Source organism: Rhineura floridana, chromosome 6 (assembly GCF_030035675.1).
Source record: "Rhineura floridana isolate rRhiFlo1 chromosome 6, rRhiFlo1.hap2, whole genome shotgun sequence".
Taxonomy (NCBI): Eukaryota; Metazoa; Chordata; class Lepidosauria; order Squamata; family Rhineuridae; genus Rhineura; species Rhineura floridana.
Window position 1 is genome coordinate 98,523,631 of NC_084485.1, and position 545,902 is coordinate 99,069,532.

The window sequence follows — 545,902 nt, forward strand, 5'->3', positions numbered from 1 at the left end:
TCTGTGGAAGTCTGAATGGGAGCCTGAAATGCAACTGGATTTTTCACAGTTTTCAGAAGGGGTGTTTTTGGCACCGTGATTATTCCAAAGTCTGGTGATGATGATATACAAGAGTGTGACTGTTACTGAGGAACTCTGAAGAGCCAGAGCAGATGTTTGGCCTATTTAAACAGCATGAATTCTAAATATTCACAATGCAGAGTGGAATATTCAATTGATTTGGCACAGAGACACAACATGTATTACCCTTACACTCCCCCACCCCCATCTACAGCAGCTTATGATCCAAATCTTGAGTACCATATAAAAGAACTCCATTAGATATACACTTGCACAGTCCTGTTTATAAAACATGGTGGCCAGAAGAAGTGGCCTTATAGCTATTGATGTTGCTGTGACTTGTATTTCTGGGCTTGGAAATGCAAGTATCTAGGGATCACCTCAAATAAAAGGTGAGAATTACAGCCCACAAATTCTTTCCTGGCTCAGATTTTAATCAGAACCAGAGAAAACATCCCATCTAATCATCTAGGTTTTCATCTACATTTGGATACGATCAGACACCATTTTGAATCAAGATGGTGGACCAAACCGTTCCATATTGCATGTTCCAGTTATATTTTGAAATCATTATGGTTATTTCAAGCTTTGCATAGAGGCAATACAGAGTTTAAACGCTCTTATTGTGCTATAATGTTAGCTTAATGGTAAAAAGTGATAGAATGTATGTATAAAAAGGCATACATGGCCTGATTCTGGGTTAGCATATGATCTGCAATGCTTTCGCTCTAATCCCAGATGTGTGAAAGCTGATTATTACTGACTAATGTGTGAAGATAGGCACACTTCCTTATTATTGCAACACATGGTCAGAGACAGAGAGAGAGATTGCCCTCAATTAGTTTTTAAAAATATTAAGGTCTTCTTCCTTTGCTGCTCTGATGTTGTACTTGCATGTACATCTGTCTTTTTCTATGACTAACTCCCTTTCCACTTGATTCACAATTTGGGCCCATTCTCCATTTGGAATCCCAACTATCTATCTGTCCATCTATCTATCCATTCATCCACCTTTTAAGCAGCCAACCATTATGTTATTAGAATTCCTTTGTAAAGCCAGCGCTTGTAAACATATTGAACAAAACTGTGAGACCTCAGGAACAGATGGGGAAGTTTATTTATTTATTTATTTATTTATTTATTTATTTATTTATTTATTTTATTCGATTTCTATACCGCCCATAGCAAGCTCTCTGGGCAGTGTACAACCAGCAAGAAATATACAGTAATATAACAATTTATAAAACAGCAATCCTTAATACAATAGTTAAATACCAGACGAAACATATAATTAAACATAAAAAATCAATACAAGTACCAAAATACAGGAGACAAAATATTACAATATTAACATTTTAAAATTTTAAAATGTTTAAAATGCTTGGGTAAAGAGGAAGGTTTTCACCTGGTGCCAAAAAGATAGTAAAGTAGGCGCCAGGCGTACCTCGTCAGGAAGGGTGTTCCATAGTTCGGGGGCCACTACCGAGAAGGCCCACTTTCTCATAGTCACCCTCCGGGCATCTTTCTGGGTAGGCACCCGGAGGAGGGCCTTAGATGTTGAGCGTAGTGTCCGGGTGGGTTCATAGCGGGAGAGAATTTCTGCCAGGTATTGTGGGCCCGTGCCGTGTAAGGCTTTATAGGTCAAAACCAGCACCTTGAATTGGGCCCGGAAACGTATAGGCAGCCAGTGCAAGCCGGCCAGAATTGGTGTCACATGTTCCAAGCGCTTAGCTCCAGTTATTAATCTTGCCGCTGCATTCTGCACAAGCTGCAGTTTCCGAACCGTCTTCAAGGGCAGCCCCACGTAGAGTGCACTGCAGTAGTCCAACCTTGAGGTTACCAGAGCATGGACAACTGAAGCAAGATGTTCCCTGTCCAGATACGGGCGTAGCTGGGCCACCAGCCTAAGTTGGTAAAAAGCACTCCGTGCCACCGAGGCCACCTGCGCCTCAAGTGACAAGGACGGGTCCAAAAGGACTCCCAAGCTACGCACCTGCTCCTTCAGGGAGAGTATAACCTCGTTCAGAACAGGTCGAACATCCAACTGGTCAGGGGATCCATTTACTAACAGCATCTCAGTCTTGTCTGGATTGAGTTTCAATTTGTTCGCTCTCATCCAGTCCATTATCGAGGCCAAGCACCGGTTTAGGACCTTGACAGCCTCACCTGAAGAAGATGAAAAGGAGAAGTAGAGCTGTGTATCATCAGCATACTGATGAGAGCGCACTGCAAAACTCCTGATGACCGTCCCCAGCGGCTTCATATAGATGTTAAAGAGCATGGGGGACAGAACTGATCCCTGCGGAACTCCATATTGGAGCGCCCAGGGTATCGAGTAGTGCTCCCCAAGCACTACTTTCTGGAGATGATCTGTCAGATAGGAGCGGAACCACTGCCAAGCAGTACCTCCAACTCCCAACTCCGCCAGCCTCTCCAGAAGGATACCATGGTCGATGGTATCAAAAGCCACTGAGAGTTCAAGAAGAATCAACAGAGTTACACTCCCTCTGTCTTTCTCTCGACACAGGTCATCATACAGGGCGACCAAGGCTGTCTCCGTACCAAAACCGGGTCTGAAACCCGATTGAAATGGATCTAGATAATCGGTCTCATCCAAGAGTGCTTGGAGCTGGGATGCAACTACCCTCTCCAGAACCTTGCCCAGGAATGGCACATTTGCTACCGGCCAATAGTTGTTCAAGTTATCTGGGTCTAGGGAAGATTTTTTCAGAAGCGGTCTCACCACCGCCGCCTTAAGGCAGTGCGGGACCACTCCCTCACCTAGAGAGGCATTAATCACTTCCCTGGCCCAGCCAGCAGTGCCCTCCCTGCTAGCTTTTATTAACCAAGAGGGGCAAGGATCTAACACAGTAGTGGTTGCACGCACCTGTCCAAGCACCTTGTCAACGTCCTCAAGCTGTACCGATTGAAACTCATCCAACAAAATAGGACCAGACTGTGCTCTGGGAACCTCAGTTGCTTCCACTGCTATAACTTTGGAGTCTAAGTTCTGACGAATGCAAGAGATTTTATTCTGGAAGTGCTTCGCAAAATCGTCACATTGCGCTTTAGACGATTCGATCACATCCTTAGGGCCAGAGTGCAAAAGCCCTCTGACAGTTTGAAACAGCTCCGCCGGACGTGAAATAGAAGCTTGAATAGAGGCGGTGATATGTTGTTTCTTTGCTGCGTGTACCGCCCCGAAATACACCTTATTATAAGCACTCACCAGCGCAAAGTTGCATTCGTCAGGAGTCCGTCTCCATCTGCACTCAAGCCGTCTCCTACATTGTTTCATCGCCCTCAGCTCTGAGGTATACCATGGAGCTGATTGAGCTCTACAACGGAGAGGGCGCACAGGTGTGATCACGTCAACTGCCCGGGTCATCTCTGCATTCCACAGATCGACCAGGGTGTCGACGTGAGCGCCAGTCTTATCAGCTGGAAAGCTCCCCAGGGCTTTTTGAAAACCATCTGGATCCAACAGCCTCCGGGGGCGGACCATCTTAATAGGTCCCCCACCCTTGCAGAGGGGGAAAGTCGTTGTAAGTCTAAACCTCAACAGACAGTGATCTGTCCATGACAAAGGTGTTGATGTAAGATTCCCTACACACAGATCACTATCATCATGTCCTGTAACAAAAATCAGGTCCAGAGTGTGACCTGCTACATGAGTTGGGCCGATGGTATGTTGGGACAGCCCCATGGTTGTCATGGAGACCATGAAGTCCTGAGCCGCCCCAGATAAGATGGCCTCAGCATGGATGTTGACATCACCCAGGACGAGTAGTCTAGGGGATCTCAACAAAACCTCTGAGACCACCTCCGTCAGCTTAGTCAGGGAGTCTGTTAGGCAGCGGGGTGGGCGGTACACTAACAGAATCCCCAATCTGTCCCTCTGGCCCAACTCGAGGTGCAAACACTCAAGGCCCGTAGTTACATGGACATGATGTCTGAAGAGGGGGATAGAACTCCTATAGACCACAGCAACCCCCCCTCCCCGGCCCTCAGATCTACCATGATGCTGCACTGAGTATCCAGGTGGGCACAGCTGAGAGAGACCAACCCCTCCCTGCTCTCCCACCCAGGTCTCAGTTATGCATGCCAGATCGGCTGCCTCATCCATAATTAGGTCATGGATGAGGGCGGTCTTATTATATACTGATCTGGCATTAAAAAGCAGCATCCGGAGATCAGAGAGCTGGCTGGTAGGACATCCCACATACCTGTGGATGTGTGGAGGACCGGAACGCGGGACAGCCGTTAATTGTCTGGGCCGCGTTCCCTTCACCTGGCCAGTCTTCCACGCAATGTGATATCTCCCTTTACCCGTCACTATGCCTATTGGGGCCCCCACACATTCTTCCTGATCATAATTCCTCTTTCCCAAGTGGGACAAACAGATGGAAAAACTTCACTTCTAAAAAGGGAGGGGGGAATTGATATGTAAAATTTAAGCTACTTTGAATAAATATTTCATTGGTAAGGATCTACAGAATCCTAAATCCATAAGAAAGCTATATACGCCATGTAGTCCATAATTTTTAAGAATCATCAAGTGAGAAGCCTATGAAATAGAGAAGTTTTATTCATTTCTCAGATTACCAAAGCATAAGTACACTGCATGTCACCAGTGCTCTCTGTGTAGCTTTTCTTGCAAACGACTGCCTTCCCCCAAAAAACTCTGTACAGTACACTTATAGTACACTGGCAGGACCGTGTTGTTTCCTCTGGTAACAGAATCTCTTTCCTGTAATCAGGACTGGAAGTTCAGTGGCCTCTGACAGCAGGAACCATTATGAATTATTCTTCATTTACACAAATACACACTCCCACACAGTAATATTAAGCCCTTGTGGTGTTTCAGAAAAAGGCATACAAGAATTTCCAGAGTTATGGACATAAATTAATTATTAAATTAAATGCAGGTTATCATCATCTATGGCTGTGCTGCTCTAAGTAGTTCCATAGTGGCCAACAGGCCATTAAGAATGCTCGAGCTGGACTTCCGGAAAGGGTGACTTCACTTGTGCCTGCTTTTGGGACGGGCTCCCGCCTCAAAAGAAGCTTATTCAGATATAAATCAGTCAGAACATTTTTTTTTTGACTGATGAAATTTCTCCCGGGCAGGGAGAAACGTAGAGATCAACCTCAAAAGCCTGTTTTTGTTGGGAGGACTGGATTTCATTAATTTATGAGATAAGGTCCAGCCAACAATGCCGGACGGACTTCCGAACAAGCTCTATCTGTTTAAGCGATACGTTTATCTTTTCTTTAAAGAGAGAACGGACTAACAGGCAAGCACCCTTCTTTCTATTATTTTTTTTACTTGGTTTAAATTGTTGCAGCCAAAGGAGATTTGTCAGATTGATCGGCTTTGGACAACTTCTGGGTGAGCTATAACTCTTCTCTGTTATTCACGAAATTAACAGCTTATCTCTGTTTCTGTCGCAAAAAGCTGTCCTGGAAGTGCATCCTAAAGATATAAACAGAAGAGGGATTTCTATTCCTGATTTCTATTCCGAGGAATATTATATTGTCTGGGACTATTCTCTTTTTGGTCTATTTTATTTTGACGAATCTGCTTCTTCACGACGCCACTAACTGTTTTGATGCTGGGAACTAAATTTGTTTTGCATTCTTGAACATAGAGAGATAAGGCAGGTTGCTCTGTTTATACTGTGATGTCATCAAGCCTGGAATATTAACCCAATTGTTGCTGAAATAAGAAGTGGTTCTTCTTTATTTTTGTTTTGTTTTGTTTTCGTGGTTTTAAAAATGGCAATCAAGAAAGTGGCTGAGAATCTGGAAGTAACTATGTTTCAGAAAATAATGGATGAGATTGAGATAACGAAACAAACCCTGCGACAGGGTAGTAAGGAGCTGAAAATTGAACTGAGCAAAATGATGCAGGAGCTTAAAGAAATAGGGGATCCTGTGAGAGAGGAGAATGAGATCAGAGATGAGAAAAGAAAAAATAAAGGGAAGATACAAGCCCTGGAGATTGGAACAAATGTGGAATTGGAAAAAGATCTGGAGTTTATGCATTTTAGAAATAAAATCTACTGTTTGGAATTTAACGTTATCTCTGAAGAAATTAATGAAGATATTAGAGATAAAGTTATCAATGGCTTGGATAATCTTCTGGACTGGAATGACGTGATGGAGCTTGATATAGAGAAAATCTATGGAATTAACTGCAGCCATGTGACAATGGAAAAACTCTTAAGAGATGAGCCAGTGCATTTTGTAAAAAAGAAGAACACAGATATGACTTTACAACAGTATTTCAGCAACTTATTCAGAATGGATGGCAAGAAAATATTTGGGATAGAGGAAATTCCCATCAGACTCTTATTATATGACTATGGCTACAACAGCAAGATTATTATGGAATACTGATAATGGAAGATTGGACACTGAAATTACTGGACTTAACAGGACTATTGAAGATGGAAGATGGAACTAATAGGGATAATGGAATAATGGCTATTTAAATTATTGGACCTAACAGATTCTGATGAGATGGATTAATCGAAATGTTTATTTGGACTATGGTTATGACAATAAGATTATTATAATTATTAACGAGATGGATTAATTGACATGTTTATTTGGAGAAAAATTGATAGATATATTTCTTAAAGAATTGAAACCTCTCTTTGACTTTTTGTGGAAAGAATAAAGTAATGTTTATGAGATTTGATGATTAATTAAGATAACTACTGGAGGAAAGTGATTTTATAATATGATTTAAGAGACAGGATTGTTATATATTGTAGATCTATAACTGATTTGATATGTGACAAATGGGAAGTCAACATTTTATTTTTTTTTGTTTAATCATTTTTGTTTTGTTTTGTTTTTTGTCTTTGAATGTTTTATGATTTTGTTTTCTATGTTTTATGAAAATTTGAATAAAAATTATTGTAAAAAAAAAAAGAATGCTCGAGCTGGGCCACTCTTCCCTTTCTCTGCCCACTCCTCTGCTGTACAACCTGGCGACCAGTGATGGTGGCTAATTTTGCTGAAGTATTCAGAAATGAGAGAGCTGCTTGGGGAAAGGCCGTAGCTTAATGATAGAGCATCTTCTTTGCATGTAGAAGGCCCCAGATTCAATACCCAGCATCTCCAGGTAGGAGACCCTGGTCTGAGATGCTGCCAGTCAGTGTGGAAAAAACTGAGCTGGATGGACCAATGGTCTGACTCATTATAAGGCAGCTTCCTGTTCCTATGCTTTAAGTTGGCAATTAACTTGCAGTTAGTGCAGAATGTTGCAGCGCAATTGCTAACATGAGTGAGACCCTGTCAGCACATAATACCTCTGCTATAAAATCTGTACTGGTTGCCCATTTGCTACCAGCCCAAGTTCAAGGTGTGTTTTCCATGTTACAGGTTCCACATAGTACTTGATCTGCTCTTGTAAGAAATTGATCCTTTAGTGTGGCAACACCTACGCTTTGGAACTCCCTGCCTATTTACATTAGGCAGGCACTTCATTGTACTCATTTTGGCACCTGCTAAAAACATTTTTGTTTAGGCAAGCCTACCCAGGCATGTAGAAGCTATTATATTTTTATCTGTTTTTAACTCACTGTTGGTTTTATTATTCTGAATGTTTTTAAATACCTGTCTTTAACTGTTTTTGCCAATAATTTTATTGTTTTTATTCCTTCTGTAAACTGCTTTGAGGTTTGTGTGTGTGTGTTTACAATAAAGCAGTATATAAATGTTGTAAATACAATACTTTTGGGTCTCTTTCCTCTTTTAGGCACAAAGGAATCTGCCTTCTACCGAGTCAGACTATTTGGTACCATCTAGCTCAGTACTGATGACATGGACTAGCACTGGCTGTTCAGGATTCCAGACAATAGTCTCTTCCAAAGATTGAATGTTGTACCTTTGCATGCAAAGCATGTGCCCTACCCCTGAGCTACAGCCATGTTTAAAAAAGTATCTTTTAAAATTGTGCTTTTCAATTTACTAATGAATGCACAGCATACTAGGGCAGATCCACACCATGCATTTAAAGCACATTCAACATACATTTGAAGCACATGAATCCCTGCACAGAATCATGGGAACTGTACTTTGTTAAGGGTGATGCGAACTATAATTGTGAGGATGAAATTACACTTCCCAGGATTCTTTGAGGGAAGTCATGCACTTTAAATGTGAGTTGAATGTGTTTTAAATGTATTATGTGGATCTGCATTACTACATAAGCATTGTCTGCATATAAATCATGTTAATTAAAATTTAAAATGGAAATAAGCTACAAAGTTTACTGGGTAACCATGGGCTACACACCATCTCTCAGCCTAATGTGCCCCTCAGGGTGAAAACAACAGAGGGGGACCATGACCACCCCAAGGAAGAAGGGCACACTTAAAATGTAGAGGAAATAATAATTTGTAAGTAATAATTTACAACCATAGTGTGAAATCAGATACATATCAAGACATAGTATGAAGATTTAGATAAGCATGAATGTCAAAGATGTTTATCATTTACACAACCTGTAAAGATATTTATAGTGCAATTCTATGCATGTTTACTCAGAAGCAACTCCCAATGTATTCAGTGGGTCTTACCTCAGACAGGGAAGCATGCACAGGATTCAGTGATAAGAAACTTTACTCATCCAATCCAAAATTCAGAATCATGCCACTTTAAGTTGTTTTGCAACTGTTTTATACTTGTTTTTATCATTATTGGATTTCAAATGGGTTTATTTCTTGTTGTGAGCTGCCTTGGTTTCCAACCCTACCTCACAGGGTTGTTGGAAATATTCCATATCTACACACACACACACACACACACACACACTGGAGATGTAAAAATACATACACCCCATATAATAATTTATTGTCAAAACCAGTTGGCCATTGCAGAACTTTGTGGTTTTTTTAATTATTAGTTTCCTGCCAAAGAAAAGCAGTGACATCAAAGTAAGCCCTGCCTAACTGCTTTAAAAAAGAAGAAGAAAGGATTGGAGGGGGAGAGAAAGATTTACAACACAATCCTTTGCTATGTTCACTCAAAAGTCTCATTGATTTTCAGCACAATCCTAACCACGTCTACTCAAAAGTAAGTCCTACTGAATTTAATGGAGTTAGCTCCCAGGTATGTGGAATTAGCATTGCAGCTTCACTCTCAGAAAAGCTTCATATTGGGAAGGTTTTCAAAACAGGTTATGAATAAGACAAACTGCCCTCTTCAACAGTCCAGTAAAATTTAAACTTGTTTGACTCCTTAGTTAGAAAAATATAACACTGCAGCATGTACACTTTTTAAAACTTCTGTTCAAAAATGATTTGAAAGATAAAATATATAATATGCCATTTTTGCAAGTAATTAAAAAACCTGCATGTACACTTTTATTATAATTATTACAATTGTTTACTGTGCATGCCCACCAAGATCCTGCTGTGATCTTCTGTTGTAGTGCAATCCTATGCATGTTTACTCAGAAGCAAGTCCCAATTCTGTACAGCGAAAGTACTCTTCCTGCTGCTGAAAGCTATATATGTACTGAATTCCTGATGTGAGACAAGCAGGAAAAGGAAACTATTCTCAGCACTTGAAATGGGGTTTAGGTATTGCCTGGGGTCAACAAATCTTGTCAATCACAACCCTTATTTCACATATTAGCTAAAAACTTGAAAGGGCAGGGAGTAGAGCAGCTGGTACTAACAGAAGTTGCGGGAGGGGTGGTTGACATTTTGGTTTATATCTTTTGAACCAGACCACCTAGAAACTTTTTTAAAAAATGAAAGCTAAGAGTCTGGAGATTAAGGTCACTCACCTGGAGACTCAGAGAGGACCCCCCAAAAACCAGGGTCTTTGGGCAAAAACCGGAGACCTGGGCAAATGGATGCTTTTCTCTATATTTTTACTGGCATAAGTATACTAACATGAAGTCAATTTGTGTATAGATAGATGTAAATATATATAGTTATAATGAAGTTATTACAGTGTATCTTGAGCATTGCTTGCAAGCACAGTGACTCTTAATGATATTTTAAATCTTAATATGAACAATTCCACTAGATAAATGTGTAGCAATTTTGAAAATGCATTGTTTTACAGATTCCTATAATTGTCTTCTTGCCCTGCCACTTCCTTGATATAATATTTCATTGACAATCAACTTATCCAAATATCATTGTTATGAAAACTCGAGGGAAAACTGAATTTCCTCCTACGAATTACTGCACATTTTGTGTTAACAAACTCTGGCAAAAAATCTTCATATTGAGTGTATTTCAAACAGAAAGCTTTATTAAAAGATCACAGGTGGAATATGGGGTATGTGCCTTTGTTTCATCTCATTTGCAAATGAAAAATTAATGAGAAGTAGAAACTTTGCAGATACTGAATCAGTAAAAATATCAGTGGGCGGAGAAACATGATACGGGGTAAATACACTCATGAGCACTGTATTAATAACACAGGTTACAGCTCCTTTAAGTAATCTAGCAGAGGTTCCAATGGTATTTCTTGTCCAGGACGGAAAGGTCGGAAAGCTTTATCAATTTTCAGTGGACTAAGGCACAGATCACAAATTTGATTGTAGTTATGGATCAAGCGCTTGGCTTTTTCTTTTTCCAACTTGCCTGTGTTTGTTTATTTTAAAGAGAGAGAGAGAGAAAAGATGATCTTCCCATTCAACAAAACCAGACTTGACTATTGAGCAAATGCAACCCTGCTTGTCAGTTCACACACAGTGCCAAAGTACAGCTTGGTGTTACACCCAGATTAGCCAATATGGTGCCCTGAAAATGTTGTTGGACTCCAGCTCCCATCAGCCCTAACCAGCATGGCTAATGGTCAGGAATGATGGGAGCTGCAGTCCAACAATGTCTGGAGGGCATCACATTGGCTACCTTTGTGCTACAAGAACAAGCTTTGTACTACTGACCTCAGCTTAATTTTTACTTCTGGGTTTGTGGCAAGTCATCGTTTGCTATTAGATCTGAACAAGCAAACAGTGGCTTGTGCCACAAGTTTGTACCTCCAAACTAGGATTTCAAACCATAACCAACTGCTGGGTTGGATGGAAAACACAAACCATAACTTGCTTGCTCAGATATAATAGCAAAGGGAAAGCAAGAAAGGAAAGTAGAGCAGAGGGATCATTCCTCTAATACAGCCTTTCCCAACCAGTTGCCTCCAGATGTTGTTGGACCACAACTCCCATTAGCCTCAGTCAGCATTGCCAATGGTCAGGAAAGATGGGAGTTGTGGTTCAACAACATATGGAGGCAACTGGTTGGGAAAGGCTGCTCTAATAACACACCATGATTTGCTTGATTTATTTCAAAAAATCATCTTCATGTTCAAAATGCAGTATTTTCACACAGCAGCTTACAACTCTGAAAACACATGACATATAAACAACATAGTCATAACAACAGCAGGAAAAATCTTGGTCATGATGGCCACACCAGTACAAGATCGAAATCAGAGGTCGCTGATTACTGGACCCTCTCAATAAAAGTAATGTTGAACAAAAATGTTTTTAGAGTCAGCCTAAACACTACCAAGGAAGGGGTGATCATATATGTCAACCATTTCAGACACTACGATCAGCAGGTGAGGCCTTGTTGGTGGTGTCACCATTGGGGGCCAGGCCCAGTACCAGTAAGCAGCTAGATGGCACACAGGCCTGAGGGCCCCTGCACCTCAGAAGGGCCCCTCCTAAATGTATAGGAATGTTGAACCCCTGCTCCATGATCCATGCCAGCATTGGGTCACAGAGCATGGTTTGCAGCCTGGGGTAAGGGGTTATTTCTTATGACCTGATGCTGGTGCAGATTGCAGAGGAAGCTCCATCCTCTCAGACAACGCACCCCTCCTGCAGCCTGTGTGGGCTTAAATAGGCTCTGCCGCCCCACTTCCCGCACCGCCACATCAGCATGCTAGCATGCTGCATGCACATGCCCGTCATCACTCAAGATGTCAGTTAACGGTTGATGCTCCCTCTGCTATCTTGGGTGACGGCACGCACTCAAATGCAGAACTCTAGCACACTGATGTGGAGGGTAGGATGGCCAGGCCTATTTAAGCCCGCGCTGGCTACAGAAGAGAGTGTTGGGGAGCATCGCAACCTGATGCCCGAGGGCCCACCCATGTCTGGTACCAGCCACTTGGCATTGACCCATGACAGGGTTTTCTCAGTGGTGGTTCCCCTTTTTGGAATTCCCTTCCTGATGAGGTGCATTTGTCTCCCTCATTGTAGGTTTTCAGGAGAAATTTAAAAATATTCCTCTTTACCCAGGCATTTGATAGCCGGAAGATAGTGGTCCTAATAACCCTGAAATCATTGACTGAGAGAATGTGATTGTTGTTAACTGCTTTTAGAATGTTTTTGACTGTTTTTACAATGTTTTAAATGATATTGATCTGTTTTCCATGCTGGGCTCCTTGGGAAGGAAGGGCAGGATATAAACTTAATGAAAGAACGAATGACTTCAGGGAAGGGACACTGGGAAAAAAAAGCTCTGTCCCTTGTTTCCACTAGCCTGACCTCCCTTTCTGGAACACAAACAGGGCCCCTGGTGGGCTCATATGGGTATAGATGGTTCTTTAAGTAACTTGATCCCAAACCATTATGAGCATTATGACTGCAATGATACAAGAAGTAACAACAAAGTCACTAATGGAAATTTCTTTTCTCAGATAGGATAAATAGATGCTCATAATTACAGACATAATAATAATAATAATAAAATAATAAAATTTTATTTTTAGGCCGCCTATCTGGCTGAATGAACAGCCACATTCACCAATGAATATGAGGTTGACATGAAATACAAGCCAAAAACAAAACAAAATCCATCTCCCCAAGAGAAAATGTTTGTTGTAGCAGCCCCTTATCCAACCGTGATCATTCTTACCTGTGTTTTTGACATCAGACAAATAAAGGGCTCTCTCCAGTTTTCCGAACCGGTCTATCCAGGCGTCTTGTTCCTCAGTGTCACTGGAGTCAGATGTGTCATCCTTCATTTGCTCCCAAGTCTTGGAGGCATGACCTTTGGGGAACTGTTTGTCCTTTGTTCAAATTACATCACATTTTCAAAAATTTAGCATTTGTCAACTTTCTATAAGATTAGAGGAGGGGATCGCAGTAGGCTCAGTGTAATGGCTCCTCCAGATCGCCACTAGATTATTTGGGTTAATTTATTGGTTAAAAATGGGTAAAATACTTTTGTTTTTGATCCTGTGACAGAATCATTTGTGTCATTCAGAAATTTGGGTTCAATGGACATCCTAGAACTTGGAGGAGAATCTGTGGCCCACCAGGTGATGTTGGACTCCAAACGCCTATCAGCCCCAAACAGCATGATCAATGTCATGGACGATGGGATTTGTAATCTAGCAGTAATTGGAGAGCCACAGATTTCCCATCCCTGTCCCAGACAGTACTGGGGAAATTGCTATCAACCTCATTTCCCACTTTAGAAAACCAAGAGAGACTATAATGGTCTTTTTGCATAGTTGTAGTCAGGATGGAAGAGGATGGATGTGATAAGTTCCTTTGGGAGGAAGGTCGGGATACAAATTTAATAAATAAATAAATAAATACTGTCCACGATATTTGGGTAGATAAGGTTCTTCTAAGTAGTATAATGCTTTCAAGTGTTTTACAATCTCATTTTACAAATCAGGCTTTCTTAACAATTTGTTGATTAATCAACTGGTAGGTTTGACAATACCTGAGAATCATCTTCACTTTTCTCCTTGTTTCCTCCTAAGATGAAAACAATTGTGAGGATTTTTTTAACTCAATTGTCCGTATCATTCCCATTTATGTGGAACCAGCTATTCTCAAATATGACATGAAAACTAGTGTTATCAACTATTAACTATTACGTGATTGGATAAACTCAGCTTTGATTCTTTTCAGTTTACTTAGCCTTGAGCTATCTTCCTAGCAAGATGCTGGGAAAAGGTATTAATTATCACCAGACTTCAGTGAACAAACTGTGCTCTCTAGCAGCAGGAGCACACCAAATAATTAGTTGCTCATTCATACATCACCTCCAAATACTTTGGACTACAACTCAGCCTCAGCCATCATGACCAATGAACAGATACGATGGGAGTTATAGTCCAAAACATCTGGAAGGCACTATGTTGACTACCCCTGTAATATGCCATTTCTACCTACAACATCGGATAACTGTACATGATCATCTGATCATCTGAACATTGTGGATGAACATCTGATCATCTGAGCAATGATTCACTGACTAGCAGCAATTAGCACAATCTCCATGGGTCTTTCAGGTGGCAATCACACACAGACAAAAACCTCCACTTCCAATCAAAGTTAGGAACATATGCAAAAAGAAGCTAGTTCCTATGTTCATGTCACTAGTTAGATGAAAAATGGATGTTGTGTGCATGATTCACAGCCCAGTACAGCAGCCAGGGCTCCATACACATAGTCTCAGTCAGAAAAGTGGGGATAAAACCTACCAGCTTTTTGGAAAGGGTGTAGATCAATGCTCTCCTCCATAGCTGCTTGGGCAGTACCAAGATGGGGTTCCATTGGCTATTCACCTATAGTGTGAGCCTGCACAGTGCTATGTGAACCACCCCACCTGAATCCAGCAACAGGCAGGACACAGTTTTTCCTTTCCTATTGACCATTCTTCTTCTCACTCAGCAGTTGCAGCCACTGATGGCTTTCTGCCCCACCTCACTGGCCACTACTGCTGTTCCTCCATTAACACTTTCATATTTGAAAACCATATCAATGTCTATTTTTGTCTTGCTTATACATCTTTGAACTGCTTCCAAAAATATGTAATTGCAGGAGGGTATGTATTGTGCTTAAGAGAAAGAAGAGGAAATGAAGTAGTAACACAGACCTGCCCTTAGGAAATGCATACATGCCTTCTAGCCGAAATGTGGAATAGCCTTGGCAGAGCTTGGAAAAGTTACTTTTTTGAACTACAACTCCCATCAGCCCAGTCCGGTGGCCATGCTGGCTGGGGCTGATGGGAGTTGTAGTTCAAAAAAGTAACTTTTCCAAACTCTGACTTGGGTAATAGGAGATATCATGAGGACTGAGCAAGGAGCTATATCTGAACTATATGACAGAATGTCCTTTAGTTGAACTTGAATTTAACCCGGTGTTCCACAAAGAGGCCAAGCCAAACTAGTAGGGAAGAGAGAACTCTTGTAGTTTTTCAAAAGAGGACAGAAGGATTGTGATTGTAGCAAACTAGACTGGGGGACAAGAAAACTGATCACTGTAATAGTAGCGGGAAACCTGTGGGCCACCAGATATCGTTGAGTTCCAACTCCCCTCAGTTCCAGCCAGTATGGCTAATGGTTAAGGATGATAGGAGTTGAGTCCAACAACATCTGGAAGGCCACAGATTTCCCAAATGTGCTCTAGAAGATGTCATGTATGGTACAGCCACAGTTCCTTCTGCATGTCATGATTGTTGTGTCTACTTGTGGAGGCTAGATCATGTTTTTCTCATTAAGCGGTCCACCTCATATACATCTTTCTCTTTCACTTAATAATGTTTCGTAGAAGTCAGTTCTGTAACCTTCAGTTTATATTTAAAGCCCTCCAGTGCTTGATCCTTCAGCTAAGTTGTGTAATTTCTCATCCACACTGATTGGACACTGTAGTAAGTTATGGATAGTAGACCAGATTGTGAGGCATAAAATTAAATCATGGGAAAGATGAATCAAGTTGCAGGAATGAATAGCATTTCTAGATGGAAAGACAGCTGGTTTTCCTGCAGCCAGATGGTTAAAGTTCAAGCCCAACTGTTGCATGCTGATCAGTCTCTATAGCAATGATTGCTATTGGCTTAACTTTGCATTTAGTCACCTCCTGAGTATTAAATATCCTAGAGAGCTTTGTAAAAATGATTAGATTAATTCACTGCTTAAGTCAATGTCTCACATCCATCATTCCTTTCATCATAAAAAAAATCACAATCAGGTTGTACTCTGTAAATCACATGCCCAACATCATAACTGTTTTAACAAGTATATTGTGATGCCTTGAGAAGCCAACAAAGACCAGAACAGTACTGCCTATTTCATAGATCTTCTGTACAAGCTTTATGATGACAGAGGAGGTATTATAAGAGTGAAGCATGGAGCACCTGGACAGGTCCACAGCAATATCTGATTGGAACAAAATTTTCTTTTTCTTTTTCTTTTTTCTTTTCTTGAATCATATTAGATTCAGATGTACAAGTTATTTGCACTACATAAGCTAATGGAAAACAGATATCCCTAACAGCCATGACAACTATGTGGATTCTCCATGTTCAGAAGCTGTTCTAATAACCAGATGGTGGGGACTGAGGATGGTTATCACCATCATACCCTGCTGATGACCTTTATTGAACATGTTGGGGGGGAAATGCTGGCCTGGATGGATCTCTGTCCTGACTCCGGTATATTTATGATTAATGTTTAAATGTTATTTATAGACCACCACACAACAAAATGTTTTCTGGGTAGCTCACAAGATAATGCATAAAAATAAGACAATTCTTATGTTTACAGTACGACTGCAATTCTCACATGATACCCTCTGTTTCTGAAGTATATATCAAGAGTAACTCATTCCAAAATAGTCTTTTCATTTATTAAATAGGTTAGTAGCATGAATGGGTTATACTATTAACAACTCATCTGAATCAACCTATGGTCAACGCAGACAAACATTTTCAGCACTTTGGGTGAGACTTCCCCAGTACATTCCAAGTGGATTGCACTCAGAACAGGATGAAATTTAAATAGCTTCTCCTTTTTAATTAATGTGAATTTCAGGGAGTGATACCCTAACTGAAACTCACAAAAGAAGGCCCAAGACCATTTCTCTAGCCATTACAACACATATTTCTCGCAGGAAGTGGCTTGTAGGAAATCCTCAAGAATTTGTTAATTCTGTCTGAGGCAAGTTGTGGACTGTGAGATAAAATTCTGAAGTAAGCTTTTCTGTTTTTAAGGATAAGCAAAACTGCCACAATTCATACATTCTCAGTTCTATGTTGAAGAAAGTAGTTTAGCAGAAGTATTACTAATTTCTGTTTATATATCAAATCTGAACTCACGTCAAGGAAAACCTGGCTATTAGGAAGATGAAGAGCGCAATCCTAACCCCTTAATCTTTACTGCGCGAGGGCATTAGGATGTAGCAGATCATCCACTGACCTCAGCCAGGCTCCATTATTGCAGAGGCCCTCACAGCTTCCATGGAAAGTATAGTGGTTGAGAACATGCCACCAGCTGTGTTCCCACTAGTGGTATCAAGCACAGAGCCCTGCAATGGAGCATTGTGAGGCCAAAGCAGAGTCACGCATGGCTCAACTGGATCTAAAGCTTCTCCATATCCCTGAAAGGGGCCTGATCAGGGTTCCTCAGCTATGCCAGACTGAGGTTGTCACAGTAGCAAAGGAAAAAATCTCGCCCCCACCTTTTGTTCCAGCTGGCACAAGAGGCAGTTTAGGGGTGCCATGATTCATCTGTCACTTTGCTCCACTCCTCCCTGGCCCCGGTTTGGATTGCTCTGCACGCTATTTTAATCAACAGGATAAAACATTTTCTACTAACACAGTTGATGGTAAAAGTTGGCTGTGTTTCACCAATGTAATTTTACATGCTCAGATGGGACTCTGCTCTTAAACATTAGGCATTGCAGAGTTCCACCTCCCATTGATGGCAAGACAAGTCCTGAGTGCACAGGTGACTCTGTATGACAGCCACAACATGGATGATCTTATCACTACAACATTTCCATAAATACTAGTAGTGACACTGATACAAATGGTATAACCTGTAGAAAGGAGAAAACTGGAAGAATTAACAGTGGTGGAAAACCAAATGGTTATGCCATTAATATTAGTGTATGCTTACACAGGGTGTCAGTCAATACTAGTCCTAAGAGTAGATCCACTGAAGTAAACAGACATGACTAACTTAGATTCATTAATTTCAATGGGTGTACTCTGAGTAGGACTTAGATGAATACAATGTATATACAGGAAATCACAGGTATTCTCATGTACTTTAGCAGTGAGTAGCTTTCATTTGCTCACCTATCACTATGTCTTTATTTATGATGCAAAACGATGATATTTCTGTGTAAAGTGAATACGCAGCCGTGGTATCACTGTTTTTGTATCCTCCCAAAAGTCCTTCTTAATGCACAGAAGACACCATACTCACCCTGAACTATGTTTACATGATCATATATGTCAGGCCCAGGATGTGACTCAGGAACCAGACCAACGGCTGTAGTTAATTCGTGTTTTATTAGGGTAATGTCCAAACAAAGACTGCGTTTTCTCATGAAGCAATACAGGGATACAGGTCCTGCGGCATTGGGAGAAAGTTGACAGAGCAAGGGACTTCTTCCCGCCTGTTCTTTAAGAAGGGGCCAAACGGGCGCGCAATCTTTCACTCCTCCTTAACTGCCCCTCAGGTACTGCCTGCCTTCCCCCCCTTCTCGCCTGTCTTTTCAGCTGTCTGCGTGTGCGCGGTGAGGGGGGAAGCATCACCCCCTCCTCTTCTGAAGTTTCCGATTCCAGGATGGGGGATAGGGGAGGAGCTGATGGTAAACTGCCTCCCCGCTTTTCGGCTGTGAGCAGCCCTCCCTCTTTCCCCTCTTGCTCTGAGCCTGAAAGAGGGGGAGGCGTGAGAATGTCCAGGGAGGGCTCAGGCTCCCCGTCGCTAAGCGACCTTATCACTGGCAGTTCCTCTGTTTCGTCTTCGCTCCAAAGGGGGGAAGTTCCTCCCCCTTCCCTCTGCCATCCATCCGAATACTCTTCTCCCAACTCTCCGGGATCCAGCTCCCCGGGATTGGGACCCCAGCTCTGCCTTCCGACACCATCCCCCCTCCCAGGCTGTGCCCCCCTCCCCTTGTCTGGCTTGGGACGGTGGGGAAAACGTTGATGGAAAAGTTTTACCAATTCTGGAGCATGCACATCAGCTGCATCTTCCCATGATCTGTCAGCCACCCCATAGCCTTTCCAGTGAATCAAGTACTGCAGCTTGTGGCGTCTGATCCTGGAATCTAAGATCTCCTCAACTTCAAACTCAAGCTGCTCATTTACCAGGAGTGGAGCTCCGGGAGGTTCCTCCGGCCGTAACTCACTGGGAGGGGCGGCTTTCGTTAAGAGGGATCGATGGAACACAGGATGTATTTTAAACGTGTCAGGCAGCTTCAGTCGGTACGCCACGGGATTGATTTGAGTTTCTATTTCGAAAGGACCCACCCTCTTGTCTTGTAATTTTCTACATTTGCCCGGCATCTGGAGGAAGCGGGTGGACAGCCATACCTGGTCTCCCGGTTGAAGGGGGGGGCCCTCCTTCCTGTGCAGGTCAGCAACTCGCTTGTACTCTGTTTTGGCTTCGTTTAACTGCTGTTTCAGTGTCTGTTGCGCCACTTGCAATTCCTTAAGGAAGTTCTCAGCTGCCGGTACCAGCATTCCTTCTGAGCTGCTTGGAAAGACTTTAGGATGGAATCCATAATTAGCAAAGAACGGGGTTTGTTGAGTGCTGGAGTGCAGAGAATTGTTGTAGGCGAACTGTGCAAAATGCAAATATGATACCCAGTCAGTCTGTTGATAGGACACATAACTTCGTAAATATCTTTCCAAAACGGCGTTCAAGCGTTCCGTCTGCCCATCTGTCTGGGGGTGATGGGCGGAGGAGAGTTTTAATTCCGTCTGCAACTGTTTCCACATTGCTCTCCAAAATTTGGCTGTGAACTGAGTTCCTCGGTCTGAGACTACGCTGTTTGGCAATCCATGCAGCCGGTAGACTTCTTTTATGAATAACTTGGCCGTTTCTTTAGCCTCTAAGGCCCCTGCACAAGGAAGAAAGTGTGCCATTTTGGTAAGTAGATCCACCACTACTAAGATGGCTGTAATTCCTTGGGACTTGGGTAGATCAGTTATAAAATCCATGGAGAGGTCCTTCCAGGGTTCGTGTGGGACAGGCAACGGTTGTAACAGTCCTGCTGGTGTCCCTGTTTGTGTTTTTGTCCGCAGACAGACAGAGCAGGACTTTACATAACTCTCAATATCCCGACGCATTTTAGGCCACCAGAAGTCCTTGGCCACGTTCTGAATGGTCTTGTAAATCCCCAAGTGTCCCGCTGTGATGGAATCATGACACTGGCGTAGGATTCTGAGCCTTAATTCCCCTTCTGGCACATATCTGGCGGTTTTGAACCATAACAGTCCATTTCTCCAGTGAAAGGTTACTTCTGAGTCTTGACCTTGTCCCGTCTCCTGCTGATATTTTAGCATGTCTGCATCTTCTTGTTGTGCCTTTTTGAGTTCCTCTTCCCATGAAGGCTGGCATACTCCCAACGTTAATTTCTCTGGAGGGATTACGTACTGAGGCTGGTCCTCGGATTCACTTTCTTTGTATTGTGGCTGTCTGGATAAGGCATCCGCTCTCTGGTTTTTGGCTTGGGCATGGTAAGTAATCTGGAAGTTAAACCTAGTGAAGAACTGGGACCATCTTATCTGTCTCTGGTTCAGCTTTCTGGCTGTTTGGAGGCTTTCAAGATTCTTGTGGTCGGAGCGCACTTCAATTCGATGAGAGGTCCCCTCTAGGTATTGTCTCCAGTTTTCAAAAGAGTCCTTGATGGCCAGCAGCTCCTTCTCCCAAACTGTGTAGTTCTTCTCTGCAGGCTTTAACTTCCGAGAGAAGTACGCATAGGGGTGCAGCTCCTTCCCTTCTTGGTCTAATTGTAGCAGGACCCCCCTGATGGCAAAATCTGAAGCATCTGCTTCCACCACGAAAGGGCGGTTCGGATCAGCAAAGCGCAGAATGGGCTCAGTAGCAAACCTTCTCTTCAGCTCCTTAAAGGCCTCGGTGGCGTTCTCTGTCCATTGAAACTTCTTCTTCCCCCTTAAACAGTCAGTCAGAGGAGCTGTTAATTTGGAAAACCCTGGAATGAACTTTCTGTAATAATTGGCAAACCCCAAAAACCGTTGTACATCCTTTTTGGTGACAGGTTGGCCCCAGTCCAATATGCAGCTTACTTTCCCTGGGTCCATCTCCACGCCTTCCGCTGAGATTCGATATCCAAGGAAGTCTAGAGACTTGAGGTCAAATCCACATTTCTCTAATTTAGCATACAGGTGATTTTCTCTCAGTCTCTTCAACACCGTCTTCACATGCTGGTCGTGGTCTTCCTGGTTCTTTGAGAACACCAGGATATCATCTAAGTAACAGATTACATACGTGTCCAACAAGTCTCTAAACACGTCGTTCATGAATTTTTGAAAAATTCCTGGACTTCCACAAAGCCCAAACGGCATGACCAGGTATTCATACTGTCCGTAAGCGGTCAAGAATCCTGTTTTCCATTCATCTCCCTCCTTCATTCTGATCAGATTGTACGCTCCTCTCAAATCCAACTTCGTGAAGATTTTTGCAGAGCGCAGTCGGTCCAGCAACTCTGAGATCAGGGGCAGCGGGTAGCTGTTGGGGATGGTGATCTGGTTCAATGCGCGATAGTCGTTACAGGGTCTGAGTTCCCCCCCTTCTTTTTCACAAACAATAGTGGCGCTCCAGCAGGGGATTGTGAGGGGTGTATGAATCCTCGCCTCAGGTTTTTATCCAGGAATTCCTTCAGGGCCTCCCTCTCATTCTCTGTGAGAGAGTAGATTCTCCCTGATGGGATGCTGGCTCCTGGCACTAGGTCAATCGCACAGTCGTAAGGGTGGTGGGGGGGTAAAGTCTCTGCCTCTTTTTCATCAAACACATCTTTGAATTCTTCATACTTTGGCAGCAGGGTCACTTGCTCAATCTCTTGCACTGCCCCCGCTAAGGTGTTCTTGATTCCTTCAGGTTGACAGTTCTCCTGGCAATACTGTGAGGTGAACCACACCACCGCCTCCTTCCAACTTATTTTGGGTTCATGCTTTGCTAGCCAGGGCATTCCCAGAATCACCTCAAAGTTCGAGAGATCTGACACGTATAGCGAAATGAACTCTTCGTGCCCAGGGATTTGAAGTTTCACTTCCTCCGTGGCTTGTGTCACCCCTCCTGACTTCAGGGGTCTCCCATCGATAGTCTCCACAGCTAGGGGAGCGTCCAGTTTCCACCGGGAAATTCCATGACGCTTGACTAAATTTGCATCAATAAAATTTGTGGAGGCTCCACTGTCAATTAAGGCAGTGGAATTAAACACCACTCCTCTGGAAGTTGTAATCCGAATAGGCAAGACCAACACCCCCTTTGAGGGAGGTTGGATCGTTGGGGGGCCTTTATACAACGCCTGCACGTGGACTGGGTGTTCTAGTTTCCCGACGGCTCGGCTTTCCCCCCTTTCAGTCCACAGTCTCTGGCCACATGGCCTGGCTTTGAACAATAAAAGCATAAACGTTCCCGGCGTCGTCTTTCCTTTTCTTCTTCCGACAGTCTTGGCCTAGCCCCTCCCTGTCCCTCAGTTGCATTACCTGCCATCCCTGCAGTGGGAAGGGTCTTGTTGCGGGATGCCAAGGCTGAGTATCTCGGGACCTCCTGCTTCCTTTCCAGGCGCCTTCCTTCCATCCGGTGATCTATCTGTAGGCATAGCCGGATGAGCCCTGGTAGGTCAGCAGGGGGGGAGGTCCTGGCCAACTCATCCAGGATTTCAGCATTTAATCCACTCCGGTACATAAACATCAGGGCGGCGTCATTGTAACCAGTTTCCTGGGACAGAATTTTAAAAGCGTTAGTGTACTCGGAAACAGTCCCTTTAGCTTGCTTCAGAGCGCCTAGTTGCCACGCTACTGTTTCAGCCCTTTGCGGGTCTTGAAACATCTCGGTCATCTCCTGTATAAATCCTCTGTACCTTCCTAAGACAGTATCCCTTCTCACGAGATACGGAGTCACCCATTTTGCAGCTTCTCCCTCCAGGAGGCTAATCACGAAAGCTACTTTAGCCCCATTGTCTGGAAATTCCGTGTGCCTGACATCCAGATATAACTCACATTGAGCCACGAAGGTTGCCAACTGATCACTTTGTCCCGCGTATTTTGGGGGCAATCCAATGGGAACCTTTACTACGGCAGCTGGAGGGGCTGTTCGCATCTGGTCTATCATGGCCTTCAAGGTTTGATTATCCGTCTTCAGCGCCTTGACTGCTGCTAGCAGGGCTTGAACATCCATCTGCAAATCAGCTACCTTAGTCCTCAAGAGTTCCACTTCTTCCGTCTCATAAGTGGGGTTTGTCCCCCCCGCTGCTCCCTTTGACATCTTGTCCCAGTCAAGTGAAGAGAGCGTTGAGGGTGATTTAGGTGGCTCTGTCAAGCTGTCAGGCCCAGGATGTGACTCAGGAACCAGACCAACGGCTGTAGTTAATTCGTGTTTTATTAGGGTAATGTCCAAACAAAGACTGCATTTTCTCATGAAGCAATACAGGGATACAGGTCCTGCGGCATTGGGAGAAAGTTGACAGAGCAAGGGACTTCTTCCCGCCTGTTCTTTAAGAAGGGGCCAAACGGGCGCGCAATCTTTCACTCCTCCTTAACTGCCCCTCAGGTACTGCCTGCCTTCCCCCCCTTCTCGCCTGTCTTTTCAGCTGTCTGCGTGTGCGTGGTGAGGGGGGAAGCATCACCCCCTCCTCTTCTGAAGTTTCCGATTCCAGGATGGGGGATAGGGGAGGGGCTGATGGTAAACTGCCTCCCCGCTTTTCGGCTGTGAGCAGCCCTCCCTCTTTCCCCTCTTGCTCTGAGCCTGAAAGAGGGGGAGGCGTGAGAATGTCCAGGGAGGGCTCAGGCTCCCCGTCGCTAAGTGACCTTATCACTGGCAGTTCCTCTGTTTCGTCTTCGCTCCAAAGGGGGGAAGTTCCTCCCCCTTCCCTCTGCCATCCATCCGAATACTCTTCTCCCAACTCTCCGGGATCCAGCTCCCCGGGATTGGGACCCCAGCTCTGCCTTCCGACAATATACAAGATGTACATTGCTTGAAACCAGGACCACCACTTACCTCCTATTCTAAAAAATGGCAACCATTTACCTTGCTATTCTATTCTACCAATGGGACACTTGTCAACTGAACAATTACTCTCTACAAATGGGGTATTTCAACAGTCTTATCCAGGAATGTGGATAAATTGTTATGATTAGATATGACCAAAATAATGGCAACGACATAACTTACTTCTACAAACAAGCAAAGCAGGATCAACCCCAGCCTGGACTTTCTTCAGAAACTCCACAAACATTTTCCATCTACATAGGGAAACATCTTAAAATTAATGCAACATTTGAAACAATGTTTCCTGTTCATTAGATTTGCCTCTACAGTCTTCCATATTAAAGATGCAAAATCAATACATTACAATATACAATATGCAAGCAAAATCAATACATTAATATAAATGTCCTGTTTTCTTACAACTTTGCTCTTTGGCTAGTTCTTGTGTTTTTGCCTTATGTGAATAATCTCTTCTGTCATTTCCCGCTGTCCACCTCCCCACCCTCCATTTCCCATTATTTATGTATTTATTTAAGGAATTTTTGAGAACATATTCCACAAAGTGGCTCACAAGTATACAAAATACAATATAAAAACTTTTTAATATCCATGCTATAATATTATTAATAATATAACAATATTAAAAACCAGCAGAGATAAACAATATCAGAGATAAACAATAAAACAATAACAATAAAACTCAGCCCCAATTCATAACCCAGTTTATATTAGCAAAGGCCATAGAGAAAAAGAAACAAGACTTCAAGACTTGCTGAAGGATGGAAGAGATAGCACTGCCTAACCTCAGAAGAGATCAGATTCCATAATTAATTTTTCTTAATTGTAGTATTCACTCTAATATTGCTCAGTGTTCTAATCTGTTCCCTGTGTTTCATTCTAGTGTGTTTGTTCTTTATCAGCTGGATGTTGGAAAACTGGTATTTTTCACTGACCTAAATTATTAAGAATTACCAACCTGTGACATCTTTCATTAAATTTCTGGCATTTATTCTGACACATGCACAGATGCCACTCTGAGATTGTCCCCTGATTTTTCCCAGAAGCTAAAGTATCTAATGCAGCCTTTCCCAACCAGTGTGCCTCCAGATGTTGTTGGACCACAACTACCATGAGCCTCAGCCAGCATTGCCAATGGCTGAGGCTGATGGTAGTTGTGGTCCAACAACATCTGGAGGCACACCGGTTGGGAAAGGCTGATCTAATGTTTAGTCAAACCCATGGCACAGATGGGTGTAGTTGTCTGAGGTCTCAGGGGATCTTAGACCCCTTACTTTTTTGGGATCAGGGGCCCAGCAGGGTCCCCATTTCTCCAGCATCCTGCAAGCCAATTAGCACAAAAGGATAGTGTGTTAGCCACTGAGAAAAATCTTCTGACATGTTTCCTTGTCCTTTCCTGCTGGTTAGAGCCAATTAGAGTGAAAGGAGGCAAATCAGCCACTGAGAAGAATCTCCTCAGCAGCTAACAGGCTACCCTTTCATGTTGATTGGCTCCTAGGGATGTCTGTTGTTGTGGGAGAAGTAAAGAATGGGAAGGACTGAGGAGTGTGGAGAATATGATGGAGAACAACCAAGTCAGAAGGTGCAGCTGTGAATGGATGTGGCATGATTATTATGAAGGGACTGCACGTCTGAATTTGCCACTATGCTACTGGTGGCACATTTAATCAGCACTGTCTGTGAGAAATGATTAGCAGGAGCTGTGCGGCCCAATTTTTTAGCAGAAGGTGGGTTGCCCAATTTCAAGCAACGGTCTTTCCTAACTATGCTGCCTGACATCTGACAGTAGAGATACTGTGAATCATACCTGGAATCTCTGAAATGCAACACAGGTTATCTGTTATTGAACTAGGTTCCTTATTAGTGAATCTGTGGAGAGTGGCGGGCAAACTACTTAACAAAGGAAGCAATTCTGCTACAGAAATTAATCCTTTCTTTAATGCAGTTAGAAGCCTCTTGTTTTCATGTAAGGAGAAAGCAGTAAAGAAATCTATGGACTTCTGTTTCTCAGTTTATTTTTCAGTGGCCTGTTCTCTTTCTTTGACAGGTTAGGGAGGGCATTACTTGGTGCAACAGAATTAATCTCACACGACTGCCATCACTCATGACGGCATATTGATTTTAAGCACATTTAATCACAAAGTGGCTCAGAGATAGATTCTTGCTAATTACTGAGGGGTTTCATTCACAGTAGGAGTAGAGATTAAAATGGGTGATGCATAACAAAATTAATGACTCTGGCACACCTCACAGATTTATTTTGTTTATATTAGAGGTTTGGTTTTTTAAAAATGAATCTTTAAGACATAAGTCTGAGTATCGCTAAGCTTTGCTAAATGTTTTTGTTATATTTGCTTTTAGGGGTGGCATTGGCATGCATTTAAAACTTATTCATCTATCATGTGTTTAATTTCACAAAGGAAGCCATAGACATTAATATAGAGCCATAGTAAGATCAATGCACTATAAAGAGCAGGATGCAAGAAGCCACAAAAACATTCCGCAGCAAGGATAAGAAATACAGACTAAGCACTTTGGTAGGTCACAGCCATAATATAGATTGATAACACAAATCATTCCCCTTTAATTTAGCATGATCTCAATTATAGACAGTGGATTGTATCCAAGGTTATTTCTACTCAGAGTAGATCCATTGAAATTCATGGACCCACGTTAGTCATAAATTTCAATGGGTCTACTCTGAGTAGAAGAAATATTGGCTACAACCCAGTAAAACCAAGGAGTACTGATATATAATATTGTACTAGGGATCCATAGCCACTCTGAATGGGTGCTGACCAAGTAATAGGGAGAGGACTAAAATCTAGCGCCTCACAGGATCAAACTCTGGCATTTCACCTTCAATCTCCTAAGAAAAGGGCAAAATTGTGGTGGTATCCTTTCTAAATATATATAGGAAGGCTGGGCATCACAATGCAGAAGGGAATGTGATAAACATTCTCCGAGATGCAGGTTAAGGGGTGGGTGCAATGAGTGGAACCTTCTATAAAAACAATATATGGGCTCCTGCTCGGAGGAAGGGCGGGATATACATCAAATAATAAAATAAATAAATAAATAAAACATATTCCATGTAGTTGTTGTAAGTAAGATAGGGTACGCATAATGTCAGCAAGCACCCGAAGCTGAAGCTACTGTAAGGCATTTTAAAAAGAGGAGAGTTAATGGTAATTTCTGCTTCTCGAGTGCCATGCTGACCTACACAGTTGATATGGGATCTGTGACGCTCCATATATTGCCGACACCAGTTGCTGTTGGCGCCACCCAGCACAGCCAGCTGTATTCCAGCAACATTTGGAGGGTCAAAGGTTCTCCACCAATGAATTAATGGCATGATTCTACTTATTTCATTTATAACAGAATGTATACACTGCTTTATCTTATCAACTGCAGATGCTCAAAGCAGCTAACAGAAGTAATAAACAATATATTTTTTAAAAGTAAAAATAATCTCTTGTTCAGAGACAGAAACTTATAGTACAGTCAGCTGCTTTCGGCTGTAGGGGACAACTCATCCCTTCAAAAAAGCACTCAGGTCTGGTCTCAGTCTTGCTACAACACCTTCATTTATTGCATGGGAACACAGAATGCTGCCTTATACCAAGTCAAACTATTTGCCCATCTATTTTAGCTCAATATTGTCTACACTGACTGGCAGCAGCTCTCCAGGATTTCAGACTGGAAACAATCCTAACCCTACATGGAGATGCAAGGGTTTGAACCTGGGACCTTCTGCATGCAAAGCAGTTACTCTCCCACTGAGCTACAGCCCTCCCTCAATGCATTTTGCTATTGCTTCTTTCTCCATCGCTGTGTGGCGCAGCTATACTAGACTGTCTGACAGCTTAGTGAAGACAAGACAGAACAACTTCTTGTCCCGCCACTTGCATGACATGATATGGAAAGACTTCTTAGCCTATAGGTGTCAGACTTGTTGTAAAGGCTGTTTGAAATAGCAAGGGAAGGGATGCAGGTTATCTGGAAAACTGGGGACATTTGGGCAGAACCAGCCAGCTGTTGCATTCAGTTGTTATGGGATTATGCTTTCTCTCCAGATGCACAAGTCTCAGATTGTACTACCCCATTCTGAGCTGGTCCACTGGATCAAGATGCAAGTACATTGTGCTGAAAGGAAGGAAGAATCTCATAACAACTTACCGTATTCTGCCTCTTCTACCAAACACACAGGTGCTAACCAAAGCTTCCAACATCCCAGCAGGCAGAGTTAGTCCATGCTTTTTGCAAATGATCTCTGTCTGTAGATAAGATATTGCTGAACATTACTAGCACATCACAAAACAATAAGAATCAATTATTGAGAAATAAGGTGTATTATGAGGTACAGAAGTTTGGCAGGCCCTGTTATAGTAAGGGGTCCACCCAGTCCATTTCATTGGGACCCTAGAAAGCAAAGTCTGTCCTGCGTTGGGAAGGTTTGGTTGCACCTGGGGTAGGCACCTAGGGCATCTTTATCCCCAGATGCTCCTCAGCCTGCCCTCTTGTGGCCCACGTGCTCCAGTTGGGCTTACATTATTCATTAAAAAAAAACAATAGCAGAAATGCTGAACATTTAAATGATGCTGTACAGTTAAAGAAGGGCAAACTATGAAATGTGTAGCAAAATATTATGTTGGAAAAATGGAGTTTGCATTTATCAAGCAACTGTCATGTGAACTGCATAGCCTCCGCTGGTCCCAATCCAAGCTGGCTCCTCTCAACTATGGGTACCTACAGAAATCAAGATACACTGAAGAAGCTCCAGTGAACTATTGGATCCAATTCATCCCCCCCAAACTGGGACCTTTTGCATATGCCCTGTTTAACTATGAATTGGTATGGTATCACCCTGCAAATATTAACTAAAAATACGTTGGTAGATTAGCAAAATCCCTGTTGGTATATTTTTAAGAGAGGTTTATGGTTTTCATTTATGTCCATGTACAAAAATGAAATAAAATAAACTAAATACAATAAAGGGGCTGCAGTTGGTGACATTTTTGAGGTAGATTGTAACAAAATCAGAATTATTTATATGTTTAAAACTATTTTGAAATTGTGTTCAGGTAAGATAGTGTTAATAGAATGTTAGTAGGGGCAGATAAGGTATGACTGACAGGTGGGAGGGGTGTGTGAGTGAGAATTTTAAGAGAAAACTTTTGGGGTTTGACAGACGTAGACAGATTAGAGATCAAGAAGAGAACATCTAGTTAGAGGAGTTGGGGTTTTGGGGGAGGATTTCATTGGGATTAGTGAGGTAGGATAGGTAGGTAGGATAGGGACAATAACAACTTATTCATTTATTATCACATTTAACATCAGGTAGGATAGGGACAATAACAACTTATTCATTTATTATCACATTTAACATCTTGTATATAATAAAGTTTATTTGTTTGATTCAAAATCTCACATGTCAGCTTGGTCAAGCATGCTACCAAACTAAGGTCCTATTTTGTACCTACACCTATACCAATTTTACAGACAGATTACACCAGTGGTCACCTTTTGGGGAAAAGGTGGTGGGGCTGAAGATTGTGGTTCAGAGGACATATCTGACCCAGGCTGAGGCAGACTTCCTGGGGATTCCCTGATCTAGGTATTTGGGAATCAGGAGGTGGTAATCCCAGAGACGCAGGAATGCCACATAGGTCCTAGACCACCTTTCACATTGGGACCAGTTTAAATCCTATAATTCACATGCTGGGACCAGCAATAGGAACATAGGGAGCTATCTAATACTGAGTCAGATCAATGGTCCATCTAACTCAGCATTATCTACACCAGGAATTGGGAACCTGTGGCCTCCCAGATGTCGGACTCCAGCTCTTTCAATCCCAGCCAACGTGGCCAAAAGGAATGATAGGAGTTATAGTCCAACAACATTTGGAGGGCCACTGGTTCATTATCCCTCTTCTACAGGCAATAACTCCCCAAGGTTTCAGGCAGCAGTGTTTCCCAGCCCTACCTGGCGTTACCAGGCAGGAATTGAACATGGGTCTGCATGCAAAACAGACACTCTAATATGGACCTATATTACCTTCTCCAATGTGAAGATGAATTAAAACTCTGAAGGGGCATAGAGTGGGGAAGGCAATGGGTCCCCCTCTCTTGCCCTCAGAATATTTCTCATAATCTCTTCAGGGCACTGGAAAGTCAGCCCAACCAAGAGACATACTAGTGAATTGATACGCGTCTGATGCTGTGCTTTAAAATGTAATTTTGCCTGTTATTTTCTTTCATATGTTCATCAACCATACACCAAGTATTGACATTAGGATATTTTCCCCTCATCCATCCTTCCCTGTGACACAATTTCAGTTTTACATCAAATATGAAGTTAAATTATTAGTGACATAACATAGAAAACCAGTATTCTGTTAAAGCCACTGTTGGGCAATGCACTCATTAGGACCGACACAAATGTCCCAAGCAAGCTTTCAAGTTCCCCAGAACTCTCCTTTAGGCTGGACATCTTGTTTTATGTAGATTATATAAATTTTATATTATCTACATTCCACTCTGATGGTACTTGGTATCACTCAGGTGCTCTGATGGCAAAAGGGAAAAGAAAAGGGTGTGCCAGGGGGGACAGAGGTCAGCCCTAGACACAAAAGATCCAAAAGCTCACTTATTTCCCTGGCAACCCCCCCCCAAACCAGATAGAAACCTACATTAGCCCTCAAAAAACTGGCATAGTGCATCCCCCCATAAATGAACGAGGAAAAACCCTACAGGTAATGGTGGCAGAGACTTTCTGCCCTGCTGGTATGAGTTTTATATTTTGTAGATCATCCACTTTTGATGCTCCCTCACCAGACGAAGCAGAATTGGTCTGCCCCTCAATTATTTCTGTGATCTATGTCAGGGCTTCCCAAACTGTGGTCCATGGACCACCAGTAGCTGACAAACTTCACTCAGATGGTCCACGGCGTGTCTGTGGATTTGTGATTGAAGATGGAAGATAGCATGTCCTTTGCTTTAAGTATTCACATTGAGTTTTAATTGCATTTTTATTGCTTCCTTTATTTCTTATATTGTATTTTATTCTATTGCAATTTGAATTCTATGGAATTCAAATTGTAATACAATCAAATAAAATATATAATAAATAAAAGAAGCAATACAAATATAACTAGAAATCATACAGCACCTAGCACAGCATATTACAATTGCTACAACAAGCAGAAAAACAATGAAGGGACTACCAAGATTCTCAGCGATTTTCAAGTGGTGCTTGGGGGAAAAATGTTTGGGAACCACTGGTCTATGTTATGTAATGGCAAGAAAATCTACAGGAATATCCATTTCGTAACTGAATATTCATTATATTCCTTTATAGCAGGAAAGCACTTCCTGAGTATACAACTAGAGTTGTAAGCCACAATATCTGTTTTTACCTCAGGGAGTGAAAGAAGATCTGAGCAAGTCTTGTCTTGCAGAAAATTCAGGCTCAGCTCTCCTTTATGTTCTTTCAGTATTTGCTTCAAGGCCTGGAATGCCTCTTCTGGGGTCCAAGAACTATGGAAAGACAATGCATATAATGAAGGGGCAATTTCAAATGGTAACTCATTTTGCTGTTGTTACAGACTTATAGTCCACTTTGGACAGAAACATTTTCAGCAAAGTTGTGCAAGGGCTTTGCAAAAGTCCTCCAACTGAGAGGCTAATGTGGCAAGTTACTCGGTAATATAGAGTATCTGATGATAAAACCATTGAAGCTTACCACAAAGTGTAAAGGATTAGAAGCAAAACAAAAGAGGTGAGAAATCTAGACTTCCAGATAGCTATAACAACATAGCTTACAGTTCACTCATGTAGTTACAGCAGGTTCCATGTGACAAGGAGAAGGGATAAATCTGGTCAAAGCTTCCTGGCAGTTTCAATCCTATAATTCAGGGGCAGGGAACATTTCCAATGGGCAACTTTTCAGGGGCCACCTGCGAGTGGTGCGTGGGGCCAGAGGCAAAAAGTGGGCAGAGCAAAGATATAATGCTTACCTTTGTACAGTAGGCTACATTCCCTCAGCCATGTACAAATAAGATGGTTCTGGACACCCAGACCCACTTTTCCCTTCAGGCAAGCAAGAGACATTATTATAGTTCAAGGACAGATCCAGTCAGCCAAAAGCACTTGAGAAGGGCACAGATCAGGGTCAGTGAAGAATGAGGCCTGAAGAGAAGGTGTGGCCTATGGAGAGTAAGTCAGGGTAGAGAACCTTTTTGGCCTGGTGGGCGAGATCCTTTATCTCCCTCCTCCCTTAGAGCAGGACATCTAACTGTCAGTCATCTAACATTATAATGACATTCAGTGATTGACACCTATCAAAGTCTCTTGCACAGCACTTCCCAAACGCCTGAGAACCAGCTGTAACATTGCAAGTCAAAGTTCATCTATGCATGATCAATGGAGCCTAAGTCTTCCCCCTACTTTACAAAAAGTATTAGCACATAAACCAAGATATTAATGCTAAGCATACTTATTAACTGCTCAGTTATTCTTTTTGCAAGGTCTCTAGCATTTTAGGTGTTGGTGGTTTTTTTTCAGATACTGTCTTATTTAATTATTTAATCTGTTGTAATTTCTGGGGGTAATTGTTTCCCGATATTCTATTGATATTTTCTTGTAATACTGTACATGAAATGGATACATTTTGTTTTCAATATCATAACATATTTTGAATTGTTATAGGTTAACTATATGGTTTTTGCTGTATTTTTTCATTCCTTTGAGTTGTAAACTGCCTTCAGTATAGTAATGCAGAAACACAATGAAATGAAACTTACTTGGACAAAAGTTCAGTTGAAATCAAGAGTATTTCCTTAAAATTCATTGTGTTTGGGAATGTGTTGCAAAAATCATGAAAAATTTGTTGTTGTTATTATGTGCCTTCAAATCGATTACAACTTATGGCAACCCTATGAATCAGCTACCTCCAATAGCATCTGTTATAAACCACCCTGTTTAGATCTTGTAAGTTCAGGTTTGTGGCTTCCTTTATGGAATCAATCCATCTCTTGTTTGGCCTTCCTCTTTTTCTACTCCCTTCTGTTTTTCCCAGCATTATTGTCTTTTCTAGTGAATCATGTCTTCTCATTATGTGTCCAGAGTATGATAACCTCAGTTTCATCATTTTACCTTCTAGTGATAGTTCTGGTTTAATTTGTTCTAACACCCCATTATTTGTCTTTTTTGCAGTCCATGGTATGCACAAAGCTCTCCTCCAACACTACATTTCAAATGAGCTGATTTTTCTCTTATCCACTTTTTCATTTCCCCCCCCATGAAAAACAGCATCAGTTTATTTTTGAAAACGTAATCAGGGAAATAATGACAAAACACTGCAACCATATGCTCTAATGATTTGACATAACAGTATTGCTCTAATTATTGGATTTGGGTGGATCTTTGATCTTCATTTATAAAAAACACTGCATATACATACACACATATACATACACATTTTGCTCAGATGCACTGTTTAAAGCTTTTACTGTTCTGAAAACATGCTGGACTTTCTTCAGTAATACCACTGGCCTTAGATGCTTCTGGATCTATGATACCTCCTAAATCCAGGTAGGCCTTTTGGTCTGGTAGTGACCCAGTGCAGGACAGACTCATCTTTGAGGTACCCTCAAGATGTTGTGGGACTAGAACTCCCATCATCACTTCCTGGTGCTGATGAGGCAGTCTTGCAATATCTGGAGGGAGCCAGGTTGGGGAAGGCTGACTAAACCACTACGACTGTTCTTTCAGTATCTGGTACCCCCTTTCAAATCAGTCCCTGGGCTACTTAGAGGCTCTGATAAAAATCACAGCTGAATCTTTACAGCTGCAGGCTATATATCATATACAGGTTTCTCTTGGCCTTAGGGTATTTTTGTAAAACTAAACATAATGTTTGTTTAACTAAAGGTACCAGTGTTAATTGATTCTGTGTTTCTTGAGATGAGCAGACTTGTTGACATTGTGCTTAGATTGCAAGATAATGGCTTTCTTTACTTGGGTTTGGATTCAGATTCATCCTGCTTGCTATCATCTAAGTGCTATTTGGAAACATCACACACACACACACACACACACACACACACATTTGGGAGGAAGTCCCACTACTAGTTCTTAGTAGACATGATTGAGCTGTATGTTTTCAGCCTTTGAGCAGACAATAAGCATACATACAGATTAGGAATGGGCAAGAATTTCGATTCAGTTTGTTTTTCAAACTGAATTTATCAAATTTGCACTTTTTGAAACACAGCCATCCTTTGAAATTTGCACTTATTTGAATTTTGTGATGTAATTTGTTTACAAAAATGCATATATTATAGGAAAGTGTGTATAAAAATGAATATATGAGTGCAAGTAACATGCAAAAATGCATTATATGATGAGAAATAGCTTGCAAAAATGGGCACATTATTCAAAACTCCCTGCAAAAATATGTTTATAAGGAGAAATCTTGCACTAAAATGCTGGAGAATTTTCATGAGGATTTTTTAAAAAGTCACAAATTGCTGCAGAAATGTGAACTGAATTTAAGACTGGGAAAACAAGAAGCAGAGAACCAAAATTGACGCATCTTTCATAGATGTGTCTGAAATCAGTTTGCCCTCTCCATTGCCTGCTTGCCCGCATGACACAAAGGACACACATACTTATCAGCAATGTAAATACTTACTATTTTATTACATTTTATTTACCACATTTATATGATCCCATCTTTCCTACAAGGAGTTATGGTTTCCCCCCCACCCCATTTTATCCTCACAACAACCCTGTGGATAGGTTAGGTTAACAGACAGTGAATAGCTCAAGGTCACCCAGTGACCATAAGAACTTGAGAACATAAGCAGAGACTGCTATATCAGGCCAGTGGCCCATCTAGTCCAGCATCCTGTTCTCACAGTGACCAACTGGATGCCCATGGGAAGCCCACAAGCAGGACCTGAGCACAAGAGCACTCTTCCCCCTGCAGTTTCTGGCAACTTGTATTCAGAAGGCACAGCATAGCCATGGTGGCAGTAGCCTTTGATGCCGCTATCCTTTATGAATTTGTCTAATCCTCTTTTAAAGCTGTCCGAGTTGCTGTGTAGAAAATTATCAATGTAATAGTAATTGTTAGCTTCTATAGTTAATGTAAATTGTTCTATTCAATAATAAAATGTTTAAAAAATTTAAAAACTGTTCCAGCAAAAGGTATATGACACAATAGAGTCCGGCCAGTTAGGTATCTGCAGGCCCAACTTCTGCTGCAAACAGGAAGTAATGGAACTGTATCCTAAAAAGATTGTGCATCTGTACAAAACACAAGAAATGCTGTTATTCATACAAAACAGGGCGAATACTGTTGTTAGTCGACAGCCAGGGTAGTATAATGGTTAGAGTGTTGGACTATGATCAAGGTGACCAAGGTTCAAATCCCCTTTCAGCCATGAAGCTCACTGTGTGACCTTGGACCACTAGCTCTCAGTCTAGCTTATCTCACAGGGCTGTTGAAAGGATAAAATGTGGAGAGGAGAATGGTGTAGACCACCTTCAGCTCTTTGAAGGAAAAGGTGATATTATTTATTTAATAATTAAATAAATTCAGCAGGCTCATTGCTGTGTTTCTGTAATACTTTTTCAACTTAAAAAAAGTTGATTGTGTATCACTTTAAAAATTTGATAGTGTGTGTGTGTGTGCTTTTTAAATAATCAGTGAATGAATGTCTGTATACACCAGGGGTGGGTAAATTGCAGCTCTCCAGATTTTTCTGGATCCCAACTCTCATCAGCCATAGCCAGTATGGCCGCTGGTCAGGAAAAATGAGAGTTGTAGTCCAACAACATCCCTACAACTTTATTTCAGCAGTGATTCTCCATTTACTGCTACCCTTGCACAGGGCCAGATTATCCATTAGGCTTAGTAGGCTGAAGCCTAGGGGCCTGGAGCTCTTGGGGGCCCGTGCAAGAGCTTCTGAACCACCCACCATCCCCCCGCTTCACTTACTTTTTTTTCCGCTGTTTTTTGCGGTTTGCCATCAATCAAGATGGCAGCCTAGGTTTCCCTAAGGGGCTGAAGCCTCTGCCACCATCTTGGTTGATGGCATGCATGTGTGCTACACGTGCGCATTGCTGCCATCACCCAAGATGGTGGCAGAGGCTTCAGCCCCTTAGGGAAACCTCGGCCGCCATCTTGATTGATGGCAAACCTGCGTGTGCAGTGCGCGCAGCTGCAAAAGAGCGGAAAGGTAGGTGAAGCTGGGGAGATGGGATGGGATGGGACGGTGGGCAACTCAGAAGCTCCTGTCCTGCGATCCCTCCTGTGACTGTTTCCGCGGATCTGCCTAAGAGGAGAAGGGCCCCCCAAACACCAATCAGCCTAGGGGCCCTCCTCAGCTTAATCCAGCCCTGCCCTTGCATAAACCCTAATCCAGCTCCTATGGCTTAATCACTCTACAAAGGGGATGGCATTACAGAGGGGAAAACCCATATACTCTGTTTTCCACAGTCATATTTGTGGCTAACTCCTTTAGTCCTGAACAAATCAGAAGAATGGTGTAACTGATTAGAACAGCTTGCAAGCACTGAAAGATAGATGCTAAGGGGAACTTTGTACTAATTCTTTGATTTTTAAAGGGTTACTTGCGTGAAAATGCACCTACCTATTCAGGTATTTAAAAGAATAATTTTAAAAATTATAGTGCAATCCTATACATGCCTAAGAACATAAGGAGAGCCCTGCTGGATCAGGCTAAGGGCCCAACTAGCCCAGCACTCTGTTCTCACAGTAGCCAGCCAAATGCCCATGGGAAGCCGGCAAGCAGAACCAGAGCACAACAGTGGTTTCCCTCCCTGCAATTCCCAGCAACTGATATTCAGAGGAATACCACCCCCAACACTTCAGGTAGAACATAGCCATCACGGCTAGTAGCCACTAATAGCTTTATTCTCCATGAATTTGTCTCATCCTCTTTTAAAGCCATCCAAATTAGTGACCATCACTACCTCCTGTGGAAGTGAATTCCATTGTTTCACTATAAGCTGTGTGAAGTACTTTCCTTTGTCTGTCCTGAATCTTCCAACATTCAGCTTCATTTGATGTATCCAAGTTCTAGTAGTATGAGAGACAAGGAAAATCTTCTCCCTATCCACTTTCTCCACACCATGCCTAATTTTATACAGCTCTATCATGTCATGTCTTATTCACCTTTTCTCTAAAGTAAAAAGCCCCAAATGTTGTAACCTTTCCTTCTAGGGGAGTTGCTCCATCCCCTTGATCATTTTGGTTGACCTTTTCTGAGCCTTTTCCAGCTCTTCCATATCCTTTCTGAGGTGAGGCAATCAGAACTGGATACAGTATTCCAAGTGTGGTTTCATCATACATTTGTATAACGGCATTATGATTTTGGCAGTTTTATTTTTTGTCCCTTTCCCAATGATAGTAGAACCTACTGAATTCAATGTGGTAAACACATATATGATTACAGCCTTAAATTCCTGAAGACATGAATGAGATGGGGAAAAGCACATTACTCATCATGGGCATTATCCAATAGGTTAAGGCACTGAAATTTTTGAGTCTAATGCAGCAGTACCAGTTATGATCCCAAGATCTAATTTCAGGTTAGTACCGCAGGAGTGGCTTCAGACTATAGCAGGAGACTCAAAAAATTATCTTTGTACACATCAGCTTTAGAAAACCACCTCCAAATCTGCAATCTTAATGCACTTTCTTGTGGGACTTACTTATGGTAAACAAGCACACGGTTGTGCTGTAACACTCTGAAAATCTATTATCTGTACATAGCCAGGGATGAAGAATCTGCAGCTCTCCAGATGTTGCTTGACATCCATTCCCATCAGCCCCACCTAGTATGGCCAATGGCCAAGAATGATAGTACATTTAATCCAGCAAGCACCTAGAAGGCCACAGGTTCCCCATCACTGATTTAGTGAAATGGTAGTCTTATAACAACAGTCAATATTACTGCAAATATTACAGTCAATGATGAGAGCAGATACCAGAAAAGTATGTGATTATCACATCATAAATGTGTCCCTCAGGTCTTTCCTATCCAGATGAGGTATGCTGGTTTATGATGGATTAATGTGTATACATAGGCTTTGACCAGCGTTCCAGCTGTACCTGTCATGTTTTAAGAGAAGCTCCAGAGCAGCTGCCATATATATAACATAAAGGCATAGATCTCCTTGCCGGTCTTCCTTGCCAAGATCAATTAAGAGAAGTCTGCATAATCTCCACTGATATATCCCAGCAAGCTGCAAAGTAGGTGTTCACAGAATAAGTTTCTTTAGAAGGGATTTTGGATGACTAGAAGAGAAAATCTGTGCTTTTGAGTTCTACATAAAATCATTGTCAACGTCATAAGTGAACCAATTTTTCATTTGGAATCCTTCAGAGTGGCTTATAATTACAGCACCTATTAGATCCTGCCCAGATGGAAACTAAGAGAGGAGGATTTGGGGTGGGGTGGGGGTGGAAGAGTTCAGATACATTGCTCATTTATTGACAATAAAGTGTATGTTGAAATTTAAAATAGGACCTTTTACTGTGATCCTTAATATTTTGACTCTTCTCTGGAAGGGCTCGTGCTTGCTGTATCTTATTTGCTGCCATTAGTGTTAAAAACTGGATCAATTTTTCATAATTTATCTACAAGAAAGACAAAGAAGATTAATTTTAACATGTAGCTTGAAAACAGGGTTGTTAAAGAAAACCTGTTGAGAAAAATAAAAATAAAATAAGTGTTACAATTAAGTCAAGACATTACAAATCTACCTGACTGTAATACCCACACAGAAACGGTAACTGAATGGGGCCTGAATTATCAGAATGGGCTCTCAACAAATAAGGATATCTATTTAAATTTTAAGAATCACTGCTTCTTCTCAATGAACTCTAGTAGGAACTGTAGTTCTCTGAGGGGATAATTCCTGGGCAAACAATAATCAGGATTCAGAGGTGGGACAGAGGGAGCCAGAACAGTTAAAATAGCATAGAATTGATTCAAGACTGTAGTGCAGATATGCCTTAAGTAAGTTTAACATCAGGCAGTTTGAGCTGGCTGATGCCACTGAAGATGAGGACTGAGAAAGACTGCACATAAGAATATAAGAACAGCTGTATTGGATCAGACCAAAGGTCTGTCTTATCCAGCATCCTGTTTCTGTCAGTTGCCAACCAGATACCTAAGAGAAACTCACAAGCAGTTCATGAGGTCAATAGGCCTCACCCAGTATTCCCTAGCAACTGGAGTTCCCATAATTAAAGGTGAATTAAATTCATTTGGAGGTAGAACTTTGACTTCAAGTTCATCTTCACATTCATTCCCCCACCCCACCCAACAGGAAGTCTGGACTCTTCGCTTTCATTTTTTTAAAAAAAGTAATTCAATTCGACATCTATAAAGTTAGAAAGCAAACCATGGAGGTAATGTTCTAAGGCTTATTAGGCAGATATAGTGGTGGTGCTGTTGCCAAGGTTGCTTTATCGCTTAATCACTGTTGCTAAGCAATCAGAAGTAAGCTGCTTGCAACATGAACAGCTTACAATGAGAGGTACACAAACAGAAACAATGGGAATAATACCTTGAGTCTTTCACAGCTGTGTGGCTGGCACAAATTAAACAGGGTAAGTCTTTTCCATTGAATGGGAATACAATTATAGGGAAAGCTTCACATGTTGACATTCTGTCTGTCAGACATCTTATGTGTGTGGCCTCTAATGTACTTTTGGACCCTATATGTCAGCACAGCAGCTTGTAATATTCTGAATGCTGAAAAAATGGCCAAGGATGAACTTTTTATGCACTAAAAAGTTATTTGTATGAATGTGACTTGAAATAGTTTGTTTTGTAAAAGGACAAACTTGAACTGGAACTTGGTACTTTCTGGACAAGATGAACTTGAACTAGTTCTACTTCTGTTTTTAATATGAACTTTCCAAGTACTGATGGCCATCTACTAGCCATTGCCAGCCTTATTCTCCATGAATTTTAAAGCTGGCTAAGTTGGTGGCAACCACCACATCTTGCAGTAGCAAATTCCATAGTTTAATTAGGCACAACATTGTAAGTATAAACAATGTTACTGCTGCTTTGTACATAATTAAAAGGGTAGATGTAATAGTTTATAATAAGAGGTAGAAATAGATTTTGATGAAAAAGTCCACATTTCTTTGAGAATTAGGATTTCCAAAAAGGCAGGCAAGTCTTAAGAAATCCCATCCATTGAGCTCAATATTATGTTTGTTCAAAATATTGTATTAACGTACCAGTTCGTGGTCATTTGCCTCTGAAAACCTCTTGAAAAGGAGTTTGACTGTTGGTAATTGCAGAGGGACTTCGTGCTTTAAAAGCAGGTGACTTAGTTGTGCCCGAGACAGAAGTCCAGAAACTCTGTGATCCAAAACCTTACATTCTTCCTGCAGTTTTTCTAATGTAGTCAGACTCAAAGGACACAGCTCAGTTTCTTTTCTGAGGACACCCAGAAGGGAATCATTCTCCTCACAGGTTGATTCTTGCACCACATCCTGAGGAAAGCAATATTTTAAAAACTGTATAAGGTATCTTGATACATGAATGCATTTCTGTTTTTATGAACTGATTTATTAATTGCTTAGGCAGGAATTAAGAACAAAACAGCAATACTCTGCTGATAGCATTTCCACATGCATTATGGAATGAGCAGGGGGAAATTACTCATATACAATAAGGCCACACCAGTTTCCTGAAGACTAGTAACTGCCACCCACTGTTTCTGTTCTCAAGCTCACTCATGCGAATCACTCATGCGAATACTCACTTCATTCACTGGAATTGTGGAAATTCCCCACCTCCCTTTTAAGTTCTCTTTAGCCACCATGATTGAAGGTACAAAAGGATGGTTAAGATGTGTGTAGGGTTACCATTATTTTGTCATTTCAAAAAGAGTACATTTGGCTTCGATAAGTGAAAAGTAAGAGTATGCTGTTGCACCATCTCAACAAGAGTATTGTACTCTTAAAAGAGTACAGTTGGTAACCCTAGATATGTGGAGTATGTAAACTAAGTTGTAGTCACTTCTGAGTGACATGTATCAGATTGCACTGTTAAGTGTCTGAATATGTCTAATCATCTGATCATAATATCATTTACTTGGAAGTAAGTCCAATTTATTTTAGTGGAACTTATTTCCAAATATGTCTGCTTAGAATCAAAGTCTTAAAGTACAGTAAACTTGGTATGGCCCAGAGCTTGGAAAAGTTACTTTTTTAAACTACAACTCCCATCAGCTCCAGCCAGCATGGTCACTGGATTGGGGTGATGGGAGTTGTAGTTCAAAAAAGTAACTTTTCCAAGGTCTGGTATGGCCTTGGTTTTAAGTATTCCACACACACTCCATATTGAAAATATCCAACAGTCACAAGCGAAACACCTGCAAGTGCAAATTGCCACAATTATATTTAAGTGCAGTTACCTGCAGCCTTTCAAGATGCCTTAAGATCTGCACTTCAATAGATGGTTTTTGGAGTGTATGAATGTAGGACAAAGACTTATCTCCAGAGGGAGCAGTGACACAATGCGTATTCAGTGGTTTTAAACCCTTGGATAAAAAACATGCATTTAGATTTCAAATTATCAAAGGAAAACAAGCATTTCTGTAAAGTAATTGTAACCACTTTGCATAGAAAAAAATGAAGTTCAGAAGATGTCACATTTGAATTAATTTTTTATGTAAGAAAACAGGAATTATGCTTGGACTGGGGAGATCTGGGTTTAAATCTCAGTTCAGCCATGAAATTTGGTTTTATCTAACACTTAGTACCAAAATACTAAATATGAAAGGAGAGGTAAATAAAAATAATTACAATTATTCTCCTGCCACATGTAGCAAATACCCCAGCACTTGTGGGATTAAGATAACACAAAATACTGTCAGGTTGCTGTTGCTGTTATTATCATTTATTACCCACACTTCACCCAAAGTTCCCAAGGCAGGTTACAACAATTTTAAAATATAGCATTGAAAATAATTAAAAATAACCTAAAATCACAATATAATCTGGTAGCACAGCTTTTGTATTGACTGATTGTTGTAGTTGATACCTGACTGTTTTTTGCATTTTATTGTTTTTAATTTGTGAGCCACCTAGAGAATATGATTAATTGGGCAGAATATACATGCCATGAATAAATAAATTTACATGATCAAAATCAGCCCATATCTTAAGCCTATGTATGACAACCACGTTAAGACGGTGGGGAAATACAGGAACTTAATCAGATCAGACTATGCAGTAAACTTGGTGTGGCCTTGGCTTTAAGTGTTCCTCCACCACCACCACTACCACCACCCCCAATATTGAAAATACAGTATCCAACAATCATAAGCCAAACATCTGAAAGTGCATATTGCCTCAGTTATATTTAAGTCCAGTTTCTTGTTGTTTTTCAGGTTGCCTTAAGGTCTGAGCTTTAATAGATGGGTTTTGGAGGATACGAAGAGGTCTGTTGTTTAGATCTACTGGATAATATACAGTCCTCCCCCTAAACGAGATTCTATATAATCATGGTGGCAATATTATAACTCAAGGATGGCTAACCCCAGGACCTTCAGATGTTGCTGGACTCCAACTCCCATCCTCTCCGACCATTGGCCATACTATATGGAGTTGATAAGAGTTGGAACCCAACAACACCTGGAGGGTCAAAGGTTCCCTGTCCATGTTATAAATATCTGATCTACTAGTTATAACTAATCTATTAGTTATAATCTAATATAGCCACTATATTATGACTGATATAAATTCCAGATGTGTATAAGAGCCCAAACACTGAAGAATGAGAAGCAATGTTTGGAAAACAGGAAAAGTAAGAGAAAGGTCCAAATAGCATCATAATGTAAAAAAGAAAAAGAACAGAAAGACTATGAACAGGAAGCATGAAGAGACAAAATGTTTTTATACACCGCTGTTCTGTTGGGAAGAGGAACAAGTTTTGAGTGAGCATTCTTTTTTGCTACTATAGTAGTACTACTATAGTAGTAATTGTTGTACACATAGAATAAAGTCTGTTGTGGAATAGGAAACCTATTATAAACAACCATGATGCTTGTAGCAACTCACTTTGCTGTCCACAGATCTGTTATCATTTGGCTCTCCTTGTTTAGATGCTTGTTCTTTTCCCCCACCTTTGTTCTGTTGTTCATCATTGAGACCATAACTGATTTGTTGACAAGGAAGCCTATTGAGGCCTGGAGGGTTTCCATGTGTCTGTCTTGTATTGTGTGGGGCTAATGTTCTGAGCATGGATTGTGTCTCACCGTTTACACCCTCCTTCACTTTGCTGTCAGGAAACAGGCATACAATACATTCACTGAAGTGCAGCAAATACATGTTCTGTATCTTCCTATATTACAGAGTAATACCAAAAATATTTGCTTCTTAGAGCAGCTGTTGGCCAGGCAGAAATGAAGCAGTATATGTGAGGTAGGTCCTAATCCAGTCTTTAACAGTTATAATTACTCTATGTCCAATTCTGAACCCAATAATCTAAAAAAAGAAGCTTAACACAATACTACTAAATTTTGCTGAGACGCTAATTTCAGTGAATTGGTATCAGCTTATGGATTTCACCTTTCATGGAGATGTGTGCAAAATGGGAGGAAAAGAGCCTTGTTCAAAGGAAGGAGAACATGGCTTACCCATAAGTAACCCAGAGCGCCACAAATAAGAGAGAGTTGCAGACTTGCTAAAATCAGTAGAAGTCAAGCCAACAAATAAGATAAAAAAGAAATCTAGAAATCCAGTCTTGGCTCATCCTGTCTCATTTATTCAGCCAGAAAAGGATCAAAATAGCATGGTGGAGAAAGAGAAAAGCCCTTTCCCTTTGTCACACAGCCTCCGATGAATGAAAATGAGCACAGTGAGTTTGTATCATTCCCAGCAGCAGCAGCAGCAGAATGTGCAAGGGAGGGGTGACAGAGCACCCACCATCAACCCATTTACCAGGACAGGGATGGGGAAAGGGGAGGCAGAAGGGAGGTCTAGAGACCTCCAGGCTGAGGGCAAAGTGCAGGTGTGCATATTCCGCACCCACCACCACCACCATGTGCCACTGCTGGAAATTAGAAAAGAGAGAGGGAAATAATGATGAGACACAGCTCTCTAGGAACATAGGAAGCTGCCTTATACTGGATCAGACCAATGGGTCCATTTAGCTCAGTATTGTCTACACAGATGGGCAGCGGCTCTCCAGGGTTTCAGTCAGGGACTCACTCCCAGCCCTACCTGGAGATGCCAGGGATTGAACCGGGCACCTTTTGCACACAAGGCAGGTGCTCTTCCATTGAGCTACAGTCCTTCCCTCTGCACAGTCAGCTGCTCATTGGGAAGGCCTGGCTCTCACTGCAGGCTCCTTGTGGATGAGGACTCACACTGCTCTTCACCTCCCGGTTACAGCACCTCTCCCAGTTGCAATACTTACTTCTGAGTAGACATGTGTAGGATTGCACTTTTAAAAATTACTTCCCCATGCTACATGGCAAAGCTCTTTTAAGGCCCAGAGGAATTCCAAAATTCCAGCTTATATTATGGGCTGGCTACCTGTCACACAAAGAGGGAGGGGAATTAAAAGCTCCAACAGGCATGAGGGACCTCTTGGATGTACCTTAAGTACCTCCTTGGATCCTGGCCATGATTAATGCCATTCTTCTTTATGCATGAAACCAGGCTATCCAATTAAGCCTTTTGATACTTTATCAGCTACAGAAGGAAGATCCGTGGTGGAGGAAAGCTATTTATATTAATAACTGTCACAGTGTTCACATTTGGCATTTTTCCATCAGAAAATCACTTGCCTGCAGCACTTTGTTTTTATATATCAATATCAGGGTTATGTAGGAATAACAATACCACAACAGTTTTCTCCTTAGTATAATTAACTTGCTGCAGTATGATATATAGTTTGACCCTGACGGCTAGTATACAAACAACATACCCTGTATGTTTCCTGTACAATTCCTGGACTGTACCACTTATGCCTGCAGGTATTGGGAGAAACTGCACATTTGAAAGGTCACCTAGAAACAACAATTGAAACAACTCAGCACAAAAACCCTCAGCATCTTAGGGAAATTGCTGGTTAGAGCCATTCCACCTGACCAGAGCCAGCACCAGAGGGCAGCTAGGTCAGGCCCTGGCTGAGGGCCCCTGAAGGGCCCCTCCTTAGGGTGGGGGGATAGCGCTCCCCTTCCACTATCTTCAACAGAGTCGACTCCCAATCCTACCACAGATTGCAGAAAGGGAGCTCCCTGCCCCCCCCAGATTGTGTGTGCTCGTGGCACCCGCCAACTCCATCTACCTTGCCTCTTTTTCGTGAATGCCCTGCGTGCTGTGCACATAGCTGCCATCAACCAAGATGGCGGCAGAGGCTTCCCTAAGGGGTTGATGCCTGCCATCAACCAAGATGGCAGTAGGGGCATGTGCGTGCAAGTAGCATAGTGCACATGAGTGCCATCAACCAAGAGGGCAGTAGGGGCCTCAGCCCCTTAGAGAAGCCTCTGCCGCCATTTTAGTTGATGGTATGCACGCAGGGCTTTCAGAAAGAGAGGGGAAATAGGTGTAGTGGGCACAGGCCCACCTGTAAGGGGGATGCTGTGGGCCGGGGGGGGCTTTTGGCTGGTGGAGTTCAAAGGGAGATTGGGACCTGGGGAAGGGGTCTGAATGTGAAAAAGATCTTGTGTAAGTCCCCCCCGTGGCTCTTCCCCTGCCACATGAGCACATAAATTCAAAATTTAAAACTTTGACTTTATGTGCTAATTTGTCTTTGGTTATTGGTCAAGAAATAGGTCAAGGAATGGTAGGTTTTTCTTTCCCTGCCACACTTCCAGAACACTCCATTTTCAGGCCTTCCCCCAGCTTCCCCTGGGTCTCCATCTGCTGGGCTGGCTGTCCCCAGTGGATCCACGGCAGCTCTGGGTGGCTCCTGGTGGAGCCATGTCTCCACCGCAGTGGAGGGCTGGTGCTGGCAGAGGCCAGTGGAGCCGGGAGCCTCCTGGCGTGGCCAAGGATCCACAGCATCCAATTCACCCCAGCCCTGAAGAAGGGTGAGTTGGATTGCTCCCTATGTCTCTGCACACAACAGTTCAAAGTGGATTTGATGTATCCCCTCTGTGTCTATTTTTTTGTGTTGACCACATGACATTGTCCTCATCCAAGTGGCCAGCCACATGCTTCCCCTAATTTAATTTGGATTTTCCTGATCTGCAGATTATGCAACAATGAAAAAACCGCTAATATAAAATTGCATGTTTCACAACTGAGGACGTACTGAAGCGCAATGTGTGGGAAGGGTTGTGGTTTTTTTTACTTGTGTGGTGATATTTTGCAGGGTGCCATCTGACATCACAGGCCCTACTTCCACTGGCGAGGTGCTCCTCAGTGGGCTGCTGGTGGGGCTGGGCAGATACACACAGTATTGTTTTTATTTAACCTGCTGCTGTGTGCAAGTTTGGCATATCAGAAAATGTGTATCTCAAAAATTAAAAAAATGGCTGCATGCACAGCTAACAAATACCTCCACCAATGCCCACAATGGATCCCAGGTTGCCAGAAATCAGAGATGATGGGCTATTGGTGGGACTGGGATAGCACATATATTTTTTTGAATTATTTTTTTACCCCAGTGTTTTTGTCAAGTCTTGTATATAAGAAAATTTATCTCAAAAATTAAAAAAAGACCAGACACATAGGTAAACAAATACCTGCACACATGCCCACAGTGGACCTCAGATTTCCAGAACTCAGGGAGGGTGGGGGAGTACTAATTGAGGAGAGGGGACAACACCGTGCAAATGCTATGCACTAGTGTGGATGGGAAACACTGAGCTAGAGTTCAATTGAAAGCATTCATGTGTAGACAAACATCCACAAGTGCACATGGAAAAATCATATCTGTGCAACTCAAGAGTGCATTAACATTCTGGTATGTACACAGCCTAGCTCTAAATTTTCCACACTACACTGAATACAGGAATAATATACTTTCCTTATTTGAGTGTATAGAAACAGAGGCTGCACGGCCCAACACAGAGAAAAATGTGTTTAAACCCATTGATTTTAAAGAGCCAAGTGTGCTTAAATTAACCCTGTATTCGATTAGAGCTCAAGATACTTTTAAGAGCTCTGCTGTTCCCTTAAACATCCTGATCCTGTGAGTACAATATAAGTAAAGCACAGGTTTCAGGATTTATTGCAGTTTAATTGCTATGGTTTAGTATCTCTGATTTTGCTCAAATTATTTTTTAAAATGAATGACAATCCCACTCATATATATCAAAAATATTATTTTACAGATAACAAGCTTACCCATCAGGTTTTTCCACAAGGCATCGGACATATTTGCTCCCAATGATTTTTATTACAGTTTCATAATTCGCATTGAACCCATAAGGGATGTTTCTGACGGAAGCCATCACCAGTACCAGCACACTTTGAATAGCAGGGCACTTCTCTGTAACTTCAAAAAGCAAGATTTTAGAGACTCCCTTCAAATGCTTTTTCTTGAAAAATGGTACTGAAAATCCATATTAAGAGTTTCAAGATATTTTAGGGCAAGGGTCTGTTCATATTGTGTTTGTAATTTCCATGTGGCTATCAATAGAGTATCAACAATTTAATAGAGTAACAAAAGCAAAACTAAACCAGATCCCAGCCCCCAAGGAATTTACAATTTAAAGTTTATGTTGGAGACAGGATGGAGAATCAGACAAAGAAGGGACTATTGGGAACAAATGTAGTTACCCACACTTTTTGTTGCCGTTGTTGTTGTAGATGAGGTCTTTTGTCGTCATACACACACATCTTTCTGTACGGGCTGTCTGCCATAATAGCTATCAACCCAAAGCCAATGCATATTTTATCCATCTTAACTGTAAATTTAGATAATAATTTCAGGTCCAGATGGGTGCCAGTTGGGAAATCAGTTTGAAAAACAGGAATCGGCCAACCTGATTTTGTTTTAGCCCAGTTCATGCTCAGTATCTACTGTATTATTAATATTTACTATATAATTGTAGTGCAATTATTGCTACAGATTTTTCAATGTGAAACGGTTGTTTAGTTTTCTGCATCCAACCCTGCTCTTTTAGAACACTAAATTACACATTTTCAACAGCCAGAACACATCCACTTATATCTTTCATCCCTTTTATTTTGGTATTAGTATTATACACTTCGCATGGAAAGTAAAGTCCCCCTCCAAATACTTGTTGTTGCTGTTAAACAGTTAACTGGTAGAAGACATTATGCCTCTTTCTTCCTTAGAACAGCACAGTTTGCATCTTGAACCATTCATGGCAAAATTGAGCAAGCTGCTCTTCTTAATGGGGGGGGGATCATCACAGACCCAAACTAACTTGTCCTAATGGCCAGAGAAGCTTCAAGTAGCTTTCACTCGTATACTCAAGACCACACTCAGGGGAAAAAAACCTAGCATTAGGCTCTTTAACATTTCTTTTCCTACATCATGGACATAGAGCACCCACCTCTGTTGTATTCTCTGTGTAACTTTGCCTTTTTCTAAAGGTAAAAAGCATCCAGCTGTAGTAGCAACCACTGCCACCGGAATGAGTGGTCTGCTTTTCACATCCACTCCGAGGAGAAATCTGCTGTTTCTAAGGACGCAGGGCTGTTGCTGGGCTGGGCTAGGCTGGGCAGAGCTTGTCACTCTACAGTCAGTGTAGGAGGAGGCATGTGTTAGCTTGCAGAAGAACAGGCTGGCAGATTGTTTATCTGATTTATGCAATTTCAAATTCTCGGGGGTCATGTGGATTTGCCTACCTGAGTGGTGGTAACTACAATGTTTTAGCAGGACTAGCAGACTGTGAGCATTTCGAAAAAACAAAGGAAGACAGTTTAGTTAGGCCAAGTGTGCACAGACAGGAATGAGCTTTCAAATAAATGAAAAACAGTTTGCTATCCAAGCTCCAGTAAATGTTCACTTTTAGCGTCTCAGTTCATTACCTAAAACCACAATTTTCAAAAGAGGAGCAAAGAGCAATAAGGAAGAAGATTGGCCTATTGAATACAATATGACTGCCTCTCTTAAATGGGGGGGGGGTTATTTAGTACTGTGGCACTATACCACAAGGGGTTAAATTTAGATATAGAATTTAGCAAGAGCAGAAGAGCTGCAAATCTCTTACTGAAAGATAGGTTTGTGGTAAGGGATTAGAACTAGAGATGGTGGAGACATTCAATTTAGTTTGCATTTAAAACCAAATTTAGTAAATTCACATTTTCCAAAACAACATGAGAACCAAAACACAGCTATCCTTCAAAATTCACACTTATCTGAATTTTGCAATGCAGTTCTCTCACCAAACAATGTTTACAAAAATGCATATATTAGGGGGAAACGTGCTTAAAAATGACTATATTTGTGAAAATGACATACAAAAATGCATTATATTACTAGAAATTGCTTGCAAAATGTGTACATTAGACAAAACTTCATACAAAAATGTGTTTATAAGGAGAAATTTACACTGAGATGCTGAAGAATTTTAATGAGGATTTAAAAAAAAGAAATTTGCAAATTGCTGCAGAGATGTGGAGAACTGAATTTAAGATTGGAAAAATGAGAAACTAAGAGAACCGAAATTGATAGATCCTTCCATCCCTAATTAGAACAGTGGCAAGGAATCATCTTCAGTCCAGGGGCCACTTTCCCTTGTGGGTGTCAGCTTCAGGGCTGGGGGCTGGGCAGTAACAAAGCAGCCGGCAGTTAGCTGGGCAATAAATCAGTCAAGGCCAGGCAGATAACAGAGGCCAGCTGGCAGAAGAAAGGCTTGACAAACGAACCAGTAGCAGTGTCCAAGAGCATCGTCCAGGTAGGGAAGCAGAGTTCAGAAAGCCAGGGGTCCAGTCTGAAGGTCTAGAGGCTAGTAACAGCGTTACACATGAGGGGTCACAACCAATGTTGTAATCAGCAGTCTGCTGCAGCCATGAACTGCCTTTTATAACAGACTCCCTAAGCCAGGTGCCCATGATTAGTTTCCCAGCTGCTCAGAGCTGCTTGTTCTTAAACAACCCGACCTCTTCCTTTGTTGCTGTGCTACTTGGTGGTGTCTCCTTTCTGCGGGGGGGAGGGGAGCCTCCTGTTCATGCCCAGAATCCGATTGAGGGGCTTCAGCCAGGTCCTGGACATTCTCCAGCTGGGGAAGAGCCAGCGTTGTGTCCTCAGGGATTCCACTAGTTCCTTCTCCTGGGTCTGCCAACTCTGCCTCTGCCTCTTCCTCCGAGTCCTCTGAAGGGGCCATGACAGTGGGCAACCTCTTGGGGGCCACATGCCAGTGGTGAGCAGGGCCGGAGGCGAGCATGTGCAATACCAGAGGCAAAAGCAAATGGAGGAATGAATGTGACTCTTACCTTTGTACGGGAGACTGCATTCCTGCCATGCAAAAAACCAGAAGTTTTTAACACACACATACACACCTCTCTATCCTTCATCCAAGCAAGCAGGAGGCATTATCAGTTTATATACACATGGGAGCTAGGCAAAAGCACTTGAAGAGAGTGTGGATGTGGGCTAGTGAGGGGAGTCTTGGTGAGATAGGGCAAGACCTAGGGAGAGCCCTGAGGGTCAGATAGAAAAGCCTGGAGGACCATAGGTTGGCCTGAGGTTCCCCACACCTTAATTAGAGATTAAGTGGAGAGCCTGGCCTGGGTAAGCAGTACACAGAATGGACTGGTTTGCACATCACACTAAGCTGAACCATAGCTGATAAATACACAAGTGGAGAGGCTCCCAGAGTAGAGATCACATCCACTTTGCTCTTTGCTGAACCCTATTTTGTTGTCTGATCGGGGACTTGTGGTTTAGTTTTTTCCAGACTGACCATGAGCTCTAACCAAAGTTTGTTCTATGGTTTATGTCTTGTGGTTTGTCCAGGAGAGCTAAACCATGAGCCCGGGTTTGGACAACCCCCCCACGATGGTTTAGCTCAACATGGTAGAGCAGCAAGACAATTGGGGAGTAGTCAGTCAAGCAACTGAGGTCTATTCTCTGGGAATCCTTCCACATTCATAATTTGGCTTTGTATGATGTGCAAATCAGGGCGATATAAAGCACAAGCATGAACTGTGAGAAAAAGGTGAAAAGGCTATGCTATAAACAGACACAATATGCCTCATTTTATTATTATCTTTGGATTTCTTCACCATAAGGTCCCAGAGTAGGTTACAACAATGTAAAAATACAATATATCAATTAAAATTTTAATGGTACCATATGTGGTGTGGCACCATTATGTCAGTGTGGTGTGATGGCCACAGTGTTGGGCTGGTCCAACAGGGTTCAAATCTCCACTCAACCATGAAGCTCACTAGGTGACCTTGGGCCAGTCTCTGTCTCTCAACCTAACCTTCCTTATAGGGTTGTTGCAAGGATAAAATAGAGAAGGGAGAACCATGTATACCGCTTTGAGTTCCTTGGACGAACGGGGGGATATATAAATGTAATAAATAAATAAAATAAAATGAATCATAAAATGAAATGTACCATATGATTGTATATCGGTATCAACAGCATGATTGTTTTTTTTGTAGGTGTGCTGGGCCAGGGTAAATGCAGATTTCCCACATATGTGCACAGACATGGCTCTTCCCACATTTTATCTTCAAAACAACCCTATGATGTGGATCAGACTGAGAGTGAATGGCCCAAGGTCATCCAGTGAGTTACACGGCTGAGCAGGGATTTGCCCTAGTCAACATTCTATCCACTACACTACTCTGACTCTCAGCACACTGGCACACAAACATGGCCTCCTGCAAGATTCCTGTGTTACTGAAGCACACTAATATGAATAGGTGCAGATAAATCTCATGTTTATCACATTAATTAAAAAACGTTAGAACTGTTTTTAAATAGTTCCTTGGAATGGCAATGCCGGATCATTTGTTTGCCATCTAGATCCATTTCATTGCATAGCTGAACTTGGGTCAATTTCACCACACAGAGACATGTTGGGGACTTTTGGACCATTGGACCAACTCAGTGGACTCAGAAAGGAGTGGCATCTTCAACCATTAGAGGAAAATGTCAATATCTTGCTTGGGCTTATTTTTCAAAAGCCTCAGGCACCAATTCCAGGATGCCTTTTATTAGAAGCGAAAGAAATAACAGGAGCCCCCTTGCTGTTTTGCTCCCCTGTAATTTGCATGGCTGTTAGCAACCAAACACCATCTTTAGGAAACTTGGCATTCCTGCCAGGCTGCATGTCAAAGAGAATCAAAATTTTCATATCATCATCGCAGCATGAATTTTCCTTCTCCCAAACTACTGTGCAATCTGTAATTTTTAACCTCACAAGTTTAAGATTGTACCTTAACATTTGTGGGAAACAGATGGCTCCAGCAAGCTGCCAACCTGTTGTTTAAAAAGCTTCTTCCAAGAATTGTTTTCTACCCATAGTCGCTTAGCATAATTAACCTTTCATGTGATTTAATAAACAGGAACAAACATTTGCCATATCATATTAATAAAAAGAGCCACTTAAGGATGCACAGAGTGATGGTGTTTTTTTAAATCCAGAGAATGCCACAATTCCTTTATATTTCTTTTCATGCCTTAAAAATTATTCAAAACACAGGTCACCTCATTAATGTTGCAAATGGTTCCAGCACTAATGGATATACACAGGAAAATGATTTTTGTTAACACAAAACATTACTTTGCTTAAAAATAAATTGGAGCTGTCTCAAGACAGTGGTAGACATTACGATCACTTAATTAACAGGGTTCTAACTTCCATGCTGCAAGCTTATTTCCACCATAAGTTGATACCATACAGAAGCAGAACCCAAAGCAATACTACAGATTCTTGATGTGAAAAGCATTTATTGTATATGGCAGCAGGAAGAAGTACCATTGACCCTGCTGCAGTGGAGTGCTAACATAACAGCAAGTAGCTTCTCACAGAGAAACTTACACAGAGCATCAGGAGGGGCGAAACTTACATTTTGTGCAAACTTGGCTACTGGCTAGCATTAACGAAAAGGAAGGAAAAGGAAAAGGAAGAAACATTGAATAGACCAGCATTCTTCAACCTTGGGTTGCTGGATGTTGTTGGACTACAATACTCATCATCCCCAGACAATTTAGTCAGTGGTGAGGGGTAATGGGAACTGTAATCTGACAACATCTGGGAACCCAAGTTTGAAGAACAGTGGAGTAGGCTACGGGTATATGATTAATGCAGTGTGTACAGCTGGTGTGACAGAAGTGTCATTTAACATGCTTTATTAGTGTAATACAATTTAGGCTTTCTGGAGTCCTTTTTAATGTAAATTATTGTTTGGCTTTTTCAAGGTATATATATTTTTTACATTGCACTCATTCTCTAAGAATCAATATATTATTACTTTTGTATGTTGTTATTAATGTGCATATTGTCTATTTTAATTCTATATACTTGTAATTCTGTAAAATTAAGATTAAAAAATAAAAATAGATTAAGGAGTAAAAAAATGGCATGTGCTCTGGTGACACTGCTGAGACTGTCAGGGGAGCAAGTTACATTTTACATCTTTCCCACCATTACATTTTTTATGCCTTATATATTTCCAAGTGATAGTAATAGAACCTTGTAGTACTTTGACCTTTTCAGGATTCAGAAACTTTACTGACTGATCATTTCTGTGTGAGGAAAAAACCTCTACATATATCAAGGTGATGGGCACTGTTGATAGATGTTAAGTGCAAGGTATTATTATTTTATGATTTCACTAATGAAAGGAAAGGTAAGGAGAACCATGAGAAGACTTCCATTCAGAGAATGGCAGCAAAGAAAATGGTAAGAGTGAATGAAATGTAGCAAAGGAGATTAACATGTAACAGTCTAAATCTGTTCAGTAGAGTTTTTGCTCTGGGCTATAACACCAAGATCATTCTGCCAAATTGAAACTGTGAAGGATATGAATGCTTGGTTTATGTGAGTGTCAGTCAAAAAATGAATTCCCCTCCTATGACACTTTCTAAATACTCCCTTTAATAATGCATGTTCCTTATGAGTGCCATCCATTAGAGTGATTATGAATTCTGGATATTAATGATTCATTTCTAATGCTGATAGGATTAGCAGTATGCATGCCTGGGGTATACAGGCTTTGTGGTATAGTTGCCACTGGGAGTAAATGATGAGCTTCCAAAAGTGCAACCAGATATTTGAAGCACTGATGCATTTTACAAGATGCACAAAACAGTGTACATCCAAGTTCTTAATAACTTAAATGTTTTTTTAAAACAAAACATTAGAAAAGAGAGAGATGGGGAATCTGTGACTGCCAGATGCTGCTGGATGACAATTTCTATCCGTCTTGACCACTAGCCATATTGGCTGGGGCTGATGGGAGATGGGCGTCTAACCACATCTGGAGGGCCACATGTTCCCCATCCTTGAATTAGATAAATTCATCATGGAGGGTGAGTCTGTCAACAGCTCTGTCAATGTCTAAATGGAATCTTCATATTCAGAGGAAATATTCTTCTGAATACCAGATACTGGACACAAGCAAAAGGGGTGTCATTTCTGTCATACTATATTTGTAAGTTTCCCAGAAGCATTTTGCTGCCCACAGTTGGAAACAATATGCAGAGCTGAATGAACAATTGGTCTTATCCAGCAGTTCGTATGTTCTTATGACAATAAAACAAAATGGAGACTATTTAACCTAGGGTCCACATAACAATATTGCAAAATAGCTGACAACAGATGTCATTTCACTGTTGATAAAGTAGCTTGTGTTCATTTTTAAGTATAATGTAGATTTATCAGATAATGCTTTAGGTCGGATAAATTATCTGATATATACCTTGGGGACCCAGAAATCAGGAAGCTTTTTCTAGAGGCAGATTCTGCTTTAGAGGATGCTGTAACTGATGGACAGTTTAACAAGAATTCAGCTTCAGAGATGATACTTCGTTAAATTTATACAGCCACGAGAGTGGCTATATACTATAGCCAGCATGGTTTTTTCACATTCCTCAATGTTAAATTGAAAATACCCCCCATGCCATTCTGTTGCTCCATAAGTTCATTTCAAAACAAAATCTTACAAAACTTATAGTCCTGAACTCAGAAACGCTTGCTTAACAAGGTACTCAAAACACTCTGAGGGAACTGAGAGTTCAAAGTGTAAAACAAGAGAAAAAAATCCAGACCATATGCTCAGAGGCACGTTATCAAATTCTTCCAAGCTACTCAGGAAGTGGATTGGACTGTGAAAGACCAACCCAAATTGTTTGCATTTTTACAAATTTGTAGGGCAGTACATTTTCAGTCATTTCCAGGCTAACTTTCATGAATATAGAACATATGAAATGAAGTAACTGAACCAATAGGTATGCTTGGCTTCAAAGGCCACCTTTGCAGTCTACAATAACATTTTATATTATATTATATTCTGTGGAGTCTTCTTCCTTGCATGAGTAGACAAATCATTTGATAGGGTTAATATAGGTGCACAATATTAAACAGGTTCAGACTACTTTGGGACTTTTAAACTGCAACTTGATAAAATGAAAAATTCTATACAATACGAAAAAGAGGATATGTTAATGATCTTCTGATGTGCTGCTCCAAGAAAAGAGAAAAACCATTTTAACTCATATAATGTTCCATATGAGTAGTTTACATTCTACATTTCATTACCAGAATAGGTAGTTAACAGCACATCTGCTGGTAAGTATAAAATTGACACTACATCTGTCTGTTGGTATGCGTATAACATGTTGGAATATTTGGAAGAAAAGGATAAAAGTAAGAATTTAACTAAATTAATTGTCTTCACATTCCATAGCTGTGAAATTGTATTTAAAATGTATGGTGCATTGGCCAGGCATATGTGTGAATTTATTATGAATTTTAAAATTTCCATTAGTTTATCATTGTACTTTGGCTGTCTATGGGAAGTCACTGTTCCTTACCTCATGATTAATTAAATCTGAGATCAAGTCACTTTGCCCATATCATATGTTGCAAAAAGCCATATAACTTTCAGCCATATACTTGATATCACAGAATCTACTACAACAGAGGACTGTCATAAATGGTTCATTCGGTCTAAGTGATTCTGATCTAATTTTGACAGGTGGGCAAGAGAGACTGAATCCTACTATGGACTTGGCTGCCCTTAGATACAAATCCAGGGCTCTCTGATCCATTATGGCCAACATTACCTACTGCTTTCTAATCAGCACAATGCCTGATGTTGTAGCAAGGGTGTGTGAGAGAGAACTGGAATATTTCAGGAGCTCCTATGTTGTCACAATGGGTTTCTGAATGCGAGGACCATGTTCGTGGCATGTCAGATCCCAGGAGTTGGGTGTGCATGCAGACCAGAGGAAGAACTAGCCTTCACCTGGTCTGCCTTTGGCCTATTTAAAGGCACCTGCCCCATTCACAGTGGCCAGTTCAGGCAAAGACTTTCTCTCCCACCTACCCTCCCTTGGTTTGGAGTTTGGTTTGCTGCAGTCTCTCTCTTGCTATGGACTTAGTTACTGGTTGGCAGGGCTAAGAAGGAATTTTGCCCCAGGATGAGTGAAGGTGTTTGCCTTCCTTATAGCAGGGGGTTCATCACCACTGTCACAACTTCACTGGCAGGAGTTGGCACTGGGCAGGATCCATTTTATGGGTAACAAGGGAGGACCCCGTTTCCATTTTAGGGGTCCCCTTATGGGATGTGGGATACAGCCAAATACCCAAAGCTCCACCTCAGGGGGCTAAATGGGAGGCTGCATCCCCAGTTGGCAAAGGCCTTCACAACAATGGTCCATGCCAAGGAGGCCTCACCTTTATCCCCCAAAGGAGAGATGCTAATCACCTAGGTTTTCCCTTCCTAATGCTCGGCCTGGGGAGGAGAGGGGCTCACATTACATAGCAATTTGGGCTCTGTGATGCCAGGATCTGGCACACATGCCATGCCAAACCCTTCTTGTCAATGTAATCAATAAAGAAGATGTGGTTTTGTTTACCCCATAACTGTTTCTTATATAATTATTTCCCCATCTTGGCCCTGGGGAAACATCACACCTGTGCCCGCAAAGGCACACTGCATCCCATTACGGTGTCTTAATGACCATCCAGTGTCAGAGGTAACTTCCAAATTTTGACTCCCAGAGCACATTGTCTTCAGTGCTTCACTTTCTAAACACAGGTTGGGTTATAGCCATTTGTTTAAATATGAAAAAAACCCCATAATGATTCATTTGGGGATACCACTGGGGTTGGGGCTAAATCTGAAATCTATCTCTTGTGACCCTAGTGCATCAGGCAGGTTCCCTCCCCCCCCCCCAAAAACATTTTGTGCTAGATTGAAGCTTAATATTTACTCTGTTCCATGGAACTCATTGGAAGTTCACCAAGAACCAAACCAGCCCTATTTTCATAGTCTCATTCCTTTTATCTCATAGCCTGCTCTGGGCTTCATTTCTTGTTCATGATAAAGGGTGGAGGAATTAATGAACTCAGTATATGCAAATATGTGTGTATATATTAGGCAGCCATCAAGTATCATTGGATGCTACTTCAAAATTGATTTGGAATTACATTTCAGAAGTCTTAAATTTCAGAATGTGTATGTCTGTATGTTAGGAAACCATCATTTAGAATCTGTTGTCATGATCAAATTGCACTCAAGTCCTGCTAGTGGGCTTTCCATAGGCATCTGGTTGGCCACTATGAGGATGCTGCACTATGATGAACTTTTGGCCTGATGCAGCTGCAAGGCTTTTCTTAGGTTCTTAGGATATTCTGAAGACCTCCAATTACAGTAAGTTCGTACATTTATTAAGAGGAAGCAATGCCACATGGTCAATTATCTATTATGCTACCATCTTCAAAGATGGCAACTGAACTCAGATCCTCACCTCAACTACTTGTGTTTGGAGTGGCTCTGTGCTTATTTTTAAAAATTACCAAATTGCCAAGTCTGGGGTTTCACCTTCAACAAGATACAGTCTGAGCTTTGAGCTCTCATCTGAGACCTGTGTGTTGCCCTTGAGTTTTATTCCTTGCAGTCTAATGATGCATGGAGAAATCCTGATAATTGGTTTAGGATTAAAATGCAGAGCCCCATCACTCTTATGATCAGCCAGAAGCCAAACTGCTTTTGTGTAATGACAACTTCTAATGAGAAAGAAAAATAAATTGTGTAAAGGGAGACCTTGCTTTTCCTGAAGTAATTTATCCAAGGCACTGTTTTTACTAAAAGAAAACAGCAGCAATGTTGCCACAATCTAGAAAAAGGCTCTGTGGCAAATTTGGGGAAAGACTCTTCAGAGGAAGGAGGAGCTCCTGTCCCTTTAATTGTGTGTGCCATGTATGTGCATATCTATAAAGACAGACATATATACATCAACATGCCACATTTTCATACAGTAACATGCATGCATAACCTTTAATGAACATAGAAAAGGAATGAAAATGTACTTGTAAACAACTATTGGAGGTCAACGGGTATAGCACATTTGGTCACCTTTAATTTTCCCAGTGTTTCACACACTCCTGTTGGTGCAAAGAACTTGGACACCCATGAACAACACTATTGCCATAATTCAAAGCTCTCTGGGCTTCCAGTGCATGCATGGGTGTTTATATGAAGAGGGATGGCCCCATTACTTCAGTGTGACAGGGAATGCTGCATAGATACATCTCTCACTGAATTCATGGAACACTCCCTAATCCTGGAAGGATGAAACACTTTTAGTTAACAGACATTTCATAAAAACAAGAAGCAAAAACAGCAGCTTTAGTTATTATTTTTTTACTGACAGTCCCATACATGTCTACTGAAAAGTGAGTCCCACTAAGTACAATGAGACTTACTCCCAGATAAGTGGCTGTAGGGCTGCAACCTGAGGCTCTAATATATTCTTTATTAATATATGTTTACTAGGGTTTCTAAAATGTTAGAGACAGTTACATTAATATGAAGAAGCAGTTCTGTTAAGGCAGAATAACAGCAGAACTGAATAATTTGCTGTAACTTCAAATCAAAGAGAGCTTACTGATCTTGAAGATTTTGCGCAATTAAATTATTAGTGTAGAAGGAACTCTCTCCTTTATTTAAATGTGCCCAATGTTTTCAAAAGGCAGGTCCCATGCATTTTTCATGTGATATGAAATGCATCGTGACTCTAAACTTTAGAGGAGGGTACAGGATTATATATGTTGGTCACGTCCCCATTCTGCCTATGCATTTCACATAATCTATAAGTATATGCACATAGGTATGTGTGGTTGGAGATCCTTGAATAGGTATGGCCCCGGAACACATCCACAGTGCCACGGGTGTAGGCTGCTTCACAGGTTATGATTAATGTAGAGAATGGAGGTGGGGCTAGCAGACATAAATGTGAAAGATCCCATTCACTCCTCTATACATGTTCCATGAACACATAAACCACCAAGCTAACAGTTATCCAGAACAATATTTTTGATAATACGTAAGCCTACAAGCAAATAGTCATTTAAAATATTAACTTCAGCATTTTCCATTCTGTGCTTATATAGTTTTTTTATTTTTACATTTCAATAGCATTATTTATTTATCTCAACTGTGCCTCATATTTATCTGTATCACTTAAATATCAATATCAATATAATTTTCATTTCTTTTTGTGAGACACTGCTTACTTTTATCAGCAAGACAAATACTAGCTCCAACTCTTGGCCAACTTTCTCTTGGACCTGCATAGCTGTGACACTGATATTAAAAATTAAAAAAAACCACCTTCCTAATACTGCTCACTGTGAAGACATTTGCTATCTTCAACAACATGTAACCTTTGAATATGTAGAATCTGGCAAGACATCAGCTCTGATGCACTTAATGCACAAAGGATCATATATTTCTCCTTCTTTGAGATGTGTTCAGAAGTTTTAAGAAGTAGCTTTATAATGGGTGGCTTGCATGACTTCATGGCTTGAATTTGTTGTAGCCTTGTTTCTCCTCTCCTGGTAATATCTTGTACAATTCCCTTGCCAACTAGTTAAACCACTTTTGTATTTTTTAGGGAAGTGTCAGTTAATGAAGGAACAGAACAAATATATCTTCCTTTCAGCCTTTGTCTGCATAGCCTTGCAACCCATTTCTTCTGTGTTTGTACAAAAGCACATTTCTGTTCAGTGGTCTTGCATAGTGCTTCCTTTCCTTCTTTGAAGTTATGAAAGGTCACTGGCCGGCCATTGCTCCACACCCATTTGTCTGTTTTACCTTCTTCTTTTAATCCTAAAATTGGAGACACTGCAGTTGTGAAATCCATTGCCTGAATAGCAATGTTAAAGGAATTGCATTAGGCCTTTTATGATAATAAATGCAATTATTCATAAGACAGACTCTTTGATTTCAAAAGCATTTTACTCAAGAGATGCACATGACCATCTTGCTGGTGGCAAATCCATGCTTCCAAATAATGGGCCAACTTAAGTGGGAAAAGGTGTTCTAGCTCAATAATAGAGCTAAATTCTTGCATGTATAAGGTCATAGGTTTAATACCTGACCCTTCCAGTTAAAAGGATGTCAGTTAACAGGGCTGGCAAAGAATTTCTGCCTGAAACATTGGAGCCATTGCTAGAGAGAAGACAGCTCTCTAGGCCATATGGAGTAGGGATGGCGTCCATTGGCCAGTGCCGATGTGAAAGCATTCCATTGACCTTACAAGCCGGTGTCAATTTGAGTTTGTTCTTTGTTCACTATCCACTGCTTTTACTGAACTGATTCCCCCCCTCAAAAATATTAATATCAATATTTTAAATGAAATATTGATAAATGAAGGAAATATTGATAAAATTATCATTAATGATATTATCATTAATATCAATATTTTAGAGGTAGATTTTATTTTTAAAAATCTGTTTTCAACAACAGTGACTGAAAATTGCTACATAAAGTATATTTGTTGTCCTGAGTAAATTCAAAGCATGTTACTGCAAACCACTTCAGCTTGCTGAGATCCTGGCAGTGCAATCATATATATATATGCTGGGAAGAATTTGATTAATTGTAAAATCTGAACACCTTCATTTGCTTGAAGATTCAGTGAAGAAATCAAAGAGCCCAGTAAATAATAAACATTTTGTGGCAGAACCTGATGATTACTAGCTTTAAATCATATATGTAGGACTACTCTGTTTACAGGATGAAAACAGAGTGTCACACATCTCTGCATTCTGTATTTCAGTGGTATTTAATCAAGTACAGCACAAGACATATGCTGTGGTATCCTGAATAATTTTTCACTTACCTATCCAAAATGGCTGCTTATTGGCAAATTTCCAGAGCCATGCCATCTCCCTTGGAGAATGCACACTGGTTAGATGGCCACTGGACCTGGATGTGAGACAACAAAATATGACAAAGACATACAGCCACCAATATTTTTTCTTTTTTAAATCAGAAAAAAATCTGAAAACACTCTTTCATATGGATACGGGTAATGTCATATATTCAAGCACTTTTTTCCTGCTTTTTATTTATTTATTTATTTATTTATTTAATTTGTATCCCGCCCTTCCTCCCAGCAGGAGCCCAGGGCAGCAAACAAAGCACTAAAACTATTTAAAACGTCATAAAAACAGATCTTAGAATACATTAAAACAAAACAGTGTTACAAACATTTTTTTAAAAACCACAACTTTAAAAAAGGGTTAAAGTAGTAGCTGGGGCAAATCAAAACCCCAGGTGGCTTGATGCATCCACTTGTCCCACCCTGGCTACAGCCCTGATGAGAGATCCAATTCATACATCATTGTTTCTTCTGGAGACAGACATTTTTACAGGTGGGCATCGAGGCCTAGTTTTGTTAATGATTGTTTGATTTTTATGCACCTTTCAGGGCAGAGAAGCCCTCTCATGCAACCCACATAAAAGAATTAAAAACATTTTTTAAAAATATATATAACACACACATTAAACTATTAAAACTCAAACTGCAACATAAAATTACTCAAATTCAGACTGCAATCCATAGAAAACAAAATAATTAGCAGTGACAGTTTAAAAATCCAGACCAACATCATTAACTGAAAGCAGGTTAGAACAAAAAGTTATAGAGAAAGCCACATGTACATTCTATAGGAAGAGATTCAACAAAGATGCAGCCATGCTGAAAAGGCCCTGTCTCTTGTGCACACCAGTCTGATTGATCTTAATGATGGACCTGTGAGTGACACCTTTACAACTGATATTAGGGCCAGGGAAAGTTCACATTAGTTCAGGCAGTCCTTCAAACAACCTTCTCCCAAACCATTTTAGGCTTCAAAGGTAGTCATATTTAAATTGGGCTCAGAAATGCTGCACTATTGTAACAGGTAGAGCATAGCTGGTGTATGCTCCAAAAACTTTGCCCCCACAAGCAACTGAGCAGCTATGTTTTATACCAACCAAATGACGCTTCCAAAACATCTCCAAAGGCAGCCCCATGTACAGCACATTACAGTAGTCTAATCTAGATGTAACCAGCAGGTCATGAATAACTGTGGCAACATCTGCCTTCTCTAGATAGGGACTCAACCACTGATAATGATATGTATCTAGAGCCATTATAAAGAAAATGGTAGATGAAACCCATAGGTACATAGGAAGCTTCCTTACACCAGGTTAGACTATTAATCAATATAACTATTTTTGACTCTGTTCTGTCTGCCAGCAGTTCTGCAGGGTCTTGGGACACAGACTGGTCTTTCCCATTTACATTACCTGGTACCTGCTACTTAAACAACTCCCCCCACCCCACTCCACAAAAGTACTTCAGTTTGGCTAGTACTTCAATACATTCCAAGAATGCCTACTGTCCTTCAGAGCATTCATTCAGTGTTTTGATGCTGTTCAAATTAAATAACCTTAGATACTTTATAAGCAAGATAGGCCTGGGTGAAATAGATGATGGATACTCCTTTTATGTGTGATTATTTATGTAACCAAAGAGCAGAATGAAGGCAATATGTTTTAAATGGCTGATTGTAGAATAGTGCTCATATATTCAGAGCATAACATTTCCAATCCCATCTTCACTTCTGTCATAGAAAAGGAAATATATTCATTTTGTGCCTTGGCCCGTTTGACCTTTGCAGAGTCAGGCACTTTTCTGTATGGTTTTTCAATAATGAATCTTATTAGCATGGCATAACATTCAAACAGGCCTCACTTCTGTAGGAATCATCAGAAGGATAACATATTCTGTAATTCAGAAGGTCACAAATTGTAAAATTTATGTCATAACAACAACAACAAATGCCATAAAAGCAATAATACACACTGTGTAAAATGTTGGCCCAGCTTTTTCTAGCCTGCATGTCGTTTTTATGTTAATTTGCAAATGCATTTTTTCCTCACTGAAATTCTGTTGTTGTTATGTGCCTTCAGGTCGATTTCGACTTATGGTGACCCTATGAATCAGCAACCTCCAATAGGATCTGTTATAAACCACCCTGTTCAGATCTTTTAAGTTCAGGTCTGTGGCTTCCTTTATGGAATCAATTCATCTCGTTGCGTCTTCCTCTTTTTCTGCTGCTTGAAGCACTTTAAGCACTTTCATAAGAAAAGCCCTAATGGGATGAGGACAAAGGCCCATCTAGTCCAGCATCCTTTTCTCACAGGGGCCAACCAGATGCCTTTGAGAAGCTCACAAGCAGGGTTTGAGTGCAATAGCACTCTCCCCTCCTGTGATTCCCAGCAACTGGGATTCAGAGGCATCCTGCCGCCAACAGCAGAGGTACTGTTGCTGATAGCTATTGATAGCCTTATCCCCCATCCTGGTCTTTCCCCAAAAAAAGGGGCAGGTAGGACTATGCAGGGTTGGACACTACCACTTGAAGTTACCCTGTGCACCTTCAGGCAGCACCTCCCTATTGCCTTTGCTGTTGCAGAACAGAGCAGGTGGCAGGGCATGTGTGCTGTTGTGTCCCTTTGTGGCCAAGGATCTCCAGGCACCTTGATCATGCAGCTGCCAAACAACTCCCAACTTTGGAAGCTGGAGACCATTTGCACCCATCTCTGCAGCTTTGAAGCTGGGAGGAAGGCTGGCTGCTCACCACAGGCTGGCTCAACACATTATGACAAGCACAGTGAGCAGAATTGCTTAACCTTTCCCTAGCCCCGCACTGATCCTTCTGAAATTTTGCAGCGGATTTACCTAGGGACCCCCTGTGTTATATGCCCTGTTCATACAACAAAACCACATGAAAGACTCCATGAAAAATGTATCTGGCATGGTTGAAGCTGCTTTGAACCATCTTGACTGTATGGGCAACCCTTCATAAAATGAAAAACAAACAAAAAGCCTTCCCTCACAGAGCATGAGAATTCCTGGTACACATAGCAGAATTACATTTTATATATTGTAGAACTTTTTAGCTACTACACTTTACCATCTCTACTCTAATGGAGAAAGTGTAATCTAAATTAAAACAACCAGTTTCCCCCCCTGTTTTAAATAAAGGTACTGGAATAAAAGACAGATATTTCAGCATTGTTTATATATTACGGCTGCAATCCTAACCATATTTACCTGGGAGTAAGCCCCACTGAATTTCAGTAGGACTTACTTCTGAGAAGTATGGTTAGGATTGCCCTGCTCCTGTGAATGTATTTCCTAGCAAAACCAACTTGCTTCTGGTGTTTACGTTTCAACTTAATGTAGACCACGTTGCTGTAATTTATCCACTAAACAATTATGATTAGTCCTTCCCTCCTCTTTAGATGTCTTAAAACACTTCACTTTTTTTAAAAAAGAAATGCACTTTTTCAAGAAATGGAATGAGGCACTGTGCAGTTGTAGTTGTTTTTCTTTGTTGTTTCTCTAAGACCCACATCTTCTCTCTTTCCTGTTTGAATCTAATAAAAATGGTTAAAGCTGCACGGATATTTTTCTTTATGAGAAACATTTGAACAAAAACAAACAAAAAATGTTCTCCTGTTCTTGTGAGGTACTGTAAACAGTACAACATTCTAACTACGGAAATATATAGTTTCAGGCCTTCATTTGCTTCCAGTTCTTTCCGGGCAACATATTTGCCAACATATTTTGTTTCAGTTTAGTGGAACTATTTTCATAACTATCCTCGAAGGCTTTCAATGCAAGGTCAAACCAGCTTCATTCTGGAGTGGGGGAGTTTTATTAACAAGTGCGACTAAACCATCCTCTTTTGCTGTCCACTTCTGTTTCCAATTTGTCAGCAAGCATGAAAACTACAGACCATAAATGCTCATGGGGTTTTTAACCAGTTACACTGAATATTAGGATGCCTATTATAAGGCAAAAAGCTCAGCATCTTCAAGAAAGTGGATTAAAACAAGGTCAGTTAAAAAGTGGTTTGCCTTTAGCAAAAAGGTGGGGAAAAATCTCATCACATATGGGAAAATGAAGTTACTTTGTTTTATGAAAGTGGTCTGCTGGGTAACCATCTGTGGTATGTTTCTTTGTACATATCTAGACAACATTTTCTTAAGATCCCTGTTCAGCTTTGCATAGAAATGGCACAGGCCTACTTAACTGTTTATATCCTACCCTATACCTATGTATCTGCTGAATAAGAGCAAGAATTCAGTCATCTAATGAAGTGGACCCTAGTCAATCAAAGCTTGTACCACAATAATGTTTAAAGCAGGGACAGCCAACATGGTGCCTCCAGATGTTCTTGGACTCCGACTTCCATCAGCCCCAGCCAGCATGGCCAATTGTCATGAATAATGGGAGCTGCAGTCCAACATCATCTGGAGAGCACCACGTTGGCTACTTTGGGGCTAAGATGTCACAAGGCTCTTGGCTGCAATAGAGACGCCCTTTGGAATCTGTTCAGTTTTACAGTGCACAATCAGGACCAAAAGGTACGACTTGTTCTGCCCCTCTGCTACCACAAGAAGTCCACAAAAGTCCTACATAGCAGCTAACAGTGTGTAAGGTCAGCATAATACAGTGTCTAGAATGTTGCATTCAGATGTGGTAAACTCAGGTTCAAATTCCCAGACAGTGGGAAGGTGGATTTAACCTTTCATCCTGCATCACAGTCCTAATCCAAATAGCTCACCTGGAACAGCTGGTTAGACATGAAGGCAGAAATATGTAGGTTTAAATGTGTAAGTCCATACGTTTTTCATCCATGGTTAAAAACAGCTTTGGGAGAAGTGATCTGGATCAGTCCTCCACACCTACGCAATAGCCCATTATTAACTTTTTATCAGCAGCTGAAAACACACGCCTTTACCCCAGCCCTTTGTGGCTGGATGAAGTTGTTGGTCTGTTCAGGCACACTGAATTTCTTTCTTTCGTATTCTGCTGTTATCATTGAGTTGGTTGGGTTTTAATATACAATGCTTTATTCTATTGTGTATCTCGAGGGACCGTACGCTGAAGAGTGGATTATAGATTTGATAGATACAGTATAAACAAATCCAAATCAGCAGCCACATGTGTTCTTGCAAAAGATATATTTTTGCATAAAAATTTTAAATTTAAAAATATTAACTCAAATTATGTTTTTCAAAGAAGTGTCACAGATTGGAAACAGTTCTAAAATCTGTGGACCCTGGGATGCGAGTGATTTTTAGCTGAATCAAGTCCAGGACATTGGTATATGCAAAATCAGAACTAAAGAAACCCATTCAAATAGGCAGAGAGTGTAAGAGACAATCAGTGAAGCAAGAGTGGTGGGCCAGTGTTTGTCTACTTCTTTTCAAGAACGCTGCTGGGAGGCAGGAGCCAAGAAGGGCAATGCTGGAAAAGGAGCTGAAGCTGTTAATAACAGTGCAGTATACTTTCTGTATTGAGGAATAAGTGCCAGAAGAAGATTTGAACATATCAAGGAATAGATTAATGCTGTTTTGTAAATCGGGCAACACATTCTGAACCCAGAGACACAGCCTGATCAGTTTAAGAACTCAGAAGCTGTGAGGAGATATGCAGCACTGACAGGGCCGGCTCCAGGAATGCCGGGGCCCTTGGGCATCAGCTTGCTCTGGGCCCCAGCGTGTGTGCGTGCGCACACACACACACACGCATGCACGCACGCAGCCCCCCACGCCCCCCACCTGCCTGGCTGCTGTCTTTTACCATTGCCCTTAACGAAGATGCCGGCCGTGGTTTCCCTAAGGGGATGACACCTCCGCCGCAATCTTTGTTGATGGCACACGTGCGTGCTATGCACGTGCATGTCTGCCATCAACTAAGATGGCGACAGGGGCTTCAGTACCTTAGGGAAACCGTGGCCGCCATCTTCATTAAGGGCAATGGTAAAAGACAGCAGACAGGTAGGTGGGGGGTGTGGGGGGGCTGCGGATCGTGGAAGGGGAACAGAGGGGTGGCTGAGGGGTCCCCTGTAGCTCCAGGGGCCATCAGGCCAGTGCTCCACCTGGCCGCCCTTTAGAACCAGCCCGGAGCACTGATACCCCACAAATATACTGCTGCTGCCATCACTTTACCAACCTTGCTATTTGCTTAGGGATGTTAGCTGCATGATACAGCAAGCATAGGAAAGGAGTGGGCAAAGGGGCTGTTGGCACAGGAGGACAGGAAGTACTGCAACATGTCTATATCATAAGTTTTAGGGCCTCTCCAGACTAGTGGGTGGTATTCAACTAAATAATTGTGCAAGCAACAAGGATCAGTGCAAGTACAATGGGACTTCTCCCTGCCTGCACCCATGCCTTCCCCAAATCTGCTCTTGAGGGTTGTGGAAATTCCCAGAACAGATTTACAGGGTGCATGCAGGGAGGGAGGGGAAGAACATTCTATTGTGCAAAGAGAAATCCTTGTATTGATGGAACCAGTCACTGAGCGCTAGGATAAATATAACCCAGAGGGGTGGGGTGGGGGTTGCGGGCGTATTCTGCAACATGTCATAGATGCCATAATAGTGCATTAGTGAAAGATTTATACTGGATGGTTCACACATCATTCCAATTTATTAGTTGTTCTGCGATGCTTCCCCAATGTTATTGCATTATTGCTCTTGCACTACAGCACAACAAAAGCAGAAACCCCCCCCAAAAAACCCCCAAAATATTTGTGGTGTGAAAAGTTATAGGATTTCAGCGGGAAGCCAGGGGGTATATATTGAATGAAAAAGAAGCCCTATGTCCATCCTAAAACATTTGCAGCCACAAATAGTATTGAATGCGGGATCACATGTAAGTACTCCAATACCACCATGAGCACAAATTATCATGAATGCACAATAAAAGGACATCTGGAATGGCCCTTACAGTGAGAGGTAGGGTCACTCTATGGGTCATGTCGAACCCAGATTTAAAGCAAACTATGCTACTTTTACAGGGAGATACACCAACACCAAGTTTTCGAATCAGATGTCTAGGTTTCCTGCAGGAAGGAACACAGAAAGCTGCCTTAAAGCGTGTCAGACTAGTTTCTCAAACAGCCCAATATTGTCTCCTCTAACTAGCAGCAGCTCTCCAGGGTCTCAGGAAGAGGTCTAGTTCATTACCTGCTACCTGATGATTTCAACTGGAGATGTTAGGGATTGAAGCCAAGGCTTCCTGCTTGCAAAGCATGTGCTCCACCAGTGACTTATGTTCAGTAGTGAAAAAGACTACTTCTTTTGATGGACATGTTGAGCAGTTGTTAGTGGGCCTGTTGTATTTGATTGATTCCTTTGGAAATCCCAATGTTCAGGCCCATGTTAATTATTTTTCCTGTACTAGAAATCAGCATACATACTCTAAAACCAAATTCCATATTGTTATTATTATTGTTATTATTATTGTTATTATTATTAACAACAACAATAACAACAACAACAACAATAATAATATGGAATTTGGTTTTAGAGTATGTATGCTGATTTCTAGTACAGGAAAAATAATTAATATGGGCCTGAACATTGGGATTCCCAAAGGAATCAATCAAATACAACAGGCCCACTAACAACCGCTCAACATGTCCATCATTGTTGTTATTGTTATTGTTGTTGTTGTTATTAATAATAATAACAATAACAATAATAATAATAATTTCCATTTATGGACCGCTTACTATCTAAAAGTTCTCAAAGGGTTTTCAATAAAATACACAAGGTACAATAAAAAAAAACATCTGCCCAGAGCAGGGATGCCTATCTGGCCCTTAAAAGGTTTTGTGCCCCCCCCAAGGCCCCCAATTCATCATTACCATTATCATTTTATTTATTTTTTTAGTATTTGCATGGGTCCCTCACTATGATGCCATGAGGCCAAAAGATTTTTTGTGCCCCCACAAGCTCATTTTTCCCCATTCTAAATGTTCTTTAAAAAGTATTATTTTTTAAAAAAAACAGTTACTGACTACTTGCATACTCTGATGCAGGAGGTTTTTCTGTCCCTCTCCAATTGGTCCATATCTGATTCTGTGATGCCAAAGGTTTTGAAATGCCTGAAAACCCCCTAATTCTGTCCTTCTAAAAACTAAGGGGAGATTCCAGCTTTTGCACTTTGGCCATGGTCACTTTGACATGCACCCCCAATAGATTGACCATGGGTCAATGCAGCCTTCAGTCCAAAAAAAGAATAGCCACCCCTGCCCTAGAACATACTGTTTGTGCTCATTTTCACTCATCGGGGGCAATTCTGTCCTAGTGGATGACCAAACCTCAACCTTATGAAAAAACCAGGACAATCCAGAAGTATTTCTATCCAAGATTCTCATACCATTTCCTGCAGGCCTTTTCAGCACTGTCCCAAGATGCATTTCTAATGGAACTCAAACCATAGCAGTGCTTGTCTCTGAGTGTCCAGTTGGAAGGGCACTTTCTCTGTGAAGGGACAAACAAACCAAAAAAAGCAATAAGATTACACACCTCTGATGAACCCCATGTCTGAGCTCTTTCACATAAAAAAAACCATTGTTCTTCTCAGGTGTATTATAAATGGCACCTATAGCTTCTCACATTATGCTTCCCATGTTATGCTTCTTAAGACATAGGCATGGAAGCAGTTTACAGACATGTGAATAGCTAACATACAAATTGGCTGGCATGTCTGTTTAACTGTAAAATAAAGACTCAACATTTAAATGTGCATATGCATAAGAAAAGAGACACAGCACATCTAAATGCTGAATCTTTTTTTTCTATTAATTTCCCTGAAGGTGGACCAGGAGAGTCTGAAATGCACTGGAAAAATAAATATTGCTTTTGTCCATCTCATTGTTTTTTGCTTACTTCCAGTTCCCATTTTTGTTGCATTGTGTCTGTATTGCACTCCTGATAGCCCGATAGCCAAACACTGGATTTAGTAGATGAACCATCCAATGGAACATGACACTTTACCATGCCTCACACATCTTAGCCACTTCTAGGCTTCAGACGTGACTAAGGAAAAATAATGCCAAAAGTAGTGATTAAAATACTATTTTTCACAGAGCCGAAAAAAACACACCCTTTTCATTCACAGCCATGAAAATGAACAGCATGTTCATGCACGTTTACAATCTAACTGGCTTTAAAGGGGCTTACTTCCAAGTAAAGGTGCAAAACAGGGCAGCTTAAGGACCAAACTAGATAAGACAAGGCAGACTCCAAATGTTTTTATTTTTTTAAAATGCAGATGTGGGGGCAGGAACTTTGATTGGGGCATCATCATCTCTTGATCATAATTCCCCCTCCCCCATGGCTTTTCCTATGGGCCCCTGTATTTTCTCCGGAAGGGAGAAAAGCAAGCAAGGGGTGATATTGCTTGGATAAATGGTTAACAGGAAAATGATAAGGCATTTCCTGCCTTACCACTGCCTTGATCGTATCAGCAGCCCTCATAGCTATATTTTAGTTAAAAACACTAAGCCTGAGATTGGTCACTGGTCTCCCGTGTATTTCTAGTTTGGTCTGTAGCTGCAGCATCCTTTGTGCACTAAATGGGAGCAGGCCCAATGAACTCAGCCAGACTTGCTTCCAAGTGAACATGTGTAGGATCAGGTTGCACAACAGATGTTATTATTTGGGCTTAGCGACTGCCGAAATCTCACAGAATAAGTAGCCTGACTGAGCAGGAATGCAGACGTAGTAATGTGTTATTTCTTAGCTATCAACTGCAGTTGCTCATAGGCATTTGGTGATAAAGATATGGGAACTTTTGACTCTTATTTGATTCAGTGCTTCTCTCTTCCTCATAAGATTTTGATTTAATAGAACCACTTATAAGTAGGAATGAGTGAACTGGAGGGTTAAGATTCTTTTAAAACCTTGAATAAGCTTTTTAAGTTGTGAAATGGTGTGGATGAAAGTTGGACTCAGTTCTGATAGCTGATTAAAATTTTATAGCCAGGATACAGGACTAGAAATCCTAATTAATATCCCACTTTTGCTATAATAATCAAGCCACATTTTGATTTGGTTGGTAGGGAGCCAGGTATGCAACTGTTCCATAACAACACTTGAGAAGACAAGTTTTCATTGTGTGAAAGAAGCCTGCCCAGAAGCTATTTTCCCAGCAAAGGGGGAAAATGTTGCTTGAAAACCTATAGCAGGGATAGCCAATGTGGTGCCCTCCAGAAGTTGCTGGACTACAGCTCTCATCACCCCCAACCACACTGGCCTATGATTAAAGATGATGGGAGTTGGAGTCCAATAGCATCTGGAGGGCTACCTCTGCTGACCTACAGCAGCCTTTCCCAACCAGTGTGCCTCCAGATGTTGTTGGACCACAATTCCCATCTTTCCTGACCATTGGCAATGCTGGCTGAGGCTGATGGGAGTTGTAGTCCAACAACATCTGGAGGCACACTGGTTTGGAAAGGCTGACCTAGAGACACCAGATCTGCAGATACCTCAGAAATCTCAAATCCATCCCTAGGATGACCTACAAAGATGAATAAAGATAGCTCTTTGTTGATTTGATTTTACACCAAGGACATGTCATATTATATTAATAGACATTTGTGATGTGTTCAACCATGGTTCTAACAGAAGAGGATCAGAGGGGGAAAAAACACCACAGTTCTGAAGCAGAACTTCAAAGTTACTAACAAACCTATACACTATCCAAATGAATGGTAATAAGGAATAGATTCAGTTTACAATAATACAAGCATCTGAAGCAGAAGTAAAGTTCCTAAATTCCTACTGCAAACTCTCAATTATTTCTATGAGTATTATCACACTTCAGGACAGGAGGAACAGGCATGAAATCAGGTCTGAAAGCATTCAATCGATACTGCACCATGGTTAACAGAATGCCTTGATTGCAGATGAAAAAGTGAGTTCTGATTAATTGAGAATCCATCCTTTGTCTCTAGTACAGGCAATAAAACTAGCTGGGAGACTCTGAGGCACTACCAATAGATTGCCCTGAAAACATTCTGCTATGGATTTATGGCCTGTACATAATTTTAAACGTAGTTGTGTGGAATATCATGATTTATAATATGCACTGCACTCTTGAGGATATATATCTTTCCTTCCCTTGTCACCTAGGATTCCTCTTCCCCCCACTACCCGGAAAGCTAATTGTACCTGCTTTGTACTTCTTTGTAGTGGGACAGGTTCATTTTTCACACCCGAATCTCTCTGAGGAAGGTCATGTCGGCTTTGTAAGTGAAAAGGTAAAACAGACCTGGGCTCTGTAGCAGCTGTCCTGATGGCAGATGGCAAAACAAATTGTCCTCCAGCTCCTGTTGGTGTAATTCCTTGGTACTGAAAATGATTGAGAAAAATAAAGAGCAAGTACAGTGGTTCTCCTCATTTTTCCCAAGGGGAATTTTGCATACAGAGGAGGGCCAGGATCTCTTCTAAATCATTTTAGAGTGCAGGACACAGAGTAATGGGTTCAAGTTACAGGAAGCCAGATTTCGACTGAACATCAGAAAAAATTTCCTAACCGTTAGAGCTATACGACAATGGAACCAATTACCTAGAGAGGTAGTGGGCTCTCCGACACTGGAGGCATTCAAGAGGCAGCTGGACAGCCATCTGTCGGGAATGCTTTGATTTGGATTCTTGCATTGAGCAGGGGGTTGGACTTGATGGCCTTATAGGCCCCTTCTAACTCTACTATTCTATGATTCTTCTCCCCCCTCTGCCATGCTTTCCTTGTGCAAAAAAAGCATTATTTATGAATCTTCTAAACTGCCCACTCTGATCTCATTGCTTTGGGATCTCTTGGATAAATGTGGTGCATCCACGTGGCCTAGAAATATTTTCTTGGGATGGCCTAAAATGACATTAAGAGCACTGGTAAATTTTTAATCATAAAATATAATTACTAATCATATATATTGAAGAAAACAGCTCCACTTTGGCAGGTACGTGCACTGAATGACATCTAGTACATTATTTTCATTCCTCTTTCATTGGTAGACTTTCCATTTCCCCCATTACAACTTTTCTAAGTAGTTAATTCCCCCAGAAAGGCAATGATATTCATAATTTTATGGTAGCTTGTTTTGCAACATCAGCAGGAAAACGGAGTGTTATTAACGGATATCTTTTCATTCTTTGCCCTCATGTAATAGAGAAGGCCATTTAATAACTGAAAGATCATTATCCTGGCCATTTTGCTTCTGAAAAAGAAAAATGTGGTGAAAATGTATTTGGCTCCATTGTTAGTTGGCATAAATTAGAAGAGGCCCACTGAAGTCAATGGGGCTATATCATTTCACATCTAACAAGAACCTAAAATCATGTTTCCCAGATTTTTACATTTATTAAGATAGACTAAGGCTGTAATCCTATACACATTTACAAGTCAGTAAGTCCCATTGAACTCAGTGAGGTTTACTTTTGAGTAGACAGGTAAAAGATTGCACTGTAAAGGACTCATGGGCAACAGCAATTAAAATTCAAGACTGCAGACACCTTGCTTTCAGATTACATAAATCATTGCACGCATTTAGATATCATGTGTATATACCATTGCTGGGGTGTGTTCAGCTTCTTGATCCTTGGAATCAGCAAGAACTTGGGAATCCATGTGTATATGATCAAGCAGGTCTTCTGTCTGCGGAACATCTCCTCTGGCTGAAGAGCCATGAGGAGGAGGAAGAGGAGGAGGGTGATTCCTAGTGTTTAGATGCTGTTCTTTGTTAAGGACATTTCCTCTTCTGCTTACTATATGTGAATGACCAGCAGATAAACTTTCTGATATGTAGTCAGTCCTTTCCAGCACTCCTTGAGTGTCACTAACTTGGAAGGTTGTAGAAGAATCACAGCCACCTAATTATTAATTAGGAAGAAGGAGATAAACATAGTTTTGAGGAACAAGTGGACAAATTTAATGTCGGCAGGTTTTTTAATTACAGGAGAGCTGAACCATGAGGAACATGGAGACCTTTGAAGGCTCTGCAAGCCATTCTGCTTCCAAACCCCTTTGGATAAGACATTTAAAGAATGGAAAAGCCGCAACAGCACCTCATGAGAGGCTTGCTACATGGTGGTCTTTCAATCTTTGCAATTCAAGGTCAAATCTAAAATAAACCTCAAATGAGATTAATTTTGCAATCTCAGCTTAATCTTCACAGAACTCATTTTTGAAAGGGCCCAAAGCCAGATGCTGCGGACAAAAGCCCAAAACAACAGTGTTGCTTTTTGTGCCAGGACAGTGTCTTGCTCTCAAATTCACTACTGCAATGTTAGCTCAGGTTATAATTTTCACTTTAAGGAAACATCTAGGGCAGAGTGAGACAATTGCTGAAGATTAGGACTGAAAGGGTCGTAAAGCAAACCTATACCATCAAAGGTTTATTTTTATTTTTTAAAAATCTAGCAACATGAAATAAATGCATAATATATAAAAGCTGGAAAACAATTGAAGAAACTGGGCTGGTGTGTGTGCAAGAAAGGAACAGGGAAAAGAATCTGTTGGCCACAAGGTGTCACTCTTGACCCAAATTTAGGTCAGTCCATGTCATTGTCTATGGCATCTGGAAATTTGGCATCAAAATTACCAGGCATTCTGGATCTCCTACAGTAAAATAGTGGGTAGTTCATCGCAGCATGAGAAGCTGTGCATTCAAACACCGAACATAGTGTCTGCTACTTGTTAGGCTGCATGACAAACTCTTAAGGCATTAAAATTCAGCTAAAGATAATGGTGACCATATAAAAAGGACAGACATTTAAAAGGAACATGTTGTTCCAGAACATAATTTGACCTCAGGCATCTTGAGAGTTTGAGCTCTGGGACTGTGTTGCTCTTTCTTCTTGACTCAATCTTAAGTGATCTCTATTAACAGAAATACCTGGATCAGCAGCCTTTAAGAAACTTCAGTTGAAAACTAACATATGGGAACACAAGGAGTAGGAGAGAGAAAAGGAAGGGAAGGGACTTTAAGTATGGCACTCAGGTGGTTTAAACCTGAAGGAGAATAACTGTTACTCATCAGAGCTTGGAAAAGTTGCTTTTTTGAACTACAACTCCCATCAGTCCAATCCAGTGGCCAAGCTGGCTGGGGCTGATGGGAATTGTAGTTAAAAAAAAGTAACTTTTCCAAGCTCTGCTCAGGCTGTAATTGAAGGTGTAGAGTGGCTCTAGCAGGAAGATCTGAAAAAACAGAATGGAAAAATGTCAAGGACTCTTTAGGTAAAAGTTAATTCAGCAGAAGAGCAGCTGCATAAAAAAGGAGGAACACTAAACTGAGCTGAAGATTCCAAAATTCTTTCACAGCTGCATAAAAGAGATGGGCTGAGATGGGAACATGCAAACTTTGGAAGAAAAGTAAATTTTTCATTACACAGTTTATTTATTTATTTTATCTATTCATTTGGGTTATATACCACTTTTGCTTTGGTTCTCTATACCACTTTTAGGCAATCTTCTCTGAAGATTAAGCTGAGATTGCAAAATTAATCTCATTTGAGGTTTATTTTAGAGAGGACCTTGCTACATGGTGGTCTTTGAATCTTTGCAATTCAAGGTCAAATCTAAAATAAGAACCAAAGCAAAACAAGTTTTAAAAAATACCACACAAATCAAAATCCACATTCTCTAAAGAATGATAGCTTGTTTTAAGAACTGAAGCAATTTAACAATAAGACCCTCTGAAAAACTTAGTGAATAAGGCAGGGTGAGGGCACAACAAAAGCCTCATCTTGAAGAGCCCCAAAAAGTCTGATAACTTAAAATTTTCCCTGTCTGAGGGTAGATTTTTCATGATCACTATCACCCTACCTATAACTACTTATGTGATCCTGAAAAAAACAACCTGCATCATCCTTGAAGAATTAAATATTAGAACTTTGTATTATGGGCTAGAGTTAGACTCCTCCCTTGGACTTTCCTTTGTTCTGCTTTTCAGTTTCAGTAGTGTTCTCTACCCAGCCATCAATAAAGAAGCATGTTTGTTGGCCTTCAGTAAAAAGTTTGTTTATTTTTCACTTATTATAATGAGTAGAACAGGATTAGGTGCTTATTCCTAAAAGGTGAAATACAGAGATAACTTAAAGTGATCTGAAAAAATGGTTACCATATGTTCCCTTTACTCTTTTAAAGTGCTCACTGTATTCACAATCATAGTAGCTATTCCCCCCCTTTTTCTTGAGTACTTAATGGCAAAGTATGAAAACAGCCTTAGACGAATAGAAATATTGTTGTATACACTACAGTTAGCTATCTGGCTGGCTGACCACTTAGGCTGTAACTCAAGCCTAATTTCTGATTTTTCCAATATGTGCAGCTCATTGTGATGTCTTTTCGGGTTTCTGGGCAGAAAAATCAACTCTACAACCAGTTAAAAAAATTCCAAACTCTTTCCTCAATTAGTTTCCAATTGCTTAGTTAGTCCTTTATACAGCAGCCACTTAAAAAGTTTTCCCTTAATTGTCCATCAGGAAGGACAATCTAAAGGTTTGGAACAAGACTTAGACACAGGAGCGCTCAAGGAGGAGTTAACAAATACACCCTAAATTTTTTGTTTGCTCTCTGTTCTTCCCAAAACTTGTAGCATGGACAAGTGTTTTGTTCATGTGGAATTCTAAACTGAGATAACTAATGCAGCATCAAAACCAGGCTCAGGAGTTCACTGTCATTACCAAAGAAGTTCAGTTCATGAAGAATCACAACACAGGGACAGACCACAGGTGAAAGAGGACTGCAACTATGGCAAACTCAACCTTTTGAGTCTGGTATTCCTGGGGATCTCTCAAAAAAGGGTGAGACAATTCAACAGATTAAACTTCATTCATGTAAGTTAACACGCTCCCTGGATGGACAAAGAGTGACAGGGAAGGTCACTTCCTTTCCCTTCCCCTGGCCTGTCCCTCACTTCTCCACTACCAGTTTTTGGGGGGAATTGGCTGGTGCTAAGCGCCTCTCCCCCTCAAATGCCTCCCCTAGGAACGTGGCTGGTTCACCTAACAAGGCTGGCTGGCTACAGGGCTGCTTCACATGTCTACTCAGAAGTAAGTCCCTGTGAGTTCAGTGCAGTTTACTCTCAGGTAAGTGGGTATAGGATTGCAGCCTAAGTGGGTTGTGTCTTATTTTTAAAAAGAGCAATATAGTGCCTTTATCACAATTATGACAGATCAGTTCCTGTTGCCAATTTTATTTTAAGAAGATTTAAAAACAAAGTTACTCCTGCTTACTTAGCACCTTTCAATTCTATTTTTCCTTCTCTGACATTTTTTCATAAAAAATAAAAGAAATGCTGAACAGATAAGCCATTTTAAATTAATAAGATCTGTTTGAAAATTTATTTTAAAATATTTCATAAGATTTACTTCCAGCTTTCAAAACTAATAAGCAAAAGTTCTCATTTCCATCTTTCCAATACAAACAATGGATGGGCAAGCTTTCTTTCAGCCAACATCATTCAGGAACTGGTGGACTATAGCTTTTACAATAGGACACACAGGATTCCTAAACATTCCCATATCAAAAATAATCCTATTAAAGTAAGATATTGTATACAGGAGTCAAATTCTAAAGACTGATATTTATGTTGTGGCCAGTAGCAGCACAATGGTATAATAAAAAGAAAAATCCCACACTCGTCCCTTTCAAAGGATTCTAAAAATTGTTATTATGATGACAATTATTCACTGTTCATCTTCTGATGCATAAGGTGTTTTAAGAAGAGGAACATAGGAATCTGCCTTATACCTTGACTATCTGACTGGCAGGGGCTCTTCAAGGTTTCAGGTAAAGATCTTTCACCGGATACCTGGTGCTTTTTAGCTGGAGATGCCAAAGATTAAACCTGTGGCCTTCTATTTCCTAGGAATGTGCTCTGTCACTGAGCTATGATCCTGGTCTCTCTCTGCTTCCACCTCTTGTCTATGGCTGTCTTCAGATGTTCAGCCTAAACATAGAAGGGCTTACCAAGGCATTACTAGTGGGGACATAAAGAGATTTCTGGCCTATCTACCGTTTCATTCACGCAAAAGAGCACAAAGTGTGTAAGGGGCCAGGGATGATCATATTCTCCCCGCCCAGCATTCTTACATGTGCTGTCCCCATCACTTCCACTCCCAATCTTTACTTACTGCAAAGATCTAAAGGGGGCTCAGAAGTGTGTTTAGCTGAACACACTTAAAAGCCTCCCCATGAATAGGGATCCTGTATTATCAGAGCTAGAGAGGAGCTGTTGTGCTTCATATGCATGGGGATACTAGGGACAGGGATAGGGCATGTAAGTTGCTCCCCTACACACTTTTTGCTCTTGTGTGTCAGACTGAATGCCTGAAGAAGGCTGTTGTGAGCTATAGTTAGCAGTTTGCCCTATATTGGTCAATATGCTGCCCTGGGCTCATTCGGGGGGAAGGGTGGGATGATGAGGATAATAATTTTAAAAAATTCTTCAGAGGGGCTGATAATATCTTGAGATTGTAACAATCACACTATGAGAAGAATTGTAACGCACATACAAACTCAGTTATCCTACCTTTCCATCTGGTTGTGAAGGCACAGTAACATTACCTCAATATGTGGTCAGATGCTTACAGACATTCAGCTCCCATAAGTGGATACTATCACACTATGTTTACAAGTGATCGCAATATGATAAAGTTGACTCTGTTCTGATAAAGATAGTTTTCTTTCAGCCCAATTCTAAACCTGCCTTTTCAGAATTGAGTCCCACTAGAACCTTAATGATTTCAACCTGACTTACTTTTTAGTATCACCAGAATCATGACTTTTGTCCATAAAATCTAGAATTCTAGTAGACATGAACTGTGAGGCATGCATGGTGAACAAATCACAAGGGGTGGAGAACCTCAGGCCCAGGGGCCACATGCGACCATTTAGGCCTATCTGGCCCTGAGAATTCTCACCAGGCCACACACCTCACTGGCTCTGCTTTGCACCCTGAGAACATTTGCTTGACTGGAGTGTGTCCTTAAACTCTGATAATGCCTCTTGCTTGTCTGGACTTAGGTTAGAGAGGGACATGTACTAGTCGACTTAATAAAAGGTAACATCTGTATTCAGTGCTCCACCCACTTTTGCATCTGGCCCCACCCACCATTGGCATGTAGTACTCAGAAGGTTGCTCAACAGGGAATGTGACGCTTGGGTTAAAAAAGATTCTCCACCCCACCTTATAATGATAATCCTCTTGCCTATCCGGAAAGATATTTATCAGCCAACTAAAATGAGAAGAGATTATCATCACATGGAAACAGCCCTTAGACATTTCTTTGACCAAAAAGGCAACATCTTGGTCAGTTCTTTCTGAAGGTATATTTAATTACTTGTCTTACCAGCCCTTGGATCTAGAATTTCAACAGTCAATTCCCTCTTGTGTCCCAGGACAGCATTTTTGGGCGTATTCAGTATTACTTTAAATACTTCATTGTTTTCTTCAAGGCCATCATCTTGAAGCAGGATATTCCAGATCTTGACAGAAACGCCTGTCAAAAGCACAACATCTAAATGTATGAGTCTTACATCACATTTGAAAATAGCTTTGATACGGTTTTGCCATAGGAACATAAGAACAGTCAGATTTTGCAACAGTACTTCCAAAGACTACTATCAGCTGCAGAAAACTTCAGAGAGGATGTAAACACTTGTACTGTACATGTGCAATTGCTACCATTGGAAATTGCAGGGGGGCAGCTTTAAAGTCTCAAAGAATGCAACAAACCTAGGAAGATTCCACCAAAGACCTACCTTGAGTGCTTTCCTTTGCAGGTCTTCAGTAACACTACAAGGCCTAGTTCTTTGTTACATATTAACCCCTTATGCACACAAGACACCTGTTTCTGGCCACATATCCACTGCATTTCACCATTAAAAGCCAAAAGTCACAGCTTACTCTCTAGTGAAGCAATTATGGATTATTATCTCAAGGATTATCTCAAAACCCATGTCCCATAGGACTACAGTGCTAGCCTAGCAGTAATGTATTTATTTTTCTTACATCTCCTAAAATTAAGTTGAAGGTTTCCCAGACATATGATTTTCATATACTTTGGTATTTTGGGAGAAAGAGGTGTTGGAACATGTAATTACAAATGGGGAAGCCCAAGGGGAACATTTCATTCAGTTCTTATTGACAGTAACGTGGCAGAAAAAAAGAGCAAGAAGGCTCCCTAATATCAAGGGTGCCCAGTTTTTTTTACATAATTTCTCCCCATTGTTGTTCCTTTCCCTAATCTTAGAAAAACATCTCTACAACTGGAACTCCAGGCTGTCTGAACAGGAGCCCATCACATTCTGTGAAACATCATTCAAACCCAGCAGATGATTTTGTGATTTACCCTTAAACACAAGTTCTAATATGCTATTGCCATGAAGGACTCTTATAGCCCAATTTTCAAAGCACAAGGCTGGCATCAGTCCCACTAAATAGAATCAGGCAAGTACTGTGGGAGCAATTTTAGGGTTGTAGGATCCAGATGAAGTTTTATTCCCATCCTGGGCTCCAGTTCAACAAAGTACTTAACCACATGCTATCAGGATTTTGTAGCACTAAGCATTGCAGAATATATATTTCTTTACTAATAGTAAATAGAGAGGAACACCCCCAAAACCTCCAACAACAATGAAATTATATTTGAAAGCAAACTCATTAGAAAGGGTTTTCAGCATTGTTACATGGCACTTTTAATGAGCAAAAACAAACATCTTAGAACCCTTGGGTGGGGTGGGGGAGAAGAACTGTTAGGAGGAAGCATCTCTCCTGCACATACATATTTGGCAGGGAAAAGGGTCATATTGCTAAATCAGGGACAGTCAGTATTATGCCCTCCAGATGTTACTAGACTAAAACTCCCATCAGCGCCAGTCAGCATGGCCAATAGTCAGGAATGATGGGAACTATAGTTCAACCAGTTCTGGATGGCATGATATTGGCTACCCTTGTGCTCAATTTTCATTTTCAGAGTGCAACAGTAGTGGCCATTGTGGTGAGGCAGAGCTGCAATGCCAAGCTTCCTATACCACACCACTATGGCTTACATGGATGGGGCTGGGGTATAGCACTGCAGTGGTGAAGCTGTGTGGACATACCAGCAGAAAGAAGCTCCACTGGTGCATCCGCAGACCTTGCCACCAACCTGCTTGCCCCTGCCCTCATCTCCATCTAGGCAAGCGATAGCAATGCTATCGTCAGCAGGCAGCTCCACAGCCCTGTTTCATGACACCCATTGCTGCTGAAGGGCAACCAAAAAGATGGAAGGTAGAGTAATGCTTTTCCTGCCCATTTTGGAGCAGAAACTTATTTTAAGATAGAAATACCTTACAACGGAAAAACAAATTTGCTTACCTATGAAGTTGTTCTCTTGAGAACTAAACTACATGTTACATGGAAATTCTACCAGTCTTTTCTGGCTTTTTAAGTCAGGCTGGGCTGAATATTCCTCCTCCATTTTTGAAGGACTTTTCAACCCCTCAAACATGGGGGGGGGCTCTTTGGCAATGGAGGACAAGTGAATTTTAAGGGTTTTGGGGGGGAGGTTACTTTGCAAGGTGGTCGAGATTCTTTCCTTACCTCCTTTCTTCCTTACAGACACACACAGACACGCACAGAGCCTTGCATCACTTCAAACAGTAGAACAGCTCCTCTAACTCAATTCATGGACAAAATACCCCTGGGAATGATGGTACATCATTACTTCATTGCCTCACAACTGTTGGCTTCTTCTGGCAAGGGAACCTGCTTTTTTGGTTAAGGAAACACACACACACACACACTTGGCAACCTTCTACAGGAAGATGATCTCATATTTTGAAATTGCCCCCTAAAATGAATGCAAACTTCAGGGAGAGTTTTTGCCCCACCCTCAACCCCCAAACCTACAAAGTTGTTGTTGTTGTTATATGCCTTCAAGTTGATTACAACTTATGGCAACCCTATGAATCTTTTGGATATATTCATAGGGTTTTCATGTAAGAGGTATTCAGAGGTGGTTTACTATTGCCTTCCTCTAAGCCTACGGCACCCAGTATTCCCAGGTGTTTCCCATCCAAGTACTAACCAGGCCTGACCCTGCATAGCTTCCAAGATCAGATGAGATTCGGCTTGCTCAGGGTAGTATGACTGTAGGCTTACAAAGTTTAGCTGGGCCTAATTCTGCAGCCTAGCACTAGCTTTGGTTTTAACACAGGCACCTGCAATTTTCCAGTTTGTGGCATGCTGATTTAGACTAGGTAAGGGGGAGGGAGACTAAACAGTTTCTTCATCCATGCCATTGTTCCGATCAAAATTGGAGCCCACTGTGGCTCCATTACAGAAAGGACAAAAACCCTGGGAGTTCTTATCACAGATTTCCTGTTTTGTGCTGTTTGGCAATGAATGCCTTGTGTGTAGTATGTTTGCAGGCCTGCTTGCATCTCTACTTTTTGGAGGAGCATGTTGCGACTACTATCAGCACAAGACTTCCCTTTCAGCCACTGCAACTACTTGATGTACATCAGGGGTGGGGAACCTCCAGCCTCCAGGCCAATCATGGCCCTTCAGTGTGTCCTATTTGGCTCCCAAGACCATTTCCCCCAAACCACACCCACCTACGCATCTGCTGACATCATTAGTGATGTCCATACGTGGGCGGGAGGACAGTTTAATCCTGCCTTGGCTATGCAATCCTGTTCCCAGCAAAGAAAAACATCACACAGTCAAAACAACAGGATTTAATCTCCACTCATCAGTGGAGTGGGGATTAATGCCCTGTGCACAAGCACCCTTCGAAGCAGCTCGCACACAAGAGCAACTTCAAATAGGTTTTTGCAAAGGCTTTAAAACAGCTCCCACACTCCTGTTTTCTCAAACAGGAGCATGGGGGCCCCTCTTAAAATCTTTTCCATGTCTCCCCCTCCCTCTTTAAGTTCCCGATCATGGACAAATAAAAGAGAAATGAAGGGAGACTTGGAAAATGCTTTTGCCATTCTTTCCCTCCTCCTTTAAGTCTCCAAACATAGAGACTTAAGGGAAGCGCAAGGAATTTTGACAGGTGGGCATGATCAACTGAAAACCTGAGATGTTTTTCACATGCATTACTGCCAACTAGGGATGGACAGATCTATCGATTTCATTTCTCTCAGTTTTTCATTTTTCTAGTCTTAGATTCAGTTTTCTACATTTCTACATCAATTTGCTATTTTTTTAAAAAAAACCTCATGAAAATTTGCCAGTATTTTAGTGTGAATTTCTTAATAAACATATTTTGTATGCATTTTTGTCTAATGTACATCTTTTTGCAAGCAATTTTCCCTAATATAATGCATGTTTGTATGCAATTTTCACTAACATATTTATTTTACACACATTTTCCCTAATATATGCATTTTTGTAAGCATTCTTTGGAAAGTTGCATCTCAAAATATGGAGAAGTGTGAATTTTGAAGGATGCTCTTGGGCAGCAGAGTGGGATTCTCATATTTTTTTGCAAAGTGTGGATTAAGTAGTTTCATCTTGAAATGTGAACTTAATTGAATATCTCCCTTATCCCTACTGCCAGCTCTGCCACCCCCTTCCTATACCCGTGCATTTGATTTATTTTTTTAATCTCATTTCAGAACATTACATTTGTCTCTGTGAAAATTTAATTTTGTTAGGAAAGCACCATTCACACATTAAATCACCCATCAAAACAATGCATGGACAAGCTTCATATTTGTATGCTTATCTGTATTTAGAGCTTCAGACACTGGATCCTATTGTTTTATTTCCCTCTGTATGTTGCTTTGTGAGGACTTGGCCCTGAAAAGTGATTTATAAATAAATAAATATATTTCACCAAAGCTATCTTACTCCCGGTTAGAGGCCCTGATTGTCTTCATAGTTATTCTTGTACGAATTGTCTTCATAGTTACTCTTCAGCAGTTTCACATGCCAAATTACATTTTACATTTTTTTACATTTTTGAGGGAATAAAAAGACAGACAAACCTGGATGCTTGAGCATTTGTGGATCATGGCCAAAGGATTTTAGACTGAGGTGTTAATGACATTGGAAGAAAAATCTTCCCCATTCAAATGCCAATTTAATTAGTAGTGCTAAAGCCTGCTCTAGGCCAAAAGTATCACTGATGAAATAGACAGAAATACACACCTGTCTTCTGAGCAGACTGTGCCAGCAAGGCGAAAAGTAAAAATCAGCTAATGGTGGAATAGTGAGCCCCATCCAACCATCTCTAAAATGGTGGTGTCAAGAAATTACATAGTTGTCAAGTGCTAACTTGGTAACAGTAACACTAGTAATTGCATAATTACTAATTACACCCTTTCCTGTGAAGTAACATAGCAATTAACCAACAGATTCCACAGGAAAAAATGGCTTTTCTATAAATAAGCAATAAAGTTAAACTAGTGTGGTAACTATTATATGAAGCTAATAAAATTGGCATCTGACACAGGGGGTGATTTGGACGTCAGCTGTGGACCACTTAAAAGGATGGCCAGCAGCAGAAACCTTTTGGCTGGTTTCATGCCTTTATTCACAATAAATCAAGCGGATCATAATATAAAATGAAATTTCCAAAGCTAATTCAAGTATGGCAAAAAGAAGGAGTGAGACTAGAACCTAATAGGAAGAGATGGTGTTGTGTTGTGACTATTGAGGTATGAATCAGGAAAAGTCCACTTTGACATTCACCTCTGCCATCAATGCCTCGCAAAAGCCTTAGGCAAGCCATCAGCCTCATCAGCATCCCTTCCTCTGTATTATGGGCTTCATCTTACTGACTATGGCTGCAGTCCTTTACACAAGTAACCTAGGAGTAAGCCCACTAACTCAATTAGATTTACTTCTGAGTAGGCATATATAGGATTGAACTGTGGGCAATGCAGACACAATGGGTGGTATTCAACTAAACAGTGTGCATGCTCAAAAATTACTGCTGGTGCAACATGACTTCCCCGCTCCTCCCTCTGTGCTGTCACCAAATCTGCTCCAGAGGGTTGAAGATTTAGGGGGTGTGGGTGGGTTCTTCCCTTGCACAAGGAGAAATAGCTGCACTGACAGAACAAGCAATTTAGTGCTACATTGAATACAACCCATTGGGATATCAGTAGGGACTACAGTATATGGAAAGAACAGACTAATTCAAATCAGAAGAACCAAAAGGGTACCATTGCTGGCAGTCTTGCCTTCTAACCTGTGTCTTCAACTTTAAAAAAACAAAAACAAATGGAAGCTAGAAGGCTAAGTCTTAGAAATCATCATGAATTTAGATCCCATTCATCACAGAAGGTAATCAAGATGGTACCATTTATGCCCACCAGATTATCCTTCCTTTCATATATCTCTTGCCAGAAGAAGCCAATAATTGTGAGACTTTGAAGAGGATAGGTTGCTAAAGAATATGAGCAAATGTTGCTCTCAGCAGCCAATCCATAACTGAATGTGACAGAGGATCAACTAGATCAACACATCACGATTCTTCTTGCAGCTACCCAGAGGGATTGATCTTCTCCTCTGGCACAAGATTCCTCCACCTGATTTGGAATGATTCCTCACACTGTAGACTTCTATGACAAAGCCACAATGTCCACTAGGTTTCTTGACCCTCTTACTTTTCTCCCCAGACACTCTGAAGGGGACTGTAGACAGAAGAGGTAATGGGCAAGTTCCTTTATACACACTGCTTTGCACTCGCAGTATCAGATGGAACCTTCAGTATAAAAACTCACAATGGACAACTTTATAATGATTGCCTTACCAGGATCAAACTGCACTAATCTTGCTGTACTGTGTTTGAAGTCCAAGCCAACTCTAGCTGACACTTCTTGGACCTTTAAGAATAACAACACACCATTAAGCAGCATTCTTGCTGAACAGTCATTAATAGAAATTTTGAAAAGGGTTAGTGAATAATCTCATATTTTACCTTTATTCCAACAAATGATGGCTCTGCACTCTCCCCTGTTCGCTGAAGTTTAATAGGAAGAGACCCAATGTTTTCACAAACACGATAGCAAGTATCTGCCAGTTCTATACGGGACCATTTTATTTCAAGACTGATGATGAAATGGGATCAAAAGTAAAACATTATATGGGTAGCACAATGATCTCTGTTGCTGTAATTAAAGGTACACTTAACAACAATGATGCCCATTTACTACAGGAACTGACAGTAACAATGAAGGTTAGACAAAGGGTGAAAGGAAAGCTTTGCTGCTTCGTAAAGCTATCTTCTGAGAAACACAGACATTATTGAGACCAAAGTTCTTGGCCCTGCACATAGTTGTGCATGTAACACTTACCTTTTATTACACAGTTTCCTTAAATGTTTTGGGGAGGAACAGCCCTCAAAAGTCTTATTTCAACATTAGTCTAGACTCCAGACCTTCATCTTATAGGCTGGATGTAAAATAGATTTGAGTCTCTGTGTCAATCGGAAGTAACCAATTAAAAAAATAGAACATTCATGCTCTTACCACTCCTTTACTATGTTGAACATGTCTATAAATGGATAGTTAGTGTGTTATGGGATAACTTAAAGTGATCATAAGAATATGCGCTTGGGACTAAATTCTCAAGGAAAAAGCCGTAGATATTTTCTCTATAACAATTATATTTCCTAAAATGTATTCTAGCTTGCGCTGAAGATTGCTAAGACTCAAGAACTAAGACCTTCTATACCGTGCAAAGAAAAGATATGGGGCATATAAAACATATGGCAATTCCTTATAGGACAGCTAGCTCACTATTGTCTATTCTGACTGGCAGTGGCTGTCCAAGCTCTTGAAGGTCTATATCCCTGCCTGGCTGCCCAAGAACATTTTTAACTGCAGATGTTAGGGACTGATCCAGGATCTTACGGAGGCAAAGCATATGCTCTAAGCTAGGTTTGGGTGAATCTGTCAATTATGGTTTCTCTGATTCTCATTTTTCCACTCTTAAGTTCAGTTCTTCACATTTGCACATCAGTTTGCATAAAACAACAAAAACCAAGTACTCATGAAAACTGAGCAGCATTTTAGTCTGAATTTCTCCTAATATACACATCTTTGTATGCAATTTTGTATAATATACACATTTTTGCAAAGCAATTGGCCCTTATATAATGGATTTTTTATGCTATTTCTGCTAAAAACATTTTACCCTAGTATATGCATTTTTGTACACATTACTTGGCTGGAGAACTGTGTTGCAAAAATTAAGAGAAATGTGAATTTTGGAGGATGGCTGTTTTACATTTGCATATTGTTTCAGGAAGTATATATTAGGTATGTTCACCTATAAATGTAAACTGAATAGAATTCCTCCCCCATCCTTAGCTCTCCAGTTGTTGCTAAATTCATCATCTTTGAACATTAGCCATGCTAACTGGAGTTAACGGGAACTGGAGTCCAACACCAGCTGGAGGGTCACACAGATTACCCATCCCTGCTCTAGTAAATGGTCCACACTGTAAATAGTGGTGCCTGCATCCATTTGTGCATCTGTGCTTAAGGAAAAGCAGTTTGCTTAACCTTAACATGTCAAGCCATTTGGTGTGTAATTTTTAAAATGAGATTTATATCCTACTTGTTGGATCCAGAAAGCTACTTATAATATTTAATAATATGTTTACTTCTTCTTACACCCTTCCCCCTGATTCCCAGCAACTTAGCCCTTACTGTGGATAATGATTCTCAGTAGCTCATTCCCCCTGAGAACTTATTATATGTTCCTCTTCCTCCATATTTTTTCTTTTTACAGATTAAAACAAAATCAACACCAGTATCCTCTTGGCTCCAAAGCACTATTCCCAAACATAAGGTTTCATGTTCTCAAATGGGCAGCACACTCAGACATCTCCCATTGGCAGCAGCTTGAAAGCAGCTGTCCCCCTGGGACTGCAGAACAATTTTAATGTCCCAGGAGAAAAAGCAGAAACCAGGTGCTGTTCTGCTTCTGGCTGTTGTCTGAATGGTGCATTTCATTCATTTTAATTCATTCCATTCATGAATTAGTTCCTAGGAAATATCATAAAGTGATTTAACAATAAAAACATATATAAAACAATTTCATACTTAGAAAGAATTAAAATAATTTCATATATAAAAAGAATTTCAAATCTAATACAGATACAGGCTGCGATAAAAATATTCACTCAAAAGGCTTGTTGGAATAGGAAGTTCTTCCATAGCCACTGAAAAGACAATAGAGAGTAGGGTTGCCAGGTGTCTGATTTTTGCCCAGAGACTCTGGATTTTTGGGGTGCTCTCTGGGTCTCTGGGTCAGTCAGCTTGATCTCCAGACTCTGAGCTTTCATTTAAATATTTATTTATTTATTTATTTTAAAATATTTCTATCCCGCCCTTCTACCCTATAATAGGGCACTAAGGGCAGCATACAAAAATAAAATCAAACACGTATATAATAAAATTGTAAACAGTAAAATCACAAAAATATTAAAATAAATTAAAATACATAAAATACATTATATATATATATACACACACACATATATACATATGTATAGGGAGTGGTACTAGGCAGGACTTACATAGGTATCACCGCTTTTATTACGTAGGAAACTAATACTGATTTTTAAAAAAATGTTCCGCAGTGTATGTGTGTGTGTATGGAGTCTTTCCAACAACGCTGTGCGGTAGGACTGCAGACTGGAAACCAAGGCAGCTCATAATAAGAAATAAATCACTTTAAAATCCAATAACCATAACAACAAGTATAAACAGTTGCAAAACAGCTTAAAGTGGAATGATTCTGAATTTTGGGTTAGGTGAATGAAGTTCCTTATCACTTGAGGTTGCAGTTCTCTGCATGTTTCCCTATTTGAGTAAGCCCCACTGGATACACTGGGACTTGCTTCTGAGTAAACAAATGTAGGATTGCACTATAAATGTCTTTACAGGTTGTGTAAATAATACACATATTTGACAGTCATGCTTATATAAATATTTCTTCATACTGTGTCCCAAAAAGTATTTGATTTCACAATATGGTTGTAGATTTTTATTTCCTCTACATTTTAAGTGCGCTGTTCTTCCTTGGGGTGTTCATTTTGTTTTCATCCTGAGGGGCATATTAGGCTGAGAGATGGTGAGTAGCCCATGGTCACCCAGTAAACTTTATAGCTCTTTTTCATTTTAAAAAGTTTATTAGGTAGATCCACACAATATGTTTCAAGGATATCCAATTTGAATAGAAAGCACATGACTTCTCCTAAAGAATCCTGGGAAGTATAGTTTCCCCCTCACATAGTTCCCACCACCCTTAAACTACAGTTCCCATGATTCTGTGGTGTGATTCATGTGCTTCAAATATGTGTTGAATGTGCTTTAAATGAATGGTGTGGATTTATTTATCTATTATTTAATTTGTATCCCACCCTTCCTCCCAGTAGGAGCCCAGGATTTGCACTAGGTATAATGTGCATTCATTAGTGAGTTGAAAAGAGCAATTCTAAAAGATTTTTTTAAACAGGGGAAGGGTTGTAGCTCAGTGGTAGGCATATGCTTTGCATGCAAAGGTCCAACATTCAATTTCTGGAGAAGACTATTGCCTGGAATCCTGGAGAGCCAATGCTACTCCATGTCAACAGTACTCAGCTAGATGGCACCAAATGGCCTGAGTAGGAATAAGGCAGATTCCTTTGTTCCTAAAAATGGAAAAAGACCCAAGGACTACAGTGACTCTAAATTTATTTATGTATTTTAATTACATTTATATACCACTTTGTAGTAAAAAAAACCTCAAACCAATTTACAGAAAGAATTAAAACAATACAATTATTGGCAAAAACAGTTAAAGACAGGTATTTAAAAATATTCAGAATAATAAAACCAATAATGAGTTAAAATAGATAAAAACATAATAGCATCTACATGCCTGGGTAGACTTGCCTAAACAAAAATGTTTTAGCTGGTGCCAAAAAGAGTACAATGAACACACCTGCTAATGTCAATAGGCAGGGAGTTTCAAAGTGTAGGTACTGATTTCTTAGCCACAGTAAAGGACTGATTTCTTAAAAGAGCAGAACAAGTACTATGCGACACCCGTAACATGGAAAGCACACCTTGAACTTGGCCTGGTAGTAAATCAGCAACCTGTGCAAATTCAGAGCAGAGGTATTATGTGCTGATAGGGTCTCACTCATGTCAGCAATTGTGCCACAGCATTCTGCACTAACTGCAGCCCCTGAGTGAGGTTGTGTTGCATGGGGATTTCTGTGACCTTGGCTGACTGGCTGCCAGGATTTTTTTAGTTTTGGTTTTTGGTTAGGAATCTTGACTGGTTGTGGGATGCTGAGTTTTCTGCCTTACTCATAGGATTTTTGTTGTGGTTGGTATGGTATTGCATTTAGGAAATCATCACTGTCTTTTGTTTTTTTTCTATTTGACTTTCATTTACCTTTATCCTCACTGCCTTTCATCCACAGAAGTAACAACAGTGGTTCCATGCGCTCTGCTCAGCCCCCTTAAACCCACTGATGATGCACCCTTGCTGTTTGCATGATGGTTTGTTTCTTGCCCAATAGTGGCAAAAGAGAATTCACATACTGGGCAGTGTGGCTGCAAGTGTTGATGTTCCCAAGCTGCTGCCTATGAAGGTAGACCAAACCATGTGTGTGTTCTCTCTGTCAATTATTATTCACTGGAATTGGGTTGGCTGTCAAACAGAGTTTATAGCAGCCCCCAGGGGAGACAGAAAAGAGTAGAGAATCTTCTTACTCTTACTCATTTCTCAGACCTCTTTCTGAAGCGAAGGGTCAAATCTGTAAAGAAATTTGGAGCAGCCATGTTAAAATGTAGGGCAGGGCATTCCAGGCAGGGGGATGCCAACCCTACTTGGATATGGATATCTTTGCAGAGGATCCCTAGTCAAGCTTTACCAACAACACAATCCAAACCATATCTACTGAGAAGTAAGTCCTATTGAGTTCTATGGGGCTTAGTCCCTTAGAAAGTGTGATTAGACTTGCAGCATTCAGGGGCATCCATCTTTACTCCTAAGTGCTCCCATGTAACATCTCTACAACACTAGGGTCCTTTCTTCCTACAATGGCCTTCTGGGGACTGGCCTAGCCTGAGAACACTTAAAACCTTTTTTGCCCGAAGCACGTTGGCTAGATTAGATGTTCCCTACCCAGGCTCCATCTTTCTAGCTAAGATTTCTATCTTAATTTCTAATCAGAGAAATGTTTTTGTTTAAATTGTATGCGCCAAGCAACTGTGGTTGATGCTTAATATATAATTCTTAATAACATCACTCGAGCCTGCCCCCCTGACATCACTCAGGCCCACCCTCATGACATCACTTGGACCCACCCTCATGACATCACTCAGACATGCTCCTAAGACATCACTCGGGCCCGCCCCCAAAATTTCAAGGTTTGGAATGCTTCTGACCTGGCAACCCTAACAGAGAGAGCCTGAGCCATACTAAAGGTGGATTTCCTGATATCTTGCAGAATGTTGTGATCAGTTGGGGTGTATCAGTTGAGACAATCTTTTAGGTATTTAAAACATCTTTCAGGTGCCCAAGCTACTCCCTTCCTCCCCAGGCTGTGGAGCTCTTTATTTACTTTCAGTATTTATGCATTTCTCTCTCCAGATTTTTTCCTATCATATATTCATCCACTGATATATGAACAAGTGCAGATTTAAGATGCCATGGTAATGCTTTACTTATTCTTTGAGACTTTAATAAATAACAACAGCAGCAACAAGCAATGAACAGGCTGAAAGTGTGGCTTCCAGACTTCATTTCCTAATGCAAAGTATGTTCCATCCACTTGAAATACAGCCTCCTAGTCATTTCTGAGTTGCTTTAGAAGCAGTAAAACTGTACCTTGCCAGGATTTAAAACCATTGTTCTGCAGCAATGTAATTTTTATTCTTATTTTTACAACAGAGATGTTAAAATGTAAATATGTATTAAACGTATGTCCAAACATTTTCTTGGTTGCATATTGTACTGCAGAATCAGGAGTTTTTGTAAGTGAACCTGGTAAAACAAGTTTGCCTTCACTGCAGAGAGACTACATATCCTTGCTGCCCACTCCTTACCAACGGATTAGACAAAAAAGGCCCAGTATGGACTATAGCACTCATCATGTTATGTCTGCAACACAGCAAAAACAGTGCATCTGATCTTTAAAATTAATTAACTTTGACATTAACATGAATTCACCTGCCCAGGGCTGGCCCCAGATATCCCAGGGTCCTTGGGCACAAGCCTGCTCCGGTGCTCCCTTTCCACGATTCGCGGCAGGATTGCTGCCGCAGATTGCACAGCAAGCTTTGGAGCCCCCGCCATTCCCTTGCTTCAACCTATCTTTCTCGGCTGTTTGTGGCTGCGAGTGCAGTGCTGCCCTTAACCAAGATGGCAGCAGAGGTTTCCCTAAGGGGCTGAAGCCTCTGCCGCCATCTTGGCTCATGGCAGGGATACGTGCGATGCATTATAATAAATAAATTCACTAATAGACAAAACACCTTGCGGTTTAAGAACATACCTATAGCCAAGAGATATTTCTATCAAACTTTAAAAAGCAGGGAAATTGGGCAGCTATAGAGACCTGACCTCCTCTCTGAGATATTGTATTGCCCTACAAATTTGTAAAAATGCAAACACAATTTGGGTTGGTCTTTCACAGTCCAATCCACTTGCTGTGTAGCTTGGAAGAATTTGGTAACGTGCCGCTGAGCATATGGTGAGTGGTGGCAACACCTGCCGTCTCCAAAGATGGAGAATTATATTTTTGTATATTTGTTGGTGTTCTTCTTACTTTGCTTCTTTCCTGTGTTACTAATGTTTCTATAGAGAATCTAAACTAGAAAATTTTATTTCCCTCATTATTCATCTTAGAAATCTGTGTCAAATTTATTTTTATTAATTTCAAAGCCTTTTTATTGGTCAGTGTCATATGATGGGGAAGACAGCCTTTTGTGTTTCAAACTGGAGGTTATGTTCTATTTCTATTTTGGGTGCATTAACATTGGAATCTGAAATTGCAGTCTGATGTAAAATCAGACTGATTCCAATATGTTGCTACTTCAGCAATGACTCTAGCTGTTGGAAAAAAGAGGATGCATGTTTTCAGCCTACTATGTTTAAACCACTTTATCTAAGGCAAGGTGAGCATGGTCAATTAAAAGTATAGAGCACACCTCGAATTTTGCTAGAATATATTTCACCTCCCACTGTTTTATCTTGTGACTGAGACACTCCTCAGGTCCACTGGAGACTATTCTGCAGAAGTCAGTGCCATTATTTGTTGTAAACTGCCAAGAGAGCTTCGGCTATGGGACGGTATACAAATGTAATAAATAAATAAATAGTTCCACAATTATTTTTGAAGGTTTTTTTAGTGTAAATTTTGCAGTGTTGCTGTACTTCACATCTTCACAGAAACAGAAACAAAAGAAAATGATTTCATATAGGAAACTTCACTAAAATTGCAAAGTAAATCAGACATATTTAAAGTGACCATGTGAACTATATCAACTTTTTTATAAAGGTTGCTTCCTCCCTGCTAAAACAAGATCAGCACAGCACATGTCTTCTTTCTATTATTTGGGCTGATTGCAGGTGTTGCCACCACTCACCATATGCTCAGAGGCACATGTTACCAAATTCTTCCAAGCTACACAAGAAGTGGATTGGACTGTGAAAGACCAACCCAAATTGTGTTTGCATTTTGACAAATTTGCAGTCCAATATCTCAGAGAGGAGATCAGGTCTCCTGCTGCCCTGGTGCATTCACTACAGCTGCCCAATTTCCCTGCTTTTTAAATTTTGATAGAAATATCTCTTGGCTATAGGTATGTTCTTAAACCACAAGGTTTTTTTGCCTATTAGTGAATTTCCCTGCTTTTTAATCTGGCAGGTAAGAAATGGGATCCTGTGCAAGTTTGCTAAGAGTGGATTGATCATTTGCATGCTTACTGAGTTCAGTGGGATTTACTCCCCTGCAATCATGCTTAGGATAGGTGAAACTGACCACAGGGGATGGGGAGGGGAGGAGGAGGAGGAGGGAGGGGAGGAAATGCAGAGGGGAGGACTGGGATGGGAGCAGGCAGGATGGGGAGGGGAGGAGAAGGACAGGTTAGATCATTTGCATGTTTATTGAATTCAGTGCGATTTACTCCTGTGGAATCATGGTTAGGATAGATAAAAGTGACTGGGGGGAGGGAGCGAGGGCTGGAGTGGGCAGGGGAGGAGAAAGAAGGAAGAGGGAAGGCGAGGAGGAAGGGAGAGAAGAGGGGAAGGAGGAGGAAAGCAAGTCTGATCATTTGCATGCTTATTGAGTTCAATGGGATTTAATCCTATGCAATCATGGTTAGGATAGGAAAAACTGACCATGGGGGAGGGGGAGGAGCATATTGGAGACGGACGAAGGAAGGGGGAGGGGAGGGCAGGTTTGATAATTTGCATGCTTATAGAGTTCAATGGCATTTACTTCCACGCAATCATGCTTAAGACAGGTAAAACTGACCATGGGGATGAGGAAGGGGAGAAGGAGGAGGGGGAAGGGGAAGGAGGGGATTAGAAGGGGATGGGGATGGGTAGGGAGGGGCAAAGGAAGGGGGAGGGAAGGGGCAAGAGGAGGGATAGGAGGGAGGAGAAGGGAGGGTGGGCTTGATCATTTGCATACTTTTTGAGTTCAATGGGATTTATTTCTGTGTAATCATGTTTGAAAATGGAAATGGACTGTATTTTCAATTTAACATTGTGGAATGTGAAAAACCCAGGCTGGCTATAGTACACAGCCACTCTTGTGGCTGTATAATACATTTCTGACAGAGTCCAAATTATGTCATCAGCAGCCAGCCTGTATTTCCCCTTCCCCCATTTAAAATTCTATGTATGGATGTGAAAGTTGGACAGTGAAAAAAGCAGATAAGAGAAAAATCAACTCCTTTGAAATGTGGTGTTGGAGGAGAGCTTTGCGCATACCATGGATGGCGAAAAAGACAAATATTTGGGTGTTGGAACAAATTAAACCAGAACTATCACTAAAAGCTAAAATGATGAAACTGAGGTTATCATACTTTGGACACATCATGAGAAGACATGAATCACTAGAAAAGACCATAATGCTGGAAAAAACAGAAGGGAGTAGAAAATGAGGAAGGCCAAACAAGAGATGGATTGATTCTATAAAGGAAGCCACAGAACTGAACTTACAAGATCTGAACAGGGTGGTTTATAACATGGAGCTTGCCCATTCATAGGGTCGCCATAAGTCATAATCGACTTGAAGGCAACATAACAAAAACCCTTTCCATGGGAAATCCAATATTGGGGGGGGGAGGAACCCTCTTTGTCAATGGCAATATCCCAACAACCGATTTGCAATATTAAGCCCCTGTCTGGAAGCACCGTAAATCACTGTTATTCTTTTGTCCAGAGCTTGGAAGATTACTTTTAAAAAGTAATAAATTACAGTTACAATTACATGGCCCAAAAATGTAGTAATTACTGTTACGATTACAATTGCTCTTAATGTAACTGATTACTTTACTTTTTCTCAAAAGTAATCACTACAATTACATTTCAGTTATTTATTTATTTAAAAAAAACACCTACAAGGTGCTGGCCTTGGCTGCTGCACATCTAAGTAGCCTAGAACAACATTAAAAATAAACACATACATAGGTAGTAGAATAATTATTTTTATTCATAAGATAGCAATGGTGGTCTCTCCGCTGGTAAGGGTGGTGGGGAGGGAGGCTGAGGCCACTACTCAGATCTTTGCACGTCAAACCAAGTGCAAACCCTTCCTCACTCAGCCAGCCAGCATAATCTCTCTCACTTAACCACCTCCTAGACCCTGCTCTGCCACCAACTAAGGGACACTCACTCAAGCAAACATTTTCCCCTGAGATGCAAAAAAGTTAAAATACTGCAAATGCAGCACAGTAGCCAGAGAGGGTGGTGGAGGCCACTTTGTGTGCCAATTGCAAACACAGTATTCACACACACACACACACACACACACACACACACACACACACACACACACGTTGTCATTTTTCACCTCCACAGTTCTTTATCTCCATTCTGCTGCTGCCTCGTTCTCCTCCTTTATCCATGTTCTTGCCCTCCAGCTCCTTTCTCCCTCCACTCCATTCTTCACCACCATCCATTGTTTTCTCCACTCCACCCGTCTCACTCACCACCTCCTCCCTCATCACCTCCTACCCACCCACGGAGCATGAAGGAAGAGCAATGCTACACAGAAGCCCACTTTGAGGCACGTGGTTTTCATCCACAAACCAGAGGAGCAGAAGACTTTCCCTGCTCCCCCCCAAGTAATGCCCAAGAGTAATGGTGGAAACATTACAATTACTCCACAACAGTAATAAAATTACTCCTATCACAATCAAAATGTAAAGGAATTACCCACTCATTCCTCAAAAAAGTAATAAATTACAAGTAATTCGTTACTTGTAACAAATTACTTCCAAGCTCTGGTTTTGTCTACTACAAAAACATTTCTTTCATCAACTCTGCCTCTTGTTGTCATTTCACATCTTTAGTTCCCCATCCTATACCTTGTCTCCCTCCCCTGCAACCCCCCAAAAACAAATGTGGCCAGCACTTCTTCACAGTCTTGCCTCTTGCTAGAATATGGGGAAAAGGGTCACAAAAAGAGTTAACACTTTTGCTTTTCCCTTTGCTTTGCTCAGTTTATATTGATATATGAGCAAATTCCTACTGGAGACCACAAACCAAAAGCACAAAACCTTCCAAATGAAGAGTATACCACAGAATCAACCAGTTCTTTTTGGCACAGTGCTAACACTCAGAGTTGTATGTATGTATCCTGAATCATTTTTCCGTTCCTTGTTAAATGCTGAACCACAGTAAAACTGCAAGGATAGATATAGTGTAATGTAGCGGTCTGAGTATCGGAATTAGACCTGGGAGAACAGGGATTCAAATCTTTACTCAAGAAATGATGTTCACTGAGTTGTCTTGGGCCAGTCACCATCTCTCAGCATAACCTATCTCACAGGGTTGTTGGGAGGATTAAATGGGGGGAGGGAGGGAATAGTGTATGACAGCCACCTTGAGCTCCTTGTAGGAAATGTGAGATATAAATGAAATAAATAAGAAAGTAAATAAATTTAGAAACATTTTCTTATTAAATACACAGCCTCTGGTTCTTTATACTTACATCTCTGGAACTACTGTGTTGCCCACTGCATCTGAAGCTTCATATTCAAAACTATCTAAAGTTGCTTCATTGGAGGGATTTATGATGTACTGAATGTTATGCTGGTTTAAGTCATCTTGTGTAAAAGAGTTTTGGAGAAAACTGCCTGTAGCAGAGGGAGAGAATGTGTGCAACAGTATAAAGTACATAAGTATTTTTCTATACAGGGTGGTCAACAGTACCTTTTAAAAACAATCTGTCTTGCCTTCACAATAAGCTGTTCAGCTATGACTCCAAACTCTTTGAAACTACAATCATTTTAAAGCTGTCTAACCTTATTCCAGATAATTATTTCCATCATGTTAAAAATGACAGTTGAGACAAGGCAACTTTTCAAACAAATGTTTTAAGACAATGTTCTAGGCTGCAGAGGCTGGCAAATGTTAATTGCTTTATTAGATAAACGGTGAGTCATATAATTGCCATGCTGGTTGGAAACAATGTAGTCTCTTACGCATTTAACTTAAATGTAAATGGACCCAGACTCATATGTGAATTATGTTTTTATAGAACAATAGTAGGCTCAGTTTTCCCACGCCGATATATAAAGGTGAGGTCTGCATTTTTGCCAATTCAAACAATTTTTCCTTGCATGTAAAGCCTGAACACATGTAAAAAGCACACACAAACCTTTATTAATCTAATACAGAGGAGACATGAAGTGAGAGTATTTTTTAAAAAAAATCTGTCATGCTTTAACCTGCCCCAACAGAACTTATGCAGAACTGGCAGAACACAGACACCACTGAACAGAGAGATGGAGAACCTGTGGCCCTCCAGATGGCGTCAGGACCACAACTCCCATCAACCCTGATCACTGGCTATCCGGCTGGGGATGATGGGAGCTAGAGTCTAACAACATCTAGAGGGCCACAGGTTCCCCATCCTTTACTTAAGACAAGCATTTTGCAGGCTTATTCGCAACTTTATACACATGATAATAACAAGAACGGTAAACATCCAATTAATACATGATGAAGGATGTAGGCATTTCCACATCTATGGCATTAATACTGGTGATATGCGCTCTTGGTGATGGAGTCACTCAACCTGATCACTGTGTGCACAAATGGAAAAAGAAGCACACAAAATCAGCAGACAGATGAAATAGTCGTCAGTTTTGAAGGAATGGGTCTATTTTTCTTTCTCATACTAGAATTTATCTATATAACAGGCTGAGGAATGTGTGGTCCTCTAGACACTGCTGGAGTTTTAACTCCCATCAGCCCAGTCCTGTAGTACCAGGATTTTGTTTTATTTTGGAAAATTGTCTTTTTAATTTGTGAAATGACAGACAATGACAGCTTCCATTTAAAGAATTATAGCTTGTTTTAAAGAGCAATTTAAGAATAGGAACTTCTGGAAAAAACAGTGAAGAAGGCAGCGTGAGTGCACAACAAAAACCTCATGTGGAAGAGCTCTCAAAAGTCTGCTCACCCAAGACTAGGGACGAGCGAGGATCCTGCAGAATTTGGATTAACAGGGAATTATCCATTATATCTGACATTCTCTCTCTGCAGATTGGATTTTCAACTGGTGACTAATACTTTCAGAATCCATTCCCTAAATATTGATAATGTGATTGATTGTTTTTATCTTAACCTACTATGTAAATTTTGAAATGTGTATTCTTCTTTAATTCTATAAATGTGGTGTTGATGTTAGGCATTAGAATTCATTGACTGTTGTATTCTGAACCCTTTTTTTACTTACAGGGGCAGCTAAGCACAGTTGGAGTCTGTCTGCCCATGGAAAAGAATTGTATGCTGCTAACATTACAGTATTAAGTCCTCTTGTCTCTCTGTCTTACCTTTAAAGTTTTTAACAAATGTGAATAAAGATTGATAGTAATCAAAAGACAATAATAAATATTGATGGGAATATTGATAATTTTATCTGCTAAAATTGCAACAGTCCAATCTATAAGGATTGGACTGAAGCAGAAGGAAGCACAGATAAATGAACGCAGATATATAATGCCTGGAGGGGGGCAGACTTACGACTAAAGTGAAGGAACACAGCAGATCCCATCTTTACTCAAGACTTTCCTTGACTGAGGGTGGATTTTTCATGATCCCATCATTCTATAATTACGTAAGTAATTCACATCCTTTCCACCAGTGTGTCTGTGGGGTTTGTCTGACGCTATACACCTCTACCCAAAACTGCCCCACCTAGAAATGTGGCTGCCCCACACAACAAGGCTGGCTACAGCCTGCATGGCCATGGTCAGGGATGGAGGGAGTTGTAGTCCAGTAACATCAGGAGGTCTGCATCCCTGCTCTAAATGGAGCTTTCATTTTCCAAACTATGCTTTTCTTAAATAGTTAAATTGTGTAGTAGTGAAAAAGAAAAGAAAAAGATGGCTGAAATGAGGTGAGAGGAACAAGATCAAGATTTGTGAGATAATGAAAGCTACAGAGTGAGTGTTCACTGTTCCTCAAAACAACACAAGGGTGCGGCTATCCACTGAAGTTCAAGATAAACCAAAGCAAATTCTCCACACAAAACAGGTCAGCTGTGAAACTCATTACACTAGCAAGGTATCACCACCACTAGCAAAACTGGCTTTTTAACAGATTAGATGAGCGCATGGGGTCGTATCCAACAGTGTCACTCCGTTGACAGTAAAGCTTCTATCAGTGAAACGAGGGGAGCAATTTTTGGAAATCCCCCCCCGTACCCCACCCCATTAGATCTGATCCAAAGAGTTGGGTGGCCTGTAGAGCAGATTTAGATGGGCATGAGGGCCGCAGGGGAGGGAGAGGGATGGTATGACGTTAGCTGCAGAGGAGAGGGATGAGTTCTACTGGACTGCTATTCAGAAGGGCTGGATTATCAGGTGAAATAACAGGGGAAGGGAATTGGTCATATGTGTCACCAGGAAAAGGGGTGTGCTAAAAGGGCTGGTTGGCCCATGCAGGACTCAGGTTATCCATCCATGCAGCGTGTTATCGTCCATGTGGGGATGTCCTATGTCATCTCTGCAACATTGCCATGTTATGTTTATGACATTGTTACAACTGAGGAGCCACCAGTCCATGGTGTGTGGGCATCAGTGCTGTTGCCATAGCCACTGGGTTGTGCATGTTGTTGCTCTGCTCTGTGCTTCTTGAAGCAGTGTTTTTCCAACATCCTGTTCTGGTCTGGGCAAGTAGGGAGGATATTGTGTCAGTGTAGTAGTGGTGTATCTCCTCTCCTGGCATAACTGGAGTATAGGATTGCTCTGCATTAAAACTATAAATGAGTCTTTTTTTGGTGAGATTTGTAGTTGCTCCAACAAAGTTTTTATCAAAATATGTTCGGCAACTTTTCTTGGCACATGTTTGAGATTTAACATACACACACCTTTGCTTTTCGGTTGTGCCTCCCCCATCCCATTTTCTTAACTATGGCCACCATATGGAGTCTGATCTGGACAACCTGTTGAGGCCACCTTGAAAACACAGGATTAACTGGAGAGCCACACTTCATGCAATTCAATCCTACGCTGAGCCAGCCCTACCATGAGACAGAGTAGAAGATGCTGTGGGGTGTGGAGTGAACAGAGCTTTGTGTGCCACATGGTCTGCCCTGCACCCCCTAAGCTAGTATGTCCGCTCAGTTGCAGTAAAGAACAATGTCCTGTTGCTATTGTCGAAGAACAATTCAACTGCCAATCTAGACACCTTTTGTACATGGAATAGAGGAATGTGTCATGTTGTCCACCTCAGGCAACAAAATGACTTGGACCACCCTTGATCCTGTTCCTGTCTGTTCAGTAGTAAGTCCTATTAAGTTGAATGAGACCTACTCCCGTGTAAATGTGCATAGGACTGCAGCCTACATTACATAAAATGATTCTGTAAGCAATAAAACTCACCCATGAATTTCAGGAATTTACTTTTTAGAGTTTAAAGAAATAAAATACCTGCTCTTGAATTTTCAAGATATCCAAAGAAGGGATGCCGCCGAACACTGAAGATGAGCTCCTCATCTCTACTATCAGCATCCGTGACTTTCAGGTTGTGAACTGTGATGGGTATTGCAAACCTCCCATCTTTCAGATTGTGTATGGTGGTTGGGCTTGCCTTTACTATGAGCTTTGGAGCTATTTTATCTTGGCATTCTACCTGTTAAGAGGACACATAAGGAATAAAATAATGGCAAAAGGGAGACCTTGTGTTGCTTATTTATACTAGAGCTAACTAACTTATGGCTCTCCAAATATTGTTGGACTACAAATCCCATTAGTCCCAAACAGCATGGCTAATGGTCAAGGATGATGGGATTTCTACCCCAATAAGATCTGAAGGACCACAAATTCCCCAACCCCTAATTTAGACAACGTGTTCAACTTGAATATTACACACGAGGCTTGAAACTGCATTTTGTTCCATTTAATAATTAAGTCAGTTGCATGAAAATTCAGACACCCTTGCTCATCATATACTTAATTTTGCTATTATCTGCTACATAATAATAATAATAATAATAATAATAATAATAATAATAATGTTATGTTACATTTTATTTCTAGGCCCCCTTTCGGCCAAATAGGCCCCCAAGGCGGCTTACACACAAATACAAATACAAAATACAAATAAAAACAATACAATCTACACACACAAAAAATCAAACTAACAAAATGCTAACATTTCTAAAAAACAAGAACAGCAAACCAAAAGCATTCATCTTCCTGGTAAAGGATAGTCCCCAGAAAAATGTCACTAAGAGCAGGGGTGAGGGGCAAGGCAGGTGGAAAAGCTTGCCTCTTGATGGTCCCAGCACAGTCTCATCCCTGCAGCAGCACCTCTCAGCCTGCAGCTCCTCCTGATAAGGTCCAGGCAGAGGGGTGGGGCAAGGCAGGTGGAAAAGCTTGCCCCTTGATGGTCCCAGCAGAGTCTCATCCCTGCAGCATTACATTACAGTTTGGATAAACATTACAGTTTGGAGAACTCAGAAGCAACATGGAGTTCCTTATAGTTGTAGGATTCCATGAAATCTATCCCCTGCATTCCCCACTTACAATGTTAGTAGCTATATGGACTCTAAGGTTTCAAATGAGCTATCATGTATCCGGTACACTGGGAAATGGCTTTAAATGGCACCTCAATTTTGATGTGTTTGCAAAACAAATCATATAAGATGCAAAACCAAAATCATATACAGATTGTATACATTCTATGCAGTTATTCTGAAAGAAAGGAATGCCATCTGAAAATGGTGGACAGACACTAAAATAGAAGAGGAGGAATTAATAGGATATATGTTTTATAGGGTGTTTTTAGTGTTTTATCGCCTGTTTGCTGCCCTGGGCTCCTTCTGGGAGGAGGGCAGGATATAAATATGATGATGAGGAGTAGTTTGGGAAGGGCTGGAAAGCTGGTGAAATTTCTGACAGATTTCACAGGGCACATTACTGGAATTCTTGGTGATGATGTTTTGGGACGACCAGAAAAGGGGAGGGAAGATAGAGTCAGAGGCTGCATTATGATGGACGGCCAGCGTTGTTGACTGAGGAAATGATGTGAGGAGTGGGACAAGTTGCAAAGAATATATATATATATATATATACACACACACACACACACACACACACACAAAAAAAAAACTGAGATACTCATCTATCAAAACTTTTTTCACCTGTTCTAATAATTCACCCTTCTCTGGGACATACACCTTCATGCCACTGTCCAACCAATTAGTTGCTTGACTGACTGCATTCTGCAATCCTTAAGTGATGATTCTCTATCTGACATCTTATGACAACTGATTAGTAAAGCAGGCCATGAGTTTTAAGAAACATGCAATTTAGGAGCTACTTCCCATTAACTCCTTATGTTCCAAAACCAGCAATTCTTCTAAAATTATGTGACTTACAATACGAGATGAAGACAGTTTTGCTAGTCACAGTTTAAAAGATACTCTACAACTGGCTGGACTCTTACTTGGGAGTAAATTCCACTGAACTCAGTGGAGTTTACTACAAAGTAAAAAAAAAAGCACAGGATCAAGTTATACACATTGCAGCTTTTCACAGTAAACAGAAATACCCATTTCACATTTTAACATGTAAAAGCCTATTTTAAAATGCAAGCTTCTCCGAAGACTGTTCAATAAGCCATGACAAAACTGGGTTATTCAATAATACACCCCTAAAACAGGAACAGCAAACCACAAAAAGCAAAGACCTAAATAGATTGAACCTGATCGCCCAGTGAGATTTTGGAGAGTTTGACCATAGTTAAGACCATAGTTAGTTAGGGATCAGTTAAATGCCGTTGAGAATTTGACCGCATTTGGTCAGAAACACACTCTCACATGAGACTGGTCAAACCAATCTTTCTGAAACACTGATTTCTGAACTTTTGCCAGAGGTGTCTCTCTCTGGTGGCCACCAAGGCTGATTTACCAGACATGTTGAGCTTCTCAGTCCTGAATAAGCAGTTAACTGTGTACCCAATGTCAAGGAGCAGGTTTAAAGGCACAGAGCTAAATTTCACCAATAAACTGAAGCACTTAGATATTCACTCCATAGAAATCAAAGCCAACTCATGTAACCTATTTAGAGGGTTGTTTTGGATGTTCACATCCATCTCCAACCATCCCATGGATGTAGATTCCAATTAGGATCACTGTAACACTCCAAAAAGACTGTTTGTGGTTCGAGTAATCGGGTGCTCCAGACAACTCCTGTACCTTTAATGGCTTATTAGGAGATGCAATTTTGGCAGATGTGGCATAAGGAAAACTGAACCTGTCCCAAATCCCTCTTCTGTGCTATTATTAAAGGTGTGTAAACCCTGTCCTCCTTTGTATCTGCTCACTCTATGTTGGGCCCACACTGGTTTGCTTAGATTACCATTTCTATCCTATGCTGTGTCCTCCTAGCTTCAGACCCAGTTAGAATAGAATGGTTTGGATTCAGATTTCCCATAAGCAGAACTCTAATCACAGGACACTCCTGCAGGACGAAGAGGGAGGTGGTGACTTTAGCTGATTCCTCCTTCCCCCTGCAGCCCCTTGCTCTATGAAAATCTGCCCTGGAGGATTGGGGGAGCCTCCAGAACAGTATGGGAGTTAGTACTTGAGGCTGCAAGGGTAAGCAGGAATCTGTGGAAATTGCCTCTCTCCCTCTTCTTCCAGTGGGAGCTTTTGCTGACTGAGTCCTTTCATGAACTAGCCACAATAACTATGTTCTACCTCCACTGTAGGATACAGTGTTTCTCTGAATGCCTCACAGTGGGGAGAGTGTTATTGTGCTCAGGTCTTCTTTTGCGCTTCCCATGGGCATCTGGTTGCCCACTGTGAGAATAGGATGCTGGACTAAACATGCCATTGGCCTGATCCAGTTGGCTCTTCTTATATTCATGGACAGAAGGGATACTCTGGACCGATGTCTTGAGCCCAATTTCAACCTCAACTTGTGATAGGATAAATATGTCGCATGATTATTTCTTGGGAGTGCAGTTTGCTGGTGAAATTATACATTGTGGTGAAAGCAGCTATTTACCATATCAAGCAACTTGTTTGTTCTCAACTTTTCCATCCCAGGTGGTAAAATACTGTGTTACCTGGTGTGGATGCATTTATAAGAAATATTTACCATGTTTAGAAAGAAGAAATGTATTCCAAATCATACTCACCTGTATTGCAAATTCTGTGGGGTTGTCTCTCAATTGTCCATTGACCAAATATCCATGATTGACTTTGTCTGTCGCTATAAATGAGAATTTATCAATTTGTCCAGCCCCTCCATTATGTTTGTAGTACACTTTTGTATTATCCACATCCAGCTGTGTAAACTGGCCCCAGTGTATGATAGTCTCTTTCATGTATAAATGTCCATATTGTGGATACTGTGTGATGATATATGTGAGGTTTTTTACTGGACTGTCTACATCTGTAAGCTGAAGAATATCTCTAGTTAAAAATCCTTTACTTCCTTCCACAACATGGAGTCCTTTGTTCTTAAGCAGCGTAGGCGGAATCTGGTCAGTGTGTTCAATTTTCAATTCTAGCAGGCCTTTTTTCTCCATATGACCATTACTGATGATAAAACTGTTTCAGAAAAAAAAAGGTGAGAGCAAATTATTTATTTTTAAAAATATTGTTGCGTTGTTACACGTGACATTCAACAGAATTTAATAGCAATGCCAAGCTCCAGGTTTTGGGGGACCCTTGGGCATTATGATACTCTCAGTGGGCTTCGCTGTGTGAGTGTGGCCACCTCACCACTGCTATGGTTGCTGCCCATTCGTTGCTTTGCCCTCTGGACTTACATCCACTGCTTCACAAACAGAGAGCACAAAGAAGGGCAACAGATGAGAGGTACATGAGATGCACATTTTTTGAGCAACTGAAAAGATGACTGTACACGTGGACATCACCAAATGGTCAATACAGGAATCAAACTGATTATGTAATTAGTAGCAGAAGATGGAGAAGTTCCAAACTTTCTGCGAAAACAAGACCAGAAGCAGACTGCGGTACAGATCATGAACTGGTCATATAGAAAATCAGAGTAAAGCTAAAGAACAACAACAAAGCGATCATAATGCCAAAATACAATTTAAATAACACCCCAGAAGCATATAAAGATCAAATAAGGAACAGATTTGAGGTTTTAAACTTAGTTGACAGAGAACCAGAAGAACTATGGAGTGAAGTCAGAGCATTATCAGGGAAGAATGCAAAAAGACAATACCTCTAATTAAAAAGAGAGAAAGACCTCAATGGATGACTGAAGAAACTCTTTAAATGGTTAAAGAGAGAAGGAAAGGAAAAGGAAAAGGAGATAGAAACAGTCAGAACCCTAAATGCAACAATACAGCAACTAGTATGTAGGGACAAAGAACTATTACAATAGTTATTATATAGAAATAGAATGCAACAAAAAGGGAAGACCAAGAGCCCTATTCCAAAAGATTAGAGAAATGAAAGGGAAATTTAAACCATGAGTAGGGATGTTGAATAATCAACAGCTGAATAATCAACTGACTGACCGAGATTAAATAAAAGGAAGATAGAAGCAATACACTGAAGAACTCTATCAAAGAGATGTCAGGATGACAGATTCATTCACGGAGGAACCATATGATGAAGAACCAGAGATTTTAGAATGTGGGATAAAAGCTGTTCTTAAAAAAATTGGAAGAAACAAATCACCAGCAACAGATGACATACCAATAGAGTTGCTACAAGCTCCTGAGACTGAATCTGTCCATATTTTGACAAAAATTTGTCAAGAAATATGGAAAACTAAACAATGGCCCACAGACTGCAGTGGGTTGGTGTCACCCAGTGCGGTAACTCCTTGGTGAGCCCCCAAATGTCCTGCTGAGCGTGTGCATGCATGTGCGTGCGCACAAGGCCAGCCACCCATGCCCCTGGGAGGGCGCGTGCCAGAGGGGCACCCAGCTGGAGAAGCAGGCCTGGGAATGCCGGTGCGCCTCCCTCGACCCGCCGATGCTGCTCCCGGTCTTGCCTGCCCGCCTTGCCTGCCTCCAAGGAGGAGTTGGCTGCTCTGACGCCAACCCGGAGCTCTTCTCAGCTCCTTTGCCGGGCAACTGCGTGGGCGCCCTGCCCTGTGACGGGGCGGCTCTGGGTGTCACCCCCCCATGGTGTCACCCGGGTGCAGTCCGCACACCCCGCACCCTGCTAGTGATGCCACTGACAGACTGGAAGCGTTCCATATATATCCCAATTCCAAAGAAAGGGGATCCCAGAGAATGCAGTAATTATCATACTATTGCCTTAATATCCCATGCAAGTAAAGTAATGCTCAAGATCTACAACAAAGGCTCTTACCATATATGGAGCGAGAAATGCCAGATGTCCAAGATGGATTTAGAAAGGGAAGAGGCACCAGAGATCATATCGCAAACATACACTGGATAATGGAACGGAGCAAGGAATTTCAGAAGAAAATCACACTGTGTTTTATAGATTACAGCAAAGCCTTTGACTGTGTAGATCATGAAAAACTATGGAATGCTTTAAAAGAAATGGGGGTGCCACAGCATCTGATTGTCCTGATGCGCAACCTATAATCTGGACAAGAGGCTACTGGAAGGACAGAATATGGAGAAACCGATTGGTTCCCAATCGGAAAGGATGTGAGACAGGGGTATATTTTATCACCCTACTTGTTTAATCTGCAGAACCTACCATATGAGATCCAGTGCCTGCAAGGGAAGAGGACCATCACCGCCCAGGGAGGGAGAGCCATCTGCCTGCTTTGCTGCTGCTGCTGCTGCTTGGCCAACATCTCTGCTCTCTCCTTCTTGGGCTCCTGCTCTGCACGTGGGCACCTTGCAGGACCAGGCTCCAGGTACTCAGCCAGCTGTGCCTGATACTGTTCCACCTGTCCCTTCTCTGGAGGGGATATATAAGCCGGCTGGCTGAGAGGGCTTGGGAGATCCAGTGCCTGCAAGGGAAGAGGACCATCACCGGGAGGGAGAGCCATCTGCCTGCTTTGCTGCTGCTGCTTGGCTGGTGTCTCTGCTCTCTCCTTCTTGGGCTCCTGCTCTGCACGTGGGCACCTTGCAGGACCAGGCCCCAGGTGGCGTTTTACATGGGAAGAAGAACGGTCTTAGAGCTGGCGTTTGGGCGCACAGAATACAGGACTGTGTCTTCTGTGTGGGTTTGAAGTGGATGAATGGGTGTTATATGAGTGTATGTTATAATAATAATAATAATAATAATAATAATAATAATAATAATAATAATAATAATAATAATAAAATTTTATTTAGCAGACGCCCATCTGTCCGACTGAACAGACACTCTGGGCGACATACAATATAAAATACAATCTGCTCATATACATAATCATCACATTATTAATATCATAACATCTCATCTGAAGACCATCTTACATTAATACAGTGTAAAACCTAACCCACCCCAGAGATCCCATAGGCCTGCCTGAAGAGCCAGGTCTTCAAGGCTCGGCAAAAAGTCAACAGGGAGGGGCATGCCGAAGGTCAAAGGGAAGTAATTTCCAGAGGGTGGGGGTCACGATCGAAAAAGCCCTCTCCCTGGTCCGCACCAACCTAGCTGTCTTAGTCGGTGGGACCGAGAGAAGGTCCTGTGAGGCTGATCTTGTTTGGCGGCATATTTGGTGATACTGGAGGTGCTCCTTCAGATAAACTGGGCCGGAACCGTATAGAGTTTTAAAGGTTAAAACCAACACCTTGAATTGGGCCCGGTATACAACTGGCAACCAGTGTAAATCAATCAACACTGGGGTGATATGATCGCAGCTGCGGGTCTGCTTTATTAAGCGTGCCGCCGCGTTTTGTACCTGCTGGAGTTTCCGGACCGTCTTCAAGGGTAACCCCATGTAGAGCGCATTACAGTAGTCTAATTGAGAGGAGATCAGGGCATGTATCACTCGTGGGAGCAGATGTATGGGAAGATAGGGTCGCAGCCTCAGTACTAGATGAAGTTGGTACCAAGCTGCCTGGCTCACTGCAGAAACCTGAGCCTCCATAGACAGCTGGGAGTCCAAGATGACCCCGAGACTGTGGACCTGGTCCTTCAGGGGCAAACTCACCCCATTAAGTATCAGGTCAAAATCACCCAACCTTCCCTTGTCCCCCACTAGTAATACCTCAGTCTTATCGGGGTTCAGCTTCAGCCTGTTCTCTCCCATCCATCCACTTATGGACTCCAGGCACTTGGACAAGGTATCCACAGCCAACTCTGGTGAAGATTTAAATGAGAGATAGAGCTGCGTGTCATCCGCATATTGGTGACACTGCAGCCCAAAACTCCTGATGATGGCTCCCAGCAGTTTCATATAAATGTTAAATAGCATGGGAGAGAGGATAGAACCCTGTGGCACACCACAGTTGAGGGGCCAAGGGTCTGAAACCTCATCCCCCAACACTACCCGTTGATATCTACCGGAGAGATAGGAACGGAACCACTGTAAAACAGTGCCTCCTATTCCCAGTCCCTCCAGGCGACTCAACAGGATACCGTGGTCGACGGTATCGAAAGCCGCTGAGAGGTCCAGGGGGACGAGGAAGGTATGTTCTCCCCTATCCAACGCCCTCCTCATATCATCCACCAGAGCGACCAAGGCTGTTTCAGTTCCGTGTCCAGTCCTGAAGCCCGACTGGAAAGGATCTAAATAATCTGCTTCCTCCAAGTGTGTCTGTAGCTGCTTTGCCACCACACGCTCAATTACCTTGCCCAAGAATGGTAAACTGGAGACTGGGCGAAAGTTGTTTAAATCTTGGGGATCCAAGGAGGGCTTTTTCAGAATAGGTCTTATCACTGCCTCCTTGAGGGGCAATGGCATTACACCCTCCTCCAAGGATGCATTTACCATTGCCTTGATCCCATTGCCCAGTCTCTCTTTACAGCTCATAACGAGCCATGAAGGGCAAGGATCAAGTAAGCAAGTGGTTGGTTTTACAGTAGAGAGCACCTTGTCCACTTCATCAGAGAGAAGAGGCTGAAACCAATCCCAGCAGACCGGATTGCAACTGGCCGCCTCTGGACCCCTGCTTGTAACCACGACGTACGGAATCTTGTCCTTTAGGTGCTCGATTTTATCGGCAAAGTGTTTAACAAATGTGTCACAGGAGGCTTTTGATTGTTCCATAGGTTCCTGCGCTACTGGACCAACCAGGCTTCGGACCACTTGGAACAACCTCCTGGGACAGCACTCTGCCGACGCAATAGAGGCAGCAAAGAATTGCCTCTTTGCTGCCTTTGTTGCCTGCTGGTAGGCCGCTATTGCCGCTCTAACCAGTGTCCGATCACCATCAGTGCACGATTTCCGCCATCGGCGCTCTAGTCGTCTCACTTCCTGCCTCAGACTGCGTAACCGCGGTGTATACCAGGGTGCAGTCTGAGTTCTATTCAGGAGAAGAGGACGTTTCGGTGCCACCCGGTCTATTGCCCTAGTGATCTCCCTATTCCACTCCATCACCAGGGCTTCGACCGGGTGGCCTTCAGTTAGCTCCAGATCACCCAGCGCATTTAGGAATCCAATAGGCTCCATCATGCGTCTGGGGCGGACCATCCTAATAGGTCCTTGTCCCCTGCGGAGGGTGTGCGGCACAGAGAGATCCAATTTCACCAGGTAGTGATCTGACCATGACACAGGGCTAGAAGAAACAGTCCCCATCTTCAGATCACTTTCCTTCTCTCCCGCGACAAATACAAGGTCAATGGTATGGCCGGCTACATGGGTGGGACCCATATTACTTAGGTGCAGTTCCCATGAAGTCATGGTTTCAATGAAATCCTGAGGGGCTCCAGTGAGAATGGCCTCGGCATGCACGTTGAAATCCCCCAAAACCAATAAGTTCGGGGTAAACAACCATACAGCCGCGACCACCTCGAGCACCTCGGCCAGGGAGTCTGCCGTGCAGCGGGGTGGGCGGTACATCAGCAGAATTCCTAAACTGCCCTTTGGTCCCAACCTCCAGTACATACAATCAACAAACTTGGTCTCGTGGAGAGGAGGTCTGGTGAAAACCAAGGACTCTCGATAAATAACTGCCACACCCCCTCCCCGCCTACCAATCCTCGGCTGCTGTGCATATCGGAAACCCGCTGGACACATGGCCTCAAGTATAGGAGCCGAGGCCTCGTCCAGCCAGGTCTCAGTAATGCACGCCAGGTGTTGTGAGTGAATGTGTATTTTTATGTATATGAGTTTTTTGTATTTATAGTTTATCATGTGCCTCGGGAAGAGATTTTATCATCAAGAGGGGAGACCTGAGGGGGCCCCAATTGCCGTAGTGACGGGTAGAGGAAGGTATGGTGATATGAGAGGGACGTGCCAGTTAGGAGAACGTGGCCCAGACATGTAGTGGCTGTGCCGCGTTCTGGTCCTTCTCATACCCGCAGGGTTGTTGGTTGTCCTATCAGCCAACTCTCAGATCTCCAGTTGCTGCTCTTTAATGCCAGATCGGTACATAATAAAACCTCCCTCGTCCATGATTTGATTGTGGACGAGGTGGCCGATCTGGCTTGTATAACCGAGACCTGGGTGGGCGAACAGGGAGGAGTTAGTCTCTCCCAGCTCTGCCCACCGGGGTATCTGGTTCAGCATCATGGTAGATCTGAGGGTCGGGGAGGTGGGGTTGCTGTGGTCTATAAGAGTTCCATCTCACTCACCAAGCACCATGTCCATGCAATCACTGGTCTGGAGTGTTTGCACCTTGTGCTGGGCCAGAGGGACAGACTGGGAATCCTTTTGGTGTACCGCCCACCTTGCTGCCCAATGGCTTCCCTAACTGAGCTGACGAAAGTGGTCTTGGAGGTACTGTTGAGATCCCCCAGACTATTAGTACTGGGAGATCTCAACATTCATGCTGAGGCTACTTTGTCTGGGGCAGCTCAGGACTTCATGGCCGCCATGACAACCATGGGGCTGTCTCAATATGTTAGTGCCCAACACATACATCGGGGCATACTCTTGACATGGTCTTTGCTATTGGACATGGGGATAGTGATCTGGATGTGGGGAGTTTTACATCTCTCCCGTTGTCATGGACAGATCATTGCTTGCTGAAGTTTAGACTTTCAGTAGCCTTTTCCCTCTGCAAGGGTGGGGGACCTATTAAATTGGTCCACCCCCAGAGACTAATGAATTCTGAAGGTTTTCAAAAGGCTCTGGGGGTTTTTCCGGCTGATAAGACTGGCGCTCCTGTCGAAGCCCTGGCCGATCTGTGGAATACAGAGATGACCCGGGCTGTTGACACGATCGCTCCTGCGCGCCCTCTCCTCTGTAGAGCTCATACAGCTCCTTGGTATACTCCGGAGCTGAGAGCGATGAAACAAGACAGGAGGCGGCTTGAGCAGAGATGGAGACAAACTCCCTGTCAGCTCTACACTGCCTCAGCAGTGTCAGGGGGGGCTGGAAATTCCTGGTCTTTGGCAGGGAAGGAAAGTCCTTAGCCAGCAGTCGGGTTGTAAATCTGCCAGGCCTATCCGAAGCGTACTTGCCAAGTCAGAAGTCCAGAAGCGAGGTCAGTGGAGGTCCGGGATCAATTGCCAAGGAGGTCAGTCAAAGAGATGCTGCAGGGAAACTAGGTCTACACAAAGCCATGCCTGACGTTGCAGTCAGCAACAAGCTGCAGCCAAGGTGTGCCTTATAAAGAGCAGGATGGACAGCAGGTGTGAGCCCTCAGTGTTTGGGCCTTAAGGAGACAGGCCTGCCTCTCTTCTGCCTGACCTTCTGCTGTCTACGTTCTGCAGGTGAGGGGGGAGTATCCTGTTCACTGTCTGTGTCTGGCTGCAGGGCCTCTGCTGTCCCTGGGGTGCTCTGCAGCTGAGGGGCAGAAGGAGCTGGATTCTCAGGATGCTGCTCCGTGTCTCCTGCTGCTCCTGGGTCTGCTGCTGTTACTCCCGAGTCGTCCTCATCTGAGGAGTCCTCTGACGGGGCCATGACACTCCCGACGAATGCAATTATGAGCTGGTTCGTGCTTCTACTAAGCTCTATGTAGGAGCGGTGAGGGCGGCAAAAAAACAACATTTCGCCGCCACTATTCAGTCATTTCTCTCACGCCCACGGGAGCTTTTTAAAGTGGTTCGTGGCCTACTCCATCCAGGCCTACAAGATACGGCAGATACATCGGTAGCTCAATGTAATAAATTTGCTGAACACTTCCAGCATAAGATCTCATGCATTCGCTGGGACTTAGACTCCTATTTAATAGCAGTTAATCCTACTGAGGTGTCCGGAGCACAGTCTTGTCATGTTTTGTTGGATGAGTTTCAGTTGGTTCAGTTCGAGGACGTGGACAAGGTGCTTGGACAGGTTCGTGCAACCACTTCGGTACTGGATCCTTGCCCCTCTTGGCTAATTAAAACTAGCAAGGAAGGAACAGTTGGCTGGGCCAAGGAAGTGATTAATGCCTCTTTATGAGAGGGAGTGGTCCCTGGCTGTCTGAAAGAGGCGGCAGTGAGACCACTCCTGAAAAAACCTTCCTTGGACCCAGAGGATTTCAGCAGCTACAGACCAGTAGCCAATGTTCCGTTCCTGGGCAAGATCCTGGAACGTGTGGTTGCTGACCAGCTCCAGGCGCTATTGGATGAAACCGATTATCTAGATCCATTTCAATTGGGCTTCAGGCCTGGTTTTGGCACTGAGACTGCCTTGGTCGCCCTGTTTGATGACCTATGTCGGGAGAGAGACAGAGGGACTGTAACTCTGTTGATTCTCCTTGACCTCTCAGTGGCTTTTGATACCATCGACCATGGTATCCTTCTGGAGAGGCTTGCGGAATTGGGAGTTGGAGGCACTGCTTGGCAGTGGTTCCGCTCCTACTTGGCGGGTCGTCTCCAGAAGATAGTGCTTGGGGAACATTGCTCGACACCGTGGGTTCTCCAATGTGGGGTCCCACAGGGTTCGGTTCTGTCTCCCATGCTTTTTAACATTTATATGAAGCCGCTGGGGGCGGTCATCAGGAGTTTTGGAGTGCGTTGTCATCAGTATGCTGATGACACGCAGCTCTACTTCTCCTTTACATCTTCTTCAGGTGAGGCAGTCAACGTGCTGAACCGTTGCCTGGCTGCGACAATGGACTGGATGAGAACTAACAAACTGAGACTCAATCCTGACAAGACTGAGATGCTGTTGGTGGATGGTCTCTCTGATCGGATGGTGGATATATACCCTGTCCTGGATGGGGTTACACTCCCCCTAAAGGAACAGGTGCGTAGTCTGGGAGTCATCTTAGACTCTTCCCTCACACTTGAGGCTCATGTAGCCTCGGTGGCCCGGAATGCGTTCTACCAACTTCGGTTGGTAGCCCAGCTATGTCCCTATCTGAGTAAGGAGGACCTCACATCAGTGGTACATGCTATGGTAACCTCGTGTCTGGACTACTGCAATGCGCTTTACGTAGGGCTACCTTTGAAGACGATTCAGAAGCTACAGCTAGTGCAAAATGCGGCGGCCAGACTGCTAACAAGAACTAAGCGGTCTTAGCATATAACACCTGTGCTAGCCCGTTTGCACTGGCTTCCAATATGCTTCCGGGCCAGATTCAGAGTGTTGGTACTTACCTATAAAGCCTTATATGGCGTGGGACCACGATATCTGTCGGAACGCCTCTCCCGATATGAACCGGCCCGTACACTACGGTCTACTATGAAGGCCCTCCTCCGGGTTCCGACTCATAGGGAAGCCCGGAGAGTGGTGACAAGATCTAGGGCCTTCTCAGTGGTGGCCCCCGAACTATGGAATGGTCTCCCCAAGGAGGTGCGCCTGGCGCCGACACTATCATCTTTTCGGCGCCAGGTTAAAACCTTTCTCTTCTCTGAGGCATTTTAATTCCTGTTAATTCTAAATTATTATATTTTGATTTTAGACTGTACCGTTTTTTGTACAGTTTTGTATTGTGATATACTGTATTGTGTTATTTTTATTGTATTTTTAATGTTCACCGCCCAGAAAGCTGTTGCTAGTCGGGCGGTATATAAGCTTAATTAAATAAATAAAAAAATTAAATAAAAATATGGAAAGCTGGATTGGACCAAGATGAAGGAGGTGTGAAAATTGGAGGGAGAAATATCAATAATTTAAGCAGAGCTTGGAAAAGTTACTTTTTTAAACTACAACTCCCATCAGCCCCAGCCAGCATGGCCACTGGAGTGGGCTGATGGGAGTTGTAGTCCAAAAAAGTAACTTTTCCAAGCTCTGAATATAAGATATGCAGACGATACCATACTACTAGCAGAAACCAGTAATGATTTGAAATGAATGCTGATGAAAGTTAAAGAGGAAAGCACAAAAGCAGGACTACAGCTGAACATCAAGAAGACTAAAGTAATGACAACAGAAGATCTATGTAATAATAATAATAATAATAAAAATAAAATTTTATTTGTTAGTCGCCTATCTGTCCGAGTTAACGGACACTCTAGGCGACGTACAACAATGCAAAATACATAAATCAATATACAAATCAACAAGTCATAACATCAATTCATCTAAAACCATCCTTCAATTAATACACCATAAAACTAGTCCACCCCAGAAACCCCATAGGCCTGCCTGAATAGCCAGGTCTTTAAGGCTCGGCAAAAACCCATCAGGGAGGAGGCATGTCGAAGGTCAAAAGGAAGCGAGTTCCAGAGGGTGGGGGCCACGATCGAAAATGCCCTCTCTCTGGTCCGCACCAGCCTAGCTGTTTTAACTGGTGGGACCGAGAGAAGGTCTTGTGAGGCTGATCTTGTTTGGCGGCATAGTTGGTGATACTGGAGGCGTTCCTTCAGATAAACTGGGCCAAAACCGTATAGGGTTTTAAAGGTCAATACCAACACCTTGAATTGGGCCCGGTAAACAACTGGTAACCAGTGTAGGTCTACCAACACTGGGGTGATATGATCCCGGCAACGGCTCTGCTTTATCAAGCATGCCGCCGCATTCTGTACCAGCTGCAATTTCTGGACCGTTTTCAAGGGTAACCCCACGTAGAGCGCATTACAGTAGTCTAAGCGAGAGGAGACCAGGGCATGTATCACTCGTGGGAGCAGATGTACAGGAAGGTAGGGTCACAGCCTCTGTATCAGATGTAATTGATACCAAGCTGCCCGTCTCACTGCCGCAACCTGAGCCTCCATGGACAGCTGGGAGTCAAGAATGACCCCTAGGCTGAGGACTTGGTCCTTCATGGGTAATCTCACCCCATTAAGCACCAAGTCTAAATCTCCCAACCTTCTCCTATAACCCACAAGCAACACCTCTGTCTTGTCGGGGTTTAGCTTCAGCCTGTTCTCTCCCATCCATCCACTTACGGACTCCAGGCATTTGGACAAGGTATTCACAGCCAACTCTGGTGAGGACTTGAAGGAGAGATAGAGCTGAGTGTCATCCGCATATTGGTGACACTGCAGCCCCAAACTCCTGATGATGGCTCCCAGCGGTTTCACATAGATGTTGAATAGCATGGGGGAGAGGATAGAACCCTGTGGCACTCCACAAGTGAGAGGCCAAGGGTCTGAAACCTCATCCCCCAATGCTACCCGTTGATACCTGCTGGAGAGATAGGAACGGAACCACCGTAGAACAGTGCCCCCTATTCCTAATCCCTCCAGGCGGTTTAAGAGGATACTGTGGTCAACGGTATCGAAAGCTGCTGAGAGATCTAGGAGGACGAGGAATGTGTATTCTCCCCTATCCAACGCCCTCTTCATATCATATCATGTAACTTTAAAGTTGACAATGAGGACACTGAACTTGTCAAAGATTATCAATACCTTGACACAGTCATTAACCAAAATGGAGACAATAGTCAAGAAATCAGAAGAAGGCTGGGACTGGGGAGGGCAGCTGTGAGAGAACTAGAAAAGGTCCTCAAATGTAAAGATGTATCACTGAACACTAAAGTCAGGATCATTCAGACCATGGTATTTCCGATCTCTATGTATGGATGTGAAAGTTGAAGAGTGAAAAAAGCGGATAAGAGCAAAATCAACTCATTTGAAATGTGGTGTTGGAGGAGAGCTTTGCACATACCATGGACTGCAAAAAAGACAAAAAATTGGGTGTTAGAACAAATCAAACCAGAACTATCACTAGAAGCTAAAATGATGAAATTGAGGTTTGGGCACATCATGAGAAGACATGATTCATTAGAAAAGACAATAATGCTGGGGAAAACAGAAGGGAGTAGAAAAAGAGGAAGGCCAAACAAGAGATGGATTGATTCCACAAAGGAAGCCACAGACCTAAACTAACAAGATCTGAACAGGTGGTTCATGACAGACACTCTTGGAGTTCACTGATTCATAGGGTCGCCATAAGTCGTAATCGACTTGAAGGCAATAACAACAACAAGATGAGTTGAGGTTGTGAAGGCTCTTAGGGCTTTGGCAGGTGCACCGTATGAATGGGGTGGGGGAATTTAATTCAGTTTGCATTTAAAGACAAACCTACCTAATTGCACTTTCTGAAACAATATGTGAACCAAAACCTAGCTATCCTTCAAAATTCACACTTCTTAGAATTTTGCAGTGAAGTTTTCCAGTCACAAAAATGCATATACTAGGTTAAAGTTTGCATAAGTGCATATGTTAGTGAAAACAACATAAAAACAGGCATTATTGTAGGAAAAGGTTTTGCAAAATTTTGTATATTCGGCAAAATTGCATGCAAAATGTGTATAGTGGGAGAGATTTGCACTAAAATGCTGATGAATTTACATGAGGACTTTTTTAATGAAAACTGGAGTGGAAATGTGGAGAATTGAACTTAAGAATGGAAATACGAGAAGCAGAGAGAAACCAAAATGGACAGATTCACCCATTCCTAGCGACCAGTGATACTAACCTCTAATGTTGGTCCTGTGAATGTGCTCTTACTTTAAAGACCTAACAATCTTGGGCTGCATTCAGACTTGGGCCTTATTGCATTAGTTGAATGGATTAAAATAGTAGTGCTTCTGTCCCGATTTCTAAAATCCCTTTCACACTGCAGTACCTGTTGCGTTAAGCAACAGTAGCTTTTTCAGCTGATATACCGGCATTTTGCACAAATGTATTTCACATAGCTGCAATGAACATCATGTTTTTGTCCCTCACTCATTATACACATGTGCACTGTAGTTTCCCACTGTGTAGGAGATCTAAGATTTCATCCTGTCACCATGCGACCCCTCTCCTTTAACATCTGACTTTTTTTTTTAGTTGTATAGACACAGGATGTGTGTGGAAAATGCTGCTGCTACCTATGCCTACACTGGAATACCAATTTTCATCAGGCAAAAAAACCCCACCTGCCTAAAGGGCGGGAACGCACTGCATGCTTGGGATGCCTGTCACATGAGCAGCTGCAACTAGTAAAAAACTCCTCAGCTGAAAACTCAGTTGAAACCCATATCCTGCAGACAGCTTTGGAAACAAAGCAATAAAAGCTTGTGAAACACAGAACTTTGGAAGCAACTTTATATTGAACCAGACCGTTATTCCATCTATCTCAGGACTGTCTCAGGTTTCAGACAAAAGGCTTTTCCAGACCTACTTGGAGATGCCCAGGATTGAACCTGGGACCTTCTGCAAGCAAAATGTGCTCTCGCACCAAGTTACATCTCTTTCCCCACCATCCTTTCTTCTGCAGTCCTAAACACATTTACTAGGGTGTTTCACTGAGTTCACTGGAAATTACTTCCAAACAAGCATGCATACACTTGCATCATAAGACTGGATATTTCCCTATTGCTTTCTTTCCTTTTGCAGGAGAGGGATTCCTGCTTCTGGTGACAGGGCCACAACTAGTATAAACTGTGGAAAGTTGGATACAATTAAGGAAGCAGGTCTTGCCCTTCCTAATGCAGGAGACTAGGAAAAACAGATAAAAGCAAAGCAGTATGTCTATATACAAGAGACCGATTTTCTAGGTGCAAGTAGGAAGAACTGTTGTTCTCCATGACTGTAATGGAGAAATGAAAACTGTACTGATACTGTAAAAACACCCCATGTGACAATATGCATTGCAAAAGCTTATATACTAGATTTCTGCAACCTGGTAGCCTACAACACTCATCAAACTCAGCCAGCAGGGCCTACAGTTAAGGATTATGGGAGTTATAATCCAAGAATGTCAGGAAGGCATTAGGTTGGGGAAGGCTGCTGTATAAGCAATGGTAGCAGAAGCAGGAATTCCAGCAACATTACATGACTAGTGCCCCTGTGGACCTTTAAAGGGGTGGAGTGAGGGGATGGCTAACCCAGGTGCTGGTTCTGCAGACTATGAAATGTCTCACAGTCGGTGGTGACTGGTGCTCAATGAGACTGGTAGGGCAGAAGGAAACTAGACAACAGAAAGTGGAGCCAGAGCCAATGGCAGGCAGAGTACTCTCTGACTAACTGTAAGTAAGAAGGCAGGCATGCGAGGGCTGGCTGAAGGCAGACTGAGGTTGGTGGGGCAGTGCTCTATTCACCCTAATGGGCCAGCCACCACTCCTCATAGTCTTGAGGGGAGTTCTTGTCATCTGCCTCTATGCAAAACATTTTTCAGTTGTGTCATACCTCTGTGTTTCTCATTTTTTGTTCCATCACTGGAAACACTGTCTCTCCCCCTACCTGCAACCCTATGAGAACCGCTGCTTTTTTTCAACACATGTTTTGTACCCTCTGTTGACATTTTTCAGCAGGTTGTAAGAACACACAAGCATTCTGCAGTCATATCACCACTATACATAGATGCCATTATGCTGAGCACTGAGCATGAACGGCTGGCAGAGCATACCTGACAGTGTTTACAGAAGTAGGAGCCAAAGAGAAAAAGCAGAAGCAGCAACAGGAGAAACATACAGCATTAAATAGCCCAGGTCTAAGTGTAATCTCTTGAGAAAGTCAAGGATCAGGATGTAAGAGAGAACTAAGAACAGAGCATGGCAGTAAAGAACTGTTATTTGTGCAGCAAGCAAAGTCTCTGAAGGAAACAATGCCTAATACTTCAGTGGAGGCAGAAGAATTTCAGGGAAATGGGTTAAGATTTTGGTTAAAAAAAGTATTCCTGAAACCCCAAATTCTGTTCAATAATAATAATAATAATAATAATAATAAATAGTAGACACTGTGTACTAGCGTAGAGTAAGATAGCTAATGCAATGTCCTCCAGTTGTTGTTAGAATATAAGTCCCATCATCCCTAAAACAACATTTTGAGGGCACCATGTTGGCTATAACTGGGCCAGAGACCAAACTGGGATTCAGGATGTTCCATGTTTTAAGCCTCACTTCTGCCATAAATTGATTAGGTGGCCATAGTTAGGCATCACAATCTGTCAGCCTTAGCTTGCCATCTGTAATATGGGAATTATGACCTATCTGATAGGGTTGTTGTAATGTTGTTCTGGTCATAAATGAGAAGTGATATGAACTCTCTAAAGCTGCAGTCCTATACTTAATTGGGAGTATATCCCATTGACCTCAATGAAGCTTTTTATTGAGTAGACAGGATTATACTGTGAAGATCTAAATGCTACTTGTTATCTGTTATTTACATGCAGCACTGAAACACAGAAAAGTGCCCCACAGGACAATGTTTTAGTATAGGATCTTGGGAATTTGTCAGTGGATATTCCCATCATGTTCTGTGCCCTCAATATGCTGTTCATTTGCCTCTTTTTCAGAAACACTGTTTAATTTTTCTCACTGTTTTCTTTTCAACAAATACCCAAGAAATTATTCAGACACAAAGCTTGGGAGACTTTATGTCTTTAGGCACATTAGTTAATTTCTTTATAGCTACTTTTAGGCATCTCTGTATGTCAATCTCTGCTGCTTCTCTAGATACTTCTCACTCATTAGCACTAATTAAGACAAATACCGCCTGCTATTATTGCTACTTTATTACACACACACACAATTTCCAGGGGTTGCTGTAAAAAAATTAAAGTGAGGCGATAGCACTGAAGTTGCAACTTCTAACTGCTGGGCTTCTGCTGGGAGGAAGGGCAGGATATAAATTAAATAATAAATAAATTAAATAAATAACTGCAGCATGGTGCAAATACCACCTGAACCAGCTAGGAACCTGGGGCTTCCTCCATTTCTGTTATGGACGCAAAAAGAAGGCTAACACAACTGTAAGCATGTCTACTCAGTAGTAAGTCCTATTAAATTAAATGGAACTTACTCTCAAGTAGGGATGGAAAGATTAGTCTATTTTGGTTCTCTCAGTTTCTCATTTTTCCAATGTTGAATTCAAGTTCTCTACCTTTCTACCTTTTTTTTAAAAAAAATCCTCATGAAAATTCTCCACCATATTAGTGCGAATTTCTCAAAAATACGTTTTTGTAGGCAGTTTTGACAAAGGTACACGTTTTTGCAAGCCATTACTCATCATTTCATGGCTTTTTGCATGTTGTTTTTGCTCAAATTCATTTTTACCCACACTTTCCTGCAATATATGTATTTTTGTAAATGTTGCTTAGTTGGCGAACTGCATTCCAAAATTTTAATAAATGCCAATTTTGAAGGATGGCTGTGTTTCGGTTCTTATATTGCTTCAGAAATTGTGAATTTGGTAAATTCTGCTTGAAATGTGAACTGAATCAAAGTTCTCACCCATCCCTACTCTCAAGAAAATGGGGTTAGGATTACAGCCTAAGGGTTTTGAATGGGCATCTGATTTGTTCCCATCACATTCATTTTCTTTTTATAACTTTTAATGAGAACACAGGCTAGAGAAGAGCATAATCATGCCTCAACAGTGAGCTGCTTGCTCACTGAGTTGTCTTTATCCTGCTACTGACTAGCAGTGCAAGATACAGTATGTCTCCATGTGCTGCTTTTGATCTGAAATCAAGCCTTGCTTTGGACACCATACCTTTCTTCAGCTCTTAATGACTGCTTTCTCTCCTTATAGCAGACAAGGAATGATTGCCAGACCTATGCAGCAGTTGTGGTCTTTATACACCCTGGAGAAATGTTGGTGCAGTACATTTAAATTGCCCATAATTTTTCCTCCTAAATATCAAACCAATGCAGTATTTGCACCAGGAGGCAGTATCCCTTCGAATACCACTTGCTTGGAATTACTATCAATGGCTACTAATCATGATATCTATGCTTTTACTTCTTGGTTGAAGGCAGTATGCTTCTGAATGCCAGTTCCTGGAAAGCACATGAGGGAAAAGCTGGAAAGATGGAAAGCTGTTGTGTTCATGTCCTGCTTGATGGACTAGATGGGTCTTTGGCCTGACCATCAGGGCTCTTCTTATGTTATTAATACAGATAACACCACAATTCTGGCCTGCTTCAGGATATAGGTGAGTCTTTTAATGCATCAGAAGCCTCTGGGCCACCAAAGATTTGCAGGTCTTGTAAATTTACTTCAAGCTTTTCACAATAAAAAAAGAACCAAAAGTTGCTGTGCACAACAACTTTTGTTTCTCAAATTAAGGAACATCCCTGCTGAAGATGGCACATAACCATTCTGCTGTACTCAACCATTTTCTTGGATCAGTGCTCAGGGTATGCTCAGGATATTGCTTTCAGGACCTACCTAATTCACACTTTTCAAAACAGTACACAAACTGAAACACAGCCATCCTTCAAAATGTGAACTTATCCAAATTTTGCAATGCAGTTCTCCAGCCATGTAATGCATAAAAATGCATCTACTAGTGTAAAGTGTGCACACAAATGCATATAAGAGTGAAAATAACTTGGAAAAAGGTTTTGAAAATGTGTATATCAGCAAATTTGCATACAAAGATGTGCATATTAGAAGAAATTCACACTAAAATGCTGGTGAATTTTCATGAGGACTTGTTACAAACTAATGTGGACACCTAAATTTAAGATGGGAAAAATAAGAAAAGAGAAACTGAAATTGACAGATTCATCCAGTGGTATGACTGAAAATGTGTTTCTATGCTGAGCACACACTACCCCCACATTATACCTAACCAATTATACTTGAGCCCTCTCTGGCCCCATGCATCAAAATGATATGCAATAGACATCATGCACATGCCTAATAGTCCAAAAACTGGCTGTCATTTGTTGTCTGTCTGTCAAGTCCCTACCCCACTCAGGCTGAGCTGTTGTGGTGTCATAGAATGTTTGTGAATATTATGCCTAATGAAAGGGAATGTAACAGAATACTGATAAAGAGCACCGTTTTCTGTGAGAGAAGTAATAGGTAAGTTTGAACAAGGCTGACAGATGAGGGGGCTAAGTAAAGCTGGCGGGAATAATGGCAGGGCAGGAGTCAAAAGGGAAAAAAAGTGAATGGGAAAAACCTCATACAGAGCCAAATCAAGAGCTGCCGGGAGCTGTTTATGGGAAGACAGGCAATCAAATAAGATGCTGGGGAAGCAAGAGAGCAATTCCTAGTAAGGAATTTATTTTGAGTACTTTTTTCAGTTGGATAGATATGCTTCAAAACACACAGACACACACAAATTCTTTTTTGTTGTTGTTATGTGCCTTCAAGTTGAATGGTGTAAAAACCAGTTCATACATGTGTCCAAGTGCAAAAGTTCTAGAAATGCCTTGTTAAATGTGATCCACCAGTTTTCTTCTGATTTTACATTTATTTGGCTCACTTATACATTTGTCCAGGCAACAAACATTGGCAATTAAGTGGTACATACTTTAAATAAATAGAAATAAATATACAGATGGGCTCAGATGAGTCCAAGATTCAGAGTTGTCACAAAATCTGTACCCCTTGATCCAGGGTCCCATGCACTCCAGGGGGGAGACAGAGGTCTTCTGTGTATGGGATAGTCCATTCGTTTCAACAGAGGAACCAAATCCATATGTATCAAAGGAATGTGTATGCCATACACTGTATGGGCATGTAGGTAAGATCTGCTGCCTATGTTGAAATGAATGGGGCATTGCTTGCAGGCAGCAGGACTCCATGTGAGCACTGTGGCTTATAACAGTAACAATAAGAATTCACTATATTGGAGCAATAATAGTATATTTAAGAAGTGGTATGCCCATGTGCAAAAACAGAGATATCTAACCACAGTACTAAATATTCTCTGGAAATTTTTAAGCAGCTTTGTTTTGAAAAGGAGGTTGAACAGTATTTTTTTTTTTAAAAAATAGGCAGTTTCAGTCTGACTGCTACTCCTCATGTTTTTCATCACATCTGCTACATAGATGTGGCTATGAATAATTAACGATGCCTCCAACATTACACTCATAGATTATGGTGGAGGAAGTGACTGGTGCACTGTCTCGAACAGCAGAAGCCATTTAGGAAACTGTTATCCACTTTCCCTTTATATTTGCCGTGCAATCACTTACTGCTTAAAAGGGTAAATCTTTCATAGCTTTAATTAAAGCATTTAATATAATTTACACTGATGCTCTATGTGCTCAAGGTCTGTCAAAATTGATGCTTTAATAACATGTCATTCCCTTTTTTTTCCTCCCCCTCTCCCGACTGGCCTGAAATCTGTTAAAATTACCACTAATCTAATTGGGAACAAAGTTGTCAAATGCACGCAGCTCTGACAGTTTGTCTTCCTGCAAACTGCCAACAGATTGCAAGTTACGCATGTGTTGCGCAGATGGGTAAGTTAAAAGGAACACACCAAAAAAAAAAAAAAAGCAATTTATTAAATCACCTGGAACCAGCAGCTCCATTCCAAAAATAGTGAGAATGAAATATAGCAGGAGCTACAAGAGTTGGCACTGGAATATGCCAGAAGGTACCAGTTACAAAACAAGATAAACATTTTGAGAAGCCTCAGCTGTGTAGCAGAATAATGAGGAGTTATTTAACCCGATCTGGATTACCAGCAGAAATTAATTTAGAGTGCACATTTTTTAAAAAATCAGAAAGATATTTTAATCCCCCTCCTTTTAACCCTTTGAAGCACTAAGAAGATATTTTTCTATCCTCCCCCACTCCATAGTGACCTCCCTGTGTACCTGGTTAAATCATCCAGTGCAGAGCACTGGACGGACCATACAGATGGTGTCCTCTCCTACACATACTTAGCAAGTAATCTCTTTCATGTGCTCAACCTCCATTTCAGGAAAGGATATTGGATCCAGTTACATGGTTGAGAGCTGACAACATTATGCCAGCAGCTTGCTTTCAAGCTACCAACAGAGAGCAATTTGGAATTTTTAATCTTAAAATGGGAGAGAACGTAAGTTTTACGCTGAACAGATGTGTTGATGAAATGAAAACTCACATTATCTGAACCTTGATTATCTCCTAATGACGGTCTGAATTCCATGGGTGTCCTCCACATCATCCACTGTCAATGAAACCCCAACTTTCTGAATAGTCAGAAGGACATCTGGATAAAAGAGGCCATCAGGATAGGGTTTACTTTGTGTCAGAGACAGAGCTCAGCCTCAAGAATTTTTTTTTTTCCGTAGAAGGACTCAGTCTTGGAATATACAGTAAGAACAGTGTCTGAGAGCATGTTAGGAATGCCTTTTTTTCACCACTGCAGCTTTTTCCTATCCAGTTAAAATTAAGCAGTAAAATTTCCAGTGAAAATGCCATGACATTTATTAATTTATTAAACTATTTATAAGTTGCACTTATCAAAGAAGTACTTCAAGGCAGCTTACAACACAGAAAGACACAATAACATTCAAAAACCAATAAAAACAATATTAAAATAAATACTGCACTGGTTAGAGAGAAATTCATGTTGCAAAGGCCTGTCTAAAAAGTTCAGTTGTCATGATACACTTGAAAGAAAGGAGGAATGGTTCCTGCTGAACCTATTGGTAGGAGGTTCCACAGGGCAAGGCCTGTTACACTAAAGGCTCAGTCCCTGATGAAGGCCAACCAAAACTCAGGGGCATAGGGTACCACCAAAAGTGCCCCATCAGAAGATCTAAGTGATCGAGATGGAACCTAAGGAGTCAGGCAGTCCTTAAGGTACTTTGGGCCCAAGTTGTTTAGGGCTTTGCGAATTAACACAAGTACCTTGAACCTGACCCGGTAGCAAACTGACAACCAATTCAGCTGTTTCAGCAGCCGGGTAACATGTTGCAAATAATCTGCTCCTGTAAGCAGTCTGGCTGCAGAATTCTGTTCTAGTTACAGCTTCTAGACCAGATAAAAGGGCAGCTCCACATAAAATGTGTTACAGTAATCAAGTCGAGATTACCAATGCATGGACCACTGGTGGTCAGGCTGTCACAATCCAGGAATGGACACAGTTCATGTTCCAGCTGAAGCTGGTAGAAAGGACTCATAGAATCAGAGAATAGTAGGGTTGGAAGAGGCTTATAAGGCCATCAACTCCAATCCCCTGCTCAGTGCAGGAATCCAGTTTAAAGCATACCCGACAGGGCTGTCCAGCTGCCTCTTGAATGCCTCAGTGTTGGACAGCCCACCTCCCTAGGTCATTGGTTCCATTGTAGTATCGTTCTAACAGTTAGGAGGTTTTTCCTGATGTTCCGTTGAAATCTGGCTTCCTGACTTGAGCCCATTATTTTGTATCCTGCCCTCTAGGATGATTGAGAAGAGATCCTGGCCCGCATCTGTATGACAACCTTTCAGAGGGTCAGAGAGTATTACAAAGCAGTACAGCATAAAATAACAACCAACATAACACAGTCATACAACCACTCACCATCCATTCCATACAACCACTACCATCATTCACCAACTCAAACATATCAACCAACCATTCATACATCAGCAACCCACACTCAACAATATTACAACCCACATACGAAGAATCACTACCAAGCATACACATGTAAGATACTTTCCCCATCTCTAAAGCACTAACAGGCTAAAGGGTGCCAATACCTATTCCATTTCTCATCTGGGAAGGGCCCAGTTCTGTACCAGAGCAGGCTCTCACCCTGGGGGTGGGCATAGATGGATGGAAAACTAATTTCATCCATTTACTCTCAACTACATAATCATAACGTATATGGTACTATGCAACCTCAACACTTGATAAATAACCAACACTGGTAACACAAATATCAACCTCACACTCAAGCTGGCCGCAAAGGTCACCATTAATTCAGGTTGTTGTACCCAATCAGCAGATTGATACTGCAAGATATTATTTGTAAGTATCATAATATTTTCATCAGGGCCCTCTGTATGTTGAACTACAACTCTAATCAGGCAGCTTCACCAATGGTCTGAGATGATGGGATGTTTTTAAGCAGAGCAGTTATGAAACTATTATTATTGAGTCATGATAGTCTGGAAGTTAGATGCTAGAGGGATAGTGGCATTTGTCCTGATTTGGCACAGAGTGCAGTGCAGAATGCACACTCCGCAACACACTCCACAATCGTGGAGGCAGTCGCGGACGCTCTGGCCTCAGCTGCTGCTGTTACTTTTGAGGGGAGCACCTGAAAGCCTAATTCCCCTCAGCATATGTCTGACAAACACATAGGCAGACTGGGCCAGCTGAATCACTGTGCAGGCTAAGATGGAGAAGAATCTTGTCCTCATTCACAGCTTGGTTCTGGCTGGAACAGGACAACAAGTAACCACAGACCCCTCCAGAACGGTGCCTTTTTGCTGGTGTATGTCATTGATGCAGTAATAGTGTATTACTGGTTGATGTATACTGGACCATTTACACATCATCCCGCTTTATTAGCTGTTCTGTGGTACTTCCCCAATTATGCTGCGTGATTGCTGCATGGAGGGGCACTCGTGAACGACAACGGAACAAAAGCCAGACCAAAAAAAGCAAGACACAGAACAGGTTACAGGATTTTAGCAGGAAGTTACAGGGTATGCACTGTTCATAAATGAAGCGGTACAGCCACTCCAAAACTTTTGCTGGCACAAACAGTACTGAAAACAGGATACCCTCATGAGCACCATTCATCATGAATGCACAATAAAGAGGATGTCTGGAGGAGCCCCATGGTTCCCCCCCCCCCCGGCTGCAACCTTGCAAAGATGGGAGTGGCAAGTTTAGGGACAGGAAAAGAGTAGAACTATACACTGGTAAGCAGTATAGCAGTGGGGTGCAGAGCTAAAAGGAAAAAAAGGCAGAGGAGAAGGGAAGGATACTTTCCTAAGAGATTAGGGAGGGGTACCCAGACCCTTCTACAGTACTTAAGAAGCCAAAAGCCAGGATTAGTCAGCAGCTGAAGCTGGAGTGCGCGTATGCATGCATGCATACACACACACACACACACACACACATACCCCATCAAGAAAAGGAGAAAAGGTTTAAGGAGGGAGGGGGGAAAGAGAGGGGAATGAAGGAAATATTTTCCACATACAAAAAGAAGGAACAAGCTTTAAGACCCATGATTTATTTAACAATGTCTTAACCTCACTTAGAAAAAGACCGTTTACATGATTTACTGATTCCTTCTTCCCCTTGTTAATTTAACCCATTCCTTATAAAATTATACACAGTTAATCACTGCAAGAATAAAATTAGTTAGAGTGCCCATTTAGTGGCAAAGAGAGTATAAATAACTTTCAATTCGACGCTGGAAAGAACAAACAAGTTAAAGGGGGTCAGCACCATTTTTATTTTTAGCAAAGCAGCAACAGGAGTCAGCGATTAGTGATTGATTGAAAGTGGAGGCAGGAATAGCAGTGGGGAGGGGCTGCAAAACCCTCCCCTGCCTGTTGTTTCCTAAATCTTCCCAAGCATTTTTCCTCATCCACAGGGTTTAAACTGTGTGTTCTTAGCAAGGCAGGGAAAGAGTTAGACACACTACCTCCCCCCCCCCCGCTCTCAATCATCCTCTTCCAACATTGCTTTTCCAAAAATAAAAAATGGTGTCAGGACCCTAATATTCATGTTTGCATGTAATGTGTACTTAGCCCCTGTGTATGTGAAAAGGAGCAAAGTACCCAGAAGGGATGATACTCAAGTGAGCTATAAATTAAGTCCTTATCCTGGTACTGATTTAAGCAATATGGGTGCTTCTTTCCTACAGGAGGATGGTATTAATGAGCTTCTAATCCATTAAACTTGCCACATCTGTTGGGAAATTCAGTAGAAAGAGAAGATGAAATCTGTTTTCTGCTGTACTTGGTAGAGAAAGAGAGAGAGATTATGCTGGTTTTTTCCTCCTCTTCTGCCCACTCGAGGTATATAAAACCATTACATTTAAGTACTATAATAGCCAACATATGCTTTTCTTTAGGAACGACACCGCCATCTGGATTAACTTCTATCAATGATTTCAGACAATATTGTGGATTTTTTTTTCCTGCCGACTGGCAAAAACTACCCCAGACAGCAACTATCGTTTCAGATGGAGAATAACACTAACAGAATTAAGTTTCTCTTCACTGCCACTGGATATTGACAATGGGTGTGGGGTGTGTGGGGAGGCTTCCATTATACTGTATTGATCTGAATTCATATGCTCATTAATTAAAAAGTCAGTTAAAATATCTTGCAGTGCCACGTGCACATCTCTTCCACTACTTTTGACTGAAAGCCTTAAAACATTCTGGTTAATCTGCTGAACTGAAGAAAGGATATGTTATGTTTTTTATATTTTCATACTAGACGTTTCAATATTGTAATATGGTCACTGACAGCCATACAGAAGTTAACACATAGCCTTCTGAAATATATTTTCCCGTACTGAAAACCTAGTTTTGCGGTGGGGGTGGGGGAAGAAGAGAATATAATAGGGGAGGCCTTCTCACCTGAATGAATCCTTACTATCCTCGTGGCTGTTGTCATGAATGTAGCAAACCTTCTGGGCCACGACATCCAACTGGCTATAGCAGGAAATGGGCACACCGGGATAATTGATGTACTCAATCTGACCATGCACAGGTGGCACAGAAATGGCATACAGCAGCTTCTCGGGTTTGCCAGTGCCATCTGTTGCCATAAGAACATCTGTCGTCAAGGTCACCCTGTCACCCTCTGTTAAAGTTACAGGTTTGGTGAATAGAACAATGTCACCTAAAATAAAAAAGGCGGGGGGTGGAGGGAGAGAAAGAAACATCACACATAAGAAAAAGGAAATTAAAGGGTGTGGAGGGGAGGGAGAGGGGGGCTCAATCCTTTCATATTCCATAGACGAAACTGGTTAGATGGAGGAAGGCAGGAAAAGCAGCTCAATGTGTGGAAAAAACCCCAGACATTAAGAGAAGGAGAGAGGTGGGCTTGAGAGCGATGCAGTGAGGAAGCTTTTCACAGGAATTAACAAAAGATACTTTGGCTAAACCAGCCTGGGAAAAGATTCCTTTGATGCCTTTCAAAATCTCTGTGCCAAATAAAAATTAGAACTTATTGAAGAAAATCTTTATCTCAGTACATGAGTTGTGTAGAATGTGATCTGCACATGTGAAGGATGAATTTTAGTATATGTGCATTCCTCCTTAGGGATTCTATGCTGAAGCAAGAGTGTGTATATGCACCCATGTGGGCACACTTAGCGATACACATGAGTACAAAAAGAGAAGGGAGATGCTAACAGACACGTATAGGTGTCATTTGAGAGTACATTTTCCTCTTCCCAAGGAATTATTCTAAACTGGCTCTTTGTACACAAATGGGTCACTTTCAGCAAAGAACAATTAAGTTAAGAATCCCACATGGGCTGACAGACAAAATGCCCTAATGTACTTACTAAGCACAGCATGGCACTTTAATCTTATGTGATACTGTAACCTTGCCAAGGGCAGACTGGTTAAGAGGTTGAGAGTGGGCTACAGACTCAAGAGGTTCCCTCTCCTCCCTTGTTCCTCACTCTGGCATGAATTCCCCTCCCTCCCCTCAGCCATGGTTTAACATTATTTATGTACCAGAGATGATTATCAAGCACAGTGAATACTAAGAAGGGCTCCCATCTGAACCAAAGTGTGGGGTCCAAGCTTGACGTGACAGTGTTATTTGCTGGTGATTTTTGTTTTACCTGACTACTACCCCATTCACTTATTGCATGCTTATTGAGTTCAGTAGGATTTACTCTTGTGCAATCATGCTTAGGATAGGTGCAAATGACATGGGGGAGGGGGAGGGAGGGAGGAGAGGAGCTTGGGTTGGTGGGTGGGCACTGGGCAGAGAGAAAGCCCTTTTCCTTTCCAAAAGTGAAACATTGTTAACAGTATCATTATTTTTTGGGTTTCCCCCATCTTTTTATTCTACAGCAGACACATGTAGTCTCCCACCTATATTTGAACCAAAGCTGTCCCTGGCCACATCCACACCAGATCTTTATTCTACTTTAAACAGTCATGGCTTCAGCCAAAGAATCCTGGGAAGTGTAGTTTGTGAAGGGTGCTGAGAGTTGTTAGAAGATACCCTATTACTCTCACAGATCTACAATCACCAGAATTCTCTGGACTTTTAAACCATGATGGTCACTGGAGCTCTATCAGGGAAATAGGAGTCTCCCAACAACTCTCAGCACCTTTCACAAACTACACTTCCCTGGATTCTTTGGGGGAAGCCATAACTATTTAAAGTGAAATAAATGTCTGGTGTGGGTGTGGCTCCCTGATTAGGCAATAATAATAATAATAATAATAATAATAATAATAATAATAATAATAATAATGGGGTGAGACTATCTTTTAGGAATCCTGGACCCAAGCATTATAAGTTCCTGATAGGGGAATAGGGTAGTTTTTATTCTTTGTCCTTGCTATGTTTCCAGTCTGGATCAGGTCCCACATACCTGCTATTTCCATTGGGGAAGATCCAGATTTAAATCATAGGAGGGGGCAAAGGGTTAAACCAGGTGCCCTCTCTGGACAGTTTGTTATGGATTGCATGAACGGTGTCTCATCTAGTTTGACCCTAAGAGGCACTCTGTTCAATGTAAAACTGAATGAGCACAGCTGCAGAAGTAACACTATGTCGTGGTTAACTTAAGAGAAGGGAGAATTAGCATCAGAAGGGGGAGAAGCAAAAGAGGTAGTGCATGTATTCACAGCTAAGTTTCCATTTCTTAACCATGCTCTATCAATGTAGGTGTTGTATGCCAAAGGGCAGCCAATAGTTCTAAATTACCAGAGTCTGGATTGCTGCCCCAGTATGATCAGTAGTTAAAATCATCTGTATGGTAACAGCCTTCTCACAGATCCATTTTGATCCATTTTGAACTCTCCAAAAGTATAATCCTATGCATGTTTGCTCAGGAGTAAGTCCCACTTTTTCAGTGGGGCTTTATTACCAAATCAATGTGCATAGGATTGTAATGAAGAGTATTTAAAAAAAATCAAAGCATAAAAAAATGAGAACACAATATAAATTGGGGGGGGGATAGAAAAAAATGGAAGACCACCATTGCCCTAGAATTAGGGAAAGCTCATTTTTATACCATCTTGTGAAACCACATGAAGCAAAAGGTGCTCAAAAGGTTCAGTGGTGAAAGAATCGAGCCTTCCACATCATCTTGGTAAATAATGCAAGCAGGATAGTGGAGCCTTAGTATCAAGTCAGTTTCAAAACAGACAGGTCGCACGTGTGTAGCTGGGGCCAATGTGAATGGATCTGGGGAGCAGACACCCAAACCTTAGAGTCTGAAGCTTCCCATTACATTGCATGTAGGGAAGATAACAAGAAAGGAACAGATTGGCACCATCTCTCAACAATTGTGTCACTCCAGATGAGTTGCCTGCCTGGACTATCCATATGGTACAGTTACCTCTTGTTTCATTCTTGATGAGAATTCAGTGGGAGAACATCAGAATGAATTACACTTCATGATTGTTGACTTTGACACCCGTCACTGTATAAAAAAAGAACCTAATGGCCAGGAACTGAAGACAAATGGAGTTAGATCAATATTAAGATGTAAATGTTTGCAGTCTTAAATCCATTATTTACAGGAACATTCCTGGATTTATTTGGTCTGAATTTCCCGTTTGACTCTACACTAGGTAGAGCTGTCATATTTAAAAAGCTGTTCAAAACTTGATTGGTGTGTGAGATCTGGATTTAAATTTATTATGGGTCAGGGTAGAATGAGACAATCACCTCAGGCAGCAGATGGTAAACAGCGGCACTGTCCGTAGGGCCAGCCACCCATCACCGCATGAAATGGCCACCTACCACTGCAGTTAGCTGGATGACATTGCTGCCTGCCTGCCATTCCCTCCCTGCTGCCACACCTCTCTCTTACCTCCCTGCCCACTCATCTGTAGGGGCTGTGGGGTGGTGCAGATACTCCCAGCTTCACTCTGGGGAAGGCACTGTATTGTGGGTGAGGTTGCCTAGAGAGCATCTGTGCTGTTTTGCAGAGGTTGAAAATACAACTTTAAAGTACAGTTTAAAATTTCTGTTGCGGAAGCTTTCATTGCAATGGGAACACACTTGGGATCACAACACTTTATATCATTGTGAGAAAACACAAACACTGTTGTAGCCTAATGTTGCTGGTGCAGTCTCTGATTGGAGGGGTGTGATGGTGTTTTCTGGGGAAGCTGGGATTACCACTGTTTTTACAACATTTTTGTATTTTCTTCTTGGTGTATACTTTTTAGTTCCTCATATTTGATATGGTTACTAATCCACAGGCACAGCAGGATTGTATCTGCTGACCTGGCATAATGTGACTATAGGATTGTTCTGTTAAGAACACACAAATAGAGCCCTGATCAACAACACAAAACTGGAACTGAATTAAAACGCAAATGTTATTGGGATGGGTTGGAAGGAGGAGTGGTGTTTGCTTCTCCATTTATAAATTCCAAACCCACTTTTCTTGTAAATATGAATTAATAAGATGTTGACAACCCACTGATTGATTCTAGCCTTGCTAGAAATGAAAGCCTGTTAAGAACAAACACCTAGCAAAATGCTCTGTTTTAAACTGATTCCTAGATCCAAATGTAAGTTCCTTATTTAAGAGAGAACTGAATGATCACACCCAAACAACTTCCGCCCAGTCTCTAACTTACCATTCTTGGGCAAGGTGATTGAACGAGTGGTGGCCAAACAGTTGCAGACACACTTGGATGAAGCAAATTATTTGGATCCATTCCAATCGGGCTTCAGGACTGGACATGGAACTGAAACAGCCTTGGTCGCCTTGGTGGATGATATGAGGATTGCATTGGATAGCGGAGAACATACCCTCCTCATCCTCCTGGATCTCTCAGCGGCTTTTGATACTGTCGACCATGGTATCCTTTTAGATCGCCTGGAGGGATTAGGAATAGGGGGCACCATTTTGCAGTGGCTTCGTTCCTATCTCTCTGATAGGCACCAACGGGTGGCATTGGGGGATGAGGTTTCAGACCCTTGGCCTCTCAATTGTGGAGTGCCACAGGGTTCTATCCTCTCCCCCATGCTATTCAACATCTATGTAAAGCCACTGGGGGCCATCATCAGGAGATTTGGGCTGCAGTGTCACCAATATGCGGATGACACTCAGCTCTATCTCTCGTTTAAGTCCTCACCAAGGTTGGCTGTGGATACCATGTCCAAGTGCCTGGAATCCGTTAGTGAATGGATGGGAAGGAATAGGCTGAAGCTTAACCCTGACAAGACCGAGGTGTTGCTCGTAGGAGACAAGAGTAAGTTGGGAGATATAGACCTGGTGATTAATGGAGTAAAATTGCCCCTGAAAGACCAGGTCCGTAGCCTCGGGGTCATTCTCGACTCCCAACTGTCCATGGAGGCTCAGGTTTTGGCAGTGGGTCAGGCAGCTTGGTATCAACTTCATCTGATACGGAAGCTGCGACCCTACCTTCCTGTTCATCTGCTCCCATGAGTAGTACATGCCCTTGTCTCCTCTCGCTTAGACTACTGTAATGCGCTCTACGTGGGGCTGCCCTTGAAAACGATCCAGAAATTACAGCTGATACAAAATGCGGCGGAACGTTTAATTAGTAACTGCCGTCGCCGTGATCACATCCCGCCAGTGTTAGTAGATCTACACTGGTTACCAGTTGTTTACCGGGCCCAATTCAAGGTGCTGGTACTGACCTTTAAGGCCCTATACGGTGTCGGCCCAGTTTATCTGAAGGAGCGCCTCCAGCATCACCAATTAGGCCGCCTAACAAGATCAGCCACACAAGACCTTCTCTCGATTCCGCCAGTTGAAACAGCTAGGCTGGTGCAAACTAGAGAGAGGGCATTTTCGATTGTGGCCCCCACCCTCTGGAACTCCCTTCCTTTCGATCTTCGCCATGCCCCCTCCTTGATAGGCTTTCGCCGAGCCTTAAAGGCCTGGCTATTCAGGCAGGCCTATGGGAAATCTGGGGTATGTTAGTTCTTAATTACCTGAAAGAGGTGCTTATTTTTTAAATATTAGTATGTTTGTATTGGTTTTATACTGGATTTTATTGTACATGTAAGTCGCCTAGAGTGGCCGTTAATTCGGCCAGATAGGCGACTCACAAATAAAATTTTATTATTATTATTATTATTACTTAATAAGGAACCAAATTTACTTTAGGCTGCCTTAGGTACATATACCCCATGGCTGGGAGAACACCCCTTTTGAGATACCTGAGCATTTTCTCCAGATGAAGGCATTCACTTTGCACTATGCTCTTTAAAATACCCAGGTCAATATTTAGGAATAAGAACTGAGAGCTTCACCTTCCAATACAGTAGGGCCCCGCTTTTCAGTGGCCCACTTTTCGGCATTCCACTAATACGGCGGCTTTCAATTAGAGTAAGGCCCCACTCATACGGCGGTTGTTCTGTTTTTACGGCATTTTTATATACACACATAACCCCATCAGTAGCCAACTCTCCCCTACAAAATATCCAGCCCATATCTTAGTTTTTGCACAAGTCTCTTCCAAATGCAATGCTCCAACCAAGAAGCTGCAGTTTAACATGCACAGGGTTGAATCCTACAAGGGCCAGTAATCCCTTGTGGAAGCCTGTGTAGGAGAGGGAATACTCCTATATTCCTATATGTTATTATAAGAAAACACATGCCAATTCTATCAATACTGTGATTTAACTTTGGCCCATCCCCATCCATAAAGGGGTTAAGCAGGGATGTATCTTGGTCCCTCTCCTGTTTAACCTCTATATTAATTCACTAGCTGAGAGTTCCCATCCTCCTAGACTAGCTGAGTGGTCCCTGTCCATTCTTATGTACGCGGATGACATAGCCCTGTTATCGCGCTCATGTATTGGCCTAAGGCGCTTACTGATAGCACTTGCAAACTATTGTAGCACTGAATCCTTGTCAATTAACTATGATAAGATGAAAGTTTTGGTCTTTTCCAACAAAAGACCAAAACATCGATGGTGGATCAACAAGCACCCAATTGACCAGGTAGGATCCTTTAGATACTTGGGATTGATTTTTCATTCAAAGGGAGCCTGGGGGCCCCAAGTAAAGGCAGCTGTGGCTAACACTCAAAGAACTACGAAGGTGCTTCTCTCCTTCTATTTTAATAGAGGAGGTCAATATTCTCCCGCAGTCATACAAGTATTTGTGACAAAAAATCATCCCCCAGCTGCTGTATGGGGCACAAGCTAGCACCTATGAGAAGTATTCCCCTTTCGAAACAGTCCAAAATAGTTTTCTTCGTTCGGTATTGGCTGTCCCTCGTTGTGTCCCTAGCTTTATTCTCCGTTTGGAGGTTGGGCTTCCTACTATAGAATCTCGTATCTGGAGTTGCAGAATTAAATCATGGCTAAAAATGATCTTTGCCCCTGTGGGCCTGGCCCCATGTATTTTATCGGATGTTTTCCAGTCCAAATGGGAAAAGATGATAAACGCCAAAATATTAAGCCTAGGGTTTTCCCTACCCATGATCCTTAAAATGGGACATGTAAAAGCTAAAGAGAGCATCCTTCAACAGATCCGAGATGTTGATCTTCAAGGCCATCTGATGTTAATTACTAAACATAGATATAATTCAAGGCCATTTATACCTGCTTCCTATTTAAACACGCTGTCTGTACCTAAATCTCGAAGAGCCTTTACATGGGCGAGGTTCAACATCTTGCCCTCGGCACTTTTGGAGGGCAGATATAAAAAAAATCCCTTATAAGGAGAGACTTAGCCCATGTGGTGGTGGAGTAGTAGAAATGGTAGAACATGTGCTACTTCACTGCCTGTTCTATCGAGATCTCAGATTTCAGTTAATCACTTCAATTTTACAAAATCTCCCTGGTAGAAGTGAGGCTTTTAATGCAAATTACCTTTTATCTGATCAGACTCCACAGATAACAGCTAAGGTTGCTAGTTTTTGCTCTGCTGCTATCCAATGCAGGAGATCTATGTCAAGCCAAGGGTTGGATATAGATGTAACCCAAGCTATAATGAAATTTTAACTGTTTAATTGTTTTTAAGTTACTTTTATTGTACTTTGTTGCTTTTACTGATGTATATATGTATTTTGGTCTATGACCGCAATAAACATTCATTCATTCAATTTAACTTTGGATGGTTTTTATTTTTTCCTTAAAAAAAAAATGAAATACCCAGATGATTATTTAGGATTAATAGATTTGATAATCTAAGAGACAGCTGGTACTGATTCGCCTGGATTTTTTTTTAAAAAAAATCCCTGTAATAAATGCAGCTGTTTACTAATAAATAAAGCCTCAGCTGTAACTGAAATAAATTAGATGATTTTAATTGGTTGATTGCAAACCTCCCCTCTTTATTACAATACTGCTCCTTGTTATTTTATGATGTCAGGGTAACGTGGCAGATTGACAGAGTGTTTATGAATCACAGTTTACAGATGGCATCCCTGTTTTCTTCAGCAGTTATGAGCACAAGTCACAGGAGGACTCAATAGAGGGTTTTCGCCAAAGAAGACCCCCTGAGAATTAGCTGCTTCCATTTCTCTTATGCCAATCTTCTTCCTGACAGGAGCACTATTTCACAAAAACCTATGTTCAATAAATTAAAGCCACCTGGCACAAATTTAGAAATATTTAACACTCTAAGGACTCCTGTGAGTCTCCATGTGATTTCTATTCATTTCCAAAAAGACTTAGCAAAAATACTTGAAACAGGCCTCATGTGATTCTATGGGCTTTCACCCTCGACTTCAAGCCAAAATAGTGAAAGGATTCAGTTTAGTTTGTAACACAGCTCTCATCTCATCTGCAAAAGGTCCTAAGATCTCCTAAGGACACCTCAGAACTTCAAGCCTTGAACTCAGAGATGCCTAGACTCCTGACAGCTTTGAAATTCAACTGGGAAATAATCCTGGCTCTCTGTTCATTAGGAGGTTTCAGAACTGAACTCTTCCTTTTTGTCACTGGTCACGAACAGACATGGGGGACTGCAGTCATAATAGTCAACAGATTTGTAAACTTGTGCTATTAGTTATGCACATAATGAATTGGAGTCTAATTAATTTGTTCATCAGAATACTGGAAAGAGATGGCATCCTTTAGAGATAGCTGAAGTACAGACTTCACCCATGCATTTAAAAGCACATCAGTGTCACATAAAGAGACTAAGGGTAGTCTTATTCCCCCCCCATAGTTATGCAATACAGTTTGATCCCCAAAAATATATATTAATACACTGAACACCTGCCCAACCCCCATTTCCTACCTTTATCCACACTTTTAATGAAGATATAGAAGCTTTTGGGTGGAGAGCTGTTTTGCCCATCTGTCACATAAAATCGGAAGCTGTCATGACTTTCTGGACCCAGAATGTTAGTATGGAAATACCAGAGGCGGTTCATATCCACATCGTCTTGAGTGAAATTCATTCCAGGATGCAGAATGCTCCAAGCTGATGTGGTCTGAAAAATATAATTGAATGTGTATATGAAACAAGTACATGCAAACACATAACAGCTGCAGCTGTTTCTGGACTGGGATAGCCTGACCACTGTTGTCCATGCACTGGTAATCTCCAGGCTGGATTACTGTAATGCACTCTATGTGAGGCTGCCCTTGAGGTCGGTCCGGAAGCTGCAGCTGGTGCAAAATGCAGTGGTGAGACTTGTCACTGGGGCAGGGTATCGCCAACATGTCACCCCGCTGATGAAAGAATTGCACTGCCTGCCCATTTGCTACTGGGCCAAGTTCAAGGTTCTAGTTTTGGTGTACAAAGCCCTATACAGCTCGGAACCAGGATACCTGAAAGACCGTCTTACCCCTTATATACCCAGCTGATCACTGCGTTCTGCAGGTGAGGGCCTCCTGCAGAAACCATCTTATCAGGCGGTTCGTTCTGCACAATATAGGAAACGGACCTTTGGTGTGGTGGCACCTACCCTGTGGAATTCTCTCCCCTTAAATATTAGGCAGGCGCCATCTCTGCTATCTTTTCGGTGCCTTTTGAAGACTTTCCTTTTTCAGCAAGCCTTTTAAGTTGAGACCTATCCCAGTCTGAGTCTGTGTTAGAATTGCTTTTAATATGTTTTCTTTAATAATGTTTTAACCCTTTTTAAAGATGTTTTTAAACCTTTTTTTGAAAAAATGTTTTTAACGTTGTTTTGTTTTAATGTATTTTAAGGTCTTTTTATGATGTTTTAATGTGTCTTTAGTGTTTCTGTTTGCCGCCCTGGGCTCCTGCTGGGAGGAAGGGAGGGATATAAATCAAATAATAAATAAATAAAATAAATAAACCCTGTGCATGCTATTTGTATAGTCATTTTCACAGCTTTTCAATGTGTAACTTGAAGAGATACTGAACAGCTTGGGGCTCACCAAGGCATAATGCCCCTACATACACACGGAAACTGGGAAGGTAAAGACAGAGGAAGGAGTATAAGGTAGTGCTGTCTAAGGTACCATACATGGGCTGCAGCCAGTGGGGTGAAGCTGCAGATATTGACCATTAACTACTTCATTACAGGCGTAGACAGAGCCCCGAAGGCTATGGCTGTGGCAGGGGTTAGTGTGAGGAATACAGTGAACACAGGAAGGTGCCTTAGACTGAGTCACAGCACTGGTCCGTCTAACACAGTATTGTCTGCACTGACTGGCAGTGGCTCTCTAGGGTTTCAGACTGAGAACTTTCCCAGCTCTACCTGGACATGCCATAGATTGAACCCTGGACCTTCTGCATGCAAAGCAGGTGCTCTATCACTGAGTTACAGTCCTTTCCCAGTGGAAAAGGAATTATGTAGGGCTACTTTTTGACTATCTGAGGGACACTAGCCTTTGAAGTGACACTTAAGCACATGTAATTGATCCTGTTGCATGTCCTTAAAATATCTACAAATACAATAAGTTATTTCAAATTAAGCAAGATTTAGATTCAGCATTAGTTTCTCCATCACATTTGTATCCAACACTTTATCTCAGGTGGTTTAGATGGGTTTGTTTGATGGGTGTTTAATCCTCACAAAACCAGGTTTGATAGGTTAGTGACTGATCCAAGGTCACCCAGTGAGCTTCATGGCTGAGTGGAGATTTGAACTTGGGCCTCCCTGCTCCAAGTCTGATACTCCGCACATCGCAGTGCATTGGCTCATTGAGTCTTTTGAAGACATGCCACAATTATACAATATTTACACATATTATGCTTTCTTTTGCTCAAAACATTTATTACTTGAGTAATTAGCCATTAGTTATTTATTGACCACTAACCGTTGGGAAAATACACACAGATCTGCCTAACCTATTAGCATATGTTCCAAAAATAGTGCTTTTCTGTATGCCTTTTAAACAAGCGTCATCAACCTGTCTCTTCTTGGATCCTGCTTCCCAACCAGTCACACAGAAAAAGGCCTGGTACATGCCAAGAGATGCAGATGGATCAATTGTAGCACACCCTGATGTTCATAGCTGATGCCCAGGTGTTTCAACTTGTATTTGCTAGCTAGCTAGAAGCTGGTTATATTCCAAGAGAAGGTTCAAGACAATTAGATACCATCATAAAATAACTTGCAGGGCTTATATTAAGAGCAGATAGGCATTGATGTAGGGGCTATACTTATAATCAGCTCTTCTGCCTGTCTAAAGCCATATGTAGTTCCAACAATGCTTGAACCTATCCGATATCGCCATCAACTATCTCTATGAGGCACGAACCAAGTGCCACAAAGCCAAAGAGCATTTAGTTTTATGCCTCAGTCATTCCAGAGCTGAGCAAGTGTGATGTAAAAACCTGTTCCCTTTGTATCAAGACCATGTAGTCTGTTGCCTATTCTATAAATGCAAAACAGACATTTAGTAGTAGTGCAGTTGCCACTTGAAAATGGAACACTCAGGACTTGTACCACTCTGTTCTGTTTTTTAATGTTCTTTTTTATGTAGTGTTTGTTACTTAATAAAAATAATTTTAAAAAGAAAAAAAGAAAATGAAACACTCAGGAATCCTTGAGCTGGGCAAAATGGCTTACCAAGTGGTTCAGTAATTACAACCATTTCATTTTGAAGCAGCAGCAACAAGTTGCCTAATCATATGACTCAGGCCTAAAATTGTGCATCATCCATACATTGCAAGTACCATCTTTATAACTGAAAGCAACAAGAACATGAAAATCATACATGCTACAAAGCAACCCAAGATGGTTGGTCCTGTGTAAGATTATCCCTTGAAGCTATGTCACTTGCTTAGTTTTTATTATCATTAGTTTCTCTATCCAAAAGCAAGACATTTTAAAGTCTCTATAAATGAGACTTTAAATCTATTCATTTTCTTCAGTCTAATGTAGTAGCCCCATGAACATTTATATAGTGTCTGTATGTCTTCCAACTGGGATTCATCATAGGCCCAGAGTTTCTAGAAAAGAAGATACAGCCTTGTAACATCAGTCAGTTTTAAAGTTCTTGATGAAATATAATCCTAATTTTTATTCAGTTTATGATTTACCACTGCATGAATGTGTCTGCACAACTGTCAAGGTTCAGCCTTGAATGAGGACTAGGATCCCTCAGCAGATCTCCACTCCATCAGAGACTCCAGAGTTGTCCAGGCATTCCTGTCCCAGGACTGCAGGTCATCATACCAGCTGCCTGTGGTTCTTTCAGACTGTCCCACTCTCATTTGCCACAGTAGGAGAGATGATGGTGAACAGGACACAAACTTCACTGCTACAACCAAACTTCCTAGCTAGCTGTATGTGAAGCTACTTAGGAGCAAGGGAAAGCACATGGAAGTACATGCCTGGATTGGGCTTGGTTGAGAAAAAGAACATATATAAGTTTCCAGTCTGACATTTCAGTGCTGAAGCTCCAACTTTCCTAAACTGGGGAAGTGCAGAAAAATCCTCAAACTTGCATATTCCCCTCCTCTCATCTTTGAACACCAGAGGAGGAAATCAAAAGCATCTAGTTTATTTTAAATCTAAACACAGTTCCTTGTGACATTTCAGATCCTAGCACGTTCTCAAACCATAAAGAAACTACAGTTCCCCAAGTTTGGACGTCCAAGAAACTGCTGTTAGTTTAAAACTGAAAGCTTGCCATTTCCTGGAGGTGGGACATCAGAGCTTGAGCTTCCTCCATTGACATAGTGGCAAATCATGGCTTCCCATTATACCAGAACTGTGCCATTGTGAACACACATGCAGCAATTCAGCAAGCACTCTGTTCATTTAGATGTGTACTAGGAATACCCTTCAAAACTATGTAACCCCATCCATAGGCAACTGTCATTTCTTCAAGTGATTGAACCCAGGTTTATGATGGAGAAGCTGTGAACTCATTTCCTCCAGCTTCACAGTTCATATTTAATTCTGACATAACCAAGTATTCAGAAGTATAAACCCACCTCATTGTGATGATTATTTCCTTCCTCTTGCTAAATTAGTAGAATTTCAACACTAAACTCAACAGGATTTCTTCTGATTGGACTCTTTACATATATTTAAAAGAAGCAAAACCACCAAGTACTGCAAATGCTATCCATCATTGCTAAAGAATCTGCAAGGGCATTCTAGCTTCCTTTATTAGAGATCACAGAAACATCACTACCCTGTGCTTTAGCTGAGTTAAGAATAAAATCCCTTTGACACTATAACTATTTTCCATTTTCAAATAATTTTGGTTGCATTTCTCACCTTTTCAGGTATCTTTATTTGCAACAGATACCTTGGCGGCATTTTTCGGAGCTCTGCACGCTAACGAGTTCCTGGCACATTCAGCAAATGATACTTCAGGGATGTAGTGTTCTTTGATGGGGGACATCAGCCTTTTCATTAGGAGGTCTAAAATTGACCATCATGAATTTGGGTTGGGGTCGCCCTTGCTGGAAAGCAGCTTTCCCTGCTGTGCATGGCTTACTGTGAAATTCATCCCCAAAATCCCAGAGTTTTATTTTGTCATGCTGACAAAATTTTACCCAATTCCAGTTTGGGACTGTTGTTTGCAAGGCCTTGCTGGCCTCTGGGTAAATGTTGCTTGCTATTGCATACATTCTAAAATGTTGTACAGCTGCGGCTAGTACAACAGCTACAACCATTTATGAACCAGGAGAGCTTGACAAAAGTAGTCCAGGCATTGATGACTTCAAGATTGGATTCCTGTGATGCACTCTATGTAGGGCTTCCCTTGTGCTTGATCAGGAAACTGCAGTTAGTGCAGAATGCTGCAGCATGGTTACTGACAGGAGCAAGACCTTCTGGTCAGAGATCTACACTGGCTGCTGATTTGTTACCAGGCTAAGTTCAAGGTGTTACTATTAGTATATAAAGCCCTTAACAGCTTGGGAGCAGTTTACTTGCATGATCACCTTACCCCACATATCCCTACTCCACCACTTCAATAAGTGGAACTGGCACTGTTACAAGTGCCACATAATATGTGTTCTGAACTTGTAAGAAATTAATCTTTTAGTGTGGCAGCAGCTACACTTTGGAACACCCTGCCTATTAACATCAGGCAGGTGCCTTTGCTGCACTCTTCTTGGCACCTGCTTAAATCATTTTTATTTAGGCAAGCCTATCCAGACATGCAGAATACCAACAAGTATTTTAATCTCATTTTGCTTAAGAACATAAGAACATAAGAAGAGCCTGCTGGATCAGGCCAGTGGCCCATCTAGTCCAGCATCCTGTTCTCACAGTGGCCAACCAGGTGCCTGGGGGAAGCCCGCAAGCAGGACCCGAGTGCAAGAACACTCTCCCCTCCTGAGGCTTCCGGCAACTGGTTTTCAGAAGCATGCTGCCTCTGACTAGGGTGGCAGAGCACAGCCATCATGGCTAGTAGCCATTGATAGCCCTGTCCTCCATGAATTTGTGCTTATTGTTTTTTAATTATCTTTTGAATGTTTTACCAGTTTTTTACTGTTTTTTGTTAATAATTGTGTCTTTTTTTGTACACTACTTTGAGCTTTTATTACAATCAAGCAGTATATAAATGTTGTGAAATAATTTAATTCCTGATTGGAGCAGTGATAGCTAAAGTTCGTGTGAGCCTTGATTATGTTGGATTATGCACATTGGTAGGTCTAAAGCCATTCTGGCCCACTTCTCCTGTTGGTGGTTAGCTATTGCTGAGTTTAGTGTTTAATACATTTTTTTTTCTTCTTTGGCAGGTTTGAAACCCATTTTCAACTGAACAGATGGGCTTCTGTCTGTTGGGAGGGGAAGCTGGGCATGTTATGGGGATAACTGCTGCCCTGTGTCACCTTGTATCTATTGCCCCCATTCCCAACATCCTGCTTATTCATCTTGGCAAAAATGATCTTGTCCAACAGATGGGATTGTCCTTGAACCATGGTATTTGGCAGTGCCTGGAGAGTGTGGTGTTCTAAGTGTGGTCTGAGATGCTGGAGTGTCATTCCTGGTGGAGTATATTGGGCTTCAATAGGCCAGGTGGTGGGTAGAGGTATAAAAGAGGCTTTTGGTCTTACTGTGAAAAAGGTCTTCTCTGTGCATGTCAAAGATGATATCAGGTGGGTAGGTAGCTCCACCTAGCAGTTGAAGGCAGAAGAGCACTGTTGGTTTTTGCAGGAACTTCTGTGTAGCTCCCAGCTCAGTTCTTGATGACGAGCTAACTAATGGTGAGAGCAGTGACAGGAAGCACGACATATAATGAAAGACAACGGCGCTCATATACTCTCTGCTAGAGGCCTACAAGGTACAGTAGGGCCCCACTTATACGGCAGGTTAGAGACCAGACCCCTGCCGAAAAGCGAACACCGTTGAAAAGCAGAACATTGATCAGCTGTAGTGCAGGGAGCTCCAGCTGACAGCGCTTGGCCCCTGAAGCTCCCCATGCAACAGCTGATCCATGTTCCACTTTTCCATGCATTGCCCTCTCTCCCCTGCTCACTCACTCACTTGCCCTCATTATGGTGGGGGAGTAGTACTCCCCTTCCACGGTAGGCTCCCTGCTGCAGATCACAGGAAGGGAGCTGCCTGCCCTCCCGCACCTGCTTGCTTGACCTCCACTACCTCCCTCGCTCGTCCCCCTTGCCCTCCCCCTTCCAGTTTGCACATTCGCTCACTCTCTGCTGCCTCCCTCGCTCATCCCCCCTTACCTGCTCACTCTCCCCCTGCCTGTTCACGTGCTCGCTTGCCCTCCGCCACCTCCCTTTCTTGCCCCCCTTTGCCCGCTTGCTCTCCCCCCTGCCTGTTTGCTCACGTGCTCACTCACCCTCCGTCGCCTCCCTCGACAATAAAATGGCACCGGACGCCCTTCACGGACTCAGCTGCTGAGCATGTCGTCAGAGCTTGGAAACATTTCTTTTTTGAACTACAACTCCCATCAGCACAACTGTAGTTTTAAAAAGGAACGTTTCCAAGCTCTGACGACACGCTCAGGGTGTCAGGCACCATCAATTTGTGCACTCAGCGGCTCTCTTTTCCAAGCTCTTCGTTTCATACTGCAAAATTGCAAAATTACTGCAAAAACGGAACAAGCTCCGAACATATGGAACATAGATACAATTCAAAACCACCGCATTAGCAAAGTGACAAGAAGTGAAGTGCCGGAAAGTGGGGCCCTACTGTACACATGATTGCAGCCCAGCCCTCCTAGTGAGTGACCCTGATATCATCTTTGACATGCAGAGAAGACAGTTTTCACGGTAAGACCAAAAGTCTCTTCTCCTGTGCATGGAAAGATGATATCAGGTGGGACATACCAAAGCTGACCCATGTAGGGTGAGAATATTGCTGGGCTGAACTCATTAATAGTTGGAGAGGACATGCTGTCGCATTCTCCTCCCAAAAGCTGCTTCTGCGGACGCATACGTGTTAATCTTGTAATGTCTAATAAATATTTTGGGAGTGGCCTATGTGGCCGTTCTACAGATCTCCATCAGTGAAACATTTCACGAGAATGCTGCCGTTGTGGCTGCTGCCCTAGTGGAGTGAGCCACTATCCTGGCTGGTTGCGCAAGCCACAGTGAAGCATATGCCAAGGTAATACATGCTTTGATCTACCTAGCTAGGGTGGAAGTTGAAACTTTGTTACCCAGTGAAGCTGGATGAAACAAAACAAATAAACTATCTGTCTTACGAAAAGGTTTAGTTTTGGAGATATATACTTTTAAGGCTCTTCTCACGTCCAGTGAGTGCCACGCCTTTGCTGTGGGGTGCACAAGTTTAGGGCAGAAGGAAGGAAGCACTAACTCTTGTTGACAGTGAAAGTGTCGGGAGGATGAGCTGGGCTCCTGGGGGGTTGGAAGAAGAGGATTCAGATGGCTGGCAGAGGGAGGAGGGAGGAACTTACCCTCTGTGAAGACAGGAGAGAAGGGGGGGAAGGCGGGCAGTACCTGAGGGGGAGTTAAGGAGGAGCGAAAGGTTGGGCGCCCGTTTAGCCCCTTCTTAAAGAACAGGCAGGAAGCAGCCCCTTGCTCTGTCAACTTTCTCCCAATGTCGCAGGACCTGTATCCCTGTATTGCTTCATGAGAAAGCGCAGTCTTTGTTTGGACATTACTCTAATAAAACACGAATTAACTACAACCTCTGGTCTGGTTCCTGAGTCGCATCCTGGGCCTGACAGAAAGTTAGATAGAACCTTAGGACGAAAGGAAGGGGCAGTGCAAAGTATTACCCTATCCTTATGAAAAACACAGAAATTCTTATCTACAGAGAGGGCATTCAACTCAGACACGCAACAGGCCGAAGTAATGGCCACAAGGAACAGGACTTTAAAGGATAGTGAATGGAGAGATACTTGACTTAAGAGCTCGAAGGGAAATTTCTGCAGGGCCATTAAGACACTGTGCAGGTCCCAAGTTGGGAAGCGATGGACAGTAGGTGGCACCGATATTGTTGCCCCCCAAAGGAAATGCTTCAGAAACAGGTGAGAACCCAATGGTTTTTTAGGGAACTTAGATAGGATTGACAACAAAGCCGAAGCCTGGTGTCTCAATGTGTTTGGTCTGAATCCCATTGTTAAGCCCTCCTGTAGGAATGAGAGGATCTCTTTAGTACCTGCTTTACTTGGATTTGTGCCTTCTTTCTGCGTCTAAGAAAAGAAGGTTTTCCATGTGGCCTCATATATTCAAATGGTAGAAGGGTGTCTGGAGGCCGTTATTGTCTCCACTACTTGCATCGGAATGCCTCTCTTCAAGAGATGTTGCAGTTCAATTTCCAAACATGAAGAGCCAGCCAGCCAGCCAGGATGTGGATGGAGAAATCGTCCCTGCGACAAAAGATTGTCCCTGAGAGGAATTTGCCATGGAGGATCAGCCAATAGGTCTATGAATTCCGGAAACCAAGGTCTCCTTGGCCAGCGAGGAGCTGCCAGCAGAACTGTTGCCTGTTCGGCTCGGAGTTTCTGGATTACTTTGGGGAGGATTGGAAGAGGCGGAAAGGCATATAACTGACCTGGAGGCCATTGGGCCATGAGAGCATCTATTCCTTCTGCCTCTGGAGTTGCGTACCTAGAGAATAACCTCTTTACTTGGCAGTTGAGACTGGTGGAGAAAAGGTCTACTTTGATTCTGCCAAAGCGTGACAGTATCGCCTGAAAGGCCAGAGAATGTAGCTTCCATTCTCCCTGATGTATTTTCTCCCGACTCAACCAGTCTGCTTGATTGTTGTCCTCCCCTCTGTGAGGGGAGTGACTCCAAATGTTCTTCCGCCCACTGGAAGATGAGTGAAGCTTCTCTCTGGAGAAGGGGAGAGCGCATGCCCCCCTGACGGTTCAAATGAGATTTGGCAGACACATTGTCTGTCCTGATAAGCACTGCCCCCAATCATCTGGTTTTCGGTCTAGACACACTGTTGAGATCCTGGACATTGAAGGAACTGGAGGGTCTTCAGGGGAGTGTAAGCTGAGGGCCTCCATTGCTTTGCACAAGATGGGGAGGAAATTGGACTCTTGGAAGATTCTGTTGGTTGAAATCTCTTCCAGTTCCAACTCCCCACTCCAGTCTTCTTTGTCTAAGACAATCAGTTCATTGTCTGGGTCAACAGGTGTCTCCTCTGTAGGCTGAACGTGTCTACCTTGGGTGGCAGCATAAGGGTCAGTTGAATTGTGTGATGGAGGAGGCTGCGGGTTTGATGATGGGATGGCTGAGGAACACCCCTGTGCTCCATGCTTTCCAGATGTGTCCCTAGGGGGGAGCTGTATAGAGGATGCAGTGCCAGAGAGATCCCTGGACAAATCCATTAAGAGGGAATCCCTGAGTTGATATTTTAATTGTTGCAGCATGTGAGCAGATAGATGTAGTTGAAGAGGCTGAGTATGTGCACAACAGGGATGATATCTCCTCCTTGCAATCAGTGTGTAGGGGGAAGAGGGGGGGCTGAGATCTTTCCCCTTCTGTCACATGGATGGTTTGGTAAGATGCTGACGTGTTTGTAAATCCCATGAAATTCTCAGGTGAGGATCTGGTAGAAAAAACCAAGCCAGGATGGGCTTGTATGCCTTCTTCCTCAGACAGAGACTCTTGGTCCCTTCATGTCCTGAATGCAGTGCTGTGTGAGTCTCTCCCCTCATCTGCATTATGATCTTCAGACCCTTTGCCTGGCCTGGCCAGTCTGTCTGCAAGCCATGGGCATGGCGCCGTCTGAAGTCACCCTGTCTGCTACATTCATGCCTTAGCCACCTCCAGCCTGCCAGGAGAGGGGAGGGCCATGGCTGTCTCCATCTGAACATTCAGCACGAATGAAGGCTCTAAGGCCTGTCTGGGTAACGGTGGTGGCACTGCTTCTGATGTGGGCGAGAGTGGCTTGGGCCTCTTCTCTGGTCTTTCTGATTTGTGTGTTGCTTTCCCCATGGGGCAACCATGCTGCGGGTCTTATGGAGGCTGGAAGCCACGAATTGGCTATGTTCCTGCTGATGCTTCAGGGAGACTGGCACATCTTGTTGTGGCCCTTAAGAGCGAGACAGCAATGCTGGTGTAGGAGGATGGAAAATGACTCCTCCTAGGGCTTGCGCTATGAGTGCTACTGTTCCAAGGCGGGAAAAGAGCATTGGTGCCTTAAAAATGCTGCCGCCTAAATTCCCGCCTCCACAGGTAGCGAGTTCCACATGGGGGGGCTAAGGCTGAGAGCGGTGGTAGTGAGCCGGTCCAGGCGGAAGGAAGTGTGATAAGTCCCTCTCTAGTGTGATCCTTACGAACTTCCCACCCCAGTGGGTTCTGTTGGAGGAAAGGAGGGGAATCCCCTGGCTTGGCTTGTCTCACGCCGTGAGAAAGGTTCCTGGGGAGGGAAGGAAAAAACCTCTCTTTTTTTTTAACAAAGAGAAGAAAGGTAAGATAGAAAGGAGGAAAACACAGAAATATATAAGACAAATATACGAGACAAATATACAGGCCTGAACACAGAGCAGAGAGAGCGATTAACTGTTGTGTGTGAAGGCAGAAAAGAACTGAGCTGGGAGCTACACAGAACAGGAAGTTCCTGCAAAAATCAACAATGGTCTCCTGCCTTCAACCGCTAGGTGGAGCTACCTACCCACCTGATATCATCTTTTCATGCACAGGATAAATGGATCTTGGCTTCTGGTGGGACTTAATTGTTTCAATCCTACATCAGTTTTTTATTTGCCACATCTATTTAGGGATGATGGTGTCTACCTGTCTACTGAGGGGGTCTCAGACATTTTCATGTAGGATCTGTAACAAGGTTGGTTTGACCTTGTGATCTGGAGGTGGTGGAAGGCAATCAAACTTGAGCTGGCTCCTTCTGGGGGCATTTAGGGTGGGCTGGGAAATAATATGGCTATTGGCAAGCACTCAGACACTCTTGGGTGAAGGGCATCTGATCAACCATCTCATAATGCTGTCTGGCTCAAGGGGATGCTTGGTCAGATGTTCTTGGGATCTGAAGGAACCGCCTTGCTGAATGCTGGACAGCAGGGGTGGGGGAAGCATGGGCCCCTCAGCTTATCTTTATGGAGAGTTGGCAATGACAACATCACCTAACAGGTGCTTGGGTTCAAGCTGGTGGTGTTGCCCAAGACCAGAGGTAAGGACATTTGCAAGCCCACAGTTATGTTATTCATTGCTGCAGATCTTTTAGCCTCTTTAATAAAGTTGTGACCTTTACACCAAGTGCATGTGTCATGAGTAGATGGAAAAATCTGTCCATTTCCATTTCTCTCAGGTTCTCATATTTCCAGTCTTAAGTTCAGTTCTCCACATTTCTGCATCAGTTTGCAATTTAAAAAAGGTCCTCATGAAAATTCATCAGCTCTTTTGTGCAAATTTCTCCTAATGTACAAATATTTGTAAAGTTTGCTTAATGTACACATTTTTACAAGAAAATTCGGAGAGAGTTTCGGCTATGGGGCAGTATATAAATGTAATAAATAAATACATACATAAAATTCACCCAATTAGTGCATTTGTGTATGTTATTTTCAATACATGCATTTTAAGCACACTTGCTCCTAATATATGCATTTCTGTGCACATTATTTGATTGGAGAACTGCATCACAAAATGGGGGAAGCACAAATTTCAAAACTATGTTTTGGTTTGTGTATTGATTCAGGAACTGCAAATTACATAGGTTCATAATAAAGGATTAGCCAAACCAATTTTCTTCCCCATCTCTAGTCACAAGTTTTTGTTCCATGGGTATATGGGAAAGGATCTGCAAGGATATTCTAGCTTCCTTACCACAGTGGGGAGGACAGCCTGGCTGAGAGTCCAGAGTCTGTCAATTCAAATCCCCGCTCATGTCTCCTGGGTGTCAAGGGCCAGCTAAAGATCACCGCCACAGTGAGTGGCTCAGGGGTTACGGGCCCTGCCACCTGTGCAGCCGTGGGCAAGCTACATAGTCCCAAGGAGCCCAGTTTGCCCCCCAGCTGGTGGTTGCAGACAAGGAATGGGCTGGCTTGAGTTGTGGCAAGCTCAGCAGGCCCTAGGCAGCTGGGGAGGACTAGCCTCAGAGGGAGGCAATGGTAAACCCCCTCTGAATACCGCTTACCATGAAAACCCTATTCATAGGGTCACCGTAAGTCAGGATCGACTTGAAGACAGTCCATTTCCATTTTTAATAGGGATCACAGAAACTATAACAACATACAGCATTTAGCTCAGTTAAGGAAAAAAAACCTTTTGGCCCTGTTACTATTTTCCATTTTCAGATCCTTTTGGTATTCCCTCTCTCCAGTTAAGACCACTAGTTGAACAGTTAAAACAGCTGAAGTACATGTTCCCACCAAACAAAAAGAATACATCAACCACCCGCTGAAACATATCTTTATTTTGACATAGTTTCCAAATTTCCTTGCTTTAGGATGCCAAAAACCTGGAAGTCCACTTTTTAAAAAGTCTCTCTCTCTCTTTCCGTTTATTGAGTAGATTACGTGAAACTCATTACATTTTATGGTTTTGCACAAAAACCTTAGTTTCCTACTAATGTTATGCAATGACATAATGCCATTTGTAGAGGTGTCACATAAAGGGATTGACTTTTATGGGCTTCTGATGGCAAGACTATCCACTTTATATTCTGTTTTGTGTAAGCATTCTCAAAATTTATTGGTCCCAACAGATTTCTCAAGTTACTTAATTATAGAAGGAAGACTATAGCCTAGTGGTTTGGCACACCAATACATAAGCCAGTTAAGGCTTTTTTGTTGTAGCTGCAGAGAGCTGACTCAAAGAGAAACAGGCCTGGATATCAAAGTATAGGATCTTTTTGAGGACAGAATTAAACAGAAAGGGGAGGGAAACAAGACTGAGGCTGCTTTCACGCATGGGGCTTACTGTGTCAGTTTTGCAGATTAAAATGGTAGTGCTTCTGTCCCAATTTCTAACATTCCTTTCACACTGCAGCACCTGTTGCCTTAAGGAACAGTGGTTATTTCAGCTGAGATAAGTCATTTCACACAAATGTCTTTCATACTGTAATGAATAATGTCTTGTTTTTGTCCCTAACCCATGCACATTGTAGTTCCCCCATAATTCACTGAATAAGTCAGTGTCTGGACACAGGTGTGTGTATGGGAAAAGGAGGAAAAGGAAGCTGCTACCTAAGCCGGAATTTTTGTCAGGCAAAAACAAAAACAACCAACAGGCAAAAAAAATTATGTGCACCTAAAGGGAGGGAACACATTGCATGCCTGGATGCCTCTCACATGAGTTGCTGCAGCGAGAGCAAAACTCCCACAATTTTCTGGGTTCCCAAGCTGGCAGACGGATTCTTTCTGGAATCATTTATCACAGAAATGAGCACTAAACTTCCATTATATTCCATTAGAATTACAGAACCACCTTTTATGTTATGTGCAAGATCAAATAAAATGCACAAATTACCAGATCAGAAATCACTGGAATAACAGAATAAAATGTTGTGTGAGAGCAGCGTAACTGCTTTTCTTCAATCAGGCCCTATTGTTATGTGTTAACTAAGAGGCACTGTGTATGTATGGTGTCATTATTGACTCTCTACATGTTTTTTTTGGCTATACTCACATACACACAGGTCTCGTACTTCAACATAGCAGCCCAAATATTTATTGCTACATGTATATTCAAAACAGAACCATTGCCAATGTTGGCTCCCTAGTACACACACACACAAAATCACATGTGCCACCTATGGGTACAAAAATGATGTTTTCCATGTAAAAGAAATTAATAAAAATGCAATGCAATGTGATATGACGTGTGAAATAGTCCTTAGAGTCACTTTTCACTGTGAGATTGTTCTGAGCATACCCAGCTGTCATAATGGCTGCTACAGATAAATATGGTGCCCATCATATACCGGGGTGGGGGTGAATGGCATGGCCCAAAGTATGCATGGCAGAGCAGCTCTGAACCTGTTTGAAGCGCATGTTTCATACAATAGTAGGTTGTCCAATTAGTATTCTCTCAAATACCCCTCAATAGCTCCAGAGTTAGGATCTTTCCCAGTGATATACATTAGCAGATGTCTCAGGAGAGCATGTGTGTATATATGTATGTATGTGTATTAGTCACTAAGTCAGAATACAGGAACTGGAAATACTTCAAGTATGTCTATATTTTGTTTGGTGCTGATATAGACCACCACATGTTGGGGGTGGGGATAAAACACTGAAAATCATTGTTACCTTTAATTTTAGGTGTCCATATCTTGGCTTGTTGTTGATGACATAATGGAGCTGATTCCTTGAAGAATCTTTGTCTTCCACCTCTAATGACACACTGGAAATAACTTTACTCTCACCAACCTCAATTTCCAAGCCTGTGTTCCTGAGAGGCAGAAAGAGACATGCCCATGAGGAGGAAAGGAAAAGGCCCACTCATTCAGAATCCAGTATCATCTTTCAAACACAATACAAGTTTAATTTCCATATCACATCCAGTACTGCCCTCACTGTGAATGGGCAAAAACATTCATCATTGCTCCCCTGAAAAAGTTGTGCAACTTGGACAGTTCCCCTGTGTGTGCTGTGTGTGTGTTTGCAGGGAGAGAGAAGAAACTAGCTTAAGTTTAGCAACTGGGGCTGCAAGTCCCAGATGCTCAAGTGGGCAGAGTTTGGACAGGTGGACAAACTGTTCTCCCAAACATGTTCATCAGCCAGACTGACCATGAGTATGCTGGACTAGAGGCAATTGGTCAGTTTGACCTCAACAATAGGGAGATGATGTGGTCATGGTTTTCTGTATCAATTTCATCCACAGAGTTTTCTCTTTACAAACATGATGCATTCAGGAAGAAAGATGCTATCATGTGATTTAATTAGTCAAGTGTACAAAATTATATCAGAACTGTGCTGGTGGTATCCAAGTAAAATATCTTTCCCGGAGGGAGTGGCTCTGTTCGTTTATCACATGAAAAATGACCGGTTGGTTTTTGTGGCATCATAAAAAGATCAATAGATTTACTGTGTATGATAAGTTTTCATACATCTAATGAAGCAGGCTTTAATCTACACAAACTTATGCCACAAGAAACCTGTTGGCACAAACCTTGTACTGCACTTGAACAAATTATATACATAGTCACAGATACATACCTGTTTTAACTTTCATGCTCCTTTCACACCCTATATACTTGATGCTAACAGTAACAAAATAGCAGAAATAAGTCCAATCATAAGGAACTGAATTTTAACGTGTTTCACATATTATTGGAGCATAGGATGTAAAAGTAGATTTCTTAAAAATATTTATTAATTTCCTTGAATGCCTTCTAAAGGACTTATATGTGCTTTCTACTTATACCACCCATACACATTACATGACAGAGATTCCTCTTGCATAGCCACTTCAATAGAGGCATAAAGTACTTCTAAAATTATACTGAACCTCTTCCATCAAAATCATTCTGACAACATCATTTCACTTTGTAGCTGTCTCTCCAGCCTACTGCACATGAAACACAACTTTGATGTTCCCTATTTGTACTCTTTGTTGAAGATTAATTAATTTCAGCACCCTGATCTTAACAGTAATATCGAACGATCATAATTTTGTAAGATATGAGAATGAAAAGAATTGCAGTTGTCAAGAGACAAGCAAAGCACCCATCCTCTTGCCAATAAACAATTCATCAAGCATGTTAACAATCGAAGAGAAATAAAATGCTTTCCCCACCTCTCCTAAAGTCACTTTGTATAGAATGTCACTTCAGCAAACCTGGAAAGATGAGGGATTTCATCATTGACTGGCATGATGTAGATATAAAGTGTCCCTTGGACTGTATGCTTGCCATCTGTCAGCTGAATGGTGAAACTATCCTCTAGGCTTTCTGTGTCGTCATGCATGTACATAAGCATCAGTCCTATTGGAGAAAGAACCACAGATAACTGAATATTCTGAACACAGCAGTCAAGCCATATTCTAGAGACAACCAACAACCAAATGGAATTTAGGGTATCAAAGCTACATCAATAGGAGCTGATTAAGTTATCCAGGAGTTTGCACTTGTTCTTTCCCTTCAAACAAAACAATCATAGCAGGACACAACTGCCAGGAATGACTTGATACCACTAAATGGCATTTCTAAGACATCAGCTAATTTATTTCCCATTTAATTCCTTAATTGCCAGGCAGTTTGAGCGATCGGAATTTGAAGTAGAATAGAACCCAGAATTCACTGGGCAGCTGACCCATACATTTTAGTGTATGTAAACTATTGGTTGCAAAAAAATTTTTTTATAAGTCTACAAAGTAATCCTGAATCACTTCCACAGAATAGGAGTTCTGCCCTCTTTCAGTAAAATCTCCTGCTCCCTCCCTTTCTCTCTCTTTAAAATACTGACACCATTGAAGAATCCTGGAAAATGCAAAAACGAATGTACAGCTTTGTAATTTTTAGATGTGGGCTTGTTTAGAAAACCTCTAACAGACGCAGCACAACTGTCTCCATGGCAGCATAGCCTGAGTAAGAAGCTTATTCATCTGAATGCTTATGGCAAGTTATGGCAGCTTCCTGACTGAGTCTCTTCTTTAAATAAGATATAGCTTTTCTTTGCGCAGAATATACAATATGAACTATTTTACAGATGGATACCAATATCCTAGCAACTCCAAAAATAATAGAATGTGTCTGGAAAATATGCTTGGGCTACAACCCTAAATGTGAAAAGCTCTTTCTGTTTATTTGAGTTAGAATGCTATCTTACCATTCCCAAACTTCAAAAAGTCAATTGCATTTTTAAAAAGAGAATGAAAACGTAGAGCAGGGATTCTCAAACTGTGGTTCATGGGCCAGCAGTGATCTACGAGCTTCATTCAAGTGGTCTGGAGCATGTCCTCATTAAATATTCATACTGATTTTTAATTGCATTTTGATTGCTTCTTTTATTTCTTATATTGGATTTTATTGTATTACAGTTTGAATTCTATGGAATACAATAAAATAAAACACAATAAAAGAAATAAAAGAAGCAACCAAAATACAATTCAAATTCTAGAGCATTTAGCACAGTGCATTACAATTGCTACAGCCGACAGAAAATCATTAAGTGGTCCACCAAGACCAGCAATTTTCAAGTCGTCCATGGGGAAAAAAGTTTGGGAACCACTGATACAGTGAATAAAATATAGTGCTTTAAAAAAGCCCCACTTCTTAACTCTGGATGCAAGACCCCCATGCAGGAACATCTAAAAACCAGCACTCCCCCCCTGCAGCCTACAGTCACATGCTACTACTTTCCATCATTCCATCATTTCATTCTGATGGATATCTAGTTCAGCTTAGCTATATACATAGCTCTTACGTGATTTCAAGTCATTCATCAGATCCTCTTAGCAATATTAGGGCACTGTGCAAAAGAAAGATTGGCATATTTTAATAAATACCATATTATTATGAATATGTCAAAATATTTTGTGTATTAAATTATTTAGAATTCTGCTTGCATGTATTTATAAGCCTCTCTTGTCTGCCAGATTTCCAGCATTCAGCTATCAGAGTGGTTACATATGGCCACTTAATTTAAAATTTGCAGTTTGCAATTGTTATTTTATTTGAATATTTAAGTGTGTAAGGTACTGGGCACTGTTTACATAACTAGTTAGTTATGTAAACATCAATATAATGAATTGCCAAGTCATGAATGGATGAATTATGAACTGCAAAGCTGTGAATTATTCAGGATTGGTCAAGGTTCCCAACCAGTATAAAGGGAAATGAACATTTGAGGCATATTTTTTTTTCTTTGAAAAGGTCTATTTATTTTCAACTTGACCTCCCCTACTTGGGTGAGATTGGGTTCATATGAAAAGCAAAACCAGACATTTTATAGAAAAGGATATCATTTAAATTAAGAGTCACAGAACTGAATAGCATCTTGGATGATTTCAAAGGAACCTGAATGTAAACAGATGTTCAGAAATTGCAAATAAGGTGGAATTTGAGGGAAGAATATTAAAATATAAATATTTTTAGGAGCAATCAGGTCAGCAGAATAACTAATGTTATTCTTGATGCAGAGTTAAAATATTTTAAGTGTTTTCATTCCTTCCATCACAGAATACTGTCAAAGCACTACCAAGAAGGAAAGGAAAAATGTCTATTTAAATGCTGTCATTTATCAAATGCACCATAGAGGGGCATGTCAAATACCGATACCTTAAAGCCATCCTACAAGAGCCTGGGACAATGCACATCCTGCATATTCCTATGCTGGCATCCAATAATGACAGCGGTCTTCTGTTGGCATCAAGGCAGAATGGGAGGAAGGCGGAGCAAGAAGAACTGGCTTGGACACCACTATTATAATTTATTTATTTTTTATTTTATTTTATTTGTTTCATTTTTAAACAGCCCATAGCGAATAGCTCTCTGGGCGGTGTACAAAAGGATTAAAATACAAAATATCATAATAAAAACAGCCGAACAATAATAAACACAAACAGAAACCACAGAAATATAAAAATAAACATATTAAAATGCCTGGGAGCATAGCCAGGTCTTAACCTGGCGCCGAAAAGATAGCAGCGTAGGCGCCAGGCGCATTTCTTCGGGGAGGCTATTCCACAATTCAGGGGCCACTACAGAAAAGGCCCTAGATCGTGTAACTGTCCTCCGGGCTTCCTGATGTGTTGGTACCCGGAGGAGGGCTTTAGCTGCTGAGCGAAGTGACCGGGTAGGTTCATAGTGGGAGAGGCATTCCACAAGATATTGCGGTCCCACGCCATGTAAGGCTTTATAGGTCATGACCAGCACCTTGAATCTGGCTCGGAAACAGATGGGTAGCCAGTGCAAATGGGCCAGAACAGGAGTTATATGTGCTGACCGGCTGGTCCTTGTCAGCAGTCTGGCTGCTGCATTTTGCACTAGCTGAAGTTTCCGAACTGTCTTCAGGGGCAGCCCAACGTAGAGCGCATTACAGTAATCCAACCTAGAAGTTACCAGAATCCATAATCCAGCATGGAGAGGTGCAGAGAGAGCCCCATGGCTGCCCTGATAGATTTCTGCAGATGTCTGAGTGCCCTTGGGCACTAGTTTAAGGAAGCCAGAGATAGGTGGTAATAATTATATATTAACCTTACAGGTGAACTTGTTCTTAGATACTATAACCTTTTTTTCTTTGTTGTTGTTAGAATTTAGATCCTGTCCTTCCTCCCAAAGGATCTCAGGATAGCAAACAAAACAATTTAACAAGAAAAAAAAAAACATACTTAAAACAATTAAACCATTTCAACAAACAATTACAATTAAAATATTCTAAAATACAGTTAAAAACTGTAAAACACAGTTAAAAATTCCAAAACACAGATTAAAAATATTATTTCATCAGTGTTCTTCTAGTTGCCAGGAACAGTCTTCAACCACCAAATGCCTGGGTAAATAGAAGTATTTTCAAATTCCTCCTAAAAGTTAATGTGATGGAGACAGACACACCTCATCTGTCCAAAGATCTGTCCACCAAAGATCTTGATGTTGGGATAATTCAGTGTGAACTGATACATTTTGGCACTAGGGAATAGATTTGAATGGTACACTAGTCCTTTCATTCTAACAGCTAGTGATACAAATGCCAGGATACAGCGAAGGAATTGTATATATAGGTGAAGCGTTAGGGCTCTTTAGGACCTCCCAAGATTCTGGCATTAATAGAACAAGTCAGTCTCTATTTGTCCTTGTTTCCAAATCCTATTTGTATATCTATAAAAGAAATTAAAGAGATCCTGAAAATGATCTGTTTACATTTATTGGTCCAAAGGGTAAATGTACGATCGATTATATGACCCTTTTACAATTAGAAACTTCACACTTTTTAAGCTTTAGGTTGCAATCTGATACCTGGCGGTAAGACCCATTGAACTCAGTGGGGCATTCTTCTGAGTAGAGATATATAGGATTGCACTGTTAAAGCGCTTACTAGACCAGAGAGTGATCATGTGCCAATATCTCCCCTCCCCCACATTGGACCATTGCCCTCACTTCTGATGTCATGGTTGTTCAAGGAGATAAAAGATTGCATTTGAATGGGAACGCCCATGAACACATTAATATCTTTTAAATGTCTCTCCAAAGATGTTATGCTTCTGTTAACATTTCAATCTGATCCTTTTGAAATCTTTGATGAGATAGCAGAAGAATGCTTTCATTCACTTGAGCAAATTAAATAAGGATGGCTTGACGGCCAATGGGCTGCACAAAAGCACAAACTGGCTGATGCAATAAGGAAAATGAGGCTGGAAGATGCGCCTGAAATATTTGCACCCTTTATCTTCTTGTGCAAAGAATTTAAACATTTCCTGTGGATTAAAACATAAATATACAGCTATGGCTAGGGATGGGCAAATCTGTCAATTTTGGTTTCTCATTTTTGCAATCTTATGTTCAATTCTCCATATTTGCATATCAGTTTGCAACGTTTTTTTTAAAAAAGTTGTCATGAACATTAATCAGTATTTTAGTGCACATTTCTCTTAATATATATATATTTGTATGCAATTTTGCCTAATAAGCACATTTTTGCAAAGTAATAACAATAATTTGCCTTCTACACAAGCATCTCAAGGCAATGTACAATAAAGACATTAAAAAAATTAAACAGAGACACAAAACCTACATATATTTAGCAACAAAACAAAACAGACATCCCTGGCAGACACTCATTCATCCACCTGGGATATCCTGTCAGATCAAAAATGTCTTTAATTGTTTCTGGAAAGTGCAGATACTGGGCATCTGTTTTATCTCAACAGGAATGCTATTCTAGAGAATGGGGCAGCCACACTGAGAGCCCTGCTCTGAATTACTGTGAAGTGAGCTTCTGATATCTTTGGAACTTGCAGGAGAAGCTCACAGTAACCTACTGGGTATAAAAAGGTTAAGGTGGCCTCTCTGGTAACCTGGTCCTGAGCTGTATAGGGTCTTATATGTTAGTACCAAACCCTGAACTTGGTCTGGTAGCAGATTGACAGCCAGTGCAAATCCCACAAGAAGGTGTTATATGCTGGTGGTAGTTTGCCCCCATAAGCAACCTAACTGCAGCATTCAACAACAGCTGCAGCCTCCAGACCAACCTCAAGAGTAACACCACATAGAGCAATTACCATGAGATTACCAAAAGATGGACAACTGTGGTCAATCTATACCAATCCAGGCACAGCCATAGCTGTCTTACCAAATGGTGTTGGTAAAAGGCACTCCCAGCCGCGGAGGACACCTGTGTCTACAGTGACAAGAGCTGGATCCAAACTACACACCTGCTACCTCATCCAGGGCAGGCAGCTTACTGACTTCCTCAATTCAGGAAACCACTTGCCCACAAGGCCTCTGTCTTTCCAACATTCAGACAGAGTTGATTAGCCCTCATCCAGCCCTCCACTGCATCCAAACACTGGTCCACGGCGTTCTCAGCCATTCCCAGTGCAGGTGTTACAGAGAAATAGAGTTGGGTGCTGATAATACCTTGCTTTAAATCTCCTAATGACCACTTCCAGTGGCTTCATGTAGATGTTAAATAGCACTGGAGACAGTACAGTCCTCTGTGGCATCCCATAGCTCAAGAGTCATTTGTATATTAAACAAATATTATGCATTTTGTAAGTTATTTTACTAAATGCACTAACCTTGTCGTTCTGATGCTAGGTTAAAAACTGCTCATGTACTCAAGCTTTTAATAATTGTTCATTTCACTGCTTAATTTGTAATGACCGGTGCTTGTATTTTAAGATTATTTATCATTTTATTGTTTATCCACTGTTGATGTTTAGTTGGATTTGTTGCTTTAATGATTAGTGTGTCCTATCCTTAGAGGGCAGATTTATGAATATTTTAATTAATAGATATTAATTAATTATCTTGTTTCTCCCTTTCTTTGCTTCCTTATACTTCCCCTGCTGTTAGCATGTAAACTGCAAACTCCATTGGGACACAGACATGCCTTCTTTGCTTAAGCTGCTCTGGAAAGTGCAGCTCTGTAAAATAATTATGTTATTAATATTAATTCAAAGATTTAGAGTTTGCCTAGGGGTGTAATACTCTGATGTGAGCATGGAGCAGACTGATCAGGGTTCTCCTATCCTCAAATGGAAATGTGGACATTCTGTTCAATGTGAACAAAAGCTCTGACCACCCCCAACACACACTCAGAAATGAATGTGGACGGCCATCCATGTAGGCATTCCATTTACATATCAAATTGTGGCATATTACTATCAATAATAAACAGAGAACTCACATGAGGTGGACATGAAAGAACCTTAGAAAAACTTGCATGGATATGAATTACATGTTTGCAGGGTAGGTTCACATGAATTCATTTCTGAAGTTATTAAGAAGAAAGCCTTTGATGTCAAGGGGGTAAACAGATTTAGATATCTTCAGAGCTCTAAATATGCTAACAGAAATTATGTCTGGACATTCTCAACTGGAATCATCAGCCTGGATTACTAAACTACAATAATTTGTTCTTATTGCTGCTCACCCACCAGTATCATAGCAACATTTCACATTTGGGATTTAAGTGTTGAACAGCTATGTTATGGAAAACCCATATTCATAGAAGGAATAGCTCAGCTTATTAATCATCCTCAAAAAAAAGAAAGCTGAGTTATCTTGCACTAAACTATCCAAAGGCATGCATCTGCCTTGTATCACACTCTTAACTATGAACTTTAAACAATGATTGGTTATTGAGTCAAGGACTAAAGACTATAGTGTTTAGGAACCATAGTAGTAGACCAGCCTTTCCCAACCAGTGTGCCTCCAGATGTTGCTGGACCACAACTCCCATCAGTCTCAGCCAGCATTGCCAATGGTCAGGAAAGATGGCAGTTGTGGTCCAACAACATCTGGAGGCACACTGGTTGGGAAAGGCTGTAGTAGACCTTCAGAATCACTGGATAAATGGAACATGGCTTCTTCCTTTAACTAGTAACTTGAGAATTCTTTTAATCAGTCAACCTGCGGGAGCAGATCTATAACACTGTATCAGCATATCATAGCTACATAATTGGCTGTTTAAAGAAGTCATGTTCTATAGAATCTGTGTCATCTAGACTGGACTCTTTTCAATTTGCACTCTTGCTAGAGTCAGCAATAGCATCCCCATGCACTCTGGATCTCCACCTATAAGATTTGATGCTTTTGTATACCAAGAAATATGTTTTGCCAACCATGGATCATTGGAGGGCCTGATTTTTTAGTGATTTCTCAGCTTTTGAAGAAGCACTCACTTGACACAGGTGATTTTTTCAACTATAGATCAGTTTCAAATTTCCCTTGGGAGGGCAAGGTGATGGAACAGGTTGTGGTAAGACAATCTCAGGACTTGGAGGAGATGGATTTTCTAGGCCCATTCTAGTTGGAGTTCAGGGCAGGGTTTGATTTGCACTGATGATCTACATCTGGGCAGGGTTTGATTTGCACTAATGATCTACATCTTCTGATACACAATCTTCTGTATCCTCCAAGATGGATGTGAGTGTGGGCCAATCCTATCTGATGGGTTAGTGCCAGAAGCCAGCATTCAGGGATTGCTGCTCTGACTCCTGACCTTTGTCCTCTAGGGTGCTGCAAGGTTCCTGCTCGTCAGTGGAGCAACTTATAGTATACTTAAATTGATATGCTGATGATGACACACTTCTTTTCATTTTATTTCATCTCTCTTTTTCATCAAAAGAGTGACTAGGAATCAGTAACAGAATTACTATGGACTGGATGAGGATCAAGAATTTGAAGACTAATCAGGACAAGATAGAAGTTACAATGATAGGACAGCTTAAATCTGGAAAGTTGTCAGTTCAGTCTTCATTGAGCAGGTTATACCCCTCATGAATGCTAGTATGTATAAGGGTTCTCCTAGATCCTCCTTGCCAGATAGCGGCTGTGGCACCTTTCACCAACTTTAACTGGTAAGCACCCTGCATCTGCTTCTCTATGGCAAGGATCTGGTTTCTATCATCCATGCTTCAGCAGCTACTTGTATCATTGTAACACATGTGGGTCTATCTTTGAAGACTCCTCTGATTTCACAGCTAGTCAAGAATGCTGCAGCTCACTACTTGTCAAGTATAGACTATGTTTTAACATTGCCATCTCCGCAAGGGCATCAACGATTTTGCAATGGAATTCTTTTGAAACGCCCTTCTAGGACAGCTGATGGTAGTATGTTTAATCTTGCTCTCGTAAAAGCTCTTCTATACTTAAGGATTGTTAGATTTTGTAGGTAAGGAGCAGAGGTGTTAAGATAACTGAATGGGAAGCTGTTGTACCATGGGCAGAATTTTCTTACTGCGGCTAAATTGCTTTGCTGTTCGATGTCATAAAGACACTGTTTAATTAGAGCTCTTTCTTTACTAGTGCCTAGGGTTAATAATTGGTGTGGAGATAAACCATAGGAGCAAAGCCTTGACATGACAGCCTTCATCCACCTGCTCTCATGAGAGTCAGACAGGACTCGAGAGGTCAGACCAGTAGGAGATAAATTTTGCTGCAACCAGTAATTGAATGTCCTCAGCCAGGACTGCATAGTAATAGAGGGAAGACCAGCTTCCATTCTCAATAAAGCATTAGGAGCACAGCATGGAAAAGAATAAAATTGTCTAAGGAATTTGGACTGAACCACTTCCAGTGGTCTTAGCTGAGTGTCGGCCCAAATTTGAATCCCATACAGTAATTGTGCTAAAGGTTTAGCCTTAAAAACCTCAAGAGCTGGAGGTATAAAGTCGCCACCTTTTGTGTAAAAAAAACGCATTAAGACTTTGCAACTCTGTAGGGCTTCCTCGGCTGCATATTTTTGTTGGGCTAGCCATGCCCCTGTTGATTGGAAGACTACGCCCAGGTATTTAAAAACTCTGACGTGTTTGATTGACTGCTTGTCCAACAACCATCTATGGGGCCTATGACATTTAAAGAATACCATAACCTTAGTTTTGTTATAGTTAACCCTAAGTGTTCTATTTGGCAGTAGTGAGAAAATGCCCCCAACAGTCTTTTCAGGCCTACTCTTGTTTGAGAAAGGAGCACGGCATCATCTGCGTACAATAAGACAGAAACAGCTTTAGTAGCCAGTTTGGGGGCATGAAAGGCTGGAGATGTTAGATGCTCAACAATGTTATTAATATACAGATTAAATAATACAGGGGCCAAAATGCAGAATCTGTAAAATGTCTGTCTGTGGTACATCGCACCTTCAGCCAAGTATTATTATATAAACACTTGCTCAGAAAGAGGAGTCTTTTATCTATAGATGAGAGGGTTAGTTTTTCCCAGAGTCTTGTATGGGAGATTGAATCGAATGCTGCCTTCAGATAAATAAATGCTGCATATAACATGCTACCTGGTTTCGTTTTTGCGTATTTATCAATTAGATGATTAAGGACAAAGCAATGGTCTATGGTAGATCTGCCCTGTCTGAATCCCAGCTTGTTCATCAGTTGAGACCTATCTCAGTCTGCGTCTGTCTTAGAATTGCTTTTAATATGTTTTCTTTAATAACCCTTTTTAAAAAAGATGTTTTTAAAGCTTTTTTTAAAAATGGTTTTAACGTTGTTTTGTTTTAATGTATTCTAAGGTCTGTTTTTATGATGTTTTAAAGTGTTTTTAGCATTTCTCTTTGCCGCCCTGGGCTCCTGCTGGGAGGAAGGGCGGGAGATAAATCAAATAATAAATAAATAAATAAATAAAATAGCTTCCTCAGTTATCCAATCAGTTAATTTGTTATGAATTTGTTAGCAGCAGAGGTGCTTTTGACTACACCATTGCTTGGTTAAGCTGCAGGAGCTCCAATAGGGTCTCTTGCTTGCACAGGTTTTTGTGTTTGTTTTTTGGTAAGGGACTATATATTCAGCCACAAAAGGACAAGCAAATATTCTATATCTGATCTGTATGCAAACCTTTGCAGAACTAAAAAACCCTCAAGGAAAATAGAATGGTGGTGGTGGTGGTGAAATCAAGGTTCATGTCTTCTATAAAATTTGCCATGACAAGAGTCTAGATCAGTGTCACTCTTGCTTAAGGATAGATACCTCTCTGTGGTCACCTACAGCCTGTCAGTATTTTGCTGGAAGGATTTAAGCTCATACTGGAAATTTAGGCTTATAAGAACAGAATAAGAACTTGCTGGATCAGGCCAATAGCACATCTAGTCCAGCATCCTGTTCTCACAGTAGCCAACCAGATGCCTATGGGAAGCCCACAAGAAGGACCTGAGAGCAACAGCACTCTCCCCTCCAGCAGTTTCCAGCAACTGTTATTCAGAAGCATACTGCTTCTGACTGTGGGGACAGAGTATAGCCACAATGACTTGTAGCCATTGACAGCCTTATCCTCCATGAATTTGTTTAATCTTCTTTCAAAGCCATCCAATTTGGTGCCTCCTCTGGGAGGGCAATTGAAGAGGATTACAGTGTTCTATCACCCTAGCACAACAGATCCACTAAAATCTTTTGCAAATAGGAATGTGAGAGAGAAATGCACTCAAAACTGTGGGATGAATGACTGATTAATGGAAATATGGATATATATTCCATAAGTAAATTAGGACAAATGCTCATTGTTGTATAACCTCCCCACAAACAAATCAGAATGAATAGTCAATAAAGAGTGGGCATAGTCTAACCTCCACATGTGCTTTGTGCAAGCAAATCAGGATGTATGCTCATCTGGAGAAGCCCTGTGCTCTTTAAAATATGCACAGAGGAACAGACAGAAAAATATTTACATTATCTCATTTCCTGAGAGCAATGTGCTGCAATGAACTGTAGTTTCCACTAGAGGACATCCGCTGCTCATACAACATAATTCTAGTTTATTGCTAAAGCAAAACTGAAAGCTGATCATTAATTAATTGTGAAACATTCAGACCAAATAATTTCATTTCTTTCCCCTTCAAAGACTTACATGTCGCATTCATGTTTACACAACACCTGAGAAATTACTGTATACGTCCTTGTTCCCCCATTCCTCACTCAGGGCTAGCTCAAGATTTTTTTTGCTGTTTCAGACAAATAAAAATGTGAGCTCCAATTCAACATGTCATGATAAGTAGCATGCCAGAATATGGCATACTGATGTTTTTGCAACTGCATCTGATCCATATTCACTTACAATAAATTCATTTTTCCTTTTTTAAATGTATTATCTTGTTGGAACTATTTGCATGCACAGTTATGCTGGAGTTCCTCCATTGGTCCATCTAGCTCAGCACTGTCTACACTGACTGGCAGAGGCTCTTTAGGATTTCAGGCAGGAGTCTCTCCTAGCCCAACCTGGACATGCCAGGAATTGAACATGGGATCTCCTGCATACAAAGCAGATGTTCTACCACTGACCTATGGCCCCTTCCACAGTAAAAAAAAAAAAGTGTAGGACACCATAATAAGTAAGGAGACAAAATGCTGCATTTTAAAACACCCAGCTATTTCTCTTTGGGTGGTCATAAGTACTGACTAACACTTAATCCATGTAGATTGATCTTTACTTACTGCTGGATCCTTCTGGGATGCTCAGACCTGTTCCAGAGTTAAGAACATACAAACACAGGAAGCAGCTCTGTTTAATCTAGGTCCATGTAGTCCAGCACCCTCTTCTCAATAGTGTCCAATAAGATGCTTTTTGGAAGCCCACAGCTGAGCATGAATGGAACAACTTTCTCCGCTGCCATTTGCTCCCCTGCCTGCTAGAAATGGCTATTCAGAGAAACACCATCTTTCAGCTTGGAAGTTGTATTTATTTATGTGAAGAGAAACCAGATGAGAAGTATGCATGCTGTGTCCCCCATTCCCACAGCAAAAGGGAAGGGTGCAACTGGGACAGGCAGACCAAGGCTCAACACATGACTCAGAACAACTGATCTTGAAGGCTAAACTGCTAAAGATGCTGTAGCAGACCAGACCCATGAACCAAAACTGGAAAGCAAAATGATTACAAGGCAAGTGGGAAATTCACTTAACTGATAACAGAAGTTAACTCCATGAATACAGGAACAGAATTGTGAGGACTTCTACAACTAAAAAGGGCTAAGCAAACACAATACTTGATTAGTGTGGGTGACTTATGATGAGAAGAGTCCTGAACTTTTTCCTGGAGGAATAAAGGAATCACCTTCGAGGAGAGCAGGAGTGGGCAAATCTGCCAATTTTGGTGTCTTTCAGTTTCTCATTTTTCCAATCTTAAGTTCAGTTCTCTACATATTAACGCATTAGCAATTTTTGAAAGAAAAAGTCCTCATGAACATTCATCAACATTTTAGTGCAATTTTCTCCTAATATACATGTGTTCAAATGCAATTTTGCCAATGATACACATTTTTGCAAAGCAATTTCCTCTAATATTATGCATTTTGGTAAGTTACTTTCAAGAATATATGCATTTTTATGCACACTTTACCTTAGTATAAGCATTTTTGTATGTATTACTTGGCTGGAGAAATAACTGTACTGCAAAATTCAGAGGCATGCAAATTTCTAAGGATGTTTTGTGTTTCAGTTTGCATATTTTTTCAGAGTGTGTGGATTAGGTAGATTTGCCTTTAAATGCAAACAATCAAATTTCTCCCCCATCCCAAAGTGACTGATAGAGTGCTGTAGTGCTCTGAGTGCATTTTGAGCCTAAACAAACCCCTTATACTGAAGGGAAAATAATGATCAATCTGACAATCTACTAGGACTGCTGCCTATTGATAGACCATCATCACGTCTTTTGTCAGTGGCGCCCATAAATTAATTATGCATTGTGTGAAGAAATGCTTTATTTGTCTGTCCTGATTCTACTACTAACCCGTTTTAATGGATGACCCTTCCCACAAAATTCCAATATTACAAGAGAGGGATAAAAAAAAAGTATTTCCATACCAGGTATTATCACTGCTGCTGCTTTAGAGATTCATAACAGGAATTAGAACAGGGAGCTCAATCAGCTTCCTTTTCTTGTCACTTACATGCACTTAGGAAATGAGATATTACTGAACTTCCTGCATGCTGATTAGGAGAGCTTACTAGGATGTAGGGTAGGAGGTGCTGGGCCAATGAGACGAATCCGATGAAACAGAGCTGGCTTTGCTGTGGCTCAGCAGCTGCATGTAGACCACCAAGCCTCCACAGTATGTGTCAAAAATATTATTACACAAGAAGAAAAAAGACTGCATTTGAGTTTCGTTTGAGGAGAGCGGTAAGTGCTCTTTAAGTTGGGACGGAGGAGAGGGAGAGGTAATGATCTACTTTGCCTTCAGTCAACCAGGATTAGATATCATCTTGCTCAGATACTGTCATACATCTGTATGTATATAGCACATTTCTACTGACAGGGTGCCTACATGTGATGATCATTTGTGCCTGTGAGCAGTCCACAAAGATACACTGCCTTCCAGATCAGTTTCATGATGTGCAGTACACATCAATAGACCCCTATATATTTTTTTTTAACTATGAGAATGCATTTCATATTCCCCCAAAGAAAGACAATAAGATTATGCCCCAACCTTGTTTAAGTTCGTCCAGTGTAAAACTGTGTATTTTGAAATCTTTATGAAGTATTGCTGGGCTGAGTTCCTTGTAACGTCTAAGATCTCCGCCGTAAATTCCATTTAGTATCAGCCCATGACAAGGTGAAGCAGCAATGTTGAATCTCAACACATCTGGTGGGACATCAAGATCTTCAACATTGATGTTGCCAGGTCCCATTGTCCTAATGTCACCTTCCATTACCTAAAGGAAAACAGAAATAGCAATAAACTTTGCCTGCACATAACACAGAGTGCTCTTCAATGAGCCTTCATTTGTTTTCCACACATTGGACAGTATAGCCGAAGCAGTGTTGTAGAACTGAAAGCCTGCAGGTCAGACTCATCTGGAAATGAAGGTGGCAGTTGATCTATCATTGACAGCCTCTCCTGGCATCTGAGCCTGCCGGACCCATTACATCTGGAGCAACAAAGGGTGATTTCACCAAGAATGCCATAACCCGAAGATGGCAAACGTACAGTTGGAGTTCCAGGCCAGCACCAGCGAGGCGGACCTGCAAAGCCACCCTTTGCTCATGCTGGGCAGCTGCAGAATTTCCACCACTTGCCTTGGGGCCCAGCTGCAGGGCAAGCTGCAGCCCCGGGTCACTGAGGAGCCCCTGACCTCGCTGCTGCCCGTCTGGGCAGGGCTCCAGGCCTGGCGGCTCTCTCAAACAACCTCCAGTTGCCTCAGGCCATGTCTTCCTTGTGGAGGCCGTCAGGGGCTTCACCTGCTGCCCCTCCTGCCACCCTCGGCCACTGACTTACCCCCACCAGCTTCCAGCACCGCCTCTACCCCACTGCTGCCCAGCGCTGAGTCCGTGGCCAAGGCCAAGCCTGAAAGCAAGTTCTTGCCCGAACTCATGGCCCAGAAGGACAGCCTAGACCCTCCCTCCACCCACGCCATGCAGCTCCTGCAAGTGGCACTAAGATTCCAACAGCACTATCAGAAGACTCCCGGTAATTCATGCTGATTCCAACTAAATGTGCCAGCAACTCCTAACAACTTCAGTGACTCTGTCCTATCTATTTCTGATGTTATTCATGGCATAGGTGACTGTTCATGGCATAGGTGACTGTTCACTGTTTCTCAGGTTTCATTTGTGGGAATAGGTGACAATGCATATATCCAATCCAGTCCAGCAACATCTGCAGGGGTATAAGTTGTAATTGTTGTTTTTAAATAATGTTGTTAACGGCTGGTTTTTTTTAATAATTATATTTGTTATTTAATTTTTGTAAATTGTATTGCCATCATTGATGTATTTTTATGCTTGTGCCTATTTTTTTGTAAGCTGCCCTGAGGCCAAAAGGCGGGGTAGAAATAAACTTAACAACAACAACAACATTCTAACATTAGGGAATGAGAAAAACTTCACCAAGCCAACTTTCTTTGTTAAAAGTTTCAGTTCTGAGACAAGAATAAATGTATCAGAAGGAACAAGTAACAGGAAAGTAAAGGCTCAGAATTATAAACATTTGGGTAAACAAGGTTTTTGTATTTCTGGTTTGTCTCTTTGGAGATTCTCTACCTGTCTAGTTCTCCAACTCTAACACTCCCTGAATAAGTTCCCTGCACTTCTTGCCAGCCTTCAGCACTCGGAGGAACATAGGAAGCTGCTTTATACAGAGATAGACCATCAGGCCATCTAGCTCAGTACTGTCTAGAGTGACTGGCAGCAGCTATCCAGGGTTTCAGGTAGGAGTCTACACCAGCCAAACCTGGAGATACCAGGAACTGAACCTGGGACCTTCTGAATGCAAACCAGATGCTCTTCCACTGAGCTACAGCCCTTCCCCACTCACCAATCGTCCCTCCCCCTTGGAAGCTCTTCAGTCCACCATTCCTTTTTCTGATGTACTAAAAATGCCCCTTTCACAATAGTGTTAAACCCACTGTATCAGCAGCAGAGACCTTGTTAAGACCACAAAAAGAGCCCTGCTGCATCAGGCCAAGGGCCCACCTAGTCTAGCACCCTGTTCTTATAGTTGCCAACCAGATGCCACAGTGGGAAGCCTTCCAGCCAGACATTAGCTCGACAGCCCTCTCACCAACCTGTGATTCCCAGCAACAGAACAGTCAGTGTGGCCCCCAAAAAATCAGCTTATAGATCCGTTATTGCCTATACTTAGGACACATATCCTTAGGACACATATCTTTTAGGTTTATTGCATTATTTATTTTATTTTTTATTTTATTTATTGTACTTTTAGACCGCCCTTTAGCGACAAGCTCTCAGGGCGGTGTACAACAGAATAAAACCACATTAAAATACAGGTGAGTGAGGGTACAATACAACAATAAAAACATTTTAAAAGCAAGGTGAAGACAAAGATTAAAATAAGATTACAATTAAAATTAAGATTAAAATTAAAATGCCTGGGCAAAGCGGTAGGTCTTTACCTGGCACCGAAAAGATAACAAAGAAGGCGCCAGGCGTATCTCGTCAGGGAGGGCGTTCCATAATTCGGGGGCCACCACTGAGAAGGCCCTAGATCTAGTTATTGCTCTCCGGGCCTCCCTATGAGTTGGAACCCGGAGAAGGGCCTTCGACGTCGAGCGTAGCGAACGGGTAGGTACATAGTGGGAGAGGCGTTCCACCAGGTATTGCGGTCCGATGCCGTTAAGGGCTTTTATAGGTAAGAACCAACACTTTGAATCTGGCCCGGAAACATATTGGTAGCCAGTGCAGTTGGGCCTTGTGATTTCTATACACTGGCTTTGGCAAATACAAGCTTATAGTAAGACCCACAGACAAGCTGTTTCATCCAGACTTGCTAACTGCAATCCTGCAGGTTGACAAATCCATTGTATTGCAATTAAGGATACTCTGTTTTATTAACAGAGTTATGGCAGGTATTGATTTGTTTTAAAGATGAAACGAAAGTAGCACACACATTTTGAAACTGAATGGACTATCAGCATTTGAATCCCATGAAATTCCAACTGAATGTCTATGCTTGAGATTCATCTTGAATTTCTTTTTGATACTAAGTATTACGTTCTCATGATTAATTTCAAAGTATCAACTATCCAAGTTCAACATTACTACACTGTATCCCTGCCATCCCCCCCAAATGCCAATATCTACATAGCATGCATAAGTGGAAATGGGAATCAGCTTTGAATATTTGCAAGTAAATACAAGTTAGGAAAAATTACTTAAAATCCCACTGCCACCCCATTCATTTCAGTTGTGATGCTTTCACTCTGCAAGTGGGCGGCTCCATAGGAATACCCCAATTAGTTTGTACTAGTTCTGCTTCCATCAAGGGAGTTGTAGGATAAACAAGAAAACTCCTGGCAACGCATTACCTTGCCTGCTCCCCAACATATGCACGCATATTTGTTTAAAAAGAAGCCATACTGCATATGTCCCACCACAGTTTTTTTGCACTTCAACTAACATATAATACAGAGTGTGGAGCTGTCTCTTTTCTCTATTTGTAGATTGTTTACTTTCATGTCATGAAGAAGCAAACTAATGTGTCTAAACAATTCAGATACCTAGTTACATGGCTCATCTGGTATGTTGGTTCAATTCCATTAGAAAGTAGAGCATTTTTTTCTTTCAGAAACTCTAATTGGGAAGAGCAGCACATATGATGATCCCAAACTAGTTTGCTTTTTTAAAAAACCTAGCAAAAGAAAATGAAGTATTTTACAATGATTTTAATTCACACTATAGATTGCAAATACTGGCCTAATCCTTGTTGTGGCTACAATCCTAGAAATCTACATGCATACACACTGCTGGAGGGGGTTCTGAAGTGTACCTCAACATGGAGCTCAAGTTTACAGTTGAATGTCCTTCTATATTTATGGCATTATATATAGAATAATATGGACAAATACACGATCAGTTTCACTTTAAAAGATAAATGAAGCAAAAGCTTATGACATAATAGATTTCTTAGGGTGCTAATCAGTGCTGTTCCCTCAGCTGATGAAAGATATCCATCAGTGGAACAGGGAGGGAAGAAATTTTTTAGCAATCCTCCTCACAGGCGTATCACCCCTAAAACTGATCTTGAGGGTTGTCCCTCCAGAGCAGATTTGGGGTTTAGGGGAGACTGCAGAAGGTAGGAGGAATCACCAAGACTTGCCTCCCTTGCTGTTGCATTGACAGATGCCTTCTGACAGAGGGAGCACCACAAGACTTCATTGTTTTTGCAGGAGTAGGTTAATATAGCTATGCCTCTGGAATGTGTTAAAATGATGCTTCAGTGGTACAGGGCATCAGTGAAGTGTAAGCAATAGACCAAATATATTGATCCCGTTGCTGGAAATATTCTAAATTGGGGAGGCATCTTTGTTGGCAGGATTGTGAAGAAAAACAGGTTGGGGAATCTGTGGCCCTCTAGATGTTGCCAGATGACAACTCCTATCATCCCTGGCAATTGGCCATAGTGGCTGAGGCTGATAGGAGTTGGAGTCTAGCAACATCTGAAAGTTCACCACTTCCCAATTTTTGAAATAAAGAAATTTTGAAAACAGATCCTGAGAGCAATAAATAATATACTAGGAAAGAAAATTAGTTTAGATTCAGGAGCAGTCCCTATAGCTAAAAAGGCATTACTTTTCCACCTGAATGTTGCAGCTAGGATGGTTTACACTGAATATTAGAAGATGAAACAAATCCCAAATTTGAGAAAGTATAACACTTTGGGATGGATTAGTTACTCTGAGAAAACTGACACAAGCTATTCTAGCAAACCATGGACTGCAAACTCAATGGAGGTTTGAGGAGGAATGGAGAAGTTTCACACATCAGAATGATACTCAGGATGAGACAGCTGTAAAATCTTTTCCATTATTGAAATATAATGTACTGTTATGTTTATGCTGTAGGTTAATAAACTGTCAATTTTAATAAACTGTTTTAAAAATAATCCTATGCACATTCATCCTTATAACAAATTGTGAGGTAGGTCTCTCTCGACTTTTACAAAAGTTGCAAGATAGCAGGTACTAAGTTGTTTTGGAATCAGGTCAGTGCCAAACAACACTCAAGATTACAGAGACAGAAGTTGTCTACAAACTTTCTCTTCAAATTTCCAGCATAACCTTACTTTGTATTATTTTCTTTAAGCCTGATAGAGTTTGCTGTTCACCTAAAAGAAGCAAATGCTATTTCTCTCACACCTGAAGAACACACTATCATTCCTTGCCCCCCTGAAACACCAGTGATGCAATGCATTAGGAAGGGTTCAAGCTCCCATTCATCTTCAACCATTCCTCAATCCAGTGCAGAATGTTCACAGGTGCAATTTCTATTGCTTTCAAGTTCAGCCCCCATGTGTGCAGCATTAATTTCTCTCTTCACATGTTTCTCATTCAGGGACTTACACCAGCTGAGAACCACATATGGAGGCCCATATTTACAGAGCTTTTATCCTGTATTCATGGAAGCCAACAAGAAACACACACACACCTCAAATATGGAGTATTTTACTAGAGACAGAGGATTAAGAAGGCACATCTGCAACTGCACTATCAAAAATAAACCTGCTTGGTTTCAAGGATTTCATTGTCATATTTGTTTTTTCCACCATGTTTCTTGTCTAATTTGTAACTGGTTATTTAATTTATATTTTCTTTTTGTTTAGTACATCTAGTTCAATTTGCATGCACACTTATGGGTACTAGATCCAGAAGTGAGGGAAAATGCTATACTGTACTCTTGTAAATAAGTCTTGGATAAGAGAGCAATGATTCTTAAACAACAAGGCACTAATATGGGAAGCATCCTGTCCCGCATCCCATGACCTCCTTCTCTTTTAAACAGCCATGATAATCAGGTGAGAAATATCATTTAAAACTTGCACAGCCAATTCACATAACTTTTTCATGTGCCACCTCCAAAGGAGGCATGGAAAGTGGCAACACAAGAATGGGCGTTCTCACTGGTAGCCCCCGTTTGTGGAACACTCTTCCCCAAGGAGGTCCACATGGCATCATCATTATTCATCTTTAGGTGGCAGGCAAAACCATTTCTCTTCTCCCAGGCATTTGGTTCTTAACTTTGGAAGGCTTTTGGAGGACTTCTGTTCTGCAGCCTTCCTAAGAAGGGTTGCTCCACCGCCTATGTACTGTTTGTTATAACTATATACTTTTAATTGTTTGCTTTTTAATTTTAAGTTTTAATTAACTGTCAGTTGCTTTGAGTGCCCATATTTGTGTAGAAAAGCGACTAACAAATTCAATAAACCAATACATAATCAGACCTAAGTAGTATGTTTTTACTAACTGGCCAAACAGCAGCTTGGGGAAAGGTCACTGGAAAAATGGCACAAGTAGATATGATTAAACCCTCATTTTGTCATGCCACGATCCTGATCACCCTTCCCTTATGGGTGAGATTTGCAAGATGGAGAGGCATTCACACACTTGTAACATGAAGCAGTTTAATCCTAAAAAATCCTTTAATCCTGCTGGGAGGAAGCGCGGGATATAAATCAAATAATAAATACAATAAATAATAAATAAAAACTCATATGGGTACCTGAATGTTCTTGCATACAGTACTTCCAGAGAGTGTTTTAGATCAGGAAAATGGCCCAGAGAAAAGGTTTAACCTGCAACCCATTCTCATAGCCTCAACAGCCAATTTTCTCATGCCTACAGCGGCTTTTAAGCTTTAAAATAGCCACTGTCTCATCTACTTTGGCCGTAAGGGTAACATTTAAAGAAAGAATGAAAGCACTTTCAGAATTAAAATAGCTGTTTAAAATGCTTAGCAATCATTCTCTTGATAAAACTTCTAGTGCTCCACCATCTGAAGGGTTGCTGCTCCTTCAAAAGACTCGTGTTCATTCTTTGCTGCCCAAACCACCTGCGTTTTACCACCTCTCTTCCTTCCTTCAAACCTCTGCTCAAAACCCACCTTTTTGATGAAGCAAAGTTCCAAGTGCAGCTCCGCACCAGAACTAATTTGTCAGGTTGCGCATCTGCCTGCGATGAGGAAGGGGAACGGCTCCTGCAGAATCTCGTGAGGCCTCATGGGATCTTCTGAAGGGGGCAGAGCAGCAGCCTTATATAAGGGCCTGCTGTACATAATTCCAGCCTCTTTGACTCTCTTGCCGTGCTTTCCCGACCCACCCACCCTTATTTTGGGAACACCCACTGAGGCTTTATCCAGCTGCTGGTTGACAGGACCAGAGATAATTTTTACCCGTAATCACAACTGGCTCTCAATTGGGAGCGGTTTCTGTCTTTTTTTCAGTGGATAGCTAGGTTTTGTTAGGCATCGGTTTTAATTCTTTCACAACTTCACAGAAATGGCATTGGGCAGGATACGTAACATAATTAGGCAGGATATGTAACATAATGGGGGACTCCCCATACGGGGTCCAGGGCTGGCACTCAGAGCTTGGGCCAAGTGTGAATGGGCTAAGCCTGAGGCCAAGTGTTTCCAGTTGCCAGTGGGACTCCAGATGCCTGGCCTGTGCTGCGCTGGATCCTTTGTGCTGGTTACTCCCAAGGTAAGCAAGTGTGTTGACGTTGGTTTCAAACAGCAGGCATGCTGTTTGAATGGATGCAGATCCTGTGCCCAATGCCATACCAATTCCACTTACCTGCTGTAATCAATAAAGTTGTGGCCTATTTCAACCCACACCCAACTCTGGGTCAGTAAGTCCCACTCCTTTTCTAGGGGGGCAGCATAATGCTCATACCCCATTATCTCCTATTCCAATGCCCTACACAGTAAAATCTACTATAACTCAGTCTGAGCAAGTTGAACTGAACCAACCATATACTGCTTCCCTGTTTATCCTTTCCTAGCTTTCCCTATTATTTCTCCATGACTGAATTATAGATTGTATGCTCAATGCAGAATAGACCTATCGTTTGAACTCTGTAAAGTGCCATGGACACGGATTGCACTATATATAAGAACATAAGAAGCCTGCTGGATCAGGTCAGTGGCCCATCTAGTCCAGCATCTCACAGTGGCCAACCAGATACCCATGGGAAGCCCGCAAGCAGGACTTGAGTGCAAAAGCACTGTCCTCTCCTGCAGTTTCTAACAACTGATATTCGGAAGCATACTGCCTCAGACTGTGGAGCCAGTCTGACTAGTAGCATTGATGGCCTTATCCTCCATTAATTGGTTTAATCCTCTTTTAAAGCCCTCCAAGTTGGGGCCATCACTGCCTCTTGTGGGAGTTAATTGCATAGTTTAGCGTACTGTGCAAAGAAGTACTTTCTTTTATCTGTCCTGAATTTTCCAACATTCAGCTTAATTGTATATCTACAAGTTCAAGTGTTATGCGAGAGAAAGAAAAACTTTTCTCTGTCCACTTTCTCTATGCCATGCAAAGTTTTATACACTTCTATCTTGTCACTTCTTACTCACCTTTTATGTAAACTAAAAGCCCTGTGTGAAGGAGTACTTACTTTTGTTCCAGTGCTGCAACCTTTCCTTGTAGGGGAGTCACCTTGATCATTTTCGTTGGCCTCTTCTGAACCTTTTCCAACCCTACAATAGCCTTTTCAAGGTGAGATGACTAGAATAGTACACAGTATTCCAAATGAGGCTGCACCATAGATTTCTATCAGGGCACTGTGATATTGGCAGTTTTTACTTTCAATACCTTTCCTAATGATCCCAAACATGAAATTTGCCTCCACCTCAAGGTCTCATTCCTGGTCAGTTACTGCCAGTTCAGATCCCATGGCCATATATGTAGAATTAAGATTTTTTGCACTAACATGCATAACTTTACACTTGTTTACATTCAACTGCCTTTTTACAGCCCATTCACTCAGTTTGGAGAAGTCCTTTTGGAGCTCTTCGCAATCCTTTTTGTTTTAAAAACTCTAAACAATTTACTATCATCAGCAAACTTGGCCCCCTCACTGATCACCCCTAACTCTAGATCATTTATGAACAAGGTTAAAAACACAGGTTCCAATACCAGTCCTTGGGAGACTCCACTTTCTACATCCCTCCTTTGGGAGAGCTGTCCTTTAGTCCTCCTCTCTGCTTTCTGTTTCCTAGATAGTTCCTGATCCACAAGAGGACCTCTCTTCTTATTCCATGACTGCTAAGCTTATTCAAGAGTCTTTGGTGAGGTACCTTGTCGAAAGCTTTTTGAAAGTCTAAGTACACTACAGTATGTCAACTGGATCACCTCTATCTTGTTGACACTCTCAAATAACTAACAGGTGAGTGAGACAAGACTTACCTTTGCAAAAGCCATGCTGGTTCTGCTTCAGCAAGGCTTGTTCTTCTATATGTTTCGTTATTTTATCTTTAACAATACTTTCCACCAGTTTTCCCAGGACAGACATTAGGATAACTGGTCTGTAATTTCTGGGATCCCCCGAATCCCTTTTTAAAGATTGGTATTACACTGGCCACTTTCCAGTCCTCAGATATGGAGACAGATCTGAGGGACAATTTACATATTTTTATTAGAACATCAGCAATTTCACATTTGAGTTTTTTGAGCATTTTGGGGTGGATGTCATCTAGACCTGCTGATTTGTCAGTTTTAATTTTGTCTATTAAGCCTAGAACTTCATCTCATCACCACTATTTGTCTCAGTTCCTCAGACTCCCTTCCTGCAAAAGTTAGTTCAGGCAAAGGATCTGTCCTATAACATCCACGGTGAAGACCAATGCAAATAATTCATTTAGCTTCTCTGCAATCTCCATATTCTGCTTGAGCACACCTTGACTCACTTGTCATCCAAGGGTCCAACTGCCTCCCTAGACAGTCTACTCCTTTGACTATATTAAAATATTTTTTTGCTGCTGGTCTGTATGTTTTTAGCAATGTGCTCCTCAAATTCTTTTTTAGCACCCCTTATTGTCTGCTTGCATTTGTTTTGTCAAAGTTTGTGTTCCTTTTTATTCTCCTCATTCAGACAATAGTTCAATTTTTTGAAGGAAGCCTTCTTGCCTCTAAAAGAATATTTGACTCTGCTCGTTAACAATGCCGGCATTCCCTTGACCCCGGTGGTACTTTTCCTGATTGGCGGAATACACTCAGTTGAGCTTCTAATATTGTGTTTTTAAACAACTCCTTAGCATTTTTGAGTGATTTGACCCTCTTGACTTTGTCTTTTTACCAAAGCCCTCATTTTTGGGAAGTCAAATGTGACCATGTTGAATTTTCTTGGCAATTGGCTATTTGTCTGTTTAATTTAATAGCACTATGGTCACTGCTCCCAATCGGTTCAAAAACACTTACATCCCATACCAGGTCCTGGGCACCACTTAAGTCCAGGCTCGCCGCCCCTCTGGTCAGTTCCATGACCAACTCTTGTAGGGCACAGTCATTTAGGGTATCAAGAAATTTTATCTTTTTGTTGTGACTGCAACACATATGTAAGCCAGTCTATGTCAGGGTAGTTGAAGTCACCCATTACTATAACTTTTCCTAGTTTGGATGCTTCCTCAGTTTCATTCTTCATTTCAAGATCTCCCTGAGCATTTTGAAGAGGGGGATGATAGAATGTCCCAAATACTAAATTACTCTTGGAGCCTGGTTTCACTACCCACAATGACTCTATGAAGGAGTCTGCCTCTTTTGGGATTTCTAGCTTGCTGGATTCAATGTCCATTTTCATATAGAATGATACCACCTCTGATATGCCCTTCCCTGTCCTTCTGATATGGCTTATACCCTGGAATAACCATGCCCCACCATTCCACCAGGTTTCTATTATGCTCACTATATCAATGCTGTTCTCTAAGACCAAGCACTCCAGTTCTCCCTTCTTGGCTCAGAGGTTTCTAGCATCTGCGTATAGACACTTGTATACAGTGCTTCTGTTTAAGTGTCTTTGCCACTTTTGTTTTGGTCTATGGTACTTTGGCCTCTCTGACTTGTTATCCTGTGCCCCTGCACTCACAATGCCAAGTTCTATGCCTACCCTATTTAAGTTTTCATCAATTTTTTGTCTTCATCCCAGGGGGCAGATTTGTTCCAAACCAGACTCTCCTCAGCTCCTACCACTTCCCCCCCACTCAAGCTGCTCTGCCCTTTTTAAATTTTAATTGCCAAACAGTCTAGTACCATCCTGGTTCAAGTGGAGCCTGTCCCTTTTCTACATGCCAAGGCCGCCTTATCCGGGGCGGCTCAGAATTTCATGGTTTCCATGACAACCATGGGACTGTCCCAATACGCCATTGGCCCAACACATGTAGCAGGGCATACTCTAGATCTGGTTTTTGCAACTGGACATGGAGTTGGTGATCTGAATGTGGGTGGCCTTACATCAGTCCCTCTGTCATGGACAGATCACTGCTTGCTGAAGTTTAGACTTACAACAGCTTTTCCCCTTTGCAAGAGTGGGGGACCTATTAAGTTGGTCCGCCCCCAGAGACTAATGGATCCAGATGGTTTCCGAAGGGCTCTGGGGAGTTTTCCGGCTGATAGGGCTGGCGCTCCTGTCGAAACCCTGGTTGAACTGTGGAATACAAAAATAACCCGGGCGGTTGACATGATTGCTCCTGAGTGCCCTCTCCTGTGTAGAGCTCGTATGGCTCCATGGTATACCCCAGAGCTGAGAGTGATGAAAAAATATTGGAAACGGCTTGAGTGCAGATGGAGACGAACTTCTGGTGGATGCAATTATACACTGGTAAGTGCCTATAGTAAGTTGTATTTAGGGGCAGTAAGGGCAGCAAAAAAACAATATTTTGCTGCCACTATCGAATCATCAATCTGCCGCCCAGTGGAGCTCTTCAGAATTGTCCGGGGGCTATTACACTCTGGCCCCAGGGACAAGGTAGAACCATCTGAGGCCCGCTGTAATGAATTTGCTAGGCACTTCCAGGATAAAATCTTTAGCCCACCCATGTAGCCGGTCATGTTCTCGACCTTGTGTTTGTCCTGGGAGAGGAGAAAAGTGCTCTGAAGTTGGGAGTGGTTCTTTCCACTCCTGTGTCATGGTCAGATCACCATCTGGTAAACATGGACTTCACGTTGCCACACCCTCTCCGCAGGGGTGATGGACCTATTAGAATGGTCCGCCCCAGGCGCCTGATGGATCCTGATGGATTCCTGACTGCGCTAGGGGAACTGCAACCTGCTGAAGGTTGCCCGGTTGAAACCCTGGTGATGGAGTGGAATGGAAAGATCACCGGGGCGTTAGACCGGGTGGCTCCGAAACGTCCTCTCACCCTGAATAGAACTCAGTTAGCACCGTGGTACACACCACGGTTGCGTACTCTGAGACAGGAGGTGAGACGACTAGAACGCCGGTGGTGGAAATCCCGCTCCGAAGGTGTCCGGACACAAGTTAGAGCAGCAGTAACTGCCTACCAAGTGGCAATAAAGACAGAAAAGAAGGCTTTCTTTACTGCCTCTATTGCGTCTGCAGAGTGCTGTCCCAGGAGGTTGTTCCAAGTGGTCCGAAGCCTGGTCAGTCCAGTTGCTCAGGAATCCTTGGAACAGTCAAAAGCCTCCTGTGACACTTTGGCTAAGCACTTTGCTGATAAAATCGAACACATACGGAGCTCGATCCCGTGCGCCGTGGATACAGTGAATGAATCAGAGTTGACCAGTTGCACGCCGGTATGCTGGGATCGTTTTCAGCCTCTCTCTTCTGAGGATGTGGACAAGGTGCTCTCGACTGTAAGGCCTACCACCTGTCTAACTGACCCTTGCCCATCGTGGCTCATCATGAGATGCAGAGAGAAATTGGGTGAGGGGATCAAGGCGGTGGTAAACGCATCCTTGAAAGAGGGTGTGATGCCATCAGCCCTCAAGGAGGCAATTGTAAAGCCCATCTTAAAGAAGCCCTCCTTGGATCCCCAAGTTTTTAATAACTTTCGCCCAATTTTGAATTTACCATTCTTGGCCAAGGTCATTGAGCGAGTGGTGGCCAATCAGTTGTCGACAAACTTGGATGAAACGGATTACTTAGATCCATACCAATCGGGCTTCAGGACTGGTCACGGAACTGAAACAGCCTTGGTCGCTCTGGTAGATGATATGAGGAGGGCATTAGATAGGGGAGAATTTACCTTCCCTGTCCTCCTCGATCTCTCAGCGGCTTTTGATACTGTCGACCACAGTATCCTTTTATATCGCCTAGAGGGATTGGGAATAGGAGGCACTGTATTACGGTGGTTCCGCTCCTTTCTCTCTGATAGATACCAACAGGTGGCATTGGGGGAGGAGGTTTCAGACCCTTGGCCTCTCAATTGTGGTGTGCCACAGGGTTCTATCCTCTCTCCCATGCTATTTAACATCTATATGAAGCCACTGGGGGCAATCATCAGGAGATTTGGGCTGCAGTGTCACCAATATGTGGATGACACTCAGCTCTATCTCTCGTTTAAATCTTCACCAGAGTTGGCTGTGGAGACCTTGTCCAAGTGCCTGGAGTCCGTGAGTGGATGGATGGGAAGGAACAGGCTGAAACTGAACCCCGACAAGACCGAGGTACTGCTCGTGGGGGACAAGAGAAGGTTGGGAACCATTGACCTGAAGTTCAATGGGGTGAGTTTACCCCTAAAGGACCAGGTCCGCAGCCTCGGGGTTGTACTTGATTCCAAGCTGTCCATGGAGGCTCAGATTTCAGCTGTGAGCCGGGCAGCTTGGTACCAACTACACCTTATACGTAGGCTGCAACCCTACCTTCCTGTTCATCAGCTCCCACTGGTAGTACATGCCCTGGTCACCTCTCGATTAGATTACTGTAATGCGCTCTATGTGGGGTTACCCTTGAAAACGGTCCGGAAACTACAACTTATTCAAAATGCGGCGGCTCGATTACTCACAAACAGTCGTCGCCGGGACCACATCATGCCAGTGTTGTTCGATCTACACTGGCCTCCAGTTGTTTTCTGGGCCCAATTCAAGGTGTTGGTATTAACCTTTAAATCCCTACACGGTCTCGGCCCAGTTTATCTAAAGGAGCGCCTACAACGCCACCAATCATGCCGCCTGACAAGATCGGCCACACAAGGCCTTCTCTCAGTCCCGCCAACCAAAGCAGCTAGGTTGGCGGGCACTAGAGAGAGGGCCTTTTCAGTGGCGGCCCCCACCCTCTGGAACTCCCTCCCACAAGATCTTCGGCACATCTCTTCCCTGAATATGTTCCGCAAGGCCTTAAAGACCTGGCTTTTTCAACAGGCTTTCGGGATTTTTGGGGAGGCTTAATATTCTTCTGTTTAAATGCCTCCTATTATGTATTGTTTGTTCTTATAATTTATATTATTTCACTGTATTTTTGTATTGTTTTTTGCCATATTTATTGTATGTACGTCGCCTAGAGTGGCCATCGGCCAGATAGGCGACACATAAATTAAATTTTATTATTATTATTATTATTATTATTATTATTATTATTATTTAGCATCCGCACTTAGACTCCAGTGTTATAGCAGGTGAATCAAGCGAGGTATCCAGAGCACAGTCTTGTCCCAATTTCTTGGATGAGTTTCAGTTGGTGCAGCTTGAAGACATTGACAAGGTGCTTGGACAGGTTTGTGCAACCACTTCTGTGCTGGATCCTTGCCCTTCTTGGCTAATAAAAGCTAGCAGGGATGGTACAGCCAGCTGGGCCAGGGAGGTGATTAATGCCTCTCTGTGAGAGGGGGTGGTCCCTGGCTGCCTGAAAGAGGCAGTAGTGAGACCACTCCTGAAGAGACTCTCAATGGACCCAGAAAATCTTAATAACTATAGGCCGGTAGCAAATGTTCCATTCCTGGGCAAGGTCCTTGAACGAGTGGTTGTGGGCCAGCTCCAGACACTCTTGGATGAGACCGATTATCTGGATCCATTTCAGTTGGGTTTCAGGCCTGGTTTTGGCACAGAAACAGCCTTGGTCACCCTGTATGAAGACCTTTGTCAGGAGAGAGACAGGGGGAGTGTGACTCTGCTGATTCTCCTTGATCTCTCAGGGGCTTTCAATACCATCGACCATGGTATCCTTCTGGGGAGACTGGCTGAGTTGGAAGGTACTCCATTGCAGTGGTTCCGCTCCTACTTGGCAGGTATCCTCCAGAAGGTGGTGCTTTGGGAACATTGCTCGGCACCCTGGACTCTCCAGTATGGGGTTCCGCAGGGATCAGTTCTGTCTCCCATGCTGTTCAACATCTACATGAAACCACTGGGTGCGGTCATCCGGAGCTTTGGAGTGCGTTGCCATCAGTATGCTGATGACACGCAGCTCTATTTCTCCTTTTCATCCTCTTCAGGTGAGGCTGTCAATGTGCTGAACCGGTGCCTGGCTGCGACAATGAACTGGATGAGGGCTAATAAACTGAGTATCAATCCAGACAAGACTGAGATGCTGCTAGTGGGTGGTTCTTCTGACCAGATGGTGGATGTCCAACCTGTCCTGGATGGGGTTGCACTCCCCCTGAAAGAGCAGGTTAGTAGTTTGGGGGTTCTCCTAGAATCATCTCTGTCACTTGAGGCTCAGGTAGCCTCGGTGGCACTACGTGCCTTCTACCAACTTCGGTTGGTGGCCCAACTACATCCCTATCTGGACAGGGATAACCTGGCTTCAGTTGTCCATGCTCTGGTAACCTCTAAATTAGATTACTGCAAAGCACTCTACATGGGGCTGCCTTTGAAGATGGTTTGGAAACTGCAGCTTGTGCAAAATGCAGCGGCCAGATTGGTAACAGGGACCAGACGGTCCGAACATATAAAACCGATTCTGGCCCACTTGCATTGGCTGCCTGTATGTTTCCAAGCTCGATTCAAAGTGCTGGTTTTGACCTATAAAGCCTTATACGGCTTGGGAACACAATACCTGATGGAACGCCTCTCCTGATACAAACCCACCCGTACACTATGTTCAAGATCAAAGGCCCTCCTCCGGGAAGCTTGGAGGATGGCAACAAGGGAGAGGGCCTTCTCAGTGGTGGCCCCCAAATTATGGAATGATCTCCCTGACGAGGTGCGCCTGGTGCCAACACTTATCTTTTCGGCACCAGGTCAAGACTTTCCTCTTCTCCCAGGCATTTTAGCATGTGTTTTATACTGTTTAAATTTTTAAATTATGTTTTAAATTGTTTTTATAAGATCTGTTTTAAATTGTATTTGTTTTAATGTTTTCAGTTACTGTAAACTGCCCAGAGAGCTTCGGCTATGGGGCGGTATACAAGTATAATAAAATCAATCAATCAATCAATCAATACAGGCCAAGCTTGTCCCAAAATGTTCCCAGTGCCTGACAAACCCAAAGCCCTCCTCTCAATAGCATTGTCTCAACCACGCATTGAGACTACAAAGCTATTCCTGTCTAGCTGGCCCTACACATGGAACTGGCAGCATTTCAGAGAAAGCTATCTTGGTGGTCCTGGCTTTTAGCATCCTACCTAGCAACCTAAATTTTGCTTCCAGGACCTCACAATAACATTTTCCCATGTCATTGGTGCCAATGATGGACCATGACCAGCAACTCCTCCCCAGCACTATCAACTTTGCACTAGGCAGATCTGCACACTCATCACACATCCACACTATTTATGTTCCTAATGATCAAATCACCACTACCAGGATCCCTCAACACCCCCCCCCAGGGAGGAATCCTTGGGATGAGAGGATAGCTGCTCATCCCCCAAGGAATGGGTCCCTTCTAAGGGATTGTTTCTCTCTTTCTCGGGGCAACATTCTCCTTCCCTGAGACCCTCATTCTCCATGATAACAGGGTACCTATCATCCTGGGAGTGGAACACAGCTATAATGTCCCTGAAGACATCATCCACTAACCTCTCTGACTTTCTCAGCTTTTTCAGGTGAGCCACCTTGGTCACAAGGAAACAAACTTGTTCTTGGAGAGCCAGGAGTTCATTTTACCAAGGACACACCCATGACTTATGTCCAACAGGCAAATCATCATACATGTGACAGACTGTGCAAACCACTGGAAAGCCCCCACCCCCACCGGATTCCTACCTTTATTTATAAATAATAAAGATACTGGAAACTTTTTCATATTTTATGGGATTTTCTACACTGCTTCTAATAGCATTCACTAAACATAGATTTTATTTATTTATATCCCTCCTTTTCTCCAAGGAACTCAATATGATGTGCATGGTTCTTCCCCTCCCTTCATTTAATTCCCACAACAACCTTGTGAGGTAGATTAGGCTGACAGACAGTAAGTGGTCCAAGGTCACCCAGTGAGCTTCATGGCTGAATGGGGATTCAAACCCTGGTCTTCCAAGTCCTTGTCCAATACTCTAACCACTACACCACGCAGACTTCACAGTACATTTGCACAGGGATGATATACCTGGCATATCCAAGGAATTGCTGACTACCTTGGTCCCCATATTATAATACTATTCAAAATCTCTCATTTTTAATACCTGGTTTTTATCATGTGCACACAGATTACAGAAAGCAAAGAATTACAGAGGAAGAAGTTATTCAACTTACTGTAAAATTCCTAAGTTGCAGCTCCGGGATTTCATCATTAACTGGATCAATGATGATGTAGAAAGGTATTGCCAAAGATTTATGAAAGCCATCACTAACAGATACCATAAAGTGATCAGTGGAGGGTTCTAAATGCTCATGCTTAGACTGAACATAGTTGATATAACCAGTTTGGAGACTCTGAAAAGCGAATACACCTTTTGGAGACAGTCATAGTGTTAAAAGCATAGAATTAAATTTATTCTATTATTTTTTCACATTTGGTACTGAAGGAATATTCAACAAAAGTGAAAATCAATCATGACTCCTTGTCACACTCATATTTTATATATTTTTAAAGTATACATATAAATCTAGCTAAATATAGCTAAACTGCATTGCATGTGGCTGGTGTTCAAAATCCATAAGGAAACATGCTTTGCCATATGTAATCTTCCTGTCCATTAAGAGTGGTGGGAAGAGAGGGCTCCTCCAGATAACCTTTTTATTCATCATTCATGCCAATTTGCTTACACAAAGCTTATGCAATGGTTAGACTATATCTAGGTCCTTACTAAGCATTTGTTCTGACTTGTTTACAGGGCGGTTATATGACAACGATCATTTGTCCTGCACACATCTTGATTTGCTTTCAATTAATCATTCATTCATCCCACACTTTTCAATACATTTCCTCATCACCTTCCAAACTGCAAAAAGTCCAGGATTTTTTAAAAAGTGGATTTGTTGCACTAGGGTGAAAGAGCACTTTAATCACTTTAAACAAACCTAATATTTTGCTACGTAATTGAATTGCTCTCACAAAGTACTTACAGTCCGGAGGTGCCCAAAGAGGCCCTGCTCTATGTGCAGATGGAGTGTATTTGGAAAGGGTGTCCCAAAATGCAAGTCCCTTCCCAGCTTTAATAAAGTAAGCCCAATTTGATTTGGACACAGCCCCCCTTCAAATGGGGCCCAACTCAAACTGGGGTTCACACACCATCTTTGTTGTCCCTGTGAATTCCCTGCCTTTCCCAAGGTCCCAAATACCTTACTTTGGGGAAGTGGGAAGCAGGTAGGGAAAGGTCCTGTGGAAACAGAAAATGAGACATAGGTTATGATTTCCTACTCATGATTAAGAAGACCCAAAATCCTGGGCAGGAAATGACACCCATTTACCCCCAAGGAAAGGCCCCACTGATAGGAGTCTTCGGCCACCTACTATCCTCTCCCTCTTCTATAAAGGGAGGGGAAGAGGAAAAGGGGAAACCAAATCCACAATCCTACCGTGCTTACATCGGCAGGATGGAAGGTGTGTGTGTGGTGCAACTGGAGGAAAAAATCTGTACACCAACTTCAAGGCTAGCATACTATAGCAAAATATAACACTATCCTAACATTAAAACCACACTTTTCTGCCAATATGTTTTTAGTTGTGCCACATAAGCAGACTAGCCTGCAAAATGAAAACATCAACAAAATAGAGTAAACCCTTAATAATAATTACTTCACTGACTTTTTTTAAAAAAACTCAGGAGTATAATCATAAACATTTTATTTTATTCCACAGGAGTACACCAATAAAATTGCAAGAACAAATATTTTGGAAACTGTTTAGACTGGGTTTTTTAAATACTGCTTAGTGTTTGCATTTTGAAAATACAACTCTAGAAGAACTAAAAAGGTAAAGGTAAAGGTGTCCCCGCACTTATAGTGTGAATCATTTCCAACTCTTAGGGTGACGTCTTGCGACGTTTACTAGGCAGACCATATATATGGGGTGGGATTGCCAGTTCCTTCCCTGGCCTTTCTTTACCCCCCAGCATATGCTGGGTACTCATTTTACCGACCACGGATGGATGGAAGGCTGAGTGGATCTCAACCCCTTTTACCGGAGATTTGACTTCCTCCTTCCATTGGAATTGAACTCCAGCCGTGAGCAGAGCTTCAGCTGCATTACCGCCGCTTACCACTCTGCGCCACAGAGATTTATTCTGGGGTCCTTCAGAGACCCCTTCATTTTTCCTTTGACTTGGCATCCCAGGAGGTCACTAGATAAGCCAAATTAAAAAGGCATCTAAGTGTCTCAGCTTTACCGATGGAACTAAACCTATAATATAAACAATGACTATCTGTCAGCATATTGTGATCACATTCCCCTCTGGGAGGTTAGATTAAAGATAAGAGGAAGGGCTCTTAAAGATAAGAGGAAGGATGCAGGGTATGTCCCACTGACATTATGAGCCTAACAATGAAGGAATCAAACATACCTTCCTTGATGCCAGCACTGAGAAGGCTCTGTCTCATGAAGACAGCCACAGAACATCAGATGGTAGGGGGACACATAGGGGGATGCTCTGGTAACTCTGGGGACTTTTATGAGCAAGTAGGGAGACAGCAACATGCACTTACTGTGAACTAAATGTAAAGCAAGTGCCCCTAAACTGTAAGCCAGGCCTTCTTGTAGAAACATAAGGGGTTCTTGGGAAGCGTCAAGCTCTTTTCTATTAGCATTTTGTGCAAAAAGGATAAGTATGGATCTACTTCCTGAATGCCCTAATCAGTGTAGCACAGAAAGTTGTGACCCTCTCCCTTTATTGCATTGATAGATGGAGATGGAAGTCATTAGAATATAAATCTATTGTGGCAGGGCATGGGGTTGTATGGCTCTTGAAAGGCTCCTTTAGGTTCCAGAGGGACCTTATAGTGCACTTTTCCCTGCCTGCTAAGGAAGTTTTAATTAGCAATAATCAGGAATCCCATATTTATATAAGTTTTAGAAAATGCAGAGAAAGGAGATGACAGCCTAGAAATTCTGCTTTTATCAAGATATAAATACCAGTTCCTCATTTTTTTACAAAAAAAGGCACTGGAATAACACATAATTGCTGTCCTTGGGCAAATGGGGTGATGGGGTGTGTGAAAATGGAGCAAGAAGTCTGCAACTCACTTATATTAAGGCCAGCATTGCTCTTCTCATATCCAGGTGTAGGAAGGATGTTCTCCAGGTAACCATACTGAGGACTTGTCTCTAAGAAGAAAGTTAGCTCCTCGGGAGTTGAGTCTTCATCGGAAGCATTCAGATATTTTAAACTAATGCATGCTGAAGACCCCTCTTCCACCACAAACATCTTTCCTTGAGAAAAGACAGAACAAGAACATTATTCACACTATTCCAGACTTTACTTTGTAATGAAGAGACAACTAAGTCATCGTGGCTTGCCTCTCTAGCATCTCAACATAATCGGCTATTGATTTGTGCAGAAGTTCTGAGAAAAGCACTAGTTTGTTTCAGCTCAAGATAACATCGTCAGCACAACTGGGCTGGTGTGTATCTCCACTCACAGATGGTAGCAAAAATTAAATAGTCATTCTTTTCACACTGCCTAACAAGTCTGTAAAGCTATAAAGTAGGGGTTCAACTGATATTTGCACAATCCAAGTCACACTCCTCTACTCAGACTATTCCTATGATGTCAATATAGCTTGGTGTTCACTGTTTACAATGGATACAATCAATGATGTAGCTAAATTGCTGTGAACTCCCTTTTGTAAAATCCTGTTGTTCCACAAGGCAAGAGGTATAGGACAATGTTACAATTTCTCTGAGCTCAACACACACACACACACACACACACACACACACACACACACACACACACACACACACACACACACACACACACACACACACACGAGAGAGAGAGAGAGAGAGAGAGAGAGAGAGAGAGAGAGAAGAACCTGGCAAGCCATCTGTCCACGTTTTTGCACAAGGAGGACACAATACTTCTCACCAGGAATGCAACAGAGTGCCTAAAGCAGGCATAAAGTCTTGGACCAATCACAAAAACAAATCTGCACAAATTGAACAACCATAAATAGAATCTTGGGATGGAGTGAGGGGTCAGACTGGGGGGATGCTGTGAAGAGCCAGAAATGTGGAATGTCAAGAAGGAGGTTGGCAACTGCTTTAACTTAAACATTCAAGATATCCTAAATATATCCTTTTGAAGCATATTTTTGCTAAATTACAGATTACTTTAATAATTAGGTATAAAGCTTACTGAAGTATTTGTAAGACTTCAATATAATCCACATTTTCTTAGCTCATTCATCCTCACAATAGGGATAGAAAGTTCTGTCATTTTCAGTTCTCCCAGTTTCTCATTTTTCCAATCTTAAATTCAGTTCTCCACATTTCTGCAGCAATTTGCTATTTTTTAAAAATCCTCTCCAGCATTTTAGTGAGAATTTCTGCTAATAAACACATTTTTGTAGGCAGTTTTGACTAATGAACACACTTTTGCAAGCAATTTCTTGTCACAAAATGCATGTTTGTATGTTATTTTCACTCATAAGTTCATTTATATGCACACTTTCCCCGAATATATGCATTTTTGGAAACATTGGTTGGTGAAGTGCATTGCAAAATTTAAATAAGTGTGAATTTCAAAGCATGGCTGTGTTTTGGTTCTCACACTGTTTAGGAAAATGCAAATTTGATAAATTCAGCTTGAAATGCAAACTGAATAGACTTTCTCACTGATCTTCACCTCACAACCACCCTATCAGAGGGGTCAGTATCATACCTATTTTACAATACTATACCTATTCTACACGGTAAGACAGTGGGCTCGTCCAAACGACTGTATAATGTGTGATATGATCGCTTTGTGTATTCATTTTCGGTGGTCCATATGACGTCGTCTGTTTTTGTGCATTTTTGTGTGGTTAAATCTGCATTTGCAGTACAGCGCAAAATGCGATATGCTTTTTAAAATTGGGAATCATCAGCTGTACCTTAAGGTGCTTGGATGCAATACTGCGGACTTTAGAGCTGTGGGCGGTCCATGGGTGGTCCATGGGCGTTTCCCCATACCCCTTCCCTCGTTCCCAGCCAATCATGTATTTCCACTTTTGCGCATGTGTGCAAATGTCCGGGAAAAGCCCGGGAAAACTGAACCAATCAGAGCAATGGGGGGGTGGTGGTGGGGCTCTGCAACTTCTACTGTGCAGATGCAAAAATGTGCATTCGCGCAGAAGCAGCTACAGCCGTTTATTTTTAGCCAGCCTGCAAACTGGACGGCTGCTCAGGGTGAGATCTGCAATTGTGGTTGTTTGTAAAGCCCCCCTTTTCCTGGCTGGTGTCGCTCAAGTGCAGCTGGTTGGTGCAGGGAGCTCGCTTTGCTCTTTCCTCCTCGCTCGGAGACAGACATGCACAGACACACACGGTGGAGAAAAGCAAGAGCCTGGAGCTTTGCAAAGGGTCACGGAAAGGAAAGGGAGAAGGAGGGGGGTGAAGGCAACGGAGCATCAAGTTTTGCCCGAAGTGGTTGGGCAGCTGCTGGGGAGGATGGCTCTTTCCTGATGGTGCTGCCACCGGCGGAGGCGCAGAGTGAGAGGCAGGCAGAGAGCGAGCGAGTGAGAGAGAAAAGCTTAGCATTTACCCTCTGCCGTTGATGGCAAGTGGGAGAGCGGCAATCAGCCTTGTGTCCACCCCGGCGAGCCTACTTAGAGACAGAGAGACGGGGAAAGCCAATTCAAGAAGGATGGAACAGCAAGGGCTTGTCTCTCCAGATGTTGGGGGTCAGGAACCTTGCAGTGGAGCCAGAGGTCCCAGCTGGCATTCCTGTGTGGTATTCAATTTATTGGACATTGGGGGGGGAATCAAAGGTATAAGGACAACTTAGAAGAAATCAGCTTTTAGTCATTTGAATCGAGAATGCACCTGGGCAGGTGTGTGCAAATACCCAGAGTCACAAAGCTGCCGTGCCACCCCAGGAAAAGTTGGTGCTATAAGAAGGGGGGTGCTCCCCATTAAACACTCAGCTTTCCTGCCATTCTTTACAAAAGAAGCAAGTAGTAGCAGCTCCTCAGTGCGCCAATACCTCTCCTTACGCATGCACGCCACTGTAAGGCATTGCTTCCCTCTTTAGCAAACAGCCCAAAATTAAACACACCAAAGTCCCTGTTCAGGCACATCCCTGTTCTTCAGAGAAAGGAAGCTCCTTGCCAGAGCCAGCAACTATTTTTGTTGCTGGTGCAGCTTCACCAAGAACAATTTTGGAATGGTTTTCCTCCCTCGCTGGTAGTGAGAAGTGCTCGGCACCCTATTGACAAACCACACGTTTTCTGCTACAGCGTCTCAGCCACCCACAACCATAGAGACTGGTGGTCTAACTTCCAAGACATGACGCATCCTTACTTGCAGTTCTGGAGAAGTAAGTGGAATTGCCAGCCGTGTGTATCTCCAGAAAGTTGAATATGCATAAAGGCAAAACCACATACATTTGCTTTTGCGAAATATCGCAAATACAAGCAAACAAAAATACAGGAATTATTGGCATGTTTCTTTTATCAGAGGGAACACCATAAAGCCTGTGCTAGGCGCTTCAGTGCAGATTGACACAGCAGCGCGGCTGTTTCCGAGCATTCCCTGCCCGAGCCTAGAGTGGCCACCCACCGGGGAGCTGTTTGCTTCCCTTGGGGGCAGCATTCCTGCAGCCCAGCCGCATAGTGCTCCGGGGCTGAAACCTGCAGTGAATGTGCCCAGGGAATATGGGGTGATTCGCTCGGCAATTATAAGCGCTGATCCCTTGCACCGCCCACAATCCCCCTGGATGGTCAGGGGCACCTGGAGACCCCCCCAGTCGGCCCGCTCCGGAGTGGCAAGAGGCAAGGAAGGTGCGAGCCACACACGCTGGCAGCAGCTTCCACGGGGATGCCCTGGGCTTTGCTGGAGGCTCAGTGGGTGGGAAATTGTGGTGTTGGATGATGTGAGAGGCATCTGCGTTCCCCAGCAGTCCAGGGCAACCTGCTGGCGGCCCGCTCCATCCGCAGCCCTGCCGGGGTGGGCAACGTGGGCACGGGCTTGCTGAGCATCAGTCTGCCCCAACTGCAACCAACAGCAAAATGTCATGCTCTTGCGTCCAAGCGCCTGTGCGTTAGTGTGTTTTGGTGCAAGGGGGGGAAGCACACATCATATTTTGTGGACCAATTGCCTCACAGGGGCGGAGTGGGATGGGGCTTTGGGAAAAAACAAAAATAATGTTTTTAATGTGTGGGCACAAAAACAGCGGATTTCTTTACCTTGAAAAAAGTGAACAAACAGCCAAAGTGGGGACTATCCAAGCACAAAGCGAATAGGGAAAATGTGGATTATCCGGGTGAGTTTGAACAGGCCCCGTGACTTGTACATTCTAGGGCTAGCAGCTGAACCATGTTCTCTTAGTCCAACACAGCCTGTGGGCAAGCCAGTGTCTAGCTGCAACACATATCTGTGGGCTGAGAACATTAGCTTTCATAAAGTGCTACACAATACAGGACATGGATGCTAACAAGAACACAAAAAACAAAAACTGTTCTCATTCAAATATCCTTTTCAGCTTTCTCTTTAGCTTCAGAATCAATCATGGTTCACTTCATCTGCTAGAAGACAATATTTTAATTTCTCCAGTAACTTTAGCAGATAAAGCCAATCCCAAATATCTTACAATGTAAGTTAGTCTATAAGAATGACTAGGATTGCAGCTAATAATCGTACGCTTACTGGACCTTCCCTTATAGAAGGACTGGAGTGGCCAGATCCTCATCTGCCCCACCCAACTGCAGCAGACCAACTTTGACAGAGGGGTGGGGACAGTGTTTGCAGAGGAAAAATGACTGTTTGCTGTTCTATTTGAATCCAAACCACATCTGCAAATGGCAATAGTGGGCTAGGTAAGAGTGTGGCTACAGCATAGGAAGTATCAGAAGCTTATAGTGAGCTCCTCATTGTTCCTTTAAAGCAGGGTTTGCTGACAATGCTGATCAGCACCTACTGTGAGCCCCCTCGACTGCTGTAGGGAGTTCCTGATTTTATTAGCCAGTTTCATGTTTAGATTGCGGTAGAGGTGTATATAATTATGTATGGTGTGGAGAAAGTGAAAAGAGAAGTTTTCTCCTTCCCTCTTAACATTAGAGCTCCAGGGTCATCAAGTGAAGCTGTGCTTGAATATTCAGGGCAGACAAATGTAAGTACGTCTTGACTTATTGCATTGTTAAACTAGGGAGAGGTTTTCTGGGGTGGCAGTGGGGAGAAGGGGGGCAGCAAATTCCCCTTGCATGAGCACCACTTTAGATACAACCCTATGATTAGTAATAAATGTGTCTGACTTTGAAAATGGGTCTTGGGTGACCTCATTCTTTCCAGTATTAAATTGCCTCACAAGATTACAATTTTAGAAACAGTGTGTAAATTTCAATAACTGACAAAGTCCTTTTCTCTCATTATGCTGTTGAAAGGCTGGGAAAAACTCTTATTAAAAGACTGAAGTAACTTTTAGGGAGCCAGAGAACATCTCTCACTTTCTCCACATCAATAACTACTTTATTGTCACTGACAAATCTGGATGAGGTAACTGTTTTGCTTTGTTTGCATTGCTGTGGTAATTGCACCTAACCAGGTTGATTGACAACATTCATTCCCTTTCAATTGCTGGTATTATTTACTCCCCCTTTTTAATGGAAGTGAATGCATGCTGTTTTTGTCATGCTATGCTCTAATTAAATTTTCAAACTCTACAAATGTTTTTCTATTTTATACTTGTTTACTTGCTGACCTGGTCATCTGTTTTTTAAGCTCTAGAGCAGGGGTTGAAACCTGTGGCCCTCTGGATGTTGCTGGGCTACAATCCCCATAAAGCATGACCATTGGCCATGCTGGCTGGGGCTGAAGGCAGTTGGAGTCTACACTATCTAGACAGCCAGAAGTTCCCCGCCTTGGGGATTTCCTCCGGGACAATTCCTACCCACAGCTGGAAACATTATGTGTTTTTTCAGTTACCCAACATTCAAACAGTGAACCTAAACAGGGTGATGAAAGATTTATACCACATACACCTTATCTCTGGATCCTCTGAAAACAGCTTTTCATTTTTAGATTTCATTCAGTTAACCAATGTTACCAACTAACCAAACCTTACCTCTGTTTGTTTATGTAAAACAATTTTACATTCATTAAGTTGCATACCCACTTTTGGAGGGCGAATTTTTGAGACATGACAGATTCGAATAACTTCTGCGACAAGACAATAAACAATACATCTTCTTCCTAGGGACAGGCATGATAGCAAGGTTCCTTGTTGTCATGGAGGGAGGATTGCATTTAATTTGCTTTTTAAATGACTGAGTTGCAAATAATTACTAAAGAAAGTACAGCTTTGTTTCATTACTAAGCACACTCAAATAACCTACTTTTTAATAACAATAAAAAAAAGAACTACGGAACTGGCGATCAATGGGGCAATGAATAAAGCTATCAATATCATGGTGCTGAATTCCTTCTGCTAAGAGAGAGCCTGCACAGATGGAAGAGAGCCATGCCACCAGTGACGTTGCTCACTCTTCTGCACCAGTTGAACTTTTCCAAGTTCTATCTTTCTATTAGGGCTATGGACCTTCCACTCTCAGTTGTATTGTGCCTTGCCAGTGTGACACTCAGAAAGAAAATACAAAGACATTGCTACATCTTAACCTAGAAGTGCCATTTTTACTGCTGGACAACATGCCATGTGTGCACATATATGTGCACACACACACATATACAAGACCCTAGCTTGACATTCTAGTTAGAGGATCTCAAATGGGAAAGCTTAGGAAATCTGACCAAGATTCTTGAGAGCTAGGTGTGAATTCATTGTCAGGGTATTGTGCTAAGCAGATCATTGTCCATTTGACCTATGTGGGAAAATCATGTCTGTATGTTAGTTCAGAGTGGAAATCACAAACATTTCCCTGTGAATACTATTTTTGCAGAATTACCAGAGACCTGCCACAGTCATAGCTAAATTTGCACTCTCAGTTCAAAAGTCTCATGCATGATAACTCTTTATAAAGTTTGCTTCCTTGTTTGGGGAGACAAGCAAACATTTTGGCGGCAAGAGGAGGTGGTAATATTAATGTAATGCCCAAGTGGAGATTGGATCTTCCAAATACTAATCTGATAATGCACCATTTGATCTAATGTGCAGATTGGGACACCACTATCCATCAGATTTCAAACTGGTACAAATGCTGCAACACAACTCATGGCTCAAACAAGTATTAACATTTGTAAAAATATGTATTTTGAGCGGGAATGTTCACAATATGCATCTAAGTGCATTTTTTCCAGATTTAAAAAATTCACAGAATATGTGATGGACGAACACATGAGTGAACACAAGTGAAAGTGACATGGAACAGAAACAGACTGATTCATCCTTCCCTACTCCGAAAAACCTCAATATTCTAGACATTTAGCTATATTCACTAATAGGCAAAAAAAACCCCTTGTGGTTTAAGAATGTACCTATGGAAATGGACTGCCTTCAAGTCGATTCTTACTTATGGCGACCCTATGAATAGGGTGTTCATGGTAAGTGGTATTCAGAGGTGGTTTACCATTGCCTTCCTCTGAGGCTGAGAGGCAGTGACTGGCCCAAGGTCACCCAGTGATATTTCTATCAAACTTTAAAAAGCAGGGGAATTGGGCAGCTATAGTGAATGCACCAGGGAAGCAGGAGACCTGACCTCCTCTCTGAGATATTGTACTGCCCTACATATTTGTAAAAATGCAAACACAATTTGGGTTGCTCTTTCACAGTCCAGTTTACTTCCTGTGTAGATTGGAAGAATTTGGAAACACGTGCCTCTGAGTGCTTATCATTGACTGTGATGTTAACTTTCTTAAATTAATTAAAAATCAGCCAGACTTTTTAAAACTTTTAGTCTGCAGACGATGTAGGTCAGAGTTTGGGACAAGGTCAGTAATAGGATTACAGGTACTCTGTGAACATGACTGATTTTTAATTAATTTCAACAAGTTATGAGACCACTGACAAAAAAAGTCCAACAGGGGTCTGGATTTTTTCTCTTGTTTTACACTTTGAACTCTTGATTCCCTCTGAGTGTTTTGTGTATAATCATGAAAACGTAGAGGGTTATTAAGCAAGCATTTCTGAGTTCAGGACTATAAGTTTTGTAAGATTTTGTTTTGAAATGAGCTTATGGGAAGCAGCAGAATGGCATGGGGGGTATTTTCAACTGAACATTGTGGAATGCGAAAAATCCATACTGGCTATAGTATACAGCCACTCTTGTGGCTGTATAATTGAATGCAAGCCAAAACAGTTAGATGAATGAAGTATTGTCTTTTAACAGTTGACAATACACCCTCTACCAACAGGAAAAATTGGTTTAGACGCTGCCTGTTTTCAAATGCTACGTATGAGCTAAATAATCCAAGATGGTTAACAACAAATGAAGGCAGCATAACAAAATAGAATATCTCTCTGGTAATTTATTAGCCAGTTTCATGTTTAGATTTCTGACATTTCAAATGGATGGTTAAAGTATTGAAATTTTAGTTACACCTTGTTGCTTTTGGTAGTCCAGAAGATATTCCAGGGCTCCAAACCTGTTTCCGGCAGTAAAATGCTGACCTTAATATTTTGTACTTGGATTTTCAGAGGCAAACCCAATGCCAAACATTTGTTTTTGTACATCTGTGCATAGAAATGGATCCAGATGGAGATCTAGTTATGGATTATGATTCAATGTCCCACACTACCCTGCACAGAAAAATAAATGCACGTCTCACATGGGGGATTAATTAACTATGGGAATTAATTTTGTTCTGTATCATATTTAGATTGTATCAAGAGCAACCCAGACTCATTCCCACTGTGATGATTTTGGGCTACATTTACCCCAATTTCTAAGATTTAGCCAATGCGCCATTGGTGGATTTCAGTTTTAAAAGGGTAAAGTCCCATTTTGGCAGGCAGCAATGCATCTAGTTCCAATAGTTTTGTGGATTCCATTGTCTGTCACTCAGACAACAAGTGGAAACTGGCCAGACCCTAAGGACGCATGGCGTAGAATTTCTATCCACCCAGAAATTACTAAACGAAATGCTTAAAAGTTTGATACTAGGTAAGTATGGTTGTTGCTAACACTTCATTAGCATCAGGACTGAAGGATTTAGATTTTTTTAAAAAAGAGGTGTGCCCAAGACCTCCTCTCTCTTTTGTGTCCTTTCTTGTGGCTGGTTAAATTCAAAGCAGCCTCCTCAGTAGTGGCTTCTCCCCTATGGAACTCCCTTCTAAGAGAGATACAGCTGGTTTCTTCAGTTCAGATTTTTAAATAATTTTTTTAAAAACAACCTCAGACTGTTTTCCTTTGCTTTTAATTGAAAGGGTTTATTGTATAAACTGTTGCTGGGGTTTCTGTGGGTCTTTTATTGAATTTTATTAACTACCTACTTATTGTGATTTAAAGTATATGTTTTAATGCTTGTTTTTTATTAGACCTGTACATTTGTTATTAAGGTAAGCTGCTTTGGAAAGCTTATCATCTTGAAAGACATCCTAGAAACATCTGAAATAAATAAATAAACTGCAAACTGGGTGAATGAGCAAAAAGAAAGAGAGAGAGAATAAGAAGCAAATTAGATTAAATGCTAAATGCAAAGTAAGGCAAAAATCCTAACTTTGTATATATGTGTTGATGATGTGTCTGAAGTGACTGAAACTATCCAGGAAAGAAATCTAGGATGAGAGACCAGCTCACTGAAAATTTATCAGCTCAGTGGGTAAGAGCAATGGCGTTCACCTATGGTGAAGCTGAATTTGGAATACTGTGCATGATTTGGGGGGGGCATCCAATATATATATATCACAACCTGAAAACATGTACAGAAAAGAGAAACCAAAATGATTAGGCAACTGGAGCACATTTATACCATTTATCTGAGCCTTTTAAAAAATGAAAGAAAAAAAGCACAACTAAGAAAGAGGGAGACAACTGGAGAAGTAGATGGGGAGGGAGATTGATTGAGAAGACAATTCAAAAGAAGAAAAGGAGGAATTGTTTCATATAACACACAAGATCCATCAATGTGTTATTCATATGTAAGGCATTATCATGACTATTTGTAGCAGGGTCATGGTCTTAGCCCCAACTTCCTATGTTATGTGCCCTTCCTCAAAGAACCAGACATTCCTCACAGTTTTCTGAAGAGAAAGCCCAATACACAAGCTCCTACTCGCATGCTCATGATCAGGAGACCTGCACAATTGGGGGTGATGCTCTACAAGTGAGTAATACATGAACAGGGCTAGAATTAACTTACTCGATTTACCCCCACAAAACTCTTTAGAAGAGTTAGATTTACCTTCTGTGAATTTGCATATCAATGGCTATAGCCATGACAGAACATGGAGCCACTGCTTGGAGACAGTGTCTCTCTGAATACCAGACTTTAGGAACATGTAATGGGGGAAGGCTGTTGTCTCCATGCCCTGCTTGTGGGCCTATTTGGTATGATAGTAAACAAATACCTAGCAATACCATGTCTCTGTGTGCGCTGCTTGCTTTTTTAAAGTTTTAAATAGCAATTGAAAACTATCTGAGGGTACAAGCTGAGGAGGTCAGTAAAATCTCCTGCTTGACCCAAAGTTCTTTTAAAGTCACTCGTGGCGAATTGCTATGATTTCTGTTCAACTTACTGCACTGTGCATATAAAACACAGGTTGCAATCTGCATTCCACTGAACTAATAACCTTCCCATTGATTTCATGGTTACCCAGTTAAAAATACAATATGCAATCTAAATCACAAAAAGACGAAATCAAGATTTTAATCTTAACACTATGAACAGTATAAATGGTTTAGTACATTTCCATTCAAATACATACCAGTTTGAATGGTTGGCCACTGATTGTTAATGGGCAGCACAGAGATGTTTAAATCATACACTGGTAAATTGGAGTGAAGCAGCACAGGCGGTGGGAAATTTCTATCAGTACAACAGCCATTCGCTATTCCAGCTTCTCCATCTGAGATAATCAAAGTTACACTGTCCATGAAGTATGTATGTCCTATTTCTCCTCCTAGAAAACACATGCGCACACACAAATTAAGGAGCTGTAAAGAAAGTTCCAGAGTTTAAAACAAAGATACAAAGATGAAGTACTGACAATTTTTCTGGCAGATGGTAAGAGATGGTAAGGGATGGGATTTGATTTTAAATATTCATACACAGGAAATAATAATTGTTTTAAGCAGCCTCAACAAATAGTTGGCATAAGTAGTAAAATGTGTTGCCACTATTAATGGCAAAACAGCTGCTAGTTAACATCATACAGATATCTATCATGTAAATAGGTAACACTCTAATAGGTGCACAGTCTACACAGCATACAACACAATTAATGTAAATACAGCCTAGATGCACATAGCAATGCTCTCTTGTAATGCACAATTTAAAATAAATTGTCTTTATGGCAGACATTAAGAACATTAGGAGATGAACAATGAGAAATGTCATTTTGTGTAATATGCTTTTATATACCACAGTGCACACACTATGACACATGCAAAAAAAATCACTATAAAAGTCAGTTCCATGAAGTGTTGGATTTTATCATTTAAGGAGTTAATTTATCTTAACCATCAGTCTTATGTTTTAAAAAAACAAAACAGGTCCAGGAAATGAGAGCACCACCAGGGATCTCATAGAGTACAGTTTCAGAAAACACAAGAGCACACTAAGGAACTTTTATTCATCTGGAGTACTAGGCTGTGTCTCTCAGGATAGAGATACATTATTTAACAGCTTGGAAAGAAAAAAAATCACCAGGCTGAATATTTGTGTAAAAACCGGCTGTGCTTCAAGTTCTTAGGACAAATACAGTTAAGGGGGGGGGGGAGAACATAGCAGACATGTCCCTGTCCTTTTGGCTATGATCATGAGGTGTGAGGAAAGAGGGAAAGGAACACAGAAACTAAAAGAGAGATCAACTGACTGGAGCTCTGTTATTATCCAGGTATGAAAAAAATATTGTGCATGAACTAAAGCTCTGTTCTCTGTCCTGGTTCACACATCACAGTAAGCTAAACTATGGCTTTCTGTGACTGCACAAACATGCTGACTACCAGAGAGGAGTTCACACTCACTTTCCTCTTCCCTGGTTCTTTTAATTCAGCACACCATGGCAGCAGTGGGGGCTGGTGGCTCCAATGTCAGTGGGGCAGTGAATCTGCTCCGGGTTTTAGTCCGAACTTTCAAGGAGCAGTACAAGGTGCTGAAAGTTTAGACTAAAATCCGGAACAGATTCAATGTGCCACTGATACCAAACCACCACCCTCCACTGCATGGTAGCTAAGCCAAGGTGGTTAAGCTGTCTCCTCCTTAAGGTGCGATCTGTAGCCAAGAATAAACCTTGGCTACATATTATGATTAGGGAAGAGAAAGCTTACCCATGATTCCAGGTTCAGATAATATGCTAAGTCAAACCTTGGTTTAGCAGCTGCTGCACACTGACCTTAAATGATGAAGGAGGAGCAAAATGGGTACAAACTCCTCTCTAGGAGTCAGCATATTCACATGGCCACTGTAAGCCATGGTCTGGCTTAGCTTTTCATGAAAATGTAGCCTCTGTAAAAATAAATACATGACAGTGTAGGACATGAGGAAGCAGAGGTGCAAAGTCTGTGCTGATTGCAAACAGGCAAATAAAAAACAAAAACAAATTCTGCTCATTATGCATAGATATATTATTTCGTTTTTGTTGTGCTTTCTGTTGTTTGTTTGTACATGTTTTTGTGATTTTTTACTATGATATATTGTATTTTATCTTGTTTGTTCACCGCCCTGAGAGCTATTCTGCTAAGGGCGGTATATAAATTGAAATAATAAATAAATATACCCACTTCTTGTCTGTGTTTCCCTATATGTATCTACGATGTGTTGATTATCTTGCTAACATTGCTACAAGGCTGAGCTACAAATTCAACAGGGCTGGAAGAAAGAGGGGAAAGAGTTCAAGAGAAGTCAGCAAGATGGGCAAAGACAAAAAGGAAACAATATCCAACTATAGCTCATCTTTATGGAGACAATACTTGCATCACAGAGAGCTGACTTTATAAGAAGGAATTGCACCCATTTTAAAAGAGCTCCAGTGTCCCATTGATTTTGCTGGGAAAGCTTTAAATACATACTTAATTCTTGAAACTAAAATTAATGGGATTTAAAATGCTTATCTCTGGCTAAATTGTGCACATCATATTTTAATAAAAAATCATTCTGTAGCTAAGACATTCAGGCAAGACATTCAAGAAACTATGGCACTTTCATCGGCATGCTCCTTTAGAGTTGCCTGCAGCATAATACGCTGTTTACATCTATAAAATAATCAGTGATCACTAGGAAAAAAATGCTCAAATACTTAAAATCTCAAAACAAAAAAGTAAAAGACAACTGAGAGATAAGTAAATTAATCCCAATGGCACTCAAATCCTGCAGGCAGGGCCGGATTAAGCTGAGGAGGGCCCCTAGGCTGATTGGTGTTTGGGGGGCCCATCCCCATGCTTCACATACCTTTCCATTGTTTTTTGTGGTGTGCGCAGGTTTGTTGATGGCAGAAACGCACATGTGTAGCACGCATGCGTGCCATCAGCCAAGATGGCGGCAGAGGCTTCAGCCCCTTAAGGAAACCTTGGCCACCATCTTTATTGATGGCAAATCTGCGCGCGGCAAAAAACAATGGAAAGGTAGGTAAAGCGGGGGATAGTGGGGGATGGCACTCCATGGATGCTTCCGCGGATCGTGGAAGGAGAGCGGAGGGCCCCCTGTAGCTCCAGGGGCCCTCAGGCCAGTGCCCCATGGGCCCCCAAGAGCTCTGGGCCCCTAGGCTTCAGCCTACTAAGCCTAATGGATAATCTGGCCCTGCCTGCAGAAATAATATGCCTACAATCATGCGGCTAGCCATTGCATTTTTAGAGGTTAATTTTGGGGTAAGATTATATATGTATTATCCTACTAGGGGCTGTGCCTCTGCTCACTTTGTTCACCAACCTATCATGGTAACCTGTCATGGTAACCCATTAGAGCTTCCCCTCCCCACCCCACTAACTCTCTTTTCACCTTCACAACCCCATTTCTGAAGCCCCTTCTCTCTTATATTTTGCAGCCCCACTTTGCACCCATTTTCAATTTCACTCTCATGTTTGTGCTTCCTTCACCCCCTCCTTTTCTGCAATCCTCTCTTGCATGCACAGCACCCACATGGAAACTTCCTGCATCTTGCTCCTCTCACACATTGCAATTACGAAGCACCATTTTCACCTGCCTAATTATGAATCCACCATATTCTTCAGCCCCTTTCCTACCCGTTTTCATCTTCACTTCAATCCCCATGCCTTCGAATCCCTCCTTTTGCACCCCCTTTGCTCCCTATTGTCACCCCCTTTTCTTGCCTCCTCTTCCCTCATTTTCTCAACTTTCACTTTCACAGAGACCATCTGTATTTACATGCTGCCTCCTTCATCTTATTCTACAACCCCCTTTGCACACACACCCAGTTTTCACCTTCATCCTTTTCTCCTCCCTCATTTTTTCAACTCCCTGGTGTACGCAGACCACCTCCATTTCTATGCCTCCTTCCTCTCCTATTCTGCAGCATCTTTTGCACACATACCTCATTTGAAACAATGGGAAGGGTTTGAGTAAAGCAGAGACAGAGGAACACTGAGGGGGAAAGTGTTGGTTTTAAACAATGGGAGAAGTATGAGTACAGCAAGAAGAGATTTGGAAAAGACTCTTGTGCACCCGTGTTAGCTTCTGTATTGTACCTATCTAACTATTTTGCCTTGCTAAACTTAAAAAAATCCCAACCCTCAGTGTTCCTTCTTTCCCAATCTACTCAGACTGTTTCCGCTGTCTTAAACCACCACTTTCCCCCTCTCACTGTCCTTCTCTGTCCACACTGCTTCACCAGGGCAGGAAAGGATCCCAGCATTTTTAGAATAAGCACAGATGTGAAATATAAAGTGATCAACAAGGTGAATAAATAAACGAAACCCAGACCCATCCCAATGAAACTGAAGTGGGAGATTCAGAATGCACAAAAAGAAATACTTCACACAGCACACCGTTAAATTATGATGATCACCAACTTGGACAGCTTTAAAGGGAATTAGAGAAATTTATGAATGATAAGGCTATCAGTGCCTACTATGCCATGACGGATATATATTACCTCCCATCTCAGAGCCAGTATACTTCTGAATAGCAGTTGCTGTGGAAAGTGCTATTGTCTTTATATTCCATTATGGGCTTCACATAAGTATCTGGTTGGTAACTGTGTTGGTACAAGATGCTGGACTAGACTGATCTGATCTGATCTAGCAGGGCTAGATGTTCCCACTATCACCCTCACTTCTTAAACCTTAAGTCTTTTTTAATCTTTCCTTCTCAGAATTGGTGACTTCTGCCCAAATTGGAATTTCTGCCCAATTCCCTCCATCCTTCTGACTCATCCCTTCATATTTGGGCATACCTGTATCCTAAGGAAATCTCTGCACCATTCTACATAAATGACTTTAGAGAAATGGATCAGGTCTGAAGTTACTCCAGCAGGATTGGAAGAACCAGCACTACAGCCGCTTCCACACCTTGTGGGCGCTATGTTAATTCTCTAATGAGCTAGCATAGTATTGGCACTGCACAAAACTGTAGTAAGGTTTTTAAAGGAAAAAAGAGAGGCTCTGCGTTGTGTACCAGATATTGGATGTCCTTTAACCGTATCATCATCATCATCATCATCATCATCATCATCATCATCATCATCATCATCATCATCATCATCATCATCATCATCATCATCATCATCATCATCAACAACAACAACAACAACAACAACAACATTTGTATTCCGTCCCATAGCCGAAGCTCTCTGGGTGGTTTACAACAATTAAAAACATTAAAAACAAATATACAAATATACAAATTTAAAAACACTTAAAAAAAAACAATTTGGGGGAGATTTCTGCCTGGCCAGCTCTGCACCTTGAACACAAGCCCATCTGTCCATCCAAGAACATGAAGGACAGTCTAGCAGCAAAAGTGGGTAGCTCTCTTCCCTCCACCCTCGAAGGCAGCACTCTTCCTTGTCCATTTCAACCAGAAGCTGGTGGTGAGGCTCCCCTTCATGGCCTTCCTCTGCAGCCACCTCCTGCAGGACCACTTTGTAGGAGGCTGAAGAGGGGCCAATTCCACAGACGGAGAGGGAGGCTGTGCAACACCAGGCAGACAAACTGGCTTCCACTGCTGCCATCAACAAGGAAGGAAGCCAGAGGACCAGTGCTGTGTCATAGATGTGGGCAGTGTCAAAAGGGCACTCGTTTGTTATCACAGTGCGGGCATCAGCTGGAAGGGCAGAACTGTTGCAACCAGTAAAGAGATGCTGGCCACCATTGACAACAGTGAGGGAGATGGCAAATGCCAGCCCCACGCAGCAGGCTCCTGAGATCAGGACATTTGCCAGGGAGATAACAACCAGGATCCAAGGCAGGCAACGGTGGGAGAAGCTCCGGGACACCAGGATTACCAGGATGCCAGCAGCAACGCTCAAGAGCCCAGAAGCCACCGCAAAGACATTAGCCACGGTGTACTCCAAGGTGATGGTGTGCACAGGCTGGGCCACGTGGCACAGGAGGGAGCCGTGGATGATGGCCCCCAGCACCAAGGTCGAGTGGCCCAGGACCACCAGCGAGATGCCGCTGCGAGCTAGCCGCTGGGCTCTGTAGCCCGCCTCTGCAGGGCAGATGTTTCTAAATCTACAAAACATTTGCTAAAGGAGCAACATAAACTAGAATTATAAGAACTGGAAGGAATCTTGGAGGTCAAGTAGCCCAGCTCCAGCTTATTTCAGGATTTGCAAGCAAGGTCTTGGAATACAGCTCTTACTGTCAGGACATTTCTCCAAATATTTAGCCCAAATATGCTTCCCTACAATTTCTACCCACTGGTTTTGGTCCTGCACTCTAGAGAAGGAAAGAGAAAGAACAAGTCTGTTTGATCTTTTCTATGACAGCCTTTCAAATCTCTGAAGACCATTATCATGTCTCCTTTTAATATATCGACTCTTCACCATGCTAAACATACACAACTCTTTCCACCGTTCCCCCTACAACTTGGTGTCCAGACCCCTCACCATCCTGGATGCCCACTTCTGGACATGCTCCAGTTGGCCATTGTCCTTAAAATGTGGCATCCAGAACAGTTCTATAGATGTCGTCTGACTAGTGCAGAATCTAACGAAGCAATTACTTCCTATGATCCAGATTAAATTAGATTAAATTAGCTTTTTTAAGCAGCCACATTCCCAGAAAGCTATTTACTGGCAAGCTGCTCCATCTTTATCTTGTTTCATATGTAGGCGAACTAGCGTTTGTTGAAATAGGAATGGTCAGCTGAGCGTTCTCTGACAGCAAGATGGTGGTGGAAAAAAAGAGGAAGGTTACATGGGAGGTGAGGGAGAGAGGCAAAAGAGCAAAGGAAACAACTGAGGTTTTCTGTATAAGTTCTCATGGGAAACAAAATTGTACCATTGAACATTACTGAAAACACAATGTGGAAAGCCCTTCAATACAAACGAATAACAGTAATAAAACTCAAAGCAAAGAATAATCCACCAAAGGTATTTATTAAGGAATTAGTAAAGTATACCCTTTGATATTCCTTAATAAGTGCATGGGCACCCGTTAAAAATTAGTTACCAGTGTGCACATAGGAGATGGATCCTTGGGTAATGTCACGTTGAGAGAACCTATCTACCACAAAGTCATCCTTTTGAATCATGCCATGCGTTGGAGCCCTGGCAATCATGTAAGTGAGTCTGGAGTCATCGCTGTCAGCATCTGTTGCATACAGGTATTCAGCAGTGATGATGACTCGCTCTCCTTCCAGGCATTCCAGATTTGATTTTAATCCAGGCTGCAGCTCTGGTGGCTCATCATTAACCGGTATGATCTTGAAGGAATGAAAAAGAAAAGATATTCATGGCTGGAAGGCAGGCCAGGAGACTGGGGGTATGTCTTGAATCAGTGCCCTCAGTTAATGTGGCATATCTGTAAATTCCATACTTGAGTCTTGCAAAACTGCAATCTGTCAGAAATTTGGAATGTTGGCCAATTGGTTCACAACCCTCAGTAGTTCTTTGATTAACACCAATATTTTATTGTGAACAGTCAAGTCTCTTCCATGCCAATGGTAGCATGGAAACAAACAAAACATTTTATTAGCAACAGTTAAATTCTGGGGTTTTTTGAAGTAATGGTAGTTGGGGGGGGACCCACAGTTCCCCACATTTGTAAATAGTGAGGAGCTGCAGTTTGCCTTCAAGTGAAAGTAGAAGCTTCCTCACTCCTTTCAAGCATGAGAGAAGAGGAGAGGGTAGGAGGAGCACACATAACCAAGATGATAAGACTCTTTACCCTAGTTCAAGTGGTCTTCCACTGTTATCTGTACCATAGCATTATCAATTAGGGCTGTGCCAAAATTCTTCACAGAGGAAATGGGTAAAATGTTTCACAAAAACTTGCTGATATTTTTCACACATCATTTGCAGCCATTTCTTTGATCTGCAACTCCAGCATCATTTAAAACAAAACAAACAAAAAAGAGCAGGCTTTTTCTTGAGATGATTACAGCCAAACAAGGATCATATATACGATGTAATGGCATCACATGAATGCAGCCCATCATTGCAAATTACAATAAGCATGGCAGCTACATCACATGCTGAGCATGACAAGTAATATTCCATATAACCTTCCATCATTTGTGCCCTAACCAATAAATGCCCTGTAATTTACCCCTGAAAATCATTCAAAATGTAATACAGGTGAGGTTCACACAGAATTCCGTCTAAATTGAAGTTGGAGGCAAATTAAAGATGAATGCTCAGACAAGTTTTCTAATAATTTTGACAATTTTTTTTAAAGTTTCAATAAGATTTCCTAGGTCTCTGTTGTTATTTACAAAAGAACTAGCAACACGCCTAACAAAGCATGTGGGCAATATGTTTAGCCAAACAAAGAGAGAACCTGGCAGTAAAAGCACAATGTTCCAGAGGCCAAAATTCTGGAAAGTGATTGGTGCCCAGCTGTCATTTGAACCCCACCATAAGGACCAAACTGTACAGGAACATCTACTCACAGTCCATTGGTCTTCAATTTCTTAACAGTTTTCTTCCTCCATGAAAGAGCCTTCTATTTTTTTGCCTCATTCTCAGGAGACTTAACAATTTCTGTGCATGTGGAGTTTGCTGCCAACTGGCCTACTTGCCTGCCAGCACCTTCTAGACACAGATCCACATGCTAAATATGGAGCACACATAGCATAGCCCAACCTGGCCCTGGTAGGGTTTTTACCTACAGTGTAAATAAGTGTGTGATTTGCAGGGACTAGATATGTTATGCACATGTATCTGAGCACTCCAAAGAACTTACCCAAATTACATAAACACTACATCCTATGGAGTTCCACCAGGATAAAACCTCCAAACATCTGGGATTCAGAACAGAGTGGAGGTGGAGATGGAGGAAGCATGGACTGGAGAAGATTTCAGCTCATCTCTCCCCATTATAATGCATCTTCAATTGCTCCCTGTCCACTTCCATTCTTCCACTTTATATATTTGGCAGCAGATCTGATTTTAATACATGGGTCTACTAGCCTGGCTCTTACTTGGTAATCTAGAGCTATCACAAAAATATTTCACCCAAGTATAAGACCTAATCTAAATAGAGATCTTTGTGGGAATGTAAGGGGAAGATTAATGAAAATTAAAAACCCACTTAGCAAAGCTGAAGAAGCCACTATGTGATTAATACCTTCCAATTATACTTTGGTAAAGTTTATCACTGAGTTTGTTATTACCTGTACTCTTAATGTTCCATCTGCAGTGTTAAATCCATCTGTTGCTGAAAATATAATTCTGTCTTCAAGGGTTTCTGAACTGTCATGCTGATACCTTATAAACATAATTACAGAGAAGTTGGCCATCCATTCATTATACTTTGGAACAAGCAAGCTGGTCAAGAATAAGGGCCATCAACTTCCATATTTACAGCTCATAGCCTTAACATACTTGGATCTTGGCCACAACTCCTCTTGAAAGAATCTGCTCAGTTCTAGCAGGATTCTGCGATACTAAATGAGCTCCCTCAGCTGGTGATATGGCAATGACCACAATGCATTTTTTGTAGAGACGTCAGACAGAGATAAGCATTGCCTCTACCACAGCAGGGAGCCTCAGGCCCAGGGGCCAAATGTGGCCCTACGGATCTCTCTGTCTCACCCTCAGAACTGTTGCTAAGCCACACTCCTTACCCAGGCCACACCCCTCACTGGCCCTGCTTTGCATCCCCTTGAGTGTTTTTGCCTGCCTGGAATGCACCCTTGAACTCTTTACAATGCCTCTTGCTTGCCTGGATGGAGAATGGAGGGGAGTAGCTATCCTACTATACAAAGGTAATATTTACATTCATTGCTCCAACCACTTTTGCCTCTGGTCCTCCAGTCCCTGGAAAATTGCCCAGAAGAGAATTGGTCTGAAAAGGGTTTTTTATCCCTGTTTTACACTGACCACCAGCAGCTTTTCAGGATTTCAGACAAGGGGCATTTCCAGTCTTACCTGAAGATGCAGTGGAATTGAACCTGGGGCCTTCTGCATACAAAGCAGATGCTCTTCCATTGAGCTACAGCCCTTTCCTTATTTGATTTGATCACTGAATACTAGATCAATGGCATTCAAACTGTGTTCAACCTTGGGATTCCTTGGAAATTTATTAAGGCTTCCTCATTGAGAATATCACTAACAGCAGGTAAGCTTCCCTTGAAAAATCCCCTATATTCAAGAGAAGTTCTGACAATGTTATCTAAGAGTGGGGAACTTTTTCTGGCTGACAGGCTGGATCCTTCTTTCCCCATTCCTGCAGGGCCAAATATGATAGATGTGTGGAGCCACCCACTGCTAATCAATCACCTGATATCATTATGTCACTTGAAAGCCCTTTTGCAAGCACCTTGCATTGCTCTTTAAACCTCCTGTTTTCAGAGGTTCAAGGCGCCGTGCTGGGATGGAGAAGCAGTTTTTATCAAAATTGCTGCTATGATGGAAAGTTTCCACTTCCATTGTAAGGGCAGTTTCAATGGAAACTGCACCCATTTGGAGCTCACTTTAAGCTCCTTATTGTTCCTTTGAAGCCCCAGCCTTACCTGCCCCATATGATGTCATGTATGACATCATGTAGTGTAAGTGAACATGGTTCACCCAAAACAGCTTCGTAGACCAAATGGGGAAACTTGGAGGGCCAAGATTGGTCCATAAGCTAGAGTTTCCCCATTCCTGCTAAAATACTTTTAAAAGCACACTAAAGAAGAGTGGCTCCTATTACTGTCTTGAGTCATTATGTGTAACACATTTTTAAAGAAGAGATTAAAATTACCTAATGTTGGAAGATTGTAAATCCAAAAGGGTAAATTTATCTCCCTCCAGCATAACAAATCCATGTAGTTCAATGTGTCCATGGGAAGGTGATTTCTTCAATTCAATTTGGATATCACTGTTCTTTGTGTCCAAGTCTGTGACCATTAGATGCTCTCCAGTGACGAATAAACTGTCACCTTCCTCTATTTTTAGATGGCTGGTGAATATCTAAAACAATCATAAGCTCACAAAATGCACTGAAGTACTCTAAGAAACAGCATGGCAATATACATGGAATACAGCATCTAACAATGTATCTACACAAAGAGCATATGGAGCTTTCCTGTGTTGTTAGACAATTGATCTATCTAACCTAGTGCTGCCAGAGCCTACTATAGCTGGCAGTGACTTTCTAGGGACCTGGGTCTTAAAGGACTTCTGGGTCATCTCTAGCCATGCTGTTAGAAATCCTTTTCACTGGAGATGCTGTGAAATGAACCCAAGCAGTTACGCATCAAAGCCTATGCTCTATTAATGAGCTATGTACCTTCCCCAAATGTTGAGTTATGCATAGGAATATCAAGGCAAACATATCTGGTGAAAGGATGAGCAAAGCCACCACAAAACACCTGTGTTTTGCTGTGTTGATTTTACCATGAATTCAATCCTTACTACGGATGGACGAATCTGTCAGTTTTGCTTTCTCATTTTTCCAGTTGTAAGCTCAATTCACCGCATGAGTTTGCAATTCCTGAAAAATTGTCAGCATTTTAGTGTGCATTTCTGCTAATATACACATTTTGTATGCTGTTTTACTTAATATAATATTTTGCAGGCAATTTTCCTAATATAACACACCTCTGTGCATTATTTTAAATATATGCATTTTCCAGCACACTTCCACCTAATATACACATTTTTGTACACATTTTTAATTGGAGAACTGTGCTGCAGAATTCAGAGATGTGAGAATTTCAAGTGATAGCTGTGTTTTGGATCATGCATTGATTCAGAAAGTGCAGATTCTGTCGGCTGGTTCACATCAAATTTGAACCAAACCAAACTTTCTCCCGTCCCTTATCCTTACCCTAAACCCTCTTCAGAAAGTAAGCTCAGAAAGGATTGAGTAACTGAATAACAAGTACTCTTCAAGATGGCTTTCGGGCTTATCATTTGTGTCTAACAAATCAATGAATCCATGTCTTGGATCTTTATAGCATTTACTTGAGCCAGCTGGCAAGTCTAACAATTATCTTCAGCATGTAGCTGGAAAACCTGCACTGAAAAGGATGCTAGCCCTCTCAGGAGGGCAATCGTTTTAGGAAAGGCATTTAGCACTAGCAGGTGAGACATAATATGTCTGACCTTGACTCATTAATCAAACAGCAGGTAGAAGGAAACCATGTAAGATGCACTTGTTTTCATCATGCTGCTCATGAAATATTCTCACAGAGCAATCCCATATATTGATAATGTAAAATACAGGCTGGTCCTCTTTCTCTTGGCCTCCAACACAAAAGGAAATAAGATTTCCTTTGTCTTTACTTTTTCCAGAAGATTTGGCATTTCTCAATCCTTACATTATCATCTCCTTACCAGGTACTGACACAGCAAGAAGGCAAAAGAAAGCCATAGGCTACCCACTGAGGTACAGAAAAATTACGGAGAAAGGTGCCTTCTCCTTAAAAGAAGGAAAGATTACTACCTCCCAGGAATTATGAGAAAAGAAAATAAGCAAAGATTAGCTGCTCTAAAATAAGCTTTTCTATTTCATATGAAATACTCTCTTTCCATCTGGTGGTTTTTGATGTCTAAAAACTTATGGATTTGGGGAAATAGGTTTACCTACAATAATGAGCAATTCTTGCAACTGAAGGCTAAGAGGGCACAGGTAGAAGGATGACTTTGACAAAATCAGCTCATAGAATGACTCCAGAAGTACTCGAAAAATTTACAGGGTGTTTTTTTAAGAGAGAGAGAGAGAGAGAGAGAGAGAAGAAAAGGGGGGGAAAGGAGAAATTGAATATACTATTTTCCATTTGAACACACTCTTAACTATTATTTGGGGAATAGCATCAATAATTTAACACCATAAATCTTTCTACTTGCTACAGCTACCTGAAGAAATCACAGCACATAACCCAATGAACTTTGTTCCTTTCTGTGTTTATGTATTTCCAAATGAATTATCTGTGAATAGAGAGAGCCAATAATTCAGTGATAGTACCATGAGGGCATGGTGGCCAAGGAATGAAAATGGGACAAACATATTGCAGAGTCTGTATGTGAGGCCTATTTTAAAGAAACACTTTGAATTTAGAATTACATTGGCTTCTGCGTGGATGTTAATCTTTGGTCTCATTTTTTTCACTATCAGAGGAATAACAGCTTGTTCCAAGGGACAGTGTGTGTACTAGAATGCTGATAATTGAAATCTGCAGTCCAAAAGGGGTTTTCGCTCAAAACAATTTTGATAGACCAAAACCACAAAGGTCTCTAATTCTATGAAACAAGTTTTTAAAAGTTAGGGTGGTAGCCAATGTTAATTTTACTTAGAGTAGACCTGTAGAAATTAATGAATCTGACTTAACTTAGGTCCATTAATTTTGATGGGCCTATTCTGAGCAGCATTTAGTTGAATACAACACTTAAAATTATTATATTCTATAGTAATTATTTCTATAGTTATTAACTCTTTAATTGTATTCATTTATTCATGAACATTAATATAGTCTTTTTCTTATAATGTGTATATGTATAGTAATCCTTTGCTCTTTTTAGGGATTTATGTATGTCTATAAAGCCACCTCTGAATACCATTTACCATGAAAACCCTATTCATAGGGTTGCCATAAATTGGGATCGATCTGAAGGCAGTCCATTTCCATTTTCATAAAATGAAGCTAATAAATAATTGTTATGTGTGTGTTTTTTAAAAAATGAAAAATTTAACAAAGAATTTGTTGTGAACTATGAGGTTGCCTGAATTTAGTTTCTCTGCTAAGGAGAAGTGGAATGTAAATTCAGCAACTCCACACAAGTGCAGTATTAAACTGGAGACTGAATTTAGCAGTTTGAGATTCTGAATCTTCATGTTAAAAATCCCAGGTTTCTTACAGCAGTGGTAATAATATTTAAGGTGCCAAAGGTGGGAAGTGGCATCCAGAAAAATTGATGAAGTCAGGCCCATTTCAATTCAAAATGGAATGAGCCTTTCTGAACCTTTTCTAAAGATTCACAAAAAGCATGGACTTTTCCAGAAAAGTCTTCAAAGCTCAACAAGATCCAGCCTTGGGGAGATTGCCCATTGTTGTCAGTACCAGCTTCCCTTTTCCCATACTGTAGGGGGAGAGGGGCAATGACTACTCAGAATCTGCCCTAAGCTCTTCTCTAACGTTCTCCACTTTTTGTTGTTGATAGCATCAATCTGCTATTGGGGTCCAACAGACCCCTTTAAAGTCCTAGATGGAAATAAATATGATTGATTTTAAAATGACTCCAGTTTAACGGAGAGAGAGAAAAATAGGTTTTATTGGTATCACATTCCCAAAACATATTTTAGCACAAAAGCAAGTGAGGAACATTAGATCCCTCATTGTTAACTTAAATCCCTCACTGTGCTATCAGGAAATCCTGGAGAAGACAAAAACAATACAGAGGAGATGCCAAGGTGAAATACTGGGCTAGTACTAAATAATGGAAGGGGTCAATGTAATGCAATAGTCTAAGAGGATTTTTTCCTTCAAAAGAACTTTACAGATAAGAAGTCAGTGTTGCAAGTTAGTACTATCAGCAGTGGACAGTGTGGTTGGGATGTACCATTCCCCTGGCCTCCATCTGTTTGGATTGCTGCAGAATACTGGGACAGGAAGGGACACAGCCAGCTGCAAGGCTGGTATGGTGCAAATGCACTGGTAGAGCCAATCCAGTGCTTCTGCTGGCACATTTGCACTGTGTCGACCATGCCATCACAACGCCCCTTCCTCTCTCCTTCCCAGTATGCTCCTGCGACTCAGATGGGCAGAGGTCAGGTGAGCAGCTCAGCCCCACCATGCTGTCCACTGCTGAACACTATATGAGTGTTAATTCATTTGTCAAGATAAAGCCAACTTGGACCAGAATTAAAATGCAGTCTTTTTTTTTTTTTGTATAGTGGAATGTATAGAGTTTTCCCTACTCTAGTTTGAGAGGTTGCTGGGGATAGAATGGACCCCGGTTAGGTTAGGCTTTTGGTAGTTGCACTTTCCCATTCATTACAACAAGACTCTATGAAATGAGTAAGTTAAACAATAAAGTATGAAAGGGGAAGGGTAAACAAAGTACCACATGACAGAGACCTTCCAATTCTTGAGGAGTACATATGATGTGGTTAAGGTTTGCTGATCAAAGCAACCCAATTACTTTCCATCTCTCTCTACAACAGCCTTCCGCATTCCGGTGCCCTTCAGATGTTTTGGGCTACAAATCCCATGAGCCCCAACTGCTCAGATGTTGCTTTCCCTCCTTCTCTTCCTTTCCTCTCCCTCCCCACTGCTGCAAAACTTGGTACATTCAAGAACATGTAAGCAAAGGGAGTAAAGAGATCCAGTGCCTGCAAGGGAAGAGGACCATCACCGCCCAGGGAGGGAGAGCCATCTGCCTGCTTTGCTGCTGCTGCTGCTTGGCCAACATCTCTGCTCTCTCCTTCTTGGGCTCCTGCTCTGCACGTGGGCACCTCGCAGGACCAGGCTCCAGGTACTCAGCCAGCTGTGCCTGATACTGTTCCACCTGTCCCTTCTCTGGAGGGGATATATAAGCCGGCTGGCTGAGGGGGCTTGGGAGATCCAGTGCCTGCAAGGGAGGAGGACCATCACCGCCCAGGGAGGGAGAGCCATCTGCCTGCTTTGCTGCTGCTGCTTGGCCAACATCTCTGCTCTCTCCTTCTTGGGCTCCTGCTCTGCACGTGGGCACCTTGCAGGACCAGGCTCCAGGTACTCAGCCAGCTGTGCCTGATACTGTTCCACCTGTCCCTTCTCTGGAGGGGATATATAAGCCGGCTGGCTGAGGGGGCTTGGGAGACCCATAGCCTGCTGTCCATCGCTTTTGGGGCCCTATTACATCAGCTGCTACGGACTGCCGGTTGCTGAAGCCCCTCGGATGCTGCTGTGCTGTCTGAATGTATGAGTGGGTTGTATGAGTGAGTGTGTGATTGTGTGTATATGCCATGAGTTTTATTATTTATTTTATTTTTATTATGTGCCTGGGTGAGAGGACAGTGTTGTGGGAGCGTGGACCAAAGGGGGCCCCTATTAGTGTAGTGACGGGTAATGGGAGGTATGGCGCTGTGAGTAGGACATGCCAGTTAAGGGGAACTCGCCCCAGACAACTGGTGGCTGTGACGTGTTCCGGTCCTCCCCACACCCACAGGATTGCTGGTAGTTCTATCAGCCAACCCTCGGATCTCCAGTTGCTGCTTTTCAATGCCAGATCAGTAAATAATAAAACCTCCCTCATCCATGACCTAATTGTGGATGAGGCGGCTGATCTGGCATGTATTACTGAGACCTGGGTGAGCGATCTGGGAGGTATTAATCTCTCCCAGTTGTGCCCACCTGGGTATTCGGTTCAGCATCTGGGTAGATCCGAGGGTCGGGGAGGGGGAATCGCTGTGGTCTATAGAAGTTCCATCCCTCTTGTTAGGCACCCTATCCAGGTGGCTAATGGTCTAGAGTGTCTACACATAACGTTGGGTCAGCGAGACAGACTGGGAATACTGTTGGTGTACCGTCCACCCTGCTGCCCAACAGCCTCCCTAACTGAGCTGACAGAGGTGGTCTTGGATCTATTGTTGCGTTCCCCCAAACTTTTGGTATCGGGGGATCTCAACATTTATGCTGAGGCCGCTTTATCTGGAGCAGCTCAGGACTTCATGACCTCCATGACAGCCATGGGGCTGTCTCAATTTGCTACTGGCCCTACGCATGTGTTGGGGCACACTCTGGACTTGATTTTTGCCTCTGGATTAGGGGATGGTGATCTGAGAGTGAGGAATTTTACATCTATTCCTTTGTCATGGTCAGATCACCGCCTATTAAGGTTTAGACTCACATTGTCTTCTCCCCTCTGCAAGGGTGGAGGACCAATTAAGATGGTCCGTCCCCGGAGACTAATGAATCCTGAGGGTTTTCTGATGGCTCTAGGGAATTTTCCGGCTGATAGAATTGACGGTCCTGTCGAAACCCTGGCCACGCTGTGGAATACAGAAATGGCCCGGGCAGTTGACACGATCGCCCCGGTGCGCCCTCTCCATTGCAGAGCTCAATTGGCAACCTGGTTTACCCCGGAGCTAAGAGTGATGAAGCAAGAAAGGAGATGGCTTGAGTGCAAATGGAGGCGAACTCCCGATGGCTGTAATCATGCACTTGTGAGGGTCTCTACCAAACTCTATGTGAAGGCAGTGAGAGCAGCAAAGAAGCAATACTTTGCTGTCTCTATTCAGTCATCTCTTAACCGCCCAGCGGAACTTTATAAAGTTGTCCGGGGACTTTTACACTCTGGTCCCCAGGACGCAATAACACCATCAATTGCCCGCTGTAATGAGTTTGCGCGACACTTTCGTGATAAGATCATGAACATCCGCCGGGACCTTGACTCCATTATTGTAGCAGTTGATCCTAATGAGGTGTCCAGAGCACAGTCTTGTCCTGTTTTACTGGATGAGTTTCAGTTGGTACAGCTCGAGGATGTGGACAAGGTGCTTGGACAGGTGCGGGCGACCACTTCTGCTCTGGATCCTTGCCCCTCATGGCTAATAAAAGCTAGCAGGAATGGAACAGCCGGCTGGGCCAAGGAGGTGATTAATGCCTCTTTACGAGAGGGAGTGGTCCCACCCTGCCTGAAACAGGCGGTGGTGAGACCGCTCCTAAAAAAACCCTCCTTGGACCCTGATAATTTGGACAACTATAGGCCGGTAGCAAATGTTCCATTCCTGGGCAAGGTCCTAGAGCGTGTGGTCGCTCGCCAACTCCAGGCTCTCTTGGATGAAACTGATTATCTGGACCCATTTCAATCGGGCTTTCGGCCGGGGTTTGGTACAGAAACGGCCTTGGTCGCCCTGTATGATGACCTCTGTCGGGAGAAAGACAGAGGGAGTGTAACTCTGTTGGTTCTCCTTGATCTCTCAGCGGCGTTTGATACCATCGACCATGGTATCCTTCTGGAGCGACTTACGGATTTAGGAGTGGGAGGCACTGCTTGGCGGTGGCTCTGCTCCTATCTCGGGAATCGTCTCCAGAAGGTGATGCTGGGGGAACATTACTCGAGTCCCTGGGTACTCCAATATGGAGTCCCGCAGGGTTCAGTTCTGTCCCCCATGCTTTTTAATATCTATATGAAGCCGCTGGGTGAGGTCATCAGGAGTTTTGGAGTGCGTTTCCAGCAATATGCTGATGATACGCAGCTCTACTACTCCTTTTCATCTTCGTCAGGTGAGGCTGTTGATGTACTAGACCGCTGCCTGGCCGCGATAATGGGCTGGATGAGAGCTAATAAACTGAAACTCAATCCTAACAAGACTGAGATGCTGTTGGTGGGAGGGCCCTCTGCCCAGATGGTTGACGTTCGACCTGCCCTAGATGGGGTTACACTCCCCCTAAAGGAGCAGGTATGTAGTTTGGGGGTCTTATTAGATCCTCTCGTCACTTGAGGCTCAGGTAGCCTCGGTGGCACGGAATGCATTCTACCAGCTTCGGCTGGTAGCCCAACTATGACCCTATCTGGACAGGGAGAATCTCGCCTCAGTTATCCATGCTATGGTAACCTCTAGATTGGACTACTGTAATGCACTCTACGTGGGGCTACCTGTGAAGACGGTTCGGAAACTTCAGCTAGTGCAAAATGCTGCGGCCAGAGTTCTCACTGGGACAAAGAAATTTGACCATATAACACCTGTCCTGGCGCAGCTGCGCTGGCTACCGATATGTTTCCGGGCCAGATTCAAAGTGTTGGTTCTTACCTATAAAGCCCTAAACGGCATCGGACCGCAATACCTGGTGGAATGCCTCTCTCGCTATGTACCTACCCGTTCACTACGCTCGACGTCGAAGGCCCTTCTCCGGGTCCCAACTCATAAAGAGGCCCGGAGATCAACAACTAGATCTAGGGCCTTCTCGGTGGTGGCCCCCGAACTATGGAATGCCCTCCCAGACGAGATACGCCTGGCGCCTTCTTTGTTATCTTTTCGGCGCCAGGTAAAAACCTACCTTTTCGCCCAGGCTTTTTAAACATTTTAAATTTAATTTTAAACCTAATATGGATTTTAATTTATAAACTCAATGGCAATTCTATTTCGGATTTTTATCATGTTTAATGTTTTTATAATTGTATTATATTTTTCACACTTGCTCATATTTTAATTGTGATTTTATTTGTTGTACACCGCCCTGAGAGCTTTCTGCTATAGGGCGGTCTAGAAATGTAATTAAATAAATAAATAAAATAAATAAATAAACTGGAAGAAGAGAGGATTTGGACCAAGTGATTGTGAGCCAAAGTAAAATTCAGATGTAGGGCTGGGCTCACACACGCACCACTTAATCATTAGCATTTCTATGCAGGGTACATAAAAGCTGAGCAACTTCCAAAGTCTGCCATTTCTAGAATTCTCCACATCGCTACTGTTCAGCACCTTGCTTCATCCATGGAAGCAGAATAAGTAATGCAAACCAACCAACTGTACATTCATTTCATTTACAGCACAATCCTATTTTTGTCTACTCAGAAGTAAATTCCATTTCAATGGGATTTACTTCAGGTTATTTATTTATTCTCTATATTTGTTTCCTGACATTTGTCCAAGGAGCTCAGGGGCATGTATTTAGCTTTCTCCCCTCCATTTTGAGCTCACAATAACACTGGGACATGGATTATGCTGAGAAATACTGAATGGCCCAATGAGTTGTGGCTATGTGGGGGTTTGAACCTGGGTCTCTTCAGTCCTAGCCCAACATGATAGCCTGATTAGGTAAGTGTGTATAAGATTGCAATCATAATAGCATAATGCATGAATGGCATTGAAAGCAACATGCCAATATTTTACCAGACTACATTCTCAGATTTATTTAAACTTTTATTATCCAAATGCTTAGATAACCCAACATTTTGGATACTCTCTACTGCATGGGTGGGGAACCTGTGCCTTCCAGATGTTGCTGGACTGCAACTGCCACCATCCCTGACCATTAGCCATGCTGGCTGGGACTGATGGCAACTGGAGAACAGCAACATCAGGAGGGCCACAGGTTCCCCAACCCTGCTTTACAAGCATAAAAATAATTAAGATGGCATCACAGGCTAGCAGTAACTTAGGATTCTTCGTAAATACCTCAGGTGCTTCATCATCCACAGGCATCACTGTGATGTTAAAGAGGAGACCAGTCATCATTCCATCCTGCTGATCACTGACAGAGAATTCAAACTGTATAAACAATGGGTCAGGGCCCATCTCCATCAATGGGGGCATGTATGCTACTTTCATATGCGTTATGGCATGCTGGTAATAAAAAATGGAAATGATTGCATTGCACATGAATCTCATAAATTCTCTACTCTGCATGTTAAGCAAATAATGCAAAATAAGCGGCTACTGAAATCATCTGATTAACTTGGTCTATTAATCACATAACGCTCATGTAGTGTGTAATCTGAGAGGTGATGGCAACTATAGCAGGCTAAACAAGGCAGTATTAAATTATGTTCCATATCAAAATGGTTAGTGCAGCAGTGACCTGATTCCTTCCAGATGTTTTCTGGACTACAGCTCCCATCATCCCTGACCATTGGCCATGCTGGCTGGGGCTGATGGGACCTGGAGTCCAACAACACCTGGCAGGCCATAGGTTTCCTGCCCCTCTCCCCACTTTTAGGGTACCTCTGTGAGGCATGTATTCATATTGCTCTAGAGTTTGCTAATTAGTATTCTTTAATGTTCTCTATAGTGGTGATGAGCAGTGATATAGAGATATATCACTCATATCATTTCATAGCCATTCAGAGTATGAAAGATCGATTTTGGAACTTCTAAATCAAATCTCTCTGAAGTTCAGGCTTAGTTTCTTAGTTTGGCCTCTAGAGCAGCCCCTCCATTGCGGTCCTCTCCTCTTCTTCAGTGCCCACTATTAGGAAAAGGAGGCTGCTGTAGCCTTCAGTTGCATTGCACTTTCCCTCAGTGTCTGGCTCCTCACTACAGTTCTGAAGAATCATTGAATCCAAGATACTTCTACTCAAATACACTCAGCATAAATGTGGGCATCAGAATCTCTGGGATCCTCAAGGGTCTTGAAGCAATAGTTTTTCTGTTGCCTAATGAAAGTCTCAGTAGCACTCTTTCTCATCACTATCATCACTGCCAGAAAGTTTTGGGGAAGAGGAAACAGGGCTGTGGTGGTTAGAAAAGACTCATGAAGAGAGTGGGAAGGCTCCAGGCTTCATTGGATTTTCACTGATGTAAATGTGAGTTTGACAAGGCAAGGAGTTCAGAATAAGTCAGAGAAAATTTTATTAATAATAATAATAATAATAATATTTCTATCCCGCCTGTTCTGAGCTCCTTGCCTTGCTGAATTATCCTGGTGCAGATGTGAATTAAGCTCTAATTAGCTAGGTTTAGGCAGCCCATTTAGAAATTGAGCCCAGGCAGTGTTGCCTGTCACTAGCAATGGTTCCCTCAATTTCACATCAAAGAAAAAATGCCTCCTGTCTAGCATAAGTTACTCTGTTCCTATGTGACAGAATTTAAGTTTGCAACACAAAAAAGGTATCTGATGAGTACAAGACATGATTGTGTGATTGTATGTCAGAGGGCTTAGTGTTGTGGACTTATTAGGAGAGCAGCAAATAACCCTGGAGAAACAGCTATGCAGGATCTACAGAATTCAGGGAAAGGGAAACTTTTTGGTTCCTGGGGCCAGTTCTTCATCTGGACCCACCCCCTCAGGCCAACTCTGAGAGGTGGGTTGGGCAGTACACCTGTCAATCACATGACATCACAATGACATCACATGATTGACAGGTGTCAAAATTCTTTATGCTTGGAAAGGCAGTCCCGTACCCCTCTTTCAAGCTCTGCAATCAAAGGGGAGGCTTGGAAAGCCCACCCCTCACGGATCCCTTCAACTTCCTAAAACGATCAGTGCAGGGTGGGTTTTCCAAAGCAAGCAGACACAGATTTTTTTCCCTTCATTTTTGTGCAACAGAGCAATCCCTGCCACACCTAATACCTGCTTGCACAAGGACTGCTGTGTCAAGCAGCAATGAAGAAACAGGTGCTAGTTTTGTGCTGGATTGCTGGAGTAATCGTTAAAGGGAGGGGGAGACTGGTTTACCTGGCACTTGTTTTAAACAGGCCTCCATGTGAGAACTGTTTTAATGCATTTTGCAGTGCTGCTGGAAGCAGTCTCTCCATCCCTTTAATGATTGCTCTGGTGGTCTTTAAAGGGGGGTAGAAACTGTTTCAAACCGTGGATCACTCTCTCTCTGCATCAGCTGATGTGGGGGCAATCTTGCTTAGCACTGAGTTCAGGTGGGTGAGAGCTTTTTCATGCACGCGAGCTCAGTGCTAAGCAGGATGTCTCTCCCTTCGTGTTGGCTGATGTGAGGAGAGAGTGATCCTGCTTAGTGCTAGGTTCCCACTTTGTGCAGCGCTTCAAAGGCTCCTGACAACCAGCCCCACCCTTATCTGCATGACTTCAGGTGTAGGGCAGGTGGGCGTGGCTTGCCCAAAATGGCCTTGCAGGCCAAATGGAGAAGCCGTGGGCTGGAAGTTCCTCATTCCTATTATAGACGATCAGGAGACCAATGTAGGTTAATGTAGCTACAATCCCTGATCATGTGGATGACAGAGATCAGAAATGCTGGAAAACAAAGACTCTAGTCCACTAAATTCCAAGCAGTCTGAAGACTCTCTAAAGAAGCAGTACAACAATTATTGTTAAGTTCACTTACCTGTGTGAAAGATGACAAAGGAGGAATAGTAGAATTTTTCACATACTTTTTCAGGCTGTCTGTGAAAATAAGCTTTCCTGTATCATAAAGCCTATAGAACAAGAGGGAAGGGAATGATGCTACATGTTTTATTTAAAACAGTAAACATGTTAGTATATTGTCCTAAACATGACATAGAATGCTGCATCATCCTACAATATACTTATTGGGACATGAGTTTTCAAAGGCTAAGACCATTAATTCAGCTATGCTAATTTACCATTCTTGGGCAAGGTGATCGAGCAAGTGGTGGCCAAACAGTTACAGACACACTTGGATGAAGCAGATTATTTGGATCCATTCCAGTCGGGCTTCAGGACTGGACATGGAACTGAAACAGCCTTGGTCGCTCTGGTAGATGATTTAAGGAGGACGTTGGATAGGGGAGAACATGCATTCCTCGTCCTCCTGGATCTCTCAGCGGCTTTCGATACCGTCAACCATGGTATCCTTTTAGATTGCCTGAAGGGAATGGGAATAGGGGGCACTGTTTTACGGTGGTTCCGTTCCTATCTCTCAGACAGGCATCAACGGGTGGCATTGGGGGATGAGGTTTTGGACCCTTGGCCTCTCAATTGTGGTGTGCCACAGGGTTCTATCCTCTCCCCCATGCTATTCAACATCTATGTAAAGCTGCTGGGAGCCATCACCAGGAGATTTGGGCTGCGGTGTCACCAATATGCGGATGACACCCAGCTCTATCTCTCGTTCAAGTCCTCACCAGAGTTGGCTGTGGAGACCACTTCCAAGTGCCTGAAATCAGTAAGTGAATGGATGGGAGTAAATAGGCTGAAGCTAAACCCGGATAAGACTGAGGTGCTGCTCGTGGGAGACAGGAGAAGGTTAGGAGATATAGACCTGGTGCTCAATGGGGTAAAACTACCCCTGAAGGACCAGGTCCACAGCCTCGGGGTCATCCTTGACTCCCAGCTGTCCATGGAGGCTCAGGTATTGGCAGTGAGCCGGGCAGCTTGGTATCAATTACATCTAATACAGAGGCTGCGACCCTACCTTCCTGTCCATCTTCTCCCACGGGTGGTGCATGCCCTGGTCTCCTCTCGCTTAGACTACTGTAATGTGCTCTACGTTGGGTTACCCTTGAAAACGGTCCGGAAATTGCAGCTGGTACAGAACGCGGCGGCACGTTTGATTAAGAACAGCCGTCGCCGTGATCACATCACTCCGGTGTTACAAGATCTACACTGGTTACCAGTTGTCTACCGGGCCCAATTCAAGGTGTTGGTATTAACCTTTAAAGCCCTATACGGTATCGGCCCAGTTTATCTGAAGGAGCGCCTCCAGCTTCAACAAATATGCCACCTGATGAGATCAGCCACTCAAGACCTTCTTTCGGTCCCACCAGTTAAAACAGCCAGGCTGGTGTGGACCAGGGACAGGGCATTTTCGATTGTCGCCCCCACCCTCTGGAACTCTCTGCCTTATGATCTTCGCCATGCCCCCTCTCTGCCAAGTTTTCACCAAGGCTTGAAAACCTGGCTATTCAGGCAGGCCTACAAGATCCCTGGGGTAGTTTAATTTATCTTGCTATAGCTGTGGGTGGTTTTAGATTAATTTTATATTAAGGTTCTCAGTTTATATGTATATTTTATATGATGTATTTTACCCTATGTTGTATGCCGCCTAGAGTGGCCGCAACTGCAGCCAGATAGGCGACATAGAAATAAAATTTTATTATTATTATTATTATATGCGAAGGACTCTGGATGGTTGGTACAAGTATATCACATACATGGGCACAGTAGAGGAAACAAGTTTTACACAGCACATTTAAATAGAAAAATAAATTTCAAGGGATATAATATATGGGCCGATCAGTGTTAAAAATCTATCAACTTCCCAAGCCATCATATAGTTGATAAAGTAAGCTTCACAACTCATAGATGTTTGTGTCATATATGCTATCTTTAAGATAACATAAGACTCCTTGGTCATTTCCACATCAGACTTTCTCCAATATGGGGACTACACGCTCACCCATTTATTCCTCAGAATCCTTGGCTGGTCTATGACCGTAATAAAATTTATACATTCCTCAGAATCCAAACTGTGGTCTTCCCAGGCCACTGTATTCCTTTTTTCTCCCAGAACTTAACCCATTTCTGTTCAGCAGCACTAGTTTGTCATGATTTTTGAAGCTTCTGTCACCATTTTAGTCCAGCTAGCCCTTTCAGGTATGTTAACTGATGTAGTGCTATTGCCCTAGTTGGCTTGAAGGTGTGCCCTGGTGGAATACAGTTTCCATTTGGTGACTACTCCTCCACTATTACCTGACCTAACAAATCACTCCTGAAGTTGAAAGAGTAGCAAGTCCTGCTACAGCTTCAAGCAAAAATGAAGTAACCTTGACAATTGGTTTTGCCAATGTCACTTGCCTCAGACTACAGCCAGACTGGAGAGAGGAAAGGGGGGGAAGTTCATAAATCTCTCTTAAAGACAAATCATTTAGTGCTCGCTCTCTCACTCTCACACACTCTCTCTCACACACATACTCACTCACACACACACACACACACAACTTTTGATGGAAAAAGTGAAGTTGACATTGTTTTTCCTCCATTGGCTTCTTCAGTCAATCTTGCTATGGTTTCAAGGAGAAAAAAAAGGAGGTGAAATTTACTATATTTGTCTTTCTTCCTTTACAGCCCACATGGGGAACCTCAGGCCCAGAGGCCAAATATGGCCTTCCAGACCTCTTGGTTTGGCCCTCAGAACTCGCCCTCAGGCCACACCCTCTATCCCCAGGGCACACCCTTCACTGGCACTGCTTCACACCTGAGTGCTTTTGCCTAGGTGCAATGTCTCCTTGAACTCTCATAAAGCCTCTGGCTTGTCTGAATGGAGGACGGAGAGGATGTGCGAGTGTGTGTACAAGCTAACTACTGTACAGAGATAATATTTACATTCATTGCTCCACCTGCTTTTGCTTCTGGTCCTGCCCACCACTGGCATGTGGCCCTTGGAAAGTTGCCCAGAAGAGAATGCGGTCCTCGGGCTGAAAAAGGTTCCCCACCCCTGCTTTATTGAGCAGCAGCAATGGAACTGAAGCACTTAAAGAAAAAGGGATGGGCACTCAAAGTTCCCCCTGCAGTAGTGCCAGGCAGGAACTCTAGCTACAGGGAAGCCTAATTTTTCCTGGTGGTGGGTGTGTTTTTATTGCAAAAAGGTATCATTAAGGGAAAGAGGAAGTAAAGTTTCCACAGCATAGGTATCCATTCTGAAGAAGGAGACTACATATTTTACAATCAACATTACAGCAAGGAGAGCAACATCTGCATGGTATTAATGCACACACAAATGCTTTCTCATTTTGACACATCTTTTGAGAGTTTTTCCTCACTTGGTGCACATGGACTACGTACCCAGGGGAAGTAGGAGAGAAACATGGCTTTGTAACTGTATACATTAGCTGATTGTCTGGTAATTCAGCATCTGTAAAATGGAGGTGATCCTTTGTGATGTGTGCAATCTCCGTTTCTTTGACCACAAGGTGCCTTATTGTCCCAGGGACTTCTTTTGGCAAATGGTCTTTCACTGGCATAATGTGAATCGTCACAATCTATAAGAGAATTGCAAAAGCAATTTATGTAGTTATTTTATTTCATTTATTTATTACATTTATATACCACACATCCAACTTGGTTCTCTGGTCAGTTTACAAAGACAATAAAATACAATTTACAAATAAAACCCTTAAAACAAACAAACAAACATTACAAAGCAGAAGGCTCAGTCAAAACAACAAAAATCAGCACAAAATGTAATTTTTAAAAAACCTGCATGAACCAACATAAAACACAGCAAGGAGAGCTTAATGCAATAGTCTGAAAATGAAAGGCCTGGGAGAACAAGGATATATGCCCCCAAAAATAGCATTTACTGCTTGAGGACATCTTGAACCACATTATGAACCATGAGGAATATATAAGTGAAATATCATGCTCTCAAATAGTCTTATTTTTGTAGGCTTTCCAGTGTGAAGTATAACCAAATAGTCTTTAGTCTTTAGTTGTAATTCTCAATTATTTTGATTTGTAATTCAGGAAGCCAATGGTGTTGCTGCAATCAGCAATATGACAAGAGGAAAAAAGGTTATGAATCATAACATTTCTTTGAATTAAGGTGTTTCACATAGAAATGCTCTTCTCTGCAACCTTCACTTACGGTACAAGCACTGTGAGAGATTATGACAAATCTGATCCTAAGAACACAGACACATACCTGGTATTGTAAAGGGGCAGGCAACACCTTTGTTCAAATCATCTACTAGGATAGCATCAGAGGTAGGAGCTGGGGAGTACCTGGCAAACTGCTGTGTTCAGAGCCAGGCATGCCAGGGCCCTTGGGCACCAGCCTGCCCTGGGCCCCAACACCTGCACAGACGCCCCACCTACCTTTCCCTTGAAGTGAATGCTGCCTGCACTGTGCGCGCATGCCTGCCATCAACCAAGATGGCAGCAGGGGCATCAGCCCCTTAGGGAAACCTCAGCCACCATCTTGGTTGATGGCAGGCATGTGTCTGCAGCGTAGCCAGCATTTACTTCAAGGGAAAGGTAGGTGGGGCATGCAGGCAGGTGTTGTGGGCCTGCGCGGTAGTAGGAGGGGTGCCTGGGAGTTCCCTCACTGCCATCTGCAGTAGGGTCAGGAGCCGATGCTGCCATGGATCACGGAAAGGAGCAGTACCCACCCACCCTAAGGAGGGGCCCTTCAGAGGCCCCAGGAGCCCTCATCCAGGGCTCAACCTAGCTACCCTCTGGCACCAGCTCTGGCTGCGTTACACAGATGGTATCTGGATTAAACAGAGGCAACAAGAGGAACTGTGGGACCTCTGCAGCCAGGCACATTGCCACAGTCCTGGAGCTTTTGGAGATGGCAAAGAGAAAAAGAGACAATTCCTGCAACTTTCCCTGCAGGGAAATGGCTGAATGGAAGAAATGGCATATGTCTAAAAAGGAAGGGACTCACTGATAGAGATGTAAAGATCCAAAGTTGCATGCATGTTTCAAGTTGGACCTTTTAATTTGTCCTGGAACCCTAGACTTTTGCCCAATACTAGGAATGGAGAAGGAATCCATTTTAAATGGATTTCTACACAGAATTTAGTGGTTCTGAGCTGACAGAGCTTTGCTTACACTGGACTGTCTCTTATATTGAGTGCCTACTTCTGTCTGAGCCCCTCATGCATTGCCAAATTTTTCTTTAAAGAAAAAGCCTGACTATAATTTTGCAAAATTGTATGAAAAATCCGTATGTTATAGGTATATTATGTATAAAAGAGTGAAGCCTCATGCTGCATTATATTGCTACAGCATAATTATACAGCCACAAAACTGCCTGTATACTATAGCCAACATGGGTTTTTCACATTCCGCAATGTTAAATTGAAAATACCACCCATGCCATTCTGATGCTTCTCATAAACTCATTTCAAAACAAAACCTTACAAAACTTATAGTCCTGAACTCAGAAATGCTTGCTTAACAAACCTCTAAATTTTCATGACGATACACAAAACAGTCAGAGAGAATAGAGAGTTCAAAGTCTAAAAAGAGAGAAAAAAACCCAGAGCCGTTTTGGACTTTTTTCTGTCAGTGGTCTCATAATTTGTTGAAATTAATAAAAGATCAGTCATGTTCACAGAGTACCAGTAATCCTATTACTGGCCTTGCCCCATACACTGACCTTCATCTACTGCAGTTTAAAAGTTTAAAAAATGTATGGCTGATTTTTGATTAATTTATGAAATTTAACATTGGAGTCAATGATAAGCACAGGCATGCTCGGTAAGAACCAACTGTTGTCAGTGTTCTAAAAGCCAGACTCACAGCTTGGCTAATCAGGTGGCCACACCCATGCCAGACACTGATTCCACTTTAAATAGTCATGGCTTCCCCCAAAGAATCCTGGGAAGTGTAGTTTGTGAAGGATGCTGAGAGTTTATAGGAGACTTATATTCCCCTGACAGAGCTCCAGTGGCTAGAGTGGTTTAACAGTCAGCCCCTCTTCTGTGACTGTAGCTCTGTGAGGGGAACAGGGCGTCTCCTAGTAACTCTCAGCACCCTTCACAAACTACACTTCCCAGGATTCTTTGGGGGAAGCTTTGACTGTCTAAAGTGAAATAAAGGTCTGGTGTGGATGTGACCAGTGACAGCTTTGGTTTAAATTACATGTGCTGCCGTATGTGTAAGACTACAAGTACTGCTGTAGAATTAAAAGGGGGGGAACCCTGAAAAACAATGATGCTGTTCACAGTGTTTTCCTTTTGGAAAGGAAAGGGCATTTCCCTCTGCCCACTGCCTACCCACCCCTCCCTCAACCTGCTCCTCCCCTCCCCTTCACCTTCCCTACCCCTACCCTTTCTCCTTTTCTCTCCCCCTTCCCCCTCCTCCCCACTCCCTGCCCCTCCCCCATGTCAGTTTCACCTACCCTACGTATGATTGTACAGGAGTAAATCCCATTGAACTAAAAAAGCAAGCAAAATTATCAAACCTGCCCTCCACTCCTCCTCCCTCCTATCACCTCCCTCTTGCCCCTTCCTTGGTAGTGGATTGGACTGTGAAAGACCAACCGTTTGCATTTTGACAAATTTGTAGGGCAGTGCAATATCTCAGAGAGGAGGTCAAGTCTCCTGCTCCCCTGGTGCATTCACTATAGCTGCCCAATTTCCTTGCTTTTTAAACTTTGATAGAAATATCTGTTGGCTATAGGTACGTTCTTAAACTGCAAGGGTTTTTTGCTTATTAGTGAATTTATATGCATTCTCGTATGTATCTGTTTATGAACTAGTTACTTTAGGAAACCTGAAGTGTATGTGCATATTATGAATTACTTATTATTATGAGTTGTATTTATTTAACTGCTTCACTTTTTTGAATTGTATGGATATTATTTTATGTATTTACATTACATTGTTTATGTTACTATGTTATAAGCCACTCTCTGACCTTTTGATGAAGGGCAGTATATAAATGACTTAAATAAATAAATAAAATAATTAACTAATGTGCATACAATATTATATGTATAATAATTTGTGTAATATGCAAAAATTGTTCATACCTTTTACTGGAACTGGGGTGGGGTGGGGATCTCACTTCATATCAAGATTAAGAAGCAAAATGGGGGGGTAATCCACACAGATTAACTCAGCATTGAGATTTTCAAAGAATTTAATCCCTACTCTTTCCTCTAGGATTCTCCACTTCTGCAACTTGGTTTTTCAAAAGAAATAGTCAAAATTTACCTGAAGATCTGAAAGGTTCGGTGGTTCCTGACTGTCAGCTAAGGTAAATTCAAATGAGTCTTGAAAAATTTCCCCTCCAAAATGACGATAGCAGATCAGCCCATGAAAGAGATCTCTTTGGTAGAAGCTAAACACAGGGATACCTTGAGAATCCAACAAACACAAAAACTGATTTCAGAAGATACAGTGTTTCATTTTTCTCCTTTACATAAGGTGTGTCATACTTGAATCAGATCATTGGCCCTTATAGCCTAATACCCCTCCTAATCTGAATAGCAGCAACTCTTCCATGTACATAGCAGAATATCTGAGAGCAGGTTATCTCTTTTAAAAAAACAAATAACCTTTTGAATATAAACAATATGATGTAGCTTCTCCTTCCATTACCTTCTAATCTCACCCTAGAAATATTGCATGATAATTCTATTTCTATTTTACAATTGCATCTGATCGTTCATAAACAAACAGCTGTCTGGCTTAATATGTTACTAGCCAATGTGTTAATTAAAATAATAATAATAATAATAAAATTTCTAGGCCGCCTATCTGGCCGAATTAACGGCCACTCTAGGCGGCGTACATAGACTAAAATATAACATAGAGTAAAATATAACATATAATACAAAACAAAACCCCAGTAGTCTATAGACATCCCGAGCAGCAGGTTCACGCACACATACACACACACGGTCTCTGGCCCCTTCAGCAGTTGCTGCTTTTGTGGCTGGAGAAAGACAGGGCCCCGCCCTTCCAGGCCAGGTGGAAATCAGCCAGAAATGCAGGGAGCAGGTCTTGCAGAAACTCACACAGGTAGATGGTCATCTTCCTTTGAATTGACTCCGTTATTCTACCTCAGGGGTAGGGAACCGTTTTTCTGACTGAGGGCCACTTTCTCTTATGGGTGACCTTCCAGGGACCTCACGCCAGTGGTAGTGCGGCCAGAGGCAAATGTTGGAAGACCAATGGATATTATCTCCCTACAATAGCATACGTTCCAGCCACTCAAGAGACAAAGGATTCTACAACCCCCCATACACATCTCTTCATCCTCCATCCATGCAAGCAATAAGCCTTATCACCCAAGTACACATTCAGCCAGGCAAAAGAAGCACTCAAGGAAAGCACAGAGCAGGAGCAGTAAGGGGCATGTCCTTGGGAGAGGGTGTGGCCTAAGCAGGGTCTCGAGGGATGAAAAGAGAAACTTGGCCAGCCACATTTGGTCCCAAGGCTGAGGCTTCCCATCCTAGCTCTACCTGGTCCATCTGGGAAGTGTTGCTTGATAAGTTCTCCAGCACTAGGTGGTTTGGATATTTTGTAGAGGATATAATCATCGCTCGAATCAAAATCTGTAGCCATAAGCAAATGGCTTCCAATAAGGACCGTGTTCCCCTCTTCCAGCTCAAATACAAGATTGTTCACTAGGAATGGTGGGCTGTCATCTTTAGGAAGAATGTTAATAGGAAATCTGTGTCTAGCACTGTGCTTTCCATCAAAAATTCGGAAAACTATGTCATCCTTGGTTGCATCACTGTCATCGTGATGGTAACGAACAACTCCATCCCTGAGATCTTTAACTCCAAACCTGAAGCCTTTGTTCCCTACACAAGACCATAGAAGAAAAACAACATTTCCTTTTTACATGTTGGTTATCATGCCATGGAGTAGCAAGAATGCATCCACCTACCCCTAGTTCTCGTTTCTCTCTTCCTATCTTTCCCTGCAGCCTGGCTCAATTAATTAATTGGGTACAAAGAATTTGATACTAATGCACATTTGGCCAATGCATGAAAGCCTGGTATCATGACATCTTTAAACAGGAAAAGTGAATGGAGGGGATAGCATCATTTTAGTATGGATATATTACTTGGCATAACATTAATACAATATTAGGTTGAAAAAGTAATGCGAGAATTGGATTTTACCACCTGCTGAATCCAGATCACATTTATTTATATGCATATTATAATTTTGTATGTAAGCTATAGCAAAGAGTTGTGAATTTAACTGACTTCATTTTTTAGGTTTAGATTAGATTTTAATTTAGATACTGCTTTCCCACATAAAACCATGCTCAAAGCAACTCAGAATGCACACAGACAGCAATAATACAATTCAATGAAAACCATGGCTAACAAATATTTTAATTATACATTATTTCATTTCTAAACAAAACATCAACAAATCTAAATCAGGGTAGCCAATGTGGTGTCCTCTTAACTCTAGCTCCCATCAGCCTCAGGCAGCATGGCCAACATCTGGAGGGCACCATATTGTTACCCCCAATCTAACGCTTGGACCATCAAGGTTGGCCTTGATGGTTGTGTTGAAAAAGCTGTAGTGTCAACTTGATTTTAATGCACTTACACAGTAGTTGACACAATAAGCTTGGGCATTATAGATTGTTATACTTCTGCTTGGTTTGCTCTGCTGTTCAATTTGTTTTTCTTTTCTTTCCTTCTTTACTTACTACTACAAACTATCACAAAATTCTCATGACACTTTTGTTTTTTCCCCGTCTCCTTCCTCCCTTATTGGGCCAATTCCTTCTCCCTGCAAACTCCACCAAAAACAAAGCACTCCAGATGACCTATTTATTGAGTATTCATCCTGATTTGCTTACACAAAGCTTACACAGAAGTTAGATCATATCCAGCCTTTAGTGAGCATTTGTTCGGATTTGTCTCTGGGGTGTTTATATGTCAATTATTAATTCATTCCACATTTTTCAATGCATTTCCCTGTCACTTTCCTAACTGCAAAAAGTATGTTTCTTTTTTAAAGTGAATTTATTGTGCAAGGATAGAAGAGCACTTTAATCCACTTTAATTGTGCAAACCTAAATTTCCTGGTGTGTGCTTGAATGCCTCCCTTAAAATACTGACAGTATTTTCCTTCATCGCAAATGAAGGAAATAAATTAATAACTGAATTGTACATTATCACAGACAAAAATATTACCTTCTCTCCTTGTTATTTAGGCAAGTTTCACTTCAGCAAGGTTTCTAACAGTATCATGGCTAAACAGCATAAACTTTATGATGTTAAATTTGTTTCCCTCCACATCTAGAAGAAGCATGCACTTTCTCCCACAATACGAACCATCTATTTTGCTTCATGCAAAGGCATCACTAGGAGTTGAATAGCTCTAATTTTTATTTTGTAATCTTGTTACTGAGAAAAACAGCCATACAAGAAATTTTAATTTTGAGATTCCCCAAATTTTAGACAATATAAAGCAACATACCTCGGATTGTGAGCCAGCCATGATTTAAGCCTTCCACCACAAGCAGCTGAACAGCATTAAGGTTATCGTTATCTACAATCTGAAGAGACTTCCAGGTAATTGCACGAGACTGTCCTTCCAGCAAGTCAAGCCCTATATAAACAGGTATTTTAAGCAATGAAGTCATATGGGTCTGAATGAGCTCATGGAGCAATTTAGCATTCAAGGCACTATGAGTTTTGCCTTCCATGTAAGCAACTGAACTAGGTGAAAAAGTAATGCAATTGTGGGGAAATAAATACAAAGCTTTATTTGTCTGATAATCAAGAATATAGCCAAACCATTCAGAAAATTTAACTGGTTTGATACCTTGGAGCACAGGGTGAGACAAAAGAGAAACAGAATTCTAACCAGGGGTGCTTCCAGACTGAGGCTTAATTTGCAAGGATGTCATTTAGATATTGCAAATAGTTCAACTGGCAACAGTATTGGGGGTTCTTTTTGCATATCTGATCTTCCCTGGAAAGAGCAAATCCAGATGAAATGGGAAAAAAATATGGGCTGGCAGTTTGATGCCAATGACGTTGTGTGGATGCTACAAAAAACTTGCATACATGAGGAGCACCAATCCCACAATAAACACCCATCTGGAAGCACCGATAGTAGCATGAATTTGTCATATCTGGATAAGAGTTATTGTTGTATTCCTACCATTATAAATACAAAGCACATTTTATATGGATAATAAATCCCCCGATTTGCCCAGTTGCCACTTCAGAATGCTTTTCTCTTAGAATTCACATCATGCTATGCCTACATGATCACAAATCCACCATGCTGAAGATGAATGCATTGTAAACCCACATCTGTGAATAACATCCTACAGGGAATTCTCCTTACCCATGTTCCATGCAACTCTAGGAGCATTTGTTACTGTACTTCGAATTGAAAAATGGACCATGATAGGGACACTGTTCATGAAGAGGCCATCAATTGCTTGAAACTCAACCTGGGGGAAGCGGAAAGATTAATTCAGTCCTTTTGTGACTGTTGAGCAGCAGGGACAGACTAGCTTGTGAGCACCAGGGGTGGGGTGGGAAGAGCACTCATATCCCATCTCTCACCTCATAGTTCTGTCTCTCAGAATGAGAGACATTAGATGGCTGGAAAGCAACTTTTGTGTCATACAAATCCTGCCAAGTGAAAGATGTAATGGCCTTAGAGTGGTCTTCCAGGTGGGTAAGATATCCCTGAGGAGGAGGTTTAGTAATGTTGAACACCAATCTTTCCCTTTGGGTTTCTTCATCTTCAGCATCCAAAGTCACTGTTGTGAGAGGAGTAAGAATGAATTCATCTATCTCCAAGATGAACATGGACATGAATGCAGCTTGAGGTTGTCGGTTTGGAATAGCTCCCTTTATCCTTACAGGAATCCATACATTTTCTGCCTACAAACAAGGAAACCAAATGTCTCTTCATAGTCACTACAGAAGGGGGGCATTCATATATTATTTTTAATCACAGTTCAAGGCACTGTTCTTTAGGTTCTTTGGATAGTATTACAAAAAATAAAACTATTGAAAACAACTGTTAGTTATTTTTGCCCGGACTATTGTCAAGAATTAGATTCAAAAGCCTCATATTCAGAGGAGAAGATAATAAATCAGGTCTGTTTTATAACATTTGGAGCAAGTGCGAAAGTATATATTATCTAGTACCTCGTAGTTATTTATCTGGAAGAATGTACTGCAAGTGAGCCTTATGTCATCCAAAGAGTAATCATGCTACTTGCTTATATTAAACACAGGACAATATTTTGGCCACCAAACAGGCAGGGACCACAGTTGAGCAGTTGGGCTTAATTTTTAAAAAATACCTAGGGTATGTCACCCTGCTGTCCATTCTTAAAAGTTTACTCTTGTTTCTCTAGTGTTATTCATTTCCTCATACAGGAGAATAGAGTATGATGTCTGACTGGCAGAAGGTTGCCTCACATAGTCTCCACAGATTTGTGAAGTATGTGAAGCTACCTTACAGCCAAGGAGCACTGACATGCATATTTCATTTATTTGAAATAGCTCGTTCATGAGAGGGGGCAGATAGAGGGCGAGACTGCCCATAAGGCCACAGTGATCTCAAGATGGCAACTGCCTATATCATAACACCACATGGGTAGTGCCAGTTTATGCAAAACAGTACCTCTGCTTGACCTCTTCCCAGATGGCATGAGCTCTACGTACTTCAAGACTTACCAACCAATAACTCTGGGACCAATGGGTACATGAACCAAAGCTAACACTGATTCATATTATGGTCACTGTTTGCTTTGGTCTGCATTTATTCTAATGGTAAGTTATATAACTACAGCCAAACAACAACAATATGCTGTATTTCTCATGGTTTTCTGGGTACAGTGATAGATCAAATAATTATGTTACTTAAAAAGCAAACAAATGTTTGATGCCGATTTAGAATCCAAGTGTGCACAATGATGAAAGACAATACCACTCATATTTGATCTGCAAATTTGAAAAGCACAATCTGACTTAACTGTCAGATAAGTACTATCACTAATCTTTACTTTTCTACTTCCTGGTCACTAAATGGGCTCACTAACAAATGGCTTTTATTAACAGGACTCCAAAATCAGCTTTGGCACAAAGCAAATTCAGTACTCTGGCAACATTCATGACTGATTCATGACTAATGCACTGAATCCAACAATTGCACTGAATTTCCAAATACTATTGCAACAGTAATATTCCATCCCATCCCATCCCATCAGGGTGCAGCATGGGTAGGGGGTATAAAAAGCAGGCTCACTCCATCTGCTCTGCTAAGAGACAAGCTACATTTGGCTCCTCCTTTCCATGCATTCTCCTTATATTCAATAAAGTGCTCACCTTGCCATGGAATTAGTGTGTATTGATTCCAATGCATAAACAAAGCAATGGACATGCAAATAGTTTTTTTCTAGGTTTTGGGGTGGTGGGACTAAGGTAACAGCAGAAATATGTGGAGAAAATATGATTCACTACATTTTCTCCATTTCAAATGCACATCATTGTTCTCACCTGTAACTGCAATCTGGTCTTTCTGTCTCTAATTTCTACTTGAATCACTATATAATCCTTATCAGGCGATGGGGGACTGAGATGTTGGTACCTAACTCTCATCTCCAGAAAGTCTTCACAACTCATCTTTAGAAGGTGTATTTCTTTTAATCCTGAATGGCAGGCAGCATTGCTGGGACAAGGTGGTTTGGATTGTCCAGCTAAACCAAGAGGGAACACAAACTATTTTAGAACACAAACTATTTCTAATCTCTCTCTCTCTATATATATATACACACACACACACAAACACTTAAACATATATTACATATATTTACATATTCTGAATACTGAATTAACCAGACTTTGGATAAACCTGTAATTCAAGCTACACAACATTTGAGACTGGGGCCATGGAGTGCATGCTGTTAAACATAAAGCTGAATACCGGAGAATCAGGGCCAATTTACTGGCAATTCCAATGCACTGAAGATTTGTGTGTTTTTGGGGAAGAGCAGTAGTATAGTGGCAAATTCAGAAGTGCAGTGTCTCTTCATGATAGTCAAAGTCATGTCCCTTTTTTTTGCTGCTGGATTGACAATGAGATCCTTGTTAATGCCTTCACCCACAACAACAAATGTCCCTAGGAGCCAAAAAGGGAGAGTGTTAGCTACTGAAAAGAGTCCTCTCAGTGGCTGACCCACATCCTTCCACTCTGATTGGCTCCAATCAGCAGGAAAGGATAAGGAAGCATATTGGAATACTCTTCTCAGTGGCTAACACACTCTTCTTTCATGCTGATTGGCTCACAGGATGCTGGAGACATAGGGACCCAGCTCCCCAAAAGGTAAGGGGTCTAAGACTCCCTGAGACCCTGAATGACTACACCCCTGGAGAGGAGTTGGGTTAAAGGTTTTGTCAATGTCCTGATTGAAATCACAATTTACCTCCTCCTGGGCTCACCTCTTCTTTTGAAGGTATTCCAGAACGTGTGAATTCTAGTCTTGAGACATGGCAACGTATTCATATTACCAAGTATTTGGACATTCAGTAGAGTTCTTAGATCCATTGTGTTAGTTCCTGTTACTTCAGGTATTTCTGTGCTGTAGTTCATGGCTGCTTCCTATGACCATTTGGTGGCATGGGAGCAATGCCATGAAACAACAACAAAAAGTGGTTGTTTCATTGCAATGAATAAAGCAATGAAACAACCATTTTTTGTTGCTGTTTCATTGCATTAGTCTCAAGTCAAATGGCCATAGGAAGCTGCCAGTCCCTCCTTATTACATCAGAGAAAAGTGTCACTTTCCCTTTCAATCCATTCAGATGCATGAACTAATGCAGTGGACTAAGAACTGTACCATATTTCCAAACATGATTGTAATAGCAAAATGACATCCCATCAAGGTGCAGTGAGGGGCGGGAAGCTGGGCCACTTCACTAGCTCTGAGAGGCAAGCTTCATTTGGCTCCCCCTCTCCCTTAACTGTTTCCATTCCAGTTGATCATTATAAGAACCAGGCACTCAAGATTTCTCCCCCCCCTCTTCTTTCCCCTTTTCTTCCTTTTGTGTTGTATCCTTTAGATTGTATGCCTGCAGGCAGGAATTGAACTATTTTTATTGATCGTATGTAAGCCACTTTGGAAGCCCTTTCAGATGAAGAGCTGGACAAAAATGCTTTATAAAATAAAATAGTAACTGTGGCAGAGAAATTTCAAGTATCTAATGAGACCTTGCAAAAAGGCCTGTCAGTGATTTAAAACTCCACTGCTGTTCAGTGATAAAAGAAGTTTACTTTGGCTTGTTTCCTTATGTACAGACAACACTGAAATGGTTTGTTTAAAACACATACACAAAAAACACTTTGTCAATAGAACCTTGAATGCTGGCAAACTTCTTTTCTCTGAAGAGGAATGGATGTTACTTAATCAATGGCCCAAAGCCCCAGTGATTATGCCTATCGATTTTTGGAGAGGAGAGGTGTAAAGCTATGCCAATCATATTTGCATCATACTAGGGTGCCAAGTTGAAAGCTACACACACAAAACAATTAATAACAGGATACATGGTGTGTAGTTCCTTAAAAACTCAAAAGCTTTGCTACATACTGTTGACCACAACCTTCTAGCGCTGTAGCCATGAGCTGTTTCAATACGTAGCAGAACCTCAGTTATCTGAATGGTTTGGCAAACAGGAAATCCCAAATGTTTGGATAAATGAAGATGTCCTTTACTTACGTCATCATTGTGCCTTCTCAGACATTTAGTTATCTAGGGTACAGGTTTGATCTGGATCAAAACAAGAGGCCTATTTCATGATTATATCTTATCAATCAGGTCCAAGGAGAGTGCAAAGACATTCTTCTTCATTCTCCTTCCAACTGCAGAAAAGCCTAGTTAATAGTGACCCAACCACCCTGCTGTCCCCTTTCGACTAGCCAGCTGGACTGAAGAATTGGCTCATGCATGCTGGACACTGGCAAAGGTTCAGGGATTCCCCTAGAGCTGCCAGACATAGTAGAAGCCAGTGGATCCCAAACTTTTTTTCCCCCCACGGACCACTTGAAATATGCTGAGGGTCTTGGCAGCCCACCAATGATTTTTCTGCCTGCTGTAGGAATTGTAATACGCTGTGCTAGATGCCTTTTGATTTTGAATTGTATTTTTATTGCTTCTTTTATTTCTTATATATTGTATTTTACTGTGCTACAATTTGAATGCCATAAAATACAATCTAAAATATAATAATAAATAATAAAATTCAGTGTAAGAAATAAAAGGAGCAATAAAAGTACAATTAAAAATCAATATGAATGTTTCATGCACTGCACCCGCTGTTCGCACCTGCTGCTCCCGCTGTTGTTCACAGACAGACCACCTGAATGAAGCTCGTGAACCACTGGTGGTGCAGAGACCACAGTTTGGGAACCCCTGACATGGGCCATGGGTTGCCAACAGAGGCTTTCCCTGGCACCTGTATGGTCCCATCTTCCCCCCTGCCCCCACTGAAATTAAGCTCAAAAGAAGCCTTCTGTTGAATCAACAGACAGCTGTTCAAGCCAAACTGCAATGTGTGGGGTAATTCTGAAAGGTGGGATTACAGCTGAGGAGGTGAGAGTTAAATAAGATTAAGAAAGAAAATACCTTTTTTCTTTTTAGTGTATGTTGAAACATCTTCTCTTTTCTGTATTTTAGAGTCCTCAACAACTACTTGGCCAACAGCAGGAAACAGTAATTCAGATGACATGATCCTTACTGTACAGACTTTACCAAGTCCATTGTATTTGAAACTCAAAATGTTTCTGTCAATCAGCTGAGAAATCCCAAAGAATTCTGGAACTTCTAGAGAGACTTGTCCAAATTGAACAAGACTTGATTTTGGGCTTCTGATCTCTACACGAAGAACAAATATCTCTACAATGGTCTCCAATTCTGAAAACCTGGAAATGAGAGGACAATTTTTTTCTGGTGAAAGATGGCAACATATTACATGAACATTTAGAAAACCTTAAGTATGAAACATTATCTCATAACATTTTAGAGGAAAACATACACAGAGTTTTAAAGCCTACTTGATTCTAGGAAGCAGCCTTGCCTGCTCTTTTTGTTCTCCTGCACAGAGAAAATATACTTTGATTTTCAGACAGAAAATCAGTTGGTGAATTATAAAATAAGGGCCCTGCTGCATCAGATCAGAGGCATATTGCCTCTGATACTAGAGACAGTACATAGCCATCATGACTATTGATAGTAGAGGTGTGCCTTGGCCATAAGATTAAGGTTGGATCTCAGTTCAGCACTAGCCTGGTTTCATTTGAAGTGCTTTGGAGGTTGTCTGATTTGGTTTGCATCTGAATCCCAATTTGGAAAAAACAAAGCTTCATGCCTCCCACATTCTCTATTATAGGGAATAACTTCTTTCCTTTAGATAGATGAAGTTTACAGGTATAGCAGCTCCTTCTAAGTGGATACAATCTGTCAAATTACAGACAAATAGATCCAGGGATTTTTGTGCTGGGCATCATTTTTTTAAAAAAAATGTTTAAGAGAAGTAACCTGTAAAATTTCAGGGGACTGGATGGAGGGGCTAGGGAGTTAAGATGAAGAGGAGGCAACTTCAGGCTTGTGTTCTGCTCAATTGACACCAAAGGTCACAGAAATTAAAAGCAAAATTCATTTTACAGAAGTGAATATGTGGAGATGTGGCAGAGGCATAAGGACTCAAACATGAAGCAGTTTACGAGCAAGCACTACTAGCAGAACTAGGAAAAAACACAGAACAGATGAGAACAAGGTGATATATTAACTTCAGCATTACTCCCCCAAAGTACTGTGACTGGTAGAATTGATCAGAAACTAGATACGTCCGTCACAAAACAGCTCTTCCTCCACACCATGAGATTTTCTTTATATGACAAGCTTGGGTACTTCAATTTTTGCAGTGGTTTTTCAATGTCTGAATCTCTGAAGTTCCCCAAAGCTCTGTGAAAGTCCCTTCCTTAGGCTCAGATAAGCCAAGTCTGTCTGAAGTGGTCTGATTCAGTGCAGGAGTTGTCCACATCTGTTGCTTTATCTTCCATGAATAGCCTTATCCTCCATCAATTTGTTTAATTCCCTTACAAGTTGGCAGCCATCACTACATCTTGTGATAGCAAATGTCAGTTTAACTATACTCTATGCAACAAAGTACTTCTTTTTGTCTGTCCTAATCTTCCAATATTTTGCTTCATTGGATCATCCCATGACCTGATATTATAAGAGAGCAGGGGATGGGCAAATATTTTTATTCAGTTTGCATTTCAAACCGAATCTTTTCAATCCACACTTTCCAAAACAATATGAAAGCCAAAACAAAGCTGTCCTTGAAAATTCACACTTATGCGAATTTTGCAATGCAGTTCGCCAACCAAGCAATGTTCACAAAATGACATGTGTTAGGGGAAAATGTGCATAAAAACCAATATATGAGTGAAAATAACATATAAAAATACATTACATAATGAGAAATGGTTCACAAAAATGTGTACATTAGTCAAAAATAAAATTAGCAAATTGTTGTGGAAATGTGGAGAACTGAATTTAAGATTGGAAAAATGAGAAACAGAGAATTGAAACAGACTGCATCCCTATAAGAGAGGAAGAAAAACATCTCTCAATCCACTTTCTCTACACTGTGCCCAGTTTTTATACCTCTATCATGTCTCCCATTTACGTATTATTTTCTGAATTAAAGTCTCAAACATTATAACATTTCCTCATAGAATTGTTTCAGCCCCATGATAATTTCAGTTGCTTTTTTCTGCACCTTTTCCAGCACTACAATATCCTTTTTGAGATTATATATATGTTGACATTATAAGCTTGATTATAATTTCATTTAGGTGACAAACAGATGTAGTTTTCCATGAACTAAATTTAAATAAATCATTAATGTAGTTTTCTTTTGGTCAATTAATGGAAGGACATTACTTTTTAGATAATTTATAAATTAATTGACAAGAGCTCCTATTCAAGGCCAAATGCCTTGTAGTAGTCAAATGCTGCTTGCCCCCCCCCTCCCAAATGTATGTTTGTTTAACAGAATGCAGCTTTGGAAGTTGCAATCTAAAGCAGAAAACTAGTACATGAAAGTGTCCCTTAACCCTTTTCCTTCATATGATTCTTCCACTGAAATTGCCCACCAAGGTTCCTTTTTGCCCTGTGAACGAAAAAGCTATCCATATCAAGGCAATGTACACCCCCTTATTTCAGAACTTGGTTTGCTACAAAATACATGTGTCCTTGTGATGTAGAACTGTATTCAAGCTTTAGAAAAAACTGAGGAAGCACCTGTATACTCTTAACATCACACTGTCTTCTTTTAGCAGTTGGCAACCATTGTGAACGTATTTGACTTCATCAGGTAAGAAATGGCAATCAAATACCTAGAAACAGAACAAATAATAGACTTGTCTAACAAAAATTCCAGCAAAGTTTATGAAGCTCAGGCTCCGATATTGGAGCTCTTAAAAGCCTGACTCAAAAGGGAGGCAAGCTTTACAAGACCACAAACTAAAACCCAAAGCAGAGAAGAATTCCTGCCTTACTCACCTGCAGCCCTTAAAACCCTCAAATCTCCCTATAACCCTTCTGTATAATAGATTTCACAAAGGAAATTGGAGCTCCTTGTTTGTACTCATAAATGAGCATGCTGGAGAGAAAAGGGAAGGTGGAGAGTTCCCTCTTGCTGTGTCTGGAGCACCACTGCTGCTGTGCAACATGGGTAAGTCATGATGAAAGGGAGAGGGGGTTTGTGGAGGGTAGGTTATTTACAAATGTTGGATCAGCTTCTGAAATGGAGATAAGGTATTTCTGATTTCTTGGGTGGGGGAACTTGACTGATTTCCAATCCAAACAAAGGCAAATGGGTAAGGTCACCCATTTCTACTGTTTAAGCTGTTTTTCCACATCCACCCATTGGCATTCTTGCTCAAGAGAGCACCTTCCAGAGGCAGTTTTATGGTGTGCAAATGCAATAAACACTGGACACAGACATGAACATGCGAGTTCCAGAATTTGATCCTGAGTGAGACTGGTGCCATAAACGAGAACAGCTAATCTAATATGGCTATTTAATTCAAACTGATTTGGATTTCATATCTAATTAGAAATTTAACACTGAAACTGATCTAATGGTACTTACCTGAGGTGTAAGTTTCCCAACTCTTTGTGTCACTGGCTCATTTAAAACTACTTCTACTTTGCAAGAATCTTTCTCATTAGAAATGTTGAACTGTAGTTCATTTTCAGTTACATACGCAACTCGTCCTCTTTCAACGCAGATTCCTTTATTCACCAGTACCAAATTAGCTACTATTACAGGCTGAAGATTCATCAGGATAATAAAAATAGTCAGTGCTAGGAAAGCATTCATAATTTCCATCATCTTGGTGCTGCTACTTTCTTTAAGTCATTAAAAACAACATATGCTGCAAAGGTGTTTCGGGACTGTTGTTTTCTTTTGCTCAAGAAACAGAACCCCCAGAATCCCTTTTGTTAAATAAACTTTGGCTCATTTTATCTTCAGACTTAAAATTAGGTTACTTAGCAGTAATGCTTTTCTCTATGACATTTGAGGGCTGAGTGATTCACGTGTGTTGTCTGAGAACTGATGTAAAGTTCTTTTTGCTTGACAATATTCAGCTGATAGCAAATGCTCCCCTGTTATTTAAAGAAATCAGAGTTATTCCATGTGAAGAAGGAAAAGTGCAAATGCAGAACAATCGGTTAGAAAACATAAGTGATTTTGAGATAAAATGTATGATGAGAGGAAGCTATTGTGGGTTAGGGCCAATCTGTATGTAACATTTCTCCATTTTTTGCAACATAGTTTTTTCTCTAAGACTTCTGCCTACCACTTATCTTTACTGACTATGGAGGAATAAGGATTTTATTTCACACGGACTTTGGACAGAGGAGTCACAGAATGAAACTTCAAGGGTCTGCTGCATGGAAACTGTACCAGCCAGCCACTGCCGGATATAAAGTCATATCTAGCGCAGAAGGATACCCAGTAGACACTGAGCTGGAGAGAAGCAGAAAGAAAGAAGCTGCAGAGCAATCCAAACCCTGGCTGGAGGGCGGCCAACAAAAACAATATAAGCACTCCAAAACATCTTAAAAACAAACATATTTAAAACATATTAATAAAACAAAACATCTTTAAAAACGTATTAAAACAAAACATCTTAAAAACATCTTTAACAAACAGTTTAAAAAACATCTTAAAAAGCAATTCCAGCACAGACACAGATTTGGATAAGGTCACAAAAGGCTTGTTGAAAGAGGGAGGTCTTCAATAGGCGCCAAAAAGAAAACAGAACAGAACTCCTGATAAGATGGTATCTGCAGGAGGCCCTTTCAAAGTGGCCAATCTGTCAGAAAAACTTTATTAGAATGCAACCGTAGATGTAAGAACTCAAATGATCCAGACTAAATTAACTGCATTTAGTTCCCACTGAAATCAGTGAGACTCAAGTCATGATTAACTTGTCCCCGTTATTTCAATGGGATTGAAGTTCAACAGACTTAATCTGTAATTCCAGAAAAACTTTTTAAGCTATTTGTCAATATAAACTTAATTATATCCTTTAGCCTTATTATCTGATCTGCTTTTAACACTTGTTTATCAGTAAAAAACAAACAGCTAAATGACTTTTAAATATTTTTCCACATTCAGCAGGGCTGGCAACAATCCCAGATCTGCTGATGTTCATTCTTTGGAAGTCAACTACAGCTATAACTTGTCTCTGACCAGTGGAGGCTTTTGGCTCCAATGTCAGGGGATAGTGAATCTGCTCTGGGTTTTAGTCCGAACTGTTGTTATTTATTAAATTTGTTAGTACTTTTCTTCACAAACGTGAAGCCAAAGAGACTTATGAATAAAAAGTTAAAACCAGTATAAAATTAAAAACAAGACAAAAAGTTAAGAAATGCATAAACACCACAGCAATGGGACAACGCCACCCCCTAAAAGAGACTACAACATCAAGAGCCCTCCAAAAGCCCTCCAAAATTAGGAGCCAAATGCCTGGGAGAAGAGAAATGTTTTTGTCTGGTGCATAAAAATAGCTAATGATGGCACCAGGCATGCCTCCCAGGGGAGAGCATTCCATAGGCAAGGGGTCATCACTGAGAAGGTCTGCTCGCCACCCTCTGCACCTCCCTCCTAGGGGGTACATGAGGAAGGGCCTCAGATGCCAATCACAGAGTCTGGGTTGATTCTGGGACAGACAATCATTGAGGTATTGGGATCCCGAGCCTTATAAAGCTTTATAGGTCAAAACCAGCACTTTGAATTGAGCCCAGAAACCACTTGGTAGCCAGTGTAGTAGTGCCAGAATTGGTGTTATGTGCGCAGACCATCTTGCCCCGATGAACAATCTGGCTACTGAATTCTGCACCAGCTGCAGTTTTCAAACAGTCTTCAAAGGCAGCCCCACATATAATGAATGAATGAATGAATGAATTTATTTTGGTCATGGACCAGCCAACCACATATAATGTATTGCAGTAATGTAGCTTAGAGGTTACTAGGGCATAGACAAGAGAAGTCAGGCTATCCCTGTCCAGATAGGGTCTTAGCAGATGCCACTCCTCACTACTGAGACAACTTGAACCTCAAGCAAAAGTAATGGATCCAGGACCCCCAAGATATGCATCTGCTCCTTCAGAGGGACTGCAACCCCAACAGCAGGCCACACTCCCTCCATCCAGTCTAGTGAACCACCCACTAACAGTGCCTCAATCTTGTCTGGACTGAGCTTCAGTTTATTGGCTCTCACTGCACCATTACCAAGGCAAGGCATCAGTCTAGCACATCCATTGCCACACCTGGAGATGGAAAGGAGAGATAGAGTTGCATGTTGTAAGCACATTGCTGACAATGTACTCCACATCTCTAGATGACCCCACTCAACAGTTTCATGTAAATGTTAAATAGCATTGTGGATAAAATCAAACCCTGTGGAACCGCATACGGAAGGCTCCAAAGGGTTTTAATGATACTCCACAAGCACCACCTTCCAAGAGCAGCTATCCAAGTAGGACCAAAACCATTGCAAAGCAGTGCTATCCACCCCCACTTTGGACAGACACTCCAGAAGAATACCATGGTTAATGGTATCAAAAGCTGCTGAGGGATCAAGAAGGACTAATATGGACACACTCCCCCATCACTTTCCTAACATAAGTCATCATATAGGGCAACCAAGGCAATTTCTGTGCCAAAACCAGGTCTAAACACCCCACTTAAATGGATCTAGCCTGTAACATTAGTGACTGGCCATTAGTGACTGTAACATTAGTGACTGGCCAATAATTGTTTAGACTTTCCAATTCCAGGGAAGGCTTCTTAAGGAGTCGTCTTACCACTACCTCTTTTAGGTAGCCGGTGACCACCCCCTCTTGCAAGGAGGCATTTAATCACCTTCCTGGCCCAGCCAGCTGTCTCTTCCTTGCTAGTTTTTATCACCCATGAGGGCAATAGTCAAAAGCACATGTGACTGCCCAAACCAAGCCAAGTGCCTTATCCACATCGTTGAGCCCCAGTCATATTAGCCAGAAAATCCTCCAGAGCCATCTGGAAACCAGTTGGATCCATCAGCCTCCAGGAGTGGATCATCCTAATAGGTCCTCCGCCTCTGCTGAGGGGAAAAACCACTAAAAGTCTACTTGAAAGTTCGGACTAAAACCTGGAGCGGATTCACTACCCCACTGACATCAGAGTCACCAGTCTCCACTGTCTCTGACATGGCCTGCATCTTACCAAGTTCTTCACTATCTTCCACAAGCTTATGCTTATATAGTCCTAATAACAAAGGGTAAGGAAAATGCAAGGCTGAGCTAAGATGATTAACCTATTGGCTAATATTTGACTGTGGCTAAATATTGTGAAATATCCCTGGAAGCCAAGAATGCACCTGTGTAGGTAGCAGCTTTACTTTTTATTTCATCAAGTTATTTGTTCACAACAGCAGGAGTGAGGGCTCTTATTCTTAGGTACTTTCATAGTAATGTGTTTTTAAGTCATTCCTACCTAACTGACCATAATAAAGAAACTACAGGACACAGTGGTATAATATTTAAAATATTGCCTCCTTTTACCATTTATGAGATAATATATTTTGTCCAACATTGATTTTACTGCCTCACTAAATAATAAATAATATGCAGACAGACTGTTATGATTTCAGAAGATTTAATGGAAAATAGAGTATTAAACTGTAATTGCTTTATAACATAGAATCCTCCGATTTCCTCCCACTCTGAGAACTAATTTATATGTTACCAAGACTATCAAAATGTTTGAAAACATTTCAGAGCATACTGCCGCCCACACTTCCGGTAGAACACAACCATTGTGGCTAGTAGCCATTGACAGCCTTATCCTCCATGAATTTGTCTAATCATCTTTTAAACCCATCCAAGGTGGTGGACATAACTATTCGCTAGTTTAACTATGTGCTATTTTCTTTTTGCCTGTCCTGAAGCTTCCAACATTCAGCTTCATTGATATCCCCAAGTCTTAGTATTATAGAGAGAGGGAGAAAAAAATTCTCTGCCACTTTCTCCACAGGGGACTTCCGGCTGACTCGTCTTCCGGTAGGACGCAACTCTATTCAGCTCTCATTCTCAGTGCTTAACAAGCTAAAAAAGCTAATACCTGCTAAGTTAAGGCTGTAATCAACCAGAAATTTACGATCCCTATATAACAGGGTATAAAGCAAGGACAAACGGGGGGCTTGTATATCGTAAATCGCCGCTCCAGATCTTTAAATAAATCACGTCAGCCAAGGATTTCAACGCCCGAGGCAGTAGCAATAACAAAGCAATTCTACTACTAACAAACTCCTGGAGACCTTGAAGACTGCTGGAGGCAAACAGGATTTTGTAACGGAACTTGGTTTTAATAGCCCTAAACAGTACAATTTTTTATTTTAAGCTGCATATGCAAAACTTTTAACCAGAGAACCAATCAGGAGCCAGGAACAGCCATGGGGGAGGATAAGTTACAAGCCAAAATCACGAGCTATTTTCAACCTACGCATGACTCAGCACATATGTTACAGCACTCCTCAAAACCACAAGAAACGAATTCCTCCACCCCAAGGACATATGAATGGACATTAGACCACCCTTTCTCCATAAAAGCATTTGCTGACAGTAAGGCTGCTAAAAGCTGGGCTGAGAAACTAGCGGATGCTGGCTTTAACTGCAATAACAACAGTATCAATAATACAATGAAGGATGGACTGCCTTTGGAGATAATTACAGTGGACTCACTCCAAGATCTCCATAGCTGTACACAATTCTCACAAGAGACGAGCTATGAATCTCTTCACCTACCTTCTGCAGCCCCCTTTGATCCTAAGCCTTCAAGTTGGCAATCATTATTAATTGGAGAAATGAACAAGATCAAAGCATACATTGCTGAGACTAATGGTCTACTTACCACACTGGTCAAATTAATTGGATTTCAGCCTGAGCAAAATACTGCAGATTCTAAAATCATGACAACTCCACTAAGCACTATCGCTGTGCAGGAGCTAAATGAAGGACAAACCAATAAGAACAAGGATAAATCTATGAAAACAAAATATTCAACACAGAGGAGGCGGAAAAACGCTTTAAAAACAAAGAAACCCCAAAACATTAAAAACAGCAAACCCCCACGCGATAGGAAAATGAACTACAAATCATTGTTTAAACAGTTGGAAGGCAATGCAAAGGAACAACGTCCTGATAAACCTAAACCCTGTTACCAAAAGAAGAATGACATACTCTTAAATAAGGAGGACAATTCGCCTAGTTACGTCTCAGCCAACAGGAACTTGGAGGTAAGACACCTGCCAACGTCCTCTCCAATGCTTGCACGGTTAGCAGCTGACAAATCCCAACAGATCCCCTGGTATCTGATATTACAACCGGGAAAACTGGTACTATCTTACAACAAGCGGGCATACGGGCATTGGCCCTCTTTCCCAAGCATCCCGTTTCTAGATAAATGCTTTGCTCAATCCCTTCTTCCACCATATAGGACTAATTATATCAAATCGTTGACCAATATATCCACTGCAGTGGACCATTGTCGCTTGATTGTCACTCTGCACTCCTCTTCTATAGCCAACCAAATATTTCAGATATGGAAGACCCTCGAGGAAAGGGGCATAACAATTCAAAGATATTATATAAACTTATCTTCTCCAGTCCCTTTATGGTTCCACACTCCACAAACGCTTAGATCGTCTATCTCGGAGACAGAGATGACTACAATAGATGAGCTTCATATGACTAACTCACAATCTAGCTCTTCTATGTCAATGCAATCTAACACTATTCCCAGCTGTATCCAAGCGTTTTCCAATGTAATACAAGAACTGGAACAGGAGGAACTTCATCTTACAGAACCATATTCTCAACTCTTAGAACCCGAGCGGAAAATGATTATTAATAAGCTCCAATACCTCATAGAGCGGCTAGTGGAAATAAAGCACAACAGGAGCCCGGGAAATGATAGCCCCATGGTACCCCTGCTGGATCCTGCATTTCTTCCTTCCAGCTTAACTCCTTCGATTACAAGAACAGTGCGCCCCAAGTCATCTGGAGCAATTTTCATGGACGTAACAAACTCCCTCAACCAAATCAGTGTAGAACATTGAGATCTCTCTCTTATTCCAACAGTCCCTCTTCTACTATCTCCCTCCATCTACTTCACTACAACTCCAACAAACCAGCGGCTACACTTCCTATCATGGAATATTGCGGTATGGAATGCTAAACAGAACAATGTAGAACTGTGTAACTATTTGAAACAGCATGATATAATATTCTTTCAGGAGACATGGACCATTCATGATGTATCCCTGGATGGCTTTGCTGCCTTGACACTACCAGCAACTCTGCCCCAGGACCATCGGAAAGGCAGAAACAAAGGCAGCATGACAATACTTATTTCTACAATATTGATAGCTCATCACACAAATCTCCATCCCTGTAATAATTTTGCAATGGCGGTTTTGCTGGAGTTCAATACCATATCTCTAATACTGATCAATGTCTATTTGCCCCCCAACTTAGCAAGAGACCACTCAGAGCAGATATGGGAGGAATTGGAAACTTACATTACTGAATTGGAGGCACGGTTTCCCAAGGCTTTATTAGTCATCATGGGAGATTTCAATGCCAGAATTGGATCCAGCAATGATAATCTCTGGTCATCAAAACTTTGGAAGGGAGAGGACACCAACCACTACTTCTCTTTACATGATAGAACCTCCAAAGATCTAAAAATTAACCACTCGGGAATTTGTTTGACTCGCCTAGTGGGAACTCACGGATTTATTATACTCAGTGGTTTAAACTCATTAGATACTCATGCTGAGTATACCTATATATCTGGCAGGGGAAGCAGTGTAATAGACTATGCAATACTTTCCCATCAGCTGTTATCCCAAATAGTCAAATTTACAGTAGGTACAAGACAAGATAGCGATCATCTACCTATATCCCTACTAGTACAAGTTAAAGACAAATGTTGCATAGATAAGGGGAACAATCTGGTAGCTAACCAAATGTATTCCTCATTTAGGAGGCTCCTCTGGACCCCCTATTTGGCCACCACGTTAGCCACTTTCATCTCTTCTGCCTCTGCCCTGAACCTTCAAGAGAAAATAGGGGAAACTGACTATCTTTATCAGGCCCTTAAAGCTTACGATACTCTAAGCGAGAACTTGGATAAATTTTTGGCACCTAAAGCTAGGGAAAAAATGCTAATTCTGGCACTCCTAGATGGTATGATAAGGAATGTGTATAAACAAAGAGACAACTGAGACAACTATATTGGCAATATCGAGTGCAAAAAACTAGCAATCTCCCCCCTGAGTATTTTGCCACTAAACGTAAATACAAGGCATTGATAGCTTCAAAAAAACGACAGTTCACTCTCGAAGGATGGAAATCTTTAATTCATGCCTCTGAGACGAAAAATACAAAAAAAATTTGGTCCCTTGTCTCGGGAAACATTAGTCCTAAAAATCTTGCCTTATGCAATATCCCTGCATATATCTGGGAAAAATTCTATACAGATATTTATGGAACTGTCCAAAATAGCCTTGCGGAGCACCCCTTTGACGCCGACCTTGAACATCTACCTAGATGGCCGATAGTGAAGCAGAGTGAAATAATAGAGTTAATTGGGGAACTGAAATCTGCTAAAGCCCCGGGCTGTGATAACATACCCCCGGAGCTTCTGAAATGCCACCCAGAATGGTGGGCCCCCATACTTGCCAATCTCTTCACCCTGATAAATAATACGGGTCGTTCCCCTGCGATATGGCATGAAGCCATAATCATCCCAATTTGCAAAAAAGGCCCACGAGAAGACCCCGCAAGTTACAGGCCCATTAGCCTCCTTTCAGTGGTTGGGAAACTCTATGCCAGCTATTTGAAAGGAAAACTGTTGACCTGGATGGAAGAGGAAGACAACTTAGGATGGGAGCAGACAGGATTTAGGAGGGGCAGATCCGCTCTGGATCACTGTCAACTTCTATACCATTTGGCAGAAAAATATAGAAAACAAACAGGGAAAGCCTTACACGTTGCCTTTGTGGATTTAAAATCCGCTTTCGATTCAATCCCACGGAACATACTTTGGTCCAAGTTGGAAAAAACAACAATAGACAAAAGGCTAATACTATTAATATACCATCTTCACCAACACACTTCTGTACGTGTACGATGTGGTAGCAACGGTAATTTAACCAGCTCAATACCCACAACAAAGGGAGTAAGGCAAGGCTGTGTTCTGGCCCCCTTACTCTTCAACCTTTTTCTAAATGATCTGAGAACTCATTGTCTATCACCAAAATTCCATTCTCCCAAACTAGATGAACATAGATGCCCAATTCTACTCTACGCGGATGCTGCTGCTCTGCTAGACTTCTCAAAAATTGGCCTGAAACGTCTTATGCAAGTTTTTATGAAATATTGTACTGATAACCAATTAACTATCAACTTCTCAAAGACCAAAATTCTAGTGTTTAACAACCGTCCTATAGAGGCTGAGTGGACCATTAATGGACAAAAAATTGCTCAAGTCCTGAGTTATAAGTACCTCGGCATCACGTTCCACTCTTTCCTCTCCTGGGCAACACACATTCGTGCGGCTGTGCTGTCTGCCCGTGCGACTGTGAAAAGTATCCTGCGATATTTCCACATAAAAGGGGGACAATATATTCCAGCTGCCATTCGAGTATTCAGAGCAAAGGTAATTCCACAACTCCTTTTTGGGGTCCCGCTCTGGATTTCAGATTACAATGGCACCGTAGATTCAGTACTTTCCCTTTTTCTATGACGAATATTTGGTGTTCCAAGGTGCGTACCAAACGCTGCTCTCAGACTTGAAGCAGGACTAAATTCATTAGAATGTCAAGTGTGGTCCAACGCTTTCAACTATTGGGTCAAACTTTCCTATAACACTCCAACCGGATATCTATCGTGCCTCTGGAAAGATACTTACCTTTCCAAGTGGTCTAAAATCCTTCATGCTAAACTCCCTTTCATAAACTAGGCCTTTCATTAGAATACCTATCCATAGTAGAACCAACAATGGCCAAACATACAATTCTAACCAGATTAAAAGACATTGATCGACAATCCTCAATAACAGCAGCTTCAAAGGTATGTTCTCCTCTTCACTTCAACCTAACCTTTAATATCAAATCCCATGCACTATACCTGGATTTCCTAATTTTACCCAAACTTCGACATTCTTTTACTAAGGCAAGATTTAACTGTCTAGCCTCTGCACTAATGGAAGGGAGATACCGAGGCATTCCACACGATCAACGTTTATGTCCTTGTAGGACGGGCGAATTAGAAACCCTTTCTCATATAATATTTGCATGTTCACTATACTCTTTAGAACGCTCTAGATACTTACTTCCAATTATTAAAAAGCTCAATAATAAGTCTCAAGAGGAGATGCTGGAATGCCTTTTGAACGGTTTTAATAAGGCTGTTACGATCTCAATTGCCAAATATATTTATGCAGCCCAAATCAAACACTCTAAATCCTTCCCCTGAAAAATACTTCTGGGGATATATCACCAAAGCTTAATAGCTGATACCTATTTTAAATTTTATCATATTTGTATAATTTATATTTCTTATTTCTTTTATCCTATAACTCTGTACTGGTTTTTTAGTTAAGCATTATAACAATCAACTGTGTTATTCCTATGTTCTATGTTCTCTTTACACTGGTCAATGACCGTAATAAACTATTGATTGATTGATTCTCCACAGCATGCATAGTTTTATTCATTTACATCATTTTAATTTTTTTTTAATATTCGACTTATTAGTCGCTTATCTGGCTGAATTGTCAGCCACTCTAAGCGACGTACAAAGCAGAACATGTAAACATCAAAACATTAAGAGACTAACAACCCAAGGCAGCTTACACACAAAAAAAATACAAATACAAATAAAAACAATACAATTTACAAAAAAAAAAATCAAACTAACGAAGTCTTAACATCTCTAAAAAAACAGGAACAGCAAACCAAAAGCATTCATCTTCCTGGTAAAAGGCAGTCCCCAGAAAAATGTCACTAAGAGCAGGGGTGAGGGGCAAGGCAGGTGGAAATGCTTGCCCCTTGATGGTCCCAGCCCAGTCTCATCCCTGCAGCAGCACGACTCAGCCTGCAGCTCCTCCTGATAAGGCCCAGGCAGAGGGGTGGGGCAAGGCAGGTGGAAATGCTTGACCCTTGATGGTCCCAGCACAGTCTCATCCCTGCAGCAGCACGTCCCCTCTTACCTTTTCTCTAAACTAAAAAACCACAAAAGTTGTAACCTTTCCTCGTAGGGGAGTTGCTCTATGCCCTTGATCATTTTGGCTGCTCTTTTCTGAACCTTTTCCAGTTCTACAATATCTTTTTTCAGGTGAGGCAACCAGTATTTTCAGGTGAGGCAACACGTAGTATTCCAAGTGCACCATAGATTTTTATAAAGGCATTATGATATTGGTTGTTCTATTTTGAATTCCTTTCCTAATGATCCTTAGTATGGTATTCACCTTTTTCACAGCCGCCCCACCCTGGGTTGGCATCTTCATTGAGCTATCCATTACCAGCCCAAAGTCTCATTTCTGGCCAGCCAGTTTATTGAAGTTAATGACACATGCTTGGGCAAGAGGCTAAATCATGATGTTTGTTCAAGATGGATAGATTTAAAAAGCAGAAGAGGAAGTTCAGGTCTAGAGATGTGGAAGATGAAGCACCTACCAGAGAGGAAGCTTGATATTTTTATTGGGGGGGGGAGGAAAATCAGAGATCAGGATTTCTAAAATGGTGTCTAAATAGAGGTGCAATTAGAAGATATTTTCTGAGGATACCCCAGAGAAAGAGAGGAGAGGAAAAATAGCTAAAGTCCAAAAGAAGAGTCCTAGGGAATTTTAACAGAGAGGAAATATCAAGACAAGCATATTTAGAATGTATGAAGAAATCTAGCATACAGCTTTGGTTAGGCAAATACTTTTACTCCCAAGACAATGGCATAATTATTAGTTTGTTTTATACACTTTAAGCAGATGTGGCCACTGTGCAGTTCTATTTTGTTTCGCGAAACTTACTTCCAAGAAAGAAAATACAAAAAGGACTGGGTTGGAAAGATTGCCATTTTCAGCTGCACATCTGAACATATGAGGGCTTAAAGTGAGAGAGAGAGGCACAGACAAGCTCTGCCCCCCCGCCTATTCTTCAGACCTTCACATATCTGAAGGGAGATGCTACATGTGTTCTGCAGAACACATACAGAGGCCACCATGTAATTGGGAACCCTGATAAGGGAGTGTTCCTGATCATGAAGACGCTTGTAAGCGCATTCAGCTGAACATATTTTAAAACCCTCTTCAGACCCTCATGCTAAGGCACCAGGGTGTGAAGAGGAGCCTGCCCCCCCCCCCAAGCACAGGGAACCTGGAAGTAAAAGTTGCATGTAACTCCATCCCCTCTTCAAGCCCTTGTGTGTTCAGGTAAACATCTAAGTGGGGCTGCTGATTTCATATGTTCCAATAAGTGCTAAATAGGGAAGCAAGAGGCACACTTCTTTTTTGCTTCTGTAATGTTCAAAAACAGAGCTTATGTCTCGAGCCCACTGAGACAGTACACACATCTTCATATAGCGGAGATATGCAACTTTCCTTTTTGAATGTTACAGAAGAAACACAAAAACAGGAAGTGCTTCCTGTTTCAGTACAAAAGGGGTCAGACTATCCTTCATCTATTACAGTATATGCACTGAGACTCCCTGTTGATATGGATACACCTAATTACTGTACTCTGTTGCTGCTGTAGAATAACAGAATGTTATTTTGCTTCATTACCCTACATAGGAATCTGGTTCTGCTTTCTAATGCTCATTTTTCACCCTCCAACTTTAAAAACACCCCCCTCTAGTTAGATGTCTTTCACAAATCTGGATAACAAAATCCTTCTCTTACGGAAAATATCCATTTCCTTGAGACACTTCTAGAGGCTTCTAGTAATCCATCATTTGTTACTAGCTTTTTTTTTCCATAGGAAAGCACGGTAATACAAACATAATCAGTCCTTTCTTTGTTACACAGTTCTCAGTAGCAGCTTCTACTACTAGACAATTTGCTGACAGACTTCACAAAAAACTGGTCCTCAACTGTAGGCAAAGGTAGAATGCAGGAATCATTCTAAAGCTTCACTCTCCTACAGGGCAGAAAGATGCACCTGCATCTTTTAAGTTTAAAATTAATAAGCCAAGATGTAATCCCCAATGCTAATTAGCAGAGTCCCCTTAGATTCCCCTTTACCCTCATGCTAATTAGTTTGTGGAGGGTGGAATTCACACACAAGTATGAATAAAAAGACAAAGTATCCACAGGACTTCTTTGATAAGCAACTCACTGTAGGGGAGGGGAGAGCCTGAGCAGAACAGCCCATCTGCCATTTCAAACACCTGATTGCCTGAAGCATGCAGGTGTGTAAGAAACGTCTATTTAAATAGTGGGAGGCTGAAAGGGGGGAAAAGCCACTGCAATTCACATGAAAATCCAGATTCCTAGCTACTTGCATGAATAATTTATCAACAGCCATCTAGTAAAGGGGAGGGACACTTTTGTTGTCTGCTGAACCAGCAACAAGATTGCTTGCCACAACAAAGAAGTTTTCAAAATATAAAAGCTGCCATTTTGATAGCAGAAATGCACTCTTCTTGAATCTGCTAAGACATGATCATTTAATTTAAAAACAGCAACACATTATCTTACTATTGGACATTCCTACAGCAAAGAGAAAAGACTGCTCAATGTATTTTGAATTCTATTAAAGAATACCGTTACCTCTAATGTCTTGTACAAACCAGTTACTTTAAAGACACACAATGATGCTACTTATACTTAAAGCATATTTTCTAAAGGGCTTTTTAAGTCAACATGTCTATTTATTCTGATTGTGAATTGCAGCATCTTTGCTGTCTGCTCTTGTCTAATGTAAACTTTTTTTAAAAAAAAAGTCTGTCCTTTAGCCACCCAATAATGTTTTTGAAAGGGAATGGAAAACTTGCAAGCCTGCCAAGAAAGGAAAAATCAAAGCCATACCTGCAAGCTGCAATACAGCTTTGGGAATCCCCCTCAAACTTTTCAAGTGCTTTGAAAATGGAACTTTTCAAAATGGTGGTAATGTTCCTTAAAGTCACTTTCAAATCCTTCAAGGCAAGCTACCCATAGAAAAAGAAAAGAAATAAGAGGCATTAAATGTAATTGTCCCAGAGCAATCTCCTCAGAGGGGGAAAAAAAGCTTTGAAACGCAGGAAATCTAAGTCAAGCTGGCCCACTACTCACAGATGTTACTGATTCAAGTGAGATAGCAATTCTAAGCTCCAAAACAGATTCCAAGTGAGAAAATAGGAAAAGTCATTGGTTGCTATTAGATACGCATTCTGAAGTTTAAAAAAACGGACTGAGAGAGACTGGGCAATGAGGAATTTGTGGCCTGGATTAGAGTTTCATGATAATTAAGGAATAGTGACAAATAGGGATTCAATTGACCTCTTTTGCAGAAAAGATGCAAGAAGTTAAGTCTGGAATCCAAAACTTGTTTACTAGTCATTAAGCCACATTAAACTGAGTGGGAATTACTTCTGAGTAAACATGCTTAAGATTACATGGCACAAATTCTAGCTTCAGTGTTACAATTTAGAAAAAGTATCAGAATGTTTTTGAGGGCTTACTAGGCATTGAACCATTAAGAAAACAAGACCAACATGGGAAAAAATAGTATTAAATTATCTTTGTGTTCCACCCCAACAGAATTTTGGGATAAGACCAAATTTAAGAAACCTTTATGTATACAAAGTTCATTCCCTGTCTGAGAATATTAATGAAAGCACCTTAACCCCCCCTCCCGTTAGTATCAACTTTAGCCACATTAGAGACCAGTTCTGAAGTTCCTTTTGGCAGCAACTTGTCAAGCAGTAAAAGGATAACCTGCTTCTGGAAGCCCTGTGGGTGTATTAAAGTTACTGTGGATCTGAGCGTAATTCTGCAAGGATGCTTCAGATGGAACTTTATTGTGGAATTGGTGCTGTTCATGCACACAAGTTTTTCACAGCATCCACACGACAACAACAGCAAAATGCCATTTTATACTTTTGAAAACATTTAATCCAGATTTCCCTTCCTTGCAGAAAATCGAATAAAAACAACCCATTATATATCCACAGTCGCTACTGGTGTGCAAAGTTATGAGTACTATTGAGATAGGGGGGTGGTTTGCCATGTGTGTGGCAATGTTTTGGTGGGTGGTTTCTGTCATCACACTCCTACCTCTGTTTGCTCCACACCTGAGCACAACTTAGCCATTTTGAGTGTCTCAAGCAATTAGAGGGAATGATTTGTCAATTTTGGTTCTCTTGGTTTCTCATTTTTCTAATCTTAAATTTGGTTCTCCACATTTTTTAAAAAAAAAATCCCCATGAACATTCATCAGTATTTTAATATGAATTTCTCCTAATAAATATATTTTTCTATACAGTTTTGACTGTCCACATTCTTTGCAAGCAATTTATCCCAATAAAAATATTTTTGTATGTTTTGCTACCACTTTTTATTTATTTTGTGCACGCTTTCCCCTAACACGTGCATTTTTGTAAATATTGCTTGGTTGGAGAATGGCATCACAAATAAGTGTAAATTTCAAAGGATGACTGTGTTTTGGTTCTCATAATGTTTTGGAAAGTGTGAATTTGGTAAATTCAGCTTTAAATGTTAACTAATTCCAGTAACTCCCCCATTCCTACAAACAATATGAATGTACTGACACTGAAGAATGTCCAAATGTCAACAACCTGGTTCAGAGGAGCTGTTCTCTCACAATCACCACACAGTACATATGAGGGATTACCTCAGGCATTGTTAACCCAGTACATTCATCAGGACCTTTTTAAAAAACAGTGCTATTAATAGTTATGGCGACCTATGGGGTGTTTTGTTTTAAGGATATGGACTATTCAGGCCATGCCTCATTCTAACTGTATAAATTGCATATGGCCCCAATGCCCTTGGAATTTTTTATGAATGTTTCCACTGCCTTTCATCCCCTAAGTACACTCATTTGATATTTGAGGGAGATTTCAATGACATTTTGGATCTTATTTTGGATTAGAGCACAACCCTACACAGGATCGCATCTGAAGTCCATACTTACACTTATATGGTAGATGAGGGGTTGATAGATATCTGGCGGTTAGTACACCCTAAAAAGTATGATTACTCCTTCCTGTTGTCTGACCATCAGAGCTGCTTTAGGTTAGGTTATTTTCCTGTTATACCACTCTTGTCCCTTCAACCATATCCTGTACAATTGGCACAATACCAGTTTTGCATCATGTCCCTGTTTCGTTTTCTTTCTGGCCAGCTTATAGTTCAAATCTGAACCTGACATCTAAATACTAGTCTGATGAATGATGAGTACTTCGTCTTACAGATGGCTGGAGTTCTCAAAGAATACAACATCCTGTGCAGTAGAATGGGATGCTACTGAAGCTTACATACATGACAGTGAAAAAGGACAAGAAGGCTAGCCAACTCAATATGCTTCTTGCACTTCAAAAGAACTATATACAGAGCTAAGTTGTTTCATTTCCTCATATAGGTGCCTGGTTTATCTTCTAATTCAGATGTTATACTGTATTATTGACCTGTTAACCTTTTGATTAATTGAGCCAGACCAACTCTGTAAGATTATGCAACCCTGGTTTTAGCTAACTATTCTTTTACCATCCATGGTGACAATTATATTCTTCTGATAGATCTCCATATTTCCTAAATAAAGAAATTCTCTTCTCCCAGACATTCGGGTCTTAAGTTTGGAGGGTTTTTAGGAGGACTTTGATGTTGATGCCTCTTTCAGGAGGTGGGTTTTTTCTTTAACTATCTTTCATTGACTATAAGTCACTTTGAGTTCACCTTGTGAAGAAAAGTGATGAACAAATGTAATAAATAAAATAATATAAATATAGAGGTTATTGCATCTGTAAACTTGAAGCACTGTAAGAATGGTGTTCTTGTAACCCCCATGGCTACACATAGGACTTAAACTTTTATCCTAGTGTGGCATCTAAAGCAAACTTTGGCATAATCTATCATGTGGAAAACAAAGATTTGGGGAAAGTGGAGAAAAACCTAGCAGGTTACTGGCACGCCACCTATGCCAACCTATTCCCTTCCTTAAAGAGCAGCAAAATAAAATATTTGTTACAACAACAGAGATAAATGCTAAATTTGATTTTTTTGTAGTTGTATATTGGACTAGGGGCTCTGTCCCTGCTCACTTCGCTCCTCAACCCTGCCTACTGTCACCAGCGCTCCCTCCCACAGGTTGCCAGCACTCCCCCTCTTTCCTCCAGCACATGGGTCACCAGTGCTCCCCTTCTTCTCCTCTCCCCCCATGGGTCACCAGCACTCCCCCCTCCTTCCCTTCCTCCCACCCACCAAGGGCCAAGCTCAGACAGTACAGCCACCTCCACTCCTCATTTATTCACCTGTGAGAACCACTGAGCACCTCGTACGCCTCTGCCTCGCTCACTAATCCATGTGCTGCCACTGCCATTGGGTGTCTTGCCAGCCACCATCACCACTAGGCACCTCACTGCTGGTGTCACCCCACCCTGCCTCATCTCACAGCATCACACTACTTGTGAATGCTTGTTGCCAGATGTGTACCTGCGCAAAGGAGTTCACAGGTAGCGTGGCACTTACAAAAATATTATATAGTAAGATATACTGTTGAGTTGTACCTGCTGAGTGGCTGTTTTTTACCACCCTGAGATTTTTGTATAAAGAGCAGTGTATAGAATAAATAAATATTTCCAGACAGGGCTTTATATCCCAGCCCACATTCTAGATAAGAGGGCCACTACAGCCTCACCACTAAGAAGATGCTGATCTGCTTTGCTTTGACTGTTGCTGGTGGTGAGGGGTTCAATATACAGAAGAAGAAGAATACTGCAAAATAATCCAGTAGCTACAGTTGTACTGGTAGCTACAGTTCCAGTACAATATGAATTCATCGAACTTCTTCCATAGGCCTATGTAAAGAGATGTGTCTTCAACTGATGTATAAATGTCATACACGAGGGGGAAAGTTTTATCTCCATAGGAAGGAAGTTCCACATATGGAAAGCCACCACTAAGAATGCTTTGTCCTGCATCCTCGCATAGCTTGCTGAAGGGCCACCTCTGCAGACCACAGGGCCTGATCTGGTTGATATGGGGATAAAAGCTCTATCAAGTATTTGGGTTGTAAACCATTTTTGGATTTGTACATCAAAGTTAACACCATGAAACGTATTGGGTAGTCATGCCCATTAATTAAAAGATTTGTGGGTAAAGTGGTTAAAATAATTTCATTAATGACCCATTATCCTATATATTTGGATCCTTTGACAATTTTGTTAGGACATTTGGGTGAACAAATCAAGTATAAAGCATTTGTATGGAATTTAATAATCACTGCCCACATTGTAATGGCACAAAAGGGGAAGAATAGGTCACCACCAATAATAAAAAAATGGTTAGCTGAAAATGGGAAGGTAGCAATGTTGCATAAGTTTACCAAGTTTGTCCGATTAAGAGAAGGTAGAGAAGGGAAATTTTTAGAAGGAAATGGTTTCCGTTAATTGAGTTTATGGGGAAAAACAGATATAATGTAAATATTAATGAGAAGAATAGTTTTTCCAAGTAGTGAATCAAAATATTTAATATTTACTGGAGAGTTAATATTGATTTTTATAGACTTGTTTTATAAACACACACACACATTTGGTATGTTGAGATATAATGTGTGTGTATATATGTTCATGCAGAGAGAGAAAAGCAACAAGTTCAAGTTTCCAATCAACTAGCCATGGCCTTTCTCAGGATATTCCATTCCATTGTCCTCCAAGTTCCCAACTGTCAGTCAACATTCATTCCATTCTGAGCTTGACCATTATTCATTGGGATGTTGGGAAGAGGAACTTTCCTCCCCTTAGGTTTTTTCCCCTAAAAACTTTTCTACTTTTGCAAACTCGAGGTTCATCCAAGCCTGCTGATAGCTCCTTCTTGTGTATGGATTAGCCATTTTGGCCACATAAGAATTGATATTTGGAGAAAAAGTTTGCTATGAACACATAGGACATGTGTTTAATACTAAGTTTAATACTAATGCCGAAAGGCACATTGCAATTTATTTGTGGGATAAAATGCTCAAAAATAAATATACAACATAGTAATCAATATTCCTGTCTCCTGACTTACAAAGGGCATGTCCACACATAGTAGCTTCTCACATTCTTACAAAGGACTTACAAAGGGCATATCCACACATAGTAGCTTCCCACATAGGAAAAGACAGGAGAGATGCCACCACGCTGTCACCCAGAGACACATCACACCATTCCAGCTTCTAACCGAGATCATATTCTGCAGTGTACCAGCATGGCATAAAGCCTCTTTGCATGGATTATGGTGGCTTGATATACATCAATGTAATTGCCTTTCCTAGCTCATATGCAGATTTTTGTTAGGATCATTTATTTCTAGATTTTTTTCTATAAAAAATAATCAAGGCACAGAGCCAGCTCTGGAAGAGGCCCAATTCTGAAATAATTCTGCCTACAATGTACATCTGGACCTTGGATGTGCTAGGGAGATAGTGGGCAAAAGTTTTGTTGTTGTTGTTGTTACCACAGTTTATTTATTTATATATTATCGACACCTTCATCCACAATCAAATCATGGATGAGAGTGGTCTTATTGTGTGTATTTTGGGCAAAAATCCCTAAGCAGTTTACCGAAATTATAAAATCAAAATAAATAAATACAATACATATACAATGTGAAAGATTTATTTATTTATTACATTTATATCCCACCTTTCTTCTGAAGAGCTCAAGGTGGCATACAAACATTGTTTTCCTCCTAATTTTATCCTCACAACAACCCTGTGAGCTAGGTTAGGCTAAAAGACAGTGATTGGCCCAAGGTGGGCTTCATGCCAGTCAGTGGGGATTTGAACCCTGGTCTCCTAAGTTCCAATCTGACACTCTAACCACTATACCACACTGGCTCTATGTTCTGATCTGCACATTAATTCAGGAAGTGCAATCAGATCGGTTCACACCAGAATTAGCAAATAAGAAATGTCTCAGTCATCCCTAATAGTAACTGAGTATTACAGTATGCAATTATGACTCAAACAGCTCATTAAAGAAGGCCCCAGTATATGAATATTTTTCAAGTGCATTTATTCTATTAAATATAATTTGTTTCATAACAGAGTCCGAGATCTCCTCTGACACATTTTAATTAATTATTTATTTATTGTATTTGTGAGTCACCGCATAACCAGGGTTGTTTGGGCAATATACAAATAAACAACTAAAAAAAGTTTAAAAACATATCAGTCAAATATAACAACTGCAGCACAACATTAAAATCCATCAAAACTGCAATGCAGAGAGTCAAAACACCACATACAGCTTGGGTAGGTATATTTGGGAAGAGGTGATCCTTTAAGTCATGGCCTTCTAACGAATAATTCAACTGGCTACTATTGCTGCCCTCAGAATCCAGCCCTTTCCACCCCCATGACCCCCATCAAGTAGCTCTTCTGGAGATAGGGTTTCTTTGTTTTATCTGTTTGACACATGATGCTGACCCTATTCACACAACATTTCTAAGGCAAATGAATGCAGGACTATGGCAGCAATCTATGCACATTCAGTACGGTATGTTTGCAGGATCAAGGACCCTACTTTTTGTAGGCCTTCCAGTTGTGCAATGCATACAGTTTCTACTTGAAGGGGGTCTATTCACACAGCACACTGAATGTGCATAAGTTGGGAGAAGGGCCTGTTCCCACAACCCCAACTCTTCCCACCCTCCCTGTCCCAAGTGCACTTACTCACCATGCATATTATTTATTTAGACAATTTACACACTGCTTGCCATTTTTAACATGTTTTTAAGAGGTTTTATCGCTTGCCCCCGCACCCGCCAAAGACTCATGAGACATGGCATTGGTTGAAATGTTATATTTAATAAATATAACATAATCCGAATCAGAATTCAAACATATCCAATCATAATCAATAAACTGCTTATAACACACGGACAGGTGAGGAATTGCACTATTCTGGTGGGGATGGAATCCCCCCAGTCTCCTGGGCATGTATCACAGCTGATAGCTGTGGGTTCTCATGCAAGGATATGGGCTAAGACTCTCTCCTTGCCAAGTGAACCTTGGGAGCGGTTTCCCATGTGCATCCTGGCCCCGCTGTACACGTGTTCACCCCAATGCACATGACAATCCACATGGGCACCCACCAGTTATCTGCAGACCGTAGTCCTGCAAGATTCCTGAGGGGCGTCCTTACCCAATAATGCCTCAGAATACCTACATCGTCCTCCACCAAATTCCTCACCTGCCCGAACTCAATGCCACAAGAGGTGTATAGCTCATGCTTATACACCTCACCCCAACAACCCCAACAACTCAGACAACCCCTTTTGTAAATCCTCCAGGAACATATCGCACCCAGGTTCAGAGAGGTGAACCCCATCCTCACGAAACAGTTGGGGAAACTGAACACAGATCCTTGGATGTGAAATGTAACCCCACCCATTTTTTAGGACAAGCTTCTTGATTCTCCGGTTCACCCCCTGCCTAGCTCTATCAATTTTATTAGGGTAAACCGCTCCTGTGCAAACCTGCTGCTCCAATAGAGCGGACCAAACCACTAGAAGATGAGGGAAAGTACATCTGACCCACTCCAAATCTCGCACCACCCTATAAAACAGATCTAAACTAGGGCACTGGGCGAGGTAGTTCTCACCCAAGTGGGCTACTAAGATGTCGGCAAGAGGCCAGCCAAGAATTCCCAGCACAGGGTAGGAAGAAGTTCACCCCATAACACGCCCCTCCTAGCCTGCCAATGGAAATTGGCCCTGGCAGAAAGACGGAGCTGAGTTCAGATGCCAGTCTCTGCCATTGCTCATGGCTCCCTTCAGGCTTCCCCAAGTCTGTCCTGAGCTTCTTTCTAAGTCCCTCACCATTCCACTCCAACCATTCCACTCCAAGGGAGAGGGACTTCTCAGTGGTGGCCCCCAAATTATGGAATGATCTCCCTGACGAGGCGCACCTGGCACCAACACTGTTATCTTTTCGGCACCAGGTCAAGTCTTTCCTCTTCTCCCAGGCATTTTAGCATGTGTTTTTAAATTGTTTTTAATTTTTTTAAATTGTGTTTTTAAATTGTTTTTTGTGTTTTAAAATGTGTATATTTGTTTTTAATGTTTTTAATTGCTGTAAACCACCCAGAGAGCTTCAGCTATGGGGAGGTATATAAATGTAATAAATAAATAAATAAATGCCCCAAACAGGATGGAATACCCGCACAGCAAGGCGCTCTCTGGTTCCGGCAACATCCCGATACCTAGGGAAGGGAAGAAAACACAATTAATAACAGACCAACTGGAACTGGAACTAGCAACAAACAAGACCATGCAGATCACTATCTACCCTTGGGTGCTGTACATGCACTCCAACTTCAAATTGTGCAAACTATTGCAGATCGCTATCTGCCCATGGCTGCGACGCATCACACATCACACCCATATAAACAAGGAAGATGCAGATCGCTATCTGCCTGTGGGAGCGACAAGGGCACCAATGACCCAAATACTGCCAACTGTCCAGGTGCCAGATCTAACTCCATCAGTACCGTATGTACACTTTAAATGCTGCAGATCGCCATCTGCCAATAGCCTGTATATCAGGTGATAACAGCCCGATAACAACAAAGCTTGCTTGAGTACTGCCCAGAATTGAAATGGAGTGAGTGACGACCCATCCTCATGAATGAAGAGGTAACCCAGCCCTCCAGGCCACGCTGCCAAATAAGCCTGCAACGCAGTGACAGGGCACAAATGAGGAATAGGGCAAGGGCCTAAAACAACCTGATGTCCATTGGCCTTCTCATCTGTCTTAGAAATTCGTAGCCTAAGGCAGGCTGATGAATTTGATAGAGCACAGTCAATGAACTGCAGGGCCCTGGCACAGCGGTCTCCCTTCGAGGCAGCGAACAGCTCACTAGGGCAAAATGCACCATAAAAGGGGATAAGAACAACAGCAGTGAATAGAGTCACCTCAAATGAAGAGGAACAAAGGCCCCGAACTTGCTGGAGCAACTGCCCAATAACACCCGGAGTAAATGGCTGCCTCCTATCAGGCATAGTGGGAGATATTCTGGCCCAATCCTCTAGCATCGTACGTATTCTGAATTCAGCTGTATACTCAAGAAGGCCCCTGGCTTTGGACTGAAAGGCCAATGCTGACAATTGGCCAGCAAGAGTGCTGACCACCTTACCCTCAGCCCGCAAGACAATAAAAAATCGTATGGTGGCTAACAGGTATGGGCCACAGATACGGTAGGCCGGTATGTGCTCGAAATCTCCAAAAGTCAATACAGGTGCACTGGTAAGCCTTCTGGGTACTGGGTGCCAATGCCAAAACCATAGCAACACTTGCTTCTACCTGCCAAGGCTCCAAAGACTGGCGGGCATCTGGGTCGGCACAGGTGAAACGCCGGGGACCAACTTCCAGAAACGCTCCATCTGGAAGCGAGAAAGTGCATCAGCAATGCTATTCTGCAGGCCGGGAACATGGCTGGCCACGAAAAGAATGTTAAAACATAAGCACTGCAAAACAAAGACCCACACCAGAGGCATCACCTGTGCCGACCGGGAAGTCTGAGAGTTAATAACCTGCACGGTGGCCTGATTGTCACACCAAAATCACACTGTGCGGTCCCAGAATGCAAGAGGCCACATGTGCACCGCCACTACAATGGGGAAAAATCCCAAGAATTAAATCAGAAGTAACTCCCGCCTCATGCCAGTCTGCAGGCCACCTCTCAGCGCACTATTTATTATGGAATATGAGCCCAAATCCCGAGCCACCAGCGACATCAGAATGGATCTGAAGCTCTGCCTCCAACAGCATCTCCTGCCGCCAAAATGAGACCCCATTGAAATCATAGAGGAAAGACAGTCAGGTCTGTAGGTCTGCTCTCATGCGGGCAGACACCCTGATATAATAGAACCTATGTTTAACGCCCTTCATGGCGTCGCAGAGGTGCCTGAGGAACACCCTGCCAGGTGAGATCACCTTAGAGGCAAAGACCAAATGGCCTACAATCTCCTGTAATTGGAGCAATGTGAGTTTCCTCAGCCTCACAGCTGCTCGGAGCCTATCCCTTAAAGCCTTAAGTTTCTGGAACAGGAGCCTGGAACACTGAGCATCAGTGTCCAGTTCAAAACCCCAAAATGTAAGGCAGGTGGAGAGGCCCTCCGACTTCTCAGGGGGCAGGGGAACCCCCAAATAATCTGAAAGAGCTTGGAAAGCTGACACTAACCGGGCTCAGTGACCAGAATCGGGAGGGCCAACAAACAGAAATCATCCAAGTAGTGGGCCATCAACGAAGAACTGGCCCAGTCCCTAACAGCTCACTCCAGGAAGGTGCTAAATGCTTCAAAAGCGGAACACGATATGGAACAGCCCATAGGCATGGCCTGATCCACATATTATTGGCCGGAAAACTGAAAACCCAGAAGGTCAATGTCCCCAGGGTGAACAGGCAGGAGACGAAAGGCCAACTTGATGTCGCACTTTGCCATCAAGGCCCCCCTGCCAGCTCTTCTCACCACCCGGACAGCCTCATCAAAAGAAGTGTACCGGACAGAGGCAATGTCTGGGGAGATGCCATCAGAATGCTCCTTTGGAAAGGAGAGATTATGAATGAGCCATACTCACCCTGCTGTTTCTTAGGTACAATGCCAAGGGGTGAATTGCGAAGGTCCGGGGGGGGGAGGAAAGGGACCAGAAATCCTGTCTGCAGCAATCTCCTTGTTGAGCTTCCTGGCAACTACCTCATCCAAGATCCTTATGGAAGCTTGGTTAGGTGCCCACATGGAAACCCTGGGACCCTCATAAGGGATCCTAAATCCCTCCATGAAACCCACAAGGAGGTAAGCAGCAGCATCCCTGTTTGGATACATAGCCAGAAGGAGTGCCAATGGGGCAACACAAATTGGGCTATTGGCTTTGCAGAGTACCATGTCCACCACGTGCTGACCTACGGGGCTGTTGGGTTTGCCCTGTCACACTCTAGAACAAGCTGAGCTGGGATGCCCACCACCGCATATCCCACAGGCAAGTTTGAAACAGCATGGGAGCTGGGTGCATCGTCCAGAGCTGTTATAACTCCAGCACACCTGGTGGGAATGAACCCACGGTGGCCCCTGGCCACTGCCAGAAGCCATCGCCTGAGCTTTGGACAAAAGGTGACCACTGTCTGCTCTTTCCGCTTGAAGAGGCTGTGCCGGAGTCATACAACGAAGCCACATGCCCTGATGCTCCATGTCCCAATGCATTGTGGGATCGAGGGCCGCCCGCTGATGAAAATTTTCATCACAACACAGCCACGCCGTCCCAGCAAAATCCCTGAAGGCCCTATGAATGATATCCTGATATTGAAGGGTAGGTCTGAGTCATCACACCCATGTACACCATGTATGCATTTAATCAATTAGGCTAAACCCTCTCCACCTTTTTATTTTTTTGCGGCCTCAGTATCCTTAGCCACCTCCCCATCTTTATCCTTGGACTCAGATTCCCTAAACAAGACAGTGACAATATCAACGTATTCACCCCTCCAAATCTTCTCTTTAGTAGACTGCAGGAGATGATTCCCAAGAGGGAGGGATCTATCTCATTGGGGATAAAAACACCCTGAGGGAGGGGCAATGAATGGACAGAAGAGGAATTAGGACCAGATGGCTGCCATGGGGTGATAGTTGCTACCGGCCAAGGAAATTGTAGCCAGGTTGGGACTGAAACTTCCCCCATGTAAGTGTACTGTGAAGAAGGTGTGGAGTCCCAGATGCCAAAACCAGAGCCCCTGTAACCTGTGCGCTGTCGGACTCACCTGGAAAGGCCGATGGGGAAACAATGACCACCATGTCTTGGAAGCCTAATGGGTCTGTAGCAGCCAAGGGAGAAGGCACTGGAGCCAGAGGTGGAAGACATTGGGATGGCCAAGGGCACCAACGGTGGGAGGGCAGACTGCTCTTCCTCAACCAACCCAGCTGATCCTACTGCTTGAGTGATAACAGAAGAAACAGGAGGAGTCGTAAAAGACTGGCCAGAGCTGGGAGCCTCTTTCTCCAGAGCGCATACCCTAGCAAGGAGAGGGCGCATAGGGTTAGCTTTAGAAGCCAGCCTGGCTGACTTCTTGGGTGGAGTAGGAGTACTAGGGCCAAAGCCCAGTTAGTCGGAGCTGAGAGTCGCCGCTCTAAAGCCTCAATCCTGGCAATAAGGGCCCGCATGGAGCCCATATCTGACTCTTCATATGAAGATTGAGGTTCTGCGGGGGGAGCGCTTGGCAGGCCACTTGACCACTTGAATGCCCCGCTTCTGTTTGAACTTCTTAGGAGGCATGATCAAATAACACAGAACACATGGAAAATTGAAAAAACAGGTAACAATTCAACCGGTCAACACTCGAATTAAGGTCCTGCAAACTTGGATAAGGGAACACGAAAGAAAAAAGGGTTTTTTATGGAAGAGGGGGAAGGGCACAAGAATAGGCCAGGGGCAACAATAAACTAGACCAACCAGGAGCAGGCTGAAGCACAGCAGCCACGTGTAACAGGCTTGGGCGGCCCAACAGCACCAGGCTCCTACCTGAAAGCCACGCTGGGGAGGGTGAGCAATGGGGGAGGGGGAGATACAATGTGGCAACCCCCAAGAGCCCAACCCAATCAATGCAGGGGGGTGACCGGAGAGGCGCACTGGCACCTGAACACCCGCCAAGCACGGGAAACGTGCACACAAGCACTAGCCGAACACACATGACGTCAGGCAGGGCATTGAAGGAAAGTGAGGGTGCCATGCCACTGCGCCACGCCACCAGGCCACAGCAGGAATGGGTGCGCTAGCACCTGCGAAGCTCAGAAATGGGGGGTGAACTAGCACCTTACCAGTGCCAAAATGGGGGGGGGCTAGTGCCCGACAAGCGCCACCTCACTGCAAACCAGCTGAGCCACAGGGGAGGAAGACCGCCGCCGCTGCTGCCACCGCCGCCACCAACAACACGAAGCAGGCCCAGCACAAGCCTCAGCCTGGCACAAGCCTTGTGTTAAACCTCACTTGTGAACGAACAAGAGAACAAGGATTAGGGAGGCGGAGCGGTATTAAATACAACCGCTCCCCTCCCTCCCACTGAGGTGAAGTGCAACCTCACCCCACTCCCTCATCCAATCGGGAGTGGCCTTCCCGAGCCTTCTCCGCCCAGAGGGGATGAGGGCAAACCCGCCCCCACGCTAAGGTGGGAACACCATTGTCATTTGCCAGCCTGGGCTCCTTTGGAAGGAAGGACAGGATATAAATTTAATAAATAATAATAACAACATTCTTTTTGGCAAAAATCCCTAAGCAGTTTACAGAAATTATAAAATCAAAATAGATAAATACAATACATATACAAATAAGGGCCAGAATATAAGAAATGCATTTGAAAGCCATCATTTAAAACAGCAAGTCAACAACTGAACAGGTAACATTTTCAAATATCCAAATAGGCCTGGGTAAACAACTGGTATTTAGGAGATCTTTGAAACATCCAACAGATGATGCTACAACTGAAAAGACCCATTTCTGAAAGACTCATTTTTGAGATGGCAATCCACTGGCTATGGTTCAACGAGCAGGCTCTCCTCTTACAATAATAAAGTTTGATTTAGCCTGTAATAGGTAAGGCAGTCTGCTAGATATCCTGGTCCTAATTTATTTAGGGCTTTCTATGTCAATAATAAAACTTTGAACTTGGCTTCAGGGCCGGCACCAAAGGGTGGCCAGGTCAGGCGCTTGCCGAGGGCCCCTGCAGCCCAGAGGGGGCCCTGAAGAGCCCCTTGTATGGGTGGGAAAGTAGAGCGCCCCTGCAGCGATCCGCAGCAGACTCCCTGCCGCAGATCGCAGGGAGGGAGCTCCTAGGCCGGCTGCCCACTCACTCCACCTACCTCTCTCTCCTGTCTTCTGCTGCTGTGCGGGCAGGGCTACCATCAACCAAGATGGCGGCGGAGGCTTCTTTAAGGAGCTGATGCCCCTACTGCCATCTTGGCTGATGGCAGGCGTGTGCATGCACGTAGCGTACCGTGCATGCATTCCATCAACCAAGATGGTGGCAGGGTCATCAGCTCCTTAGAGAAGCCTCTGCTGCCACCTTAGTTGATGGCAGCCCTGTGTGCACAGCGCGCACCCCGGGCAGGCTGGTGCTCAAGGGCCAAGTAATGCCTGGGGCTGGCACTCCTTGGCTTAACAGCAAATAGGCAGCCAGGGCAGATCCTTAAGCACTGGTGTAATGTGTAGCTAGATGTACCACTCAGAACTCTAGCTGCAGCATTCTTCCCCAGCTGCAGCTTCCAAATCAAGTGCAAGGGAGCCCCACATTGTGTGCATTAATGTAATCTAAAAGTGAGATTACCAATGCATCGATCTCCATGGAGAGGCTACCCCTGTTCAGAAATGGGCATAGAGTTGTACCATCTGAAGCAGCGGCTGCCCATAGATGTTAAGCAGCATTGAGGACAATATAGTGCTTTTCAGCACCCTGCAGTTCAACTGCCAGGCACAGACATCCAATGCTACTCTCTTGCCCATAGGTAAGAGTTAAACCACCATAATACAGTGCCTGCAACCCCCAACAATGATGTGTGAAAAGTGCTTAAGAGAATGTGGAAACATACCTGTTCAACCCAATTTATGCACCTAAAACTGCAATCCTATGCATGCTTACTTGGGAGCAAGTCTCATTCAACTTAATGGGTCTCATGTTTGAGTAAAGTGATACCCATTAAGTTGAATGAGACTTACTTCCACGTAAGCATACACAGAATAGTAGCTTTAGGTCAGCAGCAAAAACCAATACAACACTTCCTCATTATATCTAATTCTCAGCAGTCCTGAAGAAACCAAAACTTGGAACAGATGTAGAGCATATCACAGTTTTGAAGTCAAAGTTAAGCATGTTTTGAAACTGTTTTAAGCATGTTTTTAACCTCTCTGTTGAAAACAGTTGGACATAAAGTGCTTAACTTTGGATGAATCATGCACATAATCCATAGGTTATCCCCCCTTTTTCATTCTAAATTATAAAACAAATATAATTTTATGTACTAATTTTTAATTTAGAGGAAGAAATATATACTTGGGGAAAAATACAAATGCTATACTGAGGGAAAAAATCATTTCATTAAAATCTATCTTAGAACAAAGAGCACTGTACCATTATTTTTTCAGGTGGCTTCCTGTCATTGCCCTCAAACAAAGGGAGCCAGTCACCTTTGGTCCCTTGAACTCAAACAGCAATGGCATTCTTGAGGAAGCTGAATCACTACTTTCATCTGTTGATGCAGTGGAGTGGATCCATGTCTGGAGGATTAAAAACAGCCTCTCTTTGAAAGGACTACACAAAGGAGAGACTCTGACTTCTGGTAAGCAACAGCTGCCAAAATAACTGGTGTGAATCCTATTAGTTAAGAACAATTCAGAAGTCAGACTGAGGCAAACTAAGCTGGACAACACCCAGTCACTATCTCATATGCTCAATATCATTACGAAACATGGTGTTTTGTTTTTGTTTTTTTGGTGGGGGACTTCTGAGTGATCATACCCCTTGGTTTTCATTCCAAGCTGTCCCTGAATGTATTATATTTGAATCCCATCATACCTTTAAGGCAGGGGTGAGCAATTTGTGGCCCTCCAAACATTGTTGAACCCCAACCTCCATCAGTCTGTAAGCCAGCATGGCCAATGGTCAAGGATGGGAGTTTTAGTTCAACGACACCTGGAGGGGCACAGTTCCCCACCCCTACTCTAAGGAGCTCAGGGCTCATATATGAGATTATCCCATCCTGTTCTTAGAACAATCCTGTGAAATAGGCTAGTCTGAAAGATGTTGATTGAATGAAGTCACTTGACTAAACTGGGATTTGTACCCACATTTACCTGGTCCAAGTTCAATACCCTGTCCACTACACCACTACTGGATAGTCAGACAAATATCATGAAAGACAGCTGATGTTTTTGCGGCAGTAGCCTTTTTTGAGGCACTTTTTCATTGCAAACTTTGTGACAAGCCAGCACCTGCAAGCCAGTCCAAACTTTTATTTAATCCACCATGATGCTGGACACACCATGATGAGTTGCTTCATTCCAAACAGCTTCAATTCCAAAATGGCAGCACAACTACAGCAAATAACAATTTCATAACAATTTCAGACTTATTGAATGTGCCTGAGAGAGATCCTGCTGCTATTGGAGCTCTTTTCAGGGGAGAGGCCCCCTTTCCCCCATCCTGGAGCCAAGGAAAGGCTTGTGATTTGAGTCCTGGCTGGAGACGCTGGAAACTAAAAAGACACAAAGAGAGGCCTTCTGTCTGCATCATGGCTTTCGGGTGCCTCCCTACAAGCCTGATGGAAAAGCAAGATCTATTGGACAGATAATGCTGTGAACCCCTCCACCTTGTGCTCAGGCTGTGAATGGGAGCCTTGCACCCATCAACCAAACCAGGACATAGGACAGAAGCCCTGGTTAAAAGCATCCAAATAATCAGTCTTGTCCAGAAGTACCAGGAGTTTGAGCCACAAGAATCTCAAACACCTTGCCTAAGTATGGTAAAATGGATACATTTAAGGGTGTAATCCTATACTGTATACAGTTACATGCAGGTAAATCCAACTGAACTCAATGGGGCTTACTTCTCAGTATACATGTATAGGATTTCACTATAAATTAATAGGATCAGGTGTAGGGATATTTATATACTAAAAATATGAAGGGTTTCTACAAGAGTTTTATAGATCAACTTATTCTGTCCATACATACCTATTTATCATAATGCTTAGCAGATTTCAAGATGGTAACACTGCAGTGACGACCTCGCCTCAGTTATCCATGCTCTGGTAACCTCAAGATTGGACTACTGCAATGCGCTTTACGTGGGGCTGCCTTTGAAGACGGTTCAGAAACTGCAACTAGTGCAAAACGCAGCGGCTCGACTGTTGACAAGGACCAAACGATCAGAACATATAACACCTGTTCTGGCCCGTTTGCACTGGTTGCCTATACGTTTCCGGGCAAGATTCAAAGTGTTGGTTTTGACCTATAAAGCCTTACACGGTGCGGGTCCGCAATACCTGGTGGAACGCCTCTCCCGATATGAACCTACCCGTACACTACGTCCAACATCGAAGGCCCTCCTCCAGGTACCGACTCATAAAGAGGCCCGGAGGATGACAACAAGAAATAGGGCCTTCTCAGTGGTGGCCCCCGAACTATGGAATAGTTTCTCCGACAAGACGCGCCTGGCGCCAACTTTGTTATCCTTTCGGCGCCAGGTTAAAACCTTCCTCTTTTCCTAGGCATTTTAACATATTTTAGCATATTTTAGCATATTTAGCACATTCTGGTTTTCTAAATTTAAATTGTGTAATATGTTTTTAGCTCTGGGGAATTTTTGTGGTATGTTTGTATTTACTATGTGATTTTATTATATTACTGTATTTTTATGTTTATGTTGTACACTGCCCAGACAGCCGTTGGCTGTGGGCGGTATAGAAATTGAATAAAATAAATAAATAAATCTCACAGATTCTTAAATGTTTTATGATTAATAGCTTCTTAGATCAACAAAATAGTTGCTTATACTCCTCAAAAATTCTCTCCTGTCTGCAAATTCTGCTTTCTGGTATAAAGTTTACTGCTGAGTTTCAGGTTTCTCATATCATATAATTTGGGGGGTGGGGGTGGCATGTTCTCCATTTATGCCTCATTTTAATGCAAGTAGAAAAGGGAGTGTTGCTCTTACTAATATTATTACTAAAGGTTGATCACATTTGAAGCCTCACCAAAAAAAAAAAATGTCCTATGGCTAGCTTGGTGATTTATGACTACCCCTTCTGAACAATAACTATTTATACATTCACTTATTGTGTCGCTCGGTGTCACATTTTTGGCAAAGTCACCCAATGCTGTGTAGTGTGCCCCATTACACCTTCCATTAGAAGATGTTTAGCAGAACTGCCATTTAATGATTCTGCCTTTTAATTTGCTTGAAAAAGACTGCCGCTTGTACCACTTTACTCAGCTTTTCTTTTGATTAATGGGAATGCATTTCTGTACATGGTGAGAAAGCTATAAGCATTAAGGATTGTGAGAATTCCAGTATCAGGTTTCAAAGGTAAGAATCCAAAAGGCTTGGAATATATTGTTTGGAGACTGATCATTAATGAATTGAAGGATGAAAAAAAATGGCAGAAAATGCTTTTGTAAAAGTTTCTTTAAGAAGTTATGCCAGCAGTCCAAGCTGACTTTCTCTATTCTGAACATTTTGGAAAGGAAGAACAGATAAACACACTTATTGATTATGTAAAACCAGTGACCTTTCCCGCCATCATAAACAAGGAGTATAGTGAAGTAGTTGGGCATCAGCTGTTAAAAACAACATTCAAAAGCTGCTCATATCATACAGATGCAATAAATTCTGTGAAACTGGATATGAAGGAAAGACTGGAAATTTAATCTACTAATCTTTAATATAAAAACTTGTTTAGAGACAGAGGCTATGAATTCTAAATAGCCCATGTACAGAAATAAAAAGGAAAGGACTAGAAAGCTGGTATCCAATATTAAAATATTTAATTGGATTCAAGACTACAGTGAAGCAGGCAGCAAAACCATTGGTTTCAGTAGAGTGTGGATGTCAAAGCAGGATGGGAGCCATGAACAATATATTTTGGCTCTCCAACATGCAAACTGTTTATCTCAAGAATTATTTGCCCCAAGTTACAATTATGCTGTATATCCCTCCTCCAATTCAGCAATGGAAGCCATTCAAGCAATGTCACCAACAACACTAAGGGGAATCACTTTCACAGTAATGACAAGATGGTATCATACCCTCTATCCCAATAGAAATATCAGTACTTTTTTACAAGAAATGTTTTAATTTTCTTGGATAATGTATCCTAATAAACGGTGGGGAAAGAACAGGGGAACATATTTAAATATTGATGGTCATGTCCAAAGATAATCTGACTTGGGGCCAGCATCCTTAACTATATAAAGCTATATATAGGTTACATGGTTCCCTTGAACCAATTTACCATGTTCTTGGATTACACAGAGAAAGAGGATGTTTCTAGTACACAACATGAATTATCAGGGGTGCGGGTGCAAGTGTTCAGGAGTGTTTCCTGAAGGAAAGCCACTTTCAAAGCAGCACTCTGCAGGATCAGTGCCTCCATTCAACAGCTGTTGAGCCAAGGGAGTGATCTTGTGGACTGTGGGGTGTTTTGTGGGGGTTTTTTTGCAAAACAGCATCCCAGATCCACAGGATTGTTCCCTTGACTCAACAGCTGATAAGCAGAGGAAGCAATTCTATGCAGAATTGACCTGGCTGTCAGTTGGGAGGGGAGGAAGGAGATGCAACATTTCCTTCCCTCTCACCCCTCTCAGCTATATATTTGATTAGGGTGGTTTTCTTACCCTAATTAAAAGTTAGCCCTGCCCCAATATCTTTTTTGGGAGTGGTGCCAATCCAGTGCAGGTGGTCCCGTGTCAACTCAGGGTGGGTTGGCCTGATGCCCTGCCCCCAGATTGGAGCCATGGGGAGGATTAGGAGGGTCTATCTACACCCCTAATGAAAATATCAACTGTAAATACAGAATAAATATAAATTTAATCTAAAAGACAAGATAATACAATGGAGATATAAAGATACCAACAATTTACACCACAAAAATTAACTGAAATAAATAATTGTTGTTTTTTAAATATGTGAAATTAATAATTGTCAAATAAAAATAATTAATGAAACAGTTAGCAGGAAAGCATTTCTGTTATTAACTTCTAAATTGCATCCTACTAAAACTTTCACCAGTCGTAACTAGTCAAAAAGCTTACTAAATTCCCAACCACGTAGCAATTTAACTTAAGTATGAGGGCATTACCTGTCCAAACAGGGATCCAAGAAACAAGTGTGATCAGAAAGACAGTTTAGAAAAATGAATCCAGCATCCCGTGTGTAGGATCCGAAATGGTGTGTAGTGTGTAGGATCCAAAATGGGAAATAAGTTTAGTTAAAAATAGATGGAAAATGTTTAAAATTGGAATAGTGGAGTCTGAGTCTCACAAGGAATAAAAAGGATTTTGATGAGGAGGGGGGACTCTATAAAAAAAACTGCATCAATTCAAAGCTGTTCACAAACCACATATTCAGGCCCAAAATGGATGGCTCAGAAAAAAAAATGGCCAAGAGCAGCTTCAAAAATTGGAGAGATATGCTCCATGGAAGGCAAAAGGGCATGCAGAGCTTCAAAAGGCTCAGAACAAGCAAAAAATCTACTAGCAAAATTGGAGCTCAGCAATAAAATAAAACGAATCGAAGTAAAGAAGTTAGCACTGAGATGTCATCTCGTTTTGATCACCCCCTTGGATGCCCCAAATGTTGTGCCTTTTCCCCTCCTTTTTCCAGTCTTACATTTAGTTCTCCCCATTTCCATATCAGTTTGCAAATTGTTTCTTTAAAAGTTTCTTTAAAATTCTTTAGCATTTTAGTGTGCGTTTCTCATCATATGCAAATTGTAGTGCAATTTTGCTTAATACACACATTTTTTCAAAGCAGTTTCCCATATGTAATACATTTTATATGTTATTTTTAATCATATATGCATTTGTGTACACTCTACCCTAGTATATCAATTTTTTTAACGGATGGCTATGTTTTGGTTTGTGTTTTGTTTTGGAAAGTGCAAATTAGATAAAGTGCTTATCCACATGGGAGCATAACTTAGTGCTAAAGGTGCTGCTTTTACCTCCGTTTTCTGTTTGCACCTTCCACAGTAAGAACTCAATGCCAGCTGCAAACACGGTGTTTTCTAGTCACACTTGAGGGGAGCATCAATCACACAGTTTCCTACAGACCACACCCTCTAATTTAACATTTCCACTCCCTCTGGTTACCTGGCAACCGAGCATGCTCAGTTTGTTCTATCAATAAGTTTCATTTAAAAATAAAACAACCCAGAAGTGGGATTATTTGTATTTTCACTGGTACAATACAGCTAAAATACAAATCTTTGTTTGAGAAGTGTTATGCTTTTATGCACAAGTTAGGGGGGGGAGAAAATAAAGGCACCATTTGCAGCAACATAAAAAGGCCTTGCAGAATGGGAGAAAGCAGCAGAAGTTTCTCTTCAGCTTACAGGAAATGAAATGAATGAAGGGAGGAGGAGGGAGTGGGCATGGAAAGGGGAACAATTGACACACCCACCTAAAAGCATCAGAGCACAGTGTCTTCAAGATGATACAATGTTTTTTTCCTTCCCTTTTCGGATTATCGGAGGATTGTGTTAGTATGGATTACCAGAGGAAAAACTGTGTGATAGCTTCTGTTTGCCAGTAACATCATGTGAACCATGCAAATTAAAAGGAGATGCAAATAGCACCAGACACAGTAAATCCCTGTGTAAATAAGCCCAAGTTTGCTTTAAATGAGAACTGAATTTCCCCATCCCTACTCCTGCAGAAACAGTTTTTGTTTTTAAGAAGAATTTAAGCATTTCAAGGGCACAGGGCGACTCAGTGCTGCTGGCTGCATGGAGTAATAAATATTCTGTCTTTTTCACACTAGTGCTTTGTCTTAGCTTGACTAAGACCTTGTCAACATTTCTGCTTCCTACATTCCAGAGTCCAGACTTGAGACATTTCTGCCCTCAAAATAGACATTTAGGCCTGCTTAAACCATTAGGCAAAGCTTGTTGAGCAAAGTTTATTTCCATTCCACTCTATAGCCCTTCACACATGAAGTGATAAGCCATAAGGGTTTAAAGGTCAAAACTGACTTGGGCCTGGAAATGGATTGGTCATAATACCCAGTCTCAGTCTAGCTGTCGTGTTCTGAACTAACTGCAGCTTTTGAACTGGCTGTTAGCAGAGGGATCAATGGCTCTGCTCAAAGACTAGTTTCATCAGGCTCTGCCGTCAGCTGTCATCATTTAGCTGCCAATTCCATCAGGCTATATAGGGCCTCTCCATCAGCTCAGCTAAGAGTCCAGAAATAGATGGCTTCTATTCCTTTCCTGTCCAGCAGGTTGTCACAAGAACTTTGCAATTCAGAACCAATGCCTGAGTTTACTTCCCCAACCACCCTCCCTGCCAATCCTCCCTCCTTTTGTGTTATATCTGAGGGCAGGAAGAAACTATCTTATTATTTATGTTTGTAACCCTTTTTTTTGGCCAAAGGCTGGGGTAAAAATAATTTAAATAAATAAATTCAAAGACAGTCCTAGATACTTATGGTTCTATGACTATTTCTTGGTGCTCTGATACTTGTTCTCACCAGATTGTCTGTGTTCATTGTATGTTGATTTTATGGCTTTTATCAGCTAGTTCGAGTCTCTTTTTGGAAAGAAAAGGTAAAAATCCTAAAAATAAAATAAATAACTGTGGTAACTGCATTCCTCCGGTAGATCCCACACTTAGAAGTGTGTGAACCTCATGATTAATGACTCCATTTAGAATGTATTGATTTCATTTGCTTTTTATCAAGAGTTTGCTTGTCTAATCACCATATACTTAGCCAATTCATATTTTGCTTCAAAGTACAAAACTGTACTGGATAGCTTCCCAAACTCTAAAGTGAGATCTCAGATGTACTTTGTGCACATTCTTGCAAGATATGATGGTGTGATTCAATCTTCACTGATTATTCCCCTAACTACCACCCTAGAATATTTCCACATTTTTCAAAGAGTCCTAAAGCCTCTTTCAAACCCCATGAAAGTTTTACCAGTGAATGAAGTATTTAAACCAGAATGGAGCTTTTCACTTCTATCCCATATAATGTAACTCTAATATCAGCAAAACCTTATTGCCACAACTTGGATTTTTCGTGTACTTCCTCTGGGACCCACAATAAGCTGATTGCCAAATAACAATGAACTCATCTCAAATGCAAATACAGCCTGAGCCAGGTGAATAAATTGTCTATTATTAGGCTTTTTCATGCAGTAAATGCTTTTGTTTCCTGCTCCTCTGTCTCAACACCTGCTGTTGCAATGGATACCAACTTTCAGAGCATCACTCCCCATTAACAACAGAATATAAACTAGTATGGAATTGCTTATACAGAAAGTGATTAACTTTTATAAAGGGGGCTTTGTTGAAGCAATGAGGAAGGAGCACACAGTAGTGGAACTGGGGCAAAGCTGAATATAAATCATCAATCTCCATTGAGTCAATGCAGCAAAGGAAAGACATTCAAATGCATAGAATGCAGTGAGGGCTGTTGAAGAAAACACTGGACTGTTTTCAAGGATGAAATGTTTATGGGTAATGGTAATTGGGGGATGGATGGTGAGGGTTTTTAGTGGTATGTGAAACGGCTCATGGGACTGTGTGAGCTAGGAATACAGAACAGGAATAATCAAAATTAAGCAGCTTTGAAACAAACATACCCATGGATCTATATTTTTTTAAAACAGTGGAATTGAAGTGGAAGAGAAGGATATTCTAATCAATTAACAATCCTATGGTTGGAGTAAAATGGCTGCTGCTACATCAAGGCTTCTGACTGTGGAAGAGAGGAGCAATCCAATGTATACCAAGGAAGACTACAAAAACAACAATGCCAAAGCCAAAGTGGAAGCAGGATGAAGGCAGCATCACAGCATCCCCAGCAATCATACAGCTTGAGCTAATCAACAGAACTGCCATAGCAATGGAGTACAATATGAGTAGGGAGCAGTAGAAGGCTGGCAGATGTGGCCACAAATATTCATCCTGCCATCCTCTGATGAGTCAGGCTCTGATATGTCTGGAGTGATACTGGCTGGTATCCAGTGAAAGTCACTGTGTGAGCAGAATGACTTTTGCTCATGCAACAGAACTTCCCCTTCCTTTCCTCCCTCCACGTTCCCAGGCAACACCCCTCCCAATTCAGCTCTGAGAATCCCCCCAATCCTCCAAAGCAGATTTGAGGTGTGGGGTGCATGGGAGGAAGAGAGGAAGAGGGGACATTCCATTGCATGAATATAAGTTGTTTCACTTCCCCAATAACTTCACTGAATTCAATCCACTGGGAGACAAGGGAGCAATAATAGGCAGGTGTGCCATCCTGCATTCTCCTGCTAGGAACTTAAATAGTGGGGTGTGTGATTGGCATGCAGACCGCAGGGTGATTTCCTGGCCTGGCACAAAAGTTGTGGGTGTCTTCCATCACCTAGATGGCCTGGTAGATAGTGCTGGGGAGGACTGAGTGGTTGTGGTGCACATTAGCAGCAATGACAGGGGGAAATGTAGATATGAGGTACTGGAAGCAAAATTTAGCTTGCTAGGTAGGATGCTGAAAGCCAGGACCTCCAAGGTAGCTTTCTCTGAATTGCGCAGAGCCAGCTAGGCAGGTGCAGCTTTGTAGTCTAAATGCGTGGATGAGACAATGGCGTCAGGAGGAAGGGGTTGGATTTGTTAGGCCCTGTGATCATTTTGGGATGAGCCGGGCCAATACAAAAGGGATGGGCTCTTCTTGAACCAGGATGAAATCAGACTGCTGGCACTTTCAAAAGAGCAGGTTTTAAACTGATTGAGAGGGAAAAGCTGACAGGAGCTGAGGAGTTTGGATCAAATCTCCCCCCTAGGATGAAGACCAAAAAAATGATGAAAATTTTAATGGGGTAGGCCTAGAAATAGGTTTTGTGAATGCAGGGGCACAGCATAGCAATTCAGAGAGGCCAAAGTACCACAGGCCAAAAGACAAGTGCCAAAGACACTTGAAGAGAGACACTATAACCAAGTGCCTATATGCTATTGCTAGAAGCCTCCGAGCCAAGTTGGGAGAACTGGAGTGCTTGGTCTTATTGGTGTAGTGAGCACAATGGAAAACTGGTGGAACAGAGAAAACCAGTGGGACATGGTTATCCCTGGATATAAACTATATTGGAAGGACAGGGAAGGACATATTGGAGGCGGTGCTGCTCTATATGTGAAAGGGAGCATTGAATCCAGCAATCTAGAAACCCCAAAAGAGGCAGACTTCACCACAGAATCATTGTGGATGGTGATACTGGGCCCCAAGAGCAATTTAACACTGGGGACATTCTATCGTCCCCCTCATCAAAATGCTCAGGGAGATCTCGAGATGAAAAATGAAATCAAGGAAGCATCCAAAAGAGATGGGTGGTGTTACCATACATTGAAGGAAAGAGATTCTCTCCTACAGTCCACTTATTATTTGATTGGGAGACGCCAATTTACAAGACCAAATATTAGTTGCAGGCCTCTAGTTACTTTCTAAAATACCTCATTTATGTATTCATCAACTTAAGAGATACATTCCTGCTTCTGCTGTTTTACAATAGTACCACATGACCTCTGAAAAGTGGGGTCAGGAGGCTTGTGAATCTGCCTGAGCCACCAAAGATAAACAAATCTGGAACTCATTAGTCTTTGGGCAGCAGTGTTTTGATGCACGCTGGAAAAAGAGTTATCAAGACTGTACTGAGAAAGGTTGATCTATGTCTTTCCATCTCCAAATGTCTGTTAAACTGCCAACAGGCTTCACATGGTCCCTGAGAGGTTTGAATTTTCTGTTCTCCCGCATTGTTAAATGGTCAAATGGTAATGTGTTCCTGGCTAATTTATTACACTGATATGACAAGTTATGAGTAAATGGATTCTTGTTTACTGCTGCTAATAACTGGGTTTACATTCATTAAGATCATTCCAAAGATTAGTCTTTTCATTTTGCAGACTAGAATAATAAGACTAACGCTCTTTAAGTGGTTAAATAAAATGCTGTATGGTGGACCCACTTAAGTTAATTGCCACAGTGTCTTCCATTCCAACTCAGCCCTCATATTGCCAGTTCACTGCCTCTACAAAATCAGACCAAATCCTGATGAAGAAGCTGCTGATAATGGGATTCATATCTGAAATGTATTATACAGTAGAAAAAAGTGCCAGTAACAGAAAATCCACTGCTGGTGTGCGCTGTTTTGGTTTGTAAATTAAGGATCCTTAAGGCCAGACAAGGTCACAGTGATTGTTAAGTTACAGCCCCTACAGTGGTGGTGTATTGCAGGTGTATTCTGCAACATGCTCTTGAAACAATAATAGTGCATTAGGGGTGGCGTTATTCTGCTTTAGTTTGTCCTGCAATGCTTCGCCTGTACAGAAAAGGAGGGTCTACTGTAACCCCAATCCGAATCACACCTAGCAGCTGCTTTAAAATGAAAAGAGGAAATCACTGGAGATCCTGTTTCCTGACCTGCCACATCACATTTAATAGCAGTTTTAGGGCTACAGCATGTAATTCTCAGCTCCTGCATGATTTCCCCCAATTTAAATCCACCCTGAGGCTGCTATTGGCCCTTTGTGGGTAAGCCATACGCTGTTCACAGATTTCCACATTGTGTCTAATTTGGATCTTAATCCAAACACAGCTCAGTCACCTTTATTTTTCAGCAAAGGCTGTTTTCTTGTTTATAAACACAGTCACAGTCAGCTTTTTGAAAAAGTGACGTCAAGAAAAAGAGGATGGTGTCATTACACAGGTTGGTCACTAGATAGCTCTAGACTTAGTTGTATCTGGATGAGTCAGGAGTTTCCTGTTGCTGCTCTGTTCTTGTTTATGAGAGACAACAGAGTTCTGGTCTGGCTTCCTGACAGGTGTGTCCTCTAGCCTTTCATTGATAATAGATACTTTTGCGGAATCTGAACATAGGCGATCTGAAAAATAGAGGGAACAGCTCCTTCATGGTCTGCTATCCAGTCCCTGGAACAGTCCAGATCTAGTCATCAAAAGCCATATACAGAAAAGCCAACATCTGTATTGTTGTTGTTGCTGCTGCTGCTGCTTAAAAAGTGAAATCAAGCTGACTAGGGAAATGCCTTGAGCTCAAGTGAGAAGGAGATAGAGAGATGGGATTATATTTCAGTTTGATAGACATTAAATAACCATGAATTATAGGGCATTCCACACACTGATTTTGTGCACAGAAACTCTTTACTTTTCATGCGGATCTGTGCCTTCTCCTATGTAAGTCAAAGGAGAGATCTGTCCCAGGGAGAAAAGGCTGTCCCCAAAAATCAGTGAAAGGAGGCAGAAACCCACCCTCAAACAATGATCCTTGGGGTAATAGGACCCTGGGGATCTATGCTATTTTTTCATTCTCTTCCGTTATGCAAGTAAATGTCTCTTTCTCCCAGGGAGAAGAGGCTTTATACCCAAGAATCTGTAGTGTGGGCAGAAGCTACCACCAGCAATCCTTAGAGTAACTTGCAGCGGAGGTGAAATTTTCTCCACCCCAGTCTTTCCTGGGGATCCATGCTCTTTTTTCCACCATTACTACCCATAATTCCTGTTGTACTATTGTCTGCCCTTGTGGGAGAACAACTGCAGTTATCAGTCTGAAATTAAGCAGGTTTAATCTTCTCAAAAGGGGTGACCATGCCTGGAAATAACATCTAATTATGGCAGAAAACAAAAGAGACTTTTTGTTTTTTTAAAGACATCAAACTTTAAAGATGCCCTGCATGAAAACCCCTGGATATATCTGCCTACAATTGGTCAGGCTTAATCCAATCTGTAGGGGCTGATATGCCTGCAAATGTCATCTTCTGTTAAAAGGGGAAAAATTCTATCATTTTTTAGATTCTCCATTATTGTGAATAGAGAGGAAACAGGGCTTTGTTTATGACAAATCTAATTTGGTCTCGAATAACTAGTTGAATTAGAAAGACATAGAGTGGTTCCAAAACAGATCGGGCTGCTTCTGAAAGGTACAGATGCAGATACAAGTCAAATTTTGTGGCTGATGCACAACCTGAAAATTTAGGATGAAAATTGTGGATGAGCCAGGTCTCTGGTTTAGAGATTTTGGCTGTGTGCACATGACATTTTATTCAATGGAGACGGAATTCTTTTTCTTTCTCGAAAACTAAATTTTGCTAAACAAAGGACTTTTGAATTTGCAAATAAACCTGGGAAATGGTTAGCATATAAATTAAGAAAAGAACGTCAAAAAAATATTATTTTAAAGATACAAGAAGGAGATGAGACGTTGACAGATAATGTAAAAATCAAAAAGATTTTTCATCAATATTATTCAACATTGTACAAATGTCAGGAAATTCCATCTGAAAAAATAGAAGAGTATATATCTAAACAGAATTTGCCTAAAATTACAGATTTTCAGAGACAAGCTATTAATGGCCCTATTACGTCAAGAGAGATATCTGAAGCTATAAACAAAATTAAATTAGGAAAGGCACCAGGACCAGATGGGTTATCTGCAATGTATTATAAATGTTTGGAGGAAGAACTCTTGCTACCTTTACAGTCTACAATGAATTTTATTCTGCAAGAGGGAAAGATACCGGATAGTTGGAAAAATGCTAATATAACATTAATACCTAAAGAGGAGCAAGATCTAACTAAAACAAAAAATTATCGACCAATATCTCTATTGAATAATGACTATAAAATTTTTACAATGATCTTGGCAGAAAGATTGAAAATAATATTGCAACAATTTATTCAGGAAGATCAATCAGGGTTTTTACCTAAAAGACAATTACGTGACAACGTCAGGAATGTCTTGAATGAGTTGGAATATTTAGAACAACGAAATGATAAACAAGCAGCTTTGATTTTTTTAGATGCTGAAAAAGCATTTGATAATTTGAATTGGAAATTTATGTTTCAGGTTTTGGAGCAAATGGATTTTGGAGACAATTTTATAAAATGGATTAGATCGATTTATACATCTCAGAAGGCTCAGATAATTGTTAACGGAGATTTAACGGATTCATGTGAAATACAAAAGGGTACAAGACAGGGATGTCCTTTATCTCCCCTTTTATTTATTCTGGTCTTAGAAGTGCTGCTTAGAGATATAAGGCAAGATAAAAGAATTTCGGGATTAAAGATAAAAAAAGAAGAATATAAATTGAGAGCATTTGCTGATGATTTGATAATTGTACTAGAAAACCCTTTGGAAGGAATTAATGTATTGATGGACAAATTAAAAGAATTTGGACCGTTAGCAGGATTTAAGATCAACAATCAAAAAACAAAGATGTTGGTGAAAAATTTAACTTTAAGGGAACAGAAAGAGTTAATGGACAAGACAGATTTTACAATAGAGAAAAAGTTGAAATATTTAGGTATCATTATGACAAATAAAAACTCAAAGTTGTTTCATAATAATTATGAAAAATTATGGACAGAGATTAAGAAAGATTTGCTAAGATGGGATAAACTACAATTGTCATTAATGGGTAGAATATCTGTGATAAAAATGAATGTATTACCGAGAATGATGTTTTTGTTTCAAACAATACCTGTAATATCCTCTGATTTACCTTTTAAACAATGGCAAAAAGATATCTCTAAATTTGTATGGCAAGGAAAAAAACCAAGAGTTAAATTTAAACTACTACAAGATGCCAAAGAAAGAGGAGGACTGGGATTACCAAATCTGAGACTTTATTTTGCTGCCTGCTGTCTAGTCTGGATAAAGGAATGGATCTTATTGAGGAATAAAAGACTATTGGATTTGGAGGGCCATAATTTGAAGTGGGGATGGCATGGATATCTATGGTATGATAAAGTAAAAGTAAATGTAGACTTTAACAATCATTTTATAAGACGTCCTCTGTTGAAAATATGGAATAGATATAAACCAAGGTTTTATTCGAAAATACCATTATGTGTCTCAAGTCAAGAAGCGTTTTACAGAAGAGAAATGGCTGGAAAAGAGAAATGGTTAACTTATCAAGAACTATTAGAAAACGTACATGGAGAATATATAATGAAAGAGAGAGAACAACTGACAAAGGAAGGATATAGTTTTCAATGGTTTGCCTATTTACAATTGTTAGAAAGATATAAAATGGACAAGAAAATGTATGGGTTTGAAATAAGTAAATCTGATTTTGAAATAGGATTGTGTACAAATGATGAAAATATAATTGCGAAAATGTATAAACTCTTACTGAAAATGGATATGGAGGAAGAACAAGTAAAAGAGTGTATGGTAAAGTGGGCAAAAAATTTTGGTTATAACATACAAATGGATCAATGGGAAAATATGTGGAAAAAAGGCTTGAAATTTACACTATGCTATAATCTTAAAGAAAATTTTTATAAAATGATGTACCGTTGGTACATGACTCCAGAAAAGTTGTCAAAAATGTATAGTAATGTTTCTAATGTTTGTTGGAAATGTAAACAACAAGAAGGATCATTTTATCATATGTGGTGGCTGTGTAAAAAGGCAAAATCATTTTGGGCACAGATAGGTAGGAAGATGCAAAAAATTCTAAAGATAAATATTCAGTCAAAACCAGAATTTTTTTTATTGGGTTTTATGGATAAACAAATAGAAAAGAAATATGGAAGAATAATATTATATATGATTACGGCAGCAAGATTATTATATGCACAAAAGTGGAAAATGGAATCAACACCAACAATGGAAGAACGGCTATTGAAATTAATGGACTTAGTAGAAATGGATAAATTGACATGTCTACTTAGAGAAAAATCGACAGATACATTTCTTAAGGAATGGAAGCCTCTCTTAGACTTTTTGTTGAAAGATCAAAATAAAATGATGATACTGGGATTTGACGATTAATTAAGACAGCCTATGGAGAAAAGGGATTCTGTATGTATACATTAAGGGACAGGTTTGATGTATATTATATACTTATAGCTGATCTGCGACAAATCGGAAGTCAACTATTTTATTTTTATTTTTTGTTGTTGTATTGTTATGTTTTTTTGACTTTGTTTTGTTTGTTTTTTGAAAAATTTGAATAAAAATTATTAAAAAAAAAAAAAGGAATTCTTTTTCTTTCTCTACCTAATCCACGCACAGTCTAGATCTATTGCATATTTTTTGCCCCTGAAAAGCACTTCTTGGCAAACTGATTTCATTTTGAGAATCAAAGTTCATTGCAGATTGAGTCTGTCTTACCTTGCAGTGTGTCCATTTCAAAACAGATGTAGGTGGTCCCAAGGGGAGGGTGTAGTGTATCCACACCTGCCCAATGTCACTGTGGGTAGACACATACCAAGATAGCAAGGGGAGGGGTTTCAAACACAAATCAGTCACATACACTGTCAGATGGCAAGATCTATAATCAATCTAGGTTAAAAGCAGCATGTTGAGAGAGAGAATGAATGATTCCATATTGAGACAAAAATACATTTGATGTTACAAATGGGTAAGTGTGTATGCAGCCCAACATCCAGACATACCTTATCTCTCTTGGACTGTATATTATTATTATAGTCTCTATTAAATTTTGCTAGGCCATCATAACCCCATAGAATCCAAAAAGGTGATTTTTTTCTATCTGCCTCTCCCAGCACATCTTTCTAGATCCCAATTCTTTCGAATCATTCCTTGCTTCCTGACATTTTTAATTGTTGGTATTGCTACCTAGTTATGCACATGAGTCCCCAACAGTGTTTTCTGAGAACAAGTTTTTCACTATGCATCAAAAAGAACCTGTTAACATATAGTTGCTTAATTCTGAATGGCTGTGATACATGTGCAGCATAAAAGTGCCTTGCTTCAGAAGGGGTTGATCCTGCCTGTACTGAAGTGCCACTTTAGCAGGTTGTCAATCTCAATTAAGACATCATCATGTCAAACTAACAGGTACGGCAGGCTGTACAGTCTATTGTTGAACTGTGTGCCAGGTGAAACAAGGACTAATTATACACTTAGCCAAATACGTCTGTTCAGAATTGCTTCAGAACGAAGGTTGGTGCTGAGTTACTATAAAATGGTAGTTCACCCTGTTTTGGCTTCTGCCAAGTGGCAGGTGGCCTTACAAATATGCAACTCAGCATGTTTTGTTTGGTCCCCACAGCTGTTCTGCCAATCAGTTAAGGATGGCTGTGACTAAATGCTAATTAGCTTCTGTTGATCTGCATCCTTGAGCAGCTTCCCTGGATTCCTGTTTTGATACGTAAGGTTGCCAGTTGGATGTGTGATTGAATTAAGAACTGGAAAATCTTTCCTTTTTGGCAATGGAAAAAAAGTGGGGTCTTAAAATCCTTAGGAAGGGCTTTTATCGCTCTTGATGTGTGTTTGGCAGTTGCTAACACCAGAGTGGTAGCAAAGTCTTGGTGCTAGAGGGTGCTGCCTCCTTTCTTTTGAGCACAAGAGAGCTTCCTCCTAGCCCTATTAAAATCAGGCATTTTTACCATCTGGTCTGTGAACTGACACTGGCAAATACATTGACAATGGTTCTTCAAGTCTGCTGCCTCACTTAGGACGCAGATGATTCCTGCATTGTGGTTGAAACTGGGCTTTGAAAATAAAATATGACAAGTTTTTGTTTTTGTTTTTTTTAAAAAATATGGAACAGGAAGATTTCTATATTTTTGCAGGTTGGTTCCCTCTCAGCTTCCCCCCCCCCCAATAGTTGGCTGGCTGAGTTTGCTATTGCTGCTAAATCTACTGGGAGGGAAAATTGTTGGAAAATAGGACCATTGGGACCACTATGTTTAGTCTTTGCACCTGTATTTCATCAGGACAAAAAAAAATGATCTCACTGAGTAAACATTACAAAAATAATTTTCAGAAATTTTACTTGGCTTTGGTATTAAGAATTTCAAGGCAGCAAAGAAACAATATTTCCTGGAAAGCTCTTGTAGCATCCAATAGCAAAACAAAAATTGTTTATGTGTTTTTTTCCACTCTTTCATTTGGTTTGTGCTATATGACCTGATCAGATGCTTCTGGACAAACAATTATCTATGTCCAGTGCCAGGTTTCTATAACCATTTACCATATTGTTTCTGATTTTTTACTTTTAAAAAGCATAAATTAAACAAAGTTGGCTTCAAGGTGATGGAACAGTGTATGCTGCCTTGGCAAAGTTGCAGAACTCTTCTTCCTTAGAGAATCAACCTTAGTTGTGGCTTTTTTTTTTTTTTAATTATGCCATTCTCCCATTCATAAACCTCACCGTTCAGAGCAATGACTAAGTAATTTGCCAGTAGTTCTGTTTATAGAGTTCATAGAGGAAATTAATATGCACATTTAATAGACATGATGTAATAACAATAAATACTATTTTAAAGAGCACCTGGAGGAAAACTCTTCCCCTCCCCTTTCCTTTTGTAGCTGAAGGCACTGAAAACTTCACCCAGTTTTCAAAGGAAATTAAATAGCACCCAGGACACACTACCCTATTATGTAATAAAATATTTGTCCTGCTGACAATAAAATAAGACATAAAGGACTCTATTCATGGATGTTTAATGAATAATACAATCACGTCAAGTGCGCGGTTAAACTAAAAGATGTCTGCTCATGAATCACAATTCCAAATGAAATGTGGGAACTGCGTTTTTCTCAGACTTTTTTTTTTAAAATAAATGGTACCCTAGGGCCAGGTCTTTTGAGCACAACAGAACATATTAGAGAGTTGGGGCAAGGATAAGGAGAACCCACATCAGGGTAGTTTCTGAGCACAGAGGATTTTTCATGGTTTTTTCCTCTACCCAAAGAGAATGATCTCATAGTGTCAGAAATGAAATTGTTTAGGCGACATGGAAGCATGATATCAGTACAAGGTGGGAGAACCCCACAACTGTACAAACTAACATTTATTCAAAATTCAAACATTTCTAGCATGTTTTAAGCTTGACGCACTTCCTTGGAGGACTAATTTTGACCAACAAAATAGATTTTTAGTGAGAAGATTCCCAAGCAGGGCTGTGAAGATTTCCCAGTAAATATTGGTTTACACAATTTTTGCTTGTTCCATTTTTCTAATGTGCTCAAAAATGGAGCCGACATTGAGAAAGTCATTGCATTGCTCTATAAAGTGGCCTTTCAAAAGAAACTAGACATTTTAGTAGATGCCATCGGTTCCAGGGGATGAGGCACCTCAAATCCTAGACCCTCATGATTTGGACACAACAGAATCCAACATGAACATGCCTATTTATGTTAAGGGGGAAATACTTTATCACTCCCCAGTTAAAAATTCTATTCACCAATGAATTTAGCATAAAGGAGAGGTCCTCCTTCCAAGGGAGATGAAGGCAGGAATCACCTTCTGGATCTCATTTTGGAAGAAAGTACACCTGTAGTCTGGCTTGAATTTCCAGGATGATTAGAAGCTGAGTAAGGGCTTATCCAAACGGAGCGGGATAATCCACGGTTTCCATATTCGGTTTGTCATCTGATAGTCCTCACTTTGCCTTTTAGTTTGCTCTTTCCCAATTAAAAAAAATGCTTTTGTTGCACACACACACGCAGCGGTAAGACCCCTACATTCTTTTCACTTTTTCCAAGCTCCGCCTCTAAAACCTCCCCCTATCAACCAATTGGTCAGCTAAAAAATTACGTATACTCCTCTCCCCCTTTGCAACGAACCACAACATGGCTGTAAAGGAGTTCTCGCCTCGGAAGGAAAGGCTGCCGGTCAGTTTCACGCCTGCCTTGTTTGTATTTGCGATATTATGCTTAAATGAATGTATGCTTTTCTGCCTTTATTGATATTTAAGGAGATACACACACTGGCAATTGCACTTATTTCTCCAAAAAAGCAACCCCCTCCTTCTCCCTTTCCTTCCCATGGAAAATGAAATTGACAAAGCTTTCCGGAGCAGGCTTGAAACTGACCAGAAGCCCTTTTCTTGTTTGTATTTGCGATATTACACTTAACCCAATGGATGCTTTTCTGATTTGAAGCAAAACCCCAGCACTAGAATGAAATTGACAAGGCTTTCGGAGGCAGGCTGAAACCGACCACCACCCCCTTTCTTGCTTGCTGTGCATTGCAGATCTCACCCAGAGCGGCCGCCCAGTTTTCAGGCTGGCAAAAAATAAAATGCATCTGCATAGTAGTTGCAGACACCCCTCCAACACCCCACCATTGCGATGATTGGTTCAATTTTCCCGGGCTTATTCTTGCACATGTGCAAAAGTGCAGATACGTGATTGGCTGGAATGAGGAGAAGGGGCAAGGGGAAACGCCCAAGAACCGCCCATCAGCTGTAAAGTCCGTGGTATTGCATCCTAACTCCTGAAGGCACAGCAGATGATTCCCGATTTTAAACAGCAAATCGCATTTTTGCCGGTATTGCAAGGAGCGGATTTAACCCGCGAAAATGCATAACAGCGCGAGACGTCATTTGGACGACCGAAAAATAATGAACACATATAGTGGGCGTGTCACACATTTTGCAGTTGTCTGGATGAGCCCAACGTTTGTGGGTCTGGGCTCTAGACTCCAGTGGATCGCATAGGTAGCCTCTCCCCACACTGTGTAGCTGTGAAGATCCAGGTTCAAATCCTTACTCAGCCAGGAAACTTGCTGGGTGACCTTGGGCCAGTCATTATCTCTCAACCTAATTTACCTCACAGGGTTGTTGCAAGGATAAAATGGGGAGAGGGAGAACTATGTACACCACCTTGAGCCTGCCTTCCTCCCAGAGGAGCCCACGGTGGCAAACAACAAGCAATAAAACAATAAAAAACATCTTAAAAAGAAAACCTTTTAAAAACATCTTTAAAAGCAATTGCAATGCAGCTGCAGACTGGAAGAAAGTTTGCTGGGAGGATCTCTCTTTCTTACACCCCAGTCTAGTTTGGGTTCTTCTGCATGTTTCTTTGAAAAACCAGCCTCTGCTTCCCTCATCAACTTTTTTCCCCTGCCAAGTTCCCGCTGTCACTTGCCATGTTTCCCGTGACTGGGAAGCCTTCCCCACTGGGATCACTTGTCTCCCATCCCGTTACTTCTCTCTACTCCTCATCTCTCTCCTTTGACCTTCTTTTGGTAGGATCCACAGATTTAAATGTCCTAACGGGGGTACCTGGCTCCAGTTCCTTTACTGCCTCTGACATCTCACCAACAGACAGCCAACTCCTGGGTTGACTGGTGGACACTCGGCACCTGTCAGAATTGTTTACATTGGCTGATAAGGCCTTCCTTCAGCCCCTGCCAGCACTAGCAGCAATGACAGCACCTCAGTTTTACGATGCAAGAGCTTCTTGTTCTTGCTTCCTCTACTGGCACCAGCAGGGGGTAGGAGGTACAAATGGGGAATCAAGAATCAAATACCATCAACCCCTCTGAGGTATCATGTATAACATCAGGTGTAGGGCAGGTGGGTGTGGCCTCCCCAAAATGGTCTCGCAGACCAAATGGAGAGGCCTGGTAGGCCATGTTTAGGGTTGCCATGCTCAGGGCCTGAGACTGATCCTGTATCTTTAGGAGAAGAGAATGTCGGCCAAGTGCAGTGTTCTTACAATACTGTAATGGGAAAAACCACAAGGTGGAATTCTCCCTTCCCCCTGCACAACTTTGAAAGATACAGAAGACCTCTTGGTTGCCAGGCCCAGCCTCCAAGAGGTCTTCTGTATCTTTAAAAGTTGTGCAGGGGGAAGGGAGAATTCCACCTTGTGGCTTTTCCCATTACAGTGTTGTAAGAACACCTGCACTTGGCTGACTTTCTCTTCTCCTAAAGATACAGGATCAGGCCCTGAACTTGACAACCCTAGCCATGTTTGACCTGCAGACTGGAAGTCTCATCCATCTGTCTTATTGGAACAGCAACCTTTATTCCAACTGCAACAGAGGCAAACCTGGCTGACTGAGTCAAACCATGGGGAAAACACACTCAGAGCAAAAGTAGCCTGTTTAAAGATTTACTTCCATATATCCTATGGATGTTTAGATTTACTTCTGGCACTTTGATCTAGGATTTTTATTTTCGTATACCATTCCTACTTTGCCCTTCTGATGTTCTCTTCTCTCCCTCTCCCTCCCTCCCCAATATACCTAGATAGGGAGAACAGGAAGCACCAGAGTCTTTAAATACTGACAATAAAGATGAACAGCCCGATTTTTCTTCACATACAAAGAGTAAGACAACATTTATCATGGAACGTATTTTGCCTTCCAGCATTGCAAAATGCAAACAAGTTCCTAGGACATATGGGGCCATGTGTTTCCTTAAAGAGGTGTTATGAATGTCAGAAGCAGCATATGTATTGTGTGATGTAGCTTCCACCGTAGTAAGCATTTGCTGTTGCCTAGAAAACAGGTGCATAAAACCCCATGCGAATAGATATCTTTGATGGACTGGGGATTCTCTTTCTTGTGTACCTTCCATTAAGAAAATGAGGCTGGGCTTTGTTGTGCATGCGAGAGAGACTTTTTCATCCCAGAATTGAACATGTATTTCATATTTATATCAACTTGCAACTTTATCTATTAGAGTTACACATCACTTGGTTGCATAACAGGTGTTAACAGGAAAAGCCATATTAAGAATGTCAGCTGGCTGAACCCATTCTCAGTTGTATAAGAAGCTAGGAGACTCTGATGATGAGACTTCTGTAAATTACTGTAGAGATTACTATGAGTATGCGGGTTGAGAATTGGAAGCAAGGCAATACAATACAGAAAAAATCTTACACTGAAATATAATATTAATGCACAATTAAATGCTCTTTAGACAATACAAACAATATATAGGTTTGATTAGGGGATGCTTCAACGTTTGGTAATTCTCCTCCCCCTGCACCACCTCCTACAGCATTCCAGATGCTTGGTGAAACTCCATCATATTGTGGGCAGTGGTGACAGAGGATGGGGGAGGAGATCAGCAAAAGTTGTCTCCCACTTCTTCTGCAGAGAGATCTCTACACTGGATCAGACACCTTCCATGAACAGAAGGAGGCCTTCAATTCTTGGAAGGTAAAGTCTGAACCTGACCCAACATGTTTTATGATAACCTCATACTGAGGTATACTCACATGCTTGTGTTTAGACATTTGTCCTACGTACAAAACTCAGAACGAGACTTCCCATGATGTCCGTGGAGAAAAGGAGGAAAACAAATAGAAAGATCATTGTTGCCAGATGTGTGAGGTTAAAATATGAGGGCCTCTCTATCTGGGGTGGGCAGAAAGTAGATCTGGATCTACTAATGGATCACTGAGTGATTTACCGTAGATTGGCAAGGATTTCTGATGCCCCATTACTTTATAATAGCAGCAACAAAATGATTTCCCCACCCTAAATTATACTGTTTAATATAGCAGTCCTACCTCAGCCAGACAGCAGTAGGGCATAATGGAGCAGCATAGCCATTGCCTCATCTGTGACCCTGCCTCTCATACCAGGCAGGGGAGACCACAGAGGGCAAAACAGTCAGGCCTAAATTGGGCCTGATGCCATCAAGTGACAGCAGCTGGGCCAACTCAAGATCCAATGGATCGAGAGCTCGCTCAGCCCCTCCCTGATTCTGGAACACTCCATTTGGGGGCTTTCCACAGGCTACTGCCAGTGGGAATCCCAGCCACCTGTACTTTCAGCAAGCAAGACAGGGAGGTCTGGGCAGGAGGAGTGATGCAGGCATCACTCCACAGCTGGAGGCTGGTGGAACTATTTTGGGAGACCTCCAGCTCATCTACACCCCCTCCATTGTAGCAAATCATGGGTTTGGATTACAGCCTAAATGAAGAAAGCTTGGGGTAACCAGGGGTAGTGGCTTTTTTGTGTGGGAGAACTGTGAATTTAGTTCAGTTCTGGTACTCCAAAGAAATTCCTGGGCTGAAAATGCATTAATTCTAACTGTATTTCTTTTGTACCAGGCTGTGGTTGGTGGCTGTCAGGTTTCTAGTTAAAAACGCAATAGATCCTGAAAATCTGAAGTCTGCCTACTCCAGCACAATATGAAAAGCCTTTGTGCTCTAGCTCTTAAATATGTGGAAATTCAGACTTGCTCAATGCACCACTAATTTTTTTGGTACAACTCTCTTCTGCAGGGCATAATGCAGTAATAGTCCTTAGTGTGGCCAGTGAGTCTCAGGCAAAAATCTGAGTGGAAAATGTACTGAACAGCTGGAGAGAGGGTGGTTTTCTTTTCCTGTTGCAGTTATTGCAAGTTGCTGGTTGTTACACATGAATTGCACCCAAAATTTGCCATAGCCTATTTCATCTCACTTCATGGTAGCACCCCCTCTGGATGTGCCTTCTGCTTCAGTAGAATAAAGTTTTCCATGAGCATGCGTGCTGTTGGTAGAAAGAGATGAGAAGAGTCCTGAATTTAGAATGAACCTTTCCATACACGTTTGTGGTCTTCCACTTGTTATTCTTGTTTATTTCAAGTGGCTATATAAACACAGGTCATGAACAGCAGCTGCTTGCTGGCATTACACATGCCCACTGCCTCTAAGCAGATCTTCTTTGGCTTCCTTGACCTACTCAAAGTGATGATATTTGTCCAGAGGGGGGAAAAACCAACTAAACATTGTTCTGAGTTTGCGGCTTACTTTGCTGATGTGATATTGGGCTGTGTTTGTCTGGGGCATATTAAAAAAAAAAATCCTTATCTCTCCCCCTGCCATGAGACCAAGTACATTTTTGACAGCCTGTTAAATGTTCAATGTATTTTCATTTCAGATTCGGTTAGCATGTGAATAATATATCTGTGCCCTTCCCCCCACCCTTTCCACCCCCCATCATTGGAGTTTGCCTTGTGTTCTGACCAAATTACAACTAAATGGCTTTTTGCAAATAACACTGGAGAACAGGTTCACTAGGTGTCCTTAGACACAAACCTTGACAGTAACTTCTAATTCACATGGTATGGAAAAGTGGTAGAAGCCTAAATAGTCTGGGTCAAATTCTGACATCTGGCAAATCTAATGGGAGTCTTCATAAAGCTTTTGATAAAAACTCTCCCCAGTCTATTATTTACCAGGCCATTTGAGGGTTTTTTTTTTCTGGGACTTTGAAAAAGCCATAATCGTAGGCACCTCATGTCAGGAGCTGCAGGGAGTCACCAGGTCTGGTCCCTTCCTCCCACCAGGACTGAAGAGCCAAGTCTCAGGGTGTCTCCAAACTGTCAGTAATTTGCAGAATGGATTCAGTGACATACTGGAACTTTAGGTTTGCACAATTAAAGTTGATTAAAAGGCTCTGTCACTATAGCATAATAAATCCACTTAAATATACACAGCGAGACAGACTTTTTGTGGTTTTGAAAAGTGACAGAGAAATGCATTGAAAAGTGTGGAATGAGCATTCATCCTGATTTGATTGCACAAAGCTTAGGTGGAGGTTAGATTATGGCCGGTCTTTATTGAGCATTCATTGTCATTTGTCTGCAGGGCAGCTATTTGACAATGAGTGCTTATCCTGCATTCACCCTGATTTACTTGTGGGATGTTTACACACCTTCCTGTTACCCTTATATATAGGTCATCTGGAGGGTCCCAGGTTAGTTAAAGTGGAATCCAATCCCTCTAAGGAAGTACTGTCCTCTCTTCTTCTACGTAGGACCACTTAAGGAATTTAATCTTTTCGAAACCCTGTATAAAACAATGTGATCCACCCCTATCAGAGACCAAGGCAGCAATCCAACTTGAGTTTACACCTGGCTGGGGGAGTTGGGTGTGGGAGACCCCCGGCTAAGCTGGCAGGCTCTCAGTGCTGCTGGGCTGTAGTGGGCTCCACCAGCAACCTCCCCATTCTGGCTGAGCCACTGCAGCACTGGGAGCCTGCCAGTGCTACAGGGGTCCAGCAGGGATGGCCAGCCTGATGGATGGAGAACTGTCAGATACTGGCAGTAACCCAAAAAATGGGATGTTCTGGGGGCATGGCGGAGGAGCTGCGAGGGGGGGATTTACGCAGCCTCTAAGTCCCCCTTGGAGTGTTCCCCTGGGTCCCTATTCACATTGAAATTCTGCTGGCAAAAAGGCTGGTGGAGGAAAACAATTGAACTGCAAGTCAGTGGGGAATGCTTACTCCCTGGTAGTGCTATTTGTGGGAGCCAGCTCTTCCCTTCTGGCTCCCGCACGCAGCTCCCCACGGCACCTGTGTTCAGCAAGGCTGATGGCTCCTGAATGGAGCTTTCCACTGGCGCCTCCTCTGCTGCTCCTCCTCTCCACCGGCTTCCCATGACTTGGATTGCTCTGCCTAGGTAAGATCATTCCCTTTGATTACAAGTGCGACCTCTCAGTCACAACAAACTTTCCCTCCTCTCCCCACCCTGGCATTTCCTCTCCTTTCCCCCTAACCCTTGTAAGGCAAAATTAAATACATTAATTTGGCTTTTACAGACACCTATCAGCAGCATTCTGGAGGAGTTTATGTCTGAATTGCCAAGGCACTGCAAAGTTCTTTGGGGGGCTGTCCACTTTGGTTCAGAACACCTTGAACAGATTTTGCTTTGCCTCGAACAAGTCCAGAAATCCTCTGAAGCACTCTGGTTCAGAATTTTCTTGAATCCTCTGCACAACCCTACTAGAAATCTCCAGAGTGTTCAACAGGCTTTCCTGGCAATTGTTGCTTTCTGCTGGTGCTTAAAATTCTGCTCTCCACACATTTGGTGACTGAAGAAGTCAAGCAGCTATGGCCAAATAGAAAAACTTTGCTCTCCTGCATTCTCAACCTGCAGTGTCTTGGAGAAGAAGGAAAGACCTGCTAAAGGACTATCTGATAGTGATTTGTCCACTCAGAACTGAAGACAGGCGGAAAGAACATGTTTATATTCTGGGGAAATAGCCCCATTCTTTTGTTTTACTTGGTTGTTGAAATAAAGACATACCCTTGTTTGTCAAATCAAAGTAATCCTGTGTTGTTGACCTCAAGAAGAACTCAGCATTAGTAACTTGATTTTCATGCTTAAGAATTCTGCTTTGTACCTGCTTAGAATTGCAGAAGGTTACTGGGACTACAGAGAGCACCCAAGTAATCTGGTGTACAATCAGATCCTATGCATGTTTGCTTATATGTAAGATACATTGTATACAAGGAGTCTTTCAGGTAATTGATCATAGGACTGTGGATGTAATTCAACAGAATCAGAAATACTAGGGGAGGATGGCGCAGTGGGATGGTGATGAAAAGCAAGGGGCAATGATGATGAGGATGACTTGAGAGATGTATGTACATGAGCCATATATCACATAACATTTCAGGATGCTTCAAGTATTATGCTGAAAAGATGTGCATAACCAACACTAAGCACAGCTTCCAGTGCTTCTTAACAGTCTGCAGAAGTTGTGTTGCAGCTAGTATATGGCTCTACATTGTATTTGTATGTATACCCTGTTCTGGTAAAACAGGTATAGTAGAACAAGAGTGTTTAATAAGATCTGAGTGTTTTTCCACACAAATGAAAGTGAAGGAAGAAAGCAAAGAAGATATTTTAGCTCCTAGGAAGATGCTGTGGTCCAAAGCAGCAGGACGCCATTGGAAAGAGAGGCTGAACGCAGTTTAAATGTCCTCTCTATTCAAATCCAACAATATATTGCTGCATATTCCTAAAAGGGAAAGCAACTTCTGGTAACAGCTAGATGCTCCTTTTTAGAAATCAGAACCAAAACTTGCTACCAATGAGAAGGTAATATTTATTTATTTATTTATTTACATTGTATCCCACCCTAACTCCCAAAGGAGCCCAAGGCAGCAAACACATCAGTGATCAATTGCATTGTTTTATCCAAACATTACAAACTCATAAGCAGTAGCCCAGTAGCAGCTGAACTGGTTGGGGCAGAGTTGCTGAACTGCCCTCCCATTACTGGCATCCCTACAGTTTACTTGGATGAGGATGGGCTGATTGGCAGTGAGGTCAGGGCTGTACAAATGCACTGACAGGAATGCGGCATTGGCTCCACTGGTGGTTTTGCTAACAGCCCTGAACTCATAGTGGCCCTGCTGTGCCCCAGCCATGCAGTGTTGGTGGTGTCAGGAGGACAGCACCTGGCTCTGTGCCCCCCACACCAGCCCCTGCTATTATATCCATAATGCTGTTTAGTGCATGAAATACCTGCAGTGAATAACTTGTTACTATATATTTCTGATTTACTTTCACAAAAATGAAGCAGGAAATCTATCTAGCTTTATTTGTTGTGTTACCTAAGTTGTAATCACAAATAACTAAGGCTACAACCCTATGCCTACTTACCTGGGAGCAAGTCTCATCCAACTCAGTGGGGCTTGCTTCTGAGTAGACATGTATGGGCTTGCTCTGTTACAGTACCAATGGTAATTTATGCAGCTCAGTCACCAATACTTTTTGCAGATATGAGTGGACAGCATTGCATCTGCTTTCCAATACCACCACTGTAGGGTTGCCAGGGTCAGGGCCTGAGACTGATCCTGTATCTTTAGGAAAAGAGAAAGTCAGCCAAGTGCAGGTGTTCTTGCAACCCTGTAATGGGAAAAACCACAAGGTGAAATTCTCTCTTTCCCCTGCACAACTTTTAAAAATACAGAAGACCTCTTGGAGGCTGGGCATGGCAACCAAGAGGTCTTCTGCATCTTTAAAAGTTGTGCAGGAGAAAGGGAGAATTCCACCTTGGGGGGTTTCCCATTATAGTGTTGCAAAAACACCTGCACTTGGCTGACGTTCTCTTCTCCTAAAGATACAGGACCAGTCTCAGGCCATGAACCTGGCAACCCTAGTTCCAGCAATATTTGAACTTCAATCATTTAAATCTTATCAAAAGTCTCCCTGAAACAGCCGTTATGAGCTTGGCTTCTAAATTACTGCATTAAAAAAACCACCTGCATACACATATCTAAATATGCCAGGGATGTGGAAGCTCATGTCTGAGGAGCAAATATGGCCGTCAGGCCATGGCACCTTGTTAGGCCATGTCCCCCCTCTCACCAAGCTATACCCCTCACTGGCCCTGCTGTATTCCATCCTCAGGTGCTTTTGCCTGGCTGGAATGCATCCTTGAACTATGATGATCTCTCTTGCTTGTCTGGATGGAAAGATCTGGGATGGCTTTTGCATGACTGGAATGTAGCTGACTGTAGAAACGTAAAAGTCACATCTGTTGCTTTGCCCAATTTTGTCTCTGGCTGCCCCACCCACCACTTGGATGTTATTCCCAGAAGTTTCCCATCTCCATAAGGGAATGCTGCCCTCAGGCTGACAAAGCTTCCCCACTGCTGGCCTACACTGTATATTGTCTTCTCCAACCTACTGGTCTCCGGATGATATGAACTATAACTCCCATCAGCTCTAGACAGCATAGACAATGATCAGAGATGATGGAAGCTGTAGCTGAAAATGCCCTGAGGGCACCACACAGGGGAAGGCTGGTATATATCTTGAAAACTAAGATGGGTTTAATTGCACAAATGGTTTTTAAACTATTTTTGGTACTTTGAGAAGGCTACAGATAGCATTCTAACGGTTCTTGATTTCTTTAGAAATTTAAATATTTAGTAAATGAAGTGTTTGACCACACAATCAATCCCATAGTGATCACAGAACAAAGCATTAGTAAAATTTCTTCATACAGGCTCACTACACATTCTCTGGACTACCTTTTCAGGATGGTACTTTTGGGGCATGTGCAAATAACTCCTCTTCCTTTTCTGACTCCTTAGTCTTTTTGATACAAGCATTTCAAATCTACACTTTATTTACATATTCATTCATTTATTTATATTTTTTTATATTTTAGACTCCATCCTTCAATACAAGCTGCTAAGGTTTTGCAGTTACAAGGACATTTTAAATTCTCAACACTGGGCATCTAGGGCAGATTTCAAATGTTTCTTAGACAAAAACAATGACACTTTTGGACTGTCCAAGGCAATTCGGAATAATTGACCGTTTTAATGTATGGCTGATCAAAATGTAACACATGATTTGCTGTTACAAGCATGAGCTGGCCCAAGCTTTGGGCTCACATTTGTCCCTATATCCTTTGCCTAGAGGAGAGAAGATTTAAACCCTCTGTTCCTGGTTTGTTTTAAATCACAGTTTCCAGTATTGCCCAGGATTAACAAACCAAGTTATCAAACCCCAATAAGATCCTTCTTGGAAGGGGAGGGGGAGTCTGCCAACTCATGCTTGTAGCAAGAAACCATAGTTTCATGTTACATCTGACCTGGACCTTTATACCTACAGCAGGGTCCTTAAGGTAAGGCTAGCTATTTCTAGTAGATGCCCATTCTATTCTGTTATATTTCTCTCCTATCTTTTTTTTTTAACTTAGTATGTTGACTGGGCAAGATAGTAGAAATCTGATCTAGCATTCTCTTCCCTTCTCAAGGAAGAAGGTATAATGTCCTACCATTAAATGTGGCACTTTATGATATGTGGGCACCAATGCAGCAAAGCCATATTTTTGCTTCCCCAGAGGAAGCTGAATTTATTTAAATTAAGGCCATATAAATCATTATTGTAAATCAGCAAGAGAAAACACCAGGGTAAACCACTGGTTTTCACAAGAGAAGGGAATAGTTATTGGTTGATAGAATTATTAAAATATGTATTTACAACTAAAAGGGTTTCTAAGCACATAAATTATATCTGTAACATTCAAATATAGCGAATGAGGGCAGTTCCTGGAAGATTAATTTTCTCAGAACTTTCAAGGAGTAAGGTGGTTACTGGACAGATCATGCAGAAAGTATATGTACATGTTTATTAGTAAGTAGGATAACAAATATCAATAATTTGATAACTGAAAATTGCAGACCTTGGGTAGTTAGGGATGCATAACTACAAAATCACCCAGGTGTGTTCAGTTGACTATGGTACTAAATCCCAATGCCTAGGATGACTTCATTCTCTTCCCCCCTATTAAAGACCATATTAAAAATATAATTTACAACCTTTTGTGCTATATTACTATAAGGCAATATCCAACTCTATGTAATCTTAATGCGAGAAGTGAGAGAGCTAGCATTGTTGTGCAAACTATTTTCACTGTGCAAGCAAAAACACAAGCAGAAGTAATGCAACAGTACAAAACAGTATGTAATGAGTTAACACTGCAGGCCAACCTTCCCGTGAAATGTGGCTGTTGCACTATATTAAGAACAGGGCTCTTGCTAACAGAATGGCTATTGCACTAGCAGGCTGCTACAACTGAATCTCACCTATAATGCTTAGCATAAAAAAGCAGGGTTTTTCCCCCTCGTTGTCTGTTCTTTACATAGAAAAATAGCCTTCAGCTCAATGCAGTTGACAGAGGGCCAGTCTCATCTGTTTGATAGATGTCCACAGATGTAGTTTTAATTGTCATGTCTGTATTAGACACACTTTTCAACCAGATAAAATTACTGATGGGCAAACTGACCCCATTGTGATTTGGAATCAGTCAGGTGATTTACAAGTTCTGTGTTGTAAACTCAGGAAAAAAACTGCCCTGATATTTTAAAACATAGCAAAATTATATCATACATACATGTATCATCAAAATGCATCTTCAGAATGTAGTGTGCTTATTATTACATTCTTTTTCAATCCCTGTGCATCATGATGTCATGTGTCACAACATATCCTGCTCTGGCAGTTATCACACATGCTTTGTTTACAAACTGAGTAGATTAACATGGAGCCACAGAGAGCAGCAGCATCAACAACATTGCTTGAGTTGCCCGTTTGGCTGCTTAGTCATGCAAACTACACAGACTGTGTAGGCACAGAAAAGAGAATTTAATTAGTAATAAATCTCAGTTTTAATTTCAAAAATGTTACCATTTCATTGTATTAAAGACATGGCTTGTTACATATATGAAAATTACAAAAAGCCTAGATTTGAAGTATGGACCAACTAATTATGAGTTCACTATTTAACATTAAGGGGCAGAGCCTATATATATATATATATTTGTTGCTTTGGTATTTTTTTTATGAAATTGCAGTATATAAGTATTTTTTATAAATAAATAATTGAATAAATACTTATATACTGCAATTTCATAAATAAAATACCAAAGCAACAAATATATATATATATATATATAGGCTCTGCCCCTACTCACTTTACTCCCCAACCCCGTCACTGTCACCAAGGCCTCCGTTTTCTCCCAGGTTGTCAATCCCCCTTCCCCCCATGGGTCACCAAATCTGCCGCCCAAGTTCCGCACTGCTGCCGCCGCCACCAGCCTCCTGCTCAGGCTGCAGCTACAGCTGCCACCGGCTTCCCACCTGGCTTCTTAAGTAGGCTCTAGCCGCTGCATAGCTCGCTGGCTCACCCCTGTGAGGGCTTACATTTAGAGAGAGAGATATAAAAACCACACAAAAATCAAAATCACAGATCACCAGCTCACTGTAAAAGAAAATAATTTAAAGTGAGAAACTCACCATAACAGAATTTTAGAGTTTTATTTAATTTTTAAAAATGCTTGAAAGAAAATCATTCTAAAGCACCTCACACCTTGCTGTAGACCCAAATATTAAGCAACTTATAGAAATTATTATAGAGTAATGAACTTGCTGTATTGTGGTTAAGAACATAAGAAGAGCCCTCTTGGATCAGATCAAAGACCCATCTAGTCCAGTATCCTGTTCTCACAATGGCCAACCAGATGCCAATGTGAATGAAGACTACAAACGGAGCATGAGCTAAATAGCACTCTCCCACTTGCAAGCTCCAGCAACTGGTATACTGCCTCTTGTACTGGAAGTAATGTAGCTATCATGACCAGCAGCCACTGATAGTTTATCCTCCTTTTAAAGTCATGCAAGTGTGCTGTTGATAGATCTTGATGGGTTAGACTTTGGGATATTAGTGCTGTGCTGTAATTGTTATATTTGACTGATTTGTTTGATTGTATGTTTTATACCTGTTTTTATTTATTTAAGTTGTAAATCATGAAGAAAACCTGTTATAGAATGACTCAGAAATACAATAAATAAATTATATGTGTGGATTTCATTATGTGTGGATTTCATTCTCTTAGATATTAATCTTTAATCTTGGGAATCTTGGGAACAACTGCAGCACTGGGGGACTGGGGGACTGGAGAAGACCAGCCCTGGGAGTGAGTTCTTGAGCATGTGGGTGCTTGCTTGCTCGCTGCTCTGGGATTCTTTCTCTTGAGACAGCTGAGGTCCCTGGTAAGTGCTGCAAGGACTGGAGCTGTGGGTTGGTGGTTCCCGAGTTTGGATAATTGGTCAGTTGCCTGCTTTGGATGGGGTCATACTCCCTCTGAAAGAGCAGGTTCATAGACTGGGGATGCTCCTGGATCCATCTTTGTCTCTAGAGGCCCAGGTGACTAGGAGTGCCTTTTATCAGCTTCAGATGGTAAGACAGCTGTGGCTGTTTCTGGACTGGGATAGCCTGACCACTGTTGTCCATGTACTGGTAACCTCCAAGCTGGATTACTGTAATGTGCTCTATGTGAGACTGCCCTTGAGGTTGGTCCAGAAGCTGCAGCTGGTACAAAATGCGGTGGTGCGACTGCTCACTAGGGCAGGGTATCACCAACATGTCACCCTGCTGCTGAATGAATTGCACTGGCTGCCCATTAGCTACTGGGCTAAGTTCAAGGTTCTGGTTTTGGTATACAAAGCCCTATACAGCTTGGGACCAGGATACCTGAAAGATTGTCTTACCCCTTATATGCCCACTAGATCATTATGCTCTGCAGGTGAGACCCTCCTGCAGATACCATCTCCTCAGGAGATCCGTTCCACACAATATAGGAAGTGGACCTTCAGTGTAGTGGCATCTACCTTTTAGAATTCCCTCTCCTTAAATATTAGACAGCCGCCATCACTGTTATCTTTTCAGCGTCTACTGAAGACCGTCCCCTTTTCAATAGAGACCTTATCCCAGTCCGTGTTGGAATTGCTTTTAAAGATGTTTTTAAAGCTTTTTTAAAAAAAGATATTTTTAAATTTGTATTGTTTTAATCTGTTTTTAAAGATGTTTTGTTTTAATATATTGTGATGTTTGTTTTTATAATGATTTATAGTGTTTTTAGTGTTTTGTTTGCCACCCTGGGTGGGATATAATTTTATTAGTATTAGTATTAGTAGAACTATTATTGTTGTTGTTGTTGTTGTTGTTAATAATAATAATAATAATAATAATGTTTTTAGGCTGAAATCCTATAGACATTGACCTGGGATTAAGCCCATTGAAGGCCTTTCTTCTGAGTAGTTATGTATTGGATCCCACTGTTAATTAGGAAGACACATTTCTAACCTGTATTCTGATTTCTTCTCCCTTGCTGAACTTTAATATAACATTGTTCTTCTGATATGAGCGCCTCTCCAAAGCCAGATAATTATATATTGGTGATTTGCAGCACCTAAGTATGTACTTATAATGTATCAGACCTTCAGATGGTATAAACTAGCAAGGTTCAATTAACATCAGTTTGCTAGTCTAATTGACACTGGAATGCTTGTCCTTGTAACTCCAACTCACCATTTTACTTTAGTAGTGTGATTGCTATCATTGTGTGACAAATTAGGCTCACTTCATTTTTGATATTTGGTTTACAGAGTATTGTGATGAAGTGCTAATATTTGCTACTTAGCAAATTGACATAAAAGGAGAAAAGATACATAAAGCAAGAGGGGAAATATGACGGATTTAGTAGAGGACTTGCTTTATCCTTATCTCTACACTTCATTGCGTGGGGCTAGGTCAACTATTAGATTTCTTAGATGTCTTGCTTGCTTCCATCAGATGGAAGTAATGTAAAATTATGTAAATCAACTTTACATGAAGTAAAGAAGCATGGACCAGTCAATAATGTTTATGCATTAAGAAAGGGCATCTCCTCCTGGAAGAAATAACACAGGGAGCTGATCATAAGCAAACATTTCCAAACAGGCAAAGGGCTGGTCCCTGAAGCACAATATATTATCATATTTTCACATAATTAGTTTGTTTTCCACTTGAAATCAGAAAACAATTCGACATTGCAGCCTGCGCCTGAGGATGGTACATACAGTAGAATCTTCATGTGCAGGTTCGTATGTTGAATAATTAGCAAGAATTAATCTGTTAAAATTAAAGTTTGGAATATTATAGAACTCATGAATAGTGTATGGGACAATCAAGTAAATTAAACCAGAACCAGAATTTAAGAAGCAAGACAATAGCAGATGACTGCTGGCAATCTGTTTTTTAATCAGTGACTTTACAAGCCAGAGGGTTTAAATATGGTTATTGACTTTGGAAAAAATTATATAAAACTCTTTGAAGGCACAATAAAGGAAGACTTTGCAAGGTAAGCTTAATTTTCTTTTAAATTTTGGAAAGCAATTTAAAAAAATCCTTCTGTAGGGCACTTTCACCTTTCTCTAGCAACATGGTAAGCCAGTAAGTTTTGAAAATGAATTTGTTCCAACTGAACTGTGATATGGATTGATGGTAATTCAGCTCTTCCATATAAACTTAGTTATTCTCCTGAAGCCACATGTGCAATGTATGTTTAGTTTATTTGCACAACCTACATCTTTAAAGCAAAAAACAAAAACAAAACCAGACTGACTTCACATGACAGGCAACTAAACATAAATAACTTATTTCTTGTACTTATTAAACAGAATGTTTCAAAGCAACAAAAATAACTCTATTCATAAATCCTTCAACTAGTTGATATATTGGATGGAAAAATAATATTTTGCGTTGGAGAAAGTGGCTTTGAGTCGAAAAACACATGAGTTCCAGTAATCTGTATGATGCTGTTAAATTTAAAGCCGTTTCCAAATCTGTGTGTGTGTTTTTAAAATGGCTATTACAGTTAGCTGAAACCTCACTCTTCAAAATGAATGAATGGAGCCGGTCCAGTACATTGGCTGTAGACCAGTCTTTAAAAAATAGCAGAACAATGAGCACCCGAATTTGTAGCCAGCTGGTATCATGCTTGGGCAGTGAACGTGTCAAAATATTAGTGACTTTTTTCATTTGTCAAACTCATTGCCAATATGGGAAAAGCATGGGCAGCTGGCAAATGTGAATCTTGCACTGATGTCACGTGGAAATCGTGCCTTAAGAATATGCATTTGGCATATTTATTTTATGCAGCGTCTTAAGTCTGGGGAGAGGGGAGGCAAAATAAAATATCTTTTACTTAGAAGATAAAAGTGGTTATTGATTTATTGTCAAACGTCAACAGCTAATTTATTATAGTGGTTCTGTTTGCCCTGCAGAAAAAAAGGATCCATCAGCATTCTTGTTCTTCATTTTCTGGGGTCTAGTAAGTCAACCGTTCAATCTATCCTAGAACTTAGTATGCAAGGTCACAGGGTGTGAGTAAATGTATCTATACAAAATGTAGATGGCGGAGAGGCAGAGCGAAGCAAACAGAAAAATGTTTGCCTGTATTTCAGTTATAAGAGGGAAAATAAACATATGTTAGCAGTGTCTGACACTCTTTCTGCTCCAATAATTTCTAAAAATGTATGCTTTTTATTTAAACAAAACAAAAGTTGGCATTTGGAGCATCTTGCGCCCTCCCCTTACTGTCAAAATAAAAAGGCCAGAATGACTGTTATTTCACCATGATAAAATTCAGATTTGAAAGTATTGATAAGTAAATAGATCATACACTGTATCATCTGCGGTAACTCAGCCGAAGCTCTGCTCTCGGACGGAGCTCGATTCCAACGGAAGGAGGAAGTCGAATCTCTGGTAAAAGGGGTCGAGGTCCACTCAGCCTTCCATCTATCCGTGGTCGGTAAAATGAGTACCCGGCATATGCTGGGGGGTAAAGAAAAGCTGGGGAAGGAACTGGCAATCCCACCCCATATTTACGGTCTGCCTAGTAAACGTTGCAAGACGTCACCCTAAGAGTCGGAAACAACTCGCACTATAAGTATGGGGACACCTTTACCTTTTTTATGATCTATTTATTTAATTTATTATCTATTTTAATATTGTCATCCCTGATTAAAAGCTATTGTCTGAGTTTCATTTTGATTGGATTCATCCCTCTGAATGGAGCGTTCATTAGCTTGGGCATTGGTAGTGCTCAACATGTATCTACTGTGATTCAAGCAATCAGATAAATTCCAAAATAATCAATTATTTGTTTCTGCTTCTCCCTTTTCTACAGGCAACATATATATGAGTTTGATCTCATTACCACTATACCCCCTCTACTTTCAAGAAAGATTTACATAACTCCTGAATGAACTGACAACCTTGCAAGGCACGATCTGAAACAAACCTAAGCCATTGTTCATGTAACATATCCGTTTTTATCTGTACAGATAAACTTTGAAACTGGTTATTTAGTCTTAAGTATCTAAAGCATTTCTTAGGAAATTTATATTTGTCCTTGTTGCACAATTGATCCAGATAGTATGGGAACTTTCTGTGATGATTTGTGATACATAAAAATAAAATAAAATAAAATAAAATAAAATAAAATAAAATCCCACCCTGGGCTCCTACTGGGAGAAAGGGCATGAAATAAATAAAAGTAAATAAAATATAAAAACATGAGGTATCATCTGGAATAAGGCAACTGTACTTCTATATCTCTACCATCAATGCTTAACTCAAATACTGTACCCATAAACACAGTATGTCACCTCTTCCCATCTACAGTAGCACCTCCTAATACCTAAATCTATACAGCATTGTTAGCCTGACAATGTGTTTTGCCACTGAACTGCATATTGGGTACTCACTACATGAATTATCCTATGCATGAGACAGGGTAAGGCTCATAGGACACAATGAAGGCCTGACAATGACTTCTGTCTGCTGTTGGGGCTGTGTTATTAGAATGTTGCTCTCTGGTCCCAGTCTGGTCTCCATAAGTCCTACCAACTCTCCTTTTCCCCTCTGAAATTATTGTTACCAATTGTCATTGGCCCTGTGGAGAGTTCTTGGCAGAGTGATCAGGAGGAGGAGGAAGACTGACCCAGTAAGAACCCAGTGAGTTATAGCATGAGGGGGCTGAAACAGGAGAAGGTTTCAGCACTTTAGACAGTGACAGTTCTGGCCCCTTAGTTCCAGTTACAACTTAAGAAATGCTGTCCTGCCTCTCAGCTTTCCCTTGAAAGTCAGTAGTCAATGAAATGGCTAACAGCGTATCCCAAAGCCACCTATTGCAGTGATTCTAACCATATCTACTCTGATGTAAGCCCCACTGAATTCAGTGAGGCTTACTCCCTGGTAAGTAGGGTAAAATTGAAGCCTATCTCACTAGTTTAACCAGATAACCAGCCTATCTCATTCAAATCAAATCAATCAAATAAGTTTATTGCTTAGTCCCATGACCATTGCAGAAAATCACTGTATACAAAATATCCAATCGTTATATCGTTTTTAAAAACATTAATAAAATTAACCACAATACTCAGATGCAATAGACAACGCCTATTATATGGCCGGTCAGCATTTCGATAACAGAACAAGAGACTATTATTTGTACCATTACTGAGATGACTGGGAGTACCTTTTACAGTTGACTGTTGGAATTGGCCAGAATATGCTCCAGAAACTTTCCTCTGCATCTGGCGGCCTTCACTGCAAATGTGGCAACCCTCCGGATCACATATTGGTTTGATGATTGTAGCAGGGAACTAAGTTTCTCTTTCACACCCCAGTAGTTCATTTTCTGTAAATAGGGCGCAAGATATCTTTCTCTGATGTCACTGTATATCTGACACTCCAGAATATAATGCGCCAAATCCTCTAAGAATGGCTCTCCGCAGACACACCATCTATCTTGAACCGGTATACTGTGAAATCTTCCCCATTTCATTATCGAATCCATTTGTTCGAAGCGTAGTCTTGTGTAAGCTTTACGTAGTTCCATTGGCAGGGGGATTGCTAGGTATTTTTCAAGTTTATGCTCAAATTTCGCACGGGCTAGCCATTTTGCTGTTCCAACTGTTGACAGGGCTGATATGTCAACTTGTGCATTCACATTGGCCACCCTTTGTTTAAAGACCTTTGTAGTAGTGTTTGTCCAGGAATTCAATGACTGTGCAGAGAATCCAAAATTTGGTAGTAAATTCGCAAGTTTCTGGCACCAAAAGTTCCTATGAGGATGTATCCTCTGTTCTTCCATACAGATCTTGGGGAGTCTTTCTTGTGGTAAATTGTTTATTCTGTACTAAAAAATTATCATTCTGCCAAGCATTAGCCCGGCGATCTTATTCATGCCCACTTCAGCTCTAACCAGATAAGCAGGTGTAAATTTGGATACCCCTAAAATCATACGCAGAAAACGGGTTTGAGTGTTTTCAATTTTTGTCAGATCTGCAAAACCCCAGATTTCAGCACCGAAAGTTAGCATTGTTATCACTTTTGCTTTGAATATATTTACCACTGGCCGTAATGTACCTGGGTATTTATAGTTTAATAATTTATTTAAGGATTGCAAACTCACAGTAGATTTCAGTTCATTTTTCTCTATTTGGGGTGCCCAGGAGCCAGAGGATGAAAATATGATACCAAGGTAGCAATAAGATTTTGCTTGTTCTAGTTCTTTAGAGTTCAGAAACCATTTGTGTGCTTTTCTCTTTTTACCAAAGACTACTACTTTGGATTTGTCATTGTTAATGACCAAATCATTCTCCACACAATAACAATTAAAGTGCTGTAATAGTCTTCTCATCCCAACTTGAGATGTTGAGAGGAGGATCATATCATCTACATAAACTAGAATATTTGTCGCTGTATTTGAGATTTTTGGCATATGGAATTCCTGATTTTGCAACAAGGCAACAACGTCGTTAATATAAACATTAAAAAGGGGCTAAAATGCAGCCTTGGCGGACCCCTTTGTGCGTAGAGATCTTATCAGACAAGGCGCAAAATGCGCCTGTTCTCACCTTCAGGGCACTTTCTGCATATAATGCTTTCATAAGAGATAGTAGTCTCCGATCTATGTTTGTCTTTGCCAGCTTATCCCAGACACAATTTCTATTTATAGAATCGAAAGCTGCACTCAAATCAATGAAGGCTGCAAATAGCTGTCCACCCTGCATAGAATATTTAGTTATCAGATGTTGTAATATATAACAGTTATCCATTGCTGAACGCCCTTTCCTGAAGCCAGCCTGTTCTTCCGCAAGCACAGAGTTAGTTTCCGCCCAGTCCTCGAGTTTGTATAAAAGATGTTTTGCATAGATTTTGGCTAGGATGTTAATCAGACTGATTGGTCTATAATTCCGAGGGTCCATCCAATTTCCTTTTTTGAATATCGGGACAACTATACTAAGGTTCCAGCCTTGTGGGATAAATCCTGTCTTGTTTATATGTGTAAACAGCCCTGCCAATAAAGGAGCCCACCTGTCAGCATTACTTTTGAACAGCTCGGCGGGCAGGAAGTCATCTCCAGGAGCCTTGTTATCCTTTAATGTCTGAATGATGTCTTTGATCTCAGCTGTAGAGACTGGTGTCCAGGGGAGCAAGTCATTAAAATCCCCTAACCATGGAGGTCTACTTGATAACCATCCGGCTTCTTCTTTACACATTGTTGTATAGAATTCTTCCCATCTTGTAGCTGCGATGGGAATGTCCAAAGCAGATTTTGTCTCTCTAAGTTTTCCAGAGACCAAGTGCTAAAAGTAAACTGGATTTCGGCCAGATGCCGCCCTTTCAAGGTTGGCCCAGAAGCGTTCCTGGGATTGTAATTTCTTAGTTGCAACTAATTTCTTATAATCCCTTCTAAATTTTAACATGAGAGGTTGTGTTACAGAATCAGTTGTCACCTGTGCTCTGCGTATCTGTCTTCTCAGTTTCGTTCTCAGAGCATGACATTCTGTGTCGAACCACAAGTTCTTACTGGACTTTTTGACATTTGGGTTCCTGCCAGATTTCAAAAACTGTCTCAGATTATTACAAATCTCTTGATACGCTTGGAGGACCTCCTCGATGTTGGCGTCCGTGGATGTAATTACATTGCTGAGCAATCTGCCCAGGATTGAATTCTGGAAGTTTTTTAGTTTGCACTCATTAACCTTTTGCCATTGTAGTCTCCTTTCTCCCTGCACTTCCAGTCTCTGTACTAGCCAATGATCTGTGTGAGACCGTGTTCTCGTATCCGACTCGGCTGTCAGATGTACTATAACAGGTTGGTGGTCACTGTCCTCCCTGATATTTACTGTTATACCAGAGAACAAATGGATATCCCTTCTGGGCACACATATATAATCCAGTACACTGGCTGCACATACTGTGATATAGGTAAAAGGATACGGAGAGTTGAAATTGTTACTACCCACAATCTGCAATCCAAACATGTATGTTGTCTTAAATAAGTTTATGCCCGCCTTGTTTATTATCTTGTCCCTGGAAGTCCAGTAACATAAATCTACTGGGTCCGCTAAATCATCTTCCTGGATTCCACATTGCGCCGCCACCTTTGCTAGGGATGTACCAATTCTGGCATTAAAATCTCCCAAGAGTATAAGCATAGCACTTGGAAACCTTATGCCCAGCTCCTCTAGGAGTTGTTCTAACTGCAACCATGCCTCAGACAGAACGTATTGGGAGGTAGTTGGGGGAATATATACATTTACTAAAATCAGGACTATATCTTGTCCCTCAAACTTTACCACTATCGAGTTGGAAATCAAGGCTGCGGTACTAATCAGTTCTCCCCTCCATCACAGATCTTCCTTGGCCAGTATGGCTAAGCCACCTATAGCTCTGCCCCTGTTATTTATTTTGTATGCAGGGTTAACCCATGTGACAAAACCTGGTAACACTAGTTCATCATTTGGCATAAGCCATGTTTCTTGCAGAGCTATCATTGGATGTTTAGATAAATAATCAGTAATATCACTGTTATACGCTCTGCCCTTCCATCCAGCTATGTTCCATGACATAATTCTGACCAGTTTCTCTACATGGTCAGATGTGTCAGGTTTTAGCTTCATTGATACTCCTGGCATTGATGTCCTTGTCGGAATATCTGGTGGGCCTGTGGGCTGCTCCTTATCCGGGGGTAGCTGTTTCCTCTCCGGGCGGACCACTGGGTCATCCACCGACCGTAGCAGTCAGTCGGCTTCATTGATTTCATCCAGTGTAACTTGGGTGTCTGCCATAATGCAACAGTTTATAAAAGGAGGGCATAACACCAAAGGTTGCTCTGTGGGCACTGGTCCTCCATGGAATTGGGCTGGCGACCCACATTCATGGGGTTCCAGAAACTGCACTTTAATCCAGTCATAAGCTTTCAGTTCCATTCTGGAAAAATTATAGTAGATTGGCCTTTGATGTATTTCTTCACTTAGTTTTGATTCAGGCAATTGGGAAGATAAAGATATGTTCATGTCAGTCACCGGGCCCATGTGTTTTAGAGACCAGGAATGAGGTTGGTTTATAATTAGATCTAGGTTTTGGTCACAGGGATCCGGGACAGTTTTAGCGTGATAGATCACGGTAGGGGAGTTCTTCCCAGTTACATTCTTTACATCCTTGTTACTGGGGCAAGCATCCCTCAATTTCAGTTCTCTGTTTCCCATTATCTGTTTCGACAAGGTGGCTTTCAACAAGGACAGCCGCGACAGGATCTCCCGTTGTTCATATTCCGGGAGGGCCTCAAAGCTGTTGATAAGCAAAAGTTCTTCTGGGGAACAGCTTCCAGGTATATAGTCCATTTTGCTCGTATCCTGGAGCTTCATACTGTGCGTCCCCTTTGAGTTCAGCAGCCCCGGATTATTTGTTCCAGAACTGTAGACTGGAGAACTCCTGAAAGGATCGGCTCGTGAATTTAAAACGCCATTAAGAATCCCAGGTTGATTGTCTGGATGACGAGAGCCAAGCCCTCTCCTGCGCTGACCCAGAGGCAAAGGAGGGGAGTTATCTCTAAAGTGTCTCTTGATCTCAATGCCCCTCCTTAGGAACTTCTCCTTATAGGAGTAGATTGAATTCGCTAGTGGTGCTGAGGCGAAGGACACCATTGCCCGAGCCGATTTATAATTATAAAAAAGATATATAATCTTCTCAACAGAGTCTAATTTCATCCATGATTTGACAACTGGCAACAGAAATTTCTGTAGATGAATTTTCCGGTCCCATTGTGACATCCAGCCATGGGGTTTAGGGTAATTGTTAAAAACTAGTACCTTATCTTCTAACTGAAGAGACCACTTTTTGTTTCCCAATGTATTTGAACCCGAATTCTCTTGATACCCACAGTTCAGAGCCTCAGTTGGGGGTGTCTCATTTTTATTGTCTGCATGCAAAGTTAATCACAATTCATCTAAATCAGTCTCATCACCGAAGTTCGTCGTTTCTGGATGTTGTGTTGAGCAAGATCGTTTATGTGGAGCTTTGCCGGTTTTGTTTTTGTCTTTCTTTCCCTGTCTCATGGGACTACAGATCTCAGGTCCTTTCTTATCAGCTTCCATGATTTTAAAGAGTCTGTTAAAATTCATTTTAGCACCGCATTTGGAGCTGCCCACAGTTTTTATATTTTTCGATTTTTGTTTTATACATGCTAAAGCAGTGGCATTTTTCTGCCTAGAGCCCTTTCTAGTTTTGACCTTGCGGGCAATTTTATAGTGTGTATTTGAAGTTGTTGGGCCTAGGGAGTCTGGGTTCTTATAATGACTGTCACCAGCAAGCTGGACCAATTTGGGGGGGAAGGTTAGATTCTCTGTCAACCCGTGACTCCACATCAGCTCCACTCCTTGCTGCGTTTGCAGAGGGGAGCTGGGGCGAGCCCCTTATAATTGAAGGTGTTGTGGATGTTAGTAAGGCCAACTGGCCTCTGCACTCAGTTAGAAGGTCTTTTATCGTGCTCAAATCCTCTGTCCATCTTGTGAAGAGGTTCTTAATTAGCTCCAGCTGTGCGCTGAAAAGCTTGTTCATCTCATGGTGATCCAGATCCTTACCATTGAGTTCTTTACAGCTCCCACTAGTGGGTGGACAGGATCCTAGTGTAGGAGACTGTGATAAAGATGAGATATAATTGTCCTTCAGGGTCTCCCTCACGATGTGATTATGTGCAGGTCTCTGTTGTGTAGTTAGTTGATCAGAAATAAGGACCTGTTCCAGCTCTGTAGCCAGGGAGCACTCCTCCCTCCCCACACAGTTTCCGTCATTGGGCTTCATTAAACAGTATTGACCCAAGGACCAGTCTAGTCAATTGGGCGTGTGAGGCTGTCGAGAGTTTGTGGACTTGTCGGGGGTTTGCACTGACTCCATAGCGAGTGAGCACTCTCCAGCCCCCATGCAGTTTTCTTCAATTGATCTTATTTGGCATGAGAGGTCCTGAGTCCTATCTAGGGGGTGTTGATTGCATTCATTTAGCGATGTCTCCCTTTTAGAGGCATAAAAATCTGTGATTTTCCGTTGATTTTGTTTCCCTTATCATTTGTAATGTCCGCCGTCAGGGGTATTAAACCCAACTGCTTGTATCCCTCTCTAGTGAGCACCATCATACAAGAGTTAAAGGTGTTTTAAAGGAAAAAACCCAAAGTCCTTACCTTTCTGGGTAGTATGAGGTATGAATAGACTTAGATAGGGTATAAAATATAAAGTAACTTGAGTAAAGTTAAGACCAGCACTTTATATCCTTAAATCCTTAGCTCCTTCATGTCCCCTTCTGCAGCACCGACTGAAGAAAGTCAGCTGTGGCTTTTGTTAGTATATTGTTGCTTAACAAGGCTTGCAAATCTGGCGCAAGGGAGGAAAAGACGATGGCGTGAAGATAAGGTGTTTGAGATGTTAGGCAGAATTCATCTCCAGCATCCAAGGTCAGTTGAATTAGTTTCCAAAATAGCTTAATTCCAGACGCAGTGCGAAGCAATTAAAAGTCAATGTTTGAAGTAAGTGCAACAAAGCCGGATATTTTAAAAACAAATGGAGGGCTGGCAGCACTGCGAGGTGTCGTAAGACCGTCTCTCATCTGGGCGCCATTTCCCCCTATCTCATTCACTTAACCATATATAAGTCCTTTTTATTGCCACATTTTATTTAATAAATGCATATTTTATACAGAAAGTATTTATTATTTATTTGTTTGTTTATTTGTTTGTTTGTTCGTTTATTAAATTTCTATACCACCCCATAGCCAAAGCTCTCTGGGCAGTTTACAACAGAAAAAACAAATACAATATATAATATACAATTCATATTCAGTACAATTAAAAGAAAAAATACATCACATTTTAAATAAACATAACTAAACAATAAATCTCAACAATGTACATAACATAACAAAATAAATAAACCGAACATAACAGTTATAAAACTATCTAAAAGTATTCTCCAATGTCTCATTCTGCTTCTCCCCACCTAACCCCATATTCTGTGACCAACAGCATAGTGATGTTTGTGTGGCTGCTGAAACATAACCCTCAAGCTAATTTATGTTTTAAATGTTTGTCATAAACATGATTCTGTTTTAGCAGCTTTAAATGCTTTTTTGTGCCAATGTATTTCTGCCATGTGAAAAGTAACAATAATTAAATTCAGTTAGGATTTGGCTGGGGGCAAGGCAAGGATTTTTAAAGCAAAGATTTTAAAACAAAAATTTAGGTGATGGGTAGATGGTTAAAAATGAGCAGTTCTCCCCACTTTGACAAAGAGGCTCAGAGTTTAACTGAGGAGCACAGATGAAGACTAAGGTAACAAAGAAGATGTGAAAATAACAATAATGAACTATGCATTCCACTGGTTTATAACATTCACACTAAGGAGTAAATTATGGCTCCAATTCTAACTCCGCTTATCGGAGAGTAAGGCCAATTAAATTCACTGGGACATGGTACAGCCTTAGTGCATGTAGGTTGCCTCTTGCAACAAACCAATGTACACTAAGTGAAAACACAACACTTCAGAAACAAGAAAAACAAAGTGTACCTGTCAGGGCACAAGGAATCAATAAATATGTAAATAATGCAATTTATATTTACATATTTATGTGCTTTTAAAAGTTTGTTGTAGAGAGCTATAGCTAAAAGCATTCGTAGCAAGGGTCTGTGCTTTGATGGGGTCAGAAAGTCCATTTTCAGCAACATCCTTACCAAAGAGACACCTAAAATTAAACTGACACTCTGTTGGTGTGTTGTTTGCTTGTATGTTGTGTGCAGTGTTCACAACAATTGTGTGTGTGTGTGTGTGTTGGGGTGGGATCCTTTATCCTGCATTGGGCTGTGAAGCTGGCTGATTGTGACTGAAATCTCTGGTTTTTCTTTCCTATTTGGCTTTCTCATATTTCATGGGGAAAGCGTGGTTGTTTGCAGGCAGTTTGCTGCTAAGTTTGGGCTGCCAGCACACTTGAATCCTTCACCTAGTGGAGCCCTGAAGTTGCCAGCCAATGTGGTGTAGTGGTTAGAGTGCTGGGAGACCAGGGTTCAAATCCCCAGTCAGCCGTGATCATTACTGGGTGACCTTGGGCCAGCCACTGCCTCTCAGCCTAACCTACCTCATAGGGTTGTTGTGGGGATTAAATGAGGGGGAGAACCATGTATGCCACTTTTGAGCTCCTTGGAGAAAAGGTGGAATATAAATGAAATACATAATTAATTAATTAATTAATTAAGGATGAGATGGACCAATGATCTGACCTGGAATAAAACAGCTTCCTGTGCTTCTATGCAAGAAGGGCTCCACAGGGCTCCATGATAGCCTACTGGTGCATTCAATGCATGAGGGGGTATAGAATGGATAGGGTGATGTCATCATGGTGTTGCAGCCATTGCTGCATGCTAATTGGTGCCTTTTTTGTTAATGTGGGAACATCACCATGTCAAGATTAGTAAGTGTGGCAGTCTCTAAGGATGAAGTAGGTGTTATCTTTTGTTTCTATAGCTACTGCTCTGCTGTTGAACTTGAAGTGTGTCAGACTGTGACTACATCACCATTTGCCCTGGCATAATGGGACCAAAGTCTTGCAGTGCCTGTGTTCGTTCACCTGGAATTTATCCTTTACGTGTGTGAACAGTTTTAAATTTGCAAAGGCCAACAGGTAATGTTCCTTTTCCCAGTTAATTAGTGTTGTAAACAGAGGTTGGAAGATTACTTTTAAAAAGGAATAAATTACAATTACTGTTACATGGACCCAAAAAGGAATAAATAACCATTACAATTATAATTGTTTGGAAAGGAATTGATTACTTTACCGTTACTCAAAAGTAATCACTACGATTACACTTAAGTTACTTTTTAAAAAACTGGAAGGTGCCTACAAGGTGCTGGCCTTGGCTGCTGCACACCTAAATCGCCTAAACCAACATTAAAAATAAACACACATACACATACACACAGGTAGCAGAATAATTCTTTTTATCCGGAAGATAGCAGTGGAGGCCTCTCTGCTGGTAAAGGAGGCAGGAAGGAGGCACAGGACACTGCCCAGATCTTTGCACGTCAAACTAAGTGCAACCCACACACACTCACACACACACTCAGCAGCAAGCATAATCTCTCTTCCTTAACCACCTCCTGTACCCTGCCCTGCCACCAACTAAGAGACACCCACCCAACATTTTCCCCTGAGATGCAAAAACGTTAAAACACTGCAAATGCAGCAAAGTAGCCAGGGAGGGCAACAGAGGCTGCTTTGTGTGCCAAGTGCAAACACAGTATTCATACACACATGCACACACATGCACACGCGCACACACACACACACACACGTTATCATCTTTCACCTTCACAGTTCTTTATCTCCATTCTGCTGCTGCCTCCTTTTCGTCCTTTATCCATATTCTTGGCCACTGGCTCCTTTCTCCTTCCACTCCATTTTTCTCCACCATCATTCATTTTTTAAAACAATTGTTTTCTCCACTCCACCCCATCTCGCTCTCCACCTCCTCCCTTGTCGCCTCCTACTCACCCACAGAGCACGAGGGAAGAGCGATGCTGCACAGAAGCCCAGTTTGAGGCACATGATTGTCATCCACAAATCAGAGGAGCAGAAGACTTCCCCTGCTGCCCCCTCCAAGCAATGCTCAAAAGTAATGCTGGAAACATTACAATTACTCCTCAAAAGTAATAAAATTACTCCTCGTTCTATTACAATCAAAACGTAAAGGAATTACCCACTCGCTCCTCACAAAAGTAATGAATTACAAGTAATTCATTTTTTGTAACTATTTCCAAGCTCTGCTTGTAAACCATGTTTGATTCTTCCCCCCTTTCCTGCCTCACACCCTGTTTCCATCTCCTTGAAAGAAAATGTTATCTTTTCTAAGCAAAATAGTTCCATTCCTCACATTTCCATCAAAATGTCTTTCATTTTGTATCTTGCATGATGGAAAAGAAAGAGTATGCCAAGTGTCACTGACCTGAACTCTCCTGAATCAAAAATATCTGATGTGATATATAAGAATCTTTGATGTGTAGATATGCTAATCAATTAAGAAATGTCAAAATTTCAAGTGACCCAACAATATTTACCTTAGAGCAAAGTTTCATATTTTTCTGACAATTGCAGCATTGAACAAGTGACTCATTTAGCATATTTAAGTAGCATGATGTCGCAGGGGTTTATCAAAGAGTTGTTTGAAATCATCAAAAAGATGAACATCCCTGTCTGAAATTAACAAGGCTAATTTGACTTGACAAATGATGTTGATTTCAGTAGGGTCACTAGATATTGAAGAGGCTGAGGACAAATAGTGCCTTGAAGCCCTGATAAAACTGAATATTTAAACAATTCAGTATGCAAATTTGCCCTCTACCTGTCAGTAGTGACTAAAGTATAAGGTTAGAATACTGGAGACAGATTGATTAGTATACCAGTACATGGCTGGACTGTTTGTAAAAGTTATATCTTTATTATTATACTGGTGTTTTCCCTAACAGGTTCCATGACCAAGTATAGGATTCGGTTCTTCGCTATAACTAAAGTACAGAAAATATAGCATCATCAAGCCAACAAGGTAGTACCTATAAAGCAGCTTCTTCAACCTGTTCTTAATTAATTTTTGCATTGTCTTGAGACCTGAACTTGGTTGACTTCCACTGAATTATGTGCATGGCCAAGTACAACTCTATATGAATACTGACTGATAAACTAGACTTCACATAGTCAGCAGTGTAGCAGTAAATTTTGAAGTGATGGTCTCCATAGCTACACCCCCAAAGAGAGTCCAAAAATGCAGGCAGCTGTGTTGAGCCATATACAAACATATATACACACCCACTAGTAGGAGTACATAGCATAATAACCAATTTACTAGGATCAGCTGACAGTCACAGAATAGATCAGGCATGGGGAACCTCTGGCTCATGGACCAAGTTAGGCCTTCCAAGCGTCCTCATTTGGTCCATAAGTAGGGTTGCCATGTTGCCCAGTTAGCTGGGTTTTATCCAGGTTCTAGCCATGCTACCCAGCGCCTGCTTAGCCCATTAGTTGGCCCATATTCCCAGCTTTCATTTTTTTAAAAAAACCAAGTCTCTAGCCCTTGTGGATCCAGAGATACAAGGCAAAATGTGGAGGCAGTTTTATGCCCACTTTCCATTGTTCTTAGCCAATAAGGGACACCTCAGCTATTGTGGAAAAATCAAGAATTTTAGTCTGCCTGCCTGCAACATTAGCAGAATCTAGCAGTTTAGAAAACTGCACATGCTCATTTGATCAACACATTGAGCTCCACCCCTTATTCATAGACTTTCTGATTGAGTCAGCAAGGAAATGCAGCCTTCATCTTAATTGTCTCTGTGTCTCAGGGTATGTGTCTTAAGTGGTGAATGCAATGAAAGGGTCTGCCTGCCATCATGTAGTACGGAATAAAGGGGTTTGAACCACCAAACGCTCCCTCCCCTGAACAAATGAAAAATGAAATGGAAATGGACTGCCTTCAAGTAGATTCCGACTTATGGCGACCCTATAAATAGGGTGTTCATGGTAAGCTGTATTCAGAGGGGGTTTACCATTGCCTCCTTGAGGCTGAGAGGCAGTGACTGGCCCAAGGTCACCCAGTGGGCTTCATGGCTGTGTGGGGAGGTATTAGTATTTGCCCTGCCCCCACCCTGTTACGTGGTGCTTATTCCCAAGTAAAGTTGCATTGGAATGCAGCCTCGTTCATCCTGTTTCCCAGCAGAGCCTCTGTTCAGCAATTCAGAAAAGGCTAAAAAGTATTTTTAATACATACTGTATCCTCCTTCAAAATGACTGACAGGGATCTCTCCACCAAAGATTACCCTACGTCATTTCCTCCCCAGGGATGGATGGATGTGCGTGTGTGTGTGTGTATATACACACACACATACATATATACATACACACAGACTACATATACTCAGTGCAGTGGGGGATGCAACCTTTCCCTCCCCCTTAAGACAAATAGGAATGGAACAATCCATTCCACACTCACCAGCTTGGGAAAAGTTATTTGCTTACTATGTGGTGTATTTTGCTCTTGGTTTTACATGTCTGTCCCCTAGCCGTGGCTGAAATCCCTTATTCCTAATGCCAAATTAACAGAGGTGATTTTAGAATTTAGTGCTGTAGAATGCACTCAGCACATATTTAGAGGATCCATTTTCTTTACTACTATTTCACATATTCAGAGCTCAGTTCTTGTTTTTGTAAGGACCAGGGAGAATTTCCTTTATTTAAAATTTGAAATGAAAATGTTTGGTTTGTAGCTATCTTCTTTTATACAACCAAATTTCAAACATTATATATTTTGCTATGTAAACCACCTTGGTAACTTTTCATTGAAAAATGGTATATAAATATTTTTACTACTACTACTATTTTTGGCAGGACTCCATATACATTGTATGCTCAAAATACTCTGAAGTTCAGGCAAACCTTGATGCACACTGAGGTTCTGTTCTTTCTAGTGGCATATTAAATACTCTAAAGATAGAATACATCATTCCTATTTACTTGCTGGTCCTCAATTTACTGGTCAGCATAAGGATAATCTTGGGTATCTTCAGGTACTTCGAATTTATGCAGGAGTATAGTCTGGTACTGGAAAGCATTCCATGACAGCACTGCTTGCTTTGAAGCTAATTAGATAAGATTATTGACTGAACTGATAATATTGAAATCTTGATTTCTATCTGTGTTACAGGTTTTAGCAGTCATTTCACATTTCCTAATTGTTGGTAAGGCAATCTCTCAGTCACAATGTTGCTTTTAACTGACTGATTTTGTAATGTTATTGTTTTTGTAAGCTGCCCTTAGGGCAGGATGTAAATCCTCTAAATAAATAAATAACTATTCTAAAGTGTTGAAAACTAGAGTCTAGGCATATAAGGCTGAAAATTTAAGTTAAAAAAAGATTCCTCACATCCTCCCCCAGTTTTTGGTAGTAATTATTAGGCACAAAAACAAAAAAAACTGGACAATGCAACCATTAATGTACTTAATTTGCATAATTGGCAAATAATTTGCATAATATGTGAATTAGCCCACCCAGATTTCTGGGACTGGAATATGGCCTATGTGTAAGGCTGTCTCCCCCCAGCCACACCCACAGCTGCAAAGAGACAATATGGAGCATTAGAGTGTGCTCCTAACTGTACTTCTGCAAGCAGGGCTTGCATTTGGCACCTTTTAATTAGCTGTGATCAGCTCCACTAGGAGCTCTCAATCAGAACTCCTGCGTAGAGCCAATCCCTGCTGCAGCCAGAGTGCAAATTTAAATTCAGCATTGAATGTAAGCTGACTGGAATTGGCTCTACTTGGAAGCTCCCAACTGGAGCTCTTGAATAGAGCCAATCTCTGCCACGAGTGGGGCCTGCATTCTTCATTTGCAGACATGGCTCAATTCAGGCTACATCTGCAAAGGAAGAAAGGGAAGCCAGATTTCCCTTGGGAAAACATTGGGAAAAACTTCTTAACCATTAGGGCAGGATATAAATTTAATAAATAAAATAAAATAGTTCCTGGAGGCTCAGATGGCCTCAATGGCTAGGAGTGCCTTTTGCCAGCTCCAGCTGGTTTGCCAACTTTGCCCCCTTTTGGACAGAGATGAGTTGGCCACAGAACTCTGTGCTCTGGTAGCTTCCAGACTGGATTATTGCAATTAAATTATTGGATTATTGAAGACAACTGAGAAAATGTAGCTGGTGCAAAATGCAGCAGCCAGATTACTGGCTGGGGTTCCCTTTAAAATTCATATAGCCCCTGTTTAAAAACAGCTGCATTTGTTGCCAGTTCATTTCTAGGCCCAATTCAAGGTGCTCATGTTAGTGTTTAAAACCCAAAAAGGTCCCAAATATCTGAAAGATCACCTCCATCCCTACAGACCCTCTTGGGTGTTGAGATCAGCAGAGGGGACCCTTTTGGTAGTACCGCCACCCTCAGAAGCTCGGTTGGGAGAAGCCATTCTCTGTGGCAGCCCCTAAGTTGTGGAACTTCTTCCCCACAGAAGTGTATAAGGCAACTTCACTGTACAGTTTTCGGTGAATGCTGAAGATGCACCTCTTTACCCTGGCCTTTGACACCTGAAATGTATATCTTTGGGACCCACCCTATTTGTGTGTGTGTGTGTGTGTGTGTGTGATATGATGTGATTTTAGGTTGTCTTAAACTGTTTTAATGAGGCATTTTGAAACTGTTGTGGCCTTCCTTGGGACCTTTGGGTGAAGGGCAGACAATGAATTTAAATAATAAGAATATATATTTATGAATATATTTTTTTTATCCTCTAGATATGGAGACATCCAGCTCCACAGTTTTATGAAGGTTCTGAATCAGGAAGAATGTATATGTACATAGAGAGAAATTATGTCTACATTGAAATGGCTGAAATCATCCAAAAGTTCCAGGTAAGATAGGACACTTACCCCCTCTCATTGAAAACAATGGGGCTTAAGTATGACTAATTTTTGTTTGATTGGGATCAATGTCTCCATTTTTATGAGGAGGAACTGTAAAAACCATAGAATAATAAGAAAACCAACATTACTGATAGTAAAATATTCAATGAATTTCATTTTAGGGACTGGATGAGAGCCTTTTTTAAAAAAAAAATCCTGAATTTTGAAACATTCATAGACTATGAGAATGCTCCCTCTCCCTTCTGAAATATGTTGGAACAAAACCTAGAAGGAATTAGTATTTGACATGTCCCAAACTGAACTGGTTATTAATTCTGAAAGCATATCAGAAATAGAATCAGCTGAGTGTTTAACAAAATTGCAAATGTTATTCAACTCTGACAAAATATTAGATTGATAGCCCCTACTGCCACCTCCCATACTGCGCCTGAGTGTTCTCCCAACCCTCCAGGACAGATTTCAGGGTTCAGGAAAAGGCGGTAATTGATTAAAATTGCCTTCTCCCCCATTCCAGAAGCACGTATCCCCCACTGGATCAGAAACCTTCTGCAAGCAGAAGGAGCCCTTCTGTTAGTGGGAGGCAAAGCTGTACTGATGTAAAGAATTTTGATATTCCTTTTTGAGATGCCTAAGAATGCTCCACAGTGTGGCTTCAAGAATAAAATACAATGATGAATTGGCCAAAGCTAACCCAATGAAGCTTGCTGAAACCTGAGATAGAAAAGCATTTCTGTCTAACCCTTTGTACTTGTTTTTTGGTATGCAGCCTGAAAAATATATGCAATTGGGCATAGTATCTGTCCATGGTCATGGATTCACAATTCTGCAGAATTTGGTATGTTGAATATGCCTTATGAATGCTTCCTGTTCACTTTTCATATTCATGGTCATTTTCCAGTGGATTTTAGGACATTTGAAACAGTTACAAAACTGATCAACAGGCCAAAACCATGGAGGAGAATTGTATCCATGTTGACTTCACAACGTTAAAATGTAACACAGCTACATATTTCTGAAAAATAAAGGTACAGGAGAAACAAGAGTTCTGTATACAAAGAGGATGAAGTGGAACCAGCTTTGTCTGAATCAATGGCAAAGGTGTAAGCTGTACACTTCCACTTATATTAGGATGATCATCATAAGGATGTAGAAAGTGCTATCATTTGGTGTAACAATCTTTTTCTGTCTATAATTGTTGTGAGGGTCTTATAACTCTTTTCTTGTGGTATTTCAAGAATTAGTGCTATAAACTCTTCTGTCAGTGAACCATTTCTGAATTACTGGATCCACCTCAATGCTTTAACAGTAAGGTAGATTAACTTCAAAACAGGGAGCACACTGCAATGTTTTTACCTACATCCAATTTCTCAGATTCATGTAGCAAAACAACAACAAAAATTCTTCCAGCGGTTTTGAAGTTGGTCAAGCGTGACCTAAATCTACAGGCAAAGCTCCACTGAGTGTTTACTTCAGCAGAAGTGATGCCAATTGCTTTTCCTCTTTGTCTGACATTCGAAAGCAGATCAGCCAAGACAATATTGGCCTGCCAGTAAGTTTAACTAGCCACTGGTGTCTCTGGTGTTTGGCTTCCCTCACATAAATACAAACTTAGGTGACTTTCTCAAGAGTTGTCATCCACACTTAGTGAGAGTCCTTTGCAACATTTTCACTTTCCTGCATAATAATATCTATTCAATTTTTTTTAAAAAAAATCTTATCCAGTGGAATGGTACCAAAATATTTGCTATAAAGTCCCATGAAAGCGACAAAGTTTTTATTCTAGATGGTCCATAAGAGATGGATTGATTCCAGAAAGGAAGCCACAGACCTGAATTTACAAGATCTGAACAGGGTGGTTCAGGACAGATGCTCTTGGAGGTTACTGATTCATAGGGTTGCCATAAGTCATAATCAACTTGAAGGCACATAACAACAACAAAACATGGTCCATATCTGTTACCCAGAAGTTACATATTATCATACATAACATTTTCAAAGGGTTGGCCTCTTGCATACCTTGCAAGTCAGCAATCTGCTCACAAGATTCCTATTTGGGAATTACAAATCCATAGATTATGAGCCAAAAAGCTGCACATGAACGCAGCAGGTAACATGAAAAAACAGTTTCTATAATGCGTTTTAGTTTGGTCAGATGAATGCAGATTCATATTGGGGTTCTGATTTTAACATGAAACCACTCTTATTGGATGAGTTAAAGAATGGGCAAGTGCCCGTTGTATGTCCAGGGTATAGCAAGGTGTGCTAAATGAAAGCAAATAAGTACATGTAGGCCAAAGTGGATTTAAAATGGCCACAACCATACTGGTTACAGCTCACAGAGTTTCACATGGCCTGGGCAGGGATACAGTCATCAGCACAAATGCCCATCCCTACCAGCACACTATAATACCATTAAAGGGAGTTGCATGATTTGGGGGGGGGCACAGCATGAACAAGTACTGGGGGTGCTTGTGTAACCCCAGAGTGTGGCAGCCATGCCAGCCCTAAGGATGAGGTCTTGATGTGAGATGCCAAGACTCCTTGAGGGGATCCTCCCCAGTGGATATGCCCATTCTGATTGAGCCTGCTATTCAACATATAACCACACAAGGACATACATAAGGTTCCTGTTTAGGTGAGGACTCAGGGCTTCCAATAAGTGTATATATACTCCAAGCATGCAGTCTGAACCAAACAAGACAGGCTGTTTCCCAGTTTCTTGCAAATATCCCAATTCTAGTCACTGCAGACATATTTGGAATGTTTTCTCTTTGCAAAAGCAACATGATACCATGGTGTTATTTCTTTCATAGCTCTATCTAAAGCACTGTAGTTCAATTGCTAAAAGGTTGGATTTGGACAGAGGAGCTCTGGCTTCATGTTGCACCTCTGCAGCAGCCTGATTGTGTGGGCTTGGACTGGTCATTTCTTGTTGTTGTTCTATGCCTTCAAGTCAATTACGACTTATGGCGACCCTATGAATCTTTTATATAGATAGATAGATAGATAGATAGATAGATTCATAGGGTTTTCATGGTAAGAGGTATTCAGAGGCGGTTTACCATTGCCCTCCTGTAAGCCTACAGCACCTGATATTCCCAGGCAGTCTCCCCTCCAAGTACTAGCCAGGCTTGACCCTGCTTAGCTTCAGAGATCAGACGAGATCAGGAGTGTTCCGGGTAGTACGGCCATATTATTTCTTAGCTTCATTTTTTATTATTAAATTTATATCTCCCCCTTCCTCTGAGAAGGAGAACCAGGGAAGCAAACAAAAACACTAAAAGGACTCTAAGACATATTTAAAACAAAAGACTTTAAAACATATTAAAACAAAACACCTTTAAAAAGCAGCTTCAAAAATATCTTAAAAAACAATTCCAACACAGACATAGACTGTGATAAAGTTTCTACTTAAAAGGCTTATTGAAATAAGGTCTTCAGTAGGCACCGAAAATATAACAGAGATTGTGCCTGTCTAATGTTTAAGGGGAGGGAATTCCAAAGGGTAGGTGTCACTACACTAAAGGTCCACTTCCTATGTTATGCAGAACGGACCTCCTGAGAAGACAGTGTCTGCAGGAGGCCCTCAACTGCAGAGCGCAGTGATCGACTGGGTATATAAAGAGTAAGGTATCCTGGTCCCAAGCTGCATAGGGCTTGTACACCAAAACTAGAACCTTGAACTTGGCCCAGTAGCTAACAGGCAGCCAGTGCAATTCTTTCTGCAGTGGGGTAACATGTTGGCAATGCCCTGCCCTAGTGAGCAGTCGCACTGCTGCATTTTGCACCAGCTGCAGCTACTGGGCCAACCTCAAAGCCACATAGAGTGCATTACAGTAATTCAGCTAGAGTTACCAGTGCGTGGACAAGGGTGGTCAGACTACTCCTGTCCAGAAAAGGCCACATCTGTCTTACCAGCCAAAGCTGGTAAAAGGCACTTCTAGCCACAGAAGTCACCTGGGCCTCTAGAGACAAAGATGGATCCAGGAGCACCCCCAGACTACGGACCTGTTCTTTCAGAGAAAGTATGACCCTGTCCAAAGCAGGCAACTGGCCAATTATCAGAACTCAGGAACCACCAACCCACCATCTTGCTAGGATTCTGAGTCAGTTTACTGGCCCTCATCCAGCCCACCACTGACCCCAGGCACTGGTCCAGGGCTTGCACAGACTCTCTCGATTCAGATGTTACAAAGAAATAGAGATGGATATCATCAGCATACTGCTGACACTTTGCCCCAAATCTCCTGATGACTGCTCCCAGGGGCTTCATATAGGTGTTAAACAGCATTGGGGACAAGTTGGTACCCTGTGGCACCCCACAGCACAACTGCCAGGGTGCCGAAAGACAATAATCCAATGCTATTCTCTGAAAACAGCCCTGGAGATAGGATCAGAGCCTCCAATACCCATGTCACCAAGTCGGCCCAGAAGGATACCATGATTAACGGCATCAAAAGCCGCTGAGAGATCAAGTTAGAATAACAGGGTCACACTCGCCCTGTCCTCCCTGTTACAGGTTAGGTAATCCTTACCTTTAAAATGAGAATCATAGTAGACTCCCCCACAGGATTATTGTGAAATTAAGCAAAAATGTAAAGCTAATGAACATGCTGTATAAAATTTTAAACAGTGAAACAATTATAATTTGAAAGTTTTTGGACTGGTTTAAACATGACAATTGCTGGGTGCTATTCCTCAGTTGAATCACTTCCCCTTTGTTTGTATACCATTGGCGAGAATCATAATAATGTTAGACACAGATCCTACTGACAGGCTTGGCAGACATGAATGTTGTCGCCAAAGAAACATATCAATAGGCAAAAATCTACAAGTTGTCACTGTGCCCAGACTTATTACTTGTCATTGTGAGGAAATTATTTTGACTGGGCTCCATTCCCCAAGGTCAATGCCAAGGTTACTTTATTTGTTTTTATGCCATCAGTCGTGGGTGGACAATTGCTGGAACAGTTGCCTTCTTTGCCAAATATCTTGTGCATGGTGCCATCCTGCACATTCCTATCCTTTAATAGGTGACCTCTTGGCCAGTTTGAATCTGCCCAACCTTTTTAAGCGGCTTGTTAAGTTCTAACTCGTTACCTTCTCAGTGCCACCATGCTCTTCTCTGTGTCTTGCCAATGGCCATCAGTGTCCCAGTCCTGGACATTGTGTTTCTTTATACCACAATGTATGCACAGGATAAAAATGGCCACTGCAGATAAACATTCTAGACTGTACTTAATTTCAGAAAAGGTGGCAATCCTAGGTCACCTGTTCCTTGTGGGGGAGGCTGTGTCTGACCAATCATATGAATAAACCTGCTTTGTATGTTTGCTATCCTTGATTGCTCTAATTCAAATTCTACACTTACATAGATATTTTCTTTATAGGACACTAAAGTGATTTAGTGACTGAATAAGTGACTGAATAGGTTTATCACAGGGATTCATCTCAGACTGATAGTTTTCAGTAAATTTGCCTGCATTGATTACTGTGAACAGGCATATAACTGGGCAACTAATTGATGGCCATTGAACAAAAGAACATTAATGACCTTTGATAGCTGGCAAACTCTCCCCCCTGCCTCTGGAGAGAGACAATCTTGAGCTAGCAGGAGGGACAGAGAAACAGTTAATAGCAGAATTTGAATTTGGACAGAGACTGGATTGAGACAGAGCTGAGAGTTTTAAGCTGGAGTTGGCTAAAATCTGAAGCATCTTTGGGTGCAGTTCTTTCGGAATCTGAAGTGGAATTAGCTTTTCTGCAACTTGTTTTTAGAAGTTTCCTTGTTTCCAATATGCTTTGCTTGTTTATTTGTAAATAAATGTTGCCAACACACCAGACTCTCTTTTTATCCTACAAAGGAAGCTTAACTCTGTAGTTCTTCTCTTGGATGTCTCACTGGAAAGTAGGGTCTGCATAACAGTGTGTGCTATATTTGCTGTATTTGGTCCAACTGAACTGACACCTAAATGTGGCATTTATATAAGAGAGGAGTAAAAGCGCTAGAGATATGCCATTAAACACATGCTTAAAGACAAAGATCATAATCTATCAATAACCTCTTTAAGGGGAAGATGTAGCTCAGTGGTAGAGCATCTGCTTTGCATGCAAAAGGTCCCAAGGCATCTGCACATAGGGTTGGAACAGACACCTGTCTGAAACCCTCGAGAGCCACTGCCACTCACTGTATACAATACTCAGCTAGATGGACCAAGAATTTGACACAGTGTAAGGCAGCTTCCTATGTTCCTAAGGTAAGCACAATGATAATGAAAGAATTATACAGCCACGGGAGTGGCAGTACGCTATAGTCAGCATGGATTTTTCACATTCCACAATGTTAAATTGAAAATACCCCCATGCCATTCTGATGCTTCCCATAAGCTTATTTCAAAACAAAACCTTACAAAACTTACAGTCCTGAACTCAGAAACGCTTGTTTAACAACCCTCTCAAAACAGTCAGAAAGAACTGAGAGTTCAAAGTCTAAAGAGAGAGGAAAAAACCCAGACACCTTTTGAACTTTTTTCCCTCAGAGTTCTCACAATCTGTTGAAATTCATTAAAAATCAGCCATGTTCACAGAGTACCTGTAATCCTATTACTGACGTTTCCCCATACTCTGACCTTCATCTTCTGCAGTTTAAACGATTAAAAAATGCCTGGCTGATTTTTAATTAATTTAAGAAATTTTGGCTGGAACCCAATGATAGTGTCAGACATGCTCAGTAAGAACCAACTCTCAGTGTTCTAAAAGCCAGACTCACAGCTGCTTGGCCTGGCTAATCAGGGGGCCACACCCACCCCTGACTTTATTTCACTTTAGACAGTCATGGCTGTTGGATGTTGTATCTGGAGCAAGCAGATGCCCAGGATGCAGAACAGTATAGTGACAGGCTAGATGCCAGTTGAAGCAATGAGCCGGACAAGCAATAAGTTTTAAGAGTCACTTTACTGACAACATATCACAAGCTCTCTCTGTACAAACTCCTCGACCCCCACACTCACAAGTGTCTGCTGGCCCTCTATATAGATAAGGCCAGCTGCCCGAGCCTAGGTTTCTTAGCAACGTGTCCTTGAAGATGGCTCGAGCTCTGCCAACTTTCGCTGCTAAGTCACGTAGCTCACTTGTGGAAATTTAACCTCTGCTTTCTCGGTTTAATAGCCAACAATCCCCCACCTTAAATTTCCACATTCAGCCAGTTACATTTCTCTTCCATTTACATGTGTTACATTTTACATGTCATTACATTTACATCATTTGGTTTTATTCTTCTGATACATTTCCTTTTATTTCAGTTTACATCACTTTCATTTGTAATACAGTTACTCCATTGCAATCTCAGCATCATTTTCATTACATTTCATTACTCTTCATGATTTCCATCATCCCACTTTTTTCAGTCATACCTACTTGATTTATCAGTTTTGAGAACTTGTCTTCACTTAGTGGTTTTGTCATAACGTCAGCCAGCATATCAGCAGTGTTACAATAAGTTAATTCCACAAACCCTTGTTTAATCATTTCTCTGACATGGTGATATTTGATGCTGATATGCTTGGTTCTCTTGGTGTGTGCTTCTGACTGAGCTAGCTTAATGCAGGTCTGATTGTCCTCATATATTTTGATTGGTTTGTCTATGCCTTTTCCAATTTCAAACAGTAGATGGTCGAACCAGGTAAGTTCATTACAAACCAGAGACAACGCTATATATTCAGCTTCTGAACTTGATGTTGCCACTATAGTTTGCCTCTTGCTGCACCAATCAATCACTGAATCATATAATAGAATGACAACACCAGTAGTAGACTTGCGGCTACTGGGATCGCCAGCATGATCCGCATCTACATAGCAGCACATACTCCCATGTTTACTGTTGGACAACACTAGACCTTTACTGCTAGTACCTTGCTAATACCTCAGGACTCGTTTTATTCCTTGCCAATCTGTCTCAGTAGGCTGTTCTACTTTTCGACTTAAGATGCTAACAGCATTACAAATGTCAGGTCTTGTTACCTTAACAAGATATTGCAACTGTCCTATGATGTGTCTGTACCTAGCAGTGTTTTCACAAGCTGTCTCTGTGTTTTCTTGTTGAAATGATGTTGTCATGGGAGTCCCTACTGCCTTACATTCAGACATCCCACAATCTGCTAGTATTTGTTTTATCTTTCCTTCCTGTTTTAACACGAAACTCCCATCTGAACCCCGTATGACCTCTGTACCTAAATAATGACTTACAGGTCCCAAACTTTTCGTTACCACATGTTGTTTCAGACTATTATGGAACTCTCTTTCGTCTTCCTCCTCATGGGACAAGTACAGGATGTCATCCACATAAACTAGGCAGTATGTGAGCCCCCCCTTTCTTTCTTTCACATACACACAGGGGTCTGCCACACAACGCTTGAAATTCATTGACTGCAGAACATCATCTAGTTTTTCGTTCCAACAGCGCGCACTCTGGCGCAGACCATACAGGGATTTCTGTAACTTGCAAACTAGACCTGGCTGTGTTTCACATCCGGGAGGCTGTTCCATATAGATTTCTTCTTTCAACTCCCCATGTAAAAACGCCGTGCCAATGTCATAGTGGCTTACATGCATGTTTTCTATGGCAGCTATTTTTAGCAAAACCCTGATTGACTCATGTTTCACCACGGGAGCGAAAACTGCACCGTAGTCTGTCCCGAATTGCTGTGTAAAGCCCTTAGCTACTAGGCGTGCCCTATACCTTTGTATCTGTCCTGTACTCGACCGCTTACGTTTAAATATCCACTTACACCCTATAGCTTTCTTCCCTGGGGGCAGAGGTACTAGCGTCCATGTGCCATTATTTTGCATTGCTTCCAGCTCCTCTTTCATCACTGCATGCCATTCATTCTGTTCGGCTATGGGTAATTGTTTTATATCCCCGAGGCTTCAGGGTTCTTTTTCCTGCTCTGTTTTATAAGCCACGACATCAGCATCAATCACTGGTGTCTGTGCTTTCACTGACTGCGTCAGGTTAATCCCTATTGAACCTCTATGTGTCCTGTCTGTGTCTTTACTGAGGACTCTCTGCTGCATATAGAACAGTGACTTCTTTACTATCCCTTTCATGAATATTTTTCCTCCTCTCATCACATGCACTGAACCCCTTTTGAACATTACTGTGAACCCCATTTCATTGAGTTTCGACACAGCCATAATGTTACATTCGATATCAGGAACAAACAGCACATCTGTCATAATGGTATTGAAACCTGCTAATTTCACTGTACCCCTACTTTTGATCTGTTTCTTAGATCCATCAGCCATTATTACATGATCCTCTACGTCACAAAATGTATGAAACATAGATTTATCTTTGATTATACTATTTGTTGCCCCACTGTCAATTGCCCATAAATCTTTACAGTTATTTCCCTGCTCATTGTTAATACATTGCTTATTCTTACTAGCATAGATCACCTGTACACATGGTTTTTTTCCTCTTTCTCTTCTTCTTGCTTCACAATTCCTTTGCAGATGTTGCCTGGAACCACAAAAATAACACGCCTTTTGTCCATACAGTCTCTCTTGTGCAGCTTTGTTGTTCTGCTTTTCCACGTTGTGTTTAGACTCAGTCTTTTCCTGCTTTGCCATTTCCTGCCTCCTTTGGAATTCTTGTAAAAGTTTGCCTTCTATATAATCCATATTGAGATTTGCATCGTCCATTGCTTCCAAAGAGCTCACCAGACTATCATAACTTGAATCTAGTGAAGCTAATGTGATATACACTTTTTGCGTTTGAGAATGTTCAATTTCACGTTCTGACAACTCAGTAAACAGTCTGTTTATTTCCAAGAAATGCTCTGACATGGTTGTATCTCCAGATAAGCGCATCTGATACAATCTTCTGGCAAGATATATTTTAGAACTGGCAGTCTTTTTCACATGAATATTTCTTAAAGTTTCCCAGGTTTCCTTTGCCGTTGTTGCATCACGCACGTGCAGTAATTGAGAATCATCAATAGCAAGAACAATTAACGCCTTTGCCCTCTCATCCAGCCTTCTCCAATCTGCTGGAATAGGCACCCCGGCGGGTGGGTCTTCTGCGATAGCTTTCCACAGGTCTTCTTTCACTAGAAAAGCCTGCATTCTCTGTTTCCAAGTGCCATAATTTTTCCCTGTCAGCCTTTCCAAGGGAATCCCGGCCGATAACGTAACAGACATACTTTCACTTTTCACAGTTCACCGCCTTTGTAATTAGAGCTTCTCACCTCTGTCCTTCAGTCAGGTTTTTTTATTTTTCCCATGGCTCTCTCACAGCTTTCAGCTCAGCTTTCGGTTTCTCCGTCTCTCTGCTGTTTTACTCGCTGGTCTGCAGTTCTGGCTTTTCTCTGCCGCTTTTCTGCAATCCTCAGCACCAGGTAACCATCAGCACCAGGTAACCATCCTCTGCTACCACTTGTTGGATGTTGTATCTGGCGCAAGCAGATGCCCAGGATGCAGAACAGTATAGTGACAGGCTAGATGCCAGTTGAAGCAATGAGCCGGACAAGCAATAAGTTTTAAGAGTCACTTTACTGACAATATATCACAAGCTCTCTCTGTACAAACTCCTCGACCCCCACACTCACAAGTGTCTGCTGGCCCTCTATATAGATAAGGCCAGCTGCCCGAGCCTAGGTTTCTTAGCAACGTGTCCTTGAAGATGGCTCGAGCTCTGCCAACTTTTGCTGCTAAGTCACGTAGCTCACTTGTGGAAATTTAACCTCTGCTTTCTCGGTTTAATAGCCAACAATGGCTTCCCCCAAAGAATCCTGGGAAGTGTAGCTTGTGAAGGGTGCTGAGAGCAGATTCCTATTCCACTGACAGAGCTCCAGTGGCCAGACTGGTTTAACAGTCAGCCACTCTGATTGAAGGTCTGTGAGGGGAACAGGGCATCTCCTAGCAACTCTCAGAACCCTTCACTAACTACACTTCCCAGGATTCTTTGAGAGAAGCCATGACTGTCCAAAGTGAAATAAAGGCCTCATGTGGATGTGGCCAGGGACAGCTTTAGTTTAAATTTGTGTGGAATTTCTGTAGAATAAAGTTCTGTAGAATAAAAAGGTGGGGGAAATGCTGAAAAGCAATTATACTGTTCACAATGTTTTCCTTTTGGAAAGGAAAGGGGCTTCCCCTCTGCCCAGTGCCCACCCACCTACCCACCCAATCTCTTCCCTTCCCCCTCCTCCTACCCTCCCTCCCCTCCCCCAGGTCAGTGTTGGACTTTGACTTGGGAGACCAGGGTTCGAATCCCCACACAGCCATGAAGCTCACTGGGTCGCCTTGGGCCAGTCACTGCCTCTCAGCCTCAGAGGAAGGCAATGGCAAAACCACCTCTGAATACCATTTACCATGAAAACCCTATTTTTAGGGTCACCATAAGTTGGGGTCGACTTGGATGCAGTCCATTTCCATTTTCAAACATGATTGCACAGAAATAAATCCCACAGAACTCAAAAAGTATGCAACTGGTCAAACCCACCCTCCCTTCTCCTCCCTCCTATCCCCTCCTTCTTGCCCCTTCCCTCCTCTCCCCCTGCAATCCTCTCCTTTTCCCTCCCCCTCCCCCTCCTCCTCCCCCTCCCCCTCCCCCTCCTCCTCCTTCTCCCCATGGTCAGATTTACCTATCTTAAGCATAATTGCAGAGGGGTAAATCCCACCAAACTCAATAAGCATGCAAATGATCAATGTATTCCCAGCAAACTTACACAGGATCCCATTTCTTACCTCCCGGATTAAAAAGCAGAGAAATTCACTAATAGGCAAAAAACCTTGCGGTTTAAGAATGTACCTATAGCCCACAGATATTTCTATTATTATAACATGTGCCTCTGAGCATATGGTGAGTGGTGGCAACACCTGCAATCAGCCCAAATAATAGAAAGAAGACATGTGCTGTGCTGATCTTGTTTTAGCAGGGAGGAAGCAACATTATTAAGACAGTCGACATAGTTCAGATAGTCACTTTAAATATGTCTGATTTACTTTGCAATTTTAGTGTAGTTTCCTATGGGAAATCATTTTCTTTTGCTTCTAATTCTGTGAATATGTGAAATACAGCAACACTCTGCAAAATTTACACTAAAAACCTCCAAAAATAATTGTGGAATAATTGCACTGACTGTTCTGCAGAATAGTCTCCAGTGGACATCAGGAGTGTCTCAGTTTGCACAAGATAAAATAGTGGGAGGTGAAATATGTTCTAGCAAAATTCTAGGTGTGCTCTATGTTTTTAATTGACGATGCCCACCTTTCCTTAAGTGAAGTGGTTTAAGGATAGCAGATTGAAAACATTCATCTTGGGCAGGCCAAGTTTGTTTTTTCCAACAGCTAGAGTCATTCCTGAAGTAGCAACATATTGTAATCAGTCTGATTTTACATCAAACTGCAGTTTCAGATTCAACTGTTAATGCACCCAAAATTGAAATTGAACATAACCTCCAATTTGAAACACAAATGGCTGCCTTCACCATCATATGACACTGACCAATAAAAAGGCTTTTAAATTAATAAAAATAAGTTTGACACAGGTTTCTAGAATGAATAATGGGAGAAAAAACATTTTCTATATTAGGTTCTCTGTAGAAATAGTAACACAGGAATGAAGCAAAGTAAGATGAACACCAACAAACATACAAAGTTGTCATCCATCTTTGGAGATGGCAGGTGTTGCCACCACTCACCATATGCTCGGAGGCACATGTTACAAAATTCTTCCAAGCTACACAGGAAGTGGATTGGACTGTGAAAGACCAACCCAAATTGTGTTTGCATTTTTACAAATTTGTAGGGCAGTACAATATCTCAGAGAGGAGGTCAGGTCTCCCGCTCCCCTGGTGCATTCACTATAGCTGCCCAATTTCCCTGCATTTTAAAGTTTGATAGAAATATCTGTGGGCTATAGGTACATTCTTAAACTGCAAGGTTTTTTGCCTATTAGTGAATATTGCTATTCCTGGTCAACTGTGTCCTATAATGCTGTTTCACTATATCTTCACACTGGTTCCCCCTGCTGCGCACTACCAGTCACTGCTCTAGAACCAGACTAGAAGGTTGACAAGTTCATATCTTCCTCATATGATACATGCTGTGGTGTGGTAGAACACCAGAACATCATTACACTAGGAAGATACACCACACTAGCTGATCTACTTTCATAATGCAGGGTGGAGTCCTCTTAGTAGGAATGAGGAGGCTTTGGCCTTATACCCCTTATCACCCCAGACCGCTGACTGCACTGGCTGGGGATGATGGGAGCTGGAATGGAAGAACATCCAGAGGCCACAGGTTCCCCATACCTGGTTTGGGAAAGGAAGTCTTCCATGGAGCTGATGCTCTGAATAAACTCACCGAGTCCAACCCTCTAACTACACAAAACTGCCCCTTTACATACACTATTCTGCAATTAATTGATAGCCATACTAATCAAATGCTACCTGAAGATTCAGGAAGCAAAGAGTACAGATTTTGTGCAAATGTAGCATATTTGAGTGTTTCAACCAGAGGAACACTTCCAGCACTGGATAACATCATGCACATAATTTCTAGTACTGGATTACATCATGCCCATAATTAATATTAAATCAATGTAGCATATAACTGGATAACCCAACATCCTAAATAAATGGAATGAGTGGCCTCACAAAGATGTCTTAGAGGAAAGGTTGTTACTAGAACATAACTGTGTAAACTTGCATTGCGCACAGCAAGCACAACGACGTGTATTTCACATGCTTCATTATAATTGCATCCCCATTATAATTTTGCAGTTAGTTGCTATGAGCTCTGGTCATGAAAACATGCCAATTTTTATATGGGATTGAAGCCTGCCTAATTTTAGCAAATTGAGAGCTGCACAAAAGAAAAGAGATAACTGCTATGTTGTTATTTTTCATTAGAGAATTGCTATATTAAGAGGATGTGATCCAGCTGTGTTTGTTTAAATAAAAGTGTGATTTGAATACCTCCTACAGCTATGCTCCTGCCAATGAATAAAAGATAAAATGCAGCTCTCCTTGGATGCTCGGCTCCCAACTTCTAGCTGACTCAGAGTTTTATTGTTTAACATAAGGAAGTGAAAAGCATGTTGAGCAGACCACACACAGGGCTCTTTTGTGTATTGTTTCAAGCCATACCACTAATAGATTTGTTCCACTAAGGCTCGCAGCAATTCAGCTGTGCTAAAATGCTCCACTTAACTGTGAAAAAATAAAAATAAAATATGTAATTATCTCTAAATAGTAAATGCAGCTTAGATCAAGGCCATGGGTAAGATAAACAGGAAGCAGTGCAGTTCAAAGCTGTATATAATCATCCTTATGAAATTAATAATGAAATTAAGCTTTTATTTCCTCAAAGCAAACCCTTTAACTTGGTACTGAGATCCTGGGACTTCCACAACTACCATGATACAATCTATGGCATTGTTTGAAATGCATCCTCTTTATGAACCTTGGATTCCATTAAGCAGTCTAAGAGAGTTGGTGACTACAGGGCTGATGCAGATAAAACATTTCTGATTCCTTCACCATGGTATAAGCAACTGTGAGTGGGTGCTGCCCCTTCCATCCAATACACACTTCATTGGGTCTAATTATGGTTAATCATTATGGGTTGGACCCAGACAAAATGGGTTGAACTTAGGTCCCATTGGCCAAGATCCAGTCTAACTTTTCCCTCAACATTAACCACAATTTGGACTAACAAACCAGGAAGAATGGTGTGACATAGTGGCCTTCTCCCAATTGTTTAACCATAGTTAAGCAATTTGGAACATTATGCCTGTTCTTCCATCACCATTTTCAATTCTTGAATGGTGCAGACTTATTTGACATGTGACAAAGTCTTACATTTATTTATTATTTTTTGAGATTTATATAGGTTTGGACAGGCTTTCTTCTGGCTTTTTAGGTATTGGGTGGGAGGTTTGCAACTTAAAAACATTTATAGAAAGAGTAACTGGATTGGGGTAGAGGCTGAATATAGCAACTTGGAACTCAGCTTGTGAGATGTCAGCTCAGCCGTGCACTGATTTTAAAAGCTTTATCTGCAAATCCTGTAGGGCCAAATTCTGTTGTGACATTACAGTCGTGTTGTACAGAGCCCCTATTACCATATTTTTATATCAAGAAAGAAAACAGAGAGTGTGTGGCACTTTTTATACATGAAAATTTCATAAGGGTTGCATTTCTTGCATCTGAAAGTCAAATGAAAAACCTGCATTGGCTAGATTTAATTTAATTTGAAAATGGCTGTCTCTCTGTTTCAAGCCTTCCATATCTCCAGTTGATATTTGGCTATTGGAAAGGGGCGTTCTAACATTCTGTTTCAAATACTCAAATGTGAAAACGTCTGAGAGAAACTGAACATAAGAATTATACACTCAGGAGGCCACTTCAGCGGGCCTTTATGGGAAAAACAACAGCAAAACCTATTTCCCACTGTCAGTGTTTGAACACTAGGAGAATTCTGATATTCTTTAACTTTAAGCAGGCTAGGTCAGGCTGCCTCTGCATAGCTGCATAGCTCTTTCCCCTCCTGCATTTTTCGGAACATTGCCTTCCCAATGCAGCTTTTTCCACCTTCAGAAGGGCTAGATACAGAGAAGGTATGATAATGCCATATCTCCCCTGCCCCATCCCCTAGTGAAAAAGCAGCTTGGAGAGGGTAGTTTTGAGCTGGAAAAGGACCTGATGAAAACAATCTCTCCCCACCTAATTTTTTTTACTTGCCCGAGGCTATTTTGGGTTTTAAAATTCTAGAGGAAAGAATCATGAGGAAAGGTTGGGCCTCAGACTAGTAAGAAAGAAGCAGGCCTAGTATGGAATAAGTTAACCTCACGTCATTATGGAAATTTTACAAGACCTAGGGTTTCACGGCAACAAATTGATTTGTATACTTACGATAGATGTTTGGAATTGTCTTTATTGTTCACTTGTGGAAAATTACAAGTACTGTTCAAAATGAAAGAAAAAAGGGGGGAAATAAAGGGAGGGCAAGAAGAGGCACAAGTCTCTACTTTCAACATTTTCCTTCCCCTTAATATAGGGTTACCAACCGTACTCTTTTAAGAGTACATGTACTCTTTTTGAGATGGTACAACAGCATACTCTTACTTTTCACTTATCGAAGCCAAATGCACTCTTTTTGAAATGACAAATGACAGGAACAAGAATTCATAGTGCCTGCTTTCAAGCAAGTGAAACACATCAATTTTTCCAGACCCCACCTCTAACCCTTTCCCATGTTATTTATGTGACAACCCACTATCTCGTCAGAAATCTGGATGTCCCACCAAGAATAGATATGGTTTCTTATGAAGGAACTTAAAACTCTCTATTTTAGGATAAAACCACAATTGAGGCCCACTGCTTTCAACAATAGTCAGCCATCTTAAGAGCAACAATATTTTGGTTACTTTTTCTTCCAACCCTGCCCTTGGGAGGCAAATGGACTTAAAATATCTACTCTCTAATGACCACAGCAAGATCCTCTGTGGCTCAGAGTGGTAAGCAGCAGTAACGCAGCCAAAAGTTCTGCTCACGGCCGGAGTTCGATTCCAACGGAAGGAGTGTCGGAAGGCAGAGCTGGGGTCCCAATCCCGGGGAGCTGGATCCCGGAGAGTTGGGAGAAGAGTATTCGGATGGATGGCAGAGGGAAGGGGGAGGAACTTCCCTCCTTTGGAGCGAAGACGAAACAGAGGAACTGCCAGTGATAAGGTCGCTTAGCAACGGGGAGCCTGAGCCCTCCCTGGACATTCTCACGCCTCCCCCTCTTTCAGGCTCAGAGCAAGAGGGGAAAGAGGGAGGGCTGCTCACAGCCGAAAAGCGGGGAGGCAGTTTACCATCAGCCCCTCCCCTATCCCCCATCCTGGAATCGGAAACTTCAGAAGAGGAGGAGGTGATGCTTCCCCCCTCACCACGCATACGCAGACAGCTGAAAAGACAGGAGAGAAGGGGGGAAGGCAGGCAGTACCTGAGGGGCAGTTAAGGAGGAGCGAAAGATTGCGCGCCCGTTTGGCCCCTTCTTAAAGAACAGGCGGGAAGAAGTCCCTTGCTCTGTCAACTTTCTCCCAATGCCGCAGGACCTGTATCCCTGTATTGTTTCATGAGAAAACGCAGTCTTTGTTTGGACATTACCCTAATAAAACACGAATTAACTACAATCGTTGGTCTGGTTCCTGAGTCACATCCTGGGCCTGACAGCTTGACAGAGCCACCTAAATCACCCTCAATGCTCTCTTCACTTGACTGGGACAAGATGTCAAAGGGAGCAGCGGGGGGGATGAACCCCACTTCTGAGACGGAAGAAGTGGAACTCCTGAGGACTAAGGTAGCTGATTTGCAGACGGATGTTCAAGCCCTGCTAGCAGCAGTCAAGGCGCTGAAGACGGATAATCAAACCTTGAAGGCCACGATAGACCAGGTGCGAACAGCCCCTCCAGCTGCCATAGTAAAGGTTCCCATTGGATTGCCCCCAAAATACGCAGGACAAAGTGATCAGTTGGCAACCTTCATGGCTCAATGTGAGTTATATCTGGATGTCAGGCACACGGAATTTCCAGACGATGGGGCTAAAGTAGCTTTCGTGATTAGACTCCTGGAGGGAGAAGCTGCAAAATGGGTGACTCCGTATCTCGTGAGAAAGGATACTGTCTTAGGAAGGTACCGAGGATTTATACAGGAGATGACCGAGATGTTTCAAGACCCGCAAAGGGCTGAAACAGTAGCGCGGCAACTAGACACTCTGAAGCAAGCTAAAGGGACTGTTTCCGAGTACACTAACGCTTTTAAAATTCTGTCCCAGGAAACTGGTTACAATGACGCCGCCCTGATGTTTATGTACCGGAGTGGATTAAATGCTGAAATCCTGGATGAGTTGGCCAGGACCTCCCCCCCCGCTGACCTACCAGGGCTCATCCGGCTATGCCTACAGATAGATCACCGGATGGAAGGAAGGCGCCTGGAAAGGAAGCAGGAGGTCCTGAGATACTCAGCCTCGGCATCCCGCAACAAGACCCTTCCCACTACAGGGATGGCAGGTAATGCAACTGAGGGACAGGGAGGGGCTAGGCCAAGACTGTCAGAAGAAGAAAAGGAAAGACGACGCCGGGAACGTTTATGCTTTTATTGTTCAAAGCCGGGCCATGTGGCCAGAGACTGTGGACTGAAAGGGGGGAAAGCCGAGCCGTCGGGAAACTAGAACACCCAGTCCACGTGCAGGCCGGTGGACTGGGGGGCAGCGTTGTATAAAGGCCCCCCAACGATCCAACCTCCCTCAAAGGGGGTGTTGGTCTTGCCTATTCGGATTACAACTTCCAGAGGAGTGGTGTTTAATTCCACTGCCTTAATTGACAGTGGAGCCTCCACAAATTTTTATTGATGCAAAGTTAGTCAAGCGTCATGGAATTTCCCGGTGGAAACTGGACGCTCCCCTAGCTGTGGAGACTATCGATGGGAGACCCCTGAAGTCAGGAGGGGTGACACAAGCCACGGAGGAAGTGAAACTTCAAATCCCTGGGCACGAAGAGTTCATTTTGCTATACGTGTCAGATCTCTCGAACTTTGAGGTGATTCTGGGAATGCCCTGGCTAGCAAAGCATGAACCCAAAATAAGTTGGAAGGAGGCGGTGGTGTGGTTCACCTCACAGTATTGCCAGGAGAACTGTCAACCTGAAGGAATCAAGAACACCTTAGCAGGGGCAGTGCAAGAGATCGAGCAAGTGACCCTGCCGCCAAAGTATGAAGAATTCAAAGATGTGTTTGATGAAAAAGAGGCAGAGACTTTACCCCCCCCACCGCCCTTACGACTGTGTGATTGATCTAGTGCCAGGAGCCAGCATTCCATCAGGGAGAATCTACTCTCTCACAGAGAATGAGAGGGAGGCCCTGAAGGAATTCCTGGATAAAAACCTGAGGTGAGGATTCATACGCCCCTCACAATCCCCTGCTGGAGCGCCACTATTGATTGTGAAAAAGAAGGGGGGGACTCAGACCCTGTAATGACTATCGCGCATTGAACCAGATCACCATCCCCAACAGCTACCCGCTGCCCCTGATCTCAGAGTTGCTGGACCAATTGCGCTCTGCAAAAATCTTCACGAAGTTGGATTTGAGAGGAGCATACAATCTGATCAGAATGAAGGAGGGAGATGAATGGAAAACAGGATTCTTGACCGTTTACGGACAGTATGAATACCTGGTCATGCCGTTCGGGCTTTGTGGAAGGCCAGGAATTTTTCAAAAATTCATGAACGACGTGTTTAGAGACTTGTTGGACACGTATGCAATCTGTTACTTAGATGATATCCTGGTGTTCTCAAAGAACCAGGAAGACCATGACCAGCATGTGAAGACGGTGTTGAAGAGACTGAGAGAAAATCACCTGTATGCTAAATTAGAGAAATGTGGATTTGACCTCAAGTCTCTAGACTTCCTTGGATATCGAATCTCAGCGGAAGGCGTGGAGATGGACCCAGGGAAAGTAAGCTGCATATTGGACTGGGGCCAACCTGTCACCAAAAAGGATGTACAACGGTTTTTGGGGTTTGCCAATTATTACAGAAAGTTCATTCCAGGGTTTTCCAAATTAACAGCTCCTCTGACTGACTGTTTAAGGGGGAAGAAGAAGTTTCAATGGACAGAGAACGCCACCGAGGCCTTTGAGGAGCTGAAGAGAAGGTTTGCTACTGAGCCCATTCTGCGCTTTGCTGATCCGAACCGCCCTTTCGTAGTGGAAGCAGATGCTTCAGATTTTGCCATCGGGGGGGTCCTGCTACAATTAGACCAAGAAGGGAAGGAGCTGCACCCCTGTGCGTACTTCTCTCGGAAGTTAAAGCCTGCAGAGAAGAACTACACAGTTTGGGAGAAGGAGCTGCTGGCCATCAAGGACTCTTTTGAAAACTGGAGACAATACCTAGAGGGGACCTCTCATCGAATTGAAGTGCGCTCCGACCACAAGAATCTTGAAAGCCTCCAAACCGCCAGAAAGCTGAACCAGAGACAGATAAGATGGTCCCAGTTCTTCACTAGGTTTAACTTCCAGATTACTTACCATGCCCAAGCCAAAAACCAGAGAGCGGATGCCTTATCCAGACAGCCACAATACAAAGAAAGTGAATCCGAGGACCAGCCTCAGTACGTAATCCCACCAGAGAAATTAACGTTGGGAGTATGCCAGCCTTCATGGGAAGAGGAACTCAAAAAGGCACAACAAGAAGATGCAGACATGCTAAAATATCAGCAGGAGACGGGACAAGGTCAAGACTCAGAAGTAACCTTTCACTGGAGAAATGGACTGTTATGGTTCAAAACCACCAGATATGTGCCAGAAGGGGAATTAAGGCTCAGAATCCTACGCCAGTGTCATGATTCCATCACAGCGGGACACTTTGGGATTTATTTATTTTTTTACAATAATTTTTATTCAAATTTTCATAAAACATACAAAACAAAATCATAAAACATTCAAAGACAAAAAACAAAACAAAGCAAAAATGATTAAACAAAAAAAATAAAATGTTGACTTCCCATTTGTCACAGATCAAATCAGTTGTAGGTCTACAATATATAACAATCCTGTCTCTTAAATTATATTATAAAATCACTTTCCTCCAGTAGTTATCTTAATTAATCATCAAATCTCATAAACATTACTTTATTCTTTCCACAAAAAGTCAAAGAGAGGTTTCAATTCTTTAAGAAATATATCTATCAATTTTTCTCCAAATAAACATGTCGATTAATCCAACTCATTAATAATAATAATAATCTTATTGTCATAACCATAGTCTAAATAAACATATCGATTAATCCATCTCATCAAAATCTGTTAGGTCCAATAATTTCAATAGCCATTATTCCATTATCCATATTAATTCCATCTTCCATCTTCAATAGTCCTGTTAAGTCCAATAATTTCAGTGTCCAATCTTCCATTATCAGTATTCCATAATAATCTTGCTGTCATAGCCATAGTCATATAATAAGAGTCTGATGGGAATTTCCTCTATCCCAAATATTTTCTTGCCATCAATTCTGATTAAGTTGCTGAAATATTGTTGTAAAGTCATATCTGTGTTCTTCTTTTTTACAAAATGCACTGGCTCATCTCTTGAGAGTTTTTCCATTGTCACATGGCTGCAGTTAATTCCATAGATTTTCTCTATATCAAGCTCCATCACGTCATTCCAGTCCAGAAGATTATCCAAGCCATTGATAACTTTATCTCTAATATCTTCATTAATTTCTTCAGAGATAACGTTAAATTCCAAACAGTAAATTTTATTTCTAATATCCATAAACTCCAGATCTTTTTCCAATTCCACATTTGTTCCAATCTCCAGGGCTTGTATCTTCCCTTTATTTTTTCTTTTCTCATCTCTAATCTCATTCTCCTCTCTCACAGGATCCCCTGTTTCTTTAAGCTCCTGCGTCATTTTGCTCAGTTCCATTTTCAGCTCCTTACTGCCCTGTCGCAGGGTTTGTTTTATTATCTCAATCTCATCCATTATTTTCTGAAACATAATTACTTCCAGATTCTCAGCCACTTTCTTGATTGCCATTTTTAAAACCACGAAAACAAAACAAAACAAAAATAAAGAACCACTTCTTATTTCAGCAACAATTGGGTTAATATTCCAGGCTTGATGACATCACAGTATAAACAGAGCAGCCTGCCTTATCTCTCTATGTTCAAGAACACAAAACAAATTTAGTTCCCAGCATCAAAACAGTTAGTGGCGTCGTGAAGAAGCAGATTCGTCAAAATAAAATAGACCAAAAAGAGAATAGTCCCAGACAATATAATGTTCCTCGGAATAGAAATCCCTCTTCTGTTTATATCTTTAGAATGCACTTCCAGGACAGCTTTTTGCAATAGAAACAGAGATAAGCTGTTAATTTCGTGAATAACAGAGAAGAGTTATAGCCCACCCAGACGTTTTTTAAAGCTGATTCATTTGACAAATCTCTTTTTGCTGCAACAATTTAAACCAAGTAAAAAAAATAATAGAAAGAAGGGTGTTTGCCTGTTAGTCTGTTTTCTCTTTGAAGAAAAGATAAACGTATCGCATTAAACAGATAGAGCTTGTTCGGAAGTCCGTCTGGCATTGCTGGCTGGACCTTTTCTCATAAATTAATGAAATCCAGTCCTCCCAACAAAAACAGGCTTTTGAGGTTGATCTCTACGTTTCTCCCTGCCCGGGAGAAATTTCATCAGTCAAAAAAAAAAATGTTCTGACTGATTTATATCTGAATAAGCTTCTTTTGAGGCGGGAGCCCGTCTCAAAAGCAGGCACAAGCGAAGTCACCCTTCCCGGAAGTCCGACACTTTGGGATTTACAAGACCATTCAGAACGTGGCCAAGGACTTCTGGTGGCCTAAAATGCGTCGGGATATTGAGAGTTATGTAAAGTCCTGCTCTGTCTGTCTGCGGACAAAAACACAAACAGGGACACCAGCAGGACTGTTACAACCGTTGCCTGTCCCACACGAACCCTGGAAGGACCTCTCCATGGATTTTATAACTGATCTACCCAAGTCCCAAGGAATGACAGCCATCTTAGTAGTGGTGGATCTACTTACCAAAATGGCACACTTTCTTCCTTGTGCAGGGGCCTTAGAGGCTAAAGAAACAGCCAAGTTATTCATAAAAGAAGTCTACCGGCTGCATGGATTGCCAAACAGCATAGTCTCAGACCGAGGAACTCAGTTCACAGCCAAATTTTGGACAGCAATGTGGAAACAGTTGCAGACGGAATTAAAACTCTCCTCCGCCCATCACCCCCAGACAGACGGGCAGACGGAACGCTTGAACGCCGTTTTGGAAAGATATTTACGAAGTTATGTGTCCTATCAACAGACTGACTAGGTATCATATTTGCATTTTGCACAGTTCGCCTACAACAATTCTCTGCACTCCAGCACTCAACAAACCCCGTTCTTCACTAATTATGGATTCCATCCTAAAGTCTTTCCAAGCAGCTCAGAAGGAATGCTGGTACCGGCAGCTGAGAACTTCCTTAAGGAATTGCAAGCGGCGCAACAGACACTGAAACAGCAGTTAAACGAAGCCAAAACGGAGTACAAGCGAGTTGCTGACCTGCACAGGAAGGAGCCCCCCCCTTTCAACCGGGAGACCAGGTATGGCTGTCCACCCGCTTCCTCCAGATGCCGGGCAAATGTAGAAAATTACAAGACAAAAGGGTGGGTCCTTTTGAAATAGAAACTCAAATCAATCCCGTGGTGTACCGACTGAAGCTGCCTGACACGTTTAAAATACATCCTGTGTTCCATCGATCCCTCTTAACGAAAGCCGCCCCTCCCAGTGAGTTATGGCCGGAGGAACCTCCCGGAGCTCCACTCCTGGTAAATGAGCAGCTTGAGTTTGAAGTTGAGGAGATCTTAGATTCCAGGATCAGACGCCACAAGCTGCAGTACTTGATTCACTGGAAAGGCTATGGGGTGGCTGACAGATCATGGGAAGATGCAGCTGATGTGCATGCTCCAGAATTGGTAAAACTTTTCCATCAACGTTTTCCCCACCGTCCCAAGCCAGACAAGGGGAGGGGGGCACAGCCTGGGAGGGGGGATGGTGTCGGAAGGCAGAGCTGGGGTCCCAATCCCGGGGAGCTGGATCCCGGAGAGTTGGGAGAAGAGTATTCGGATGGATGGCAGAGGGAAGGGGGCGGAACTTCCCCCCTTTGGAGCGAAGACGAAACAGAGGAACTGCCAGTGATAAGGTCGCTTAGCAACGGGGAGCCTGAGCCCTCCCTGGACATTCTCACGCCTCCCCCTCTTTCAGGCTCAGAGCAAGAGGGGGAAGAGGGAGGGCTGCTCACAGCCGAAAAGCGGGGAGGCAGTTTACCATCAGCACCTCCCCTATCCCCCATCCTGGAATCGGAAACTTCAGAAGAGGAGGGGGTGATGCTTCCCCCCTCACCGCGCACACGCAGACAGCTGAAAAGACAGGAGAGAAGGGGGGAAGGCGGGCAGCACCTGAGGGGCAGTTAAGGAGGAGCGAAAGATTGCGCGCCCGTTTGGCCCCTTCTTAAAGAACAGGCGGGAAGAAGTCCCTTGCTCTGTCAACTTTCTCCCAATGCCGCAGGACCTGTATCCCTGTATTGATTCATGAGAAAATGCAGTCTTTGTTTGGACATTACCCTAATAAAACACGAATTAACTACAATCGTTGGTCTGGTTCCTGAGTCACATCCTGGGCCTGACAAGGAGGAAGTCGAATCTCCGGTAAAAGGGGTCGAGGCCCACTCAGCCTTCCATCCATCCGTGGTCGGTAAAATGAGTACCCAGCATATGCTGGGGGGTAAAGAAAGGCCGGGGAAGGAACTGGCAATTCCACCCCATATATACGGTCTAGCTAGTAAACGTTGCAAGACGTCACCCTAAGAGTCGGAAACGACTCGCACTATAAGTGCGGGGAAACCTTTACCTTTAATGACCACAGTACTATTTCCTTGCACTTTGCCATACTTGTATTTTTGCCACATATTTCTACCCTTCTTCAGTATGCTTCTTTGCGACCTCAATGCACATCACAGAATAACCTGCACAGCTCATGTCTTCTGGTTTCCTGGCTCTGGGGCACTGGATTGCTTTCTTTTCTTTTGCACTTAAGTTGCTCTTAGCCAGGGTATTCATTTCCTCCCTCCTTTCCTCTCCCCTACCCCTATGCACACACACACCACCTCCAGTTAGAACACCTGCCTATGTGAGGTTTCAAGAATAAATCTTAGTTTTAGGGCATCTGACTTGTCTTGTCCAAGAGGTGGCTGAATTTCAGTGGCAACTCCTCTGCAGACTATAAATTGAATAAATGTGTACCATGTAAATGAAAGAGTTTATGAGTGCTTTAGAGCATTTACTGTGGTAGGTTTCATCAAGGTCATGTGCCTAAATGCTTCTGCTTTCCCAGATAAGCCAGGCTTTCTCAGATTCCAAAGCAACAAAAACAGGTTCAAGAAGGAGCCTGGCTGGTTGTATGGATATTGGATAGGACTTTATTATGCCTGACTTCAGCAGAATATCCAAGGCAACAAGGGCGGGAGCAGGGGGGAAGAAATGTGAAACCATTGAAGGTACTGGCTGAGTTATAGTGCCAGAAAGAGGGAGGGAGGGAGGACAGACTACAGAGGGAGAGAAAAATGCCTGAAATGTCTGCAAAATGTAACTCAATTATCGGAGATCAGCCATAACAAGGGGAAAAAAATCACATAAGACTGTAAAAGCTATAAGTATCAAATAGTTACATTTACTGCATTTATAAACATATATCTTTTGGCAGGAGTATCAAAGAGGCCTCCACAAGGCATGAGATTCTGGGCTCGAATCCATTCACTCTGTGAATTAATTGACTTGGTTTGAACTCTGCTGTTTTCAGTTGGAGAATTCACTGTGAACATGTTGTACGTATCTCAGATATCAAATAGCAAATGTTCTGAAGCCAGACACTGAAAAGAAGCCAGAATTTTTTCATTAATCGGGACTGTATGCTTTCTGAGAAAAGGAAATGGGACAACGCCGGGTGAAATAAGGAAAACATCCCTCCTATTTCTGCTTCCACCAATTTCCCAATGACTGTTATTAGTCCGTGTGTGTATGGCAGTAGCAGTTAAACAACAACAACAACCCAACTGTGACTGGGATTGTTTTGTGGAAAGCAATGCATTTGAACATGGTAATGTGCAATTCATGTCAAGGTTTAAAATCACAGTGGGATTAGGAATAATGAAAGGGAGAGAGGAAAACATTGTACAACCAAATTGTGAGAAGAGATTGGAATAAATCCAGTTTTTGTAATCCTCAGGGCCCTAGCCCATAGCTTCACCATCTGCATGAGGCACATATATTTCACATAAGAAAGATTCATCTTTCATTTCAATGGAGGAGGCAGCTCAACCTGTACAACGAGATCAAAACATGGACACACTTCCTCCACAATATGAAAATGAAGGCTCCATGGTGAAGGTCGATGTGTATATCACAGTTCCTATAAATATAAGGAGCTACTGGATCAGGGCAATGGTGTTGTTGACGCTTTTGATAGGATGTCAGTTTTGCAGATTCATATTTATATTTTGCATAGTTAATTAAATAGTGCTATTTACTGCACTATCCTAACCATGCTTGCTTAGAAGTAAGTCCCTCTGAATTCAATAGGATTTATTCTACAACAATGCCCACAGCTATGTACAGGTAAACACAGCAATTGTTTCTTGGTACAGAAACTAACAGGTAAAACAAGTGCTGGCTTGTATAGTGGCTTGACAGTATAGTGAATCAGCTCCAGAGAGGAGAAATATGGGAACTCAGAGCATTTACACTGAGCCTTCAGGCACAATCAAACGTTAATAAACTTGTGGTTTAAAACAATGTTCAGTTTCACTTACAAGAAAAAAAGAACATTGATTACAAAAGCCGAGAGAGGTAGAGGCATACCCTACTTGAATCCTACTTGAATGCTGCATAGGGTGACCAAATATGTACTGTCAATAAAGATACCAATTTGCATTAAATTTGCATATAGTAATACATATGTATAGATTCAAATTTAGGAATTCTTCTTGTTGTTGTATGCCTTCAAGTCAATTACGACTTATGGCAACCCTATGAATCTTTTGGATATATTCATAGGGTTTTCATGGTAAGAGGTATTCAGAGGTGGTTTACCATTGCCTTCCTGTAAGCCTACGGCACCTGGTATTCCCAGGCGGTCTCCCCTCCAAGTACTAACCAGGCCTGACCCTGCTTAGCTTCCAAGATCAGATGAGATCAGGAGTGTTCAGGGTAGTATGACCGTAGACTTAGGAATACTTACGATCATTTAAAGTGAAATACAACACATCGAACCATAGACAGAAAGACACTTGCATGGCTGCTCAGTCTGCTGACCAGATGCTGCTAACTATTTATGAGCAACTTCAAGGTCCCTGCTCTACCTTCATTTGGTTCCTTCAAATAGAGGACTGACCTCTTTATAGTAGGACACATAGCATGGCTATCCTAATGTTGCATCTCTTTCTCTGTTTCATATGTAATTTTCTTTCCATGTCAGAGACTGTATGGATCCGGTTGGTTAGTCATGTCACTGCTGCTTACTGGGAAGTAGAAAGTGAAGGGCGAGGTGGCGGCAAGGTTGGTGCAAATGCACCAATGGAACCAATACAGTGTTCCAGCCAGTGCACTGCTGCCTTTCCCCTCCCCTCCCCCTATTCCTCCCAGTATGCACCAGAGGTCAGGTGACTGACAGCATCCCACCACTCCGTCCACTACTGCTGACCACCTGTGAAAGGTTGAGCTGGATGGCCAAATGTAATCCAGGTCCTCAACCCACTATCTAGAGAAGAGAGTAGGCCCCTGAATATGTAAATATGGGCATCCATACCAAGCTGTAATATACATTCATTTGACCTTGTTTGCTTTAGCATCTAGTGCAGGGGTGGCCAATCCGTGGCTCTCCAGATGCTGCTGAACTACAGCTCCCATCAGTCTCAGCCAACACAGCTCATGGTCAGGGGTGATGGGAGCTGTAGTCCAGCAGCATCTGGAGAGCCACGGAGTGGCCACCCCTGTAAGAGAGGATCAGCTCTAATATTTTAGCCGATGTTCAAGGACTTCATCTAGCAGAATACAATTTGGTACTTCCAGGATCTTCAGAAGTAACAAATTGAATTGCTATATGAAGAGACTGGGTTTGAACTAGAACCTTCAGAGTCTTAAGACCAGAACATAACCCAACAGACTACCTGCCTCAGAGCCCTCTTCAGGCATTCAAAGGAACTAAGCCTGCCTTGTGATTGGCAGGCAAAATGAATTTTCTGGATTGATTAAGGTGGTTTAAATTAGTTTTGATTCCTAATAGGTTTATAATTAGAACAATAAAATGCAGTAAGTTGTTGTTGTTGTTATGTGCCTTCAAGTCGATTATGACTTATGGCGACCCTATGAATCAGCAACCTCCAAGAGCATCTGTCATGAACCACCCTGTGGGATATATCAAATAACAATAAAATAATATTAAAATAGCAAAGTGCAGGACTCACAGAGTACAAAAATATGTAAGATACTAGACTCACCTAAAAGACCTGGAAAGTTTGCAAGAAGTGTTAACTGCCATCTAAAGAATAACAAGGTAGGTGCCAAGAATATCAAAAGCAAGAATGTCACAGCCACGGATGCCCATTCCTTGGTTGCCAGTGCCACCTGTCTCACTTTCATGGCAGGGACACCTGGAGGAAGCTTCAGCAAATGAGCTATATATATGGGCAGAGAAATATGGGAACTGGAGTTCCTTTACATATGTGGGTCCCAGGCCATAAAAATAGGAGCCTGTTCTGACTTTTCCCAACCAGCAGAACAAAAACTGCTTCTTGCTGCATGCTAGCTTCTAGCTCAAGCCAGTGACCCTAAACTGTAAAAACACTGCTTAGCCTGGCCCTGATATGTTGCATCTTTTCATAGGTTTTTCCAGGCAAATCTTCTAATGACAAAGTAATATGCCATTTAAAAAAAAAATTAGTTAGCATGTGTCTTGCAACTACACACATTCTTGATAACAACTGCCATTGTGAATGGCTCCAACAGCATCCACATCACTTGTAGAACAAAGGTGAGGAAACCTTTTCAGCCTGAAGGCCACATTCTCTCATGGGCAATATTCCAGGGGCATGTATACCAGTGGTGGCTGTGGTAATAAGTGGTGTGGCCAGACACACACTTCTCCATGCAGACAAGCAAGAGGTATTATCACATTTCAGTGACTCATTCCAGCCAAGAAAAATACTGGATGAACACACAGAGCAGGGCCAGTGAGGAATGCGGCCTGAGCAGAGTCCTGAGGGCCAAACAGAGAGGCCTGGAGGACCACATTCACCCAGCAGGCCTGAGGTCCCCCTTGCATGCTGAGGATAATCCTCCATCTAGTTCATGTTTAGACTGTAGCTGCCCATAACTAAACCTGTTCTTTAGGAAATGTGAACACAATCTACATGAACATACATATCTCAAGTCATATCAAGTACCTGTGCCGGTTCTAAAGGGCGACCAGGTGGGTCACTGGCCCGAGGGCACCTGGAGCTACAGAGGGCCCTCCACTCTCCTTCCATGATGCGCGGAAGCAGGACAGGAGCCGCGGATCACGGGACGAGCTTCCGAACCGCCCACCATCCCCCTGCTTCACTTACCTTTTTCTCCGCTGTTTTTTGCGGTTTGCCATCAATTAAGCTTTCCACCAGCCTCCAACCCTACACAAAATTACTGTTTGGTATAAAACCACTTCATGATTGTGAATCCAATAGTTGCATCACTTGTACTTATTTTAAGTCATCACAATATAAAGCAAAACAGGGAGGACAATTATTATTATTATTATATATTTAATTTATCAGTCGCCCATCTGGCTGGTTGTCCAGCCACTCTGGACGACGTACAAGATAAAACAATACATTAAAACATTAAAATTTAAAACCATAACAGTAAGAAACCTAACCCACCCCAAAAGCCTGCCTGAAGAGCCAGGTCTTCAAGGCCCGGTGGAAGCTTATCATAGAAGGGGCATGGCAGAGATCATTTGGGAGAGAGTTCGACAGGGTGGGGGCCACTATTGAAAAAGCCCTCTCTCTAGTCCTCACCAGTCTAGCTGTTTTAACCGGTGGGATCGAGAGAAGGTCTTCTGAGGCTGATCTTGTTGAGCGGCATCCCTGACGATGTTGGAGGCGCTCCTTCAGATAGACTGGGCTAAAACACATGAAAGCCATAAACCATCAGAATATCAGACAGTAAAATGATGGAGGAGGGAATAGACTGACAGATAATTAATTCTGATTTAGACATACATTGGATCATTCAATGAATGTTATTTACATTGATATTAATGCTATCATGTGAATAAAATGATTGTATGGATCAGTCTGAAAGCAATACAATGGTAAAGCAGTTATCCTGACCAAGAGCACACTCATTGCACAAAAGTTGTTGTTGAGTGGAGATGTGCGAAGCTTGCAGGCTGTAAATTAACCACCCTTGCTCCAAGTAAAGAAACAACAATAACAAATAATTAATGTCATAATCTGTAGAAATGCTGTATTTGGCATGAAGAGAATGCCAGCTGTTGAATCTAAGGTTGCACAATTTTTAGACGAAAGCTACTCTTTGATCAAAATAAAATCTGAATATTTATAATTGCTCAATGAGTAAAATTTATATTAACTATGAAAATATGACAGCAATGATTTTTTTTACTGTAGATAAATGTAGATATATAAACATATGATAATTTGTTTGCAAATTTACAGAGCAATCCAAACCCTCAATCCACAATGCTGGATGGGATTTGGATATGGGAGAGGTATACTCCTGCCTAGCTTTACTAGTGGGGAGACTCCACTGCTGCAGAGGTCCCATCTGCATCCGCTAAAAGTACAGCCAGGTGGAAGATGGTGGTTTTTTTATGTGTTTTTGTTTTTGGTCTCGCACTGAATCCTGAATGACATAGTGCACAGCACTAAGCAAGACTCCACAGTTTTCACAGAGCTTTGGAGGCACCTTCTTTCAATTGAACCAGGTCTTTACCTATCCCACACCTGACATCTCAGAGCTTGGAAAAGTTACTTTTTTTAAACTACAACTCCCATCAGCCCCAGCCAGCATGGCCACTGGAGTGGGCTGATGGGAGTTGTAGTCCAAAAAAGTAACTTTCCCAAGCTCTGGACATCATATATGTCAGGTGCAGAGTAGGTGCGCATGGCTTGGCAGAAATGGACTTGCAGACCACATGGAGAGACCTGGTGGGCCAAATTATGCCTGCGGACTCAAAGTTCTCCACTGCTGACTAGGCACTTCATAGTCACATTCACATCATACATTTATTCCCCTATTATTCCACTCACGGCTTTCCCCAAAGAATCCTGGAAGTGTAGTTTGTGGAGAGTGCTGAGAATTGTTAGGGGACTCCTATTCCCGTCATAGAGCTACAATGTTTGGATTTCTCTGGGAAGAGGGACTGACTGCTAAACCACTCTGAGAACTGAGGCTCTGTGGGGAGAATAGGAGTCTCCTTAACAACTCACAGCACCCTTCCTAAACTACACTTCCCAGGATTCTTTGGGGGAAGTCATGACTGTTTAAAGTAGAATAATAGGGGAATAAACATATGGTGTGAATGTGGCTTATATATCATGGATCTTCTTCCACCACAGTTTGATCAGGAAAATCTTGCCAGTATTATGAAGCTCATATTTGTATAGCCTTCCTTCTATTTCTAATTGGAACAATACAACCCACAAATTAAGCATTGGTGTGAAAATAAAACATTACTTCCTCTGTGTTTCCATTTACCTGCTGGAATACTAAAGAAGAACTATGGACAGTTGCCATAAAAAGTGCCCACAGAAGCAGATCTCTGACTAACCAATTCAATCTCATTGGTAGGGTTTATGTCCCTTGAGAGTTGCTACATATAAGATAGGAAAAATGACCGTGTTGCACATTTCTTCAGTGTGCTGATCACACATTTTCTGTAAGATGAAAAGCAACCCTGATTTTTTTTACTGTAATTTGCAGTACCTTCAAGGATATTATAAACACATGTAGTATGAAGCATGAATTAATGAGTTCATTAGGATAAAGCAGGTTGCTTTATTCCAAGCATGCTTCTACATCTCTTCACCCCAGTTCATAGTTGCACTGCTGAAGATTAGACACTGAACTAAAAGCTCTCCTCATCTGTTACCCTTCTACAGCCACATCTATTCATGTGATACAAACAGGCCCAGCCACTAGGGTGTAGAACAACCTTCCTCTAGAGAAGTGGGGAAATAATCTTTTCCTGTTTCCTGAAAAACCTCTCTTTTTTATTGATGCTTAGGGTGACTTTTTTGACTAGCTGCTACATTTTCTAGTTTTATTCTGGTTCATATTATTGTCAGTTTCTTCCCTCCCCATCCCCTGTTGTTGTAAGCTATTTTGAACACATTTATTATTTATTTATTATTTATTTCGTTCAATTTATATACCGCCCATAGCAAAATAGCTCTCAGGGCAGTGAACAACAAGAGTAAAATACAGTACATCATAATGATAAAATCACAAAAACATATACTAGACACAAATAGGAAAACAAAACATCACTAAACTAAAGACAAAATACATGAAAAAGATTGAAAATTATAGAATTAAAATAGTTAAAATGCCTGGGAGCATAAAAAGGTCTTTACCTGGCGCCGAAAAGATAGTAATGTAGGCGCCAGCTGTACCTCTTCAGGGAGGCTATTCCACAGCTCGGGGGCCACCACAGAAAAGGCCCTAGATCTAGTAACCACCCTCCAGGCTTCATGATGGGTTGGTACCCGGAGGAGGGCCTTAGATGCAGAACGAAGTGAGCGGGTAGGTCCATAGCCAGAGAGGCGTTCCACAAGGTATTGCGGTCCCGCACCGTGTAAGGCTTTATAGGTCAAAACCAGCACCTTGAATCTGGCCCGGAAACAGATAGGTAGCCAGTGTAGACGAGCCAGAACAGGAGTTATGTGCGAAGACCGACTGGTCCTCGTCAATAGTCTAGCTGCCACGTTCTGCACTAGCTGAAGCTTCCAGACTATTTTCAAGGGCAGCCCTACGTAGAGCGCATTACAGTAATCCAATCTCGAAGTTACCAGAGCATGAACAACTGAGGCGAGGTCATCACCATCCAGATAGGGGCGTAGTTGGGCTACCAAATGGAGATGGTAAAACGCATTCCGTGCCACCGAGGCCACTTGAGCCTCAAGAGACAAGGAAGGGTCAAAAAGAACTCCCAGACTAAGAACCTGTTCTTTCAGGGGGAGTGTAACCCCATCATGCTGGGAAAGCAGGAATATATAAGCCGTGTCCACATGTAATACTGTGAAATCATGGCTTAGCACAAAAATGCAAACATGCTTGCTCCTGGGGAGGAGATCACATCCCTTTGCTCCTCTCTGGTCCTCTTACCTCAGTACAATGCAACTGCTAACCCAAGATTTGGCTTAGCATGTCATCCAAACCCAGGATTGTAGTTATGTTCTCTCCTTTTTAACCATGATCTGTAGCCAAAGTTTGTTTGCACGGTCCCAGTAAACCACAGTTTGGCTTTCTATGGTGTGCTAACCAAGACATTATAAGGAAGCCTATTCCTGACATACAAGAAATTTTCAGGTACTCTAATTATTTAGCCTAAAGGCCTAAAGGCATTGATTGATTGATTGATTGATTGCACTTGTATACTGCCCCATAGCCAAAGCTCTCTGGGTGGTTTACAGCAGACTGATACGGCAGATATTTCTATTTATGGCCAATATAGTTCTCTCCTCATTTTGCATCCTATTAGGCAATGATATGCAAGACAGACAAATGGGTTTTGTTTGTTTTAATCATAACAATTGCATCAAAGGCACATTTTTCACCTATGATACCAAGATAATGGAATAATGGAAAACTAGATCAATAGCTTATTTTTCAAATTAATTATACTCCCTTGCATTTTTTCTTCTGAACGAATTACAGTAAGACATTGTATAAAAATAGCAAAAAAGGAAAAGGGGGGAACTCTTTGCCGAAAGAACGTTCCCATCAATGCAAGTTAATGAATGTGTAATGTCAACCACTTTTGAGAAAGGCATTATTTTTTTTAAAGAAAGAACAGAACAAGAAGTTTTATCTAAACACAGTGTCTACATAATAAACAAATAAGCTCTATAATTGATTTTACTAGCCTGTTAATCCTTGACAGCATGAAATAACAATAGATTGCTACATGACAAAACAAGAACCAGGACATATAATTGCCATTTTAGGCAGTGTTTTAACCACAGATCACTGAGAATTTGTCATTTCACCGACGACAAAGAGAAATTAAGATAAACATTTTCAGATCTCTTGTATTTTCATTAGCAGCCAATCTCTTCATGCTTTGTTCCAACTGTGGCTTCTTGCTTTTCTTTTCTTTTCTTTTTCTTACTTGGGTTCAGATACCTGATTATAAATAAACATAACCTCTATAATTATGAATGGCAAATTACTGTGGGCAAAATCTCTTACACACAGAATAACTTAAAAATCTATCTATCTATCTATCATTTGATTTATATCCTGCTCTTCCTCCCAGCAGGAGCCCAGGGCAGCAAGAAAAATGAAGGATAAGGCTATGAATGGCTACCATCCACATTGGCTATGTTCTAACTCAGTGGTCAGAGGCAGTATGCTTCTGAATATCAGTATTCATATCTCTAGCCTTTTCTGTCATTTGTTTGTAACTCCCACCTCCCAACAAACAGCCATATTGTTTTAATGCTTGCTACCTGCCTGCCCCCATGCTTTCTGCCTCAAGCGTCTCTTAGGTCAGCTGCTGCCAGTATTTTCTGGAGCAAGGTGTTAACAAAAATCAACAACCCATAAACAGACTCAACAGAAACTGAGTTGTTCCATTACAATGAGCAAAGTGGCAAGAGGGTGGTTATGTGTGTGTTGCACAATGAAAATGGCATTGTATGAGAATCATTCCCAACTTTTCAGGATCTGAGCCCTTAGCTTCTGCTTCATGGCTGTGGTTACTTGACTTGGGCTTCCAATTGCTTCAGCTTCACCTACTGTTTCTTGCAGTCTGGTTGTGTTCATTGATTATATAGCAAACTTTTTGGGAAAGCCAAGCAGGCTAAGTTTCAGAAATATGAACTCTATATATGGTGGTCTTGCTGGTTTTTGTTCTCAAACTGGTTTCATATGGCTGGAATTGCTATAGATATAAGCCTTGAAAATCCAAACACAAAAGGGAAAAATACAAATGGTGGAGCAGAATATTTAACTGGATATCATCCCAGTTTTTGCAGTGCTCTTAAAGTATGGTGTACAGAATGCTTTATAATATGTTTAACTGAGTTCCAGTTCCACTAAATTGTTGGATCTAAGTTTAAACTCCTCAGCAACACATAAACTCTTTACGGTAGATATCTGCATTCTTATGTACTTTATCACAAGCAAATGACATAATCATTTACTTTGGCTTGACATTGTCCTTTTAAAAATGATTTATGGCTGTAATCATGTCCTTATCCAATAACAATTAATGCAGGAAAATCTCTCAGTAAAGTAAATTTATGCATATAAGTACTGTACATCTTTTCAGTAAATTGTTCTTGAATTACTTAAGAGTTTGATGATCTAAAAACTTTAAAAAGAGGAGAAAAAAACATCCCAAATTCTGAAATATCAGTCAGCTGCAGAAAATTATTTTTATTACCATGTAAGAAATAATTTTATTAAATTGAACACAATTGTTATACAGCCACAAGAGTGGCTGTATACTATAGCCAGCATGGCTTTTTCACATTCCGCAATGTTAAATGGAAAATACCCCCGCATGCCATTCTGATGATTCCCATAAGCTCATTTCAAAACAAAACCTTACAAAACTTATAGTTCTGAACTCAGAAACACTCGCTTAACAACCCTGTCAATTTTCATGGCGATACACAAAACAGTCAGAGAGAATAGAGAGTTCAAAGTCTAAAAAGAGAGAAAGAAACCTCAGAGCCCTTTTGGACTTTTTTCTGCCAGAGTTCTCATGATCTGTTGAAATTCATTAAAAATCACCCATGTTCACAGAGTACCTGTAATCCTAATACTGACCTTGCCCCATACTCTGACCTTCATCTACAGCAGTTTAAGTTAAAAAGATGCCTGGTTGATTTTTAATTAATTTAAGAAAGTTTGGCTGGAAGCCTATTATAATGTGGGGCATGCTCAGTAAGGACCAACTGTCAGTGTTCTAAAAGCCTCACAGCTGCTCGGCTTGGCTAATAAGAGGGCCACACCCACACCAGACTTGATTTCACTTGAGACAGTCATGGCTTCCCTCAAAGAATCCTGGGAAGTGTAGTTTGTGAAGGGTGCTGAGAGGAGACTCCTATTCCCCTGAGAGAATGGTTATCAGTCAGCCATTCTGATTGAAGGTCTGTGAGAGGAACAGGGCATCTCCAAGCAACTCTCAGCACCCTTCACTAACTACACTTCCCAGGATTCTTTGAGAGAAGCCATGATAAATTCTTTTAAATTGTTTTTAAAAGATGTGTTTTAAAATTTGTATATTTGTTTTTAATGTTTTTAGTTATTGTAAACTGCCCAGAGAGCTTTGGCTATGGGGTGGTATATAAATACACTAAATAAATAGATAAATAAATAATGATTGTCCAAAGTGTAATAGAGGCCTGGTGTGGATGTGGCCAGGGACAGCTTTGTTTTAAATTTGGGTGGGAGGTAGTGTTGCCAGGTTCAATCCCTGAGACTGACCCTGTATCTTTAGGAGAAGAGAAAGTCAGCCAAGTGCAGGTGTTCTTGCAACAATGTAATGGGAAAAACCACAAGGTAGAATTCTCCCTTCCCCCTGCACAACTTTTAAAGATACAGAAGACATCTTGGTTGCTAGGCCCAGCCTGGTCAGTTTTACCTATCCTAATCATGACTGCATAGGAGTATATCTGATTCAACATCTTTGGAGATGGCAGGTGTTGCCACCACTCACCATATGCTCAGAGGCACATGTTATCAAATTCTTCCAAGCTACACAGCAAGTGGATTGGACTGTGAAAGACCAACCCAAATTGTGTTTGCATTTTGACAACTTTGTAGGGCAGTACAATATCTCAGAGAGGAGTTCAGGTCTCCTGCTCCCCTGGTGCATTCACTATAGCTGCCCAATTTTCCTGCTTTTTAAAGTTTGGTAGAAATATCTTTGGGCTATAGGTACATTCTTAAACCACAAGGTTTTTTGTGTATTAGTGAATATATATATTGTTCGTGAATTACTTAAGAGTTTGATGATCTAAAAACTTTAAAAAGAGGAGAAAAAAAACTATCCTGAATTCTGAAATATCAGTCAGCTGCAGAAAATTATTTTTAATTTCCGTGTAGGAAATAATTTTATTGAATTGAACACAATTTTATATACACACATATATATATATAAACGTAATTGTGATTAACCAAACAGTTTTAAAAGCAACAAACAGAACTTCACTCAAGCTTGCTCTGGATCCCTTTAAGGATTCCGTTAATCACCTAAAAATATATATGAATGTAATTGTGATTAACCAAACAGAGGTTTTTATTATATTAACAAAACGTTTCAGCTTCCGCCTTCATCAGCTGCCAACATACAAATGCTGTTACCAAGGTGGCAGTTATAGAGCTTTGAGGATGGAATGCTCAGAGGGGCTTCATTTGCAGAAGCTAAGTAGTGGTGGTACTGTCCTCCAGGTTCAGGCCATGTGGTGCCAATGTGTCCAGAGAGTAAATCCAAAAGTTCTCCCTTTTAGTCAATGCTGCTGGATCTGCTGGCATCTCTATCGCTGTAATGGAAAAGTCCAACAGGCTGTGACCCTCGATGTTAAAATGCTTTGCAACTGGTTGCTCCACTTTTTTTGTCAAGATTGCCGACTTGTGGTTCCTGATGCAAAATTCAGTAAAATGTGCAGCTGTATCCTTAGCTGATTTTATGAAAATTGTTTTAGGTGCTGTAGGTAATCATCTTGTGGATATACTTTGCTTATTAGTATTTTATGTCATTGCTGGAAAAAGTAAACTCATTAGACTCTAAATATCAGTTATATATTCCTAACATTATAACATTTCAAAGTTTCAATTTTAAATCATTCATTTAACTAACGCATGTAGAACTCTTATCTGTTTGGCAGGTATGTTTTATTTCTTTTTAAAACGTAGAGGCTATTTTTCAAACAAAAAGTTTCATAAAGTGGCTCACAACAATTCATTCCAACAAATAAACAGAAACACAATTTAAAACCAAATAGTTGCTTCATTGTTGGAGTCTGATTCCCAAAAGTAAAATGGCTGTCGCTAAAGTGAACAAGTTGCAGTCATGTACATCTGTAGAGGGGGAACATCTGTATGTTTGTGTCTGATTTGTGTGCTACTGCATGTAGCTGCATGTATTTATGTATCTGATATTCTTCATCTATTTAAATATTTCTGCATTGTTCACTTGATGTACCGTCTGTGATAACAACAATGGACTAAGTTTCTGGGTTTTGTAAGCCGCACTCTTTCAGGTTTAGTTATCTTCCCACCCACTCCTCGGCTAAACAAAAGTGAAATATACTATATGGCTAGTACATCACCAGGCAAGGCTGAGAAAGACACCTGCCTGTGAAGTCTCTGCCAGTTAATGTAGGCAATACTGAGCAAGATAGACCAATGATCTGACTTAATGTGGGGCAGCTCCCTATGTTTAACTGAAGAAAATGATTGACATTGGAATCCAGCAGTCTGTTGCTTTAACACAACCAGGGATGCATTGTTCCTGCTATAAGTGATCTATTTTTCTACCTTCCCCATATAAAGGAGGTCCCGAGCGCTTGCAAGTGAAACCTTCTTTTCTTATGCCTCATTGCCAGTGGTGGCTGGTGCCCATTAGGACTGTCAGGGCAGGAGGGAGTGAAATGAATAGTAGATGGAGCCAGGGCTCATGATGGGCAGAGCCAGAGCCAATGGTAGGCAGAGCTAGCTAATTTTAGCTTTGTCCCCATCCTCCCCTCTGTTGAGTTCTACAGGAGCAACAACTCTGACAGTAAGGAGGAGGAAGATGCCAGGCGGTGCCTGGCCCTGGGTTAGTTGTAAGTAAAAAGGCAGGCAGACGGAGGCCGGCTGAGGGCAGGTGGAGGTTGGTGGGGTACTGCCCCACTTACACTAATAGGCAAGCCTCCACTGCTCACTGCCCTGATGTTAAAGGAACAAGTAGTGCTTCTGAGTGATAAACTAGAACCATAGCTGACATTTTATTTATCTGATAAATAAGGGTTCCTATTAGGGTTGCCAGGTTCAGGGCCTGAGACTGATCCTGTATCTTTAGGAGAAGAGAAAGTCAGCCAAGTGCAGGTGTTCTTGCAACACTATAATGGGAAAAACCACAAGGTGGAATTCTCTGCTTCCCCCTGTTTTAAAGATACAGAAGACTTCTTGGAGGCTGGGTCTGGCAACCAAGAGGACTTCTGTATCTTTAAAAGTTGTGTAGGGGGAAGGGAGAATTCCACCTTGTGGTTTTTCCCATTACAGTGTTGCAAGAACACCTGCACTTGGCTGACTTTCTCTTCTAAAGATACAGGATCAGTCTCAGGCCCTGAACCTGGCAACCCTAGTTCCTATAGCTTAAGTAAGAAAACACTAAAAGACAACTTGAGAAAAATAGCTGTAACCTTTTCTTTAACACATCACTTTTATCTTGGTGTTTGTAAAAGAGAAGGGAAGTTAAATTAAAGGAAGCTATGTACATAAAGCTATTTTTAAAAACTGTTATTGTCAATGCATGATTGCTAAACAGCATTGATTAGCAATGGTTCAATGGTTTACACCATTAAAAACAAAGTGAAATCCAGCCAAGCAATAAAACCCGGTGCAATGAAACTAGCAATCAATAGTGACAAAATCAAGCCCAAGCCTTAATATCTATCAGCAAACAAGGGGTCTCAAGACTTGTTTTTATCTGTCTCCCAAACAGAAGAAAATATCAGAGCCAAATCGATGTTCTAGTGGAGGACCTTCCGCAATATGTGTGTATGGTGGGGGGAAGCAACTGAAAAGGCTCTGCACTTAGTGAAAACTAATCTTGCGTCTACAAAAGGTGGGACCTGGAGCTGGGCCTAACTTAGCAGATCTTAAAAGACTGGGGCAAGGGGTTGATGTGGGAGGAAATATCAAATCCTTCTGTCACAAGCCCTGCTCCCTTATGAGTCCAATTTGCAAATATTGGACATCAATCACAAAGCTAGTATTTAATGCAATCCTTTACAAAATATTTTAAATGTTTAACCCAGTCTTCAAACCAATAACAAAATCAACACATGATACTCCAGATGATAAAAGAATTCCCTCTGTCAGACTTTATATGACTTTAAATTTGTTTGTGGGTGGGGCTTTTTTTAAACCACTACTGTTTTTGTGTGTGTGCGAGACCATGAGGTCATATTAGGGAAGACAACAAAGGTTATCTACTTTAAAACAGTATGAAGGTATATTTTTCCCACTACAGCTTGTTAGAATACTGCCAATAAACCAGAGGCATTTTATCCTGTCAAATGTATAGGTGCCTTTTGAAACCTTTGTTGACTTTAATGAGTTGTTTTTTTTTAAAAAGGGGTGGGTGGGAGAACTTAAAAGTATGCAACACTGGCAATAAACTAGTTTGTGTATACATTTTCAACTCTTTTCCTTCTTTTTTGGTTTCTTTCCCACCCTGTAATCTTCCAATTTTCACTGCCAGAAATCAAACCTCTGCAATTTTCCACACAGCACCAAATAAACACAGACCATTGATCTTGGCTTTGGGTCAAGGCAGCTTCCTTTACCCAGCAGGAGTCACTCTTGGGCAATCCATTTCAGGCTACTTTTGGTCTTTCACTCACTTTACCTTTCTCTTGTTATTCTGAAGAATTTATAACTGCCCAGAACTCAACTCCAGAACCTATTTCATGGTATATTAACACATTTGCTTTCAAGCTTGGCCAAGGATGTAGTTGTCCAGGGTCTCAGGAGGTCTTAGAACCCTTACTTTTTTGTGAGCCAGGTCCCAGCAGGGTGTCTATGTCTCCAGCATGCTATGAGTCACTCAGCATGAAAGGGGAGTGTGGAGTCTTTTAACTTGCTTCCCTGTCCTTTCCTGCTGATTAGAGCCAATCAGAGTGAAAGGAGGTGAGTCAGCCACTAAGAAGATTAGGTCCTAGGGACATTTGTTGTTGTGGGAGAAGGCACACACAGGAAGGACTGAATATTATGGAAACAACGATGGAGACAACCATGGAGAGCAAGCAAGTGAGTGACGGTGTTTACAAAGGAGGAGGGTAGATACTACCAGGACAAAGGGAGATAAAGGAAAGTGGAAAAGAAGGTGGGAGGGAAAACTTGGGCTGAAGAAGGGTCTCTCTCTCCCTCTCTCTGCTGCGCATGCTGCTGTTTGTTAACAAAGCCCTCATTCTCATCCCAGCAGCTAAAAGACAGGGAGGGGGAAGGTATGTGGTTTTGTGCCGGCCCAAAGCCAGGACTGGGGAGGAGGAGGAGGAGGAGAAGAGAGATATTTTCTAGCATGGGGGAGAAATTTGTGTGATGGTGTTTCAGCTTTTAATGATGATGTGTATATCTGTAGTGTGCATGGTAAGGGGAAAAGCAAATGAATATAGCTAAGAATGTGTGTGTGGTGCAGTCAACACCAGAGGCTAGGATTTGGAATTTCCACGCTTAAGTTTCCTCCTAAAGTTCATAAGCTCTGTCCAAATGCAGTTACTCTGAGTCTTAATATAGCAGCCAAGAAGGGAAATTCAGCAAAAGAAGTTCCTTACCTTACACCTTAAATTTGTATACTTGTTTTTAATTGTTGTAAACAGCCAAGAGAGCTTCTGTTATGAGGCGGTATATAAAAGCAATTAATTAAATAAATAATTGATGCTAATGATGAAAAACTACCTGACTGAATGGGCTAAAACCTCTTGCATTTTCTAACACTCTAGGTATGTGTGAGAGGGGTTGATACAAGGCAATAGGAGAAGGGGTGGAAAAATCCCTTGCTGCCTTGTAGAAGGTAGCATAGTTCAAAATGTTACAAATTCCTACACAAAATGAGTAGCCTGCTTAGAGAATGTGAATTCATTCATTTAGGAAAAACAGGCTTTGTCTTAACCAAGCAGCAAAAAAGCCCCCAGAGAAAGAAGAGGGGAGCATTTATCGCTGCAAGGCTTTCTAGGTCAGTTATGCAGGTCCCAATGAGCATCAAACTGGAAGCAAACTTTTATTAGTTCCTGCAAAATGCCAACCTGTGGAGATTGAGAATTATGCAACTGAAGAATAAGAAACAGTGAATCCTGATGATAGCATTCCATCTACATCATCAAGCAATTTGGTAGCAGCTGGAAATGAACATGTAGACATTGAATTCAGTAATTCAAGCAATATGTCTGACAGTGAGAAAGGACAAAGGGTGACTGTGATAGAGAAGCAGAAAGCAGTATTCAAGCCTGACCAGATTATACTATAATCTTATAAGGGGGCATGGCTGTAAGGGGCATGGCTGTGACTATTATGAAGGGATCCTGCACTTCTAAATTTGCCACTAAAGAAGGTCAACATTGCAGCCTCTTTTCCAAACGTCGTTCGTGTTCTATAGAGAGATCATGATAGGCAAGTTATCTCTCACTGAAGGAAACATACCTTACAAATTTATCTCACAGTTAGATTTATGTGATTTTCAGGGTAGGGCTGAAGAACCCATTTCAGAACTTAGTTTCAGCTGAGGTTAGCTGGTAATGAGTGAAAAGTTAATGCCAAAGCTTACATGAGAACAGCCTAGCCTTGTGATGCAAACATTCCTAAATTGTGGTAGAGTCTGGGAGCCAGAAGGCCAGGTATTATTTATTTATACCAGGCATGGCCAATCCAATCAGCTTCATGCTGATTGCTGATAGTGCGTGCAGATGTTGGAGATCCATAGCAGCAGCGGCTGGTGACTCCATGTCAGTGGTGCAGTGGAATTGGCTTTGGGTTTTAGTCTGAACATTCGAAGTGTGTGATACCTTGGACAGCTCCTTGAAAGTTCAGACTAAAACCTGGAGCAGATTCCACTGCCCCACTGACATAAAGCCACCAGCCTCCACTGCTCCACAGTCTAAACACATACCACATTTTGTCAATTATCATCTCTTTTGCTGTATTTACATTGTTCTGTTCCATTTGAAATGATTTAAAATGTTTTATAATTGTAATTATTTTATCTATTTTATATATTGAATATTTTATTGTTGTAACCTGCCCTGGGATATAATGAAGGGTGGGTAAGTAATTTAATAAATAATATTGTCTGTGGTAACTAACTAGCTAGGTCCCATGATGGTCTTGGTTCAAGCCTTTGACACATTAAGCCTGCAATCCTAAACACACTTGCTGGGGAGTGACCATGTTTGCACACTTCACTTTTGAGTAAACTTCCATAGGACTGCACCGTGAAAGGAGACATTTGGTCACCTGTTGTCTTCATGTATGTGTTCTGATGAACACTGCCATTCTCCACAATCTGTATGTATTAGTCCTGAGAAAAAAATTATATCGAATTCTAGTGGGTAGGGTTATTATGTACAGAAAGTGGTTACCCATTTAATAGTAATCATTATCATGATGTTAGACGTTCACTTAACCATGATATCAATGGGAGGATTCTGTAACACACACAAACTTTCCTCAATCACATTACCCTAATTTATTTATTTTATTAAAAGCCCACAATACTTGGTAATATGCCAGTATTAGTTGTAGTGTGGATGTTTTGACAAGGATCCTACAGAGCCCTGCTTGTGTTCTGAATAATATTTTTGTTTAATTCATTTACTCATTCCCATTCCAGAGCTTTGAGATTTACAAGAAAGAATGTTTTTATAGGGTAGTCCTATATGGCTGCTACATTAAACAGGCACTCTAGTGGTTTGCTAAAGTAGTCAGTAAATCAGTCTGCCTACCAGTCCCCTTAGGGTTTTTTAAACCTGTGTTTTCAAATGGAAAATTACCTAGCATAAAGTAATTATCATCCCTATTTAAAGGCAATAGGACTTCTTTGGGGTTCAGTTTCATACACGTCAAAGGCCCTGGACCTTGAATGAAAGAACATGTAACATGAAAGTATGCACATATACATTTACAGGCAATTGCTGTGATTGCTTGAGATTGCTTGGTAGCTCCTAAAAGTTGATGAACACCACTTTGTGCAACCTTTGAATAGAGTGACAGTAAAGAAATTGCATGAATAAAATAAAGGGATGAATAAAAGCAGGTTATTACATAGCAGTAATAAACACAATTATATGCAGGTTCTTCCACATGAATATGAGTAAGCGTGAACCTCTTAATGTTTGCATGTAAGACTTTCAGGACCCTGTCTGAATATGTGGACTGGCTCAATGGCAAATGTGTCCAGAAAATGTTGGTAGCAAACTTTTAGATTATACAGAAGTTTTCTTTAGAGCAGAAGTTTTAAAAAATAATTCTACACGTCCAGCCTACCGTAATCCCAGTTTTTTTAATACAACAGTAAGTGAGCACATATTGTGTACATTGGATTACATTGGATTTGACGGGCAGATCAGACTACACACACATCTTGGAACACGGTAACAAAACCTTTCAGCAAGATTTAAGATACTGAAGATAACAAATACAAAGTGGATTGCCAAAATATAAAGTAGATTGCCAAGCTGTCTGTGCAACTAAATTGAAAAGGTACAGTCTAATTTCTTTCCAATCTTTTTTTCCCCAGACTGAGTCTGTATTCAGAGCCACTGTGTCCAAACAGAGCTAGAGATCTATCTCCAGAAAGACTATTTAATGAGTTGAACTATAATGGCTGCTGGAGCAATCACTAGGTAGTACATGCGCAGTTGCTTCCAGCACACAATGCAGGTCAATGACGCCATCTACTTGTGTCACCATGCTGGAGTGTCAGTATGCTGGAGGCCTCTGTGTATGCAACAAGACTTCCATCCTGCATGTCATTTCTATTATTTATCTGTGTGTGTGATAGAAAGAAGTATATAGCGCTATATTTGGAGGTCCTTCCATATATGGATAGGGATATATATTATTTAAATTGTTTGCCTCTTCTCAAGGCAGTTTGCAACATAAAACAATAGATAATATAAACAATAAATATAAAATTCACCGCAAAACAATTCCTTCCAAAATCAGCAGTAAAATAGGAGCAACAGTTCAAACAACTTAGAAGCATAAAGGCAAATCATTATCAATTAAAGGAGGCTGTTAACATCCAGGTCTTTAAGAGCCCATATAAATCCAGTTGGCAACAGAGCCAAATATACTTTCCTTGGGAGGGAATCCCACAGTGATGGGCCCAACTCTGAGAAGAGCCTAACTTTTGTAGGGATGAGCAAATCTGTCAGTTCACTCAGTTTCTCCTTTTTCTAGTTTTAAATTCAGTTGTCTACATTTCCAAATGTTTGCAATTTTTTTAAAAAAATCTTTATAAACACCTATTTGTGTGCAGTTTTGCCTAATTACACATTTTTTGCAAAGCTATTTCCCCTAAAATTATGCATTTTTGTATGTTGTTTTCACCAATATATAACCTTGCCACATCCCATTTAGGGCTTTAAATGTGACAACCAGCACATTGATTTGGGCCTAGAGGCACACTGGCAACAAGTGTAACTGATACAGAATTGATATTATATGCTCAGCCTTCTTGGTCCTCACAGGCAACCAAACACTTGCATGATGCTCCAGCTGAAATGTCCACACTGCCTTCAAAGGCAGCCACATATAGAGTGTCTTGCAGTAGTCCAGTCTGAGTCTAATGTAACTGGTACATGAATGACTGTAGCAAGCTCTGCTTTCTCCAGAGAGGGAGCACAGCTGGTAAATCAGCCCAGGCTGGTTGAATGAATAGGCAATGTATAAAAAGAAGTATATATCAAAAAATCCTCATGATTACTATCTGCAGTTGCCAAGGCCCATGATCCTAGCCCATTAAATGTGGGCAAGGGAGCCAGAGGTATTTTAAATGTTTTCTACTGTAGCCAGTCACCTACTGGAATGAGCAAGTTCAGCTTGGTGATTGGCTGCCTCAAGCTATGTGCACACATGTTCCTGCCTGTGCATTGGTTGTCTAGAATTGCAGCCAAGGTCTATATTCCTTTATTACTGTCATTCTTTTCTATGCAGAATCTTCTCCATGAAAGACATATTTAATGCTCTGTCCTAACATACAACCTTAAAGCTTCCTAGTGACATCCAGCAACAACTATCCTGTTCCTACAAACAACTTCACTTTCAAAGCATATGGTCCAGTGCTTGTCTTTTGTTAGATTGTGTAGTTACAGCACCAAGTGCTTTTTTGCTTAACTCAACATTCTCTCCCCCCCTTTTTTTAAACTAGCATAATTTTGGCGTGTGATTTTAATTTCTCTCTCAGAAAGGAGATGGCAACTGGTTTTTAATGGTCACAGAATAGTGACTCACAGCACTGTCCCAGCTGCTGTCATCGTCGCTACCAGAGCAGATTCACAACATCTTGTCACAGGCACACATCAATGCCTGTGCCTGCTGCCTTCTTCCCAGAGGACATCCCAACACCTGCTGCTGGCAGCGTGCCTAGCCTTCAGGGAACAAATGTTCTATTGCTTCTGGGTGATAGGATGGGACAGACTCTAAATTTCAAGTGAACTGGCTAAAGGCACCCTAGGGCTCACTGCACCCAGGCTGGACCCATATGGTTCCAAGTTCTAAAGGGGGAAAGAAAAGAAAGCACAAGTATGAGTATATATTTGGCATCACCTTTCAAGAAATTCATGACTGAAATCAAATATAAGCCAGCTTTAGCATTTGTAACCATTTGTTGCGTGGAGAAGATGATCTTTCTAGTCAGCGCTATAGTGCTGGTTTTCAGTCTGTTATTTCCCCCTTCTTGATGCTTCTTATGGCATTGTAAAGTTACCCTGGTAATACTTTTAATTTTTTTTTAACAGTGGAACCATAAACACAGTGACAGTTATTACAAGTTGTAATGTACCTATCATGAGCTGAACCTCTTGTCCTCAACTGTTTTATAGCACCAACGGTCCCTTTTGGGGGTTAGTTTAGTCTTGAACTCTATTCTTGTAATACTAAATGAGCTATTAAGGTATGATGGATAAAGATAGTTAAGGACAGATAAAAGGTGGGTAAATATATTTAGCAGATGCATGCTTACAAATTAAAATGCTGCTCTTTTGTTGAACACTATAATTCATACATTTTTAAAACATCAAAAATGTAAAATAAAGACACACAAAATTTTGCTAAAATTATTTTTTAGAAAAATCGGTGCACATGCAGCATTCAGCATTCTTCATATGTCCTGCTCTGATACATACTTGCAGGATAAATATAACTGAAGCAGGCAGTATATGGATACAATGATTCTAGGGTCATGTTATTACACTTTCCATGTATGAATCAGAAACTGACTGGAAAGAGGGATTATCTGGCAGTAGTGAATCAGATAATTCTGAAGAGAAAATGTTTCAGAGCTGCCAGTTAACGCCTTCCTTTGGAAAAAAAAGTGACCTGGTCCAAGTGATATTGCGCTTTAGAATGAAGAAAGTCCAGTTCAGTCAGTGCTAAAAAGTTTTCCTTCATCAAAATATCACCAGTCATGGAGACATTTCAACCCAGCATGGTACAAACTATACTCTTGGTTGGAATATAGTGTAATAGAAAACACTGTGTTTCACTTTGTCACTATTTCACTGGAGAAGACACTGGTGAGAATACATTTACCCATGAAGGGTACAACAACTAGAAAAAAGCTACTGATAATGATTCAGGACTGAAGCTGTGTAACAGAAGTGCAGTCCACAAAGATTGCATAGTGGCATGGAAGAATTACAAACACAGAAATTCAAAGGAGGCTCAGTTTTAGCACAATTAAGTGATGCTCTTAAAGAATTTATCAAAGAGCATAGGCATTATGTGGCCACTCTTGCAGAAATTATTTTGTTTACTATTGTACAAATAATTGCTCAGCATGGACATTGGGAAAGTGAGACAAGGAATAACGGGAAATGTTCTTGAACTCTTGCATCCAATTACAAAAAACAAATTCAGAATCCAGTCTAAAATAGATACTTTTTATTGCAATACACACATCATTCAAGACAAATTGTTAAGCATTGTGAGGAAAATGGTTCTGAAGGCAATTTCTCCTGAAGTGAAAGAAGCTGGCTTCTTTGCATTAATTGCTGATGAAACTAAGAACATACGTAAGCAAGAACAACTGTCAGTAGTTCTCTGTTATTGCTACAATGGCAATATATATATGAATGTTTTATTGGCTTCCGTCCATGTCATTCACTGAGGGACAAGTTATATATTCTTGTTAGATCAGCAATTCCACATTTGAGTTCTTTAAGAACTCTCAGGTGGATGCAAACCAGACCTGACAATTTGTCACTTTTTACTTTATCAATAAAACTTAGAACTTCATCTCTTGTCACCACTATTTGCCTCAGTTCCTCAGACTTCCTTCATGTGAAATTTAGTTCAGGCACAGGGAGCTGCTCTATATCTTTTGCTGTGAAGAACAGCTCTGCCTATATCTTCTGCTGTGAAGACAGATGCAGAGATTGCTTCGCTGCAATCTGCTTATCCTCCTTTAGCACACCTTTGACTCCCTTGTCATCCAAGGGTCCAACTGCCTCCCTAGATGATCTTCTGCTAGTAATGTGTTCAAATATTTTTTTGTGGTTGCTCTTTATGGTTTTAGCAATGTGCTTGTCAAATGCCTTTTTAATATCTATTTCCGAGAGAAGGATCCAATCCCGGTCCCTCTGCTGCACCAGCCTGGAGCTGGAGCAGCAAAAAACAAAACAAAACACTCCCCTTTTACTCTGCATACCAGCTGAGGGCAAAGCTGCAGTGAATCTGCTATTCTGCACCTTCTGGCCCCTTGTATGGATTGCTTTGTAAGTGTCACAAAATAATAGAATGACAGAGAGAAAGGTGAAAGGGATCCGACAACTTTTCTCACTTTTAATACCAAGCTTCTAACCCTCATTATAGCATCAAAGAGTTTGAAATGGTTATTGTCTGTGCTAAGATTGCAGGATATGAACTGATGAAGGTGAACCAAATTCAGCCATAAGAGGTATACTACTAAATTTGACAAGAGTGTGTGCAGTGGCCTGGATATTTTGGTTATAACCATGCTGGAAAAGATTGTTAGTGCCAAGATATATTACCCCAGGTAAAGAAAATAAATTTTAACAATGAGTTAATTAGAATATTGTCAAATGGCAAATGTAATATTTTTAAATATATACTTTTCTTTCTATATTGAAAAGACATTATCTAAAATGTAGCTTTTTATTTAAAATATATATATTGGAATAATCTTTAAGGAAACATATATTCAGTTATAAAAGCAATCAAGCTTCCAACTAGCGTGTTCTGGGTTACTGTTACCAGATGTCCAATTTTTAGCTGACATGAGAAACAGAGGGGGAAAGAAGGCCAACATCTACATTTTGCAGGTGTTTATTTTTAAATGTAAGCTCAGTACCTCTGACCTATATAGTTAAAAATAAAGAAGAAATGAGACTCTTACAAGCTTAAAGCACATTAGTGACTTTTTATTACTAACTCCGAAATATTGCTTGCATTCATAATGCTATTAATAAAAATATCAAGAGTCTTGCACAATAGACTGGATGACTGTGCGATTAAAAAGGCTCCCAAATCTGGTTTTAATTTATCCCAGGGAGATCATCACTGAAGGATGTTCACATCTGATGTTTATTTACAGTCCTGCATGACATCAGCTTGTTATTCTGACAGTGGACTCACATAAAATGCCTCCGCCTTCCTGTTAATAGGCTTAACTTCACAATCTCCACAGTTATGTAAAGAACACACTCTTAAAAACCTAATTCCTGAGAGCCAGACTGCACACTATGCGGAGAGATATGTGTCTGATATCCTGCCATTTTGATTTGTTTGCTTTTACTAAACACAGCTGCTGTGGGTGATAGTATTTTATTCACAGAGAAAATAGTACAGTAACAAAAAAAAATAGCAAAAATCCCCACTTATTTTCTTCACCTGGAATAATACTTTACAGCTTGATGTAATATCAGTAGGGAAGTTGGCATGGGGAGAAAGGATTATATCCCCCTCCCCAATTTCTATGTCACTTTCTTAATCAAATAATAAGCCACTCATGGTTGAATTTAGTGAGACTAAAAAGTAAAACAAAGGTCAGCATGGATCTCCTAGCATAATATAGGGAACCTCCAGTGTTAGACTAATGTATGGACTTAAGTCCATTGTTTTCAATGGGTCTACTCTGAGCATGACTTAATTGGATAGAACCCTATATATATTTTTAGAAGCACGGGTAAACGTCACAAGACGTCACCCTAAGAGTCGGAAATGACTCACACTACAAGTGTGGGGACACCTTTACCTTTACTACCATAAATTATGCCAGACTTTGAAAGACTTTTACATTTGATTACTCCTTATTTCATTATTAATACTGGCTACCCCATTGTTCGCCACAACTTCTGTCTTTCCTCTGTCTATGGATTTTTATGGGCCATACGATACACAACCTTTTATCTAAATTATGGACAGTGGGGATAGCATGCAGCTTGCATCTCATGAGAACAATCCTCAAATCATTCAAGTTGGTATACTTGGCACTTTATCGCGATGACCTACAAAGTAGCTTGTGTGGCATTCAAGCACATGGTAGGGTGGCCATTTACTGAGGTCAGTATCTGAATGGCTATCAGAGTCCAAGTCTGGTTTAAAGACAAAGAACCATAGGAAGGAAGAGCAAGAACCTTCAAGTTGTCCATCAACAGTTAGCACCTGGACAGCAGACTGAGCAGACACACAGGTCACCTGAACACAGTCTTCTCCACTATGATATTTTATTTAAATTATAGCGAATATGCATATATTTGCAAATGTACATGTAAATTAACACAGTCAAATTTATGCAAATCTGCATCCTCTTTTATCCTCTGCTTTGGGTGATACCTTTTTTCTTTTTTGGCAAGGCATACATTGCCACCCTACACATGGAAGGCTAGGGGGAGGGGGAGGAATGAACATATATGACTAGACGGTTGGCTGGTGAAGAGGCGTGAGGAGTGTAAATCTTCATTCCTTATCACATTTAATGGAATTAAGTCCCATTGAATAAGGTGGATCTTACTTCTGAGTAAACATATACAGGGCTGGACTGCAAGTCTCAGAAAGATCACTCACTTTTTTTTTTGAAGCACAGTTGCGAACACCCATGATACTTAAACTAACCATTAGTTTTATTAAACTGATTTGAAATTACTGAACTATGCAGATACCTCAAAATGTAATGAATGTAGCCACTATTGATATATAACATGGCACTGTGTGATGCTTGTATTTGTAACATAGTTTTGAATGAGGTGAAACTAAGGCTTTCTTCTGAAATTAATAAAGGACTGAAATAAGAGTCATTTACCATGACAGTGTGGGGGCTATGTGCTGATCCTTTTGTTAAAGAAATGCACACAACACATCCCATTTGCCTTGACTTCTTAGAGAAAGAGATTTCAGATAAATTAATTAAGCAATAAGGCATGACATTGTGTGAATCACCCTGTAATGATTTACGCTTTATGGTGGTGTTAGGCACAAGGCCAAAGGCCAAGTGCTGTCAAAGTATCTAGGTGCAAATTATTTGATTATTCAAGCCCTAGAGTGTACTCCAGTAACTAGAAGCATTCCCCTACAAAACCTTTGTATTACGAATACAATGGAGCATCCTTTATAGTTGTTTATCAAATTTTCAAGGTAGGGTGTGCTACTGTTGGCTTTGCCCTAAGCGTCATATAGAGAACTAGCCTTCCCCCCCCAACAAATTATACTACATTCTCCTAGTTGTTGTGCCCACGCTCAGGCTCTTACCCAGGAGCCAACATCACAGGTGCATCCCTAGTGCATTCTTTCAGCCACTTTCAGGATATGATTCCACAGTGCACAGTGTTCAGCATTTTAATATTCTCTGCCAGGTTTCTGAAGGAAGCATTGAAGAAGCCACGGGATAATGGAATTGCTCAGAAATTATTTTGTTCTGGCTACTGCCAAGTTGCAATCATTCGTTACCATGAATGCCACTGCTCTCCATCAGATCAAAGAATAAGGTGGTAATAATGTTATGAGGTCTTCCTGTTAAGGGTTTACCTGAGTCATCACCATTCTTCACAAAAGCAGTTTGAACATTGCTTACTAACATAGTGCTCTTATCTGTCCTCTGTTTCTATAATTGGAGGATCTAAACAATACAATTTATCTCTCATCAAACATTGCTTCTTTCCTGCCCCTTTTCACTATCTTTCAGGACAGAGGAAGACATTATACTGCAGGGTTGGTTTTGTTTTGTTTTGCCTTTGGATAGTTGGAGGAGGGTAGAATAGGATGGTGTTAACCTTTACTAGAAGTGGGCCTTTACTTTAAAAAGTGGGTTGCCAGGTTATAAGAAGTTTGTAAGTCACCATTTCAACTCTTTATGATGTGGAAGAAACTACTCATTGATAGATACTGATTGAACTGATGACTCAGCAAGTGATTGAACTGATAGCAAATGATATGGGCAACCTATTCCACCATATTTATCTTCTCAACACCTAATAGTAGTCCCTCAAACCTGGAAAAGTTTAACAGATTCATGGTGGGATTGCTGCTATAAGTAATTTCATTTATTCCTTATGTTTCTTGTTCTGACAGGAAGAAAAAGTAACTGAAGAGTTTCACAGGCCAGATCTGGAAAAGAACATGTAAGAACAAACAGGCCAAGGGTGCACATCTGTGTCACAACTTGCAAAAGAAAAGAAATTAAGCAGAAAGTCTCAGTATTACTTTTCGTAAGATTTGGATGTTATTTTGCAACTCAATTCCATATATACATATGTATATATGCATATGACTCCAAGATAAATGAGAGTTCTCAGGCTTGGATCAGGCTTCAGTTATGAATGCTCTAGAGCAGGAGAGGCTTACCCAGTGGTTCAGAGCCACAGCAATAGCCTCCTGGCAGCAGTGCCACTGCCACTTACCAAGATGGGGAGGGACAAGGCGGTGGTGAGACCCAGGCTGTGCAGACACACTGGCGGAGGCACCGGATTGGAGAAATATGTGAATTTCAGTTTCTCTCCATTTCTTTTTTTCCAGTCTTAAGTTTGGTTTGTCCCATTTCTGCATGTTTGCACTTTTTCAAATAAAAAACTCAATATTGAAAATTCATATACATTTTCATGAACATTTCTCCTAATATACACATTTTTGTGCACACTTTTGCCTAGTAAATGAATTTTGTAAACAATTTCCCCCTAATAGAATGCATTCTTCTACAGTATATAATTTATATTAATATATGCATTTTTCAGGAATATACGTGTTTTTGTACACATCCTTCAGTTGGATAACACACCAAATTCAGAGAAGTGTGAATTTCAGAGGAGCCCTGAGGTTTGTTTCACATGTTGGTTCAGGAGCTGTGCATTTGGCAAGGTACATTAAAATGTGAATGGAATGGTTCTCCCCCCCCTGCAATTCTTACTCTAAACACCTGCATACATTGTGGACTAGTTCAGGAATTAACCAGTCCACATTTTCCACTTGTTTTCCTGGCATCTTCTAGGTTCATTTACAGCCTAGCCATGCATACGCTGGTACACCCCCCTCCTCCATCCCAGCTCATCTTTATGGCATAGTTATTGATGGAATTCTCTAGGCATTACTACATGTATACTCAGGCAGAGTGAAGCAACTGCCTGAGGTAGTGCATGCTGAGGGGTGTGGGGACAGTACCAACAGTCCCACTGGCTGATCTTCCGGAGCCCCCTGTACATTCCCCTCTATTAAACAACACATCTGTGTGTCCTCAGGTGCAGTGGAGGATGCTGTCCAAGTACTGAAGTATGATTCAACTGCCAGTTGAGTCAGCCTCTGCGCACAGAATGAGGTAGAGATGCCATCTTAACCTTTGCCTCAGGCAGCAAACTGTCTTGGGCTAGTGCTGGGTGCATTCCTAAATTTGCAGCACAAACAAAAAGAGTTCATTTTAAGGAGGAAGATATAACTACCTGTCCCTTCTTTCCATCTCTTCCCTGTGTGTATTCCCACATTTCCATCACTATGGAATGGCCTACCAATGACTCAGTATTCTCCTAGTTTTACTGCTTGGTGATGAGTGAAAAAACTGAATGCACCTGGCAGGACACACTATATAGCTGAGGTGGGCTGAGTTCAGCCTGGAAGATCATGAGGTGTATGGCTTGCTGTATGCAAAAGGAGAGGTCACACAACAATAAATTGCCCAGTTCTTCTTTCAAGTTCTCATTTTGTTTGATTTTCAGCTGGTATTTATTTCAATTTTCAATTTATGTCCAACAGGAGGTGCAGAGCACAGTGGTCTCAGTTCCCATGGTCATCCTTGCCAGTGGGCAGAAAAAAGAGTTATGACATAGTCTGACCCAGATCTAAGGTTTACCAGGTTGCCTTCAGAGTTACAGTCTGCAGCTGGCAGAAGGCTGACTCTCTCTGAGTGTGAGAAAGTGAGAGGAGTAGATCTGTCCAGTTTGAAAGGTATTGGTAAATCTGGTGTAGTTCTAGTAGAAGTATTCCCAATTCTCTCAGAAGTCCAATGGCGCTTTTTCATATTGACTGAGGTCTGTTAATATCTACTCCAGGATATGACGTTTTAGACCCTTCTGAAGCTGATCGTGAATTGTTTGCAAGGCACTTCGAAGGTAAAGTTGCTAACCTCTGTAGCAATCTGGATGCCCCATCCACATTTACTGTAATCCCCAGTGAAGTATCCAGTGCAACGTCTGCTGCAGCTTCTTGGGATCAGTTTCAGTTGATGCAGCCTGATGACATGGACAAGGTGTTTGCAAGAATGCAGCCAGCACTGTGTCTTTTCAACCTTTGCCCTTCTTGGCTTACTAAAGCATGCTGAGGGGATGTAGCTGAGTGATTCAGGGCATGTTCAATGCATCTTTATAGGAGGGAGTGGTCCCAGCTGCCCTGAAAGAGATGGTGATCCAACCACTCCAGAAAAAGCCCACCCTGAATCCATTGGTTTGTGACAACTGCCACCCGGTCCCAAATACTATCTTTTTAGGAAAGATAATTCAGAGGGTTGCAAGTACTCTTGTATGAAACTGATTATCTTAACCCATTCTAATCTGGGTTCAGGCCTAGTTATGGGACTGAATTGGAGAGGAGTCAGCATTATAGTGATGATACCCAACTCTATTTCTTGGTAACATGTAAATCAGGAGAGGCTTAGACCAGTGGCTGACTCAGTGGTGGATTGGGTGAGTGCTGATAAACTGACTGAATCCTAGCAAGATGGAGGTACCGGGGGTAGGTGGCTCCTGAGTCTGGATAATTTGTTAATTCCCTGCTTTGGATGGGGTCATAGTCCCTCTGAAAAAGCAGGTTTGTAATCTGTTGGTGTTTCTGGATCCATCTTTGTCTCTAGAGGCAGGTGACCTCAGTGTCTAGGAATGCCTTTTACTAGCTTTGGCTGGTAAGATAGCTGTGGCCCTTTCTGGACTGGAATTGTTGTCCATGCATTGTCCACCTCCAAGCTGTATTACTGTAATGTTGTCTATGTGGGGCTGCCCTTGAGGTTGGTCCAGAAGCTGCAGCTGGTGCAAAATGTGGCAGCACAACTACTCAGTGGAACAGGACATCGCCAACATGTTATCCTACGGCTGGACTAAGTTCAAGGTGCTGGTTTTGGTGTATACAACTTGGGACAAGGATACCTGAAATGTCATATTACTCAATGGATCACTGCATTCGGCAGGTGAGGGCCTTCTGCAGATACCATCTCATCAGAAATTCTGTTTCACACAGTATAGGAAGAGGACCTTTAGGATTCTGGGACCTACCCTTTGGAATTCTCTCTTTGGAAAAGTGCCATCTTTTCAAAGCCTACTGAAAACGTTCCACTTTCAACAAGCCTTTTAAGTAGAGGCCTTATCCCAATCCACATCTGTATTGGAATTATTTTTAAGACATTTTAAAAGATTTTTTTAAAGGTGTTTTGTTTTAAAGATAGTTTTAAAGATGCTTTGTTTTTCAGATTTTTAAAAGATGTTTTGTTTTTAACATGTTTTAGTGTTTGGTCACTTGTTTGCTGTCCTGCGCTCCTTTGGGGAAGAAGGGCAGGATATAAATTTTAATCATCATCATTACCATCATCATTATCAAATCAGAGAGTTGATACCAGTTCTTACAACAGAAGAACAACCTCTCATGTAGAAAATTAAGAATATTAAAAATAAATATATCCATCACAACAACATAAGCACATATTGTAGTAGAAACTGAATCTGTAGGAAATGCAACTATATAAACCTATTCTAACATAATTTTGTCTCGAAAACATATAATTTATTTTCACTCTTGCTTTCGTTGTGCTGCTGGCACACAATGCATGTTTTAATTCTTTTTCTAGCCAACACTTTCCCCTTCATTTCATGCTGTCACAAAAACTGCAGCATGTCCCACGGTGCATCCTGCTCAATCAAAAATGTTCACATAGCAAAAGAGATGATTTTACCATCAGCCCCTTCATATTATTAGTCAGATAGCTTTGTGGAACCTGACAAAGGAACAGGTGTTGGGTTTATTTTATGTAGGATGAGTGCTACAAATAGTGCCAAGGTCAGGTAACTGGTGTAGTGTTTTTGTTTTGTTTTTTAAGAAAGTGTAAGCAGGTAGCAGAGAAAACAAAAGGAAAGGAAGGGATGTAAGGAAGGGATCATGAATATTTTATTCTGTTGGCAAATATCTATAGAGAATGAAACTATTTGTGGGAACAAGCATAGCAGTCCTGATCATTCTTACAAATTTGGAAAATGACAAGCAAAAGGTTGTATCCAGTGCTAGATGCACATAGTTCTGCTCACACGGGGGGGGGGAGCTTCCCCTTCCTCTCGCTCCCTATACACCCTCAAAATCTGCTCTAGAGGGTCCTCCAATCCTCTAGAGCAGATTTTGAGGATGGGCAGAGTGCTGCAGAGGAGAGGAGCAATGGATATGGCCCTCTATTAGTGGTTGCCAACTGGCAGCCCACGGAACAGGTTTGACCCACCAAACTAAAGAACAAGAGGCAATTAGTCTTCACTGCTTCTTTCCAGAAATCAAGAGAGTTAAAGAATAACTTCACATTCTGAATCAAAGCTGTGGAAGAGGCAGCAAGTGCATCACTTGTCTTTTGCGCTTCTGGGATAATGTCTAAGGGAAGAATTTAGGATTGTATCCAACTAAATGGTCTCATTTATGCAAGGACTTCCACTTGCACAGCAGAACTTCTATTCCCCACCTCTCTTCCTTACCCAACCCCTGGCACATCCCCCAAATATGTTCTGAGGGTTCTCCCAGCCCTCTGGAGCAGATTTGGAGGGGGTACAGAGTGACGAGAGGGAGGGGACTTCCATTGCACAAGTGGAATTCCTTGCGTGAATGGGATGACTGCTGGATACTATCCTAAGTGAGTTGATGTCATGTTGTGTTCCACCAACTTTCCTGCCCAGAGTCTGAGATGAAGACTATTAATTCTTGTTTTATTAGAGTAACGGTTACATCAAAAGCAGTGCGCTTCATAGACCTATCTAGGCTGACTCACTACTGACCCTATCTAAGCTACCTAAGCATGCTCTGAAGCATGTGGAGAAAGTTGACTCAGCACCCCAGTCAGGGGGTCGCTGCCTTGAGTAGGAAAGATCTTCGCTCGTAATCTCTGACTCCGTCAAAGTTTCACCTTCTGTCTGACCCACTTCTCGTGGCATCTCACATGGGCAAGGGGGACGAGCCTCTGCCTGCTCATCTGACGGTACAGGCTCGCTAGGTGCTGGCTCGGCTTCAGGGGGCAGAGAACCCACTGGTGGGAAAACATTTGAAGTGCCAGGCGGGGAGTCCTGGGGGGTGGAGTTGGCGCACATGTGAAGTCATCCCCCAACGGCTCTGTTGGGGTGCTTGTAGGTGGAGCGAGCTCTTTGTTGGCGGGAGGACTGTCCATGGGAACTGGTGGGCTGTCGACTACATCCCTTCTCTCAATGCCCTCGAAAACCTCATCCACATCTGGCTCCTCTGTCTGATCTATCTGGGGAAGCTGGGGCTCGACCAACTCCCCTCCCTGCTCCTCCTGGGGAATCTGGGGCTCAACATCATCCCCCCCTCCATGCATCATTCTCCTCCACCCTTGGGTTTGCTCAGGTAGACTTCATGGAACTCTCTCACCAAGTCTGATGCATGAATGTCCTCTGCTACTTTCCAAGAACATTTCAATGAATCATACCCCTCCCAGTGAATTAGATACTGAAGCCATCCCCGGCACTTCTGCAAGTCTAGTATCTGTTCCACTTCGTATTCCTCCTGCCCATTTACCGTGAGGGTGGATGATGGCTCCACTGGCGCTCTGTGAGGGTCGGGGGGATGTTCCAACTTCAGTAGGGAGTGGTGAAACACAGGGCATATCCTGAAGGTGGGAGGCAGTTTCAAGCGGAAGGCTAAGGGGTTGATCTGAGCCTGCACTTCGAAGGGTCCCACCCTCCAATCCTCCAGCTTATGGCAATGTCCCTGCATAGGCAAATAACGTGTAGACAGAGACACTCTGTCTCCCACTCGGATGGGAGGGCCCTCCTGCCGATGCTGGTCTGTAGCCTTCTTATAATCTTCCTTGGCCCAATCCAGCTACTCTTTCAACAGCTGTTGCATAGCTTGCAGCTCTTGTACAAACTCCTCTGCCGCTGGGACGGATGGGCTGGCTCGAGGGGCGGCAAAAGCTGGAGGATGATAACCCAGGCTGACAAAAAAGAGGGTTTGTTGCATGTTGGCGTGTACAACATTGTTATAAGCAAACTCCGCTAAGGGTAGAAAGGACACCCAGTTGTCATGCTGGTAGTTGACATAACAATGCAGGTATTGTTCTAATGTGGCATTAATTCTTTCCATTTGTCCATCCATCTGTTGGTGATGGGACAAGGAAAGCCTAAGTTCACTCAGCAGGATTTGCCACATCGCCCACCAGAAGCAGGCTGTGAACTGTGTTCCTTGGTCAGAGATCAAACTGTCTGGGAGCCCGTGCAAGTGGTACACATGCTGCACATAGAGACAGGACGTCTCTCGAACTTTTGGAAGTCCTGTGCACAGAATGAAGTGCGCCATTTTTGTAAAAGCATCCACTACTACCAACATGGTGGTTTTCCCCTGCAAGGCAGGGAGATCAATTCCCTCCTGGGGAATCTGGGGCTCAACACCAACAGCAGAACTCAATGGGTCTTACTTATGTGTTGGATTCCATTGCAGAATGGATTTGCCCACAGGGAAAACTCAAGAAACCACCTGAAAATAGAGGGGGTGGGAAGGAACTGCAACAAGCACTTTTGGAAAGTAACAAATATTCCAAGAATATTTAACATCAATAGTAATAAAGACATAAATTTTAATGGTGAAAATTGTAGTCTAACCTTCAAGATTTATACCATACCAGAGGATTAGATCTTTTACAGATGCCTCCTGATAATCTAATAAACCATAAAAACTACAGATATATTACATCAATAGGTAACGGATGCACATTTGAATTTAGACTACTCTTTTCTTTAATTATACCACATCACTTGGAATTACCTAGGATAGCCTCCAGTTATTAATAAGGAATATCTGCTTTTGATTTATAGCCTGGGCATTGGTTCTAGCCAGGTTCGCAAAGGCAACTGGGTAAATCTACTGCCAGTAATATAGTAGACTTCTCTTAAGGAGTATCAGGGCTAACGTTTGTGTTCTGCATGGTGTTAATCAACACACCATACCTCAAAACACTTTAAGAAAGATGCTATAAATATATCTAATGAGCTAATTAAGCAAATCTTTCATTTACATTAGGTTTTTTCTCTTTTTTACACAAAGCTATATACAAAAATTAACAATCCCCAGGTGAATGCATATTGCAGCATCTCATTTTATCAAGGAATCTTACTATTAGTCCTCAGTGCCTGAATGAGAGTCTCTAATTTTTTCAAACTGGATTTTAAGAAAAAGAAAAAAAGTTGCAAGTGATATATACATAGTTACACGTTGCAGATAATTGCATAGTTGCAGATTTTGGGGTAGCTGGCCAACTTACAGATACCATGGCAAAAAGAAACACAGTGATAGGAACTCTGTTTTGGATGGCACCTGAAGTAATCCAAGAAATTGGATACAATTGTCTAGCAGACATCTGGTCTCTGGGCATTACTGCCATTGAAATGGCTGAAGGAAAGCCACCGTATGCTGATATTCACCCTATGAGGGCAATTTTCATTATTCCAACAAATCCACCTCCAACCTTCCGAAAGCCAGAACTCTGGTCAGATGAATCCACAGACTTTGTAAAACAGTGTCTTGTGAAATGTCCAGAAAAAAGAGCCACTGCCACACAGCTGCTCCAGAATCCATTTGTTAAAAGTGCCAAAGGAGTTTTCATCCTGCAAGACCTGATTAATGAGGCAATGGATATTAAACTGAAAATTCAGGAAGCTCAACAGCGTGAGTTGTATCATGATGATGAAGAAAATTCAGAAGAAAATGAAACTGATTATAGGACCATGGTGTGGGCACAGGGACAAGAAACTGGTACAATCAGAGCTGCTTGTGGAATGAGTGATGGCATCAACACCATGATAGAATACGATGACACTTTAGAGCAGCCTTTCCCAACCAGTGTGCCTCCAGATGCTGTTGGACCACAACTCCCATCTTTCCTGACCATTGGCAATGCTGGCTGAGGCTGATGGGAGTTGTGGTCCAACAACATCTGGAGGCACACTGGTTGGGAAAGGCTGCTTTAGAGTCTCAGCTGGGAACAATGGTCATAAATGCAGAAGATGAAGAAGATGAAGGGACAATGAAGAGTGGGCTCAGTTTGGGGGAAATGGCCTTGCGGTCCACATCAGCGAGCCTGGAGCGAAGAGATATGCTATCAAGGTTGTGTTTCATATCCAGCCATACCAGGGGCGTGACGACAACACAGTGCACAACAACATGGAATACATCCTGGGCAAGTGGGTGCTCCATGACCAAGAAGTCCAAATGCCAAGTCAACTTCACCCACTTTGGAATGTGGCAACAAACTTGGTGGAGGGTCAAAAGGATAGGACAGACCCTTGTGAGGCTTGCATAGAACAAAAAGGACATTTTTTCCTTAATAATGTTATTTGTTATTTAGTTTAATTTTTGTAAATTGTATTGCTTTTATTGATGTATTTTTATACTTGTGTTTATTTTTCTTTGTAAGCCGCCTTGAGGGCCTTTGGCCAAAAGGCGGGGTATAAATAAATTTAATAATAATAATAGTTACATAACATCAGAGGGAATGATGTGGTGTATCCAGACACTATGCAATGCAACTGGAGCATTTCAGCAGAGCTCAGCATTTTCCTTGGGTGTTCTGTGCTGAATAGAGCTATTAACAACTTTTCCTATAAGCTACAACTACCTCAGTTATTCAGAATATTTTGCAAGCATTTAGGAGAGTGACTGGATCCAGATTTAGTCACACACACTTAGAGGAGTTATAATTTATTTCAATGGGCCTACTCTAAGTATGACTGTCTGGATCCAATCCAGCTAGTTTTCTACAAATTTATTATTTATGAACATGACAATGAGATTTCTTACATAATGTTGGAAGAAAAATAAATATCAAGCGTGGGCCACTTTTTCCTTTACACTGTTCATTAATGAAATAGAAGAGAGGGGCATCTCCCAGTAGAAGCCGAGTCTGAAGGTGGCTTTGAAAAGCAGAGTGCAGATCTTTGGTATGTGTTGTGCTGATGACAGTGAGTTGAGTGTAATGAGGGACAACAGCCCCAATTCAAAAATTGGAAATAGACTAGCTTTATGAGTAATGGGGTGGGGGTTGTGAAGGAGAAACTCTTTGAAAGTAATGACAAGATGGCAACAACACCCCATGAAAAGAAATATCCAAATAAATAAATATACTAATAATAGGTGTGACAGTAGAGAAACATATTTACATATCTGGTGGTCATGCTCAAGGGTAATCTGCTACAGAGCAAGTATCCGTTGCTGTACAAAGTCCATCACAAGGTACGTGATTCCCTTGAACCTACTTTCCATGCTGTTGGGTTCTACACTGGCTGGCAGCAGCTCTCCTGCTTTTCACTTTAGACAGGTGTCATTCCCAACCCTACCTGGAGATGCCAGGGACTGAACCTGAGACTTTTTGCATGCAAAGTATGTGCTCTTTTGCCACTGAGACACATCCCTTTCTTTAGGAGACTTTTTATGTTTCTGAAGACTTTGTTCCACCACACATTTGGATGGAAATGGTTTTTATGTTTGTCTCTTAACTTTGAAGTGTCACTGTTTTACTAATCTTTTGCTTGTTTTGATTAATTGATCTCATAAGTTATTATTTTATTTTTATTAACCTTGTTACAAGCCCTCTTGAGAGCTCTTTGGGTAGAAAAGTAGAATATATGTTGTAATAATGAGTGAATATCAGTAATCTTCTGTGTATATTCCATACTGCATATTTGTGCCCACATTAATATTAAAGCAACCATATGTGTGTGAGCATCATTACCCTGGACTGAGCATGTATAGCACATACAAGATAGCAACAACTATAGGACACATAGCTGCCTGTGTCATACCTTGGATTCACTCTAGACTCTATGACTTAAAGCACAATTATTCCTGTTTATCATGACATGAAATTTTTAATCTCATTAGTATTTAATTACTTTTAATGAACAGTAATTTTATACTCTGATTCATACTGGTGCTATTTATGGTTTCTCTTGGTATTTTGGAATATTTGTTAATGCCAGAATCATTTCCCCAATTTTATCAAAAGTAAAACCACCATTGTAAGCTGCTTCACTTTTCCTTATGCGGCATCTGTGGTTTATGCTCTGCTCTCTGGCTCAGTCTCATCTGCCATCTGACACATCCACAAAATCACAAAGTCATAAGGTATAACTACCAGTGTAGAAGTTTCAGCAATACAATTTTGAATCTGATTGTTCTCGGCTAACATGCTGCTTGGGCACATTTCGGTACTTCCATAACTCTTCCATTTTGTTCTGTCCATCTGCCAGATCTCCAAGACATGCTCCTATTCTTTCAAGCAGTTTGTTTTCTTTCACTTTCAACTACAATTTTCCAAAGCAAGTACTCATGGCAGGAAGTCACTCCTGTATGTTTTAGTGTGTGCCATAATAAATTTGTTAGTCTTTAAGGTGCCACAGGACTCAGGGTTGAATCCATACTTCATCATCCACTATCCATGGGTGGAAAGATCCTACAGAGGAATCCTGCTGGTGGATGGAGGAGGCACCTTTGCTAACTGTCCCTGCAGCCCCCCTCAGCCTCTCCACTGTTCTGAAGTGTCCTCCAACTCTCCAGAACACTGGGAGATGGCACTGAGGGCTGCAGGAGAGGGGTGAATCAACAAAAGTAACCTTCCCTGTCCATCAGAAGCATCCCCTGTTGTACTACTCCTCTTGAGAAATTTTATGCATAAATATATGACCCCCTTTGTAGCAAATATGTCATGTAGAAAGGGACTTCAGTCTCTTGATTTTGCCATTTTAATACCTTTATGTTTAACTGAATATAGTCAGACAGAAAACAATGAAGTCATACTTTACTCCTCAATACTGCAGCTCAATGTGAACAACACCAAGGAGTCCCATATCTCTTAGAAATGAATTCAGTGTTAAAGTGACAATAGTTTTTCTCTGTTTACCCATTAGTTAGCCACTCCTGCTATTGACCCTAACCAGACATCAAAACTGAAGGTTGCTACTTGACCTCCACAACTAACCAGAGCTCAGTGATAAAGCACATGCTTTGCCCACAGAAAGGCACGGGTTCAAGTCCAGCATTGCCAGGTAGGGCTGTGCCCAGTCTGAAGGAAAGGTCCTTGCCTGAAACCCTGGAGAGCTGCTGCTAGTGAGTGTAGACAATACTGAGAGCAACGGTCGAGTGACTCTAGCTCCATATAAGCTCAGATCAAGATTCTTATGTTTAAGCAACATTTGAAAAATTATATTTTTGCTAAGATATTTCCTCTTCTTTCCCACTCATCTCGTCTCTTTCTTTTTCAGATTGTAAGGTAAAAGGCCTTTCTAATTATTGATTTTTGTACAAAGCGAAACTGTACATGCTGTACAAATTATTATGATTATGCCTTAACATATATATATGTTGAGTGAAGTTGTTTGAACTTGTCTATGAAAACTGATTTGTAGATCCCCCCTTTTTTTTCTCTTCAGTATATAACTTTAAATATAATATTGTAGAACGCTAGAAGAAATCATACCTAAGAAAATGTTTTTTAAAAACATAGTTTTATTCTGCACAAACAGGGTTATGCTGGCAACACATGTCAAAACTAAGGAACTCTTGCCTAATTTAAATGCATTGTCGTTCTATGCAACATATGTTCATTTCTTAAATACTTGCTTTGCCAGAAGCTGAGGAACCAGCCATAAAAAGAAATTAAACCAGACAATGTCTGGTAAAGTTTAGAGAGGGGAAATGGCTCTAAGATGTATTGCACCACTATAGTGATCTCTATTATATTCTATAAAGTGACAGTTGTATTGAGATGATTAGGTTACTGCGTATATGGTTAGATAGAAATTAATAAAATTGCTTTTGATTGTACAAAACTAGGTTTAATATCACCACAATGGGGGGGATGTCTAGGATAGAGTTTTTTATGGTGCGATCCTATCTCTGGCAGGGAGATAAATAGAAAAGAACTTTAACTGTTCATCCAATGTCCTGCAGGCCTCTGCCACTGGGGCAGAAGTGTGTGTGGAGGAATGCAGAGCATTCCTATGCATTTCTGGGTTTCGAATTTTTAAAAACTTTTTTTAAAAATTCCCCTCAAGTTGCAAACAATGGGAGAGAAAGTGAGATATCTTCAAAAACAAATCCTCCCCCCCTCCCGTTTGGGGGTATGTCAGGAGACCAAGAGAGCTTCAGATCCTGTGGATCCAAGCTACTTCCTAGAATAGAGTCTTTTTGGCCCAACTAAAATTGGTGCGCCAAGATGACCAGTTATATTTGGCACTGGTTAGGCCTCACCTTGCGTACTGTGTCCAGTTCCGGACACCGCACTTTAAGATGGATGCAGACAAACTGGAACAGGGTCAGAGGAGGGCAACAAAGATTATCAGGGGACTGGGAAACAAAGCCCTATGAGGAGAGACTGAAAAACCTGGGCATGTTTAGCCTTGTGAAGAGAAGACTGAAGGGAGATATAATAGCACTGTTCAAGCGCTTGAAAGGTTGCCACACAGAGGAGGGCCAGGATCTCTTCTCAATCATCCCAGGACATGGAATAATTGGCTCAAGTTATAGGAAGCCAGGTTTCAGCTGAACATTAGGAAAAACTTCCTTTTATTGTAGAGCAGTACAATGAAACCAATTACCTAAGGGAGGTGGTGGGTTCTCCAACACGAGGCCTTCAAGAGGCAGCTGGAGAGCCACCTGTCAGGTATGCTTTAAGTTGGATTACGTCACTGTGCAGGGAGTTGGACTTGATAACCTTATAGGCCCCTTCCAACTCTACTGTTCTATGATTCTATTGCCCCTGAGTAACATTCCATGGACAATGTGATTGCATCCTTAGAGACTAATGGAGTAAGTTGATTCACACTTTATTTGAACTTAATTTCTGATAAAGGAACAGATCTCAGTCACTACTGAAATTCATATATTTTGTGTTGAAAACCCTTCTCTTTAGACCCCATGTAAAATGTGTTGGGGGTAATCTGCTCCTCACCTCATTCAGGCTTGGAACAAGCTTTGTTCACCTAAAGACCCAAACTCCTGTGACACAGGTAGCCACAGATTTAAATGTGAGGTCTATGGAGAGAGATATCCGGTTAATAGGAGGGAGTGACAAGACTTTGCTCTGATCCTACATACTTGTCATATTCTGAGTCAGGAATCTGTAGGTTCTTGCATGCCTGAGGAAAACAAGTTTGAAAATGGAAATGGACTGCCTTCAAGTCGATCCCAACTTATGGCTACTCTATGAATAGGGATTTCATGGTAAGCAGTATTCAGAGGGGGTTTACCATTGCCTCCCTCTGAGGCTAGTCCTCCCCACCTGACTAGGGCCTGCTTAGCTTGCCACAGCTGCACAAACCAGCCCCTTCCTTGTCTGCAACTGCCACTGGGGGGCAACTGGGCTCGGGACTATGCAGCTTGCCCACGGCTGCACAGGTGGCAGGGCACATAACCCCAGAGCCACTCACTGTGGGGGTGATCTTTAGCTGGCCTTTTACAACCAGGAGACACAAGCGGGGATTTGAACTCACAGACTCTGGACTCCCCGGGCTCTCCTCCTCCACTGTGCTATACCAGCTTAGAAGGCATGAAAAAAAGAACAGAGGGAATATGAAGCCATTTAAAAAGAGTGCAACTGAGCCTGTGCAGAATGCCTTTTCAGAATATTTCTGGAATTAGGCCTGAACTACATGTGAAGTTTGCCCTTGTGTAGATGCTATTTTTTAAAAAAATTGCAAGTGCAGGGGGAGAATTAGCACCAATAGGAGCTTTCCTGTCATTGTGGATACTGCAGGAGTGGGGGCAATTCTCATTAGGACTATGGTGAGGCCACGAGTTAAAACTTCACTTTCTCCACACTATGGTCCTCATCCAGCTCCTCCCAGCCACCTATCGGCTGGCTATTTTATAAAGATCTGCAATACAAAGGCAAAATACATCACAATTGTCCAGTAAAATTGACTTCCAGGTCAGACTGTGTGCTTTCTAAAGAAGCCTGGGAAATTAGCACTGAGGAGCTATAGATGAGATATAGAGGGCTGTTGTTTAAGGCATGTATATGCAGTGCTTTTTTCATTAAAAAAAATGAGGAGCTGTTACTCATATCTTGATAAAAGTGCTGTGGGTGCCAGCACAAAATGGTTGCCATGGGTGGCAAAACAAGAGGTGATAGTACTCCATACCGGTGAGTACCAACCCAAAACAGCACTATGTCTATGTCTACGCATTATAGAGGTCAAAAGGATTCAGCCAAAGAAAGAGAGAGAGAGGAATGTTTATGCTGAAGTACTTTGCAATTCCCTTTCCAAAGAGGATTCCATTGCACATCTAAATCATGATACACAGGGGTCTTGTGTAATAGCAGCAGGCTCATAAAAAATAATAAGACCAAATCATCAACTGTATATTGACCTATCTATATGCATACAGCAGAGGCACTTTAATAAAGATAGTGACATCCTCTAGATCCCCAGACCTTTATTTGAACTCTTGGCTGCATCATAATTGACATGCAGAATTAGAGTAGATATTAAGACCTGGAATTGAACTTTTTCAGGAGACTTCACTAAATTCATATAACTCACAGTATTATAGAAGAAGCTTCTATGAACATAGTAGAATGATGCCATCCTGACACAGATTAACTGAATCTACAATTATATTTAATTGCCATAATTTGAACATGCTGTTCAGTTCCTACTGTCAACCTCACATTCCCTTTAGGGCAACTAAGGCATTTATTCTCTTTCTCTATAAATTTAATGCTACATTCTCCATGCTGGTATTTTGTTGAGAATGCTTTATTTCAATTAGAAGTAAAAGGGAAAAACCTGGAAAGGGGCAAATTTGCTATATGAAATCATTCTGTGAAAAAACCCGTAGTCTTCGTGTAGATGTTTTCATAACTGAATTACAAATTCCACATCAAAGTTGACTATATAACCTGACAACGTAATGTGGAAAATAACAAACATACAACTAATCCATGGTCTTTTGCACATCTCCCATTCTTCCTGATACCCTGCACTTAGTTTTAGCTGGGCCACCCAGAAAGCTTCCTAATTTTTCCATAATTTCAGCTGTGTATCTCAGTTAGGACACCCATTAAGCAATTCATAGGCATGATTTATCAATGAATGCATAAAACCACAGGTTACAAATGTGGAATACTGCCTCTCTTTACATGTTTATTAATGAGCTGTAGTGTACTCTCTTAGGGATTTCTGATTTAAAAAAAATAATATTGGATTGGGCACACTCACAGGTCTAATGAAGACCTTTTAAGATATAATAGTGCAATAGCCATGTGTTCATTATTCTGTTCCTCCAGTATGTAAGATATGACAGCTTTCAACTTCTCAGAAAGCCAGTGTTACAGGAAAGTCACCAGCAGCTATACCAAGTCACCCAGTACCACTCAGAAGTTGCACAATCACCAGTTACCAGTTGCATATATTGGGACATCAAAGTCCTCCAGCAAAGCAAAGATTAGTTTGAGTTCAACCCTGCCATGTATGTCATTATTGGTAGTGGTGAAGCATTTAGTATTTTATCATTGGAAGGAAGACTTTATCATTGGCTCTGTGATTCGCCTTAGACGCTCTGCTATTTGGCCCACTACTGAAGTTGATCAGGTCAGTGGCACTAGGGACAGGGCCTTTTCAGCAGTGGCCACTCTATTTGTTATTATTATTATATTGTTTATTACATTTATCAGTCACTTTATACAAAAGAAAAATTCTCAAAACCACTTAACAAGATAAAATGCAACACATAAATCAATTTCAAGCCAGAAAATTTTAAAACAACTAACAATACAAAATACATAAACTGCTCATCCAATAATATATTAATAAGGACAAGTTCTACCCACCCCACTAGAAGATGAGCACCCCATATGAGGCAACTTAAGCTGTGAAGTTCCCACTCTCAAGAACTGTGCTTGGGCCCTTTCTCTTGTGGCCTTTAAGCATAAAGACTTTTTTATTGAAAGTTTTTTCACAGATTTTTTTGCTGTCTCCCACCTGTTTTTAATCTGATGTTGTTTTCATTGTGTTTGTTTGTTTGTTTAACATCTTTATTGTAAGCTGCCTTGTGAAGCCATGGCCTGAGATGGCTAGAGCACAAATGACAGAAACTGATCAAACCCTAGTCAATGGTCATAATCACACATATTCAGCACTGTCATGTTGACAAAGAAGCAGTTCTTTTCTGAAGCTGTTGCATCTTCACAGTGCTCTCTAGCAGAGCTTTTCCAAGAGGTTTGGGCCTTCAGCAGTCTGCATCATCTGGTGATGTTAAGGAACCCTCAGAGCTCTACTGTGACATGTTTGCAAAGCACTTTGAGGATAAAATTGTGTAAATCCAGCATGATCTGGATGCAGAAATTAAATCAGATTAGTCTACAAAAGTGTCCAGAGCTTAAAAAAAACCAAAGTGTACAGAGCTCCATCTGGCCCTGTACTGCTGATGAATTTCAGTTCTTGAGGCTTGAAGATTGTTTAGATAACTGCCGCCCATTTCATGTGTACTCAAAATGGCTTGCACGAGTGTAGTCAGGCCTTATCAGGACCGGTGCCAGCAGGCATCTAGGTCATGCACTGGCTGAGGACCTTGCTACTGTCCAAAGGCCCCCGAGGCTAGGATTGGGACAGTAGCTCCTGCTCCATAATCCTCACCAGCATTGGGACATAGGCTACTGGATGGTAGCACAGGTTATGGAGTGGGAGCTCCTCTCTCGCAGCTGACTTCACCCCTGCATGCACACACAGCTGTTGTGCACTTAAATACCCTGGTTGTGCCTCCTCGCACATGAGTATGACAGCACTTCAGTGAGCATGCCTGCCCTCACCCAAGATGGTGGCAGGGCCATCAACATGCGCCTACCACCATTTTTGGTGATCACAGGCATGTGTGCTGATGCTCAAGGTGGTGCAGCCAGGCATATGTGAGAGCATGTGCAGATGCGTGCATACACAGGGGAGAGTGAGGGGTGTGGTGGGCTGGTGCCCAAGGGCCTAGAGCAGGCTTGCGCCAGTCTTGGCCCTTATCTTTCGTGACTCATTACATCAACCAGAAAGAGATTTGACAGGCTGGGTCCAGGAGATGATAAATGTGTTCCTGAGAGAGGGAATGGCCCCATCTATTTTAAAAGAGGTAATATTTCAACTGCTCCTGAAGAAACCTGCTCTGGACCCAGAAGACCTCAATAATTGTTGACTGCTTTTAATATTCCCTTCCTGCAATAGGTGTTCGAGCTTGTGTTTACTGTACAATTCTGGGCATTCTTGTGTGAGACTGAGGGTGGTATTTAATACTAGTTCTACTCAGAGTACACCCATTGAAGTTAATAGACATGGAAAATGGAGGCACTGTGTTCAAGTGGTTGAACTATCTAGATGGCCAATTCCAGATGCTTGTTCTGGGAGGCTGCTACTTGGCATTTATGCTATGGGTCCTGCAGGGTTCAATTTTGTCCCTCACGTTGTTTAACAACTACATAAAACCAGGGGTGTAGTTATCCAGGGTCTCAGGGGTCTTAGACCCCTTACCTTTCTGGAAGCCAGGTCCCAACAGGGTCCCTATGTCTCCAATGTCCAATCAGTATGAAAAGGGAGTGTGTTAGCCACTCAAAAGAGTCTGCTAACTTGCTTCCTTGTCGTTTCCTGCTGTTGGGAGCCAATCAGAGTGAAAGAAGTTTCTATTAGTTCCTACTTCAAAAAGCCAAGTTGTGGAGAGTGAGAATTCTGTAACTGCAGAGGAAGAGACAGTGAATCCTGATGATAGCATCTCATCTACATCATCAAGCAGTTGGGTAGCAGCAGGAGGTAAATATGTAGACACTGAATTCAGTAATCCAAACAATATCTCCAACAGTGAGAAAGGACAGTGAAATGGTGACAGCAATAGAAAAACAGAAAGCAGTATTCAAACCTGGCCAGATTATTCTATAATCTTAGAAGGTTGTATAATCTTGGAAGGGGGTGTGGCATTGATTATTATGAAGGGACCCTGCTCTTCTGAATTAACCACTACACTACTGCTTAAAACTACTGAGTGAAGTCAACTGGAGGTTTGCGATGAAATGGCATCAGTATGGAGATGACACCCATATTGATCCTTTTGATCAAATTCAAACAATGCAGTGGAAGGGCTACACTTGCCACAGTAATAAACTGGATAAGGGCCAATAAACTGAAGCTGAATTTCAGACAAGACAGAAGTACTTGAGTAGGTGGTTTATTTCCCATAGGGAACAGTGGTCACACTGCACTAGTCATGACCGCACTCCCCCTGAAGGAAAGGATTTACAGTCTGGAGGTGCTTCTTGATCTGTTTTGGTCACTAAAAGACAAGTTGCTTCTGTAGAGCCAAGTATTTTTTACTGGGTTAGGCTGGTATGCCGACTGTGACCCTCTGTGGACAGATATAGCTTGGCCTCACTTATCCACTAGGGACTACTTATCCCTAGTAATCTCCAGATCAGACTACTGTAAAGCACTACACATCAGGCTGCCTTTGAAAACTATTTGGAAAGTGCAGAACGTGGCTGATAGATTACTAACTGGGACTGCACATTATAACTATATTGTGCTTGTGCTGTGCCAACTCCACTGGTTCCCAGTGTATTTCTGGGTTCCATTCAAAGTGCTAGTTTTGATCTTTAAAGTACTTCCTGGTTTAGGACTAGGGTATTTGAAGGACTGATGTTCTCCATATGTACCCACCCTTGTCTAAAGACCTTTAATAGAGGGACTCCTGTGAGTACCCCTATCATCTGAAGGGCTACCAGAGAGGAGATCTTCTCAGTAGTGGCACTTATTGTCCTTCCAGCAAATGCCTTCCTATTTTCTTTTCTTTTTAGCTTTTTAGATGCAATTTTAATCTTTCTGACTGTTTTACGTCTTATGATTTTAGTTTAATGTATTGGGGGTGTATCTGCATATACAGTAATTATAAAAATATGGTATAAAACTACTTAAATAAAATACAACAACAACAACAACAAGATTATCATCATCATCTGTTGGGGCTTGAATAGGCCAATTTCTTCTCTTACTCCATTTTCTCTTTTTCATCTGCTACTCAAGCATTTTATGTCCCAAACTGCTCTCAAGCATAAAATCTTAAGTGCATTGGCTTCCCACATGTAGAGGTCCATATTCAATGTATGGACATCAGAGGAGTGGTCAAAGAACCTGTGCTACCTCACCAGCAGGGCCAGCAGTGCAGCCCTGCAGCAGCTCCTTAAATGTACGATTTCTTCATGTGATTTAACACATTAAAGATATCAGTCTGCCTGGCTGCTTGCGTCTTCAAACCCCCCCCCCCCGCTTTCTTTGTAGATTCAATTGCCATCAACATTCTGTATGCACACAGCTTCCTATCACAGACTTCTGTAGTTCTGAGTACTACCTACAGTGTCCCCCATGTATTTAGAAGCAACTACCTGATTTTTGGATGCCCCGTTTCAATTCCAAAATGATAAGACAGTCAGCCATCAGATTTTGCTATTAGAGAGAATGATACTTAGATTTTAATTTTTGGAGGCTGGCATTTGAAAGAAGAGTCTGCTTCGTCTGATATCAACACATACTCTTCTCAACACAAGTCTTTTTGTTTCATATAAACATATTCCTCTGGGAACAGGCATCACTAGCAGACTTCAGAAGCCCCAGAGCATTTTAACAATCTCATGTCTTAAATGACATATTTTGTACAATGTGTGGAGGGTTCCAGGCCTTCTGTGGGAATCCTCATAACCCTGGATAACTATAAAATCTATGAGGCAGTTTTATTCAATGAATGCAACATATTCTGAAGAGTGAGAGCCTCAGGAACACCAATATGGCTAATGCAAGCTGGAGTTTTTAAGCATGACTATTTCATGAGATGCCCAACAGGGACAAATCAATTTATGTGGCTACATTTCTACATGGCATTTGGAAAGCCCATATGCCACTATGATTGCTTATATCACCCTGCCTTAACCTCACCCTGCATATCTTAACCTTATTTATTTCCACAGTATCAATGCATAAATTGAATTAAATATATCTATATTTAATCACAGTATCAATGTCTGAGTATAAAATTGGAATTGTATGGAATTAAACATTAATTTGATATAATTTATATTAAAAGCTTATATAACATTTGCCAGAACTTTTAAAAGCCTTTCTTTTTCTTTTATTTAGCAACATTTATATACCTCTTAATGAAAAAGATCTCTATCTCTAATCTCAATAAAAACACACTTTGAAAACTGCAGACATAATACAGTTATCCAAATGTAGATTAAAAATATATTAAAATTTACATTTAAAAACAAATATACATAATAAAATGTCTGGTTAGGAGTTATAAAAACATTGATCTAGTCTGTGAGTTCAAATTCCCGCTCATGTCTCCTGGGAGTCAAGGGCCAGCTAAAGATCACCCCCACAGTTTGTGGCTCAGGGGTTACGTGCCCTGCCACCTGTGCAGCCGTGGGCAAGCTGCATAGTCCCAAGGAGCCCAGTTGCCCCCCAGCTGGCAGTTGCAGACAAGGAAGGGGCTGACTTGTGCAGCTGTGGCAAGTAGGGTTGCCAGGTCAGAACCATCCAAAAACCTGAGAAAATGGGGGCGGGCCCTAGTGACATCATGGGGCAGGCCCTAGTGATGTCACGGGGCAGGCCCTAGTGATGTCACGGGGCGGGCCCTAGTGATGTCATGGGGCGGGCCCTAGTGACATCATGGGGTGGGCCCTAGTGATGTCATGAAGCATGATACATTGTATCAACCATGCGTGCGTGCAGCATACCATTCAAATAAAAATTTCTGATTGGAAATTAAAATAGAAATCTTACCTAAAAGAGGTCCAGCTGAAGTGACAAGGTCATTCCTTCTCACCATCTTAGGGAGTATGGATGGAAAATGGAAATGGAATGCCTTCAAGTCGATCCCAACTTTTGGTGACCCTATGAATAGGGTTTTCATGGTAAGAGGTATTCAGAGGTGGTTTACCATTGCCTTCCTCTGACTGGACACATATACTTTGGACACATAATGAGAAGACATGATTCATTAGAAAAGACAATAATACTGGGAAAAACAGAAGGGAGTAGAAAAAGAGGAAGACCAAACAAGAGATGGATTGATTCCATAAAGGAAGCCACAGACCTGAACTTGCAAGATCTGAACAGGGTGGTTTATGACAGATGCTATTGGGGTCGCTGATTCATAGGGTCACCATAAGTTGAAATTGACTTGAAGGCACATTAACAACAACAACTGAATTAAAGATACAAAAAAGGAAAGTGGAAGGTGTTTTATTTTATTTTTTACAGCCTGGAGAAGTGGTAAGAGGTAAAGTCAGGAATGAATGCATTTTTTTAATGAACAAGATAGCATGTTGAACTATCTTGTAAAAATGAACTAAGAGTGCTTGCAGCAGCTATGCTAATGCAGAGTGAGCCAGTTGTTATCTGCATGGTGCTATGAAGTCAGTTGTATGTTAACTGTATGCTCATGCAACAGATGGTATAGCACAGTGGGGAGGAGAGCCTGGCTGGGAGTCCAGAGTCTATGAGTTCAAATCCCCACTCGTGTCTCCTGGATGTCAAGGGCCAGCTAAAGATCACCCCCACAGTGAGTGGCTCAGGGATTATGTGCCCTGCCACCTGTGGGCAAGGTGCATAGTCGCAAGGAGCCGTTTCCCCCAGCTGGCAGTTGCGGACAAGGAAGGGACTGGCTTGTGCAGCTGTGGCAAGCTGAGCAGGCCCTAGCCAGGTGGGGAGTACTAGCCTTAGATGGTAAACCGCCTCTGAATACCGCTTACCATGAAATCCCTATTCATAGGGTAGCCATAAGTCGGAATCGACTTGAAGGCAGTCCATTTCCATTTCCATGCATATAATTAAACAGATGCAGTCAAGTTTTTGGACTTTATTGTGATTGCTGGCCAAGCAGGATAGGGCTCATGGGAGTTTTAGTACAATATCTGGAGGATGCTACTTTGGCTGCCTTTGGGATAATAGATGGCAGCCTTAAGTCTGAAATGGTGTTTGGAATTCTGTAGAGACCAGCCAGTACACATTATGTCATAAGGCCAATTCTTAACCATTTGGCTGTGGCAGTTACCTGAAATTGCTCTTTCGTGGGCTCTCACAAACACCACCAAGCTTTTCTTTTAAAACAGACCAGCTTGTTTAAGTACATACAAAGAATAAAAAAGGAAGTCAACTGACAAGAACAAGACACTTTTTTTCTAAGCAAAATTGATCCAAGAAAAAAAGTATGCTTGTGTGTGTGCCTGTGCATTTGTGTGTAACACACACACACACACACACACACACACTTACATGTAGCATAGAATCACAGAGCTAGAAGGGGCCTTTTAGTCCTTCTAGTCTAAGCCCCTGCTGGAAGTCCAAAACCCAGAACAAGATCAGGTCTGTTCTCTTAAATTGCCACATTAGAGACTTAATGAGACAACACAAGTCAGTTTAATGGGAACTTTCCCACAACAGGGTGACCATATGCTTAGATCTGATAGACCTGAAGCAGCTGACAATTTAGGGCAGACTTCCCCAGCTTGGTGCCCTCCAGATGTTAGCTGGTGGCAGCTGTATGCCCAAATATATCTGGAAGGCACCAGGTTGGGGAAGGCTGCTTTGGGGAGATGGGAAATGTGCAGAAAAATGGAACAATGGCACACATTCCTATTTGTTGTCATTTCAATCTCACTCCCACATCCTGTCAAGAAAAGACAATTACATGATGATTCTGTCCGTTTCCAGCAGTGCAATTATCCAGAGGAAATAGTAAGAAACTGAGGATTAGGGCCAAACTCTCTCTTTCCCTCTCTCCAGCATCTCTCTCTTTCTCCAGCATCGCTCTCTTTCTCTCTCTCTCTCTCTCCAGCATCTCTCTCTTTCTCTCTCTCTCTCAGCATCTCTCTCTTTCTCTCTCTCTCTCAGCATCTCTCTCTTTCTCCAGCATCTCTCTCTTTCTCTCTCTCCAGCATCACTCTCTTTCTCTCTCTCTCTCTCTCCAGCATCTCTCTCTTTCTCCAGCATCTCTCTCTTTCTCTCTCTTTCTCCAGCATCTCTCTCTTTCTCTCTCTCTCTCCAGCCTGCTACCCACAGCAGCAGTGGACGCCGGACGGGGCCAGCTCCTTCTTAGCCCCGAGGACGCCCGGCCGCTTCACCCCTCGTGCTGTGGGCGCCGCTGGGCGGCAGCGGCCGCGATGCCCCCCCCAGCCAGAGATGCTGCCGACGCTGCCGCCACCACCACTGCCGAGCTCCATCGCGGCCACTCCCGCCCAGCGGCGCCCACAGCAGGAGGGAGAATGACAGCGCCGCGCTCGCCCGACCGGCCTTTTAAGCAGCGGCCGCCTCGCGCGCCCAGGGCCAGCCCCTCGTTGCCGCTCCCGCCCGTCCCTGTCCAAGACAGGCTGCACCTCTGGCCTCGGCCGCAGGGCATCTCTGGGCACGTGCAGAGTGTCCTGGCCTCGCCGCCTGGGAAGACAGAGCCCGGCCCCGGCGGCACCAGCTCTCCCTGCCTCAATGACAAAGGGCGGGAAGGCGGCCAATGAAAAGCCGGAGATCATCCAGTTTAAGCAAAGTATTGCCGGAGGCCGGAGATGACCCCTTTTTCCCTGAAACTCCGGCCGAAAACCGGAGACCTGGCAACCCTAGTGGCAAGCTAAGCGGGCCCTAGCTAGCTGGGGAGGGCTAGCCTCAGAGGGAGGCAATGATAAACCCCCTCTGAATACCGCTTACCATGAAATCCCTATTCATAGGGTAGCCATAAATCGGGATCGACTTGAAGGCAGTCCATTTTCATTTTTAGCAGGAAATGCTTGCCAGGCTAGTTTGGGAGAGTACTATAGTTTAGTATACTAATACTAAACTAATTTGAGAGGATAGATACTGCATCAGTGCAGGGTCAGCCAGCAGAATCTTTTTAGTGCTTCAGAGTTTATTACAGCTGAACTGCTCAAGTAGAGAGGAGGAACTTTCTGAGGCCTGCTGTGATCCGTTTGTACAGCACTTTGCTGGCAAAGTGACTCCATATCTGATCTGACTTAGACTCCAAATTTAATTAGGATCAATCTGGGGGCCTGTGGCACCTGCATGTCCCATTTTGATGGATATACACATATAGGTCTGAGGCCAGTGCCTTTTTGACTTTTGCCCATCCTGACTTGTGAAAACCACCAGAGGAAGCCTGATTGGTGGCTAGAGATGTCAGCACCTTTTTAACAGATGTTGTGTTACCATATAGCCTAAAGGAAGTCACAGTGAGATTTCTGATAAAGAAATGTTCATTAGATCTTTCCTTCCTAGATCATTGTGATCTAGTGTCTATCTTGCCATCTCTTAGCAAGAGTTTCAAGTAGATGGTGGCAACTCAGCTCCAGGCTTGCTTGAATAAAACTGAGTATTTGGATTCTTTCCAATCTGGATTGTGGCCTGGCTTTGGAACTAAGACCGCTTTGATCACCTTGGTGGATGCCAGGAACTGGACAGGGATAGTGTGTCACTGTTGCTTCTGTTGGACTTCTTTGCAGCTTTCAATACTATCAGTCATTATATCCTTCTGGGGTGTCTGCATGGGATGAGAACTGGAAACACTGCCTTATAGTGGTTCTGGTCCTATCTGAATTGCAGATCCTAGAAGGTAGTGTTGGGAACTACTGATTCACCTCTTAGCCACTCATCTATGGAGAACTTTCAGAGTTGAATTATGTCTCCTGTGCTATTTGTATGAAACTACTTGGAGAGGTCACCAAGATTTAGGGTTGGCTGTTATCAAAATGGAGATGATACCCAACTATGTCTCTCCTTTTCATCTGATGCCAAGAAAGCAGTTTAAGTGCCTGGGTGCAGTAATGGACTAGAAGTGTGTGAATAAGCTGACGCTTAATCCAGACAAGACGGACATGCTATTTGTCAGTAGCAAACCTGAACTGGTAGTGAAGATATGTCCTGTTCTGAAAGGGGTTGCACCTCCCTTGAAAGATTGGGTATATAGCTTTGGTCTTAGAGTACTTGAGGGCCAACCCTTGCTTATGTGGCCTGGAGTGCTTTACACAGCTTCAACTGGTATGCCAGCTACATCCCTTCCTGGATAAAGGAGATCTGGCCACAGTAATACATCCTTTGGTCACATCCAGATTGGATTTCTGTAATGCTCACTATATGAATTTGCTTCTGAAAAATGTTTGAAAGCTTCAGCTGGTGCAAAACGCAATGGCCAGACTGGCTTTTGGAGCCAGTTTTTCTGCTCTACTACAGTATATTTGTTGTATCTCCTCTAGCTTTCTGTTCATTTCTGAGTACAATTCTAAGTTCTTTGTAGGTTCTTCATACAATTGTATTTTTCTTATTGTTCTTTGTACAATTCTAAATTCTTTGTAGTGTCATACCTACAAAGCTCTCAGTGGTTTGGGACCAGGATAACCAAACTGCTTCCTCCCATATGATCATGTCCACCTACTGCATTCAACATCTGAGGTCCTGCTATGTTTCCCATAAGGATGGGATCAGCTTGTTGGTGCTGATCCAATTCCATTCTGTCAACCTGGCAGGCCATTTTATTCCTTGTTTGTTTTCCACTATCTCCTGCTTTTACCCAGTTCAATTTTACCCTGTAAAAATAATTTTATTTTTAATGTACCCACAGCGGCAGGAAGAGTGGCTGAAAGGAAAAGAGGGGTGTGTGTGTGTGATCACAAATAAGGTGAGTGGGGAGGGGAATGGAAGGAGAATTTTTAAAGGACGATCTTGTGGTTTGGCCATCCTCGGCTTGCTGGGAGGCTGGGAGGGCATTTAAAGGGTTAATACCACAGATATTAAAAGGCAAGCTTAGAGAGTCTTCTCACCCTGGGCACTGACTCAATGTTAAGGAGATTTTCTAGGCTTGCCTTGTAATAACTGTAGTATTAACCCTTTAAATGTTATATTGACAGGTTGTGGGGGTTGTAGCAGACTCTAGGCCTGGCTCACTCATTCCCGCTTGGAGTTTGGATCACTTGGATTATTTGAGAGAAGGGTGGTACAGAGAGAGAGAGAGAGAGGGAGAGAAAGAGAGAGCTGTATAAATAACTGTTGTGCTATGAGTAAAATCAACATTATCTTCACAGATTTTTTTTTTTTTAAATGTGGTGTCAGGGAAAGCCACTGAAATTTGCATCAAACATGATAGCTCCTCAAAGACAGTGAACATGTGGACTACTGGAAAATCCAGTGCCAAATCTGACTTCAGTGGAATTATCCCACATCCCTAGTGTCCCACCACTTTCAGAAGCACAGTTGGTTGAGACTTAAGAGAGGGCAGAGCTTGGAAGATTACTTTTTAAAAGTAATACATTACAGTTATAGCTACATGGCCCAAAAAAGTAATTACCATTACCATTACAATTGCTCTGAAAGTAACTGATTACTTTTTCTCAGAAGTAATCACTACAATTACATTTCAGTTACTTTTTTAAAAAAACTGCCTACAAGGTGCTGGCCTTGGCTACTGCACATCTAAGTAGCCTAAAACACATTAAAAATAAACACACACATACAGAGGTAGTAGAATAATTCTTTTTATCCATAAGATAGCAATGGTGGTCTCTCCGCTGGTAAGGGAGGTGGGGAGGGAGGCAGAGGCCACTACTCAGATTTTTGAACGTCAAACCAAGTGCCACTCCCCCCCACTCAGCCAGCAAGCATAATCTCTCTCACTTAACCACCTTCCAGACCCTTCCCTGCCACCAACTAAGGGACACTCACCCAAGTGAACATTTTCCCCTGAGATGCAAAAAAGTTAAAATACTGTAAATGCAGCACAGTAGCCAGAGAGGGTTGTGGAGGCCACTTGGTGTGCCAAGTGCAAACACAGTATTCACACACACACTGTCATCTTTCACCTTCACAGTTCTTTATCTCCATTCTGCTGCTACCTCCACAAAAGTAATAAAATTACTCCTAGTTCTATTACAATCAAAATGTTAAGGAATTACTCACTCGTTCCTCCAAAAAGTAATGAATTACAAGTTACTTGTAACGAATTACTTCCAAGCTCTGACAGAGGGCCATTTCTATTGTGGGTTGTCAGGTTTTGGTACACCCTCCCTAGAAAGGTTTGGTTGCTTTTATTTTAATATTTATTTATTTATTTTAATAATTTATACCCCACCCTAGTTCATAGAATTCAGAGCGGCGAACAGTAACAATATCCAATACAATCTAAAATAACAATAATAAGAGTACAGTAACAGCATTAAAAATCAATTAACTATTAAATGTTTAAAAGCTAGAAGAAACAAAAAAGTTTTTAACTGACGGCGAAAGTCCATGAGTGAAGAAGAACGTCGGATCTCTGGTGGAAGATTATTCCATAGGATGGGCGCTATGGTCGAGAAGGCTTTATTTCTAGTATTGGCACGGCGGATTATAAAGGTGGATGGGATGATGAGAGAGTCTTCGAAATGTATTCTTGTCGGTCGCTGAGGTTTAAATTCCAGAATACGATTTGATAAATATATTGGTGCTAAACCATTTAGAGCTTTAAAAGTTAATACTAAGATTTTAAACTGATGACGGAATGAGATCGGAAGCCAGTGAAGTTGATAAAGCAGAGGTGTGGTGTGTGTCTGTGGGCTTGCTCTGGTCAGCATTCTTGCCGTCGCTCTCTGTATCAGCTTAAGCGGGCGAAGTGATCTTGCAGATAGTCCAATATATAGGGAGTTGCAATAGTCCAGTCTTGAGGTCACAAGAGCCTGTGTCACTTGCTTCAAGTCCGACATCTCTAAAAAAGGACGGAGTTGACGGACTAGTTTTAATTGAGAGAAAGCACTTCTTCTGCTTCTCAGTTTTTTAAGCTTCAGGAGTGCTGCTAAGACCTTTTCATTCCACTGATTTGTTTAATGTAGTACAATGTGGTTAAAGTTGTTTTAACCTACTTTTATTTCATTATTGTTTTTTATTATTTTAAATTGTTTTTATTTATTTATTTTAAAAAAAATAAATTGTTTTTTGTGTTTTAAAATTTGTATATTTGTTTTTAATGTTTTTAATTGCTGTAAACCACCCAGAGAGCTTTGGCTATGCGGCGGTATATAAATGTAATAAATAAATAAATAAATAAATCTCTTTATTGTTTTCATGCTTTGTAAGCTGCTTTGAATTTATTTTAAAAAGCAGAGTAGAAATTTCTAAACAAATAAAAATAAAAATGTAATTCTGCAAAACAAACTGGAGAGGAGGCGGATCTACATATTCGCTTAAACAATTAGATCTTCTTTTTAAACACTGTCATAAAATAATAGTGAAGGTAAATATTACATTTCTTCATCTACGAAGGCTGCATGCTAGTAGGAACTATGGGAACAAACCATCATTCATGTCAATGAAACTTGCATGGCAAAAATGTTTGGTTATGTTCCATATATATTCAGTAAGCATATTTGCAATAATTCCTAGAGTGTTTATTTGGACAAACATTGTGAAGGATGCCTAATGCAGAATGTGGTGATTTGTATGCAGATGCCAGCACTAAATGCTTAGATTAGATAATAAATAGTACCTATCCCCTGAATGCATCACAGTACATTTTACTGTGTTGTGCAGCATTAGATTTTACTGTGTTGTGCAGCATTAGATTTGGTGTGTGTGTCAGAGAGAAGACAATTTTAGCACTTTTCCAGGAAACTTGTAGGCCTTGCACAATTACCATTGGTTACAAACAGGCTTAAAGGGATTAGTTCTTGTTTAAATGGTCCCCAATGAGCGCTTCATTAACCTTGAGGGTAATAAACAACGTTTCTTTTATTTTACCACAGCATTTAACGCTATCCTACTTATAGCCAAATCCATTGCATGAGCAGAAAATGCACCTTCCCAAACAAACAAAGAAGTCTCCTTGGACAGCATGGAGTCAGCGCTGCTCCACCAATGCAGTTGTGACATTTCCCAAGAGATAATGGAAATAAGGGTGAAATTTGCTGCATTTGTTGAAGGCCCTTGAAAAATCAGGATTCATCAGGGAATGTCAGAAATCATTATGACATTAGTTTTGGACATTTTCTGATATTTCTTATGGCATTTCAAGGTGTAAGAAATGGATAAAAAAGAGTATTCAATGAGTTTTTGAAATTGACTGAAAAATAGATGCTACAGCAGGGATAGCTAATGTGGTGCCCCACAGATGATGTGCACTACAGTTCCCATCAACCCCAGCCAGAATGCCAGATTATGGGAGTTGTAGCCCAGCCAACAACTGGAAGGCGCTGGGTACTGCTGTGGTATAGGATGTGGAAAATGATGGAAGGTGATATACTGTTCAGAAGATGCATATACTACATGTTTGTTCTACATTTTCACATCTATATTAAAATTGTTCCAGTTGTGGAACTGTTGCCTGCGGGAAGTTCATTTGTCCCCCTGTCGTTCTCACTTTTGCCAACAGGTAAAAATGTTGTTCAGGCTTGTTATTAATCTTGTCTGACTCATGTTTTTATTATCTGTTTTTAGATTTTTAATTTTTGTGATTGTTTCACTGATCTTTACATGTTGTTAGCTGCCTTGAGATATAAATTACAATAAACTAAAATATTCTGATATGGGTTTGCAACTATATAGATGATACATACACAGAGCAGTGATGAAGAATCTGTCTCCCTCCAAATGTTGTTGGCCACCCAACTCCCATCATCCCTGACCATTGAGCATGCTGTCTGGGACTGATGGGAGTTGGAGTCCAATAACATCTGGAGGGCTACAGGTTCCACATCCCTGACACAGAGCAACATGGAGGCACACAGTTCATTCAAATGAACTGGAGATACAGGATCAGTTCACATATAGCCCAAGAATGTACAGCCTAAATACTCACTCTTTTTCATACCTCCTTTCTATTATTCATACATCAGTAGGTACTGCTCCTGCAACCCATCAACGTAGGCCTCTAAAAACCAAGGTATAGTATCATAGTAGGTTTCACATCATAGTATCATAGTAGGCTTCATAGAACAAAGATTCATGCATCTACACCATGGATAGGGAAACTTGTGGCCCACCAAATGTTGTTGGACTCCAACTACCATCAGCCCCAGCCAGCATGGCCAATGGTCAGGGATGATGGGAGTTATGGCCTAGCAACATCTGAAGGGTCACAGGTTCCTTATCACAATCTACATTCATGGAGACAGACTGTAAGTGTAAACCAGCTTTCATATGATAAAGAACAAAACCAGGATGTCCCCACGGAATGATAAACAAGACACAGTTTCATCATGCTCTTTCATTTCTTCCCAGTCTATCATTCTCAGTCACATAGTATATTCTAAAAGTAGTAAGTATGCTACCCGGATATAAGCCAATAGGCTAGTTAAAAGGAAGAAAGACACACTAATTAAACCCAAGAGGAGAAAGAAGGTGTGAAAAATACTGAACATAAGTTGCATGACACATTCAACCATGCAACTGAAAAGGAAACAAGAGCTAACCCAAATAAAACATTTAAAAATGGATTGGATTAATCTTGCATTAATTATCTTGCATTAATAGACTTCTGAAGAGGTAAGCAATCTCTCTTTTTTTTTCCAATTAATTTTTATTCCAATTTTCAAAACCAAAACAATACAAAAAGAAAACAGCACAAATCAATAACTAGTACAATACAAAAAGAAATATATATATATATATATATATAAAAAAGAAAGAATATTGACTTCCAATTTGTCATAGTTCAGCTATAAATCTATAATATATAACAAACCTATCTCTTAATAGATTATAAAATCACCTTCCTCCAACGGTTATCTTAGTTGGTTTCAAATCTCATTAACATCATATCATTTTAATCTTCCACAAAAAGTCAAAGAGAAGTTTCCAATCCTTGAGATATATGTCCATCAATTTTTTTTTCTAAATAAACATGCCAATTAATCCAACTCATCAAATCTACTAAGTCCAGTAATTTTAAATCGCTCTTCTGTCATTATCCATATTGGGTCCATCTTCCATCTTCCATCTTTACGCACCCAAAAATCTTGCTGTCATAGTCATATAATAAAAGTCTGATAGGAATTTCCTCCATCACAGATATTTTCTTGCCATCAAATCCAAACGTATCACTGAAGTATTGTTGCAAAGCCGCATCTCTGTTCCTCTTTTCCACATGATACACTAGTACATCTCTTGAAGGTTTTTCCATTGACACAAAACAGGGATTAATTCTATTAACTTTCTCCATTTCAAGTTCCATCAAATCCTTCCAGTCCAAGAATTTTTTTGAACCGATAATATCTTTATCTCCAATCTCTTCAATTCCTTCAGGGACAGCGCTGAATTCCAAACTGTAATATTTGTCTCCAGGATCCATCACAGCCAGGAAATCCAAATCTTTTTTCATGTCCATAATTAAGCCAATCTCCATAGTTTGAACCTTGCCTTTAATTTCTCTTTCATCCTTTTTTTGTTTTCCAGATCTATCTTTATTCTCCTTTCTCATAGAATCCTGAGTTTCTTTCAGCTCCTGTCTCATTTCGTGAAATTCAATTCTCCACGCTTGTCTATTATTTCTCAGTTCTTGTTTTATTGAGTTAATCCCATTCATTATTTTCTGAAACATGTCTAGAGATAAAGTCCCTTCTTGTACATCCATGATCTTCTTAATTGTCATTCTTAAAGCCAAAGGAACAAAACTCCTTCAATTTTCAATGTCCCAAACAAAGAGCAGCTTATTTCTTTAACCAGTTACAAAGGAGTTAATCTTTCCAACAAACTAACGTCACACGCTAGACAGCCCTTATCTCTTATCTGTCCGGAAGTGTAAGAACGGCTTTAGTTCACAGCGTCGAAATAGCTAGTAGCAGAGAGAATGAGCAGATTCGTCAAGAAAAAAGTAGATCAGGAAAAATAGTCCCAAGCCATAAATCAAAAAGATTTCTTATCTCTTCCAATCAGAAATCTCTCGTCCGTTGTAATCTTTAAAATGCTATTTTCCATGTCAGCTTTTTGCAATAAAAAAAAAGATAAGCTATTTATATTTTCTTCCCCCTTAGTTCCGTAAATAAAAAAAAGGAAAGTCTTACCTCACCTAGGTTATCTCAATTGCTGTTACTTTGACAAATCTCTTTAGCTGTATAGATAAGAAAATGATGAATGTAGACAGGAGGATGTTTGCCTGTTAATCCGTATATAAAAAAAGGGTCACTTATCCAGCTGAGCTAGCATAAAAATCCTCGTTCTGTCTGAGCTGCTGGAAGACAGACAATTCTGACGAATTCCAAACTCCAACAATCAAAACAAAGCTATGTGGGAAATCTCACGTTTCTTCTTTAACCGGAAGAAATTATTCCCAGTCAGAAAAGAGCCTTCTGACTGAATTTAAACTGGATAAGTTTCATCCAAGACGGAACTCGTCTCAGAGGCTGCACAGGCGTAGGGATCCTCCTGGGAAGTCCAAGAGGTAAGCAATCTCAAGCTAATATTTTAATATATACATACATTTGTTTCTATATCTTATCCTCAGTTGTTATGCTGCATTGATTAACCTAAATAGAACAGATTGCTAATGCTCAAATTGATTGCTAAGAATAAAGGAAGGATCAATGCTTCTTTAAAGACATAGTCTCTCTCCTTTACCCAACAGTGATCATATTCAGATCCCAGATGAGCTGTATAATACCGCACCAAACCCTCCCTTTCCCATCATTCACTCCTAGTCTCAGGTAGTTAAGGAAAGAGTCATGATTCGATGATGTGTTGTGCAAACAGAAGGTCCCAAGATCAGTCTCTGGTTTCTGTAGTTAAAAGAAGATGAGGCTGGAGAAGCCTTTCTCCCTCAGATACTGGAAAACTGCTGCTTATCGGCATAGACCAGCCTTTCCCAACCTGGTGTTTATGCTGGCTGAGACTGATAGAGCTGTAGTTCAAAACATCTGGAGGCACCAGGTTGGGGAAGGCTGGTACTGGACTAAATGGACATATAGTTTAATTCATATGACAGCTTAATACATCCAGCTTAAGCCAAGCCTCTTGCTTCCTTCAACTATAATAAAACATACTGGGTTGAATCCACAGTTGAGCCTGGAATTCTGTACTGGGGGGTCTACTGACTGAAAGGTCATAGGATCTGGCAGAAGCCAAGCTGTGCCAGCAGAACTTGAGAAATGCTGCTGGCATAAAAGATATACCAGCAGAACACCCCAGATGTGCTGATGGACCATAACAGACTTCAGTGAAAGAGACAATCCATCTGTGAAGATATGATGGCAGGAGGGTTCAAATGGGGTGGGTGGAGTTTGGACAGAACATAGGCAGTACAATGGAGAATCACACGTAGGCTGTATCCAATAGCCTTTTCCCTTCCCTTCCCTTCCCCCACCTCTTTGTCCATGTCAAAGCTGTTTTTCCATAAACAGAGTGGCAATTGCATTTTTAAAAAACTGCCTTTATATGTAAATCATAGTTTGACCCCAGTGGTGATTTCACTGTTGCATAATAGAAAAAAAACTGATGTGAAGCCTATCACGGGCTGCAATTCCATTCAATTAGATACAATTCCCATATATTGAGCATTAACTTGAATTTGGAACATTTTGTCTTCATGTACTGGCTGCCACCAGAATGAATGAAAAGGAAAGAATTGACACTGGATTTCAGCAAACCAGAGCAAAGTATGCAAAATATACTTTGAAGAATTATACATAAAGACCAAATAAATACTAAGGTCATCAATATTACAAAGTGAATAGGTTAGATCCAATTTGGAAATGCTGCCTTCACCTGTCACTACAATCTTGATTCTAACTTGATATTCAAAATGGCAGGGACTTCACTTTAGGGTGGGCAGCTCTTTAAATTAGGTTAAAAGACAGCTTTTACAGTGCCAACAAAGTTAAGATAATCACACATGCCAATGTGAGACTATGCATCCTTCTATATTGAATCACTGTCACTTTCAGGCAAACACTGAAAATCTCCAACACCACACATCACTCACCAGCCCATGGGCCTAACTTTGTCAAAGTCATCTTGTCCTTCATATCAGAGTGCTAATTGCTCAGATGTTTCTCTAGAAAAAATAATCCAAAAGTAGAATGGTGACTCATGCTCTTTTAGTTTTTTCCTTCCCAAAAGACCCACAGACATGACCCCTTTGTGTAGGGAGCCTCTCAAATGACTTGGGGCTCATACCTCTTTGCATGTTCTTTGAGGTAAGCATTACTAGCCTCCCCCCTGATCATATTTGTGTAAAAGCTTTACTGACACCAATAATTCATTTCTTTAATAATTTTTACTTTCTTACCTTACAGGAGTTGCAAAAGACCAGACACAATAAAGCTAACTTCTTGAATTTGAGTTGAAACCAACTTCTTGAATTTGATGTCACCACCTGGCATCCTCAGGCAGCTGCTGGGGCCCCAACTCCCTAGAAGGTATCAATAATTATGCCTACCCTAGGACCCTATTCAACTTTTTTGGGTGCTCTGAACTCCACCAGGTGGCTGGACGTCCACCGGGTGACTGCCATTTTAATTTACCACAATGCCACAGAGTGACAGTATATCATGAGCATTGTGAGAACTCAAAATGGCAGCAAGAGCCAGAAGTTTGGTGCTGTTTCGAATACTGTTGCTCACTTCTAGGCAAGCCTATCAGGGCCCACCAATAGAGGGCTCTATAAGTGAGCGTTTTGCCCAGTATCCCCTCAAACCTGATGTCCGGAAAGGAAGCCACTCTACAAGCCCAAGCTGTGATAAAATGTCCTTATGTCAAATTATCCCATCTATATCAGCTGAAGCTCCTGAACAGTCTTCATGGGAAATCCCATATTGAACACATTAAAGCAGTCGAGCCTTAAAATATATAAATGAATTAAGTCTGCATGTAAAATAAAGTGTCACAGCCTTATGTAAACATGTGCAAGGTAATGTGGGATGTTTTGCCATTTTAGTAAAAATACTAAATGTTTACAAAACAAATGTGGGGTTCTGCTCTTTAAACTAATCCTGGAACATATAAAGAACCTTCTACACCCCTAATCTTGGAGAACAATTATTAAACAGTTTCAATAATCTCACTAATTATAATCTAAGTATAATATGTTATGTGGTTTTAGAAAATTAACCACATCAAAGCAATGATGTTATCCTACCCTGGGAACAGACTCTGCAAAACAGTTTTCAAATACAAGGGGCAATCTTACAGATGATTTAGCCAAAGAAATGCCCAACTAACAGTAGTTCACTTAAATCTAAACAATGGTACTATTATAAGACAAGAATGTTAGAACATTTTTTTTCTTTATTAGTTTTACTCATTAGAAGGACATGTAGCAACCTACCAATTTAGTATTTCTTTTCATCAAAGTGTTTCCAAACACACACAAAGAAAAGTGAAACATATTTATTTACATAGAAGGACTTTTATTATTAATTACTAGAGAATGATTTTAGGAGCATTTTTCAACGTTTCCAAATTGTTCTTCTGGTATTAACTTTTGTGTATTATGAAAAATTAAAAATGCAGTTTTTGTCAAATAATTTATTTTGGTTATATATATTCTGGATGGCAATTCACCAGCCATTCAGTATGAAATTGCCACTGTGAAGTCCATGTGATCACTGGCAGCATAGTGGTTGCAACCATTGATTCGTCTTGAGTTCAAAAACGTGTATCTGGGTTTGAGTTCAAAAACTCACTGGGGGCTTATCTGGGCTTTCTCTCTCTCTCTCACACACACACACACACACTTTTTTCCTTCCATGACAATCTCAAATACTTATGCAGAGATTAGTGTCATTAAATTCATTAAAGTTTATTCTCACATTATGTGTTTTGGGTGTTATAAACTAGTTCACATAAAACACCTGCCATGTGGAATTCACTTTAATCTGGCTCCCCAAATTTGAAGTCATCACAGGGCTCATCCATACTTCCATTTAATCTGCAGTGTAAGTCTCTTGTGTCTCCATTAATTCTCCCTCTTCCATATGATTTTGGCCTCCAATCACTGTCTTCCCACACTTTCCCCTCCCTTAATCTGCCGTTTCTCATTCCAGCTATATTGCAAAAAGGAGAGAAAAAACTGATCTAAGGATGGAGTCACAATTGCTTTGCCTTGAACTATCCTATGTGGGTGGTTCTAACTCCATCTCCTTCCATGCCTCCTGCTTCTGTTGGGTTCCTAACAGATGGGTTTCCCTCATCCCTTTCCCTTCTGATAGGAACCAATCAGCAGAACTTCCTGTGCTGGGAGAGAAGGAAGGAGGGGGGAGCCTGTAAACAAAAAAGGGCAAGCCTACAAGTATGGATGAGAACAGTTTGATTGGAGAACAAAAAAATGGCAAAGTAGACAAGTTTGGACTATCTGCAGAGAATTCCAATAAGGCAAAGGTTAGTATGGTCTGGATGAGCTCACAGAAAAAGACTTCAAATCCATGCAGAAGCTACTGCACAATAGCTGCTTGGTGCAGGCAACCACAAGAGGGAGCAATTTGAACTGGACCTTTATGCCATAATTTCTATGGTCTGGCCTGCTCCCAATTTGGAAAATCCCCAAGCTTTATAACAGAAGCTAACATGCGAGCAAACCAGATAATTGCATCTAGTTTGTGTGCAGCTATGCTCCATTTCTTTTTCTGAATTATATCCATCATAGAGGGGGGAAATTGTGGCATGTTTTTTTATCAACTGTCTCTCTGCAATTAACCAGATTAAATGTTAATTAGCATTTTACCCAGGAGTTGTGTCAGACAGACATTCTGTCCTCTCCTATAGCCCAGTGGTACCTAGACTTTGTTCCCTACAGGACACTTGAAATTTTTGAGGGTTTTAGTGGACCACTTAATTATTTTTCTGCTTGTTGTAGCAAATCTAAGGTGCTGTGACGGATGCTGTATGATTTTATTGTACTTTTGTTCAAATTGTAATACAGTAAAATAAAAATAAGAAATAAAAGCAATAAAAATTGCAGTGGATGTGCCATCTCCAATCTTTAACCACCCGTACACAGGCATGCCACAGACCAGCCGAATGAAGCTCACAGACTACTGGTGGTGGTCCTCGGACCACACTTTGGGAACCCTTGCTATAGCCAATCTGACATAAATGCTGATGTCTGTTGCTAGGCAGAGTTGAGGAGATTTGGCTGAGAATATAATGTCTTCTTCCCTGACTTGCCAACACCTTACGGGCTGTTCACAAGACTTCTGTTATATTCTGTTAAATATAATTTGGTGTTTAAGATTGTCCTCAGCAGGACTTGGTAGTTGATGAAGGAGAGGGGAGGAGCATGGAGTGAAACAGAGACTGGAAAATGTAAGTGAAGCAGGTGACTAGATGTGATGAATAAAGATAAGAATCACTAAAATCTCATGGATGGGTATACAAATCTCATCTGACGATGGTAATTGATTCACATCATGGGAATGGGTGGTAATGCTTGTCCAATCATAGAGAATTTTAAGTTAAAAAGAGGAGGGGGGCCAAGAGTCTCAAGGCATTTTTAAATGCATTCTCTTGATGGCTGGATAAGGCATCCCCTGGCTGGAATGCATAGCAAAGAATCAGGCCTGAAATGTCTTGGGGGAAACAGAACCTGTAAGTTAGTGACACCTGTTAGACACTACCACCCAAGGCGGGTTTGCCTGGCTCTTAGAGCAATTCTACATCATGGTAGCTGGCATAACTTAAGCCACCTGAAGTTACACTGGTTTAAATTACTCCAGATCCTAACTCCATTCAGGAACCCTTGTGAAGGGAGAATGCCAGTTCAGCCAACAGAACCCAGTGGAAAGAAAGTAAAAGCAACAAAAAAAACAGAGCTATTGTATGTTTTTACTTAGACCACCCTTTTCCCTGGCTTAACTTTTGCTGGGACTAGAGGTCACATGACCGAGCTGAACAGATGTAGGATACAGCATAAATTCCCCTCCCCTTGGTCCTGCCCCCACCACACCCCTTTTTGGTATTTACGCCAGCTTAATTTATGCCAGTCTTGGCTGAGACAGGAGGGGCAGTGGCTGAGCTAGGATGAGGAACCTATGCCAGAGATCCACCATATTCTAACTCCCCTCAGCCCGGCATAAATACCTGTAGGATTGTGTCCTCAGTCTTATTTGACCATTTCTGCTGTTTCTATTTGCTTCTTCACTACAATAAAGCTAATTTTTATTTGAAATACGAGTTCACTCTGACCAAATAGCCATATTAGACTGAACCCATATTTTTACCAAAATGTCTGTCCAAGACTGCATGGTTACATATTTTCTTGGAAAGGGATATAAGGGAGATCTAGAACTTGGTCTGGGGCAAACAAGATATCTTCATGTCTTAAAGCAGTTCTTTCTGACAGATTGCATTGCCCGGGATAGGGGTGGGGTATATTTCATTTATTAATTAATTCGTTTAAAATTTAATCATTTACATTTCTAAGCAGTGTACATGAAAACAAGCCATTCATAAAATAATAAAACAATAAAATCATCATAAAACCAATATTTATTATTATGCACTATCTTAAGAACCACTTTGTTTCAAGAGCAGTATACAGCTAGTATAAAAGAAAATTAAAAATAGATATCTGATTCTCCCCCCTCCCCCAAAAATAGATGCTTAGACAGTCCTAAGAAGTGGATTAAAAATCTGTGTGATCTTGGACTCAAGAGTTTTACTGCTGTGCAAAGGCACCTGATGCAGTAAGAAGGTCCTAGAAAAGCCTTCACTCTTTCAATTGTGACTGTTTTGTATACACTGTATTTTGCTCCTCTAACCAATGTGGGTTTTTTAAAGTAAATTATTATTACGGTATGTATTTCAGTATGGAGATCCATAATGCGTATTTTGGAACTCTGCATTGTGGAAATTAAGGCTTCATCATTGGCTCATTTATACCTGGAGAATGCTTCCATTTCCTCTAGGTCAAGGATGGTGTGCCTGTGACACTTCAGATATTGTTGCACTCCAGCCCCAACAGCCCTAGCCAGCATGGCTAATGGTCAGGGATAATAGGAGTGGTTGTCCAACAACATTTGGAGGGCCACTCTTCCTGCTCTAGAGAAAGGGGTATGATTGATGTAGTGCCCTCCCTTTTTCTGTGAATACAGCTTGCATCACCTACTCTTTCAGCCAGAGGAAAGATATGTCTTTGTAGAATGGTGAGTGGTGTGTAGGACCCACCTTTCCAGTCTTCTGAAAAACACAAAAAGCAAAGTGTACTGTAAGTTTTCATAACAAGAGTGGTTGTGCCCCCCCCCCGTCGATGCAACAACATATCAGGAGAACTGCACCAAAGTTGCCAAAGAAGTTAGATACTTGGCCCTCAATATTCCTATTGCAGCAGAAAATAGAAGAGCTGGTACATATACATGAGGATTCTTTTGGAAAGCACAGGACAGATGGATTCATGTCCACTGGCAATATTCTCTAATCTGAGCCCCATTCAGTGTGAAATGAGGGCACAGGACATGGTTGGAAACCCTATTGGAGTTCTGATTGCAAAACAAGTTGCCTACACACATCCGCAGTTTATTTCAGACGATGAAAAGTGTGTATAGGTTGGGGGCAAAGCCTGCTGTCACATTGCTATTTGTGTTCTTTCCCCAGGCTTGTAATGCCTGAAAGGGGGCATTGAAAACAGCAACTGAAAGGTGGAGCAAGCAATCAGCCTCAAGACTGCTCAAGACAACAAAACCAAGGGGAGTTGATAGTAGACTCAATTAGGGTTGCCATGCTCAGGGCCTGAGAATGATTCTGTATCTTTAAGAGAAGAGAAAGTTCAGCCAAGTGCAGGTTTTCTTGCAGCACTGTAATGGGAAAAACCACAAGGTGAAATTCTCCCTTTCCCCTGCACGACTTTTAAAGATACAGAAGACCTCTTGGGGGCTGGGGCTGGCAACCAAGAGGTCTTCTGTATCTTTAAAAGTTGTGCAGGAGGAAAGGAGAATTTCACCTTGTGGTTTTTCTTATTACAGTTGCAAGAAAACCTGCACTTTGCTGAATTTTCACTTCTCTTAAAGATACAGGATCAGTCTCAGGACCTGAACCTGGCAACCCTACTGTCATGCTACATCCATAGTCAAGGGGTAAAACCCACCCACAATTACTTCTTGCATTGTTCTTCAAAAGGATACTTCAGTTGATACTGAAACAAAACAGAGGCCTTAAAGGTTCCCAGCACATGCAGTTGTCTAATAATGACCTCTTTCCAAGACGATCCTGGTCTTTTCCAGAAGTTTGTAAATTAGTTTATATTGTATCAAGAATCAAGAAAAGAATTCACTAATAGGCAAAAAAAAAACCTTACAGTTTAAGAATTTACCTATAGCCAACAGATATTTCTATCAGACTTCAAAAAGCAAGGAAATTGGGCAAGTATAGTGAATACACCAGGGGAACGGGAGACCTGACCTCCTCTCTGAGATATTGTACTGGCCTACACATTTGTAACTTGGAAGAATTTGGTAACAAAGGAGGAAGGGCAGAGGGGAGGAGGGGAAGGGGAGCAGGGGGGAGGGGAGGGGAAGGGCAGGCTTGATCATTTGCATGCTTATTGAGTTCAATGGGATTTACTCCCATGCAATCATGCTTAGGATAGGTGAAATTGACCATGGAGGAGGAAGAGAAGGGGGGGAGGGCTGGAGTGGGCAGTGGAGGAGGAATAATGAAGAGAGGGGGAGGAAGAAGGAAGGAGGAGGAGAAAAAGGGGAGGGGAAAGGCAGGTCTGATTATTTGCATGCTTATTCAGTTCAATGGTATTTACTCCTGTGCAATCATGCTTAGGATTGGTAAAACTGACCACGGGGTAGGGGAAAGGAGAGAGAAGGAAGATGGGAGGAGAGAGTGAAAGAGAAAGGGGCAGGGAGTAGGGGTGGGATTGGTGAAAGATGGGGAGGGGAGGGGCAAGAGGAAGGGGATAGGAGGGAGGGCGGGTAGGTTTGATCATTTGCTGACTTTATGAGTTCAGTGGGATTTACCTCCTGTACCATCATGCTTAGGATAGGTGCAGCTGACCTGGGGGAGGGACAGGGAGGGGGAGGAGGGGGAAGGGGAAGGGGGAGAGAAGGGAAAGATAGGTGTAGGGAGGGAGGGGAGCTGGAGGGAGGGGAGGAGATTGGGCGGATGGGCACTGAGCAGAGGGAAAGCCCCTTTCATTTCTAAAAGGAAATCATTGTTAACTGGATCATTATTTGGGGGGGTTCCCCTACCTTTTTATTCTACAGCAGACCCATGGCTGCTGTATTTTAAATTTAAACCAAAGCTGTCCCTGGCCACATCCATGCCAGACCTTTATTCCACTTTAAACAGTCATGGCATCCCCCAAATAATCCTGGGAAGTGTAGTTTGTGAAGGGTACTGAGGGCTTCTAGAAGACACTCTGTTCCTCTCACAGAGCTACAATCCCCAGAAGAGGGGCTGACTGTTAAACCACACTGGCCACTGGAGCTCTGTCAGTGGAATAGGAGTCTCCTAACAACTCTCAGCACCCTTCACAAACTACACTTCCCAGAATTATTTGGCAGAAGCCATATCTGTTTCAAGTGGAATCAATGTCTGGCGTGGGTGTAGCCACCTGATTAGCCAAGCCAAATAGCTGTGAGTCTGACTTTTAGAACACTGACAGTTGGTTCTTACTGAGCATGCCTGCACTGTCATAGAGTTCAATGTTAAATTTCTTAATTAAAAATCAGCCATGAATTATTTAAACTTTGCAGTAGATGAAGGTCAGAGTATGGGGCAAGGTCAGTAATAGGACTGCAGGTACTCTGTAAACATGGCTGATTTCTAATTAATTTCAACAAATTCTAAGACCACTGATAGAAAAAAGTCCAATGTGAGTGTTTTGTGTATTGCCATGAAAACTTAGAGGGTTGTTAAGGAAGCATTTCTGAGTTCAAGACTATGGGTTTTGTAAGGTTTTGTTTTGAAATGAGCTTATGGGAAGCAGCAGAATGGCATGGGGGTATTTTCAATGTAACATTTCAAAATGTGAAAAATCCATGCTGGCTAAAGTATAGAGCCACTCTTGTAGCTACACTGGTCACAGTATGAAACATGGTGGACAGAGGATGCAAAAAGGTTCTGCCGGGTTTTATGTACTTCAAACTAACTAGCATTTTTGGAAGCCCAATTGCCAAGTTTCAGCCACAAGTGAATTTCTATCACCAAGTTAATCCATTATGCCTGGAAATAAGAGCTCACAGCAGAAATGCTGACACAATCTTCGCAATGGCAGCAGAACTGTTTGCGCTGTTGCAGCACAGATTCTATTGTGCTTCAGCCAAGAACACCTTGACAATCTTGTTTGGGTCTTGTGATTAGTTTTTTGCTCCTGTATGCCGGGGCTCAATAGAACTAATAGAACAGGGGTTTTTTTGCAAAGGTTTGGTGATTACACTGCACCATGGAGTGCTTCTGAAGCAGAATCAGCCTAGGTGCAAATAACAAATGAATTGTCAGTGCTGTTCCATGAAGTCAGTACAATGTTGTTCATACAGATGCTTATTTATATTCAGCCAGCAACTTCTTCCTTGCTCCCTTTGTTAACGTTATTGAAGAAAACTGACTCCAGCTGCCAGTGCTATAGAAGCTGGTGCCAACAATTTAAAGGCACAGTATACTGGAACAGAAGATAAACATATAGTCACCAGCCTAAGAGGAAGACACATATGCAAGGCTGCTGTTGTTTTGCAATTCTATTTCTGGCCATGTGAAATTAATGAGGCACTTCTTAGAGAAAGATTAATTAACACCTGGGAAATAGAAAGATTTATGGGGCCAAATGCTGCTTGACAGGATCCCAGGACAAATCCATTTGTGGCTATTTCAAAGTGTGTGGTTTTTTTTAAAAAAAAAACTTTAAAAAAATTGTGCCGTTGAGAATAGAACTGTATTCATATAAGAACGTTCACTGTGTCCATCAAAACTGGGAGTGTAAATCTTGAAGAAAAAATTGAAAAGCATTTACTATAGGGAACTGTTATTTTTGATCTCAGTATTTAAATCCTTTGCTGGAACTTGGATTCTAACTCTGAACCATAGCGTCTTAGGCCTAGTGAGAATCATTGCTCTGCTAGAAATTAGGTGAGAAGGAGGCTTGGTGACATGTACAGGGAGAGAGGAGGAGACATTGGAGTTTGGGAAGGTCTGGGGGCAGTGGGGGGTTGGCAAGGGGGTTCAGGGTAGGTGGGGTTGATGTTTCTTTACATCTCTGGCATTGGGAGGGCAGGAGAAGCACAGGATGGATTGTGAAAGGTTTTTGGTGAGCTCTAAGGGGAGGAGGTTTAGGCAAGGGGTTAGGTGGCGGTCTGGATGAGCCCCTACTCTCTCTCTCTCTCTCTCTCTCTCTCTCTCGTGTGTGTGTGTGTGTGTGTGTGTGTGTGTGTGTGTGGAGAGAGAGATCAGAAACCAGCTCAGCAGTTGCCTGCAAGCTTGATTAGCTCACTTGAAGGGGGGGTCGTCCTACAATATAGGCAGAGCTGAGAAATGCACATAGCTGAAGAATAAAAAGATAGCTGGCTGTACTTCAAGGGAAACTCACGAACTAAGAAACAGGAAGCAGGTAGCATGTGGAGATACGGGAAGAAGGAAACCAGGAAAGGAAAGCTGGTAGGAAGCTTTATCCCAGAGGGGGAGGAACATAAGAAGTAGGAGCTGGTAAAGAAGGTCTGAATGCCAAGAAAACTCCCAGTGGCCTGCTTCAGGGAGTAGGTAAGGGATTCCACAAGGCAGGGAATCTAGGCTACGGAAAGGCCAAGGGCAGGTAAAGGGAACTATGTACTGGTGGGAATAAAGTATGCAACAGATGGGATCAGTGATGATCTAGACACCCAGGCTTATTAGAGTAAGGTGCTCACCAGGTGGTCTCAGAAGTAAGAGACCCCCTGGGAGTCTGAATATCCCTGGGACTGCCCAAGGAGACAGGCCCTGACTCTCTCTCTCTCTCTCTCTCTCTCACACACACACACACACACACACACACACAATTTATTCTGCACATATTTAGATTTTTAGTAGTTTATGGTAATATGAATACTAAATAGAGGGTAATCAATACAGTTTTGGGAATAAAGAGGATTGAGGAGCACATTTCCAATAGCATATGGTGTTTCTGGTCCTTGGCATATGTAATTGTGTCTATAAGAATTGTGCTAAAGAATATAACGAACTCTTTTTCATGTGTTAAAGCATGATTAAAGATAGTGTGTGTGGCTAGAGTACAGAATTATAGAATGGATTGCAGAGAGAAGAGGTTTGATAATTAGAACCATATCTTAATTTGGATATAATGATTTTTAAAATAATTTCTTAAATCTTCATGGCATGAAAAATGCTAGTATAGCTCATATTGGCCTTACACGGCTTGGGACCACAATACCTGATGGAACGCCTCTCCCGACATGAACCCATCCGTACACTACGCTCAACATCCAAGGCCCTCCTCCAGGTGCCTACTCCGAGGGAAGCTGGGAGGGTGACAACAAGGGAGAGGGCCTTCTCAGTGGTGGCCCCCAAATTATGGAATGATCTCCCTGACAAGGTGCACCTGGCTCCAACACAGTATGTGTTCTTAAATGGCTTTTTAAAAATGTGTTCATATATTTGTTTTTAATTTTTTTAATTGTTGTAAACTGCCCAGACAACTTCGGCTCTGGGGCGGTAAATAAATAAGTAAATAAATAAATAAATATCAACCAATTTCCTTCCACTATTTAATCTAGTGGTGTGTCATTGTATAACATCATAAACCTTCAAAATCCAAAACCTCGAAAGCAGATTGGTCAAAAAGTTGGAATACGTGATAACTAATCATAACACAATAAAACAGACATCTTCCATGCCTACAATATATACATATGATTTAGTCAGATACCACCCAATGCACACCACGGGGTGAGGAGAGAGTTGTAAACACTGGGTGGTATTTTATGAAGTCATACTCTGATTAAACTCGTTAAAATCAATGGATTTGAGTTACTTGCGATTTAAGTTAGGCAGATACCACCCTTTATTTAAAAGTCATAACTTTAAACGTAATCACCTCAGTAAGATGTGATGTTTAAAGACTCTTTTTAGGTGAGTGGTTGCTTGCAAGCCCTTTCAGTTTCAGTCTATAACCTCATAAATATTTTAGGACAAGAACACTTATCATCTTGACTTCTCTTTTGAGACACCCAAAAGAGCTAAACGGAGAATTGTCTTGAATGTTTTTCTCCTGTGCATAACTTTATTTCCCCATTGGAGGGAGAGAATTCTACCAGATAACTCATCAGTAAGGAAAGGACAAGATTCTGATATGATTGGTATGGCAACTAACTGAATACACTTTCAAATACAAAACGCCCTGAGATCACATCAAACAGCTGGATGCATTATATATGAATGCCAAACAGAGATGTGATCCATTAGCTAGGTTGGTCTAGGTTTCGCAGGTGGCCACATCATACCTTTACTGGTGCAAATTTGATGAGGTAACTGAAATATGTACGAATTAACCTGCTATGCACTTCATGTCCTTAGCTGCTACTTCAGTCTTGCCTATGATCTCGGTCAAAAGCTGATAAAAGAGAATTGCCTTTTTCTGTCCTTCGAGCTGCCACTCCCCCACTTTCCAGCATTTAATGTCTAAGCCAGCATAAACATAGTTTGTTTGTATGCCCAACATTGGTTATTGTTATGTCAGTGTAACCACATCCACTCGTTGTGGTTTGCAATTTCTGACGCCATAAGCATATTCTCACTTTGCTTTCCAAATTCTGATTGCTTCATAAAACAAACTATATAATTTAAATGTGCATGGCTCATTTTAAACTATTCTCTGTAGAACCCTATTAACCACAGCATAAGACTTTTATTACAAATAGCAACCACAATAAATACACAGATATTATATTTATTTGTTATATTTTATTTATTGATTGTTTAGCATATCTATTTGGCTTTTCTGCCAAATGCAGCATCTGAAGCAATGAACAACAAAACATTATAAAAAAAATCATAATACACAACTTAAAAACTCAGAAATGTAATTTAAAAAAGCACAGCCCCAAAAGGTATCCTAAAAATATCAGAAATACCAAGAAAAATCCAATAACCAATAACAGCTCAGTCTTAACATACTGCCAAATGCAGTAAGGGTAACAGTCATGCAGGTTTCTAAAAGAAAGAATTCCAAAGTGTGGGTGCCACCACAAAGAAACTACAAGTCCATGCCTTTTTGGATCGCTCTGTAAAAATCAGAACATGAAGCAACACTTCCCCTGCAGATATGGGCAATCTTAAAAGATATATAGGTTCCAAACCATGAGAGGCTTTAATGGTAATCACTGGTATTTTGAATTAGGATTAGAACAATATTAGCATATAGAAGATGCTTAGAATCATGCCTTTAGCATTCGAAACCTACCTGTTCCTTCCCCTTAAATATTAGACAGCCGCCATCTCTGTTGTCTTTTTGATGCCTACAGAAGACCTTCCTCTTTCAACAAGCCTTTTAAGTAGATACCTTTATCCCAGTCTGCATCTGCATTGGAATTGTTTTTAAGATGCTTTTAAGTTGTTTTACTACTTGTTGTTTGCTGCCCTGGGCTTCTTTTGGGTGGAAGAATGGGATATAAATTTAAATAAATTAATAATAGAAGAGGCTTGATATAGTCCCTGGAGGCCACCATTAGATCCTCTATCTTGTCTAGATTAAGCTGATCTAGATGACACCAATGACTAGGGACAGGCGAATCTGGCAGTTTCAGTTTCTCGGTTTCTCATTTTTCCAGTCTTAAATTCAGTTCTCTACATTTCTGCATAAGATTTTTTTATTTAAAGAGACCTCATGAAAATTCATCAGCAGTTAGTGCAAATTTCTCCTAATATACAAAGTTTTGTGTGCAGTTTTGCCAAATATTCACATTTTTGCGAAGCAAAAATATATAATTCATTTTGCATGCTGCTTTCACTAATATGATGTTTTATGCCCACGTTACCTGGGTATATGCATTTTTGTACACATTACAAAATGGAGAACTGCCTTGCAAAATTCAGGGTAAATGTCCAAGAATGGCTGTATTTCAGTTCGCGTATTGTTGTGGAAAGTGAAAATTACATAGGCTCACATGTAAATGCAAACTGAATATTATTTCTCCCTCATCCCCATTGATGATTCTGCAATCCAAACAGATGACTTGGAACCAGAAGGTCTGAACATATTATACTGATTCTGGCCTGACTGCACTGGCATCTTTGTCAGTTTTTAGGCATCAGGCTAAGATCTTTCTTTTACCCAGGCCTTTGGATAATTACTTATTGCCTCTATGATGGTGGTCATCTTTTAGAAGGATGGGTAGGACTTGGTCCTTATTAAAATGTTGCTGGATGAGCATTTATGTATTTGGTATTGTCATTGTTTTATTTTTTCTGGTTTTAAATTGCTTTTATGTGTTGAATTCTGTCAAGTCTTTTTAGCATCTGTTAAAGATTTTTTATTGTATAAACCAGTAAAGGAAATCATCATCATCATCATCATCCATCTCTCCCAAGACCCATATTAAAAATCACTGGAGATAATATGGAGCTCTGCAAGAAAAAGTTTGGAGCAGCAGTTTCCAAGTGCTACTCTTTGGCTTTGGCTTTGGCTCTGTTCTGTACGATAGAAGAACTACTGCCAAGGAAAACTCCCAACTTCCATTCTACCTCAAGTGGTTTCTAAAGATATGATGGTAAATTAAACTGAAAGCCACTGAAAACTCCAGAAGAATTAGGAGAGTTATACTCCCTCTCTCCATGTCTAGATTAAGATCACCAACCAGGGCAACCAAAGCAGTGGTGTTCCTGGATCTTGCCCTGAAGCCCAGATGATATAGATCCAGAAAACCCAAGAATTCCCAGAGCTGTCTGCTCAAACATCTTGTCCAAAAAATTAAACAAACAAAAAAAGGAAGATTTGAAACCTCAGGTTGTTCAAAAAAAGTACTTCAAAAGCGGAAAGATCACTTCTGTAACAGTTACACTCTAAAAACCTAAAGTACTTAGTCAAACACGCCCTAATATCTGCTATTACTTTGTCTACCTCCAGAGCATGACATTATTAGGGATAGGGGGGAAATTCGATTCAGTTCACATTTAAAGCCAAATTATCAAATTCACACTTTCTGAAACAATACAAGAACTGAAACACAGCAATCCTTTGAAATTCACACAAATTTGTAATAGTGTAGTGGTTAAGGTGTTGAACTACAACCTGGGAGACCTGGGTTTGAATCCCCACATAGCCATGAAATTCACTGGGTGACCTTGGGCCAGTCACTGCCTCTCAGCCTCATGAAAACCCTATTCATAGGGTCGCCATAAGTCAGAATAGACTTGAAGGCAGTACATTTACATTTTTCTCCAACCAAGCAATGTTTTAAAAATTCATATATTGGGGGAATGTATATAAAAAGGAATATATTAGTGAAAATAACATACAAAAATGCATTATATTATGAAAAACTGCTTGCAAAAATGTGCATGTTAGTCAAAACTGCATACAAAAATGCATTTATTAGGAGAAATTTGCACTAAAATGCTGATGAATTTTTATGAGGACTTTTTTTAAAAAAAAAAAAACCACCACAAATTGCAGAAATGTGGAGAACCAAATTTAAGATTGGAAAAATGAAAAACTGAGAGAACCAAAATAGACAGATCCTTCCATCCCTAGCCATTATATACCCCATCCCAAAGTTGAAACTGTGTGAAGTTAGAATCCTCTTGTGTACATTTTAATTTTGAAATATTAGCATGTTTTTTTTAAAAAAAAAAAACCTTGATGGATATGTTTGTGTTAATTACAGCCCCTACATTTTCCCCTGGAATATGGTTATTTTTGGAAGAAGTGCTCAAAGTGAGCAGAGTTATCCTTTCCTCCTAATGATATCCAGCCCACATGTAATATCAAAACTGATTTGTCCAGACAAACTGAAGTTTCCATTTCTCCACTGATTTGGCCTATGGCTTCATTTCCTCTTTGAATGAAATGAAAACCACATTAGCATGATGGAAGAGGAGGAGACAGAGGAGAACCACCACCAACAGAATGCATGAAGGAGCTTTTCCCATAGAATGTGTGTGTTTAAAAACCCTTGATATATCTGCTGGCAAATACAGGCATTACACAATCAACATTTTCTGCAGACAGGATTGAGATGTGTGAAGTGGTTCTTGACAAATGAGTCAAGGTTTAGGATTAGAGGATGCAGTGCAAATCCAAAAACCACGCTCACTTAGGCTGGCGCTGTGTGTGCAGATAGGGAGATCTGTTAAAGACTGATTGATTGTATGATTGATTGATTATGGTTTGAGACTGCCTTTCAATGAAAGTTTCTAGAATAGTGTACAAGAATTACAGTTTTAAAAACCCATAAAAATGATCAATAAAACCATTATCAAATTCAGAAATCTGCCACAAACTACCAGCAGTATATAATTCACAGCAAACAGCAGATCACCCATCTCATCAGTCCCTAAAGGCCAAATAGAACAAGTATGTCTTCAAAAGCAGAACAGATGTATCTCCAGTGGGAGGGAATTAGACAGCAGGAGTGCAATGACCAAGAAGGTCTTGCTATGAGTAGACACATAACATGTCACGGCTGTAGATGGAACTGTCATCAGGGCCTCCCCAACAGATCTCAAGGCAAGGGTTGGCAAGTTGGGATAGGCATTCTTTCAAATACCTGGTCCCAAGCCATTGAGGTCTTTATACACCAAAGTTAGCACCTTAGATTGGGGCCAGTAGCAAACTGGCAACCAGTGCAGTTCTTTCAGGAGTGATGTGACATGATTGCACCTAGCTCTGCCACCCAATTCTGCATCAGATGCAACCTCTGGACTATCTTAGAGGGCAGCCCTACATAGACAACATTACAATAATCAGACAGAGGCTGTTACTGTTATCCCTTTCCAGTAAAGGCTATAGCTGGTAAACCAGCCAAAGGTGGAAATAGGCACTCTCCACCACTGAGGCTTCCTGATCCTCATATAGTGTTGGCTGAAGGTGCACTTCCAGACGATAAACCTACTTGCAGTTTAATCCCATCCAGAACAGGTTGACTATCCAAATCCCAGGCCCAGGAACTTCCCACCATTAGTCAGGATTCAGCCTCAGTCTGTTGACCCTCATCCAGCTCATTACTGTCTTCAAACATTGGTCTAGCCCTTGAGCAGCCTCTCCTGTTTCAGACGGAATGGAGAGATAGAACTGGGTGCCATCAGCATACTGATGACACCACACTCCATATCTCAGATGGCTTTCCCCAGTCACCTCCTATAAATGTTATAATGGGGCAGAATAGAACCTTGTGGGACCCTACAGAACAAATGCCAGGGGACTGAGCAGAAGTCACCCAGGGCCACTTTCTGGCATCAATCCTGAAGACAGGAGCAGAAAACCATAACATGAGGGTCCCAGCTCCCAATCTGCAGAGCTGATCCAGAAGGACACCATAGTCAATAATATCAAAAGCGGCTGTTAGATCAAGGAGTATAAACAGGGTTGCACTTCCCTGTGTCTCTTCTGATAAAAGTCATCATTAGGGCAGCTGTGGCTTCTTTTGGTACTGAAATGAGGTTTGAAGCTAGAGTGAAATGAATTTCTAGATAATAATCCAAATAAGATGTAGAGAGATGGCTTTTTGCTCTGGAGACTCTAACGCTGCATTGATCTTAAGCCTAAAAATACATACATGCAATATGTATGCATTGTAAATTATCTGTATTATTTTTTGAAAACTTTACTTTTCTTAAAATAGGTGTTAACCATCCAACTGCTTCTAATCCCTCTAAAATGATACAGAAACCTGGTATGTGCAATTTGGGGAAAGATGGTTGTGTTCATCACTTTCCTGCTCAGAAGCTAAGGACAAAATTGATCGAGAAAGAAATTTTATTTTTCAGGCTCTGGAGGGCAAGGGCATTGCAAACAGTGCAGATGAAGAAAGAAAATGGAACTATAAAGAAGTACCTGACAGTGTGTTTTCAGTACCAATCATAAGTTGCTGCACAAGCAAAAAAAAGTGTGAGAGAGAAAGAGAGAGAGAGATGGAACTAATCTTTGCCCTTCTGTTTCCTTTTAATATGATCGTATTTCTGCCTCCCAACTACATCAGACTACTGAATAAATGCTCCCTATCTCATGCAGAAACACACCCTATTATCTATGGCTAAAGACTGACCTCCCAGAAAGCTTGTTCTAGTAGATGGTAACACTTACTTCAGAAGTTATGATATACAGGCATAATTTAAAATCCAGAAGTATCAAAATCTATAGAAGTCTCTTCTGCTAATCTATTATGCTTCTTCCCTTGTTTTCAGCCATAACGACTTTCTTACTCAAGGAAGATTTGGATACATTTTCTCTAAATTATTTTCCTATTATTGCACGATCATTTTTCTCCAATATGGTCGTTTCTTGGGTTAAAAAAAGGTTTAGTGCATTTCAAAAGCTTGTTTCATGTGGGAAGGGGATGCTAATTTAAAAAGTGTTTAGCCTAAGGTGGAGGAGGAGAGGGAAAAATACTTTTCATTTTCTGAGCCTTGCTTTCAGGAACTTAAAAAAGAAAGAAAGAAAGTGGGGGGAGGCTAAAGCCAGGTTCACTGCATCATTCCAGAGGCCCCAAACAAAATAATTCTTTGTTCCTATGTGAAACATATCTGCAGAGGAGCTGAGTTGCTTCCTGTGAAATACAGCCCCACAGATGTGCTTTGCTAGGAGTCACTCTGCTTTTGCTTCCTCTGGTCAAGTCATCAAGAATAGGCACTTTGTGCTCCAGTGAAAATGATGCTGGTGGGCTCCCCTGATCACTCTTGAGATTAAGCCTTTCTCACAAACTGGCCCAATTTCCTGGTGACATTTTCCTGCTGTCTGCATTTTTTAAATTATTATTGCAGCGTAAGCTGGAAAAGTGGGATCACTTCTAACAAAATAAAATAAGATGTTCTCAGTCTTTTACAAAACTACAAATTTGGTATGAAAACTGCAAAGAGCAGAGTAACAGAAGACATTTCCTATCTGAATTTGCAATAGAATTGAGCCAAACAAGCCTGAAATTAAGAGTGGATTCAGATGTGAGGAAGTCACTGAGTGCAAGTCAAATGGTGAGACTGCAGTCTATTGCCTTCTGGAGTTGGCACTACTGAGTTGGCTTATATTTCCTGCATTTGTCTTGTAGTTTTTATTTAAATTCATATCAATATCAATGTTCTAATTTAAAGCAGAGTATTCATTACTCCTTGCCTAGGATGCATTCTCAAGTGTCATGAATTGGAGGGGACACAATTCACACACACACACACACATCCCATTGCTCTTCCATATAAACTCTCTCACTGTACAAAAGTACTGAAACTAAGAAAGTTAGGCACATCTAGATAGCAGAAAAAATGGCCAGCTATCGAGCCCAGCCGTATTTTGTGGACACACTCCTAACAAGTGATGAGCATTCATGTTCAAATTGGCTTGCCCACCATACCAAAGTCCTCTGATGGAAGAGGGAGTTCCATGGAAACAGCAAGAAGAAAAATGTAAAAGGCTGAGTGTAAAGCGAAAGGCCCAGGAAAATTATTTGGCCTGTTCAGAAGGCATCAGGAGTTGGCTCCCTGATTTTAAGAATCCACTTGAGAAGTAGCAGCCTGCTTGTAAATAAAGGCCCATTCAGAAATAAGGGCCTACTCATGAGCAAAGGAAACAAGACAGGAATTGTGCCTGCTCAAGAGGCAGAGGAAAACAAAGACTGAAAAGGAAGGATATTTATCTACAATAGGGGCACAGATGGTAGGGTGGAGCAGCAGAGCAACCCTTCTGACAGTGGTGCCACTACTATTTAGCTGGACAGGTTGCGTGGTAGGGAGGTTGGAGCTATGTGGCTGATGCCAATCCAACATTCCCACCAGTACAATCATGCAACCCACCACCCTGGCCCATCCTTTTCCAAATAAGCAGCAGCAACACCAGTGTCAAGGGGGGCTCTGTCCCACCACAGGCACCACTACTGTTTATCTATTTAAAACAGTTTACACCTCTTCATTTCTGAAAACACACAGAGAGAAACAAGAAACCAGCAGATAAAGCTTTAAAACAGACTAAATTAAATCAGTAAAAGCTATTTAAAAGCCTGGCTTAAACAAAATGCCTGCATCAAAATGATAACAGTGTTGGCATCAAGCAAAATCTGTTTGGGGGGTGTTCCATAAGTGGGGTGGCCCTTTCAAGAAATCTTTTCTTGTACATGATCTTCACTCTTATGGAACACCTCAGTGGAACAAAGCCTGAGCAGATAATTTAAAAAATGCATGGTTGTTTTGAGAATAGGCAGTTCTTCATCTATTTGGGCTTCAAGCCATTTGAGGCTCTAAATATAACAACCAGCACTTGGAATTGGATCCAGAAGTGAACTGGCAACTAGAGGTGGGGGACAAATTTGATTCAGTTTGCCTTTAAAGCTGCATCTATCAAATTCACACGTTTCAAACAATATGAAAACCAAATCACAGCACTTATCCCAACTGTGGAATGCAATTCTCCAACCAATGTTTACATAGATTGGGGGAAAGTGTGCATTGAAATGAATATATTAGTGAAAATGACATCCAAAATGCACTATATTAGGATAGGTTGCTTGCAAAAATGAATACAAAACTGCATACAAAAATGTGTTTATTAGAAATGACCATATGCTGGCAAATTTTCTTTTCTTTTTATTTAATTGCACTTTTCTGCAGAAATGTGGAGAAGTGAATTTAAGATTGGGAAAATGAAAAATTGAGAGAAAGGTAAATGACAGATCCCTACATCCCTCAGGTAACCAATCAAGCTCTTTTAAAATTGGTGTAATATAGATGAACATGGACACACTAGTCAGAATCCTGCCATCCATATTCCATACTTACTGAAGCTTGAAACTACCAGTGATTTGGGGAAGGGGTCATTGGTAGAGCATCTGCTTTCAATGCAGAAATCTCAGGTTTAATCTCTGGCATCTCCAGGTAAGCCTGGGGAGACCATGGACAGCCACTGCCAGTCAGTGTAGGCAATACTGGACTAGATAGACCAGTAATCTGATTCAGTACAAGGCAGCTTCCTATGTTCCTCTGATGATTCTGCCTAGTTAGTGAATGCACCTGCAAGAAAAGGGTAGGAATAACCCACTTCCTTCTGGCTGAGGCATACTGTGTTATGTAGTCCTGCATACACATATATTGAAAAGTGCATAGTTAAGCTAGACAATTGGGCACCATCTAAGTCTAAAGACTGGACTTTTAAAATTATTTTAAGGAGTTGAGTTTTTTAAATAGGTGAGGACATGACATTCAAAAGACATTCACGCATTCTGATCAAGGGGAAGGGAGATAATATGTTCTCCTTTTTGTTGCCACCCCCACCTCCGGTTCTTTTCAAAATAGTAAGATACACAAATTGTAGTTGTTTTGAACATTTATTAACTGAGAAAGCAATCTGTACATACTATTCATTTTGAGATACACTGGTGCATATCCAGAACCTAAGGTTATTCTAATTAACCCTGTTAACTGGACCCCCTGTGTTCTAATTTATCTGCCCAGATCCAATATAAGGGGGGGGGTTGTTTTGTTTTTTAAAGTACATAAAGTGTCGTGCTAAAATAATGCAGGATTTTTTTAAAAAAAGGAACATTGTCAACTGCTGCTACTCATCTTACACTTTCTCCTGTGGCGTCAAAGCAGCCTGCTGGTAACCTAGATATATACATTCCAGCCATTCCTACACTACAAGCTTCAAAGCTCTCCAGGAATGATTTCAGGACTGTTTTCAGCACAGAGAACATCTAATCCCAGCCACAGAGGCCAGTTCACTCTACATGATCAGCCTGTCCAGAAGATAAAAGGGTAGGCCCCAGATTCTCTCTAGGGGTCACCAAACAGACACTGTAAAAAAGACCGCTGAGCAGCTGAGTGCAAAAGGGGGTATTGCTTTCTTTGCTACAGAGGGTCTGTAGAATATCAGGGAAATCAAAAGAGAGATCATCAATGGTGAGGATGAATGCAATGGTCACAGTGATTTGGTAGGGAGCACAAACTAGCTAGTTCCTGCCAGCAGAGATCCTACAGAACCCAGGGACAGATTAAGAATCCTCTCATCCTAGGCAAGCACCCAAAAGGTGAGTGGCAACAAATACCATTTGCTCTGCCTGACATAGTCGATCCCTCAGGTAATTAAAAGGGTCCAACTGGCACCAGTTTATGTAATTTAAACCTCATCCTGCCAGCTTTTCTTGAAGCTAGTCCAATGACAACTGACTAGGAGGGAGCCTATCTGTTGCAATGGCAACATTCTGTGTATTAAATATTCAGGCACAATCACAGAGAAGAAATGGAGCACTCAGTATACAAGACGTGCAGTTGAGGTCAAAATGCATATCCTTAACTCTGTCCCTTCACTCTCTTTTCAGACAAGTGCTGGTAATGTGGAGAAATCCTTTCCGTGTTTTTTTCATTGTTCCAGCGTACCAGAACCTGGGAGCAGTTCTAACCCAGCTTTTACTCAGGCTGACTGGGTGACTGTAAGAAGGGGCCGGATTTTCAACAGATTGCGGCTGGGAAGGGGAGGAAATGAAAAATGTGGTTGGATGCATCAGGTATTTTTTTTAAAAAAAAAGAGCAGATATGGCTGCAAGCCATACACCTAAAGCACCATACAGCTACACAGCATGTACAGGACCTAGGACATTTGCTAGAAGCACAGACACTGCTTCAACAAGAATCAGAGCTCAAACACTTCTTAAGTACTGACACTAATGGAACCCCAAGCCCCACCACTGAACCATTCAGGAAGGCTCTTAAGATAAACAGAAGGCTGCTTGGAACTTTGCACTTATTGTCTCTGGCCCTTTAGGAGTTCCTTCACCCATTTCACACGGAGGCTTGGAAAGGAACCAGGGCTTTGGGTACCGGGTTTGTTGAATAGTAAGACGGTATAGGTTCTAATTTTGACAGGTACAAGTCATTGATCCCAGAGGCAGAGTTCCCTTCTTCAGAACACCCTTCCTGTGTAAATTGGGTATGATGTAGGTAAACAAGGCCTCCAAGCTGGTTCTTTCATGCTGAGATCGCTGTCTGAGGGAATCTGGACCCTAGAGCATAGCCACTGCTGGAAGAGCTACATAGGTCGCTATAAACTCAATGTGGATTGTATTACCATTTCTGCATGCATGATTCTGCATGGTCCATTTGGTGGTGACTAGTGGCAGGGCCTTCTCTCCAGTGCCACCCCAATTGGAGATGCTTTTGGCGCCCTCAATATTGTCCTTCCCGCACCACTTGAAGGTGTGTGTATTCATTCAGGCCTTTGGCAGGAGCTGAGATAGATAAAGCTATGTGTGATACTTAGAGCTTATCAGAACAATCCTAACCATGTCTACTCAGAAGTAAGTCCTACTGAATTCAGTGGGGTGTACTCCCAGATAAATGGGGTTAGGATTACAGACTTAGTGGCTCATTGCTGGTCTCAGCTGTCTCATGTGATTTTTAAGATTGTATGTATTTTTAGTTCTTGCATGGTTTTATATATTGTTATATATACTTTGCAATTTTTGGATGAAAACCATTCTAGGAATTATTATTATTATTATTATATTATTATTATTATTATTATTATTATTATTATTATTATTATTATTATTACTACTACTACTACTACTACTACTACTACAATGTGGTTGATGTTTTGATTAGTTGCTGCTAAGTGAGAAGTGGATGCTGTCTTGCTGGAAGTGGCTCAAGCAGCACCTGCCATTTTTGAGTATTACCTTAGTTTGTTTGCACAGCACCATCAGTGTGCTTAAAATAGTACAAGGGTAAAAGGCCCTGGCTCTGAGGTGCATACAATCTAAAACAGTGGAAAACAACAGAAAACGCAGAGGGAAGAAGATGCAGTGGTAACCAGGAAAGCAATATGTGCATGTGCTTGGGCTTAATCGCATCTCACCTCCTCTAGAAATGTCATGATGGCAGAAGGATACATTCACCCATAATCATATGAAGCCTTGGTACAAAAGGACTGTGAATCTTTGACTAGGGATTCAAAGAGTTACTGGATCAGTTATCATTTTAAACCAACTCACCCGCATTTTTACAACATATGCCTTATTACCTCAAAGGAAAGCCACTTGCTAGTTGCTGAATGTTTTATATCCTAAACATTTTCATAATGTTGGTTAATTAAAAAACATTTACAATGATACATTTGCTGGTGAGACTGGTGCATTGCTGCACTGCCCCCCATAACATTAACTTTATTACATTAGGCTAAGACAGCTACCTTATCCTAGGGAGCCTGATGTCCAGCCACTAACATCTCAGACAGTCGCAAACCATTTTTTGCTGATATGTATAGGGCTGTCCATGTTGTGAGTTCGCTGGTTCCTAATTGGCTGACCACAATACCCAATGACTCCTGTGGTTGCCATTTGAAGAAAATAAATGCTGTCCAATAAGAGAGCAACTGTTCCACAACTTGCCAGTGTTTATCTAAAACAGTGACAATTACCACATCATTAATCACAGTGCACTGGAAGTAAAGTCACCGGAATAGAATGGTGTCAAAGGATAAATGTTTTTGCATTTCAAAATAAACTTTTTTTATTAAACCGGGCATTTCTTGGTTATTCTTTTTTTTTAAAAAACCCAAGCATATTTTTTGGAAGGCTTATATATAATAGGGCTGTTCCAAGTAAAGTACCCATTTTGCATACTCTTAAATCCACATCTACTCCAAGCTTTAAATAAAATCCATATGTAAAAACTATGTAATTAAGGTTCATTCGTTTTAAGATACACCTACAAATTTTGTAATACTTTTTGAGTGTGTAAGGTAACAGAAGCTTTTCCTTTTAAAAATGCTATCAGCAAATACAATTTAAAACGTATTAATCAGTTTATTCAACTGGGCCAGGTGAAAACATTTACCTTTCTTGTTTCAAAGGATCATATGCCTAATAAACATTTTTTTTACATTACACACCTCATGAAGATTGTAATTAAATGTGCAAGCAAGCTGCCTTTCCCTACAAGTTTAACAAAAGAGATCTGAATCTTTTCAAGTCTCTTTCCATAAGGATTATGGCTCCCCTGCTGTTTGTAAAAGATAATTTCACTTGTAACCCTAATAACTTGAGCATGGCGAAGGCCGGCTTTGCGAATGGCATGCACTTCACTGCACATCTTGGCTCAGTTAGAAATCGGAAACAGATGGTCCTTGCGGCTGGCATCCCACTCGGGTCCACTCAGTGCCAGCCCATGGTCACTGGCTGGTTGCTGCTGGCACTGTGTGACTTGAACATAGTAGGACAGTGGCAAAAGAAATCAAATCTTTCTCACTGAGCAGTGCACACTAATGTGCTTTGACAGATCAGACATTCTATACGCAACATCGAGTTAGAATATATTAACCTTTTAGTTTTCTTAAGCATCTCTTCTACAAGTTATGAAGCTACCCTTATTAAGAGTTTTGCAGATGAGGAAGGGCTTTGCAAAAGCCACCGTGGCCAAAGACAACCCTTCCACATGCCCCCTGAAGTTGTGAGAAAAAGAAATATTGTCAGGAAAATGAGATGCTGTGTTTGGAACCCCTGCCTAAAGTTAGCCAAATCCATGCTGGCAGTGTCAAGATTTATTGTATTTCATTTGAGAAGGAAAACTGAACAACAAGGAGGGTGAATGCAAGCAGTTGTGTAAATATATAGGGCAAGCATCCACATGTCTACTCAGAAGAAAGCCCCAATGATTTCAATAGGACTTACTCCCAAGAAAGTGTGTATTGGATTATAGGCTTACTATTTTTTCTTTCCTTTTTTTTTTTAAAGGATATCTACTACAAATAGGATTCTTTGGTTTTATTAACTAAGAGTGTGTTCCTGTGCCTGCCCGAGCCTGGCTTTCATATCACAAGGTTGCTTGCTCTTCTTGGCCAGGAGCCTCAGCTTGGCTAACCTTTCTGGAATCAAGCTTTGCCCTGTGATGAAGCTCTGATCCCATGCCCAGTTCATACACTATCAGAGTGGCATAGCTGCTGCTTCTCAACAGCTGGATCCCACAGCACTTTGATAATGTCCAAAGGATAGAATCCATGGGGGTACCACCACCATCAGTTTCCCAGTGTGTGTGTCATTGATGTAAGCAGCACCTACGTGATTCACCCAATTCTCATAATTCTGACATCTAAATGTTACTATCCTGGCATTGAATACAGCCACAGTGAGGATGCTAAATGGCCATGACATTAAAAATGTGATTAGCAATAAATAACATTCAGCATTAAAAAAATTTAAATTCCAGATGCAAAGGAGGGGGCAACGATCAAGACAGCAGCATGAGATGAAGGGAGATTTAAGCATTTCCTCTCCCGCAGCAACTTCCATGAAATGTGTACCTCCTTTCTCCTTGCATGGGGTTTAGTATTAAAGAAACTGCCATTTGCCCTTATGGGAACTTTTCTTTTCTTAATGCTGGTTGCCATGGGGGTGGCTGGATTCCATGGAGCCTGTGGTTGTGGAGATTCTTTGCTGGTCTTGATTTTTAAGAAAATCTGCAGTCTATGCCTGATATTTAATTTTTAAAAGCATACAGAGTGTTTGCTAATCATGCCTTCAACTTTACTTTGTAGGCCCCGAGACAACCACAGCAGTCTGGTTATGTGACGAGCCAAAGTCAGCTCCCTTAAGAATCAGTTCATGAAAAAACTTCTGTCTTCTCTTGGGGTGAGGGTGGGGGTCCTCCAGGAAGAAGCACTGTGAGAGGTCTGGGGCATTACAGAACCCTGCAGAATTCCTCTGGGTAGACTTGTAGCCACCACATCAGTTCTGTGATTACTCCAGTCTGCTCTTTGTGTCCTAGTATGGAATTGTTCAGGGATTACCAAATGCTTTTAAAGTGTGTCTTGCAGAGACAAGTTGCACTCAGAACAATCCCATATGCACGTGCCCTTAGCAGGATGTCCTGGTTATATTTAATGCAGCTTGGATTCACATTATATATATAGCATATTTGCCTTTTCTATATTCCTGTGCATTGCTCTCTTTCGATTTTCTTTCTCTCATCCATCCCCTCAATAGTTACAACATTTGGGGTTTTCTTGGGTATCCAAATAGGATCAGCTCCACTGACATGCAACAGAATACTTAGAGTGTGTAAAATTCCCATCAGCTTGTATTTGGGAACAATGTAATCCCTGTTGATCAGAATAGTTTGTAGTTACAGCATATTACTCTGTGTTCAAGCAACACATGACAGGGGGCAGGGATGTGAGAACATGTACACTAGCCCCACTCCAACATCCCTGTCCCACCTATGCAGTGGAGACTGGTGGCTCCAATGTCAGTGGGGAACTCTGTATCAGAATGGCACAGATGTAGTGGCAGCTAGAGGCTCCATGTCAGTGGGGCAGTGAATCTGCCCCAGGTTTTTGTATGAACATTCAAAGCACTGTCCAAGGTGCTGAATCTATTTGGGGACTAGTTTTCAGCACTTTGGACAGCACTTTGAAAATTCAGACTAAAATACAGAGCCGATTCTACTGCCCCACTGACATGACGCCACCAGCCGCCACTGCACCTGTGCCATCCTGATACAGGGTTCCCAATTGTGAAGAATTCTAGCCATGTTCAGCTGAATGCAGTTAGAAACCCCCTTCACATTTTCACTTTCAATGCATGAAGGTCTCCTATGGGGACATTGGGGTGCGGCTTGTACACATGACTTTACTGTACTCATCACATGCCCACTTTGAATTCTTGAGAGGGATAACGGAGGGAACATGTGCATGAGAGACATTTATATATAGTATGACACATTACAGGTAAGTTCTAGGGTTGCCAGGTTCAGGGCCTGAGACTGATCCTGTATTTTTAGGAGAAGAGAAAGTCAGCCAAGTGCAGGTGTTCTTGCAATATTGTAATGGGGAAAATGACAAGGTGGAATTCTCCCTTCCTCCTGCACAACCTTTAAAGATACAGAAGACCTCTTGGAGGCCGGGCCTGGCAACCAAGAGGTCTTCTGTATCTTTAAAAGTAGTGCAGGGGGAAGGAAGAATTCCACCTTGTGATTTTTCCCATTACAGCATTGCAAGGACACCTGCACTTGGCTGACTTTCTCTTCTCCTAAAAATACAGGATCAGGATCAGGCCCTGAACCTGGCAACCCTAGTAAGTTCCCATACAGTTGGCAACTTTTTTTTTCCTTTTGGGGGAGGAGGGCTCCTTTGCCTGTTAAGAGTTTAACAGATTCAAAATAGGTAGAAGTTCAACGTATGAAGGTTTTTCACTGAATTGGCATGCTGAAAAGTATACACCCAGTGAAATTCTGTCTGTTCTGGATATTGGTTTACTGAGAAATATAGTCCTGTTGAATTTCTGCCTTGTATGCAGTTGTTTAGGGGGATAAGAGCCCAGCCCGTAAAAAGGTAACATTCCTCTAAGTTATATAAATTGTAGGCTCGACTCTCCTTTAATTATACCTCAATACAACATTTATTTAGAGTTTGGTCCTAGCACATTAGTTGATTCAACGCACACTGCACTAAGTATTCAAACTGATGAAAGGAGAACTACTCACATTATGCCAGAAGAAGAATGGGCCCTAAGGCATTAGAAGTAGCACTTTGCTTGTAATTGAGTTGGCTGTCATTTAGGGTTTTGGTTACTCAAAGCGCTTCTTAAAACACTATTGTAATCAAGCATTTGCTTAGAGATAATCACATATGTGCTTTGTTGAATTGGGACCATACTGAGAGATGGGGGGAGGGGAGGGAGAGAGAGAGAAGAGGATAGACCTAAAATACTAAAGAACATTTAATTATTGAGCCACCTGAAGATGTAATTAAATGCCTTTTTACACAAAATTCAAGGCTACTATACTGTTGTAAGCAATGCTTGGGTGTCCTATAGGCTAACCTAATAAGCTTTTGATTCCCCAAGGAAAGAGTTTTGAGCATGAAGTCATGTGGCATGGAAAACTTTGCACTTGTGGTAGTTTGCAAGCAGCGTTACTACATTTTTATATATATAATGTCCACTACTCCTATACATTTCACTGCAACACAACCCACAAAAATTAAGTTGGTGCACTTTTCCCTTTCCATTTGGGTCCATGCCAGAACAAAACATCTACATGTCAGATTTCTGTTAAATATCCTACTTGCTGGTTAACTAGCTAGTACTCAGCCATACCAGATACTGTCCTTTGGGATGCAACCAATTTTTTTACCTTTTATGTTTAAACATGTGGTGATTTCTTTTTTCTTCTTTATTTTCACCCCTGTAACTTTATTAGGTCGCAATCCTATACACGTACTTGATGGTAAGTCCCATAGAACTTAGTAGACACACATAGAATTGAACTGTAAGATTCTTTAGTCAGCCTGCATGTGCTGATGGATCTTTTAAAAAAGATGACAGTGCAATGCCACTTATATCCCATTGAACTCAATAAGCATGCAAATGATCAAACCTGCCTTCCACTTTCCCTCCCCCTCCTGCCTGTTCCCATCCTCCATCCTCCCTTCGGCCCTTCCTCCTCCTCTCCCATGGTCAGTTTCATCTATCCTATGCCTATGGTAAGCTGTATTTAGGGGCAGTGAGGGCAGCAAAAAATAATATTTTGCTTCTACTATCAAATCATCAATCTGCCGCCCAGCAGAGCTCTTCAGAATTGTCCAGGGGCTATTACATGCTGGCCCCAAGGACACGGTGGAACCACCTGAGGCCCGATGTAATGAATTTTCTAGGCACTTCCAGGATAAAATCTTTAGCATCCGCTAGGACTTAGACTCCAGTATTATAGCAGGTGAATCAAGCGAGGTATCCAGAGCACAGCCTTGTCCCAATTTCTTGGATGAGTTTCAGTTGGTACAGCTTGAGGACGTCAGCAAGGTGCTTGGACAGGTTCGTGCAACCACTTCTGTGCTGGATCCTTGCCCTTCTTGGCAAATAAAAGCTAGCAGGGATGGAACAGCCTGCTGGGCCAGAGAAGTGATTAATGCCTCTCTGCAAGAGGGGGTGGTCCCTGGCTGCCTGAAAGAGGCAGTAGTGAGACCACTCTTGAGGAGACCCTCTTAATAACTATAGGCCAGTAGCAAATGTCCCATTCCTGGGCAAGGTCCTTGAACGAGTGGTGGAAGGCCAGCTCCAGACACTCTTGGATGAGACCGATTATCTGGATCCATTCAGTCAGGTTTCAGGCCTGGTTTTGGCACAGAAACAGCCTTGGTCACCCTGTATGATGATCTTTGTTGGGAGAGAGACAGGGGGAGTGTGACTCTGTTGATTCTCCTTGATCTCTCAGGGGCTTTCAATACCATCGAACATGGTATCTTTCTGGGAAGACTGGCTGAGTTGAGAGTGGGAGGGACTGCATGGCAGTGGTTCCACTCTTACTTGGTGGGTTGGCTCCAGAAGGTGGTGCTTGGGGAACATTGCTCAGCAGCCTGGACTCTCCAGTATGGGGTTCCACAGGGGTCAGTTCTAACCCCCATGCTGTTCAACATCTACATGAAACTGTTGGGTGCAGTAATCTGGAGCTTTGGAGTGCATTGCCATCAGTATGCTGATGACACGCAGCTCTATTTCTCCTTTTCATCTTCTTCAGGTGAGGCTGTCAATGTGCTGAACCAGTGCCTGGCTGCGACAATGGACTGGATGAGGGCTAATAAACTGAGTATCAATCCAGACAAGACTGAGATGCTGCTAGTGGGTGGTCCTTCTGACCGGATGGTGGATGTCCAACCTGTCCTGGGTTGCACTCCCCCTGAAGGAGCAGGTTCATGGGTTCTCCTAGAACCATCTCTGTCACTTGAGGCTCAGGTAGCTTGCTTAAGGCCTAGTAAGCTCATTCCTGAGGTAAGATTCATGCTTGTTCTCCTCCCTCTTGGCCTTCCAGATCCGGCACCGTCTTTTAGCCACTATGGTATTCCAACACTAAATGCAGGACACAATCGCTTCAATACGGCACTTTCTTGTAGGTGCAGGAGATTTCATGTAAGACACAGACTCACCACCATGGGGTAAAAGGACTTGATTCCAGTGGAGCAAGCAGCTCAGGGCACAAATCATGCACACCCAGAGCTGTCCCTCCACTGAAGTGAATGGGGAAGCCTGCTTGAACAGGAGTTCTATACATGAATTCAAAGTGCACTTGGAGCTCTGGATCAGGCAATTTGTGTTATGCTTTTTTGTTGTGTTCATCATTTAGCATAGTACCTCCCATCAGTTATGCTACAATGCTAATATGCAGTATAATTTGCATGATGTGTCAGCTTCCATTTGGAACAGCTGATGTTGAAGGCTCATCAATAATTGTGTACATTCTTTGAAATACATGTTTCCACTGATGTAAATATACATTCGTGTTGCAGTCCTACATTTGATATAATCTGTCTGCACATTTATGCCCAATTAAAACTGCAATTCCATATGTACTTAACAGGAAACAAGTCCAATTGAACTCAGTGGGGTTTACTTATGAGTACATCCTGTTGTGGATGGGGTTGTACTCCCCCTGAAGGAGCAGGTTCATAGCTTGGGGGTTCTCCTAGAACCATCTCTGTCACTTGAGGCTCAGGTAGCCTCGGTGGCACGGAGTGCCTTCTACCAACTTCGGTTGGTGGCCCAGATACGCCCCTATCTGGACAGAGATAACCTGGTTTCAGTTGTCCATGCTCTGGTAACCTCCAAGTTAGATTACTGCAATGCACTCTACGTGGGGCTCCTTTCAATACTGTTCGGAAACTGCAGTTTGTGCAAAATGCAGTGGCCAGATTGGTAACAGGGACTAGATGGTTTGAACATATAAAACTGATTCTGGCCCACTTGCATTGGCTGAATTGAGCTCAATTCAAGGTGCTGGTTTTAATCTATAAAGCCTAACATGGCTTAGGACCACAATACCTGACGGAACACCTCTCCCGATATGAACCCACCCGTACACTACGCTCAACATCCAAGGCCCTCCTCCAGGTGCCTACTTGGAGGAAAGCTGGGAGTCTGGCAACAAGGGAGAGGGCCTTCTCAGTGGTGGCCCACAAACTATGGAATGATCTTTGCAACAAGGTGCGCCTGGCACCAACACTGTTATCTTTTTGGGTGCCAGGTCAAGACTTTCCTCTTCTCCCAGGCATTTTAGCATGTGTTTTTAAATTGCTTTTTAAAAATATGTTTTTAAATTTGTATATTTGTTTTTAATGTTTTTAATTGTTGTAAACCATCCAGAGAGCTTCGGCTTTGGGGAGGTATACAAATGCAATAAATAAATAAATAAATAAATATCCTAAGCATGATTGCATGGGGGGTAAATCCCATTGAACTCAATAAGCATGCAGATGATCAATCCATTCTCGGCCAACTTGCACAGATCCCATTTATTACCTCCCAGATTAAAAAGCAAAGAAATTCCCTAATAGGCAAAAAAAAAAAAAAACCATGAGATTTAAGAACGTACCTATAACCAAAAGATATTTCTTTCAAACTTTAAACTGTGTAGCTTGGAAGAATTTGGTAACGTGCTTCTGAGCATAGGTGAGTGGTGGCTACACTTACAATCACGACTGCATCTCCGTAGATGGAGAATTACAGTTTTTGTATGTTTGTTGGTGTTCTTCTTACTTTGTTTCTATTGTGTTACTACTGTTTATACAGAGAATCTAACCTAGAAAATTATATTTCACTCGTCGTTCATCCTCTAAAAATCTAAGTCAACTTTATTTTTAATTTCAAAGCTTTTTTATTGGCCAATGCCATATGATGGTGAAAACAACCTTTTGTATTTCAAACTGGAGGTTATATTCTATTTCTGTTTTGGGTCCATTAACAGATGAACCTGAAACTGCAGTTTGATGTAAAATCAGACTGATTACAATATGTTCCTACTTAAGCAATGAATCTAGCTGCTGGGGAAAAAATAAACTTGGCCTGCCCAAGATGCATATTTTCAGCCTGCTATGCTTAAACCACTCCACCTAAGGAAGGCTGGACATGGTCAATTAAAAATATAGAGCTCATCTAGAATAGAAATTTGCTAGAATATATTTCACCTCCCACTGTTTTGTTTTGTGCAAACTGAGACACTCCTCATGTCCACTGGAGACTATTCTGTAGAATAGTCAGTGCCATTATTCCACAATTGTTTCTGAAGTTTTTTTTAGTGTAAATTATGCAAAGTGTTGCGGTACTTCACATATTCACAGAAATAGAAACAAAAGAAAATATTTATTATAGGAAACATCACTAGAATTGCAAAGTAAATAAAATATATTTAAAGTGACTGTCTGAACTATTATCAACTGTCTTAATATTGTTGCTTCCTCCCTGCTAAAAAAAAAATCAGCACAGCACATGTCTTGTTTCTGTTCTTTGGGCTGATTACAGGTGTTGCCAGCACTCACTGTATGCTCACAGGTACATTACCAAAATCTTCCAAGCTACACAGGAAGTGGATTGGACTATGAAAGATCAACCCAAATTGTGTTTGCATTTTGACAAATTTGTAGGGCAGTACAGTATCTCAGAGAGGAGGGCAGGTCTCCTGCTTCCCTAGTGCATTCACTATAGCTGCCCAATTTCCCTGCTTTTTAAAGTTTGATAGAACTATCTGTGGGCTATAGGTACATTCTTAAACCACAAGGTGTTTTTTTTTTGCCTATTAGTGAATTGTTCCTATTTCACTACACCTGGTTCTGTGACTTTAACAGCAGGGCCCTGATACAAGAAAGCCAGCAAGTAAAGCTTTTCCTGGCATAGTAATAAAGTGGTGAGGAAAAATTTATCTGTTTAATTTCTGTGTACAAGGATGCTCTGAAAGGCAGAGAAGGATGGGTTTTAAAAAGTGTTGGCCCTGTGTGCATGTACAAAACTGTTTTCCATGCCTTTTTCCCAGGGGCTCCTCATCTTCATCAAAATCCTATCCTACTCAACCTTTTGGCAATGAAATCCCACAAACTCACAAATGCATTCTATATGCTGCTTTAATTACAGTGATGTTTCCACACTGAGATTTGGAGGCATATCTGCTATTTACAAGCACTTTCTGCACAAGTACAGTAGGTGGCAGTGCCTATGCTATGTGCCATAGAGAAAGTTTTGAGAGAGAACAAGAAAGGGCATAACTCTCCCTCTGTTGAGCCAATGTGGAAAAGGCTCCTTTTAGTAGCAGAAGGGCTGCAGCTCAGTGATAGAGTACATGCTTTGGATGCAAAAGGTTCCAGACTCAATCCCTGCTATCTTCAGGCAGGGCTGGGAAAAACTCCTGTCTGAAACCCTAGAGAGCTGCTGCCAGTCTCTGTTGACAATACTGAGCTAGGTGGACCAATAGTCTGTCTTGGTATAAGGTAATTTCCTATGTTTGTGGTGGAGCAGTTTAGCAAAAGCAAAAACCTACACCCTTTGTGATAACGGCACAAGATTGGGAACATACAAAGGATACCCAAAGAAGGTAACATTGCAATATAAGAGCATTCCTATTGCAAAATGACAGCCAATTTTGGAATTATTGGGGGGTAGTAGTAAATAATGCCATATTGGATTATATTTCTCTAAAAGCAGGAGTGCTGTCAAAGAAGTTCACAGCATGCAAGATGTTGAGAATGGGGAAAGGCTGGAGGGCTTGTTCCTAAGACCCAGTGCAGGTGTTACTACAGCCATCTAATCTAATCATTACAAAGTTAATGCAATCTTTGACTGCATTAACAAAAGCATAGTGCCCTGGGTGAAAACTAATAAGCCCTTCTTGTTCTGTATTGCTCCCGAAGGTGGAAACTGCAAGGAAGTAGAATGCAGCTTAACATCTGGAGAAACTTCCTAACGATAAGAGCTGTTCAACAGTGGAACAGCCTTCCTCAAGAGGTGCTGGTTTCTCCTTTGCTGGAGATATTTAAGCAGAGGCAGGAGAGCCATCTGGCAGGGATACTGCAGTGGCAAGATTCCTCCGCTGAACAAGGAGTTGGACTGAAAGTGATCCAGAGAGGCTATAGTGGAAAGAACTTCCCCTCCTCTCTACTGTACTGTTCCTATTTCTGTTCACCATCTACCATCAGCACTTTCTGTGCATGGCTGCGCATCAGGATATGTGCTCTCAGGTTTGTATAGCCTCTTTGAATGTTATGGGGATTTGTGTGTGAAGGGCTTCCCCTCCCCCTTCATTCCTAATTCACATTTTTGAGATACAAGTAGGAAAGGTAATGGCCAAAGCAATTCAGTACACTCTAGGGTTGCCAGGTCCATGGCCTGAGACTGATCCTGTATCTTTAGAAGAAGGGAAAGTCAGCCAAGTGCAGGTGTTCTTGCAACTCTGTAATGGGAAAAGCCACAAGGTGGAATTCTCCTTTCAACCTGCACAACTTTTAAAGATACAGAAGACCTCTTGGAGGCCGGGCCTGGCAACCAAGAGGTCTTCTGTATCTTTAAAAGTTGTGGAGGGGGGAGGGAGAATTCCACCTTGTGATTTTTCCCATTACAGCGTTGCAAGAACACCTGCACTTGGCTGACTTTCTCTTCTTCTAAAGATACAGGATCAGTCTCAGGCCAAGAACCTGGCAACCCTAGTACACTCCCATTTGGCTACTTTGCCAATGGATGGGAACACCAATGAGCAATTGCCCTGGCTGCAAAGAGGAAGAGTAATTAAAAACCCCTCCAGGAAACCGGAAGTGAGTACTGAAAGGCTAATACAAGCATACAGGAAGAAACTGATTAAAGTGGCAGAAATCAAGAAGCAGAAACTGTGTGTAAAGGAAGAGAGAAGAAGGAAAATTAAAGGTGCTTCAATTCACTACTGATTTGCCTAGTCCACACTGGGCAGATTGTTACTGCAACTGTATTTTAACTTTAAAAAAACCCACCAGAAACTGTCTCTGGGAAAGAAAATATGGGAGGACAGCATGAAAAAAATGGAATGCTATACAACATCATCTGGATTCTCAGTAAAACCTAAGCCCTCTTCAGGCAGTAAACATGCAATAGGAGCCAACAAGAATAAATGCCCTAGTTCTGCCCCCCCTCACTGTTCCAAACCCCCACCATGAGTTGGAGGGTCATCTTCTGATGCAGGGAAACTCCTGGATTCATGAAGGCACCTCACACTTTTTGGAAGCCTGATTTTTCAGGGTTGTAAAATACATGGGGGAAGCTCCTGTGAGTACAGATAACTCCCCCCTTGTGTCAGCTATTATTGTATTATATCTTTTTTTATTTAAAATGTGTATCCTGCCAACTTACAGCTACTAAAATATCCAAGTTAAAACAGCGTAACTATTTTTTTAAAGACATACAACTAAATGCAGTAAAAAAAAATGCCAGAAAACTTAGTGAAAAGCAGTGCGGTGGGTTTGTTTATTTATTGCATTTACCATTATCTACTATTGTTTTGTATAAGTAAAAATACAATATATCTATTTATGCTCTATGTCATAATCCATAGTATTTATTTGGGTGAACATATTAAGACAGGTAGTTAGCCAGGCCTGGATATCATATAAAAGGCTGCTTTCCCAGAAGATACCATTGAGTTTTGAACCCTATTCAAACAGTATTAGTTTCTGTGTTCATGGAAGCAAGGAAAATGAAACAAAATAAAAATTGAAGAAGGTGGTGTATTGATTAATCATACTAAAGGAAATCCTTGTTTCTGTAATGCATTGCAAATTATATTTTGTTCTAAAATTACCTGAGTAATTAGTCAAAATAAGAATGTTACCTGGGATGTGAACTTTCCCTAAAAGCCTATGCACGATTTTGGTCCAGATAGAACATTCGAGGTTTGATTTGATTACACCAGCAGAGTTCCTTAAGAGACCTAATAGGAAAAACCTGTCTTGGGTTGCACAGAATGCTAGCATGAAGCCACAGTCATATGATTGGATGGGCTTTTAATTGAGCAGACATCCAAAAATAGTTGGTGGGATATTTTTCCCGTGGAGTTTTTCCCATAGGCAATGCACTGTTGAACTTACTACATCATCTGATTTTGTTGGCCTTCTAAACTGGAAGACTCTTGGTCACTTTAGGCTTGCTCTACTGCATCGCAAGGAACATATCTCAGCTGCCTTCTGTCTTCTACTGAAGAGGATTATGTCACCCTAATTCCCATCCCTCCACAGATTATATCCCATCCCTCCCGGCCTTCAAGAGGTCTTCTGTATCTTTAAAAGTTGTGCAGGGGGGAGGGAGAATTCCACCTTGTTTTTCCCATTACAGTGTTGCAAGAACACCTGCACTTGGGTGACTTTCTCTTCTAAAGATACAGGATCAGTCTCAGGCCCTGAACCTGGCAACGCTAGTGAGGATACCTCTGAAGAGCCCCCTCACCATGGAGGGAATTGAACGCCTGGTTAAGCAGGCTTGACATGACCAAAGCTTTTACTCTGAATCTGTGTCAAGCTTTATGTTTGCACTTGAAGGTAACAAAAATATAGAGGCCTTAGGCTCCAGGCATACTGGGTGCTCTGGAATCTTTTTCAAAAGCACCTCTCAAGATGTGATGGATACTGCAGCCAATTGTTGGCGCACATGGTCTCCTCCTGCCCAGTGGTAGCTCGTTTCTGTTGGAGGTTAGCACATGCATTAATCGTCCTGGAGACATCTTTAAAATTGGCAGAAAATTGGACAATATTGGAAGGACAGATCAACGTATCTAGTAGTACTGAAAGACTGGATTATCTTTTGGTGTGCAAGCATGCAGCCTCTTGCAGATAGCGGCAGGAAGGAATGTATCTAGACATTTGGTCTCCATATACTGACTTGTATGGGTAGTATACACATGTATTGTTTGGGGTTAACAAGACTTACCAACACACAAGATTCATTGGAAACCTATGCACTTTCTTTCACCTGCCAGTACTTCTACTAATCTGTGTTTCCTTCCCCCCATCTCCCTTTCCTTCCTGAATGGATCATGTGTTTTGAGAGCTAGAATGATTTTTTTAAATAAAATGATTAAAACGTGTGTGGGTGTGTATGTAACCCCCCTTGGGGTGCTCAGCTGACTGGGGAACAAATGAGAATGATGAAAAGGAGGCTGGATTGCAGAAAAATGTTAATCAACTGAGAGTTAGAAAGCCATGTTGATCTACAATAAATCATCCAAAGATTTACCAGTAAATAGTCATAGTCAGATCACATTTTTCACAAATGCATTGTGTTCAAAGCAGGTGACTGAAAATAGACGATTTAAATCCAATAGTAGCACAACAGCCATAACGCACAATGAGTTCTATTCAGTGCCTTTTCATTTCCTCTCCTTCTCCCATGCATCCCCCAAATCTTCTTTGAAGGGTCCCATGCACACAAGGGGCTGGAGGGAACAGGACAGAAAGAAAATCCATTGAAGGCACAGAAACCATTGCACCAGTGGAGCTGCAGCACTGGATACAGCCCTATAAAAATATAACACCACTACAATATAACATTGTCAGTTCAACAATTACTAATTCATTTAAATCATATAAACATTAAATATAACCATAACCAGAGCTTGGAAACATTACTTTTTTTAAACTACAACTCCCATCAGCCCCAGCCAGCATGGGCACTGGATTGGGCTGATGGGAGTTGTAGTTCAAAAAAGTAACATTTCCAAGCTCTGACCATAACCAATATCAATTACATTCATATTCAGAGACCTAACAAGATATCTAGTCCAAATTAACTAGCAGCAAAAGAGGAAAGCAAAAAAGTAACAATATTGAATTACCCTTGGCAGCTGCCTCCAGCCAAACAAGGCAAAGAATATTATATCCCTGTACACAACGCAACCAAAATGCACAACTAAAAGTCCTACTTCACTCTAGTTAAGACACATACACATCCTCACTAAGATTCCAAATATAGTCCCAAAAGAGAAAGCATAACCACCACAAGACACTCCAGAAAACTCATATTCCAGCAATAAAAAGAAACACTAGACTCACCATGATGGATTTGTGAGTCAGTGGTTCTGTCTCATGGTAACTGCCCTCCTGGCTGTCTCTGGGAGAATGGAGAACCACAATCTGCCTTCTGCCTTCTATATGCCTTATTCATTTACTTTACAATTCCCTGTTTTCTACCAATTCAGAAACCAGGAAAATGTTTGTTCTTTTGGTTCAAGACATTGTAGGATAATTATGTTTTCCTAGTGTGCTATTAACAGCTTAACCTGCAGCAGCAGGCGGGAGAATGCAAAGGCAGTTCTTCCACTTTATCCATTACCCTGCCAGGCTGTCGCTGGTAGAGTAAAAGTAAAATCCAACCAATTTTTAGAAAAACACTATTTCCTTCCTGTTGAGAACAAAGGGAGGAAAATTAAAGCAACTGGTTTACACCACTTCCAGAGCAGGCATAACAGGAGACAAGGAAGGTATTGGACCCTTCCATTCCAGACCTTTCTCCGGTCTTCCCACAACATACCTCCAAACCATTGCTGGCATGCCCCTTTTTGCTCTTTCTGAGTCAGTGTGTAATGTCAGTTGGGCCTGTAGTGCAACCAGATATAGTATGGGAATTGTAGTGTATGTAGTGTTAATTTGATACAGTATAGAATGTGTTAACCTGATATAACATAGAACCAGAAAAACAAAATTCCTAAGGTGCCTGTGGTTGCTAAATGTTCATTTCGTGCTTGATGCTTAAATGTCAGCTTACCCATGTAACGGGATATTATTCAAGTAGATAGTGGTTGGAATGAATTGCGTCAACTGGAGAAAGCAGAGACAGGATGGATGAGCGAAAAACACTGATAACCAAAGCCAGGGCGTTGGCTCAATGCAAGGCAATGGAGAAACCTGGAAAGTTACTAACAAGATGGGAGGGGCTGTGTTAGGAGGGCTTCAGAGCATATATAACTTGTAACTGTGTAATCATGCTTTAGACTGGTTCTCAGGCATGAGCCAAAGAACCTAGTCTCCTTTTGCAAAAGCTATTGGTAATTAATAAAGGTGTTGACTTATACTTTGGTCTCCCATCTGGTGTGTGCTTTGGAGCTTCCTCCAGATGCAAAGAACCACTTTTGTGTAACAATTCTGGCGAGCCAGCCAGAAGATCTGGCTAGACCCGTTGGTCTCCCGTTTCGCCCCTGGCAGGCCAAGGAGAGCGCTCCAGGTTGTTTGAACCTGCCTTGGGGCCAAGGGAGTGAAGAGCGGAAGACACAGCGGCATCAACCGGAGCTCCAACAGTCAGACCAGAGGGCCAACACCTTAAGGAGGAACGGGAAGCTGTCGGTGACTGTGTGGTGGTCATGAGAGTCAAAAGGCCTACTGAGAAGCCCAGTAAGATCTGCTTGCGGAATCAGGAGTAGGGGCGACTTCACGAGGGGCCCGTGGGACGAGAGCCTGTTGAAAAGCCCAGGGAACTGACCTATAGCAGGCAGTTGAAAAACCCAAGTAAAATGGGAACAGGGGCGTTGCGGGAGGAAAAACTGCAGAACCCGTTGGGATTTTTTGAGAAATTTTAAAGATTTTAAAAATGCATATGGTGCAGGTGCTATTACCAAATGGGGTTTGATTAAATTTTGTAACAGAGAATGGACTACGTGGGACTTGGAATGGCCTGAGGGGGGAACCTGGGATAAAAGTATTATAAGCGCTGTACATGCGAAAGTTGCAAGGGAGGGAAGATGGGATCAATTTCCCTATATTGATGTGTGGCAGGATCAGGTGGAAACAAACCCACCCTGGATAAAGAAATGTAAAGGTGCCTGTTGTAAAGCAATGATGGCCTCAACCGTGGGGGTTAAAAAGTCTGATCCTCCTGCGGTTTTAAGTCAGCCAGAGGAGGACCCTTTTGTGGATGGTGTATTACCCACTGCTCCACCTCCGTATAACCCCCCACAGAGGACCCCTTCGGGAAGTGGGTCTGGCATATTAGCCTCACCACAACAAGCATCAACTCCATTCATGTCCCCTCTGTTAGCTGAATACGCCAGGCAGCTGGAGGTGACTGGTCAGAAGCGGAGACTTCTGGCGGCTCAGAATCAACAACGGCTGACACAGTTAGAAAGACAACTTAGTGAAATGCAAACAAGTCTGCGGGATGGAATGGGGCAGGAATTAGCTTCATGTGTGGGTGAGCTACCTGAACAACCCGCCCCCAGCCCCATATGGCTAGGGGTGACGACGAGAGCACAGGCAGCGAGAAGGCAGGAAAGGGAAAGAGAAGATATGGCCGATCTGACCTGCCCTATGAGAGAGGTGGCAAACCCTACCGCCCATGCTGCAGCCCCAAGGTCATATGTATATACCCCGTTCTCCACCTCAGATTTGTTTAACTGGAAAAATCAGACCCCAACCCTGCGGGAAGACTCAACCAGAATGCAGGATCTATTCCAATCAATATTTTTGAGTCACAACCCTACTTGGGCTGATGTTCAGACCCTACTCCAAACACTTTTGAGCCCAGAAGAACGCACAATGGTGATGAGCCAGGCTAGGCGGCAGGCAGAGATAGATGCAGCCCAGCAGAATGGGGTCCCAGTGGCACAGAGCTTTCCAGATGTAGACCCTGGGTGGAATTGTCGAACAGGAACCCCCCAGCCCCTTGAAAATCATAGGCGCCTGATACTCCATGGGCTTCAACACGCCGTTCCGTGAACCTGAAATTTGAGTAAAATTTATGAGATTTGACAGGGTGCAGGGGAGGATCCGGCAGCATTCTTATAAAAGTTACAAAAGGCGTTCCGGCAGTATAGCACCATGGATCCAGACAGCCCCGATAACCTTCATCTTCTTAACACTATGTATATTGCGCAGTCAGCCCCAAACATTAGAAGGAAGCTACAGAAGCTTGAGGGGGCTCCTGCAATGCCTATAGCCCAACTGGTGGAAATCACCTTTAAGGTGTATGTGAATAGAGACCAAGTTGAGAAAAGGGAGGGGGAGAAGCGATGGAAAAAGGAGTGTGCGATCATGGCAGCAGCAATGGCCACTGAACGAAGAGATAATACCCAAAGAGGGCCCAGGCGTAGGTTGGAGAAAGACGAATGTGCAAGATGCCACGAAAGGGGCCACTGGGCAAAGGACTGTCCCCGAAATAGAGAAGGGCGCCAAGAGTGAGCACCAGGTCCCCGTCAGCCTAAAAAGCCGGAGCCTGGAGCCCGCCAACTTGAAAGGGAAATGATGGGGCAGGAGGAAGATTCAGAATGAAGGTGGTCGGGCCTGTCCCCCAAGAGGCTAGAAGAACCGATAGTGCCTCTTAGAGTTAGGGGACAAAAGTACAATGCCCTCATTGACACCGGGGCAACTTATTCTATTTTGCCAGGGGCACAGCCTGACCAAATAAGCCCCCATGTTAAGAAGGTGGAAGGCATTGATGGGATAAAGCAAAATCTTCACTTTACATGGCCTCAGTTGGTCAAGATTGGAGATGGACATATACAGCATGAGTTTCTGGTATCCCCAAATTGCCCTGTTGCCTTGCTGGGCAGGGACATTTTAACAAAACTGCAAGCTTCCATTTCCTTTGAAGGGAACCTGATGAGAGTTACCATTCCTAAATGTTGTAGCTCTTCATATCAGATGGCCCTGAGGGGGGTGATACAACATAACCTACCTCAGCCTTGGAATGGGAGGCAGAGGCAGAGGGCATCCCGGACATAGTATGGGCACACAAGGATAACCCAGCCAGGGCTCTAGAAGCAGAACCTGTGAAAGTCACCTTAAAACCCGGAGCAAAGCCCCAACCAGTGAAACAATACCCCCTCAGACGCGAGGTTCGAGAAGGTCTCCAACCCCTTATCCAACAGTTCCTGAAGGATGGATGGCTACATGAGACAACTTCACCCCACAATACACCCATAATGGGGGTCCCAAAGGTGGGCAAACCAGGGGTCTTTCGCTTAGTTCAAGACCTTCGAATTGTTAACTCTAAAGTGGCCGGAGACCACCCCGTAGTCCTGAATCCACACACCATTCTGACACAAATCCCATCCACAGCCTCCCATTTCACCGTTTTGGATTTAAAGGATGCGTTTTTCTCGATTCCCCTCCACAAGGACAGTCAGAATTTGTTTGCTTTTGAATGGGAGAACCCCCAAACAGGTAGAATCTCCCAATATACTTGGGGAGTCCTGCCCCAAGGGTTTCTGGGGTCACCCTCAGAATTTACAAAGGCCCTACAAAAGGACCTGGAAGAATGGAGAGAAAGGAACCCCCAAACCCCGATCTTGGTTTACGTGGATGATATCTTGCTCTGTGGGAAAAACCAGGGGGCCTGCCTAGAAGCTACTAGGTCTCTTTTGAAGGAATTGGCTAAAAAGGGATATAAAGTGTCTAAGGACAAGGTGCAGTGGTGTCAGGAAGAAGTTACGTTTCTGGGATACCAAATCAAGGAAGGCAAAAGAGCCTTGGGCCCTGAACGAAGGGAAGCAATATGTGGTATGCCAAGCCCCAGAACTCCAAAAGAACTGAGAGCTTTTTTGGGACTAGTGGGGTTCTGCAGGCAATGGATCCCTGAGTTTGGAGTAAAAGCGGCCGTTCTGTATGAGTCCCTGACAAAGGAGGAAATGGACTAAATTAATGGAAAAAGCATTTAGGGAATTGAAACAAGCCTTAAGTAACCCTCCTGTGCTAGCCCTACCAGATGGACAGAAACCATACCGATTGTACGTGAGCGAAAACAAGGCAGTAGCTTCAGGAGTCCTGACGCAGAAATGGGGAGACAGATGGCGACCCATAGGGTATTTTTCTAAAGTACTGGATCCTGTTGCCAAAGGGTGCCCACCTGCTTGAGAGCGGTAGCGGCAGCAGCGTGCTTGTTGCAAAAGGCTGAGAAAATTGTCATGGGGGCACAGCTAGAAATAACAGGCCCACATGATGTAGCTAGAATATTGGGGAAAAAGGCGGATAAAGTTCTCAATCCTTCAAGACAGTCTTCCTATGAGAATCTGTTAACTGGGCGTAATAATCTGACCCTGTCAGTTTGCAATACCTTGAACCCAGCTACCTTAATCCCTGAACCAGGGGAGTTGTTACACGATTGCCTGGAAGTTCTAGATCAAGATACCTCCATAAGGCCAGGGCTGAGGGACATACCGATAGAGGAGGCAGATAATGTCTTCGTAGATGGGTCTAGCCGAGTAGTGGAAGGCAAGCGTTGTACTGGAGCTGCAGTTGTTAAAGGCAAAGAGATCTTATGGAAACAAACACTTCCTCCTAGTTGGTCAGCACAGCAGGCAGAACTGTGGGCTGCAACCAAGGCTTTGGACTTATATGCAGACAAAAAGATCAATTTGTACACTGATTCTAAATATGTCTTTGGCACAACACATGCCTTTGGGGCATTGTGGAAGGAAAGAGGATTCTTAGGAAGTAATGGACAACCCATCCAGAATGGCAGTGAAATTAAAACATTCCTGTCCGCATTATTAAAACCCAGAAAAGTGGCTGTCATACATGTCCCAGCGCATGGCAAGTGCAAGGATTCCATCTTGCGCACAGGCAACCGTTTGGCAGATCAAGCCTCAAAGGAAGCAGTGTTAGAGACAGGAGAGCAAGAGAGAGAGGGAGCGTTAATTCCATCACTTGACCTATCCAGCTACCAGGCAATATACTCACCAGAGGAAATCCAGGGAGCCCAAGAGGCAAACGCTAAACTTCTCCCAGGAGGATGGTGGCAAGTACCGGAAGGGCAGATTATTATTCCCCGTCCTCTGTTAAGAAATGTAGTGCTCAATATGCACAAAGCCACGCATTTGGGAGGAAGCGCCTTGGGAGATTTGATGATTCGTTATATCATTGCACCAGGACTGTATGTAGAGACCCAAAGGGCAACCAGCCAATGTCCTACTTGCGCAGCCATTAATGCAGCAGGGCCAAAGCCCCCAGCACTAATGGGAGGCCGCCCTTGGGCTTTCTATCCCTTCCAGCATATCCAAATAGACTTTGCCAAATTTCCCAGGACCATGGGGTGGCGTTATTTGTTAGTCATTGTGGACCAACTCACCGGATGGGTGGAAGCTTTTCCTTGTCGTCATGCAACAGTGCAGACTGTGGCAAAGATTTTATTAAAGGAGATTATACCATGCTTCTTGTTACCTGAATGTATTGAATTGGACCAAGGGCCACATTTTGTTTCCAAGGTGGTTCAACAAGTAAGTGACTTTTTAGGAATCCAGTGGAAACTACACACTCCATGGAGGCCGCAATCATCTGGGCAACATGAATGCATGAATGCAACGACAAAACAGACTTTGACCAAGATCTGTAGAGAAACCAAATTAAAGTGGCCAGAGGCACTACCGATTGCATTAACTAGAATTCGTTGTAGTCCCCGGGGAGAGACTAAATTGACACCATATGAGGTTTTGTATGGCAGACCACCATGGTTGGGGCAGCGAAAAGGTAGTTCTGTAAATACATTGTTAGGTGAAAATGCTGTTGTTGAATATGTAACTGCCCTGCAGTCTCTATTACATGATCTTCACAGGTACACAAGAGAGTTCCAAAGATTGCCATTGGAGGGACCTATCCATTCCTATAAACCTGGAGACTGGGTCCGAGTTCGGAAGTGGCAGCAGGAACCTCTTAAAGACAAGTGGAGTGATCCGAAACAGATCCTGTTGACAACCCATACAGCGGTCAAGATCCATGGAACATCCAAGTGCATCCACGTCAGCAGACTCAAGGCAGCATCGCCACCAGTGGAACCAGGGACGGAGGTAGCGCAGGACCTCCCAACAGCTGAGGGACAGGAGAAGAATCCTGAAGAAAAGTGGCTGTCGGAGATCATGCCGGGTCTCGGCCTGAAGGTGAGATTCAAGAAGAAAAAGGAGTGAAATGGACTTTCCTTCCTTAATTCCAGTTGCTTGGGAAATTAATTGGGCAGGAATAATAGGTGGACTTGTGGGAGCTGTGATTGTGTTCATATTCTTGTATTGCTTTTGCTGTAAACAATTGCCTTAAACAAAAAGAAGGTACATGGGAGGTTCATCCAAACCTATCTTCACAACTGTGGTAGGAACATATAGGAGTGTAGTAGTAGAAGGTGTAAGATTCGATTGGGGAAAACTACTGCGAGGAGAACCAAGATCACTCGTTTACATTTACAGGTACCCAGAGCCAGGGCTGTTTGGAAGAGTGTACATAGGAAATAGGGGGATATTCTTAGGATCCCTAACATATTGGGAAGTAGGACGATATTATTGGTATACTCCTGCCTATCCATTTCGAAGGGAAGAGTACCACTTTGTGGATGTATAATAAGATGTGGCTGTTGTGGATATGGGGGCTTTTTCTATTTACAGGGGCAGAGGAACCAGAAAATCCAGAAGAAGAACCAGCAAATTCAGTTTTCCATTTGATGCAAAAAGTGGTGAAGGAATTCAATTTTTCCAATTGTTGGATGTGTGTGCATGCAGGAGGGAATAGCATAGATCCCCTCCCCTTTAGGCCTCTTCCCCTGACTGCATATGGACATGTGTATAATGAATCTGTCCTACATGTGCAGTATGAAAATGTAAATGACACATGGAAAACATATAATTTTACCACTAGAAGAGATTGGTATTGGGTAGTCCCCACGTTTGGAACTTGGTGTTTCCAAAGAACCTCACGTAAAGGTGAGACAAGTATTTCTGTTGGGACCTCCAAATGTTCTATTACTCTCAAATGGCATCTAACTCCATATTGGGATAAAGGCCTTAATTGTACCAGTACAAAGGATTATGGAATGAGACCCATATAAATGGTACCAGGACTTCTAAGAACCCCAAAGGGGACAACTGTTGGAAACATGACACGTATGAGATGACTTGCATATGTGTGTGTAGATATTTCAAGTCCACTACCATGTATTTTGATAATTCCCAAACCCTCCACTGGGTATGGTCAAATGGTACAGGGGTGGATGGGTTCAAAGAGTCATGGTTCGAGGTGGGAGCAGCATATCGATCCCAATCACGAGAAGGAGTGTCATGTCAGGGAAACAAAGATCAGCCAGCGCTTTGTGTGAAAAATGATAGTATGGTAAGATATGGTAGCCCTTTTTATGGGGGATGGTATGATCCAAAGAGATGCAGAGGATCTCCCATTTCACACCTTAATGGCTCTTGACCCTGGGATAAGGGACCTTTTCCCAATGGCATTAGAGCTAGGTTGGGACATCATTTTGTCTGTGGCTCACGAGCATATAAAGAGCTCCCAGCCAATTGGACTGCAACATGTTATGTGGCCCTATTGTTGCCCCCAATTTCGATTCATAGCGGGACCGATGTAAAAATTTATGGTCCAGTACACCAAACGGTAGCCAGAGAGGCTGAGGCTGTCATCTCTAAAGTAGCACATGGGGGTCAACAAAAATGGGGAACAGAAATATGGACAGCCCAAAGGATAATAGATTGGGTTGGCCCTGCAACTTGGAAGTCCAATGTTGGTGGCAGAACTGCCCATTATTTGACCAATCGTGTTATTCGTCTGCAAGCAGTAGTGAAAATAGTTGCCAACGAAACTGTGGCGGCTTTCCGACTGCTGGCTGAGGACATTAAAGCCCTGAAGCAAAGTATTCTCCAAATTAAGCTTGGAATGGATTTCTTATTGGCATCCCAGGGTGGCCTCTGCGGATATTTGAATGTCTCTGATTGTTGTGTATTTCCAGATGAAAATGGGGAATTATTGGAGAAACATCTTAGGAGGATTGAGGAAGTGGCATATGTAGAACTTTCGCCCAGTCTCAAATTTACCATTCTTAGGCAAGGCGGCTGAACGGGTGGTGGCAAAACAGTTGCAAGCACACTTGGAAGAAGCGGATTATCTAGATCCATTTCAATCGGGCTTCAGGCCTGGACATGGGACTGAAACAGCCTTGGTCGCCTTGGTGGATGATATGAGGAGGGCATGGGATAGGGGCGAATGCACCTTCCTTGTCCTCCTTGATCTCTCAGCGGCTTTTGATACCGTTGACCACGCTATCCTCTTAGACCACCTGAGGGGATTGGGTATAGGGGGCACTGTATGGCAGTGGTTCCATTCCTTCCTCTCCGGTAGGTACCAAAGAGTAGCATTGGAGGAGGAGGTTTTGGATCCGTGGCCTCTCACTTGTGGGGTGCCACAGGGTTCTAATAATAATAATAATAATAATAATAATAAATTTAATTTCTTCGTCGCCTATCTGGCCAATGGCCACTCTAGGCGACTTACAAAATTGTTAAAATACATTTGATAAAATACAGTAATACAATATAAAAACAACACATCTGCAGCAACAATATTAAAACTGGGCAGGAGGCATTTCAGTTATAACAATTAAACCTCCCCGGATACCCCGAAGGCCTGCTGAAAGAGCCAGGTCTTTAAGGCTTTCCGAAACACATTTAAAGAAGAGGCGTGCCGGAGATCTTGTGGGAGGGAGTTCCAGAGAGTGGGGGCCGCCACTGAGAATGCCCTCTCTCTTGTACCCGCCAATCTGGCTGTCTTTGTTGGCGGGATTGAGAGAAGGCCCTGTGTGGCCGATCTTGTCGGGCGGCATAATTGGTGGCATTGAAGGCGCTCCGTGAGATAAACTGGGCCGGAACCGTGTAGGGATTTAAAGGTCAATACCAACACCTTGAATTGGGCTCGGAAAACAACTGGTAGCCAGTGTAGGTCGAACAACACTGGTGTGATGTGATCTCGGCGGCGACTATCCTCTCCCCGATGCTATTTAACATCTATATAAAGCCGCTGGGGGCAATCATCAGGAGATTTGGGCTGCAGTGTCATCAGTATGCGGATGACATGCAGCTCTATCTCTCATTTAAATCTTCACCAAGGTTGGCTGTAGAAACCCTGTCCAAATGCCTGGAGTCGGTGAGTGGCTGGATGGGAAGGAATAAGCTGAAGCTGAATCCAGATAAAACCGAGGTACTGTTTGTGGGAGATAAGAAAAGGTTGGGGGATGTGGACCTGGTGCTCAATGGGGTACATTTGCCCCTGAAAGACCAGGTCCACAGCCTGGGGGTCATTTTGGACTCCCAGCTGTCAATGGAGGCTCAAGTCTCGGCTGTGAGCTGGATGGCACTGTATCAACTCCATCTGATATGGAGGCTGTGCCCCCACCTTCCTATCCATCTACTCCCACCGGTGGTACATGCCCTGGTCACCTCTCGCCTAGACTACTGTAATGCGCTCTACATGGGGTTACCCTTGAAAACGGTCCGGAAGCTGCAACTGGTACAGAATGTGGCGGCTTGTCTGATTAAAGGCAGCCGCCGGCAAGATCACATCACTCCTGTATTAAAGGAGTTGCACTGGTTACTGGTTGCTTACCGAACCCAATTCAAGGTGTTGGTTCTGACCTTTAAAACCCTATACGGTTTTGGCCCAGTCTGTCTGAAGGAGCGCCTCCAGCATCGTCAGGGTTGCCGCTCAACAAGATCAGCCTCAGAGGATCTTCTCTCGATCCCACCGGTAAAAACAGCAAGACTGGTGAGGACTAGAGAGAGGGCCTTCTCAATAGTGGCCCCCACCCTATGGAATTCTCTCCCAAATGATCTCCATCATGCCCCTTCTGAGATGACTTTCCGCCGGACTCTGAAGACTTGGCTCTTCAGGAAAGCTTTTGGGATCGGTTAAGCTTTTATTGTTAGGTTTTTAAATTTTAATATTTAATGTATCGTTTTATCGTGTACGTCGCCCAGAGTGGTTGGTCAACCAGCCAGATGGGCGACTAATAAATTGAATAATAAATAAATAAATAAATAAAATAAACCCCAAAAGTGGGATGGTTGGAATTGGAATTGGCTAACCAATTGGCTTCCTAATTTTAGTTGGCTTAGAAGTGGATTTATGATATTGTGTGTAATCTTGCTGATTTTATTAATTTTGCCTTGCTTTATTCCATGTATTCGTTTGATCATACAACGCATGGTTGAAAGTGTAACACATAAACAAATGCTTATGATGTATCATGGCCTTCCACAAGAGGAAAATAATAGAGTTTCAATCCCCTAAATAGCTTTTTGAGGGGGGAATTGTAGTGCAACCAGATATAGTATGGGAATTGTAGTGTATGTAGTGTTAATTTGATACAGTATAGAATGTGTTAACCTGATATAACATAGAACCAGAAAAACAAAATTCCTAAGGTGCCTGTGGTTGCTAAATGTTCATTTCGTGCTTGATGCTTAAATGTCAGCTTACCCATGTAACAGGATATTATTCAAGCAGATAGTGGTTGGAATGAATTGCGTCAACTGGAGAAAGCAGAGACAGGATGGATGAGCGAAAAACACTGATAACCAAAGCCAGGGCGTTGGCTCAATGCAAGGCAATGGAGAAACCTGGAAAGTTACTAACAAGATGGGAGGGGCTGTGTTAGGAGGGCTTCAGAGCATATATAACTTGTAACTGTGTAATCATGCTTTAGACTGGTTCTCAGGCATGAGCCAAAGAACCTAGTCTCCTTTTGCAAAAGCTATTGGTAATTAATAAAGGTGTTGACTTATACTTTGGTATCCCATCTGGTGTGTGTTTTGGAGCTTCCTCCAGATGCAAAGAACCACTTTTGTGTAACAGGCCAAGGCTACGGAAGCTGTGGCAAAGGCAAGGCAGGATTCAATACTGGATCTTCCTCTCTGGTGTCTCTCATCTACCTTGGAGAGGGAGATCTGATGTTTCTCAGTGGCCATAGGTTTACAGCCTAAGTGGGTACTATGACAGATTCTTTGGCCTTCATCTGCATTCATAGACAATAGAGGTGATGCATCTGTACTCTATTCCAATATTTCATTGTTGTTGTTGTTGTTCTTGCCCCCCTTCTCCCAAAGGTCCCAGAGTGGGTTACAACAATTTTAAAATGCATAATTCAAAACAGTTAAAAACAACCTAAAGAACATCTCAGAAAGTAGGGTGGATCCTAAAAATATACATTTCAGGTTTCAAAAGCCAGGAAAAAGAGGTGTGTCTTCAGCATTCACCAAAAGTTGTACAATGAAGTTGCCAGATGCACCTTGGTAGGGAGAGAGTTCCACAGTTTAGGGGCTGCCCTCTTCCAGGCCACCCCCCCTAAACTTCCAAGGGTGGTGGACTGGGAACCTGACCCCTGAAGAACAATGCTAGGACTCAACACAAATACACACACAAACAAATTAAGAAGTCATTCCCAAAAGGCCCAAACAGGGACAGTAATTTACTAGGAAGTGCTACCAAAAAATTGGGACAATTAAAGTGATTATCACATTCTAATTCATGGAGGATAAGATTAACAATGGCCACTAGTCATAATTAGTAATGGTGAATTTATCCCATCAGAAATCATAATTAGCTCACCATGTTACAAATTCCATGCTACAAACTCAGATGAAAGTTCTCCGTTATTTCGAGATCTCATATTATTAACCAAGTGCATCTTGATAACTTGTCATTCATAGTATGTAATCACGATGTCATAATGTGTTTCACCATCTCATGCATCACCCTTTCTCTGATTAGCTATTTTCTCATGTCCTATATTTATAGTCAGTTTGACATGGATCCTACTAAAGCCAAAGGAAATGGTTGTGGCACAATCTGACAAAGCTGAACAGACAATAGTAGAAATATACAATGGAATGTCTAGCAGAACTCAGGAAGGATTTTGGATCCAAATCTTTAAACTGGTTGGTTTGGCAAGAGTAGCCAAACGGTTAAAATAATTCCATGAGGCTATGCATTGCAAACAGGACATGTATATTTATAGCAATCAGTGTCTGAGTATAAGCAAAGACTGTCAAGTTTGAATGCTTGGTAGGGTTGCCAGATCTCTGGTTTTTGCCTGGAAACTCTGGATTTTAAGGGTCCTCTCCAGGTCTCTGGGTGACTCACCTTAATCTCCAGACTCTCAGCTTTAATTAAAAATAAATAAATTTCTAGGTGGTCTGGTTCACAAGATATACACCAAAATGTCTGAGGGGGGCCCTCCACAACTTCTGTTAAATCATCTCATAGCTGGCTGCTCTAACCCCACCCTTTCAGGTTTGTAGCAAATAAATGAAGTCAGGGTTGTGATTTGTTGACCTCCAGGATGTGCCTAGACCCCATTGCAACATCAGAAAATGGTTGTTTTTTCCAGCTTATTTGAAAATCCCATAAATTGAGTAAGCATAAAGCTTTCAGTTTTTTTCTCTTTGTGTGCAGGAGTCAAAAAGTTTAAATTTTCCTGGGCTGTTAAAGAGGACAGTGTTTTGAAAACTTTCCCAGTATGAACCTTTACTCCAATACTTGCTTTTCTAGAAGTAAAGCAGCAATGCTAATCCCACATACCTGGAGTAAACCCCACTTAATTCAATAGGACTTACTTTTTAGTAGACATGGTTAGGAATGTGCTGTAAATTAATGTGACTGTTGAGTGAACATAGCAGAATTGTGTTTGTGTTGTAAATCTTTCTCTTTCCCTCCAATCCTATTTTTAAAGCAATTAGGTGGGGCTTATTTAGGTATCACCGTTTTTTATTATCTAGGAAATGCTTTTTAAATGTTCTGCAATGACCAACTGGTTTGACAATAAACTATTATATGGGGTTAGGGTTGCCAGGTTCAGGGCCTGAGACTGTTCCTGTATCTTTAGGAGAAGAGAAAGCCAGCCAAGTGCAGGTGTTCTTGCAACGTTGTAATGGGAAAAACCACAAGATGGAACAGCAATTCTCCCTGCACCCTGCCTGGCCTCCAAGAGGTCTTCTGCATCTTTAAAAGTTGTGCAGGGGGAAGGGAGAATTCTACCTTGTGGTTTTTCCCATTATAGTGTTGCAAGAACACCTGCACTTGGCTGGCTTTCTCTTCTCCTAAAGGTACAGGATCAGTCTCAGGCCCCGAACCTGGCAACCCTATATGGGGAGTATGTATTTTTATATCTACCATGTGTGTGGAGTCTTTCCAACAACCCTGTGAGGTAGGGTTGGTAACTGGAAACCAAGGCAGTTCACAATAAGAAATACATCCCTTTAAAATCCAATAACCATACAAACCAGTATAAACAGTTGCAAAACAGCTTAAAGTGGCATGATTCTGACTTTTGGGTTGGGTGAGTGAAGTTCTTTATCACTTGAAGTTGCAGTTCTGTGCACACTTCCCTGTTTGAGTAAGCTCCATTGAATACATTGGGACTTGCTTCTGAGTAAACAAACATAGGATTGCACTATAAATATCTTTACAGGTTGTGTAAATAATAAACATCTTTGACAGTCATGCTTATATATAAAAAAATTCATACTGTGTCCCAATAAGTATTTGATTTCACACTATGGTTGTAGATTATTATTTCCTCTACATTTTAAGTGTGCTCTTCTTTCTTGGGGTGGTCATGGTTCCTTTCTGTTGTTTTCATCCTGAAGGACAGATAGACTGAGAGATGATGAGTAGTTCATAGTCACTCAGTAAATTTTATAGCTCATTTGCATTTTGAAAAAAATAATTAAAATGATTTACATGCAGGCAAAGTTTATGAAGTAGATCCAAACAATGCATTTAAAGCACATCTAACTCACATTTAAAGTGCATGACTTCTCCTAAAGAATCCTGGGAAGTATAGTTTCCCCTCACAGTTATAGTTCTCACCACCCTTAACAAACTACAGTTTGTTAATGACGTTTATGAAGTAGATCCACACAATACATTTAAAGCACATCCAACTCATATTTAAAATGCATTACTTCCCCTAAATAATCCTGGGAAGTATAGCTTCCCCTCACAGTTATAGTTCTCACTGCCTTTAGCAAACTACAGTTCCCTTGATTCTGTGGTGGGATTCATGTGATTCAAATGTATGTTGAATGTTCTTTAAATGAATGGTGTGGATCTGCCCTAGGCATTCATGAGTGACTTGAAAAGAACAATTTTAAAATATACTTTTTTAAACAGGAGAAGTGTTGTAGCTCAGTGGTAGGGCATATGCTTTGCATGCAAAGGTTCAAAATTCAGTTTCTGGAAAAAACTATTGCCTGGAATCCTGGAGAGCCAATGTTAGTCCATGTTATCAGTACTGAACTAGATGGTACCAAATGTCATGAGTCAGTATAAGGCAGATATCTTTGTTCCTAAAAGTAGGAAGAGACCCAATGGCCACAGTGAATTCAAAATTTATTTTGGTATTTTATTTACAACATTTATATAAGCTTTATTGTAAAAAATTCTCAAAGCAGTTTACAGAAGGAATGTAAACAATACGATTATTGGCAAAAACAGGTATTTAAAAACATTCAAAATAATAAAACCAACAATGAGTTAAAAACAGATAAAAACCACAATGGCTTCTACATGCCTGGATGGGCTTGCCTAAACAAAAATGATTTTAGCAGGTGCTGGAAAGAGTACAATGAAGGTATATGCCTAATGTCAATAGGCAGGGAGTTCCAAACCGTAGGTGCTGCCACACTAAAGGAATGATTTCTTACAAGTACTATGTGGAACCCTATATGGAAAGGATACCTTGAACTTGGCCTGGTGGCAAATCGGCAACCAGTGCAGATTTCAGAGCAGAGATATTATGTGCTGATAGGGTCTTACTCAAGTCAGCAATTGTGCCACAGCATTCTGCACTATCTGCAGCCCCCAGGGTCAGGTTGTGCTGCATGGGGATTTTTGTGCCCTTGACATCACTTCGGTCCACCCTATGACATCACTAGGGCCCACCCTGAAATCTCAGGGTTTGGGATGCTTCTGACCTGGCAACCCTAGCTTAGTCATGAAGAACAATGTATACACATTATTATTAGCATAATCTGTTTGAATTATGAAATTATTTAAGGTTGTTAGATAGAGAACTTGGCTCAGTACACATCTGAATATTTAGGCACTTCGTTGATAATGTTAGAATTGAGTCTTAAGTGTGGTGGCAGCTACCATTTCAAACTATATATATATATATATATATATATATATATACAGTTTGTTTTAATTGTTTTCATATATATAATTGTTTTGTGTCTGTATTCTGTTGTGAAATTGATCTGAGTTGCTTCATAGGAAGCAATTCATAAATGAAATAAATAGTAATAGCAATACAAATCCCCTAATTTCAAGTTTTGACATCATTACTAGTCATGATTAGGGTTGCCAGGTTCAGGGCCTGAGACCGATCCTGTATCTTTAGGAGAAGAGAAAGTCAGCCAAGTGCAGGTGTTCTTACAACACTGTAATGGGAAAAACCACAAGGGGGAATTCTCCCTTCCCCCTGCACAACTTTTAAAGATACAGAAGACCTCTTGGAGGACGGGCCTGGCAACCAAGAGGTCTTCTGTATCTTTAAAAGTTGTGCAGGGGGAAGGGAGAATTCCACCTTGTGGTTTTTCCCATTACAGTATTGCAAGAACACCTGCAGTTGGCTGACTTTCTCTTCTAAAGATACAGGATCAGTCTCACGCCCTGAACCCGGCAATCCTAGTCATGATGGCTATATGCTTCCTCCAGAGTAAGAGGCAGAAAGCCTCCAAATACCAATTTGTTTTATGCTGTCACTCTTACATGAATGAACACTGGAATTTATTGCAAGGGCAATTTCTCAGTACGTGTTCCGTAATTCTAATCTGCATAGGCTGCTTAGTTTCTTACCCCTAATACTTCATACTAATTTAGCAACGCAAGTAGGTGTAAGCTTTATTTAGAACACATAAGTGACATACTCTCTGACCATAGGCCTTAAAGTCTAAGTAAGCCCATATGAGCCTGCTTAACAGTAACACAAATAGAGCAGGCAATGGTCCTTACAGTAAAGTATAAAAGTAAGGAAGCCAACTTTGCAGATATTGTCTTTTGATATTTCCATTAAAGTTTGGTAAACACCTCACTAATTCTCCTCCCATCTTCTGTACTATACACATTGCATCTTGTACAGGAAGTAGTCTACATTCATAAAATCTCCATGGACAAATGCATTCTAATTTTCATTTAGCATCTTGCTGAGTAAGCATACATGGTACAACTGTCATATACATACAATCTTTCTTAGGTTGTCATCCAATACACAATTACCTAGGAGTAAGTCCCATTGAACTCAATGACAGACCAAAAAGGCCTAGAGGACTCTGGGTATGCAGGTACAATATAGCACATTATTTTGGGATTGTTGACTATGCCTCGCAGCACCTCAGTCCTGAACACTATTTCCTACTTTACAGAAAAAGAAAAAATTGAGGTTAAGGAGAATACGTCTTTGTGGTTTATTAGGTTTCTAATGGTATTATTTTGCATGGATGCCATTCATATGTCATGTTTTGCAGACCAGTGATTGACAATAGTTAAATTCAAAACATGTAGTCATTTTCTAGTGTGTGGGGTTTATTATTTCCTTTTTCCCTTTTCTGTGATTGAAGGAAAACTGTTTAGATGTTTGTTTCCAAAACGGCATCTGTCAGCAATCAAAGGGGGAAAAATTGCATAAAACAAATGCAATTGTTTAGAGTAGCATTTCCTGGATCATGTTAAATGCTTGATTTGCTCCCCATTATGTTCACTAAATAATTTTGTTTTCCACAATAATTGTAATATTTAACATGTTGCATTTAATCTTCTTTCAAGGCTATTAGTAACAGCTCACTTAGAAAAGGAGTAGTTGCTCAACAAGAAAAGACCCGCTGCCACCCACATCATAAAGAAAAATGGTGAAGTTAACTGTACCCTAATTGTTCTGGATCGAAAACACAGTTATTCAACAGCATTGATTCTTTACTTTGCATCAGACTACTGTACTGTCCAGAATAAAGTGTTTTCATGCTGTTTCCACTGGTAAGATGAACTCCATGTTCTTTTTGGTATGTGTTTTGTATGTTTTTCATGGCTAATTTAATGACAGATCCAATAGTATCAATACTCTGCCCACACAAAGGATAACCTGCAAAATTAACAGGCAATATGTAATCATACAAGACCACATGAGCTTATAGACATGCCAGAGAGGGGGCAGATTTGATCCTTTATTCACCTACATTTTTAATAAGAGACAGAAAGCCACGTAGGCTCAGTGCTACTCAATTAATTATCACAAGTGCTGGCTAGTTGTTTCCTGTGAAAGAAGCGGGGAAGGATGAAATTCAACCTGATGTTCGTGAGATGCTTAATCATCTTACTTTATATTTTGCATTATAGTTTTTAAGATCACCAAACAGTCTGTGGAAGAAACAGGTACCTTTTAATGAAGCTGAAGTGAACACATGTGGTGATTTGGGCCATCCGTCACAAAGGCTGCTGCTAACAATGTCCATTTTCTTCCTGGATTCTGAGTACAGTACAGCTTTAATACTTCCCATGCCAGTCAGAGCTAGACCTGGAAATGGAGTTGATGCTAAACACACAAAGCACAATGAGATGTCAAACACCTGCACTATTGATGTGCTGATTTTATCAAATATGCACTTACATACATGTACATTTATGATATACACAAACATATCCACCTGTGTGCTCTCCATATACAGAAAGAATAAAATATCTCACTCAGAAGTGTATATGTACATATATAATTTTATTCTGTCCACACACACACAATCATAAGAATCACTTCAGGACAAATAAGAATATGATTTGCACTTGCTTCTTGGAACTGTTTTCCCTACCATCACCTGAACTTAAAAATAAAACAAAATTCCTCAGTATTGGTAGAGCTGAGTAAAAACTAGTTCCAACCCATAATTAATTATTGGCATGCAAGTTTAAAGAGTGTGCTTTTTCATATTTTAGCTAAAATATGAAATTCGAATTAGTAGGCAAAGTATTTCTATGTCACTTCAAAATCACAGTTTTGCAGTTTTGAAGTGCATTTTGAGGAAGCTTAGATGTCAAATTCTTATTACTCCATTAAATTATATTACTTCAAACTTAAAACATTTGTCACATGTACTTTCTTTTCTATCAAGGAGTAGAAATTTAAACTATCTAAAAATGTAACCATCAATTTGCCTAAATTAAATATTTGAATGAAATCCTATCATCGATAGTCTTACAACAAGGGCTCCAGCTGGGAGGAGGGGCGGGATATAAATCAAATAATAAATAAATAAATAAACATTGAACACTCACTCTTTTTGTTGGTTCAGATGTTCATCTATGTGTTGCTGAAGACAATATTTTCATTAAGTAGTAGGATTTGGACCCTGCATTTCCAGATCTCTTCTTCAAGAGTATAGGTAAAAGGAAAAATTATTTATATTAACACATATGTGTTAAGTCTCATGACAATATCATTCAGCTACAATCCTATGTCACTTACCAGGAAGTACATTTCATTGAAATTAGCAAGACTTACTTCCAAGTAAACATGAACAGGATTGGTTGCTGATAAACCAAAAAGTTGGAGAATACAAATTATATGGTTGAGTTTTTATTTTAGTTCAAGGCATCCCACAGAAGGTGTCACTTGGTACATAACATTGCAGAATTGTTCTTTTTGTGTTATGGTATGACTTTTGTAGAACAGGGTTGCATATCCATGGTGCAGGTGCTACAAAATATAAGTGACAAACTTTTGTCAACTGTAACAGAAATGACAAAGGTAATAATATGAAACACAAAATATGAAACGGTTTTCTTTACCAGGATGGCTGCAAAAAAAAAAAATTAAGAAACGGCTCATTGTAAATACAGGTTAATGGCAGCATGCCATTTTTATGTGGCATAGCCTGAAGTGGAGATGTATGGTGGGTATGAGGTGAATTTGGATAATCTGGTGTTTTGGATAGTCAAGATTCACAAAATAGGGCTCTACAAAATTGAATTTAAAGCCACAAGAAAAAAAAACTAATTCAATCGCAGCTGTTAGTAGGCCATTGGATTCTTTTGAAATGTGCTATCAAATATGTATGTGTATATACACACACAGATAGATAGATAGATATGAACAAGACCAGAGGAATGAGGTAAAATCTTAGATTATATTTTTACATGAAAGCATTTTTAATTTTATGAAAGATAAAGCTCTTTAAATGACTAAGGAGAAACAAAGCTCCTAAGCTATTTAGACCTGCATTTTGCTTTTATTTCCTAAAATGATTGTGTACAAGGTTGTACATATATATATATGGTATATTTTAAAAAACTTCATTCTAGTGTGTGTGTTTTCTTGGTCACATTCATGGGAAAAGTAGCTGTGATAAACAGATACTGAATCAGACTGGATTTTTTTTTTAGGGGGGAACCTAAAACATTGCATGATAGTCTCTAAGCAGTTCCATCTGTCAACCAGAAATTTTAGGCTAATAGCCTGTGGCGATCTTCCTCTGCAGTCCACTACCTGCTTTTGTCCTACTAAGTCCCTATTCATTTTTTTTTAAAAAGCTGGGGGGGTGGGAGAAAAAAGGAAAGGGGAAAATCTAGCAGACCAAAATCATCTGAGTGAAGCCCTAATTTTATCCGCCTCTCTTTGATGTTAAGCGGTGGGGTCTTACTTTAAAAAAAGAAAGGGAGAGGGAATGAGAGAGAGAGAGGGAGAGAGAGGAGAAGACAGTGCTGGGAGCAGATGACTTTTCATCCCTACTTCACCTTGCCACTGGGTCTGTGAGAGATTGGTTCACTGTCAAGGAGATTTTTTTTTACCCATGATTCCATATGGTATGGACTGGGCTACATGTTGCCCAACATGCCAGTGCAAATGTTTTCTCAATTAGGTGTCTTATCTCCCGTGAGTTAACATCAGATGAAGCTTGCTGACAGCATAATGGCAGGGAAAACCTCCGACGGATCCATCAAATGGCAGCTCTGCTATGACATCTCGGCCAGAACTTGGTGGATGGTGAGTTGGCAGCACGGCTGCTTTTTTCCCCCCTTCCTTTTTCTACTTTCCCTCCCTCTTTGACAAAATGTCCCAGACCTCACATTTATCAAATTAACATTTGATTTTTTTCACACTCTTCACTGGAGTAGCCTTCCACTTGTCCCACTTGTGTGTTTTTCCTCTGTAACAAGAGACTGTTCATATGCCCTACAGTTAAAGTTGCTCCCTCCCCTTTCAGTTTTTTAAATAAAAGTACGTGGATAACAAGTTTGAAAAGCTTTCTTTTCAAATAATAACTTTTTCTCAACTCCTTTGGGTCCTCATCGGTGTTATGCTTTGTTGTATTGTGGCATTGCAGATTCTTATTTTATGTTTCTCTGTTAGACATGTGGCTGCTTGTGTCAAAATAGTAACGATGCCTATATATAATATTTGCCAGGCAATATTAACAAGTAATAGGGAAAAGGAAGTTCAAGCAACATTTCAGAACATGCCATTTCTAGCAAAACTCTGATAGCATTTTTTAATGGCACTGTATGAATTCATGACGTGAGTGACCCATCAGAAAGGGTCTAACTTTTCCTTTCATTTGGTTCTGTTAGAATAGATTCCTGTCCTGTTATGATCTGGAGCTGGGTGTTACATGTCCCACATGAATGTCTTTTGGGTTCAATTAAAAGTTTTAATAAAGTTCCAACAGGCACTCTCAGAATGAGTTAACTGGCATGTCATGGTCACTCGGGCCAGACAACCTTTGACATCTTGAATCTATCAGAGGTACAGTGAGTTAGGGGGATGCATAATAGCCCATTGTGGCAGAAGATGCAAACCCTGTTGTGCCGAAGAGAAACCTCAAATCATTACTGCCCTCGTTAGCGTGCTGTCCGTTAGGGATTAATTTGTTAGCAAGGCTTCTTCTTGTCTATTCTTCCTTCCTTTTTAAAACTGTTTTCTGCAATTATTATTCTTGTGGCAAAGCATGATTTTTTTTTTAAGTGAGAGAAATTTTGCCAACAGGACAATACGCATATTGTGTGCTCCTAACTGGACTGTGAACCCCTCCATTCAGTTCACATAGATATCACGGCTTATTTTTGTTTCTGTTTTCTGTTTTTGACAAAGGACTGGTGAATGGAATTACAATGAAACTGATCATGTCATTGTTTTGTATGATATGCTGAAACAAGCAAGTGGGAGCAGAAAGGCTTACACACACACACGCACACACACACGCACACAGAGGAAACATCTCCCAAATCAATTTTGATGTCATTTGAAGACGTTTAGGATTGCTGTGGACTTGGAAGACATTAAAAAGTGCAATATGGAAGGATTTCATTCTGCAGCTTGGCGGTATTCGTTACTTGTATCAAAAGGTGTTTGAGCTGTTAGATTTGTTTGAACTTTTATTCATTAGAAAAGTTTAACTGGTGGTTGCTAACTAATGTTACATGCCGATTTTGGTTAATTAGACTAGAGGAAGTCTAACCGCTTTATTCATACTACTGATTTTCCAATTAGACTTTGCCAGCACAAAATGCAGAAGGGATGTTCTTGGATGCTCTGACACTGTCTATTCAGTTGAGTGATTAGCTTGCTAAATATTGAAATATAACTATTGATTCAAAGTAATTTTCAGGGTACAGTCCTAAACTGCACTTCTCTAGTACATATATTTGATGCCACACCGTAATTTTTAGCTCTTATAATAATCCTATTTTTATTGTCTTGTTCTTATGGTGAGGTGAGACACTGTTTATATTTTCCCCCATTATCTTAAAATATTGTCGCCTTTTGAAAAATATATTAAAAGGTTTCATTTTACAAAAAAGAAATGCAGTTACTTTGCAGATGTCTTACTGCTTTGAATATAATATGTAAAAAAATGCTGGAAACATTTAGCAATGCACTTGACAAGAAAATAAACAAGCTTCATAATCAGACAGGCTGTTGTTTAGATGAAATATTACAGAAAGTTCTTCTAAAACTTTTAACATGCCACGTAACTTATGTTCTAAAAGTACAGACTCAAAAATCACCCAGCTGAAAGTTGGTGGACTAAAAGAAAAAGAGCTTTAAAAAAAATCATTGAAATGAACCATGCAAGGCTTTGTACAATAGACATGTCCATTTTCAGACAAGGATTCAATTATTGATACAAAAGTAAGCAGTTGTGATGCACACTCTGTAATACAAAGCATATTTTACCCCCCAAACGTCATCACATCTGTTAAGTTCTTTTAATCAAAACTTGGGTACACAATGCATTTTAATATACAAAGACAAAAAGGAAGCTTTGAAAGTTACCTCATGCATCGTCTGGCTGCACAAAAAATCTCGGCTACTGCCTACTGCTAAACTTCAGTTTGGTACTGCCAGCATACAAAGAGAGGAGTGAATGCCCCCTTTCCACCCGCATGGACTCAGCTGCCAACATTGTGATATGCAATTTTGCTTTTTAATGAGTCGTAAACAATTTATGTGTGTCAATGAAGCGAGTTTGTTTTATTTCGGGGAGCAGGTTCAGAATCAGTTTGAAGTGGCTGCCGTCCCTACTGTATGGAAGTATGCTGTCCAAAATGTAAAGGTTCTGTCTCATTTTGATGAAAAGACCAATTATAATGAAATAAATGGCTGTATGAAAGGGTGGGCACAGTAATCTCTTAGGCTTGGACTGTCTCTCACACTCACTCACTCTTTCTCTGGCATGATTTTGCTTGGTTTACAGTGTGTTTATAGCTAGATAGTTGCTAAACTGGATGTCTAGTTTAAAAAATGAAAAAGCTTTTTTTTAAATCTTTGGGGCAAACAGTCTGTGTTTGTTTTTAAAAAATAAAAAAGAAAGCATGCAAAATTTTTGGCTTTCTAATTACATCTTTATCACCTTTCATATAAATGTATTTCCTACATATATCTGATAGACTGATTTGTATATTAAGTCTTGCCTTCATGGGAATGAACCATGTTAAGGTCTAAGTAAATATAGACCAAAGGCAATTTTATTATTTTTGTGGGTCTTACTAGCAAGTAATATGTTCAGTATCATCAGACACTTCATAGTACTGTAAGCAAGACTCAGTACATGTGTACATTTTAACAATAATTACATTTGTTGCAATGACTGGCAAGAAATCTTTTGAAATCTAACCCTCTCTCCCTCATGCTTTAATCATGCCATTCTTGAAACAGATATTAATTTAGGCTAACACTCATATGACATCTTTGGTTTGAAAACGTCTGACATATAGCAAACCTATGTGAAAAGAATTTGTCCCCCCCCCCAAGGTTAACAGGCTATAAAGTTGGGCATTATATTAAGGTCATTTTCTTTTCTCTTTTAGAAAAAATGCAATATACAGCAGGTATTTAAAATACTGAAATAAGTATTCAAAAGTTATGTTACTGTTGCCAGTTCTGCTACCTTTATCAACTTTTGTTTCTGGTTTTTCCATTTTCAATGTCATTCTCGCTTAGTATCCTATATATGATTATCACATTGGTACAAGCAATAAAGGAGCTACAGATTTGCCTACAACACCCCTCTGACTTTAGATGCTGAACCCAATTCCAACGCCAGGTTGACATAAAGATGGAATTGCAGAAGAGAACTGCATAGAGTAAATCTCAGTCATAGCTTGTTATGGTTGAGATCACAGCAAATATTTCTTACAGACTGTTCATCCAAGTTCATCATGATGGTGACTTTGCTTCTTTAAAAACAAAGTCTTTTGAAAGAAGTTTTAAGAATAAACATATTCACGGGTGTTAAAATAAATAGTATAGGGTGACAAACTTTGTAACAGGTACAACTTTTTAATGGAATACTACGAAGTACTTGTATCTGGAGCTATTATGCTGGCAAGAGTAATTTGGGGCCCAAATCTGCCAGTAGGATGCCACCAATGTAAATTCCTGTTATACCCACCATTGTGCTGCATAATCCTTATTTCAGTATAGTCATTTCTTTATTATAGCTACTAATATTTTAAATCCTAGAAGTAGTATCTAGAAACATAACATTAAACATATTCTATTCTTCCACCACATGGTTCCTGGATATTTTTGTGATATTCATGTTTCTTCTTAGTTGCCTATGGAAGTGATTAAAATGGTCCAGCCAATTTCTGAGGCACCTAAAGTGCATGCACAAAATGTGTGACAATGTGTGACTCTTGTTTTAAGAATGCATACCTCTTCAAAGCAAAGTATTACCAACAAAGGGAAAATCTAAACAATAGTGTTGTATTTCATGATCTGGTCTAAAAAGATTCCATTAACTATTACAACTTTTTGTTTGATCTACAACTGTCTGAAAACATTGGCAAGTTATCCTTCACTTTGTATTTCTGAAGGAAATACCATAGGGTATTTCATGTATTAATACCTTGACCTGCTCTTATGAAAATAATAAAATATAAGCAACATACTATCACACAATTATAGCAAAATTATTGTCTATATGCTTCTGAAACTGGACAGCATCCGTGAAATCCAATTCTGAATCCTCTGTAGAAAAACTTGTTTTTCCAAGTTGGAAAACTTTCTTTATGCAATATGCTAACCTGTATGCAATGCATACTTTCTCTTCTTTCATTGCACTATCCCCAGGTTTTTTTCCCCCCAGATACATACTCTCTGTCTCCACTTCTTTTCTATCCTCTTCCTTCACCTGTCCTGAATATTGTTAGGAATGTTTCTAATTTAAAGTCGAAAGAGCCAGTGGCTGATTAGAAGACAGGAAATTGGAAGATTAAACTGTCTGGTTGAACTTCCTTTACTTATCAGCACTCAGTAACTTACACTGGATTATAAACTCAACAACAGTTACAATGTTATTTTCCCTGTTGTGCTTAATTTTTCTTTCTGTAGACAATCTGGAAATTAGGCAGTTGATGACTCTGAGCCAAGATTGGTTGTTTCCAAGATTTGGGGAAAGGAGATTCAAATAAATATGGATATCATAAAGATTTATTCCCCTTTACATTTCAGAAGTTATCTGAATTTGAGTGTGTAGTGTGTTTGCGACATATATAATATGGACCTGATGTATATAATATGAGCCATATCAGCTATTGACATTGAATCAAGCATCAGATAATGTCATACTTTCAAAGGGAAATAACATTATGTAGTTAGAGGGAAATACATCATGATCATACTTATTCAGTTCTTTTTTTTCCTTCAGAAATGTTCAAAATCTTTTGTAATGCCATGGGTACAGCTGTGCAACATACTGGCAGAGGACTAGCAAGGTTCCCTGAGACATCACTAGGCTAGTGTTCCAGGTCATAGCTTGGCAAGAGAAGGAGTTTGCTTTTTCCCAATTGTCTGACTGAGAAAAAACATTGGGAATCATTTCTTGTTAATAGCTCAATGTGGACTGTTCAGTCCCAAATCAAGATTCTACAGATAAAAAGAGCTCACTTACCAAGGCTGCATTCAGAAAGCACTTTATTCCACTTTCCCCACATTTCCTTACCTGCTAATTTTTGCATTTTATGTGATCTTTCAAACAACATAAAAGCTACAGATCTAGTGGAACCAAGTGGAAGTTTAGTGCTAATTTCTGGGTTGTTTTTAATCCATTTACAACCCTGTTAACCCAAAACATCACAGACATTTGGCATTTTATTTTTTTCACAGTTTTCTTCAGATCACACCTCCGTCACTCATGTAACAAAATTTGGGGCAGTATTCCAGCATACAGAATCACACACAGTCATAAAGGGTGGGGTGACATTTCCAATATTTCCACTCTTGTGTCACACCATAGCTACTGGTGTGAGTGAAATTTAGCACAGCACAGCAGTATATCGATGGAAAAACCATCATTCAATCATGCAACAGGTACTGCCGTGTGAAAATATCAGAAAGTGTGACAGAAGTGCTAGGGTTATAATCTGGAAAAATAACACAATCAACCCCACGTCTGAATGCAGCCCAAATCACTGCAGCATAAAGATCAGCATCCCGAATGTTGTGGGTCTCATATGTATGACAAAGCTCTTTATTGCATTGGCTCAAAATCTTAAAGAAACCAGCATGACTCTGTAGTTCTGTTACTCATTCCTGAAAAAACTTTATCCCACTCCAGTCTATAAATGTAAATGTACTGCCTTCAAGACAATTCCAACTTATGGCGATCCTATGAATAGGGTTTTCATGGTAAGCTGTATTCAGAGGTTGCCTTCCCCTGAGGCTGAGAGGCAATGACTGGCCCAAGGTCACCCAATGAGCTTCATGGCTATGTGAGGATTCAAGCCCTGGTTTCCCAGGTTGTAGTTCTCTAACCACTATGCCACACTGGCTCTACTCCAGTCTATCAGATCTTTTTAATATGTACTAGTTTCTAATAGTTAATTGGCAGGAGGAGGACCCTTAAATAGGATTTTAATTCAGAAATTATTGGGGTTTTCTATGTAGTATTATTCATACAGTAATTCTGGACTTTGTTTTTTTTGTGCAAATATTTTTGATACTCCCCTCATTTCCAGAGAAAAGTTGAGATAGAAATGTAACTAAGTAATGAGATGCAAAGATTTGCTGCTGCCTATATTCTGCTGACCAAGAGTATGTATATTAAATAGACAGAAATAGTCACTGGCAACCGAAGAAGGGCTAAAATCCTGTTCTCCTGTTGTTTTAACAGCACTTAGTCAACTGTAATTTCTTATAGGTGCTGGGAATTGTAGCTCTGTGAGGAGTAAACTACATCTCCCAGGATTCTTTGGGTGAAGCCATGTTCTTCAAATGTATGGCGTAGATGTGACCATAATAACTGTTGCTATAACAATATGTCTTGATAACTATTTTAACTAAGACAAGTTAGTCACCAGACCCATTCCCACACTCAAGGTGTCACTGAACGTTTGAGAGCTCAAGTGGACAATGGGGAATTGATTATTCTAGTAAGGCCTTGCGTATTTGTATATTTGTAGCAAGGCATATTTGTCACAGCTTGAGATAGGATGCCATACTGAGAGGACCATTGAGGTGACCCATTCAGGCTGTTGATTTTATTTGAAAGATAGTTTTTACAACTGTGTATTTAAAGGCTATAGCTCAGTGGAAGAGCATGTGCTGTCCACGAAAAAGATTGTCTCAAGGCAGGGTTGGGGAAGACTCATATCTTAAGCCCTAGAGAGCCATTGACAGTTGGACAGTACTTGGCAAGATGAACCAATGGTCTGACTTGGTATAAAGCACTGATCTTCCACAGATGGGTCAGGAGGACCCAGTACTGGCTTGCAGCCTAATTTAAAGTGGGTTGTAACTACAACACTACTATCATATAAATACACAGTAAGAAATTAAGAATTGATGCTTGTCTCAGAAGGCCTAAAACTGCTATTATGAGATAGCTGCCTATGTTCCTAAACACACACTTCTCTTTGACGTTTCAGACCTAACACCTTGATGTTAGCTGCAGTTCAGAGCCCAGCACATGCATAAGTCTCCAAAAGCCACCATGGCAAATATAGCTGCACAAGTGCACAGGGCCTTTTTCTTTTTCATAGACAACACTAGAGATGCCCAAGTCACTGAAATGTGTTCTAGACTGTTTCTCTGGTGAGACTGTGATACTTATTCAATATCCAGGAAATCTTATTACACATGTTTCTACCTGTGAAAGGATGACCAGTTGGAAACAGAAGGGGGTGTTTTTAAAGACTCTGATAAATTGCAGTGGCAATCAGTTAATTTGTAATAGAAAAGGAATATGTATTTTCATATTTATGAAATGACATGTTATACCAATGACATTTTGAATATATACATTCAGAAAGGGTATTAAAGGTGTTTTTTAATTATGAAAGTCCATATCAAAACTTTACTTCAGGACCAACTGGTCAGAGGGTCTAGGAGTGTTAACATGTTGCAAATATGGTGCCTGTCCCAAAGAGCTTTGAATTTATGGCCACTGTAATCAAAGCTTTGGACTATTTCCCATATACCAGATTGCTGAGACATGGTTATGGGTAATCTATGCATTCCTGGAAGAGACAAAACAATTATATTAACTAATGGAGCTGAATGCAAACCATTTGCTACATGTAAACATAGATTTTCCAGAGGCCTGCTGAGTATAAACTTAACCATCATCCAACTAAAGACATGTTGTGAAGTGGTATAATACAGACACCACATGTTTCATAGACTTTTACTACCAAAAATTGTGTCACCCTTTCTTTAACAGGAACATTTGCTATCCTCAACCTGCACTAACCGTATAGATGAATTTCAATATTCAGTTGGAATTCTGCAAAATGGGGCCAAGTCATCAGTCTGAGGCAAGAAACTGCATCAAAAAACACATATCACTGCAGAAAATACACAAGAGTAGAGCAAGACACTGGAAATAAAGTTTGTTAGGTTGTAAAAGTCTTCTAGAACTTTCATAAATAAGGCTTTATAAATGTTTCATACGAATAAAAATTCTGTCTCTACTTCAGTATGCATGGAAAGCTAGATTAGGTACACCATTTTCTTTTGTTGCCATAGCCCAGGGGTAGGGAATCTCTGACCCTCCAGATGTTGCTGGACTCCAGCTCCCATCAGCCCCAGTCAGCATGGTCAATAGTTGGAGATTATTTAGTTAAGCAAAATCTGTAGGACCGCAGGCTCTCCTTCTCTGCTATAGATGCAATTATCTCATTACTATCAGACTTCACCACTTTGGCAAGATCCCAACAGGGTTGAAACCACTACTGATTTTCCCCCCTGAAATTTAATTAGGAAACTATTTGAGGGGACAGTCACTTAAGTGGCACCATTTTCTTGGGATGGTGGCAAATTGACTTTGCAACTCCTAGAACCAAACTGCATCATGATGTTGAGCCCTTGCTGCAATGGTGCAATCAGGCAGAACCAGCCCTCCTCTCAAGCAGAGTGAGGCAACCACATCAAGCAGCTGGTTTGGGGTATCATAAAAAGGCACAAAATTGATATTTATGTAATTTATTATTATTGTATTTTTACCGTCAGGGAAAGGAACTTGTAGGATTTTTTGCTTCAGGTGCCAGAGTGGATTTGGATTTGTTGCTGTGCCTCAGGCAGCAAAATATCTGGAGCCAGCCCTGATCTAATGGCAACCCAACATACACGCTATTGAATGATGTGGTTGCTGCTTAACAGAGGCCCAATGGTGTTGTGGAACACAGGACCAGAGGAAGCTGCTGTATACAGAGTCAGACCATGGGTCCGTCTAGCTCAGTTTAGTCTATGTTGATTGGCAGAGGCACTCCAAGGTTTCAGGCATGAGTCTCTCCCAGCCTTACTTGGCGATGCCAGGGACTGAACCTGGGATCTTCTGCACACAAAGCGGTTGTTCTACCATCCAACTATGGCCCTTCCCCAAGAGCTCAGGGTGGGGCGTCCCAGGAACACTTTTAATTGTACCATGGAATGGTTTTCATGTTTTTGTCCATGATGAAGCAGTATACTTGGTGAGATGGGGGTGAGGGGTGAGGAGGTCACCTAGCCTACTACTCTGTACTGGAACTGTTTTATTGTTTTATTGTTATATTGTACTTTATGATGTATTTTATTGTGATGTAATGTATTGTTGTTAAATTGTACGTCGCCTAGAGTGGCCATTGGCCAGATAGGCGACCCACACATTAAATTATTATTATTATTATTATCTTATCCTTAGAACACTGATATCTTTGATGGATCTTGGATGAGTTTATCTCAGATTTATCGTCTCTTCTACTTGCAAGGCTCAGATGCCTTCAATGCTATAGGATAACATATCATTAGAAGATCAGTAGGGTTTTTTTTAAAAAGAAAGTTCTAAGTAGTGTAGTGATGATGTACACATTTAAAAAGTAGAGATCTTAGCATGCTCTTCACAGGGCAATTTCACATGACTCTATGGGTTGCATCCAATGCTGCGTGTATGGAGTTCCACTCGCACAATGGGACTTGCCCATTCTCTCCCCATGACTCCCCTCAAATCCGTTCCTAAGGGTCCACCAACCCTCAGGAGCAGATTTTGAGAGTGCACAGGGAGCTGCAGGGGAGAGGGGAAGAGGGAAAGTTTCTCTGTAAGGTGGCAATGTAGTTCCTCCCTTTAGTGTGCTGGGGCAGCAGGAGGGAAAGGAATACCTGCTAGGACAGCCTTGTAACTGAAAGTGATGAGAGTGACAATCTAATATTGGAGGGATGCTGGGAGAGCATAAAGTATGTGGTGGTCAGAGGAAAGACGGCACATGCCAGCGCTTTGGCACAGCACACAATAATTCCCTTAATATTTATCATTTATTTGAACTTCTCAGTGTTGTGTCACTATTTTAATATTTTGCTTCAAAATAAGGTAGGTTGGGCTGAGAGATGCCATGCCCCAGATTTCTAAGTAGCCTTTGTGGAGATTAGAACATGGGTGGACCATATATAAGCCCAATGCAGTATCCACTACAGGATAGTAAACTAGTGGGATCCAGGACCACATTCTTATCTGAGTAACTGGAGCTATGTTCACTTCCAACTTGGCCATATTCTGTGACTATCAGAATATGCCTTCTGTCAATGACACGTAAACTAAAGAAAAGCAGATAAGGAGATGAATGGATTCAGACAGACAGACAGACAGAGAGAAGAAGAAAGGAAGATTAAAGCAGACCATCTGAGAACTTTGAATTAACTAATACACCATTATGGGGCTCCTTTGGAAGGAAGGATAAGTTCGAAATTTAAAAAATACATATATTAAAAATATGCTTATGAAGTGTATGGTGAACCAAAAGTTCTTGATCTAATAGAAGCTGAAGGCAGAACCAGCTGTCCACAAATACCTTGCAAACCCCATCTAATAGTATGCCACAAACACAGGAAGCCGCATTATACCAAATCAGATCATAAGTCCATCTAGCACAGTATTGTCTACACTGACTAGCAGTAGGTCTTCAGGTTTCAGAAAGGAGCCTTCTCCAGCCCTACTTGGAGATGCTAGGGGTTCAACTTGGAACCTTCTGCATGGAAAGCATGTGATCTACCACTGAGTTATGGCTCCTTCCTTCTCCACTGCTAAAGTACAGAACAAGTGCAACATAAGATGTCTGTAGAGCAATAGCTGCAGATGAGTCAAGCAACTGAACCAAACCACACACAGGAAAAACCTAGGAAGCAGAATCCCAAGGAAATCTTTGATTGATTTTTTTTTAATTCTGATGTAAATATGGTTTGCACAGGGTCTGCACTAAGGAAATGGATAGGGGCAGTTCAACTCCACATCATCCCAAATCCACTGCAGTATTTGATGCCGAAACAGAAAGGATGAACAAAACAAAAATGGAGGAGGGAGAGAGGAGACCTTTGCTACAGTGAAAACCTATACATATTTATTTATTTATTGCATTTGTATACTGCCCCATAGCCAAAGCTCTCTGGGCGGTTTACAACAATTAAAAACATTAAAAACAAATATACAAATATAAAAACACTTTTAAAAAGGAATTTAAAAACACATGGTAAAATGCCTGGGGGAAGAGGAAAGTCTTGACCAAAAAGATAACAGTGTCGGTGCCAGGCACACCTCATCAGGAAGATCATTCCAAACTTTGGGGGCCACCACCTTGTTGCCACACTCCCAGCTTCCCTCCGTGTAGTCACCCTCAGAAGGTCCTTGGATGTTGAGCGTAGTGTACGGGTGGGTTCATATCGGCAGAGGCGTTCCATCAGGTATTCTGGTCCTAAGCCATGTAAGGCTTTATAGGTTAAAACCAGCACTTTGAATCGAGCTCAGAAACATACAGGCAGCCAATGCAAGCAGGCCAGAATTGGTTTTATATGTTCAAACTGCCTGGTCCCTGTTACCAATCTGGCTGCTGCATTTTGCACAAGCTGCAGTTTCTGAACAGTCTTCAAAGGCAGCCCCATGTAGAGCACATTGCAGTAATCTAACTTGGAGATTACCAGAGCATGGACAACTGAAGCCAGGTTATCCCTGTCCAGATAGGGGCGTATCTGGGCCACCAACCGAAGTTGGTAGAAGGCACTCCGTGCCACCGAGGCTACCTGAGCCTCAAGTGACAGAGATGGTTCTAGGAGAACCCCCAAGCTATGAACCTGCTCCTTCAGGGGGAGTACAACCCCATCCACAACAGGATGTACTCATAAGTAAACCCCACTGAGTTCAATTGGACTTGTTTCCTGTTAAGTACATATGGAATTGCAGTTTTAATTGGGCATAAATGTGCAGACAGATTATATCAAATGTAGGACTGCAACACGAATGTATATTTACATCAGTGGAAACATGTATTTCAAAGAATGTACACAATTATTGATGAGCCTTCAACATCAGCTGTTCCAAATGGAAGCTGACACATCATGCAAATTATACTGCATATTAGCATTGTAGCATAACTGATGGGAGGTACTATGCTAAATGATGAACACAACAAAAAAGCATAACACAAATTGCCTGATCCAGAGCTCCAAGTGCACTTTGAATTCATGTATAGAACTCCTGTTCAAGCAGGCTTCCCCATTCACTTCAGTGGAGGGACAGCTCTGGGTGTGCATGATTTGTGCCCTGAGCTGCTTGCTCCACTGGAATCAAGTCCTTTTACCCCATGGTGGTGAGTCTGTGTCTTACATGAAATCTCCTGCACCTACAAGAAAGTGCCGTATTGAAGCGATTGTGTCCTGCATTTAGTGTTGGAATACCATAGTGGCTAAAAGACGGTGCCGGATCTGGAAGGCCAAGAGGGAGGAGAACAAGCATGAATCTTACCTCAGGAATGAGCTTACTAGGCCTTAAGCAAGCCAATCCTTCAGCCTCAACCTCATACCTGCAATATGGAGATAATAATAGTGACCTACAGTATAGCGTTATTGCAAGGATATGAGGGTGTAAAACACTTTAAACACTCTATAGCACTTATAAATGCTTATTATCATTCATTTGTGATTCTATAGGATGCAGAGGGCCAGCTTTTGGGTATTGAAATCTAGACGTTTCCTATGTACTGCCCTTTGGGTGCACATGCTGAGAACTAAGGTTACAAAGACAGCTGCCAGTGTCAACCTTTGCAAATGCTGCTGTCATCACATGTGAACTCCACTGCTGTTGAGCCAATCATATTTCTAGTTCTGACCATGCCACTACATCCTGGGGCAATACAAGTGGAAATAACCACTTTTGAATAGGTAAGTTGCTGGAAGCAGGGCAAGGTTAAACATCCCTTCTGAGTAATATTCAGAATAGGGGTGTGCACTAAAGACAAGATTTGGTTCAGATCTCACTTCATTACTTTGGAAGGTAGATCAATTCAGATTCAGCTACTGCTTCAGAGGACCGCTGCTTTACCTCACAACCTGACTTCAGAAAAGTTGAAGTTTCAAGCCTCTCCATTGACTATAACAAAGAAATCAACAAATGGCTGTACCATTTTATTTTATTTTATTTTATTTTCAGAATTAGATGACATTGAGCTATGGCTCCTCTTCTGAGAGGTAGCTGCTTTCCAGATTTCAGCCTGAAGATATAGGAGGTTTTGTGCTAGAATGTTTTATTTGAAGTTGTTTGTTTGTTTTAAGAGAACCGTCTATTATCTTTTTTATTTTTGGCAGAATTTGATGAAATTTGCAGTCTTAGTAGTCCCTTAGAGCAGGAGTCCCCAAACTATGGTATGTGGACCACTAGTGGTACATGAGCTTTCTTCAGGCAGCCTGTGGCATATCCACATTAAATATTCAACAGAATTCAAATTGTCATACAATAAAATACAATAAAAGAACCAATTAAAATACAATTAGAATCATACAGCATCTAGCACAGCACATTACAATTTCTAAGACAAGCATAAACATCATGAAGTAGTCCAGGGTGCTAGACATCTTTAAAGGTGAAGAGTAAAAAGGAATTCATTCTCTCCATTTCCACCACCCCCATGTTTTTTGTATGAAATGTATATGAAAATGACATACATTGTAGAGGTTGCTGCATTTTGATATATTACTTCAGTAACACTCCCAAAGGTATTGTGATTGGACAGCCTTGGTAAAATAATTCCCCTTGATTAGAAACTAGTTCTGTCAGTCACAAAACAATACCACTTTTTTCTTCCTCCCCACTCCATCTTCCTTGACATATTCCTCATATGGAAAGCTTCAGGAGAAGCATCAATTTTCACAGAAAACTATCCTTTCAAGTCTTTGAATTGGTCCTAAAGCTTGGGAACATCCCAATTCCGATTCAATTCCAAATGATTTAGAGGGAAGCCACTTCAGTTCAGGTTTCACCCCTCATTTAGAAGTCCACATTAATTAGTGATCCATTGGCTTGCCAACTTCAGAACATAAAGATACAAAAAAGCAGCAAGACAACTTTAAAAATAATGAATTGGAGCAGATCCAATACAGAGTGCAGGCAAAAGGTGGCTAATATTTGAAATTTCATATTTAAAAATGCCTTGTGAAATAAGGAAGGCCATGTCATTCAACAGAAGGCCAAGAGGGAGGAGGACAAGCAAGTGTTCCTGGGGAGAGAATTTCAAAGCCTGGGTGAAATTAATGATGAAACCAGTGCGAGTGGCCATGCACTCCACCTAGAAGTGGGGGGAAAGGCAGCACAGGATCTGATGACGGTCTGAGTGATCAGACAGTTTTATATTGGAAAATCCAGCCCTTCAAATATACTGAGTATAACACATTTCAGATAGTAAAAGCACTGGAATTGTATGCTCCATTAGAGTAAGTCTCAGAAAGGATGCAATTTGGATCATTTGAAGCTTCCTAACAATCTTCACAGGCAATCTCATGTAGAGAGATTGGACATTTCTACTGGACTGTAGTCCAGTCCAGATGTCACCAAGGCATACATAACTGTGGTTATTCCCACTTAGTTTCATTCAACTATCTACCGAAAAAAGAGGTAGGGGTACAAAGCCAAAGAATGAGCAAAAGCAACATTTCAACTCACAAGTTTCTCTATAGCCTTAACGCAGAACATTCAGCTGTATTATTATCACTACTAGCCAGTTATTTCCCATTATATCACTCCTACCCACATAAAAGGAAAGTCAAAGAAATAGCCAATGCTGATTAAAAGAAGAAACACTAATGGAAGGTAAGTAGAATATAGCAGTTGAATAGTATTGCATAAGGGGATAACAGTGAGCACCGAGGATTCCTCAAGTGTGGCATGAACCTAATGTCAGCCTCACTTTGCAACCTGCCTTGCACATGGCTATACCTGTGAGTGGAATGTCAGTTGTACCCTTGCCCTTGTGTTTTTTGGGTGGAGGACTGTCGAACTTTTATTTTCATTAAATATATGTTTATCCATTCATCATTAATGCTATTTTAAGAAATGCAAATGTTTTTAAAACACTCACAAAATGTCTCTGGGAATTGGGCAGGGAAGGTGTATTTGGGAGGTCACAGGTGCTAGCCACTTGTCATTGTCTACATATGACATTTTCCAGTTTGAATAGAAACACTTTGAAAAGCTGTAAAATTAACCCTTTGATTGCCCACACTGCTAGAGTAAAATATTCACTTGGACTGAACAAGGTGAAAGCGATTCCAAATTGTCTCTACAAATGTTACATCTATCTCTTCCTTTAATTTACATGCCTTCATGTACTTCAGAATAAAACAGTCTTAACTATTTCCTAAGAGGATATCAGGTGTTTTTTTTCTCTTGCATGCCTTTTATTCTCTGTGCACATCTGCAATTCCCACTGATTTCAATGGGATGTGGGCTGCCAGAGGTTCTTGGTGCTTTTGTATTTTTATTGCACTAACTTTTTGCAACCATCAAGCTGCCACATTTAGAAACAGTACAATCAAGTGTACATTTATTATTATTATTATTATTATTATTATTATTATTATTATTATTAATTGACCACCCTTCACCAATTGGTCCCAGGGCGGGTTACAAAAACTAAAATACAGTATTAAAAAGAATTAAAACACATTAAGTAGAAATGGTAGAATAAAATGTACTTTCAGAACCACAAACTCAAATGAATGGATCTAGGAATCTGTTTCCTAGCTACATTTTAATGTCAACCTTCCATTTCACATTATTTCTTCTAAGTCTTCTTCCTTCTCCAGCTTTCATGTAGTTGACTGCTATTATGTATCTTTGACATTTTGATCCATCCTGGATCTTTACTTTTGCACCATTGTACTTGTTGCTGTCTTTCTCAGTTAAGAAGTACAAGTCACTGTGGCATTGCCAGCTGCAATCCCAGGCTGGATCATTAGTCAAAATCTGAGGTTAATCAACTGCAAATTCCATTAGCTTCATACAGAGTGAAAATAAAGAACAGACGGTCTCACATGCAAGCCAGAACTCAGGTGCAGTACAATGAAGCTCAACTTCAGGTATAAGACTTTTTCAATTCCTCAAAGGAACATGCTTTGTGATAACAGGGAAAAGATCAAATGGACATGCAGGGTGGGAGGCAACAATGAGGGCAGGAGTTTCAGAGAAACAACTGTAGATTTTTTTTATTAAGACACCTCTTTGCTTCCAGTACAGAATAAATCTCAGTTTTTCTTTAAAAAGGTTCTTTCCACATGCATGCATAGACATTTTTCTTTATTTTGGGAAGTAGATGCCAGATATGTTTCTAGTTTTCTGATTTTTTATTTAAGCACTAGAAAGGAGAAACACAGCATTTTTTCTATTTCTAGACGTTCATATTTCATAGAGGTACTTCTTTTAGCATTACTTACAGGTATTTCCATTGGTCCCTGTTGAGAGTCTGTATTTGAGTAAAACAGAAACAAATTTAAAAAGTATTATGAGAATGAGTAGTTGGGTTTTCTTATTGCTTTTAATTTCTTGTGCATTGTTTCCAATTAAATATATATCTCTCTCTCTCACACACACACACACAAATGTGATCCGAATAGCAATTTCTTTGTAAGATAAATCTGTTCCATTTCAGATTAATATTGCTTCTTTAACTAGGACATGCAAGTAAAATTATTCATGGCAAAAATTAACAAATGAAAAATTAAATCTACAGTTGAGAGTGATACATATGACATCAGCTACTAAAATAAATGTTTTGCTATTAAAAACCACCTAATGCAAAAAGGTTCCAGTAGTTCACACTTAAAACTGATTTATTTCTTCAACACAGATACTTTAATAATAGTTTTTCCCCTTCTGCAATTAATGATTCACATGAAAATGACTAATAGCATGAGATTATGTTTTAAGGACCTGATTTTTTTATTTTTGTCTAACTTTCTTATTGTTGCTTTTGATATTATTATTATTGTTGTTGTTGTTGTTGTTGTTGTTATTATTATTACATTTGTATACCACCCCATAGCCGAAGCTGTCTGGGCGGTTTACAACAATTAAAAACATTAAAAACAAATACACAAATATACAAATTTAAAAACACTTAAAAAAACCAATTTAAAACACATGCTAAAATGCCTGGGAGAAGAGGAAAGTATTGACCTGGCTCTGAAAATGGTATTACCAACGTCATCATTCTGAATACCTATATTACAAGAAAGTCAGGGGGAAAAGAAAAATCAGGCTCTTAAAATTGTCATCATAATCATCGTCTAAATAATTATTTGCATCCTGTTAATGAGAAATCAATGGGAATATTGCAATCACCAAAACAAACAGCTAAATAATCCGGGCTCTGGGAACAGTAAACTAACAATTGCTAACAGAAATGGTCCCTTTTTGATCATAGTTTGCGGTGGAATGAAAGATGCAATTGTCTGAAAGTGATGAATATGGGATCCATGCTGGTAGAAGAGTCAAAGGTCATTTTATGCAAAGGTCCTTTTCTCTCTGGCACTGTTTCTTTGTATAGCATAGTTTGGCAGCTATCTCCTTGCACTTCGGCTACCTGCCAATGCAGCTGGTACTGTGCAACTATCTGGTACAGACTACAAAGCATCACTCAGCAACCAGCAGCTTCACATGGGGCCCCATTTACAGGATGACAAAGAAAAATGGACTATACTTTCTGCCATCTCTGCCCATTAAAAGAAAGCTAAAATTGCATCACTGCAAGTTATTGTTAATAATGTAGCAGTTCTGGATCACTATGATCTGTTCTGGGAGAAATGATTATCTTTGTCATGTGTGAAATGGATGGGTAAAAACAATTAATGGAGAATCACACTATATTTAAGTGACAGTGAAATTAAGATACTGTTTTAAACCTTGTGTCAAGTGCCTTTTTTTAAAAAAAAGTGTGGGTCCTATTTATTTAACAAAACAAAAAACTTAGAAGATTATTTGTCCAGCTATCATCCAAACTGGATTTTAAATTGTAAAAGGCAAAGTCAAAATCCTGATTGCTGGAGATGTTTCACAAATGGGTCCCCCCACCCCCAGCACACATACTCACTCTGTGTGCTTTCCCCCCTTTTGTCTTAGTTCTTCAGATCTATTGTGATTTATGGAGCCAAATGAAAGGCCTATCTTGATTATGGTGATGCTCAGCCATTGAGTTTCAATGGCTTTCCCCAGATATTCATTATATAAGGAAGATAAAATTCTCTTTGAAGTTGACCTGAAAGTTAGAAGGATTAATTTCTCTCTCTCTCTCTCTCTCTCTCTCACACACACACACACACACACACACACACACAGAGAGAGAGAGAGAGAGAGAGAGAGAGAGAGAGAATTTATTTGTTTTAAAAACAGGTTGTTCCATATAGTAAACAGATCTCGTGGTTCTTGAACAGCAGAAATGGCATTGACATTCTCTCCCTCTGTTTACCATTTTAACCTAATTAGTTAGCTACGATTTTTATATAGCAAATGTTATGTATTAATGTGGCAGTTTTTCAGACTGTGTAAATCTGCATAGCTGTAGTGAAGATTTTGGGGCAAATCGTCATCAGCCACAATTTGGGAATAATAGCTCCATTAACATTGATGGATTATAACAAATTGGCATAGCTTACACTGAACCCAGTTTCCATCTACTCTGCTATCCTATGATTTGATTTGATTTTTGTCAGGAGGGCAGGGAGAGAAATTAATTAAAAGAAGGAAAAAGCATAGAAGGAATGTTGGACTCCTCATGCTGTTTTATTTTTTAAATTTGTGCTGCGACCACAATATGTGCATAACTATTTGGGCTCTTTCACTATCCTCCTTGCGTAGCCCACAAGGATCTTGAAATATGCACCAACTTTTAAATGGAAATAGGCAATGACAATTTACTACAAGAGCTGACAGTGAAGTACCACTTCTCTTTCTTTTTGTTACAAATGACAGGAAAATCTTAGAGAGAAGAGACACAATAGGGGATGTGACCCCCCCCCAAGTCTTTGGTTTCTGTCTTTTTCCATTTGTCCCTGATATTCCGTTTCTCCACTTGTTCCGATATCATCTACTTGAAATTGTTATATATAATTTAACGTTACACAGAAGCATTGTCATATCAAACATAGTGAAATAGATTCCAAAAACACCATCTGGTATTTGGGAATGCACTGTGAGTTGGGAACGTGAGAAGAGATATTCTTTGCCACTTTGCTTGGGATCCAGCCATTAGCAGTGTAATTGCCAAGAAAAGGTGACAGGCTTCAGGCAAGTGGGTATTTTTTCTTTCCCCAGCCTATTAACTCTATGAGTCCTAAACTGAATGCAAGAGACATTTTCAGGACATCCTCGTTTTTAGTTCTTAAAAGGGGCAAGCCCTTCCAAGTGAAATAGCCAAGAAGGATCTTGAACCACAGAGCTTCTGTAAGGCAAGAAAAAAAATGGAAGAATCAGCTTGTCGGGATAAGAGAAGAAACTGAGGCATGTCTGCTTTTAAAGCTGTAGTGCATATGATGGAATAGTCCACATAAGAAGTGGATTTGCCTTGATTAGATTTTTTTACAAGCTTTGTCCAAACTTCATTTAAAAGCCGTCATTGGTTTATTCTAATCCACATGAAATTGCGAAGTCCATGTTGTGAAGTTCATCTGTGATCTTTTTTAACTGCATGTATTTGATTCAGTGTAAGGTCAAGATCCAAAGCACCATCTGTGTTCTGTGAGGGCAGGTAGCCTTTGGGCTGCTCTTGGTGGAGGAGACTGATCCCTTGTCCAGCAACAGCAGTCCTTACCCTTCCACCCCTGTGCCTCCTGGCAAAGTACTTTTGAAAGAGAACGAAATAGTGAAAGGATTTTATTACACTGCATGGGGTTAAGCTATTCAAAGAATAAAGAAATTACAAATTCTGCAGTGGGCTGGTAGAAGCCTGTATTTAGAACCTGGCCTCAGTCTTTTTCATCTTTTCTGCCCATTCTGTATTTTGAAAACAATCAATGAAACTCAGTTCTGAGATTGTATGATATCTTGATGAGTTAGAATGAAGCATAAGTCTGTTGTGCTGTTTTTATTATCTTTGGCTTCACTTTGATATTATCGTCTACAATCACCCTGCACAGCGAAAAATCACTGTAATCATTAGGTTAATTTATGATAGATTGCATTTTGCTTCACCTCCTTGAATATAGCTATGAAAATATGCACCATATAAAGATCTGAGCGATGTTTTAGATAAAATTGGGAACTAGGTTCTGCATTTTAAAATAAACACTGCATGCCTTGCACACAATCTCCTCTCTTCTCTTCTTCCATTGCAACCTCTAGTTTCCTCACAAGAGCAAACTTTTGATCTGGTCTTCTGTGCATTGCATATAAGTAGGAAAGGTTCATGGGAACCAGTTCTCAGAGGAACTTTCTCTGGAGTTTCCTTGCTATATAGATTGACTAGAGCCTGAACCTGTGCATGTTCTGTAGATGGTGCTTGCCTTATTCACATTTGTATCTGTTTTGTTTTTATATATATCATAATCCAAACTTTGTTCCCATGAACAGAAGGGCTCCTTCAGTCTCTGAACATTTCTAATCCAGTGGACAAATCCCACTGGTGTGACAAAGAAGGAAGCCATTTTGTTGATTCCCTCCTAGCCCTAAAAGCCTCACTGAAAGTCTGCTTCACAAAACCACGTAGGTGGTGACACTGGAGGCTACAGGGGAAAGGGACAAAAATATTAACCCAATGTCCAACCCAACATCATTTTAACCATCATTTTTTAAATTCTCTAAGCCATCCTGATGCCTGTTGAATGAATTTAATTAAATGCATAAATGACATGAAATGTGCAATTCTAAACTTATATATAATACACATGGGTTGCATAAAATATAAACTGTGCATGCTATATGTATTCCTCTACTGCTGCTTCTATATGCTTGGAAGGGGAAAGTGGTTCATTATAAATGCATATGCACTCATATTTGATGTGACCCATGTGTATTTTGTCCTGGAGGAGTGGAAAGTATACTGAAGTACAAAAAGTAACACAAGAAGTAGTGGTAAGGATTCATGCATGCATGCTTGGAATATGATGACTTGCATATGTGAATGAGACTTCCTGGCTCACATGCCACAGATACGACTTTCATGCGAGCACTAGCAGATGGCATGGTGGGGTGGCACAGCCAGTCATATCACTGCTGCTTGGAGGGGCAGGGGCAAGGTGACAGCAAGGTTGGCATGGTGCAAACGCATCAGTGGCAGCACTGGAGTGGTTCTGGATTGGCTTTAGTTTGGGGCAAAAAGAAACAAAAGAGATCCAAACGTTGAAAACAATGCTTTTCAATGGAGTCACTTCACACGTTCATATGTGGGTCATCCAGGCCCTCTTCACTCCTTCTCTATTTGTTCCAATTCCCTTCCCATGGAGGCAGAGCAAGTGTTCCCTCCCCTCCTCCAGCATGCACATTAAATGAACACAAGGGCTTTCTAAGTATGTACACATAATGGCATGATTTGTCAGAAAACTGGGAGGAAATTGTGTAAATCAGTTCATGAACGTAGCTTTCCTAGGAAGGGTTGGTCCACCACCTCATATGCTGTTTTTAAAAAGCACAATATATTTTTAATCTTTATTTACTGTAAGTCACTTTGAGTGCACATATTTGGGTAGAAAAGCAACTAATGCATTTAATAAATAAATAATAGACATGAATCCTCATGTCAAACTATGATATGGTCAGAAAGCATATTAGGCTACCACTCAGGAGAGGCTGGTGGTGAAAGGTGGTGCTGTCAACATGGTCTCCCAATGCTGCAAACCAGAATGGGGTGCATCAGAGCAGCACAAAGGTTGGGGTAGGGAGGACACATCGGCTCTTGACCCTGCATCCACTCAAGGCTGGGACTGTGTCAATGTGATGGAGCTGACATGTTACTTTTATCTCTATGTCTGCTCCATTTCACATATAAAGAGGGGTTTGAATTATACAGCCACGAGAATGCCTGTATACTATAGCCAGTATGGATTTTTCTCATTCCTCAATGTAGAATTGAAAATACCTCCATGCCATTCTGATGCTTCCCATAAGCTCATTTCAAAGCAAAACCTTACAAAACTTAAGTCCTGAACTCAGAAACACTTGCTTCACAACCCTCTATGTTTTCACCGCAATACACAAAACACTCAGAGAGAATCCAGACTTGAAAGTCTGAAACACAAGTAAAAAAATCCAGACTCCTGTTGGACTTTTTTCTATCAGTAGTTTTATAATCTGTTGAAATTAATTAGAAATCAGCCATGCTCACAGAGTACCTGCCATCCTGTTCTGACCTTGCCCCATACTCTGACCTTTATCTTCAGCAGTTAAAAAAGTTTTAAAAATGCATGTCTGATTTTTAATTAATTTAAGAAATTTAACATTGGACTGTATGATAGCACAGCCATGCTCAGTAAAAACCAGCTGTCAGTGTTCTAAAAGCCAGACTCACAGCTGTTTGGCTTGGTCCATGCCAGACGTTGATTCCACTTTAAAAAATCATGGCTTTCCCCACAGAATCTTGGGAAGTGTAGTTTGTGAAGGATTCTGAGAGTTGATAGGAGACTTCTATTTCCCTGACAGAGCTCCATTGGCTAGAGTGGTTTAAAAGTTAGCTTCTCTTCTGTGATTGTAGCTCTGTGAGGGGAATAGGGTGTCTCCTAGCAACTGTCAGCACCCTTCACAAACTACACTTCCCAAGATTCTTTGGGGGAAGCCATGACTGTTTAAAGTGGAATAAAGGTTTGGCGTGGATGTGGCTAGGGACAGCTTTGGTTTACATTTGGGTAGGAGACCACATGTGCCTGCTGTAGAATGAAAAGGTGGGAGAAACCCTGAAAACAATGACACTGTTCACAATGTTTTCCTTTTGGAAGGGAAAAGGACTTTCTCTCTGCCCAGTGCCCATCCACCCAATCTTCTCTCCTCCCCTCCCTCCAGCTCCCCCTCCCTCTCCCCTCCACCTTCCTCCCTACACCTATCCTTCCCTTCTCTCCCCCTTCCCCCTCCTCCCCCATCCCTGCCCCTCCCCCAGGTCAGTTACTCCTATCCTAAGCATGATTGTACAGGAGTAAATCCCACTGAACTCAAAAAGCATGCAAATGATCAAACCTCCCCTAACCTCTTCCTCCTCCCTCCTATCCCCTCCCTCATGCCCCTTCCTTCCCCCTTTCTTCCCCTCTCCCACCTCCTCCTTCTGATCCCCTCATCATCCCCTCACACCTCCCTTCTTCCTCCTCCTCCCCCTCCTCCTCCCCCATGGTCATTTTTACCTATCCTAAGCATGATTGCATGGGAATAAATCCCATTGAATTCAATAAGCATGCAAATGATGAAACCTCTCTCCCCTCCTCTCCCCTCCCCTCCTCTCCCCTCCTTCCCCCTCTGTCCTCCCCCTTTCTCCTCTCCCTCATCCCCCTCCCCTCCCCTCCTTCCCTCTCCTCTCCTCTCCTTCCTTCCTTATTCCCCTCCCCCTCTTCATTCTTCCCTGCCCACTCCAGCTCTTTCTCCCTCTTCTTGTCCCCCGTGGTCAGTTTCACCTATCCTAAGCATGACTGCATGGGAGTAAATCCCACTGAACTCAATAAGCATGCAAATGATCAAACCTGCCCTCGTCCTCCCGCTCCCTCCCTTCCTGCTCCCTCCTCCTTCCAGATGGTCAGTTTCACCTATTCCAAGCATGATTTCAGGGGAGTAAATCACATTGAACTCAATAAGCTTGCAAATGATCAATCCATTCTCAGCAAACGTACACAGGATCCCATTTCTTACCTCCTGGATTAAAAAGCAGAGAAATTCACTAATAGGCAAAAAAAATAACCCTTGTAGTTTAAGAACTTACCTATAGCCAACAGATATTTCTATCAAACTTTAAAAAGCAGGGAAATTGCGCAGCTATAGTGAATGCAACTGGGGAGCAGGAAACCTGACCTCCTATTCTGAGATATTGTACTGCCCTACAAATTTGTAAATATGCAAACACAATTTGAGTTGTGAATTTAATCCACTTCATGTGTAGCTTGGAAGAATTTGGTAACATGTACCTCTGAGCATATGGTGAGTGGTGGCAATACCTGCAATCAGCTCAAAGAACAAAAACGAGACGTGCTGTACTGATCTTGTTTTAGCAGGAAGGAAGCAACAATATTATGACAGTTGATATAGTTCAGATAGTCACTTTAAATATGTTTGATTCACTTTGCAATTTTAGTAGTTTTCTATAGTAAATTATTTTCTTGTACTTATTTTTCTGTGAATATGTGAAGTATAGCAACACTCTGCATAAGTTACACTTTAAAAACTCCAAAAACAATTGAGGAATAATGGCACTGACTATTCTGCAGAATAGTTTCCAATGGACATGAGGAGATAAAATAGTGGGAGTTGAAATATGTTCTAGCAAAATTCTAGGTGTGCTCTATGTTTTTAATTGACGATGCCCACCTTTCCTTAAGTGAAGTGGTTTAAGCATAGCAGGTTGAAACATGCATCTTGGGCAGGCCAAGTTTGTTTTTTCCAACAGCTAGAGTCATTCCTGAAGTAGCAACATATTGTAATCAGTCTGATTTTACATCAAACTGCAGTTTCAGATTCAACTATTTATGCGCCCAAAATAGAAATAGAGCATAACCTCCAGTTTAAAAAACAAAAGGTTGTCTTCACCATCATATGATATTGACGAATAAAAAGGCTTTGAAATTAATAAAAATAAATTTGACAGATTTCTAGGATGAACAATGAGAGAAATATAATTTTCTAGGTTAGATTCTCTGTAGAAATAGTAGTAACACAGGAAAGAAGCAAAGCAAGAACACCAACAAACATACAAAAAATGTAATTCTCCATCTTTGGTAATGCAGTCCTGATTGCAATTCTTGCTACCATTCACCATATGCTCAGAGGTACGTTACCAAATTCTTCCAAGCTACACATGAAGTGGATTGGACTGTGAAAGACCAACCCTAATTGTGCTTGCATTTTTACAAATTTGTAGGGCAGTACAATATCTCAGAGAAGAGGTCTCCTACTCCCCTGGTGCTATAGCTGCCCAATTTCCCTGCTTTTTAAAGTTTGATAGAAATATCTGTTGGCTATAGATGTGTTCTTAAACTGCAAGGTTTTTTTTACTATTAGTGAATATAAATGTACATGAAAAGGAGATAACAGAAACCTATCCTCAACCTGCCTCTGGTCTTTCCCAGCCCAACTCACTTCTAATATTGGAGCTTGTCAGGGATGGAGAACCTGTGGCCAGTAGCAGGCAGCATGGTAGGGCACCACCATTCATCTAACCTCTGGTTGGTCATGTAACTGCTTCTTTTTATTTATAAGCCGCCCTGAGTTCCAGTTTTGGAAAAAAGGCGGGGTAAAAATAAAGATTGATTGATTGATTGAGGTAGAGGGGGAGGGCCAAATCAGTGGTAAGGTCAGCACAGTGCAAAAGCATCAGCAAAACCAATCTAGCACTTCCACCAGTGTGTTTGCACCATGTCAACTTCCTTACTGCCTCACACCTCCTCCTCTACCTCCCAGTAAACGGAAGACCAAACGGAGTTCAGGTGAGTGACGGCACCCCACCACGTAGTCCACTCCTGCCTGTGGCCCTGCAGCTGTTGTTGGACTCCAACTTCCATCAGCTAGCCAACACAGGCAATGGTCAAGGATGATTGGACCTGTAGTCTAACATCTGAGGGCCACAATTCTCCCATACCTGGCTCAAAGGACCAGTGTGTAATGCAAGGAAGGGGAGCCTGTGGCCTTCCCAGTGTTGTTGGACTACAACTCTCATCACCCCCAGCCACAGTGGTCAATGATCAGGGATGGGAGTTGTAGTCCAACGTCATCTGGATGGCCTCAGATTCCTTGGCTGTAGTGTAATGAGATGAGGTAGAGCAGCGGTTTTTAATTCCCTCTCTCCTCCCATTCCATATAAATAGTAGAATACCCAAACCAGCTTCCACTCTATATATGTGAACAGGGCACCAATGACTGGCCTGTTCTGTCTTTGTTTAGTTCTGTGGTGGGTAGTTGAGGGGAAGGGCAAATGGCCTTCCTCTACCATGGGAAGGCCATTGGTGACCACACAATTGCATGAACTAGAAAGGCATGTCCAGCAAATTGTAGGCAGTTGCAAAGCACCCTAAATATGAGTTAGTGGTGGTGGTACATTAACAGCATGATTTATTTATCTAGGGCACCTACATATGGCCCATACCAAGAGTTACCAGATGCCTGGATGGTCATGTGACCTATAGGATCTGCATCCTTCCCTTCCCTTCACCATGGAGCACTTTGAACTGAACATAAAAGGCAGTAATAATCTCTTTGCTGTTCAGTACCCCAATTCCTGTTCCTCATTTTGAAGGCAGTCAGAGCATGCAGACACCACGTTTTGGAAGATATTTTTAAAACAGCAGCATCTGGCTGCTTGGCAAAGACTCAGCAGGCAGTTGGGTTTGGTTGCTTTGGAGTTGCTTCTGGATCTATCACATGTTTTGGCTCTGGGGAAAAAATAGTCTGGGCAGCCTTGCTTCTTTGAACATATTTCTTTTTTGACTCACCTTTTGGTTCCAAATTGTGTATTTCTATTCATTTGCCAATGAATTGTGACTTCAGCAGATCCCTGGCTTTGTTTACAGAGATTTGTTTTCCTTGTGCCTCCTATTTTTTTCTACATGACTCACATGCACATCCCTGCTCACATTACAGCTGCCGAAACCTTGCTAGCAGAGGTGGAGATGCTTGTGAAGAGAGTGTTGGCATAGCATTCAAGCCTCCATTAGGCTGTGATCAAGCTTACCTTCCCCTGAGAAGTAAATCATTATCCTTGGAGAGGCCAACAATTCCAGCGGGAACCTCTCTTCCTTTGCCTCCACAAACCAAACTAACACATTACGTATTTCCGGAACACTTTTCTTTAGAATTGGTGGATTATTTTAGTCTTGTGTTTTGGTGGGAAATTAGGTGGCTGGATATGTTCACAAGTTGCTATTGTCACTTTTACAGATCCAAACAACTCTTTACACAAAGCGCTGCCAAGAGTATAACACAGTAGCCCCATGCTAGAAAAGGGCTTGATCAAAATTACTCCTCACTTTTACGCTGTGATTCACCAGCATGGGGGCGGGGTCAAAAAAGGTTTGCCACACATAACGTGTGTCAGATATGTTGTCACTACAGTATGAAAACCACAGAATTGTTAATGAAGCCTGAGGGAGTTAGGAGCAAGGCAAGTCCATTTCATAGTAGTACCCGTGAGCCACAGTATACATAGTGCTGCTATACACTAGTCTATAAGGTGCCAAAAGTCTGCTTGTCTTGCTTTGTGCAACAAGTTAAGAGCCATTCTGTTACATTCATATTACACAGAATGAGGTAGACAAATTCTGGGCAATACAACTTTTGATTGAAGGCAGTGTGTTGTCTGTTTCATTTTTTATTTCTTTATTTAAGAAATTTCTTTCATAGTCATCTGTTAAAAACCTCTCAGAGCAGCTAACCTGATTGAAACTCAACAAACAAGTGGGATTTGCAACAAAATGTTGCAGTGCGCTGTTTCTCATTCAGTGTTCCGGCCAGCCATGCCCTGTTCCAGGATACTCCCTTCTATTCTTTTCCACCCAACAGATATTCAGCATCCTGAGGACAATGAGCATGATCCATCTTCACTGGACTTTTTTTTTTTTGGCCCCCTTGGATTTTTGTTTGATTGTTTTTGTACTTCTGCAAATGCTGGGAGTCCACTGAGCAGGTTCATTCTTCCCTCTTGCTTCTCAGTGACCCTGTTTCAGTCAAATTTTTGTCAGCGCTTACCACCTGAGTTTGTTATTAGGAGAGATAAATTTATAGCGTCAATCAGTAGCAGCAAAAAAGAATGATAAGGCAGATTAAACACTGTATAAGAACTCATCATCCAAGCAAATAAAAAGATCTTCACCTGGCACCAAAAGGACACAAGGCTCAGTGTCAGGTAAGGGAAATAGTTGGAGGACCATAAACGAAAGGTCCTATCATGACTCACCACCTGTCTTAGCTCTATAGCAGTGGGACCTGAAAAAGGCCCTCTCAGAAGTATTTTAATAGCCAGGGAACATTGTGTAGGAGAATACAGCCCCTACATACAGTAAATGCTTCCCCTGTATCCCTCAGGGGATCTGATCTGCTCATTTCTGCATGACCCCTGGCATACTAGCGTACTAAGTACAGGGAGCATTTTTGGAGTTTGGGGGAGGGGTTACATGGGTGAGCAATGATTCCTATAAGTATGAGATAGATCAGTAGCAGCAATCAATCACCTTGCATAATTATTTACCTGGAAACATCAACAGCAGACAACAGCTACATATTTGGCATGACTTTTAGTGCTTCCAATATCTGCTATAGTAAAAGCAATCATGAATTTTAAAATGTTGGTGGTTTTTTAAAAAAATCTCTCTATGGATTCACTTGACAAATGTTAGCGTCTCAGAAGTGTATCACTTTGACCTGTTGTAGCAAGCCAAGATAACCCAGAATTTTACCACTATCAAGGCACTAGGCTGACAGAAACAGGGGGATACACAGCAGGGAACAGCCAAAAAAAATCCAGTATAAGTTCTCTGTGTGTTTTTAAGGAGACTAAACTAAGTAAAATTAAACTAAAGCCTATTTAAAATCAGCTTCATTTAACATGCACTATCTAGAGCTACCCTATTAATTATATCAGGCCCATTTTTCTTGTTTTATTTCTTTGTTCTCTCCTTCAAAGTAGACTATTTATCAACATGAATGAGGACAGTAATCCTTTCTTAATTTATGACTTCTTATAAAGCTGCCTTGCTGTGCTTTGGAGGCATCTTACCATACTTCCACACATTTAAAATAAACTTTAAGAGTGGCACATTTAAAATAAATAGATACAACCTTCGATTTATTCATAAGCAGCTTAAATACTCTAAAGTGTTATTTCACAAATTCTTCTTTGTTTTGTGAAAGAGTTTTCACTCTGCAAACTGTGAATTCAGGCTAACTGAAAGAAAGGTTGTCCTTTCTGTACACTAAAATGGAAAGACTTAAATGACTTCTTTGAAACATCTTACACATTTTTGTCCCACCAAGGGCTGGTTCAAATGTTACTACTGTCACACGAGGATCACTGTAATACTTCCTCCCTTTGGGGTGTTCCTTGTGGAAGTAATAACTTCTAACAGCTTCTTGCCTCATAGTCTGTCCAAATGTATGCAAAAAGAAACAAAAAGGGGGGAAAGTCTCAAAATAGTATTAGAAAAAAGAAGTCATTAGATACCCAATGGACTTCAGTAACAACCTTCCTCAGACATATAAGAATGTTGTTCTCCTACTGAGGCACAGTTCCTTTTCCCCCCAACTGCATGCAGCTTCCCACACCAATGGAAAACTTTCCATCCACTGGTACTATTGTGTAGATGTGTCAGAGCCCAAACAAGAAGATTCTGTACGTCAGCCTTTGCCAACCTGGTGCCCTCTAGGCAAATCTCATCAGACGCAACCAGTGTGCTATACATGTGTACACAGAGGCAAATCCCACTGATTCAGTGGGACTTACTCCCAGTTAATTGCATTTAGAATTGCAGCCTAGTATGCTTTTTAGATATTATTGCTTCCATGTGGTACCCTGCCATGAAGAATTGTTTTATAGTGGCATCCAAAGGTGGTGTGGCAATTTTGTACTGGCCCAGATAATCTTCTCAAACTGAAGACAGGGTTTCTATCACCTGTCATCTTTCTGACTTCATATGAGGTTTAGGCCATCTATCTTGGTTTTATTGTTATTGGTTTACCTACTCTGTTGTCACCAAAGAAACTGGGCAGCTGTGGGCCCAGCAGCTAAATACCAACCACTGCTTTAACACTGCTTTGGGTACTATGTTATGGAAAAGTAGCAGCATACAGATAAAGTGGTGATGATGATGATGATGATAAACAGGATGTGGAAAAACTAAACGTTATTATACATATGTAACAATTGTTATATAAATGTAACACAGAGTACCATAGACTTTCAAATGAAAAAGAAAAAAAATGATACAGGCCAACTGCACTGTTCAGAAACCTTTCAATGACAAATTATTGATCCCTGAGAGATGGGTATTTGTTGCTTACATGATGGGAAAACATATTTTTCCATTTGTATTAAGATACTTGTTCACACTGTTTCTTTAGTTATAGTCAATATAGTTGTATACTGCATTTTCCACAAATACATCTGTGCTCAAAGCAGTTCACATTAAAAAGTTGTACTATAACAAGCCATAATAATAAAAAAGAATATTTCTACAATATAACACTAAAAAATCCAGCAATTAACAGTCTGTTTAAGATACATCAAAACTTGTAAGCATAAAGCTCACCAACAGGTCAAGAAAATATACCCAAAAACTTCACACCCAAGCATAGCACTCAAGATGATGCCATTAGTACTTATCAACACCACCCCCTTTTTATGCCTCAGCCCCAAAATCTCCTCAGAGTTCTTCTGAAAGCAGCTCCCGAGTACAGGCTCCTAAGAGCTGGAGGGTAGGACAAGGAAGGTGGAAACAGCCATCCCCTGATGGCAAACATAGAGTCTCTCTCCCCTTTCCATATACATTTCTTTGCATGGCAGGATCAGGTGGATAGAGTGCAATATCCCAGCTAAATTCTTCGTGTTCTTGAATAAAAAAGCTGGAAACAAGTTCAGATCTTAAACCATCTTCTGGTTGTTCTCTTCATTTTGAGGGCTGTCTACCTGCAGATTCCTGGCTCACTTTGACATTGGAAGGAGTTGGCATAAACAACTACACACACACACACACACACACACACACACACACACACACACACACACACACACCTCATTACCAAAGAGGGGGGAGGAGAAAAAACCTCTCTTTTTATTTTATTTATTATTTGATTTATACCCCACCCTTCCTCCCAGCAAGAGTCCAGGGTGGCAAACAGAAGCACTAAAGACACTTTAAAACATCATAAAAACAGACCTTAAAATACATTAAAACAAAACGTTAAAAACATTTTTTTAAAAACATCTTTTTTAAAAGGGTTAAAACATCATTAAAAAAACATTAACAAGCAATTCTAACACAGATACAGACTGGGATAGGTCTCAACTTAAAAGGCTTGTTGACAGAGGAAAGTCTTCAAAAGGCACCGAAAAGATAGCAGAGATGGTGCCTCCCTAATATTCAAGGGGAGGGAATTCCACAGGGTAGGTGCCATCACACTAAAGGTCCATTTCCTATATTGTGAAGAACAAACCTCCTGATAAGATGGTATCTGCGGGAAGCCTCACCTGCAGAGTGCAGTGATCAACTGGGTATATAAGGAGTAAGTCGGTCTTTCAGATATCCTGGTCCCAAGCTCTATAGGCTTTGTACACCAAAACTAGAACCTTGAACTTGGCCTGGTAGTAAATGGGCAACCAGTGCAATTCTTTCACCAGCGAGGTGACATGTTGGCGATACCCTGGGCCAGTAAGCAGTCTCGCTGCCGCATTTTCACTAGTGCTAAGCACTAAGACCCAGACTGAGATTCATCCAAATCTGACTGAAATTGTGAGGTTGGGCTTCCTCTTGGCACAATTAGTTAGCTGAACATAAGCCAAAACATCAGTCAACTTTACTAATGTTACCTCTGGTTTGTGGTCCCAGTTTGGTGAGTTTATGCTTAATCTATGCTGAATTATGGATTTGGTCTGCGGTTTAACATAGGTGGCTGATGTGTGGAGTTCAGGCTTCTCCTACAGGTTCTTTTACAGGCTTTCACATTCATATGCCTAGCTGGGCAAAAGACTGTGTACTCAGTGAATGGTTCTGCTCCAGATACATGTGCCAGGGCTGCGCAGGTGTGTAGCCCTATTCAGACAACACTGGTTGTGTCTACCAGGAGATGTATGGCAGAAGCTGGAATTAGTCCATACTGCCTTGCAAATAACTAACCTGCATGATTTCTGGTAGTCCGAAATGTCTGTATAAGTGTACGCATTGGATTAAAGAAGCTCATTCTGTATTATAGGTGATGAAACAATGTAGGAAAATTCAAACTATATGTGGAGTGCCAAAAACAATCCCTTCCCCTATTATTCCCACAGGGTCTGCTAATTTTTTAAATGTTGAGCCATCATTTTGAAATGAATTTTCTATAACTGAACAATAATGATAATATAAATGAAGACTAGTTGTCCCAATCTGGTTTTATTACTCATATTTAAGTCCCACTGATTTCACTGGGATGCAGCGTGCATAACCGTGCCCTGGATGGTGGCCTAATAATAAGAACCCTACTAGGGAATCAAAGCCCCACTGCTCACTTCGCTCACCAACCCCCACCCCCAAATACACAGACACATACCCCAGGCACCTCCAAACACTCTCACGCACACACACTTGCCACCTCCAAGCACACACACACACACACAGAGAACTCTCTGTCTCACACACATAGACACTCCCCTTTGCCATCCCCCATTCCCAGGAACCAACACTACCTACCCCAACCTGCTTGCCTCGACTGTTGGGCCGCTGCTGCTGCCACCACCACCACCACTCTCCTACCCACCAAGGCCACAACTCTCCCACCCACTGCAATATGCGCTGTCTCCTCTGGTGCCACCATGGCCTCCTCTGCACCATGGCCTGCAGGGCCTCCTTTTCTTCTGCTGCTGTTGTGGCCTATGCGGCCTTCTCTGGAGGCAGTGCAGTCTCCTACAGTACCACTGCCATGGCTTACACAGCTTCCTCCGGCATTGCTGCCACCGCAGCCTGTGGGGCTTCCTCCTCTGCCACCACCTTTTCTGGCACTGCCATTGTGCCCTGCACAGCTTTCTCTGGTGGCAACAGAGCCTTCTCCTCTGATGCCACAATAGCCTTTTCCATTGCTGCTGCTGTGGCCTGTGCAGCCTCCTCCAATGTTGCCACCACGGCCAGTGCAGCCCCCTCCAACACTGCCACCAAGTAGCCCACCCGCCCGCGTGCCCGCTTGCTCGCTTGCTCACTCAGCCAGCAGTCTTTGCCACCACACCCCAACCCTGATGCACTGTATGATGTCATGACGGCATGATGGCTTATATTTTTATTATATTGGAAGACATATTGCTACCACGCCTGCAGATACCCTTAATCACATGTTAACACAACATGTGAGTTACACATGCTCACAGGCACAATATTTAGAATCTTTAAGCAGGAGATTGTTGCAATCACGGGATATTACACAATACCTTGATTACTTAATCACATGGAATAATTAACAGACCACTGAATCCCAATCTGGATTTGAAGAAAATGGTTTATTTAGGTATATCAGAGATGGGGGACATGTGACCCTCCAGATGTGTTTGAACTACCAATTTCCATCAGCCAGCCAGCATGGCCAATGGTCAGGGGTGATAAAAAAATGTAGTCCAGCAACGTCTGGAGGCCCACAGCTTCCTCTGCCTTGATGTACATAGACAAAAAAGGTAGTCAGGAGAGTCAAACGGCTTTGCAGCTCAGAATGCCAAATGCAATGTTTACATATTTATTTATTTATTTATTCTGTAAAAAGTTTTCAGAATAGCAAGATGATTAGTTGAAGTAGAAATATTACACAGGTTATCCAACCCACATTGCCTGGACCAACAGTTTATATTTAACTTGTTCCTACAATAGGCACAGAGAAAGATTGCAGTGGAGAATCTAATAGCGGTCGTGTAAGGAACCGTAGGAATCAGCATACTGAACTGGAGGCCTAGATGCACCGAAGGGGATGACCAAATGCCAGCGGCATGGGTTTTGGCCACATGAGAGCAGAAGGATAGTGTGATTTAAGAAATGGAAAAGGGAACGGGGGAAATGCTAATAATGATCTGATCCAAGGACAGGAAGGGCCAAAGCCCACAGGTAGAGCACATGCTATGCAAGCACAAGGTCCCAGGTTCAATCCCTAACATCTCCAGGACGGGCTGAGAAAGACCCTTGCCATTCTTTGTCCAAAGGAATCCAAAAGCAAAGGACAACATACTACAGGACTGCTGATTGTTTGAGGGAACCTGGTTTTCTTATGTAAACAAGTTAGACAAGCCTGTTCATTTCAGACAAACCTCTGTGGTTTAAGTCGTGCTACAGCAACACACTAATAAAAACTTCATAGCATTATCCACCATTAACCTGTAGCATGCTGTTGTTTTATTCATCCCTGTTTACATGTTTTGTTTAAGCATATGAATATATGTTGAACATACGAACCTCCGTTATGCAAAGTCAGGTCATTGCTCTATCTAGCCCTGTACTACCTACTTTACTGAATCCTCCATATGTTATATGTAAGACACTGTGGCAGGCAAGTCCCAGGTTTGGCAGAAACAATGGTGCCCACCCAAGGATAATTTCAGTCATGTCTGCAGAGGCGGGCACAATTCAAGGTGTTGCATATTATTATTTTTTAATCTATGAAGCCTTGTGTCCTACATACTAGCATTTCCCAACGTGTGGGTCACAAAGCCTGTGAAAATGGGACACCGACTTTATAAGTAAACCCAAAATAATTCTTGCTTTTAGTCCTTAACTGGTATGATGATACTTCTTACAACATTTTGGTTTGTTGGCATATTATGATGTTTCAACACTTAGGAACCACCCTCTGGCAGATGGCAGCAGATCTGGTGACAGCTCGCCACAAGGTGCTCTCCATAAGACGAAAGATTCATTGATCATTCAAAACAACTCCCTTGTGGCAAACCGTCACCAGATCTGCCACCAGGATTAGTTAAAAGTTAAACCAAGGGTGATTTTACATTTGCTTAGATGAAATAAACCATAATATCTTTACCTTATATATCAATAATGATCTGAGACTATGTCCAATAAACATCAAACCCTACACTGACCTACTAGTTGGCAAAATGCAAGCTCAGCCATCCCACTGATACTTGCCAAATGGACTTTATCACGAATAAAACTATAAAAATATCCATAGTTTATTATATCTAACACTGCTTATGTAATTGCATGTATTTAGAATACATTGTTATAGCTTGTGAAACAATATCTTGCAATCAGATGGTTGGTGTTCTTACATTCCCGTAAACAAAACTGTGAATAACTTTGTAAGTACTATACATATTTCAACAAATTCCAAAGTTCTAAGAGTGTTAAGTAAAGTTTCTTGGATGCCTCAAGTAATGATGATAAAACAGGCATAATTGCAATTAAATTCACAAAGCTACTGAAGACCTAAGGTCCAAAATTCATGTGATAATAAAACAATAGCCACCATACCAAGTATATCTGGTTCAAATATACCAGTGGGTTGCCATACCAAACAGGGCAGGAATCACTGCCATATGCCTAAATGTTCTAAAGGTTGTGATGTAATAAATGGAAGAAAGCAATCAGAAACATATTTTCTGTGTGCCAATACTATCAAGATCTTTACATCCATGTGTCAGTAGGGTAGCCACCATCCTTCTCCTCCTTCAGTTTGCTCATCTTCAGGTTTCCAGATCCCAATTTCAGGATTTAAAGAACCGTGGCATCTGAAAGAAAAGGAGGACTTTAATGGGCATGGGCCTCCATGATAGATTTTAAGTTGGTCTTCAAAGTTTTGATAATATTCTCTCATTGCCTAGGGATTCCATCCATGACCCAATAGGTTCTGCTCTAAGGTCAGAGCTCAGCAGAGACAGGTAAGATTTTACTAGAGGGAAGACAAAAAGACATAACTTTCTTGTAGTTAAGCATAGCAGCTCATGCAGTCGTGCGCCAACATACAGAGAGAGAGAGATGGAACAAATGAGAGCCACATCCACTGAGATTAAAACCACACCAGGCATATATTGGAGGGGAAATTGAACTCTTCCATTATATTCCCTTAATGGTACATCCAATATACCAGTTTTATCATAAGTGAATTGACTCTCTAGAAGTTCTGAAGTAGGAGAAAAATATAGCGAAACTATCCATGTACTGAGAGCCAGTGTGGTGTAGTGGTTAAAGTGTTGGACTACAACCTGGGAGACTAGGGTACAAATCCTCACACAGCCATGAAGCTCACTGGGTGACCTTGGGCCAGTCACTGCCTCTCAGCCTCAGAGGAAGGCAATGGTAACCCCCCTCTGAATACCGCTTACCATGAAAACCCTATTCATCTGGTCGCCCATAAGTCGAAATCAACTAGAAGGCAGTCCATTTTCATTTTCCATCCATGTAGTAGACACTTGTACATGCAGATTGACATTATCTGATACGTACATGACAGAGCTTTAGAGCTTGAAAGGTTCTGAATGACAAGATGTGGGCAAGATTGTGTTTTGATAGGAATAGTCCTCTGATAGGATTATTATGACAGAAAAGAAGCCAAGAGGTAATATCCATGCAATGACATGAACATTTTGAAACACCACCATTCATCCAGTTGTTGCTCTTTTTAGCCAGTTAGCAAAATAACTGGTTATATTGACACAATCTACAAAGACCATCTATTTAAGCCACTTTGTCATAGTAGGATATTTCTGGTTTGTTTTTGTTTAATGGCATGGAAATTAAGATCATATTTGGCCACACGTCAAACAGCAAGATGCAGTCAGTGCTGCAGACATCAGTGGCTGCTGCTAAAACTGACCATGACCTTTATGTTTATGTCAGATGATTTTGAAGTGACCCTCCCCCCCATAGCATACAAATGCTTATTACTAGGTGGTTGTTCTAATTTCATGCTTTTGATTATCTACCAGTGTGCTTTAATGCAGGGCAAGGTGACTTTGTAGCATGGGTCATCAGACAGTGACTGCTGTTAGTAGTTTCACACATTCATGCAATAAGAATAGGATTAACCTAGTATACATAAAGCTACACTGAAATACAGTATAAATTAGTTAGCCATTCACTACACCACAGAGCATACTTCCTGAATATTGTACAGCCATGAGAGTGCCTGTATACTATAGCCAGCATGGATTTTTTGCATTCCGCAATGTTAAATTAAAAATACCCCCATGCTATTATGATGCTTCCCATAAGCTCATTTCAAAACAAAAACAAAACAAAACTTATAGTCCTGAACTCAGAAGTGCTTGCTTAACAACCCTCTAAGTTTTCATGGTAATACACAAAACAGTCAGAGAGAATCGAGAGTTCAAAGTGTAAAAAGAGAGAGAGAAAAAACAGACCCCTTTTGGACTTTTTTCTGTGAGTTCTCATAATTTGTTGAAATTCATTACAAATCAATATGTTCACAGACTACCTGTAGTCCTATTACCTTGCCCCATTCTCTGACCTTCATTTTCTGCAGTTTAAAGTTTAAAAAAATGCCTGGCCGATTTTTAATTAATTTAAGAAATTTAGCATGGAAGTCAGTGATAGGGCCAGGCATACTCAGTAAAAAACAACTGAGTGTTCTAAAAGCCAGACTCACAGTTGCTTAACTTGGCTAATCAGGGGACCACACCCACACCAGACCTTATTTCACTTTAGACAGTCATGGCTTCCCCCAAAATCCTGGGAAGTGTAGTTTGTGAAGGGTGCTGACAGTTGCTAGGAGACACCCTATTCCCCTGACAGAGCTCCAGTGGCCAGAGTGGTTTAAAAGTCAGCCACTCTGATTGAAGCTCTGTGAGGGGAACAGGGCATGCTAAATTTCTTAAATAAAGATCTGGTGTTGATGTGGCCAGTGACAGCTTTGGTTTAAATTTGGGTTGGAGACTACATGTGCTTGCTGTAGAATAAAAATCCCAGTGCCCACCCACCCATGCAATGTCTTGCCCTCCCCTCCCCTCCTCCTTCCTCCCTATCCCTCCCCTTCCTGCCCTCCTCTTCCCCTCCCTGCCCCTCCCCATGTCAGTTTCACCTATCCTAAGCATGACTGCACATGAGTAAATCCCATTGAACTAAAAAAGCACACAAGTAATCAAACCTGCCCTCCCCTCCTCCTTCCTCCTAACTCCTCCATCTTGCCCCTTCCCACCCCTTACTTTGCCCCTCCATCTCCCTCCCCTATCTCCTTCCAATCCCCTCCTTCTCCTTCCCCTCACCTCTCCCTCCCCCTCCTCCTCTCCCATGGTCAGTTTTACCTATCCTAAGCATGATTGCATGGGAGTAAATCCCATTGAACTCAATAAGCATGCAAATGATCAGACCTGCCTTTTCCCTACTTCTCCTCTCCCTTACTCCTCCCTTCTTCCTCTCCTCCCCTCTTCCTTCTGCCTCCTCCCCTGCCCAATCCAGCTGTCCCCCCTCCCTCCCCATAGTCAGTTTCCCCTATCCTAAGCATGATTGCAGGGGAGCAAATCCCACTGAACTCAATAAGCATGCAAATGATCAATCCATTCTCAGCAAACTTGCACACAATCCCATTTCTTAACTCGCAGATTAAAAAGTAGAGAAACTCACTAATTGGCAAAAAAATCCTTGCCGTTTAAGAACATACCTATAGCCAACAGATGTTTCTATCAAACTTTAAAAAGCAGGGAAACTGGAAGAGTTAGTTTAAAATGATGTTTTCAGATTAAAGGATTTTTATGTGAATAACATACCTTGAGATACCTGGCACAGGAAGTTGAGGGATAAGGGCATTTCCTGTTTGGCATGGTATCAAATAAGTACATTTATAAGGAAAAATTACATTATAACTCAGGGAACAAAAGAACTAACTAATGGAGAAAGATTAATATTGAAAGCAGGCAATACTGAAAAAGGTCTAGTCTCCTCTTTATATAAGTTTTTATTGAGAAAGGATATGGGCAGTAACCAAACACTTAAAGAAATATGGGAAACCGAATTGAGTTGCAAAATTGAAAATGAGATCTGGACGGACATGTGGTTAAAATTTCCATTTAAATCAGTGGCCTCATCTTTCAGGGAAACAGCTTTACAAATTGTTCAAAAATGGTAAATGACTCCAGCATGTTTAGCACAAATTATTAAATCAGGGGATCCCTCTTGCTGGCGTGAATGTGGGGAACGTGGCTCGTTTATGCATATGTGGTGGGATTGTGATAGTCAAGTTTTGGTCTCTCATATATACAGAAATTCAAAGAATAACTGGACAAAAAATAATGTTTACAGCAGAACTGGCTTCATTAAACCTTTCTACAGAGGAAAATCAGAATTTACATTATAAAACATTGATTGGCTTCTTGTTGGTGGCTGCCATAATAGTGATCACACGAGCCTGGAAAATTCTGGAAGGTCTCATGTTGGACAGATGGCATCAAAAGGTGTGGGAAATTGCCCAATTAGAAAAACTGACTATCAAAGTAAGATTAGCAAAAGGAAAAAGGAAAAATGGAGGCTTTTGAAAAGGACTGGTGGCCCTTCATACTCTTCTCTGCAAATGACGAAAGAACGGGTCAAGTACCATCTCCCTTTAAAAGACTATGGCTAACTTAATGTACTCTGACTGTATATCTCAATGGAAAATAAAAGATGTATGGTAGGGTGAGAAGAGGGGAGATTTATGCAGCAGGAAATGGGGTTAGGGTAGTATCATTTAGATTGTTAATGGAATATATGTTTTTTCAAAACTTATAAATAATTTTTAAAAGCAGGGAAATTTGGCAGCTATAGTGAATGCACCAGGGGATCAGGAAACCTGACCTCCTCTCGGAGATATTGTACTGCCCTACAAATTTGTCAAAATGCAGACACAATTTGGGTTGGTCTTTCACAGTCCAATCCACTTCCTGCGTAGCTTGGAAGAATTTGGTAAAGTGCCTCTCAGCATATGGTGAGTGGTGGCAACACCTGCAATCAGTCCAAATAACGGGAACAAGACATGTGCTGTGCTGATCTTGTTTTAGCAGGGAGGAAGCAACAATATTAAAACAGTTGATATAGTTCAGATAGTCACTTTAAATATGTTTGATTTACTTTGCAATTTTAGTGAGGTTTCTTATAGGAAATCATTTTCTTTTGTTTCTGTTTATGTGAATATGTAAAGTACAAGAACACTCTGCAACACTAAAAAAAAGCTCCAAAAACAATTTTGGAATAATGGCACTGACTATTCTGCAGAATAGTTTCCAATGGACAGGAGGAGTGTCTCAGTTTGCACAAGATAAAACAGTGGGAGGTGAAATATATTCTAGCAAAATTCTAGATGAGCTCTATGTTTTTAATTGACCATGCCCACCTTGCCTTAAATGAAGTGGTTTAAACATAGCAGGCTGAAAACATGCATGTTGGGCAGACCAAGTTTATTTTTTCCAACAGCTAGAGTCATTGCTTAAGTAGCAACATATTGTAATCAGTCTGATTTTATATCAAACTGCAGTTTCAGATTCAACTGTTAATGCACCCAAAATAGAACCAGAACATAACCCCCAACTTGAAACACTAAAGGCTGTCTTCACCATTATATGACATTGACCTCTAAAAAGGCTTTGAAATTAATAAAAATAAATTTGACACAGGTTTCAAGGATGAATAATGAGAGAAATATAATTTTCTAGGTTAGATTCTCTGTAGAAACAATAGTAACACAGGAAAGAAGCAAAGTAAGAAGAACACCAACAAACATATAAAAACGTGATTTGGAGATGGCAGGTTGCCACCGCTCACCATATGCTCAGAGGCACATGTTACAAAATTCTTCCAAGCTACATAGCAAGTGGATTAGACTGTGAAAGACCAACCCTAATTGTGTTTGCATTTTTATAAATTTGTAGGGCAATACAATATCTCAGAGAGAAGGTCAGGTCTTCTCCCCTGGTGCATTCACTATAGCTGCGCAATTTCCCTGCTTTTTAAAGTTTGATAGAAATATCTGTTGGCTATAGGTACATTCTTAAACCGCAAGGGTTTTTTTTCCTATTAGTGAATAATTACTTCAAGTGCAGAGTACAGGAGAGGAAATATTGGTAGACCAAGCTCTTCTCCATGACTTGGCAAGAGTAAGATAAAAGTTAGTGAGACTCCAATAATATTTTATGGCCTTCTTTAAAATATTATTATGCATGCTCCTGAGGTACGGTTTTTAGAAGGCTACAAGGGACAGGATATGATTTGCCTAAAACTGGAGAATGGGCCTTATAAATTTTATTGAGGGTCCCTACATTTCCCCCGTTAGCTTGAGCATTGTCTAGGAGATCAGTGAGTTCAGTGAAATTACCTGGAGAAAAGACTGTATTCTCTGGCCCCTTAATAACAACGAATATCCTAAAATTATTTTTAGGCCTTGAAATGTGTATGCTAATATTAATACATATACATGATGTAAAAAGAAAATTTGGAAAGGAAATATGTTCTTTAAAATATTTTTAAATATATCTGCATATGCAGCACCTTAGAGTCTGGATGGAACTGATTAAAACCACTCCACTTTTCGCCACTGAACAGAAAGTGGTTTTTATGTAGACAGTTTAAGTGTTAATTCTGAATTTCCTATATTTTGCTGGTTCAAACCTGACATCATTATGTTTCTTGTTTTCACTTAGACTGCAGTCTGCTTTAATTAGCCAAAGGGGGGAAATATTTAAAGTGGAAATAAATTTTTCATGAACGTTTTGACATGACAGGAGAGTGTGTGTGGGTGTTTGTGGGTGTGAACTCCACAGACACTTCTTAAAATCTGAAAAATATTTGACCAGATAAGCATTAATTGTCCCAGACACACTTGTCTGATAATGAGTTTGCTATCAGATCAGTCCATGACTTACAATTCGTCCTCTTATGTGTTAGTATACTTAGCACCATTTTAACAGAGAATGGGAATTGAAACCTAGCCTGCATACAATAGAAGTAGCAGGAACGGGAATTAAATCAGTATATATTATAATGAAACTAATTAATCATCATTTGTAATCATTTAATAAAATTATTTTTAATCATCATTTGTGAGGATCAGTCTTTAGGAGCAGTACAGAATGTACACCTTGCCATTTATAATTGCATTAGACAATGTGTAGAAGATGAGAAGACCATATAAATAAATGCATGAAAGATATTCAACTATATTTGTTTATCAAGAAAGCCTAGAACAGTGTCACATTAGTTAGCTAGCTTAGGCTTTAAAAACATCTTTTTTTTAAAAAGGGTTAAAAACATATTATTAAAGAAAACATATTAAAAGCAATTCTAACACAGATGCAGACTGGGATAGGTATCAAAAGGCTTGTTGAAAGAGGAAAGTCTTCAAAAGGCGCCAAAAAGATAGCAGAGAAGGCGCCTGCCTAATATTCAAGGGGAGGGAATTCCACAGGGTAGGTGCCACCACACTAAAGGTCCGTTCCCTATATTTTGCAGAACGAACCTCCTGATAAGATGGTATCTGCAGGAGGCCCTCACCTGCAGAGCGCAGTGATCGACTGGGTATATAAAGGGTAAGACGGTCCTTCAGGTATCCTGGTCCCGAGCTGTATAGGGCTTTGTACACCAAAACTAGAACCTTGAACTTGGCCCGGTAGCAAATGGGCAGCCAGTGCAATTCTTTCAGCAGTGGGGTGACATGTTGGCAATACCCTGCCCCAGTGAGCAGTCTCGCCACTGCATTTTGCACCAGCTGCAGCTTCCGGACCAACCTCAAGGGCAGTCCCACATAGAGTGCATTATAGTAATCCAGCCTGGAGGTTACCAGTACGTGGACAACAGTGGTCAGGCTATCCCAGTCCAGAAACAGCTGCAGCTGTCTTATCAGCCGAAGCTAGTAAAAGGCACTCCTAGCCATGGAGGTCACTTGGGCCTCTAGCAACAAAGATGGATCTAGGAGCACCCCTAGACTACGGACCTGCTCTTTCAGAGGCAGTACAACCCCATCCAAAGCAGGCAACTGACCAATTATCTGAACTCGGGAGCCACCAACCCACAGTGCCTCCGTCTTGCTCGGATTCAGACTCAGTTTATTGGCCCTCATCCAGCCCACCACTGAGTCCAGGCAGCGGTCCAGGGCTTGCACAGCCTCTCCTGATTCAGATGTTATGGAGAAATAGAGCTGGGTATCATGAGCATACTGCTGACACCTCGCTCCAAATCTCCTGATGACTGCTCCCACACAATGATATGTAATGTGGAATAAAAACGTTCACTCCAGGTAATCTTTATTTATTGATATATTTATTTAAAAGTGAGCAATCATCATGCTTAATATTGATGTATTTTTAAAGTTGCTATTCACCATCTTGTGAATGATGTGAAAGGCAGTATAGTAATGTCTTCAAAATTAAATCTAAAAAAATGTTTTGCACCCATGCTACTACCAGCCTTCGGTAACTATAACTGAGGCATTATGTAGAACAGTAGCCCAGGAAGATGAAGGTTTACATCATAATTCCAATTTCAAATATTTACTAAGTGAATAAATAATTGGATATGGCTTGTCTGCTTTCATCTTAAAAGATTATATTGTCTTGATTTCTTTGATACATTCCTTTTATAGGCTTTCCGTCCCTCACTTTAAACCATATTTGAATTTTGTATTTGTTTTTCCACATAAGTAAAGGAAATCATTCTCAGACCTTTGCCCACCAGATTTTGTTAAGGCTGAGGTTTAAATTAAAGTTATTGACAGTGTATCTATAAAAAGTTTAATGAATCGATTCCTTTAAAAGGACATGTTGTAATGTAGTATTGGAGGTATTCATCATTATCATCATCAACCTTTAAAAGCCTCCAGCAATTGCATCTGAAAGAAGCAGTGTTTATTTCATATCTATCTGTCTGTCTGTCTGTCTGTCTGTCTGTCTGTCTGTCTATCTATCTATCTATCTATCTATCTACCTTATTATATTATACTTGTATACCGCCCCATAGGCAAAGCTCTATGGGCGGTTTACAGTAACTAAAAACATTAAAACAAATACAATTTAAAACAGATCTTATAAAAACAATTTAAAACACAATTTAAAAATTTAAAACAGTATAAAACACATGCTAAAATGCCTGGGAGAAGAGGAAAGTCTTGACCTGGTGCCGAAAAGATAACAGTGTTGGCGCCAGGCACACCATGTCAGGCAAATCATTCCATAATTTGGGGGCCACCACTGAGAAGGCCCTCTCCCTTGTTGCCATCCTCCGAGCTTCCCTTGGAGTAGGCACCTGGAGAAGGGCCTTTGATCTTGAACGTAGTGTATGGGTGGGTTTGTATTGGGAGAGGCGTTCCATCAGGTATTGTGGTCCCAAGCCGTGTAAGGCTTTATAGGTCAAAACCAGCACCTTGAATTGAGCTCGGAAACATACAGGAAGCGAGTGCAAGTGGGCCAGAATCAGTTTTATATGTTCGGACTGTCTGGTCCCTGTTACCAATCTGGCCGCTGCATTTTGCACAAGCTGCAGTTTCCGAACCATCTTCAAAGGCAGCCCCACGTAGAGCGCATTGCAGTAATCTAATTTGGAGGTTACCAGAGCATGGACAACTGAAGCCAGGTTCTCCCTGTCCAGATAGGGACATAGTTGGGCCACCAACCGAAGTTGGTAGAAGGCACTCTGTGCCACTGAGGCTACCTGAGCCTCAAGTGACAGAGATGATTCTAGGAGAACCCCCAAGCTATGAACCTGCTCCTTCAGGGGGAGTGCAAACCCATCCAGGACAGGTTGGACATCCACCATCCGGTCAGAAGAAACACCCACTAGCAGCATCTCAGTCTTGTCTGGATTGAGCCTCAGTTTATTAGCCCTCATCCAGTCCATTGTCGCAGCCAGGCACCGGTTCAGCACATTGACAGCCTCACCTGATGAAGATGAAAAGGAGAAATAGAGCTGTGTGTCATCAGCATACTGATGGCAACGCACTCCAAAGCTCTGGACAACCGCACCCAACGGTTTCATGTAGATGTTGAACAGCATGGGGAACAGAACTGACCCCTGCGGAATCCCATACTGGAGAGTCCAAGGTGCCAAGCATGTTCCCCAAGCACCACCTTCTGGAGGCGACCTGCCAAGTAGGAGCAGAACCACTGCAATGCAGTACCTCCCACTCCCAAGTCAGCCAGTCTCCCCAGAAGGATACCATGGTAGATGGTATTGAAAGCTGCTGAGAGATCAAGGAGAATCAGCAGAGTCACAGTCCCCGTCTCTCTCCCAACAAAGGTCATCATAAAGGGCGACCAAGGCTGTTTCCGTGCCAAAACCAGGCCTGAAACCTGACTGAAATGGATCCAGATAATCGGTCTCATCCAAAAGTGTCTGGAGCTGGCCTGCAACCACTTGTTAGTGTACTGCCAAAATTTCCTATCACTGTTAGGGGGTGTCTTTTTTGTTTTTATATGTTATATGTTAAATGTTAATGTTTTATATATATATTATTTATGTATATGTTTTTAAATGCAAGTCATACGGAGACCTTTTAGGTAACAAGCAACTAACAGATTTAATAACATTAATACTACTAATAATGTCCCTCTAGTATAGCCTCAGATGTACAGGCGTTATCTCTTACATCACAGTGAAAAAAATATTATCATAACTTCTGTTAACAAAGTGAGACCAGTTTGAATAGCTGAGTCCAAATACTTTTCTGCTTTTTTAAAAAAAATATGGTAAATAACTAGGTTTTACATAATAGTAAACAAATGTCCTACAAATGGCAAAATAATTTTGCAAACAAGAAAGAAAGAAAGAAATTGCACTAATATATTGTTGCGCGCCTCCCCAATCTCTGAGCAGTGAGATTTTGGGGGTCCCTGTGCTCCTCCAGGGTTTGGTTTCCTTTGGGAAGAAGGTCAGCGGAGACTGCGGTGTCTTTATGAAATATGGTTTGTTTATTTACACACATTCCAACCTGAGGTCAAGGATGGAGAGGTTAAATGCATCAACAGTCCAATATCCAGCTTTTCCATCTGGGTTGCAGGAGGCACCCCAAATGCCATGGTGCAGAGAGCCAGTCTCTCTGCCTGCCTTCAGTCTCCCAACATTCTCAAGACACCAACTTAAAACTACAAGCCTCTGCTCCAGGAAGGAGGGGATCTTCTCCTGAAGAGTTTCAATGACAAAAGGGTCTTCCTGGCCCATTCACCGTTGCTGGGCAACTGATAGGCCCATTATCTTACCTGTCCACTCTATCTGGTTAACAATGGGAATTCATCTGGCCAGCAGAGCCAGCCCCAAGGCATGGGATTCCAAATCAGAGGCTGGAAAGGGAACCCACAGGAATCATCCATCCCAACCCCCATGCTCATGTGGGTGCTTGACATTGTTACATGATCACATCATCTAACGTCATATCACATGAGCTGTTCATCAAGACAACTCATAGGAAAATAAATCAATTAAGAATGCTTATACTGTTTTTAAGGTCACCAGCACTTACAGTGTTATGAGTTGGATTGTTGTATGCCTGGGGGAGGTGAGTTATAAGAAGGGAGGAGAGAGAGGGGGGCATCTTTCTTCCAGTGGAAAGAGGCAGAAGGAAATATGCTTGTGAAAATTGAATAGCATAGGCCAGGTGAGAGAAAGAGGAGTAAGAGACTATTAAGAACTGTTCCTTATTGCAGTCATTTCCCCTGCCCTGGTAACCTGAGTGGTCATCCAACTTGTCAGGTGCTCCTCTTGCTATGGTCCCAGGCTATGGTCTGAAGGCACATAAGGCCAGCTTCCTGCTGAAGATAAGCAGGGTCAGGTCTGGTCAGTGCCTGGATGGGAGACTGCCTGGGAACCATATGTAAGCCACCTTGGGTTTCATGAAAAGAAGTATAAATAATAATAATAAATCCCAGTCAGTCTGTAATAAATAATCAGTTATCTATTTGATCTGATCTTGGAGGAATGAACCAACCTGATATACATTACCAAGCCATGGGCAGATGAGTTGCCCTCACCCAGATATGTTCACCTGGGTTTTTGGTGCAGCACCAAAATAAGCTCAAAGCTCATGAGGAGTCCCCATGATACATCAGGGTTCCATTTCCTTCACCGTGGTCTATGCCAAGGCTATCTCATGGCTGCCATGCAAACCATGAGACTGTGCCAATATGTCAACAGCCATAGACATGTGGCAGGTCATGCTGTAGATCTGATGTTTGTGACTGGGAGGAAGGAGAGCTGTCTGATAGTGGAGGGGCTTGTTGTGACACTATTTTCATTTCCTGAAGGATGGTGATTTTAAACACTGAGTATGGAGTTTCTACTGTGCTATGTTAATGGATGTTTAATTGTGCACTATGTTTATTGATGTAAACAGAGCTATTTTATATATTATGGTTTTGCTCTAGCTGCATTGTAAACTGTGCTGGGATAGATATTAAGTGCAGCAGTTAAATTCCTCAAAATAAATAATAAATACTTGTGAAATCAAAATATAACTACATGAAATTCTAATGTTCATTTCCACATTCCTTGATGCTGACATGGCTACATCTCCAGTACATTGTATCTTACTGCAAATTAATGCCAGGAATAAAAACTGGGCATATAAAATCAATTCTCAAATGGGAGGTACATTTTTAAAACCCCACTGAATACTTAGAGAATTTGTGATCTTTTTCTTTTCTCTAAATTTTGTTTTTTTTTATCTCTGTTCTTTGTCATACAATTTAAAGTCGTTATTATGACTTATTAAGAAAAATACTCTGTGTGAATGAATGGCTACAAAGGTGGTGCCGACGTGAGAGATTTGGATTCTGGGACCACGGGCTATGCTTCCTGGAAGATGGATCACTGGCAAGTGATTGGTTGCATCTCACAAGGACTGGGAAGAATATGTTTGGCCACAGCATGGAGAAGTTCATCAGGAGGGCTTTAAACTGAATCCTAAGGGGGAGGGAGACGTAAACTTGGTGGTAACGACTGATGAATGCTTATGCACAGTAACGGGAACAGAGAGATCGGCTGTAATAGGGACCAGTGACAGTCCTCAGAAAAATGTAGTAAGAAAGCCAAGCCATAAATCACATGGTCTTTGATGCCTGTATACTAATGCGCAGAGCATGGGAAACAAGCAGGACGAACTTGAACTCTTAATACAGGAGGGCAATTACGACTTGATAGGTAACTGAAACTTGGTGGGATGACTCCCATGACTGGAATACAGCAATTGAAGGATATAACTTGTTCAAAAAGAACAGAAGGAATAAAAAGAGAGGTGGAGTCGCACTATATGTTAAAAACATATATACCTGCACAGAAATACAGGAAGATGAGCTTGGTAGTTCCACCAAAAGTATCTGGATTAAAATTAATGGGGCAAGTAATAAAAGGAATGTGGTGCTTGGAGTCTATTACCGACCACCCAATCAAGGAGAAGATGAGAATGTAACTTTTGAAAACCAAATTGTCAATGTTTCAAGGAGGCATGATCTAGTAGAAATGGGGGATTTCAATTATCCCGATATCTGTTGGGAGACAAATTCTGCCAAACACAGCCCCTCCAAGAAATTTCTGACTTGTGCTGGAGATAACTTTCTCCTACAGAAAGTGGAGGAAGCAATCAAAGGATCAGCTATCCTGGACTTGATTCTAACCAATAGAGATGATTTGGTGGATGAAGTGGCAGTTACGGGAACACTGGAGGAAAGTGACCACACCATACTTGAATTCTTGACTTTAACAGAAGCAAAAGCTGAGAGTAGCCATATGCAGACCCTGGACTTCAGGAAAGCGTATTTTAATAAACTCAGAACAATTGTAAGTACAGTTCCATGGCAAGCGACCCTAATGAGAAAAGGAGTCCAAGATGGGTGGGAGTTTCTAAAAAATGAAATTCTAAAAGCGCAATGGCAAGCAATTCCAACAAGGAAAAAAGGGGGGAAACAACAGAAGAAGTCAATGTGGCTTCACAAAAAGCTTAGAGAGGACCTGAAAACAAAAAAGGACACATACAGGAAGTGGAAAGAAGGCCAGGCCACAAAGGAAGAGTACAGGCAGGTATCATGGAATTACAGGGATGGTGTCAGGAAGGCTAAAGCTGAAAATGAGCTGAGGTTAGTGAGGAATGCCAAAAGCAACAAAAAAGCTTTCTTCAGGTATGTCCATAGTAAAAGACAGAGAAAAGAAATGGTGGCACAGCTACTCAATGAGGATGGCAAAATGATAACAGATTACAAAGAAAAGGTAGAAGTGCTCAATTCCTACTTTGGCTCAGTCTTCTCCCAAAAAAGGATCTGTGACCCTCCCGGGAAACATGAAATAGAAGGGGCAGGATTGGAGCTTGAGATTGATAGACAAATGGTCAAGGAATACCTAATCACTTTGAACAAGTTCAAATCAGCAGTGTCCAATAAACTGCATCCTAGAGTATTGAAGGAACTGGCTGAAAAACTCTCAGAACCGCTGTCATTATCTTTGCAAAATCATGGAGGACTGTGAAGTGCTGGATGACTGGAGGAGAGGTAATGTTGTCCCTGTCTTCAAAAAAGGGGAAAAGGAGGAACCAGGGAACTACAGACCAGTCAGTCTAACATCAATCCCTGGAAAAACTCTGGAGCAGATTATAAAGCAGTCAGTCTGTAAGCACCTTGAAAACAATGCAGTGATTACTAAGACCCAACATGGATTTATGAAGAACAAATCCTGCCAAACTAATCTTATCTCATTTTTTGATGGGGTAACCTCCCTTGTAGACTGTGGGAATGCTGTGGACATAATATATCTCAACTTCATCAAAGCTTTTGACAAAGTGTCCCATGATATTCTGATTAGCAAGCTAGCTAAATGTGGGCTGGATGGAACAACTATCAGGTGGATCCACAGTTGGCTCCATAATTGTACTCAAAGAGTGCTTATCAATGGTTCCTTCTCAAACTGGGCAGAAGTGACAAGTGGGGTACCACAGGGCTCGGTCCTGGGCCCAGTGCTCTTCAACATTTTTATTAACGACTTGGATGAGGAGGTACAGAGCATGCTTTTCAAATTGGCAGATGATACAAAATTGGGGGGTATAGCTAATACCGTGGAAGACAGAAACAAAATTCAAAGGGACCTTGATAGGCTGGAGCATTGGGCTGAAAACAACAGAATGAAATTCAACAGGGATAAATGCAATGTTCTACACTTAGGAAAAAGAAACAAAATGCACAGTTATAAGATGGGGGATACTTGGCTCAGCAATATGACATGTGAGAAGGATCTTGGAATTGTCATTGATTACAAGCTGAATATGAGCCAACAGTGTGATGTGACTGCAAAAAAGGCAAATGTTATATTAGGCTGAATTAACAGAAGTATAGTTTCCAAATCACGTGAAGTATTAGTTCCCCTCTATTCAGCACTGGTTAGGCCTCATCTTGAGTACTGCATCCAGTTCTGGTCTCCGCACTTCAAGAAGGATGCAGACAAACTGGAACGGGTTCAGAGAAGGGCAACAAGGATGATCAGGGGACTGGAAACAAAGCCCTATGAGGACTGAAAGAACGGGGCATGTTTAGCCTGGAGAAGAGAAGATTGAAGGGAGATATGATAGCACTCTTCAAGTACATGAAAGGATGTCACATAGAGGAGGGCCGGGATCTCTTCTCGATCGTCCCAGAGTGCAGGACACGGAATAATGGGCTCAAGTTGCAGGAAGCCAGATTTTGACTAGACAGCAGGAAAAACTTCCTAACTGTTAAAGCCATACGACAATGGAATCAATTACCTAGAGAGGTAGTGGGCTCTCCGACACTGGAGGCATTCAAGAGGCAGCTGGACAGCCATCTGTCAGGAATGCTTTGATTTGGATTCCTGCATTGTGCAGGGAGTTGGACTTGATGGCCTTATAGGCCCTTCCAACTCTACTATTCTATGATTCTATGTCCCAAGCCCCTTATATCCTCTCCTTTAAGATCTACCTCAGGTTTACCCTATTATAGTACCTTCTTTGCTTATGTTGATCATATCTGTACAGAAGGCTTACCATCTCTGTTTGTGCATCTTGATTTTGTCCTATTTTGTAATTTAGCAACCAAGTTACTGTTGTTCCCTTTTTTGTCAATTATAAAATAAACATTTTAAAAATCCCAATGAAGTGAATGGAACTTTGGTAAGATCACGCCCCTAGTAATTACAAATGTAAGCTGGTCAAATGTGGAAACATCTCTTTGTTTCCACCACTGTATTAAAAGTTGCTCTTGTGGGATATAGAGACAGCAACAGTCATGATCACCCTTTCTAGGAAAATTACAATGAATTGATAAAGGTAGTGGTTGTCTTTGATTGTTCTCTTCGCAAAGTAAAAAAATTATCTCCCTTATACTGGATTGAAGTTTATCTTTGAAGTTACTTAAAAATAAAGAGGAAAGTAGAAATGGCATTTGCCACTATATGTTGATGAATGGTAAGGCTGAACCTAGAACCCCCCAAACTTCCATCCTGTATCTGACTGCACCCTCATTCCATTTTAAAGTGAGAGAGTAAGTACTGGCATACTTAACTATAGGAACAGTCAAACATTGTTGATATTTATTATATTTTTATTAATTTTATTATTTAATTTGCATCCCGCCCTGCCTCCCAGCAGGAGCCCAGGGCGGCAAACAAAGTGCTAAAAACACTTTAAAACATCATAAAAACAGTTCTTAAAATACATTAAAACAAAACAGCATTAAAAACATTTTTTAAAAAAAAAACTTTAAAAAAGGGTTAAAAACATCATTAAAAAAACATATTAAGCAATTCTAACACAGATGCAGACTGGGATAGGTCTCAACTTAAAAGGCTTGTTGAAAGAGGAAAGTCTTCAAAAGGCGCCAAAAAGATAGCAGAGATGGCGCCTGCCTAATATTCAAAGGGAAGGAATTCCACAGGGTAGGTGCTGCCACACTAAAGGTCCGTTTCCTATATTGTGCAGAACGTACCTCCTGATAAGATGGTATCTGCAGGAGGCCCTCACCTGCAGAGCGCAGTGATCGACTGGGTATATAAAGGGTAAGATGGTCCTTCAGGTATCCTGGTCCCGAGCTGTATAGGGCTTTGTACACCAAAACTAGAACCTTGAACTTGGCCCGGTAGCAAATGGGCAGCCAGTGCAATTCTTTCATCAGCGGGGTGACATGTTGGCGATACCCTGCCCCAGTGAGCAGTCTCGCCACTGCATTTTGCACCAGCTGCAGCTTCCGGACCAACCTCAAGGGCAGTCCCACATAGAGCACATTACAGTAATCCAGCCTGGAGGTTACCAGTGTGTGGACAACAGTGGTCAGGCTATCCCAGTCCAGAAATGGCTGCAGCTGTCTCACCAGCTGAAGCTGGTAAAAGGCACTCCTAGCTACTGAGGTCACTTGGGCCTCTAGTGACAAAGATGGATCCAGGAGCACCCCCAGGCTACAGACCTGCTCTTTCAGAGGGAGTACGACCCCATCCAAAGCAAGCAACTGACCAATTATCTGAACTTGGGAACCACCAACACACAGAGCCTCCATCTTGCTAGGATTCAGACTAGGATTCAGGCCCTCATCCAGCCCACCACCAAGTCCAGGCACCGGTCCAGGGCTTGCACGGCCTCTCCCAATTCAGATGTTATGGAGAAATAGAGCTGGGTATTATCAGCATACTGCTGACACCTCGCCCCAAAGCTCCTGATGACTGCTCCCAAGGGCTTCATATAGATGTTAAACAGCATGGGGGACAAGATGGTCCTCTGCGGCACCCCACAGCTCAGCTGCCAGGGGGCCAAAAGACAGTCACCCAATGCTATTCTCTGAGAGCGACATTGGAGATAGGATCGGAACCACTGTAAAACAATGCCTCCAATACCAAGCTCACCAAGTCGACCCAGAAGGCTACCATGGTCAATGGTATCAAAAGCCGCTGAGAGATCAAGTAAGAATAACAGGGTCGCACTCCCCCTGTCTTTCTCCCGATAAAGGTCATCCATCAGGGCGACCAAGGCCAATTCAGTCCCATAACCAGGCCTGAACCCAGACTGGGATGAGTCAAGATAATCTGTTTCATCCAAGAGTACTTGCAATTGCTGCACCACAACCCTCTCAATCACCTTCCCTAAGAAGGGGGTATTTGCAACCAGTCGGTAGTTGTCACAAACCAATGGGTCCAGGGTGGGCTTTTTCAGGAGTGGTCAGATCACCGCCTCTTTGAAGGTGGCTGGAACCACTCCCTCCCGCAATGATGCATTGACCACACCCTGGATCCACTCGGTCAGACCCCCTCGGCAAGCTTTAATGAGCCAAGAAGGGCAAGGGTCGAGAGGACATGTTGCTAGCTGCATCATTGGAAGCACCTTGTCCGTATTTTATTTATTTACTGCATTTATATGCCACCTTTTTCTCCAAGATGCTCACGGTAGCGTACATGGTTCTTCCCCTTCTCATTTAATCCCCACAACAGCCCTGTGAGGTAGGTTAGGCTGAAAGGTAGTGACTGGCCCAAGATAACTCAGTGAGCATCATGGCTGAGTGGGGATTTCAACCCTGGTCTCCCAGGTCCTAGTCCAACACCTAACCACTGCACCACACCGGCTCTCATATTTATATTTATGATATATTTATGTACCTAGTCAAAATCTGGTCTTGCATCTTCTAAGCTCTTGTCTCCACAGTAACTGCCCCTCCCCTATGGAAATAACAGTATTAATAAAGCTCTTAGTAATAAAGACTCTCCCTCCCCAAGTAACTGTGTATCCACAATGAGTGATGACACTTAGAGCTTTGAAACTATCACTTGCTTAATAACTTTCCATCCCTCATTTTTGGATCAAATCCATGGAAACAGAATGTGATAAGTGAAATCTAATAAGTGTCTTTGGGAAGGGATAGAGAGCTTCTGTTATTTCATTTCACTCCTAAGAGTTTTAACTCCTGGCACTTCTGTCACGTTTCCACAGGGTAACAAAAGGTTTGTTAGGTTTCCCCCCCCAATTTTGTCATACTGTATAGCACATTTCATCAATTAAAATACAACTTCGGCCTAACAATTACAACAGGGGCATGGATAAAGGCTGTTGCTGTGAGATTTCTCCTTGGTAAGGATATTTGGTTTGATGGAGGTAGCATGTATGAAAGAGCATATTAACAGCAACAGCCTTTGCATGCAACCAATTAACCATTATTTCTCAAACAGTGGAATGGGGTCCATTGGGCCTCAGGTCACTTTCAGGTGGGCCTCAGTGCCAAAGACTGCCCAGTGCCTCCTCTGCCTGCCCTGTCCCTGAGCTGTGCCATAGTTTTTGGTTGGACCAATGCCAGCACGAGCAACTCCCAGAATGCTAAGTAAAAGTGGCCAGGAAACCGTGAAATATGGGGTGAGGGAGAGAGAAAGAAGGTCTCCCTTCTTTGAGGGAAAAAGGCCTGAGGAGATGTTGAAGAAAATTAGAATGTAAGACAAAGGATTAATTAAAAATAATAATACTAATCAAGCAAAAATAGAAAGAAAATGGCTAAGACAGAAAAGCTTTGACAGGAAGAATAAAGGAATGTAAAACGGCAGGGAGGAGGGATGAAAGAAACCGACAGTTTGTTGGGGAAAGATACAGTTCAAGTGAAGCACAAAGAAGGAGAGAAGAAATTAAATAAAAATACTTTGAGAGGCGTGTGTGGAGGGAAGTGAACAAAACATATTTTAAACATTCTTATCCATTTAGATCAGGGTGGTGAGCCCATGGCCCACATGCAGCCTGCCAAGTCGCTCCAAGCGGCCCCCCAACCACCCACACCTGCCAAAATTGGGCAGTCTTCTCCATCTGATGCCATTGCTAGGAGGTCTTACTAGTCAGTAAACAGGAAGGAGTACTCCTCCCTGTTTCCTGAGAGCTAAGACATCCTTACAGTGATGCTGTGCCAGAGGAGTAAGAGGTGCCGTTGAAAGGGCAACAGAATAATAATGTCCACTATAGGTAACTGACATGTTATTTTATGGTCACCTTTTGTATGTCATTGGGTGAGAAGTCTTTGAATGAGATATCTGCCTGTATGAATCAGTCATAATACTTCCTATTTTCCCCATAAGTAAATTTGTGATCTTCCGATACATGTCTCATTTTCTTTTTGCAATAAAGCTTTAACTGTGATACTATACCAACAACATTTTGGGTTTTTTTCACATCCATAGTGTCCCATTATTCATTTTTTTAAATTCTTCATTAACATGGCAGAAGGTTGTTTTGAATTAGTCGATTGAGAGGGTAGTGGCTGCTCAGCTCCAAGTTTTTCTGACTATCTAGACCCTTTTCAATCAGGCTTCAGGCCTGGCCATGGGACAGAGACTGCCTTGGTTGTCCTGCTTGATGACCTATGCTGGGCATCAGACAGAGGGTGTACATCCCTGTTGGTGCTGCTGGACCTCTTGGTGGCCTTCGATACCATCGACCATGGTATCCTTCTGGACCGTCTAGCTGGGATGGGATTGGGAGGCACTGTTTTACGGTGGCTTCAGTCCTACCTGACAGACAGGACCTAGAAAGTGGTGCTGGGAGACTACTGCTCGACCCCCGGCCATTGGCCTGTGGGGTACAGCAAGGTTCCATTCTGTCTCCCATGCTCTTTAACATTTATATGAAACTGCTGGGAGAGGTCATCAGGAGATTTGGAGTACAATGTCGTCAATATACTGATGACACTTAGCTCTCTCTTTCCCTACCACCTGATTGCAGGGAGGGAGTGCTCATCCTAAACCGGTGCCTGGAGGTTGTGAAGGGCTGGATGTAGGCTAACTGAAACTTAGTCCAGGCAAGACGGAAGTACTGCTGGTCAAGGGAAAAACTGCATCAGGGATGGGGATGCAACCTGTTCTGGATGGGGTTGCATTCCCCTTGAAGGAGCAGGTCCGCAGTTTGGGAGTCCTCCTGGATCCTGCCCTGCTGCTTGAATATCAGGTGGCTGCAGTAGGCAGGAGTGCTTTTGGCCAACTCAAACTGGTCTACCAGCTGCGTCCGTTCCTGGAGGCAGTTGACTTGGCCACAGTGACACATGCATTGGTGACATCGAGGCTTGATTACTGTAACACACTCTATGTGGGGCTGCCCTTAAAAACGGTTCGGAAATTGCAGTTGGTTCAAAATGCAGCAGCCAGAATGTTAACTAGAGCACGGCGCAGGGAGCATATCACCCCTGTACTTTATCGACTGCACTGGCTCCCAATTTCTTTCCAGGCCCAATACAAAGTGCTGGTTCTGACCTTTAAAGCCCTAAACGGCCTTGGACCAATGTACCTGAGGGACCGCTTATGCCTATATGTACCTGTCCGGGATTTAAGATCATCTGCCTCTGGTCTCCTCTGCATGCCTGGAGTGAAAGATGTTAGATTAACAGGCACACGGGAGAGAGCTTTTTCAGCTGTGGCCCCCAAGCTCTGGAATACTCTACCCCAAGAAGTTCGCTCTGCTCCCTCCCTGTTGGTTTTTCCAGAGACATCTGAAAACGATCTTGTTCTGGAGAGCCTTTGGGAGGGACTGAAGGTAGAGCCTGACACGATTTTATGTCTTCTACATTAAATTTTACCTTTGTAGTCCCTTTAGTATCAATCCCTCGTGTGTGTGTGTGTGTGTACACACACCCTATTTTAGGGTAGAAGGGCGGGATAGAAAATAAATAAATAAATAGTCAAATTAGTAAACACAGTGCTACTGCAATAATAAAGCAGAGGCCCTTGCCTAAAGAAAAATGGGCTGTATTGAACTACAGCCTTGCGCTCATGCAGTCTTTTGATCCAGTGGAGGAGTCTGCCAATGGAAAAGGAGGGGAGATTATTTTTGCCAATTCCCCTTCCTAGCACCCACCCAAAAGTCTGCTCCAGAAGGTTGGGGGACCCTCCAGAGACGGTGGAAGGTGGTATGGGGAGCTGCAGGGGGAAAAACCAATCAGCAAAATTGCTTACTCTCCTCTTCTGTGTGTTGCACTGGAGCAAAAGTGCAAGTAGATTCCATTCTTTATTTATTCAGTTTTTTATTAATATACTGATCAAGAAGTATAATTAACACAAGGAAAAAATAAAGGAACAAATCAGCCAAAACAAACAATGCAAGCGGTTAGCCAGAAGTATAGGTATGCAGCTCCAATTAAACATAGAAACCTCTCTAATCAACAAGATGCAACATAATATATAATAAATCAATAAAGTATTTCTCTCCCAATCAGCACCCATTGCCTCTGCACCTTCTCAACTCATTTGCAAGGGAATGCACATGTCATCTGAAGGATGTTTGTCACTTCAGCAAACCTATCTTCTTTCCTTTTCCTTTTTAAAGTTGGGGACATGTAGAATGCAAGCCACAACTCATCAGTAGCCAAGCCCAGATGAAGCCTAGGATAAAGGACAGCCCACAACAGCCAACAAAGCTGTTACAACAGGTCAGAGCAGTTGTAATACTTTCTGGTTGGAAGCTGAAAGCATAAAGAGCCCCGCTCATTCCATGACTAGACAGAAGCTTGTTCTTACCCATTGCAGCACTGTGACTGATTATTGTAGGGCCACTGGTCCACAAGATATCTTTGTTCCCAAATATGTCAGAGGATTGCCAGAGTTTGGCTATGCACACAGCTACTGGAGAGAAGGAAAGGCTGAGGATAGAAAGGGTGCTTCAACAAAGATGTGTCAGTTCAGGTGAGATGGATGGTTGTAGGAATGACAAACTAAAAGCCTGGGTGCATGCCCTTATCTTGTATACCTTGGTCTTGGAGGCCATAGCTGGTAAGAACATAAGAGCTCTGCTGGATCAGGCCAGAGGCCTGTCTAATCCAGCATCCTTTTCTCACAGTGCCCATCCACATGCCTATGGGAAGTTTGAAAACAGAGCTGGAGTGCTACAGCTGTCTTCCTAACTGTGGTTCTTAGCAACTCATATTCAGAGACATACTGACTCCAATGGTGAAGGCATAACATTGTCATCATGGCTAGAGGCCATTGATAGCCATATCTTCCGTGAATCCTCTTTAAAAGCCATCCAAGTTGGTGGCTTTCATTACTTCATGTGGGGGGTGCATATCATAGTTTACCTATGCAATGCGTGAAGAAGTACTTTGTCTGTCCTGAATCTTCCAACATTTAGTTTAAGGAGATGACCCCCAAGTTCTAGTAATATGAAGAAAAACGTCTCCCTATCCACTTTCTCTACACCATGCATAATTTTATACACCTCTATCTTCCCCTGCCCCACATTTTACTCACCTTCTCAAAACTAAAAAGTCTGAAATGTGGTACCTTTCCTCATAGGGAAAGGTTTGCCACCATAATTTTGATGAACAGGTTTAGGCTAGGATAAAGGACACTGTGCGCTACTTTACCTATTTGTGATTTCTTCCTGTGAACAAGGCCGCGTTTTCAAAGGAATGGCACATTGGCAAGCAACTCAGTGAATCTTGCACAATAAGCAAATAATATACAATTGCTTCATTTATCTGAATGGCTTGGAATCTCCAGTTCTTTTGGTATGCAGGCATTTGAATGAAAGGGAGCACTATTCACACAGGATTTCTTTAAGATACAAAAATATGGGAGGGCCACTTGACAGTGGGTTCTAAACAAGGGAACCAACCACATTTCTGGGTTTAACTTATGTGTTCCACACAGTATTATAAGACATTGTTAGTAAGTTTATCTGTGTTTTCCAAATTAGACATAATGAAACCAAATAATCTGTAAACAGTCTGTTTAAATGCGTATCTGTGGTGGAACTTTGACCCATTAACAAAACTGGTGAACTTCACTGGGATACAAAAGTATGCATTAAGTTCTGGCATATGAATCGTTGTTCATGTGGAGAAACATATGAGAGATCATATTGGTCACAGGTTTGCTGTTCAAGTTACGTTAGGACCAAGGTCATACAGAGAATAGGAATAGCTTCCAGAAGTTAATTTGAGTGAAGCTGTAAAGTTACAATGTAGCTGAAGTCTTACCCTTGACATTCAGAATTTTGAATACACTTCAAGGATCTTTCAAAATAAAAGAAATTATTTTTAAAGATGGTGAAGGCTGGCTCATTCTCTTTTATAAATCAGGCAACCAAGCATCATCTTAATTGTATTGACTGCAAAGTCAATCAATAGGAGAGCTGGGAAGCAGCCAGTTAAACAGCCAGCCACATAACTTGCTGACCTAAAGAAGGTTTCTCCTAGAATGTCTTATGTGATGGCTGAATTTTACTATTGTCAGTGAAATATAAAATGTGTAAAAAAAAAAAAGTTCTGTTGGGTTAAAAACATTTCTGCTGCCCCCTGCTATTCACTCTTACCCGCTTTCTTATTTCCCCTTATATTATGACCCCTAATTCTTATGCTCCATTATAAGAAAGAGAAGGGAATTGCTGTTTGTTTTTCTTTTCTTCCTCTTCACCCAGTGGCTGATTGCAGGGACACAAGCTCCAAGGGAAACTGAGTTGTCTTTCTTTCCTTCATCATTTATATCCTACATCATTAGCACTAAAAAAAGGCCACCAGAACAACTAACACAACATATTTTTGAAAAGCAAATGATCTTAAAACAGTTACACTGCAATCCAAATCCCCTTTGTGGTGGGCTAAGGGGTGAGTATCCCTCCACCCAACCCTGCTGGCATCTACCCCAAGAGTGATGCCAGCATTACCCTGCCAGTGTAGAGTTCCCTGTTCCATCCACCAAACATGAAGACAGACAGAATATTGCCAGCAGGATCCCTGCCAGTAGCAGCCCACAGAAAGTACCAAAACAGGGTCATCCATAAACGGGGAGGGTCTGAACCAGGCCAGGGTCTGAGGGATCCCACATTGGCTTCACTTCCATCACATGACAGTATCAAACCCAATCACTGCACCAGTTCCAGGCTGGCAAAGTGATTTGCCTGTCCCCCCACTATCTTCCACCCTGAAAGGCATGAATGACAGCTATGGATGCAGCGGTGGCCCCGTCTCGCTGTTAAGCCCCATTGCTGCCCAGCTGGGGTTTGGATTGCAACCTAATTCAGCAGCAGCATGCCATAGAATAACAGTTTGTGAATCACTTTGTAGTTAAAATCACTTATCTCCACTGCAATTAGGATTTCAGATTGATTGTAGAGTCTGTTAATTTGTGTAACATTCCTTCTAGTCATGTTCATATGGAACCTTTAAGTTTGTTCAGCTTGAAAATGTGGACAAGATTCTAGAAGGTTTAAGAATGACCACCTGCTCTCTTGATCCTTGCCCATCCTGGCTTATTAAATTGGCCTGAGATGGGATGGTCAAACGGATACAGGAGACTATGAATGTCTCACTATATGATAGAAATATCCATCAGTACAAAAGGAAGGAATAATGAAGCCACTCCTGAAAAAAACCTTTGTTAGTAATTACCAGCATTATTCTTTCATGGTCAGGTGGTCTACTTTCTGTGGCTTGGAGGACTTCTGCTCAGCTTTGGCTAGTGAACCAATTGTTTCCATTTCTGGAGCGGGCACATCTGGCCACCATCTTTCATGCCTCGATCACATCCAGTTTCAAGTACTACAATGCACTTGATGTGCAGCTGCCTTTGAAAGTGCTTAGAAATGACCAATGATACAAGGTGCTATTGCCAGATAGCTAACAAAGGCCCATTGTTTGAGACATGTGAGTCCTAAAAACATAGGAAGCTGCCTTACACTGGGTCAGATCATTGGTCCATCTAGCTCAGTATTGTCTTCACTGAGTGGCAGCCACTCTCCAGTGTTTCAGGCACGGGATCTTTCCCAGCCTTACCTGGAGATTGAATCTGGAACCTTCTGTATGCAAACCAGATGCTCTGTCATTGAACTATAGCCCTTCCTCCAAAGGAACTCCATTGCTGATCATTCTCCATTGACTCTCAGGCCATTTTAAAGTGCTGGTGATCACCTTAAAGCCCCAAATAGTTTGACACAAGCTATCTAAAGAACTGCCTGTTTTCACACAATCAGGCCTTCCCACTGGGATTTCCCAAGGAAGCCTTGCTCCACATTCCACCACCGTCTGAAGTATGGTTGGTGGTTATGCAGCACAAGACTTTATCAGTTTGCCTTGGTTTTCCCTAAGTACAGGCACGGTGGCCCAGTTCTTAGTGGGGCTGCAGTGGATGGGTGAGGGTTATCCTTTCCCTCCTCATCTGCAATCTGTACAAAAATCCCCCAGCCTGAACATGGCTTAGAAAAAAATTCTTATTAGTGCGTAAGTGCCTGTTGGCCTGGATCGTGGCTGGGGAGGGAAAAGATAAACCTTCTGTCCCTGTGTGTTGTAGCTCTATTAAGAATCAGGACCACCTCTCCCATTTCTATAATTAATTAGACAAACCTGAGCTGTAGCAGCATATTGCACATTATGCATATTGTGTAGTTTGTGTCATAAGTAGCCAAAATGATTTTAGGATGTGCGTAGGAGAGATGTTTCTAGCCTTGTTCCTGTCATGCCCTGACTGCAACCATTTCCTGACTTTGAGCCATATCTCAGTCTCCTTTCTGAGGATGGTAGTAGCAGTTCCTGATAATTCCTGGTATGGTAATGCTGATGCACCATGCTGCCTCAGCACAATACCCAATCAGGTGTTGAAGAGTTAAACATAACATGGCGGTCCAGAAAAAGTCAACATTCCATTAATAGGCTTTCTTAATTTAATATTAAAAAGATTTGAGAACCACTGAACTAGATTATCTCGTCTATACATGAACTTTAAAACCTGTTATCTTTGGCTGAAAAATTGATTTTAGTTTTTTTTGTTTATGTTTTTAAAAAAACGGTATGGTATTATGTTCCACTCTTTCACTGTGGTGGCTGTCTCAGTATAAACTGGATGCAAATGCAGATGGATGTAACCAGAATAGGAAATATGAGCAAAGTGGTTACATCCTTTTGCAATCAACTGTTAGAAAACCTGGCCATCATCTGTTCAATTAGATGGCTTTCCCAGTTTCCACTGAGCTGAGTTTTTAATTTACTTAATTGCAACCATCTCGGCCTAGCAATTAAAATAGAATGTTACCTGTGGGATGGGATCAATTAAAGGTTTGAAAATTCAATTTAGGATCATGATTAGCCTGCTTTACATGGGTTGAGTTTTTCCTAAATCATATAATTGTATAATTCAACTATTTTTAATACATAATGTAAATGCATCCTTTATTTCATTTTTAAGTGAAAACAGATTTTAGAGTCCTACTGGGAAGGGGAAAAGACAACTGTTGGGGAACATTTCCCTTTTTGATTAGAAAGCTATGGAAGTCAAACAAATTTTAAAAATTGTATATTGTATGTTTGGTAGCTGCATATCTTTAGAATTCAAATCATTATGCCTTGGCTTGTTGCGTTCTATCTATCTATCTATCTATCTATCTATCTATCTGTCTGTCTGTCTGTCTGTCTGTCTGTCTGTCTGTCTGTCTGTCTGTCTGTGTCTAATCTTTTAAGTTATAATCTGAAAGAAGAGAAAATGGATCATAGTATCATATAGTTCATGTCATGTCCTTGGAACTAGGTTCTGAAAATAGACAAAGGAGTTTCATGTTCTGAAGTGGAAAACTGATAGCAGCACAAGGCTATTACAGGGGGGTTGTGCTTCTTCCAAATTTGTGCTAACTCAAGTACTTTTGTGGCTAACGGGGGGGAAAGTTGGTCAAAGGGTGGCTGGTACTAAACACAAATGTAGCACGGAAGGCACAGACTCCTTAGCAGCATTTTGTAAATTTATATGGGACTTTTTTTTTTCAATTAATTTTTATTCTAATTTTCAAAACCAAAATAATACAAAAAGAAAACAACACAAATCAATAACTAATACAATACAAAAAAATACATATATATAAAAATATTGACTTCCGATTTGTCATAGTTCAGCTATAAATCTATAATATATAACAAACCTATCTCTTAATAGATTATAAAATCACCTTCCTCCAGCGGTTATCTTAGTTGGTTTCAAATCTCATTAACATCATATCATTTTAATATTCCACAAAAAGTCAAAGAGAAGTTTCCAATCCTTGAGATATATATCAATCAATTTTTTTCTAAATAAACATGCCAATTAATCCAGCTCATCAAATCTACTAAATCCAGTAATTTCAAAACACTATAATTCAACTATAAATCTATAATATATAACAAACCTATCTCTTAATAGATTATAAAATCACCTTCCTCCAGCAGTTATCTTAGTTGGTTTCAAATCTCATTAACATCATATCATTTTAATCTTCCACAAAAAGTCAAAGAGAAGTTTCCAATCCTTGAGATATATGTCAATCAATTTTTTTTTCTAAATAAACATGTCAATTAATCCAACTCATCAAATCTACTGAGTCCAGTAGTTTCAAATCGCTCTTCTGTCATTATCCATATTGGGTCCATCTTCCATCTTTACGCACCCAAAAATCTTGCTGTCATAGTCATATAATAAAAGTCTGATAGGAATTTCCTCCATCACAGATATTTTCTTACCATCAAATCCAAACGTAACACTGAAGTATTGTTTCAAAGCCGCATCTCTGCTCCTCTTTTCCACATGATACACTAGTACATTTCTTGAAGGTTTTTCCATTGACACAAAACAGGGATTAATTCTATTAACTTTCTCCATTTCAAGTTCCATCAAATCCTTCCAGTCCAGGAATTTTTTTGAACCGATAATATCTTTATCTCCAATCTCTTCAATTCCTTCAGAGATTCAGTATTCCAAACTGTAATATTTATCTCCAGGATCCGTCACAACCAGGAAATCCAAATCTTTTTTCATGTCCATATTTAAGCCAATCTCCATAGATTGAACCTTGCCTTTAATTTCTCTTTCATCCTTTTTTTGTTTTCCAGATCTATCTTTATTCTCCTTTCTCATAGAATCCTGAGTTTCTTTCAGCTCCTGTCTCATTTCATGAAATTCAGTTCTCCACACTTGTCTATTATTTCTCAGTTCTTGTTTTATTGAGTTAATCCCATCCATTATTTTCTGAAGCATGTCTAGAAATAAAGTCCCTTCTTGTACATCCATGATCTTCTTAATTGCCATTCTTAAAACCAAAAGAACAAAACTCCTTCAATTTTCAATGTCCCAAGCAAAGAGCAGTTTATTTCTTTATCCAGTTACAAAGGAGTTAATCTTTCCAACCAACTAACGTCACACGCTAGACAGTCCTTATCTCTTAAATGTCCAGAAGTGCAAAAACAGCTTTTAGTTCACAACGTTCAAATAACTAGTAGCAGAGAGAATGAGCAGATTCGTCAACAACAACAAAAAAAGTAGATCAGAAAAAATAGTCCCTTATATATATTACACAAAAGTCTTATAAATCAAAAAGATTTCTTATCTCTCCCAATCAGAAAGCTCTCATTCGTTGTAATCTTTAAAACGCAATTTTCCATGTCAGCTTTTTGCAATAAAAAAAAAAAGATAAGCTATTTATATTTTCTTCCCCCTTAGTTCTGTAAATAAAGAAGGAAAGTCTTACCTCATCTAGGTTATCTTAATTGCTGTTACTTTGACAAATCTCTTTAGCTATATAGATAAGAAAATGATAAATGTAGACAGGAGGTTTGCCTGCTAGTCCGTTAAAAAAAAACAGGTCACTTATCCAGCTGAGCTAGCATAAAATCCTCGCTCTGTCTGAACTGCTGGAAGACAGACAATTCTGACGAATTCCAGGCTCCAACAATCAAAACAAAACTATGTGGCAGATCTCACGCTTCTTCCTTATCCGGAAGAAATCATCCCCAGTCAGAAAAAACCCTTCTGACTGAATTTAAAACTGGATAAGTTTCATCCAAGACGGGAGCCCGTCTCAGAGGCAGCACAGGCGGAGGGATCCTCCTGGGAAGTCGTAAATTTATATGGGACTTGATGGCTTTTAGTCAAGTCAAGTTTATTGCTTAGGGCCATAGGCCACCGCAAAGTCATATATATGGTTCTCGTTTCCATTGCTTCCCTCCAAAACATGAATGGTAGGACAAATATGCAAAATAACAAATAAATTCCTTCCGGAAACAATAAAGAGAATAAAAATTTAAAAAGAAGAATTCAGAAGTGCTTCCCTCATGTTGACCTGCCCTTATTTGCACTGATGCCAGGTCTGTATACAATCTATTCAAGTATTACTGGGAGATGGGAACCCGAGATGCAGTTGGAATGCAAATTAAACATGCGCTTGTTTTCCAAAGCCTCTTGTAAATGCAAGTGTAGACAAGAAGCCATAGCCCCTTGTTCTGCTCTTCTGTGGTTATAAAACTAACAGAGGATGTTATATCCCTTCCAGTGTCGAAGAGAGAGAGAGAGAGAACCATTTTTAAATCAGCACAACAATTAGACTAATCTCAATAAGACTGTAGGATTTGCTGGTATGGTTGAACAGCTTGGTTTGCTTAATCCCACTTGGTGGAGCACTTTAGTACACAAGCTTCACTATTCCAAGCTTATTGCCAGCACACTTACATTTAGGAAGGAGGTAGGTATGTAAAAGTTTTATATTAATATTATTATTTTGCAATAGCAAGCCATGCAGCAAGGTTGAGCTGCAGAGGCATCCTCCTGACACCAGCATCACTGCAAGTAGCCTGAACAGGGCTGAGACAAGTGTGGGCAGTGGAAATGTCAAGACTGCACAGGCGCACCAGCAGAACCAATCAGGCACTCCTTCTGCTACACCCATGCAGCCCTAGCTTGCTGCAGCCCCGACTCGGTAAGTTGCAGTGATGGTGGTGTCAGGTGGTCAGCTATGCAACTCCACCCCACCACATGGGCCACTACTGGTGTGTAGTGCTTTTTCCATAATTATTCAAGGGGCTTCTCATACATTTGGTTTGATTTGATTTTGATATTTCTACCCCGCCATTCAGCCAAAAGGCCCTCAAGGCGGCTTACAAAAGAGCACCAATATAAAGATACACCAATAAAACATCAATAATACATCAACAGAACATCAGTAATACATCAATAAAACAATAAAAACAATACAATTTGCAATACATTTCAAGGTTGTCACAAACTACCTCCCCCCTCACTTTAGCAAAATAGGTATTATAGACATTGGGCTACTTTGCAAGGCTAGCCATACTCTCTCAGTCATAGTCCTATCCCCTGTAATATAAATATAATAATTATGAATTTTATTTGCATTGGCATTAACAGAGTCAATTTAAAATGTTTACATTAGAAGAAAATTAGACATTACACTCTTGTATGTATTGCTACATTTTGTTTTCACCTCAGAAATGCTAATGACAACCTTGTAAGTCAAGCGAGTATGAACATCCCTGTATTCCAGATAACAGGTAGCATTGGTCGCTTGACTAAGGCTACTCAAATGGTTTGGTGGGCAAAATGAGGTTTGGATTGGGTCTTCCAGATCATAATATATGTCCTTAATTACTACACTACACCAGCCATTGGCCTGCTTCCTAGAAAATGGGGCCTTATTCTGTGAATTTGTCCATCTAGATCAATTTAATTTAATTGTGAGCCTTTCCCCTTTCAGGATTCAGAATGACCAATGGTGCAGGACTTGTTTTGTGAGCATGTTTGTGATGGCAAAGCTTGGGTGATGCATTTTTGTTTGCAGAAATCTAGAGAAGCATAACTTCTCTGGGGCTTCCTCCTCTCCTCGTGATCTCCCAGGGCCAGATCCATGGCCATCATACAATATAATCAACACTGGGAAAAGTAAGGTATCATTTGAAAACCCTATGTGAATACAGTGGTATCAACAGGCCAAAACCAAACATAATTATGTAGATGATTATTCAAGAAAATACATTAAAAGCAATATTTTAACATTTTAATGTTTTTAAAGGAATATTTATACCCACATAAATGCATGTAAAATAACATTGACTTTTGCTACTTCTATAGAATATAGCTTTGATAAAGGGACCTGAAAACATTTATACACAATAACTGCAATGTTTAGAAATCCACCTCATGTTTTCTAGTAGACCTGCTGTATCAAAACCTGGAGTAATTCCAACTCAGGTTTTATTAGTAGCTCACTTAATCTAGTCAGGTATCATGAAAGAATCTGATGGGCCTCATTCTGCTTTGCACTTAAGTTGCTTTAATAAAACTGGATTTTACCTTGAACATTTCTCTGCATTTTTCTGGGTGACAAAATGTAGAATTGTTGGTATGTCTGCATGTACAAGTCCAAATTGCTTTGATTTTGCTTTGACTAGAAATTGTGTGAGTGCATCACTCCTGCCATTTATATTACATGGTCCAGCATCCCAAGAATACTCTGCATTTTCTCTCTAAGAAAGCCATCCAATGATAAATGTGCTCTTCAGTATACAGCAGGGATGGGCCCTCCAGATGTTGTTAGACTACAACTCCCATCATCCCTGGCCATTGGCCATGCTAGAGGACCACAGGTTTCCCTTGCTGTCTCTCGCTCTGTGATTGTGTGTGTGTGTGTGTGTGATGTGATTGAATATAACGTGCTTGTTTTGTTCTTGTGCTTTTTCCTCATTTGTAAAATGCATTAAAATCATGAAATGAAAATAAGAATAAAATGATCTGTCTAGAAATCATTACCTCTTAAGCATGAGCATAAAACCCAAAGCACAGCCCAACATTTGGTGGTCATTTCTAGCTTTGTTGTTCCACTGTCAGCAGTAAAGACAAACAGCTGCATTCACTTCAAGCCACCTTCTCTTTCCCCATCTCACTCAGTTTGGCTGCAGTTCCAGCACATTTCCTCTAGCTAGAGGCTAATGAAGCAGTTTCCTTCTCAGCTGATAGTATGTGCTCCGTGAGCCAGCCTTAGGTGCTAATGCCTAAGACAACCAGTCCAGCTTCCTTCCCCCCACCTCCTTTTCTACTTTTCAAAAGTCTGGCTTCTATTACTTGAAGTTTTATCTACAACATCTATTTTCTCCTCACTATCACCAGTCAATACCATGTAGTGTTTTCCTGTACTTCTGCACTGCAGCTTTCAAAGTGTGCAGTGGGAAATCCTGGGGTCCGATAGAAGATAACCAGAGATTTCTCAATAAAAAGAGCAGTTAATTATAAGAACAGGAGCATTGGAATACTTTATATGGAGTCAGACCGTTGGTCCATCATCATCATCATTTATATCATTTATGAATTGCTCCCTATAAAGCATCTCAAAATGATTTCACAATACAATAAAACATATGTTTATATATACATTTAAACAATTGCATATATAAAAATTAAAACAATGACATATATAAAACCATTTTCAAATCCAATACAGATACCATCCAGGATTTTAAAAATCTCCACTTAGAAGACTTGTTGAACAAGGAAAGTCCATATAGCTCACTATTGTCTACAACAGCGGTGGGGAACCTGTGGCCCGCCCAATGTTGCTGGACTACAACTCCCATTATCCTTGCCATTGCTGGCCATGCTGGCTGGGACTGATGGAAACTGATGGAGTCCAACAACATCAGGAGGGCCACAGTTTCCCCATCCATGGTCTACACTGACTGGCAGTGGCTCTTCAGGATTTCAGGCAGAGGTTAAACATAAGAACATAAGAACATAAGAAGAGCCTGCTGGATCAGGCCAGTGGCCCATCTAGTCCAGCATCCTGTTCTCACAGTGGCCAACCAGGTGCCTGGGGGAAGCCCGCAAGCAGGACCCGAGTGCAAGAACACTCTCCCCTCCTGAGGCTTCCGGCAACTGGTTTTCAGAAGCATGCTGCCTCTGACTAGGGTGGCAGAGCACAGCCATCATGGCTAGTAGCCATTGATAGCCCTGTCCTCCATGAATTTGTCTAATCTTCTTTTAAAGCCATCCAAGCTGGTGGGTGGCCATTACTGCATCTTGTGGGAGCAAATTCCATAGTTTAACTATGCGCTGAGTAAAGAAGTACTTCCTTTTGTCTGTCCTGAATCTTCCAACATTCAGCTTCTTTGAATGTCCATGAGTTCTAGTATTATGAGAGAGGGAGAAGAACTTTTCTCTATCCACTTTCTCAGTGCCATGCATAATTTTATACACTTCTATCATGTCTCCTCTGACCCGCCTTTTCTCTAAACTAAAAAGCCCCAAATGCTGCAACCTTTCCTCGTAAGCGAGTCGCTCCATCCACTTGATCATTCTGGTTGCCCTCTTCTGAACCTTTCCAACTCTATAATATCCTTTTTGAGATGAGGCAACCAGAACTGTACACAGTATTCCAAATGCAGCCGCACCATAGATTTATACCAGAGCTTGGAAAAGTTACTTTTTTGAACTACAACTCCCATCAGCCCCATGGCGCTGGCTGGGGCTGATGGGAGCTGTAGTTCAAAAAAGTAACTTTTCCAAGCTCTGATTTATACAATGGCATTATGATATCAGCTGTTTTATTTTCAATACCTTTCCTAATTATCGCTAGCATGGAATTTGCCTTTTTCACAGCTGCTGCACACTGGGCCGACATTTTCATTGTGCTGTCCACTACAACCCCGAGGTCTCTCTCCTGGTTGGTCACCGCCAGTTCAGACCCCATGAGCGTATATGTGAAATTCAGATTTTTTGCTCCAATATGCATAATTTTACACTTGTTTATATTGAATTGCATTTGCCATTTTTCCGCCCATTCACTCAGTTTGGAGAGGTCTTTTTGGAGCTCTTCGCAATCCCTTTTTGTTTTAACAACCCTGAACAATTTAGTGTCGTCAGCAAACTTGGCCACTTCACTGCTCACTCCTAATTCTAGGTCATTAATGAACAAGTTGAAAAGTACAGGTCCCAATACCGATCCTTGAGGGTCTCCACTTTCTACAGCCCTCCATTGGGAGAACTGTCCGTTTATTCCTACTCTCTGCTTCTTAACCAATTCCTTATCCACAAGAGGACCTCTCCTCTTATTCCATGACTGCTAAGCTTCCTCAGAAGCCTTTGGTGAGGTACCTTGTCAAACGCTTTTTGAAAGTCTAAGTACACTATGTCCACTGGATCACCTCTATCTATATGCTTGTTGACACTCTCAAAGAATTCTAATAGGTTACTGAGACAGGACTTTCCCTTGCAGAAGCCATGCTGGCTCTGCTTCAGCAAGGCTTGTTCTTCTATGTGCTTAGTTAATCTAGCTTTAATAATACTTTCTACCAGTTTTCCAGGGACAGAAGTTAAGCTAACTGGCCTGTAATTTCCGGGATCCCCTCTGGATCCCTTTTTGAAGATTGGCGTTACATTTGTCACTTTCCAGTCCTCAGGCACGGAGGAGGACCCAAGGGACAAGTTACATATTTTAGTTAGCAGATCAGCAATTTCACATTTGAGTTCTTTGAGAACTCTCGGGTGGATGCCATCCGGGCCCGGTGATTTGTCAGTTTTTATATTGTCCATTAAGCTTAGAACTTCCTCTCTCGTTACCACTATTTGTCTCAGTTCCTCAGAATCCCTTCCTGCAAATGTTAGTTCAGGTTCAGGGATCTGCCCTATATCTTCCACTGTGAAGACAGATGCAAAGAATTCATTTAGCTTCTCTGCAATCTCCTTATCGTTCTTTAGTACACCTTTGACTCCCTTATCATCCAAGGGTCCAATTGTCTCCCTAGATGGTCTCCTGCTTTGAATGTATTTATAGAATTTTTTGTTGTTGGTTTTTATGTTCTTAGCAATGTGCTCCTCAAATTCATTTTTAGCATCCCTTATTGTCTTCTTGCATTTATTTTGCCAGAGTTTGTGTTCTTTTTTATTTTCTTCATTTGGACAAGACTTCCATTTTCTGAAGAAAGACTTTTTGCCTCTAAGAGCTTCCTTGACTTTGCTCGTTAACCATGCTGGCATCTTCTTGGCCCTGGCGGTACCTTTTCTGATCTGCAGTATGCACTCCAGTTGAGCTTCTAATATAGTGTTTTTAAACAACTTCCAAGCATTTTGGAGTGATGTGACCCTCTGGACTTTGTTTTTCAGCTTTCTTTTTACCAATCCCCTCATTTTTGTGAAGTTTCCTCTTTTGAAGTCAAATGTGACCGTGTTGGATTTTCTTGGCAATTGGCCAGTTACATGTATGTTTAATTTAATAGCACTGTGGTCACTGCTCCCAATCGGTTCAACAACACTTACATCTCGCACCAGGTCCCGGTCCCCACTGAGGATTAAGTCCAGGGTTGCCGTCCCTCTGGTCGGTTCCATGACCAACTGGTCTAGGGAATAGTCATTTAGAATATCTAGAAACTTTGCTTCTTTGTCATGACTGGAACACATATGCAGCCAGTCTATGTCCGGGTAGTTGAAGTCACCCATTACTACCACATTTCCTAGTTTGGATGCTTCCTCAATTTCATATCTCATCTCAAGGTCTCCCTGAGCATTTTGATCAGGGGGACGATAGATCGTTCCCAGTATTAAGTCCCTCCTGGGGCATGGTATCACCACCCACAACGATTCTGTGGAGGAGTCTGCCTCTTTTGGGGTTTCGAGCTTGCTGGATTCAATGCCTTCTTTCACGTATAGAGCGACTCCGCCACCAATATGTCCTTCCCTGTCCTTCCGATATAGTTTATATCCAGGGATAACCGTATCCCACTGGTTTTCTCCATTCCACCAGGTCTCCGTTATGCTCACTATATCAATGCTCTCCTCTAAGACCAAGCACTCCAGTTCTCCCATCTTGGTTCGGAGGCTCCTAGCATTAGCGTACAGGCACTTGTAAGCAGTGTCTCTCTTCAAGTGTCTTTGGCACTTGTGGTTAGGCCTGTGGTAATTTTGCTCTTCTGAATTTATATCCTGTGCCCCTGCTCTCACAATGCCTACTTCTAGGCCTACCCCTTTTAAAATTTCATCATTTCTTTGGTTTTTATCCCAGGGGGCAGGTTTATTCCGAACCGGACCTTTCTCAGCTCCTGTCGGGTTTCCCCCCTCAGTCAGTTTAAAAGCTGCTCTGCTACCTTTTAAATTTTAAGTGCCAGCAATCTGGTTCCATTCTGGTTCAAGTGGAGCCCATCCCTTTTGTACAGGCCCGGCTTGTCCCAAAATGTTCCCCAGTGCCTAACAAATCCAAACCCTTCCACCCGACACCATCGTCTCATCCACGCATTGAGACTGCGAAGCTGGGCCTGTCTGGCTGCTCCTGCGCGTGGAACCGGTAGCATTTCAGAGAAAGCCACCTTGGAGGTCCTGGCTTTCAGCATCCTACCTAGCAACCTAAATTTTGCTTCCAGGACCTCACGGCTGCATTTCCCCATGTCGTTGGTGCCAATGTGCACCACGACCACTGACTCCTTCCCAGCACTGTCTACCAAACTATCTAAACGACGGGCGATATCCGCAACCTTCGCACCAGGCAGGCAAAACACCTTGCGGTCTACATGCCCATCACACACCCCACTGTCTATGTTCCTAATGATCGAATCACACACTACAAGGATCCCTCCACCCCCTGGAGATATATCCTCGGCACGAGAGGATAGCTGCTCATCCCCCAAGGAATGGGTCCCTTCTAAGGGATTGTTTTCCTCTTCCTCAGCTTGATGCTCTCCTTCCCCGAGACCATCGTTCTCCATGATAGCAGGAGAGCTATCATCGTTGGAGTGGGACACAGCTATAACGTCCCTGAAGGCCTCCTCCACACACCTCTCTGCCTCTCTCAGCTTTTCCAGGTCCGCCACCTTGGCCTCAAGGAAATGAAGTCGTTCCCGGAGAGCCAGGAGCTCATTGCACCAAGAGCACACCCACGACTTCTGTCCAACAGGCAGATAGTTGTACATGCTGCAGGCGGTGCAAAACACTGGAAAGCCCCCACACCCCTGCTGGCTTCTTACCTGCATAGTTTTGTTTAAGGTTTATTACGTCAATGGGTTGGAGACTGCGGTTTAGTTGAGGTCAGGGAACAGACGGGCAGAGTAGGGGGCCCTGGCCTCCTCGCCCTGCTGCCGAACTCGCTCTGCTGCTTAACTCGCCTTGATGCTTCATCAGCTGGGGCTCCCTCTAGCTCGTGGAGCAGGCTCCCTCGCTAGGGTGCTCTGACTTTATATGTGTGGCTGGTTCCTCCCAGCTACTGCTGCCAGCCAATGATGTGTTACTTGAGGCTGATGGCTATCAGCTGGGGCTTAACTCTTTAGTATTCTCTCAGGCTTCCTTCCTTTGAAGGCAGGAAGGCAGGCTTCCTTCCTGAGCAAGGGGCGGGGCTGTTTAAGCTTTTGGCTGCTTTTAATCTAAGCAAGGGGCTGCGCCTTCCAGGCAAGTCTTTTTTGTTTGTTGTTTTCCCACCTAGACCAGCCTGACCTTTCTTTAACCTAGGGAAACAGAGCTTGTGGTTGTGTTTCAGGAAGGCTGAAGCTGCCCTTTTTAGCAAGGACTGAGCTGACTCTCTCTCTGTATGTATCGGTGGAGTTTCCTTTTCCCCCTTCTCTCCGACTGGAATTTAGCCTTGTTTACAGTGTCCCCTGAAGCTTTCCTGCTAGGGTGGTGTTGAAAACTAGCTTTCTATAGGCTTCCTTCTCCTAGGATCTGTCTCCTAAGATATAGGTTCTTTCAGGATTTGGCTCCTAGCTCAGGGTGACCTTGGGCTGCCCTTATTACTTATTGCTCTGAGCTGTTTTACTTCAATTAAATAATGGAATAAATGGGAGCTACTTACCCTCTTTTCGCTCTGCTGCTTAACTCGCCTTGACGCTTTGTCAGCTGGGGCCTTGACGCTTCGTCAGCTGGGGCTCCCTCTAGCTCGTGGAGCAGGCTACATGTCAAAAGATGTGGTCCAGAGCCAGAGCTTGGAAAAGTTACTTTTTTGAACTACAACTCCCATCAGCCCAATCCATTGGCGATGCTGGCTGGGGCTGATGGGAGTTGTAGTTCAAAAAAGTAACCTTTCCAAGCTCTGTCCAGAGCAGCCTTGTTACTATAAGAACTCTGGCAAGAGAGTGATCCTACATCCTGAGGCCAGGAGGTAGTCTATGTGTGTTGGATAGTCTGAGGTGGAGCTGGAAGTTGGAAAGACACAAAGAAACTTGCCTCACTCTCTGTGCTGAATCCAAAGCTATAGCTTTGGAGAGTTCCTAGAATCCTATTGTGGAAACTAGGACTGTTAATACTGTAAACCGCCCAGAGAGCTTCAGCTATGGGGCGGTATAGAAATGTAATAAATAAATAAATAAATACTGCGAACCCCTCCATCTTATGCTCAGGTTGTATATATGTGTAAATAAACCATATATCATAAAGACACCACAGTCTCCACTGACCTTCATTCCAAGGAAACCGAATCCTGGGTAAGTGCCAGAACCCCTGGAAGTCTCTCATTGCTTGGAGATTGGGGTGAGCGCAACTATAAAATAAGATTTTTCACATATCCATTCCTATACACCTGTTGGCATCTCATTCTTGCTATTATCTCACATTTATGCTTTCATTTTGGATTTTCTTGTTGGAATATCCCAATGGGGACAGCTCTTTCTATGGACACTCCCTAGTGTCCAGTTGAACTAAACAGTGCTGAAATAGAAGCACAATCATGTGCCATTTTGATTTGCAATTTGCATCAGCAGCATGATGCAAATAAAGTTAATAAATGTTTCATTTTCCCAAAAAGGTGACAGGAGATGTACTTAAAGAGTCATCCAAATGTAAAATAAAATAAAAATTAAAAATCCATCTCCAAACCAGCCACCTCCTGACCTCCCCTTTCTGTGTAAAACCTCTTTGTGTTGAGGAAGATAATGTACAGGTCTGATAAGCCAACAGGTTCTGATAAGTTAACAAGAAATCTGTTAACTTCTTTAAATGTTCTTCTTTTATACCCTCTGGCAGCTTGGGCAAAGAAATGCCTTTCCTTTTAAACAGACTTTGACTAATTAATTTATTCCATCTGTTCTTTTCTCCACCAATGCAACCATGACATAGAAATTTCCGAAACAGATTTGGTTCTTATATTGATAACCAGGTCACAGAAGAATGAAAGACTATGGAGAAAGATGGGGGGGGGAGAGAGGCTGAAGAGGGAAGAAGTGGGTAATTATTTTCATTCTGAATGGCTTTAATCCAGATTGCTGATATGCACAGTATGGTGACTACATTAGAGCAGTCAACACGCCTGACATCATTCATGCAATTAAAACAAGTAGGGAAATCTAGCATGCTCTAGGAAGGGGTCTGAAATATACAGTGCTGTTTAAAAGAATTATAGTTTTGCTTTGCATCTGCCATTAGATTTCTGCCTTTGGGTAAAAATGAATGGCTAACACTCAGCAAGGCCCAAATGCATTTTCAGACAGCATTGTTCATCCCATATTGCTGACAGTCCATCATAAAACACATGGAATATTTGTATCCATTTGGCTACTGCTTTATATCACTGTAACATTCTAATATATCTGTATTTTAATCTTTCCCCCAAGAGCCAGTGTGGGATAATGAACTAGGAGTATTGTAGTTCTGCAGAGATCTGGAATTAAATTCCCAGTTAGCCCTGAACCTCATTGGATTACCTAGGCCAAGTCACAACCTATCAGCCTAGCCAACCTATCCAGATAAAATAGGATAGCCATATGTATTTGCAACCCGTGTTAGCCATGGAGGAAGGGTACTGAATATATTTGAGAAATTCAATGATTGTTTCTGGCACCATATTTCTCCTATGGCTTTCCACTGATTTGATATATTTATTCATGTAAATTGTCCAGGCATCAGTTATGACAGAAGTAACACAATGGTCTATAATCGTGAGAGAAGTTCCACATTATGTCCCACTAAACAATGAATTTTCATTGTGCCTCAAAATACAGTTAGACAAATTACAGTGCAAACCATGTCAAGCCTACTTGTGGTCTGTGTTGCTTTTGCATATGTTTCCTTATACATCTATTCCATCCTTTTTTGACATTAATCTGTCATTTTTTAAAAACAAAATGGAAATGGACTGCCTTCAAGTCGATTCTGACTTATGGCGACGTTATGAATAGGGTTTTCATGATAAGTGGTATTCAGAGATGGTTTTACCATTGCCTTCCTCTGAGGCTGAGAGGCAGTGACTGGCCCAAGGTCATCCAGTGAGCTTCATGGCTGTGTGGGGATTTTAAACAATATCTTTGTTTTTAAAAACAAATTGTTTATGTTTTTTGAGCATTTTCAACTTTCAAGAAGTGCAAAAACTGATGGATAACTAAGTTCCAACACCCATTAGTCCAGAATGTGTGGATCCAGTCAGTTTGTACTGGAATTCAGAAAGACTGAAATGCTTAAGCATTTCTACCTCAGAATGTATTGTGTGTAGGGTTGCCAGGTCAGAAGCATCCCAAACCCTGAGTTTACAGGGGTGGGCCCTAGTGAGGTCACAATAACCTTATTGGTTTAATTCCTTCTGTAAACCGCTTTGAGATTTTTTACAATAACACGGTATATAAATGTTGTAAATAAAATACATTAAAAATGTTAGAGTCACTGTGGCCTTTGGGTCTCTTTCCATTTTTAGGAACAAAGGAGTCTGACTTATACCAACTCAGGCCATTTGGTATCATCTAGCTCAGTGCTGATGACATGGACTAACGTTGGCTCTCCTGGATTCCAGGCAACAGTCTTTTCCAGAAATTGAATTTTGGACCTTTGCATGCAAAGCATGCGCCCTACCACTGAGCTACAGCCCTGTTTAAAAACATATCTTTTAAAATGGTTATTTTCAATTCACTAATGAATGCACATCATACCTAGGGCAGATCCACATCATTCTTTTAAAGCACATTCAACACACATTTGAAGCACATTAATCACACCACAGAATCATGGGAACTGTAGTTTGTGAAGGGTGGTGGGAACTATAACTGTGAGGGGGAACCTACACTTTCCAGGTTTCTGTACGGGAAGCTATGTGCTTTAAATGAGAGTTGGATGTGCTTTAAATGTATTGTGTGGATCTGCATTACTTCATAAACTTGGTCTGCATGTAAATTGTTTTATTTTTTTTTAATGGAAATGAGCTATAAAGTTTACTGGCTGACCATGGGTTACTCTCCATCTCTCAGTCTAATCTGCCCCTCAGGGTGAAAACAACAGAGGTGGACAATGACCACCCACACCAAGGAAGAAGGGCACACTTAAAATGTAGAGGAAATAATAATTTGTAAATAATAATTTAAAACCATAGTGTGAAATCAGATACATATCAAGACATAGTATGAAGAAATATTTATATAATCATGAATGTTAAAAGTATTTATTATTTACACAACCTGTAAAGATATTTATAGTGCAATCCTATTCATGTTTACTCAGAAGCAAGTCCCAATGTATTCAATGGGGCTTACTCAGACAGGGAAGCATGCACAGGAGTGCAATTTAGTGATAAGGAATTTCACTCACCCAATCCAGAATTCAGAATCATGATATGTTAAACTGTTCTGCAACTGTTTTATACTTT

At 41.5% G+C, this 545,902-nt stretch overlaps 4 protein-coding genes, 1 long non-coding RNA gene, 1 other non-coding gene and 2 pseudogenes across 21 annotated transcripts; 1 reads left to right on the top strand and 7 right to left on the bottom strand.

The window, feature by feature from the left end:
• Positions 1-10,359: 10,359 nt before the first annotated feature.
• Positions 10,360-50,027, bottom strand: C6H1orf87 (chromosome 6 C1orf87 homolog). 4 transcript variants are annotated; one of them, XM_061630498.1, is made up of 14 exons: positions 49,916-50,027; positions 48,893-48,933; positions 48,598-48,780; positions 47,420-47,564; positions 43,178-43,397; positions 41,530-41,655; positions 40,346-40,603; positions 38,616-38,725; positions 31,470-31,590; positions 28,231-28,328; positions 24,217-24,287; positions 13,782-13,816; positions 12,963-13,116; positions 10,360-10,679 (listed from the first exon to the last, which is right to left on the bottom strand). In XM_061630498.1, the coding sequence occupies exons 4-14, from the start codon at positions 47,524-47,526 to the stop codon at positions 10,519-10,521; spliced, it is 1,461 nt and encodes a 486-aa protein (XP_061486482.1). In that variant the 5' UTR covers positions 47,527-47,564; positions 48,598-48,780; positions 48,893-48,933; positions 49,916-50,027; the 3' UTR covers positions 10,360-10,518. The 4 variants fall into 4 exon arrangements, with proteins under 4 accessions (XP_061486482.1, XP_061486480.1, XP_061486481.1 ...); XM_061630496.1 differs by having other exon boundaries at positions 47,420-47,570; XM_061630497.1 differs by lacking the exon at positions 48,893-48,933 and having other exon boundaries at positions 47,420-47,570.
• An 8,541-nt stretch (positions 50,028-58,568) lies between these two features.
• LOC133387765 (FRAS1-related extracellular matrix protein 1-like) lies at positions 58,569-256,274 on the bottom strand. 13 transcript variants are annotated; one of them, XM_061633224.1, is made up of 36 exons: positions 256,186-256,274; positions 255,943-256,061; positions 242,455-242,972; positions 241,602-241,696; positions 238,917-239,212; positions 235,795-235,994; positions 233,845-234,168; positions 233,621-233,729; positions 232,742-232,873; positions 230,752-231,096; positions 229,499-229,641; positions 225,618-225,814; positions 222,199-222,289; positions 219,581-219,748; positions 210,239-210,447; positions 208,668-208,761; positions 206,504-206,756; positions 199,639-199,833; positions 188,871-189,056; positions 185,942-186,138; positions 168,554-168,779; positions 154,803-154,947; positions 153,272-153,413; positions 138,468-138,663; positions 129,664-129,928; positions 105,222-105,636; positions 101,504-101,705; positions 97,555-97,699; positions 86,305-86,434; positions 86,137-86,209; positions 79,735-79,884; positions 73,949-74,250; positions 72,553-72,732; positions 69,755-69,858; positions 61,362-61,447; positions 58,569-60,346 (listed from the first exon to the last, which is right to left on the bottom strand). In XM_061633224.1, exons 3-36 carry the CDS (start codon positions 242,695-242,697, stop codon positions 60,108-60,110), a joined length of 6,477 nt encoding a protein of 2,158 aa, XP_061489208.1. In that variant the 5' UTR covers positions 242,698-242,972; positions 255,943-256,061; positions 256,186-256,274; the 3' UTR covers positions 58,569-60,107. The 13 variants fall into 13 exon arrangements, 11 of the variants coding, with proteins under 11 accessions (XP_061489208.1, XP_061489209.1, XP_061489211.1 ...); XM_061633225.1 differs by lacking the exons at positions 255,943-256,061; positions 256,186-256,274 and adding an exon at positions 255,251-255,305; XM_061633227.1 differs by lacking the exons at positions 242,455-242,972; positions 256,186-256,274 and having other exon boundaries at positions 255,943-256,170.
• Positions 82,408-82,525, bottom strand: LOC133388156 (5S ribosomal RNA; annotated as a pseudogene).
• LOC133386468 (keratinocyte-associated protein 3-like) lies at positions 204,994-205,572 on the bottom strand (the record flags this gene model as incomplete). Its single annotated transcript, XM_061630128.1, has 1 exon — positions 204,994-205,572. A coding segment is annotated over exon 1 (579 nt), but the record flags the coding sequence as incomplete, so codon positions are not given.
• Positions 256,275-282,565: 26,291 nt separating the features above from the next.
• On the bottom strand, positions 282,566-294,162 carry LOC133386740 (uncharacterized). The gene is made up of 3 exons (XR_009763260.1): positions 294,097-294,162; positions 286,987-287,065; positions 282,566-282,730 (listed from the first exon to the last, which is right to left on the bottom strand). It is a non-coding gene; the product is annotated as an uncharacterized LOC133386740 (long non-coding RNA).
• Positions 294,163-326,522: 32,360 nt separating this feature from the next.
• LOC133388149 (5S ribosomal RNA) lies at positions 326,523-326,641 on the bottom strand (annotated as a pseudogene).
• Positions 326,642-350,162: 23,521 nt separating this feature from the next.
• On the bottom strand, positions 350,163-350,281 carry LOC133388266 (5S ribosomal RNA). Its single transcript, XR_009763721.1, has one exon. It is a non-coding gene; the product is annotated as a 5S ribosomal RNA (ribosomal RNA).
• A 32,085-nt stretch (positions 350,282-382,366) lies between these two features.
• LOC133386869 (serine/threonine-protein kinase 4-like) lies at positions 382,367-386,917 on the top strand. The gene is made up of 4 exons (XM_061630641.1): positions 382,367-382,484; positions 383,178-383,800; positions 383,917-384,135; positions 386,861-386,917. Exons 1-4 carry the CDS (start codon positions 382,367-382,369, stop codon positions 386,915-386,917), a joined length of 1,017 nt encoding a protein of 338 aa, XP_061486625.1.
• The last annotated feature ends 158,985 nt before the right edge of the window (positions 386,918-545,902 follow it).

What these genes read in the sequence shown, in the direction of transcription:
- C6H1orf87 (XM_061630495.1), bottom strand. Translation starts at nt 49,937, where the DNA reads ATGCTCTTGGACACTGCTACTG. An exon ending in CTTGTGGAAAAACCTGATGG is followed by an intron (nt 43,398 to 47,419) that starts GTAAGCTTGTTA and finishes GTTTCCTGACAG; the next exon opens with CAAAGTGAAGGAGGGTGTAA. An exon ending in TGCTTTGCTTGTTTGTAGAA is followed by an intron (nt 13,817 to 24,216) that starts GTAAGTTATGTC and finishes TTTTCATCTTAG; the next exon opens with GAGGAAACAAGGAGAAAAGT.
- LOC133387765 (XM_061633224.1), bottom strand. Translation starts at nt 242,697, where the DNA reads ATGATGGAAATTATGAATGCTTTCCTAGCACTGACTATTTTTATTATC. An exon ending in TTACAATCTTCCAACATTAG is followed by an intron (nt 208,762 to 210,238) that starts GTAATTTTAATC and finishes TATGTTTATAAG; the next exon opens with GTATCAGCATGACAGTTCAG. An exon ending in GTGGCCAACCATTCAAACTG is followed by an intron (nt 189,057 to 199,638) that starts GTATGTATTTGA and finishes TCTTTTCTCAAG; the next exon opens with GAAAGATGTTTGTGGTGGAA.
- LOC133386869 (XM_061630641.1), top strand. Translation starts at nt 382,367, where the DNA reads ATGGGTCTTACTTATGTGTTGGATTCCATTGCAGAATGGATTTGCCCA. An exon ending in GCAACAAGCACTTTTGGAAA is followed by an intron (nt 382,485 to 383,177) that starts GTAACAAATATT and finishes TACACGTTGCAG; the next exon opens with ATAATTGCATAGTTGCAGAT. An exon ending in CAACATGGAATACATCCTGG is followed by an intron (nt 384,136 to 386,860) that starts GCAAGTGGGTGC and finishes TTTACCCATTAG; the next exon opens with TTAGCCACTCCTGCTATTGA.